Source organism: Leuciscus leuciscus (genome assembly GCF_965113295.1).
Source record: "Leuciscus leuciscus genome assembly, chromosome: 14".
In the NCBI taxonomy this organism is placed as follows: domain Eukaryota; kingdom Metazoa; phylum Chordata; class Actinopteri; order Cypriniformes; family Leuciscidae; genus Leuciscus; species Leuciscus leuciscus.
In genome coordinates, this window is record NC_138738.1 from 35880956 (window position 1) to 36457671 (window position 576716).

General features: G+C 37.9%; 2 protein-coding genes and 1 long non-coding RNA gene across 7 annotated transcripts in view; 1 reads left to right on the forward strand and 2 right to left on the reverse strand.

Moving 5' to 3' along the window:
* Positions 1-1878, reverse strand: part of LOC309514188 (uncharacterized protein) — a 2763-nt gene extending 885 nt beyond the window's left edge. Inside the window, exons 1-2 of the mRNA XM_082190358.1 lie at positions 1695-1878; positions 1-1240 (exon numbers count right to left, since the gene is read on the reverse strand). The exon at positions 1-1240 is cut by the window's left edge and continues 885 nt beyond it. Of these exons, the coding sequence (XP_082046484.1) occupies positions 1-1240; positions 1695-1767 (1313 nt within the window). The 5' untranslated portion in view covers positions 1768-1878. The remainder of the gene's footprint in view (positions 1241-1694) is intronic.
* A 172363-nt stretch (positions 1879-174241) lies between these two features.
* pcdh9 (protocadherin 9) lies at positions 174242-448580 on the reverse strand. 5 transcript variants are annotated; one of them, XM_082189898.1, is made up of 5 exons: positions 447994-448580; positions 444357-447512; positions 376519-376620; positions 262399-262474; positions 174242-175864 (listed from the first exon to the last, which is right to left on the reverse strand). In XM_082189898.1, exons 2-5 carry the CDS (start codon positions 447390-447392, stop codon positions 175494-175496), a joined length of 3585 nt encoding a protein of 1194 aa, XP_082046024.1. In that variant the 5' UTR covers positions 447393-447512; positions 447994-448580; the 3' UTR covers positions 174242-175493. The 5 variants fall into 5 exon arrangements, with proteins under 5 accessions (XP_082046024.1, XP_082046022.1, XP_082046025.1 ...); XM_082189896.1 differs by having other exon boundaries at positions 262399-262600; XM_082189899.1 differs by lacking the exon at positions 376519-376620.
* Positions 208899-212415, forward strand: LOC309513886. The gene is made up of 3 exons (XR_014211547.1): positions 208899-209485; positions 209547-211530; positions 212326-212415. It is a non-coding gene; the product is annotated as an uncharacterized lncRNA (long non-coding RNA).
* Positions 448581-576716: the final 128136 nt, after the last annotated feature.

Sequence of the window (576716 nt, forward strand, 5' to 3'; positions counted from 1 at the left end):
TGTAATTTAGTTTTGTAATACATTGTACTTGCTTTCGTCTTGGGGCACAGAAGAACGCATTGAAGGTCCATTGTCCACACTGAAAGTTTGTCACTGGATTCCTTTTTATCCTTAGCTTTTTCAGCTTGAGCCTGAGCCTTTAATTTCAAGTGAGTAGTAAGGGTATCCTGATCTGTATTTCCTACCTTGGCACTGACACATACATCACACTGGTCTTTTTTTGGTATGAACACGGAGTAATTCTGCTCACTGAACACATTTCGAAAATATGTCTCACTCACAGCACGCACTCCATTTTCACCAGCAGCTTTCAGATATTCCTTGTGAAGATCACTTAGAACTGTTCCCGGCTCCAGGAACTTCTTTTCCTGATAGGAGGGAACCTGACGGCAGTAATGGGATGGGACTGTAGGCAGTCCAGAGAGCCATTCTTTCAGGAAGGTCTGGTCAACATCTGATATGGGCACACATGGGCCAGTCTTGTTGATCTTGGGTTTACACGGATCAGGTTTGGATTTTAACCATGATCCGATGGTTCTGGGGGCGATGCCAAGTGTTGAACAGAAAAGATTCTTACACACAGGTAGTTTACATCTGTCTGCCAGTTGCAGGTGGTATACTAGGGACGTTGTTCTCCTTGATGCAACACCACCTTTCTTCTGTTTTATGGGCACATTTTGGACTAGAGTCTGGATATACAGCTTGCGTGTCTCCCAGAAAGGCATGGACCAGAAAATGTTGAAGATATCTGTTCTATGCTCTTCAGTCAGTAGTTCACAACTTCGTTTCTTTGACTTTAAGCAGTGCTGTGATGTGCAGGGTGGGCCCATGGTCTTTGGTGGTCTCTCCTGTCCCATTGGATTCTTGTAATTCTCCCCCTTAAGACGCTTCTCCTTTATCAGCTCTCGCTTCCACATATCTGGCCTTGGGCGCCTATGACGTTTAACAGCAGAAGTTTCAAGTACATCTCCTGCATCTCCTTCACTGACAGCTCCTTGAGCTGTGTCTGTATCACTACCATTATCTGGGCTGTCATCTTTCTCAGGTCTATAGTCCTCATCCAAGACAGTGTCATCGATTTCACTATTTGACGATAAATCAGGATCTGATTCAGCTCTGGAGGCTTTACTGGCTGTTTCCTCTTCTATCTGTTGCCCCATGTCTACGTCATTACCTTCTTTCTCAGGTCTGCTCTCATCTAAATCCTCTAACTCCACTACATGGGTATCAACTTTATTTCCTGACAATAAATCAGAAAATGGAGTGCTGTTGAGTATTTTAACTCAGTAAATCATGTTAAATTCATAGGTTCACTGCAAAAAAAATCGAAATCTTACCAAATACTTCTTATGTCCAGTCAAAATGTCTAATTTATATTAAAAAAACTATTTTACTTTTTTATTTTACTATTTTTACTTTTATTTGCACTTAAAAGAAAAAGAAAATGCTTGAAAAATTACTTCACTTGCCTAAAATTGCTTAAATGTCTTTTTATGGTGATGTTTCTTAACTGTAAAGATTTGTTCTGACCAGAAATGAGGTAATATTTTGCTAGTGTTGGCTAGCTACTTCATCATATCTTGTAGCAAAAAAAATTCAAGTTTAAATACACAGTTTATAATCCCTTTATAATCCCTTTGATTGACTGTAATTACATTTAGTGTCTAGAAAATTGAAGAAATATGAACTCTTACCAGATGAAAACGAATCAAACAGAAGATCTAATACATCACTTCTGGACATCTGTCTTCCCCTGTTTTCTGCCATTTTGTTTGTATCAAAACTGCCTAAGTCAAAGAGATGACTTAGGCAGATAGTGTTTTTGGATTCTAATAAGTGTTGTGATTGGCTAAGGACATAGGCAGAAAGACAGGATGATGCAGCATTGGTAGGACAGTAAAGTTAGGCAGATATCACAATTTGGCCAAAAAATGACTTAGGCAATTATGCTATGAGGCTAACGATATATTGTTTGACATATGCAGTCAATGGAATTTATATTCATAAATATGCTTTGATATTTTAATAGTATTGATTTTAATATGATAATTGATAGTGTTGGGTTTCCACTTAATCCAACGTCTGGATGAGTATAGATCAGGGTTATTGTTGTTAACTAAAACTAAAACCAAATCCCATTCATAAATGTCTACAATTGATTTTTGGCAACTAAATAGTGTTGATTTTCATATGATAATTGATAGTGTTGGATTTCCACTTGATCCAATGTCTGAATGAGTATAGATCAGGGTTATTGTATTTAACTAGAACTAAAACTAAAACCAAAGCCTTAAATAAAGAAAGAATTAAACAGACAGACAAGCATTACTTAAAATAAACATTAACTGAAATACACAACAACATGACAAAACATTGAAGATTATAATGGAAATTTAATGGAAAAATATAAAAATAAAATACAATTCAAAATATTAACAAAAATTATATTCGTATACAGTATACATTATAACTAAAATAACACTGGTATAGATGAATATTCCTTCTAAAACTAAATGAGTATACCCAAGAAAGTTAAATGAAATATTAGTTGGAGTATATTAATGATGCAATAAATTAAGAGCTCCATGCATACAGCGTAGTTGATAAAAGTAGCGTTCAGTTATCACTATTGTTACTGTAATACGTTTACTGATCACTTGAATAAAATAAATTTTTCTTCAGTTTTTAATATTGTAGATGCTTAATAATACACTGTTCTGTTCACACAATGTGGATCAGAATATAATAATATTGTAGTATATAATTAATTATAATAATATTTTTTTTTCAATAAGATAAATCAATGCTCTTTACACACACACACACACACACACACACACACACACACACACACACACACACACACATACACACATTGGGGGTTTCATGTTTTATGGGGACATAATACATTTTATACTTTCCATCCCATAAACCTATCCATCATAGAAAACTATCTGCATTTTTACATTATCAAAAAACTTTGTATGATTTATAAGGTTTGTTCCTCAAGGGGACCAAAAATGGCCCCACAAGGACAATGATTTCGGATATTGCCATCTTTGTGGGGACATTTTATCCCCATAATGTAAGACCTCTCTCTTTCACTCACACATCCCCCAAATTAGGTTTTGAGCAAAGGAACATTGAGTAACAGACTGTAATGAGTGAAAAAGACTTTTAGTCTTGCAGGAACCATCCTCTGTGTGAATTTTCAAATTGTGACTAAGATATTGAGCGAGCTATTTAAAGTGACAAGTTAGAAGCTTGGTATGAAGACTGTTAGAGATTCAGGTCATGATAGACAGCAGAATAATCTTTGTCATAGAAGTACATTACTTTCTTTCTTTCTTTCTTTCTTTCTTTCTAAAAAAAAAAAAAAAAAAAAAAAAAAAAAATTGAATGAAGCCTGAAGCCTGAATCCTGTTTGCTAAATTTTGACAGATATCACATTTTTGCCATCTCAAACTAGGGGAACCCATCTAAGCCAATCTTCTGAAATTGTGTATGTCTTTGTCTCTATCTTTTGGTTTTTGAATACACAGAAAGATGATTTTGTTTTTACAGCTAGTTAAGTTTCTGGAGGGAGAAAGACAGTAAAGATAGAGAGGGAGAAGAGGAGGTTGTTGGGCAGCTTATATTAGTGCCTTAGGCGGTTATTTTTGTACTCAAAACCAATTGCTAGGAAGTTGCCAAAAAAGGATATATGATCCAGCTTCTTCTTCTTCTTGCATACATGCATACATAATTATACAACTTTTTATTAGGCATGCATGATATATTGGTACCACATTGGTTGTTTCCATCCATTCATCCATCCTTAAAAACACTAATTTATTAACACTATTAAAGCAACACTATGTAACTTTTCAACCTTCATAATATATTTCCAAGATCCTTGTTATGGTACATCAACTTACAATAGGTTGAATGACACGTCTGCCATAGCCTGACAGGGTCTGTATCGCTTTTACTGGCACTATGTAACTTCGGGGTTCGGGTAGTAACCAGAGCACAAAAAGAACTACAAAATTCGACTGCTTTACGGCATACGTCACTTCCCCCACCACTTCGTCAAATTTGGACGTGAGAGGCCAACCAGCGTTTGTTTTCGGCTTTCGTGCGTATGTTTTTGTCATGGGGGTTGTTTACACCTGGCCACTTCATGCATTTTCTCAGATCGGATAGCTATCCGATCGTGAAAAGTCCAGGTGTAAATGCCCTCCGAAACGCATTTGAGACGGATTTGAATCCGACCCCTCAAACCACTTCAGGAGGAGATCTGAGACGCATTCCAGACGAAACTGGACAAGTGTAAATGCATATGGTTTTTGAAACCACATATGTAAATTGTACTCCTCCCAAAAATACAAAAAAAAAAAAAAAAAAAAAAACGTGTGAGAGCGTTGTACAGGCTATATGTTATATCCAGATATGACGACACGCTGGAACACGCATCACCGCAGATGAGCAACTGCATCAAGCCAACGTGCAAACTATCGCAAATCAAAGTGAAAGTAAGTCGCAGACGCTTAACACACAATCTTCATCATTAAAAGTAAAGAAACGAAATGATCTTACCAGGGCTGTTACTGCTCTCTCTTATTGCGGTCTTTGATTTTGAAATTTTAGCTGATGATCTATAAAATGCAGCTCATATCTGTTGCTATTTCATGCATACTGAGTTTTTTTCACACTGTTAAAGAGTTGGATTCCCATGCTAAACATGGACAAAGTTTCAAAAATTAAGTTGTACGTTTGATGGAGTATTTCTGTGCCAAAAATACTCCTTCCGGTTTGTCACAAGTTTCGGAAAGTTTTTTTTCGAGTATGGGCGTGTGTGACGTCAGATGGGGCGGAATTTCCTTACGGGTCCTAAGGGCACTTCTCCCGGAAGGGCGGGCGCGCGCGCGCGCACCCGTAGACCAGAGCGAGAGAGCGAAAGCAGTACGCCCATCAAAGCGCTGTGCTCGGCTTTAGGGAAGTCATCAACGGAGTTAGGGCCTCTCTCGATATCTGCCTCTCTCGATTAATTTTTTTTAATTGTCGCGATATTTACCCGCTCGTTTTTTAATCCTGAAAACGCTTTTTACTCAAACGTCTTTTTATTAAAACATATAATTCAACATGCAATTCACATGTACATTCTGAGATTTTTTCCAGAACTAATTAAATAAAAATAAAAAGTAAAATAAAAATAAATACAGTAAACTTAAAATGATACAACATTAAAACAAGGCAAAGCAAAACAGGATAAGTAACAACAATACAAAAACAATGAAAAAAAAAAAAAAAAAAAAAAAAAAAAACCCGCCTGACCACGATCCCCACACTATCTCAACCCCTTATCTGCCCGTCTAACCCCTTCCCATGTATCACCACCCCATCCACCCTTCCTCGTAGAGACCATCACTCTAAACCGTTACAATTGTCATATATCATGTGTTAGGATGTGGACTGTTGTATTGGATTTGTAGTTTTTAGGTATGATATGAGGGGTTTCCATGTTTTATTGAATAAGTTGAGCCTGTCTCTCAGTGTATACCTTATCCTTTCTAAATGAAGTGTCTTAGTTAAATCCTCTAACCACATCTTAGAGGTAGGTACAGTTGTGCTCTTCCATAAAATGAGGATTAATCTCTTTGCTATTATGAAACAATAAGAGAGAAAACGCTGCTGCGCCACACTGAAATTCCTAAAGGTCTCCGATATTCCAAGAATGAAGAAGAGGGGCTCAGGTTTGATGGAAGTATTTATGACCTCAGACATGATGTTGCATATATCAATCCAGAACACTTGAACCCCTGGGCATAGAGCAAAACTATGGAGAAGTGTTGCTACGGAAGAGTGGCACTTATCACACATAGGTGACACCTCTGGGTATATGTTATGTAGTTTCTCCTTGGAGTAATGAAGTCTATGTATAATTTTAAATTGAACAAGACAATGTCTTGCGTTATCTGAACAATTATGTACATTTTCAAGACTTTCTTTCCATAACTCATCTGGAATAGATTCACCAAGTTCCTCTTCCCACTTACGTTTGTAATGTTCAGTCGATGGGGAGCTTATTAATAAGAGATTGTTGTAGATGCGGGATATCAATTTACTTTCATTAGGAGACAATTTCAGACAGTCATCTATTTTAGATTGTGGTTCAGTCTCAAATTCTCTCAAGTATTTCCGAACATAGTCCCTAACTTGTAGGTAACGAAAGAAGTTATTATTCCCCAACTCATACTTCCTCTGTAGTTGTGTGAATGAAGGAAAGACGCCTCCCACGTATAAGTCACCAATACATTGGACATCCCTCTCACTCCATGTAGAAAAGGCTCCATCCAGGCTGGAGGGGGCAAATGTGGGATTTCTAGTGATGGGTAACAGAAGAGAGATTGGTTTAAGATTAAAGGTGGTCTTGATTTGTTTCCAGGTACAGATCATGCTATGTATGATGGGATTGTTATTATAAAGGGACTTTTTAACCGCGACCGGAGCTAGCAGGACCACGGCCATAGAATACGGGTGGCAGTCTTCCCGCTCCAGCATTAGCCAATCTGACATAGGTATTGAAGTGTCCAACCAAAAGGTAAACATCTTAATCGCTGGGGCCCAGTAATATAGCAAAAAGTCTGGGAGTGCCAATCCCCCCTGAAAACGCTTTTTTATTAGACATTTGCATTTGCATTTACTTGCATTGTAAACAAGTCTCCACTAGCATTTATGTTTGTGGTTGCCAGATCTGAATAGCTTAAATCTCCCAAATTACCCAAACAGAGCTTTTCTCGTACATTTTATGCCCCGTGTTTTACTTAGTCGGTGCAATCTGGCAACCCTGCGCGCACGCTCTACACTGCGGAAAAAGCACTGATCTTCACAGCGATATTCTGTTTGCATGAAATTGTTATACAGCCAGTCTGTTTCTTCACAAGCCACTTGTGCTGTTTGTGTGACTAAATCTGTTTCTAAATGAGTTTCACTGTTCTATTTTTTGAAGTTTAAGTTTTTCCAGTTTTCATGATGTCGTGAATCAGTTGAAAACGACAGCCACTGCCCGTTTCCAGTGTGTATCAACAAGTAGACTATTTTTCTTTGCAGTACGAATTTGCTGAGCGATCTGGATCTGTACTTTGTCTCATTTTCAACCGAAATGTGTCGCTTAGAAGATCTAATGTGAAGACGCATCACAAAGCGCTCATCTAATGTTAAATCATGCCATTTGTATTGACTTGCTGTCTGAGGAAGTTGTAGTTGGTTAAATGAAGTCTGATGGTTTGAAATTAACACCCGCCAACCTGCCAAATGCGGCTAAAAATGAACTTTGGCGGGTATCGCTGTCAAATCACTGGCCAATTTGGCATGTTATTATGTTTACTCACTTTGCAAGGGAAATTCGTGTAAACCAAATCTGCTCGGATTTTGCGCAAATACTCGTGCAAAACCGTTAACTGTCTCTTCTCTTTCTCTGTAGTTTCTCAAATGAGAATAATCGTGATTAATTATCGCGATTATAATTTTGAGTAAAATAATCGTTATTATCATTTTAGCCATTATCGTGCAGCCCTAAACGGAGTTGTGCAAGTGTTCTTGGTTGTTCCCTGCATTTCGACGATGATTGTTTTATAAACAAGGCCCAGTTCGACGCCGGATTTGCAGATCGTCTAATTCTTAAGGATGGAGCAGTCCCAACGATAAAGGTTCACGGTCGTGCGTTGGAACCGCAGGCGGTGAGTAAAACTGCTTCAAATGTCTGTGTGTTGTTAGCTATCGGCGCGTAAGCACAGCAAGTAAACAATATGATCACGTATAGTTAATGTATCTATGGAGCATGCGATGTATGGTGTGTGTGTGATTCGCGCTTGTGATTCTTTAGCTCCGCCCACACGTCACGCCTCCAGCCGCTCGGTTTTTTCCTGAAAGACTCGGTACAGCCTATCTTTCTTTTATAAATATAATAAAACTAAAGACTTTTTGGAGATATGAAGGAAGCAATACTACTCTATAGGTACTCAAGATTAACATAATATTGACTGAAACTGAGTGTTTCACCCCCCCTTTAAAAAATGCTTTTTGTGTAGAATGCTATAGTTACAGTATCTACCAGCAGGGACTAACTGGACCATGCTAACTAGCCAAACCTTGACCGCTTGAGGAGGACATTCTCATTCTCCTGATTTTGATGTTACTGGTTCTTGGTTTAAGACAGCTGCCTTTTCTTTTGTGAGAGTGCCGAAAGTGGCCATGCAGTTTGAGCATCTGTACCCTGTCAGTGGAAAATAAGTAAATGATCTGCAATCGTGCATTTACGCTTAGAACGACCCGTTTCATTTCCTGTTTGCCATGAGAAAAGTCAACTTGCTTCTCTTCTTTTCCAAATTTCTCTGCACCTCATTTTTCTCCCAATAGACCTCAGCTGGAGTTGATAGCTGTGGATGTCAGGCATAACCTGTCCCTCCCCAAACTTCACACAGGCCTTCAATCTGTGAGTCCTGGCTCTCGCTCCTTTACCAAGACGCTTCATTAAGTTTTTATGAGAGTGGCTCTTGTCACCGATACTGACAGGAGGCCAGAGAATGAAGGAGAACAAGAGAAACCACTGATGAGGGAGGCAGTCACTCCGCAGCCCTCCATCCATCCTCTGTGCCGCATCCTCCTTTTTTTTTTCTTTTTTTTCTCATTGCCTGGTCCTGACAAGGGCCCTAGTGGTTGAGTTTGGGCCCTGTGACACCCTGTGGCAGATGGGAGGACCATAATAGAGATCAGGGCCCAACCTGGAGGCGTGTGGTTCCGTCAAAAAAGACTGACAGCGAGGGAGAGAGAAAGAAACTGCGAGCGCAACGGTGTTTGAAAGAGGCAGCTGGCATCTGCAGTGATGGGCTCTGCTCATTAGAGTTACTTCTCAAGCTGGATGGAGGCTCCAGTCAGAAAGAAGAAAAAGCCAGAGAGGTCAACCCCTGTCCTTCAACATGCTCTCCGACTCTCCCTCACTATATCCTGAGATGGGTTTTAACAACCTTCTCTGAGAGACCTCAGTGACAGGTGAGCCGGTCACTAGCTTAACATATCCGGGAGATATACATCATGTCTTTTGCCTCTAAATCTCACGGCGATGTTTCAGTCATGCGAGCTGAGCTTTGTCTGTAATATGTCTAATTCACTTCAGACGATGTGTCTCTGCTGTGTGGTCTCTCCCAGATGGGAACCGACTATGTGTCTAAGTGAGCAAATCGGCTAAGTGGAAAAACTTGTTGGACTCTCGTTTCCTGCTATCGCGGGGTTGCCGAGTTTAAAAGCGAACATGGTGAAAAGATCAAACTGAACATCCGCAGTTTTTAACGGCACGTGTTCATCCTCCATCTGCCATTATCATCATAGCGTTACCTCCTCAAAGAGGTCAGAGGATAGTAACACACATGCACTCAGCCATCATCATTTGTTTTAGCTACTCTAGCAAACAGATGGGCTGGAATTTCAATGGTTTCTCTTGGAAACTATTCAAAGTGAATGTGCCTCGTAGTCATTCTACTTAAAACTGAAGGATCGTGCTGAGAGATGTTTTTGTAATTAGGGACTATTGTAATTGCAAGTTAGAAATTGCAAAAATACAACCATGTGTGTTTTTTAAAGTACAAAAACTTTTGAAATAGAATAATGGTACAGTACAGTGGGGTGCACTGTGGTAAAAAATCGTCTCGTACAGTACAATAGAAGGCAAAAAAGTCACCACAGCACTTCTCCGAACATCCACGTTGCTCTGGGAACTTAGGCTCATCTCTGAAGCATACGTGGGCGGATAAAAAAAAAAAAAAATCATTCCAGCAAATGAGAATAGTTAAAATTACCAAATATATTTTGAGACAAAGGTATTGTTAATGTTTTAAAGTTTTAAAGTTTTAAAAATCGCCCCTAATTTTTGGGCTAAAGGTATTGATGTGATAATAAACAGCTGGCTAACTTTTTCATTTGTTGGCATACCTTGGAATGATTATAAGTGAATATCATTTGTCCAATGTGTGTCCAACTTAGAGATAATCACCTTTTTTTTTTTTTTTTACATATTTTTACAGACAATTTGAATGTATTTATTCACTAAAAGTAAATGATATCTAGAATTGCTACAATATTTGCTGTGATTGCACTGAATAAGAATGAACTTAGATAATATGCAAAGTACTTGAGCTTAAGTTTTCAAGTGTTAAATACTATATACAACATTCTGAGCAAAAGACCCCCCTTGCCGCCTCATTTATATGACTTTTGAACAAGGGAAATTACTTTTATCATTTGTTTTCCCACAAAAAGTGTTGCTCTATCATTGTTCAATAAAAATCTACAATCATAATGGCATACAATATTCCATTAGCATTTGTATTAATCATAATAATATTAATATTAATCATACACTCTAAAAACTGCTGGGTTAAAAAATAACCCAACCTTAACCACACCGCTGGGTCACTATTGGACAGAACATGCGCTGGGTTGGTTTGACCCAAGTGCTGGGTTTTACCATTTAACCCATATTTCTGGGTCATTCATTCGACCCAACCAGTGGGTGAAATTAACCCTCTTGCTGGGTTAAGTCTTACTCATGTGCTGGGTTATTTCTTGTCTCATTGCCTTAATAAAATTAGTAACAAATATTTGTTATATTACGAATGTAAAATAATTATTATCTCTGTAATACAATAAACCAGAGAGGCCACTGTATATGTGATTTCAATCTTATTTAATTTTTTTTAAATGTTATACATTTCTTTAATACTTTTCGTTATTGAATTCAAATGTTAATCAATGTCAAAGGTCTGACATGTCTCCCTCGTCTCATCCCTGAGGCACAGATGTGCAGCAATTCTCCAGTCATCTCATTTAGTAAATATTCAACCATGTTTGTCCTCACCTGTTCAAGTCAAGTCATCTTTATTTATATAGCGCTTTTTACAATACAGATTGTATCAAAGCAGCTTCACAGTGATACTGTAACATGAAAATAATACAACAAAGTTTGTTTCTAGAAGAAAATTGCGTCATCGTCCACCTTAAGGCAAATCAATAATATTGTTGAATATTAAATGTCCCCAACTAAGCAAGCCAAAAGCCAAGGCAACAGTGGCAAGGAACCAAAACTCCATCAGGTGACAGAATGGAGAAAAAAAACCTTGGGAGAAACCAGGCTCAGTCGTTCAGTTCTCCTCTGGCCAACGAGCGAACAGTGTATAATTATGATTCAGGCAGCATTACAGGTCAGAGGTCAGATTGAATAAGAAAATTCAGAATATTTATCCAGTTCCATCTGGTTGGAAGTCGGAGTCATCACACCGATATGGAGACGAGTTTTTTGAGGATCAGTCGTGTCGATGAGGCCTTCACAGGGCTGATGAGGCTGGCACTTCAGGGATGTGTCATGGATGGGTCCAGGCGCAGGTCCACTTTCTGATCTGGATACGGCCCGGATCCGGCTGACTTCAGTAAACTTTAGAATGAACAGAAAGACAAAAATTAGCATAGATGTCATTCTTCTTATTAAATAATGAGTACATCAGGTGTTATAGGAAAGTGTCCGGCTGACCTATGCAGCCTAATAATCATTTAACTGATTTGAATAATAGAAATGCATAATGTTCTATATGAATGCCAGGTATGCGTTTGTCTAGATTTAAACTGACAGAGTGTGTCTGCTTCCCAGACAATCACTTAGAGTGTTGCAATAAAACTGACATGCAAGTTAAGTTTTTTTTTTGTGGAAGTATCAATTTATTATTGAATATGCAATTCAAATATTGCAATCATTACCAAATGACCAAATGTGAAAAACAAACAAAATGTGTATTCAGTATTTGCAAACTGAATTATAGTAGGCCTAATAGTAATAATGCTATTACTAATTACTAATTACTAATTATTACTAATAATTTAGTAATCCATGAAACTTACTGAGCTCGTCTCATTGGTCGCTTTTAAGAGGTTGTTGATTGACATGGAGGCAGCCACATCTGGCTGCAGATGTTTTACCTAGCGTGTTTTTAGGATTGTAGTTGACTTTGAAAGATTTGCTGTGTTAGTTGTTTTATGTTTTTTGTGTTTTTGTATATTTTGTATGTACTGTATGTGTGGTATAGTACTGCTGCCTGTCTTGGCCAGGACACTCTTGTAAAAGAGATTTTTAATCTCAATGAGTCTCTTCCTGGTTAAATAAAGGTTTAATAATAATAATAATAATAAAAGAGTAATTTGGACAAATATTATCAACATTAAGGCATTAAAATAAAACATTACTTTATTAAAAGTAAAATATTACTGTAATGTTGATAGTGTCTTTAACGTTAAAACTCACAAACCCTCAAAGCTGCCTCCTGACTGGGAGCGCTGATGATCGCCTCGTTTAGATGTTACACACAATAAAATACAAGATAGGGTAGGCTATCATGTAAGTTTACATTTTTTTAAGTTTTAAATATTGACGATCATTCGCTCAACTAAACGGGTATAATTTTCTTCTCAAAACTGGCGCCTGTCCATTTATTTCTCCTTTCCTCAGTCGCTGTATATTTATTTATTTATTTATATATTAACATATCTTTATTGCGAGGATTAACCAGTTGAGATGAAACATCTCGTTTTCAAGGGGGTCCTCCAGTATTTCAAAGCAAAAAAAGAACCAAAACAGCAGAGCAAATATCACGATCAAAGACAGCATAACAAAACACAACAACACACACACACACCAGCTCACAAAGCTCAACCCCACCCCACCCAACACGAACCCCACAAGTCGCATGACAGAAAAACAACCACAAAACTAACATAGCTAGCATTGCACAGGGTCAAGGACTAAGAAGAACACAAACAAGAACATTGATGATGAAAATAACAAGATTAATAATAAAAAAATAAATAAAAATGAGGACATAGAAAAAAAATAATAAAATAAAATAAAATAAAAAAATAGTAAACTCATGACCAATGAAGGCCAAGGTCAAACAAGCAAAACTAGAAACAAAGACAAATGTTCCGAAGATGTTCCCCGATAGCCCTTCTAAACGCTATAAGTGAAGTTAAAGAACGGATAGAAAATGGAAGATTATTCCAATCATATGGAGCCTTAAAACAAAATGCATATTTCCCTACCTGTCTTTTAACTCTAGGAACAAAAAAAAAGATCTGATCATTGTGTCGCAGGCTATATATCGAATTATAAAGCACTAAGTGTTGCTTGAGATAAACTGGATAATTAAAGTAAAAACTTTTAAAAATAAACTGTAACCAGTGAGACTGTCTCCTAGCAGAAGGGGCAAACCATGACAACTGTCTGTACAACACACAGCGGTGTGTCCTAAAGGGACAGCGGAGAACAAAACGGCAAAGACTGTTATAGACCACATCAATAGAATGCAAACAAGAAGCAGTAGTGTTCTGATAAATAATATCAGCATAGTCCAAAATAGGCAGAAGCAGCTGTAAGACTATTCTTTTCCTGACCAAAAAATTAAAACAGTTAACAGATTGATAAAGTATTTTAAGATGAGAGTTGAGTTTGTTTGTCATTGCTTGTACATGAGTTTTAAACGATAAATCAGTTTCCAGCCAAACACCAAGATATTTAAAGGTCTCAGTTGACTCTAATGGAGAGGATGTATATAAAGATTGCAAGTCATACATAAAAAAACTAGGCTATATCAAGCTCTTGAAAGCCTTTTTTTTTGTCAGAAACGATGGTTCGAGACATTACAGAAGACACACGCAGACTGTGCTGGAACTCAGTCACTTCTTCTGACGAGTATTTCTAAAACTACGCCAACAGACTTTTCACTCACTAGCTAGCCTATATTAGAGACTAATTTCCCGCTGATTTTACGTCCGAGCCCTGTGAGGGATATTGCGCGTATGGATTTCATACAAAACGCTTATCTCACTTTTAAATACGCAACGTCCACAATGAATAGGTCTACGATAATTACATGATGAATTTAGAATTTAAACTGCATATTTCAAAAAGGCTGCTGATATATAGCTGGTTTAATTTCAACTAAGGATTTAACGATGCGGAATTTTGTCAAAAAATTCTAACCGGCTAGCTGTGGCTATTTAATGTTTCAAAGAAATAGTTACCCCTCACACTTCCATATCAAAGACTGTATGTTGAACAGTGAAATTAGCTTGCTGCTACCACCACAACTTATTAAAAATATAGGTAAACATTCATATTAACTTACCATAAAACACTGCTTGCTCCGAGTGGCGTGCTCCTCGAGTCAGAAGTGAAGAATCCAGAAAGTTCCGCAAAGAATGAAAAAAGTAACCAGTTGCTGGGTCAAAATAACCCAACCAGCGGTTTATTTGTGAATGACCCCCTTACAACTCATTTGACCCAGCATGATCAACCCAATAATGTGTTTACAGTACCCCAAACAACCCAACTTTTTGACCCAGCACAATCAACCCAACAATTTGTTTACAGAAACAACCCAGCATTTTTTTGAGTGTAATAAAAAAAATAAATAAAAATAAAAATATCCTAATATGTATTTTTAGTCCTGTTATACTCTACATTTACAGATGTCAGAAGCCAGGCAATCATGATACTCTATATGTACTAATATTCATCTTTGAAATACCAGATCTTTATTTTATTTGACAAAAACTACACCTGTAGAGAAACTAGAGTACATATTGAACTGAATGGTTTTCTACAGTGGTTGCAGAGCTGCTTTGAATTTAATCCCAGGTCTGCAGGAGGACATTTAATCAGAATTCATTTTAAGTGCGTGCGTGTGCCAGGTACGCTATAGAAATAGGTTCTCAGAAAAGATAAATGTTTGATAGACTGTAGAGAAGCGTTTGGGAAAATGTACAATTTGGGCTCAGATGCAGGATAAAATGAAGCAAATGTAAAAGAGGGAACTGTCCACACAGCTCTATACTTTATTAGGAAAACATTTCACACACTTAGGTCCTTTTTCTTTTTACTTGTAGCTTTGTATTAAAAAAAAAAGAAAAAAAAAAAAAAAAAAAGTTTGGAGCTTTCATATCACTCCGAATCTGAATCAAATAATAATTTTACCAATCCAACATCATTAGTAAAGGAAGCAGTAACGTCTAGGTTACTAATGTTCCCTGAAGGGGGGAACGGGGACGTTACGTCAGAACTGAACTGACGAATTGTGAAATTATTAGATGTTTCTGTGCCTTCTTTCTATAAAATGCAAAAGGTAAATTTAAAGTTGTGGGATATGTTTGCAGCTCGTGGATTGTAACTGTCAAACTCAAATATGAGAATAGCGTGGTCCATGCGCTGTATCACAAACCCTTCACTCTTGGTGTCAAACCGTGAGGTGGCGTTAAGATTGGCGTCAATGATATTTGGTCACAAGACACCCACAAACTAATAATGAAATCACAGGATGTGGCGACATATTTCTTTTGTGAGCCACAATGGAGGGCACATTTCAGTCTGATACATTACATGGCTTAGAAAACTTGCAATAGCTTGAATTATATTTTTATGGACTTTTTTTTTTTCTCTCACTTTGGAGCTTGCCACCATTAGTTCCCATTCACGTTCTTTGCATGATGAAGAGCCACCTATATTCTTCAGAAAAGCAGCTTTTGTGAAGTGAGTCAATCATGTTTTTCCAAAGACATGAGGTAGAATAAATGATAGAATAATGTTTTGTTTGAACTATTCTTTTAAAACTGATTTATTTGCCTCATTGAAGTTTAGCTTGTTAAATTGTCTTTGCATCTGACATTCATCTTGAAAGAGCAGTCCAAAAAAAAAAAAAAAAAAAAAGATTAGTGCCAACACTTGAGCATAATGAGCTCGCTTAGTCACAAATCAATAGTCAGTTAGGAGGGGAGGCCCTTTTTGAAGGTAATCTGCTGTATCCTATAAAAAGCCTTTGATTCAGTGCACTGTGCATTTGTGTCAAATGGGTTTACATAAAAAAAAAATATTTGTCTAACATTAATTCTGCATGATTGATAAAAAAAAAAGCAGCTTCATAAAGAGGTAACACAAATCAGATCAGTGATCCCAGACAAATGGAAACTTGCTCAAATATAGTATCACCTTATTAGAGATACTGGGGCAAAATGAAAATGACCAAATGTGGTATAAATATACTAAGGAATACAGAATATTGTATATTTAAGTCAAATATTACTCATAAAAGTAGCCAAAATGACCTTTTAGCAAGTATGTGCTTGTATGCATTTAGTTATTCAAAAGTTTGGGGTTAATACTTTTATACTGCAAGGTCTCATTAAATTGATCAAAAGTGACAGTAAAGACATTTAATGTTTTCAAATGATTTCTATTTCCATAAAAAAAATTATAAAAAAATAAAAAACTACTTTCTATTCACCAATAAATCCTGATAAAAAGTATAATGGTTTCCACAAAAACATTAAGCAGCACAACTATTTTAATCGATAATATTATGAATGGTTCTTGAGCATCAAATCAGCATATTAAAATGATTTCCAAACAATCATGTGACACTGAAGACTGGAGTAAGGATGCTGAAAATGCAGCTTTGCCATTGCAATATATATAAATTCAAATAGACAGATATGATGTAATAATATTTCACAATATTACTGTTTAATGCAGCCCCTGTGAACATAAGAGACTCCTAATGGTATTTACATTTAAAATGTACAGTCATTCTCTTTTGGGTAAATATAAACTAACAAAAGCATATTGGCTATATAAAAAATATTTTAAAAAAGTAAAATGATTTCATTGGGTCTTTAATCCTCCGGGCCAAATTTGGTGATCGTTGTTGAGCTTTTCCATAGATCACAGTAGCACAAAGAGGAACATGACTGAATTGTTGGCATAATTTCTAGTCTTCCGGCTTCTCTTATCATATGATATTTTCTTTAAACTTCATTACAAGCTTACATAAAACTGGCACACCATTTTGGGGCAGCTGATAATTTGGGAACTGCTGGCAGCCGTTGACTTGATACAGATTTCTGAGTTTCCAGAAGACAGAAAGCTATACCCCACTTTCTGAAGATGCTCGAAACAACCCTACCGGGACTCTTGTATAGCAGATGGTGTACAGTGAAACACTCTGCTCTTATATGATTTCTAATGCACCACTCTCATGTCATCGCTCCCCAGACTCACCCTGGCATGAATTTGTGTTTGGGAAGTACTCTCATTTTTTTATTCGTGTTTAGAGGGCTGACAGCTTCGCAAAGGTCATGTTGGGGATCTTATAGCAAATGCTAGAGCTTAGTTTAGCTGTATATGTGGGAATGTCAGAGCGGTGTGCACCAAACAAACGGTCAGGTAATTAAGAGCACTGTCTGCTTTATCTGCTCTGACTCTGAAAAGGTGCTGTAATATTAGTATAACTGTCTTATGCCTTGTCTTTTTATTTTTTTTTTTTTATTTTTTTTTTATTCCCCAGCAGGTACCACAATGACAGGAATGTGCACTGCACATTAAAATATCATCTTGGCTGTATATTAATGATGATGTGGGCTATTTAATCTGAAACCCAGTGGCTCTAAAACAAACATGGCTCTAAAAAAACTGTGGCTCTATGGTGCTAAACCAAATCGTTTTTATGGCAGAAAAGTTTTTTTTTTTTTTTTTTTTTGTGATGTGCCAAAATTACACGATATCCTGAAGAAGAAGAAAAAAAAAATGGGTAAAAAAAAGACCCTTTTTATTTTTTTTAGAGAACAGCTTGCATTGCTCAATTTTCTCCATAGATAAATTAATTTGATAAAATGATGAGCAGTTCCTTACACCATTAAAGTCAGTACATACACAGTTCCAACCCGATATCACGGTAATTAAAAAATATTTTACAAGGTGGCTTATTCGTACGAATTTTTACGATTTTAATCGTACACATTTTTTTTTAAAGTCACGAGGAAGGACCACGCCTAACTCCGCCCCTAAACTTACCCATCACTGGGGTCTAAACAAATTGTGGATATATGAGGTCGTACGAATTTGTGCGACTAATTGCTAATTGCTATGACAATATATCACAATAAATTGCAATACGTATCTTGACAATATGTATTGTGTATAGTTCACCCAAAATGAAAATTACTGTGTGAGAGTTTACAGAGTGTCAGTGTCAGTACTACATTAAACTACTATATATAATGTTGAATATAATGTATAATAATGCAATGGGGGAATATTTGTGAGTCCTGATAATGCTAAATGTCTTATAAAAGTAAAAAGTAAAAGGTGGCCTACATTGTTTAAATATATCTAGTCAGTGATAGAGTGCAAGCATTTTCGTCTGAAATAATTCTGTATTGTCAGCTTCAGAATCATCAATATTTTTATTATTTTGTCATCGTTGTCCTGTGCATTGGGTTACCAGCACAGCACCACACCCAAGCCTATTCATTTCCACACCCAATGTAATCCAAAATGTAACATTTTAATCAACAGAAAATTTTTAGTTAACATTTTACCATATGTCTTGGAGTATTGTGAGTTCAGTATCGTGATATGTCGATTCGTGACATGAGAGTATCGTTACACCCCAGTTGACAGTACATATGCCTTTTATTGTGATTTTCAAGTATTTGATCAAATCAAATGTAGGACTGTTGTGATTCATCTCAAAGCTGATTGGTTTGGTTCAGTGTTTAGAACTGTTTACTGTTTTGCATTTGGTATCTGCTGGCAAGATGGCTGCCGAGGGGACTGACTTGTCCAAAAGGCACTTTGGTTGGATTACTGAGATGGAAAGAGAGAAACCTTACAATTGGCTGAATGTGTTGCCAATTAATTCACAGCCAATTGATTCAGCCCATTTCATAGACTGCAAGATGATCTGAAACCGGAGTCCATTTAAAGCTGTGCTCAGAATGATTAGATATCATATTCAAAACCCCAACTAGATGTTCAGATTTCGATTGTCTAATGTATACATATGTTAACCACTAAATCGCATTAATTAAAACACTGGAACAATATGTTATTTTGAAATACTTTGTGTTTCAGTTATCTTCCTAGTTCATTAATACGTAAATGTAAATGTACTCTTTACTCCAATACATTTGTATGTATTATATGTAATAAATAATACATTTATGAGGTTAAGTTTGAGCCATATAATGTTAGTTAGTTAGTTAGTTAGTTAGTTAGTTAGTTAGTTAGTAACATAGTTGGTTAGTTAGAATAAATTTAGTCTGAATGCTTAAAACATATTGGCATGTTTTATATATTTGTATGAAATAAATACAAAAGATAAATAGGTTTCATATACAGTTTTAATTTAAAATAATGTGCACTAATAAATAGTGCACACATTGGCCAGGAATGTGCATTGAGTAATTTGAGGTTGTGTTTGAAGTGAACATACTGTATTATAAATGTCCCTTAGTCTATTGAGTCTCTAACACAGTTTACTCTACAGTCCACACAGGCCATACATTGAAACTGCAAAAATGGGTAATTCAGAAATCTTGAGGCTGTTTTTGAAGAATGGGGCAGTGCCACCAAAACTGGACCTTACGGCAAACACAATTAAGCACAGTTACTAGTTTCACAAATGCAAAGAAGTCATTTTTATATACAAATCTTAAAGGTACATTAGTAAAAAGACATATAAAATGACAGTTTTAGGTGCAAGGCACCTTGACTAACATTCTATGTGGGCAGCAGTGAGATAAGTAGCTAAAAATAAATGTTTAAAACATAATATATGTCCCTTTTAAAGCAAGTTTTTGAAACAATTAATTTCTGCTACTATCACTGTTGGAGAGTCCAGTGTTCAAACTGTGTCTCTGCCTCATCGTTCTCTCCACTAATGACAACAGTCACACTGTAGATTGAAATATCTTTCCCTCTCTCCATATGACAAATTAAAATTCACTCAAGCATCGATTCTCTTATTATAATTGCCCTTAGGGAAATGAGCTTTTCAGGAGAGAAGAAAAAACGTGGAGGAAAAAAAAGTAAATTGAGTCTTAACCCCATGGATACATTGACAGCAGTTGCTTTGTGGGTCTCATCTGCCCCTGTTGAATTAGTGTACAGGGAAAGTATAGAGTAAATGTGTTGTGTATGGAGGGCAAGGTCAATAGCTGATAAACAACTGAGGGAAGCTGACATGACCTCAGCACTCTTAAGATTGTACGGTTTGCTTAGACAAGAGCCGCACTGAATTGAATGTGTGCTGTTATCAAAGCTGACGCCAGCGACCCTGAAACCTAGTAACATTTGTTTCAAACAGGGTTCAATTTATAGCTTACAGTGGGACATATTATCTATATTAGGTTTGAAATGAATTGCAGAAGGAAATAAAGTAATATATACGCTAATTCGTTAAAGGGGCAAACTGTTATCTGTTCTGTAAAGTGAGATTGCCAGCCTGAAATATTACTCCATTCACTCTCTCACTAGAGACTCTCCTTTTTTTCTCATATTACTAAAATATTTAGATTCTTGATTCCCAATGTCTGACTCCTGTTACATAAAATAAAATCAATCAGCATCAACTACTCGGAAGGTTGTTCATGCAATTCTCTTGAAGATAATTAACAGTCCATTGGGAATTCAGAGTAATATCATCACTAAGAATTTGAATGTCTTATATTTCTGATAAGAAATATATGAAAGTAATAAAGCAAATGTTTCTGGTAATTTGATGCTAAAAGGGAAGGCATGTTTAATTTTATATTTAAAGAAAAGTATATCTTATGTTTCTAAACAGGTTTTCCAAAAACTCTCCGTCTGCTATTGGTCAAACATTCAGGTAGCCCCGCCCCAAACTCATGCCATTGGTTGAGTCAGTTTTGCTTTGTTGGGCTGGTTAAAACATTTGAAATAAACAGAGCCTCTGCATATTAGGCAACAGACATTTTCAGCTTTAATAAAAGCACACTTGTGTTAATGGTTTGCCTTTTGCTTCTGAAATTCTTGCTCATAGAGTCTATGTCAAGACTCTTCAGCTGCTTGGTTTTCAAGGTCTAAATTATTCAAAATTAAACAAGAGTAGGAAAAAACATTATCAAATCCAATGATCTAATTGTAGTCAAATGTGTTAATGTGAAAAGCAAGTTAAACACACTGTTTTTAACATTAATATTGTAAGGGGAATTTCATTAATATGTGTGAATATCTTTTTAAAGGTCTGGCTGGTGAACAAACATGATTACACAGCTTCAACTATTCAATAAAATGGGGTTTGAAAATGGTGCTGTTGTTTTTACAATATGAAATCTGCGGAAAAACAAAGATTTATACAGTATATCTTTGTCAAAATTAACTGACACAACAGTCTATTCACAATTTTTTTTTTTTACTTTTTAAAATTAAAATGTTTAACTTTTAACCCTTTCTTTCAATCTTTAGAATACATGTATCCTTTGTGCAAGTATTTTGACAAATGCAACCAGTGAAATTCCCAGACATTTACAGAAAATCGTTGAGGAGTGCAGAGCAAACCATTTGGAACTTATGTTGTTAAAAATAGATCATCAGCATGAACACCCACACTGTTAAAAATAAATATTGTTGGTTGAACTTAATTTTTTTTGATTAAAATAAGTTACCTGGTTGCCTTAAAATTTGATTTAATTAAAATTAAATAAATAAATAAAAAGTAATACATTGAAGGAGATTGGTTTAATCAACATAAACTCAAAATATTATGTTATCTCATATCAACTGGTAATCTAAATCATTCATCTGAATAGTAGTATTATACAAATATAATAATAGTATTTGCATGAATGCATTTGACTGCTAGCCACAATATAATATCTGAATCTATACTGTACTAATTAAGAAAAGTAGCTGAACTATAGCCAGAAATAACTTGAAAGTGCTTGTTCTAGTTCAGAAATGGGCTGTAGCCAGTGCTTTTGTGCTATCAGATCATTTGTGTCTTCTCCAAAAACCTACATTGCTGCACAATTAATCACATTAAAATCTTGATGCTAACAGGGCAATTATTATTAATTATTAAAGCATCAAATATAGTTAAATAAATTGAATGTAAATAGTGTGTATGTCGATTTTAATTGCTCAGTACCAACATTTTGTGGAGAAATATATTTTATAAAATGACTGCTACGCTATATATACAGACCCTTTCCAAAAAATTTGAATATCATGGAAAAGTTAATTTATTTCCATAATTCCATTCAAAACGTTAAACTTCCATAGATTATAGATTCAGGGCCCACAAATTAAACGATTTCAAGTATTTAGTTGATTATTTGTACATAATTTGGGCTTCCAGCTCATGGATTTCAAAAAATTAGAATATTACATGAAATCACACAGTAATTACACAGTGATACCATGGTCATTGAACCAGGTTTTGGTTATTTTGGCAGTGTGGGCAGGTCCAAATCCTGCTGGGAAATGAAGGAAGCACGAAGTGCTCTGAAAAATTCGTATTTAAATATTGCTGAACTTTATTTTTGTACAGACACTGTATTAAGCAGTACATTCAAGTATTGAATGAAAAGTGTTTCTGTTGCTACAGTACATGAGAACGTCTAAAACGTCTGTGTATTTAATATTGCATCTATTTCACTTCTTCTGTGTGCTGTATAAGTACTAATACACAGTCAATATCATATGCATGCTAACAGCAAGTAGTTAATAGTGAGAATTAGGCCCTAAAATCTTGTTACCATCAAGTAGTCACATGATTAGTCTTCAGGTTGATCTTCAGTGTGCAATACATTATCCCTTGCATCTTTGGACACATTTTATTAGATGTTCAATGTACCTTTTAGTCTTGATTTCTATAGGTAGCAGTCCTGCTTATATCGCAGTTCAACTAGCAATACTTGTTTGTATAATCACAATATACTGTGCACTACTGTTGAAAACTTTCAGTAAGGTCAGTAAGATTTTTTTAAAGAAATGAATACTTTACGATGTTTTACTTTACGGATATTACGATGTGTATATATACGATTCTTTTCAATTGTAATAATATTTCACCACATTGCTGTTTCTACTGCATTTTTGACCAAATAAATAGCCTTCCTTTGAAAAACATTATATATATATATATATTGCACCAAACAGCCATAGTACGAAGTGATTCTGATGCTTAAGAACTGGTCGATTTTGACTTGTAGGATCAAAAGATCTGACTGGTGAATATGTGTGTGTGCGTTTGTAGGGTATTACTTTCACAGCTCCAGAGGTCATTCTCTGTGATCTCCTCACTGAAACGCATTATGACACGAGAAGAGAGATAGGCGAGAGCGCTGCGGACCGAACGCTTTTTTTCCCCCTCTCTCTTTGCAGGAAAAGGACATGGAGTCTCTGCGAATTCTCGCAGAAGAAGCTGTCACTCCCTCTGTCACTCGCCGCTTGTAGCCTCTTGAAGGCAAAATGTCATCCAACTTGTCAGGACTCTAATCCCAGAGAACCATTTACTGTAGTGCTCCATCTCTCTTTCTGTCCTTTTCGTCTCTCAACATCCTCTCCTTTACGAACTTCTCCTCTTCCATTTGTGTCTTCCCTCTCATAAATATTCCCTTCTCTGCACCCACACACTCTCTCTCTCTATCTACAGGCCCGCTGACGATCATCTCTCCAGCGTGACACGTTAACTTGATCAGCGATCATGAGTGATGTCACGGACAAGAGGTGTGTGTCTCTCATCCCTTAACGACCTCCATGACTCACTCCCATCCATCATTTCATTTTTCCAGCACCATTCCACTGCCTCTGTCATTGAAATAACAGCTGTTCCTCCCCAAAGTTGCTGTATCCCTGTGTGGCGCGCTCACAGACCTCTCCCTGAGCAGCTGCACTGTGACTGGAGATGCTGGGGTGTTTCTCGCTAATTACCCAGCGCAAACAAAGCCCCAGGGCCGTGTTTCTACTTCCTGTTTATTTCTTTCATTTACTTTTTTTAATCAGGGTCTGCTCGCACTCAATCAGAGATGCTAATCTTGCTAGGGGATTAGCTATTCCGCAGTGTTGCAAACACGTTACAGTTCTCGTCGACTTTCTCAAAACAATCCGCGTTCGGTGGAGTCATTAGCATGTTTCTGTCGAAGCAAAGCAGTGCCTTTATCTACATCTCTCCTCTTCAACATCCTTCCTCTCAGCGTCGTTTCTGTCTCCATGTCTTCTCAAAATTAGCCTCAGAATCAGACGGGTCGCCCACCGTCCATTTACTGACTATTTGATGTGCATTGCACTCAAAAATGCTAATCAAAAATTAGCAGTAATATGATTGGCTGACTATGTGCACCAGTCTGCATGAACTGAGTTGTCTTAAAGGGATAGTTCACTTTGAAATAAATTTTTGGTATGTTTTAGCTTACCTCAAGGGCATCCAAGATGTAGGTGTCTTTTTTTCCGCAGTAGTTTCAATTTTGATATTTTTAGGTCAAACCGTTCTTGTCTGTCAGTCATATAATGCAGGTCGATGGTCACTGTCTCAAAGAGCATGCACAGAGTCCAAATTAAAACAATTCCCCATCGTAAGTACACATTGATGGCCTAAGACACGAAGCGAGCGGTTTGTGTTTATATCGTTTTTACCTCTTGTACACAGCCACGTCCAAGTGATCTGATCTGACGTGTACGCAGACTGGTGCATAGATATATACACACTAGATGTCGCCTTGTCTACGGCAGTTCATTGGAACGAATGTCTTTAAGGCGACATCTAGTGTATATATCTATGCACCAGTCTGCGTACACGTCAGATCAGATCACTTGGACATGGCTGTGTATAAGAGGTAAAAACGATATAAATACTGTTCGTTTTCTCACACAAACCGCTCGTTTCGTGTCTTAGGCCATCAATGTGTACTTACGATGGTGAATTGTTTAATTTGGACTCTGTGCATGCTCTTTGAGACAGTGACCATCGACCTGCATTATATGACTGACAGACAAGAACGGTTTGACCTAAAAATATCAAAATTGAAACTACTGCGGAAAAAAATACACCTACATCTTGGATGCCCTTGAGGTAAGCTAAAACATACCAAAATGTAATTTCAAAGTGAACTATCCCTTTAACAACGTAGCCTACTGATTGTAAAAAAATGTATGCATTTGTCAAAATGTTATCCAAAGCTATTCACATTGCATTCAAAGTATATATTTAATCAGTAACAATACAATAAGGTTTAGTTTGTTAACATTAGTTAAATGGTTAGTTCACCCAAAAATGTAAATTCTGTCATCTATTACTCAACCTCACGTCAAGATCTTTTTGATCCACTTTGAAGCTTAAAAAATGTATAGAGATGCTTAGTGAAAAAAACTATACCAAAATGTATTTAAAAACACATTTATTTCATACTAAGTATACTACAAATCCATTAACATTACTGACTTATAATGCTTGAGGCTTACTGATATTAATATTATAATTCAACTTTATTTTGAGTACTTCTTTAGTGCATGATGCACATTTCTTAATATTAAGCCTAAAATGTGTTTTAACATCACAATTAGTAAGGATCGTATGATCTCTGTATAACATCAGTCTTTAAATGCAAGACATTTAAGATATACTTGCAATAGTTCCACTTTAGCACAATCAAATATTCTTAAGTATATCTTTAGTTGGACCTCAGCACTATTTCTGGATAACTAGAGTGCATTAAGTGCAACATTAGTTGTCCCATTTTAGCAGACTTGAAGTATATCAATTTAGCATAATAAAAATACAATTGCAGGGTATTTATATTAAGTAGGCCTACATAATATGCACATCTATTTGCAGTATACGTATAGGATAAAATAAGTGTATTTCAAATACATTTTGGTACATTTATTTAAATTGAGCGGTTTCAAATTTTCTGAAGAGACACAATTGCTTTATATAATGAACAGATTGAATTTAGGCTTTCAAAACCAGCTCATGCACTACTGCTTGAGTTTTTAAACAGTGTGGTATCAATGTTTTCAGCTATACCTGCTCTTAAACAGTATATAACAGAAAGCGGTTGGTTAGATGACCTTTCCTATCTACAGTAAGTAGGCCATTCTCCACCAGACCAAAGTGATGTATCTGGTTGGCCAGTCGATAATCTGATCAACCTACTAGACCATCTTGGATCAACCGATGACCTTAAATCACCAACTTGTACCAGCTAAAAACCATGTAACTTTTACCAAAAGCTGGTTTTAGCTGGATTTTCCTGCATCTTCCCCCTTCCTTATCCCCCACAAGGTGACTTTTTACACCAGGAACGCTCATTGTAGTTGATTGTGTGCTTGTTCTTAATACATAGGTATCTGTCTGAATGATGAAATGGCTCCCTGTAAGCTTGAAGCTTTTTGTTTAAACACGGATTTGTGTCACATTTCCATTCCGACTATACAAATAGAGCCCCAAACAAGCTGTGCCTCCCACCATGCATTTGTAATGTCGTCTTTCCCTCTCCGGATTGTTTGGATACCTACACAGGGGATGTTTACTTATAGAGCCGTTTCAGACATGATAGATGGTCCATGAAAGTGTGATTTTACAAAGTCCACACAATTTGCTTGTCTCAAGTTGCATTTCGAAATGTAAACAGGTTTTCGCTTCGTGAAATGCGATGCGCTGCGATTAACGTTCGAAAACTCCTTTACCCAAAGCCTCTCGCTCGCTCTCTCAAAATATCTCTAGTCCACACTTAAAAGTAGACCAGTGGGGTGTCAGTTATAATATCTAATTAATGAGTTAATTAAAAGACTTCTCGCCTCTTTTCACGTGGTGTCAGAGAGAGAGCAGATGTCTATATATATATATAGCTCTAAAGTTCCAAACCATTACTCTCCTCCTTTGAGTAACTTTTACGACTTTTTTTGCTTTAGGGTCAAGCAACCAGATAGAAATCTTGGTAAAAGCGTTGTGAAATAGATGCTATGATCCGACAAGGATACAAAGAGGACCTTCAAAGATGTCTTCCATGTCCTCAAGGGATTTTTTTTTTTTTTGAGAGAGAGAGAGAGAGAGAAAACTGAAAAAAATGAAGAGAGACGGGGTTGTAAGTACACATCTTACAGACATTCTGCATGTGTAGCTGCTGAGTTCAGGTCAGTCAGATCTGTTTAATGTCACTGATGTTGTCGCCTCTGGATGAATGGTACCCTAGGGGTCCATCAGGAGCAGCTCGACTCCCATTCCAATGACCTTCATTATGATGCATGTCTGCACAGGGAGAAAAAGAGTGATTCGCGTGTGCATCCTTTTACTGCGTGGGTCAGTCCACACGGGTTGTCTCTCATTTGTAGGGTTCGCCGTAGCCTGGAAACAGCATCGGCCATTTGCTATGCTGTCACAAACATCTCCCCGATGAGACCTCCGCCAGGGTCTGTGTGACAGACCAATAAGAGGCTTATTAGAAATACACGATTAAGTGATTAGTTTTACATAAGCAGAGAGAAAAGTAGTGGTTCTGTGGAAATGAAGCATGGTTAAAAAAAAAAAAAAAAAAAAAAAAACTCTCTCTCAAGGGGGCAGTGAAATCTTCAAGCTAAACTTCTTTCACACTGCCAATATATAGTATTTTGACACCAAATACTACTTTTATTGCAAAAAAAAGTCTTTATTAGTATTTTGTCGTTTTACCGGTAAAACATCTAAACATCTTTAAAATAAGATTTACTTGAGAAACCAAATTATATAGCAAGACATCTTTGCAGAGAATCAAGTTGATAATTTTTTTCTTGCTAAATTGGCAAATTGACAACTAAATGGATTCATTCAACAATGTGCATTTATGGAATAGATTCAAAGGGATTTATAAATAAAAGAGACTGCAACGCTTCTGAAATGAACTACATTGAGACATGTATTTTTATAGCTTTTGATCTTTTATTTATATATATATATATATATATATATTTGAAGTGATTCAATTAGATATGTATTCTATTGACAATCATTTAATTAGATTTTTTTATTGCATTTATTGATTTATTTATTTTTATTTATTGATTAGAAATTTAAATGCATTTTCCAGTGATATATATTGACCAACTAAACAAACAAACAAAATGGTGATTTTTCAAGATACAAACAAAAAACAAATTTATCTTCAAAATTACACAAAAAGAGTTTGCGATTTGCTTTGCAGGATTTACTTTGAAACAATTTTCATTAAGACATTTCTAGTGAAAAAAAAAATATATATACAAAGAGTGTTTATTAGAAAAGTTTGAATTACAACTTCGCAAAATATTACAGTGTACACAATTTTCATTCAATGAAAGTGCGCTGGACATATAACATAACTTTTTTTTAATATGTGTATATTTTAAATATTGCACAACAGCTTTTTATCTTTTTAAATCAGTTATCTCAATCCATTTAAAAGTCAGTTCAAGATCAGTGAGTGAATTGTTAACTTGCTCATCATGATTCACACATAGTAACTTTATGTGAGCCTGATCCCAAATTAAGAGGAAAATTGAAGATTGTCAGATGACCAGTTTTGGAACCACAAACATGAATCAGATGCCAAAAAAACAACAATATCTGTGCTACAGTAGATGTAGTCAGAAGTGGTTGATAGTGCGAAACCAGACTAACACAGAATATTAAAAGAAGTGAAATTTCGAGAATGCCTCATGAGAGACGAATGTGCTGCCCATCTAATTATGAAAATTAATCTTAAAGTGAGCAGTGTAAACATGTTTATTGACCCAGTGCCCCACTCTTGTGTCTCTCTACGTGGTGTAATTGCGGTCCAGCATCGAATGGAGACTGATTCTTCCGGAGGATACATCCATTTGTCTTAATCTGCCATGACCTACATCCCAGACATCTTCTCCTCTAAAGCCAAATCTCGCACTGGATTGCAGGAGCACTCTTCTTAGCCGTGCATAAGTGTAATTGATGACTTTGACCTTCTAATGGTCCAGCATATTCAGTCACTCACAGATACAGCATCCCGTGTCTCTTAAGGGCGCAAGTACACAAATAAATTACCTGGCGAGGAGACCGGTTTCACCAAATGGAATAAGATAAAATACACGGGAGCTGTCATCACCCTTCTTCTTGTACGAAAAGGTTAATCCTCAATCTTGGATTCGTTTGAGTGTAAGCCTGAAAATAACATGCAAGACATGCATGTTTTCCTAAACTCTTTCTTCCTCTCTCTCTCTCTCTCTCTCTCTCTCTCTCTCTCTCTCTCTCTCTCTCTCTCTCTCTCTCTCTCTCTCTCTCTCTCTTTCTTTCTTCCGCTTTCTGAATTGGTAATAGAGGTCTTAGACGCCCGCTGCTGTATTAAACTCAAATGCTGCCGAAGTGGATTGGATCACACCAGGAAACAACACTCTGGCTAATCTAACACAGTCAATGTTCATCAACAAAAAATGTGTCATCCACTGACAAGGACAAATCGTTACTCTCAAATGGTTTGGCAAGGGAACTCAGCGTGATGTGTTTGCTTTGTTCTTTCCGGGACTTTGCAGGCATGTACACATGTTAGAACCTTCCATTCGCCAATCTATCTGTCGTTAGTTATGTTGCGTTATTCTATTGCAATTAATCAAAATGCTGTCAATTTGTCAATCCTCAAGAACTCATTCAGCCACATCTGTCTATCCCTTTTTGTGATAATATATGTGTGCATTTGGCAGATGTTTATATTTTTCCAAAGTGATTTAAATTGCATTTGAGATACACATTTGATCAGTTCATGCATTCTCTGAGAAGTGAACCCATGACCTTTGACATAGCTAGCACCATGTTCAGGAATTTATTCAAGTTAACAAGTTTGAGTGAAAAACAGGACACTCCTTGTGAAAAAGAAGAGTGCCACTGTACTGAATATGCACGTGTAGTGACCAAATTGTTAAAGTACTTTTAGTAACACTTTATTTTACAGTGTCCCTGCTTCATATCTTACATGTACGGACTATAGTAATAAATCTAAATTATGCATAATTACAAATCAATACCCTAAACCAAACCCTAACCCTAATTATGTAGTATGTATAATTACACTGTAACACGGAAACCTTAAAATAAAGTGTAACCATATATTTACAAAAAATCTGTACTTAATATTATATTACATAATGATATACATATATATATATATATATATATATATATATATATATATATATATATATATATATATATATATATATATATATATATACATACATATATATATATATATACATATATATATATACATATATATATACATATATATATACATATATATATATATATATATATATATATATATATATATTTATATATATATATTTATATATATATATATATATATATATATATATATATATTACATATTACAGATAATATTATATTAATGAAATAATAGGCTAATTAAGTGTAATTAAAGAGATTACATTTCCATGTTTTAACCCAATTAAGTAAACTTTTAAAAAGTGCCCTTTGTAATAATATCAAATTAAAAGTTTTACATTAAAGTACTTTTTAATTATTGTTTTAATAATATTTGTAATGTTTTAAAGAAGTACACTTATTTTAATGTGTTGTCTAACATACTAAATTAAAGTTAATATATTTAAGCGTTCTAAACTGCAATTTCGTCATTACAAATATGAAATTTACAAATATACATGACATACAAGTTTACAAATTACATTAAAGCATATTTTAGTTTACCATAAATGCTTGTTGGTACATTCAACTGTACACTTTAACCAAATTTTAAAGACAATAGAAGTAATTATGAAATTACATATAATGATGTGCAACTAATTACATTTAATGTAATTGTAAACGTCTCCATGGACATTACATTCAGTTTGCACTTACGTATATTTTTTGTAATAAGTACAGTGAAAAAAAAAAAAAATGGTGTATGGTTTACTTTGAAACAAGTTTCCCTCAGAAATTGCAAGTAAATTTCACAAATAAAAGACTGATATAGCATTTACTTGTAAAATGTGCTCCAATGATCTTGTTTTAAAAAACAATTTGGTCACACTTTAGTTTACAGTCCAATTATCACTAATAACTACATCTTTTGACTCAATAAACTCCTAATTACCTCTTATTAATAGTTAGGTAGTTGTTCATTTAGCTATTGGATAGGGTTAAGGGATGTAGAATATGGTCATTCAGAATAAGGCATTAATATGTGCTTTATAAGTACTAATAAACAGCCAATATCCTAGTAATATACATACTAACCAGCAACTAGTTAATAGTGAGAAATGGACCCTAAACTAAAGTGCTACCAAACATTATTATAGTGTATTATTTTTAAAAGTATGCCTATGTGTACTTCTTTTTCACAAGGGCCAACAAGAACTGAACGTCCTGAACAAAGCAGAGTTTGCACATGCAGTTGCTCCAGGAAGGAAAAAGGATGAATTATGGTGTGGGCAGGTAGCAGGCAGCATATGAGGGACATGGACATGCTTTAGATGGATTTCCGACATGCAGTTCCATTGTAAGCTGTGACACAAAGACTCGAGACGTCTGCCAGGAGCTTTACATCCATGGCCAGAAACCACAGCTGGCTAGAGGCTTCCTAAATCTCATCTCCTGGTCCAGACACAAGGGACGAGGAAAAAAGCTTGGTAGAAAGAGTCAAAAGGAAGAATTATCAGACTGACAGAGAAGTGCACCGAGGAAGAACGAGGGGAGGGTGACGAGAGGGAAAGCCGCCCCGTAGCTCTCGCTCCTCTGGGGCAGGAGTTGGCGGGTGATGGCACAGATGGTACTTATCGCCGGGGGTATGGAGTGCCTTCGGCTGGGGGGAGAGCAGAAGGAGTGATGAGAGGTAGAGAGGGGACGTCATGGCAGGTAGGAATCCGGTGAGGGTCCACCATCCGGCTCCAGTCATAGATGGATGAGACCAGGAGGAACGAGCCATTTATGTGCAAGTCTCTGTTGGGCAAATGGGGCAGGAAAGAGATGTAGAATGGGGGTGGAAGGACTTGGAGTGCTTGAATAGGTTTCTGGCAATCTGAGTGCTGGATGGCACGGTGAAGACTGCTGAATCCTCCAAAGATGGTCTGTGCCAGGCAGTGCCAGCCTGTACTATGGCGTGCCATGTGCTAGCAGGGGACGGACCTTGTGGATTTTGATGCACACGTTTGTTGCTCAGTTGTTGGAGATAGATAAGTCGCTCGGTGGACATAAGTTGACTGGAGTGATAAATGAACTTCCAGTGACAAAATCCTCCCCTCACATCATTAACTCGAGTGAAGTATACTGCTGGAAATCCAGCAAAAGCCACCCATGCTAGCTGGATTCACAAGCTCTGGCTGGTCCAAGCTGGCCTAGATGCTTGAACAGCTGGACTAGGACCAGATTTTCACCATGAAGACTTAGGGATGTTCCCTAAGCCGAATGCCTTATTCGGAAAGGCACGGAAAATGGCTTCAAAACGAATAACGACTTCTACCGAAAAAAAGGGGAAAATATTCGACAGACACAGTCACTCCTAGTGTTTGCCGGATAACAGGAGAGCCAGGAGACCACTGCATCATATTATACATAAACCTCTAAAATCACTACGCAGGAATGAGTGCAAACTCTATGAATGAAATGAGCACAAATCAATTAGCAGTTGCCTCCGTGCATCTCTCAGAAATCAGCTTGGCAAGAACAATATCAACTCAAATATATCATACACATTTGTATTATTTGGTGTTGATTCATAACGTACATAATGTACAGTAGTTGCAAAGTTTCTTATAGTTAGTAGAATGTCTAGTAGAATGAATGATCTATCTATCTATCTATCTATCTATCTATCTATCTATCTATCTATCTATCTATCTATCTATCTATCTGTGCTTGCAATTATTTGTGAAACTCACTAACAATATATGAGTGAAAATTGTTTCAAAGTAAATCCTACACCATTTTTTTCAGTGTATATATATAATGTGTGTTTTGTGTGTATATATATATATATATATATATATATATATATATATACAGGGCTTGACATTAACTTTTTTGCTCTACTAGCCACACAGCATTTTTACTAGCCACATTTTTGTTTTTGTGAAATTACCTTTTAAAAGTCGACTATGGCGTGCTAAAATTTACTTGAACTAGATTTACAACCCTTTTAAATGTAAAACCACTGTACACACCCAAATCAAGACTACACAAAACAGGTCATTATCATTAGCTCTGATAAGGTTGTGTGTAAAGCTCCTTTTTTTAAATAAAACCATGTATTATATTACACATCGCCACATAGCTCCACCGGCATACACTGTGTGCATGTGATACTCATTAGGGCTGTCAAAATTGTTCAAAAATGACGTTCAAATATTCTCTCTAAAATAAAACACACATAGCCTATATTCAAACTATTCGAACATGGCTCGCTCACTCGCAGGCACTCTTTCTCTCTCTCACCCTCATGCTGTGTTCACACCAAACGCGAATAGAGCGTCTGGCGCGAGTGTAAAGACGCGTTTACGCGCGTCTGGAGGTCTTGCGGCGCGAATGAAGCGTCACGCTCTCTGTGCATAACGGTTTAAATCAGGGGTGTCAAACTCATTTTCACTGAGGGCCACTTCAGCATTATGGCTGCCCTCAAAGGGCCGGTTGTAACTGTAAGACTTTTAAAATGTTAATATATTGTCTCTTTATTTGATTATTACTTATTTAAGTTACAAATATTGTATATGCATTTGCAGGGGTGTTTCTAGGTTTTAAAAACATCAGGGGATGAGCCCGAAACATCAGGAGCTGGGTAATAATGATTTGATACAGATAATATTGTATTATTGTATATATGCAGGGGCAAACTGGCTCAAAATTCAGCCCTGGCACTGTACTAGCCACACCAGCACACATTACCACACAGTCATGCGTATTCAAATGTGAGGTAGTTAGGGGGGTTCGGGGGCATGCTCCCCTGATCAAATTTGGATTTCTCTGACCTACATATGTGCATTTTAAGGTGTTTAAAGGCCACATTTTTTTGGGATAACAATAGCTTTAAAAGCATGTCAGTGGGCAGTAGCATAAATTATTTGTCAAGATAACAGATTCTTAAAAATGAGAATGAGGATAAATGTTGCAATGAATGATCCACACTACAAAATGGAAATGCAGAATGTTTCTGCTTATTGTTGACAATACACATATTCCAAACGGGAATGGCCTTAAATGAGAAATCTTTCAAGGATTATTTTGCATAGATGTTACATTTCAATCAAAAACCAGTGCAATCTTTTTAAAACTAATCAGTTTAAAGTTCAATTGTTCACTCCTAAAGACAGTCACTTGTCGCCACCTACTGGCTTAATGATGCAAGTGGTGCAAACACAGACAAGAGGGGTGATACAAATGGTGAAAAGGCTAATACTGGTACCTATTTTAAAATAATATAAAATATCAATATATTATTCTTTAATCAGTTCTATGCAGCAGAATCAGATTTAACAGATTTTTTTTTACCAATTGTCGAAATAAAGTAGGCCTATAGTAGGCTACTACAAAGCTATTTTTGTCAGAGCAGGAGCAGATCAGGGAGAGGACCAGTGAACGAGAGGATCGTGATTCGTGTAATTTTACCAGTGTTGCCCAGCACGGCTATACACCATGTTACAGCAGAGTAGTAGGCCTACTATTGCAAAAAGAAACAAGTCCAGAGAAATTTCATGTCGGCACGTTTTTTAAGCGGACTTTGCCTTTCCAATGAGCGTGAGCAGAACTCGCAACACTCACACACACACACGGAGGTTGCTTGCGGAACATTGAGCAGAACGCGCTGTGGACACGGAGCGGAGAGCACAGCGCAGTGAGCGCACACACACAGCGGAACCGAGGGGAACGGAACGAAGTTATGCATCTTCGGAAGCGGACTCGCACGCAAAGTCATAAAACACTCTGAGCCAGAGTCAAACCATCGCCGAACACGGAGGGGCGCGGCGGCTTTTTAGTATATTTCGGCCAAAAAACGAAAATGTTATTTTCGGCCGAAAATTTTCGGCAGCCTAAATTTTATTGCATTCCTAATTTTAAGACACCCATATGCTCTCGCGGGCCACATCAAATAATGTGGCGGGCCGGATTTGGCCCGCGGGCCTTGAGTTTGACACATGTGGTTTAAATGAACAACAACAATAAGCAAAGGTTGAGTGCTGATCAAGAGTTTTGTGCAAGCAATTTAAGGTCGCGACTCTTATATAGCAGGCTTCATTCAGTGATTGAAACAAATATTATTAACAATAATTGAAGTTTTTAGCCTATATATAACCGAACGCTCCGAGCGAGCTGTGCTGTGGTAGGCTAAACATGGAACTTTTCCTTGACATGAAACGGTAAATAATCAAACCAGTGGAAGCCTGTAGTGCATGAAACTGCTGTATCTAACCTACCTTATTCATGCAATATCTATTCAGTCATTACAGTAGCCTACACTTTAGTAATGTTTCTGTTTAACGTTAACGCTTCTTCCTGTTACCTGTCCCTGACCCCTCAGGCAGCGCCCACTCGCAAAGCAGACAGCCGCGCCTCTGCTACCGCGGGCGTTTTTCCACATTCGAATATTCATTTTCACCTTCGAAATTCTGTTTTTTAAAACTATTCGAATATATATTAGAATTTAGAATATTCGTTGGCAGCCCTATGGGAGTTGTAGTGTCACACTTATTTCAGATGCCTTTTGAAAAGACTACAATTATTCAACCCGCCACAGTGGCTAGTAGGAGTGACTATGTTACCCGCCATGAGCAAAATCCACCCGCATTTGGCGGGTTGGCGGGTGTTAATGTCAAGCCCTGTATATATATATATATATATATTACACACACACACACACACACACACACACACACACACACAATGCATAATACGCTGGTTTATCTCTTGTACATGGAAATAAAATAAAATCACTGATTTCTACTCAAACCACTGTTTAGACATATTCGTATACATACATACAGTATGGAGAAACACAAGCTAGATAATATAAAACTGAATTAAAAAAAAAAAAAAAAATTAAATAGTACAATGTAAATTGATTGGAGCAAACATCCAGTTAGAATGAGAATGAGTGGATCTCTGCTGTGAAAACAACCATGAAAGCAGACACACAAGATCCTCTCATTTAGTAAAATGTGTTAATGAGAGTCCTCTACAGCTCAGAGAATGACACTAGTCTGTTTCCATTACACCACATAGTCTCTCATTCTGTCAGCAGAGAACCTTGCTATATAAAAACCATTGTCAGTCCTCGAGGCTTTGAAGCCTGGGGCCATTTGTTTTGCAAATCAAGTAAAATACAACGAACCGGACTCTGAAAAAGCTATGAAAAATCACAGGGGTGGTGATGGAAAGCTTCATTTATTCGCTTCCAGAGTAAAGTTGGTTCCTTCACAGAGCAAACAAAAGACTGCTTAGGAAATGCACTGTATCCAGCAAGCCATTTTAAACAATAGGGGTATTTGGGAAGTCCCATAGCTGGCACTAAGAAAACATCTCATGGCAGAAGTAGAGCAGAGAACTAATGATTCCAGCAGGTCTCCAAAGACCTCCAGCCCCAGCAGCTTGATCACTGTCAGCGCGGCTGTTGCTGGGTCGCCCCGCTGTTTGCTCGCGATCGGCCCACTATGGTGCGCCAAGCCAACAAGTCCTGCAGCCACCATTTGCATATGGCCTGCGTCCACTAATATGTTACATCTGTTGTCTCAAATATTTATCCTTCTCCTTGTGGTTCTCGGAGCCCGATGGGTTCCTTAGAAACCTTTATTAGTAATGATGTATTAAAAATGGTGATTTTTCCCCCCCCTTTAGTTAATTTTTGTTCTTTATAATTTATTCTTCTGTAGGAGTGGCTTTTAGTGTGAATGCAAGTGCTGTATGACAAGTACGCATGCAATTCTGTGATATCTCCTCTAGATCTCTAGTGGCAAGCAGATTCAGGCAGGTAGATAATAATGTTCTACCCACCGCAAACACACGTAATTTCTTTCATGTTCATTCGAGATGGTCTCTTCTGACAAATCAAGGCAATCAATTCTAAGATGAAAGCTGCCTGGAAAGTGTGTGAAATGTGTTCTCATTGAAACGTGCCATTTATTTACAGCTCAACAAACAGGTCCAATAAGGGTGTGAGAAGAAACTTCAAGGGTTTTAAAGCAGCACTCAAAGCTATTATGAAATCCTCTTGATCCTTTTGAAAGATTCAATTATTTGTGAGAACATGTAATAAGCTCATACATTAAGCATGTGCCATAAACATTTACAGACCAACAGAAAAAACAAAACAAAAATATATTTTACGTAAAGCATAATGTATAAACATCCAGTTCCCTTTCAAGGGAACTCCCGTTGCGTCGAAAAGCTGACGCTATGGGAACGCTTTGCGTGATGACGTCTTGAAGCACATGTAAAATCAGTCCAATGGTGTGGCGGAACGTCAGAGGCGGGTGACGTCACGTACCAGGAAGCTATAAAAGCCGGCCCGAAACAGAAAACGAAAGCTTTCTGAGTCTTCAGTTGCGCTCTGTGTTGAATCTGTCCTTGTTATTTGGTGTTGTCTGTCTATATTATATATATATATTCAGTATGGCGAGCAAGCAGCAGTTTAGAGTGTGTGTCCATCCCTGCCCGCGTTATTTAACGGGAGGTGATACTCACACTCTTTGTGTTGTTTGTTTGGGTGAGGAGCATGCCCAGTCAGCACTCGAGGGTGGTGACTGTGTGCATTGCGACGCGCTTCCATTGCGCACGCTCCGATCCCGCTTGGCTCGGTTCAATCCCGATCGCGTTCCCGAGGGCTCGGGTCCCGCCGCGGCTGAGGCTCGGCGGCGATCTCAGACCTGGGGTTCGCAAATGGATCTGTCAGTGGATGTTGAGACGGGCTCTGCCTTATCTCAGCATCAATCTGACAGATCCAGTGCCTCTCATCAGGGTGTGGAAGCACGCATTGCGGTTTCTTCCCCCCCGATAGAGGCACCAATACTGCAACTGTCCAGCTCTGAGGAGTTGGATGTTGTGAGTATTGAAGCTGAGTCTGAGGATTCGCCACCTCAGTCTCATGCGTTTGAGGAACTGCTCGATGTTATTACTAGAGCAGTTGACAGACTATCTATTGAGTGGCCAGAGGATAGGCAGGACGTTCGTTCGAAAAGTAAGCTCGACGAACGCTTCCTGCCATCTCGTACACAGCCTCAGCGAAGAAGCCTTCCGTTTTTCCCCGATCTCCACACCGAGGTGTCGAAATCGTGGGGAAAACCGGTTTCATACAGAGTGTATGCACCACAAACATCCCACTATTCTTCCATTCACAAATATAAAGAATATGGTTATGGGGAGATGCCGAAGGTGGAGGAGACGCTTGCGAGCTATCTCTCTCCAGCAACGGCATCTTCCCTGAAAGCTCCTTCACTTCCCTCTAAGCCAGTAAAATTCACATCATCTCTGGTTCATAAATCGTATGCAGCCGCTGGTCAAGCTGCAGCGTGTCTGCATACGATGTCTATTATGCAAGCCTATCAGGCAGAATTATTGGGGGATTTAGAGGAGGGCGGGGGAATTGGTCCTGACACAGTGGCTGAACTACGCAGAGCCACAGATCTGTCTCTCAGGGCCACCAAGGAGACCGCTAAATCAATCGGGCGGTCTATGGCAGCCCTGGTGGCCACTGAGAGGCATCTGTGGCTCAATTTGAGCGATATAAAAGAGAAAGAAAAGCACGTTCTCTTAGATGCTCCGGTTTCCACTGTTGGTTTATTTGGTGATGCAGTAAACAGTGCGGTAGCTAAATCTCAGGAAGCTGCTAAACAGGCAGCTGCATTACAAAAACTTCTCCCCCGCCGTTCTTTCATTGAGGCTGCTGAGCGGGAGCAGCCTCACTCCTCTAAAAAGAGCGCTGAACATCGTGCCACTCAAAAACAGAGTGTGTCCTCTCGTGCTCCCCCACAAAAATCTCGGGGACACGGAGGGCGCTCTCAAACCCAGCAGTCTTCGAGGGGTAAAACGGATCTGCGGACCGTTATTACCGCCAAGAAGGCTGCTGGGAAAAAGTCCTGATGTCTGAGGGCTCAGGACAAATGAGGGTAGTCCCCCCGAAGCAGAGCGGTTAACACCTCTTTTCACGGTGCCCGTCTCTCTTCGGTGCCCTCAGGGGACCGTTCTGCCAACCCTGCCACCTCTGGTGTTACAGGGCGCAGCGGTCTCCGGCGAGCCCATATCTCAAGGTCCACCCGGAAACGTAGTGGCCTCGGGATGCCCGCCCCCTCTGAGGAGGGTGCTAGAGCAGTCTGTTTGGTCGTTCCCTGCCGGTGCGCCGTTACAGGGCGACGAACCGACTACTCAACAGCAGGAGAAAAATACGGTGCCGTCTCTCTTCGGTGCCCTCAGGGGACCGTTCTGCCAACCCTGCCGCCTCCGGTGTTACAGGGCGCAGCGGTCTCCGGCGAGCACATATCTCAAGGTCCACCCGGAAACGTAGTGGCCTCGGGATGCCCGCCCCCTCTGAGGAGGGTGCTGGAGCAGTCTGTTTGGTCGTTCCCTGCCGGTGCGCCGTTACAGGGCGACGAACCGACTACTCAACAGCAACAAAATCCAGAAACCAGTCTCGAGAGACTGGTACCTCTAGTAGAATCTTTGACAGCGTGGAAGCTACTGTCAAATGTTTCTCGTTGGGTCCTGCAGACCGTGGAAAAAGGGTATTAGATACAATTCTATTAACGCCCACCGCGGTTTATGGGGGTCCTGCCCACAGTGGTGGGCCCCGAGCAGGTTCTGGTTATGGAACAGGAAGTAAACACTCTGTTAGAGAAAGGGGCCATAGAATATGTACCCCCCTCCAACAGGGAAACCGGGTTTTACAACCGGTACTTCATAGTTCCAAAAAAGGACGGGGGATTGCGTCCCATTTTAGATCTTCGAGTTCTGTACGAGTACATGCAGCTCAAGTTCAAAATGTTAACCTTGAGACAAATCGTGCCACAGATCAGGTCCGAGGACTGGTTTGTCACGATAGACCTCAAGGACGCATATTTCCATCCGTCCGTGTCATTGGAAGTTCCTGAGGTTTGCTTTCGGGGGCAAAGCATACCAATATCGAGTTCTTCCATTCGGCCTAGCTTTATCACCCCGCACTTTCACCAAATGCGTGGATGCAGCTCTGGCGCCTCTGCGCCTCCGGGGTATTCGCATCACGAACTACATCGACGATTGGTTGATTTTAGCTCAGTCGCATTAGATGGCGGTTCAACATCGAGATGTTGTTCTCGCCCATATGAAAGAGTTGGGGTTACGGCTGAACGCCAAGAAGAGTGTGCTTTCTCCATTTTAGAGGACCACTTTTTTAGGCGTGGTTTGGGATTCAGTGTCGATGCAGGCGCGCCTGTCATCGCCACGCTTCGATTCCATCCTGGCAGCTGTGAGAAGTGTAAAGCTAGGCCAGCTACTCACTGTCAAACAGTTCCAGAGACTGTTGGGTCTCATGGCAGCAGCTTCCAACGGGATACCTTTTGGACTGCTGCACATGAGGCCCCTGCAGTGGTGGCTCAGGACCAGAGGGTTTTTCCCCGAGGGGCAACCCATTTCGCACAATCAAGGTCACGCGGTGATGCCTACGTGCCTTGGTTATGTGGAAGAAACCTTGGTTCCTGTCCCAGGGCCCAGTGCTGGGAGCTCCTTGTCGTCGCAAACTGCTAACGACGGATGCTTCCCTCACGGGTTGGGGAGCGATCCTGAGGGTCGCTCATCTCAAGGTCTGTGGGAAGACCATCATCGTTCCTGGCATTCTATAGCCTAGAGATGTTAGCTGTCTTCCGGGCTCTGAGGAGCTTTATCACAGGTCTCAGGGGACACCATGTGTAGTACATACGGACAACACGTCGGTAGTCGTCTATATCAAGGGGGTTTGCGCTGGCATGCCATATCCTCTTGTGGTCCCAGGGGAAGTTGCTGTCACTCAAGGCAGCCTACATCCCCGGGGTCCAGAATATAGGAGCAGACACTCTGTCGAGACAGGGGCCGAGGCCCGGGGAATGGTGGCTCCACCCCCGAGGTGGTGGAGCTGATATGGAAATTATAAGTGGATCTGTTTGCGTCTCGAGAGACGTCTCACTGTCCACTTTGGTTCTCCTTCACGCATCCAGCTCCTCTGGGACTGGATGCTATGGTACAGACGTGGCCGAGGCTACGTCTGTACGCCTTTCCCCCAGTTGCTCTGCTCCCGGGAGTTCTGGAAAGAGTTCGCAGGGACCGGGTTTGCCTGCTTTTTATAGCCCCGCGCTGGCCGGGCAGAGTATGGTTTCCCGATCTTGTGTCCCTCCTCGACGGGCATCCTCTGGAGTTACCCGTCAGGAGGGACCTTCTGTCCCAGGCAGAGGGCTCGATATTTCACCCTCGGCCAGAACTGTGGAACCTGTGGGCTTGGCCTCTGAGGGGGCCCAGCTCATAGAGTCAGGTCTCTCAACCGAGGTTGTTGAGACCATTCTACAGTCCAGAGCTCCCTCCACGAGGAAACTTTATGCCCTGAAGTGGAGAGTATTCACTTCTTGGTGTAGTGACCGTCGGTTGGACCCAGTCCACTGCCCAATTGGTACAGTGCTGGAGTTCCTGCAGGAACGGTTCACTGCAGGTCTGACCCCGTCCACTTTAAAGGTCTATGTGGCGGCCATAGGTGCTTACCACAGTCCTTTGGGTGGAATGTCTGTGGGGAAAGACCCCTTGGTATCTCGTTTCCTTCGTGGCACTTGGAGGTCCTCCTCCCTTTCGAAATCGGACCAGGAGGCGATTAATTTGCTTTGCCCTGTTCGGGCGTTAGACGCGTATGTCCACAGAGCTGCCCTGTGGCGTAAAAGTGACTTTTGCTCCCCTAACAAGGGAGGTCCAGTGTCTAAGCAAAGGATGAGCAAGTGGGTGGTTGAGACTATCTCACTGGCTTATGAGGCGGCTGGACAGCCTTCTCCTTTGGCTGTCCGGTCGCTCTCTACTAGGAGTATGGCGGCCTCTAAGGCCCTTATATCAGGAGTATCGTTACAGGACGTCTGTGATGCGGCAGGCTGGTCCTCACCGCACACCTTCGTCAGGTTCTACTCTCTGGATTTAGACTCTACTCTAGGGTCTCATGTTTTGTCTTCTTAGTGCTGCTCACATGATTACACACAGGACAGACATTTGTAGCTATGGAGGCGTTGGTATAGACGTTCCCATAGCGTCAGCTTTTCGACGCAACGGGAGTTCCCTTGAAAGGGAACGCCTCGGTTACGACTGTAACCTCGGTTCCCTGAAGAGGGAACGAGCGTTGCGTCGCCTTGCCATATCTCCTTCATGCCTGTCAGCGCGACTTCAGACTTTACGAAGCTTTCGTTTTCTGTTTCAGGCCGGCTTTTATAGCTTCCTGGTACGTGACGTCACCCGCCTCTGACGTTCCGCCACACCATTGGACTGATTTTACATGTGCTTCAAGACGTCATCACGCAAAGCGTTCCCATAGCGTCAGCTTTTCGACGCAACGGGAGTTCCCTCTTCAGGGAACCGAGGTTACAGTCGTAACCGAGGCGTTTCTTGGTTACAGAGAAGCTGTTTTAAAAATTAGACAATTTTATTCAGGCCCAAACTGAGCAAAAATATGCAATTTGCTGCTGTTGCTGATATTTATATTATGGAAGCTTGTTTCCGAATTGTGAGATATAAACTCTGAAAAAAAGTCTGTCTTTTTATCCTCAAAATTGGACTGTACATCTCGCAATTGCGATTTTATACCTCACAATTTCAAGAAAATAAGTCAGAATTGCAGGATATAAACTCTCAGTTGGAAGAAAAAGGTCAGAATGGCTAGTTATAAAGTCAGAATTTCAAGTTTATGTCTTGCAATTCTGACTTCATAGCTTGCAACTGAGAGTTAATATCACGCAATTCTGAGAAAAAGAAGTCAAAATTATCTTTTACTTTTTTTTTTTTTTTTTTTTTTTTTTCAGGTGGAAACAAGCTTCTGTATTAAATTGCCAAAAAGTAAGATGGAATTCTTAGATGCAAATCAAAATTTAAGATGAAAAACAATGAGATCTTTATGAAAGTATAACAGACTTTACTTGCATAAAATGCAAATACTGTAAATATCAGTCCTCACTCTATATCTCCCAATAATGTCTTAATAAGATGAACTTTAAATGCTTATGATCAAAGCTCTGAATAATACAATGCAAATCAACGATGATTAAGAGATGATCAAATAAACCTTCCTCAAAAGCCTGATGGATCATATTTGATACATTTGAACATGATTTCATATAAAAAAAAAAAGATGTATGAATAGTCAAGTAAATGTTGCTTTGCACTGAGTGTTGAAATATTACTAACAATTAAAATGTATTATCATGTTTACTTTATAAATTAGAAAAGATTTCACAGTTAAAATACACGTGTACCCCGATTTGAAGGGTGAGGTTTTTAGAACATACTAAAAGTCCATTTACTTGCTAAAAAAAGTATAAACTATCAATCAGACGACAGAAGGCTTGTACAAAATTGTGTACTGTTTTTTTTTTCAGCAAAGTTTACATCATGTTGATAATTTAGAAGCCTTATTTTGTGTATCAAATATAATACAGAAGGCTCTATAGGGTTAAGACTCTAATTTGTAAGTAGTATCACAAATAACTGAAATCATTTAAATGTGGATTGTATTTAAATGTAAATAATGTAATAAACGGGGGGGGGGGGGGGGGGGGACTGAATGAAATACAGAATTAAAAAAAGAAGAACTTAAGCTGCTGGGGAAGCTGTTTATATGCATCCTCAAGCACAGAAATCACTTCTCCTCTGGAGAGAGCTGGTCATTGTGCTGCGGCACAGCAGAGGTTTTGTGCGTTTTCATTAATGTTTCATGCTTAACAGCGTGCAAGTGGTTAGCGTAGTCTAGCAAGCCAAAGTTTTATATTGGCAATAGGTCTTACTGCCAAGACAATTCCCTTGGATGCATTTGAGCATGCTGTTTTCTTTCTTTTTCTTTGGACATTGCAAAAGCAAAACAAATATAACACTCCATATGGGTATTACAACTTTATTTATTACCAACGATAAAGAGAACCCTGGAAAATAAGAGATCCATTACGCATGCAATGTAAGCAAACACTGCTTGGAACAGCCAGGGGTGTTCAACAGGATAATGGATCGAATATATCATTAAGGTTTATACCTGTCTTTCTCACCGCAAAAAGCACACAGACATGAGATTGTATATGTCTACAATTTTGAAATGACGACAAAGTGGTAATTCAACATTTTCTTGTGTCTGTAAAACGTCTCGGTTACGTATGTCATCCTCGTTTCCTGAAGGAGGGAACAGAGACGTTACGTCAGAGACTGATGAATGGGGGTTTCACTAGAGAGCCCTATTCACCTTCAAGTTATTAGAAAACGAGCCAATGGTCTGAAAATACCATGGGTCTGTGGAATTTGCATTGCAAACTCCGCCCCACCACGTGGGTATAAAAGGAGCCGTGAGTGCAATCTCGCATTATGTTACCTACTGAGGAGCCGAGACTGTGCGTCCTGGCCGTTTCAGCGGTGTCATTGGGTCGTAACGTCTTCATTCGCTCCTTCAGGGAACGAGGGAAACATGCGTAACCGAGACGTTCCCTGTCAGTCAGTCACTATGAGTTACGTCAGAGACTGACGAATGGGGGTCCCAATCTAATCTTGCCAATGCGGCTGTCTTCCAGTGTCCTGCGCAAGCCCCAGCTCCTTGTCGTGAGGCTAGCACGACTGAAGGGCCAGGCTAATGCAAGAATACCAAGGTACACTGAGTAGCATATCCCAGATGGAATATGTGATGCAGCGCCTACCCGCAGGGAGGACTTAGAATACACATATGACCCGAGAACGGGATGCATATGGAGAACTCAGAGGTATCCAGCCCATAGGGTGGAATGTTTCAACGTCGAGATGACAAGAGGGGTCTTGCCAAGGGAAAACACGTGCTCGGAGGAGACTTACCGTGAAATATAGACATGTGGGGGTTGCCTAACCGGGGTACCATCCACATGGAGCACCTAACCGTTCACGAGGGCTGACCAACCGGAATGCACTCTGGTGATGGCATCAACAGTGCAGGAGGAACTCAGGGTCTATGGAGAACTCATCTATATAGTAAAATAGCGCAGCAAGCGATGACACCGAGCAGGTCCTACTTACTGGCTACTGGGAGCGAGCACCCGAGAGGACAGTGGCTCTACACAGAGATTGTAGAATCTCGCAAAAGTGTTAGGTGTTGCCCAGCCTAGAGCTCTACAGACGTCTGTTAGCGAGGCGCCATGCGCTAGAGCCCAGGAGGAAGCCACACTCCAGAGCCCAGGAGGAAGCCACACTCCAGGTGGAGTTGGAGGAAGCACACTCCAGGTGGAATAGCTCCGAGCTGCCCGTCTCAGGAGCGCAACTTAGCCTGGCCTTTGGCAGGCTTAGGGGCGGAGATGGACTGTGCCGCCTTCCTGCGACCACCTCCTTGCTTCAGTCCGGGTGAAGGCTGCTGCTTGGGTCGAGCAGGAGGGGCGGGAGTCGCAGGAGGGCGGCCTCGGCGGGAAGCAGACTGAGGGGGCTGCACCGACGGCTTCTGCAAACTTATTCTACAAACATTTGACTTATACTCTAATGAGAGTTTGTTGACATGCTGTTGCAAACTTACTTATAGTTTGTAGAATGTCTAAATTGGACTATCAAAATAGTCCACTGTGGCTAGTGGTTTTCCAAAGTTACTTGCCACTCAGCATTTTCACTGGCCACAATTTTGACAATGATACCATGGTCGGCACCAATGGCCTCATGGACATGTAGCGCCTTTGCGCTCGGGTGGCCCGAGTTCGAATCCCGGCTCGTGGACCTTTCCCGATCCCATCCCCCGTCTCTCTCCCACCTCGTTTCCTGTCATCTCTCTACTGTCCTGTCACAATATAAAAAAAAAAAAATTTTTTTAAATAAGACAATGATACCATGAGGAAAAACTGCCATATAGATATTTTTAATTTTATCTCATAATTTTGTATTCTGCTGTCACTTTAAGACCTGACACACGGATCCATTATACTGTTACGGTTGATAATGTCAAGGCCTGGTCAAAAGTAACATTCCATTAATGTTTGAAAAATGAAAACAAATGGAATCTTCCACAACATTCACATTACCAAGATAAAACATTTTTTTTTTAAGTATTTTTAATATTCAGAGATAGCGTTTTCATTACTTAATGGGAATGTTCGCAACATATTTTTGTTAGTTGGGAGGGGGCCATTTCCAGATCCACACAGACACATGCATCCCTTCGGTATTTCTCAAACATCTCAAGGACTGTCAGGGGCCAAATTGAGAATTTGATTTCATCTTAAATCCCAGAGAAACCTCAAACCTGTCAGAAACTCGGAGCCTTGGTGAGTGCGCTGCTTCAGGTTTGTCTCAGAGGGCGCATCTGCCCAGGAGAGAAGGGCTCTCACAGAGCAGACAGACAGATTGAATCATTAGTGTGGCTGGGTGAACGGACAGGGGCCAGGCACAGGGGTGGGGGCTGTTTGTACGTGAGCGAGCACTTTGACTCATTCCAGTCTATTCATAGACATGGCAGGCGTTATGGTTAATGCAACGTTCGGTGTGAGCTTTGGACGAAATCGGGATGATTTTGGTGGAGAGTTGCATCAGTTATTTTCAACCAAATATCACATAGGCCTTCCTATACTTTTAATCTCATCGACAAAATCGCAGGTGAAAATATTAAAAGTATATTGTTGATAACAAAGAGTATTGTTGATGAAATTGTTGATATGTTCATCAGAACTATAATTAAATGAGTTTAATTTAAATGTACTGTAGAATGAAATATGGTGAGAAAAAAATAACTGAGCCACTTTGCTAGAGGGTTAATTAATTTACTCAAATATTTCCAATATTTATGAGATTAATTGGTTATATCCAGAACATAAAATAAATATAATATGCACAGACAATGAAGCAAATGATTGCTACAGTTTACGGTCACATTATTGCAAACTAAATTATTACTTTTTTGTATGCTAAATAGAACTCAAATAAATTAATATGCAATTAAATATGAAAAACTGACTAAATTCAAAAGACAGCAGTTTATTTTTAACGAATATGATGCATTGCCACATTTACCATGCAGTTACATGGTTTTAGGTTCTCCGTCTTATGTCTTTCATCGCTTTACTATGGGTTACAATAATCCTAATGACTATATAGCATGCCACTGATTACCACAGACATAAGACACTGTGTTCCCAACATATCTCAGTGTTTAATAAAAAGCTTGGAAGAGAAGGTGAGTTTTTAAAAAGGATTTAAAAGACACCAGTGTGCAGTACTAAGTTGAATAGACAAACTGTTCCAGAGCTCATGTGTTCGAATGAGTTTGAACAGCCACAAAAGACGCCTACTCTTCGCCTATTGACCTAATGCGTAAACATTATAGGAATCGCGCTAGACAGACGGGATTTAAACTTAGACCTATGTTTGGTTTGTAGACGAAAAACAAACCATGCACAATGTACTCTCACCATTCCTTATTTCTAACAACATTCGGTGTGGTGTTGTGGGTATCAGAGCAGAAACGAAAGCTGCTGCTCTCCGTATGTTTTTCCATCTTCTCCTTTCACGTTCATTTGTAAGCTTATTTTGTACATTAAATCGAAAGATCTGAAAAAGCCCATACATTTATCTACCCATAGGACCCTCACCTTGAAGAAATCAGGACAGAAGTGGTTGAAAGTGGACAAAAGAGATCAGGTGTAAAGGGGAATGTGTTGCCCTTGTCTACTTGTGATCCGATCGACCAAAATGCATCTTAATACCAGGTGTAACCAGGGTCTAGGTTGGTGAATTGTTTGGAATTTGCTCCATGTAAACGTAGTACAAATATTTCATCTTGCCCTTTCACTCTGCCTGGTATTCTCACATGATATCAAGTGAAAGAAACCAGGTTTATATTTTTAGCTGGTCTTGACATGAGTTGAAAGATTGGATACAACATTACATTGACAGGTTGATCAGTGGGTTGCCTGGGGAAAAAAAAGGAAAACAAAACTTTCAACAGAGGCAAAACACATTCTTGTGGCAAAGTATAAATTTCACTAGATTAATCTGTGTTCTTATGTTTTTTTTTTTTTTTTTGGAAGATGTTGTAGATAATAGTTCTGACTGGAGAGTTAAGTCACAGGGTTAACCTTGAAATTGGAGATTTTGACAGGAGCACAGAAGTAGCGCGCTGAATAAAACTGCATTTGCTACAACAGAGCATCTGCTCTGAACGTATACATCCACTATCTATTTTTCCTGAGATTGACTTTGTGGGGTAATATCACCCAAATTGATCCAATTCTGAGAGGCTAACGGGTATGAATTTGTATCATAGCCCAGCGGAGCAGTACACATGACTGTGGGGAGCTGTGAAGGGTATTACAAATAAATGGAATATCTCAACAGGTCTTAGGACATGCTTCCCGTGCACAGAGCAAGAGAGGTTCAATTGTTATGTGTATTCTTTTATTAAACATTTATGGACAAAGCAACCTTGCTTGGCTGCCGGTGCTGCTCCGCTAGCTGTGAATGGCCATGATCCAATAGTGACGTGGCACTTTGAGCTCTTATACCGTGGATTTATACAGATTCAGGAAAATAAAGGGAGCTGAAACATTCCCCATGGACACAGAAGGCCAAAGAAAGACACAATTACATGTTTTAAAGGATAATAGGTATTTTGTACTCTCTGTTATGTGATTCCAAACTCGAACAACTTTCTTTCCTGCAGAATTCAAAAGTGAATTCTTGAAGAACATCCTGCCAGTTTTTAATGAAAGTGAACGTGTAACCGGTCCTATTCGACCTGCTCCGAGCGGGATTCGAACCAGGGTCTCCGGCATGGGCGCTAACAAGGATGCCAAAAACTACAATATTTTACATCAGTCGCTAGTGCGCCTCTTGAGCTTGAGGGAAGTGAGGTTTACACACACAGCTCTTACTAGCTTGCCTCCGTTCCAAATGCATTGTAAAAAAATATTCTTCAAAGTTAATTGGAGTACGTTTTACAATAACATACTGTTTCAGTCTTTCTACTTCAAAATGTCATGTTTAATTCTATGTTTTATACTTGGTAATTATTTGCAAAATGTACTATCAATTTCTGAATGAAAATTGTTTCAAAGTAAATCCTGCACATTTTTTTTTGGTAAGACTTTATTCAATGGTTCACTAGGCATTTTACTAACTATGAGTAACTTTGCAACTACGTGTCAACTAACTCTCATTATAGCATTAGTAGACTGTCTGCTTAATATCTGCTGACACTTTATTTTGATGCTTCCCTAACTATAAGTAACTTTACAAGTGCGTAAACTTATTCCACTAACCCTAACACCTAACCCTAACCTAACAGTCTACTAACAATTTACTACGGTCTTCTAATAATCTAATCAGAGTTGGTTGACATGCAGTTGCAAAGTTACTTAGTAGAATGTCTAAAGTGTAACCCTTTTTATTTGTGTGTGTTGATGGGTGCTGTCAAAAACCAAAATGAGAATAGTAATGGGTGAGTAAATAATCGCAACATTTTTTGTGAATTTTTATTCAGTTTTAGTTTAGATCTGTTTGGCAGCTAATTGCACGTCTGCAGTTTGTTCCTTCCATCATTTAAGCTGTAGCACAACCAAAAATGGTCTTGGCTGACATATTACCCAAAATATGATTTGTAAAATGCAGTATGGTCTGGAAATGTGTATTTGTAAAGCATTTCATTCCAGTAGACAAATAACGTTAGAAATTACCATGTCTTGTAACACATTTAAAAGTCAGCTCCCGCTGATTATGCTCAACTTGAAAATCTGACAAATTATTATAAATTATAATACTGAGCAGTATGCCAAATCAGCCAATGTGGTAAAATGACATAAATGCACATTGAATAGGCCTTGAGACAATGTCATGGAAGTGCAAGCAGTCAAGCAATCGAAACACTTCACAATTATAGTCAAAATTAGTACATGTCATGCTCTTCATTGGCAACTACTGAATGGAAAACCAGTTTCATTTTTCCCCCAGCATCTCTGTAGTCTAAAACTTTATTAAGCCAGGCCAGAAATGCTATGATCATTTTAAAGAAGCATGCTCACTTCTCAGCCGACTCAGACCAACAGAGCCAATGATTTATTTTCTTTCTTTCTTTCTGTTTTTTTTTCTTTCTTTCTTTTTTGCATCTAAGTGTCTGAAGGATTTTCAGTCTATATAATTACTGTAGGCATGATACAGTTTCAACACAAACAAGTACTGTATCATGCTGCCAAATGAATGAGGACCTCAAAATCATATTCGTTTGCTGATCTGGTGACCTTGGACTCGGTTCCCTTTTAACAAATGCAAGAAAGTTGGTTGAGATTATGAGCAGCCAACCTGTTTGAGTCAATGTCCTCTCTGTTGTTGTTCTATTTAAATTGCAGTTGCACTGTCAGTGGGTAGCTCATTTTAATTGGTCTACGGAGGGAGCATCAGTTTGAGTTTGTTTACGTAGTGCCTTTGCGGGGATTTCTTGTTAATGAGATGTTGTTTTGATAAGTCATTGCCGAGTGAATATTATCAGCAAATATGCATGGTCCACAAACGATTTATTCTTAATGTGAGCAGAAGCTGATATTTCAGAGCTGTGAATTCCAAAGTATAGCATAGTACTTTTCTGTAATTAGCAACGTAATAAATAAATGCATATGCATGTTTGGTTTTCTGAGGGGAGGGCGACCTCCAAAATGGTGGTGGGCAGAAAAGGATTCATGTCACCTTGGAGGGTTTCTGTTAGACTCCCTGACAGACGGATAATCCTCTAGTTTAAACTTGGCAAATATTGATCCAATGGCCCTCTGCGGCTGGTCTCAAGACCCAGAATTGAGGGAAATGGATTATTGTGCAGGGACGGGAAGGTGGGGGGAGATGAAAATACTATCTTGACCGTCAAATGAGATAAGATCATGTGAAATCCAATGTTGGCCCCATTCTCCAGCTTTGTGGAGATGAGGGGGGTGGGGGGATCTTTTGTGGAAGCCTTTAACCTTGTGAAAGGTTGATGAAGCAGATTTCTTTTCACTGCATAGACCTTCAGCAACAATAGCGGAGGTCGTTCCTCAACTGCCTTTAATCGCATGTTGACGAGACTTGGTACCAACTTGGTACATTATTCGAAACAAGTTTACGGACACTTTAAAGGTCTCGGGACATGAGTAAGTAATTGCAGATGTGACCTGTACACGTGTATGTTGCATTTTACTGAGGGTCTCCTTGTGTACATTACTTGGCTGTTTCATTATAAAAGTAGTATGCTACAATGTCACATGACCTTCTGTTGCACGTTAAATTCAGTGTGGCATCCAGTTATGGAATTTCTAATTTCATTTTGTATAAAAAAATATGTCTTTACAATTAAGGATCCAGGACAGGATTGAGAGGCAATGTTCTACAGTATCCATACAGGAAATGTGTGTACTCTATCATGTACTGTGCACATACTGTATACATACTATGTTCTCTAGATATAGAAAGATTGGTATGGGAATAAACTGTTTCAACATAGGCACTGAGCACAATACTGTTTCCCACAATTCAATGCACATGACATGACCTTCCATGTCTGGTGTAACATATAAACTGTGTGTGTGTGTGTGTGTGTGTGTGTGTGTGTGTGTGTGTGTGTGTGTGTGTGTGTGTGTGTGTGTGTGTGTGTGTGTGTGTGTGTGTGTGTGTGTGTGTGTGTGTGTGTGTGTGTGTGTGTGTGTGTGTGTGTGTGTGTGTGTGTGTGTGTACATAGAATTACATTTTTAAGTTAATACAAAGTCATGGAAAATCTTACAATGATTATAAATCTTAGTCTAAAATATTTTACAGGGTATAAATTGCTATTTGCAATATAGAAATGTGTGTGTATATATGTGTGTGTGTGTATATATGTGTGTGTGTGTGTGTGTGTGTGTGTGTGTGTGTGTGTGTGTGTGTGTGTGTGTGTGTGTGTGTGTGTGTGTGTGTGTGTGTGTGTGTGTGTGTGTGTGTGTGTGTGTGTGTGTGTGTGTGTGTGTGTGTGTGTGTGTGTGTGTGTAAATCACAAATGACTAGAAAAGTCAGAGGAATTAATTGGTAATAAACATGTAAAGAGATTAATCTTAATAATAAAAATAATTATTTATTTAAATAATTTACCATTATTTTCTATGTTTAATTCCATATTGCTTCTAAAAAAAAAAATGTAAAAAAAAAATTAAAAGTAGTTATTTAAAGGTGTTTTTTACAATGGCCTTGGAGTGAATTAGGTTTAAAAGCACTGCACTATTTGATTGGACTGACAAATGTAGAGATATTTTTAAATAGAAAAATGGACTAAAATTAAAGATAATAATTGGCTGACACTGGCTGGCTGAAATATAAATAATGTAATATAATCATGTGGCAACAATAATAACCACTGTTTGAAATGTTGCATAATGCACTTTCTATTGTTAAATAATAGTGTGCCTTGTACAGTGTATAAACTGCAAACTATTCAGAAAGCTAGAGATCCATTCAGAACACATCCACTCATTCACGCAGTTCCAGTACATTCCATCAAAGGACAGTATCCAAAACCTAGCATATTTCTGCAGACTAGTACTTATTAATACTTTCTGTGCCCTTGTGTTCTTTGTGCCAGTGCTGTTTTTGTCCCTGTTGCACTGCTGGAGCGAAGGGTAAAACCACACTTTTCCATTACTAATATCATGACTCCTGAGTTTCAAATCCACCATGCAGAGCAAACAAAACAAAAACGCACTGTGTACCAGAAGATGGTGAACTAAGACTCAGAGAAGAAAACATGTATGACACTGAGAATCTGTGTTCCTCGACCCACAACTCGGCAGAGAAAATGATCGCTGAGTTTATGTGCTGAGAGACGGGATTGGAAGATTGCTGAGGTCAGGGAATAAACGGGAAACAAACTAGCCTGGAAAATATTTTTTAAAGCATTAGGGCACTGTAATCTCCCATGAAAATAAATAAATAACTAAAACATGTACATGGACTCTGAAATTAGAAGCTTTAAAGGGCAGAGTAATCGATGTATTCTCGTGAGAAATTTGAAATATCTTTGTTTAAAATCACATCAAGTGCACAACATGCTCATATACCACATTTTACATTAACAGTATGCGATTGTTCCTTTACAATTTAAAGGTACAGTTTACCCAAATATAGATTTTTGTCATTCATCATTTGAAAACTATATGACTTTCTTTCTTCCATAGAAAAAAAAAGGGTCCAAACAGTGAAAACGACAAGTGATGTTTTAGGGCCAAGCTCCAAAAAGATCCAAATATCACAGATTATGTTTCACATTCAAGCATGTTGTTTCACAGTTGTCAGCAGGCATGTGATAACCAACAATCTTTGATGTCAAAAGCTGAGATTTTTTTATTATAATATTTTTTTCTTTAGCAAATAACAAATTCAATGACAGTCTTTTATTCACTGTATCACTAAGCAATTGTATAGCTTCAGAAAAGAAAACAACTTTAAGGGTGCTCCATTCATCGCCCAGCAACTATATCAAACAGATTCTCAAACATTCTTTAAAACATCTCATTTTGTGTTCAACAACAACATGAAGGTGAGTAAATGATGGCAGCATTTTGCTTTTGAGTGAACAAATTCTTTAAAACTACTAAACAACCCAGTGTTGCCGGGTAACAGCAGGAGAAATAAGAAAAACTATGACAATCTGGGCAGCTAGCTTATGCAACCCTGAGATTTACTTCTAAAGCTTAATATATAAACAATTTATCTTTTGCTTCATTCTTTTTTCCCTCCCTCCAGTGTTGTTGCCAGGCAACATTTTGGAAAAGTTGCCCTGTTGACCATCTGGATAAGACTAAGAGCTCACTTCTAACAGGTTTAACTGGTTTAGTGTGCGGCTAAAATCAATTTGAAATCAATTTGAAATCCTTCTGAAATGTTCTTTCTCAGACTTCAAAAGCTAAAATTACTCACATATTTAATGCAATCTGTGCATCTGCTTGCGCCATATTTTGGATTCGTCCAATTTCAGTGCCATGAATCAAGTACTGGGCTTCTATGTGAAAACAAGAAAATGACTTCTAAGATGTCCACTGTAACATAGACTACTTCCAAATCATTTACATTAACAGGGTAATGTCAGCTTAAGTCCAAAGCAGGCAGAAATCAATACAGGTCATTGGAAGAGTGCACTTCGGCCGCCCTGCGGTCTTAAAGGCATTAGCAATCAGCTAAATCTCTGAACAAAATCGGTTTACCATGGCTAGTTTTCAGCTACTCCAGTCTCTCCAGTCACATCTGCAAAATCTACATGGTCTTGACCTTGTTTTGGTAGAAAAGGCCTTGAAAGACGTGATATACTACCAGACAACTCAGTTCTAAGGTTAACGTGATCAAATTGTGGCTTTAAAAAATAAAAAAATAATAAAAAAAACACATAAAAATCAAATGTAACTGTTAAAGGAAACTAACCGTTAAGAGGCGAAACAAAAGGAAAACACTGAAATCTGGCTTGTTAACGAATGTATCAACACAATGAAACAGGAACCCAATTAAAAGGCTTCTCCCCCACAGAATTCTCACATGTGCTAGAGTTAGTCATCTCTCCAATTTGTGCAGCGTACACTTTATTTTCTTTCTTTTTCTTTTTTTTTTTTTTAAGTAGGAATGCAGTGCATCTCTAACTGCTGCAGGAGCCTATGTTCACACAGAACTTGGCATCAGAGAATGGCATCGGAGGGCATGACTTGTGGGTTGGGAGTCCTGCATGATGGGTGAACCTGATCATCTAGTCCAGGCTCCTATTTTAGAGATTCTTTGATCCTCCAATCGTGGATGCTTTGATCCAGAGAGAGAGACAGAGAGAGAGATAGAGAGAAAGCACATACTGTACTGTTACCACAACTTTATTTCTGTCATGACAACTCTCGTGAGATTGGCATGGAAATAGAGATTGGCATGGTAATGGATATGGCAATGACAATGTATTTGGTTTTGGCGGGAACAGATCTGCTACGCTGCTTCTGCTGAGCAAGTACAGAGATTTGCTACTGCTAATACATACACATACTTTGCTGTGAGCATGTAAGACACTGGCTGCTGCTGAACATAAAACATACATGATTTAACCCCCGTAGCAGATCTATACATGTGGAGCTGGGGAAGGTGGGGGGTTTCTGAAAGCGCACTGCAGAGTGTTAACAGCAGTGATGGGAATAATGGCGTTATAAATAAACTGTGTTATTTTTTTCAGTAACGAGTAATCAAACTAATTACTGTTTCCTCCGTTACAACGCCGTTACCGTTACTGTCAATAAAATGCGGCGTTGCTATAATTGAGCTCACTGAAGCGGTTTTCATCCGAGTAGGCTCTCTCTCAGCCATAGGAGCTGCAAAGTTTTTTCTCTGGTGTGTGTGTGTGTGTTTATGAGGCGCCGGACTGGACAAAAGCGAGGCGAGCTTGACAGTGCGCGAGAGAGACCGAGTGTGTCCGAGAACGCGCTCGACAGTGCGCGAGAGAGACCGAATATGTCCGAGCTAGAAACTTTATTTATAAATAAATTATACATTTCAGCATTAGAATAATCTCTGTAGCATGTTGGTATCATATGCAATGTTTTAATTAGTTTATATAACATGGTTATAAAATAAAACTCCAAAATAACCTGCAGGGAACGTTCAAAGAAAACATCTTTGTTTGACCGGTTGTGAACACGTGCGGCAAACACGACTAGAATTTGGCTATAATAACCTCTGATTATTATAATATTTTTTATTTCTATTTATTTATTTTTGGTACATTTCTTAAGAAGCATAATTCATTTTTTAGACTTATTTGTTGGCCAGTTGTGGTCTGTGCAATAAATATAAAAAGTTCTAAACCATCTATTGTGTTTTGTTGTTCCACTATAGTAATGATAATATTTTAATATTTAAGTTAATAGGTGTCTCTCACATTGTCCCACAGCAACATTAAACTAGTGTAGATTAGTGTACAATGTTTTATAATAATAAGATGTTCTATTTAGTGTCCATTTCATTCATTTAACATTTCATATTGGGGGTATCCAAGAAATTTCTTATATATATATATATATATATATATATATATATATATATATATATATATATATATATATATATATATATATATATATATATATTATTATATATATTATTATTTTTTTATTTTATTTTATTTTTTATTTTATTTTAAGTAACGCAATAGTTACTTTCCCTGGTAATTAGTTACTTTTGTAATGATGTAATTCAGTTACTAACGCAGTTACTTTTTGTGAGAAGTAACTAGTAACTATAACTAATTACTTTTTTTAAAGTAACTTACCCAACACTGGTTAACAGCAACACTGCCGGTATTTGTTTGAATGTTGAGCCACAACTCATTGGACGCTGATGCAACAACAACAACCAATTAGCTGTGCTATGTAGTAGCGGTCTTCTCGGGTCCTAAAAACTGTACCCGACCCGCATCGATCCGAATCACTACTTACCCGAACCCGACGTGCATAAATTATTTTTTTTTAAAGAAAATCACGACCCGAGACAGACCCGATAAAATTAGACCCGAGTCCGACCCGACGCCATTTCCTTTAGAACCCGACTGGACCCGAACGTAAACGGCATTTACATTGTGCACAGCCTGCAGCCCTGCGTTTCTCAAAAATGCAAGTAGGCCTACGTGCTGAAGTGCTGAAATGTCAATCACACATCACTGTAACCCATTACATCCTATAAAATTTGGCATAATGTTATTTACCAGACAATACGATGATTAACATTAGAACCACCACAGGGTAAAATTTACCGATGGCTGTTTTTCAAATGTAGCCTATAACAGATTTTCAATAAAATATCCAAAGTCTCCCAGTCATTGATTTTTACTAAAATTGTGTTATTTAGCCTACAATCCCGTTGTTAAAAAGTTGTTTAGATAAAACCAGATTAAAAACAAGGCATTAGAACCGCCATAGCAGGTCAAATTTACCATGTAGGCATATGTCTTTATTTTTGCAACTTTTCGTTATTTGAGCAACGTGTCTGCTTACTGTAAACAGTCACACAACGCACGTTCAAAATAAGAAGTTTTAGCCTACTCATAAATGTTCAAACTTTGGATTAATTATTAAAACAATTTTTGCAATTTTTATCGTTTACGGTTTGCTGCTATTTATTCAAGTCTGCCCGTTTCCTGAAGAAAATTCCGATCTATGATGTAGCCTAATGAATACATTTTTTTTTCTGATTACCCCAAGTTTATTGGGGTTGTTCTCTTATTCAAATTATAAATTATATAACTAAGCAAATTAATAACTGAGTAAATAAATGCGGAGGCAACCGTGCTTATAGCCCATTGCACGTAGAAGCGCGGATTCGCTCTTTCACTTAGAAAAAGTGAGAGAACGGTGTCATAGAGTTGTTTTAAATAATGCAATTTTGTTAAATGCCCAACATAGGTTGGGTCTTCTCGGGTCCATTTGGAAAAAGCATATTTATTTTAAATTACCCGAGACCCGAGGCCACTAATACCGAACCCGACCCGTGTCCGAGACACTCGTCTGAGTTTTGGACCCGAAACCGCTCGGGTTTCGGGTCGGACCTCAGGTTTTCGGATCCAAGTGGACCCGTGAAGACCTCTACTATGTAGATAATGACGTGATTGCTACCAAATGAGTTAAAGGCCTATCAGCCTGCACCATCTAGAGTTTCATGCCAGAAGGAGGTATGAGCTATAGAAAAAACTTATATAGCAACTTAAATCTGTATGACCAGTGCATGTCCACCAATGACATGAGCTACAGACCAAGTTTACAGTACAGATTATGTTGTCAAAATGTATATATTTGTACCTATTTAATCAACTAAGCATTTGGTCAACTTAATTTCACTCTGAATTCATAACAATTTGTATAAGTTGTACAAAAATGTATGGTTTACACTAAACATGACCTGGATATTAATATTTATTATTTTATTTATATTTGTTATGTATGCATGTATATATGTATGTAAAAATAAGATGCACGCGCAGCAATTTAATTTGTTCATTTGCCAATGCACAATATTTGAATTGTTTTATTTTTTAACTTCATTTATTTATTTGAGGATTAGATGCATAAAGATAAGATGCATTAGATCAATATTTTCATTTGTTCACTTGTTCACATACCAGATTTGAAAAGGTTTGAAGATTTGAATGCTATTCAGAAACCTTAGCATACAAATTGTATGTAACTATTTTATTGTTTCTATCTATCAGTTCCCATTCACCTATAAGAAAATAAGATAGCACATGGACATTAATCCATTTCTCCACTCTCTCTTCCATAATCTTTCCCCGGTCATTTCATACACTTACACAGCACTGTCTTGTCGTTTCGTCCCTGTGTCGTTTGTCTGTGTGGGCATAGTCAGTCTTCCAGCGCGCCGGCGCATCGAAACCGGAAGCTGACGAAACCATTGTCTAGTGTGAATAGGTGTTCATGTGTGTATTCAAATGCAAAAAAATGATGTGTTAAGTGTTTTACGTGTGAATGAATTGTGTGTTTATTATTAATATGTATTTGGGAATGGAATATTATGGATAATCAAATAGATGAAGTATTTGTATGTGTATTAACTGTTATATGTTCCTGAAATTGGTGTGGCCCAAAAAGGGGCGGGGTTTGGCCTATTTAAGCCAAGGCCAAACCTGACGTCAGGACTAGTTAACCAAGTCGGAGCGAGAGTGCAACTGCGGTGCCTCAAGCAAACCAAACCTTTGTGTACTGATACGTTTTGGAGAGTTTTCGTCTTTAGATTTTTTTATTTGTTTTATTTGTTTTGTGTGTGCACCTGTATATACTTCACTGTGGACTGTCTTCTTATTGGCACTGTAAATAAATTCCACCTTCTGCGAGTACGCCATCCTTTATACATCCTTATGGACTCACATTTCTCCTCGAAGGCGAGCTAGTTGGCTCGTCTTCATCACATTGTGTCAGAGGGAGAAAAAGGTCATGCGTTTTTGTATGAAGCAACTTGTACAGTATCTTAGTTTCTAATGACGATAACTCATGCAAATTAGTATGGGTTTGCGATGAGATGATGGCTTGCATGTAATAATTAGCACCGGCTAATTGGCAGAATGATGATGACAAAACAGCCTACATAACCACAGACATCCAATCTTTGTGTTTTAAGGCCCAGATCTTCAACCAATAAGCCAGAACACTTCCACAGAGGCTAAAACATTGTTTAGTACTTTCAGTTGACTGTGCCAACTTTCGCTCGAGCAAAATGTCCAACTACCAACTGTGAGATGTTTACAAGGCAACTTTAGGAAAACTGCATATGCATCACATCAACGTCTTCCCCATGGGAGAAAGAGATAAACAAATAAAATGAAATAAATAAATAAATTGAGAAATCTTTAGAGGCGTAAGTGCTCGTCTTGATTACTGTGCAGATATTTTTTGGATGAGCTTCCAGGCTCCAGCAATATGTGCTGTGGAGTGTGAAGCGACATGGTAGCACTCTATTCCCGCTGAATAAAGGCAAGCCGCTCTCCCTAAGGCAACGGCACTTTGGCAGGAGTCTCATTTTCTCGTCTCTGATAATATTTGTTTTAAGTTTAGTCTCTCCCTCTCTTCATAATGACTCCACATTTGCCACAATACAAACTCAGCACTTGAGCCAAGCTGTTTGTGTCTGCAATGGGGAAGAGCCAGCTTTATCTCAGCAACAGGATGGATATAATTTTAATGCACTGACTGAATTAAGCACCTTTTCTCTACTGAACCAATAGAGACTGGCCTAAAATGAGAGTGTTCTCTTAGACAAATTAATGTGTGTCTATCCGAAACTGCCTGTAGGAAGAAACTGCAATAAAAGGGTGATTTAAACTCCCCCATTCAGAGAAATAGAAGGAGGCTTAATTATAAAATTCGCACTTTCAAATCCTCCCTGCTTACAGTTTATCTTTCAAATGCATTTTTTCTCTATTGAGAAACAATCAGAGTGATACACCCCAAGCACTCTTCCATATAGAACTGTAACAACACTTGAGTAAATTACTAATCTGTTTTTATTGTGAAAGAGGGAAGCAGGATTAAAAAAGAGAAAGTCTTTAGAGGTTGTAGAGGAGGTTGGTATAATGGCACAATATCAAATAACTGTATGACTTTGTATCACTGCAATGGTACATTTCATAACATACAGTATTTATTTTTGCTGGGAATGAAACCCAGAATTGTTTTCTAGGGGCAAGTTGTCACACTTTTTAGTCCACAGGTTCTTCAATGGCAGCGATGGTTCCATGAAAAACACTTTTTTTTTTTCTTTTTTTTTTTTTAAGAGTGCAATGAATATTTTTAAGAGTGGGTTTTTATGATTTTTTCTTTATAGACACATGCCTTAAAGTCTTGAATACAATAAAGATACATTTCTGAACTAACCTTTGAGAGCTTGTGCAGTATAACAGAATATTCTATCAATCTTATTATGCTTTCCTGGATAACGAATGCCAGCATTTGGAGATTACAGAGATGACAGTTTGATCCATTAAGAAATCAAAAAAGACATATCTGGGACATATTTTGGTTACACTTTATGTCAATGTGTCCCTGTTACAGTGTAATTATACATATAAGTACTGAATAATAGTAATTAACTACATGTACTTACTACAGGGTTAGGATTAGGATTTGGTTTAGGGTTAGTTGTGTGTAAAAATGCCTAATTTATACTGTAGTTATTACTATAGTAAATACATGTAACATGTGTAACAAGGACACATTAAAATAAAGTGTTACCCATAATTTTCTCTTCTTGAATTTTTTTTATTTTTTTTTTACACTTTATTTCAATGGTGCACTTTAGACATTCAACTGCTGCCACATGTCAACTAACTCTCATTAGAGTATTAGTAGAATGTTTGCTTGATATCTGCTAAACACTTTATTTTGATTCTCCCGAACAGATATTATACTAACCATGCAACTACATGTCAACTTTTCTACTAACACCTAAACCTAACCTAACAGTCTACTAATACTCTAATGAGAGTTAGTTGACATGTAGTTGCAAAGATAGACCAACAAATTAAAGAGTATTTTTTTTTTCTATTCTAAATGCACAATTATATTACTTTAAATCAAACATATTTTTGCATATTTCTTATTATATAGCATTTCCCCCTCCTGCACTATCAGAACAGGCTTGCAGCTCATCTTTCGCCCATGGCATGCAGGAATCACTGCATTAAAAGTATTTTAAAGTTATATGTGATATTAAAATTACCTATTTAAATTAGAGTCCAGCAACTAATTTAGACTCTATTTACCCTCTCTAAAGTTGAAAATAAGCAAGCAAAGTCCCAGCTGACTTTGTGTGCTTTTTAAATGTAGTTCATTGAGTTGTTTCAAGCAGTGAGATAAGATGGACGCATGAATGTCTCTTTGATCTTTCTCTATTTTTGGTCTATAACTAATTAGCTGCTGTCTGCTCTCTCTGCTTATGTTCATTAGAGCCTTAATTTGCTTTTTAGATGGTAATGGGGTGAAGTCTTTCCATCTGATTACAAGGGTGTTTTGCCCTCATCTTGATGCTGGATATCATTGCACGCGCTAGCGCTGAGCTAACCAGGCACAACGTGTCTTACTTTATCTCGTTTCTCTATGATTAGCGTTCTTTTGTCGAGCCAAATGACTGGCTTTTTTCCCCTCAAAGAAAGGGATTCAATGTCAAATATGAACGCGTAATATTAACGCGGTGTATTAGCCATCCTGTAATGTCATTAACAATTAAGAGCCGTTGATTAAGAGAGAGACTGATTGCCATATTTAGCGTGTTAAATTATCCTTTCAAGAACCTATCTTTAACCCACCCACACTAATCAAAAGCTCCGAGCTGGCATCAGCAAACATGAAGAAACGTTTACCCTCTGTTTTGCTTGACGTCCGCCTTGTCTTTGAAGTTTATGAATTATGAAGCGCAATTCACGCTCTGTGGGTGTTGTGCCGAGCGTGTGAGTCTGGGCTTGCGCGCTTGTGTATGCAAGGTGGAAATGAGCGTGTGTCGGTGTGTGTTTTCCTCAAATTAATACTCTGGCCTCAGTCGACAAACTCAATCAGGTTTACAGCACCTAAGTGGGCAAGGAGCTAATAGAGGTCAGCTGCTACATATGGAACAGGGAAGAACACGTTCACAACCACAGTACATGACGCAAAGAACAAGCACCTCCAAGACACCGCCGCTTCCATCCGTTTCCCTACATTCACACACACACACACACATGCACACTCACAAATGCAATAAGAATAGGTGAAATCTCTCATTCACATCACAGACATTGACCACCTCACAATATGGATAACTACGTTTGTGATCATCTTACATTGAAAAACTAGGAAACATTTTATATTGGTGGTCCATGTTATACATTCTGTTGACTATAAGTTACTTTGAACCTACATGTCAACTAGCAGTCAGAGTATTAGTAGACAGTCTTCTTAATATCTACTAACACTTTACTGTGATGCTCCCAGAAACAGACATTCCACTAACTATAAGTAACTTTGCAAGTACATGTCAATTTAATCCTAACCCCTTATTCTACTAACCTTAACCCTTCCTCTATCAGTTTACTAATACTCAACTAATACCCTAATGAGAGTTAGTTGACATGTAAGTGCAACATTACTTATAATCAGAATGTCTAAATAAAGTGTAACCCTTAACGAATGCAATACGCTGATTTCACGCAGCCGTTATTTTGAAATCGAAAGCGAGGCTCCGGTGGGAAGAAAACCGGAAGTGTCGCCTTTAATCACAGGAGAGTCGTGAATGTGATGGCGTATTGTTGTGTTTAATGATGGTTTGTCAATTCTAAAAATGTACATACATTTCTTTCATACTTTAGACTATATACAGTGAAATTCATTTATAAATAAAATATTTTTTTTATATATAATTCAGAATGTAAAAAAAGAAGCAGGAATGAACTATATACATATCCTATATTGAATAGTAACATCCAATAGTGTAAATCGCGGCAGCAGCTTCAGGCTGGTAATCCAAGGCATTGTTGTTTATCTTTACTTCCGGGGTTCTTCCCACCGGAGCCTCACTTTCGATTTCAAAATGGCGGCTGCGTGAAATCAGCGTATTGGCTTTCTGATGAACAATATTTGTATTATGAGCGGTTGTTGCAGGGTGATTGAAGAAATGGTGGGTACGACACCATGAAGGAGAAGGTGCTGGGCTGGTTATTGTGTAATGGTGTGGATGTTTCATTTTTTCCCTTAAATCATTATTTCTTTCTTTTAATATGTTCTTTCTTTCTGACAATGGATTTCTGTATTGCTGCTGGTCAGCAATCATGTAGCCAATTTAGTAAATTTTTAAATATTTATAGGCTATACTCATAAACACACTGTGTGTTTCGATCAAAGCATTGCAAACTGAGAACAGCGACCATAGAAATGTTTGGTGCCGTACAGAGTGACAGTTTTGTGGCATGCTTTCTCTAATTGCTTGTGGATACCTGCACCCTACTTTACCCCGTTTACACAAAACCATTTTCAACTAAAAACCGAAAACATCTTATGCGTTTTGGCCATTCATTTACTCGCCAATGCCATTTTGGGGGCCTGAAAACGCAAAGTTTTAAAAAACAGGGTTCAAAGTGTAAGTTTCGAAAACTACACCGTTATCGTCTCCATGTAAACTACAAAAATGGAAATTTGTGAAAACTGTGACATCATGCACATGCATATTATGTGTTCAGTCTATAGGCGTGTAGTCTTTCTTTTCTTTGCCAACTGCTGGCCTGGCATGCAAAATACAGTGTTTTTAGTCATTTTCGTGGTCTGTGTGAACAGGGATCATTTTGACAACGTTGTGGTCTGTCCAGAAACCTCACATGAAAGGAATCCTTTTTATAACCTAACATTTTACAAAATATACATATAAATTTGTATGTAAATATATATTTACATACAAAGTATATATATGCCTTCCCTTTGTCTCCATTTCTGCTATACCATTTCTATGACATTTGCAAATATTAATTTATTTTTACTCATTGTATTTATTAGGCATCAGGCATGCAAGGTCTAATACAGTAAGTGTGCGAACAAGCTAAACAAAACTGTGCATACGATGGACACTTTACTATCGTCTGAGGCCACAGGAGAGGATTTATTAATGGCAGTGAAGCGATGTAACTGACACTGGAAGGTCACATGATAATGACGGATGTAGTGCGTCCTAATTTCATTCATACTACCCATATTCATAATATATAGAGTGTACTTAATTAAACTGTCGTGAAGTCCAAATTCATATGTAGTACCGAGAGCCTGTCCCCGAGCCGGTGTCTGTTCCTGTCCCCGAGCCGGGGTCTGTCTGTTCCTTCCATAACCCCATAGCTGGTCCCAAGAAAAGTTTGGGGGGGGGGGGGGGGGGGGGGCAGTAGGTCCCCTGATGGGACCATGGCCACACCGCCATGGCCGCCTGAACTATCTGGTCCGCCCTGGCCGCCTGAAGGGTCCTCTCCTCCCTGGCCGCCGGAAGGGTCCTCTCCTCCCTGGCCGCCTGAAGGGTCCTCTCCTCCCTGGCCGCCTGAAGGGTCCTCTCCTCCCTGGCCGCCTGCTCCGCCGTGGCCGCCCGAAGGGTCTTCACCGCCCTGGCCGCCCGAAGGGTCTTCACCTCCCTGGCCGCCGGAAGGGTCCTCTCCTCCCTGGCCGCCCGAAGGGTCCTCTCCTCCCTGGCCGCCTGAAGGGTCCTCTCCTCCCTGGCCGCCTGAAGGGTCCTCTCCTCCCTGGCCGCCTGCTTCGCCGTGGCCGCCCGAAGGGTCTTCACCGCCCTGGCCGCCCGAAGGGTCTTCACCGCCCTGGCCGCCCGAAGGGTCCTCACCGCCCTGGCCGCCCGAAGGGTCTTCTCCGCCGTGGCCGCCCGAAGGGTAGTCTGCAGTTCCTGCTCCGCCCTGCTCGCCCACGCTTCACGACCCAGGTCCGCCATTATTATGCCCTGGTCCCATTCCCCTGCATGGACCTGGCCCTCCATCCCTCCCCCAAGACCGCCTCCGCTTCACCACCCTCCTGAACTATTGTTTTTTGTTTGTTTTTATGGGCGTCGGGAGCCACCCATAGGGGAGGGGCTATGTCACGGTGTGGGTTTTGTGTCTTGTTCCTTGTTCTTGTCTGTCATGTGATTCCCTGCTTGTCATGTGATCCTGCCATGTGTCTTGTCCCATGTTCAGCTGTTCTCCGTTATGTTGATTAGTCTTCCCAGGTGTTTCAGTTTAACCACGCCCCCTTGTTATGTTTAGCTTGTGTTCCCTTGTATTTAAGCCCTGTGTTTTAGTTCAGTCCTTGTGAGTTCTTGATGTTGTAACGTTTGCTGTTGTCTCCTTGTTCCCGTCCTGAGTTCCCGGTTCCCGGTTCCTGTTCTGTGTGTTCTGTCGTGTACCCTGGATTACCTGTTTCTTTATTAACCCTTAAAGACCGATACGGCCGCCCGCGGCATAAAATAACTATCGTTCTAAAATGTTTAATAACTTTTGATTCGCTAATCCAATCTGTATGCTTTAAAATGCACCGTAAAGATGAGATTCTCAGCTTTCCTGTGTTATCACGGGTGTCTCTATTGGTCATTCAGTGGCTCCGTAGTGCCGGTGATTGCGTCATCAAAATCTGCAGCAGTGATTCGTCAAGGAAACACATGTGGTTTCTTTCTCTGAGCCAAACAGGAACGATTGTTGATGCTTAGTCCCACCCCCATGCCCAGATTCGTCCAAACGGTCATCGACTCAACCAACAAACATAGTGATTGGTGATTTTAACAACCAATCACGTTTCTTTATACATTTTTAACAAACGCAATGCATTGAAAACTACGCATGAAAACTAACGGATGCAAAGTTTTTGACCATAGCGCAAAACACGAAAGAGCGCAAAACATGAAAGAGCATAAAACACGAAAGAGCATGAGTATGTAAAAAAAACAGCAGTACAAATCGGAGGATGTGTTAGAATTGATTTTTTTAAACGAGTCGTTAGACCTGGTGGAACCTTCCGATTCAGAAGATTGTTTGAATCATTTGCACTACAGTTTATTTATATTTAGTTTGTGAAGATTATTTGCACTATTTGTTCATTAGCACTCAGTATATTACCCTCAATGAACCATTTCTTCATTTGCACTGTTTATTTCTTTTTGTATTTAGTTTGTGAAGATTATTTGAACCATTTGTTCATTTACATTCTGTATATTGTATTGTTAGTATTTATATTGCACAGTTGTCACTACTTGTTATATTGTTTGCATTTGTTGTTCATGTTCAAATTATAATATAATTTTCTGAAGAAAAATGTTTGCTTCAGTGTTCTGTTGTAATATAACAACTTTTCTATTTACTTTACTTCCTGAACTTATTTGGACACATCTACATTGTCAGTAAATGTAATACACCTGTTTTTACTCAAAAACGCCTAGAATAATATTATAATAAATGGCTATAACTTGCTGAGGGATTGTTACATGTAGACAAAATTTCATCTGGAAGTCTAAAACAACCAAGTCTAACTTTCTAAAAGAAAAAAACAAAACTTCAGGAAGTTCTGTTTGAGTTCACACTGAAAACACCAAATTTTTTGCTGCCGTTTTTCTTAAAATCCTGTTAATTTCATAAATTCTCTGACAAAAGAAATGTAAAACTGGGACTTTAAATGAGCTAGCTGGAAACTTTAGGTTCTCCTGTTTAAAATGATATATGGCACTTGATGCTTGCTGCTAGAATGGGTTAGAAAAACAAAGAAAAGTGCAGGTGAGACAGGCGCCCCAAAAATGTTCTAGGTCTTTAAGGGTTAAAGTGCTTGCGATTGGATTCACTCTCTGCTTCATTCCTGCCTGCATCGTTACAGAGACAGTATAAATGCGATTTCAGACGCAGTGATGGTGACTTTAAGAAAAGTGAAGTTGTTCAATTTTTATTTTTATTTTTATTTATTTTTTTACTGTTTGATATCTTATTTTTGGTAATTTACTCAATTGATTTACTTCATCAGTATTGCAGTGTTTAATATACAATTATTTAGTTTGAATTAATTTTAGTTTATTTAGTGTAGTGTTTTAAAATGCTACAGACACATCTTAGAAAACAAATCTTTTATGAGATTTTATTGCTAACAACTATTATTTGTTTGTAAAATATAATAAAATTATACAATTTAAAATGAATAAGGTAAGAATGTAAGTTAATTTGTCCACAGTCAGGGTTTATATTGTGATAATGAACGACTGACTGTACATGGCCATTATTATAATACTGTATGTCTGCCCCCATTTTAGATAGTGTCATGTAAGACAGTTTGTTATTGTATAACCAATACTGTATATTGTTTAGCATAGCAATGTGTGTATGCATAACTGTCAAGCCTGAAAAGTGATGCAGCATCATATCAATATCCCATAAAACTCTGCATTTGCTATTGAATAGTAGATGTCACCAATATGCAGAGACAATCTTATGACCGTGAATATATTATAACGAACTGCACTCCATATCAGACCAAATGCATGTATGCATGCTCACTGTGAATTTAAACACATGCTGTTTTCAAGATGAATATTAAAATATAAACCACACCAACACTGGGCCGTAGAATGTGGGGGGTGAAAATTGCTCATGCATTATACATGACACTAATGTCGTGTAATTATCTTGAGGCCCATAGAAAAAATTAATGATGGCAATTAGAACAATTGAAGATTGTTAGAAATACTGCTACTTTTATTAACCACTGTAAGTTGCATGTGCTGTTAGAGACCTCTCCTCTCAAATGAGTGTTTTGGGAACAGAAAGAATAGTTTTGTTAGAATCTGTGTTCCAAAATTAAAAGCTGCTCTTATCACCAACCACACAGATTCACACAAATGCATATTTAATTATGATTCAACATTGTAAACAATCTATCATTTGTAATCTATTGGTATTTATTGGTAGAGACTTTAATGCATTGTCTAAAAACGGCAGCAAAACAAACAGAAGGTTTTTGGCTCTTTAAAAATTAAGTGACATTACTGTGTGATCTCATTAGTATTCATAGGTATTCATACGTAGGCGTGGTCCCAGCACACATGCATTTTTCATACTTTATGAGTTTTCATAATTAAATTCAGCCACACAATAGTGCAAATGGCTTAATTTTATTAGTCCATCTCGATTTCATTTCAGTTTCTGTGTCTGTACAAATCTTGTTCAAGATTGTCCTTAAGCAAAAGGGTTTGCATTTAATTTATGTTTCAGTGAGCACTTTAAGTTTGAAAACATTTGAGTCTAGAAGTCTCCCATTACAGTTGTAAATATAATTTACTGGAATGTACAGATATGGCTGGTATTGGAGACCAATAACCACCAAATTTTTTTGGCTTTTCCAATAACAAATAATTTTACTTTCTTTGTGATTTTACCCCAGAGTGACTTGCTAATTACTGTAATTGAAAACTCGGCATTTAAAACTTTGCTCAGTATGTGGACTTATTCCATATTGGCAATCTATTTACTGTTTTTAATAGTGTGCGCTTGGATTAAGAATGACATTTGCACATTATACCATCACAATTTGTTGCTTAATTTTTGTATTGCTAATAATAATGGATGTTTCCCAGACATCAACGATAACCCTTGCCAGCTATATGCACTTCTAATAATATCTGCAGTGTTCTGTTGTGTCCTCTTCAGTGAACTCTCTGAGGTTTCTCTGTTACTTTTCCACCAAACTTTGAAGTGTAACTTTTGCCTGCCGCAGAGAGGCTCTCTTTTCCTGTCTCTATTCCTTTAGTTTCACCCAAATAGAGCGGACTGCGTCAAAGTGAAGGACACATCCATCTGATGTTTATGGTCTGACATAAATGAGTTCAACTTTAACAGGATTACCCTGCAAAGAGTGCCATGAGAGACCAAAAATATGTGCTTTAATGGTGAGATTATAACCTTATTAACCCAACTACAGACGAAGTGCTCATCTGGGACTAGGACGAGAGTGGGATATCTGGGACTACAAAGGCTCTGGGCCTGAGTGAAGAGAAACACGGTTTATATGATCTCTCAGTAGAACGGCCTCTTGTTTGCAAGCAAAACCGCAGGCCGCCGTGTCATTCTAAGGTGAGAAGACAGAATATTGAGTTTCTGCCGCGGGTTTGGAGCATAAGCTTTGCTTCAATACTAATGAAAGACAAACAAGCGTCGCTTTGAAGGTGTGCGAGACCAAAGTGTCGAAATAAATAAAAACACACCCGTGTGTTTAGTATTCACCAGCGGTTCGGAGGCACACGGGTGTTTGTAATACATTATTTATCCACACATTTTTAATCCCATTTGCAAATTAGCAGCTTTTTTTTTTTTTAAGTGCTATTGTGGAGAAGATTAAAGGATATCACTTCAGCAAAACCTCCGGCGCAAAACCAGACATGTTGGACATTAATATTACAAGGCAAGGCTTTTGTTTGTGTGTCTGAAGAGCATGTAAAGGTACATTTGGACCAGTAAACACACTAAGCTTTTATCCCAAGCTGATGAAAACAGCTCCTGCTTTTCACAAAAGTGTCAGTTTGTAAAGTGCTTGTATTGTTGACAGTGCTTCTCAATTTGTCAGGGCAACTACCACCTTTGATAAAATCTCATTAGTATTCAGAGTTATTTGTGGGGAAATGTGTTTTATATAGAGAATAGGAAATATGAATCTCATTCACATTGACCATTTTCATGCAGAAATCAAAACACTATTTTATTTCTGTATTTAGAAACAAAGAAAACCAGAGAGAGAGAGAGAGAGAGAGAGAGAGAGCGAGAGAAGGAGAGAGAGAAAAAAAAAGTTTGCAGTTTGCAGTACTTGAATGGGACCATTTCTTATAGAGTATTTGGAAAATTTAATAATTTAATAATAATTATGCCAAAAAAATGAATAACCCCACAATAAGTAACCTTGCAAAAAGTTGTAAGGTTACATAAAAAAAATTTATTTAAAAAATTTAAAAAGACAGATAAAACATGGAAAAGCCGAAGGGAATAATTTTGATTCTAAGTATTATTATCATTATTATTATTATTATTATGTAGACTAAAATGTTGAAAATAAAAACATTGCTAGACTGAATGGTAAATCCTTAAATGTTAACTTCGAAACCTTCTAATGTGAGAAGTATCATGTCTTTTTGACAGGAATGCACGTCTGTTGTGTCTTACGCAAGAGTTAAATCCTGCTGACTAAACTTTACACCCAAATCCTCTCTGTGGTTTAACGGCAACCGTGAATATCGCATTGCCAGAGAGGCTGACTGATCCAGACCTTTCCAACCCCTCACCGTGGCTCCCAGTGCTTGGCCAAGCAGAAAGAAGGAGTGGAGTCTCAGAGAGATTATGTGACTGTTACTACTGTAATATATAGAGCTGCTTTAATGTGGACTTAGGAGAGGGGAGGTCTTGAACGACTCTTTTGGAAAATGCCAGCGGAGCATGATGTCAGTGTTAGTGGTATGAGTTTCTCTTATACAACTTTATATACTAGCCTCTACTGATGATGTACACCAACAACCTTTACATCCATCAATGACTGCACCATGAAGAATATTTTAATATTCAGACACATAGAATCATTGCATGAAAACATTATCTATGGACTGACTGATCTGATGCAATAGTTTGTTTTTAAATGAATTTGATCATAAATGTATTGAAATGTATTATAATGTTAATGATGATAATAATTGTAAACATTGTAATAGTAATGCATTATTATATATAGTAATATCAAGTATCTTGATTGTTATTATTACATGTACATAATAATTTGTTTTGCTAATGTAAACAAAGCTAATTGGCCAGAGAAGACTAAATTAGACCTTAACTTGAACAGATGCCATATTGCACTTATTAATCCGGTAGAGGAAACCTCATCTGACTCGGCTGTCTGAGGGATGTGGAACTGCAGTCGTGTCACAGTTCTGGATCCAGCATGGCAAACGTGTTGTTCCGGGTGCTGAACTCTTTATGGAGTGTGTTCTGGGCCCTGTCCACGGTGCTGAACTACTTCAGCAGTGAAGCACAACCTCAGTGTAGTTTCCAAGAGAGCAGTGGTGATTGACAACCAACAGCTAAACTCAACGGATCTTTATTAATTCCTTTATTGGTCAATTAAATTGAATTCTTAAATTCTCATTGTGACAACTGACCCCATACATTGTGACATGATGTTCTTACATAGGGGCATGTTGTCACGGAAGTGTGTTAAATTTAATGCTATTTTGTTGCCAAGACTTCAAGGTTTGCATCTATACAGAAATTGACTTCCAAGAATAAACCCTCCCTGAGAAATATTCACTGGAGTAAAAAATATGACAACTCTAATGATTCTTTAAGTTAAACGCCTCAAACACAAAGAAAACGCACTGAACGCAAATGTCATTAAAAACTAAATTGCAAAACTGATTGCAAACAATGACAGCAGCCTAACAGATATTTATTGCATTCCTTGCTAAGCAAATTGCAATTAGAAAAAAAGACTTGTAATATAGCTAATCATTTAACAGTGTCTGTATTTAAAAGAATGGGCTTAATATCCGAGAAGACAGTTGTTCATTTCATTTGCTCATTAGGGGTGTTGAAATCAAGAAAACAATCAATCTCTGATTGCTCAGTCCCAGGAAATGAACCACAATAGTGGATAGTCAACAGAGCGGCGTGTCGCAGAGAGAAATCAAAGGAGCCGTCACTTTAAAGCACAACTTTTCCTTTTTCAGTAGTTCAAACCATGTACATGGCACCTGTTGGCTCATTGAGTATTCATCACCCCACCTCCAGGCACAAAAAGACTCGCTTTCTTCCTTTAGAGAGGCATCAAAGCGGCCCATCCTAAGAGGAAATAGCAGTTCATCATTGTTGTTTTGGTTTTCGGTCGACAGTATGTAAATCTGCTCTCATATTGCGGTGTTTTGCATTAATGAAGTGAAGTTGAGCTCCAGACCTTTGACTGCAAACTCACTCTCTCTCTCTCTTTCTCTCTCTCTCTCTCTCTCTCTCTCTCTCTCTCTCTCTCTCTCTCTCTCTCTCTCTCTCTCTCTCTCTCTCTCTCTCTCTCTCTCTCTCTCTCTCTCAGAAATGCACGGACTCGTTGACAATAACCCACTACAAATTGCGAGACCGCAAATTTTTGCCAGCTACATATTCATAGAGCAAAATGTCAGTAGTACCATCGACGGCCCGTGTTTATTTGCTTAACTAAATGCAATAAAGCATTTCACCCTATTTGCTGAAGTTAAGATGCCCCAAGTGTGAAGCCTGACTGACTCAAGGAGGAAACTATGCAAAAACACATTGATTTTAAGATTAAAATACCGTACACTCTGGAAACAACAAAGAAAATTGACGAAAGAAGGGTTACGTGATCATAGGGGTCAGTTCTGCGGAGGCGGTCGTGTCACAGAGGTCGTGACCTCTGGCGGTAAATCAGAAATAATGTACTTTCTTAACACGAAAGGTGATTGTGCTGGAGATTGCACTGTTCTATGATGTGTTTCAACATCAACATCATTGTATTGACTAAAGAGGGAAGCTTGAAAATAATAGGCAGTGCAGAGGATAAATCGACATGGGGCCGACAGGTCAGAGGTCAGGAGCGCTATAGTCACTGTTCACATAACACCAATCAGCTGACCAAACAGATCAATAAGGACAGATCACTCGGGTCCGATAGAAAACACAAAGCTGTCGAGATAATGTGCGAAACAGAACCAGAAGTTGTATTTGTTCTTCGTCATCTTTTAAAAGTGCATATTTATATGCCTGCACGCGCTGATGTATTTATCTTCTTTTAAACTTGAGTATCCCCTAAGACATTTGAATGATATCTTGCGATGCTCTATTTGACAAGATAATGCTTTCCTTTCGAGCAACTCATAAAAATTCCATCTTTTGTCTTTTTATGCAAGGCATCTTTGTGATTTTGATCCCTTGCTCATTTTAGATGACACAGGACAGATGCTTTCTTTTTACAGCGTGACTTTGCTGCTTCTCTCAGTGGAAGGTAGAAGACAAAGAAAAGATGGGGACGGAGAGAGAGAGAGAGAGAGAGATTGAGAGAGAGAATATCAAGGCTTACGGAACTGCTCCGAGACCTTGAGAAAGAGAAAAGCCTGTGTAGTGTACTTGCAGTAAAACTAAGAGGAGATATGAAACAGATTACAAGGTGACTGTGCCCCAGCACCTCTTTTACCCTGGAGGGGACAACCTTGGTCCCCTGAAATCACTCAGCTTCATTCATCAAAGGCTCTTTTAAAGGGCCCATCCCTGAGCCCCCTCTGTGCCTCAAATCCTCCTCTCTCACCCCCATCACGCGTATCTTTCTATCTCTCTCAGCTCGAGTCTGCATCTAGAGCCATTTGCTACAGTCTCTCACTATGTCTCTCTCTCTCGCTCTCTAAAATGAATTAGGCTGAATGGCTGTCAGCGGTTAAATTTAAGTACACAATTAGATAATACCAATTTAGGTCAACCAATTACCAAGCAATGCTTAATTTTGTTCAGTCTGTGTTGTAAAAAGGTCGCATTAGCAATTAAAGAAAAAAAACATGGTCAGGTCAAAGTGTCTGAATAGTTTTTGGTCCCAAATTTTAATACATTTTACTGGTTTAAATTTTTTGGGTATAATGTCACAGTTTACTTTATTTAGCTATCTTCACTTACAAAAATGAACTATATTGTCCTGCACCCAGAGCCGATCCTGACCTCCCTGGGGCCCTAAGCAAAATTCTGTTTAGGGGCCCTCATACCTGACCCATGAGCCATGAACCATTTGCCATTGCCACACAGTCACACCTGACACCCCAGTGTTCCCACTACAATCCCTCCTTTAACTAGTTCTAGTGAAAATGTAATTCCTGATATCAGAAGACATTGTTACTAGTAAAAAGTTCATTCTTAATATCAAGAATTCACATTTTAAATAGTACAAATTGAATTATTGATATCAAAAATGCATATCCTGTGAATGAATAAAAGCTAAAATGGTGCCATAGCATGTCACTGTGTTTTAAATGATAAAAGTAATTCTTGATACTTGATGGTTATTATTTACTGAGGGATGTGCATCCATATTGACCAGAATCTCCAGCCAATCAACATTTTAAATTCAATGGAGCCTATCAATAGTCAATGTCAATACATGGCTTTCATTATTGCATTAGTGCAGAGTTGTAACTAAACCTTGACTGAGCGACTAGATAATCATCGTCTTGTTTTAAAACTATAATCCCGACAGATGTTTCTGCTGGAAAGTGCACATTTCATTTCATGCACGCGCATATGAACGCGTGACGCGGTTATCTTTTCCGAGCTGCAGTTTATAAACAAACACCGTTGTCCTTTGTCGTTTATTAAGCATAATAAATCAACTCAAATCAACTTAACTTTAGCCTACTGGTCTTTGCTGACATCAAACTTTGAGAGGAGAGAACACAAGTCTACCTGAACTGTTGCCGCAATTAACTCTCATGGTGTTTTTTTCTCTCTCTTTTCGTGACCAGAAGGATAGTTCTGCTTCATTTTGTCATCGATATTGTAAACATTGATTGACGCGCTTTGACACGAGGGGGAGGCGGGGCCTTGAGTAATTTGCGGGGCCCTACGCACCTTGCGTAGTGTGCGTATAGGGCTGATCGGCTCTGCCTGCACCCACTAGTAAAAAAAAAAAAAAAATTTTTTTTGGGTTTGACCTTATATCTCTTGCTGGTTTCACACACAGAGAAAATACATTTGCATGCAGTATTTTAGTATAAAACATGCATCTTGTTTATAACTGCTATCTGTGCTATAGATGGTATCTTATTCACAGAAGTCGGCAGATTATATTATATTATATTATATTATTAATGCCTATTTATTTATATATTTTGAATTAAAATTAAAATTATTAAAATAAAATTATTTATTATAGGTAATAAGCTGGATAATGTATAATCAGTTGGTCATTATCACACATTATAAAACTCTAAATTCTCATTAGATGTGGCATCCTATATTAATGAGTCTCTATATAAAATGACTATGTTGTTTGGAACTGTAAACATCCTACAGTGATATAAATTGATATTATGGTGGCAGAATTGTTTATTCTGATTATAAATATTATTAACGGAATTATTGATTTATCATATTGTTGTTGCCTCAGTTTCATGTCAGCAATAAGACATGCCTTTGTATGCATGAAACTGACTTTAGTGACTTTAAGAGTTAGTTCACCCAAAAAAGAAACCTGTATGAGTTTCTTTCTTCTGTTGAACACAAAGGAAGATATTTAGAAGAATATGGGTAACCAAACAGTTGATGGGCCCCATTGACTTCCACAGTATAAACAAAAAAACTTTAAAAAAAAACTATGGAAGTCAGTGGGGCCCAACAACTGTTTTTTTACCGACATTCTGCAAAACATCTCTATGTTCAGCAAAATAAAGAAATTCATACAGGTTTGGATCAACTTGAGGGTGAGTAAATGATGACAGAATTTAAATTTTTAGGTGAACTATCCCTGTAAGAGAGTTTTACTGAATAAACTTCAATTTCCTTCATTTTCCATTTTCAGATGTCAGAAGAATAATGTAATACTTGGTTTTAATGTGACTTGGTATCACAAGAATGTCTGTGGCAAGAGATATTTTCAGTCCCTGCATTCTTTTCCTCCTGATTCATTTCTTTTTCTTTTTTTCTTTTTTTTGTATTATACTGTAACAATATAAAAAATAAAAAATAAAGACAACATACACTTGTGGTCTGCTTTCCCAATGTAGTTTACTCTATACCCTATGAATAATTCACTGGAATGTTAAATAATGTCTGTTTTTTCTTCGCAAATCCTTGCATCTCTTTCCAGGTTTGTTTTCACAAGGATGCTTTTAAATGTAATTGTTTTCATGGTCTGATGTAATTGTTTGTTAATGCTTTTACTCTTTTACATTTTCTTTTAATGTTCAATGGTTTAAGGGTGAGTTCAATAACGTCACGTCATTGTAGTCCGTTTTTTTTATATATTTTTTTTATTATTGCATTCATAGAGCGAGCCTTTCGCTGATTGTTTACAGCTTAACAGAAGTTAGTCCTATCATTTGCACAAAGCGTCATGGGGCGTTTAGGAAAAAGGTGCATAAACCGGTGATACACGGGGCCCTGATCACCCTGCTGGAGTTTATTTTGTGATAATGACTAGCTGTCTGACTGCACATTGTCCCTCAATACACACACACACACACACACACACACACACACACACACACACACACACACACACACACACACACACATCTTCAGAATCCCTAAGTGGGATAATACTGACTAAATTATACAACTCTAGTAGTATTGCATTTCTAATACATTTACATATATTTCACAATTATAAGAAGGGACCAAAATGACGTTTGCCAGAACTTGTTACTCTCTAATGAGAATTAAAGTTACTTTCCCAATGTCACATGTCAAGACCGACCACTTTTGTAAGAACTATGTTACTGAACTGTTTTGTGAAGTATATATTTTAGCAAAAAAGTGTGTGGTGGATAAAGAACTAGTTCATGGCCATGAGCATGTAAGGCTGTACTTCTGTGTGTGCCTCTCATGTGAGACTTACAATAACACCTGCTCCCTGAGGACTTCAATGAAAAAATCAATGTAGCATTCCTACATTTTTATCAACAGAGTGGTGAATAAAACCTAAATGGAATAAATGCACTGTCACTGTTGCGAATCCTTTTTGCCTCTTCAATATTTCTTCGAGAGGATAATTATCAATTTGACATACAAGTTAACATGTTGGGTTTACTGAAGTACTCATCTAATGTCACATAACTTCACATACAGCATATCAGCTCAAAAAAAGACTCTACACCTATGACTCAAATAACTTTATTTTAAATCATACAAGGTTATGAATGTTGCAAGTCTAAAACATGTTTTGAACAACCCTGAACACCAAAGAAAAGTCAGACAACATTTTTTTGCTGAATTCTTCTGCATTGCTGCATGAACAGACTCGTTCGTGAAAATTACTAGTCCACATTGATAGTGAGTTGCATTTACACTTCCATTTAAAAGATTGGGGTCTGAATTATTATTTTTAATATATTTTTTTTTTTTATGTTATGGAAAATGTCCCTTATACCGAGGCTGCATTTATTTGAACAAAAATACAGTAAAAGTTGTGAAATATTATTGCAATTTAAAATAACTGTTTTTCATTTGAATATATTTTAAAATGTAATTTATTCCTGTGATCAAAGCTGAATTTTCAGCATCATCACTCAAGTCTTCAGTGTCACATGATCCTTCAGAAATCATTCGCATGAACTGAAATCGTGGTGTTTTGAACGCTTCCCATGGCCACTGCTCAGGTCCTGTGTGTGATGTGTCAGACGGGGCAAGAATCGCACACACAGAATGATCTTTAGCTCACATTTGTATTTTTGTCTTATCCGATTATTGATTGACAGTGATAATTCACAGTCCTGCTGTCCTCAATTGTGATCGTATTAGTGTGTGTTGACATCTGTGCATAAAGTGTGCACATTGTAAATTTGGAAAGACTGAAAAGTACAATATACATATTGACCCAACTTTAAATATGATGGCCTTTTTCAAAGTCTTGATTTTGTTGTTGGGGTCTACTAGTTTAAATGTTCAAAAACACCTTATTTTTCACACATTTGACATTATTGCAGCATCTCTCTGCTCAGTCTGTCAATAACACTGTTTAGTTCCTGTCTCTATGAAGCCCATCCTTCTGGAGAGATGTGCACTGATGTATAGAATAACTCCCTTTGTGCTTTGTAACTTTGCAGACATTTTTCATTTTCAAACATCAACATTACTCACTAACTAAAGTAAGTTGAACATATAAAAAAGCATATTATGTTCTCTTTAAGGAGTTACGCATATCTTAAACTGTTTGTTTATCAGTTAATAATGGAGAAGGCTTGGTCCAAGAAAGACCTTTTAATTAATTTACTCTTTAGAAATAACTTTAAACTTTTACAATGTCAAATCATGTAAGTATGTTAACTGTATTAATGTGATGATGTCAAACATATTTAAGTCATCTCAGCTATTAGAAATACAGTGAAAGCAGCCAATTTATTTCATTATTAGTTAAAAAAAATAAATAATTATGAGTCTCAAAGGATTTGTAATGCCTCTAAAGTTGTATACGTAGAACGGTTCAATAGTTTTAGAAATTATGTGCAGATACTAAGAAAAGATCCCGTCGAATTGGTCTGCAGCTCTGGCCACTGAAATATAAATCTGTTAATAAATGCAAAGCTGAAGAGTTGATACTGAAACTTATCTTAATGATGCTAGATGAACATGGATAAAAAATGTTTTCAAAAATAAAAAAAACTACTGGGATTAAAATAATAGTGGAATGAAGCCAGGCAGATATGGATATGATATGGAGAGGCTAGTGAAATGAGCTCCATGTCTCATATTATTTTTAATTTGTGGAGTCTATCAAAGGATTATTACTCCCTGGTGAAGCTTAAAAATACCATTTTCAATATTTTATTTTCAGCAGAAAAGTCAAATACCAGAACAGATCGTGAATTTTTAAATGTATTTTTTGCAGCCATGATTTGCAATGAGTGTAAATCATGGAGGATACTGTTTGCACTATGTAAAAATGAACAGATATGATTTTGTTTATTAATAATAATAATAAAAATAATAATGATTATTAAATGAGATCAGTGTGGCCCCAACATTCTTCCGAGCAGATTCAATCACTCATACCTCACAACACTGAAAAATCTGAGAAGATAATCTGTAGAACCATCAACATAATCAGGTCTTTACCTGTAGGATTTTCAGAAGGGGAGAATTGGGTCCAAAATCAGCTCGATTATCTAGTAGTGTGTGGCTGCCTTTAAACTGGGCTTAGGATTTTAAATCAGAATGATTACAACAATGATTACGTCAGTACTTCCACAATAGCCAATGAGAGACAAGTCTACAAGTAGACGGAAGTGACGGAACGTTTGAAATGGTGACCACGAAACAACAAGCAGCTGTACGGGTCCGCTGGACAACGGAGATGGAGGAATGGCTGGTCGAAATGTGGCAACAACACGACCCAGATAGCAAGGTGACACTGATTCAATGTTAAAATTCCATCAGAATCATCATTTTGGTTGAGGTTGAAAATTCAATCCTAAAAGATATTGGATCAATGCTGATAGTTCAATGCTTTTCAGTGTTGAAAGACAAACATTGAATCAATGTTGATTTTTGGTCAGCTTCATTCATCACAACTTGAGGACCCCGTGTCAGACGTTTTTCTGACGTCACGACACACGAGCGTCTTGAACTTTCTGCTCAACCGTCTTATTCTCTCCTCACCTGATGAAAAATGTATGTTAAATTTCAACATTGATTCAATGATCTTTTGGTTAATGCATTAACATTGATTCAATGTTGATTCAGTGTTGGTATATGGGCCTTTATAATATCATGTAACGTCTACAGCAAGTTTCCACGACACTGTATCCATTTTGTGTACATCCGCTTCCCCATGAGATCACATGCTAAATCTGGCATGATAATCTTAAGAATATCTTGTAGTGTGTGGAGGTTTGAGATTTGAAAGAAGAAAATCTGTGAAAACTCTCCTTATGTGTGTGATGCAACCAGATTTCGGGACATTAATATTTAAAAACTCCTGTAGTCTGAGCCCGGCTGGACCTGATATTTTACCTGATGCCTTCATTTTTGGATGTTTGTGGACAACTGATAGCATGAAGTCTCCAGTGAATTTCTGTATTCTGTCGAAACTTACTGTGATCGCTGCAATCTCCTGGGCTGGGTTTCCCGGAACCTTCTTAACGCTACGTCGTTCTTAAGTTACACCTTAAGCTGTACCTTATCGTTAATACGTGTTTCCCGAAACGTTCTTGTCACGGGTTGACTCAGTATTTTGTTTGTTTTTGATCAGAGACATTTGGGCCTTATTTTGTGCAGTGTCATGTGTGATGGTGTTTACTGTGTGCATTAATATATTGGCACTCTGAATTTGTAGTGGGTTTCTATTTCTTAATCTGCCCTGCTTGACTCTTTATAGACACCTATTCATGGACAAACCTGGCAACCCGCTTCCTGTTTTATTATTATGCCCATATTTGGACTGTGCTTCCTCCCTGCTAATGTGACTTAATTAATTCATTAGAACTTTTCACCATGCTCCACCTTTTTGCCCATATTTGGACGACACTTCCTGTGATTTGAGTAACTTTATTATTGCCTCTGCATTGCTGCTGATAATGGCAATCAGTGACTAATTCTCTAACAGCTGGCCATGCCTAGTTTGAAGGAGATAAAAACTGGCTCTTTGGAACAGAGAGTGGCCTTGCCTGGTGGCTGCTGATCTGCTGCCATTGTGTGTTCTATGCACTTTCCTGCTCTGCACATGAAGCCCAAGTTCCCAGGCATCTCTGGGACGACCGGTATACTGCAGCTGGATTTCTCAACGCTCTCTAATGTTGCCTAAAGGGCCGTAAATATATTTTATTACCACACATTGTGAATGTGTGTCCATTTTTTGTGGTGTTGGTGTTCATTGTGGTCGTTTGCTTTTAGCCTCAGCAATACCTGTCTTATGGGTTCAGTGGCTGGCATTGTCCTGAAGATTGTGGCTGGCATTGTCCTGAAGATTGTGGCTATCCTCGAACCTCCCTCGACGCTCTCTAATCCTCGAACCTCCCTCAACGCTCTCTAATGCTGCCTGAAGGGCTGTAATTATATTTTATCGTACTACAGTGTAAGTGTGACCTGCTATCTGTGATGTTGGTGGTCATTCGTGGTGCTCTCTTCTAGCCTCTGGATTATCCATCTTGGATCCCTGGGCCCAGTGTTGCTGGGAAGACTGCCTTGGTTACACCGGAATCTCCCTCAGCGTTTGTTGTTTGTCGCTGAGAGTACCGTAACGTTCTCCTGTGGGTCGGACGACTGCCGTGACCTTCTGGACGTGTCCACTTGACTTTTTGGAGGGAGGACAGCTGGAGCGAACTGTCGTGAAGCCACCGAACCTTAGCCTCTTTCCAAACGGCTTCAGAGACATCATTTTAGTGAACTCTTTCCCCTACGTAACACTATTTCTAGTTAGTGCTTGCTATCCCAATAAAGATTATTTGTTGTATCCGCACATTGACTGTCTGTTCTGTTTCTGTGGCTGGGACCTGATTTATTTTATGTAACATTGGTCACTAGGTGACATTCTTAGTTAAGTATCCCTTCTGTAAGTCATACGTTCGGAAGGTTGGTCTGGACCACTCTTAGTTTTACCTTATCACTGTTGCAGGTATATATGAATATAATTTTGAAGTTTTAATACACACAGACAGTGTTCATTTAGGCTAATTCAAGTGTTTTCATGCAAAGAATAAAATTGTCATTACACTGATTGTTGTTAGATTTTTTATTATATTATTATACAATATTATTAATTTAATTAAAGAGCACTTTTAGAGGCCAGTGAAAGCATAGGCTACTGTCAGTTAAGTCATATGCGGACGCATTTTTTTTGCTCATGGGCTTGTCCGGTATTTTAAACATTTACAGGGGTAAGTCGGTGATTTTGGTGCCGTCTGAATCCATAATATCAGTGTTTTTTCTCACCCAACCCGCGTAAAAATCCCTGGCCAAGTTAGTACCTACTGTTTTTTGACAAACAGGTCGTGTGGTAATTTAATTGCCGTCTGAATCCACATCTCTGAGTTTACAAGAAGAGATTCAAAATTCACTGTTTAAATACTTTTTGATCACTGCCGAGCACCGTACGTAAGATGTACACTTTTATTACTGAAATGCTGGAAAGCATTTACAAGAACAATATTTCACCTCAGCGAACAAAAATGGGAAAGAGAAGAAAGCACGTTTTTTTAAAAAAAATGTATGGTTATCATGGCAGCAATATAAGATAACATTTTAAAATATGTAGGCTAGGCTATTATAGGCTAATATAGTTTGAGTCCTAATAAAATTTCAACTATTTCTAAAGTGCTTATTTTATAAAGAACACCGCTTTCTCAGATAAACAGCCCCTGCACGAGAGAATAATTGATTCTCGAGTCATCGATATCAACAGATTCAGCACCATCGCCACGGACAGCACCGGGTAACGTCGCACGTAAGAAGGGATATCTTAAGCAGCTTCCTAAGGTATGGTTCGGGGAACACGCCTAGCAATGGTATACCTTTAGTTAAGTTATACCTTAAGAGTCTTCGTAGCGCGCTAAGAGACAACGTTATCGAGAAGTTATTGTATTTTTAGTAAAAAATACTAAATGTTATATATATACTAAATGTTTAGTAAAAAATACATAGTAATGTTATTAAGATTACTTGCTTACTCACCTTCTGTTATCTGGTGTATCCCTTAAAGTTTGTGTCTGCACACTTTAAACAATATCCACTGCATGGAGTTAAAAGTGTGACAACTAGCCCCTCAAATTTTTAAACAATTCCCTGGTGCTAACATCCCACATCATATCTCAGTGGTCTAAAAACAGACAATTGTTTCTTTGTCTAATTTCTTCACAACTCTGACTCCTCAAGGACAGCGTGAGTTGAAAACATTTGTACAAGAACGCTATTACTAGACTTTGCAAGGCTTTGAGTGTTTATTGAAGTTAAGATACATTGCATGTAATGGCAGCAAAGCTTGCTCTGATGTCATTTACAAAAAGCAGGTGGAAAATGTGAAAGCTTTGTACTGATTGAATAATTTCATTCTATTTCAGATAGATGCAGTCATGCTCTGCCTATCCCGAACACACACACTCAAACATCCCCTCTGACAATACTGACTGTTAAATGATTGGTGTGTCCAACCAAATATTTCCTGTGTTGAATCTGAAATGAAATTGAATTTCAGGCTCCAATGAGATGGCAGTGGTAAAAACCATACAAAATACTTTTTCAGGGAAAGGTTTGCTGTCAAAAGTACAACACTTTTTGGCATTGCTCTCTCTTCTTTGTTTCTCTTCCTCTCACACAATTTATGTTCTCTTTTTTCTTGTTTAATGAGCTGAATCATTAATTTTCCCTCTTTTAAAATGTTTTGTGCCTGGCAGTTTTATAAGGAGAAATGGCGAGTTATATATATGTTTAATAAAAAAAAAAAATGTGAACGGTGACTTTCTCCGTGCCTTTTGGTCAAAGCCTCCTCAAACTTTAAATGTTATCTAATGTTTCACTATATATATATATATATATATATATATATATATATATATAGTACCAATCAAAAGTTTGGAAACGTTACTATTTTTAATGTTTTTGAAAGAAGTCTCTTATGCTCATCAAGCCTGCAGTTAAAAAAAAAAAAAAACAGTAATATTATGAAATATTATTACAATTTAAAATAATGGTTCTCTTTTTTAATATATTTTAAAATGTAATTTATTTTTGTGATGCAAAGCTGAATTTTCATGGAAACAGTTGTGCTGTTTAATATATTTTTTTGGAATACTTTTTTCAGGATTCATTGATGAGTAAAACGTTAACAGCATTTATTCATTAAAACAGCATTTATTCAAAATAAAAACATTTCTAACAATATAAATCGTTAGGGACTGTTCGTTTTTTATTTAAGGGGCCACCGGAGGAGTTTTGAGATCTGTTGTCAAAAAAGAAATGACCCTTCGCCAGCAATACATTTTTCTATGACCCTCCAAAATGATTGTGAAAAAAGGCATGACCCTCCCCGATAATTTATTGATTAGCCTACTTCTGTACTGGTTTGCGCTTGGCAAAGATGTTCAGATAGCCATTGTTTGTTTGTTTTTTTAAACCATAAACTCTTGCTTTCTCATCTTACTAGGGCTGTAACGATAGACCAAACCTACGATTCGCTTCGTATCACGATTTTTGATTTTAGATTTTGAAAAAAATCATGTTTTCGGTGCTGATGCGGTGTGACTCGTTCAACATGTGGGTGGGGCTGCCAATAAAGCATCTAAAAGCTGTCACAAAGAACCAGCAAAAGTAATGATTATTAATATGTCAAATATAGCAAGGAAACATTTTAATTGTTTATTAATAAACAAGTGTTTTCTGTGTCGACTGCAAATATGAAGTTGACGATGCGTCGCGATCTTCTCAGAACGCGCCAGAGAGAAATGCATATTTCATAAGCAGAAAACAGTCTGTTTTCCTTCGTTTTGAATTGTTCTGTTTAAAAGTAGACATTTCAAGCTTTCTATATATTTCTCAGGTCTGTGAGGCAAGAAGCATACCTTACGCTGAGTTTCGGTTCATTTATGAGACAAGAGTCCAGTTCACTCGCCCGCGCCTCCGTGTCATGGTTATCTATTTTCTACTATATTTACTTCTTATTTATTAAATCCAGATGAAACATTGATTAAAATTAAGATACAATTAATAAAAAAAACGAAATTCACTTTAAAGAAAGGCTTTGTGCTTTCAGAGCAGTCATGTCCGTAATGGAGAACTGTCACGCCCGTAACATTGTTTTTATTTTTTATTTTTTTTCACATAAATGCAAACACGAAAAATAAAATAAAAATAATATTTTAAGTTCTGTGGAGGCCGACCTTTATTCATCCGGTGGGTATATATCTTTTGGTTTGCACAGTGTAATTCATAGAATTACTAAAAAATATTTTGCCATCTAAAGTTAAAGATTTTTTGTGTCACGTCACATGTGTATTTCCCTCATATTAAATATAAAACGCATGTGTAGACTGATATTTTTCTAATGTCTTGACTCCTTTCAGACGTTTCAAAATATTGGTATTAAATGCATTTTCTGAGAATTTATATTTCAAGTTTTGACTGCAAATGTCACGTCCATAACACTGGAATCGCCCAATTTTAACGAATTTATCCACAACTAGTTTTTGTGGTGTAGGTCTATGTATTATGTTAACTTAAATAATACTAATAGTAATTTAAAGATGTGGTAGCCCTACATCTTACACATCGTGGAAACAAAATAAGAATGGAACTAAAATATGGTAGTATCGCAACGCACATTCTATCAGCAGCAGATCTGGCGCCTCAGTCGCAATCCTACTGTAAAACTCGACGTTCACATCACATGTTAATGCAGCGGTAGAGTTACGCTCACAGGACACTGTGCACTTATTCGCAATCACAAAAGTTCATTATTTGCTCGTGCTTTAAAGCTTTGCCGGGTAAACATTTCTTTGGCATTCTGTTCGGACATGATGCACCTTTTCTAAGCGTGAACTGAAGTGAGCGTGCACTGTCAAACAGCGCCAAACTGGATTTTTGTTGGGTCAGACCCATCTGATATCGAAGGGGGGCTGATAACGCGAGATCAACAAGGAGCTAAATGGAAAAAAAACAGCACCAAACAAGCCACTTTGAAATGTTGCTGTTTTCATGAATATAAAAGTTGGGTGACCCTCCCCTAGACTAAAAAAAGTAGGATGACCCTCCCCTCAACAAAGAATAAAAAGACATGACCCTCCCCTATTTTCCTCCAGTGGCCCGTTCCATAAATACCGAACGGTCCCTTACCATCACCTTTTATCAATTTAACACATCCTTGTTGAATTAAAGTACTAATTTTTTTTTTTTTTTTTAAGTTATTTTTCCCAAACTTTTGAACGGTAGTGTATATTGTTACAAAATATTTCTATTCTAAATAAATACAGTTCTTTTTAACTTTTTATTCATCAAATAATCCTGAAAAAAGTATCTCAGGTTATAAAAAAAAATATTAAGCAGCACAACTGTTTCCAACATTGATCATAAATCAGCATATTAGAATGATTTCTGAAGGATCATAAGACACCAAAGACTGGAGTACTTGCTGATGAAAATTCAGCTTTGCATCACAAAAATAAATTACATTTTAAAATATATTAAAAAAGATAACCATTATTTTAAATTGTAATAATATTTTATAATATTACTGTTTTTTTTTCCAAACTTTTGACTGGTACTGTATATATATATATATATACACACACACAGTGGGTATTCAGACCCCCTTAAATTTTTCACTCTTTGTTATATTGCAGCCATTTGCTAAAATCATTTAAGTTTTTTTTTATTTATTTTTTTTTTATTGTACACACAGCACCCCATATTGACAGAAATCACAGAATTGTTGACATTTTTGCACATAAAGAAAAACTGAAATATAACATGGTCCTAAGTATTCAGACCCTTTGCTCAGTATTTAGTAGAAGCACCCTTTTGATCTAATACAGCCATGAGTCTTTTTGGGAAAGATGCAACAAGTTTTTCACACCTGGATTTGTGTATCCTCTGCCATTCCTCCTTGCAGATCCTCTCCAGTTCTGTCAGGTTGGATGGTAAACGTTGGTGGGCAGCCATTTTCAGGTCTCTCCAGAGATGCTCAATTGGGTTTAAGTCAGGGCTCTGGCTGGGCCATTCAAGGACAGTCACGGAGTTGTTGTGAACCCACTCCTTCGTTATTTTAGCTGTGTGCTTAGGGTCATTGTCTTGTTGGAAGGTGAACCTTCGGCCCAGTCTGAGCTCCAGAGCACTCTGGAGAAGGTTTTCGTCCAAGATATCCCTGTACTTGGCCGCATTCATCTTTCCCTCGATTGCAACCAGTCGTCCTGTCCCTGCAGCTGAAAAACACCCCCACAGCATGATGCTGCCACCACCATGCTTCACTGTTGAGACTGTATTGGAAAGGTGATGAGCAGTGCCTGGTTTTCTCCACACATACCGCTTAGAATTAAGGCCAAAAAGTTCTATCTTGGTCTCATCAGACCAGAGAATCTTATTTATCACCATCTTGAAGTCCTTCAGGTGTTTTTAAGCAAACTCCATGCGGGCTTTCATGTGTCTTGCACTGAGGAGAGGCTTCCGTCGGGCCACTCTGCCATAAAGCCCCGACTGGTGGATGGCTGCAGTGATGGTTGACTTACTACAACTTTCTCCCATCTCCCGACTGCATATCTGGAGCTCAGCCACAGTGATCTTTGGGTTCTTCTTTACCTCTCTCACCAAGGCTCTTCTCCCCCGATAGCTCAGTTTGGCCGGACGGCCAGCTCTAGGAAGGGTTCTGGTCATCCCAAATGTCTTCCATTTAAGGATTATGGAGGCCACTGTGCTCTTAGGAACCTTAAGTGCAGCAGAATTTTTTTTTGTAACCTTGGCCAGATCTGTGCCTTGCCACAATTCTGTCTCTGAGCTCTTCAGGCAGTTCCTTTGACCTCATGATTCTCATTTGCTCTGACATGCACTGTGAGCTGTAAGGTCTTATATAGACAGGTGTGTGGCTTTCCTAATCAAGTCCAATCAGTATAATCAAACACAGCTGGACTCAAATGAAGGTGTAGAACCATCTCAAGGATGATCAGAAGAAATGGACAGCACCTGAGTTAAATATATGAGTGTCACAGCAAAGGGTCTGAATACTTAGGACTATGTGATATTTCAGTTTTTCTTTTTTAATAAATGTGCACAAATGTCAAAAATTCTGTGTTTTTCTGTCAATATGGGGTGCTGTGTGTACAATAATGAGAAAAAAAAATGAACTTAAATTATTTTAGCAAATGACTGCAATATAACAAAGAGTGAAAAATTGAAGGGAGTCTGAATACTTTCCGTACGCACTGTATATACAGTGCTATGCATACGTTTAGACACCCATGCTAAAGTTGACTAAAAAGAGGAATAAAAAATCATCTTTTGGAAATTGAACTTAATGCCTTAATTAAAAAAAAAATGGAAAAATCCAACCTTTAAAGACACCAATTTTCTTTGTGAATGAATAATGTATCGTAAATAAATAAATGTTCTTCCTTAAAATACAGGGTGCATAAGTCTGGACACCCCTATGTTAAATTCCCATAGAGGCAAGCAGATTTTTATTTTTAAAGGCCAGTTACTTCATGGATCCAGGATACTATGCATCCTGATAAAGTTTCCTTGGCCTTTGGAATTAAAATAGCCCCACATCATAACATAGCCTTCACCATACCTAGAGATTGGCATGGAGTACTTTCCATAAGATCATCTCTCAATGCAGCTATTAGGCTAACTGAAATAAAACCATGCCAATCTCTAGGCACTCAATATACTACATATGTGTATCTATTTATATTTATATTACACATTATTCTAAATATACCAATTTATCAACTTTTTTTAGCCAAGATAAGTAAATTAATGGCAGTCTTAATTTAAATGTCAAGTCAAGTCAAGTCAAGTATATTTGTATAGCGCTTTTCACAATACAGATTGTATCAAAGCAGCTTCACAGTATTAAATTAAAATAATACAACAAGGTTTGTTTCAAGTGGAATTTATTGATTGATCAAATTAAATTCAATATCCCCAAAATATCCCCAATAATGTATAATGTAAATTATATTTAGGTATAAATTACCTTATGCTTTTATGAGCTGAATTGATCAACAAACTAAATAAAAAGCAGTGTTATTTTAGTATCATTGAGATAGTTGTTCATATATTTTTCATAGTATTTAAAAAAAATTATATTTCATTTTAATTTTAGTTAAAGTTTTAGTAATTTTGTGTTTTTTGTCAATTTTAGTAGTTTTTTTGTTTATTTTTTTATTTAAATTTTTTTAAATGTGTATATATAGGTTTTTATTGCAGTTTTAGTTAGTTTAGGACATATTTTTAAATGTATTTCTGTTTTTAATTTTATTTCAAATAATGTGTATTTTATTTCAAGTAACGAAAAACAAAATGGTTTTAGTTGACTAGAACATATGACATTTCAATAGAAAACTAGATTTTTATTTATTTATAAAACTTACAAAGTGATAAATGGATTTGTGTGAATCTGGCTTTACTGTAACATGTAATAAGAACCGTGTGATGACGTGATTTTGGTGCGTGAATCAGTTCACTGAATGAACTCTGTGAAAGTGGAAATGATTCACTAACACATAGGTCTGAATATTTTATAAATGAGTGTTATATCCTTTATTCTATAATTGAGCCCCACTAAGACAAAGTATAGCTGTTTCAATTATTTTCACTTTCCTCATTTTCTTCCCTAAGCCTGTGTTACATGACGTGTCAGTTCTCTCCTTAAGCCTGAAGTGTTGAATCCGTTTGGCGTGACTCTACAGCCACAGATCTCCCCTGAGCTTAAACTCCCAGAAACTCAAAACATGTTTACTTAGGTAACTTTAAATAACTTTCTAGCGTTGTCTTATTAAGATCTCTGTTTAATTTGGCAGGAGGATGGATTAGCATGATGTTTCTGCGCTAAGCGCCTTAAAAAGTGTATTTGCAGAGAGTATGACCTCACAAGTGACTCTGAATGGCTTATTTGTCTTCATCTGACTTTGCTGATGTCATATTAACACAAGTAAACTTCACTCCTGGCTGTGTTCAACTCATTTTGGAGGATGCTATGATTTTATCCAAGGCAAAAATGTTATGGATAAAAAAAAAATACACTGCCGATTTTGCAGGTTTTCCTACTACAAAGCATGTAGAGGTCTACACTTTTTTATCATACACTTCAACTGTGAGAGACAGAATCTAAAACAAAAATCCAGAAAATCACATTGTATGATTTTTAAATAATTAATTTGCATTTTATTGCATGACATACTGTAAGTATTTGATCACCTACCAACCAGTAAGGATTCCAGCTCTCACAGACCTGTTAGTTTTCTTTAAGAAGCCATCCTGTTCTCCACTCATTACCTGTATTAACTGTACCTGTTTGAACTCGTTACCTGTATAAAAGACACCTGTCCACACCAATCAAACAGAGTCCAACCTCTCCACAATGGCCAAGACCAGAGAGCTGTGTAAGGACATCAGGGATAAAATTGTAGACCTGCACAAGGCTGGGATGGGCTACAGGACAATAGGCAAGCAGCTTGGTGAGAAGGCAACAACTGTTGGCGCAACATTAGAAAATGGAAGAAGTTCAAGATGACGGTCAATCTCCCTCGGTCTGTGGCACCATGCGAGATCTCACCTCGTGGGGCATCAATGATCATGAGAAAGGTGAGGGATCAGCCCAGAACTACACGGCAGGACCAGGTCAATGACCTGAAGAGAGCTGGGACCACAGTCTCAAAGAAAACCATTAGTAACACACTACGCCGTCATGGATTAAAATCCTGCAGCGCACGCAAGGTCCCCCTGCTCAAGCCAGCGCATGTCCAGGCCCGTCTGAAGTTTGCCAATGACCATCTGGATGATCCAGAGGAGGAATGGGAGAAGGTCATGTGGTCTGATGAGACAAAAATAGAGCTTTTTGGTCTAAACTCCACTCGCCGTGTTTGGAGGAAGAAGAAGGATGAGGACAACCCCAAGAACACCATCCCAACCGTGAAGCATGGAGGTGGAAACATCATTCTTTGGGGATGCTTTTCTGCAAAGGGGACAGGACGACTGCACCGTATTGAGGGGAGGATGGATGGGGCCATGTATCGCGAGATCTTGGCCAACAACCTCCTTCCATCAGTAAGAGCATTGAAGATGGGCCGTGGCTGGGTCTTCCAGCCTGACAACAACCCGAAACATACAGCCAGGGCAACTAAGGAGTGGCTCCGTAAGAAGCATCTCAAGGTCCTGGAGTGGCCTAGCCAGTCTCCAGACCTGAACCCAATAGAAAATCTTTGGAGGGAGCTGAAAGTCTGTATTGCCCAGCGACAGCCCCGAAACCTGAAGGATCTGGAAAAGGTCTGTATGGAGGCCAAAATCCCTGCTGCAGTGTGTACAAACCTGGTCAAGAACTACAGGAAACGTATGATCTCTGTAACTGCAAACAAAGGTTTCTGTACCAAATATTAAGTTCTGCTTTTCTGATGTTTCAAATACTTATGTCATGCAATAAAATGCAAATTAATTACTAAAAATCATACAATGTGATTTTCTGGATTTTTGTTTTAGATTCCGTCACTCACAGTTGAAGAGTACCTATGATAAAAAATTACAGACTTCTGCATGCTTTGTAAGTGGGAAAACCTACAAAATCGGCAGTGTATCAAATACTTGTTCTCCCCACTGTGTGTGTATATATATATATATATATATATATATACTAACCCATCTTTCAAAACCTGTCCTCTGTGAAGGTCAAAATTCGATATTGTGAGTCAAAAACTCATAAAACAATCCATTTTACTCAAACAAATAAGTAATCAACCTTAGGTTATTATATTAAAATTCCTTTCCATAACATTTGAAATATCAAACATATTTATATAAATGTAGCTAATATTATATGTATTAATTTTGGCACCATGTAGTGTATCAGTTATTAATTTTATTAAAATTGAAATCGGACAAATCCACTATTAGTATTGTTGTTATTGTCTTGTTGCCAGTCAATTATGCTGTACATTGTACAGCACTTTATTTTAAGGTGACGTAGTTACACATGGTATATAGTAACAACAGTAAATTATGCATAATTACAAGTAACCCTAAACAGCTAACACTTTAGTTTACAGTAATTGTTACACGTTACATGCAGTTACTATAGTAATAATAATACAGTATGCATAATTGCATTTAACTAACTCTAAATCAAACCCTAATCCAAACCTTATAATAAGTACATAGTTAATTATTATTACTCAGTACTTAAATGTATAATAACAGTGTAACAATGACACCTTAAAATAAAGTGTAACCCCAAACCTAACCCTATAGTAAGTACATGTAGTTAATTCATATTATTCAGTATTATTTGTGTAATTACACTGTAACAATATTGCCTTAAAATAAAGTGTAATCGTTTGTTGTAATGTAGCCTACTATAAGTATATACTGTATATTAAATTATTTTTTTATTTTATAAAAAAAAAAAAAAATTGATGAGACGTCATTATAGCATGTGGGATGACTGCTCATTATTCATTACTTCAAGTTCAAATTTGTCTTGTTTGACCTTGTTCTGAAAGCTGCCTTCTAGGAACTGTTTTTCTTTGCAGAAGCTGTGAAAGTATTGCAAGTGAACTAATAAAACATTTTGTATTTTGTGTGTAATTATATTTGTGGCAAGTATCAGGCACAATAATGTAAATCCAGAAAGTTGTTTTCACAAAATAAACCCTTTCAGAATGATGCAACACCCCTCTGCTCTGCGTGAACATTATACAATATGATGTATATTATCCCTTACATAATGTAAATATATTAAAGCAATGGTGTTAAAGCCCTGTCCATGTTTTGCATCATTCAAAAACACATGCTAATATTTGAAGTTTGCTGAGAATGTGAGAAGCAACGTTTTGGTGGAGCAGAATTAAAATATGAGACTGTCCTAATTTATAGATTACTATTTTATGAAATTCATAAAATCAGGGATGTTGCATAAAAAAAAAAAAAGACTCAATCTGATGGCATTTTCATGAATAATCCATGATATTATCTATGTGAATGTGAGGTCACTCTTGCTTATTTAAATGCTCATAAAACATTCTGACACAGGATGTTAATTGACAGTAAGGCCCCATTTCCCGTGTTCAAATGTGTCACTTAACATTAAAGGTTCTTTCTAGCTACAGCCATAGAGGGAAAACACTTTGTCACAGATGAGATAAGCTCCTTTTAGGTTTAATGTTATGCCCCTGGAAGAAAAAAGAAAAAAAGAAGGGAAAAAAAGAGGTCCACTAATTGATAAATGGGAGCAGAGCCGAAGGAAGTAGGCTACTTGTGGCTACTGGCTGAAATAGACCGGGATGAAGCTCTTTCATCGTGAAATATTAATAGGCCTATTTCTCCCCTGACCCCCATTTTGCTGTATGGCAGACACTGAAAACCACAAAGAGCCATCACCATGACATAAGCCATTCCAGAGATGAGACACTTTTACATTTTGCCAAAAAAAAAAAAAAAAAAAAAAATCCCCTTCGTTGTCTGAGCTCATCAGTTGTCTAAAGTGTATCTTACTTCAAAGTTAGCGTACAATAGAGTGGCTGTATTAAATAAACGGCTATCAATATTACATGAATGTTCTAATTTGGAAGTTACAGAGGAATGACTCTTCATTCAAACGCTTTGATATAAAAATAATAGTGCCTCCGGGGCAGGGGCCTTGATTCGGGAGCGCTGGGGGTCAGTTTGCTACCGAGGTGGGTTTGATTGTTTTATCTCCCCTCATATCTCCACAAGATACCCCAGGGCCATCATCATCTGCTCCACAGTTTTATAATCTTTATTTAATCTGACGAAACCACGCTCTGGAATGGGCCGGTCAATGCCACATGGAGCTCATCTGCGTCTAAAAACCATATGCAACTGCATCTAATAAACAAAGTGGCACCCCAGAGTAATTCAATGATATATTCTAAGAGAGACTCGGGTGTGGAAGATGGTAAACAAACAACAAAATCATAAAAAGACTGTGGAAAAGAGTCTGAGAGTCCAGGGATTGGATGCGGTCAGAATGATGGCTGTGTATTTGTGCGTTAGAGACGGCGAGGGAATGATGTGAAGGATTTTTTATTCATCTGAGACTATGATTAATTGAGCACATGCTTGTTTTGAAATGGACGATCCTGGAGAGAGTGACTTCATTTTCAGTTTAGCCGTTGTGACGTTCTCCATGACCAGAATACATTAAAGCAAACAATCAGAAAAGAAACACTCTAAAGGAAATGACAAAAAGATGAATAGCACCAGCTGTAAGGAGTAAAACGAACAATGAATTCGACAAGCTTCATTGTCAAGCTTCATCCACAATACACAAACTTGTTTGTAGGGCGAATTAGAGTAAATTAGGCTTTCAGATTGAATTTCATAGTTTTCTAAGATTCAAAGGAAATCACTGTATAATTGTAAACCTTTGGCACAGCTGTTATTTTATGGCATTCTTCGGTGTCACATGATCCTTCAGAAATCATTCAAATATGGCTGAATTTCAGGTTGAAAGGGTTATCTGAAACCATGATAACGTTTTTTTTCTTTGATGTGCAGAAAGTTCAATGAACAACAGTTACTTTTGTATGATAGTATATCACAGTTTCCACTCAAATATGAAGCAGCACAACTGTTTTCAACATTGATAATAATCAGAAATGTTTCTTGAGCCGCAAAACAGCATATTATAATGATTTTTGGAGGATCATGTGACACTGAAAACTGGAGTAATGATGCTGAAAATTCAGCTTTAATCACAGGAATAAATTACATTTTCAAAAAAATTCAAATAGAAAAGTTGTGAAAAATATTTAACAATAGTACTGTTTATACTATATTTTTTTTATCAAATAAATGTAGCCTTGGTGAACATGACACTCTCAAAAAATCGTAATTATTCAAAAAGTTTGACCGATAGTGTTATTTTTGTCCTGAATTTCTTCTTATTGTTATTTTTATTTATGTTTCAGTCCTAAAGCTGTTTGTTTGTCAGACTCCAAAGATAGTATATTGAACACAAAGCTCACCAAACACTCAGTTGTATGTAGGCACGTTCATCTGACACTAGGTGATGCTATAATAATCATTCCTTTCCTTTATATTTTACTTTATAACAAACTGTGACTAACTGGTAAATGAACATCAGGCCATTCATTAATTCAGTCATCATCATTTAACCACACAGCCAAGGTCTTTGACATAGCAAACATCTGATATAATCTCATCTCTTCCCTCATCGGCTAGCAGGCCAGTCAGCGAATCAGCTGAAGACGCCTCTTAAGTGTCCCATGGCTCCTCCACTTGCCCTGTCTCACCTACAGGCCCGAGAACAGCTGTTCAGGATGATACTTGAGGTATGGCAGAAGCCCCACTGTTAGAACACAGCTCTCTTTCTCTGGTTCAGCCAGGACTGGGATTATTGCACTGGGCTGCGACGGCTGACCACACTATCATTCCCCTGCAGCTGCTGCCTATCTGCCCAAACCAACCCAACGAGCGGGAGCCCACGGGGAGGAACAGACGCTCCACTTTCAACTCCGGTCTCCTTTTTTTCCCTCCAACCTCTGGAATTCACTCTAAGGTAGTGAGAAATATGTAAAAGATAATAGAGCAAAATGGTTTACCATGGTAAGTGTAACTACATAACATTTAATCAGAATTAAATACTTTCTCTGAAAGGTGCTTACACTAACCAATCAGCTCTAAGCTTATAAAAACAAGCCAACTTATGTATAAAATGCTATCTATCTATCTATCTATCTATCTATCTATCTATCTATCTATCTATCTATCTATCTATCTATCTATCTATCTATCTATGTCTCTGTCTGTCTGTCTGTCTGTCTATAAATTGTGTCCGGAGGGGATATTTGTTTTGCACGACCATTCAAATTTGAGAAAAATATATTATATTATTTTAAATATGAAGTATAAACAAAACATTGATCTTGGTTAAGGTATATATCAAAATAAGCTGACATTGCTGTAACAAAAAACAAAAACAAAACAAAACTTCACAAAGTTGGTATGTAATATTCATATTCAAAATGTTATTTATATAATTTAATTTGTAAAGTTGCAGGAAAGTGTTGACTGATGTCAACATCTGAATGATAAAGTTGTTGACCTAAAGTCAAGACATTAGATTTTGTGCAGTGCACAGGAAATAGTAATAAAGATCGTATTAAAAATGTGTAGAATGAATAAGTAAAAAAGGTTATTTACCAGCTGAAAGATACACAAGCACAGAAATAAATAAATATGCCTAAATAAAAAATTAAGGGCATATTAGCGTCACTTATAATTCAACTTGCCATTTATGAATTATTGATTGTACACATTATAAATATCATATTTTCACCAGCAAACAAGAATATTTACCCTGCAGCTATTTATTCAGCTTTCTCTCTCTCTTTCTTTCTCGCTCTTTCTATTGTCTTGCGACAGAAGTCGATTGTGTTGGACCTGAATTCAGTCCTTCCTCCCAAACCACATTAGCTCTCATTGAAGACACAAACACACGGCTGTGTGACAAATCACCTGGAGAAAACCCTCGAACACGGGGAGAAATCGATACGCGTCCATGCCGAACAATTACATAATTTATCTATCAATCTATATGCTGTTATTAAACGTCAATGGGAATATTCTAGCTCTGCGGATTCCTGAAAGGCTGCAGACAGAGCGTTTGCACATTTGTGTAATATTTATTAATGCTTTTACAATGTAAAAACCTTGTTTATTGTGGCAGTAAAGCTGTTTTCTATCCAGAGAGAGAGAGAGAGAGAGAGAGAGAGGGACAGAACTCACTTTTACTACGTCATTAGCTGCTCCATGCATGCATTGATTTCCACATGATGGAGAAGACCTGGGCTCTCTGAGGTAATCAAGACACCGATCTAATGAATGGCATTAATCAAGTAAAGGAGTAACACTTCATTTTGATGGTCCCTTTTGAACATTCTGTTAACTACAAGTAATTTTGCACCTACATGTCGACTAACTTTCATTTGAGTATTAGTAGACTGTCTGCTTAATGTCTGCTAACTCTTTATTGTGATGATCCCCAACAGACAGTATACTGACTATAAGTAACTTTGTCAACTTATTCTAACCCTAACAGTCTACTAATACTCTACGACATGTAGATGCAATGTTACGTACTGTATATCAACAGAAGGGACCATCAAAATGAAGTGAAACCAGTAAAGGTAATTGGCTTTAACCATCACATTCAAAATGCCTTTGTCTGTCAATGAATCATGAATTCATTATTCTTATGCATTAACAATTTTGTAGCAACTGGATCTCAATCTTTGGAATCTTTTACAATATCAAATAACACTTTATTTTACAGTGTCCTTGTTACATATGTTACATATACTTACTATAGTAATAACAGTTAATTATGCATAATAACATGCAACTAACCCTCAACCAAATCCCAATACTACTCTAACCCTGTAGTAAGTACATGTAGTTGCTTAATATTACTCAGTACTTAAATATATAATTACACTGTAACAATGACACCTTAAAATAAAGTGTAACCCTGATTTATGTATGCCCAATTTCATAACTGATCATATTTTTACAAATTAAATTGCAGTATAATTTTAAGGATGATGCAGATATATGTTACAAAAAAATATGGTCATATATTTTAAATATTTATTTTATTCACATATATATATAGGCTATCTAGTTCAGTCCTGGAGAGGGCGCAGGCTATTCGGTACTTTATATGCAATCTGCAAGACTATTCGCTCAACATTTCAATAGTCTGGTTCAGTGTTTGCTGTATTAATCCTACAACTCGCTATCAGAGTTCCTCTGAACCCCTCCACCTCCCCCAGCTCCACCTGCCTAGATCTGCTACGGGATTTGATATGTATGTATTTATGTATGTCTTTATGCAGCACAACGGCATATCTTACATGCTCACAGCTGTGTATTTGTGTATCTATTAGCAGTAGCAAGTTTATACTTGTCTGCATTGGCAGCAGCAATAATCAGCAGCAGCAAATATGATAATATATATTTAAATTGTATGGAACAGTTTAATAAACAAAGATGTTAATAAGTAAGGAAACCGTCATTTTAAAACTAACAACTAATCACATTTCCTGAATGAATCAATGTTTTTGAATGAATGGGTTGAGAAAAATATCATTATAGCAATGCTACCTGCAGACCAACTAACATAACTAATATAATTTGTAACTCCTGAATGTATAGAAACATGACAATGTCTGATTTGGTTCATAAATAATATGGATGTGTCTTGATTGTTAAGTTACACATGGTCATGAAAATGTAGTTGTGGTATCTTGTGGGTTTTATATTCATATAGATCTGCTTTATTTTAGCTAAACTTTGTACTTTTTTTGTGCAATATTATTAGAGTAAACTTCCCACTCCACTTCATGGGAAATATTAATATTGTAACAGCCAGTTGAAATTATAAGGAATAAATGATCTAATTGCAGCAGTGATATAGTTTAATAAACAATGGACTCAGGAAAGAAGACACAAGCTGAACAACCACACTAAACGTAATGTCAACGAACACTGAAATCAACACAGAGTTTAAATACACTGAAAAAAACCAATTAACTAAATTAACATCAACTGCAAACACTAAATAACCCATGAGCAACCATTGAAACTAATGAACACAGATCTAGGGACAGTGAAAACCAACTCAAAGTCAAACACAAGCAAACACACAAAAAAAGACATAATCATGACATATATACACTTGTTACACTTGATGCGGCATTTCATTTACATAGAACTAAAGCCAAACCGCTCGCCTAAAACTTTTACAATATTATATTGCTTCCTTGTAAGCACTGGTATTTCCTTTGGGAAATGCAAATCTAGTTTGCCATCTAGTTAGAGCTTCTACAAGCAATTATTTTCTAAACCCCGTTTCTGTTTGGACAGACTGCCTTCTTGTGGACTTTATCACCGTCTGGATGGCCTTTTTTATTGATATCTGCCTTTCCCTACAGAGAAGTTAGCCATCATCAAATATTCATGGTGTATCAACAGAAAATGGCTGTTTTTGTAAAGCTGACCTATTTCCAACATTTGCCCTCGGAGAAACGCACTTTGGAAATGCGAGGAGTGAATGGCGGCCCTCAGCAATGTTCTCATGGGCACGAGGGAGGTTTGATTGCACACGTGCCGTTACAGCCATTAGAAAATTACACACTTTATAAGCTATTTAAACTGAGGTTGGACACTAGTTTTATGTTATATACATTATTAGGTGTCTTTATTCACGGTTTGTCGTGAGATGCTAAGCGTAGCGATTTTGAATGCCAAAATTAATGACATGGAAAAACACTGCGGCAAAGAGCAACACATTATTTCCCATGTTGCTTATTATTTTCAGCATAAAATATAATTCCCCCTTTCCATATTTCATGAACGCCCTGCCAAATTTATTAAACCATACATTTGTCATGAGTAAAGCTCAGAAAAGAGCTTTTCCATTTATAATACGGAGATTTTATAGTCTTGTTGACAAAGTCGGTGCTAAAAAGAGCTACCAATCTGAGCAGTGAATTTCACTCATGAATTATCATTATTCCCCGTGTTTGTTACGCAGCAATAGCTGGCTGGGGTGAGATGAATTATTACAGTATCAAAGTCACGCAGATATGATGTATCACTCATAGCAGCTGAAGCACTAGACCCAACTGTACGGGCGCTGCAAGGCCTCAGATGTGTGGAATTGTAGTGCATCTTTAGCTCTTGGACTTAATGAGATAGAAAAGAGGGGAGATGAAAGAAGTTTGGGGCGAGAGACAGTGAAAAAAGGGCAACTGATTCTGCATCGTTCTGGTGCCCAATGGTCCTTGCAGCAGTAATATTTGAGTGCTTATCTGTTCTAACGGATCTAAGACTAATGAGGCACAAACATGCACACTCATATAAGCTTCAGTCCCACCAATGGGATCATGAGACAGGAGATATTTATCATTATTAGACCAGAGGTTTTCATAGTAGCTTATTGAAGAACAAATATGTGGTCAGGGTCTCAAATATCACACACTTGTGGAAAGGATGTGGAAGCTTTGCTAAAGTAACCAGCAGAATTCTCTATTGATTGGTTTAAATGTGTCACTTGCTTAAAATGGACTGGACTAGATTCTGATTTACCAACTGCAAAGTGAATTTCAGTAAATGTGAATATAACACAGCTCTATATACAAGTTGCAGGGTTATTATTGTTATCTGAACCTAAAACTAAAACCATAAAAAAAAGTTGTTGCTTGACATAAAAAAAAAACAAAAAAACTTTTCAGCTAGTTGCCAAAGCAACATTTCTCATTTTCATTTGGCTCAAGTTGATGTAGAACAAAATTTTTTAAAAAATAACAATAATTAAAAAGCAATAAAAAATAAATAAAACATTTACCTTCCCCTCCCCTTGTAAGTTGTGTCTTATTGTTTACAACCTTGTTTCAATCTCTTTCATTATAAAAGTCTTTGCTCCTGACTCACTCATAAAGACAGTCTTTGCTGCCATCTAATAGTGTAATAATGTACTTTCACTGAAGTCGAAATCAATCACTGACCCTTTCTCAGTACCAAATACGACGTTATTTATTTAAAATAATATTTATTGAAAAATAATATTTATATAAACAATATTAGCCATTATAAAAGTATAAGAAGTTAGTGCAATTGAAAAATAAACACAAGCAAACAGTTCAGTCAAAAGTAGAAAAGCATCACTAGTACAGGATTTTAGTTAAAGGGTAACTAAACCCTAAAACAACTTTTTTAGTTAATGATCTGTAAGATTGGGGCTTTATTAATGTTGTTCATTGATTCAAGGTTTTTTTTTTTTTTTTTTTTTTTTGCCATTTGGGTTTAAAGTGTTTTAATTCTACAATATCTGGTGTAAAAATGTCTGAGTGCTGCCCTCTTCAGGTTGAACGGTGGCTACTGCAGTTGAATTTTCCTATTGGAAGTTGTGGTACCCTGTGACGTCAGAGGGAACCAGCTAACCACGCCCCTTGCCTACAGAGAGACGCGTCTCAGATGCACGCCACCCCCTCCGCTGGGCTCTGCCCACTTTTCCAGCATTTTTCAAATATTGCCAGTGGGAGAAGTCAGGCTCTGACCAGGGGTTTAGTTACCCTTTAAATTTAAACTTATGAAACTTAAATTTTCCCTTGGCCAAATAGATTTTCTGTGGAAAAAGTAGGCCTAATAGATTAATAAGACCAAAGATTGCCGGCTTGATATACCCAAATTGAATTAAATCTCATGTTTAAACTATGTACATAAGAGCAAGTGTCAAATTCCAGCAAATTCCCTAAGGACTGACCAAGATAAAGACGTTCTGGAGCTCAGTCTCAGAAAACGTCTGAACAAATTGTCAAATATGTGCTATGTTCATATAAGTCACATATTTGAGGTCTAAATAACTATTCTCGACTAAGAAACTTTTAAAACTACATTCCGTGACACGATAACAGTTTGTAAGATTATGGTGGTTTGCTCGTCCGCCATGACACTCTCTGTGAGAAATGTGTGAAGTGGAGTGATGCAAACGGTGAAACGGTTAGAGTTCTGTTACTGGGGGAATATTGCACGGCTGGAAAAGGCTCTCAGCCAATCAGATTTGAGAACCAGAAAGAATATATACAGTATATGCAGTAATATTTAAAGCTATACGAAAGTGAAACTGGAAACATGAGGTGAAAAGTTTTTTAAAAAATGTTCTCATTAGCATCCATCAAATAGTCCATTCCTGGAAAAGAACATTACACATTTTTGAAACCGAAACCTCTAACACCAACTGTCTGTCACCAATTCAAGACCAGATCTGTGTCTGATCTTTCGCAGGTCACCATCCATCAGTATCTGGAAGTGAGAATCTAGAATCTCTCACATTTCAAGGTCATCAAAAGAAACATATAGCAGCAGGGAAGACAGAGAATTAGGACTTGAAATAATCAGGTCAAAGTCTAGTAAAGCTCATCTGCACTCACACTTGTGAGAAACTCAGCTACATCATTCAAATATGACCTTACGTTTTCATCTCTACCTCTCTCACTCACTCTTCCTCTCTCTGTCTACTTATCCTACCATTTTTTCTTTTTAACGGGAGGTACAAGAGCAGGCCAAAAGTTCCCTTTCCTTTAATCGAAATGAGACAATGCCAAATTACATACAAAAAAAGGTTTCTATTTTGACTTTAAAAAATAGAATAAATATCTGAATATGCAAATTAGGCATCATCTTACAAGACATGTACAAATTTGCATACTATATCAAAAGTGATACAGACCCCATTATTGATGTTTTAATGTGATCAACAACTCAGTGGTTGGTAACTTTCATTAAAAAGAATTTCTCAAAGAATTTCAAAAAACATCTAACAAATACCAAAAATATCATTCAAGAAGAAAATCTAAAAGTCTAAAATTAGGAGTCATCTGTACCAGGCAGTCAGTGCCTCTTCAAAAATATTTGGAAGAGAAAATAATTGATTAAAGTGCCCTATTATGCTTTTTCGAATATTACCTTTAATGCAGTAATTGTTGTAATTGTGAGTCTAATTTTTACGTCTGTTTCTGGGTTTGAGTTGTTGTTAGCCTGTTAGTTTTGTACTGTTCCCAGTTCAGTTTCCTTTGTCTCTGTTATTCTGTTGCTATGATTTTTGACTTGCTCTAGTTAATTATTTTGTTTAGTACAGTGTGTTTCTCTGTGCATATAGCCCTCAGTTTCAGTTGCTCTTTTTTCCATTATTATCAATGTAATGTGGCTGTTTAGTTTTTGAGATTGCTAAGAAGCCAGAGCGTTTTTGGTTATTTTGATTTGGTTATTAATAAAGACTGCTGTGCAATAGATCCTGCCTTTTTTCATCCCTGCAGCAACCACCGCCCTGACAGTAATATAGAAATTTGAGAAGGTAAAAGGTCTCCAAAGGAGGTAAAAGATCAAAGTGCTCAACAAATAAAGTTATTGTCTCCTACTGTAAATAAAGAATCGATTCTGAACTGCCTGATTCTGTAACATACATAACACATTTGTATAAAACCAGCCTATGGTCTTGATTGGCTGAACAACATCTACTTTGACCCTCAAAGACTGTAGTTGTAGCTGAAGCCTGAAAGAGTTTTGTTCATGTTGTCGACATGTCAAGAAGACAATGTTTTCAGCGCTGTGAATCCACATTACATGAACTTCAAAAGGATGAGGACTCGCGCTGCAATTGATCTGGAAAAACCAAAGGCATCATTACTGTTCGTATCTCTGTGTATCAAGTGCTGAGGAAGATCCAGAGCTGAAATTCAGATATGGTAATGGTGTTTCCTTTCCAACACGTGCTGTAAGCGGTCGACCAATCACAACAGACTGGGCCATCTGACCAATCAGAGCAGTGTAAGGAAAGGAGGGGTTTAGGGAGACTGAATCTTCGAACAAAAACAGATTCAGACTCTTTAGCCTCGTTCAGGCTGTCAGTCCAAATCCGATTTTTTGTGCATATCCGATTGAAATACGATCAGATTTAGCAAGTGTCAACAGCAAAAAATCTGATGAAATGTGATTTTTTTACAAATCGATTTCGAGCTACATTAATATGTGGTGTGAAATCCTATTCAAATCACATTTTTGGAAATCCATTTCAGTCTGACTGCTCTGATTGGATTTCTCGGGGTTTATGTGACTTTCTCACGCCACGTAAGACATAAACGTCAGACGTTGTTATGGGAAACATGCTGAAAGTCAGGAACAAGGTTGTGTTGTTGTGAAGTGCCGGTTGAGCAGAAAATTTTAAGACTGACGGAGACGAAAGCATGGAATAAAATAAAATCAGCCTTCTACATTTTTCTACGCTTGTCTGAAGTTTAAAATCATTGGTTACCCGTAAGCCAATCACATAAGGTTTGGTTATGACGTGTGTTATGAGCCGGCTCAGCCGCATCGAACTTCCACTGTAAACACACTGTAAAAAAATTCTAACACTCCCAAATAAAAAAATTCAAGTGACCGATAACATCTAAATTTTTCAATTGGCCCAAGTGAAATTCTTGTTGCAATAGTCTGTTAACATTGGATCAATGAGAAATAATACGTCAGACTAATTTAGATGTTATCGGTCACTTGACATTTTTGACTTGGGGATGTAATTTTTTTTTACAGTGCACATGTATGATGCGAAAACAAAACCATTGAGCGTAATACCGGAGTGAACATGGCTGTGAACGACTTTTGCAGATTATGTGAAGTAAATCCACGGTACAATCAGCGTCTACGTCACGGCTCTCAGTCCGCCCTCTGGTCGTTGATTGGCTGGCTGTTTTCAGGCCGGAGGAAAACTGGGAGATAGGTCGCTATCTCAGACTGAGTACAGAAGCGAACTGAAATTGAGCGGAAGTACGAAGTCTGACGTAGTCAGGCTACATTTTTGCAATATATGAGCAAAATGTCACTTTAAGAAGTCTGTCTTTGAAATATGCTATCCAATGCTAATGTAATAGGTAAAGATGATATAAATCACACATTCTGTTTGCCATTATTTTGTATTCTTTATGAAACTGTAGTTCAAATTATTTGAATCTAATTTAGTCTTGAAACCAGTGGTTTTAAGTGCTTACTGTCAAAGGGAGAAAAAATGCAATGTCTAAACACATTGTTGGCAACGAGTTGTACAAAAACAGAAAAATAAGTTTTGGGGTAAAAGAGATAAATTACATGTACACACACCGGCGGTTGGTTTGCGTCTCCGGAGATGCTCTCCAACCCCAGAACCCATAAATCTAGGCCATAAAAGAGATAATCGGATGGAACAGAGGTGCTCATATTGGTGCAGGGGGGGATTTGATTGAGATGCATTTGAAGGACACTTTGCATGTTGTTTGAGAGAAAAGAAGGACACTGGACCAAGGAGCAGCATATTGCCTGACCTTTGCTTGCCGTGTGCAATGTCCCCGTGATAAAAATTTACAGTTTTCCTGGCAATAAGGTGTGTAACTCAGCAGTAATAAAGGTCAGGAACTGCTTCCACTGAGAGAGGTGCCACAGGTCAGCTCTGCAATACAGATGAAACGACCTCTGTTTGGAGCGCCTATGAGCTGGCTGTCTCTGTTCAGCTTGCTGAGGTGTGTCTTTATCCAACAGGCTTAGAAAAGACAAACATTGACATGAGCAGATAACACAAACAGGCAGAATTTGGATTGGAGAAAAGACTTATGTCACTGTCTTATTTAAAATGGCTGTATGTACTTAGTATGCCTTGAATCTCATTCACTTCTCTGTATATTCAAACTTGGCGTCAGTAGCCTAAATATCGTCTTTAAAAGGCATATACCTTAAATTTTGTTTAATTCACGTGAGGTAATAAAATGGCTTCAAAAAACTTGGAATATATACAGTAGTGCTGAGGACATAAGGACAACTTGTACTACTCATTTATAGTGCATGTAGTCATATTTGGATTGTATTCATCAGGATTTTAAATAGAGTTGTATATACTGAAATGGAGTCAGATTTTGAAACAAATTGAAGGGGTCATGATATGAGAAATAAAATGTGCCATGATCTTTTGACATAGCCTATGAGAGGTCTTTGTACCAATAAAACATCCTGTAATTGTATGTGAAATGAACTATTCCTTTAACATTATAAGTGAACCTCTAGGATCATGTTGAATTAATAATAACAAAAAAGGAATTATAAAAATTAAATACATATTTTAATTGAAAATAATAAAAAAGGAATAATTAAAATTAAATAAAAATTGAAATTGAAAATAATAATATATTCAGTTTCTCCAAAAACAAAATAAGAAAACTGTTTTCAACATTGATAATAATAAGAAATGTTTCTTGAGTAAAAAATCTGCATTTTAGAATGATTTCTGAAAGATCATGTGATGCTGAAGATTTGTTTAATGACTTCTGAAAATTTAGCTCTGCCATTACATGAATAAATTGCATTTTAAAATATGTTCAAATATTTCAATAATTTTGTACAATATTACTGCTTTTACAGTATTTTTACCAACCCCAAACTTTTGAATTGTAGTAAATCTGGTAGCATAGAATATTGTAAACCGAGTAAACAGCCTGTGGTCCAGCAGCATGAATGCAGGGTAAACACACTTCTATCTGCCTGTATCTGTATCGGCCTCCTCTGCATTAGAAGCATGTTTATTTTCCTCCCCCCTCCCACTCTCTGTTTCCTTCTTTCAGTCTCTCGTTTTGCTCGTAGCATCTCAGTTTTCCAATCTTGGCCGGTTGTTTTGGAAGAGAGCTGTGATGAATGTGGCTCGGGTCGGTTTGACCTCAGAGATAACCCCTGCTTTCTCGTGGCGAAAATTCATCAGCGCCTCATGCGGAGGCCCACGGGACCCGTGATTCAGCACTCAAGGTGAGTGTTTGTCATGAGGCTTTGGGAAGACAGGACTGGGAGAGAGGAGAAAACGAGAGCAGCTCATGCAGGTTTCATTCTGCAAAGTCCCCACTGAGTCTTTCTGTCCCCTCCAGGGACAACAGAAATCTCCCATCTGGACTTTTTCTTCTCCACTTTTCAACTCTCTTACTTTGCTTCCTTTTCTATTCTGTTTTTCATGTCTTTCTGCCTGTTTTTCCCCCCTCTCTCCCTCTCTCTCCAAGGCTATTGTGGTCTTAATGATGTCTTAAAACCCAGATTGTTGAATAAAAGCTTTGCTGCTCACAGGGTCATCCAACATTTAACACACCTTCAGCTTTCACTGCACCATTTGTAATTAAATTCACGGCTAGCATGCTTAGCCAAACGTGTGTGATTGTGTGAATAATTCACCATAAAATGACATTTTAGAGGATTATTTGCTTCCAACCTTGTTGCAACAGTTCAGGGCGGGTATTTTCTCTTGCAGCATGACAGAACCTGTGCAGAAAACAAGGTCCAAACACGATTGGTTTGCTATGTCTGGTATAGGGAACAACTTCATTGGCTTTGGACGATAAATATAGGTTTGTTTACTTAGCACCATAACACATATTAAGTATGAACAATGATTCTTTGACCAGAAAAACACTCTAAAAATTCTAATAAATACTAAAATACTTTCAAAGTAAGGGCATAAATGTTCTTTAAATTCTTTAAACCTAAAAAAAAAAAGTGTACAGTGTGATATTTTTTTTCAAAGTCATGAATGAAACAAAGATTATTGGTATATATTTTACAAGCAACTACTATATATATATATATATATGTGTGTTTTATTCAATGTTTTGTTGTTAAATGAGTGAGAATTGTTTCTATACCAATTCTTGTGGTAACACTTTATTTCGATTGTCCACTTTTGACATTCTACTAACTAAGTAACTTTGCACCTACATGAATTAGAGTATTAGTAGACTGCCTGCTTAATATCTGCTAATAATTTATTTTAATTTATCAGTTTATGACTATAAATAACTTTGCAACAACTTTTACTTATTCTACTAACCCGAACACTTAACCCTAACCTATAGTCTACTAACAGTCTACTACAGTGAGTCGACTAATACTCAATGAGAGTTAGTTGACTTGTAGTTGCAAAGTTACTTATAGTTAGTAGAATGTCTAAAGTGAAACCATTTGTAACCATTTTTTTAGTGTAGAATATTCTGGGGTCAAGTGTAATCTTGCAACGTCACAGCATGTGCATACTGCCAGACGTCAAAACAGCCCCTTTAAGGCATAATCCATCCCAACAACAAGATATAGCATGAATATTAATGATTAAGTGGTTAACAGAACTAGGTCAATTGGTCTAATCTTACCAGCACATGGTTGCGATTTTATCCTCACTAATACATCCCACACTATCCCATCAGCCTGAGATTGTACAGTCTATGAATTAGCCAAGGACAGAGAATGTGGCTTAATGTCTATCAGACATCAAAAGACAGAAAAAAAAAAGAAAAAGAATTCATTCCCCAATATATTTCATTATTCCAGCTCTTTCTCGCTGGCTGAAATGAAATTGTCCTTGTCTAAATCAGATTGGGAGATTTGGATAAAGGTTGCTCAATTGCAGCAACATCCAAAGCCGGCAGAGAGGAGTAATATATCCTGATTGAAGTGCATTGTTGCATCAGCTATGGCGGTTTGTGACGGAAATGGTATTATTCGGCTGCTCATCATATTGGGAATCTATGAAAGCTTATCGGAGAAGCGAACAGCGCACACGCAAATGGTCGTCTCCAGTAGAATGGCATTGGAGCTGATTAAAATAATTCAAACAAGTACATTTGGGAGCTGTGCGAGGCAGACGTTATGAGTGACAGGGCCTGTTGCTCTCACAAAGGACAGAGTCCCTGAGTCCTGTTTTCCACTGCAAGGTCTCATATATATGAGACATCAAGTGCACTTCGATGTCTCTCTGGAATGAGAAGACATTTATTCAGCGAGCACATAAACAAGGTCTCAGAGAGTGAAATCTATTCAAGAATAGCACCATTGTGTTAACTCGGAAAAGTGGGCAATTATGTTCATCAAAATGTTCAACAAGATGTGTTCATCTGTATTTATGAATATAAACAGGTGAATTCTGTTGAAAGGACCAAAAAAATAAATAAATAAAAAAATCCTTGCAAAATTTGGCAATGCTAATAATGTCATATAGCTGACAATGATTAATGTTACGTCTTAATTTGTCGCTTCTTGTCAGATTTTACCATGTCCACTCCTTCTCTCTGTGTCTTTCTCTTACACTCCTCCACACCTGCTGTTCTTTTAATCCTTACCATTGTTTCTCTTTGTGGGTTATGGGAGGTTCGTGTGCAGGAAGAATGGGAATGGGGCAGGTCAACGGTGTAAATGCATGGTGGTGACACTCTGAGATCTCACCAGAATCCCACCATTTCTGCAAGAACAAAGAGAAAGAGTGATTACTTACACATTTGTGCATATTTTTCCATTTAATGTCACTGACTCTTTTCGGAAAGAGGATATACAGAGAGAAGGAAAGAGAAATGAATGGAGAAAGTTGGAACAAAAGGAAAGTTAGTTATACAAATATATACAGATAGATAGATAGATAGATAGATAGATAGATAGATAGATAGATGGATAGATGGATAGATGGATAGATGGATGGATAGATGGATAGATGGATAGATAGATAGATAGATAGATAGATAGATAGATAGATAGATAGATAGATAGATAGATAGATAGATAGATAGATAGATAGATAGACGGATGGAAGGATGGATGGACGGACGGATGGATGGATGGACGGATGGATGGACGGATGGATGGACGGATGGACGGACGGATGGACGGATGGACGGATGGATGGATGGATGGATGGACGGATGGATGGATGGGCGGATGGACGGATGGATGGACGGATGGACGGATGGACGGATGGATGGATGGGTAGACAGTAAGGGTTAGGGAATGTGGAGAGCACTTCCTTTATTCAGTGCTAACTGTGCTGTGTGTTGTTTAGGCACGCTGACTGCATGCAGTGTATTGTAGTAACTTCAGTGGTTCACAGGCGGCACTGCGAGCGTCATGGAGTGACAGCAGGGACACAGTGTGGTATGGATCAGCAGCTCTGAGCACTGCTGCGCACACTACCTTTGATAGCAGCTGTGCCGTGCTGTTCCCCTCTCTTACTCAAGACATTGTAAAGAAAAAAAAACGGAAAAAAACAGAAGGGAAGCTGTCCACTGTATATCTCTTTGTTATTGCGCCACAAGAAGTTATGTTTACTCAGAGAATGTCACAAACACACCGGATGGGCTGAACCTTGGGTAACCCGGCGCTCCAGAACAACAGGCTGAAGTGAACACATCACAGACTTTACACTCTTTCCTAGTGCAGAAAACACTAGCGTTTTTTTTTTTTTTTGTGTGACAAAATATGTAGTTGAAAGCCTTTTTGGTGAAAATCAATTGTTTTATGTTGTTTGTGTGTCTATATGGTGCTTTTAATATGCTTTAAGACAAACCATGTGCAAATTCATAAGTCAACACCATCGCTGAGTATTTTCTCCTTAAAACTGCAGTGAACCAAAGACTGTCTCAAAAACATGTATATAACATATCAACTCTTTATATAACATATATGTTGATATGAAAAATCATGTACATTTAGCAGTATAGCGGGAGAATTATGTATTTTACAAAGTTATGATGTAACTACTGTATATGCCTTTCTCCACTGACATTCTAAGTTCAAAGCTTTCTAAGGATGCTGGTTTTAGAAGGCAGCTGTCTGACTCAGAGAGGGTGAACGGGAACATGGTTTGTGTTACTTTAGCACCATTATAGCTGTTTGACAATGTAGTCAAGCCAGATGCTAATAGACGAGCCTGTATAATTCACTCTTCCACTTCTTCTTCTGAATCAGTTTCTGGTTCTAACATAGATGGCTGAATCAAACCAGTATTTTCACTTACCATTGTGTAGCGTTTAATACAGTAAAGTTGACAGAGTCGATCAGTTATTCTGAACTTGTGTGATTGAGTGGAGGTGGAGACAAATTTGCATATTCATCATATACAATTAAACAAAGGTAGTTACATTCAAGCTATTTTAAGGCATAAAAAAAAAAAAAATCACTGGAAATTTTTTTTTAAATACGTAATTTTGGTGATCAAAGATTCATTTTAAGGGATAAAAAATTTGACTACCGGGGGACTTTAATTAAAAAAAATTTATTGAATTTTTTTTGGTGCAGTTAATAAAATATGTTAGAGACATTGGTTTACAAACTCTTGTTTTATGACTGTCTTTGCTCAAATCAGTTGTCTGCTTGTATGGATATTCACCGCTACAAATGACAAGAATTTAAATGGAGATTTTTTTTTTCCTCATTAGCTTTGCTCCATTGCACCGGAATAGATGTCATTCCACCTGGTTCAAACCGCGCTTTTGATGGATGGGCTTGTGCGATAAAGAATTAGTTTTAGGGCACCTTAGTGCATTTACACAAAGCCAGGATAAGAAAATATCATTTATATCTTCTCGTAGGGGGAGGAAAGTCAGTAAATTTGACAGTGAAGCGTGTCAATTTACTTTGATTATACGCCCACTTCAATTCATAGGTGATCTTGAAATTTGCCTTTTTTGTCATTCATGTGAAGAAAGAAAAAAACTATGTGGCTGAAGATTGTGTTTTGAGCAGTTGTGACAATAAAACCTTAAAATAGCTATCCTGCTGTCATGAGGGAGATGACAGCCAGGGCTTAATACATTTACCTGATATTGAATTATTAAAGAAGCGCTGTCAACACTTCCAACCCGATTTTCACCCACTACCCGCAGATGCATGCTGGGAAGTTAATGGAACCCCCTTATCCAGTCTTGGATGCTTTGTCCCTTGATAAAGGGCTTTGTATTGGGAGCTTTGAATTTCGCTTTGACTGACTTTTCCGGACAAGGTTTTCTTTTCTTTTTTTTTTCTTTTCTTTTTTTTCTTTCTTTTTTTGTCTGTATAGCAAAATTCCTAAAGAAAATGTCAAAATGTCAAGTCTTTTTTTTTTTTTTTTTTATTATGAAAGAAATATAATTCACAGAAATGCATATTATTATTCAATTCATGGTTCTGTGCCACAACCATGTCAATTAAATTGTAAACATTGTTTGGAATGTTTAGTAGGTCCTTTTTTTGTGTGTTGATGCATTAGTTGGATCTGAAAATGATCCATATGAGTATGATGGGAAGTCTTCACTTCCAGGAATCAGTCGATTATATATTTTTTTATAAATATTTTTTTTGTGTGCTTTTTACTATACACATTGTTTCACAGCAGCTTTACATAATATCATGATGTTTATATTTATAATATTGTAATATCTTCATGCGTTGCTGCATTTAGTAGATTAGATCTGGGTGATAAAATAATTCACATTTTGCAATGATATAAACAATCAATCCGTTAAGATTTACTATAATATATCGTGAGTATACTTTATGTATGCAGCTGAAGCTATATATACTTATATATCTAACTTTTTATAGAGAGCTGTTCGATAATATAGTTTACATTTATAAATGCAAAAGCCATATGCACCATTTCGTATTACTGTTAGGTACTAATATAATCTAGATGTTTATTGCATCAGTGTTACATTCAATGCCAGCCCTGAGATGTTTACTGTAAGGAACAGTTAGCAACATGTTGCATGTTTCCATGCAAAACACAAATATTGGTGTTACAGAATAAATCAGTGTTTGAATTGGTTGTGTGATTGATTCAGTGAATCAATCTTTCTTTCTTTCTTTCTTTCTTTCTTTCTTTCTTTCTTTCTTTCTTTCTTTCTTTCTTTCTTTCTTTCTTTCTTTCTTTCTTTCTTTCTTTCTTTCTTTCTTTCTTTCTTTCTTTCTTTCATCCTAATTGTTATGTTTGTTTAATCAAGCCCCAACCAGCCCTGGACTCCCCTACTATAGCACAGTAGTAGCACTACCATTTTTTTATTATTGTTTTACAGTATGCTATGTGGCCACTCAGACTGTGTTTGTGGCTGCTAATGATATCATGCATTCTAATGTAATGCCTTGATGGAGTAATCAAATTCTCATTAACACAACACTCCACTTGGAAGGAGATAAAAGATGAGCTTCACAGAGGATGAGCATCTGCTAAGGTGCTTTAAAGTGCCAACATCCACAAAATGCAACAGTAAAAAAAATTTTTTTAAAAGAGCGGAGAGATATATTATTAATGGGAAGCCTTTTTTCTAATTAACCAGCACTTATGTGTTAAAGAAATACATGATAGAATTTAGCATACTGGCCTGTTGACTAGGAACACTTACATTTATATTTATGGTGCTTTTATTTTCTTTATGAGATTACAGTATTCATACCTGACCCAGACAGCAACATAGTGTTGGTCCAGATCCGGCCCCACATCTGGTATGCATGGAATCCACATGCACCAGATGTGGCCCGGATCTGGGCCGACACTATTTTGCTGTCTGGGGAATAATTAAAAGAATAAAAAGTTTTTTTTTTTTTTTTATTTGATTATATATATATGCAGATATATTTAACTGGTTCCACCTTATTTGTATATAAAAAAAAAATATATAAAAAAAGACACATTTATAGTTCTTTACTAAATTTTGAGTTTTCAGTGGGCAAATAATCAGAGTCTATATTGTCTGATTAGTTTAGTTCATGATTTGACTTCTGTGATTGATTCAGTCCGATTCATGATTAAAAATTAAGTATGAAGTTTTAGACTTGGCCCACATGACACGGCATCACACCACCACCAGACTTATGAACTTACGCGTGGTAGGTAATTATTTATTTTATCTAGAGATAAAATAAAATGTATTGAATCCGCAGGCCTATCGGAAGTTCTGCGAGGTTGAGGTCTGGACGTGAGGTGTTCACACGTGTCTTCTGAAGCATTAATATGTGCATTAGGGGACTGTGCTATCACTCGACCTTGTCACCTCCAAGAAAATGACTCTCATATGGTTTTCTAATGATGCTGTGCATTAGCCATAAAACTGCAATAACTAATGCATTATTCAGGCTGAAATTACGTCTAGGTAATCATTTGAACTTAGCAATTACCGAGCGAGTGTGTCAGCTTCTTTGTGGTGATTACTGCAAAAATCTCTCCATGAGTGAATCCAAGACTTCATCATTCAAAAGATTCAACTCTTCCAGTCAAAAGCTCACACAGGAAAGGCTTATGACTCACTGTGAACAAATTCTTTATAGTTATTCTCTCCTTGCATTATTGTAAATGATTGACGGTTCTATTCTGTGAAATAAGGATATCATCTTGCCAGTTAGGTATTAGGTTCAGAAACACAACATCTGACTGAGTCTTGAGCCAATGGGACAAAAGCCATAGATCTGAAATATTACATTTATGTTGCATTCAGTAATTTAACACTCTTTTATTTAAAACAACTTACAAATGAGGAACATCACAAGCAGTTTGCAATGAAAGTCACCCATATTTGCATAATATATATTCCTCTTTCCATATTCCATATTCAACTTATACTGCAAAATCAAGAAGGCCACACAGGCTCTGATGTGTTTATGTCTTTTGTCATTTTAATTAATCATGCCTACATGTTTCTGTGTTTTGATTGCAATGTTAATTCATCAGGCAAACTATAACAATAAACAAAATATCTGCTGCATAGTTTGTGATGTGATAAAATGTGGTTATTATCAAAACCATCATCAAATGCAGCTGACAGTCAGTTTTCAACCACCCATTCATTCGTAATTGAAAAACGATATATATTAAATTTGTGACATGACAGTATTTCTATGACTGACATTATCATTTTATATCTGAATTCTGACACCTTGAGTTACATTAAATAAAACATGTTTTGTAAGAACATGAAAGCCAGCGGTTCCACCTGAACACAGGTTTTACTGCAGTTATTTATTAAGTGTGATTAAAAACTTTTATTTTGTCAGTCTTATATCCTGTTTTGACTCTCGTCTCACGAATCAGTGCGCTTTCAGTGATACACTGCGGTTTGTAAACTGATCTGTGCGTTCGCCCCTCTGGGTATCTGTCTGTTGAGCTCTAAAGACAACACTTCATGAAAGCTCATTTGAGCCTGTCTCTCTCTTTTCCCACGTAGCGCTGTCAGAAGACATCACGTCAACACCATTGTGACTGCGCTATCACTGATGGTTGAGGTAATTAACCCTGGAATTAAAACTGTCAGATCAAACAGGAGACAACTGCCTCCCTTTCCAATCCCGCTCTCATCATTTCTGTTTTCGCAACTTAACTTCTGTTGAGATGATTTGATACATAAACATAATTTTTTGCATGGAACAAATTGTGTAGACTCAGGGAAAATATAACTGGCATCCACTCCTCAAGCAATGACAATATATACCATATTATCATAGTTATGTTGCATTGAAAAAGTTATTGTACACGCTTGGGTTGCAATTATGTCAGTATCCCTAATTCAAGGCCTAAATAAAGCCTTTAGGCTACATACACCAAACGAGTCACAGTCCATCTACTTGTTCTGATTTGGTGTACTATATCTTTTCTAACTGATCAGACACATGTTTTCCCATAATGTACAGCTATCCATTTGCATAATTCATCTCAATGCCAGTTGTTTGAGAGCACACTTTTGAGAGCTTTAAAAAAATGAATTTTGGCACTGTTTAAGCATAAATACAATACAATGAAAATACATGACTATAAAAACCTAAATGCACTGCTACTTGTGAACTGCTAAATTATGGAATAGGCTTTAGGTCTGCAGTGTAGTTTTAATGTTTACCAGCAGGGCCAAGGTAACCAGACAAGCATTGGTATAGATGTGAATGTATTAAATGTACACAATGCCTATATAACCTTCAAAGGCAAGGCTTGGGATACATCCAAAATCGCATACTTCCCTACTATATAGTAGGTGTAAAACAGTATGTGACAAAAGAAGTATGTCTAAATTAACAGTACTCATTAAAAGAGGAGGAAAAAAGTACCCGGATGACCTGCTTCTTCCGGTGAGATTCTGAAGTGTGCATATGATGGACACTTTGCTATCCCATGAGGCCAGGGGAGAGGATTTGTGAATGACAGTGAAGTGACGTAACTGACGCTAGTAGGTCACATGATAATGACAACATTAATATATTAGAACATACTTATTTAGCAGTCGTGAAGTAATTACTTATTCAAAATAAGTACCTACTCAAGAGAGTATGCAATTTCGGACGCAGCCCCAGTCAAGCAGACATCAACATTTGACAAGATGATATACAATAGTAATTACGACTTTCTCTTCAAGGCTAATAGAATGTCACCAACAATTTAAACATCTGTTCCATAGGTTTATCAAATGACTCTTGGTAACCACTGAAAGTTTCCATGACTTCTGAGAAGCAAATGACAACGTTCAACTTGTTCTCTGCTCATCAGGTGTGATTCCAACTTTTTTGTACACCAATTAGTGTCACTCAGTCACAAAGCGCCGGCTTCTTTTCTCTGTCTCCCTCCAGCTCATAATGAAGCTTCTAGAAGAAGCGAGCAGCTCTCTCAGCAACATCATCTCTCATTACCAAAAGTGTGGCTTCAGCAGGGAGAGACCAGTTATAGGTCAAGTGCTGCCGACCCGCACAAATGGCTCTCTTCCATATTGTATTATCATAGGAGCTCGAGAGGACGTGGGTTATTTTAGTGCCATGCCACCGAATTCAATAATGAGAGTGGGTAAAAAAGCAAATAAACAAGGTCAAGAGTCAGATTCATTGTGCCAGATGAGATTTTTTGGAAGCCAGATGTCACATTCTGGCCTGTAACCACTGCAACTTTAAACTATAACTTTTAACTTGAAACTTATTCCCGAGTATGTGCTGTCACTTCATATGATAGACACAACTATATAGCTAGAACAAGATATCCCTTCATCACCACAAAGCAGGGATGGTTGAATTTGTTTTGTGACTTTCATGCAATGTCACCACAAAGCTGTGACTTTATTGGATTGTCAAGCCCCTTGCAGAAAGCTGGAGTGAATTTCCTTGCTTAAGGGTACAGTCGTGATGGCTCATGGCATGCCTTTCATGGTGTCTGAACTATCTACCCATAGCCATTTATGCCTTATCGTATTTTTTACTCCACTACATTTCACCAAAAATTCACGGTTCACAAATTGCACTGAACGATTCATTTGTGAATTTGATTGATCCGACTGCATCTTTTCTCGAGTCAACAACTCACTGATTCAAATGATCTGGTCAGACCAAGTCTCCAGTTAACCATCTGGGGTCGACGAACGCGCTGGCGTGTTCTGCTGGATTTTTTTCACATAGCGGTGAAATCGACTTAATACCTAAAATACTCCATCATGTATCGTCATACAGATCAATACAAAGCAATACATCATTCAAAACGGTAAAGGGTCTACTTATACGTATATACTATGTTTGTACTGTACAATATTTCTATAGAAACCTTTAAGTTTTCTACCTTTAAATTGTCCAATTCAACAAATATTTTATGTTTATGTAATATGTATGAAAAGAGAGAGATGTAGAAAAGTAGTTCTCCTGTTATATCATTACCGCTATTGCGAACATGTGTGCGCTATTCATACGGTAATGATCTGAGTTCACTGAATTCACAAGACAGACTCAAAATGATCTGCACACATTTTGTTTTGTTTTTCTAAATTGTATATACTATATAGAATATTTAGTTAATAGTGATGTAGTACTCGAGTCCGGTCTCGGACTCGAGTCCGGTCTCGAGACCGATTTCTGCTTTCTCGGACTCGACTCGGACTTGTTCCTTCAAAGACTCGGTCTTGACTCGGACTTGGCCCTTCAAAGACTCGGTCTTGACTCGGACTCGGCATAGGCGGTCTCGTCCCCATCACTAGTCCACTAGAATACATACCACTAGAAAATGTAATTTGCTCTGCATGTCCTAACTATGATTAAAAAAGTCAGGGTGGGCTTAACATGTTGATGACAGAGCAGCACTGTTGAAGCAGTTTAGTAAAATAGGCAGAAGATGATGCATGTGGTAGGGATTTTTTTAATGATAGTAAAAGCATAGTCCATATTAAGATGTTAAGACTGCTCCTCTAAACAATTCCCAATCTAGCTTAGTCTGTAGGCCTAACTGTTGATTATTAACTGGGGTGATATTAAATCATGAATATGAAAACTGACATGTTTTTATGGTCTTGGTCTCGACTCCTAAAGACTCGGTCTCGACTCGGACTTGCTTCCTCAAAGACTCGGTCTTGACTCGGATTCGACTGAATTTGAAAACCAACGGACTCTGTCTCGACTCGGACTCGACCCTTCAAAGACTCGGTCTTGACTCGGACTCGGCATAGGCGGTCTCGTCTCGTCCCCATCACTATTAGTTAATTTCACCTGTTCTTCACACTTGAATTATCAGTAATTGTCAGTGTATGACAAGTTTTGGTAATAAAATAAAATGTTTTCTTACTTGCAGATACATATTAAGTGTTTGCGTAATCTTCCTTATTTACTAGTGCCAACTACTTGGCAATTTACACTAATTAATCATGATGTCAGACTGAGCTATAACCCATTTAAGCTCTATCTGTGAGTCTAGTACATTACAACCACCCCTCACTTTTTTTCAGCAGTAGGATGAAGTATATAAAATTGCTATATAAATAGGCTAAACATTCATTGATCAGCACTTTTTATAAGTACATTAAGTATTTTTTTTTTACTTTTACACGTAATACTTAAATTGAATGGTTACTGGAATATAATTTGTATAGGGTATCTGTACTTTTACTCAAGTACTTCATCCACCACTGCATGTTGCTATGAAAACATGTAGAAGAGCACACTCTTTCCACATATTTCTAGAAACAACCGCACACTCTATTCAAACTATTGAGCAAGCTAGCAGAAAGCATGAAGGCTGACCACATCTCTCCCGCAGCAGAGACTCGTCCAGAGCTTCATTTTCCCTCATTCCAGCCTGAGGCCTCTGCATCTAGATCGATATTGTCCATTGCACCGTGGTCCATCTAAGGCTTCCCCCTCCTCCCCGCAGCGTCTGTGCCATGCACACTTCATCCCCTGTCTGTCACCAGCTAATCTCCCGGTTTTGTTTTTCTTGGGTCCGTTGAATAGCCGCGCCGTGATCTGCCGGCGTATCTCAGCCCTTCGCTACTGAATCTATCAACCTTTAAAAGTTAACAAGTTGTCTAGGGAAATGCCATTTGTTACCGGTCCAATAGGAAATGTCAGTGTCTAATAAAACGGTGACGGTTGATACACGTCAATAATGGCAGAGGCTGTCCGATATGCGCTCTCCTGGGTGCCGAGGAGGAGGAAGCGGACTTAAAACAGCAGCCACCTGAAACGGCCACTCTCCACCAGTCCTGCAGGAAATGAACATTGTCAGGAAATAAATCATCCTATTAAGGAAATGCACCGTTCCTGGTACCAAAACTGTTGACGAGGGCCCTTACCACAAATGACGGAGACAATCAGACTCGTCTTTCCTCCCAGCGCGCTCGTGTGTGCGCGGATTGCTCTCACAAGTATTCATCAATGAGCATTTCAATTTCCAGGGAAGCTCGATGGCCAATCGGCCGTCCGCTGTGGCTGATGGTAATGAGCACCATGCTTCTGTCTGTCTTTTGCATTCTCCCCTCTCTGTGCAACAACAATTACTACTTCAATCACATTAATTTGGACCCCATAATTGACTAGTATAATTTACAGCACTGTGTTTTCCTGTTATGAAAACCTGATTGGTTTTAGTGCAATAAGAGTCGCAAGGCTCATTTGGAGATCCATAGAGATCACATGTGCAGTGTTACTGCCAAATGAGGTAAAACAGACTGAATGTATCACAGAGATACTATTCAAATCAATCACTGGGCATTTAAATATAGATCAATTTGCAATTTATGTTCTATAGTATGAGTGTGTGTAGTATGAATGTAATCCGGACGTCGAATCCAGTTACGTCGCTTCACTGTCATTCATACATCCTTTCCTGTGGCCTTATGGGATAGTAAAGTGTCCATCGTATGCACACTTCAGAATCTTACCGGAAGAAGTAGGTCACCAGGTACGTTTTTCCTACTCTTTTATGAGTACTGTGAATTCAGACATACTTCTTTTGTAACATACTGTTTACCACCTACTCTATAGTAGGGAAATATGTGATTTCAGATACACCCATTGTCTTTAGGGAGGAAATATGGGGTTAAATAGCCTGTGAACTTTCACCTTTCATTATAGTGATTTAAAGGGATAGTTCACCTAAGCATGAAGCGTATGTCATTATGTTTTAATCCTGAATGACTTTATCTCTTCCTTGAAAGGTAAAGAGATGTGTTTGAGATGTTTGAGCTGTTGTTTTCCATACAATAAAAGTAGACATGATTGCAAAGTATTGAAAAGATCCTATACTGAATCAAATGGTTAAACAATTTTCACTCAGAAATTAGTATATTTCATAAATAATTACAAAGAATCAACATGTAATGCACCGGATTAAACATAAAGTTTTTAAGTAGAAAGACCAAAATAGTAATTGCTTATAAAATGCACTCCAATAATCTTCGAAAAGGAAAAATAACACGGAGCAACATGAAGGTTAGAATAATTTTCATTTGTTCGAACTGTTCTTTTAAAGCGGCGCTATGCAGTTTTGGCAATTTCTTCGCTGTTTTCTCACTTTTTGCTCTGGGTTTCTCTATAGAGATCCCCCTACAGCTTCGGTATAGATATTTGACGACAATGTCTTCAAAACTTGTTGGCGACTCTCCCCCCTCCCATCTTCTCCCTCTGGTCATGTGCATTTGTTGTCAAAGAAGCCGGCGAACGCACAGAGCCATGTCCACTGAGGTATGTATGATACACAGAAGGCTAGCAAATAAATGTATGTGTGCAGTGCCGTAAAGCAATTTGTTACGGCCCGCCGGCCCAAAGTTGCAAGGGTGTTTTTTCCACTCACGGGCTCTAGGGGGGTGCGAGGAGACCACCATTCAAACTGAAAAAAAAAGTCATATAATCATTCCAATGACTCCAAAGCTGTTCAGTTAAGGTAAACTAAGCAAAAAAAAAATTAAAAATAAATGCATAGTTCCCCTTTATTATAACACGCATATCTTGAGTGGATTAGTAACACTTACCAAGGTCCTCAACTCAATGCCAATGCCAATGCAGTGCAGTACAGTTGTCATATTAGAAGAGAATGTGTTCTAAAGGAGAGAGTGCTGCTATCCAATCACCATAGAAACACTATTAATCTGGTTTTTGTGTACATGCAAGGTCATGCTGCTTTACATGCAGATTTTCTTTTCCATAGCACATTGTGTCAGCTCAAGTGTCAGCGTACAGCCAACACCAGTCCTGGAAAGAGGTGGAGGAAAGATGATTTCCCTAAAGACACTTACAACAGTATATTACGTGCTTTTCATAAAACATTGATTACTAGAGCTTTTTCCTGAACATGTTGGAGGTTTGATTTTATCAAAGGGGTGTAAACGTGACTAATCTCCTTAGATTTTGCCTCATTTATGTATTTATTTTTATATTTAAATTATCAGTAGCTACTATCAAAAGAGGGTCATGATTTCCTTTGAACTTTCTGCACAATCTAAAGTCGGGAAAATAAATAAATAAAAAAGTTCATCCATGGGAATTAGTGTTCAGCCTGAGTAGTTAATTGCTTTGATTGATTCCCCCCCTCCTCCTTTCCCCTCTGTTCTCCATCGTGGCTCCATCTCTTTCTCTGTCCCCGGTTTCAGGCCGTCTGGGGTAGAGGTTATTTTCAAGAAAAACTCCATTGTTTCTCCCGGTCGTAAGATCACTGTCTTCCTTCTGGGACTTTGACTGAAACAGAATACGTAGACATGGTCTTTCAGCACCACTGGCCTCTTTCCAGATATATATATATCGAGGTAATGCGCACACACATAATGGGTTCTATCTGCCGGCCCTTACCGTGGCACCAGCTCAGCTCTCCCTGTTACTGTTTTTGGAAGATGAATATTGATTGGGCCGCTGTTACAGCACTAGTCGCTGTCTTCCTCTCTCTGCCTCAGTGTCATGGGGGACGTGAGACATTGGCCCCTAATAATAGGCCAGTAAGAACACCTCTCTACTCTGGAGACATAGAGCAAGTTTCATTCTGTCCTCTCCTCCTCTGGAAGATTGGATCGTGGACCACTAAAGGCTTCTTTCAGCAGCTATCTCAGGATAGACATTAGATTCCGTGTGACAACGGAGCTCTCCGTCAATCACTCCTGTTTTGCTGTGACGAGCTGTGGGTATGCACCTAATAACCCCAAATAACCAGATTTTCAGAGGATGTGTGCCACATTCATTGAATTACAGATGTTTGGATTGTTTTATGTGACAATTTGAGCAAAGTGACTTTTTAAGGCCTGTTCACACAAAGGACGATAAGTATAACAATAAAGATATGCTTATAAAAAGTGTTCCACAAGTCCACACCACAACTATAATGATAATGGCAAAAAGAAATGATATCGTTGGAATCAATTTCACTATAAGATTTCCTCATTGACTTTAAAGAGCTTGAGCATTTAAAGCTGCAAATGCCAAAAATGCATTGTACACTTGTTATAAACTGAACGATATCGTGTGTTGGTGTGTAGACACTAATATAATTATAGTTATTGGTGTTAATGGGTCTTCATGCACAACATGAAGCTATTTTAAATCAATAGATTTTCAAAATTCAATGTAGAGCCTACATTTAACTAAGATTAAAGACACCAATATTAAATCAAAGCAATTCTTCCATTTATTCATTAGGCTATACGTAGTAAAAAAAGTGCAAATTTTCAGTTACATTTAGAAGCAAAAAAACAAAAAAATTTTGTTCAGTTATCAAAACAATTTTACAGGTCACAGGTGTGTGTGTGTGTGTGTGTGTGTGTGTGTGTGTGTGTGTGTGTGTGTGTGTGTGTGTGTGTGTGTGTGTGTGTGTGTGTGTGTGTGTGTGTGTGTGTGTGTGTGTGTGTGTGTGTGTGTGTGTGTGTGTGTGTGTGTGTGTGTGTGTGTGTGTGTGTGTGTGTGTGTGTGTGTGTGTGTGTTTGTTTTGTTTTACAAAAGGCTTCCAGTGTGACTCATTCAATGGAATAGGGTCCATTTAAAAATAAATATTTTAAAAGTTAAAGTTTTTATAATAAATGCAGATATTTTGAATTTGGAACAGTCTTCTCATTAACCTTTGGAACAATTCAACTGAATGAAAATGGCATTTTGTCATAATTATAACGATTATAAAGACGTCATAGCCTAGCCTAGATTTAGCACAAGTAAAAAGTAATTGATGCACTTTAGAAGTATAGGGCTTTCTGATATACTTTGCATGCAGAGAAAAAAAGTATAGTCTTACAGTCATGCCCTGACATTGTTGAGCTTTTTTTTTTTTTTTTTTTTGCCGTTCCTTATAACCCCTATCTTAATATTAGACTGAATTACCCGAGACCATCAAAATTGTTATATCACTCACATTCACCATTGAAGGATTTCTCAAGACCCCCTAGATAAGCCATTTAATTTCCGCCTGTGGCTGCGAACACTGGAAGAATACAATTATTTTATCTAAGTTGTCGTCTTATGACCGGATTCTTGAGCTGCTGCGACTTCTATGTGCCAAAAAATGAATAACAGTTTTGTCATTTTCATTAGAAGAAGAAGAAAAAAATCCTCCACACTTTTAAAATGTTCATTTACATAAGCATATAAGGAGCTTATGTTTTGGGCCACTAAAGTCTTTATGCAATGCAAAAATTATTTCCCTGTTATTTGCATTGAAATATGCAAATTTTGATGTATTAAAATCTATCTGCATTCACACTAAGTGTGAGTTCAAATCACATCAAAATCTCAGTTCTGACAGTTCATATTCTTCATTATGAATCTTTTACTTCTCATAAGTGAAACTGCTCTTTGAAGCATATTTTACATTCTATGCACCTTTAACAGGACCCATCACTCAACTCAGTTACAGTAATTGGGGAGTTTTGCAAGTGCTTTGAAGGTGCTTTGTTAAAATGTTGAATTAATAAAATATCAGGCATGCAAGTGGCATCTTCTAAACAAATATTATCCTTGGTTTTCTCTTAGAAGTGTCACTCAGTAGAATAGTGGTGAATCTAGGATCTTAAGTGTGTTTTCTTTATTTAAAGAAGCACGTATGAGTCCTAACCTCTTTTACATATGAGTCAAAGTGTAAAGGGGTCATTACCGTGGCCCTTTTCCTCTTCATTATTTCTGTATCTCTCTCATGAAGCAAACTCAATTACCCAGCTACGTTTTGGCCCTCTGATGAATCTTCAAATTATGCTTTTTTTGTCTGTTTAATTTTTTATGCAAGCATTATATCTGGAGTTTAACTGCAAGTACCATTTTATTGAATATATCATTGGGAACTATATTTAAATCTGAAGTGGGCAGTCGTGAAATAGATAGTAGATTATATTTAATTGACTAATTACATAGCCATGATTAGTTTTTCTGTAGATTAGTCTTTGTAATGTGATCCTACATGCAAATGTACTGCCAACCGGCTATTTTCAGCTATTTTAGTTATGAAGTTTTAAATATTCATGATTTATAAAGTTAAAAGACGAAGCCGCAGGCAAACGCATATAGTCATTTTACCCTATCTGTGAAGCTTTAGAAGTTAGAAACACAGTTCTGTTGTGTTACTTAGTAAATACGTATCAAACGATAACCTCGATTCGTCAGCACACACGTGAATATGCTTTCAAAGTTCAACAAACTGTATCGTTTAATTACATCAGTAAGAACTGAGTAGTTTTAAAAAAAACAAGATATGTGTCAAGTATGTAATTTCTTCACTGCTTCTGAATGTTTATGGGAAACTAACTGCAATTTAACAATGTTAACATGAAGACATGAACTATTATTGTATGTAAAAATGTTCCTTTCCTTTTTCACATGGGCGGAAAAAAACATCAAATTGTTTTGGAATTTATTTTTTACTGTAATAATGAATTAAATGCATATGCAAACAATGTATAAACAATTATTACAAATAATAAATAAATTATAAATCAGCTAAATGATTACATCAAAATGCTGGAGGCATCAGCAATGCAAAGTATTATGAAAAGTCTTGTGCTGTGTGTGGGCACTGGAGCAAGGTTAGCTGGTTCTTCTGTCCCACAACACCTTGATGAAAAACAGAATGGGTAAAAGGAAGTGTGAAGGAAATATTGGCAGAGTGAGAAGCCCGATGCCCTGTCCAGCTGCAGGCAAGCATATTTATGAAGCCATTCTAGTGCACATTGAGCCAACATGCGGCCCCAGTGGGGACACGCGCCGCCCTGCTGGCTTGCCCTGCTTGACTCGCGCACACACACAGGATAATAAAACACTGAGCTCAGAGCTCCAGTTCGGCTGTGTGGAGGATGGACCGCCACTCCTCAATCCAATTACCATCTGATTACAGGCAGCTGCTAAAGCAGAGCGCTTTTCCTCATTAACAGCAGACACCTAGGGCTCTTCAACCTGCGGAAACAGCAGATGAGCAAGCTGAAACAAGCACACGACACGCTATCTCAAACCACCCGTAGCATGAGCTGCCGTCATGTTGTAACAGGACAGAGAGGATTTTATTTTATTTTATTTTAGCACTAGACAGACAAACAGACAGACAGATACATGTAGAAAGTAGCTTCTGTGGAAATCTATTGAATTTATTTATATTATATATTTTTTGGGATGGATGGATGTAGAAAGTAACTTCTGTGGAAATCCATTGAAATTATTTTATATTATATTATTTTTGAGAAGACAGACAGACAGACAGACAGACAGACAGACAGACAGATAGATAGATGTAGAAAGTAGCTTCTATGGAAATCTATTGAATTTATTTTAAATTATATTATGTTATGGATGGATGGATGGATGGATGGATGGATGGATGGATGGATGGATGGATGGATGGATGGATGGATGGATGGATGGATGGATGGATGGATGGATGTAGAAAGTAGCTTCTGTGGAAATCTATTGAATTGTATTTATTTTGTATTATTTTTGAGAGATAGATAGATAGATAGATAGATAGATAGATAGATAGATAGATAGATAGATAGATAGATAGATAGATAGATAGATAGATAGATAGATAGATAGATAGATAGATAGATAGATAGATAGATAGATACCTGTAGAAAGTAGCTTTTGTGGAAATCTATTGAATTATTTATGTCCATCTTGTATAATTGTAAGATGAAATGCAGGAGAACATATTTTATGTGGATTCGATAACTCAGATTGTCAGGCATGAAGGGGATGAAAGAGAGGAGACTTAATCTATATTGAGTTGGCTTGCAGGACAGCTAACACAAAATCAATTCTTTTCACTCGCTGCTGGTGCCAAACAAGCCCACTTGGACCATGCGATACTCTCTCTCTCTCACACACACACACACACATATACACACACACATGCAGGTGGGCAGAAACGAAGGAAGAATGTCCCATAGCTCATGGCATGATGCAGGTGCAAGCACACAGACACACACACACATCACAATAAATTATTAAGGCATCTCTTCATCTTTCAGGAAGCACCTGGGCCATGATCCAAAAACAGCCAAACACCCTCAAAGACTCGCTGACCAAAACAGAATCCCCGTGTAGTCCTCTGTACCGACTGTGGTGTCTATTTAAATCGATTTGAATGAATGAGTAGGAGAAAAGCATCAATCTTGAAGGAAAAGTTCACCCAGAAATGTTGCCATTATTTACTCGCCCTCATGACGTTCCAACCCAAAATGTCAAAACTGTTTTCTATACCAGGACAGTTCTTGTCTCCAAAAAGCAGATAAAATCATCATAAAAGTAGTTAATATGACTTGTATGCTATTGTCCAAGTCTTCTGGGGTCATTTAATAGTGTCTGTAAATTATACAAATGCTGACTGTAATTAATACGTGTGAACCAGTGGAGTGTGGCCGTGCAAATAACCATCCGCTTGCTGTATAGAGCAGCTCGGGCATTCTGCCCAATTTGTGTTTCTCTAAATAAAGAACGTAATACAGTGTCAGTATAATAATGGCGAGTAGATGAAGAGAAAATGGTCATTTTTGGTCACCCATTCCTTTAATGTGTTAATCATTAAATGAACAATTTTCACTGCAGAGTCTCTTTGTGTCTAATGTCAGAAGGACTGACCTCAGGTTAAATCAATTGTAAGTCACTCTAAATTACAATGTAAAGTTATACAAGTGAGTCTCCTTGGGAAAGAGCTGATTGTGAGCGCATTATTAAATGATAACCATGTAAGAGCTCGTACAATATTTGCATGAAATATTTAATAATTTGACCACAAAGCTCATTTTGCCTTAATTTATTATTATGTTTTACATTTGAGGGAAATTGGGCTTATTAGGCACCTTGTTTTATAATCTCCTGATAAAACCAGACCTCCGACACTATTAATTTTTTCACCTGTTATATCTTCTATTATAAATAGAGTGGAAATGAGGACGTTTTTTTTTTCTCTTAAAATGACTGTTCTTTTTATACGTGTGCTTTTAATACACTTTCTGAGCTCCATCGGAAATGAATTAAAAGAGCAAAGCTATTTTTACTCACTGATATGGTGCAAAAAGTCACTGTTAACTCTGAGAAAAAAAAAAAAAAAGACCTTCTCAAAGTTTTAATTCTGTTCATTTAGGTCATAATATTGACGTACAGTCTGCAGATCTGTTCTCTAAGTATGCAAGAAAGAGTGGTCTGTGGGTATATGTGCATCCTAAACTAACTCTTACAGGCTTGGCAGACTCAAAGGATATACCCTAACAGAAAGAAAATATATTTCCATATATTTATTAACAATAAATGATTTAAATATATTGAAAAACATATGGAATAATATATTGTGTTAATATATTGAATAATACATAAAGAATTGCCATTTTTCATTTAATGAAAAATATGTGACAATATATTTACAGTTACACTAATGTGTATTGACATGAGTTACTGTTACTCAATTAAGTTATGACATTGTGTCTGCTACACAAAGTATTTGAGTTGAGATTACCAGGAAAGTTGTGTTGGTATTACTTAAGAGTGCATGTTGAGAACATGTACAGTCTAATTGGTCAAACACAAATTAGTAGAGCATTCCTTTATTAAGCAGAGCAAAAGTATAAAGGGTTCAAAATACTAAAAATTCTAATGCAAAGACTTGCCTCAATTACTTTTGAGTCAACGTGCAATATTTTTACTATTTGTTGCCTTTCTCAAGCATGGTTTACTCAAAAGTGTAAGTTGTTAAAACAAAGACATACAAAAGAGCATTGGGATAATAATAGACCATTTAATTTTAAGTCATCGTTATCTTGATCAGTGTTTGCTTTAGTGGGGCACTTGACTCTGGACTTTGTAACGCTAGTTTTAAAATATTTAAAGAAAACATGTTATTTCCATAAGTGCATACTAGCTTACTGAGTGTTATGTGCAACCCTACTAGTTATTTTTGTTTATTTGTTTGTTTGTTTGTTTGTTTGTTTGTTTATATTATATTAAATACTAGCCATTAATTTACAATAAACACATTCTAGTATAATACTATGCAACATTTCTTTCATGGTCTCATCTTTTTGCATGTGAGTGGCATACAGTTATCAACTTGGAAATGAACAACAACAACAATAATACTTCTAAAAGATTATTATTATTTTATTTATTTTTTTACTTTCTATTCATCAAAGAATCCTAAAAAAGATTATCACACAATATTAAGCAGCACAACTGTTTTCAACATTGATAATAATAAGTGTTTCATGGTTGATGATAATTATTATTATTATTATTATTATTATTATTATTACGGCTGCTGAAAATTAAAATTTGCCATCACATGAATCACAGTTATTTTAAATTGTAATAATATTTCACAACAGTGCTGTTTTTACTGTTTTATAAAAAATAAAAAAATTGTATCAAATAATCCAACCTTAGTGAGCATAAGAGACTTTTTTTCAAAAACATAAAAAAAAATCTTCCCAACCCCAAACTTTTGAAGGGTATAAACTCTTTATATTTTAGCATTGTGTCTTTTGTTGTTATGCATGTGTAGTGCCAGAAGTTTAGTGCTTAAATTGTATTATATAATTCTTAAAAGTGTGGTATAATGCCCTTTTCAGAATATGTAAAATAAGTCTCTGATGTCCCCAGAGTGTGTATGTGAAGTTTTAGCTCAAAATACCCCACAGATATGTTAATATAGCATGTTAAAGTTGTCACTTTTTGATGGTGAGCATAAAACACACAGTTTTTGTGTCTGTCCCTTTAAATGCAAATGAGCTGCTGCTACCGACACAGTGGGCGGAGCTACAAGAGCTCATGTCCTTTTACCTCACACAGACATGCACTGAAAATTAAAATAAACTTTTAGCCTTTTATGTTCAAACCGGAGTTAGACAATGATGGAGAGACTCAAGAAAAAGTGACAACATGTAGAAGAAACAGAACATTTCTCAATGGTTAGTTGATCAATTTACCAGCCCGTTTGTTGTAGTCCTTAAAAAACGATTTATTTAAAAGCAAATATCTCCCTTCGCTTTGAACTTTGAGCGTTGTAACTTTGTAACAGCAACATTACACACTAACTAAAGTGAAATCATAATCAACCACCCCTTTAAATTATATATGTTCTGTAGTATATTGGTTGTGTGTTTGCATGTATGTCAATAATGTTGTCCTGAAAATGCTGAAGGAGTCTGCCTGTAACATTACAATATAATATAGTGTAGAAGCAGCATTATTAGTATTTAAGCATGCTAATCAGATCATAGATATGACTTTAACACCATAAAGTTAATGTCAACAGTACATGATCTAGCTATGGGTTCATGTGATTCTTTCACTGCCCTTATATTATTTTTTTCCCCCTAGTTGTCAGATTTGATTCTTATGAGCAGGGGATCTTGCTTCTGTCCTTTGCCCAACTCAGCTGCTGATTTGAGCAGAAGGTTTTTGCTGCATTCTGCCCAATGGTAGTGGCACAGATAGGGCATACCTGCCAGGCTGACTATAGCAGGCACAATATTTGAGTTGCAATCTCATGGCGTTTGCCTTTGCAGATAACTGTGGAAGGTCACTGCCAGCTCATGCCGATGTCTTGATTTACAACTGAGCTCTGGCCTGATGCACATACTGATAAGATTTTTTATTGTGCTCTCAGGGACATCTTTTCAAATGTGGTTAGCATTTGAGAGCCCCTCTCCGTCTGAATTCTTCTTTGCAATGTAATATTGTTACAGACCTTAAGGTAGGTTCCTTTATTCTAAGCTTTTGATGTGAACAATAAATTTGAGCACAACAATATTTCTGTAATAAAAGTCTCATATGAGAAACGTCACTCTAGCGACGTTTATTCAGCACCACCAAACCGTCACTCTGGTGACATTCTCACCTCAGTCTGGAGGATCAATCGTCAAGCCTGGGCCATTTTCGGGTAATATCATGCGTTTGAATGACACAAAACATGATATTGGCTTTAGCTGCAATATACAGAGATATTTCTGAGCTTCTAACCCCAACCATAAATAAACCAGCCTCTCAGGTGCATATTATGGCACCTTTTTTCAATGTGCACATATTTATGTGTACCTTACTGCAACTTGATATATACACAAATGCTAATTGTATTAATCTTGTTAGATTCATAAAACATTGAATTCATGGAAATTAGTATTGTGTATTATGTGTTGATGCATCACATTTATTTAAAGAATTTACCTAACATTTCACTAACAATTCATTCTGTTCTGTGTGTGATTTCTGGTGCCATATTCAGATAAACTAATTGCAAAAATCTGAATAATAGTATTGTATTATATTATATAGTACAATTATTGTCACTGTACATTTGTATGCCAATTATGTTTTTGTAATAATGTCTATATTGTATGTTTCAGAGTATATCGAAATATAGAAAAATTTACATTTTAAAATCAGGCTTAAATCAGGCTGAAAAAACAGTGTATGGCATTAAAAATAATAATAACAGAAATAGAAAAAAATAAATAGTTGCACCTATATGTCAACTAACTCAGAGTATTAGTTGGGTATTAGACTGTTAGAAGGGGGGTTATGGTTAGTAGAATAAGTTGACATGTAATTGCAAAGTTACTTACAGTCAGTCTGAGCAGACCATCTACAAATACTCGAATTAGTTAGACAGTTAGTTAACATGTAGGTGCAACATTACTTATTGTCAACAGAATGTCTAAAGGGGACCATCAAAATAAAGTGTTACTGAAAAGTAATAATTTTTGAAGACATGAGGAAATGGCGATTTTAAATCTGAATACAAATGTCTATTAGAATGGAGTTGATGATGGCACTAGAGTGACGTTTTGGATTGCCCTTTAACAGTAACGTGGCCTTTCTTTAAGAAATTCTGCTGTGCGGTTTCCAGACAAGCTTCTGAACACTTGGCACAACCAAGCACAGCATGCCTCAGCTCTCCTAGAAAACCATGAAACTTTGATGGAAAATCATTTCACTACGGGCTCTCCTCTGCCGTCCCCCCTTCATCTTTCTAAAGGTTGGTTTGATCTTTATCTCTCCTCTCAAAAACATTTCTGTTTGCCTTTCGGCCTCCTCGTCCATCGTCAATCTTACAGCCTCTGACAGAACAGCTCGACCAATTGCTTCCTGTGTGACGGCAAATACCACTAATGGGACAAAACAGCCTTAAACATAGAGCGAGAACTCTCTGAGAGAACCTCAAATCCTCAGTCTCTTGAGATTATTATGAGGACATCTGAGCGGTGCAGCTTTGTTAGCTATAGTCTTAATGAGCATCATGGTACATCAAGATCTCTCCTCTCCCCTGAAGTCCCATTAGTGCTATGAAACACTTTGTTCCCTATTATTTCACCCTTTCTGCAAGTGTTTGCCGCTACTTAACCTCTTAATTGTGCTGCATAACCCTTGGTTATAATGACAGGATCTTGTCTCCAGCGTCACATTTACACTTGTGTATGTTTTTTAATCTTGTTAATTCACATTTAACTGTCTCCACTTGAGGATCAATGCAGTAACATGGAATGAGCTTTATAATCTTTCAGAAATAAACTGTGACTCAGATAATAACTGCTAACCTAGCAGAAAAATGGCACTAAAAGTGTGCAACAATAACCTTGGGAACGTGCGCAAGAGAATCTAAGAAGAAGAAAAAAAAATCTAAACAACAGCGCACTGATTAATTTAGCCTACATTTACATATAATACCTGACACAAGCTGCCTTGACAAACGTTTGCGGTCGCAAATGTTCGGGACTGTAGCTGTACTTGGCAAGCTGCTACTTCTCTCCTACCATATGGCAGTTTGACAGTGTTTTCTCTGCTAATTAGTACCTTACACATAAGCCAGGGCAACGGACCAAATGTCAAAGCATTCCTCCTATTCTTGCATCAGTAATACCACCTGAAAAACCTAGACAAACTTATGTATTTTTCAAAGAGAGCAAAAGTGGGATTGTGATCGGAGATTTCAACATTAGGACACATCCAGAAAAACACATTCAGTGAAACTAAACATTGTATTTATGTTGCAAGACTCTGGTTCTCCCATTAGAAAAGTTTACATGGATATGTACAGAACAATTACCCAGACAGCAAAATAGTGTTGGGCCACATCTGGTGCATTTGCATTCCACGAGTACCAGATGTGGGCCAGATCTGGAGCGACACTATGTTGCTGTCTGGGTAGGACCTTTAAGAGTATTTCATTCCACCTCTGAACACAATAATATTTGCACAATGAACAGATGTTCTAGAAACTGTTTCATTCTTAGGTATTTATCGGTGGGTTTGTCTCTAAATAGCCTCACCATACTAAGAGAGAGACTCGAAGATACAGACTTCAAGGTTTTAAAATGGTCAAAGTGGTTGTTTTATTAGTGTTGTAATTGGCAATAATTGTATTTAATACAGTTTGATTGAGTTCATCCCTGCTAGTGCCAAAATGTTGATTACTAATCGAAATATTACCATCAGAATACTTACAATCGATGTAAACCAGGCAGGAGCAGTCAATTCCATAAAGATGGAGTTTGTAATTTTGTTAAAGCTGCCGTCGGCAAGTCTGGCAGATTGGGTCGATTAGCCAAAATTTTGAATGTTTACAACTCTCATGCCCCTCCCCACTACCAGCGAGCACCCTCCCATCGAGGTCGTGCTCGTCAGTGCGTCACTGTGCGTGTGTACCTGTGAACGTGTCCGTCTCTTCAGCATCTATCAACACCATGGACTCGGCGGTAGGCTGCCCTGGCTAATCTATCCATAGATAGCAATAACCGAGGAATTGGAAGCTTGTTAGTAGATTTTCTCTCCGCCATCACGCTTCATGCAATCTCCAGGCGAACTTCAGGCGTGGCGTGTGCATGTGATATTAACGTGCGCGAGTGAGGGGGAATCTGTGGCGTGTGCACGACCTGTGATTGACAGTCAGATCTCACACCCCCCTGCGCTGATTGGACCTGATGAAGCGGGAGCGCTGGATTTTTGCAAAACAAATAACACGCTCCAGGTGGAGTTAGAAGCTCGGGTTTTTTTCTAAAACCATCTTATTTATGTCGTTCTGTCGGATTATAGTGTCGATTACACTGAATATGATCAAAAAAATGTTGCCGACGGCAGCTTTAAGGAAGTAATTTAGGCAGATTAACTTTTGATTATGTGTTTCCGACTTAACTCCCATAGTGAAGATTGCTCAATCTGAACAGTCCCTTTTTGGTTTCTTAAAGCTACAGTTAATGATAATTTGAAAGATTGCCAAACTTCAGACAAGGTTAGTATGTAGTTATGTCACCTGTCAACTCATAGGACCAGTTTCATAAACATATATATATATATAGCTATTATGTCAAGACAGTATCTCAAGATCTAGTATGACCCACTAGCTGTTAGTCAAGGGGCAGTCAAGCCGCAGTCACACTAAACTTTGAGCATGCTAAATTTATTCGGACACTGCAACGGTCGTGATATGATGTAACGCTCTGCAGCATCTTTTTTATAAACATGAATTCAACATATAACAAATAGTAATACACTCAAAATGTAAAAAAATATACAATCTACTCAACTGCACAAAATATTGTTCTATTAATACAGCCAAGAGGTCATGCAGAGAAATATCGGTCTTCTACTGGTCAAATGTGTTCATGTGATGTGAATTCGCAGCTCAGAGTTCACCAAACTTGAACTTTGGAACGCAGCAAAATGTGACATTTTTCCCATGAGCTTCCTTCTGTGGTCTGCTGCATTCACATGCGTATGAATGGAAGTCAATGGAATAAAAAGTGTAGTGTGACAGGACCTTAAGTCTTACTTTTGGTATCAAATTAGGTAAATTTATGTTTTTATGTAACTGACTTATAAAAGTTATGAACAGTCTTAAAGAGTTTAAGTTTAAGTCTTGAGGCTATACTTTTTAATGATTTGTCTGATGCTCTCTACTTCCATTGTAAATGCCTTATTGTAAACATCTGATGGGTGAATCAAAAATAATGTTCAACCATAATCGACTCTCTGTAATGCATGCAGGAGTTTGCTGACATGGGATTGGCTGACATGTCTTATGAAGGTGGTTTTGGAAGGCGGATGTGTGGTTGAAGTAGTGGCAGTTGTTTTATTCAGTGGTTTATTCAGAAGTATAGCAAAACATCTGAAATCATAGCACCTTTATTGCTTTGTTGAGTCTTTTAGACAGAAAATACTGTTCCAGTACATGTTGAAGAACAGGCTAATCTGATTCTATTTTTTAACACTGTAATCATGCTAAGCACTCCAAATTTCATTGGCACATTGCCTTCTGACAGCATGAGTATTTACACATAAATACATATTCCTGTGTGGCTATTCATTCAGTCACAGCATGTAGATTTAGATGGTCTCTTAGTCTTTTACATGTTTGGCTTTTCATAATTACGCTGCCATAAAATGACTGAGAAAGATATCAACCTCAATTTTGGAATATTTTCAAAGCGTTTATTACAATGTTCTTCTGGGTTTTCTTACCAAAGCAAGACAATGCAGTGCACAAATAACATTACAGACAAGAAAAGAAAAAAGATGTGGTTTGCTGCCAACATGTTTACAACCCTTTAATCTGTCATATTGCAAGATCATTTCATAATTCAAAAGAACAGTGATTGCAATTTTTGGAAACAAGTTACACGTTCATATTCATTGTCTCTAGAAACTTGTGCTGTCTTTGTTGTCTCTTATATGCCAAATGGTTGCAAAGTTACTTATAGTCAAAAGAATGTTCAAAAGGTACCATCAAAATAAAGTGTTACCAAGTGTGTGTGTGTGTGTGTGTGTGTGTGTGTGTGTGTGTGTGTGTGTGTGTGTGTGTGTGTGTGTGTGTGTGTGTGTGTGTGTGTGTGTGTGTGTGTGTGTGTGTGTGTGTGTGTGTGTGTGTGTGTGTGTGTGTGTGTGTGTGTGTGTGTGTGTGTGTGTGTGTGTGTGTGTGTGTGTGTGTGTGTGTGTGTGTGTGTGTGTGTGTGTACACACATATATACTGTACATATACATACATATATACATATACATATATTGCCTTTCTTTCCTTCCATTGACAGCTAGAGAACTACCACATTGACGCTTCAAAAAGTCCAAAAGAGATTGTAAAATTTTATGAAGAGACTTGATCGCTTTATATGATGAACAGATTGAATTGAGGCTTTTCTTCACATTTAAACATTCATCAACTCTCACATCAGTTGTGGTAAACGGGAGCATGTTCACGTGACGTGCGAGAACCAATGATATTCATTCTCGTGTTACGCAGCACGTTTGAGGTTTGTGTGTGTCAAGCAGGTTCGATTGAGCTTCTGTTTATGTTCATTGATCAATGTTTAAATGTGAATAAAAGCCAAAATGAAGTCTGTTCATCATATAAAGCGACCAAGTCTCTTCAGAAAATGTGGACTAAACCACTCGATTCTTATGGATTAGTTTTACGATTACTTTATGAAGTTTTGAAGCTTCAAAGTGTCAGTTGACATTCTAGAGGGACAGAAAGCTCTCAGATTTCATTAAAACGATCTTTATTTGTGTTCCGAAGATGAACAAAAGTCCTGTGGGTTTGGAAAGACATGAGGGTGAGTGAATAATGACAGAATTTTCTTTGTTGGGTGAACTAACCCTTTAACTGAACCAAACATCATGATATGTAAAAAAAAAAAAAAAAAAAAATTGACAATTGACTAAATTGACTTTGAGGAAGCTTTGCCTTTCAAAATGTTCAGGAAATAACACAATTTCTTCAGACTGATTCATTTTAATAAAGCAAAGCCGCCTGGTTAGCCATACTGTTCTCATATGAGTGACTTTGTAATTTGTCCCCTGACACTTCTGCAAGGTTGTATAGATGCAGTCAGGTGCTTGGGGCCAGACTCAGGGATGTTTGAGCCCTCTTCCCCCTGCTAAGGATCCTGACATCAGGGTCAGTGATAATGGCTGTGGCCAGATGGTCCCTGTCCACTGGGGAGAAAGGATGCAGACAGCATGGTCACTCCCTCGCTTTAGAGGTTGCATATTTCACCACTATTTAATACTTATTACATGCATCGTTTATCTTAATTATTTCTCTATGAAAGTTTGATGTGGAACACAACATAGTTGACACAAGAGTAAGTACTTTGCCCTTGTTTGCAGATGATGAGATGGGAGGCAAGAGGTCTTAAAGGTACAGCAGATAAAACAGATTTACTAAGTAGCCACTTTACTTCATAGTATTTCAGTTTCTTGTTCACAAACCACCTGCAATCCAGTCTAACCAGGACTTAAATATACTGGGATAGTGCTGTGTCTTAAAGTTTTTTGGGGGGGTCTATTCAAATAGGTTTTTAATGATTGAAAGTTCAAAAAACACCTTTTTTCACACGTGTGACATTGTTGCATCTCCTCTCTTCCCAGTCTGTCAGTAACGCTCTGGGGTGAGTTTCCCAAAAGCATTGTTAGCCAGCTATGGTCGCCTGTTCTGTCGTTATCAGCTTAGTTCAACGAGTCGGTGTATCCCGAAAACATAGTTCTAACGAACATTCGCAAACAGCATCTGAAATTTGTGTGGTTGGAACGACAGCTCTCGACCTGTGGTTAGAAGTATAGTTTCTTGTTTGCATGACATGTGGACTCAATAAATCTTTATCTTGAGCCAAGTAAGCAAGCTGACACTCAGTACAATCTATATCTTTTATTTAGAAAAGTAACTGAGAAAAATTAGAAATAGTCCTCAGATGCCATTTCTGTAAAGACCACTACCGTCAAATACAATTAGCATTCCATTTGGATTGGCGGCGTGGTTCCGTTCTGGGCGAGAACTCCCTGCGCATCCATGCAGCCTAGCATGGATAAGAGCAAGGAGAGCAGCAATAATCCCCCTTGGGGTAAACAGAACAGAACCAACATGAATGTTTGCAAATATATGTAATTCAAGATTTTAAAGTACAACATAATTCAAGAATTTATTCTGATTCAAGGGGAATCAGAATGCCAAATCCTGACTGGGCGAGAGGAGGAGCTGGGGATGGAGGAGGGTAATTAGCTCCTGAGAAACGCGATAGCTGCTGATAATATTGAAGGAGCTTATATATGTATACGGTGATACTGTAGGTGTCGTATTACTATAGGTAGATGTGGATCAGCTGAGAGTCAGCTGATCCTTGACTAACGTGACCCTGCCAGAACTAACGCTACTCTTGATGTCTGTAATTTAAAGCAAAACATCTAGCATTAATTCGATCTCAAACATATTAATTGAAGTAATAAAAGTTATTACTCCACCACCTGTGTGATATCACTAACCAAAGTGGTTGATTGACCAATTTGCGACAGTATGGTTTCGGCAAACAGTCGTGACAGCTAGGTTATTTCTTCAACGATGCGTCGGTAGTCAAGCAGTGAGTTGCGTCATTGTATGGGAAAAGCACCCCTGTTTAATTCCGGTCTCTATGAAAAGTGTAATGTGCTCTGATTGGTCAGCTGGATAATTGTGTTGGGTAATAGTAATTGCACACCCATAACCACTTACCAAAACCACGTTTTCCAGGGTGGAAAAAAGTCATTTAATCTTGTACATGGGGACAACCCATTAATAACGCAACTCAACACGCCTCACCACGTTTTTGGCGTATGTCTTGGGCAGGAATTATTTAAATGAGAAATATTGTGACGTACATTCCTGGTAGAAAAATAAAATCAATGTAGGCGTTTCAAGGAGTTACTGATAATATTAAGGAATAACTCCCTTAGTAGTGACTTTGTGCTTTGGAACTTTGCAAACCTTTTTCAGCTCAAACAGCAAAATTAAACACTTAAAAAAATAAAAAATATGAAGAATAAAAGTCCTGTCTTCTCCACTGCAACCCACACTATGTCAGTGTTTGAATCAAATCTCTAAATGGTAAAATAGTGATAATTTTATATTTTCATGACGCCTGATGTAATAGCTGTGGCAATGTGCGTTTCACACTCCCGTTAGCCATTTTGAGACGCAATGGTGCCATATCATAGCAAATAAAATGTTGCATTTATTTTCACAGTCAGGTGCTTAACAGATATTAAAATATTTTAAAATGCAAAAATAACCCCTTTCAACAGAGTAAGACAAAACCCTCACAACAAAGTTTTATTTTTTATTTTATTTGTATTTATTTTTTAAACTAACAGTAGTAAAATAATGAGGACTAGAGGAAACCTGTTTTTGTGGACATTTTTTTTATTTTACACCGCCAATTAAATACACGACTCTCTCGATAAACTCCACAATTTAAAAACATTATTATAGATGTGTACGTCAAGCAGGGTTAAAAATACATACAGTGTACTAATACACCCGCTTTCCTTCAGAAAGAAAAGTCTTCTGAAGCGTGTCCTGGTGATATGCAGTTGCTAATGCTGCATAATGCACTGTAATTGATAATAAGACCCCCTTCCAACTCAAAGCAGAGCGGGGAGATAGCGCTGCACCTCATATGTCACAGAGAGCTGGCTGTCTCGTCCTTCCGCGTGGCATTCGCTACTGTGGCTGAAGGATAATTGCCAAGCACTGCTGCAGAATGAAGGTGTCCGGCCAAGGCTGGGTCTCCACAGTGATAAAGCACAGAGAGATAGAGGACTGAAACCATTACACACCAGCTAGAAGAAAGGAAGGTGGAGGGGGGAAAAAAAGTGTGCATTGCTATGAAGGCTTTGAGCAAAGCAGACCATGTATATAATTCCTTAACATGTCCTTTTTTTTTTAAATAAACCATGATTTTCTACAGCTAACACTTTTTTTCATATAATATACACATATAAACGAGTCAAATTTTAGAACAAAAGCACTATGGGCAAAAAAAAAACTTTCCCTCAAATTTTTTTTTTTACTAGTACAAAAAAGATATATATATTTTTTAATGAAATTTTCTGAAAAGGTGGCCTTACATCAAGGGTTTCTGTTTCCTACGATACAGCGCATGTTCAACACATTTTAAATATACGTTAATACGTTTTTTTTATTTTTTATATTCACAGTATTTTAATCTTTATTTATTTTATTAGTGCTTTTAAAAATATTTAAATCTAAATTGTTTTCTTAGCATATTGTTTAAATTGCTATTTTCTTAACTATAAATGACAGTTTGTTTTTTTCCTGCTATTTTTCAGTTCCTCAATGGCATCGTCCTTCAGGTAGTGAGATCATTTTGGAGGAAAAACTATAGTACAAACATCAGTAAGTATTACACTGTAAACAATTGATCAATGATCAATAAGTTATGGCAACATATATTTTTAAATTGCTTTAACATTGCTTTAAAATGTTTAACTTTATACAAGATTCATTTTTTTTTAAGTCAGTTTAATGAAATGTAAGTTAATTGTACGTACAAATTTAAGGCAGAAACTTTTTTTTTTACAGTGTAGCGATGGATTTGATGGATTTGTATTAATGTTACAATTGTTACAATTAACAAAGTCTGTATGATAATGTCAACATTTCAAAAGACAGTTAAAAATATTAAAGTGATTATGAAGTTCCACACCCTTGTAAGATGTCAAATACAAATTGATTAGGCAATCACAAATTTCCGTGCCGTTGTGAGATTTATATCGTTATAAACAAAAAGTGTCAGTGATTGAGCTCGACCAGAACATATATCTGCACATTCATACATCATAAGTCTGCTATACCTTTCAATAGAACTACTTTATTAAGTTACGGACGTCACCGTAATGCATAACAGAACTCGCTTTCCTGTAGCTCAGTGGTAAGAGCATTGCGTTAACAACGCAAGGTTGTGGGTTCGATCCCAGGGGATTGCACATACCTATGTATAAATGTATAGGATACCGCAATGTAAGTTGCTTTGGATAAAAGCGTCTGCCAAATGCATAAATGTAAATGTAAATGTAAATAACAGGAACAGCCGCTGTGCTTTTGAGAAGGGTGGAATATTGAGAAAGACACAAACTGATCTGAATAAGAACTGTAATGGCTTTTGAAAACTGTAGAGGTAAACAATGCAACATGAAGATAATGGCTGATCTTACTCTGAGGCTGGATTACTCACTGGTTTGACTCAGCTGTAGGAGGGCTACAAGCGTAACCCCGAAGTCCAGTGCCACCAACAGCACGGCAACCCTGACTCCGGTTTGGCTGTCATGAGGGGGCCAGAAACTGTATAAATAGCCTTTCCGCTGAAAAGCTTGACAGGCAGTGTCAAACAGAGGCAGGAATTACTTCTCGAGTATGTGTCTGTATGTGTCATATGGCACCATTGCATCTCAAAATGGCTGACTGGAGTGCGAAACGCTCATTGCCACAGCTATTACATCAGGCATCATGAAAATATAAAATTATCACTATTTTACCATTTAGAGATTTTATTCAAGCACTGACATAGTGTGGGTTGCAGTCATCTAAAAATAATCATTTGCATTTAAACAGTGGAGTAGAAAGGACTTTTGGTTTTACTTTATTTTAAGGTGTCATTGTTACAGTGCAATTATACTGTTATATACAATTATATCCTAAATAAACTGTACTTGGGTTCTCTGCAACTTGTCTCCAGTGGACTTCATTACAAAAACATGTCATAACTTATTGATCATATCATTTTTTTCAATGATTTTTTTTTTATATCAAAAGATAGAGTTGAGTCGAATAAGACAAATGTATCTTTATTTGTGGTAACACTTTACGATAAGGTTTCATTTGTTAACATTAGTTAATGTATTAACTAACAGGAAATAACCATGAGCAATACATTTCTGTATTTTGTTAATCTTTGTTAATGTTAGTTCATAAAAATACAGCTGTCCATTGATTGTTCATGTTAGATCACAGTGCATTAATGTTAACAAATACAACTTTTAATTTTAATAATGTATTAGTAAATTAAATTAACATGAACTAAGATTAATAAATGCTGTCATTTATTATATTCAATATTGCAGTGATGCAGTAAATCACAGTTTATGAGACAGTGGTTTAATGCTATTTACTAACCTTAAACCTTGTCAATTTACTGCAAAACTGTATTTTTCTTTTCTTTGGACAAAATCAATATTAAGCAATTTTTTACTTAAACTGAAACTGTCTGAAGTCGTAGGTGGTTTAGTGCCACAGGGATTTACTGTCCTTTGAGATTTATTGGGCGGAATCGAATAAATAAATCCAATGATTGAATTTGAAATTCATTTGCCATTCAGTCCATTGAGACCGTCACATGAGGAAAAAGTCATTCTGAATATTAATTTGCAATAATTTTGCAATACCCTTAGGTGAAAGAAATCTTTATAGTTCACAATAAAACGCATTTAAGAACTTGATTTGAATGGCGGGGTAAATGCTTATTCTCCGTAACCGCTTTGATCGGTGGAAAGGCTACAGTCTTGTGCGCCAATGTTTTTTGGGTCACTGAACAGTCATTTATGGATAGGACATATCTACATAGTTGGCTTTCACTTGCAATCTAGATTAGTCAGACCATCTGTTAAACATCTTTTTGGTCCATTTAAAGAAGTTTCTTCAAGGAAGTCACATTGAACAGGAAACGAAAGTAGACTTTCCGCACTTCTTTTACATTTTAGCCTGCAGATATTCTGGTTATAAAAAGAGTACTAACCTACTTTAATAAGAACTTTGAGCCTTGAAACTCATGGTATTAACTCAACATGGTGTTGATGCCACTGCTGTTTTACACAGCATTTCTTTTTTTTTAGCGTCAAAAAGATTAAGGGTAATGATTATAACTTTCTGAACCTAAAATACATTCTTTTATCCCAGTTTTAGTTAGTTTCTAGTGGACATGTGACTCCAAAGACTCGTTTTGCAACTTGTTTCGTTTCTTCTCAGTGTTGCTGAGCATTTGTAAATATGTCATCACATTTTTTTATTTTTTTTTATTTTTTTAATGGAAATTTGTTTCTATTATATTTGTTAAACTTTATTTGTCACAGTGTGAATTTATATCCAGCAATTACAACTATTTATCATAACTATTTATCTTGCAATTGCGACTTTAGTAGACTGTTGGGTTATGGTGAGGTGTTAGGGTTAGTGGAATAAGTTGACATGTAGTTACAAAGTTACTTTTAGTCAGTAGAATATCTGTTGGAGGATCCTCAAAATAAAGTATTAGCAGAAATTCATATTTGTTCACCACACAGAGCCCACAGTCTTTACATATATATGCCTTTCAGACACAAGTACAGTTGAGTTCCTGTGCGTGGAATTGTAATGTCTTTGTTCTGACGCACGGCTCCGACTCTCTGTTCCTAGTTTATCTATTGGCTTGTAGTTTATGATGGAGATACGTTTGGTAGCCTAAAGTGGCGGTGCGAATGTGAGAGATGTGATTCAGATGCACTGTGATTATTTTGCAGCATACTCAACATAATGATGTGTTTGCATCATAACTCAGCATTCCGACACATTTCCTCTCAGCTCACAGTACACGTTAATTTCCTCTCTCTACAAGACCCAAAGCGCCTCAAAAACAAATAAATTGAGGTCGTTTCAGCACATAGCGGGGATAGTTTCATTTGTCTCGGTTATTACAAAAAGGCAGTGGTTTTCCCTCTAATGAGTGAGAGAAGCAGATGAGAGAGTGAATGGCGAGTGTATTCTCGGATAAGGCCACAGGTCAGTAAAGCAATCGGAGAGGGATGCTCTGTCATGCTCTACAAGTCATACCGCTCAGGGTGAGTCAGAGGGAGGTTCGGCTCCGATCCATTTCACATCCTGAGCACACCTCTCCAAAAGTGATGCAATTCTTCTCTCTCATGCGCCCCACGTTGCCATTTTCAGGGCGTTCCCTCCTGAGAACCATATAGAGTGCAGCTGTGATGACGTGTTTTTGAAGAACATCACACAAGTTAGCATCACCCCGGTTCCCTCGACAAAAACCCATTAGGATTTTTTTCATTGGCTTTTGGATTACTGCAGAAAATAAGCTCTGTGTCAAACACAAGTTTATAATTCTTACACGTTTTGATTATCATGATAATCTTCACAAATGAACACAACTTTCATGAATTTTGAAGCCTAAAAACGAGATATAAACAGTTTAGACCACAGTCACATTTAATATCACCACAATTAAGCTTCAGCTTATTTCAGTCTTTTTTTTAAAACATTTTCTCTGAAAGTTATAATAGTTTGCAAGAGCATGATTATAAACACAATGATACTGTAAGACTAGAAAAAAAGTGGCATAGGATTTACTCAAACAGTTTTCACTCAAAAATTTGTTAATTTCACAAATAATAAAAAAAAAAAAATAAAAAAAAAACACTGAGTTAAATGTGCCATTTTTTTTCAAATACTGAAATAGTATTTTCTTGTACTTCAATAATCTTTGTTAGCCACTTATTAGCAACTGTCTTTTTCAAGAAAAGTAAAAGCTTTAAAAACGTATTGCTGAAAGTGTGAAAATATCTTGAACTTGTGATAACCCAACGCTATCTCACGACAAATTCGTATGAATTTGTACGAGTGAGTAAGAGGTGCTAAACCCCAGTGATGGCTAGGTTTAGGGGCGGGGTCAGGGGTACGTCATTCGTACGAATTCATACGAATTAGCCACCTCGTAAAATACTTACAAATTGCCGTGAGATCAGGTTGGATAACCACAGACCTTATTTCAGGCTTTTAACCAAAAATCCATTGACTTCAGGACGATGGAACTTGTTTCCGTGATTTGGCCTGCAAAAACACATCATCCCTGCAACACTTCATCGATGCTTCTGGACTAGAACGGAAACTAAGATGCCCAGAGAAGCGTTTCAGATTGTCTTGAGATGGTGTCTGACTCTTCAATGAGGTTAGCTGACAGTCATTCTTCATTACCGGCGCTGACATCCCGGTAAAGAGCTCGATATTATCAGGGAGGCCTGTCTCACTCCGTCTGATTGTAAGCACCTAAATCATTGACGTTGGCACTTTCCAGGAAATTATTTGTTGCATCCCTCTCTGCTTGATTGAGGGGTAAACAAAGCAGCGGAGAGCTATAGCAGATAAAAAAAAAATAAAAATAAAAAAAAAACTCCTTCCTGATACGCATTGATCTGGCATGCTTGCTCCTGCAGACGTAAAGCATATTTAGCCCTCGTTTTGGTGGTTCTGATCTAGTCCAATTACGTTCACTGCTCTCCCGCAGCATGCTGTACACTTCATATAAAGGCTAAATGGAAGCACTCGCCATCTCAGCAGAGGCCAGAATAGAAATCATTAAGTGCTCACCGTTCCCCACCGGTCCTCTATTCAACAACTGGAAGCATGCTTATGACTGAACATTTTCTTATTAATTGCCAAATCATGAATGCTAACCACTGGCTAACTGAGATCTGAGTACTCTAAAATGTGACCATCGGCGTCTCCGTTAATAACATCACTTCTTCCTGCTGCTTAATGGCTATTAGATATGCTGCTATGAGCGTAGTGTAGGAACCTATCAGTCTTCTGTTTCCACAGAGATATGTTGTCTCTTTGCTTCCCGGCAGGATTCCTCCAACCTCGTCACTACAAGACCTGCATGACCAGAGCGTGGGGTTTCAATCAATCCTGCTGACCAGTTCCCATTTTAGGAACCCATTGGCGTTTCTTTCTGCACTGCGGCCACTTCTTTCTGTCCCGCCGCTGAGGCCTGGCTCTTACGGTCATGCACAGTGGGACAGTGAGTGGAGTTATTAAACCTCCCCCCAAGGGGACGGGAGCACGAAAACCACGCAGCCCCTTTGGAGAAATCATTATTGGAGCGGACAGAGCCCGTTAAAAGCCCTGCCGCTGTGAAGGAGGAGGAGGAGGGAAGAACCAGAAGTGCTGGGCTCAGAGCCTGTGGCTCACGGTGACCCCTGCTAACGTATTCTGGAAACTGACTCAGGTCCCTGTTCTGGGAACAGCTGGAATTAAAGAGCTCGTATTATGAGGAATCACATTTTCCTGGATTTTTTGCGATTAAACAGGCTTTATTTTGTATTAAGAAAACATAATGTAACTTTCAGAAAACTCCCTGCCCAGTGTAAAGAAATTAAGCTGGCAAAAATAGCTAGTTTTGTCCTTGCACAACTGGCATCATCCACCGGAGGACTATATTTTAGGACTATATCAACATTTATTTGCAGTTAAGAAATTTTCCCACCAATCATGGCAAGGTTAAACAGCCAAAGTAGCATATTTCTACATGTTTGAAATCTGAGGAGGTATGAGGTCTCTAATGTACGCGTCATTTAGAAAGTAATTAGCAATAAGCAATTTTAGCAATATTATCAATACGGTTTTATTAATATTATTAATATAATATGGTGATTACATTAGCAAGCTTACCTTGTAAAAATGAAAAAAAAAAAAAATCTTAACGAACCGCAATTTTGAAAGTCTCTTGCTCACCACTACACTAAAAATGTTGGGTTGTCAAATATGGACAAACCTAACCGTTGGGTTTAACAATAAAAAAAATAAAAAAAAATAAACCTACGGTTGGATTTGTCCATGTCTGACCCAAACATGGATTGAAACAACCCAGCATTGTTTAGAGTATACATTTATTTGATCAAAAAGACTCTGACCCATGCGTACGAACATTTTGGAAACGGATCAGTTTGCGACACCGATGGTGAGCTGGAGTTAAATGTATTTTTGGTCACTTTTAGACAGAACATTTTAATATAGCACAGGCTATAAAGGCAGATGAAGTAAAACCGTAAATCTTCGTTATGAGTCCTAATCATAAATACAGTGCATGTTCACAATAACAGTTTAAATATAGAAAATAATGATTTAAACAATGTTTTACTTATGATATAAACATTTAGATTAAATATGCCATTCTCATTAATGGAGTTAAACACTTAAATTACATGAAATCATTACTGAGAAGTTACATCATTTTATATATTCAATAAATATAAATATTTGTAGTGGATGCGATGCATTTGAACACTTTTCCTGAAGCGTGCTGTGTTTTAATGTTTTAACTACAGAGAGAATTGCTTATCATGATAATAGCAGATTGTCTGAGAAAATATTTTCGTGCAAATAATGCACAACAAGGCCTATCTGTTTCCATTAAAATATAAATCAATAAAAAATACTATTTGGTCAGTGGAAAAGATTGAGAAATGTTTTTCTCTGAAATGTAGCCTATTTTATAGCTAACTATTTGATTTATTTATCCCAAAAAAATAAATACATATGCATATAATAGATGCATATGTAGGTGGATGAATATGCATATGCAAATGATATGCAGATGAGGATATGCATAGTAAAAGTAGGCGTTGTAAGCTCCATATATGGATATTTCGGGGAGGAGATGCATGTGCGCACAATCTTCTGCTGACTGGGATTTATAATCCCCCAATATTCAGTTTTATAAATCTGAATGTTCTTTTTTTGCGTACGCCATTTTTGGCTTTCGGGTGCACGTACACTTTTAGTAAAGATCCTACTCACAGTTTTATAAATGAGACCCCAGAACACTGCTTTTCTCTCCATAAGAGTAAAACAAATTAAGCATAACTAATATGCAGTTAAAACTTAACAATGAAAAGGTCAATCATATATTTCCATGTAATGCTTGGCTAGATAAACCAGGTGAGTGTTTGGCTCAGGGTTCCTTAAGTGACGGAAGTAATGGCGACGATTAAAGTTGAGTTCCTCACACAAAGTGCAGGGATCACAGGTGAGAATCTGTGGCTGCTTAATTACTTAGCAGACTTGTGTGAAAAGTGAGTTAACGACGCAAGAGTGTTTTCAGGCCAGGAGATCGCTAGTTTTATTTCCAATTATCTACATGTGGATCCATCTGTGGGACAAAGTGTCTTGGCGTGGGAGTACTCTTTTTATTTCATTAGAGGAATCTATGTCAATATAAATGGAGCCGAGCGCAAAATTAGTGTGGAAGCCTTTGGAGAATTTGGTTTGTGCAGTAATTAGAACGGATTTCATCATCTGAATACTCCTTCTCCTCTCACCTCTCCAAAGTTTTGACCTTGGACTAAAAAAAGCTTTGCATTTAAAACAGACAAGGGAGGACTCCCAAACTTCAGCAACTTTTTCTTTCTCATGGAGAAGCACACAGTGTGCATTACCGCAAAATTACTCTCTCCCTATTCCTGTAGCATTTCATTTAATGTGAAGAACGCAAAAGACCTTAGTTACTGTTATTTGCCGGAATGATTAAAGGTTGGTATTCAGCGGCACAGTGTTCAGGTGACAGCTTGATTATCCTTTTTCGGGTTGCTTTTGTTGGAGTTGGGAATAAACCCAGGGCGGGGGGTATCAGGGGGCTCCTGTCTTCATCTCCCTGCCCGCAGGAGGCCCACAGATGCCGGGGCTTCAATCCTGTCCTTGGCTGTCAGTGTGCATGGCTCCAGAGCAGCTCCCTATTGAACTGATGAGGATGTGAGTGAAAACTCCACAATGTCACCCGGGAACAGGAAACTTTGCGCTGTCAGGATTGTGTTTGTTTTGATTTACAGCATTAGTGGAGCGGGCCAAACTTGAGCAGCGTTATTGCCGCTGTCTGGAGGGAAGCAAATCACCATGGTGACTACATTGCTTACAAAAAACTTGCTTCTTGGCTACCTTTACCAAACTACAAAACAGTTTGTTGTTCGCCTGGAGAAAAAAGGTGAAGTGTGTAATTTCGGTGCCACTAATGTCACCGAATTGGACAAAAAAAATAATGACTGTTTTTAAGCAAGAACAGTTGGTCAGGTCAAATGACTAGTTCCTTCCCAAACTCATGCTATTAGTTTAATTACCCTATTTTGTGAGGGATATTTTAAAAGCACCAGTTTTTACATTCATCAGGGATATTTAAAATAAATAACAGAAAAAAAATTACACACATTTACACCAGCAAGAAAATACAGGGGAATAGAGTAAAAAATGTACTAACTATATTAGCATACTTTCCCCAGTTGATTAATCACAGTTCACTATACATTTTCTGAAATGTTATGTTTAAATATGCAAATGAGGCATCAACTAATTAGATTTGCATACAATTACACAAAATATATCTAAAGACAACATTCCAATCAACCAATCAGATTTTTGAGGGATAAGTTACAGTTTATGTCAAGTTTAGGCTTACAATCATGGTTTGGTGCTACTACATTAGTGTTATTCACCTATCATTTCCCTCTGCTATTAGGGATAACATATGGGTAGGGTTAGGTATATGGTTATGATTAGACAGGTAGATGATTCAGACAGGAATATTGTTCCAGGATCAACAAAATATGTTGACCCGGGAATGCGTCTAACTCGGCAAAATCAGGACGTGTGTAAGGACGCGTGTACATTAAAGAAATGTATTGCAACTGAAATCTAGTGTAATAAATATGTATTCTGGACTTTTTCTTTCCACTTGTATAATAGGAAACAAAATTGACCAGTGGCTAAAAAAACGATTGTTTTGGCTGTTGTGTCCTGCCAACTTTTTTTTCATAGACACTGAACAGAGGTCTTAAATATTTAGATCAATAAGATCATCAAATGTCACAATCAAATTCAAACTCTGATCACTTACTGTATATGTCCTCCACAGCTCAACATGATGTGGTCTATGCATGCATGCTGACAATAATTTAGTATTTTGTACAGAAACTTTAAAAAAGGGTTTATTCAGCTAAATCTGCAAATACATTTTCCTTTCCCCTTCATCCTATTACATGTGACTGCTCAATTTGTCCGAGCCCCATCTAAACTTGCCAGTCAACACTAGCGTTGCACCGCAAGATTGGAGCAGCTCACAAGTTCTGTTGTGCGTCATTGATGTTTGAATGAAAGATGCAAGAATCCATTTCTGCCTGCTTCTCCTGTGCTGCTATACAGAAGGAGGAAAGGAAACACGGCTGCATTCTCTTTTAAAGCTTAGTTTTTAATGCTTGTTTACACATTACGCATTATGCAGTGTGCTGTTAAAAATCATTCTTCACACTTTGTGGGAGGAGGTCAGAGCATATCCACCAAAAGAAGGCAATATTTCTGCACGTTGCATCACACGTAGGCAAATAACTTTGGCATGTTCCCGATGAACATATTGATTTGTGTCAAAACCAGTGAACGTGCATCAGTTTTATGATGAAGGGAATGTAAGGGAAAGGAACAAGATCATCCACGCTGCGATTCAAAGAACTTCTGGAGTTGGCGAGCTGTGGGCGTCTGAAGTGGGAACCGTTGAAGGGTATCTGCGATGACAGAGAAAAGTAATTTTGGTTGAGACCGAAGTGACAGGAAGGACAGTGTGACTTTGGTTCCCTTCTACACCTGTGAGACCAGTAGCGAGGTAGAGCACAGGTATTATCAAATTCCTCCTCCTCTTCTTCACCAAACCACGCATCACACCACCTCGCCTCCGCAGGGGGGGGAGGGGGTCTGTCACGTCAAGGACACGCCACAGTTGACACGCCAACAAGCAGCTAATTTATATCCTTCTCCTGGACAAACATGAACACAGCGGCAGTCATGTCACCCAGGAGTCGGCATAAATATGCAAACACAGATTCCGAGGAGCAAAGGCTCTGTCCGTTTACCATCTTTTTTCCATCTTGTTTTACCTCCTCTGTGGTTTGTCCTCTGCTGACTTTCCCATTTGTTGGTGGTCATTAAAACTAGTGGGGTTGTAGGTATGGCTATACAGTGAAAAGAGTGACACTGCAAAGGCTCTGTAGATAAACAGAAATAATCACCTCTGTTACAGCTTTCATTAATAATGCAAGGGTGTTCTGCGCTGTTTTTGAAGCTTGGACAACTTCTACAAGTCTAAATAACAGGAAGACAAAGTGTTCGTGAAAGTCTCTACTTAAGAGTTGGAGAGATTGTGTCCACAGCAGGGTTGTGCACAAGTCAGAATTGAATAATTAGCTCCAGGAATTCACTGAATTGCAATTCACAGAAATTCAACACTGTCAATGCATTCAAGGAAATGAAAGCGTAAGCGAAAGTTCTACCATAAAGACTTCACTGCCACGTCATTAATTCATAATTCCACGCTACCAATCACAGCTTGACATCAAATATAAAAGACTGATCTTACCGTCCCATTTTGTTGCCCGCAGGTGTTATTGCAAAGTTTTCCCCCATCCTCCCCACCACCACCAGAATGGCTCCCGTCCACTCGTCAGGGGGTAGGCTCCGCCCCTGCCTCTATCATCAGGCAGGACCTACAAACTTTCAGACCCGGACGGAGGACGGGGCCTACGCCAAAGAACTCTGAGATGGAGCTTGTCGAGCATCTGCTTTTATTTCGTCTGTAAAATCCTTTCACAAAATAAATTCTATTTCATTCGAGAATCCTTCTGAGTCTTTTTGGTAGAAGTGTTTTTCCACCCTGGAACTGTCCAGACTTTGCAATTGTAGTTACAAATTACAGTTTTATAAATGTATTACCAGTGTTGGGGAGTAACTAGTTACATGTAACGGCGTTACGTAATTTAATTACAAAATAAATGTAACAGTAATTCGTTACAGTTACTGACAAAAAAATGTAATTAAATTACAGTTACTTATGAAAATGTTAAAGATTACAAATGGGGTTACATCTAAAAATGTTCTTTAAAAATCTGGGATATGTTGAATAATATTAATCTGTTGCTTTGCCTGTTTTTGATATGCACGATGCCTTCTGCTAAAGCCATTTATTAAAGCGGTGCTATTTTGATGCTTTTGATTGGTTCATCGGTTTGAATTTGCGGCGCACCACGTCTGCCAATTACGTTAATCCTCTTTGCCGCTAGGCTACTACAACCAGTCTGAAAGCTGCCACCATGGCGAATGATAAAAATGCATTTCATTGCTGGAAATTTAAAAATAATTTCACCCTGAAATCCGAGAGGGGCCCAAATATAACAGTTCAGTGCAAAATTTGTTTGCCAGCTGTTAAAATACTTTCGACATCAAAAGCTTCAATGTCGAACCTGAGGAAGCATCTGCAGGTATGTAACCTAGCCTTTCTTTATTTTATTGTGAGTGTACAGAAATAAAAACAGACCCTTTCACTTCGAATGATATATTACTCGTTTCTGTATGATAAAAAGTGACGGACGGAGTAGTTTTAAGTCGATTTACTGTAGGTGATATGTGAAAAAAAAATCACCAAAACGCACCCTCGCGTTCATCGTCCCCTTTGTGTATTCGAGACCAATATTAAAAACATTCATAACAAATTAGCTAGCCTGCTAGCTGCCTTTACCAGACACACTTGTTTTTATGAACCCTTTCACAAAAAAAAAATACATAGCTTGCATTTTTTTCCCTTGAATGAGGTTGGTAATGTCAAATCTAATATAACTTAGTTTTTTGGGGGGGGCATTGTAGCATACGTTATGACTCACAAAGTTATCGATTTGTGAAATTCAGGGCACCAGCAGACTCCTCTGGCCAAAGCGATTTTATCACATTAACCCATTTTAATTTTGAGTGTCATTTGTAAAATCAGTGTTTAGACTACTGCGTGATTTTCAGCTGAAACGTGACTAATGATTTGAAGGATGAAAATCCGCTGCAGTTAAGTTTATTTTCGGAAAAAAAATTTTTGTTATAAGATCTGGTTTTGTGGTTGTTATACGTTAAAATTAAATTAATATAATCTTAATTCAAGTGATGAAAGATTTTGAAATTCTCACAGTAAACAGAGCTACTGTAAGGTCACACCTGCTTGGTATAAATGCTTGAAAATGATTTAGTTGAAAATATCCATTAGAAACTTAAAAGTAATCAAAAAGTAATCAGATGTAATTAGTTACTTTACTTTTATAAAGTAATTGAAAAGGTACACTACTTATTACATTTTAAATAGGGTAATTTGTAATCTGTAATCTATTACATTTCCAAAGTAACCTCCCCAACACTGTGTATTACTACACTATTGTTTGCACTACTGTTTGCGCTATAGGAAGACATTCCTTACATTTAAATTGCAATTCAATTTGGATTTTTGAGTAGCTATACAATTCAAGTTCAAGAACTGCAAAAAAAAATTAATAAAATGCATTCACATGCAGTTCAAGTCTCAATGCTATACAGCCCTGGTCCACAGGTATCCAATAATGAACAAGGCACAAAAGGTAAACAACTGTGCCAACTCCAAAATGCACCGATTTCGATGATGCATACTGTCCAGCCAACATTTCATGTTTGGGCCAGTGTAGGTGTGATATGGGCTTGAGGTTAGCCCCATATTGGGGCTAATTCAGATAGGGCTGACATGGAACCACAGGACAAACCCACCAGACCCATATCTCAAGCTCATATCACGCTTATACTGGCCCCACCATAACATGTTGGCTGGGTATATGCAAATATACACACTGAATGAATAGCAACATCAGTAGTTACCACAAAAGGCCATCTAAAGGCACACATGCTGGCTGACTTGAATGGTTTATCTGAGTCCCTATGGCCATTACCCAACACTGCTATCATGTTCCGCAGTGGATGCCCAGGGCCCCTTTGAAGTCAAGAGACAAAAGTCAATTCAACACACTGGGGGTGCTAATGAATTTGTTTGGAGCTTAATTCTAAATGGTGAGGGCCTGTGGACAATAAATCATGGCAGCAGGTAGACTCTGTGGAAAGCCAAATGCTGGATGAATTGTAATGACTGAACTCTTTTGAGAATATATATTTGAGAAGTCATGAGAATTGTAGTGTAGAAAAGTATAATTATGTGGCCTAAATTAGATCTGGGAGAGGCAAAATTGACTTTTTTCAATTCAAATCCCCTTGTGCCGATGAATTTATGTATTTACAGAGGCTGTAAGCGCATTGATGTAAGTTTTCTGTGTAAATGGGTTCGCTGTTGCAGTACAGCATAATACATTATACAACAATACATTAATTTGCTCTGATTCCATCAATCCAACGGATTAAATCTCTGTCCCCTATGTTTCAGTCAAGACTAAATGAAACTTGCTTAACAATTCACCTGTATTAGATCAAGACAATCTCAAAAGGCAAACATATTTTCCGAAAATGTTGTCCTACTCCTAAACATTACCATAACTCATCCCTAAAATCAGAGGGAAAATGTAGAAGTACTTGACGTAGAAGCACCTAATCCTGGTTGTAAGCCTAAACTTGACATAGGCTGTAAACTTGTCCCTCAAATCTGATTGGTTGATTGGAATGATGATCCAGGAACATGTTGTACTTCGCAAAATCACGCTCACCGGGAAACATCACCACCAAAACACTGTTCTTGTGTCATTTTGAAGGGTTCTTTTCAATAAAGCCTACATGACCATTTTCATTGTAAGGAAATAATATATATATATATATATATATATATATATATATATATATATATATGGTTGTGACGGTTCCAGTGAGTAACTCGTTATTTCTGAGTTGCAGGTGATTGGCTGAAGGGAGTGGTTGCATACCTGAAGGTAATCACAACGCTCTATAAAAGAGATGGGAGCGTGGGGCTGAGTTGTGCAGAGATTGGGGCTGTTTTCACTTTGCTCTGTACCTTGGATCTCGTGTCAAGAGGCTATCAGAGAACTCATGAGACGTGAGGGATATGGGAGATCTGGGAGATCACTGCCACCTTTTGTACCATCTCCTTTGGGATGGTTGTTGTTCTTGGAGGTTTCATGGACTGAGAATGGTTGGACTGTTGTCTTTCATAAATGTTACACCTTTGCACATATCTGCTGACACACTGATTACCATTTATACTGATCTTTAATGTTGTTCTGTCTTATACTGATAAATAAATTCACTTATTAGTTGGCTGTGGTGTGTGGTGACTCCCTTATTTTGTTGCGACTCAGAAGAGATCGTAACAATGGTATTCTTTGGAAGACAGAAAATCGTACTGTGTGGGTTTCCAAAATTGTGAGAGAAATTTTCATTTTTAAAGTTTAGCTCTAGGTAAAATAATGGATTATTCTGGAAAGAAAAGTTGGACACAGCGCTAGAGTGACATTTAAAAAGCTTGAATACCAAAACTCAAGTGATGTTTTTGTTGATGCAGAATAAAAGTTAATAGACTGATGTTTCCTTATGAGAGTGTGTTGATTAGATACATTCCTGCCTTTGTCAACAGAAAAAAAAAAAAAAGCTGTCAAAAAGTGGGTGGGACAAAATCATCCACAGCAAAAAGTTTGGGGACAAGTCCCAGTCGTAAATTATGCATGGTCAAATCTTTTGCTAAGATGCTCCTTACATCCAAAAGTTTGCATCCTGAAATAAATGTAAGAAGTGCAATTCAGCAGTTCATATCAGTGTGTCTGTCTTTCATAACGACACCCCACCGCTTGGAAACTCAGACTTTGAGAACTCAGCGTGAGATGGGACTGTGGAGACATGAACGTGAGGAAAAAATGAACTTGATTAAGCGAAAAGGGGGACGCATTAAGAGTGAAGAAAGCATAAGCGCTTTAACTCCGCTGCTTTGCATATAAATGAGAGATTACAGAGAGACTATATCTTATCAGCCCGTTGGAATACATATGCCTAATTACAATATATTCAGAAAAATATGCAAGTGTAATTTGCACAAAGAAGATTAGGTGCACAGAGAAAGGTCAGACCACACCGGCTCATACTGATGTGTTCGAGCTCTGATGCTCTGGAGAAATAAGAGCTTCTTATTCAAAACCTTTTTTACTGAAACATTCCTTTAGCAGTTCTCGTTTTCAATCTTTCACAGATGCGGACAGAACACCGTATTACTCTCGACGTGTTTTATGTTGCACTGATTCTAGTTGTAGACAACAAACACAGCATGAGCGCTGTAGTCTGATTCATGACCAAATGACTCATATGATCCTGTTCTTTTTAACAAATCACTTCCTAGGATCGCACCTGCAAAGTGACGGTGGTAACAATGACGAAGTGTGTGGGAGGGTGAAGGCTGCCTGGATGAGCTGGAAGGAAGTCAATGGAGTTGTATGCGATAAATGAATACCAATCTGTCTCAAGTCAAAGATATACCAAATGGTAGAACGCCCAGTTGCGCTGTAAGGAGTCAGATGCTGGCCAGTCACCAAGAGCACTGAGCGCACCATTCACTGCTGGATTGCTGGTGTGTCTCTCTCTCAACACTGCTGTAATGATACAATTTAGCAGCAAAAGGGTGTTGCACCGCCAATTATGGAAAGACTGCGGGCAAAGTCGTCTTCAGTGGTGTGGGCACGTCCTACAAGCGGCACTAGGAACCTCTGAGGACACCGCCTACCACTTTATGGTGGACAAGCAGAGATTGTAGGATACGATCAAAGCTGATATGCAGATCGCCAAATGGTGCCCGAATGGTGCACTCAACCATGCGAAGCGATCCGTGGCATCTGATCCGTGCCACGATCCGAAGAGCGCTGAAAATACGCTAGGATGAAGAAAAAAGAAGTCAAAATGACTCACAAACGAATCACGGAGACAAACTCATTGGTCTAAAACCCATCAGTCACTGAATCAGTCTCAATGAACCGCAAGTCACTACTTGTGCTCATAAATGACCAGAAATAAACCAAGTTTATTATTGATAAACCGGCAGTTCCTGTGAGACTCAAGTCAGCGTAGCTAAATCTAAACCTCTGGAAAACAAATGAAATGTTGCTGTAATTGTATTAACTCTTTCCCCGTAAACATTTACTAAAAAAAAGTTACCAACCAGTGCCAGCATTTTTGATTGTATTCACAAAAACTTCATGGCCCCCAGAATATTGTGTTGTATGAATAATTATGTAAACAGTCAATATATGAATATATGGAAATAAAGAACAGCCTCTGCAAAAAAAAAAAAAAAAAAAAAAACTGTACTTCTCGCTCCTTCTGGTTTATGCAGATTTTCTTCTTCACTTGTTTTTGGATCCAGAATTGCTGTACTATTTCCTCTATCATAAAACATGGAATGGCAGGAAGCGTAATAAGTGACTGAAATTATTATTAATGGTGGGGAAAGAGGATTTGGATTTGTTTAATATCTTTATTAATGTGTAAACAAAATACAATATATGGTTTAATAAAGTGATCTAATTTAATAATATTACCAAAAATTAACATAAGTGTTAAGGAAATCATACAATTCTTTAGGAATCCATTCTTCAGTCTGCAGCTCTGCTATCTAGGATTCATCTTGCATTCATTCCCAGACAGCAATAGTTTTTATGGGGATGGAAGGTACTTGTGACAGTATGCTGTGGAGTGTGTCAGTCAGTGAAGAGGTCATCCAGGTTGCTGAGCTTTCAGCTTTGCCTTTATTTTGTTCTTTCTCCCATGAGGCAGAGAGCTCAAGGACAGGCCTCGGTGAGTGTATATTGCAAATGCAAACACAAACAGACATGACGGAGCCCTGGGAACTTCACTTTGGAAATATACAGTTCTGCAATTCAGCCTTACTGTACCTGTGTGATTACTTATTTGAACTAAATATAGAGATGATGATATTACTTCATATACTGATTTAAAATGCAAGGGTTTTACTTATGCATGCACAATATAACATATGAACTTATGAACAATCGTAGAAATCTTTGAGGTTCACCAAATACTGAATCATGTTAATGGAATTAAAGGTTTTTATAAAAATAATAAATTAGATGAATTAAATGTCCAATTCCATTTGCATAGTTGTCTATTTTGGCATTTATCGTTGTGATATTTAATGCATTGTTTTGTGCTTTACAGTTGCATCAGAGGATTCATAAAGATTTGTAGCATAAAGCATAAGATTGTTCACATAAAAGGATCAGTGTTTTGGATGTTGTGAATGTTTATATTGCTTTTTTTCAGTGTCAGTGTCTGTGCGTGTGCATTTTACATGCAAATGTGAATGAGATTACCCCGGTTAAATACAGCCGTTCACAATGCCTGAGACTAAAAGAGAGTGCAACTGTTCAATTTTACACTTGATCTCACAGCAAAAATCTGTCTCTTAGAACTAGACTGGAATGAAAATACATTAGCTCATTTTCTCCACAACTAATGTGCTGAGAAACATTACTGTCCATGTTACACATATTAGATTTTGTTGCAATCAAACACTAGTTATTATAATAATGAATAATTCAGGTTGATTCACGTAATTATTTTGTGAATGCTTATGTGTTCTAGGACTATGGGTTATACTTATAGCAGACTAACTAACCAACTAACTAACTACCCGGCCGAATGACCGACCGAATGAATGAATGAATGAATGAATGAATGAATGAATGAATGAATGAATGAATTAAATTTCTTTCAAGACATGCCTAAAAATTACATTTTGGATGCCACTGAAAGTCACCACATTTCACAACAACATAACATTTAGAAGAAATGCATTGTTTGCCACATGTGGCATCAGACTGGCATGTCTTGAAGTCATAATGAAGTGGAAGGGGTGACAGCTCTTTTCTTCTGTATTGTGATGTTCATCTGAATGTAACAAAGTGTAAAATAAATAGGGCAGGGACTTGATTATATGCATCAGTTGTTGATTGGATTTTGAGATGTGGTCATTGCACTCAAAAAAAGAAAATTTGTACAACTTATTTTTATACAAAAAAAAAGAGAAAAAAAAAGTAGTTGCAGTTTTCCAGTGCATAGTCACTTTTTGCTGCTTGCCAACAAGATACCAAACAAGTTTACTCTATTACTTCTATTAAAAATACCACAATTTCTTCACACCACATTTGATGCTGTTTTCTTTAATGGATCACTAGACCTTCTGTCTCCCTTGATAATGAGAGACATGAAACCCAACCGTGTCAAACGTCGAAAAAACTGTTAAAGGAAAGTTGCCCATGAGATGTGTGGCGACAGAGACGAATGTGTGTGACAGTAACAGGCTTGTGGTGAGTAATGGAAGAGGAAGTAAACACAAATAAATGTATTAAACTGAGGACGAACTTCGTCCTCTCCAGTCGCAGAGTCTTTGACTGAGAGCCGGCGTGAATGAGGCTGAATTATAGGCCATTTACCCTTGCTCGACTCCACAGAATTATTCAAATTCAGAGGGTGTTTCTCCGCAAATGGCCACCTTGACTTTCATTCGCTGTTAAACGCGTGCTGAGCTTCACCAGGGACGGATAAGGGGTAGAATTTGTTTAAAGGACATCTCACTGCTCAATAAATGTGTTTTGCACATTATTTTATTGTGGGTGTTTATAGGATTCAATGTATATGTTTGATCCTATTCTTTTTTATACAAAAAAATACAATTTGTACAGTAAATCTGTAAAGTTTGTCTGCATACGCAATGGCCCCAGGAAGTAGTTGGACACACAGTGCATCACTAATGTTTGAATGTCAATGAAAAAAGAAAATATCAAATCATGTTGCATCTAAAAAAAAAATTCACTTTATTTTGATGGTTCCTTTAAGACATTGTTGACTATAAGTAGCGTTTCACCTACATGTCGACTAACTCTCATTACAGTGTTAGTATAGTAGTAGACTGGTAGGGTTAGGGTTAGAATAAGTTGACATGTTCTTGAAAAGTTACTTATAGTCAGTATGTCTTTTGAGGAGCATCATAATAAAGAGTTAGCAGATATTAAGCAGACATCAGTCTAATACTCTAATGAGAGTTAGCTGACATGTAAGTGCAAAGTTACTTAGCAGAATGTTTAAGAGGGACCATCAAAATTAAGTGTTACCAAAATGCAATCACTTTTAACTCTTTCCTGTAATCGACTGAACTTATTGGCAATCCATGTTTTCACTTTTATATGGTAGGGGGTGCTATTACACACCTTCTGAAATATTATAGAATCTCTGCATTCTAGAACAAGGAAAGAAGAAGCAGAAACAAGACAGAGGCTGCATCCGAGATCACATTCTCTGAGGAAGAAGCCGGAAGAAGTAAGTCATCTGGTTAATTTTTGCCAACTCTTTTGTGAGTACTGTGAATTTGTACAACTTTTGTCACACTGTTTTTCGCCAGTTGATGGGCCCCATTGACTACAGTATGAAAAGAAATTGGCTACTATGGAAGTCAAAGGGATCCATCAACTGTTTGGTTACAGACATTCTTCAAAATATCTTCTTTTGTGTTTTGTGCTCACGGTTCCCTATACAAAATATCACACTTTGTGTTGCTCAGTCAAATGTTTGAAATGTCTTGTCTTGTGTTCTTCTCTTGGTTTTCCCACTGTCTGTCAATCTCTGGTTCCAGCATGGCCTACGGATCAATCAGGAAATCCAATTAGGGCATCATCAGTCCAGGCCCTTCGCTGTGTAAATGATGAACACTGACACACAGGGAATACGGCCCCATCTATCAGTGCTGCTTTAAACTGTTTTAAGATACGCTTCCCTCTATTTCTCACTTCTCAGCTCTTTCATCATCAGACACATGATTGACTGTTTGCTCTCTTTCCTCCTCTCTCCGGCTAGGCATGAACGTTGTGTGTAAAGAGCCACGGTCTACATGGAGAAGCCTGTTTGCACACTGACATGATCTTTAAGGACAGCCCAGGGCAGTCGTATATGCAACTTTACTACTGCACCAATGAAACCTTCTCAACTCTGTTCAGAAGATCCCATCAATTAGAGTAACAGAAGTTTTAATGATGTAAAACAGTATTTATTGATGTATTTATTATATTCATAAAAAATAAAAATAAAAATAAAAAACACGTAATAGGTTCTCTTTTTATATTACATTCTTTTTTTCTTTTCTTTTATGGAATTGTTTACCCGTGATTCTAATTGTCTAAATTACAATGGTGAAATTTGCTGCAGTGCAATTTCATCTCGACTGACTTCATTTGCACATATCATGGTTCACTGCTCAAGAAGGAACTGTGAAAGCAACTTTTTGTTTTCTGCTTGCTGGCAATTTATTCAACTTTTGACAACATGGTTTGCTTTTTAAAAACTCACGTTTATTAGATAGTGTGTCCATTGGAGAGTGAACATTGTATACTGCACACTGCAAATCAAATTCTTCATTTAGTGGGAGCTTAACATTTTCCAGTAAATTAGAAATATACTCTCTGCCTGTGGTTTTACACCTTAGTTCAAACCTGCAATATTTATAATCTGCAAAATGCATAATTCCAGCCCTGCGTACTGGGCGTCTTGCTGATCAAGCCTAGTCAGGTCAGCTCAAACTAGAGCACATTTCAAATATTTCGTCGCCAATTCATGTGAAGCTGACTAAAAAACGATTGTGGGTATGTTAAGGTTAAGCACGCTGTGTGAAGAAAATAAAAATTGACCAGTATGCTAGAAACAACAACAATAATTGTGCACACTGGTCTAATAGTAACCATCTTATGGTTACAAACATGAAATAGCAAATCAACTTTGGTTGGATACTCTTATTATCTCAGATTCCAGATACTTCATTATGTGATGTATTTTTGACAATATGATATGAACATATTGTTTGAATGTGAGGTGTGAGATTGTTGTTTTTATAATGGGGTGCCAAAAGCAGACAGTTATGATCACTAATTAGCAGCTTCTCAGAAATAAATCTCACATCTAAATATAAAATATTGGATTGCACTATGCACATTGGAGCTTGCGGTGGCTAACCACAGCCAAATATAGGTATTATATTGCATTAGAGTTGTAAATGCCATTGTATTAGCAAAAAAACCCTCATACCTAATGTATTTTTTTAAACAGTCAGCAATTACAAATAATTTTGTATTAATTGTAGTATTGACAGTGTGATTATATTCATGTGTAGTACACTGTATACAATGCTAACATTCTGTTATTTTTTGTCTTTTTTTTTTGCCTCCAGGTTTTTTTTATTATTATTATCAAGGGCTGGCAATCAAACAAGACATAAAAAACCTCTTATCAAAGTGAAGTGTCTTCCATTCATGTGCAACGGCAAACGGGTCGCACTTTGATTTCATTTGATATACAAATCCACCTGTGCAATTGAATTTGTTACACAGAAGACCTTGTGCATGTCCTTTATATAAATCGGGTTTATCAGCATGGTACCATTAACGTCTCTCCATAATGTGAGATATTATACGTTTCCTCTCTGATCCTCGAATCAGTATGCATGACCGGCCTCTCGTCTTTCTAACACGGCAGGCAAGACTTAGCAGAATAAATTCATCTACTAATCATGTGCAATTCATTTAGCAAATTTCTGTTCTATATAACCACCTCTGGAGATTCTAAAACCACATTTTTACGTAATAGTGACCAGCCTTATAATTCCCATATTCACACTAAGCATGTATAAAAGTGTTTTTCCAGTGTTCTCAAAGGACAGTCAGTTTCTTCAGAGTTAAAAAGGAGGCAAAGGTGACATAAAAGTGTCAAAAAAGAAAGTCATGTTCGGAATGACAAGAGATTGTGGTATGTGATTGCAGATTTTTTTATTTCATTTATTATTATTATTATTTCATAATTATTATTTAAGTTGGGTTATGTTGGGTTTCCATATTTTATGCGGACTTTCCATAGACATAATGATTTTTATACTGTATACAATCTGCATATTCTATCCCCAACCCTAAACCTGAAAACTTTCTGATTTTTTATTTATTTTTACATTTAAAAATAATAATAATAATCATTTAGATTGATTTATGAGCTCCTTATGAGGACCAAAAAAAAAAAAACAAAAAAAAAATCCCACAAGGTCAAAGATTTCTGGTATTACTATATTTGTGGGGACATCTTACAAAATAAGGTTTATAAGGACCACACACACACACACACAGCAAATGCCTTGGGCAATTATGGAGGGAGAATAATTCTGATCCACTTCATTTCTCTAAAGGCATTCAAGTCATTCTTAAACCCATCTTTAAATTATCTCAAATGAGCAGAGTTTAGTCATTTCCATTAATGTTATTAAAAGAAGCTAGTTTCATACTGAAAATAAGCCGATTCATTACAGCGACTGGAACATCATTTCAATGCTAATGATTAATATGAAGACACAGAGGGACGCTGGGTAAACAATAAAGCAGCCTGATTATGCAGTGTCATCTTAGGTACAAGCGCAGTTCGCTGTTAGATAGTGACAGAATATGAATATAGAGATGTTGGCAATACACTGATGATACAGAACATCTTTTAATATTGTATTACAAAAGTTGAAGTAATCTTGCATCACAGTCGTGGATGAAGAAATGTGAAATGAATCAGTCTTCTGCAGCAACATGAGAGAAGACCTATTCCCTCATCAGAGGCCACGCCCCCTTACGTCATAGACCACGCCCCCATCCCATGACAGAGAAAACAATGATTCCAACAAGCTTTTGAAGTTTCAGTTGAAGGTACATAAAGTTTAAAGTAGGCCTACAGTAAAGTGAAGTTATTTGTGTGTGTGTATTTATTTAGTAATGAAGTTTTGCTTATTTTTAAATATGTAAATAATATTATATAATATCATTTTAACCCCTTCCTCATCACCCTCAATTTTAGCAAGTGCTGCATACATGACATACCCAAAATAAAAAGGTTACTGCTCATAAGTAATTCTGAATAGAAAAATTAACCAGACTGTTATTAATATTGAGATATATAAGCTCAAACATATTTTGAACTACAATAATCCGGGATCACCAGTGATCCCTGACGGGTAATATATAACATTTTATTACATTTTTACTTCATCATGACTCCATATATATACTTTTTTTTTTAAACTAGAGGTTTTCAAAAACATTAAATCAACATGAACATTAAGATTATATTACTAAAAACCTGACATTATATACAGTATATGTATTTTTATTTTTATTTTATTTTTTTTACAAGATCCTGTATGTCATAATTTGTCATTTTGGCTACTTGTTAGGTTTAGTTCATGCTAAGAGAGTTTCCCTGCAAGACTGCAAACATGAACTGGAATTTAAAGCATATATGACATTAGCTTGCATCTGGACAGTGGACGGTTTAAACTAAGCTATTTAAAATTGTTTACCATATTTCCCACTGTTTTCTCTTTCACAATATTCCTTATACAGCACATTTTGTCCGCCTGCATGTCGGAGGACACATAAATTCAACACTCAACTCAAAAATGAAGTTTCCCTGGCGGCCGGCTAATTAATGGCCAATATGTGTCCTGGGGCCGTTAAAGATATTGTGCTTTAATAAATCAATCCTCAGATCGATTGTCACATAGAAAGAATTAGTCTAATTATTAGTGTATGGCGGTGTAAAGGGCTCTTGATTTCGCAGTGCTCCTTTGGTGTCTTGTCTAGGGGGATTTTAATGGAAATCTCTTATCTCCAGAAAGTCTTTCAGGTGTTCAAAAGACTTCCTGTTAAATAATATAATCCCTTAAGCTCCGACAATTACCACTAATTCCATTTTAATTCAGTGGAAAGGTGAAGTGACAGGGAACATTTTATAGCTTTGGAGCTGAAAATGTAATTTTGATTTCAATTACTCCGGAGAGTTAGGGCGAAGATAAGACGGTGAAGGTTCTGGGCTGGAAGCAACAGTTTTGACAACTGCTGTATGATTTCAACAATACATGATGCTGTGGAATAAAACAAATAAAAAATTATTATAGTTGACCAAAAATGAAAATGTTGCCAATATTTACTCATTGTTAAAGGAATAGTTCACCCAGAAATTTAAATGATCCCAGCCACTACATTTCATTCACAACATTGAGGAGCAGTCATGAAATCATTAGATGCACGTTCTGGCAAATGCAGAAGGCATTTATTAACCCTCGTATGGATTGCTTTGATGGATCGATGCGCTTTTTGAACCTTAAAGAACTTGGCTGAAATAATAAAGTCATGTACACCTAGGATAGCTTGAGGAATGAGCAAATTATGGGATAATTTTTATTTTAGGATGAACTATTCCTTTAAAGGGTTAGTTCACCCAAAAATTTAAATTCTTTCAGTATTTTTGGGTGAATACGCTTTGAGTAGTTCTGACCCTGTGCTATTTGCTTTCTACGGTGAAACAAACGGGGATCGTAGATAAATAACACTTTATTTTAGTTCTCTTCCGACAGATATTCTACTGACTATAAGTAACTTTGCAAGCACATGTCAACCCAACCCTAACCTAACAGTTTACTGATACTCTAATGAGAGTTAGACAGCCCAGACAGCAACATGGTGTCGGCCCAGATCCGGCCCACATCTGGTACGTGTGGAATCCACATTTACCAGATGTGGCGCAGATCTGGGCAGACAAGGATAGCATTAAATTCATTAAACCAGATGCTATCAACTTACTGATGTATTTCCTATACTATATAGGAACCACTGTACATAAACCACTGGTGGTGGTTGAGGAGAGATCCCCTGATATGATTGTAAAGCGCTTTGGGTGTACAGTAGTACATATGAAAGCGCTATATAAATGCCTCATTCTATATGTGATACAGTATATATTGATTTGCACTATTTATGTGTCAAAGAGTAGTGTTTACATTGCTAAGGCAGCACTACTATAAGGTATCATCAACAGTACTGAGTGGTCTGATGGAGAGGAGATTTGATAATTGAATCCTGGAGGAACATGTATAACATTGACATTTCTCAAGACACTTTTCCAAGACATACTTGACATATTACGGAAAAAAATCTTACAAAAAAACATGCAAACAGTTGGTTTTATTTTTTAAGTTCTATTGGTGCTTTTTCACAGTGTGTAACTGATGGCCTTCCATTGAATATTCCTCATACTAACACGACCTTCACTGACTCGCTTTGTTGAGTAATGTGTAGAAGCTTTGTGACATCTGAAAATGAAAGATAGACCTCCATTCTGCTGTGGGGGTGATTTGCTCTTTATTTGTTACTTTTGCGTCTGTGAAAACAGAGAGAAATAAGAAAAAGTACGAGCTAACAGAAAGAGAGAGGATAAATGTCTGGTGGCAATTTAAAGATGTTTCAGGCCTTTATTTACCCCGCTGATCAGTTGACCTCCAGAGATCAGATGGGTTAACCTGTCCCAGCTGCCTCCATCTGCTTGGTAATGGGAAGTCTCTGCGTCCTAAAACAAGTTTCTTGCCACTAACTTCCTCACACACATGCTTTGAGGTGTGTGTGAAATCCATGATTGTGCTTGAGTGGCATCTGCCTATATCTATACAGCATCTAGGGCAGACATTCCACCTCTCCCGGAAGCTCCGAGAGTCTCTCGCATTTTGATAGCAACTCCCTGACAGCCGCAAATAAATGCCATATCCCAGAAATCAAGCGAGTGATTGAGAAAGCATGTTTCCACTTCGTATTATGCATTTTCGGATGCATTTGGTCCAAGACACATTAATGTTACACCTGATGTTATCACGCGTTATAAATGCTTCTTCTACTTGAGTTTGGATTTTTTGGAGACTTTTTCATCTCACTCAACTACATCACAGTCACGTTCAGTGCACGATTAAGGTCCTTGCACACTGAGTCTGAAACTTTCGTATGTGATTTTTTTTTTGTGATTCGGTGGCTCTGAATTTTCAAAACACCTCTCAACATTTTTTTTTTTTATGATGGACGAAAGTTTCGAAGGCGGGATTGACACAACGTGAGGTCGTATTTATTTTTTAACGTGCGAAACATTTCAGACGAGAATTTCGGACTCAGTGTGTAAGGACCTTTACTATTGAATGAACAAACCTGTGTAAAGCAGCTTATGTGAATGAATGTACCGGTAATAGTATACTATATATTTATATTATGGTGGGGGTTTGGGTGTGTGTGTGTGTGTGTTGTGCCATCTCCCTGAAATTAGTTTTTGCAGGGTGGGGTGTCTGCTAGGGTACCAAAAATGCTGTTTAGTTTGGCAGCTCGCTAGGTTATGAGAGACAGGCAAGCACACAGAGAAAGAAACTTTACTTTTTGAGACCCGATTATGCTCAAAATCAAATTCATCCCGAAAACAGAGCCGACACTTTGCACTAGATTTTTGTTGTAACACATTTGGATTACAGCCCTCTGTGAACCTTCAGGGATGGTGTGAAAGAAGAGAGGAAGTGGAAAGAACTAATGAGAGCAGCGATTTTACCGTGAGAGTCACTTTAGCGTGTATTTGCACGTATAGCTCAGAAGCTTTGCAGGATGAACTGCAGATGCTCGACATGTTCCCCTGTGGAAACTAAAAGGGGAGTATCTGTAATGCTCTACCTTGAGCTCAATCCCTCCTTTGTCACAAATTGGTCTTATATGAATGTTTTTAGTGTGTATTTGTGCATGACAGAGAGAGAGAAATGGAAACTGATCAAATCTGTATGGCCTTTTACCACATTGTAATGCCCAAAAGAGCAACAGGGCTTAAAGGACTCATATCGTGATGAATCAAATTTTTCTTGATCTTACTGTATGAGGTAAAAGAGTTTGATGCACTACGAAAACATAATGTAACTTTCAAAACTTCCTCTCCAGTACAAACAGAGAGAGAGAGAGAGAGAGAGAGAGAGAGAGAGAGAGAGAGAGAGAGAGAGAGAGAGAGAGAGAGAGAGAGAGAGAGAGAAAGAGAGAATGTGTTGGAAACATTTGTCTGGATGTGGCCCGGATCTGGGCCGACACTATGTTGCTGTCTGGGTTTATTTATTTATTAAGAAATTAATTATTTCATTCCGCAAGGATGCATTCCATTTATCAAAAGTGAGAGTAAATACATTTATTATGTTACAAAAGATTTATATTTTATGTAAATGCTGTTCATTTGAACTTTCTATTGATCAACATTCCCTAAAAAAACAAGTATGTTAAATCATAATAATGTTTCACATTATTATTGTTTTTACTGTATTTATAGTAAGTTGAATAAATGCAGATTTGTATTGTAATTTTTATTTACAATTATAAAAATGTCTGCAGTAAATCCATTTACTTTTTATGTAAAGCTAACTGTAAAAATAAAACGGCATGTCTTGTGACAGTCGTCTTGCTTTTTTTCAGGGTCACTGTGTTGAAACTTTCTGAATGTTAATAAACTGCTTTTTTTTTCTCTCTCTCTCTCACACAAACTCACTTTCTTTGTCAAACACAGACACAATCAGACAGACAGACACACACACACACACACACACACACACACACACACACACACACACACACACACACACACACACACACACACACACACACACACACACACACACACACACACACACACACACACACACACACACACACACACACAAACTTTCCAAACAACACAATGTGATGCAAAAGCTCTCACTAATGATGCTCCTCTCGGCTCTGGTTGTACATGTTACCTGATGGACCTAAAAAGCAGGAAACACTGCAGGTGATTTTACCCTGTGCTGTTAATTACCTCCCTTGACAAGCGCAGTGTGTAGCCACTGTTTAGCCCTTGTCTTCTCACACACTCATGCATAAAACACTAAATAAGAGACTTTTCAGCACAGACAGAATAATGAATATGATTTGACATCTCTTCTGAGAATGAACTGAAATATCCTTACCACATAGCAAGACACAGTGATCCATGGACAGTTTAAACACTTTCTTGGAAATGCGTACCTGAAAATGAAGGATTTCCATATTATAGCAACTGTGGGGTTCTCAACCAAGTGTTAAAACTATGGAAGCTTGTTTCCACCACAGAATAAAAAATAAAAAAAGAGACTTTCTCACAATTCTGACTTTTTATCTCAGAATTGCGTGATATAAAGTCGCAATTGCGAGTTATAAAGTCAGAATTGCATGATATAACGTCGCAGTTGTGTGTTCTAAAGTCAGAATTACAAATTGCGACCTTAAAATCAGGATTGACAGGCGACACAATGACACGGCCCATGCAACTGTTAAAATTGTAGATTTGTCTGGATTTAAACATTGCTGGAAACATTTGGGATAATGTAAGTACTAGTCAACAACAACAACAAAATAACATAGTTGTAGTGGTTTTTGAATATATTCAATAAATATTGTTCCTTCAATAAATATAACTTCCTCAAACATCTAATATTGCGGTTGAAGCAGTTTTATAAAACTTTTCATTAAAAAAGTTTATTAAAAATGTCCACATTTTCCTCACTGTAAAATGATGTGGATATACATATGCTTGTTTGTTTTGTATACATGTATACATTTAACATGGTATTTGTTTGCTGTTTTGCTTGATTAAAGATGCAAGTCAATATGATGTTGCTTTAGAGTTTCAGAAACTGCAGATGGACTGTCTAATAGCATATATCAGCAACAAATTTAAATCTATCTCAAGATAAATGAATAAATAATTAAACATATTTTCCAGTTAGGGGTCTAGTGGTCCTGTGAACATGTCTTTTTATCATCCTATGAATCTGGTTATCAGAACTGTAAGCATGCGCATCCCAGAAGGCCGTTTGAGCAGAAATCCTCCGTTCAGGCTACACTACATACTGTGTTAATTAGTCCCATTAGTAACACTTAGATTTCAATTGGTGCACTGGTGTAGATTAAATATTAAGGTTAAGGATTTTTGTTTATGCCTACCATAAGGCTGGATAATAATTTTATTAAACTTGTAAAGGTATAAGTGGCCTTAAGTGGGAAACAGGTAAATAGGCTATTAATAATGTGTGAATGAGAGTAAATACATCTATGCCCTTGTACAAAAACAGCATAAAAGCCTCTGGAAAGCATGAATAAAGATCACAGATATAGAGCGTGGATGTTTACTGTAAATCGCTCAGAAGGAAATGCATATCACTGTCTTTTTCAAAGCAAAGGCATGCGTGAGCTCATTCTCCACTTCAGCGCAGTGTTTAATGCCGTATTTATCGATGCATTTAGTTGTTGGATGTTACTTAACATCAGTGTCTGAAAGATTTGTGTTTTCAAAAAACACACAACAGGGAAAGGCCAAATTGATCAGCACATTACTAAGAGCTGTTGGCAGGGTCTACCAAAAGCCTGCCGGGTCTTTGAGAGAATTTAATTCAAACAATAGAAGTAGAATCAATGGCATCTAGATCACATTTCTCACCATCTTTAACCACTCGTAATGTCACAGCACTATCATTACTGCAAGTCTACTGAAGTCAGAGACCCGAAACACTATGCTAAAGCCAGACACAAGATGCTAGAGCTGAATGTAATCAAACCTCCAGGGGGCGATAAAGATAAATTCAAACACTTTTTTTTTTTAAGAGTAATATTCTTATTGACATTAAATTGAACAGTAAAGACATTTATAATGTTACAAAATATTTATATTTCAAATAAATGCTGTTGTTTTGACTTCTATTCCTCAAATGATGCTGGCAAAAATGTATCCTGGTTTCCACAAAAATATTAAGCAACACAACTTGTGTTGATAATATTATCACAACTTATTGATAATAATTAGAAAGGTTTCTTCAAATCAGCTTAATATAGAATGATTTCTGAAGGATCATGTGACACTGAAGACTGGAGTAATGATGCTGAACATCCAGCTTTAGTTATTTGAAATTGTAACAATATTTCGCAATATTACAGTTTTACTGTATTTTTCATGAAAGAAAATGCATCCTTGTTAAGCATAAGAGACTTATTTCAAAAACATAAAACAATCGTATCAACCCCAAACTTTTGAACGGTATATATGTGCCACTAAACTGGAGGTTTTAATTTTTACCTGAAAGAGAAGAAGACATGCTAAAACAGGTTTGATGTCAGATACAAAGTATCAAGAATCTTATTGGACTCAGTGCAAAGGTCACATGTTCTAACATGTAGTTATATAGTAATAACAGTAAATTATGCATAATTACAAGTAACTAACCCTAAACCAAACCCTAACCGTAACTCTATAGTAAGCACATGTAGTTAATTAACATTACTCAGTACTTATTTGAGTGAGTAAAATGGGTGACACTTTATTTTACAGTGTCCTTATGTTACATGTACTTACCATAGTAATAACAGTAAATTATGCATAATTACATGCAACTAACCCTCAACCAAATCCTAATCCTACAATAACCCTATAGTAAGTACATGTAGTTGCTAAATATTACTAAGTACTTAAATATATAATTACACTGTAACAATGACACCTTAAAATAAAGTGTAACCGTAAAATTTAACTACATCACTAGATAATTTACTAACCCTAATGCTTGTTCTAAACCTGCGTGACTTACTTTCTGCGTGAAATTATATCTTGGAATATCTTAAAAAAAAAAAAAATGTAAATTAAATAAGGGCTAGAGCTGTCAAGCTCCAATTAACAAAATTAGGTTACACAAATGTGTTTGATCAGAAATATAGTTAAAGCTGTAATATTGTGAAATGTTATTATAATTTACAATCACTGATATCTATTTTAATATGCATTTTTTAAATAAAATGTATCCATGTGTTGACAAAAGCATTATTTGATGAATAGAAAGTTCAAAATAACAGCATTTATTTAAAATGTAAATCTTTTGTAACATTTTAAATGTCTTTACTATGACTTTTGTTGTAATGTAATGTAATGCCTCTTTGCTGAATAAATGTATTCAATTCTTTCAAAAAAAAAAAAAGAAAAAAAAAGTTTTGTGTGCTATTTTATGACTGCATGGACTGTTTTATAGTGCTTTTGTCCTTTTAAAAGCTTGAAAGCCGCAGGTCCCTGTATTCAGCCTATGGAAAAGAGCAGCGTGAACATTCGGTGTCACTTCTTTTAAATCCAGTGGAAGATTGAATGTCATATGGGGTTTGTAACTGCATAAGGGTTTTCAAAATGACAGAATTTTTCTTTTTCTCTGAGCTACTTCTTGGATTGCATCTTTGGCCACAGTATGAATCCATACCAACCAAGGATCACTTTTCTTGTTCCTGTTCCGCACAAAGACCTGTACCTGCTCATTATTTTCTGCCCTATCGATGTTACACACAATTTCAAGACAGATTTGTTCCGTTTCTGTGACTCGTCCAATGAGCACTCAGGAAAATTCGGCATCTTTCTTCGACCAAATCTCAGTTGGTCCCGCACGTCTGCCGCTCACCGCCCAGCAGAGACCTGGTGCACATCGGAAATTGTTCTCACAAAGCCATGTGAATAGGAAATGGGAACGTTTCTTTCCCTTCTTGTGGTGTGACACTAATTTGCTTCCCCTTGCACTTCCAAGGCAATTAGCTTTGAAGCTTTTCAGAAGCTATTCTAGCCCAAGTCGATAGCTAGCGTAGAGAATAAGAATTTAAGCAGGTCCACTGGGGGAGGCTAGATAAACATATCAACAGAAGGAGGAGAAACCAGAGAGAGAGAAAAAAGTGAAGGGAGGGGGGAGCAAAAGAAATATAATTACTCCAACTGCTCGCCTGTATGCTTGGCCTTCATTACTGGGCATCGGTTTCATGCTAAATTCACTTCCTAGCAATTTGCCTCAGAGCCAAAGCACAAGCACCAGACAGTGTAAACAAAAACTTTACTGACGGCTTGGGCAAAACGCCACCGCTCAAAACATGGTGGATGAGGAGAGAAAGCTAAACGAGAATTTGCCAATGTGTTCGGCCCACACTAACTTGTGATCTGTTGTCTCAATAATAGTTACTGGAAACGAAGGTCACAAAGTGTTGACAGTATTTTGTTTTATAATGACCATAACCACATGAAATCTGTGCACAAAGAACTCAGCGGATACATCTGCAAATTTCCACACCCGTCGTTCACGCTCCTTGCTCGGATGATTTCTTAAAGAGGATCTATCATACTTTTTTTATATTTTCAACTTTCTTTAATGCTTATTGTTGCTGTTTGAACATGAAAACTGTCTGCAAAGTTACAAAGCACAAAGTCCCTCAACGATGAGTTCACTGGTGAGTATCAGTGTCACTGTTTCTGAACTCCCTGAAACGCCTCCATTGTAGTCTTAAATTTTCTTGCGGGAACGAACACATCACAGTATTCCTCATTTAAATAATTACCAAGGCATATGCAAAAAAAAAAGGACGAGGCCTGTTTGAGTTAGTAATGGTGCGTTCTATTATTTATCCGTGTCAGAGTTCTGACTAGGAAGACAGAAGTTGCTTAGCAACACGCACCAATGCGCCCCCTTTCCTCGGATTTCCCAGCTCGGAAGTCGGACAACCGTGAGGACACCGAGCAAGAATTCCGAGTCTCGTACCCGAATCCCAAATGCCCGCATTTCGAATCCAAGATGGCTGCGCCCTGTGTGACTTAAGTATGAATTGTTTTGAGTTTCAATATTTTTGGACCGCTTTGGTTGTTTAAATGATGATTTTAATCACTCGTATCACTCGTATTACAGCAATACCTTACTGCGTCCGTATCACTGCCTGCATGTTTTTGACGCGCAAAACATACCAGAACGCTTGAAGTGTGGAAGTGACGTCATATCCGAGGGCCGAGTCGGTTCGTTGATAATAATAGAATGCACCATAAGTATAGTTTGTTGAAACTCAGTTTTATGGTAAGGGGCGTGATATTTACTAAATAAACTCAAAGCAGCTGACCAATCAAAACACACTGGTCCAGCTAGCCAATCAGAGCACATTGTGCTGTTCGGAAGGAGGGGCTTCATAGAGAAGGAACTAAACAGAGAGCGTTACTGACAGACTGGGAAGAGAGGTGCTGCAACAATGTAAAATATGTGAAAAATAATGTGTTTTCTGAACATTTAAGCATTAAAACCTATTCTAGTAAACTCCAAAAACAACTTTACAGTAAGGTCCAGGGGTGCGTTCTCTGAAACTACCTTAACGCTACGTCGTTCTTAAGTTGTACCTTAAGAAGTACCTTATCGTTAATACGTGGTTTCCGAAACCTTCTTAGTTAAGTATACCTTCTGTAAGTCATACGTTCGTAAGGTTGGTCTGGAGCGCTCTTATCGCTGCTGACGGTTCATACCGCTAGTGGCCACCACTACGCAAAAAGCTTTTTTACATCGCAGTTTAATTACACATAGAAAATTTTATATGAACATTTAATATAAAATCTGATTTAGTATTAAAATTACATTTTTACTTTACTTAAAAAATTTACACATATGTTGTTATAGCCTACACCCAGTGTATGGAAGTGTTTTCATTAATAAAGTTTCCATACACTAATGGTTGTTAGCTTTTTTTAATTAGGCTACTATCCTAAGGCACATCAGCTGGCGAACCATTTGACAGAAAAGGCTTAGGAGTCTATATAAAGAAAGATGAGTTTACACAAACTTTATAGCTATGGCAGCGAGACAGCGAGTACTTGTTTTAAATCAAAGACGGCGCCGTCCGCGGAGCCAGTTAGTGTATGTCAACTACATGGCTGGTGGATAATCAGCATACGTTGTGGAGAACATTAACACACTTATGGCCGTGAGGGTTTGGGATTGCACACTTGCTAAATTATAAACACATACTCATATTTATTTCTGCATGTACATATTTCAATGAGCCCAGATAAATGCAGTTTGTACTATTTCTAAAACGCTTCTTTATAAAGAACATTGTTTTCTCAATACTTTACCTATACCGCTGTGAAGGAAAGAGCGCACAATCGAGGCATCGATATCAACCTATTCAGCGCCTCCACCATGGACAGCACCTGATAAGGTCGAACTTAAGAAGGTTTACCTTAAGCAACATCCTAAGGTATAGTTCGGAGAACACACGTAGGAAAGGTATACCTGTAGTTAAGGTGTACCTTTTGAGTCTTCGTAGCGCGCTAAGAGACAACGTTATCAGAGAACGCACCCCTGTTCATTAACACTCGTTCATGCATTAAATGAACAAATAATATGTTTACAAAGCATTTATTAATCCAGGTCAATGCTAATTTCAACTTGCATAAATGAAAATATAACAATAAATCGTTAATTCACTAAAAACAAACATGCATTAACAATGAAAAATAGTATAGATCTAAATTAATATTAAACTAGATAAATAAATGCTGTATACCTAATACATTGTAAATTGTTATCAAATACATCATCTAAAATATCAACGGACATGGCGAATAAAAAAAATTAGATGAGCGAAGATTATTATTTTTTTCAATATTTAAAAACAAATTCGAAAACTTAGGAAAGACAAAAGACATTGCGATCTCAGTCTCAGTTGTTTCTCTCAGACAGCGTTGAGGTTAAATGAAGACTTTTGCGTTTCCATCTTTTCAGTTGTTTCTCCTGAGGAAAAAAAAAGAAGACCTGAACTTGAACTTAAGTTCAAGAATTTAATATGAACACAAACATTTAAATTCTGCTGACATTTTAAAGACCAATCTCCTGAGCTCTGAAAGATCAATCACTGAGCAATAAAACTGCTTAATGAGCATAAACATATGGTAGAAGAAGCAATTGTTAAATTTCCCCAACAAATAAATGCAGCATTTGAAGACGAGTCAATCCAGCGAGGAACAAAACAAGGCACAAACATGCACAATTTAAAACATTTATTGCAGTAGCGGTATACCTGTAGAGCAGTAACAAGGAGTAACTGTTTAATATCTATGATGGCAAACGTCCCCACAACCAACAAACATACTGCTGAAAGCAACTCACACCACTCTTGTCTCTTTTCATATTGTTTTTTATACCCTTTTTTGTACTTTAAATATTGTGATCAAACATAAAAGTGCTATACAAAATGAATGACCTCACTGCGTTACAAATCAATAATCATCAACCCAATGAAAAGAAGGTGAAACTAAGTCATTTTAAAGCTATTTTGTCTCGGTAAGCATGCGGTTTCATCGTCTGAACTTTCTGCCATGCCATGTGACAAGAAGGGAAAAAAGAACGGCCCAAACATTTAAAGGAAAAACAGAAATCAAACTAAAATCTCAGTCCTTGTATAATGCACATGCTCTTTTGATCACTTTCTATTCATTTTTTCTTTTTTCTTTTAATACCTTCCCCAGTTTGGACAGTGCATTTTTTATTGAATTACTCTTCCTCTGGAATGACTGAGTGTGTTGGCGCCTGACAAACATTTACTGTGTTCGGCATTCAGAGACTAGGGCCTGCTGATGTTCCACTGCCGGAGATTGTTTAGATCGGTACGATACGTAGCATATGTCATGAATTCACAGACATGAAAACTACACTCACTTCTCTTGCGTCAAAAATCGTGGGCATACACGATATTTTATGAAAGAAAAAGTTTTTTTTTTTTTTTTTTTTTAAATACTACTCTCAATTAAAGCACGAGTTCAATTAAACATGTACAAGAATGACATTTGAAATTAGATGTCGAGAATTTACAAATATATTGCTGTTGAATTGTAACATCGTTCTTCTTTTTTTTTTTTAAGAGGAAAAGACATCAAGCTTTCCGTGTCAGTAAGTAGAAATTTAGCATTTACATCAATAATACAAAATAGCTTTGAAAAAATAAGTTTGCCAGGTTCATCGACTCAGTAAATGCAAAAAACTGGGCAATTGTGCAATGTTATGACCGATTGGCATTACCATCCAGGATTCGTTCGTTAATTCTCCTCGAGAGGGTGTGTGTGTGTGTGTGCGTGTTTAAGTGCGTGTGTGTGTGTGTGTGTGTGTGTAACCATGTGTATGTTTGCTTTACAGATCCAGACTGTGGTCCTCTGTTCCAGAAGACAATGACGTCAATGACAAAAGGCCGATACGATGAATGATAAAAGACAGCTGTCATGTTCACTGATCTATTCCATGTGATTATTACAAGTACATAAAATCGGTTAGTATTAAGTCCTATTTACAAACACTTCAACGATGACAGACTAAACGATACTAACAGTGTTAATAAGCACAAAGCTTTCTCAGTTTGTAGATTCCATTTTCTCGGATGGTGTAGATTAATATAGTTCCAAAACAGCTCAAAAACAACCACGTCACAATATTTGTATATATTGGTCAGCCATTATATTGTTTTTTTTAGTTTTGTTTTTTTTATAACCGTGATACATAGAGCATAGCCCTGTTTTGTTTATCCTGAACGTTTGTTTGCAGTCTCTGTTCAAGACGAAGTATAAGATGATCCCTTTTAATGTGAATTTGCAGCAAACCATGAGAGTTTGAGGGCAGATATGGATTTGCATGAGAAGATCCCGCAGACGGGCCGTCGGCGAGTCGGATTCGCATAGTATACTGTCCTGCATAAGCGATAAAGTCTATGTCTACTCCATACACGTAACTATCACACCGCATAGGCATCGATCTAAGAAAAGGAGGGGAAAAAAGGAGGAATGGACTAAAGCTCTCAAAAGTTGCTGGGATGATCCGATAGAGAGAGAGAGAGAGAGAGAAGATGGACACAAAATGAACCCAAAAACACTCTTAAAGCTGCTGTTCTTTAGGACTGTCGTGGCCAGAGGCGGGCTGGTAAGATTTCAGGCTGGCCAATGGGATGTCGGCCATGTGACCGCCGCTGCCAAAATGTCCTTCCGAGCTCCCGTAGGTCTTCCTGTCCCCAAACTGCTCCTGGCTTCCACGCTCACCTTTCCAGCTGCGGGTCAGTGTGTGGCCATTGAGCAGTCTCTCTTTAGCCCACTCCTTTTGGTTGTTGAAAGAGGAAACGGGGGACTTGGGCGAAGGGTACGAGCTCAGGCTCGGAGGCATCCAGCAGTTGTCGGAGTGGCCCAACACCAGACACTCTTGGGTGCACATCTCTGTGGCCTCCACCAAGCCTCTCGGTCCTAGAGGTCCATCTGTGGACACAAACAAAGCGAAAAGACTCAGGATTGTGTGTCGAGTTCATAACTTCCAAAGCATAGGCCTAGAGTGGATGAAAATGAAGCTGTGTGAGATGAACATAATGTCTCAAAGGCTTGCATCAGATCTAATTTCCCCCCCCCCCCCAAAAAAAAACACATGCTGAATAAAGAGACAACTGAAAATAACACTGACATTCCACCCACACCAGGACGCAAAGTGCATTGTGGGAATCAATGCGGTATCATGGGCTCAACTGCACTGTCAAATATAATCAAGAATATAATGAAGATAATCCTTAAGGAGTCATTTAGTATTTGCAACATGCCGCTCTGTGAATTTATTTAATCCTGGTTGGACAGAATTAACATAAAATTAGTAAATGATCAAACACATATTAAAAGATACTGTGACTTCAGTAAAGCGTCATTAAAGTTGCAGGTTATTCATGATAAATCCTCACAAGCAAATGTCTCATGTAGAGAGGCAACAGAAAAAGAAAGGAAAAATCAATCAAAAAAAGTGCAGATATTAATATAATTAATTTTATTTTAAGTTAAATTATCAATTATTATTATTATCATGATTACGACCTGCATTCAAGCCAAACACTTTCATAATGCTGTAATATAATACCGTTCTGTTGAAAACACACTTTCATTTTAACACCATTCTGTGAATCCCAGACACAAGGCATCTATTATTCATACACTTTGTGTAATACAATACTGTTTGGAGCACTAGGGTTTCAATTCTGCTTCTAATTTCCACCATAACAACTAACATTTCTAACATTTCCTACAATGAACAAAGGGCTTTGAAAAATGCATCGTAGAGGGAGATCAGAGATTGCTGATTTGTGTTTGCGAGAACTGTATGAACTGTAAATGAAAGACAGCCACATGCTGTAGCCGGACGGAGCCGATGAACACATGAAATGGGGAAAAGATGAGCGTCTGATGAGGGGAAAAAAGCCAAAGTGCCATGTCTCTACATAATTGGTGTGATAAGCATAAGTGACTGCCAGAGTTACCGCAGGAAATGGAAGAATCGCTGAAGCAAGAGATTTTATGGCATCACTTTAAAATACATTGGGACAAAGGACAGATGACTAATACCAAGATCAACATAATCAGAACACAGCGAGATGCAACAGAAAACAACGTTTGTTTTCTTGGTTAGTTCTATTTTCTAACCTATGAAGACATGCCAACATTCTCAATGGTTGTTGCTCTTGTATTTTCTCTTTAAGTATCAATCAAAGTTAGAGTCTCTTGAGTAGGGGTGGGAATCAAAATAAATTGAGCCTAACTGTGACATGTTCAGTGTTTGTTTGTATGTGTTCCTGATCTCACGAGAACATGTAACTATGTTAGGCCGTGGCAAATTTGAAATGTACAGTACATAGTACAAAACATATGATTATTAGAAAACAAAATAAGTATAAAGGTTCGACCCTGACCAGTGTTTTTTATATGGATCCAGATTTAAAGAGGAGGTTCTCAATGATCAACCCTCCTCTGGAGTTAATCTATTCCTAACATGGCAGCTTCATTCCCCTCTTGTCATCAAGCCAATAACATGGGCCATTTGGTGCTTCAGTATCCCATAAACCAGCGTTAGATTCGGCTCTTATCTCTCATCGGGACTAAAGCTCCATACCTGCTCCTGAACGAGAGGCCAGATTCGATATTTCCATCACTCTGACATGTTTGTGTGAGAGCATGCAATGCAAATAATGTCTGATTTACATCCATAATGTGTGATAAAAATGTGGAATAATGCAGCAGCAATCACATCAGCAACAAATAATAATGAATCCACAATACACGCTGACGTTCAGAGATTTTTAGTCAGTTTTTTCACAAGGCTTACTGTATGCGCGTGCCATTTATAGAAACCAGCCCTATTTCCACGTGAATTTAAATATTTATCCCCGGAGGGAGACCTGTCACTCCCGTCTGTTATCAAGGGAAAATAAACTAACTGTAGACAAGAACAGCCTCCCCACATTCAGACATATGTGTTTATTCCAACGTGATGGCAATGTTGAAAGGAGTTTGTTATTTTTTTGTGCTGCCACTCTGTAATTTTGAGGCTCCTGCAGGCATTCAGCATTTTTAATCTACCAGATGGAGTCAAAATGGCTTAATTGCCACTGCCACTCCCTTCGAAGTGAATGAGGAAACAGTATTATGTCCTGGTTGTGGAGCTGCCACCAAGTTTCTGTTGTACAATTACAGTGGCACCAGAGCTTTAGCCTGACCAACTGTGTAGAGGATCTAATCAACCAAAGTTCACTTAAGTTCAGTGACGTAAATCCAGAATTGGCCAAAACTCATAGGTGTGCTCACTGAATATAATACATTAATATTTAATATTATATTAAATTGCTTAATGCCATGTCAGCACCGAAGGAGGGATATATATATATATATATATATATATATATATATATATATACACACACACACACCATTGTTTTTGATCTCTTATGATACTCAAAAATACAGTAATATTGAGAACTGTTTCTATATTAATACATTTATTTATTTCTGTGATCAAAGCTTAATGTTCAGCATCATTACTCCAGTCTTCAGTGTCACAAGATCCTTCAGAAATCATTCTATTATGTGGATTTGCTGCTCAATGAATATTTTCTTATTATTATCAATGTTGAAAACAGTTGTGCTGCTTAATGTTTTATTTCAGAAACTATGATGCATGTTTTTTTTCAGTATTTTGTGATCAATAGAAAGTTCAAGAGAAGCATTTATTTGAAATATAAATGTGTTGGCATATTATAAATGTCTAATATGAATCTTTTAATAATTTTCATGCATACTTGCTGAACAAATGCATTATTACTTTTAACTCTTTTTTTAAAAATCAAATCAGATCTGTCCCCTTTCAAATTGAAGAATTTCAAAATCCTTTACGCAACACAAAACATATTCCCTAAAGAACTTCCCCAATGAATTAAGAACAGTACAGTTCCAATAGCATGAACCTCCCAAACTCTGGCAGCTCCAGCTAATTTTTGCTTATTTGAACTGTTTTTGGAACTTACAAACATATATATTTATTCCCTGGCATAATGATAAAGCCTCTGCACCCTGACTCCAGGTAATTGCGTCGAGCCAGCCAATCAGATTGGAGCTTACCATTTTGGAAAAGCCAATTTTGAGCACAATATTAGACAGTGCACTGATGGTCTGTGAGTCCTTGCCTTCCCCTTCCCCACAAACCGCCCTCACATCACTGAGCTAGACACAGTCCATCCCTATCACTCCTCTAATGGTCTCTGAGGAGGCATAGGAGCATGGCATTATGGGACTGACATGAGGAATCATGAGGGATGAATTAGAGACTGAGTCACAGTGACAGGAAAATGAATTTCACAAATGAGATTGGAAAGAGAGAGGGCGCTGAGAACGAGAGGAGAGAGAGGGAGAGTGTGTGTCTCTGTTTGAACTTGCCCCACATTTCCTGCTCCAGCAGTGTATTATGTGTGTGAGAGCTTTCAAACCACGGTAACTTTATGGTGAATTTGAGAGGATTTTCTGATTTTTGACAGACAACCCTTGTGCACCACAGGAAATGGAGGAAGATAGAAAAAGGGAGGAAACACACTTCACAGAAGAAAACAATTTCACCCTCAAACTCCAACGATGAAATGCATTTCCTTTATTTAAAAAAGCTCCTCTTTTGAATGCCTTTCCTGTTCAAAAGACTGTATTTCAAACACCTGAGGTTACTCAACTGGTCTGCATATAAAGTGCTGTGTTCAGTGACAACAATTATGAAAGAAAGAGAGAGCGAGAGAGAGAGGGAGAACAATTTTCACATTTACTGAAGGAGATGTGAGTAGTGCTTTCCACTGCAAAAAAATCCCCGGCAGGATGCCATTTTTATTTTTTAGCGAGTTGCTTTGCTAGAGTGTTTTGGTTAGTTGTCCACCCTCAAGTCCTAATGATATTCTGGTGCCGAGATATGATTGGAACGTGTTGCTGAGTGATTGCTATGGTGTTCTCAGTGTTTTAGTATTTAGCTGTGGTGTTATGGGTGGTTACTAGGCAATGATATCGAGATATCGTCAGAAGCATCAGCCATCTGCCTTATCAAGAGGATTTGGCATTTTCAATAATGTATTAAATTATTATTTTTCCTTTTATTATTAAATTAATATTAAAATTCATTTGCCCCACTATAATTTTATAGCACATCACCGCATAACCGACACGTTGTGAGGATAATAAAATATGTTATATTAGCCTTACTCCTCAATTAAAAAATAACTTGTTTAACACAGAATATTTCTCTTACCATTTGTTCACTATGGGCTGCAAGGGAAATATTAAGAAAGACAGTTATATTGTGTCGAGGTAATGCTTATTTGTTGAAGTGTGGTAGCTAGGACATTGCTAGGTGTTTACTAGGGTTTTTCTAGAGTTTCATGGGTGGTTGCTAGATGGTTTCGTACTAGTTTGCCTGTTTTATTATCTGTTGTTATGCAGCAGTTTAATACTTGTGGTTAGGAGTTGTGTAAAGTCGGAAATTGTGACCATCTTTTCTTTCCTACCTACTGTGATGTACGTGATAAGTGAAACAGATAAGGCGGAACTTGATTGTGTCCATCGGGAATTGATTGGTTCGTTGGATCGTTGTCATTTGCGCATTTCTGCGATCTCATGAGTGACAGGTTTCTGGAGGGGAGAGGTTATTGTTGGCAAAAGTTAATGTTTTTGATTAAAGATTATGAGGCCACATGAATTTAAAAAATGGATAAATCAATTACTGTATAATAAACACTGAAAAAAATGTCACCTTATATGTCATGGCGACTTTAAAAAGCAACAGTAAGAAAGGAATTAGACGACAACGACCTTTACTAAGAAATACATCACATATTCAGTTCAATCTGGGAAATGTTAGGTCACAACAGTGATATCAATTCTTCCCCAGTGTCTTCGATCAATGCGTTTCAAACCTATTTCCCCGTTCCCTCCGTCTTGATGAAATCATTTCAATCGCATAGTGAGATTGATCATGTCAAATGACCCTCTGCTCCAGCCATGTTAACTAAATTACTCTTGCTTCTCTTCTCTTCCCATTTTGTCCCTTCATTTGTAATTTCCATTCTGCTGACAGGGTTGCATCTTCCATTAACATGCAAACCGGTGCTCCACGAGACCTGCCTCAAACAGACGAACCATATCCACCGTACATCGACCACCGTACGGTCCTGCTGTGTTGGCCTGGACCAAACTGATCAAAGATGGTCCAATCATTGGTGATAAGTTAACATAAAATAAATAAAAAAACAGACCTTATTTACTTGTATCACCAGTCTTATTGAGTACATTCCATCCTTTCACATTATTAAAGAAAAAAAAAATCATCAAAACAGCCTTTACGACAACTAATTTAAGCGATAAGAACCAAAGAACCAATTGCGGAAAGTGGAAATGAATGCTCTGTTGATCAACAGAAGATTTAAATGCCACACTATATCCTGCTAAACTACTGAAATGTGGAGTTTGAAATCATTTTGCATTAGTAAAGCTTAGCGTTACGCCACCTTCACTATCATCATACGCTAAAAGCATTCAGGAAACCATTTCATGTCTTCTTCAAAAAAGCACCATCAAGCACACACATCCAGGTGATAAGAACCAAACAACTGGATCTATTTCAAAGAAAATACCATCAGCTTTCGTTTTCTGTATGAATCTAAAAGAAATTAGGCACTATTCCTCATTTAAAATCTGTTTTATGCTCTGTGACTAAACATTTTAACATTTAATGATATTTGAGAAGAGGGAAATGTGAAATGTGTGTCTTTTTTTTCACAGATCCATGGACATGGATTAAAACATTCACAATCAAGGACTCCTGGCGTAATAATCTTTTTCCGCAGTGTTATTATGTTGACGTCAAGGTTATGGCATCCAAGGTGAATATAATCAGAAGCCAGAGGAAGCAACGCTCGAGCTACACCTTGATTAAAACAGAAACATGGAAGCAGAACTGTGTCAATAGGAAACATATTCTTTCCTTTGTTCTGGCCGTCAACCCCTCCAAAATATCATGTTTACAAATAAGTGCCGTGACTGATGCGTTCTACCATGTATAATGATCGCTCTCTGATGTGGCGACTTCCCGAAAGTCAACTCCATCGCCCTTGTGAAAAAAACAAAAGGAATAAAATCCTTGTTGTTCAGAAGCTCAGCTAGGGTCATTCTTCCAATTATATGACTTTTCCAGATGATTTCCTACACTCCAAAAAATGCTAGGTAGTTTAACCATGGTTGGGTCAAATATGGACAAACACAGCCGTTGGTTTACATTTTTTCATTACGTTTAAACCCAAAGGTTGGGTTTATCCATATTTTAACCAAATGTGAGTTGAAACAACCCAGCATTTTTTAGAGTGTAGAAAATTAGCTGTGCTGCGTCTTTTTTTCTTTTTTTTGTCAAATGTGGCAGGCAACTGGGGCTGCGATACAATAGCACACGCAGGAAGCTTAGGGAATATCATGCCACCTGTTTTTCATTGTGTTTGACATCTCCCTATTCATAAAGATGTGTTCGTTCACTCGTACGTCTATCGTAATGAAAAGAGAAGCCAGATTACAGCAGTTAACGTTGCAGGCTCTTTTCATCAAGGAGTTATTGTTGGTAAATTTGAGATCAGTTAACAGTTAATTAGATGACTCTTTTACAGAAGTATCATCTGACTTCAAAGATACTAGTACAGTAAAATGGGACCTTTTTGCCTATAAATACACCATATATTGGCATATATCCTCTTAACCAGCAGCGGCCCGCCGGCGGGCCGGATGGGGCGTGGCTAAACTTTTATTAATTTTTTAAGCTTTGTTTTATAACAAATATTCAACTGACAATCATAAACTATGCATCATTTGAAAGCTAAAACACTCAAGAATCATGTTCTAAACTTGTTTTTGCAATCAATACACCAGAGAGGAAAGGGTTAAATTAAATGCAAGAGGACTGGTTATGTAAAAATGAGCAAAATGAACCGCTATACTCATCTTTCATCTCGTATGGTTCATATCAGTTCGGACGAATCCAAGAAACAACAGCATACATTACACTGTAAGGGTCCACTCTTCAAAATGCATCCCACTTTTTAATCCAAAACAACGACAAAATAGGGAAAAAAATGAAATATCCTCCTTTGTTTGCATGAGCGTTTTCGAGATAGAGTTCGCATCACGTTCATTTTCAAAGAAATACCGATTCTAATCCGTATTCCAACACTCAAAAGCCATCTCACCCCCGTCGTATACACTCTTCCGGATCAAATGAGACCTTCCAAAGCTCTCTCCTTCAATCACAGGCTTTGTTACAGACCAAAACAGTAAGAGACCGACTGACAGGCTGAGCGCGCTGTCAATCTCGCACCTGGGGTTTCGACTGGATAAAAGCCTGGATAAAGGCAGCCAATGTCCTGTCAGCAAAGTTTTGATTGATGGGAGTATTAGCCAACTAAAATCGATTGCAGTGATAGTCAGTTTATGCAAGCATATTCGTCAAATTCAAGTGCTCAATGTTTACATTCACATGCGCGCTTTCGCCATACGCGCGGCTCACAGACACGCACACACATAATGCAGCGACCATAGACTGTAAACAAACACACACACGCAATGTTTTGACACATGAAGCTTGCATAAATGCACGGATTTACTCCAAAGCATGTTTCTGATCATCTCGATCATGGATCGTCGACTACAGAAGAGATTTGAACGTGTTATTGATGATGAAGATGAAGATGAAGAGGAGCCGCGACGAAGAGCAGCAGAAAGTAATAGGATATTCATTATAATTATCAGTTTATTGCAATTTATTTGAGTAAAAACCACGTTTGTAATTACAAAATGTTCTAAAACATTTATTGTTTTCTTTTTATGTATGTTATACATTAGTTTGAAAACGATCACTGCTGGAATGTCTATAGATGTAGTGAGAAATCACTGTTTTTGCTATTAGAATTGTTCAAAATAAAGGGAATTTTGTTCAAATGTTCAAATGTTGTGATGAAATCGTTTTTTTTCTTGTGTGGTTTGAAGGGCAGAACAGTTCTGAATTGATATACATGTATGTAGCAGGCCTATGTAGTGTTTACTCCTTATGTGAAGGTGTTGGGTGCCAGGTGTACATTTGGAGTCTCCAAATTGCATTTTGGAAAGGACGCATATACTTTTCTTGAATAAAAGCTTACAGAAACTGCATTTTTGGGAGTATCATCCTCAAATTTGAATCTAAACATGGTCAGACATTCAGTTTTATCTGTATGGTGTTTTCAGGCCCTTAACATAAAAGTCTGATACATTTTTCCCTAAGTGAAGTTAATTCAAAGAAATCGTGAGTCACTTTCATGTAAATTTGACCTTGTTTTATTCTGTTCCTATGCTACTTTGAGTTATAATGACTCTTGGGTAACTAAGTTTCAAGTGTCTAGATTAAAAAAAGATCAGAGTTATGAATGTGGACCATAGGGTTTAAGAGCTACAGACATTTGTATTTGGGTATGTCATTTTCTGAAAATTCTCAAAAATAGGGGCGCTGGTTAAGAGGATATATTAGCATAGCAATTGGTGAATTAGTATGGCAATAAAGAACATTTGACATTTACCTCGTCACCATGATGGTATAACCCCCAAAATACACAACAGGAAAAAAAAAATATTCTAAATTAGCAGAGCAAAGCATCAAACATTACTAAATCTCCCACTTAACATTAATCTTGCATTAAACAATTTAATAAAAATTAAAATAAAAAAACAGAGTAAAATAATGTACTCTGCCTTTTGAGTGCCATGGCAAAGCATGCTGGGAAATGGAAATCCCAGCCCAGTTTCAGTTAAATTTAAGTTAATCTACACTAAAAGAAACAAGTTCATTAAACTCAAAATAACTAAACTTTTCAGATTACTTAAAATGTGTCAGTTTTGTGAAAATAAAGTTCTAAATACTCATGAAAGTTAATTTGTTCGAACAAATTTGTTTAATTTAAGTTTGCCCTACTCAAACCAAATAAATATTAGTGCTGTCAAATTGATCAAAAGCGATTAATCACATCTAACATAAAAGTTTGTAAATGTATAATATATGTGTGTGTGTGTGTGTGTGTGTGTGTGTGAGAGGGCTTTTTTGGCTTATAAACTACCAACCAGCAACCTACCAGAACACCCTAGCTACTGCACATAAACATGCTAAAACACTCATCATAGCAACAACCGAAAACGCCCCAGCATCATTGTGGCGATTTTTGCAACAAAAAAAAAAATATATATATATATATATATAGTTCCATGGATCATTTTTTTTCTCACAATTCTTTATTTGTTGTTGTCTTTGTTATTAATTGAAATGGCTCTCGTTCTCTTATCCTTGATTGTCTCCGGCCTCTATCGCCATGACACCCTGTCGTCTAGGCGTTCGGTTGCCGTGACGCCCTCGCCCTAGTTTGGCTTGCTGTTTGACCTCCAGTCAGTCTGATGACTGCACCTGTCACACCAGCATCACCATGGCACCCCTCAACCGGCACATGTCACCTTGTGCGATGATCAAAGGCTGGACTGCAGGATGCTGGAAAGAAATCAAAACCTGTTTGTGTGTGTACCGCCATCTTTAATGACAGGGAGGGAAGTTGTTCTGCTTCAGAAATACATATTCTGAGTATTTTTATGAGTACACACACACACACACAGGTCAATGACATGACAGTTTTATTTTATTTTTAAATACATTCTAATGTAATTAATGCAGACAATGACTTGAATTAAGACGACTATGTCTTCAACGTCTGAATTAAATTAATTAATTAATTTATTTTGTCAGTGTCAAGGTGGGGTTACTCCATAGAAATCACAATTAGTTAAATAATTAAAACTCAAATTAAAAGAGTGAAGTTATTAGAAATAAAACTTTATGAAGAAAACGTTAAAGCAGTTTTAAATATTAAATGATGAAATGTTATTGACTTTTGTAGGTCAATCAAAGCTTAGCTTAACCAACATGAAAGGATATGTTCTGTTGTCACATGACAATCAAATAATAAAACATGAAATTACATCACACAAATGAACCCTGTAGAGTCTCCAAAAAATATCAGATATTTAGAATTTTTTTTTGAGATTTTTTTGTTGTTTAATTCAGGTTGTCAAATGGTATGACACCAGCAAACAAAATGAAATTAAAGAATATGAGGATTTCTCCTTTTCTTAATTTCAGACATTCTTATTTGTCGCTGACACACACACATCATGTCTGCATGGAGAAACCAAACAATCAATGAAACCTCTGTCCAGAAGAGTCCAGTTCATGCGGCACCTGAGTCTCTCATTGTCTCTTATGATAATTATAGAGATGTCACTGACATTGTTGCAGTAATTGCTAGTGTGTGAACTGATTATTGCTTTAGTAAATGAACGGTTAGATGGATCATTTCAGCTGATGATTCCAGATGGATTATTACATGAATAACTCACTAACAAAAGATTTTCACAAGGCTACGAAAATATTAATGTGGGAGTTCATGCTGACTTTTTCTCTAGTTTTCGAGACCTTGTCCTATTTTTTACTGTGTGAAAAGGGAAATTAGGATAATTAATAAGATGTATATACAATAAATTAAATAAAATAGATGGAATCCACTCTTTTGGTAACAATTTATTTTGATGGTCCACTTTAGGCATTCTACTAACTATAAGTAACTTTGCAACTACATGTCAACTAACTCTCAATATAGTATTAGCAGACTGTCTGCTTAATATCTGCTAATACTTTATTTTACTTTATTAACAATTCATAATTTATCCAGAAATACCTTCTGCTTCATGTTTTATAATTGAGGCCTATAGAGTACAAGCTATAATGCCATCTGAAATGCATAAACACACAGTCGCACATACGGCAGCAGATGCACACTTCACAGTTGACAGAAGGTGTTGGAGTGCTGTACAGACGGTACTGATCAGATGGTCCCTCGCTCCAGTACAGCAACAATAGAACAGTCAAGCCAAGGGCAAGGTTCATTAAGTTTACTCTGATAAACGGCTAATAAAGAACATGCCTTCAGTCTGGAGAAACACACTGAACCTGCATGGAAACGCACATGAGCATTCCACTGGTGACATGTTGATCTCAGTCCATCGTAAGGTAGTGAGTAATGAGTTATTCTGACGAACCACACTGAGGCGTAGGAATGCTGGAACAGAAAACACTAATGAAGAGTAAAACTTGATTCTTTGCGGTTTGGACAGACCAGCATTGGGGAAGATAATTCAGACTGTAGTTTGCCAAACCACAAGCAACTCATTATTTAAAACACTTAGACTTTAGTCAAGCTATCCATTTAAAACAGTGGTTCAGAGTAAAATTAAAAGAGTACAACTACTTTGATGCAAATGGGAGAATATATTACAAAATATTTTTATTAAAAAAATCCTATCTATCTATCTATCTATCTATCTATCTATCTATCTATCTATCTATCTATCTATCTATCTATCTATCTATCTATCTATCTATCTATCTATCTATCTATCTATCTATCTATCTATCTATCTGTCTGTCTGTCTGTCTGTCTGTCTATCTATCTGTCTGTCTGTCTGTCTGTCTGTCTGTCTGTCTGGCTGTCTGGCTGTCTGTCAGGCTGTCTATCTGTCTGTCTGGCTGTCTGTCAGGCTGTCTATCTTTCCATCCATCCATCGGGTCCTAATAACACTATTTATAAAAAAAATACTTTTGTTGTACAGTAAACTACCTAATTCAAGATTATTCAATCCTACTGAATAATATTTTCATCAAAACAATAAAATAATTAAATTAATGGTGACATCAAAATTTAATTTTACTTAAAAAATATATAAAAAATATGGGAAAAATATAAAGGGATTCCTCGAGTGAATCATTTAAATCCGAATTAAATGAAATTCGATTGTGATTATTGCCTCAGTTCACTTCAGCACAAAACACAATCATAGTGAAGTAATGACTTTTCATGATAACTCATTACTGATTACTGGATAGGCCATACTATTGTAAAAAAAAAAACACTGAGCTAATGTCATAATACTGAAAAAAGTAAAGTTAGCAGTATATGTTAGTTATGGATAGTTATTCCCCAACATCGAGACACACACACAAGGCTCATCCAATGTCATAGAGGGACTGAAAAAAACATTCATACATTACGTCATTATTGTAAATGGACACAAATGAATTCTGTGAAAGGAGATCTTTATGGCAGCACTGCCAGTGCACCTCCAGCTTTTGTTCGGAGACACAACCATTGCTTTAGTCAGAATGGAAAAACACTCAAGTGCTCATGCACCCACTGTCTCCGTCTGCCACCCAACCCATTACCAGAGCTCTGGCTGGCACACGCCCATCCAGAGAGAACAAATGGTCCCAGCGCTCGTGCCAACATTACGTCAGGCTCTATAAATGTGAAGCTCAGGGTGACCCCTCGAGGAGTCAGTATCTCAAGGCCACTGGCATCGGCGATGGAGAGCCGCTCGATGCAAATGTCTTTGATAAAACCGCTGGTAACAGAAAACAAAAACACTTACGGACTACAAGAAATACATCAACAAAGCCACATTTTTATTTCAACTTCTCCTGCAGTGGTTTACAATTTTCCCCGCATTTTGGCAGCAAACATTACAAATGACACATTATAACATATAACGTGCAGTCAGCCACCCTGAAGGGCTTTATTTGGAGATAATGACTGGCTGAATGTACACTATACTGCTTATTATTCAGCGACTTGCCAAATAAATAAATATATAGGCTTGACATGAAATATTGATCCAAGTTGAAATTACTCTATTATGTGAGAAGAAAGAAACCATAGAGTGATACGAGATAAATATATACAGTATATCTTTACGGGATTTTGGCTTGTGTAGGAATTCATGGGGAATTCATTTATGTAAATTAGTATTATTACTATTATTATTAAATTAAGTTCTCTACAAAAGGTGATTCACCACTTGGTGAATGGCAGGTGTGTCTTGAAAGTTTTATATGTTATTGTTAAAAAATCAATTTCTCAATGGAGAAAGTAAATGGGATTTGAGACTGAGAGAAAAAGAGACTTACGACTTGGCCACGAGGAGCCACGACAGTTTGATGTGTCTGGGGAGTGTTTTGGGTGATGATGTGGTGTAAAAGTCTAGCCAGAGCTCCTGTTATTACTGAGCACAGGGTTTCTGAATCTGTCCTGGGTGTCCCTTTAAAGCTGGTTCTAGCTAGTGTTGCATGGCTAGCATAGCGATATAGGGCTGCTTTTGTTCCCTTTGTGGTGTGAACAAGAGAGAAACACTGGCCAACACAGACTGATTACAGATGAGAAGAGAGGGTAAGATGTTTTTATATGGCACCGATGGCAAATGCATTGGCCAATTCTGATTTCAGATTTTTTTTGTGAGTGTGACCAGCCAATACTGACCGATTCTGATTTTCTTTCTAAGAATTGACAGCATATAAAAACAAAAATCTACTTTTCTTCAAGTAAAAATCAGTAATAAAATAAGAACAAACTGCAAACAACAGCACAAATAAATGCAATAGAATAAAGAGAGATATGAAATAAACACAGCTTTAAGTCTTTCAGGTGGGTCTAACAGTATATTCAGGTAAGAAATAATACAGAAATTAAAGTAATCAAATGTAAAATAACACTGGATAGTATTCATTGTAAAAAAAGTAAATACATAATAATGCTTACTTGTAATTAATGTTACAAAAGACATTCAGTCAGAAGCAGAGAGTGATTTTCTTTCTTTGTTCTTTGATTAACATGACAGAGAACATGAGGAATATTAGGCTGCTGTCACTTTAAGAGTTTATGCACGGATCCAATATACTTTTACAAAACATGCATTATCTTTCTTAACTATTTATGTTCCAAAACTGACTGTGTTTAACTGAATACATGCCAAATTATGTGCAATACAAGCACTATTTAATGGGAGTGAATGAGAGGAGTGAGAAGGCGTGTGTGTCAATTCACTGAGAACACACAGCTGGTATCGGTATATCTATACTGCAGAAAAGGAATATTAGAACAGTTTCAGTTATTTCATTATCGATACGTATCGAAATATCAACATTTTTGACAACACTAGTGTCTAATTAGGTTTGTTGTTCTGAATGTTTTCGTGGTGGTTCCCCCACGGTTTACTTTGGCCTTACAGGCATTACAAATTGCGAACTTTGTGTCTCCTTCACTCACAGTGAAGAACTTCCAAGCCAACGACATGTTCACATGCGGCTGTGAGTGTGAGCGTGGCTGTGAATTTATTTCCTGCACCACTGGCAACTAAACGGACCGGGTCGAAATCGGAAAGACGTCCGGTCCGAGCAGGGCAAGCAGAAAATCATCTGATTCAGGTCCCTGGGCAGTCGATCGGTGCATCTCTAGTTTTTCATTTAAGCAGATAGAAAAGCATAATACTAAATATACTTAACATTTTCTGAAGAAAATGTGAGTTGTACTTGCCTGTGCAGACGATACCTTCACGATATAGGATAACATGCGTGGTTGCCAAGGTGTTGCTATGCAGTTGCTATGGTGTTCTAAGTGTTTTTCAGCATGCTATGTGGTTGGTATTACTGGTTCAAGTGAAAAGATGGTCCCTCCTTCAAGAAAGGGCTTTTTAGCTTCTATTATTATCCAGGAGTCTTGAGTTCTTTGGAAATAAATAGCAAACCTCTCTCAACAAGCCACGCAATTTGAGGCATCACTCATATACACAGCATAAATGCTGTAGAACAAGATACATGGCTAAATTTAACATGTTTGTTAAAACATACACCATTGAGTACCTACGTAAATGCTAATTGTGTCATTTTGTAGTAAAAAAATTAAGTTGCAAGCTTGCAATGCATATTCGCAATTTGATTATTTGACCAAATTCTACAGGCCCAGTAAAATGTATGAAGAATTATGTATATTATGTATGTTATGCTGAAGTAAAGTCACAATACTGTTTATTTTCCATCACCATTGGTTTAAACATGAAATTTACATTTTAAGCTCCACCCCGTTGTTTATTGTTGCTCTAGAAAAGCATAAAAAAATTTTTTTTTAATAATTTTTCAGGAAAATATGCCAATAATGTGGCAACAATGGAATTTTTATCCTCTATTCTCTCCACATGTGTGGCCTTATGGGAAAGGGAAAAGAGTCAACAAGTTGGAAGCTTCAAAATCACAGCAGATGTAGAAAATGAAAGAGGAGAAATGACGGCAAGAAGAATGGAAGGACACTTTGATAAAACTTACTCTTAACTCAAGCGCAGGTGATAATTTCAAATGCATTAGTCCCTCCACCTCTCCAGATTCACCATGCAGCTTACAAGGAATATTTCCCATTAAATTAAATCAAACCACCGTGGGGGTTCATTTCATTTTCTCTCTCTCTTTTCCAAATCAAAGACAAGCAAAGCGCTATGAAGTCGATGCTGAACTTCAAATGGAAGGCTGCAACTTGTCAGCTGCGCCGCTTTGCAGTCAGCAAAGGTAATTATCCATCTGGCCGAGCAATTCACATACAATATGAAAAGTGAGAAACTCTGAGTGATACATTTGAAATAAATTCAAATTTTTTACATGGAGAGTGGAGACTTTCACACAAGGCCACAAATGTGCAAAGATTAGCTTACACTATACAGTAGTCATTTAAAACGCAAAATGAAACCAGTTGAGATCGAGATAAAAGGCTTATATCTTGAACCTGATAAATCAATTAAACCTACGCACTCCTATACAATGAGTTCCAGAGCTAAAACTACTTCTCACAAGTTCATAAACCATACGGATGGTAAACATGACCTTGTGTCACCCACAATAACTTCAGTGTTTATATATTGATGCTGTTCCCACACGCGTGTTCTGTGGTCGCGAGGGTGAAAGTTTGACTGTTTCAGAGAGGTCCGATCATCTGAGATCAATTTCGAAAAAACGAAACAAAGCGGCATCCTCGCTGCGAGTTTCAGTCGTACAAATGCGCCTGATAAAACGGGCTTTCTCATAAAGCTGCAGGTATTGATATTTCCATAAGTAGACTGTAAACCCTGCTACCATTAAAAGTGATTAAGCAAGCTTTCTGGGGCCGTGGAGGCACAGCACTCCCAAGACACAGATGAAAGAAAGCCACAGTAAAATGGCTTTTATGTCAAGCAATAGAGGTCTGGAGAAAGCCTGCATTTACGCCGTATGTGACCATTAGTCAAAAGTGAGAATATTACCCATAGTAGATTTCAACAAGAAATACCTCCTGCTCTGTCCCTCTCTGCCTCAGCTATTTTGGAGTCTGACACTCCATCTCTCAGAATAACACCTGCTGGCTCTTTCTTGTTATCAGTAGCAAATCACGATTCCCCTTATGGCAAATATATAAAAGGTAGGGGATCTTCTGATGTGAGTCCAAAACACACTGTTTCCTGTTGCAACCAGGCATTATGGCTGAAGCCCTGAGAGAAGTTATTTTCCACACGATAATATTCTAAATTTTTTTACGACTGAGAAGTCTGTCTGAAGGAGAGAACAAGGCCATCCTGCGAGGCCTTCAAATCCTCCTAGGAAGTTCTTATGAGTTTGGAAATTGGAATTACACGGTCATTTTGGTCGGAATAAAATGAACACACTCCTCCTCTCTTTTTTTCTCTACAAACCTTTAAGTGGTAGTGCAACAAAATGCAAGTAAAATGTGCAATAGGTGAGATGCTTAGTTACCCTTCATTCTCTTCCGAATGTCTGAATTCCCTGCTTTCTATTGGAGAAGTGCAAATAAACACAACAGTAAGTGATAAACAATTGCTTTTCCTCCACTATATGAAAATAAAACCTGTTCCCAAACACACACACAATAAAAACCCATCCAGGCTGGTTATTGCAGCATATCTTTGCCTTTGTCACATTGACAACGGTTCATAATCAACCATACACAAAATGCACACACAAACCTAAAATGCACAGTCAACATTCACAGTTAAACACAGTAACTTTGATTCTTCATTCAATCTGGGTTTAAAGAAAATTCAGAGCTTCCCATATTATGCCATTATGTTGGCCGAGTGTCCGACTCTTCTTCAGTAATGAAACCACATTATCAAATTTTTCAGCTCGTCCTTTCATATTCCTTGACCTGCTCATTTTACCAGGACAATCGATTAGAATCACTCTCATCAGTTGCCATCTATATAAATGCAATTAGGCGACTCAGATCCCAAATGTTGTAATTATGCAAATGAATTATGCAAACCTGCTAAATTCCTGGTATTATACGGATATCATTCACACAGCGTGACAAACAACAAGCTCAAGCCAAGCAAATATCTTCCATCAGAATCCACACATACAAACTAAAAAGTCCCCCTTTATTCCCTTCTTAACAATAAATGTGCTTCGGTGTTTCTTCGCAGCACCAATGTATGAATGTCTCAGACATTAGTACAATAAAAGCATGCATATTTTATAACACACTGAAGTCTTGGAGCGTGTGAATGCAGGTGGTCGCATGATAGTGTCGTCTGTCTAACACACAGGCTGGGATCATCTGCTCGTTTAGAAGAATAAACTCATTCCAGCCTTCTCTCTTCCCTCATGTGTAATGTGTGTAATGTGTGCTCCTGGCTGGGGAACGGACTACATTACCCTGCATACAGCTGCGTCTCTCACTGCTGACACACATATTGATGAAGTGAACGGCGGGCCAACACCTGATGCTGCTGTATGCAGATGCATCATTTCATAAAACAACTTCACCTCCTGCCTTTTATGAATGAGCCAATTATCCTCTACATCTGTGTGAGCACATAATATATAATTTACAGAAAAGGGGTTTGTGAACCCTTAGGGTTTTTTGAGGGAACTGCAGAGATTTTGATAGAAATGTCAATGCTGCGTTAAATCAAACATACAAATTACAATTTTAAAAATAAAAAAGCTTATTAAATATAATGACAGAAATATTTCACAAGTGAACATTCGTACAATAAATTATGAAAGGTTAACATTACTTGAAATATCAGGGATAAAAGATTATAGTGGTTAAAATATACGAAAAAAAATGTATTAGTTGAATTTAATACAAAATATTATTGTAAGTGGTTGCACACAATTGATTTTAGCTACATTGAAACATGCATTAAGTTGAACTAAAATTAAGTTCAACTTAATGCATTTGTTTTAATGTAGCTAAAATCAATTGTGTGCAACCACTTACGATAAAAATAAAATAAAAAATTCAACAAATCTTTTTTTTCAGTGTATGTATGTACAATGTGCATGTAGTAATGCAATCTGAACGTGCCCATCACTGCTTATGATATCCCACACCCACATTTGTGTGGTTCAGAGGGTTGTGGAGAGAATAATAACCGTATATGTTTGATGGAGTATTTGAAAGAATTTACCCATTTTAATCTCATTTCTTTATGTAAAGAAGTCATTAAATATTTGCTTGCTTATCTGTAAAGCTCACTTGATTGTGTTCTAGGTTCTTAAATGGGAAGCAGCCTTACACAAACGCCGCTGACAGACTGGATTTCAGACACATCACACTATTAGCATCTAGCAACTGGATTATAAGAGGACTTCACAATAATGCAATACAAATATAGAACAAGGCCCCTTTGAGTGATTCATAAAGTCCATCACTGATTGTGTGTAATTCATGAGAGCTGTACTGCCAGAACAACTGTGCGTCAGGCAGAATAGCGGGAGGCTGTGAAAGAGAAGACCGCCTGTCCTCCTTTTGTCATTTAATTAGGCTGATTTCAGCTCAGCTGACTGGGGGGCATGGATTCACTTCATACATATGTACACATCCAAACAAATGCATGCAAAGCCACTCGAACTCAGACAGACACGCTGTTTAAAAGCATTTCAGCTGGTTCACGTGCACATTTGCCCATAAGACATGAGATAAACAGCAATGACTGAGGAACTTCCATTATGAGAGAATGGAGAGTGTACACATCTGTGATGGAGATCGAGAGAGAGAGAGAGAGAGGAAAGAAAATGTTCTAGCCACATCATTCCCAATTTTAAAGCCCCTTAGCAGCCCCTCTGGCTGCTGTCAGACACCTCCAGGGAACAGGCAAATGTGCACACGTAAATATGTGTGTGTGTCACTGTGTGCGGGAGGATAAGATTCACGCTCACTCCAGGTGTAGTGCAGAATGAGCAGTAGCTCCATTTAAACAAGCACTATGACTGTGTGTGTTTGTGAGTGCATGCTTCAAACTGAGTAAGGTAAAGGCCAGTTAGTTAGTAAGTGTAACCAGACTTATTGATATAGTTCGACTTTCATTTCATTTTGGACAAGATGTCAGACTGGCTAAATAAGTTAAAGTCCCCCTTGTGGTGAAAATCAAGCTATTAATGTCTATGTGGTGTTTTTAATGTGCTTTAAGACAAACCATGTGCAATTCATAAGTCAACACCATTGCTGAGTATTTTATCTTTAAAACTGCAGTGAACCAAAGACAGTCTCACAAAAAGCAGTTTGAAATCGCTGGTGTTTCTGACGTCACAAACTATCTTGTAACCAATCAGATCAACGTGTGATCGTCAACGAGTGGATCTCTGAGCTGGTGTGAATGAGTGAGTGGAGGCGGGGCTCATTTCAATATTCATAGAACTGCTTATACTAAATAAAGCACGGGTGTAGAGTTACATTCAAGCTATTTTAAGGTATGAAGATTTTTTTAAAAAAATTTTTTAAAGAAAAAACATTTAAATGTGCAATTTTGGCGATCAAATAAAGTTAAGGGATACAGTTATTGACTACAGGGGGACTTTAAAAAATAAGAAATGTATATCTTAATAGTAGACTCATTTGAAACTAATTTTTGTAACGGTTGTACAGAAAACATTGAAACAAATTAGTGGAAATGTGTGTAGGTTTGTGAGCTGAATTTCTATCCATCTAAAAGTAAAGAAAACATAATATTACCGTTCCTAGATATCTAGTTTTCTTTTCCAGTGCCTCAAACAACACTTTAAAAGGTTATTTAAAGGTTTGGTGCAACTAACCTGGCAGACTAGTCCATTGGTTAGTTGTTCCTCAAAAGTGACCATTGTATAAATCCGTTACCTTATAAACATAACTTAGGTGCACTTGAGACCAGGACAGTTCACAGAATCCAGCAGCATCAGATATTCTGCTATTGCTGTCTATTTTTTTATTTTTTTAAATTTTTTAAATTTTTTTATTTAAGGATTTTACTTTTAATGCAAGGATGCATTCATCAGACAATACTAAACATCTGTTTTCAACATTAATAATAACAAGATATGTTTCTTGAGTGGCAAATCAGCATATTAGAATGATTTCTGAAGGATCTTGTGACACAGAAGACTATTCACATAGAAAATGGTTATTTCAAATGTTAATAATATTTCACAATACTACTGTTTTTATTGTATCAAATAAATACAGCCATAGTGAGCAGAAACAAATATATATATAACAAATCTTACCGTCCCCAAACCTTTGATTATTAGTACACTCTCAGAAAAAAAGGTACAAAAGCTGTCACTGTGGCGGTACCTTTTCAAAAGGAACACCTTGGTACCTAGAGAGTGCATATTAGTCCCTCAAAGGTGCATATATTGGTACCAAAAGTATCCATATTAGTACCTAATGGTACATATTAGAACCCTTTAGAAGGGTATTGTCCCAGTGACAGCTTTTGTACCTTTTTTCTGAAAGTGTATATACTGTACAAACAGCATAATATGTTAACTGTACATTGCAAGGAACATTTACAAAGACAATTGCATGTTCAAAATGCCATGTGTCTTTTTTAAAATATTTTTATGGCCCTCTAGTTTCCCTATTTGTGACATTTGTCAACTCACATACACACTACATTATAGTAGTGGTGAAGAACAGCTGATTAGTGTGAAAGCCGTTTTATTATTTCCCCCTGCTCATCATTTACACTTAACAGTATAGCCTGAGAATGCTTTAAAATGGGAAAACAGTCTCTTTAACCGCTGTCCATTCATGTTAGCAGACAGTTTACATTTCAGAGAATGAGAATGAGGAAAGAGGCTGAGAGGAGCAGATCTTTTTTTCCCCCGTGTTGATCATTAGCTGCCGCCTGGAGAAATTTGGTAATAAAACCCTATCTGGTTATTTCAGCAGCGTAATTACAATGAGCTCTCCATCTTCCCTCCCCCCATACACTACATAACGATTGTAATTTCAGCTTGCAGTCTACCTGCACACAGCACATCATTTAATCCGCATTACCTGAGGGAAGCAATATTTAACAATCTTTAATAACCACTATAAAGGATATAGCAGAGATGATACTTGCCTTCAATCTACTGATTGCAGTAACAAGACAGAGCGGAAAGTTTGAGAAGAGAGGTCTGACTTAAAGTGCCCTGAAGTGCTTTTCGAATATTACGTTTCATGCAGTGTGTAATTTAGCTGTTTGTGAATGTAAAAGGTCTGCAAAGTTTTTAAGACCAAAGTGCACAACAAATCAAGTCATTAGCTGTGTCCCAATTCGGAGGTTGCATCCTTCTAAGGACTTCAAAGGCCACACTTTCGAAGGCCGCAAAGGTCGGACCGAGCGTTGTAAAATGGGACGGTCCAGCCTATGGATGATTGTTCTCTTCGCCTAGCAACTGAGAGAGCTGCCGTGACAGTAACATCTGTACTATGTACTGGACTATGTACTAACATCTGTACTGGACTTTTTTTTAACTGTCTGAAAAAAATACAAGGTTCACAATTGTCTAAATATGTTAACAATATAAGTCAACATTTGAATCACTTTTTCTTTTTTTTCTTTTTTTTTTTACATTTGTATCATTAGATAATTCAAGTAAGTTGAAACCCAATACTTACATTTAAAAAGTGTAATACTGCAATTTCTCTCAAAAAAATCCTGTCGTCACCAGAGTGCAATGAATTCTGGTGTGGCGAAGGATCTATCTGTTATATCCTTCATTGCCCGGGAAACAAAGGATGCATTTCAAGGCCTTATTCGAATGAGCCTTTGTCGCAATCATCCTTCGAAAGATGCAGCCTCTGAATTGGGACGGAGCCAGTGGCCAATCCGCACTCGTCTAGTTTTTTTTTTTCTCATCAACATCGATTATGTTTATCAGTGGTTGTATATCAGGCAGGGACACATTTGTGTGCATTCTGTTTTGTAATTTCACTGGAACGAATAGAGAGTCTCCACAACGGATTGAAGCGCGCGTCCGTGTGAAGACTGTGCACGAGCCACAAGAGAACACAGTATCCGCGCCACTGATCACAGCGGCAACGAGCACTTTGATCACTTGATTTCAGAAACAACACATTTCAGCGCTAGATCGCCTTTTATTTTTCAAACGAACAAAATGAATGCTCTGCTAGTTAACTGGAGATGTTTTATTTATTTGTATTGGTACATTGGTGCCGCGAGATGTTTCAAAAGTGGTGGGGCCAATATCGACCTTAGCAAAAAGTGGTGGGGACATGTCCCACCCGCCCCACTGAGCAATCTGATCAATCAGAGCGGAGCATAGGCTTTTGGAAAGGAGGGGTTTAGAGAGACTGAATCTTCAAACGAACCATTTTCAGACTATGACTAGAATGTTTTTTTGAGACATGCAAATCTATTGAAATTTAAAATTGCATAAAATGAGCACTTTAAGCTATGATAGTTAAAACCACAAATAGGGATAGTTCACTCACAAAAAAGGAACATCATGTTCACTCTGTTCACATGGTAACAACAACTGTCAAGCTTCAAAAAGGACCAAAAACATCATAAAAGTATCTAAAACGTTAATTTGACTCGTATCATTTTCTGAAATTATACAGTAGTGCTTCTACGATATGTTTACTGTGTTTTTTAATTGTTTTCCCCACTTTTTGAAGCGTGACAGCTGTGGTCACTATGAATGTACTGCTGTTCTATGGATGATCTTTTGGTATTTTATAAAAAAAAAAAAAAAAAACAGCATGGAAAGTAACTAACAACATTTTTTTTTTTTTCATTCTGGCTGAACAATCCATTTCACGTTAACATATTCCAATTAGTGCTGCCAACTTTCTTTCAATGTAACACTCTGACAGCGTGGATATGCCGATTAATTGTTGTAAATATATACATTAATTTTGTATGTCACAGAAACCACACTTACATCAGCAAATTGGATACATTTTAGATGCTATGCAGGTCTATATTAACTTGCAATTTACACTTTTCGCATGCATCGAAAGGTCACTCACAATGTCTATTTTTTCCTCAGATATTTTCACACTAGTCCTTCCTGACTTGGACAGTTCTTTGTCCTTCTGCCCAGCGAAAGATAATTCCAGACAGACTGCATTTCTCCTACATATAAAAGTAGGAATGTATCCTAATTATCATTACAATTTATGGAAAGTAAAGGCTGAGTTACTTTCGTATTAGTTTGTTATAAAAATATTCGTTCTGCTCAAGTCAGGTGTTTAACACTCTGTCCTAACCAGGCGCGAGACATGTTAATCAGAGTTAATCAGACAATAATAAACTTAGATACAGATTATGCACTTTATTTAATGTTACAATAATTTAATGTGTTTGAATATCATTTTGCATGACTTTCCATACTGAAAGTGACAATGGATAATTCACCTCAGATCTTAAAATAAAAGAAAAGAAACAAGAGCGTTCAAACTGTCAACTATGTGAACAAACAAGTGGTCTATTTAAAAAATGGGATCTATCTATCTAACCCTAACCCTAACCGTTCAGTCACGCAGTAAATATTTGTAATAATGTTAGTAATCTTTCTGAATTTGATTGTGAATTTCCAATTTCCATTTCCTAGCATTGCTAGTGCTGTGTGCTTGCAGAGAGACTCCGCCCTCAAGCTCTTCTGATTGGCTGTGAGTTATGATTGATTTTGTCGAGTCTTGTAGTCGTGTTGTGACGTGTCTGGTGGTGACAGACAAATTGCTTGTCACTGGTATCTTATCGCATAGCATCTGGTTAGGTTACGACGTAAGACTCGGTCTCTAAAATATGTTTTACTGTGGTAAAGAATCGGTGATGAATGCTTCACTCACAAAAAAACAACTGCACACTCATTTCAGAATAAATGTCGCCTAGAGACTGAGAAAACCAGATGAATTTTACTTGCAATTTCATTTACACTAGTTTGGGAAATGGATGAAACAAGAAATATGATGTCCTGGAATGTCTGGCAACCCCAGTTAAAATCTATTTCAAATCCACTTCAATCCACAATTGTGTGAGGATCTTTCATGTCATAAATATGATGGACCATCACTGAACTGGTAACATCTACATGTGACAATGTACAAGCAAGAAAGCTGCTAGTAGTTCTCAGCTCTTCAATAAAATACCATAGAAAATCCTTTCCTCTGAACATCTTCGAAGCAGAAAAGCCTCATTTTGTAGATTTATACAGAAAGCATTTTGTTCCCTTCAAGGACAAAATAACAATTCATGATTCTTTTTCATTGCAGACACACTGAAGGAGAAAACTGCTGTTTGTATGAAACATTGCTTTCCATCTCCAGGCAATAGGCGGCATGAATTTATTCATCGAAACCCAAAATTATGCACCAGTATGGTAATATCTCAGACCTTTTATTTGAGTAAAAACTAGACTCATTCATGTAATACGATTATACAGGGGGGTGTGTTTGACTGACTTTTGTCTTTACTACTCTCTTTTTTTGTTCAGTTGAGAATGACTTATTAATGATTTGGATTTCATAAAGTTATTGGTGAAAATAATAAGCCGCGTTTCCACCGAAATTACCCGGAAGAAAAAATATTTTCAAAAGTGAATTACTTCCAAATGAATACGTCAATGCTAATTACATATTTTCAGCTATTAACTCTTTCCCCGCCAGCGGTTTAAAAAAAAAGTTGCCAGCCAGCCTTAGCATTTTTGATTATTTTCACAAAACTTTCATGGTGCCCAGATTTTTTCTTATCTTTTTTATTTTTGCTATGGATATCCGAACATACAATATATATATAAAAAAAAATAAAAAAATAGAGGCTTTTTGCTTTATTCTATCTTAATGCATTGTTACATAAACATTTGAATTTGGTTAAGTTTCATTTAAAAAAAAAAAAAAAGCAAATGTTTGCATGCACAATCATATTGATTATTCTTTTACATATGCATAAGAAAAGCTTCTATCTCTTGTTTCTGCTTCTTATTCGCCTGTGTTTTCATCCGGAGATTCTACACTCTTTCAGAAGATGCGCAACAGCGCCCCCTATTGCATTACAGTAAAAACATGGATAACCGGAAAATAAATTCCATCATTGGCATCATTATCATAAATGATGCGAAATTCTGTCAATGGCAGGTAAAGAGTTAAAAGAGTCTTGTGGTCTCTTGAACTCCTAGCAGAACATTAGCATTAAATCTACCATAAAAACAGAAACAAAACAAACAAAAAAAATGCAGGGAACATTTTACACCTGACAACATTCCCCTCGCTGAATGCAGGAAATGTCATCATGCTTTAAACAAAACAAAATATTCCAGCATAGTCATCATCACTGTCATGTTATTTGCCACAGAGTAGCCAGCTTGTTAGGCAGACCAATGTGTCTCAACTTAGAGGACAGTCAAGCGGTAAATTGTCTGTGATGAATCGAGCTGATGATCTGTCTGCTGCACAACCAAATTTTGCAATAATGTTGTGTGATGGGGGCTCTACATGGGCAACACGGACCCTATTTACCTTCCAAATACAAGTTACCATGGTAGTCTTACTGAGTTACAAGTCTTACTGTGAGTGATTATCAGTGTGGTGTTATGAAATCAATCATAATCTCTCATAAAAGTCTAATAACTTTCCTTTCTGACTGATGCCTCTCCTCTCTAATACATTTTCCTGTTGAATATCCTGTTTCAATATGTCAGATTGCTAAGGAAAAGTTAGGTATAAGCACTTTCATGTTGGCTATAAACCTCAGTGTTTAAAATTGCTTTAACAACTGGTGTGATCGTTTTTTTATTGTCATTTAACCATTTTATCTTAAGAAACACTGCTCGAGTCTTGGTATGACAACTGCTCTCAGTCGCAAATAACCCTGCCCTCATTTGGACGCCACAAAATTACACGTTAAGAGCTAATGCGTTGTTGTGAAGAAAGCATAATCAATCTTTTCCAGCGGCTAGTCTTCCTCAAAATGAGATGAACAGAAGAAGGAGGGGTGAAAATGTGAGTATTCCTTAATCTCGGGCTGATAAAAGCTTATGAGATGACCTCACAGCTATGATTTATAGATTATCAGGAACTGCAATTACTGCAGGAGCACGGCTTTAAAATTTCCAACCTAGGGAATTAACGCCGGTCTAATATGTAGGCGTGTTGATCTTGGCAAGGACAGAAAAGACTGTGTAAATTTGGTACGGCTCAAAGATCCAAGAAACTTTTTATGAAACAATTGTTATGCAGAAAGTAGTCTCAACCTCAGTCGTCCCGCCCACGGACCATTCCCGAATCATCCGACACATATTGCATACAAAAATAGCAATAGTTTACTCAAAATCACAAGCTTAAATCAAATTGTCTGGTTTTATGCAATTTCAAGAGTTGGGTTTACAGGTTTTTATCGGTCTGAACAATAAACAAAGCCCTTTTTACAAATCTTACGAGGCTGAAAAAACCAGGGCTTGACATTAACACTCACGACCCCCCAAACACAGGTGTATTTCAGAAGTGGTGTGTAACGCTGTCACTCCTACTAGCCACGTTGGCGAGTTGAATTTCATATGTAATACAGTACATACATTTTTCAATTGTAGTCTTTTTAAAAGGCATCTGAAATAATAAACTAAATATTAACTAAGTAAATGTAGTGTTGTCAAAAATATAGATTTTTCGATACATATCAATACTGAAATATCCGAAACACTTCCAATACTCATTTTCTGCAGAATATACACATAATACCAGCGCTTTGTCTCTCTCTCTCTCATCTCTCTGACAGCAAGTGACACACAAACCCGCCTCCCCTCACTTTCGTTTGCTCCGGAGGAATATTGTTAGGGCTTGAATTGTAGCATGGATTGCACGAATTGTGCATAATTTTACTAATTCCCACAGATTTTGTGCTCACACCCAAAGTGCACGCACATAAAGCCACCTCTCAGTACTAAATTGAGTTATTTTCGCTGCTTATTGCGCTTAAACAGTCAAATACACACAAAATAATGCCAAAATGCTGGTCTTGGCGAGTATTCACATAAACAGTCAGTTATGTTTTTAGTGAATGTAAACAGTTGAGAAAGAAAACACGTGTAACAGTATAATGGATCCTTGTGTCAGGTGATATACCTAATATACCTGCTGCCAAATTATGAGATGATATTAAAAAAAATATATCTATATGGCAGTTTTTCCCCATGGTATCGATGTAAAAAAATAAATAATGTGGACAGTGAAAATGCTAAGTGGCTCGTCACTTTGGAAAACCACTAGCCACAGTGGCTGATGAGCAAAAAAGTTAATGCCAGGCCCAGGCAAATAATGGATTTTTCATTTAAAATAACCAAAATCCAATAAAACACTTTATAGGTTAAACAAAATCAAATCTTGAACTTGCTTAATGGCCACATTTCTGCCTGGTCCCTAAAGTGTGTGTTTGAACGCACACATACACCAAAACCTGATGAAAGCTGATGGAATTACCTGTGTTAAAGGGTTCTTCTCTGGTCATGCAGACTAGATATGTAATCTGCACTAAAACCAAGGCAATCGTATTATGAGCTAAACCCCATTATTGTAGTCCCACAGCTGTAATCTATTGCACGCTGACACACCTGACTCAGAACGAGTGTGCGAGAGAGAGGAAAGGAGCGGAGGAATATTGGATTGTTGTTGTGTTGCTCTGAGCGCTGTTATGATTAAATATTATTAGGCTGAGTTTGTCTTTGCGACGCGTGGCAGCCGTGCCTCTGACAGTGACAGCCAGGAGTGGAGACACAAAGCACACATTCCAGCATCTGCTTGAACACTCGCTCGCCGCTCAGATCCCTTAATTGTGACTTTCTCTCAAACTAATGTTGTATGAAACTTTAAGCAGGTCCCTGACAAATAAAGCATGTTTGGAAATGCTGTAATGATGTGAAAAGAAGGGGCATTCTGTTCATGGAGTCCAGGGAGTCAGTGGCTCACTACAGAAATAAAATGTTACAAAATATGTGCTCAAAACAGTAGAAAAAACACTCATAACTCTATTCAACACTATTCAGAGGAGTCTCTTTTGTCTCCATTGAGCTCATTTTGTAGTCTTGCTAATAGTGATTACTCTTCAAAAGTTTTGGGCCTGTATATATATATATATATATATATATTGCTGAAAAAAAAAAAAAAAAAAAAAAAAAAAAAAAAAAAAAATAAATAAATAAATAAATAAATATATATATATATATATATATATATATATATATATATATATATATATATATATATATATATATATATTTTTTTTTTTTTTTTTTTTTTTTTATATATATTTTTTTTTTTTTTTCAGCAAAGGAATTAAATTGATAGAAAGTGACAGAAAAGATAATTATACAAAAATGTATCATGATTAATATATATATATATATGAACCAGCTCAACTGTTTTCAAAATTGATAATATAAGAAGTGTTTATTGAGAAGATTTCTGAAGGATCATGTGACACTGAAGACTGGAGTAATGATGCTGAATATTCAGCTTTGTCATCACGCAAATACATTTTAAAATATATTCAAAAATAAATAGTAAATTGAAAAAAATATTCGTAATATTACTGTTTTAAATATATGTTGATATAGTAAAGTCAGCCTTAATGAGCATAAGAGACTTCAGATACAAAAAAACCCCCAAAAAAATCTTACCAACTCTAAACTTCTGAAGGCTTGTGTATGTTGGTTGCATCACATTTGCATTTGTCAGAATACAGTGATTTTGAACGGCTGACAACAGAGTTGCTTTTTAGAACCAGATGGTGTAGTTACAGCATCTACCAGCAGGGGTTAATGAGGCCATGCTAACCAGCCAAACTTATTTCGTAGCCCTGGTTTAATTCCTTTGTGTTTTCTTAATTAGCTCAATCTGCCATGATACACTCTTCTAGACTAGGGATGTCAAAGATACAGCCCTTGGAGGAGTTCAATCCAGCCCACGGAATGATCAGAGGTACAAATTAAAAGTAAAATATGCTACAAAACATTCCCGTCCATTTCCATGTTCATTTACTGTTTTATTTTTAGCTACAGCAGGACAGACACCAAAACCTCTCCTCTCATCTTAAAGCCGTAGCACTTTCTTTTAATTACGTGCAGCATTTGGTTCTTGGCATATCTGTGATCTCATGCTGAAATTGGAAGTGGTCCCAGTGCAAACTATTTCTAACCCCACTTTGAAGTTGGAAATCGCTTAAGTCGATAATAAAAGGTAATACGCACAATACAAGGAATACCATTATAAAAGTCAACTTCATTACGGTTACCAAATCTCCACTTAGTGATTATTAGGTACATACTGGTTCAGTGCTGTTGGAGTCTGAAAAGCAGGTCTGTAATTAAACTTGCAGAGCATTTTTTAGGTCGTACTTTGTGTTAATATTCAAGTTTGATGATTTATTAAAGCTAAAGTCAGCCAGCCAAGAGCAGTGAGTGAATTTCTTAGAGGAATGTTATTCTTTGATTAATAGTTCCTAATTAGCACTTTCATATGTATATGTATATGTACTGTATCTAAAGGCCTCCAGTGAATGAAATCAGTAAATTCTATATGTTCTCTTCTGTTTTGCCTCAATATTGGTTATTAAAGTATAGCATGAAGTTGATCTTAAAGCTCTAGTAGAGGAGCAAATAATAATAATAATAAAAACTTTTCCCCCATAAGGTGCCATTTTGTCCGATCCGACCCGGACCTCAAACGAATTAGACACTGTTCTACTGAACTGTAATCATTCTCGATTATTCACGAGAGCCTGTAGATAGTGTGATCCACTATATCGCGCTATTAGTGCCCCGGGACGGCAGGTCACTGGAATATTCACATCAGCATCACGCATGCTTTTCACTGCCTACAATGAAAGCACACAGGAGGTTAAAGGTCCTTCCAGGAACATGGTGTTGGATTTTCAGTCGATGGTCAAACAGTGTAAAAGCGTGGCCCGGTCTATACGCGTTCTCGTCAAATGCCCACCTCTGCGTGAAACGTCCACACATCCGAGCGCCCTGCTCTATTTTGGTGTCAGGATGTGCTGGAGAGAAGAAAACACGGTTGAATTGCAAGAACAGCTCTTTGCAATCGTCCTCCGTCTCTCCCCTCGATAATCCCTGTCAGCGCCGCTCTGAACGTGCAAACAACCTGCTATCCTCTATCGCAGCAGGCCCAGAGCAAAAAGAGAAGTCGGCTTCTATCACTGTCACACTTTGTCAAACCGTTTCCCAACACGGCATTCTTCAGCCCTCCTTCCATTTCTCTCTGTGTGGAAAATTATACATCATGTCAGCGTGGCTCGATACATCCACAATTAGTCTGAGTGAACTCAGTTGTCATGTTCCTGTCATAAGTTAAGAGATGCCACCAGTTTAGCGAGGCCCCTGTGCGATTAGAGATCAGGGATTAGCGCAAACAAGAACGTACAGTGTTGATCATTCATTCAGAAGCTCTGAATTTAACTTTAAGATGTCAGTGATGAGACTATACAGCAGCCTCCCTCATACAAAAACCAGCTTTAAGTTTACCGGATTGGTTTAAACTGTAGTCAGGCTGGTCTAGTTAAACTGTGATATTGAAATGAATCGGATTCTCTATGTAATGTGAGCTGTTACAGAAAATGTAGAAGGTTATCCAAGAATGTGACACTCCCTGCATAGTGCATACTTAAAATTGGCATACTAAGCAAAGTATACAGCAATGAATACAACAGCAGTGTGTTCATACTAATAACATTTCGATCTAAAATACAACATAGGCAAATATGAATTGCGGCAAAATATTTGTGTCTTTACAAATAAATAAAACAATTACATGTTCATATTCAAAAGTTTGGGGTGGGTACGTTTATTTATTTTTTAAACAATTATCTTTTGCCCAACAACGCTGCATTAATTTATGTAATTTAAAAAAATAAAATAAACAGTGATATTATAAACTATTATTATAGTTTAAAATAACAAATGATGCAAAGCTGAATTTTCATCATCATTACTCCAGTCTTCAGTGTCGGGATTCATACATTTTGGGGCATCTCGCCCAGGGGGCGGGGTTACGTCCTGCGTCACATTTCTCATGCGGGTTCTCGTCGACCAGGGTCAGCGCGCACCATAGCGCACACAGGCAGGCACAGAACTAGCTAGCGAACCTAGGTCTTAAATCTAATAAGTTATGTTTTTTACAACACGTTTTTTGATGGAAAAGTGATGTTTAATTTCCATAGTCTTTGTTTAGTGAACGAAAGCGAAATCAGGAATTGTGGTCTTTCAGTTTGTTTATCGTTACCTAGCTACCAAGGGTTTAAGTTGTACAAGATGTGCTGTAGCCTTAATTACAATGGCCAAGTCGCGTTTCATATTAACAGATGAATAGGCTTTGCTCAGTTTATTAAATACATCCAACCTGAAATGTCTCTTACAAACTATGAAGTGTCACATGATCCTTCATAAATCATTCTGATATATAAATTTTCAGTTGTGCTCCTTAATTTATGTAACCTATGTATTTATTTATTTTTATTTATTTTTGGAAACTGTGATTCTTTTTTTCAGGATTCTCTGATTAATAGAAATATCAGAATTAGTTTGGGGGAAAACATTTCTTTACTGTGACTTTTACATTAATAAAAAATATATTAATAATAATAATAATAATAATAATTATGATAAAAACATTTGAACTTTTGACTGTAGGAACCTTGCTGAAATCATTTTGCCAGCTACGTTTTGCTCAACACCATTCTGATAGATTAGCACCAGTATAAACCAGTTTGGAACAGCATGAGAATGTATACTGGTCTCAAGTGGTCCGTTCTGACTGTCTTTGTCCCAGCTTTCAATAAAACAAAAGTGACAAAAAGGGCAAAAATCAAAAGCTAGCACACCCTAATCTCAATACTTAGCTGTCTGAAAAAGTAACATAGCTTTTGATAGACTAATCACAGATTGATGAGGAGCCAATTCAGGGGCGCTAACACATCAAATACTTTAAACAGGTCATCGTATTGGTTGGACTCCTACTCTTGCTTTGGGGTTTGGGGCTTTACCCTGTACTTTCCGCTGTGTCTACATAAAAGAGCACTTCAGGTACGGCTTGTCTCCTCAAAGAAAAGCTCTGGACAGCATACAAGATTGACCAAGGCTGCTAGCAGCAGCTCAGGGACTGCTAATAAGCACAAAATACTCACGGGGCGTTTGATCGTACTTTCTTCAGAATGATATCAGCAAAAACACAAAGACAAAAAGTGCCTGAGTAAGTAGATAAACAACCAATCACCAGCAGCGAGGCTGACCTCATTTCCCCCCATATTATTTCTTAATCAATGTCAATCCAGAGGAAAATCAAGCAGAATAAACCCAAAGCCACAGAACAAACCTTAGATTTGCAATCGTTAACCTTCAGATGACTTTAAAGTCAACATGAAACTGTATTAGCAACCAATATTGAGAAGCGAGATTTTCAATGAGACAAACATTGGGATTTATGTATGTCTATTCATGCTCACAGCAGCATCTCTGTGTGTCTATTAGCAGTAGAAAGTACATACTTGCACTGCAACAACAGATCTAATCTGCCAAGACAATATACTGTACATTAAAATGGCCATTTTCATTTCATTTTCACTAAAACTATTTTGAGAGTTGATGGAAATAATCATTATCATGATGCATTATTCAGATAGTTTAGAATAAGCAAGGCTGTTCATTGTAAAAACTTACCTGTTTCATTTATGTATGACTGAATGGATGAATGAATGGAAGTTGCAATTAATTTGAATTAATTATGGAATTATGGAAGTTTAATTATATGAAATTCAAATACATAAATCTTAAATTTAAGACTAAATATCTTTCACAATGAATCGAGTCATATTGCAAAACTTAAGAGGTTTTCATGAAAACATCTGAAAAAACATCTGAAAGTCATTTCAGAGGCAGAACAAAGTAACATTTTGAAAGATTATAAAGCAACCTTCTTCTTTACAATACAACAGGAACATGTATTAAGGATTTAAACAGGGAATATTTTGAATAAACTTTCCCCATCACAGAATCATCAGGGAAGTGAGAAGCAATAGCTGTTTGTGTCCACACTGGGCCATTCCCACTCATCCAGCTGATCAATGCTGACAGCAAACACCAGTCTGTATCTCTGAAACGTGTGTGCTGGCAGGCTTTCACACACATCAGTCCCACTTAATATTTTACAGCAAACGATAATGTGACGTAACGTCACAGCACGTTCCACAATTCCAGTCTAACTGGATCATGAACAAACCTTGAACCTGGTGCATCTTGATCCGTCACAAGACAAGATTGAAACATTGACGTCAAGTTTGGTGCACCAGGTCAAGTGTGCGCAAAAACAAATGATATTTGAGAGCTATGCAGGGGGATAATGAGTTAAAGGGGTAATTCAACCACACATTTAAATTCTGTCATCATTTACTCACCCACTTGTCATTCTAAGCTTCTGTGTTCCATACAGGCTTACTTCATTCAGGGTTTGATCACTCTCAGAAAAGATGTGCCAAAATTGTACCCTTAGGGGTCCAACAGCTGGTCACGGGGGCAATACCCTTAAAGTGACGTCTTTTCATTTTTGTAGTATATCTTTAAATCACAAAAGATATCAAATTGTGTTTTGGTATCTTTTGTGTTTTAATTCGTTTTGGTATTTTTTATTTCTGAAGCTTGGAAGTAGCAAGTAAGATGTTTTCGAAACAACAAGAGAATCAAAAAATGATGACGATCATATTTATTTTATGATTTATTTCGATTAACAAAACATTAGCGGGTGAAAAAGCGCTTGCAATATTAATGCCTAAAAAGTCTTAACAAGACTATTAATATAAATATGGCTTTGTTTGACTTTTATATAAAACAATTATGATTTATTTAGATTATCCAAATATTACTCTAGCATAAAAAAGTGATATGAATGTCTTAAAAAAAATCATGACAATATGAATCATGGCTATACATATTGTGTTCTGTTGTTGCTGCATGAATTATGTATGAAATTGAAAACAAACTCTATATCTTGAGCTCAAAAACAAATGCTAACAATTTAAACTCAACGGGAAAATGACATCTGTTTCATGATAAATAATTTGAGTCTGTGTGACGGCATGGAGCATATGGTGTGATTCAAATCTCAGGGGATGAAGGGAATAGTGGGTATGTACAGTGATGAGTGGCACTGTTAGCTGGTGCAAAACTCAGATACTGTACATACCACACCAGTCAGAAAGTTTACTTTGAATTAGTGCATCTACCTGTCCATCTATTTACATCAGGAGACAAACAAAGTCCCACCAACACAATTCATTCCTTTATCTAATTTGCCAGACCCACTATAACAGCTGAGACTCTTCAAAAAAACACAGCTTTTCTGCTTTCCTATCCCTGACTACCTGCTAGTGTTGATAGTGGCTGGAGCAGAGACAGGATGAGATTATAAAGGAAAAGTGCCACCATTCTAGCTCTTCAGCACATATGCCCCTAGTTTCAGCCAAAACGCCCACCGTGAACCTTACTTATCTAACCTCTCTGAAGCAACGCAAATCTTGAACTGATAAAGACTTTAAGTAGAGTCAATGGGCCATGTTTGTGAAACATAAACAAAACATATTTATTAGTCAATTAATTGTAAAAGCTCAGGAGACATAATGGAGTGGAGACCAATGACATGCACTGTAGGCCCTGTTTACAGCTGGTGTTAAGATGCGTTTTGGTCGATCGGATCACAAGTGGAGACGCTAAATAGGTGTAAACAGGGTCTAAAACGGTTTGTGCTTGTCCACTTTTGATCAATTTCACAAGTAGTGTAAAACACTTTCGACCGGATTGCTTTCGTAGTGTAAACACTCATGTGGTCGAATGTGTTCAAACAGCCACAAAACACTGTCTACTCTCCGTCTACTAAACTAATGTGTAAACATTATAGGAAGAGCTCTAGCCAGATGGGATTTAAACTTTGTCGGCTGGAGACCCAAGTTTGGTTTGAAGATGAAAAACATACCAAGCACAATGTTCTCTCACCATTCCTGATTTCTAACACAGAAACTAGATGTAAACAGGAATGTGTCTCCCTCGTCTATATGTGATCCGATCGACCAAAACACATCTTAATACCAGGAGTAAACAGGGCCATAGTTGTAAAATGAACGCACAATTATTTTAGTCTGCGAATAATTCTATGAGAACTATTTGAGTTTTTATTGCAGACTATTTGCTCTATTGTCCATTTAATCTCATTTATGTCCAGGAAATAGAATTATGTCCAACAAATATTCAATAGAGATATTAAAGAGTTCTCATTTGTGATTTAGTTCCCTATGAGATGCAACAATTTAAGTAGGAATGGTTTCTTTCAGCTTTTAAAGGGATAGTTCACTTTGAAATTAATTTTTGGTATGTTTTAGCTTACCTCAAGGGCATCCAAGATGTAGGTGTCTTTTTTTCCGCAGTAGTTTCAATTTTGATATTTTTAGGTCAAACCGTTCTTGTCTGTCAGTCATATAATGCAGGTCGATGGTCACTGTCTCAAAGAGCATGCACAGAGTCCAAATTAAACAATTCCCCATCGTAAGTACACATTGATGGCCTAAGACACGAAACGAGCGGTTTGTGTGAGAAAACGAACAGTATTTATATCGTTTTTACCTCTTATACACAGCCATGTCCAAGTGATCTGATCTGACGTGTGCGCAGACTGGTGCATAGATATATACACACTAGATGTGGCCTTAAAGACATTCGTTCCAATGAACTGCCGTAGACAAGGCGACATCTAGTGTGTATATATCTATGCACCAGTCTGCGTACACGTCAGATCAGATCACTTGGACATGGCTGTGTACAAGAGGTAAAAACTATATAAATACTGTTCGTTTTCTCACACAAACCGCTCGTTTCGTGTCTTAGGCCATCAATGTGTACTTACGATGGGGAATTGTTTCATTTGGATGATGGGGAATTGTTTTAATTTGGACTCTGTGCTTGTGTTTTGAGATAATGACCATAGACCTGCATTATATGACTGACAGACAAGAACGGTTTGACCTAAAAATATCAAAATTGAAACTACTGCGGAAAAAAAGACACCTACATCTTGGATGCCCTTGAGGTAAGCTAAAACATACCAAAAATTAATTTCAAAGTGAACTATCCCTTTAAGAATGAGGCCCAATGAGAATCAGAAACATTCAGAGCTTTGTTTTTAAAGTCATTCGGCATTAGAGTATATATATTTTTTAAAAGCCTCGGGTCCATCAGAGAGAGAGAGAGAGAGAGAGAGAGAGAGAGAGAGAGAGAGAGAGAGAGAGAGAGAGAGAGAGAGAGAGAGAGAGATAAAAACAATGAGAGACAAAGAGAAACGGGAGATGATGTGATAGGTAAACACAGTGTTAACAAGTTTCATCAGTGTAGCAACATGGTCTCCCCTGGCAACCGAGGAACCGGTGATAACAGGGCCAATGGTTTTACAGCTGACAAGAGCATCAGAGAGGCTGGAACAGTGGGTCCTGAGGGGCCATTGCTCGCTCTCTCTCTCTCTCTCTCTCTCTCTCTCTCTCTCTCTCTCTCTCTCTCTCTCTCTCTCTCTCTCTCTCTCTCTCTCTCTCTCTCCCACACACACAAACACTTGTTCTATAACTATACATTATATTGCCCTCATTGCAAGAGTGATACAGGAAAACTAGGACACATGGAAAATCTGCAATTGAGAAATTGTTTTTATTGCCGAATCAGATTTTTGAACTGCAGTTGCTTGTAAAGATCTGCGCCTGAAGATGTGAACTAACTAGATCTGATGCTTTGATTTCTGAATGTCTTGCTATTAGTCTTCCTGTTAGCTGTAAAAGTACAAATGTTGGTGCTAATTCTGAGACTTTATCTTTACCGTGTTTATCTGACAGGCCTAAATCTGTGTCTGTAAATAAATCTTGAGACAATCTCTGTGAAAAGAAAATAAGCAGATGGAAACGAGACTGTCAAAATCAATGTTTCTATTTTACTACTGCTAATTTAAATTTGAACTATTTTACTTTTGCTATACTATTTTTATCATTATTTTTACATTTATATTTCCCCTTTCCTGACTGTTTTATAATAAAATAATAATAATGAATTATTTTGCACCAATGTTTTACACCGTTTTTGTGTATTTATATGTAAATGTTAGACAAATACATCTAAATATCACTTTTTAATGAAATATTGTATGGCACTAAAGCACACTAAAATTGAAATTAGCTCTGTCATAAAAAAAATAAAAAAATCTCTTAGACCTACAATGAGATTAAAGTCAAAGCAAACGGAGAGATTAGATAAAGAGAAATATATCTGAGACTTGAATGAAATGCATCTGAAAACTCTAGGCCACCTGAGTTATGGAAATGCACACTTTGAGCAACAAAGCTTTCACTGAGTTTGAAGCACTAGAATAGCATTTATCAGTTTTGATGATTGCCACATACACACATTTTCTTTTATCTTATTTAAGTAGTGACAAAAGTCACAATACAGCAGCCTTTTAGTCTAGTGTAAGTCATGCAATCAGCAAGAGTGCACTAATAGAGTTGAAAATTGTGTTGTTTTCTCCATCTCTCTAATTATTGTAGTCCAACCAGTGCCACTCAAAATATTGTGACAGTGTTTAGAATGACTGGAGATGCTTTGGGACAAAAAACCCCAAAACAAAACATGCAGAGAATCTGCTAGAGAAGCATGAGTGGTGACAAGGCATTAAAGGATGTGTTGAGGAAAATGGTAAAGAAAATCATGAACAAATCATAAAACGATGAGATAAATATACGCTTCATGTCAAACATTCCCAAAGAAACATCATCTGCTGGTGTTTGGGAAACCTTACTGAGGGACACAGTCCAGCACGCTCTACTCTCTTCACTGTCCAATCAGCTGTACGCGGGCGTCTGTCTGTTGGGACATCTCCTGATATGGTCTGATTGGTAGGTACAGGCCGTCTTTGCGTCTACATCAGCCCATCTCTCATCAGTTTGGCAGGAGTGCTGATGTATCATCCGTAAGCAGAAAGCACTGAGGCTCTCTCGTCCTTTACACACAACAAAAACAGCGGCCAGAAACAACAACGACTACTGCAATCACACGAGGGCTCTCTAAATCGCTGTAAACCACAAGAAGTTGATAGCTTTTGTTTCATTTTAAATTTTTGGTTCATATAAAAATAAAAATAAAAACTTGCACGTTTAATATAAACTAAGAGCTTTATGACAGGCCATTATAAATTCTATGTAAAAAAAAAAAAAGGCTGATGAATTTATAAATCAAAGATTTTCCCCATTTTCTGGCCATTGAACCCAGAGGCATGCCGGGAAAGATCTTCTTTCATGGTTTTCCGAGAATACATATTTGTTCAGGGCAATCTTGTGTTCTTTCCTACAGTCAATTAAATCCCATGGTAAATAACGGATGGGCGGACAGGCGGACAGATGGATGGATAAAAAATGTAAGGATGGATTTGAGAATAAATTGATAAATGGGTGGATTTGTGAATAAATGGGTCAATGGATGCATAGATAGTTAGATTTGTGGATGGATGAATTCGTGAATAAATGGATCAATAGATGCATGGAAAGTTAGATTTATGGATGGATGGACGCACAAATCTCACAACTAATTTGGACCACAATGTACTGCCAAAAATGTGACCAAATGGCAAAAAAAAAAAAAAAAAAAAAAATCAAACACCATTATTTTATTTCTTATGATGAATCATTGCTTTCTCTTCAGATTACTCAGGTACTGATGCCCACTTACTAAGTTTCTATGAAGCAATGCATCATTTTTGGTACTGTAGAGAAAGAAATCAGCTGGAGTGTCTGAAACAGTCTGTGAATGTAGAATATGAAGAATAAATTCAGAAAAATGAGTCCGGCACAAGTGTTATATTGTGTCTCATAGTAGCCAAAAAAAACAAAAAACAAAAACAACCTTTGACAGAGGAAAAGCAAGACAAATATCCATGGCAAATCCCTAAAGACAAGAACATCAAAACATATCCCACCATCTTTTCTTCATCTCTCTGTCAGCTGTACAATGATTCAGTCCATTCTCTTTCTCTTCCTGTTTCAGAGAACCACCGGGGAACCATGACACATGCATGAGGCTGAGCCCTTATACTCCGAGAGAGCAGGGTTAGAAACAACACACACACACACACACACACACACACTCAGAGAACATCGAGCTCACACAACCTTTCATCCAACTGGAAATTGTCATATAAGAGAAGACATATGTTATAGGACGGGGGCTGTGTACAGGGGTGTACGGGTTATCTTGACCCCCTTGGAGAAAATAAACCAGATCCACAGAGAGACAGCCAGAAATGACTGACATCCCACTCATCTGGAAGAAGAGAAATGTGTGTGTTACCAGCGCAGTGTGTCCGGTCTGCATTGCCTCCAAGGGCTCAAAGTGTATTGGGAAATTGTACTGTATAGTGTCTAGGTGTGTGTTTAGGGTTGGACAAAATTTCAAATATTCATATATTCAATGAATATATTTGCAATGACGTCAGTAGCAAAAAAACAAACAAAAAAAAAACAGATGGAGTAAGTTTTGTAAGTTTGATTAATTCATGTGAGTCAGTTGTCAAACTGTCAGCTTAAATTATTTGCTTTGTGTATTAAAAAAAAAAAAAAGTTCCATTGACGTATTTTCATGTATTAACATGTTTTTATATTACTGAGCATAAATAAAAATGCAATCATGTTTTTCTTCATTGTGTTAGTTTAGTGAAAAACAATGTTGAAAATATCCCTTTTATTAATATCTCATTATTTTACCAAGATGTTCACTGTATTATGAATCATTTCTCAGTGAAATTGAATATTAAGTATGGGAAGGAATGTAGGTCAATACTTGATTAACATTTTTTCTTTAAAGAAGTATCATAAAAATATATAATTTAAGAAATGTCAGAGCCTACACAAAAATGTAGATATCTAATATTGTTAGAAGGATGAAACATATATAATATCATGTAACACTAGATGTTACTCTATAGTAGTTTTATATATATATTGCCCATCACTAGTTGGTGTTCTCATTCCCTCTATAGACTGACAGGCACTGTGATTTTGTTTGTATGTTATTTCCTTCCTATTTATTCCCAGCAGTGTCAAAACAAAAGAGAAATCCACAGAATCAGAGGTATCACAGGAACTAGATTTTTTCCCTTCTTTAGCCGTCTATAAATGGCTTGCATTTTAATCCTTTTAATTATGGATTCCTGCTACAATTACCTCAAATTGAATTACTGCACAAACCTCAGAAGAATACATTACAGAAATCAAGAGAACGAATCTTCAGCCTAATGGAGGACAACTCTGCCAAGGATTTAACCTCCCTATCCCAATCTGTCCTGTTCCAAGTTGCGGTCCAAACACAAGTGGTACTGAAATATTTAGACAGACTAAAAGCTTGTACGGAGTCTCCGTAGCCAAACAGGACCACACACACGCTCGCATTCACACACAGTTCCTCTTATCCTCTGAAACGTCGCTCTTCCACAGGGGGTGACTTGCCTGGCAGGCATGCGACTTGTTAAATAATGGGGGGTAAAATGGTGAAGGGGCCCAGGGAGGAACTCTGAGGCACTCCTCTCGCAAAAGGCCACGTTTGCGTGTGGGGAACGAGGGGGAAGTCTCTGGTGCATGTTAGCAGCTGGCTGCCAAGGTCAAAATGGCATCCCACTTCCTCCGCTGCATTTCCCATGTTCTCTGGAGAGAATCCATCGAGCCATGAGAGACAGTGAGAGTCTTGTGCTAATCTCCTCAAACCGCCGCTGACCTATCTCTCCCTCCCTCCCCATCTCAGCTGCTCTGTGCCGTGCTAAATGAGCTGCGTTTTAACATGAAAAATGAAGTAATTACTTGACGTATCAAAGTGGTTAATTGCGTTGCTGGATGTGGGTCGCTCGCCTAAAAGGATGAGGTTGAGGGGGTGAATGTAAAGGGATGACAGACAAAGATAGAGAGAGGAACTCAGAGGGAGAGAGAGAAGTGCAGATGTCAGGGGACAAAGTGGCATTATGACAGGATTAGACCGGGTCTCCAAATCGACCACAGCCTCTGGATGTGAAAACTAGCACATACTCGCGCCTCGCAAATGCTTTCTAATATCACTAACAACTTTAGTCAACATTGCAGGCATTAATTAACACTCTTTTGTGTGTGAAAGCCTCAATAATTTGAATCTTTTGTAATTCTAAAAGATGAAACTAGTTATTAATGGTCACTCATGAACAAAATCTGCACTGGCAGAAAGTGTAGCAGATTTCCCCAAAATATTTAACTACACGTTCATTTATTAAATATATTTACTGATAGGTAGGGTTGGGAAATGAAAAGAGGTCAATTCAGAACCAGTTAAAAAAAAAAAATTAAAAAAAAATTTATTCAATGTTTCCTGTTAAGTATTAAGAATTGTAAGTGGAACTGTAATGAGAATAACAACTACTAAATGTCTTGTGGTATTCCACTAAATACACTATAGAGTTAAGGTTCGAAGTTAATAAATCAAAGATTATTTTACATTTTACAGGAAAATACTACTTCAGTATTTCTATTTCACAATTTCACATTAAATTGAATATGCAATTTCTTTGTAATTATTTGTGAAAGTCATTTGAGATGCTAATGGAGTATTGAATACTGTTATATTCACCTTCCTAAATTAAAACCATATAAAATGATTTTGTCCACCAGCAAGCCATTTTGTTGGCATTATTTGATTGAGAGGGTTGAGAAAGCGTTTAATAAGGCAGTACAGAGGCCACGATCTGCATGTGCACAGAACATATCAAACTATGGTTAAAAACACGCCAGTAATTAGTGGTAAATGGCTGAGCGTTAACAAGGGCCGGTGCTTTGACACTTCTAATTGTGTTTGTTTAAAGACCTGCACTCAAGGTCCCTGGGAAATTCATTAGATAAAGAAGACAACTCCACTATCCTACGAGTGTCAAGGGTTTGTACAAAGAACTCAAAACTCTACAGAACTAGTTAATTAGTTAATTCTCCCCTTCATCCAATGTCCACCACTACAAGAGTCTGGAGGTTAAACCACCGCGAGCAGATCCTCAAGAAATGAAGCAGCTTCCAGCTCCCATCTGCCCACCTGCTTTCATTCCCATCGTGCGGAAAATGACAAGCCCTGTGCGTGATGATTGACAGCTCATTGATCTCCTCTCCCGTCCACTGTGTCAAGCGTTTCCGGAGACAAAAAGGCACGGAAAACCTTTTCTTTGGCGATGACAGATTATACTCTCTACGATGGAGTTGTTAAATACCCTGTGGAGGCGACGTCGGGGAAAATATCAAGTAGCTTTTTAATTCAGTGAGAGAAATGTTAAACAGGACGTGCAGCGGATGGCCAATCAAACCTGACACGTCTAAAGCCCAGGATGTAAACAACAGAAATCACAAATTCCACCTTGACAGCTGATGCCAGACACCTTTCATCATGGAAAACACCAACGTACATATTAACAACTCATCTGTTAACAGGGACGACAGCGTTCCCTGCACTGAAATTCAAGAGTTTTTTTTCTAGTTGTCACTGACTGCAGGCAGAAACCAACATACAACACCAGCTAAACATTTTCAAACAAATCACTCGATTCATGTTTTTGCTTTTTATGAATCAGTTAAACCAATTTCCGAATCTGAATGAATCAATCATAGGAGTCATCGGTCTGAATCAGAGGCGGCATTGGCTTGGATTCAACTCACTGGCTCAGAGATACGCAAGTTATTAAGTCCATCTCAGAATGAGCGAAAACCACTACTGTGTTGTATACCTATAGTAACACAATGCTAATTTGTAATATTAGTGAAATTAACCTGTTAGCTCTCAACCCCCTTTTTTTAGCAAAGATCTGAACTTGGTTATAATGAATTCATGCTTTGGAATACAGACATAAGGTTGGTCTCTTTTTAAAGAAGACACTAAGCAGAATATTGCAGAAGTGGAACAAAAAGATTGTGGAAAAAAAGTCAGAGAAGTTTAAGTTTACTATAAAGCAAATCCCTGCTGAAAAAAATCCAGCAAAAAAACAGCATTAATTCCATGCTGGTCCAAGCTGGTTTATGATGGTTAGTGCTGGTCTAGTGCTGGTCTAGCTTGGTCAGTTATTTGTATGCAAGCAGTGTTTGGGTAACAATCATTGTTTTTGCTTACATATCTCTATTTTCAACATTGATGATGTAAAGGAAAAACAATATAAGATTAAAACATGATTTATTAAAATATATTATTATAACTTTGTATTTTTTTTTCCCTCTGTTGACAGAAGAACTGAAAATTGTAATTCGTTTTAGTTGTGATTATATTATTAATCAATGTCATCTGAAGTTTTAAACAAAATAAAAATAAAATCAAACTTGTGAAACGTTTCAAAGGTTTAAAGGATTTGTCTCCTGTTTCTAAGGACCTAGTTAAAAAGAGATCAGTGTAAGAGCTTGTGTACATTGCAAAACAACAACCTTTAGAGATATGAAAACAAAGAAAAGCACCAAATAACAGCATAATCATGCAGTTTGTTCAATAACAGAGTTTATGAGAAGAGCTCTTGCTAAGAAAGAGCTATTGATAATGAAAGCTCAAAATTGAAAGTTGCTGTTTTTAAAGTTGACTTGAATGGTCTTTTGGGAACTCTCATTTCAAAATCCAGCTGTCAGTCACTGATCCCAAAAAGTGGACATAGTAAAAGGTAAGTCATTGCAGTCAGGAGCATGAATTGTAGTCAATAGTGATATATTGCACTTTCAACTATTGTTGAAAGAGAATTGATTCAACCAAAGTCAAGGGGCAAGTGCCCAACTAAAAGTCACATTATGAAACACTGATCACCATAATAGTGACTTTAAACAGACTTCAACAACTTTTAACACATATGCAAGTTTTGTTGTGGTCTTGCTGGAATCATATAAGCACCCAAAAAAAAAAAAAAAAAACACCCGCTTCTCATGCTGGGAACCAGCAAACCAGCAAAACAGCATCCCATGCTGGGAACCAGCATGCAAAACATACCTTATTCTGGTGACCAGCAATGCTGTTTTTTTCAGCATGGCTGAACTAAAAAATATATATATTATGCAAAATGTATATTTTACAAAATAATCTGGACTCTGAAATTGCTATACAAACAAAGCCACATGTCTAACCAAGATGTGTTCCAAATTTGAAGTAGATACCACAAAAAAATTGATTAAATTCAGAATCCTCTCAATAATACTGTAGGATGACTGGGATGTTACATTTGGGGTGTGAAGCTGCTGAATACAAAGAAGAATAAAAAAAAAATAAAAAAAAATAGCAAATACAAGGAAAATATATTCTTACCTGTTGATGCAGTCATAGAAGTTACAGCACATGTAAGAGAACACAAACAGGAAATTATATTAATTTTAAGGCATTTTATTTTGTACACTATTTTCCTTTTAGGCCTTGTCCACACTAACACATTTTCAAATGAAAACGTATCTTTTTCTCTCCATTTTGGCCGTTTTCACGTTGTAGTGTGGACTGTGAAAACCTAGGGAATTAAAAACGATGACGTAAGTTTAGTCATGTGACGCATATTGAACCCATAGATATTCATGTTTATACCGGCGCCTGTTATTTGGTATTCACTTTCACACAGTAGCTAAAATATGTTACTTTGCACACTCTTCATATCACAGTCCTGCAAAGATGACAGAAAATTCACTAGCATTTGCTGTCCTGCGGCAAAACATGAGATCAGTTGCGTTTTAGACCAAACATATAATGGTGAGTGAGTGTGACCTGAACGCATCAGTGAATGGTGAGATATTTTGCTAAATAAAATGATCCTGCCAGAAGAATTGCGTGATAACTTGATTATGTCTTGTTCTGTCTGTAAGGTGAATTTAGCGTTTTCCGACATCAGTGTGGATGAGAAACTTTTGGAAACGCTTGAAATCGCTAATGGGACGGAGAGCGTTTTAAAACGAAAACAGATGAGAGTGCCACTGGCATTTAATTTCTGCCACGTTTTATTGTCTGCGACATTCAGAACAGATATTACAGCTGACGTGCAGTCGACTGATCTGGTGACGCCTCTCAGACATCTCGTACTGTGTGTGTTACCACCTCAACCCTTGGCATTAGCATGTGCTAAACATATTTCTGGAGCCTGCTGCTTGGCTCGTGCATTAATTAGGTGTGGCGCTCATCCGTAGCTGAAAGGCGTAAATGAATTTGTCTGTTTGTTTTGGGAAAACCTGGCAACATCTGCATGCAGAGTGTTATGACAGACACCTCATATGCTCAACAAAAGGACTGCTGCTAACAGATTAGCAGGGTAGGATGTTATTACAGGACGTTACCTCAGAATAAATGTAGGAATGAGAGATAGCCATAAGCTCGCAAGAGGAAAATGATACTGCTCAAAGCTTGCTCTTTCTACCCTCGAGAGATTTAAGGGAGCGTTGTACAGTAAGTATCAACTTTGTCTCAGGTGTTTCACCTAGAATTTCTAAGAAAACACAATAATAGACACAATAGCAAGTTATTTACATTTACATTTAGCAGACACTTTTATATAAAACAACTTACAAATGAGGAACATCACAAAACAAGTATCATACAAGAGTCACAATTATCACAGTACAGCAAAAAAAAAAAAAAAAATTATATTGAACTCTCATTAGAGTATTAGTAGATTGTTAGGTTAGGGTTTGGGTTAGTAGAATAAGTTGACATGTAGTTGCAAAGTCACTTATAGTCAGTAGAAAGTCTGTTAGGGGAGCAACAAAATAAAGTGTAAACTGATATTAAGCAGACAGTGTACTAATACTCTAATGACTGCTTGACATAGTTGCAAAGTTACTTATAGTTAGAATGCCTACTATTGAAATAAAATATTACCAATAATATAAATTGAGATCAATTGGAAAGCAAATGGACACTCTTGCTTCACATATTTTTCCTCCTTAGAAAAAAAAACACGCCAATGATCACACATGTTGTCTCAGAAGATTAATCTCCAACTATGCGCAAATCAACCAAGATACCAAGTCTGAGATCTCAATATAAAACTTAAATACGAACATTTCTCATTACATTTTTCCATGATCAAATAGTCTGAACTACAGTATCCACATTCATTGTATTGCTCTATACACTTAAAGGAACACTCCACCGTTTTTTGAAATAGGGCTTATTCACCTTCTTTCCCACATTTAGATAGGTGGGCAAATGCATTTTTGTCTCAGTGCATGCATTGTTTTAGTTTGACAGGGTCGGCGTGAGCTTAGCTTAGCATAATGAATGGAATTCTTTGTTGCCAGCTAGCATGTCCTGAATAAAAGTAAAAAAAAAAAAAAAAACCCTACCTAATTACTTCTTGTGGCCTGCGTATTCACAACAAGTACAAATAGCGATGCAGATTAACACTAGGCGATTTCCTAGGCAGATATTGACTTATATATTAAGGACTATATTAGGGGGAAGCACAGGCGAAGCACTGCTACTTGGGCGTGATATCTCTGCGCCCAAGTAGCAGTGCTTCGCCTGTGCTTCCCCCTAATATAGTCCCAAGTCAAAATCTGCATAGGAAATCGCCTAGTGTTAATCTGCATCGCTATTTGTACTTGTTGTGAATACGCAGGCCACAAGAAGTAATTAGGTGGGTTTTTTAAATTTTTTATATCACTTTTACTCAGGACATGCTAGCTGGCAACAAAGGATTCCATTCATGACGCTAAGCTAAGCTAAGCTAGCGCCAACCCTGTCAAACTAAAACAATGCATGCACTGAGACAAAAATGCATTTGCCCACCTATCTAAATGTAGGAAAGAAGGTGAATAAGCCCTATTTCAAAAAACGGTGGAGTGTTCCTTTAATGAAGAGAAATATTGAGATTTTGTTGATACTTTAATGACACAATTATAATATATAATAGACGACTCCACGACCGTGAGGAGACGACCGACGCCCGTGAGGAGACGACTCCACGCCCGTGAGGAGACGACTCCACGCCCGTGAGGAGACGACTCCACGCCCGTGAGGAGACGACTCCACGCCCGTGAGAAGACGACCGACGCCCGTGAGGAGACGACCCCACGCCCGTGAGGACGTGAGGAGACGACCTCACGCCCGTGAGGAGACGACCGACGCCCGTGAGGAGACGACTCCACGCCCGTGAGGAGACGACCGACGCCCGTGAGGAGACGACCGACGCCCGTGAGGAGACGCCCGACGCCCGTGAGGAGACGATCGACGCCCGTGAGGAGACGACTCCACGCCCGTGAGGAGACGACTCCACGCCCGTGAGGAGACGACTCCACGCCCGTGAGGAGACGACTGACGCCCGTGAGGAGACGACCCCACGCCCGTGAGGAGACGACCGACGCCCGTGAGGAGACGACCGACGCCCGTGAGGAGACGACCGACGCCCGTGAGGAGACGACTCCACGCCCGTGAGGAGACGACCCCACGCCCGTGAGGAGACGACCCCACGCCCGTGAGGAGACGACCCCACGCCCGCGAGGAGACGACTCCACGCCCGCGAGGAGACGACCGACGCCCGCGAGGAGACGACTCCACGCCCGTGAGGAGACGACCCCACGCCCGTAAGGACGTGAGGAGACGACCGACGCCCGTGAGGAGACGACTCCACGCCCGTGAGGACGTGAGGAGACGACCCCACGCCCGTGAGGAGACGACCGACGCCCGTGAGGAGACGACTCCACGCCCGTGAGGAGACGACCGACGCCCGTGAGGAGACGACTCCACGCCCGTGAGGAGACGACTCCACGCCCGTGAGGAGACGACTCCACGCCCGTGAGGAGACGACTCCACGCCCGTGAGAAGACGACCGACTCCCGTGAGGAGACGACTCCACGCCCGTGAGAAGACGACCGACTCCCGTGAGGAGACGACCGACTCCCGTGAGGAGACGACTCCACGCCCGTGAGGAGACGACCCCACGCCCGTGAGGAGACGACCGACGCCCGTGAGGAGACGACCCCACGCCCGTGAGGAGACGACCCCACGCCCGTGAGGAGACGACCGACGCCCGTGAGGAGACGACTCCACTCCCGTGAGGAGACGACCGACGCCCGTGAGGAGACGACTCCACGACCGTGAGGAGACGACCGACGCCCGTGAGGAGACGACTCCACGCCCGTGAGGAGACGACCGACGCCCGTGAGGAGACGACTCCACGCCCGTGAGGAGACGACCGACGCCCGTGAGGAGACGACTCCACGCCCGTGAGGAGACGACCCCACGCCTGTGAAGAGACGACTCGACGCCGGCGATATGTTATGCCCTAAATTAATACATGATTAACTAACTGTATTTTTCTATGTACATTCCTGAAATGCACTTTCTGTAAAGCTGCTTTGAGACAATATGTATTGTGAAAAGCGCTATACAAATAAATTTGATTTGATTTGATTTGATCTTATTCTTAAGCCTGTAGTATAGGAAGTCAGTCTTCTTTTAAAGAAAGTGACTTAAAGACCCACTCCGATGAAAATCATGTTTTTCTAGGTGTTAACATGTTCTTGTGGCATTTTTCTTATGCTAGAGGACATATCTTGAGAAAAATAAGCTCAAAGTTGTATTTCTGAGTATTTCTGCATTCAAATGGCTGTGAATCAGTAGCAGACGCTAAAATGCCGGCTAAAATAGACTGGAGTTGTGACGTAGTAACTCCACTGGGCGGGGCCACAAGCTCATACTCCCCTCCGCCCCGCCCGCTCAGGTTCTGAGGAGTAGAGAAGACGATGGCGGATCAATACCTATGTGCGGTAGCGGGTTGCAATGCTAAGAGGAGAGATATTGGTATTAGCTTTTATGCTTTACCAAAACATGTTGCTGTGAGAGATGAATGGATTACGTTCCAGGGTTCCAGACTGCGACCATTTTTTGAGAATGTGCGAGTTAAAATTTTATGTGGTCGCATTTGTGCGAGTGCATGGTCATGTACTACTCAGTTAAATTCACGCATGAATTTTCCTGCATTGAACTTGTTTTAGCGCCCGCCAAAGTGAAATTTTGTCCCGCCAAAGTCTTATTTGATCGGTGAGTAATGTAGATGAACTGTTTGTAATGTTTATAACTGAAAGAACGAGCAGAGAGAGAGACCCGGACGCGCGCGCGCGCACTCTCTGTCTTCGGAGCCAGGCGAAAATGTAAACAAGACCTCACCGTCTCCAAACTAAGCGCTGTCTTGCTCTCTCTCCCTCGCACATATTAATCAAAATAAATCGACACGGCGGTAAAAGGTCGGAAGACCAAAGTTTCATGTGGAGAATTCTGAGATTTTTTTTTCTTTTTCTGAATTGCCGCTGGGTGTGAATTGTGCTAAATAAGTTGCCTTATCTTCTCTGAAAAGCGTTCCGGACATTCAGCTGACATAAAACAACACTTTAATTAAACGAAAAAAACTATCCAGTGATGAAATGTTTTCTGTGTTGACAGAAAGAAAGAAAGACAGAAAGAGGCTGTCGCTGCCTATGTATCTCGCTTCAGCCAACGGCTCCGCCCACAACGCAGAGGCGAATTGCTAATGAGTTACTGCCGCTCTGCTGAAGCGAAGTCCCAGAAAACGGCACAGGTTTTGTGATTTTGGCTAAAAACGGCATAATCATCATTTAAAGACCACTGAGAATGTTTTAAAATAGCTCAAAATATGATCGGAGTGGGACTTTAAAACATGAGTCCTAAGAATCAAGTCCACAGGCAACAACGTTTTACCTTCTGTCATCACTGCTCACTGACGTCAGCCGTTTGTTTGAGGTGAGCATCAAAGCGTCTGGTTCATTTTCATTCCCTCGCCAGCAGTTTCCTGTGTTTCTGCATGCTGTGCGAATGTGAGAGGTTAGGCTGTTTGTGTGAAAGAGTCATCATGCAGGGCGCCGTGGGGTGGATGAGTTTAATAAAGATCAGACTCATTTACATCCTCAGAAGAAAGCTGAGAGATCACAGCACACAGAACAGTTCTGACGAAACACAGCCACCTGAACTCACTGCTAAATATGCAACCAGCATGTCAACTTTCACAGGTGTGTATACGACACTTTGGGTGTTGGCGCTGTAGTACATGGGTTAAAGATCATGGGCTTGTCACTGAAAAGTTGTATGTTTGAGTTTATCACAATTGTCTCCTTAAGCAACTTTCATAGATGGATATTTAATGGAGTGTTGTTTTGCGAATCAACTTTGTAGCAGATGTTTCTCCTAAAATTCCTTTAGGAAGAGTTCAAACACACATATGAGAATGAATGTGAAAAGCATTTTCAATTCGGACTTGAATTTGATATTGAGATATTTCACTTTAGACTGCAGACTTTGGTATCTTGGTAAATTTGAGCACAGTTTGAGACTAGCATCTGTAATGTGAAATTACTGGAGTCTTTTTTCAGGAGAAACATCTGATAAGCAGGAGACAAAAGTCTCAATTTTTTCTCCATTCAATCTTGTTTCTGTCTAGGAGAAACAGTTAAGTGTGGTTTTCCTCAAAAGACATTAACCCCAGAATGTTCCTAAGGGGTTTGTCCATGTACAATAAATTGTTGTGAATAAAACTGTTGGTTAAATGACTTCTCACTTAGTTATGAACATTCTGTTGACTGTAAGTAACTTTGCAACTACTTGTAAACTAGCTCACATTAGAGTATTGGTAAACTGGCTGCTTAATATCTGCTAACTCTTTATTGTGATTGTCCTCCAACAGATATTCTACTGACTATAAGTAACTTCAGTTCATCCATTGTGATTTTACTGTTTAATGACTCATACTAGTCTGCACATCAATTTTGGTCTTCTCCAGAACAAATATATCCCAAATCTTTCTTATTTTAGTCATTTGCTCCCTTATACCAATTGTCTGAAACTCAGCTCCTGGAGGGTCACTGTCCTGTAGAGTTCATGCAATATCAGCTTTCATTTCTGCTCTGACTAGCCAAATGCTGTGACTGTGTGTTAGAAATCAGGAATGGTGAGAGAATGTTGTGCTTGGTACATTTTTCATACAATGGCAGTGCATAGTTTATAGTAGATCAATCTCCAAAAAGAACCAAAAAACACCATGAACAATAGAGGAGACTCATGGGCCACATTAACTCTTCCATAGAGTAGTATAGAGAAGAAAAATTGTCACTCACTGAAAATGAACCCAGTTTTATACAAAAGGTAAGGGGGTATAAATCAAATACACAAACATTTATTTAATTTAATTGTTGATTGAATCTATTATATAAATGCATTTAGTTCACAATAGCACAGAATAGGGATCAATCTTAAATTGATTTTCAAAAGAGCCAAATCATTCTCCCCTTTTTGTTCTTATCATTCACGTTTGCCAATGAACCGTCTTGCAGCGCGGTTTCATTAAATTCAGTTAGGAATCCAGAGCGATTCCATCCCTGAATATAAATGTTATTTTCAATTAACTTCCCTGCTAAAAGACAAGGCAACTAGCCAGAGCTTATTATCTGAGACCCTGGGCGCAGACTGAAACATTACCATGCTGGGTCTGTACGCTGGTGACCTCAGACTCAGGTACACTGTATATTATTCCAAAACGAGGGGAAAATGAATTATCCTGTTGAATGAATTATCTGTCTGCTTAAGTCAGATGTTTTGGAGAAATGCCAGATAGCAAGTGAAATACTACACAGTGGGTTATGATTATCAAAAACACACAAAAAACCCAAACAAACACAAAACTCCCAGAAATTTAAGTCGAGTCGTAATGAAGGACGAAAAGGTTGTGCCGTGACACACAAGAGTTTTGCCTGACAGTGAATTTTCAATGCCAGATGATGGCATGGGCAGTAAAAGTATAAATGTCAGATCTTGCCATTTAGCTGCCGGCCTCTTTAGTATCGAATTCTCTGGGCTGAATGTTTGCTGTGCAAGAATAATTCACTGAAACAGCAGTCTAAAAAATAATTAGAATAGCAATACAATAGTCACTGGGATCTTTCTGATTTTTCATTGAGTTCACCAAGTAAGTAGACTTGAGCTCTGTTCCAAAACCTAGTGAGCAGCCTACCTAGGCAGCATTGTAGGGAATAACCTTTTTTATGCTTCGTAGAAAATGTCTCAATGTCTAGACATTTTGAAATCACTCACTTATAAGGTTTCTAACAAGATGATGCTTAAGAAGAAAAGTGCCTATGTAGGCAGATAGGTTTTGTTTTCCCACCAGGAAATATAAATACATCTTAAAATAAAATATATAAAAGAAATTGCATTTCAGTCCAGAAGTAGTATTATTCATTTACATGATAAATTCAAAAAGCATCACACTTATGATGAAAGCACATAGCCCACCCATGGCTTTAAGTAATCCATCCTGCAGAATATCTCACCCTCACAAATGGCTTCATTCATTCTTTTATCTTTCACAAAGATTAAGAGTCTCCTATTACTTGCACATTAGGACAGAACAGTTTTGCTAAATGGACTACTATTTAAAACACTGCTCCAAGCCCATCTCTCTTCCCCCCCCACCTTCATCAGCGCCGGCCGCTGCTCGTCCCTGTACAAGATTAAAGAAAAATAAAAATTCATAGCCTTTGATTAATCCGTATCTTTATCCACAAAGGATCATATGTCCCAGAGGGTGTAGTTTTATGTAGATCCACATCCACAGAGCCAAATATCAATATTACCTCCCAACTCTGCCCTAAATGTGGAACAGAAGTTCAGACGCACATAATCCTGCCTTCCTGATCTTTAAACATGTTCATACAACAACTGCATATTGGATCCTTCTAATGTGATTAATTAGCCTAGACCATGTTTGTCGGGCTTGGAATGCCACAGTAATAATAGTGCAATCGATTGTACAGTAAATAAGAGCAAATCACTCATTTAATAATGTACAGAAAGTAGTGCACTCACTCACGCGCTACATGGGATTTATTGACGTGAGGAGTGATTTAATTAAGCAACCTTCGTATAGCAGCTCATGGTTTGGAGTAATGGATGTGATTTCAAGATTTCACATCAGAAACTCTGAAGAAAATGCCTCAAACTAAAAGCTATTCCTTCAGCTTGGACTGTTTATGAGGGCCAAACAGAATCTAGAACAATTAAAATATAATTTGATTCATATCTCCGCCCTAGAGCTTAATGGCCTTTTTAGCATGAAAAGTATGCAAAAGAAGCTCATTTATGTCAAGACATCAGCTGAGGTGGTTTGCTGGTCACGAAGCTGGTTTACCTGATCAGCCAGATGGTCTCCTAGCCTGAGAAGCGCCCTGTAAAACCACCAAACCAGACCAGCCTGACCAGCTAAAACCAGTTAATAACCTCGGGCTGATTTCAGTAGAATAGTTACAGTTCACTTGATTCGGTTTGTGCTGCATCTTCAATTCAATTTGACAGAAAAGATCAAACAAAGGCGGAAATATTTGCTGACAGGCCTTTAGCACCAGCACAGTGACTCCATAAGTGTGTCCTTTGGCTCTTTGACACTAGTGACAATGTCATGGCATGCCACGTTTTCAGTTCTTCCGCATGAGGAGATGATAGACGCTTTAACTCAAGGGCAAATCCAAAGCGCTACAGATGTTTTACTCTCAAAACACCAGCTCAGCTGAAGGAAGAGGTCAAAACCTACTAGTGCAGCCACGTCTAGCACTATTCATCACAGATCAGAGCGGTCTGTCACATGGTGAGACTCTACAGAGATATCAGAGCAGCGACGTGCCGGAGCCTCCAGCCTTCCACACACCGGGACACGAGCCCAAACCAGCAATCTGCTGCGGGAAATGAAGCCTGATTCCTTTATACAGTTTGACTGATTAGAATCATTCATACATACACCGCCGCGTCACAAAGACCTCGAGCAAAGTTCTAACCAGCCACTGAAAAGCGCAAGACGAAGACAAAAACCAAGCTCTGCGGAAGGCAAGAGTGATTAAGAACAATGGAACAAAGAACAAAACAAAAAGAGACTAAGTGGAGTCATCAAGAAATGGTGCATATGTCAATGCCAGATGGCTGCATGTGCAGTGGGCGACGGTCTTGACACAGATTCTTTTCGGAGTAAACAGCTGGACTATTTCTGCGTCAGGAGCCATGGTAGTCTTTGCGTTGTATTTACACAGCCACAGAAGGCCCCTAAGGATTGTGGGTTTTGTAGCGAACCCCAGCTGTTGCTCTCTAGCGTCTCTTTACGGTGTATGTGTCTGTGTACACATCGTATAGTGCTGCCAAGTATGTTCTCTTTATCGTAAGTTAGCACAGGCTGAGATAAGTCATATTTCAGAGCAGGCTTATCGTGGCGCACACAGACCATCCTTTGGCTTCGTATCACCCAGAAACTGCAAACAGAAGCACGAGGATGTGTGCGGTGTAGTTCATCCGGAAATGTGCTTAAACGGGCAGCATTTTACACTATAAATTGACACCTTGTACCACCCTTTTGTTTTTGGTACTGTACATTTAACGGATTAGTTCACTTAAAAATGAAAATTCTGTCATTTACTCACCCTCAAGTTGTTTCAAACCTGTATGAATTTATTTTTTCTGTTGAACACAAAGGAAGTCATTTTGAAGAATGTCAGTAATCAAAGAGTTGATGGGCCCATTTGACTTCCATAGTATATATTTTTTTCAACTATGGAAGTCAAATACCATCAACTGTCTGGTTACCGAAATTCTTCAAAATAACTTCCTTTGTGTTCAACAGAAGAAAGAAATTCATACAGGTTTGAAACAACTTAAGGGTGAGTAAATGATGACAGAATTTTTATTTTTAAGTGAACTATTCCTTTTAGACTTTAATATGTACTGTAAATCTACAGACCTCTTCAATTAGGCTTAAAATTTACCGTATTTAATTTGAATCCCAAAAGGAGTTCAAGCAATGCTGAGTTTGTGTTTTTTTTTATATTTTGCAATATAGTGATTTAAACTGTCCTGTTGCATAAACATTGTAGCCAAACAGTTAAGTTTTGGTTTAAAAATGTTTGGTTTTGGTTTTTACACTACCATTCAAAAGTTTGGGGTTGATAAGATTTTTTTATTTGTTTCTAATCTCTAATGCTCAGCAATGCTGCATTTATTGATCAACAATACAATAAAAAAAATTATTAAAAAAAGATTTTCAATATGATTACAATTTAAAATAACTGTATTCTACTTGAATATATTTTAAAATGTATTCCTGTGATCAAGCTGAATTTTCAGCATCATTACTCCAGTCTTCAGTGTCACATGATCCTTCAGAAATCATTCTAATATGCTGATTTGCTGCTTAAGAAATATAATTATTATTATCTATAATTATCATCAATGGTGAAAACGGTTGTGACGCTTAATATTTTTGTGGAACCCGCTACATTTTTGTTCAGGATTCTTTGGATGAATAGAAAATGGAAAGTGGAATGGAAAAAAGCTGTGCCTTTCTATTCCATTAATCAAAGAAATAATCAACAGAATAATCAATTATCAAGATAATAGTTAGCTGCACAGTTATAAACAATGCTTAATTACAGCACCTTCCTTCAACAACAGCCTCACGATATTCAATAAGAGCTCTGGGGAGGGAACTTTTCGAGACAGCAGCACTGATGTGGCATTTCATTTACGCAGAACCAAAGCTTAAACCCCAAAAACTAACATAAAACATTAACATTCTTCCCTTGAAGCGCTGCCGTCTCCTTCAGGAAATGCAAATCCAGCTGAGGTGTTCTGTAAACATCTGTTTAGCGCTAACGGTGAGTTGTGAAATTTAGTTAAGCGAAGACAGCGAAAGGATGTCAGTTGGGCGTGCTAGACTTCAGGAATGCATTAACCCCACTTTCGGCATTCCAGAGTGTTCCCGCTCCTTGCATGCCAGCAGGCTGAATCTGACAGGTTTGACAGGCAGGGGAGGCTCACGGTGCCTGGGAATCAGTAGTAGGGAGGGCGAAGAGACAGTCGAGGGAGTGGCGACGCATCTTGCTAAGAACACCAATTACCAAAACTGCTTCTGTTCACGCTTTCTTATTTCAGGTGCCCTGTCACGCTGCTTTTCAGGAGAGCAAAGGAAAGCCTTGTGAGTTTGTTTCATTTACATTAAGGGCTATTTAGAGGGAATGTCACCACAGATGTAGACGGCACTGTAAACATGAGAACAACCGCAAATCGTAAAGAAACAAACATGAACTCTTTCAGTCTGTACCTGTCACTTATCTCCTGCACCGCTGTTGAATATGTTATTCGGAGGCATAACCACAGGCTCTCTCTCACTCTGAATGCACGCTCGTTTGTCTTCGTCTCCCTCTCCGCAAGAGAAGCCGGCCCGGTGGAAAGCTCCGCAGTCCAAATCATCATCATTTCATAAATGCCTGAAGGCAGCGTTTGAGGCACTGGACAAACATGAATATTAATTATCACACTAGGGACCAGAAGTGATGTGCTGGAAAACACTGTAGCTTGCTCATATGAGAGAGAGAGAACTCTGGTCAAAACCTATAATGTGGTTAATGATATACAAATGAAAGATCAAACGTCAAACTTACAAGGCTGTAGAAAGGTCTGCTGGATAGAAGTTATTTGTAGGCCTGAAGAACATGTTATCAGGGTTTCTGCAGGGTTTGGTCAGTCAAATTTAAGACTTTTTAAGACCTTTTTATGACCATTATGATTGAAATTTATGACCTACACGAATTACGAAAAATCATTAAAATTCCTTTCAAAAGTTTTTTTTTTTTAATTGACTTTCATTGAAAGTAACAAGATGTATTATTTAAATGCCTAAAGACAGCTCCAACGCCTTCTTACCCAGTGTGCAATATGCTTGATACTGATTATTTGCAACAGGCTTGAGCCAACTACTAAACACACCATCTTTGAGCCATGGCTCGTTAAATGTACACTTTCCCATTGTGATAGACCGGGAGATTTCAGTTAGGGCTGGGCAATATGGCCAAAAACAATTATCACGATAATTGTTTTATATTAGTCAATATCGATAATTATCACGATAAATGTCAAATCTTTATTTCTTTCAAGTTTAAAGGCAGACTGTTGCTTCTAAGTGAAAGTTGTAGAAACCAGAGCTTTAATTGTGGTTTTAAACTAACTTTACTCTTTATTGTCAGAAAATATAATGACAAACACTTGCTAAAACAGGTGAACATTTCACAAATCTGAGGTAGGACATTCAAACATTTGTCATTTGTCCTTAACAAAATAAATATCTTTATTGGGAAAATAATTACTTAGTTTCTGCATGTGCTAATAGGGGCCAAGTCTTGAAACAGGTTTGTGTTGCCTAACTTTGATGGCACGTATCTTCAGGAAATGTATGAAAAACAGTAGCCTAAATACATTATTAAATACTGTAAATATTCCATTAGTCCTTTAATACATTATCAGCACTAATAATATAATAAAATTCAATATGTATATCCCACATGGTGCAGTTAATATTACTAGGCTAACGTTACAGTAAATCCATGATAAATGATGGGAGATTGTAGACGGAAAAGCCTTCAGACTGTATCGTTGTGCAGAGTTTCTCCTGTTGGTCAGCGCTGTTTAATCTGCCTTTAAACTGGTTTAAATCACTGAGACAGTGTGTTCTTCGCTGAATTCAAGCACTTCTCACTGGATCTTGTGACCGAGACGATCAGAGTAAACGCATCAGTTCTATTGAGCTCGCGCTGCGCTGCCGTTTGGACTTGGAGCCGAGCGGGTAAATGGTTCGTGTGGCGCGCGTTTCAAATGAGCGTTCCGCTTTTGGCGCATTTAACCTGTGCATTTAACATTATGCCGCCAGCGCATTTTCAGGGGGAAAAAGCAATGGTAGAACCAACGAATGAACGAGCATATCAATTTAAGACGTGGCTAAATGAAATTTATGACCTTGTATGGAAAATCCGGACGTTTTTATGACTTTTTATGGCCTAAAATTCTGATTATTAAATTTAAGACGTTTTATGACTTTTTATGACTCCGCGGAAACCCTGTGTTATAGTAATGTCAAGATATTTACTTCAAACAGAAGCTGTTTGAGCTCTTAAAATGAACAAGAAATCCATTGCATGTTCTTGGCCTTGTTGTGCCCAATGTGGGTTAATTGGAAGAGATATTATAAGTGTGATGTGGAGCATACAAATAAATACTTTCCCACAGGATCTATTCATCCATCCATCTTCCCTCCCTCCCATCCATCCATCCATCCATCCATCCATCCATCTTTTATAAAACTTGTAAACATACTGTTTTTAAAAAAATAAAAATTCGAACAAAATTGTCTTAAAAAACTTAGAATTTTCAATTCATTTTAATTCCACTTCCACATTGACATATGAATTGCAGGTCTGCATCCTGTTTGCTACCTCAAATCAGATTTAGTACAAATTCAGAAACTAAAGTTGACATTTATGGTATTCTCAATTCAATTCTGAATGGCGCTGAACCCTGGTCTGCAAGTTCTAGTGTAAAAGTGTGACAATATTGTATGTTTAATTTGTTCCACTCATTCTCAGTATATTCAAGAGAATCAATAGACATATTTCCATCACCTATTCTTATGCACAATTTTGAATATCGCATAAAAAAAAATGCTGGATGTAAGATGTGCATAAATTCTAAAAATGTGCATATACAACGAATGTGCTCAATTGAGTCACATACATTTTTATCAGCTAAACTGATAAACTACGATGGAAACACATTTACCGAATGAATTCCTCAATGCGCATCAAAAAAGTAATGTGACTGCGCAACGGGACGGCATAACTGGACTAACTAGCGGACCAATCCCGTTGCACAGCATCTGAAATGCAGTTTTGGTCATTCTGAAATACCCAAGCAAAGTCTGTCATGAAAGTGGTTCAGTATAATCACCTTCCAGAACTCTTACACGACTGCGTTCCCAAACAGCAGCATCTGCCTCCGAAAGCAAGATAACATGACCACATTTATTGCGTTTCGTCTGGTGCAAATATACTAAATGTATTATTTACAGTGGCTTCTCTTACTTCATGATATTTAGCGCCAGTTTATCAGGAAGGGACGGTTTAGTTCTCTTGACTCTTTGATGGATGGAAACGGTGCTTTATTCGCAAATGCTTTATGCAATATTGTATTATGGCAGAAATTAAATTTGCGCTTTTGACATAGCTGATGACACTCTTGCTAAAAGCAAATTTATTTTTGTGTCTCTCATCTCATGCCAACAGCATCTCCACTTCTAGTCGTAAACAGTCCATCCGTCTTAATCGCACTACTGGAAGTAGATCAGCGTCTGTGGAGGTGAATGAGTCCAGCGCTGTAGGACATTAGTGCCAGATAAACCATCTCTCTTCTTGTCTGTGATATTCATCTCATGCAGATATCCTCTAAAGTAAATGGCAAATCAACTTTCTCTATGTGATGGTGCGGACAGACACAAGTGAAGCAACTGTTTGTGTAAATAGTGTAATTAGATCATCGCAGCTCTACATTACACATCTCTCATAACTCCTCCAGGTCTGTTACTCACACAAATGTCAAAGTCAGTCCAGCACACTGTGACCCAACATGCCAAGCTTTTTAGTCCTCTGTAACTGACCTAATGCAAGCAGTGATTCACACAAACTGTAGTATAAATGTGCAAGATTGAACCTAAAAGCATGAGATTAGAGTATATGTGTATTCTATAATCAATTTATTTTTCAAGGAATGTTTCAACTGTCTTTGGAAAGTCAATGGAGTACAAAAGTCATTCATCGTAAGACATTTTCAAAAGATCTTTTTGTTTTTCTGTGTTCTACAGAAGGAAGTAAGTTTGGAACAGGGTGAAATAAAAATTTTGGGTGAACTACCCCTTTAAAGATGTCATACTGCTTCAGAAGAATACAGCAGATAACTAATTTGGACTACTTTATGATACTTTTAATGGTGTGTCTGTCCCCATTCACGTTCATTCTAATGAGAAGAGCCCCTGGGACAGACTTCTCTTTTTGTGTTCCACGGTGGAAAATAGCACACTTGCCTCTGTATATTCCCTCTAATACGGTATAAAGAGATATAGTTCAACATCTGAATATGACTTGCAAATATCTGAATAAGAAACATATTGTGTAATACCACAGAGCCAAAAAAAAGTAAAAAGTAAACATAAAACAGTCTTCACAAATTTTTTTACTTTCGTGATAATTAAACAGTTACGTGGGGGGGGGGGGGGGAAGGTAGGTTGAGCCTTGAGTTTTATCCATCAGGAATTGATTTGATGGTGAAAAGTGGTCAGTGAATGACATTTAATTCTATGGGTGAAGAAGGTTGATGATGTCAGCCGAAAAAGAAGCGGTAGAGTAAGAAATTACATTTTTGATGAAAGGTTCCTAAGACAATTTTTGGAATACCATACATTAAAAAGTCAATCGGGTCAATTTTGATGTTTTTATGTTGTCTTGAAACATGATTAAACTAACCCTTTGGCAACAAAGTCTGTTTTACGGCATGTTTCACATTCCAAGCGCATGCAGTACATGAATGAAGCAGCTTCTCGCTGACAGCTTTTCTGTTGTGTAACATAACTGGAGCTCCATACAGAAAACACAGTGATTTCTGGGCTAATACATTGAGCATTTCATTTACATTTTATATCCTCCACTCTAGAAATGATGCTTACTCTATGTAACTTTGCAACTACATGTCAACTAACTCTCATTAGAGTATTAGTAGACTGTTCGGTTAGGGTTTGGGTAGTAGAAAAAGTTGACGTCTACATGCAAAGTTACTTTTAGTCAGTAGAATGTCTGTTGGGGAGCATCAAAATAAAGTGTTTGTAGATATTAAGCAGACACTATAATACTCTAATGAGAGTTAGTTGACATGTAGTTGCAAGTTAATTATAGTTGGTAAAATGTCTAAAGTGGACCATCGTGTTACCAGCATTTATTTTACTGACAAATTATAAATTGTATTAGGAGTAAGTGGAAGAGAAATCCTATTTACTTGAGCAAAAATAGCGCTGAACCCCTTCTGTAACTTGTATGAATGATCAGTGTGAATACTGAAACCTGATAATATGAGTACCAAAATAAACATGGTGTGAAACAAGCCTGAGGCTTCAACTTGTATTAGATTTTCTCAGAAAAATACTTCTACATATATAAACCAAGAATATATCTACTTATTTATTGTAGGCTGCAAATGTAATATGACATGATGAAATGATTCAACATCCAGAGAATCAGCTCAACAGCCGTCTTCTCCCCAAGCGTCCACTCCTTTCTGAATCTAAACCGTGAACTCCACATCTGATCGAGCAACTCCACATCTGATCGAGCAACTCCGCTGAGAGCGGTAGGTGGGCTGCATAAGTGTTTTGCTGTGTTCTCATGTTTGTAGCACAAAAAAGTGGGAAAAGTAAGAGGAAAATATGAGGTAGAACAAGAAAGAGACCTTGAGCTTCGGTGTGTGGTAGAAAGCTAAGCAAGGTGCTGGATGACTGAACGCTAGAGTTTTTTTTTTTTCTTTCTTCTCTTTTCTTTGTCATTCTCAGTCTTTTTTCTCTAACTTTAGATTTTCAGCTGCTCTCATGCATTAGTGTCAAACACTGTCTTCAGGCCTATTGTGCTCAGAACCGAAAGAAAGAAGCAAAAACTGTTTACAGAAGGAAAACTGCTAACGCTGCCCACCCAACGTCCGTGACCTCATTGGATTCTCATTAAAAGCAGGTGCTTTATTGAGCATTTTGACTGCTAACAGCACCAGACAGAGGCCGGGAAAAAATCTCTAAACCTCCAAAGGTGCTGAATCAGATGGTTATTGGATAAACAGTTAAACTGGATTTGGTTTAAGGGCAGTGATGTTTACTAAAACGAAACACGTGCTTCTTATCTCACGAGCTTTGAACCATTACACCGTATCCTAACCAGACGTGACACGTCGCCACGACACGAGATTAAAGGTATCTTTTCCATGTTATTCAGTGTCCTAACCAGTCAAAATGGCAATATGCAACAATTACATTTTAGAAATGGTTTCTATTTCTGCGACGTCGTGGCTGGAACAACAGCACATAAAGTATGTCAAAGATGATGTCCGGAACTATTTATGTGCTTTATTTAATGTTAAAAGTGAGTTTGAATATCATTCTGCATAACGTTTATAGCAATACTGAGAGCAACAATGGATAATTCACCTCATATCTAGAAAATAAATTAAAAGGAAACAATCTGTCAACTCAGTGTGAACAAACAAGTATATTCTATAAAAAAAAAAAAAACTTTAAAAAAACTCAGTAACTTTTAAATAATGTTAAAATTGTGTAATATTTCTGAACTTGATTATGTACTTATACATTTTGTTGAAAGTGCCGTGTTATTGCATAGAGACTCCGCCCTCACGCTCTTCAACATTTCAAACAAAGCTAAATATGGTGAAGTATAACCAAATAACTCATTCTGGAATCTGAGATTTAACATTTTGGTCACTAGATCTTAGTTTTTCATGATAATTGCATTAACATGTTTTGCAGGGACTGCCATTCGAAAAATAAAATTTCCCTTAAAGGGATAGTTCACCCAAAAATGAAAATTCTGTCATAATTGACTCACCCTCGTGTTGTTCCAAACCCGTATGAGTTTCTATCGTCTGTTGAACACAAAAGAAGACAGTTGGCGGTAGCCATTGACTTCCATAGTATTTTTATTTTATTTATTTTTTACAAAGAAATCAATGGCTATCGTTAACTATCTGGTACCAACATTCTTCAAAATAGAATAAAGAAACTCATACAGGTTTGGAACAACATGAGGGTGAGGAAATGATGGCAGAATTTTCATTTTTGGGTGAACTATCCCTTTAATTGACCTGGTTCTGGTGTCATCAGATCAGTGATTTATCACTTTATTCAGGTCTCCTCATTTTCTCACCTAACAAACTGTGAGTGATTAGACATTACTCAGCTGTCTAAAAACCACAGAATGACTCCATTACATGAGGACAAGAGATATAGCATTCAACAAAGCAATTACAGATAGGCTTTTAAGGCACTATGTCATGCGTTTGGGTTTTTTTAGCGGCGTGATTGGCTTTCATTTGATGCACAGCAGTCATTTTTCACCTCTGATGTTTTCGGTGACCTGTGTGTGGAGGTGGAACGCACCACACGGCGACTAAAGGCTATTTATTTCTCACAAATTAAAGAAAACCGGCTCACTAGCAAAAGCAATCAGCCTCCTCGCGGGAAGGAACGCAACTTGTTTAATTTGACATGTTCATGTAAGAGTAAATCACGTACAAGGCAGCGTGTCACTCTGAACAGAAGAGTGTGATTCATGGGGGAGACTTCGTTCCTTTAACAAGATACCAGGATCAACTCTGTCAAAACTTGAAAGCGGTAAAGTGCCTCTGGTGGGAAATGTTAGTGCAGGTACATGAGGCACTTTGGTGGCATGAAAGAATTAACGCTTCTGCGGTCTGTGGCTCACAGCTTAAACACACAAGCCTGCGGTGATGTCAGAACACTGACTCATCATTCACAGACCTGTTCCATTATGTGAGAACATCTGACCACTATCTCCAGGCTGTGAATACAACACTCACAGCTGGGGTCATGTGTTTGCCAACATGGCAAGCAGGGTTGACAGTTCTTGTGCTCCACAAATGTGAATGCCGCTCCTCACGATGAAATATTATTGTTTGGCACATTATACACATCTTTGAGAATATATTCACGAACACAGTATTTCGCAGTAAACACTGGTCTAAACATTGTAATATTCATCATGTTACAGTGTAAACACTAATATTATTTGTATATCATACCGTTTTATATTAGAGAGCATTAAAACATTATTCCGAGATTTAGCAATGAAAGGTTGCCTATCTTCTTAGCCTACACTGTAAAACAAATTACATGATCAATACGTTATGACAACATAGGTTTTTACATTGCTTTAACTCATCAAAATAAGTTAATCAATTTTCTACTTTTTTAAAAAAAGTTATACAAGATCCCACTCATTATTTTAAGTCAGTTTAATGTAATTTAAGTTTAAATGACTTTAAGTCCAAGTTGAGTGTACTTTAAAATTTAAGGCAGCAACTTTTTTTTTACAGCGTACTTCATATTTCAACCGATTTCACACATTTTAATCTAGCAATAGTTCATCTAGTAAAATGTGTATAAGTTTATGTAACAATAACAAGTTGTAACATTATAACTAATGTAAGTGATAATACATTATTTACTAATGATCCTGCGTTGGATCAAGCCGTGCATTGCAATCTTCTTCTTCTGAGGTAATTTACAGCATATTCTTCCAAAGTCGATGAGAGGAATCTGATGAAGCTTGTTTATGGAGGCATTCACATGTTAGCGTGTGAATAGGCTGCGCAGCGCGTGGATGTGGCCACATTACAAATAATGAGTTCAGACGATAAAGATTGTACCTCTCAATGGTATCATGCGGATTACATAAACAGTGAATAGTAAGTCATTTAAAGACCACAACTTATTTCACTCAGAATAAATAAATAATAATTCACACTACAGAAATCAGTTCAAATGAATCTTCATTTTGACACCAAGCACAAAAGTGAAACTCAAAGTTTCTCAAAGAAAGTCAAAGATAAATCGCACACACTTCCTCAGCACATTAAGAATGATCACTGCTGCTTTTAAAATGCTGCAGTTTTCAAGGTTTGTTCCGTTTACTTCACATTTTCCTTATTCTACAAAAAAAAAAAAAAAAAAAAAAAAAACATTAGCACATCTTTCATTCAGCTGTCCTTGCTGATTATCGATTGATGACACGTCAACTAGTGACGGATTCATCTTCACACAACTCGCTAAATCAAATGCAATATGCCTGAAGCTTCCAAACTAAATGATATTGACAATGCTTTCAGACACTACTTGATGGCCTCGCACAACTGTGAGTTGCGTTAATAGTTAATACTGCAATAATAAAAATTCAGTCAAACGCAGAGTATTTATAAGTCTCAAGTTCAGGAATCTCAAAACTCCCATTGTGAGATTTTAACTGCATTATAGTGAGAATACAACAGCTCAAGGCCATACAACTTCTGTTCAGTATTCTTTATTGTATAAAGAGAATGCATGAGCACACACACACACACACACACTGATAAACTCCTACACTAGACACCCACACACACACTCTTCTCAGAAGACAAACAAACACACAATAGCATAATGCAGGAGTACTTGCGCACACACACACACACACACACACACACACACACACACACACACACACACACACAGGCATGCTCAGGGAAAGGAAGAAGGAAGACTGCAAAAGGGCCTTGATACAACCTTGTGAGTTAATTCCAACCCGTGAAATGCTGTCCAATAATTTAATTCCTCTGGACGCTGCACTAAAGGAGAAATCATTTCCTTTTGTCATCAAGTGCATCTGAAAAGTCGACAATCTACTGGGCTTCACACTTGAGGCTTGCGTACGAGCTGGCTGCAAATGTTAATGTGGGAAGTGTACTACAAAGTGAACAACGTGCGCCAACAAGATCACAACATATATGGTGCGCATAATGACACGGAATGTCTGTATATTAAGGAAACTTCAGCATTAGTCCTTTAAACAGAAATCAAGGCAGAAATGTTTTAATTATTTATTAGATCTGCGCGGAAGCAAAAAACTGCAGTTTGTCAGATTAGCAAGAGAACGCTTACACAGCTCTGGAAAAGGAGTTTAACACATCCTTTAAAAAGGCTTTTTACAGTTTGTCAAGTGAAATTTCATTTATGCTGCGTTTAAGCACAGGCGCCGGCTTTAAATGTTATTGCCGTGCAGAATCGCGACTGGTTAGTCGGGCAGATTAAATTGAATTTTCATCTCAAGCCGCTAGAAGTAGCTGCGCGAAGCATCTTGCAGGTTTGTTGACTAAAGCCGGTAAAGACGTGACTCAAAGGTTTCTGCACAGAAGAGTCTGCTCCTAAATTGTTATTATGTAATTGTGTACTTAAATTTAACAGCTGACAGCTGACAGCTAACAGCTATTCAACATTATTCATTTTTGAGACAGTCTAGCAGAAGGATGGACAAAACCAGTGAAATATCAATAGTTCTAAACTATAGCGAATAAACTGTGATAATGTGAGAAATGTTGAAGGTGTCTGAATAAATTTTGGTTTGACTTTATATATATATATAGTATTTATAGCTGTATATAAAAACAACAGAAGTCTTTGGAATGTTCCCATTAAGATAGCTAAGTGTGTGTGTGTGTGTGTGTGTGTGTGTGTGTGTGTGTGTGTGTGTGTGTGTGTGTGTGTGTGTGTGTGTGTGTGTGTGTGTGTGTGTGTGTGTGTTTCTATCCCGGTGGGGACTTAAACCTGAATGCACACAGACTCATGGGGACTCGTGTCACAGTGGGGACCTAAATTGAGGTCCCCATGGTTACACAAGCTTATAAATCATACAAATTTTTTTTTTTTTTGGAAATGTAAAAATGCTGAAAGTTTTCTGTGATGGGTAGGTTTAGGGGTGGGGTTAGTGTAAGGAGATAATAATATACAGTTTGTACAGTATATAAACCATTAAGTCTATGGAGAGTCCCCACAAATATAGTGAACCAGACATGTGTGTGTGTGTGTGTGTGTGTGTGTGTGTGTGTGTGTGTGTGTGTGTGTGTGTGTGTGTGTGTGTGCGTGCGTGCGTGCGTGCGTGCGTGAGAGAGAGAGAGAGAGAGAGATAAGTGTAGAATAGAGTTGTAGATTTGTAGAATATAATAGAAAGATGAACCTGAGGCATACGTGCTGATTTTAATTTAAAATCAGTTACACAAACTACTATTTGGTCTGGATAATTTCCTGAACTATGGCTATCCATAGTATATAGTACATCCATAGTAACTATGCAACCTTACAGTCATTAGAAGAACCCAAAAAAAAAAAAAAAAAACTCATTTATGAATATAAATCATCTGTACACTGGATTTGAAACCCTGCAAGTGACATTTAAAGCAGTGGCTGCTGAATTAAATTTCCTGGAGACATGGCTCTCGGCCTTCCAGCAGGATTGACGTGCGTGTGCGTGTGTGTGTGTATGTGTGTGTGTGTGTGTGTGTGTGTGTGTGTGTGTGTGTGTGTGTGTGTGTGTGTGTGTGTGTGTGTGTGTGTGTGTGTGTGTGTGTGTGTGTGTGTGTGTGTGTGTGTGCCCACAGATACCAGAGAACACACCGAGAGAAAGTCTGAGCTCAAACACTCTCTCACCGCAAGGCTTTTACGTCTTGTACATGTGAGATATATGAGATAGCTGACATTCATCTGAGACCTGCTGAACACTGAAGTGTCTTATTACTGGTGTAAAAGTGAGGTTTGTTCTAGTTATCATTCATAAGAGTTCATCCTGACTCACAGTGTTCACATAGTCTTCCATTTTCTCCTTCTCTCTTCCTTTCGCAGACACACTGCCAAAAAAATGATCAGTATTCTTGTCTTGCTGTTTAGTAAAAATGTTTAAAAATCCTTAAAACACCTTAATCATTTACTTGAGCAGCAAATTCAAATTGTGTGAGCGAAATGTATTATTTTCTGTTATGCATTGATAATATAATATAATATAATATAATATAATATAATATAATATAATTTTAAGAAGATTGGGGTCAGTGTGGTGTTACAGTAGGTGAAAAAGTTTATTATGCTTACTGCAATAATTTCATCAAAAAATGCTGTAAAAACAGTGATATTGTGAAATGTTATTACAAGTAAAATATCTATTTTCTATTTGAATATATTTTAAAATGTAGTTTATTCCTGTGATGAAAGCTGAATTTTCAGCATCATTACTCCAGTCTTCAGTGTCACATGATCCTTCAGAAATCAGTATAATATGATGATTTGCTGCTCAAGAAACCATTATGATTATTATCAATGTTTGTGAGATTATGTGATATTTTTGCGGAAACCATGATGCATGATTCTTTGATGAATAAAAAGTATAAATGAAACCCCATTTATTTGAAATGAAAATCTTTTGTAAAAGTTCTCACTGTCACTTTTGATCAATTTAATGTATCCTTTATGAATAAAAGCAATTCTTTGTTTTATAAATAAATAAATCTTGCTGACCCAAAACATTTGAATCATATTGTACGTAACTAGAAAACAATACAGTCATATAGAAATTCAATACCATGACTGAACCATGATGCGACCACAAAACACTTTGAAATGATACTGTATATGGTATATACAGTAGTACCATGGGATTATTATGCGATACATCTCTATACTCAGGATCTGCTTTCTTTCTTTAATTTTAAGCATAATAGTTCATTTTAATAGTACTTGATACTGTTTATTAGACTGCACAGTGATGGTATTCTCTCTCCTTTTCTCTTGTTTATTCCTGCTCTTCTCAGCTGTGAGTCGTGGGCTCAGTTTGATTACTTCTCACCTCTTGCTCTCCCTCTGTCTCCACCTGTCATCCCTCCATCTGTCCCCATCCCTCTGTTCTCACCGCACCCCTCCACACCTCCAGGTAATGGGCTCTTCCAGGTGCAGCTCACCCCCGCGACGCCCGTGGACCGACCCATCTCCACGCTTATTTTTACTCTGTTCCTCAAGTGCCATGATGGATTATCCTTATAAAGTGATACCTGGACATTTTTAGCTGTACATCTATCTTTCTAAAGGCACATCCCAAATGCATGTGCCTCTTTGTCATCAAAGTGTCTCACATTTCCCATTATTTCCTGGCATGAAATATTATTTCCTCACAATCAGCCTGACTACACTGCAACAAAATACACATCAAGCAGGACACAGGACTAATAAGACATTACGGCAGTGAGAGATGTGATACCGGGAGCATATGATGAGAAAATCCACTGTCTACACGCCAAAGCCTCATAAAGCTGAACATACACACTCACACACACACAGGAGCTGGACATGCTCCAAACACACAAGAGGATACAATTACTAGGGTGGCAAGAGCTGTGAGCCGTGGTAGAAAAGTGAACTGCAAACCATATGGCGGAGCACACATGCATACGCTTCCAAACAGACATGGATATAAATACAGCGGAACAAGTATTTGGAAACTTCAGTGGCACTGCATTAAATAACAACATATCAAACAATAGAACAGCTTGACACATTTAGTTAAATATGATCAAATAAAATAAAATAAAAAGTTGCACTCCTGTATAACTGCAAATCAGCATATTAGAATAATTTCTGAATGATCGTGTGACACTGAAGACTGGAGTAATAATGCTGAAAATTCAGCTTTGCATCTCAGGAATAAATTACATTTTAAAATGAACTGTAATACTAGCAGTTGCTTTCACTCATCCGTATATATTGAGTGGATATTCAAAATAAGCCATTCACAATATTATAAATAAATATATAATATTATAAATATTGTATTTTAAAGCCAAGGCATATGGCAACTGATGTCTAGAAACCAAAGCATTGGTTTAATTTGATTATTGCAATCAGGTAAACTTGTTTATATGACCCATACCTAATCAGAAACTTATATAAATTATTATTTTTTATTTAATTTGTTTGTACATGACATATAATTTCCCTTATAAGGGTGAAAATGTGAGATCTATACGTTACGCACATGCACATCTCTCTCTATGTGTGGATTAAGCTCTGAGATCAGCTTCCTGGGGTTACGGTGAGCCTGTTCAGAAGAGACACACACTCTCTCAGTGACTTCAACACAGAGTGCTAATGCTAAGATAACTGCTTTAAGTTGCCACCATGAGTGAGACAGAAGAAGAAAGAGAGAAAACGAGGAGTTCGGTGAGTCAGACAAAGCCCAGGGGACGACAGCTTTAACATCACCTTATTTAAAGACAGAACGCCTGCTGACCGTAGGGCATTTTTATTTTTTTGGCAGTTGCACAACTAGCTTGGCCTCAGCTCAATCCCCCTGTCATCATTTTGCCATCTATTTATTGGGGTTGATAATATTTCAGAAATACGGTAAAGTGCCAGTGGTGGAACAGAGATGGTTGCGTTCGCAAACAGCTGAATGATCCGGTTAAAATCACCCTGGAAGTGTGAAAAAGACATTTTAACAGGAAGGAAAGAGTTTTTCTCTGAGGCAGGTGTGTAGCATGTTGTGATGTTCTCACCTTCTTGCTTCTACAGCACAGAGTACAAGAACGATTTGTCTCCTCCAGCAATGGTTTTCATAAAAACTGAACAATTCCACTGCTAAACGCTCTTCTATTGCACTCGGGTTGACAATAAAAACCCTATTGCTTGTGTTCAACACCTTGAACACACCGTCTAACCCTTAAAATATGCTTATTTCAATAGTCTGTTCAAGCTGTACTGTCTACATATTTCCACACAATGCATATTCATACTGTATACTTTTATTATTTCTGTCTTGAATAATTGAATAACAATTATAATAATAAGTCTTTTCACACTATATCTGTGTGTTTATTGTGTATGTTCGCTGTTACCATGACAGCAAATTCCAATGCATTAGCAAATCCAAACTTGGTGAATAAACTCAATTCTGAAAAAAAAAATAAAATAAAAAATAAAGCTTTTGGGGAAGGAAAAGAATACACCAGTCTGAATGTGTTATCTGTGAGGAAGAGCAGAAGCGCTGTAGAGAATTTGCCTGGAAGAGCATCCAAAGATACTGGTAGAAGTAAAGAGATACGAAAACCCTCCCTCCACCGTCTCTGTCGGCATCCTTCTTTCTCTCCGCTCGATGGAGTGTGCATTTTCCACACCTATTCCTCTGGATCTCATTTTCAAAATTCTCTATCTGCGACAGCATTTGCACACTTCAAAGCAGTTCGGTGCAAGAGCAACAACCTTAACACGATTCCAGAAACACACGTTTCCCAGTCACAGTAAAACAAGCTCTGCCGTTTCCCAGTGATTACTTTTCTAATGCTTTTAGTGATTCGTTTCCTGTGGCGATTTTATGATAGCGTGTTTCTTCAACGTCTTTTATATAGCAAGGCTGAATCAACTTAAAACTGTGAAATGTAAATAATACACAAGTATCACTTGAGAAAAGTATATTTTACTTGTTTGCACATTTCATTCAAGATTTTTGGTTACACTTTATTTCTATTGTCCACTACAGACATTCTACTAACTATAAGGCCACATTTACACATAGCCGGGTATTTAGAGAAACGAATATTTCCCCCCCTTCGTTTTCAATAATAACATCGTGCACAAAACATTGTTTTCAAAAAAAGTTGTTATTTACATCAACCCGCATAAATACGCCATTGAGCGCCATCATAACTATGCCAAACCTATGGGCGGCAGTGTAGGGAGAAGGATAAAGCCATGCAAGCCAATCAGAATCCTCAGAATCGACAACAACGAATAACACGAGCGACTTCCTAGGGCGGTCACATGACGTTAAGCATTTTCTGGCGCATAATGTGACGTTTGAGAACCTAAAACCCTGTTTCTCCCAGTTGACACGGCAACACATAACCGGCGTTATCAGAAATCTCCACTTTGGCCGGAGTTTTTAGAAATAATCGTTTTCTGAGATAAAAACTGGGTTTTCGTGTAAATGACAGGCCAAAACGCAGGGAAATATCTGCGTCCTCCCTTCGTGTAAACGGGGCCTAAGTAACTTTGCAACTACATGTCAACTAACTCTACTCACCCGAACCCGAACCTAACAGTTTACTAATACTCAGAGAGTTAGTTGACTTGTAGTTGCAAAGTTACTAATAGTTAGTCAAATGTCTAAAGTGTACCATCAAAATAAAGTGTAAGATACAAAAAATGCTAGTTAGAAAATTAGCCAAAGCAAGACAGAATTATCATGTTGTCAATGTTCTTGACTTTTAGAAGATACATGAAAAAATGGCAGAAATATCATGTACTAGACAGAATGTGTGATTTTTTTAAAGGGCTTATTTTATTTAGTTGAAGAAACACCTGATGATCTGTGTTGTTGTGCCTCTTTGCTAAGTGTGAAGTCTAAAACAATGACCTATATTTAAAAGTGCAAACTTGCGCATTACCTTAAACACGTCTAAATCGGTATAAAATTAAGAGTCGGTTAATGTGCGGATCTAATTAACTTCAACCTTGACCTTGTTACATTGAGAAATCATTACACCTACTAATGCATCAAAATTAATTTCCTAATTTTAAATCAGGGACTATTTGTCTTTCTAATTTCAAAGGGACTGGAGTTAATATACTTCAAATGAGACACAACATGATTTTCTGTTCTTCTATTTTTTAGCACTGATTGAAGAGAACAGGGATCCAGAGACAGTTTTAATCAGCTTAATTTCATACTCACCGATTGGAGAGGTCTACCTGAGTTCTGCGTTCAGACTATCTGTAATCAAGAGGCTTTGATGGTTGAGAGCTCTTGTTATTATAATTTCATTCCAAAATAATGGGCGAACTCCTGATGACAACCATAAACTCAAATAAACGCTGATTGTTTTTGAGTGCTTTCGGACGCTAATGCAAAGGATGCGGGTTCAGTCTGAGGGAAGCTGGGTGATCATATCCTTAAGCACATTCAGGATCATATTATAATTTTCTTGTGCATGTTAACATGGCCAGAGTGCTCCTAATGAGAGAAAAGAACTAAATGGCAGGGTTTAATGCCCTCACTATATATGCCTTTAAATTAATTAAATCATGGACAGCCAGATCTCTGGAATAAAGTCACTGACGAGTTTGTCAATTGTTATGTTTCCACCCTAAGTTGTGAATTTAACTTGTGCACAAAATTGGAATATTGCATAAAACTTTTGCGAAAAAAGCAGCATTTTTCAAAAGAAGAAAATCGACACTTCCTGGAAAATTGGTGCAAAATATCTGCAATAAAAATGGAAGTTGATGCAATCGGGGAAACCGCTGTGACTCTCTTTTCCTCCATCATAAATGACATATATGACATAATGCAATAAACACTGTCATGTTTTCTTGCGTTCGGATGCTGGTGTTCGGGAAAACAATCATGTGAGACACTTCTGGGAGGGAATTATACCAAAACATTCTGGCGATAGACTTTGGCTCAGAAAATTTCAGAATGATCAAACCAACATTTGAGATGCGGTGCAATGCGATTGGTCCGCTGGTTAGTCCAGTTATCCAATCACATCCACTGTTGAGGCAAGGTCACCTGAGTTTTTTGTTGTGCATCCAGGGATTTATTCAGGAAATGTGCTTCCATCATAGTTTTTGCGCATGTCTACTTATCGGATAAAAATGTACATCCACCTCAATTGACCATATACATTTTTATGCACATTTTTTGAATTTATGCGCATCTTGCCCTTTACATCCAGCTTTTTTTTTTTTATGTGATATCCCAAAATGTGCACAAAAGTATGTAGGTGGATGGAAACATAGCAAATGACAGATCATTTTGCATTTAACCGAATTGTATTGTTTGTGAATTAAGTGAAATTCATTGAAATGTATTGCTTGTTTTGATATACTGTTGATAATTTTACTTAAAGTTGAGCAGAATAATTGCACAAAATTCAATAAATTGTTCATGTGAGAAAAAACATTATGATGTAATATAATATAACATTTTCAAAACGTCAATTGGACAAACAATCAAAACATTTCCTGATATTCCCAGGTTAGGTAATTGTGGAAGCCCTGAATATAAAAAACAAAATATAAAAAAATAACCAATTTGATAAAGCATCTGCAAGATGACTACATACAAATTCAAAGAGATATCCTTCAAATTAGTCATTTTAGATCAGTTAGAATACAATACAATAGACTGGCACTATGAGCTTACATTGTCTAAGCACATTGTCTAATACTCTTTCATCCCACAGCATAACTAATAAATCCTTGAACAACACCAACAGTATCACTTAGATTGCCAGTAGTGCGTTCAAGTCGCACACTCAAAGCACAATGCATGTGCTAACAATTTAATTTTAATATCAAATTCAGACAGGGCACTTGGCTGTGCTCAGTAAGTTCGACTCGGTTAGCCACAGTGAGAGCGGATTAGTGCTCTTTCCAGAGAAACCTGGGCTAACATCTGCCACTCTGCCCCCTGCCAGCTTCTTCCTTATCACACCTCTCAACACTGCACCATGTGCTTACCAACAGGGGGGATCAAATCTACAGGCCTCTTTCATACTGCATAGCAATGAGGCGTTTTAGACTATATTTAAAACGGCTCGCTGAAATAAAGTAAACAGCAGCTGCTTTTACGCAAACGCTAAAACAAAGCTTTTACGACAGAGTTTATGTGCTGCTTCTCCATATAATGTGGAAGCAACAAGCAGACAATAAGAGTCGAGAGATGTGTTCGAGCATTTAGAAGATGCTCCTCCTGACCAGAGCGAGATATAAATTCATGGCTCTCATCATTGCGATCAGCCAGTATAAACCAATGAGGCATCTATTCTGTGCCGCAATAAAGAGCGCCTTAATGTATGTGGTTAAACAGTAACGTTGTCATATATGAAATTTGATCAGTATATGCTATCAGTGTATGTCCTGCAGTAAAAGGCTTCAACACACACACACTTTGCGACTTCTCAGCTCATCTCATTGCTCTCTGGAGACCAGAATCTATTAAAGGCCTTTATAGCCCTCAAATGCTAAAGAACCTGAGAGAAAACACGGCTGCCATATTAACCAACATTACATCAGACATACATTCAAAATCAGGTTAACCATCTGTACAAGGCTCCGAACCACATCACACATGCGTCCGGGTCGTGTACCATATGTTCTCTATACAGTATTTATGAAATGCAGCAGTTGGTTAGAGGCTCAATACTCATGTGGACGTGCAAGTCGCCCGTGTGTCAAAGGGAAGATCCCACAGCAGCGTCACGGCCACTGCATGCACGTTTAATGTTCCCACAGTATATTCTCTTATACTTTTATGAAGCTTCAACTTAAGTTAATCAGTCCAGTTTCACCACAAAAGCCATGTTGGTCAACCAACTTTGAGTGTTGATGGTTAAATGCATGGCTATGCTGGTTAATCAAACAACTGACCACCAAAACAGAACAAACTAGTGAAAAGCCTGTTAAACAAAAGAGTCCACCTTAAACCAGTGGTTTTCTGGTCTTGGCTGGCTACCAAGTTGGTTTCTACTGGTCTGGCTGGTCTCGTTTGATTGTGTTAGAGGAGTTTTTAGTCTTGGCAGTCATATACAAATAATAATAATAATAATAAATTACTTTCACTGCATCTCTACACATCAAGGTCTATATTTGATCAATTCAGGAACTCTATGGGAATCAAACTCACAGACATAGCCATTGCTAGCACAATGCTACTACATAATACTACTGTTTGAGCTACAGTACATGAGTTCGAGTCAGTTGATCAGACTGGGAGACCAGCTGGCAAACCAGCAAACCAACTATATCAACCAGGCCAAGAATTCAGTTAAACAAATTTAAACAAGGTAAAACCAGCAAGCCACCTCTACGTTTTTAACGGCAGGTAACCATTATATGAATTTGTGCTGGTCTTAAAGTAGTCCTTGCAGCAACATAATGTATGAAGCTCTTAAGTAAATTATCAGTGGCACCATATTATTCATGCTAATGTGTTGGAGCAGGCTGTAGACTAAGGAATAATTTTATCTTTCCCATGATATGCAACAGAAATTCAAGTTTTCCCTCTACTGCTTGTTTAGCAGCCCAAAGTCATCCATTCACCCAGTAAACAGCCATTAAGTGTAAATCTCAAGTGTGCAATTCATATTACTAAATGGATCTGAATGCCACTGGCAGGACATCCCTCCACTAATTTAATAAACAATGGGCTATTGTTGAGACGGACTGTCAACATAATGCCTTGAAATGGGGCTTTTGTGCAGCTTGACTGGTGGCAGATGGGCAGAATATGATGGCAGAACCTGTCCTGTCGAGTGGGCAGCAGTGGCAGGCACTGAGCCTGAGGGGCCAATCAAACGGCAGGAAGGGGCCAACATCCTACAGGAGCCCTTGGACATGAGGGCCAAGTGCTTCATTCTGTTCCTGGAAGGACATACAATTTAATGTTTCAGGGTCATATACCTGAAACATTAAGTCAAACCCAAAATTATTCAGACACCAGATATAATTTGTGATTTTTTTTTTACTGGTGCAGGACACAACAGTTAATTTATGTAAGAGAGGATAGCAAAATTAAGTAAACTGTGACATATTATACCCCAAAAAATCTTCATACAGTGGACTACCAGTAAAATTGATAAAACTTTGGGACCAAAAATTATTCAGACACTTTGACCTGACCATGTTTTTTTCTTTAATTGATAATGCGACCTTTTTTACACCACAGACTGAACAAAAGTAAGCATTGCTTGGTAATTAGTTGACCGAAATTGGTTTTATCTAATTGTGTAGATAAATTTAACAGCTGACAGCTAACAGCTAATTCAACCTAATTTATTTGTGAGACAGTCTAACAGAAGGATGGCCAAAACCAGTGAAATATCAGCTGATGTGTTAATTCTGAGTTCTTGTCATATTTTATTACCATTTTCTAAACTATAGCGAATAAACTGTGATAATGTGAGAAATGTTTAAGGTGTCTGAATAAATTTTGGTTTGACTATATATACATTTCACACATCCCAAAGAGTTGCTGGTGCGATCATGAACTGAAGAACAGTTCGTATGAGTTCAGAGAGCCAACAGAGCGTGTTTTTACAACCATAAGTCACTGACGCACTGCGCATCCAGATGAATGTTATGTGTTGGGGTGTGTGTGTGTGTCGATCCAGTGAGCCATATCGGGCTCCGAAGCATGACGAGGGAATTACCCATCTTCTCAAACTCATCAATGATGGATGGTAAAAGTGCTTCCATTTTCATGCTAGAAAACATAACAATCTCTCCTCTCCCCATTTAGCATCAACACCCTTGGCCCCCCGAGCGCTTGGTCCGCCATCAGAACGAACCATTGGCCTGGTATGAACACACACTCACTCACTCACTCACTCACAGTTACAAAGCGACCAGTTCATAGCCCAAAGCCATCACATCCTGACAACATATGCCTTTCACCTGCACGCTTCCCACTCCGGCATCAATAAACATCTTCCCTTGTTACTCTTTGACACTCCCACTAAATGCTTTGAATCAAGTGTTAAAAGGGTTGAAAACAGCTTACCGACACTATTCACCGCAGAGATGGAAGATTTAAATATAAATGAATGCACAGTCTTTGAAAGCCGCAGCAGATGCCTAACACCTTGCTTTGGTGGGTATCAGAGAAAAACGCACTCTGAACCGCGACTTTCACATACAGCGTAGAGGCTGTTCCTCTGTTCGAGAGATGACACTGCAACAGCATGATTCCCCATAAGAGCTCAAATCATCTCGCACTCTTCCTCGCACGCCCACGCGCTCACAATCACACTTCTGCCTTTGTTTGTTTTCTTTGCGAGCTCGTATGAAATGTTGACAAAGCAGAAGTGCTTGTTTGCGTTTCGTTTTACAAACGGTATCAAGGCCGAGACGCTTCACATCTGGACCGCCGATCAGATGTGGTTAGCACATGTGGGCCGAACGAACATGCGCTAGTATAGTTTGTGAATTGAGTACGTCCAAAAGTCTGCTTGATTTGTAGGCGTGGGCGGATTTTTCCCGTGCACCTTGCTGTGTTTAACAGCAACACAATGTGTCTCCATTACTGTATAAAATGAATAAATGAGTGAATTAATAGTGAAACTACTTGCTTTGAGCAGCGGTGACTACACCTGCTCTTTATTTCACTCGTACCTCTCATTGAGAGTGAACTGTGACCTCGCGAGTAACTTTTTCCGAGCAGTTCTTTTTGCTTTACTTCACCGCCTCCTCTCACTTCAGCTGCTATCTGTCTGAATCATGAACACACTCGTGAAATCTTTACCTGCTAGAAGCCAAAAATGTGGGAGGGATGATAATAGCATCATACAGATCAGATCAAGTTCATAAACTCGTCAAATAAAATGTGCTCCCACACCTGGTAAACATCCACTAACATACAACATGGTGCTAGTTTACTTTTTCTTTCTTTTTTTGGATGCATATCTTTCTCACCTAGTTAGAAACATGTATCACCCTTTACTAAGAGGCAGGTCTAACTTTTAACTGAAATACTGAAAAGTACATATATCTTCTGTGGAAATCTCAGGACCAAGTCCAATCATTGCATTCGGCCCATTTCCATACATCGGTGCTCCTGCTCGCACAGACATCACACGCCATCAGTGCGTTCCATAAGGCTGTGTAGAGTTGTGTAGACAGACAGTCACCGAGAGCCACAAACAAACAGAAGCCGACTTTTACAGTTCCTCCTGAACCAAACCAATGAGCTTATGCTGCGTTCACGCCATGTCGTAACCGTAATTACAGGATGGTGACCCGTGACGTCCTACCCGGAGCTGTTCACGACCTCAGACTCGGATATCTGTTTCTATATCAGCACTATCAACGCTGAAATTAACCTGCAGCAGTCAGGTGGTACAACTAGAGCTCTGTATGTTGTTTACGGTCATTATTATTGTAATTGTTTGTGCTTTACGATTATGCGCCGTCTCTTGTGATGCTTCTAGACTCTGCTCTGGTTGTGTGTGTTCATGTGTTTTGAAGGAGGTTTTGGAGACGCTCTGAAGGAAGGGTGGGATCTTATGCTTTCAAAGCTAGCTTACTATTGATAGCTTCTCCGAATTTGCCTACCCTACCTTTAATCGGTTAAAAATCTGATTTAAAAAGTCATTACACTAGAGAGATTTCAGTAGTCTGCTCTCTTTATGAAAGAATGTTTAACATTTGAAGCTCCATGTTGAGCACAGTCAGTGTTGAAATCTTAGTAAATAACCTGAAGTGGGAAGAAAATCATTATAAGTCAGGAACCAATCACAACACACTGGTCCAGCCGACCAATCAGAGTACATTGTGCTTTTCGGAAGGAGGGGTTTCATAAAAAAAGGAACTAAACAGAGCAGAAGAGAGGAGCTGTAATGCCGTCAAATGTGGAAAAAAATTGTTTTTAAACATTCAAACATGAAAACTTGCTCTAATAGAGCCTAACATCAAGACTTTGAAAAGGGGAATAATAGGTCCCCTTTAAACCTTAACTACATACATGTGCTTTACTACAGCAGCTTTTTAAGCACAATTTTCTCAAAGCATCAACAAATTAAACTGAAATAATCAAGGCTAAAAGCAGTTGATTGAATCTGATTTGCCTCGTGTAATCAGACCCTGTTGACAATGTGAACAGAAGCTCTGATAGTTTGTGCGACAGTGGCACTTCCACGCTGTAGGTGGGATCGCAATGAAATCGTTTTAATCACACAATTAATTATGAACTTGGTAATTAGATTAATTAGTTAATTGCATAAAAGGGCCCTACCCCTTGCTGTACTCCTGCATAAAATTAAAGTTAAGCGCTTGGATGCTGCCAGCTATACTAAAAAAAATTAAATAAAAAAGGAAATACAGGAAAAAAATGCATGTGTTGGTGAATACATTCATATATACACCATAAACACAACAGCTTTTGTGAGTCAGGTGGTCGATTTGACAACAATAAACTGCAAATTTCAAAGGCTACGGAAGATTTATTTGACATCTCTATGAATATGCATTACACAATATCTATAATATTAAGTAATAATAAACCTGATAATGTCCAGCTAATTCCACATTATCATCCAACTTATAACCTGACTACTTACCAAATACATAATTGAATATGAAATATTAATTTGCATTGGAATTTCTGTATTATGTGAAAGGAGTGATATGAGAGCTATTAAACATATTAGCATTTAACATTATTATATCAAAAACATTTGTCCCTGAAGGCTGTGATGTTTGAAGCATTGGAGTCTCAGACAGGCCGAGTGTTATTATTTCAACATGAACAATACTTCTCTATACTACACAACTCTACCACACCCACCATTCTCTTTTTGCCACATTAAATGGAAATTCATCAGTCAAACAGTCATAATCTCTCTCCTTCCTGCGATCACTCATTCATCTCACTCCTGGCCCGCTGTCAGCACTACCAGTCATGCACAGCAAACATGGCATCCTGCCAACGTGGGGTAATTAATTTCAGTATTTCCACAAAGGCAAATGATTGACAGAGTCGTATTTGCCTTGAAACCTCATTACTCCACAAATGCGCCTTCTTTCCCGGGCACCTCCCCTCTTCCTGTCCTCCTTGATATTCATGGATGATTCTTCTTTTCCACACTCCTCTTTAAGTACTGTGTCGCCTGTCACCGTGTGAATATTCTCCCACAGAGGGAGTGTGAACACGCTTAGCTTCCATGACTCACTGCTTCGGTTCTTATTGAATTATTTAGGTGTTGTTATTGATTCTGTTTCGAAACACAATGGGAAAGATGGAGACCCAACAGCTGCTCTTAACGCAACACTGTACCAGTATTGTTTATTGTACATAAATATCAATATGTCCATAAATTCAAACATCGAAAGTATTGATATTTGCCACTGATCGGTTTCAAAAACATAAAATAAAATAGAAATAAGTAACTTAGATGAATCAGAACCATACATCAACAGAAACCCTCCAAAATAAAGATAATTTAAGAGGTCATTGTCATAACAAAAAAAAAATGTAATTCAGAAAAAAAAATATTTTGCATTAAACATTATTATTATTATTAACTGCATAAGCTAAATAATAAAATGCAAAATTCAGTTTTGTACATCCATAAAACAACACAAGTTTGATGTACTAGCCTAGCATATGCAATAGTTAAAAAAAATAACAAAATAAATAAATAAATAAATATCAAAATAAATAAATAAATACACAAATAAATAAATAAATAAATAACAAATATAATCTTTATAATTATTGTTATTAACGGCATAAGCCAAACAATATATGCAACATTTTGTTTTGTACACACATAAAATAAATAAATAAATAAATAATAAAGATAATCTTTTTTTATTATTATTATTATTATGCCAAACATTATATGCAAAAATCAGTTTTGTACACGCATAAAATATAAATATATATATATATATATATTTTGCCATCTAAACTATGCAGAATTATATAGTTAGATGTTTTGCTAAATTCTGTCACAAACATATTCACCAACATTATTCCGCCCATCTGTGATTGTCACATCAGATCATTTTGTTCTACTTTTATCTATCGATGTATCATTTAAAAATCTTTTGCATTTTTCAGCTCGTTTTAAGGTTTCCACGAAGCGTCTTTATATGGCCTGCCGCTGTGAGGATGGCGGCTCACGAACTGCATTCCGTTCCATCCTGTAGTCTTCAAAAACGGTTACAAAACACGACACATCCTTCCGTTACACTCCACCATTAACTTCCCTGTGAACGGAAGCTGTGCTCTGGAATAATATGAGAGGATTTTCGCTCTCATGGGGTCTTGTAGCACACAAACCGAACATGTTTTATTTAAAGGCACTTTATAAAACCAAACTCTCAAGAATAGGAGCAAAACTAAAAGAAAAGAATGAAGTGGTACGACGATTTGCAATTCATTTATTCTAGTAAACGGACTCGCTAGAAGAAAAGATCGCTTTGGATGTGTGTTTAACCAATTCCAATGTAACAAACAGCATAATGCATGCCACAAATCAAGGACAAATAAGTTATCAGTGGTTTAACATTTAAATATACTGTAAAGTTTAATTAATAGGGTTTTCTGCAACACATGCTTCGTTTACCCAGGAACCCCCTAAAAGAGAATACCACTTCAGACGATTTAATCTTTAATGATCTGAACTGAACTATAAACCCAAGGCATTGAATCACGCATCAATAAATAAACAGCTAAGGTTTATTGTATGTGCGCCTTGTGTATTTAAATAGCCACCACCATCTCAACCACCAATTATAACCCAGAGTCATTAGATTACAAATTAAACTGTACATCTGCAGTGCAGCAACCTGAGAATGAATGTAGGTAATTATTCCACGGGACGATGCAATTGCAAAACATTTAAAATGCTTTTGCAAATGCCCGTAAGATTAGAATTAGCCTTTCGAGCTTTTAAATTACACATATAAAGTCATGTCAGAAAATCTTACGCACACTTGCATCTTGATAAACACGTCATTTTTTAAATGTCAGAATAAAGTAGTGGCGCATGGAAGGCTGACCTACAATTAGCACCCGCTAGCTTACTACCTTTTGATTGAAAGCATAAAAATAATTAGTCAATCTGCATAATTGTTAATTAGATACTAATGCATATGTACTCGCAATTAACAACAGCTGCACGGAATAAAGGTAGAATAAATTCACTTCTGAATGCCAAAGGAAGTATAAGGCACACAGTGGCTCAGGAACACAACTGCTGCGGCTTGTGCATTAGCTCGCAGTCGCTTTCTTAAAAATACATCACGTTGTTTTTCAAACCCTCGAATTGTAGAGCTTAACCATATCCCGTAATTATCATCTCAGAGGGTTGCTTTTGTTCGCATGTTTTTTTGTGGTGAAGGAAATCAGCTTTCTGAAGCCTACACATGTCGGGATCTCCCGCCGAGTCCAAATGGAACCCACTCAGATGCATGTTTCCCTGTGTTCTTAAGTTGTTGCCAGGAATTGACGTTGACAGTCCTGTCAACAGCGTTCAAAAAACCCAAAAGCTTGTGGTTCTACGTGACGACTGCGAGAGGTAACAAACAACTTTAATGCTCGGGCAGGGGTAAACACAGAAGAAAAGGAAATAAAAAGAGAAATGCTCGCAACTTTTGGAGATTAATTCAGTCTGCACAACAACCTGCAACCCTCAGTTCCCCTGTGGTTGGTACAGATCATCAGAAGTTGACAAATTAATCCTCACAGCCAGTTTTTACAGAAGACTGCTCCCTGAACTCGCGGAGCATGCGGGCATAGAGAGATTTGTGCGCGGCACACAATGGCTCCACACACTAGAAGTCAGCGTTCCATGGCATCTGAGCTCAGAAGACCCACAGAGCCGTCGGTTTTCTCCGCTATTGTTAACTGCGCTTCAGAAGGAGCATTGTGTGACATTTCTGGATTTAGGTAGATGTAAAGCTCAAGGTTTCACATAATCTGTGACCTTGAATAAGATCCTGTGTATTATTACATGGCTCTCAGGAATAATGGATTCTGATTGGTTAATCGCAGCATTCTGTGTCCTTCATTTGTGTATACTGACTCTAAACTGTGTAACTGAACTTTTGATTTCAAATTTTGATATGAAAAATACAGTAAAAACTGTAATATTGTAAAATATTATTCAAACTGTTTTCTTTTCATATTTTAAAATGTAATTTATTCCTGAGATGCAAAGCTAAAGCATTACTCCAGTCTTCAGTGTCACATGATCCTTCAGAAATCATTCTGATATGATGATTTGATGCTCAAGAATTTTTTATTTTATTTTTATCAATGTTGAAGACAGCTGTGCTGCTTCATATTTTTGTGGAAACTGTGATGTTTTTTGTTTTTTTTGGGATTATTTGATGAATATAAAGTTAAAATCAACAGCTTTTACTGTCATTTTGATTAATATGTCTTTGCTGAATACACTTAAAGTTAAAACAAAGATTAAAAATCTTACCAATCCCAAACTCTTTCATAGACAATGGTTTCTATACTGTACAAACTGAATATTCTATCCCCAAAAAAACAATGATTTTGTATATAGCCATCTTTGTGGGCACATTTTGTCCCCATAATGTAAGGTTTACCAGGTCCCACACACATACACACACACACACATACACACACATACACACACACACTTCAAAGAAAAGCCAGTTCTCAAGTTGAGCAACAAACAGTATTTGCTGCACTGCAGTGCTCTCATGGTCTGTGCTGCAGGAGTCTACATCAACTTTTTGATATGCTTAATTAATGAAACTGGTGTGTGTATGAACATCTCAGACTTTTATCAATGCACACCAATCCATACTGGGGCCAATGGACAAGGCTTGATATCAAAGACCGACGCGAGCAGACTTCATTCGCTCAGGGTTCATTTCTGATCCAGAAACAAGCCGTCCACCTTTCAGCCGGTTTGTCTGAAATGTCGAATCTTTAGATTTTGACTTTGGTGGGAACATCCATCCCAGCTGTCTATAAACCTAGTCAATGAAATCTTTACATTTGATTTGGAAGTTGCAAATGTAGAGTTTTATATTCCCTGTTCTACTGAAATCTCTGACGTAAAGAAACTCAGTTGGATTTGTTCATCTCATCTCTTACTGACCTCTAATTGATGTTGCCATCCGAGCCTAGTGATGCTCCCAATATAGCCCCTGTGTGTGTCCAATATTTGATTATGCGCCGGTCTCCATGGCACCACGGCCATTTGTGTGCTAATTAATTACCAGGCTTAAGAGCTTGTAGATAATTGGTGTGTACACCACCATCAATTCCATTAAAAAGAGCAATTATCACCTACCTTATGCAAATGATTGTTTCTGAGCTCCCCCCTCCTCTCTCCTCAAATTAAAAGGATACACTTGAGTCTTGCCACTCTGCACTAGATCACACATTCAATAATCATATGAATAGCAAGAAAAGATGTGGAGTCTCACAGACACATGTGCGTGTCGTTCATCTTTAGAGACCAATAAAGGGTGCATGAAAAATCCAGACTCTTCTTAGTGCAAAAACTTGTTCAAATGAATCGTAAGGCGCAAACGCACACGTGTTAACTATCTGTGACCTTGGGCGACACAGGTGCCGGAGCAGATCTATGGCTCTCTGTGATGGGAAAAGTAGGTCACGGAGTTCTATCGCTGGAAATATAAAAACTGAACATCTTTGCCGCATGAGACCCCAACAGGGAAATCATGGCTAAATAAATCAAGTGTGTGCTGAGAACGATAGAGCTACACACTCTCAGCCCAGAGAGACGTGACTGACCATTAGCGTATAAATACACATACTTCCATCACGGCTCTCGCGCAGGAAGTGACCTCAAACCCTACGGTGACATATTAAGGACAAAGATGTTTCTTTTGACCGACCTTTCCTAGTTTTCCTCAAGGTGAGAATGAAGGTTCTTGTGGTTGATATTGCTGAGATGAACAATGCTACAAACAGTGTTTCCCTTCAGTTCAACTTACTTTCTTTCACACACGCACACGCTACTGCTTTTATTTCTTTTCTGTAATTGTCGTTTATTTTGCATTAATCTCAATCATAGATTTTGGGGGCCTTTTCTGGGCATTATTCAGGTCATATTTCACCCCAAAATCAAAAGAAACAAGAAATTATATTTTTGCTGAAAGAATATATTTATTAAACTATTTAAGCTAAGATGTTGTTTTGTATTATGATATTATTTTTAGGAAAATGTAGTACTTCCAAACAAAAACTGAAAATCTGATAACCACAATGCAAAAAATATAAAAAATTAAAGATATTTAAATGTGATATATTCTTTTTATATTATGGTAGCATTTATTGTTTTATTTATGTATTATTTAATTTTATATTAAACATTTTTAATTAGAGTATTCAATCATTATTTGACTCTATTAGAATGTGAGAATTTTGTGCCACAAAAATAATTGTAACAAATACGGCAAAAAAAAAAACAACAACAAAAAAAACATTTTCCCTAATGCAATCTTAATGCAAAATATTTCGCTTTTGATTTTGGGGTGAAATATGACCTGGAAATGTGAGATTCACCCATTTATACCATCTATAAAACATCATACAATGTAGAATCATACAAACCAAACTCGTTTTCCCATCTAAACATTTGCCATCTAAAAGTAAAAAAAAAGTCTAGAAAGACAGTCTAAAAGTCCTAATCAGACACAAGAAGTGCAAGACATCTCGTCAGTCGCTTGCTTTCCATTTCCTGCCTCCATCTATAGGGAATCCCACTGATCAACACACATTAAACAACACATAATATGCACAGTATCAGAGTTCAGTGTGTAAAGCAAAACACATTACAATAAACTTTGCCAAGAAGAGCTAATTTACAGCATTACACATTACTTCTGAATCTCTTAATGCGCATAGTGCATTTCTGCACAAAAAGGCATAATTATGCCATTTTTCCTCAACCCGTCTCTTATTTATTACAGCTATATTCACTTGTGCAAACTTCATTCAGTGTATCGTGAGAGCACTATTTACATGGGGAACTGCTATTGCAGAACATTAAATGGCCGTACATATTGAATGGGAAGGTGAATAATGAAAACTATCATCTGTGATGTTCATCTTCCTTTCTGGCTGAGCTCCTCCTGCTGGGTTCAGTTCAGAGAACACATCTTTCAGCACACACTCACCAGAGTTGGGGTCTGAGTTTCCGTCTGCTTCGGTCCTCTTGTCCGGAGAGGTCTGCTCGTAGAAGTCGTCCTGCGCCTGCACCAGAGGGAGAGGGTGTGAGAGGAGCGGGACACTGCCCACGGGCTCATGGTCCCCCAGCCCACTGTCACTGCAGCTTTCCTGAGACCCGTCCGGCAGGTGAAACGTGACGCGCCGCTGAGACTACAACAGCAGAGAGCAGAGAGACAGAGACACGCGTTAATGCTCGTCTCAGTGTTTCTCAATCAACCAGCCACTTTCAGCGGATTGATTATTAATTGCAAATTGAATGGGTATTTGTTCACTTTTATAGAAATGAACAAATAGGATGGTTTGGGTTTTATTTGGTCAAAATTGTCCCTGAGCACAGCAAACACAAGTCACGTTTCACAGTACGAAGCTCTCTTCACTACAGAGCATGCGTGTGATATCATGCACACAGTGATACGCTCTGAATGCACTAATGGTGTGATGTGTTAATCACTCAAATAAATGACAGTCTTAAGACATAACAGCATTTAATGTGTGTGAGAAGATGAGCAACTGTACTATATTTAGAGAGAGAGAGAGAGAGAGATAGAAGGAGAGAGAGATATATACTGTTCAAAAGTTTGGGGTCATTACGATTATTGAATGTTTCTGGAAGAAGTCTCATTTGCTTGCAAATGGTGCATTTATTTGATAACACCATAAAAAAAAAAAAAATATATATACGTATATATATATATATATATATATATATATATATATATATATATATATATATATATATATATATATATATATATATATATATAATATTATTATTATTATTATTATTATTATTATTTTAGATGTTTGCCAAAGCAACATTTTTCAATTAGTTTAACTTGAAGTACTAAAACAACTAAAACTAAAGATGAAATAAAAAATAAAAACTCTACATAAATATGCAATAATAATAATGATAAAAGCACACAAAAAAATACTAAAACCTTTAAAACTAAAAATAATTCAAAATGTTTATAAAAACTGTAATAGTATTTCAGTTGTACAACAATAATACTGATATGATTCAATTATTGCCATTTGTGAGTCGCTTTGGATAAAAGCATTTAGCGTGGTAAAAAAGCATGCTAAATGAATTTTTTTTTTTGCTTCAACGATTTTTTGATTATTATTGACATTATAATTTTCAGTGCTAAAATATATTATCTAAATTACTATTTTACTTTATTATTAATAGTATTACAATTTAAAATAATTACTTTCTATGTGAATATAATTTAAAATGTAATTTATTTCTGTGATCAAAGCTGAATTTTCAGCATCATTACTCCAGTCTTCAGTGTCACATGATCCTTCAGAAATCATTCTAATATGATGATTTGCTGCTAAAGAAACATTTCTGATTATTATCAATGTTGAAAACAGTTGTGCTGCTTCATAATTTTGTGGAAACTGTTAAGAAAAATAGGATTCTTAGATGAATAGAAAAATCTAAAGAACAGCATTTATTTGTAATTTCTGTAACATTATAAATGCATTTATTGTCACTTTTGACCAATTTGATGCATCCTTACCAAATAAAAGTATAAATTTCTTTAAAAAAAAAAAAAAAAAAAACCTGACCTCAAACTTTTGACCGGTAGTTTATTCTCTGAGTTGCTGTATTGTAGGTATCTATCGCCGGCTGGTTGGCACCGGCTCTGCCCACAGCACTGGTGGGCATCAGAGGAACACCACTGCTGGGTTGGCACGGCCCGACCAGAGTGTCCTAGTTCACATGCCATGTGCTCACACTGGGCACAGAGGCTCAAAGCAATGTGAAGGTTCCGGCATCACCGTCGAAAGGCTTTGACAATAAAGCATGCGTGAAGCGTCCTGCATCTGCAAGCTTTAGATTGCTTATATATGCAATGAATTATGCTTAATCCAACATGCCAGTCCGCATAACCGCTCCCACGCAATTACTAGGGAATGATTCCACACATGCAGTTTTAACCAAGTAGCTTTTAAAGCAAATATTTCTGCATTGCTGATCTCAATCACTTGCTAATTTTGAGCATACTCCAAGAAATTCTAATGACATTTCGCAAAGTCCAGTACGGAGCTCTCCGCTAACCTTTCTGAGCGGGAAGTTGTCTTTTTTCGCACCATCTCTGTCGACTGTCTTAGACGACTCTGCTGTAATTATTGGCAAAAGCAAAGGTCAGCCAATCTCTGCGCTATGCAAATGACCTCATTATATAATTTGGAGCATTTCAGAAAGCAAGTGACATTCAATTAGAGGTAAAAAAAAGAAAGAAAAGAAACGGCGAACAGTAGCTTCAGCACGACAGCCTGAGCTACAGAACACTTTAGCTGGACAAACCAGAGCGGCTCTGTTCTCAGATCTCGGGGCTCAGAACTATTTCACGACATTTTCACCTTTTGACCACTCGCATCACAAATTCATCGTGCAAGAAAGCATGGGAAATATTTGCTTATAGTAATTAATGGTGGGGAAAGTTTCAGGCCAAGAGACAAACTGTCAATTTACCAGTCATTCGTTGCTTGAAGTATCATGAAATAACAAGATATGCTGTGAAAAGTTCTAGAATAACGGTACGTTCACACGGGGCGTCAGCGTCAACGCTTGACGGAAGGCGTGGCTGAAGTTTGGCACTGACGCCATGGTCATAGCAGCGTCAGCCAATGAAATTAGACAGGAACTCAACAACAAGCTTCATTGTCATTCAACATGGACATAAAAAGTATATAAAAAGTGGTACATAAAAAGTGATTGGTCATAAAGGACCGGGTGATTGCCCACCGCAATAATTAGTTTCTCCATTTTAAAATGTATCCTCAGTTTGCTGCTCTTGAACAGGATGAACGTGATGAACGTGATTGGCTGCCGCCTGGCTACTGTATTTGCATAGAGCGATCCTGATTGGCTGACGCTTCCGTCTGCGGCGCTTCACTGGCGTTGCTCGCGGCAGAAGTTGAAAAATTCTCAACTTCTGCCGCGAGCAACGCCAGTGAAGCGCCGCCGACAGATCCACAATTCTTTTCGGCAACGCTTGACGTCACCCATTCAAAGTCAATGGGAAGCGTTGACGCTGACGCCCCGTGTGAACGTACTGTAAGTTCACAAGTGAAATAAACTCAATCGAGTTGGTGGCACAGTGTTAAATTGAGTCTTTATCAAAGAGACGTGTCTTTTAAACTGCTTGAATGTGTGTGCATATACTGTATGTACACATATTATGTGTGTCTATTAGTTCATCGATAAACTATATCATACCAATTACCTTGTTTAATGTGGCCAAAATTCCATTTGATTTACTGTCCGTCCGGAGTCTGATTGACACCACTGCAACTAGTCATCACACACCATTTAGTAATACATATGAAGGATATTATGTGCTCTATAAACCACAAGTCCTGTGTAGTATTTTATTAATTGGATATGCCTGGGTTCTCCAAAAACCACAAGATATATTAATCTCTCATATATATCAATATTATGTGTAGATCACCTTACAGAGTGAAATACTACCCTTCTAACCTGAACGATGTCCCAGTGTGATACGCAAAACGCATTGGTGTGCAAACCAGCATGAAATGAACACAGGTATGCGATCACACAGTTCTATTATAAAGCAGGTGTAATCAATACAAATTGACTTTCTAACTGTTTGGTAAGTTTACACAATTTTTATTATTGATTGCTTTTAGGATTTGAAGAGAGTTTCAACCAGTATAAGTGCTTATAAAAAAAACATTGCCTATAGCATCATATCTAGCAAAAAAGGTTTATGCAATTTTGCTTCTCATAAAAGTATAAAGTATCTTATTTTAGGAATGTTTTTCTGAAAAAGGGACAAATAGGTTTATCTATGTACATATTCCTCGTATTAAGCCACCAGAACATAAATATGAGGAATTGTTTTTGTGACAATTCGACATACTGGCTGATCTCGAGGGACACATTGACCTGCACTGTTTATCAAAAATATGCAAAGAAAAACAGCTAAATAATCCCATTTTCAATGGTACAAAAATATATTTGTAATAAAAGGGTGCACAATACAGCGTTATGGCCAGTAAGGCGTGTATGGTACATTTTCTCAAATCCCAAAAAGTTAATACAGAACCCCATGTGCATCCGCCTCACATTGAAAGTCAATATGGGCATATCTCTGTGTGTGTGTGTTTGTGCGTTTGCCCAGCAGTCACTCACTGCTGTATTAGCATAAGACCAGCTTAAACCTTCGCCACTGCCAATTTACACGCAATCATGGCTTATCATGCTTGTCAGCCCATATTAGCAGCGTGTTTTTATATTGTAACGGGTCAAACGCGCGGGCGACGGCACCGGCGCCAAGCAAACATAGCCGCTTTCAGCTAAGATGTTTTCCCTCGTCAAAGTACACAGAATCAGTGTCACAGAAGTTTCCCACTCAAAGACGCCAGGCCCGATCATTCCGCCCGATTCCCTCACTCGGGGCTCAGGAACGAAGAAAGAAAAGAAAAAAAAAGAAAGTGGATGCCTCTAAAGCACTTTTCAGAAAAAAGGAGACATCTTTGGCTGCGAGTAAATAGGCAATTACGGCATGCATAAACAAATCAGAGAACATGCAGATCTTTAATGAATTACATTTCCTACATTTCAGGCTTATGTCAGTTTTTCTAAGGAGGAATTTCAGGGCTTGCTTATGAGTGCTTCACATCCAACAGAGTAGCGCTTAATGGATTTGCGTTAAGTCTGGGTTTAACCTAGCCTCCTGCTCGGCAAAAAAGTCATCGCCGTCTGAGGACTGTTATCGCGGTTTAGCGGCAGATCAGGTCTCTATGTAGAGATTAGCACCAGAGTTTGCTGGAACTTTCCAGAGAATGTCACAAAACCTCAGAGCATCTTCCGTAATTCTCTCGGAGGCACAACAAATCTGGCTAGAGTTCATTCCCTGCTGTTCTTAACATGATGAATTGAGTCCGAATCGAGAACATTTCCCATTTTGGGTCAGTATCCTCTTTCCTCAATATGAATGAGGAGATTTTTTATTAAATTTTTTTGCAGTCGGATGCTACATGTCTGAGACATAATAGACTGCTGTTTCTGTCTGGATCTCATGGGACGATTCATTGGCAAGCACACCTTCCGCTTCCTCCATCCCTCAGTGTTTCTCCCTAACAACATCCTTGATTCCCACCGCGGGAAGCATGCTGTCGGAAAACAGCGCTCTCTCGTACCTGAATCCAGCCTGTCATAACCAGGTGTGAAATTTCCAGGGATAATTTCTGCACCGAAATGAATGTGCAAAAAAACAGCCACTGAGGACATATCTCACGCATAATTTACAGTCGGCCTTTCACGAGCGTAAAATGATCACCTGTGTGGACGTTAAATATGAAATACTTATTTGATTTAGAATCACTTTATAATTTTACCTCTATATTACCATAAAGCTTCTGCTAAGAAAACACTACGATAACTCAAAATGGATAACGGAGTTGGATGTTGCATGATATAAGAGACGTGAAAGTAGCGTCGGTTTCAAATACGCAGAACAACATTGCCATGAACAATAGAGATTAGGAATACTATCTTACTTATGCCACAATAACTTAATCATCTTCTGTTTAATTTTGTCAGAATACACAGCTACTTTTGAACATGAGAATCATGATTTTTGCCTACAGTATCTACCATTCAAAAGTTTGGGGTGGGTCATATTTTCAGTGTTTTTGAAGAAGGTTTTGGATTGTCTCCTATTTGAATATACTATTTATTCCTGTGATGCAAAGCTGAATTTCCACCATCATTACTCCAGTCTTCAGTGTTACATGATCCACCAGAAATCATTCTAATATGATGATTTGCAGCTCAAGAAACATTATTATTATGATCAATGTTGAAAACAGTTTCCCTGCTTTATGTTATTGTGGAAACCATATTTTTCAGGATTCTTTGATGAACAGAAAGATTGATTTAGAATATAACTCATTCATAACATACACTTGCATTTAATGTCACTTTTGATCAATTTAATGCATTCTTGCTGAATAAAAGTATTCATTTCTTCTTACTACCCCTAAACCTTTGAATAGTGAAGGGTCTAACCAATCAAACCATGAACCCCTGATTTGGATGGAAAAAGCTTTTACATCCAGTATGACAAGCTGCTCGTTTTAGCTAGTTGGCATTGTGGAGTGTGTGCTTGCTAAACCAACACACACACTTAAAAAGAAAAGAAAGCCGTAATAGCGCAATCAGCAAATCACTCAAGACACAGTGATTAATATAGCCACATAATGACTCACATGTGTAGGTAGAAGCACACATGAAAAGAAAAAGGGCAAGATTTTGACAGTTTGAGGTTTGGTCTCAGCGTGGGTATTTCCATAGCAGCCCCGGTGTGCTTTTCATTTGCAAGACGATTGCTCAGATTCTTCAAGGAAAAAGAGGGAACGTCTACCACCTCACTGCTGCTTCCAACCTCGCACACTTGAGAAAATAATCCAATCCAACAACACCTCATCACCTGCTGAAACAACACGGCTCTTGTGTCTACACAACAAAAACACGAGGCTACGCACACAAGCATTCATCACAGCAGCACACAAGATGATCCTACGCCACACAACTATGATTAGATATAGAGAACTGTTCTTACTTTCACCCCCGGTTTCACAGACAAGGCTTTAGCTTAGTCCTGACTAAAATGCATGTTTGAACTGTTTTAACTGAAAGCAACCATAATTGTGTCTCAAGATGCACACAAGCACTTTATAAGAGCTACTTAGATGTCCTAATTAAACTAAGGCCTAATCCTGGTTTAATCCAAGCCCTGTTTGTGAAACCGGACCTTAGTTCTGTTAATGGTTATGAATTATTCTGGCAATGCAACACAGGACAAGAGTATGGCTAGTCTTTATACCGTAAGTCTGCCATTCACCATCATCTCTGTTCCGTTGTTGTTAATTGATTAAAAATGTGTTTAATTTTTCCAATACATGTCCAGTATCAGCTATATAGTATATTTGACCACGTTTAAATCCATTGGGTTCTCTCTCTAAATGAATGCAGAAACTCTAGAACTTGCAGACTAAATTGATGAGAGAGAAAAACTGAGCTTTGTGAAATAATACAAAGACAGTAAAATAAATACATAACTTGTAATAAAACATAAACATGTGCATGAACTGGCTACTTGTTATGAGTGACCTTATTCAAAAAAATAAAATAAACACACTTTAAATTGTTCAATAGAAAAAGATACATAAATGCATCCTTAAATCCATGCTATTACTTGCGGCTTGTTATACGTGGCCTTATGAAAAAAGGATAAAACAAAATAAAACAAAGAATAGTGAATTGACGGATAAATAAATAAACTAGAAGTGTTACATTATTTAAAATAACCATACCTCAAAACACAAGCACAGATTTTCAAAATGGTCAAATCTTCGAACACACTGATGCAATAAGTGAGATCTTGAAGAACCAAACAGAACCATGTGTTCACTGCTGAATATGAACTGGACAGTCAGACTCATTAAAACGCATGGCTTTATTATTAACCTGAACTGCATACTTGAACCAATAAAAGGGATTCTCTTTTTAACAATTGCTCATATGAGATCTGTCATTTATAGTTGTTTATCTCTTTCTGCATCCTTGTTTGTGGCTTTTCTCTGGGGGAAAAAATAGTAAGTTAAACCTGACTGTAAGAATAACTTGGGAGAACTGCCAAGAGTGTTTGTGAAATACTAGATATATAGATACAGTACACAAACAGGCACTTTTTTTTGAAAGCATCACTGTTGCTGAAGCTCTATACGCGAGAGATATATATCCTGCTTTATGGAGGTGTTTTTATGGAGAGAAACAGAGCACCGTCTGGAGTCATAATAAAAGGCTGTCTGCCCTCTGTTGGTGTGAGTGCGCTACTGCAGCAGATGAAGATGGACGCTGCACGCTTTGCCTTTTGTAGACCTCTTTCTTTTCATCGTCCCTTCTTTTTTATCTACTGAAATCGCATCATTTTCCCTCCCCCTTCTCTATGATCTAGTCTCTGCTCTCTCTCCACCTCGTTTCCAACTCATATCAGAAGAGAAGGGTTCTGCGTGCAGCGCCGAAGGCCTCGTTTGGTTCGTTCTCTGTAGTGTGGCTCTCAGCGCATGTGTTCTCTCGTAATGATCCCCTTGCTCCTCATTACAGGCAGAGCGCTGTGACCTCCCTCCCATCATACGGGCCCTTTCATTGGCCTCGCCGGCCCGGGCCAATCTGCAGTCATCCGCAGTCACAGAAAATATCTTTAGGATTTTCGTCATCTGTCATAATGAGCTATACAGCACGGATGAGGGCGACCGATACACCCCTACTGCTCACGTTACGTCCTTTTGTACAGGACAGGACCAGCTCAAAACCTCTTTCATCACACAAACACACACACTGGTCAACGTATTCATGAAACGGCAGCTTTAAAGAGGGCCAGACCCTCGTGAAGAACAGACCCTCCAAGCCCCGAAACTGCTCTAACATGCTGAGAGAAAAAGTGAATAAAACATGCGCTGTGCTTGCATTGTGTTTCCATTGTTAAATCCTGAGTGTGCTGCTCAGAGCTCCTCTGGACACTTGGACCTCAGCGTGAAAGCATGTGTAGTCTCATCCTGGAGGAAATAGAAGAAATGTCCTGGTGGTATGTGTGTGTGTGTGTGTGTGTGTGTGTGTGTGTGTGTGTGTGTGTGTGTGTGTGTGTGTGTGTGTGTGTGTGTGTGTGTGTGTGTGTGTGTGTGTGTGTGTGTGTGTGTGTGAGTGAGAGAGAAAGAAAGAGAGAGGTTATTTTTAAGCATTTCTGAAGCCTCTCAGTTGCTTAGTGGAACAAAATGTGCAATTTATATATAAGAGAGTAATTTAGTTGAACTTATCAACACTATATGAATGTATGGAATAACTAAATACATGAATTCCCTCAAGTGAATTCTCCTTAAAGAAATGACCATGGGGAGTAAGTAACCATAGTTTCTTCCAGAATGCCTTAGTTACTTCATTTTAAAATGAAGTAACTTGCTATTAGTCACTTTTTTCCATGATAGGTTGATTTCTCAGCACACCTGCACCCTCAGTTTGTTTACCGTTAATAAGTCAGAGGCTGGGGAACGTTGTTTGTGTGAGGGTATTGTCCCGCTGTTTGAGGGAGGTGTTGTTTTTGTCCATACAGTCATCCAGTTTCTATACTGTAAGGAACTTGCTATTTTTATTGATTTGTTTAGCTTGTTTTGCAGTTGTTAGGTGGTTATCGCCTTTTTTTCTTCATATCTTGGTCTATAGATATGGATCTTTCAATGTAAACTTCTGTTCAAAAGATTGAGGTCAGTAAGTTTTTCTGGTGAAAGAAATCAATATTTTTTTTTCCAGCATTAAACTGATCAAAAGTGACAGTAAAGATATCATGTATAACGTAAAAAGAAAAAAAAAATCTATTTCAGGTTTCCACAAAAATATGAAGCAGCGCAACTGTTTACAACATTGATAATATGTTTCTTTAGCAGCAAATCATCATATTAGAATGATTTCTGAAGGATCATGTGACACTGAAGACTGGAGTAATGATGCTGGAAATTCAGCTTTGATCACAGAAATACATTACATTTTAAAATATATTAAAATAGAAAACAGCTATTTTAAATAGCAATACTATTTTATAATGTTCCTGTTTTTACAGTATTTTTGATCAAATAAATGCAGCCCTGGTGAGCATAAGAGACTTCTCTCAAAAACATTTAAAAAAACCTTACCGACCCCAAACTAGTGTATGCCTATGGGATATTTTGCCCATTTTATTGTCAAAAACACACAGTTTGAGGTATAATGAACAACTGAAGCAGAAATGGTGCAGGATGTGTAACACACCACTGACCCAAACCCTAATAATAGTAAGAGTGATAATAACACTGGTGTTGGTCAGGCAAGAACCACTAATAGCTGTAGCAAGTGTGGTATTTTAGCAGAAATACAAAGGGAAGTGATTAGCGTTGTTCCCTCTGGGCTAATTGTACTTTGCCACATTCTTGAACCAGAATTTTCCTGCATTCCTTCGCCAACAAGCTCTCTTTATCTTTGTTCTCACTATACTCTTTTTCCTCTCTGGCGCTGAGCCCAGCTGTGAGCGTCCGGCGCTGAGGACTCAGCGAGTCCTCAACACTGCGGTGTAAAGGCTAGCTCTGAAACCCTCTTCTGATCTGCCTCAAAGCATTAGCTACACGCTAACAGCTCCTCACTGTGTGTGTGTGTGCGCGCTCTCAGTATGGAGTGACTGTAACAACCCGATTATATCTCCAGCAGTGGAGCCAAGAAAACGAAAGAGTTTGAAGCTGCTAGAGCGTCATTCCAGCATATTTTTATAAACCGTACTCCAGTTTGAAACGGTAGGTTCCAATTCTGAATGCTAAACGGTTCAAATGTTGATCCAGTTGTAGTAAACATGCAATGTTAAACCTAAAACCATCAAAACATACAAGCCTAACCAGGCTGGGTGACCATCTAACCACATTAGTGTGAACCACATAAGACGTTTTCAGCAGGCTAGCGGCTCTATGCACTAGCCTGACTACGTCAGACTTCCTACTTCCGCTAATTTCATTTCGCTCCTGTAGTCAGTCTGAGATAGCAGCCTATCTTTCAGTTTTCCACCGGCCTGAAAACAGCCGGGCCAATCAACGAACAGAGGGCGGGCTGAGAGCCGTGACGTAGACGCTGATTGTACCGTGGATGCGTAGATTTACTTCACATAATCTCCAAAAGTCATTCACAGCCATGTTCACTCCGGTATTTCGCTCGATGGTTTAGTTTTTGCATCATACATGTGTTTACAGTGGAAGTTAGATGCGGCTGAGCATGCGCATAACACACGCCATAACCAAACGTTATGTGATTGGCTTACGGGTAACCAATGATTTTAAACTTCAGACAAGTTCTATTATGCTACTCCAGACTCTGTATACGAAGCAAAGTGAAGTAGCAGAGTCTGGTATTACCAGGCTATCTATGCACTGCAGTATAGATCAATGTGAGAACAGGCACGTGTGAACACCACATCATGTCATTTAATATTTCCACACAAGTTTTTGACTGCAAACCACCGCGTGCAAGATGTTAACGTGAGTTTCGCATGCAGAGTAAATATAGCCCTTATTGATTGTGAGCGCACTTCATACGGCGCTAAGTCCATGCAGCGCGATTCGAGAGGTAAAAACTCTAGACCCGCTGAAATAACGCTTATTTGCTCAATGAGAACGTGTTTTAGAGATGTGATGTAAATCGATGCAGTGCCACTTGACTCATTTCTCTCAGCAAGTCGACAGGCCAGACAATGGCTCAGCTCTTTTGTTCTATCTCTCCTTCTCTCTCATTCACCGCTATGGTTCCTGTAAGTGCCTCTTTACCTTAAGCTATTATTGCCTGTGAATTTACTCATAATGCTTCTGCATGCACTCTGTTGAAATATACAACTATATCTACTACTGTAGATGCACTGAAGATGGCCGAGGCGCTCTGTACTGCTGACGGACTGATTTGTTCCTCTTACCCTTCCTCTTACTTATTCCCCCCTTCTGTTTTAGCACTACCATCTGTCTTGTTTCCCTCAGAGAGAGTGAAAAGGTTTAAAGATCTGGAAGAGCGTCTGCATCTTTCAATCTGCAACACCGAGGCACATTAGCATATCACGGAGTCAGTGGCGGACGTACAGTATGCGGCACATCAAGACACAAAAATCACATTGTTTCCACTGTAGTCAACGAAGCTGCAAGCAGCCGATGTGAAACACTTTTTGTACTTGATGCTACGGCAGCCACTTTGTTTCCCTTAATATGTCTAAAATATGATTTTATTTACATAAATCATGGGTGACTTAAAATGCCGACTCTCAGTACTAAATTGAGTTATTTTTGCTGCTTATTGTTAAAGAGTCAAATACACACAAAATAATGTAAAAATGCCGGTCTTGGCGAGTATTTACGTAAACACGTCAGGTCTTAGAGTGACAGCAGCCTAATATACCTGCTGCAGAATTATGAGATAATATTAAAAATATCTATACGGCAGTTTTTCCCCATGGTATTGATGTCAAAATTGCTGAGTGGCTAGTAACTTTGGAAAACCACTAGCCACAGTGGCTGGTAAGCAGACCCAAAACATTTAATGGATATTGTTATTAACGTATAATCTTATTACTGTTGCCAAATTCTAGCTTAGAGCTGATTGGTTCTTTATGACACCGTGCAAAGTATGATTTTGCACCTTACAGTATAGAAACTGGATGACTGTATAGACAAAAACAACACCTCCCTCAAACAGCGGGACAATACCCTCACACAAACAACGTTCCCCAGCCTCTGACTTATTAAAGGTAAACAAACTGAGGGTGCAGGTGTGCTGAGAAATCAACCTATCATGGAAAAAATAACCCCATCAAACAACAACAACAACAAACATCCATCCTATTCCATACCTCAGCGATGAAAAGGCCAGAGTCTTCAGAAAAGGTCTGTGCTTCTGTCTATTTCCTCTTATTTATTTTTTTCTCCAAGCAGAGACCTGGGGCATGAGGCAATTTCATAACGGCCTGAAATATTGCAAAGGCCTCTTTACTGAGGTTAAACGGCGTACAATGGGCGCTCTCGTGCTACACAAATACCGCTCGACATGCTGAGGTTCCCTCTCTCTCGCTCTGAGGAGACTGAAGCGCAGGCTCTGCTGCAAAAGAGATGCAGATAGGATGTGTCAGGAGTTCCTTGAATGACAAGCCATCATCTGAAACGGGCCGTGACACGAGGTGAAGCAGCAGTGCTCTTGGAGAGAAGTGCTGCACCCTACGCTGCTTTGCTCTTAACCGCCCTACAAAGAGATGTGGTCAGAGAAGGAATGCATCAGAATGATGGAGATCCGCTTTGACACATTCCGAACTCTCGCACTGGATGCCCTCAGAGTCTGAGCCGAGGGGCTTCAGGGTTCTGTCTCTGTTCCAAACGACCACATAACATTCGGGATTTGCAAGGGCTTTGACTCTCTCTAGCCTGGTCTTGAATGCAAAGGACTTGTTCTTTTCAGAGGAGCAGCAGCGCTGGAGAGAACGATGTGGGACCTGAGTTCTGGAAGTGTTTCTTATTTTTAGTTGTAAGCAGGGAAAGCAGGGCTGTCAATTAACTGAATTGACCACTCAAATTGAATGAATTAAAATAAATTAAATCAATGTAATCTCCTTTTTAAGGCAAGAAAACAACTAAATAACATGCCTTTGTGGAATTATTTTGAGTGGATACTTTATAATGATGGATGGATGGATGGATGGATGGATGGATGGATGGATGGATGGATGGATGGATGGATGGATGGATGGATGGATGGATGGATGGATGGATGGATGGATGGATGGATGGATGGATGGATGGATGGATGGATGGATGGATGGATGGATGGATGGATGGATGGATGGATGGATGGATGGAATGAAAGATGAATAGACAGACAGACAGACAGACATAGATAGATAGATAGATAGATAGATAGATAGATAGATAGATAGATAGATAGATAGATAGATAGATAGATAGATAGATAGATAGATAGATAGATAGATAGATAGATAGATAATATGTGGTTTCTACACAAACTTATATCAATAGATATATCCATCCATTTATCTTAGAGCTGGTAGGTCTGTCTTAAAAAAAGATTTAAATAGTATTGCTAACTTCTGTTTGGAAAAGAAAATGAAAGGATGTTTTACTTCCAGAACCTGACTGTTGTGCTCTATGGGCTGAACAGTGATGCGCCCCATGTTTAACTGGGAGCAGACCCTCAGTTAGGCCCTTTATGAGAACATGCCCTGACCCGGCCGTTCCCACCCGTCCAAAACAGCAGCACCTGAAAAGGCCAGGCAGACGGCTGTCTAATGGAAATGGATTGAATTTGCGAAGAGGTTGAGAGAGTGAGGGGGAGATGCACAGGAAGGAAAAGAAAGGCAACAAGAGGAAAATGGATCCTGACACTGGGGATGACACGTCCACCAAATGTCACTGCACTCGCTCCGGCCCGCGTCCCGAAAACTGGAACGCACATCAGACCCAGACAGACTGAGATTACGAGAGAAAAAAAGTGTCCAAGGAAAGGAGAGTATGACAAAAATACAAGTCGCAAACACAGCACAAGAGAAGGCAAGGAGAGACAGAGAGGAGCGTTTTCACACTGAAGCGCCTGTCTCCCCTAGCGATGAAGGGATAATGTAGTGTTTAGTGTTGCCAGGTGCTAAACCTATTTGCTTACAGAAAAGCAGAATCATGTCTCCCACCCTAATTCGCCGGCTCACGCACAGGGCCGATGGCGACGTGGGGAACCCGAGCAGCCGTGGCAACCTGACGAGCCTGAGATTGAAAGAAAGCTCAATTATATTGCTATTGGCAGTCGAACATTTGCAACCCGTCACATGGAGCGTTGTATAGGATTAGCATTGACAAACTGCTGCTTTTCCTGGCCGTCTACCCAGTTTCCTCCTGGCTTCCATTATCAGATAGGCCAGGGGGGGAGGGGGTGGGGGGTGTTCGGCACATCTGCCAGCCTATTAGGGAGGTAAAACGGAACGAGTCATTTGTATGGATGGATGTTGTTCGCACAGCTCCCTGCAAATCGGCACATGCGAACATGTTAGAGTGCCCGCGGACATCTCTTCGCACGTATAATAAGTGTAATCTGCATCTTTCCGCAGGCAAGCACACCTCTCCAGAACCATAATCGCAGGGATTGAACGTAATCCAGTTTAGATAGACAGTCACAGCAAACGTTAGATACTCGCTACATTTATTAACCTCACCTCGAGTAATTTTACATCAAAGTACTTCCTCTCATATGATTATTTTCTCTTGTTAGGCCACATTTATAAAACACTATCAGAATAAATATACAGTATGCACAGACATACCTATTCTCTATAAAACATGTATAGCGAAATTCATGCAACAGCATTCATTCTGTTAAACTTAATTAGCCAGGGCTCGACATTAAACCTGTTCATGTGCTTGTCCTTCGGACAAGTAAATCTGTCATTCACTTGTCCGAGTAAAAAAGTTGCATGTCCGGAATTATAATTTTTTTGTGTGTGTGTTGTAAATATAATTTATTCTGAAGCAATATTCTCATCAGTGTTCAATCAGCTTTGATATATTTAAATCTGCTAACTGCAATATCTGCACCTTTAAAGGGCAACTAAATCAGAATCATTCTCTTTTTAGTGATTCCCTAGTTATTATTTATTTTTGTAATTGACGTTCTAATCAGGCTACTTGTCCAGTCGGGCAAGTAAAATGATCTTTTACTTGTCCCTTCAAAAAATCCACTTGTCCCGGACAAGCGTTAATGTCGAGCCCTGAATAAGCACATGTGAACATTTCCAAAGTGCTGATCTCTGAATGGAGTACCAGGAAAAAAAGCAACACAACTGTTTTCAATATTGATAATAATAAGAAATGTTTCTTGAGCAGCAAATCATCATATTAGAATGATTTCTGAAGGATCGTGTGACACTGAAGACTGGAGTAATGATGCTGAAAATTCAGCTTTGCATCTCAGGAATAAATACATATCCTTTCAATCATAAAAATATTTCACAATTTATTTATTTTTACTGTATTATTTTTAATCTAATAATACAGCCTTGGTGAGCATAAGAGACTTCTTAAAAATATATTCTGAATGGTAGTTTAAGTAGAGAACCGTGTTTGATAGGACGTCAAAAAGCCACGTTCATACAGATTATTTCATCTTGCTGTTGAAATGCAATATAACAAAATGTAACCTGCATTCAAAACTAATTTGCACCTGTAAACATTCCCAATGTTTAATCCCAAATTATATTTCAGAGCAGGTCTCTGAATAAAGTACCGTCAATTATTCTTCCTCAGAATTGCATTATTCCAAATTCAAATATTCCATCACAACAGCATCTCATCCCGTCATGTGGTTGGCATGAGTGCTTTACAGGAGCAAGTGGAAAAAAAATAACATCACTTATGCAGGCAGTGGAGTTTCTGCGCAGGCGGCCATCTCCGGGAGCCGTGATGATGAAGTGGAAATTCGTCACAGGGCTGCCCAAGCGGGCACGTGCCGTGAAGAGACCCTGTGTGAAGGCAACGATAGATGCATATGTATGCGAGCGGCCCGCACAGCAACGAAGCGTTCACGCAAAACAAGCCAATCCGCTGAGATGCGGTGAGGGGAACCGCGCTTTGCTTTGGAAGTCAGGGGAAGCAGAGGACTTCATGCTCAGATGATTATTATGTGGGTTGACAACTGGAAACACTTTAAGAACATGTGCAGTGTATGTATGCAGTTTACTTTATTCTACTAACCTTGTAAGATGCAAGAAATGCTTGCATGTCAGACTATATTACTGTTATTATGGCTACATTTACAGATCCTAATGCACAGACATTTTGACAGTCCCTTTAAATTCACTTCTTGCTCATATGTTTTTTAAACTGAATTTAAGAAATAGATTCAAGCCATAATGAAATCAAAATGGACAATTATTATTGTTTTAATGGAATTTTGCAGTGTTTATTATCAATTATTTATCCGTGCACGTCATTATTTTTTTACAGAATGTGCCTCATAATCTTTAATCAAAATTAACTCTTTACGACATCTCTTCTTTGATGATGTGTTTATGGTGTGAGGGCGGGGCAACCTGTCACTCACATGAGATCGACCAATTGCAAACCACAACCATCCAATCAATTCCCCATGGACAAAATCCATTTCACTTGGATATGTGTCACAATAGGTAAGAAAAGACTCATGCCGACTTTAAATACAATAGTCAGGTCAAGTCAAGTCAAGTCATCTTCATTTATATAGCGCTTTTAACAATGTAGATTGTTTCAAAGCGGCTTTACAGTAACAAACGGATAATTTAAGGTCACAGAGATTGTTTTGGCTTTATAACAGTTCTTGAATGAAGATATTTTCCAGCTAAAGTTAGTTTTGATTGATTCACTTCCGTCGCAAGGATCATTAGTTATTAAATTAGAGGCCGCTAAGACGACATCGTTCTCTCTACACAGACTTTAAACGCGAACCTGTGAGAAACGCTGATGGCGCTCACGTGCGCATCAAGAATTCATTCTATAGTTATGCGCATTTGAATATATGTGCGCAGGTTTGTAATTCCCAACAAACCAAGCCTTGAACTACTTGTCTGGCCTTAACATTTTTATACAGAATTTTATCACTTCGGGGTAGATACGCCAAACCGAAATTATCCCGACAACGCTTTATCTGTAGAGCGGGAAAGGGATCCTTCACAGGGAGAGACAATAACATTGAAATGGTGGAGTCTAATCAAATTAACTGAAATATTTAATAAACAAAGGAGCATGGGAATTTCATGAATGAGAATAAACAAACAAAATGCATATAATAATATTCATTCTCCAATGAATATGACTTGATTCAGGAATTCCCATGCATTCAGTACTTCACCAGTCTGTCACGTAACAGTGAGAGAACACACAAGGAATTAGGCATAATTATTTTATAAATCAATTATTAAATACTAAGGCCCAAATCTCAGTGTTGTTGCTGCTTACACACATTCAACAAGATCCATTCAGTGGCAGATGTCTATGATAGCATCTGAACCGGTTGCCGGTGTAAAAGCGAGCGATGACTCAGCAGACGTCATTACTTATGTTTGGGTCAGGTCTGCAACCCGTCGCCACCATCTCCAAGGACAACGAGCTGCTATCTTCAAGGACAAACTAAATACCCACTTGCTTTACTATTATCTCTGAAACAGCGCATGAGTGTTATTACCCCGGCCTGAGCCAAATGACACGGTTTGACCTGCCATTCGCTGATTGCTCGGGAAGTAAGCAGACTTCCCGCAGTGACAGATTGTGTCCTCCTTGACATGAATGAGCTCCTGAACCTCAAATAAATAACAGGCAGATTACAGGTCATAAACGGCTCCTCACCTCTAGCCTCAGGTAATGAGAAACCAACTTTAAAAAAAAGGATCCATTTTGCTGCACAAGAAATACAATTGATTCCCGCCTTAATAATTAATTTTATGGTCAATGATCTTAGCAACCGTAATTTCTGTTGGGCCTAATCATCTGGAAAATAAAAATTGCCCAGACCATTTTCTCCATTTGTTTGGTTGCCAAGCAGCCAGCAAATTTTCCCTCAAACCCGCAGTGTGTGACATGATCCCACCGCCTGCGTGTTGCCATGTGTCTGTGCAGCGTGTTTTTGAGAGAGAGACTCAGCATATTGGTCTATGCATTGCAATTATACTCATTTCCAAGCACTGGAGGGCAAGAAAACAAGCAGGAAATAGATGATGTAGAAACACCACTATTATGTTGTCTCTGAAGCACGCAAACACTTTTCTGAAACAACAAATGTTTCCTATGTGTTCGACACCCCCAGCCCCAAAATAAATACAATCACTAAGATGTGTATCTTTAACAACACAAGGACATATAAATAACTAGTCTGTAATTAGACTGTGTTTTAAATTTCACTAAACATACAAATGTACATTTTAAAGACCGGTTTCTAAAAGTTCATTTTCAGTCTAAAATAATCTGTGGTTCATTAAGCGAGTCAAATTCGAGCTGATTCAGTGAATTCACGTTTCAGACTGATGACACCGATGTTCAATTCAGTTTGAATTGCTAATCAGAGATGTGTTTCCCGAAAGCATCGTTAGCCAACTATAGTCGCAAGTTCCGTCATTATCAGCATAGGTCAACGATTCGGTGTTTCCCGAAACCATAGTTCCAACGAACATTCGCAAACAGCATCGCAAAGTTGTGGTTGGAACTACAGCTGTTGACCTGTGGTTAGAAGCATAGTTTCTTGTTAGTATGGCATGAGCTTGCTAACCCAACACACACACTTTAAAAAGAAAATCGTTTATGCTCTTGAGCAAATAAGCAAGCTAACATGCAGTACACGTTCTAGCTTTCATCACAAATATATACAAATTCCATTCAACGTCTTTTAGTTTAAGAGAATTAAAGCGCCATTTTTAAAGAGTGCGCATATGCGTACATGATCTGGTACGACAGGGTTTTATTTAGCAAGGACACAATAAATTGATGTTAAGTTATTAATATTGTTATAGAATATTTCTATTTCACAAAAAAAAAAAAAAAATCATCAAATAATATATTCAAATGATTTCTGAAGGATCATGTGATGCTGAAGACTGGAGTATTGATGCTGAAAATGCAGCATTGTTAGCCTGGTAATACCAAACTCTGCTACTTCGCTTTGCTTCCTAGACAGAGTCTGGCATGGCATAATTGAAAAGTGTTTTCTTTCTCGCGGGGGGGCGCTTGTCTGAAGTTTAAAATCATTGGTTACCCGTAAGCCAATCACATAACGTTTGGTTATGGCGTGTGTTAGCGCCGGCTCAGCCGCATCGAACTTCCACTGTAAACACATGTATGATGCGAAAACAAAACCATTGAGCGAAATACCGGAGTGAACATGGCTGTGAACGACTTTTGCAGATTATGTGAAGTAAATCTACGCATCCACGGTACAATCAGCGTCTATACGTCACGGCTCTCAGCCCGCCCTCTGTTTGTTGATTGGCCGGCTGTTTTCAGGCCGGAGGAAAACTGATAGACAGGTCGCTATCTCAGACTGAGTACTGAAGCGAACTGAAATTGAGCAGAAGTACGAAGTCTGACGTAGTCAGGCTACAGCTTTGCATCACAGGAATAAATTACATTTTACAATATATTCAAAAAGAAGACAGCTATTTTAAATTGTAATAATATTTCATAGTTTTATTTATTTATTTATTTATTTTGATTTCACTGTATTTTTTATCAAATAAAGTGTGAGACATCTTTCCAAATATATTTACTACGTTATCCAAATCACGTTAGATAGGAGTTTGTCACGGATGGTTTTGGGTTTTGTTTCATGTTTCATTTCTTTTATTTTGTAGTTTGGTTCCTGGTTCTTGTCATGTGACCACCTTGCCCTCATGTGATCATGTCTTGTGCTTCCCTTGTCTCATGTGTCATGATCTGATTGGTTCCCTTGTTTCATGTGTCTTGTTCTCATTGGTTGTTTTGTCATGTGATCCCTATAGTCCTGTATTTAAGCCCTTTTGTTTGCCATGCTACTTTGTTGTGTTTTGAAGTACGTATGCCGTTCCATGTTTCCATTTGCCAGGTCTGTTCATAGTCAAGTTTTGTTGGTGGTTTGTTTCATGTTTTGGATTTTGTTTATACTTTGTTTCATGTTTTTGGATCTTTGGACACAGTAAATAAACTGCACTTGGGTTCTCTTCACCATCATCTTCGTCTGCTTTGTTACCTTCATACGGTTCATATATAATGCTGTAAAAAAAGCAATATACTGTAGATGGAAGTGGCACATGTTACATGTGCACATGCTGCATTCACTCCAATGAAACATTTGATTCCAGCATCAACACACAAATACCTCTAATGGACTCCTTCCCAAAATTAGAGGCTGTCAACCATTTAATGGCCATCATTTTTCTTGCATCAGTGACTTTGAAAGCCAATCATGACTGGGAGAGGGAAAAATAAATAAATAAAATAACTAGAAGCATGTCAGGAAAGCAGGAATGGACATTTATGTGCAAAAATCCATAAATACTAATTGCAGGGGCCAAATGGACTCTAGCACTCAACTGAAGTCAGTTTTCTAACATGTGATTAGGTATGTTTCAAAATGCTAAAATATTTTTCAGAGGTCAGAAGACTTCTGAAAAAAATTCTAAATATATTCGATAAGTAGCTAAATGCTGTTTATTCTTTTATTCTTACTGTGGTTTGATTCAAATGATCTGATTAAAAAAAGCCATCTAAGCCATTGCAAATGCAAACATTGAATATAATCAAAAGGGTGAAAAGTATAAATACAAAACTAAAAAAAAAAAAAAAAAAAACAGTCTTAAACTGAGCTGTGTTCATACAAACTTTCTCACACACAAGCTGGTATTCTGCTACAGATGTAATCTAGTCTTTCATTTACTGTAATCATTGTCGCGTTTGCTACTGGATCCAAGGTCTATGGAAAGACCTTAAAAAGGATTCAAAAAACGAAGGATCATTAAAAGTTCCGAACAACTACAAACCAGAGGAGTTTTTAAAGGGGTCACATACATTTTTCATTTATTTCTTTGTTCTCTCTACGGTCCACTTATAATGTTAGTATAGTTTTGTTTGCTTGTTTTTGTGCCAAAAACCCATAATTTAGTTTTCCATGGCCGCTCCTCTCTGACCCTTTGAATCAAATGGGCTGTTTTCATGCTGTGCCTTAAAGATCCCTATTTAAATCGCCTCTTCACATGTACAATGAGCAAGAGAACTTTTCTGCACCCTGCCGTTGGGTCCAAGTTGCTTTTACTCCATTACTTCGGGTTTCTGATGTCAGAAATCACAGTACTGTATATCAGAACGAGCCGTTTTTGCAGCTTTTGCTTGGTCTTTTGGACTGGGGAACATTTTCTTTTTAAAGTTATTAAGATTTGATGTAGAAACATCGAGGAATATCTGATTTCTCCATTCTCTCTGGCTGGCTTATTACTGATTGTACTGAATCCAGTGGATCCTGCCAAAACATCCCGTAGCATAACAATAATGTTTCGATTCTGCCAAATCAAATCAGTTGAATATGCAATAACAAGTCATCTGGAATTTGAGCAATGAAACAGTTTTAATATAGAGGCATGTTGGATTCATACCGTTTTCATACCGATTCCATAGTGTTTCCCATTTCATCAGCTCATCTAAATGTTCATAATAAACCATTTTCTATATAATTCATAAAATATAATTGCATGCAGCTTGCCTCTGCCCTTGATAATTGTCCCTAATTAAAATCAAGCTTTGCAGCTCATTATGGGCCCGATTTTCAGCGACTTATGAAAGGCCGAGCAACACAACACATGAGATAACCATAGAGCAGGCACCTAAAACAATTACAATATCATGATAAGAAATCAAAAGGAATGATCTCAAAATCACATGCTATGTCATGCAGTTAATCCAGCCCCCTTTGCAAACATCTTAGCGTCTAATGTAGCGGTGTACTGTATATAAAATTCTGCCTCAGGCCTTGCATCCCAGCCAAAACAACTTAATGGATTAATTGGGCAACCAACAGAGTTAATTAGGCCTTGGGGGTTATGATTCCACCCTATGTCAACTCTTGCTTCAGTCTCAACAGCCCTGCTGAGCAACCGCCACAATTAGCAGAGATGTTGTGTCAGTGTCCATGAATTAGCAGGAGGAGGAGAGATCTTGGCCAGGGGAAGATGAATAGAAGGAGGTTGAGGAAAAAGAAGAGGAAGCCCATTTAGTTCCAAGTAAAGTTGAGTGCCAATTCAAGAAATAATTTGGAATTTGAAAAGTGGTAACACTTTACAATAAGGTTTATTAGTTAACATTAACTTACATGAACTAACGAGCAAAAAGCATTTGTTACAGTATTTATTCATCTGTGTTGATGCCAGTTAATAAAAATACCGCTGGTCATTGTTTGTTAATGTTAGCTCACAATACATTAACTAATTGTGGCGAGCAGGACGAGGCCGAGGGGCGTGAGAGAATGGCTCGATTACTGATGAGCGCCACCCTGTTGCCCGTCTCGTATCTCTCACGGAAGCATAAAAGCAGGAGCGATGACAGTGAAGATCGAGAGAGGACCAGGCCTGGACTGTTTTATTTTTATTTTATTAATTTTTTGAAGGGGCTGCCGTCTTTACTTTCGTTTTTGTATTTGTTATTCATTTTATTAAAGTCTGTTGAACGTTCGCCGGTTCCCGCCTCCTTCTTCACATAACAACAAACTTTGTACACTAATGTTAACAAATACAACCTTTGATTTTAATAACGTATTAGTTAATGTTGAAATTAATATTTACTAAGATAAAAAATGCTGAAGTATTGTTCATTCTTAGTTCATGTTAACTAAGGTAGTTAACTAAGGTTAACTAATTAAACACTGTAAAGTGTTACCGAAAAAGCATATTCAATTCTGAGATTGCTTTGAATTGAGGTTGCATACAGGATCCGTATTATATTATATATCATCATATTGTTATAAATTCACTCACAAATTGAAAGGAAGACGGATTTGAGATTCAGATTTTTTTCTCGACTCTAGGCCAGGCTAGGAAGATCATTACTGGATAAGCAGGAAGGAGCGTTCTGAGAGCACCTCCTCTTTCTAAAAAAAAAAAAAAAAAAAAGCTTTGATCTTAGCAGATGTTTGCATCCCGCTCAAACGATGACTTAGCACTTTCTGTGAATCTTTTTGGAGGAAGCGCTCATGTTTATAGCCACCTACGCAGACGCTCTGTTGAATTCCAATGCTGGATAAGCTAGCGGAGTCTTTTCCTGGCTGTGTTTATATGTACGTGCATGTTTTGTGAAGATTGCTAGCGTCTCCTCCGCCTGGTGTCTGCTGTTTACTGTCCCCAGACCCCCCACCACCCCTCCTGGTTAACGGATGCTCCAACACCCCCCCACCCCCCCCCCACCCCCCCCCCCCCCCCCCCACACACACAACCGTTGACGAACGCCTGGCAGGGGCCAAATTGATTGGTGTGCTCTCTCCCTTCAAAAGAACTCAATTTGCTTGCAATGGCTTCAATTTCCTGGCCAGCCAAATCTGCCCTCTTTTTTTTTTTTTTTTTGCCTACTCTTCCTGGAGGACCATCATTTCATTTCATTACTTTGTGCGAATCTACCTGCCCTCTCCGCCTACTATTCATCCCGCGACAGAGATCAGCGTGTGTCTATGTGAGTACATGTGTGTGTGTCCTGAGAGGGCAGAAATCGGTTTCCCAAATTGTCACCTGGTCCTTCTACTGAAAATTCACACGTTTATGCAAACACCTGCCATCACCGTTTCAATGTATGTTTTACAGTGACATCAAAAAGATATCCATCGACACTTTTTTCATTTAAACCTGAGAATAAAAAAGTTGTAAGTGGAATAAATGATGCAAGTGATAATGTAAAATCTAAAATATTTTTTGTACATTACATTAATGCTGAAAATCAGTGGAAAAGGATGTCAACACATGTACTCAAAGTATATAAATGATTTATTTCCATTTTACCTGGCCATTCTGTTGTTCTTTTTAGAAGCTCTGGGGACTATTAAACATGAACGCATATTATAAAAATTTCATTTTGACAGTTTTCCTTCTCATTTTCATCCTTGTCAATAGACTGTACATTTTCATTTTTTTGTTTTATTCTAGTGCTGCTGTAAATAGCACCACGTTAATGAAACGGCCAAACTCTGAGTGCGCTGAAATTTTTCATTACATGACAGCAGCCATTTGTCATTCTGAGATTTATAATTAATGTAGTTTATCTGCATTAACTCTTTTGATCCATCACGCTCCTGTCTGCCGTGAAGCATATTTTCTGGGCTGAATACTGCAAATAAATGGCACTGGAAATGCATGAAAACAAACAGCTGAAATGTGCGCTTCAATCAGCATGATGGTCTGGGTTATAACCTCACAAAAAAAAAGCCCTGACAATCAGCCAAATGTCTGCCAAACAGGCATACAAATTTGTTTAAACGCTGACATGATGTCGAGCAGTTAGACCTTTGAGTGTGTTCTCAGCCTTAAGAATTTCTCTGTATCTCCAAGTTGTTTAAATCCAATGATTTCCCTGTCATTGCCGATTATCAAGAGAGCGCATGAAATTAGGGTTCGAAAAACAAATTAAAGTCAGGTAACTTTCCCAGACACCTCAGCAGAAGCAGATCCCTCTATCTCAGTGTCTGTGTTTGTCCGACTGTAACGTAATTGCCCGACCAGTCCTGATGAGCGGCAGCAGATATGGTGTCTGCAGTGGCCCGAGGAAGTCGTCCCATGGCTGGCCGTGAAATTGGAAAAGCCAGCCTCTGGTTCGCTCGTGCTCCTGGGAAATGAAGTCAGCGTGTATTGAGGTATTGAAATTAAGTATTGAACACGCCTCCCCTGTCTCAGTCACTGGTCCAAACAGATCGAGGTTGAGACAGACAATTCCCTTTATGAAAGGAACAATAATTAAGCCCATCCCAAAAGACTTCTAGGCCATCCATAATTTTACAAAACCACCGTACAGTCAAGTAACACCTCACTGTGAATATACCAAGAATCATTTTGGATGTCTCCCTCACCAGACACATCTAATTCAGGTCTTAGAGTATCGAATGAGCTGAATCAGGTGTGCTAGATGAGGAAGATGTCAAAATGTGTAGTGCCACCAAGGTGAAAACAACCAGCGTGAAAACAACCAGCAGAGGCATCATGAATCGGGTTCAGACACAGTAATCAAACAAATGGGAAAACAGCTGTAAAAGCTTCTTTAGTTGCCCTATTGATGATGAGGTGAAGAAATATTGAATTCCCACACATCAGCTGAGGGTGAGAGCGGAGGTTATGTACAGTGCTTTTGTAGTACTCAATCCCACACATAAAGGAAGCATTGGTGTAATTTGCTGGTTTTCCATTGCTGAACCCACACAGCAGGTGGGTTTGCCCACCAGCTAATAACATGATACATACACTGATGTTTACTCTAGTTCTAGGAACGTCAGGTTGCTTCCAGGCTTTATCCAATTCTATAACATGATTGTTTCCAGCCCACATTTGCAGTTCAGGCTGAGTGTGTTTGATTGACAGTTTTAGGGAAGTGGTTGAGTGACAAGCAGTGGATTTATTAACCTAAAAGTGACCTTAAAGCCACCAGGGAGGGTTTGCGCCGAACACAGCATTCCGAGGATAAAAGAGAAGGTGAAAGAAAGTAACACTCTTTTCAGCTGAATTCCAAAAGTGAATTTCCCATAAAGGACTCTATTGTTGCATCTTTCCGGAGCATTCAAAAGGCCGTTCGGCACAGTTTCCAGCTCACCTCCGTGCGTAAAGTGTCCATTCTCCACCTGACACGCAGTCATAACAGAGGTAATAGGCATCTGTGCTCACAGCGGGACAGCGAGGGACTTCCTCTCTGACAGGAAGTTGATGATATACCTGTCCTGTTGAACAGCCATCTCCCTTCCCCTGCCAATCACCATATTACATATAGCATTTGAGTGAGGAAAAAAATGCCTCGCTTCCACTGTCACTGAAAATCCTCTATTTGAAGTAGAATACATTATGGAAATATATTATAATTAGTTTATATGTTAAAGTTTATATATATAATTAATTAAATAACATATATTATGAAAGTTATGTTATTATTCATAGTAATAGCATTAATATTAATATTAAAAATAAAATATTTGTATTATTGTATTTATTTATTTATTATTTCTATGACTACTACTAATATCACTATTATTTCAATAATTTGATTATTTATGTTTAATTATCAGTGATGGTGGAAGTTATAACAATTATGCAAAGGTAATAAGATAGTAGATGCAGGTGTTTCCATCAAAAGTTGCGAATTCAACTTAAGCGCAAAATTAGTATATTGCATAAAACATTTGTGAAAAAAGCACCATTTCCATCCCATGTGTTAAAATAGAACACAATTGTCACTTCCTGGGAAATTGGAGCAAAATATCTGTAATAAAAATGGAAGTTGCTGCAATCAGGGAAGCCACTGTGGCTCTCTTTGCCTCCATCATAAATGCATCAGCATACATCAGCATAAGTGCAGAGCGCGCAGACGAAACGCAATAAACACGGTCATGTTTTCTTGCGTTCGGATGCTGGGTTTTGGGAACACAATCATGTGAGACACTTCTGGGAGGAAATTATACCAAAACATTCAGACGATAGACTTTGGCTCAGACATTTCAGAATGATCAAACCAACATTTGAGATGCGGTGCGATGTGATTGGTCCGCTGGTTAGACCAGTTATCCAATCACATCCACAGTTGATGCAAAGTCACCCGAGTGTTTTGTTGTGCATCGAGATATTTTTTTCCAGTAAATGTTTCCATCATAACTTATGTGCATGTCTTCTTAACGGATAATACATTTATTCACCTCAATAGAGTTTTGCATGTGGATGGAAACATAGCTAATAATAAGAGAATCACTTGTTCTGCATCTTCTGAAGAAAATGTGGTGTTTGTCACATGATGTTAGGGAGTTGTGGGTGAAGTATTCTGGTCTCTAGATCCGGCGTCAATGTAAGCCAATGGGATTGTTTCGCTCATGTTATTGGGCACCAGGTGAAATTCATATATGTAAGCACCTTTGCCCCCAACAAGCCTTACAATTTAAGGTATAATCCATGTCTGTGCAGCTTACACACTGAATCTCTAATACTATGTACAAGCATTACTAACAGTAGCACTTGCCTTTGTAAGCACCACTAATAAACAGAAACAAACAATGTTACATTATGCACACGTTTCGCTCCAAGCTGACTCATTACGAAAGAGTGTGCGTTTGAACATGGCCCTGGCGCTGTAATTCTGTCCGGTTCTGATACTAAATCTCTTATCTGATATCTCTTTCACTCAGTTTCTCTTTCTCAGCTTTCTCTGGCTCTGTAATTCCTCTGGGCTTAAATAAAGAGATAAGGCATCCAGTGTAAGTAATGGTGTGCACCCACGCAATCCTAACTAACTGCGCTTCAGTCCACACGGACCACTGCCAGTCCATGGGATACCCCACTTCACAGTGTGTGTGTGTGTGTGTGTGTGTGTGTGTGTGTGTGTGTGTGTGTGTGTGTGTGTGTGTGTGAGAGAGTGTGTGTGTGCAAAATTCCAAAGCTCTGAGCTGTTAATGCCTTGCTTTACAGCCAATGAAGAACATTGAAAAATACCTCCACTCGTACAGCTTATAGAAATAATTGTCCTTCCTACCGAAAAGCAAGGTCAAATGTATATTAGCATCAGGCCTGCACAGAATCTGCACCCACAAAAAAGCCTCAACAAATCGACCTATCTGTCTGTCAAGTACATAAAGGCTATATAACTTTCAAACCTCATTCAAAGGCTTTTGGTGCGTTTGTAATGCTTTGACAAGCCAACATTCAAGCCAATTACTGTGATATTGCAACAAAAAATACTTAAATTTCACATTTAAATCTATTTTACGTAACTGTATGTGTATGCTGTATGTATGTATATGTATGTGTGTCTGTATAGTGTAAATAGATTTTCTTTCAGTGTGTGGCGATGCAATAAGTAAAGTTGCAGCCCAAAGCAAGACAGATAGAGCTGGCTGTGAGTATGTGTACGCTGCAGATAAATCAATTAAAATGAGCGCGCCTGACAAGCGTTTGTAACATGCAGCGCTGGTTGAGGTGGATAGCGATGGTCTCTCACATTTACTGTGACACCAGGAGATCTAACTGCTGTACCGACAGGGAATATTCAAACTCAACAACTCACACCTTCATATGAGCACTGGGGTTTAATCTTACACGTATAGAGAGTCTTGAGAAAATGAAAAAAGGAAGGTCTTTTTAAAGGGGCCAGTCACAAAAAAATGATTTTTCCTTCACAGCACAAAGCTCCCTCCACCCTATTACTTATGAAGGCTGACCTTGTTGGGGGCGTTTTTGCTTTTTCCATTCCAATGTTACATTTCACAAGTGAAAATGTGAGCCAATCAAGTCATTTACATATAGAGGTCTTAAAGGTACAGCAGCAAAAGCAGCCTGTTTAATTCCAAGGGTCAGAGAGAAGTGGAAAAGTGCCATGAAAACTAAATTATGACTGCAAGAAACCTTGAATAATATTATAAATGAACTTCAGGGGGGAGATGCAAAAGTGTTTGCACTTCTTCTAGCATATGTGCATATTTTATTTAGAGAAAGAATAAAGTATTCCCGCCCATAAGGAACTTGAGTGATAAACAACTCAACTTCCATATCTATACATTACAATAATATCTCCGGGTTCATTCTGCATTCTAGAAACGAAAAGCCAGGGTTCTCATACATCAAAATCATACCAACAAACTCCTCTCAAACGCACGACAGCACCAAAACGCATCCGTATGCATGAAATATTCCCTGACACGCACGCTGAATTGAATGTTAACGTATGATCTATTCGTGATTCAACTGAAATATGCCGGCTGTTTGCTATTCATCTACTCCTGTCCTCCTGTATCATCTTTGCTCATATCTCAATGGACTGCGTCTATTGTCTCAGCTTGCATCAATGCGATGTCCTCCATTACTTGTGAGACACTGAGGTCGTCCACCTCAAGCATCAAAAGAATGATAAGCAGCCGTGATTCAGAGGAATGCATCTGAAAGGCCATCCAAAGCGGCCATTTTCTGTGCATCACAATATCTCAGGGTCATTACACTGGGCAAGGATCAATACAAGAAAAATCACAAGTGATTGGGACTGCCACTCAAGACAAAATGCGGGCCCGATCCTCTCTTGTACCATGTGGCACACTCCAGGCCCTGAGAGCGCATTCATCAATCCTGCTGTAATGTGCTTAACCTAACGAGCGCTGTTTAAAACGAGCGGGGGAGACGGTTTTGTTGCAAAGTTATTCAGGCCAACTCTTCCCTTTGTAATGGATCGGGATGACTAAGTCAGATTATGTCTGCTTTCTTTATCTTTATGTTTTAGAGAGGAGGCTGACAAGTGTGTAAGAAGAAGACAATGTAGGTGACATGCCAACATGGGCTCTGTATCAAAACCTAGTGAGACGCTTTTCTGCGTACCGGCGTCTACATAGGCGTCTGCCATCCTGCCTGAACAACAATAGTGACTAATTTGGAACACTCTAGGCAACAACTTACAGTATGTGAAGCACAGTGGAGACTAGACTAATGCCTGATTGCAATAGTGTTAGCATGTTGCTAATGCTGTGATACTCTAATTACACCACATACAAATAATGGATAGCTCATTTTGACATTTACTGAATTGCAATATTATTATATGTAAGGATATATAAATCACAGATCCACATACACATCCCAGTTTCCACAGAACTATTCAGCAGCACAACTGGTGTTGTTCAACATATCAAGCTAATAATCAGAATCGTTTCTTGAGCAGCAAATCATCATATTTGAATGATTTCTGAAGGATCATGTGACACTGAAGACTGGAGTAATGATGCTGAAAATTCAGCTTTGATCAGAGGAACAATTTACAATATATTCAAATATAAAACTGTCGGTTTTAAATTGCAATATTATTTGCAAAAGATACTTCTTGGAAAAAACGTGAAAAACAAATTACTGCCCTTTTGAACGCTGGTGTATAATATATTTCACTGCATATATAAAATATCTTATATGCATTTGATCACAAAGCTTGATGCATGGATTCTTTGATTCTCAAATATTGAGTAAAATATACAATTTACAATCACAGTACATAAAATAATTATGTACAGTATATTATAAATATAATTTACAACAGTAAACACACTATATAAAATAATATGATAATGTGCTTTGTCATCTTGGATGAATTTCTTTCAGGCTGATGCAATGCATTCTGGGACTGGTTTATCTATGAAGAATATATGTATTTGTGACTTTGGCCAAAATAATACTGCCTGCCTTGTGGAAACAGCCTTTGACTCAGGAGTGTGTATGATGCCTTAAACGCCTCCTCCATAAGCAGCTCACTAGGCTTTGGACCAGAGCCACGGTCTCCCTGGAGGTCTTGTTCAGGCATTAAACGAGACAAAAAGAGGATCAAACTTTGCTGGTCAACGTACAAACACTCTTACAGTCACCTCTAGCATCTTCCTCTATAGTATATGTCCCCAATGCCAATCATATTTGACCTTAAAGACACGTGCGCACACTCTGTCCAAACCATAATGACTGAACACGGACAAATTCCCCTCAGGCTAATTTCACATGTTTCACAAGTTTGACTTGTTTAAAATATGTACTGCAAAGTGGGGAAGGGCTTATTATCTGGAAGAAGACTCTTACAAAACATACACATTGCCTAACTGTGAATAGACTATTCATTCATGTGTATTTGGAACAGCAAGAAGTCTCAACGTTTAAGTGCATCTCATGAAATTATGAAATAAAAATACACACACTATACAAACAAACCAACAAAAAAGCTTTGCCACTCTGTCAATCTCAAAAAAAGAAGGTCAAGTGGAACATATCAACTCAATCGATTTATATCTTCTTGTTTAATCCGAGTTATAATAATTTGTAGCAGACCTTATCCACAGTTTATCTAAACACTACTTAGAATCTAAAAAAAAAAAAAAAACTAATTAAACTCCAAGGCCTTTCAAGACACAGATGGTCCACATTTACAAGTACCTTTTTTTTCCAGTAGCTTAAGCTTAAGAAGTTTTCAGATTTTAGAATATGGTCTCGAAACATAATTTTTGACAAACGGTAAAGTAGATTTTGGTCTTAACAGACATTTTAGACATGACATATCATGTACGGCTGGAATTAGCTGTCCTGTATCCGTCAAATATGGCCACAGTGAGTTTCCTTGTTCTTTCACAAAACTAAACCAATGAAAACAATTGACTCTCTTTACTATATCAAAGTAGAAGAAGGAGAGGAGAAAGGAAAATAATGTGCATAGCCATTGCCATAAAGGAATCTATACTGTAAGTATTTTGTTTCTTTGATTAGAAGATATATGTCCACAATATGAAATAGGCAAGGCAAGGCAAGTTTATTTATATAGCACATTTCATACACAATGGCAATACCAAGTGCTTTACATAGGAGAAATTAAAATAATAAAAAGAATAATTAAAATAGTTTAGAAAAATAAAATAAAATACAGTAAACAGACATACCAACATTCAGAAGCTGAAGAGAGTATCCTCACACTCATTAATGATAAAACAGGGGAAACATGTGAATTTAATAAAACATAAAATGATCTTATTCAAAAGATACAACTGTTTTAACAGGAACTGTGAATTGCTCATAGTTTGGTACGGTGCTCTCTTGAATTAAACGACTGCTTTGGTGAGAGGGCATTTGCAATGAAAAATAAATGCATTAAAATGCAAATTCAAGCATGTAACACCAGGCAAGGTGTAGTACAGTACAGCAGGACACGTGTAAGCCGCTGTCGGTACGTTCGAGAGAATCCTACACAATTTAATGAGTGCACATCCACGTCTTCCATTAGTGCTTTCATCTTCAGCATCTTGCCTTGACTTTCATTAAAAGGCTGGTAGAGGAGCGCAGCCAGCTAAAGGAATGTTTGCCTTAGCTATTTCAAAAAGCAAAGATGTCTAACCAGTCAGCCAAAGAGCTTGTACAGTACTTCATTCACACGAAAAAATGGTGTTCCACCGAGATCCTCCACTATTACCACAAAGGAACATGATTCTTAACAATTTCCATGAAAGCTAAAAATAAAGCAGGAGCTCTGATGGAGGAGAAAACATAGATGTGTAGTAAAGGAGTATGAAGGGGAGAATAGGAGCGTTAGCTACAGACGAAAGACTACTTTCTAAGACAGCATACTAAGCCCAAAGATACCTAAAGTGATTTGAAACGCTCATCATGGGCAGAAACTTTTTTTTTTTTAAAGAATCATGTCTAGTTGGATCATGCATGCCTTGTGAACACTAAAACATTTTGTGAATTTTACGACAGTAGCCATTGTTCAAGACTATTAATTCATAATGCCATAAATGGATCCCAACTGGTGTCAAAAGATTTTTGATTCACTTTTTTTTTGTTATTACAGCTGCTCTCCAAAATGAATGTCACCCCAAATATGCTGACAATTTTACGGCGAGGAGGTTTCTGTGTGAAAGCTGTTAGTACAAAAAAGCAATCTATTAAGCTTACTCAGACATTTCCCTATTTCACCCTCAGAGTATTAAATACATAAATGTACAAAAAAGGTAATTGTGAAAAACTTAATTTCATGTAACTGTGATTTCACTTCTAAAAATATCACCTTTTCTACCTTCTTTGTTTTTCACTTTTCCCCATCTCTCACGCTGACTTCCATTCTTACGAAACCGCCAGGTCTCCTGCAACGTTATGCATTTTTTAGCAGAGATTGAAGGTTCGCCCCATGGGCAAGCGCTCTGTTTTCAAGTTAGTTGCAATGAATGCATGTGATGCTGTCTTACATTGAGGGCAAAATTAGACATCTTATAAAACAGCATAACAGTTCAGAAGTGTTATAAATTGCTGCCTTGGCTGACCACTTTAAAACATCTATCAAAGCAGAGGAGAGAAGAGGAAAAGATGCGGATGAGTTTCATTTGAGGTGAACTAGACTTGTTTGTTTTCATAGTAATCTATCTAAACTCTTCATCACTACTCTGCATGTCACTACCAGCACATAATCTTCTCAAAATCAGTTAGAACTTATTATCCCGAGCATCTGACTGCGCTAAAAAAAGCTGTGATGAAATGTGTCTTTTCAAGACTGAAAGAGACCCAGAGCCGGGGTGAGCGCGTGATCATGGTCTGGATTGGTGAATCAGGGAAAGGTGCTCAGTAATGAGGTGGCCACTGCTGCAGGCACTCCCCCTCATGGCACCGCTAATGCTGTAACTGGATTATTATGGTCATAATTAAGGACGGAACACACAGCGAAGAGCCACAGAGTCTACAGCTCACAGCTCATTACTGTTGTTCAAATGCAAACAAACAGACGCGGCAAACAAGATTTATAAGACACAAAGGGGGCGTCTCTCCTCAAATATCAACTGCTCTGGGTGTGCGGAGACAGATGGCTGAGGGCAGGCTGTGTTTTCATGGCAGTCTGACCCACAATATATGGCTAATCTTTAGTTTTGCAGTGAACCGATGACACATGGTTCATTTATTAAAGCAGCGCTATGCAGTTTTGCCAATTTCTTCGCTGTTTTCGCGCTTTTTGCTTGCGGGTTTCTCTATAGAGCTCCCCCTACAGCTTCGGAATATATATTTGACAACACTGTCGTCAAAACTCTTTGGCGACTCTCCCCCCTCCCATCTTCTCCCTCTGCTCATGTGCATTTGTTGTCAAAGAAGCCGGCGAACGCATGGAGCCATGTCCACCGAGGTATGATACACAGAAGGCTAGCATACAAATGTTTAGATAGTGTATGTGTGCAGTGCGTAAAGCAATTTGTTTCATCGCGAGACCTGATATCACGCGATACTTCCTGACGCCGGCCCAAAGTTGCAAGGGGGGTTTTTCCGCTTAAAGGCGCTAGGGGGGTGCGAGGAGACCACCATTCAACCCGAAAAAAGAAATATAACCATTCCAATGACTCCAAAGCTGTTCAGTTAAGGTAAATTAAGCTAAAAAAAACTGCATAGTTCACCTTTAATTTCTTTAAAGGGGTCATCTCATGAAGCGTTTCTTTATCTTTTAAAATAAAAGATGTCAATGTATTGTGAAAAAGACAACATCTAACTAAGGATAAGAGAAGTCTGACTCTGTGCTGTTTCTGGCTGTGTGTAGCACCTACAGCTCTGCAGAAGAACAACTGTACTGGACTCGAAAGCAAACCCAGAGCCCTCTAGAAAGTGCAAAAAAAAAAAAAAAACTAATGAGATATGGGCCCTGTCCCAAATGGAAAACTTCATGTGCACTTGTGGACTTATTGCTGCCATGTGCGCATGTCCGTTAAGTCCACAACACTAGGGTGTCCCATTTGTCATTATAGGTTTCAGAAGGGTGTTCGCACGCGCCCTTGCCTTTGTGGCCAATATGCACACCCGACAGTCAAAGAGGCACTCCATCACAAAAGTGTGGACTCAGAGAAAGATTGTGAGGATTAAAAAATGTTGGCATCATGTATTTACACTCGCTGTTCCAAATCTGTGTGACTTTGTGGAACACAAAAGATGTTTGTTTGTTTTTTTTACAATTTGATCATTTAAAAAAAATGACGAATGCGGCTGACAAATGTGACATCCGGAGGCTGCAGCCTTCTAAAGGACATTATTAGATGACAATTTCACTTTTTAGGTAAACTATCCATCCCTACAGGAACATAAACAGCCTCTCTAATTCTAAGGATAAGAAAAAGTGATTATGTTGGTAAAAAAAAAAAAAAAAAAAAACTAAAATGTGGAGCTCAAGGAAAAATAAAAGAATAAAAACAAATTTCTGACCCTCTAAGGACATACAACACATTAAATATCCACACCCTGGGGGCATCCATAAGAAATCACAGATTATTATAACTGCACATCTAAGTAAGACATCTAAGATATCGGCCTCTCTCTTATTCCCCAGCTCTCACTCGAGCTCTCATTTTCCACGAAGATCAGAGCGCTGTCAATCTCAACCTGGTCATTGCATCAGGGATAAAAGAGAAGACATGTTTCACTTGCATCAGAACAGTCATGGAAAGAAAAGGGCCACAAACGGATGTGTTTTGCACCCACTACAGTCAGTCTCTCTCTCTCTCTCTCTCTCTGACAGCTAATTATGAAGTTTACATCTGTGTGTGCAGTGAAAGTAGCTGCTTTATAAAAGATGGAAGAGTTACAGAACCCCATTACACCAATGCTCAAAATAAATGGCGGTTTGAGTAGTAGGATTGCTCTCTTCCAAATGTGCAAATCAAATGCAGTCGTTTCATCCAACTCTCCAGAGAGAGAGCTCATGCAGACTTTGATGTAGGCCCACAGAGGATTCTGCACTGACTGTCACGTCAGTTGAAAACATAGTTTTAGGGCTTTTTTTTATTATTATTATTTTAAGCTTTGGTATAAAATAGAGATAAAGACAATAGATTGTTGGCTCCTTTTGTACGTGGCCCTCTGAACCGAGTATCCAGTTTGTATGTTTATGATCTTACTGGAGAAAAATTAACAAACAAATATATGAACAACTTTTCTTGTCAGGCGAAACAAACTATTCTAGTTGTGGTAAACAGCAAACATGACTAATATAATATTCAGAATGGATGAAGAAGAAAAAAAAGCTAGGAAAGCATTAATATTAATAGGTTTATTCCTCAGTTTGAATGCCTAATACTGTTCATTGTGCATTCAGGCTACCTGTCATGAGACACCAAAATAACAAGGAAGGCGATTTATCCAGCAGAACGGCGGAGTTGAGTCCCACGCAGGCTAAGAAGATAATAAAGATCCATTTGTCATTAAAATTAAAGACTAGAGAACATTTGCTTTCACCATTTTCCTTATGATCTCACTGCATATTGAGGATAATGGGCTACGAATCATCTTTCTAGATCGTCAGGAAAAAAAGTCTGTCCTCTAATTTGGTCCTTAATTTGAAATCTTATCTTTCAATCTTCACTTACTCACCCTAATGCCGTTCAAAACCATTATGAGTTAACTTTATTCTGTGGAACATAAAAAGGTGAAGAAAATCCTGGCTATTCTTTTCCATATAATGAAAGTGAAAGGGATGGGTTAAGCACCATAAAAGCATTTAAAAAGCAGTCAATATAACTCATGCACTACAATACATAACTCTTCAAATCCCTACAATAGTTTTGTGTGACCAACAGACAAAATGTACATAAAATCTTCCCCTCCGCTGTTGCTATCAAATCAAATATGGTGTCTTTAGACACGTCATTGATACTAAGATGTCTCATGACCAAATGTCATCGACGTTAAACCTAATATGACATGTCTTTGATTTGAGAGATCCTTTCATTAATAGAATAGCATAAGCTGTATGGAAAATTTTTATAATATGTCTATGGTAGAAATATCATAAATACCCCCCACTGACTTTCATTAGACGGAAAAGAGCAGCCAGGATATTTTAAAATGGCTTCTCATTATAATGAGAGTGAGTAAATAATTACAGCGTTTTCATTTTGTGGCAAATTATTCCTTTAACAAGATGAATAAAAGAGACTGTGAGCAACGGAGGGTGATGACGTATGTTTGTCACGTTGAAGTGAGATCAGTCAGAGGTTCTATAGATCAAAGTCTTACTGCAACCAAAGCAATGCCTGAAGCGTGACAGAGCAACAGTGACAATCACCTTCGGCAGGGTCACGGTGACACCAGACCTGAGCGAAGGCAAGATGGCTCCATGCTGAAAAAGACACAGCTCACCCCTACTGCCACACTGAATGCACGACAATGCCTGTGACCTTGAGAGTCACTGAAGAGCATTAGTGTTAAACAGGTGAGAGCTGCTCTAATATGCACTTTAAATCACTGAGATATTCTTTACAAATTTCCTTTTTCACATCCCTCGTTAGTCAATGACGAATTATTAAGCCTTAAACATTCAGCTGTACTGATTGGCTATAACCCATGACATCTGAATGGACTAGTTCCTTTACATTAAGTTTTATGAATTAATAATTCATTGCATTTGTTTATAAAATAAAAAAATAAAAAATAAACATAACAATATAAATAAACTGTCAGGCTGAAACTTTGTATCTCCAAAAACGCTGCTTTTCAGGAAATGGAAAAAACACTTCTTTTTTTTATTTTTTTATTAAACACCACTTTGTCAAAGTTGATAATGTGGTTTTATATATGGTCAGACACTTGCATGTCCCAATATATTATTAACATTTTACCAAAATAAAACTCAAATTGAGTCACACGTTTTTTGACCAGCAAAGTTCTGAGAATTTTGGACATCCGTGCTTTGTCTGTCAGAATGGCCGCATCTGAGGCAGTGAGTGCATCGCATTACGTTTTCATCAACTTACTTATTAAGTTTAATAATAATAATAATAATAATAATAATTCATTACATTTATATATAGCGCTTTTCTCTGCACTCAAAGCGCTTTACATAGAAGGGGGGAATCTCCTCAACCACCACCAATGTGCAGCATCCACTTGGATGATGCGACGGCAGCCATATTGCACCAGAACGCCCACCACACACCAGCTTACTGGTGGAGAGGAGACAGTGATGAAGCCAATCAGTATATGGGGATGATTAGGAGGCCATGATGGGCAGAGGCCACTGGGCAAATTTGGGATTTTTAATGACCACAGTCAGGACCTCGGTTTAACGTCTCATCCGAAGGACGGTGCTCTTTGACAGTATAGTGTCCCCATCACTCTACTGGTGCGTTAGGACCCACACAGATCACAGGATGAGCACCCCCTGCTGGCCTCACTAACACCTCTACCAGCAGCAACCTGGTTTTCTCAGGAGGTCTCCCATCCAGGTACTAACCAGGCTCAGCCCTGCTTAGCTTCAGTGGGCAACCGGTCTTGGGCTACAGGGTGACATGGCTGCTGACACAAGTTTACAGTAGCTATGTGGCTGCTCGGTTTTATTTTTATTTATTTTTTCTGTCATTTGGTCAAATTCTCAAGGTATAAAAGATGAAGAGCTTTGCACAGGCTATTTGACACAGTATTGGCTATGACCCGACGTCAATTGCTAGACTAAGACACTCTTCTCCGCTCCTCAAATACATAATACATTAGTCTTTATATACAGAGAGAGACGTTCCAAAATATGTGCGGCACTTCATTCACTATTGAAGCGAGTGGAGTTATGAGGTTTTGCAGACAGTTTAAAGAAATACAAATGACGTAATTATAGGCCTGATTTGAAGGGTTATGGCCAATCAGTATGTCTGTAGAGAGTACAATAGTTATCCAAGTATCTCCAAATCTGCAAATCAGTTTTTAGACTAATCTCGCACAAGAACATTCAAGCATAAAACAAGCCAAACATGAAAGTAATCTTCAATAGTGATTAGCTCCTTTGAAAGAGTTTCCCGACCATTTTGTGTCTGTCCCCTTCACAAGGAATTTCATCAGTGCAACCGTACTCTTGAGCTGCCATGAAATAACCACATTTGTCACCTTTAATTTAGCAATTAAGCCATTCACACTGCTGTGTGCCACCACCCAACATGCTCGAGGAAGGCAAAAATAGCTTTGGGATCTGGTTCATCTTCTATTTCAAGTCAGCTGGTGACCTAGCATGCTACTTAAAGACTCTGCATCGGGTGACCTCCAAAGCTTCAAAACACTCCCGAGGTTTACCAGTCTATTCTTGCGCTGCAACAGGAAATGTGTGACTCTTTTCATGTTTTCTCTTTTACTTCTGCAGCCTCTCGCGAGCCATTTAGCCACCTCAACTGATGCTAAAGGTCTAGCTGAGCTCTCATCCCTATAGTGTCTACTAATTATTCTCTCAAGTGCCTTTGGAATCTTGAAGCACGTTCTCGAGGAGCTCTCCCTCCCTTCGTAACAGCCGAGCGGCGTTCTCCGAGGCATTTCTGAGAGGTCTCAATGAGCCTCCATAACTTCTCAGATCGCCTTATTTTTCTGCAGTCCTAACAGAAGCCATGGATTGGAATCAACACTACAGCAAACCCCTGAATCATTAGGATGAACTTGACTTGTATTCGCCCAAGTTCTACGCATGTGTGTCAATATTTGATAGATCTCAGGGTGCATGTTAGGGGCAGAAGGCACAGATGGTCTGAAGGAAGTTAAGTTATAGAGTTGTCTCATCAATTTTTTAGTAAACCAACCTCATGTTCCATTCATGAGTGCCCATGGCCTTGTGGGTAACCCCAAGAACCTCCCTGACTCATCTTCTTTCCCAGAAAAATAATGCTTTCTACACTGTTAAGTGGTCAACTCTGAAGAAACCTGATGCCCTTCTCTCTGCACTGGATTTGGGTGAAACAATTGATCCATTGGGAGCAGAAACTAGCTTCTCGATGATGAATCAGAACGTACAGAGAATTTCTGGTCTCTTGTTCCATTTTCTTGGCGTTTTTTTTTTCCTCCAAATGCTAGTAAAGACTTCCGTTGCACTCATTTGCCATTAAAGAGCTGCTGACTCTGTAAAATGGCTAATATACTGTAGTTCTTACACAGAAAAACACACTATTATCCTTATGCTGATGTGTTTGCATACCTGCAAAGTGTGTTTGATAGCATGTAAACTAAAACATCAAATGTAAATAACAATCTGTACTTATATGTGAGTTCAATTAATCTGAATGAATGGAAAAAAGGTATGAATGAATTATTCAATGAATCACTCATAAATACTTCACTTGTTTTGTTACTGGATGAATCAGTGTTTTTGAACAAATCTCTTGAATTAATGTTTCAATGACATACATTTTTGAACAGTCACTTGACGCCACCTAGTGGCGTAACGATGTAATGATATAATCCTTATTTGAAGCGTAAAGTTACTTTAATAAAGGTGATTTGCTCTATTTTGATCGCTACCATAGACATCAGTGTTTATTTCCAAACTATAAACTTTTTATCCAAATACTTCTGTGATAATATAAATATATTTTGTAACCGAAACTGTGTGGTTGAAAAAACCACACAGTGTGAAGCTTGTGAAGCTGTTTCATACCTATACTGTACTTGATAACATCTCTCTCTGGGACAACACAGATATGAATGTTCCGGAGTAATTTTGTCAAAGGTTTAATAGACACAGGCGAATCATTGTTCATTAGGAATGAGATTGTGCAGTTATAAACCCAAGCATCATCAGTTAATAACAAACACATCTGCTCTAATGTGACATAAATGTCAATCATATATCCCTGTCATTATTACACTCAAAGGCACACAGTAAGATTAAGTACTTTATTTCAATAAACTGAGACACTAATGCAGTTAACCCCTACAACACCCAACACAGCTCATCTCACAGACAGACAACCAGCGACTGAACCTGGTCTTCGTATTTGTTTGAATAAATTCACAACCATATTCAAGTTTAAACTTCGAGGAATGAGTGGATAAATGTTTCTCTCTGAAAGAGCACAATATCAGGGTGCTCATAACTGGGATTGTGCGGCAAACATTACTTCAGGCCATTAGATCAGCACTAACTAACACTTTTATACACATCTGTTAGTGCCCTGAAGCAGCGGGTAAAAGGCTTCTCTTACTGATACCTTTGAAACGACTACTGAAATAACACTGCCTGTAATAAATAATAAAAATTGCTAATCTCAAGTGACTTGACCTATAAAGTATATCACTGTGACCACAGAAAGTTAACACAATTTTAACTTTGCTTCTACTATCTGGCCGGTGAGAAAATGTCTCTCAATGTAATTTAATTCCGCATGCTTTTTTGTAATATTTTTCCAGCAAAGCATTTACAGCTTAGAAGAGTATAAAAAATAAAATAAAAAAAAATTAAATCACAAAAGAGCAAATGAAGTAAAATAATAATAATAATTAAAAAATTATAATAATAAATTTAACTAAAAATAAGCCATCTACAATTGTAGAAAAAAGTAAAATAAAAAGTTATGGAAAACAATCTACAAGAAAGTAAAGCAATACACAAATGACTAACAAAAAGTATAATCAATTATATGAAAGGGCACTATAATTAAACATAAGTTGTTGAAAAAATACTACATATCTATCAATCCATCTTTCTCTTTCCACATATAACTTTTGTCGAGGATTTCTACCTCCGGATAATGTCTGTTAACCACCTTTCTTTCCCTTTATATATCTGTCTTTGTGTGCAAGAAAAAGCATGCCATTCCCAAAAAAAAAGGAAAAGGAAAGGAAAGCGTCTCCCTGAGCTCTCCTCCCCTCTAACCTCCATTACCATGTCAACAAACAAAATCCAAAATGAGAATCTGGCGCAGGGTGATGAGGTCACAGGCTGAAGTATTGGCGAGCGGCATCCGCACACTGACTCCTTCACCCCGATCACACCGCATGAAGAGATAAGCAGCCTCTCTCTGTTCAATGCCCCAGATCACTGCATCAACACAGTGTGCTTTACACGGCTCCGGCCGGCCCTCTATGAATGGCAAAATTACTGGAACGGTTCACCGGAAGACATGCTGGAGATTCCTTTGATTTGTCCTTGTGGATCTGACAGGGAGTTCTTGAATGATACCGTCTGTAATCTGTGGCTGAAGCACTGATGCTGAGTAGCACTGGTGTAAACAAGGAGCTTTTACTCGTGATGGAGATGAAAAGAGGAATAAGAGTGTGAGGGGAGTGATGGAAAGGAGGACGACGAGGAATGTGAAGTGGTTTGGGGTGGGAGGGATGGATGGAGAAAATGAGAAGTTGGCAAGAAGAGACGAAAACTAATAACAAAAGAGATGAGATTAGAATAAATGAGACGAGACTAAATAGAACTAGACCCGACCAAATGAGATGAGACAAGATGAGACAAGAACAGAAGAATATAGATGAAACGAGAAAGAAGAGGCATTGGATTTGAAGACATTATATTTTCTCCTAAATTTCCTCCTTCCAGCACCCCATGCACAACGTTGCACAAGATTCTCACAAAACAAAACAACGCAGAAATGTGTGAAGTGTAACACACACACACACACACACACACACATATGTATGAAACAAACTAAAACTAATTCTTAGAAAGATACATTCACATTCATTTTCCTGGTAGAGGCTTTTTATAATAAAGGCCCTGTTTAAACCTGGTATTAAGATGCGTTTTGGTCGATCGGATCACAAGTAGACGAGGAAGACATTCCAGTTTACACCTGTTGTTTTAATCCGTTTCTTTTGTCCACTTTCAAACACTTCTGTCCTGATTTCTTCGAGGGGAGGCTCTATGGGCTGGTAAATGTATGGGGTTTTTCAGATCTTTTGATCTAAAGGACAAAATAATCTCACACAATTTACATATGAACGCGACCGGAGAAGACAGAAAACATACGGAGAGCATCAGCTGAGCACTGTGAGTGTGTGTTAGAAATTAGGAATGGTAAGAGAACATTGTGCTTGATACGTTTCATATTCCAACCAAACTTGGGTCTCCAGCTGACAAAGTTTAAATCCAGTCCGTCTAGCGTGCTTCCCATAATGTTAACACTATAGGTCAGAAGGCGGAGAGTATACGGTCTTTTGTGGCTGTTTGAACACATTCGACCACATGAGTGTTTACACTACGAAAGCAATCCGGTCGAATGCATTTTCGACTACCTCTGGAAGTAGTCGAAAGTGGACAAGCTCAAAACATTTTAGACCCCGTTTACACCTGTATTTAACGTCGTCTACTTGTGATCCGATCGTCCAAAGTGCATCTTAATACCAGGTGTAAACAGGGCCAAAGCGACAAACAAGGACGTGCATGTATTAATTACATGATAGTTCCTTGGCATGCATCTAAAATACGAAACAGGACATTTCTTTTACAAGCATCGTACCGCCCCTGAGACCTGCTTGCCTCCCTCTGTGCTGAGGTGCCTGGGTAGATACAGAATGACAAGATTAAAAGTGACTACCCTAAAATGATTATGAAAAGCTTAGGCGGGCTAGCACACATTAGCCAAGCAGGAGGAGCCCTGCCAAGCAATTTGGAGTTCTGATCCTTGAAAACAACTACAGTCGAGTTGAGCTTGTTACCGACTAAAAACCGGCAACGTCCTCGGAGAGCCTCAGCTCGTAATAACCCAGGAAACAAAACGAAAGAAAAGAAGCGAATGCCAAAACACATTTCACCTGACCTCGAGAGAGGGAGGAATCAATAGCCGGAAGTCATCCGCGCTCTTTATGGAGAACTCAGCTTTGATGTAGCACAGAACGCTCGCTCACAATCTTCCTTAGCCTCCATCCCTTTTTTTTCCACTCAGCACTGCTTTGTGCCTCCCCTTGCCTTGTTGAGCTCCCTTAAGGGGCTTGCGGTCTCTCTTCAACAATTTATTAATTTATTTATTTCAAATTTAACACAACAGTGTTTTTGCTGAAATGATAGATTGGATGCTGGATACAGTGTGTGTCAGAAAGTGGTGCACCATGCCGTGAAACTCCACAGGATATGACCGACAATGATATATTAGTTCCCGTACACCTTCTTCTATTCGCTGGGCTGCCCTCCCAACTCAACCTTTTTCCATTAAATTGTCAAACATCTCACACTTCACAGACATTACTCCAATAAAAGATACAGTGCTAAAATCAATAGCCGTGTTTGCCTAGGAGACTTCGACGGCTGCAGATACACACTGCGGGTCACATTGTGGCCCATGCAGATGATTACCTCCAGACCCTCAGGTCAACGTGTCAGGATGCCTCCCTATCCTAGAGTGTGCCGCTTGGATAATGGATGAGGACCATGTTTGCAGGGTCATTTGAAGGACAAAGCTGTCTTGCAAACATCTAAAATGATAGGGACTGGGTGACAGTGATTTTTCGAGGGGGTTGTGTGTTTTTTTTTTGTACATTACAGACAAACAAGGAACAATCCAGTGTCTTTCATACAGATCGAATTGGAAAATGTTTGCCTTGAATTCTGGGAAATAATTCATAGAGTGCTGAAGTTCTCGTTTAAACTTTGACTATTTCTTCGTTGAATTAAGCAACAGCTGTTTCTGCTTTTTTCATAGAACGTTCACACAAAAGCCTAAAAGATTCAGAGAGAATAAGAAACTGTCTGGATACCGTCAATAGAAGCAGGATGTGACAAATCCATTAACAAGAATCCCAAGCAATGCTCCATTTAACGCTATTGTCTCACGTCTCACTGTGGTGGACTGCGTGTTAAGAGCAGAAATTTCTGATGAGCCTTTCTTTCTGGGCATGTGGGCAGGAAAATGTGCATGGGAAAGTCCAGGGAAAGTCTATGTTAGGGGTAATAGATTTCCCAGTGCTAGACTTACTCCACTTTTTTGGGGTTACTGGGATGAGGATTTGGTTTCAGGCAGTGTAGGAGGCTGCCAGGTGTTGTGGGGCCTGGGGATAAAGAGAGATATATGGATCTATCCTGAGCTCAAGAGAGGAAAGGAAAGGAGAGATGAGGCTAGAATTACACTATCGAACATGGGCAGATTTCATCTTACTGGCCTACAGAAGACAAAACCAGGCAACTGATTCAGTGAAAGGAAGAGAAAAGCTTGCTTAAGGCATATACAAGCACACTTGCACATTCGTGTATTAAAATATGTGCAAGCATGCAAACACAACCCCTGATGGATACCCAGGTCAATCAGGTAGTCAAACCGGTCTTGTACCATTGTTGCTCATTTATAGCATGTCCAAGACACCTTGACCAATATGGTCTTCCTGATCAGCCTGGTCCACGCATGTGGTCCATCCGGTCAACCACTTACACCAGCTTAAACCAGCTGGAAACCATGTAAAGCCATCTACCACCTTAAGTTGGGTTAAAGTTAGATTTACCAGCAGGGAAAATGTACTTTGCCTGCAGGTCTATATACAGTATGCTCAAAACTGCAGCATTCTTCAACCAAATACAGTATATGTTCTAGATTTAATTTTTTTTCTCAAAAACAAGACCCATATTTATTTATTCATTCATGTTCTGCAACATGGCTTTAAATAATTCTAAGTGAATGTGTAGTTTCTAAATACTAAGGTGTGTGAGTCACCATGTTTTTTTGTTTTTTTTCTGATCTCTCACAGCCATGAGAGCGCGCTCATTTTAGCACCCGCTAACCAACTGAATGGAACACTGAGGCCCAGAGGAGGAATAAAGAAAGATAGACAAAGAAAGAAAGATGGCACTCTGCCCGTATTAGAAGAAGAGAAGGTAAAACAGGTCTGCCAAACCTTGGTCCCCACTGACTTTCCAGTTCTCATGACTCAGCGCCTTTGACTTTGAGAGCAAACCCACTCAGGGATCCTGAGACAGACATGATGCTGGTCTACCTAATAGCGATACGCATCAGTTCTTTAGGGTCTGCCAGGCACGGATCGTGTGAGAGACACGAGCTATATATAATCCGATGTTCTTGCTGTGAAGACCGTCGACAAGTGTGGAAGGTGATTGATTTCAACCTGAGTGGAGCACGAGAAAAATAGGGACAAATTCCCCTGCCGTCTACCAGACTGGAAATTAAATAAATAATAATAAAAAAAGATGAAAAGTCAGTGTACCTGTTATTTCTGGTGTTACCTGTGTCACTTAAATTTGCTCCAAATTCCTCTCCCCACACACACCTCTTCCGTCTTCTCCCTTTGGGTTTGTGTTGTAAAATATGCTGAACTGCAGGCTCCACATGGCTGCGGACGGGCAAGGAGCCGCACTGCTGAATCAAGCTTTCAGCCGAGCAAAGGAGCGTAGACTCGTTCTCTATGCAGCACTCTGCCTTTTGTCTCTCCTCTCTTCTGTCTGATCTCTTTGCTGTTCTGTCTTTTCTTTTATGGTGCTCCCTTTTCATTTTATTCTTTTTTCGCTATTCTTCCAGTATTAATCAAAGGCTACCAGAATGCTCACCCAAGCCATTTAATTATTCATGGTAATTCCTCGCCTGTAAACCCTGCACAACTCTCTTACCGACATGCACCTACCTAGCTTTACAAATGAGGACATGCCATAGACTACTACACACACATCAACAGTCCATAAGCATTATATTTTGTATATAGGCTAAAAGGTTGTATATAAAAAGATTGAAGAGCGGAAATGGAGGTGAAGATTTACCATTAATAAATTATTTAATTTTCATTTGGATGATAATTCAAATCCAATGCACATTTATTGGAGTTGACAGGCATGATCACTATAAAATGTTGAAAGGAAAAGAGCTGCGTGAAGATTATTCAAAATGTCTCCTTTTGCATCCAGATTCGGAACAGCACAAGATTGATTAAGCAATGTCAAAAACCCTCATTTTTGCATGAACAATTCATTGAATACATTAGATATACACCATAAAATAACCTGATACCCATTTTCTTTGTGCCCGGTCACATTCTACTTTTTATTCGCACTTGAAAGGAGCTCTGTGATTCCTCTTTAAACTAAATCTTATAAAACCCCTCCCCATTTTCTGATTTTCTTTGCCTCAACAATCTCCCGTTTCCTCCATCTCTCCTTCGAGCTGATTATCGCAGTGCACAAGCTCTTTCAGGGCCAGATAACAGGGCTGTCTATTGTCGTGGATTTGAAGGCTGCGGTTGCCCTGCGTCACACTGGCACGGCGGAAGAAGGAAAGGTGGGCTCTCTCGATAAGGCCCCAGCCTAAATCAACCGACACTTCCTCCATAACAGCTAATTAGCCAGCGCTGAGCGCCCGGGCGCACATTTGGGCCGCGCTGTCCGTCAAGCTTCCAGCAGCCATTGACATCCACCAGCAAATGTCAAGTCCGCCTTTTGTGAAGGAGACAAGCCTATTACAGAGAGGCATGCTGACGGGTGGGGGGAGAGGGGTGCATGCTGGCATTCAGAATAATAAAAAAAAGGTGTGAGAATGGAGGGGTGAGACGGAGACTGAAAGAGAGAGAGAGTATTCCCTTTAAAAGCCTGGACGTGTAGCAATTGCAGTATTTCTAACTGGCCAGCTGTCAGAGTGAGATGGCTGTAAAAGGCCACATTCAACAAGTCAGAAACTTGAAGGAGGGGATAAATGTGTTCACTGATGGTGAAGAGAGAGAGAAAGAGAGAACTAAATGAATTAATATTAATCACATACAGTACATGAATATTAGCTGAGAAATGCCCCCAAATCGCATTACACTACGTTAACCGCTTACACATTCACAGTGTTGACATCTTATAGTCATTGTTGTATAGGGGCAGTGTAGCCTAGTGGTCACTGTCCTGTGGCTCAATAAAGCGTATACCTTGAAATCATGGAATAAATGTGTCTGCCAAATCAATAAATGTAACGTAAATATCAGAGCTGGTAACTGAAAGGTTACAGGTTCAACAAGATTGTGCCTTTGAGTAAGACACTTAGATCAGGAGTATTACACCTGTGTTTAGTGTGTTGTCAGTCAATAAAAAATTCTGTTACATTACAAATAAATTTCGAATGAGAGAGAAAACAAGAGGGAATTTTCATGACATCGTCAGCTTTAGGGTATCTGATGTTGTTAGCTTGGTGAAAAATCCGACAGACAAAGACAAAGAGAGACAGATTTCTTTTTCTTTTGGAGTTTGTTTGGCATGCAGTTCTTTATGTGCCTTGTCACATGAAAACCAGAAGCAGTGTCATGTTTTTTAGTTTAAGAATGACACAAGTTTTGGTGGAAGTGTGACAGTGAGCAAGAAAATATGAGAGTGACACTCCAAAGAAGCGAGGGTGGCATGGGCACCGGCACCCTGTCGTATCACAGCGTCGGGAAAGCTTTTCGGGAGGCGATAGCCATCCACGTTTAGCCTTGAGTTGAAAGATAATGCCATGTTATATTTCCTGACACGTTGTTTTGCTCACTGACTTCTAGTGTGTTGTGAAACTACGGCTCAGAAGGCCTAGCATCACTGGAAGACCGTTTTCCTCCATTCATTGTGGCACAGTGTACAATACTGTCACAGCAACACTTTGCAGTGTTTACCGTAACAGCCCTATTCTACTATTTTATGCCACTTTTTCCTTGACATCTAAAGGTGTGTTCGGTTAAAACAAACCCTGATGCGATTGCTCTATTAGTGCGGTTCATTTGAATAAGTGTGGACGCTGCCATCCGAACCCTGGTGCGCACATGTGACCGCTGAAAAACTCTAGTGCTGTTCGATTGAAATATGAAAGCAACATGGATCAAAGACATCTAAACGAACCAAAATTAGGATTTAAAGCATAAATCTACGTTCTCTACGTGTAGCCTATCATTTTCTTTTTTTGGTCCGGACCTAAAGAACCAAACTGTGAACACACTCTAAGTCTCTCTAGGCCAAAAACATGATTTAGTTTTATGTTATTTCCCAACCTGATACTGATAAATTGAAAACAAAAACAAAATCTCTAATTTCAGCAGATATACCAAGAAGTACCGATATAGTAAGGTTGTGTGGAAAAATCGATTCTATATATGAATCACAATTCTATCTTGTACCGATTTGCATTGATTCACAAAATTTTAAAAATCGATTTTCTAAAGTGTTACACTTCTTTAACTTCGCAGAACTACTTAAAGTTATTGAACAAGGACTCAATGCGGTGCTTGCGCTGACGGACACACAGCCGATATATGCCGCCTCTCACATGCATGCTATCTCGAATTCAGTTCTCTTTCACAGCTACACACACAATTATGTCAAAATGCACATGGTGTGGACTGTGCAGTATTCAATGTAAACAGAGTCTGTTAGGTCCTACGTGTTAACACCCCTACGATATAGTACTAGAATTAAAATAAAATTACTAGTGGTGGAACTGTTCACAAAATTCACAGTTCGGATCATGTACGGTTTTTGAGCCACGGGTCAGATAATTTTTCGGATCAGCAAAAAAAAAAAAAAAACCTTTATATATATATATATAGAGAGAGAGAGAGAGAGAGAGAGACAATACCTGCCTAGACGGGCATTTAGACAAAATGTTCAAGGGCAAGGAAACACAAAAGAGGAATCGATTCGATGTTCTGAAACGCGTCTCTCTTTCTCGCTTCGGGTGTGTGGGGCTGTGCGTACAAATAAAGCGTGAGTCCCGATTTTCACCTCTTCCTCTGCGTTTAAAACAGTTTGAATGTGTAAATTGGCAAGACAAAACACGTCCAAATTATCAACTTTCACTCTATGATGGTTAAATTTAGCAGTTAATCCGCGAATCACATGCGTGCCGAACCGTGGGGCCTGGACCGTACGGATCACGGATCAACTGCGATCCATTTCACCCCTAAAAATTACTGTATCTATATACTTCTAAGACAGATTTTCCTTAAAACATGTCTATGTATTGCTTGGAAGAGATATGCAAGTGAAAAATCTCCTTGAAATTAATGAATCAAAAAACAATGGATGGCCGAAGGGAAACACTGTAGAGCAAAGAGAAGGCAATCACTTTGAGGGGCAACTGTTTGCCCATCACCCAGCCATAAAGGCAGGAGAAGCAGTAGCCTATGGGATAACAGAATGGATAATGGTGTTTTCTCAGGCCACTGCAGTAGAGCGGTTCGCATTCAATTACAGCCTGCCCCTTCTATCTTCATGCCCCCCTCCGCAGATGCTGTTTCAAATCATCACCTGCGAGGAAGAAACAGAGAGTGGGCAGCCATCTTCACTGCCTCGGAGCGATACCGAACCCTCATAGACACACATATGTGCATCCGCACAAACACACAGATGGACTGTTCTGCTAGCTGCCCATCAGCTAGTCTAAACAATCACAGACATAGACCTCACACGCCGGTGGCTATATCAACAGCGGATGATTGTGTTTATATATTTTTCCCCTGTACTCGGTCTGTCAGCATAAAATGAGTTAAGCTGAACCAATGAGACACTAAGAAGAACATTATCGCTAGCGGTGGCCAGAGAAGATTAGCATGTTTGAAAGTAAATCTGAAACGTGCTTAGCATATTTTCCACAGCAGCTAATGAGCTAGGCATCCAAAAGCAAGAAAAAAAAGCACCTATCTGCTCAAAAGCTTCAGCTGGGCTAATCAACATTGACGGAAAAGGTTAATGACCTAGCGAATTATGGTAAAAATGCTTGATAGCACACATAGCAATTTGCCGAGACATTAATAAACTTGAGAACATCGCAAATCCGCTAATTTTGACAAATTTATCCGATATTTTTTACACAAATAAAACCACATAAGTCAGAATGTGATGCTTTCCTGTCAGACAGGAACATGTTCCTTTCACAACATTTCATCTTTTAAATGTAAAAAAATCTGCTCTTCTTCTTTTTTTCTGAAGATTATTAGATGTTGATATAAAAATAAATAACTAAATTAAAGGCAGGTTAGGCGATTTGTTCCAGAAACATTTTTTGTTATGCTGGTTGAAAGTCTCTTCAGATCCTGATGATAGTGTGTGAACACATGCTTTCAAAGCTAACTTGCTATTGCTAGCCGCTTCGAAAAACGCCTACCCTACCTTTAAAAGTGATTTTGTAGACTCATGCATATTTGCTTACCGGATGATTACCTGACACCAAAACAAAACCATCAGTTAGGCTAATCAACACTGACTCCCAAGGATGATCACCTAGCATCTTAGCACACTGTCATCAAGACATCTATTCAGTGCATGATTTCTTCTGGAAAAGTGTTACCTCATCTGTAATACAAAGCTAATATGCACTGGCGAACGACATTCAGCAGATGATTTTCTGATATTTAAGATTTAGAATCAGTCTTAAATAGATGGAAAAAATCTATTTAATATGCTCTATTTAACATGCAAAATGCTTATGTCGTTTGTTAAAGAGAATGCAATTTGTTCCTTGTTAGATGGGAAGTTAGACTGCTAATTTAGTTTTCAACTGAATGCGAATCTGCAGTTTGAGATGTTTGCACATACAAATTACAAGACAAAAATAAAATGAAACCTTCTGTTGAGCTTATCAACTCTGAATGCCCAAGGACAGTGACTTAGCATGAAGTGAAGTTCCAACTGAGCTCACAGGGATATGATACCCAAACACCACAACCTGCTCCTCCCAGCCCCTCCCCCTCTCCCTCTCTCCCTCTCTCCCTCTCTCCCTCTCTCTCTCTCTCTCTCTCTCTCTCTCTCTCTCTCTCTCTCTCTCTCTCACACACACACACCACGGCCTGAAATCCAGCAGCATCGATCACAGGCGGATGAATTATGAGGGTGTCTGGAGGAGCTGGAGGCTGCGGCTGGTGAGGGGCAGCCTCCAGAAGAATGCCCCCGCTCAAAGGCACCTGCAGGTGGGGAGAGGGTGATGGATTGGGGGTCTGGGAGAGAGATGGTGAAAATCTCTTACTTTCATTGAGAGGCAGTCAGTGTTCAGCATCAAGTCATCCTCATTTGTGAGAAAGAGACAGAATGAGAGAAAGTGCTCTGTTCCAAAACCTTAGATCGGCAGCTGCCTTCTAACATACAGTCCCTGCTGTTAAAAAAAATAAATAAAAAATACTCAGCTGGTTTTCTGGTTTTAACCGGTTTAAGCCGTTCTAAAAATGTGTTATGGTGCAGGTGGTGTTGCTGGTTGGCAAGCTGGTTTCCCAGTCTGGTCAGTTAAAAAGTGCCTAAAACCCATGTAAAGCCAACAGACCAAATCAGACCAATTAACACCAGCAAATAAACTAAGATTTCTTTAGGTTTGTGAATGATGAACATGAACACTGTGAAATATTATTACAATTTATATTAACAGTTTTAAAATTGTGATCAAAGCTTAATTTTCAGCATCATTACTCCAGTCTTCAGTGTCACATGATCCTTCAGAAATCATTTCAATAGGCTGATTTGCTGCTCAAGAAACATTACTGATTATAATTTGTTGAAAACAGTTGTGCTGCTTAACAAAAGAACACTAGATTTGAAATAGAAATATTTTGTAAAATTATACTGTCACTTGACTAATTTAATACATTCTTGCTGAATAAATGTATTAATAAAAATAATAAAAAGTACCCCAAACTTTTGTACGGTAGTGTACATACAGTATCAACTCAATGATGTGGTGTGTTGCTAAGCTAACAGCATGCTAAGCTAAAAAGCATAACAAATACAACACAAAAACACAATAATAGGTCATTGTCTCGATATTTTTAAATACTGAATTAAATACAGCCAACATTTCTTTCACCTCATCTGCCATTTTCTTGTTAGCAAGGCATTCTGGGATATTTACAACCCTGCCTTGGAGTTTGGCCAAAAGAAGGTATTTGCATAACGTCAGAAGTGCACCTACAGTATAATGCCCCAAAACACTGTCTAGTTAGCAGCTCGCTAGGTTTGAAACAGAGCAACAACAAAAAAAGAACGAGGGAGAGAGAGACCAGGAGGGGGAATGAATAAATGGCCACAAAGTAAAGGGCTGTAAAAGGGTAAAAAGGAAAAGAAAGAAAAACAGTTGTCACAGCATTACAGATGAAAGAGTAAATCTATAGCTAATTAGTGCTGTGGCTACGGCAGCAAAGCTATCAGTCATTTGGCGAGCGAGAAGTGAGACAAGGAGACAGGATGCTGGGAGGAAGAATTGAAGCTCACACTGGGCTCTAATGGAGGTCATGGGACCTCAGTCCACGACAGACCTGGAGAGACGGAGTGCGTATCATCATTAGCAAAAGCTTACCATCGCCCAGACTCACAATTTCCATCCCTGTGATCACCCCATGATGTGCGTTTAATGGTGAACACATTCACCAGTGACATGTTAGAGGTCCTCAGACTAGGGACGGATGTACGCACCGAACGGCTGTAAAACCGCAGTCATTAAACTGAGTCCACTAAAGAGGAGGCAGAGGAACGCTCCTCATATCTCATCAATCATCTCCTGCTTAATCCAGCAGAACTGCAGATTTGTCAAGTTTTAAAGGAGGTTTTTAAAGAACTAGCTAAACAGTCCTTCCAAAAAAAAAGAACTGCAGTGGTACTTTAGCAGTGATGTACCAGAATACTGCATGTTCAGATATCATGGTTTTCATATTTACATAAAAAATACCAGGTATTGTCATTATTTTAGTTCAAAAGTATGTGAAATATAGCCTTCTATAGGTGGGTATAGATGTGTAGGCTATATATATATATCTTTAAAAAGTATTGTGATGGTACCATGGTATACTGATAGACATACCATGGTACTTTTTTTTAAAGATTACAATCTCTTTGCAAAGAAGTACTACTATACTTGCACATTGTAATACTATAGTACTTTGAAATTCTGAAACTATTCTAAAGTATTCTAGAATTTACACTATAATCCCTTATTCTATGGCATTTTCTAATCATTTTTTGAGAGTGCATAACATTTTTGCATGGTATTATCTTTGTACTAAGTCCAAAAAAACAATAGTAATAGTATGTATTTGCCATTCTTCAGCAAATTTTCTCAGGCGAAATCAAGTTATTTCAATAGGAATCCACGCATTCCCTACACAGATTGGTCACACGAATTTGCCGTTATTGCCGAAAGAATCCTGCTTGGTTTAAAAATGACTTCTCTGTGAACTATGCTTCATACAGTACATCAACAAAAGACAATGGAGTTTTTTTGCCTGCAAAATGTTGCTAATGTGACCATCGTACTATTTTGTAAGTCAATAAGGCTTGTTTGATATCAATCGGCTTATTGTATTGATATATATGTGCTCCTCATATGTCCAGTATGCAAGGATATGATTACTGTACAGTGTGCATGTACAGACATTACGCTGAGATGAAATCATGTTACAGCTCAAGTGTGTTGTGCTCTATCGACTGTAAAAAACCACAGATACGCTTCCTTAGATAGAAGCTACTGTATTTCTGTCTAGCACACACTTACACACAGTCTCTCTCTCTCTCTCTCTCTCTCTCTCGCTCCGCTGCTCTCTCCCACACACTCAGACACAGCGCTGTATTCACATCAGCACTCTGCATTCCCATCACACATGCGCTTGCCGTTGCCTCGGAGATGAATGGAGAGGCGGGATGCTACATTACGTGAGGATGGGAGCACACCGCATGAGTCACAAATAAAAAGGTGCCTTTTAAGCAAATTCAGTGATCAGTGTTAGCGCAGCGCTAGCCGTTTGTGGAGGGAACGAGGGAGATGCCATGGCAAGGACACGGGGCGGCACGCATCGCTCAGCTACGACAGAAACAGGGAGGGGTGGCACTCCATAACACTGCTAGAAACCGAGAGGGTTTGTTTGTGTGCTAATGTGGCCAGAGACGACTCTGACGAGAAGAGAGGAAAGAGGTCTTGCCAGGAAGAGAAGGAGGAGTAGGGAAACGCAAGTAGGGGATGATTACAGAAATACCGCCGCCATTTAAATACAGACACGATCGTAAACACACATCATTACATCTACACAATCATATCAACAGACTAACATGTTTATTTCATTGAAGTCTTTGTATCTCTAAAATCTGAAGGGGAAAAGAATATACAGCACAATAAAATATGAGATGGAGCTTTAAGTTTCTCGAAACGTTTACTTTCAGTCATCATGGTGGTCTGATTATTCCACTGCTCATCAATTATTTATTTGTTCATTTATTTCAGGGAGATCATGTTTATATTGTTCCAACCAATGTGTCTGAGGTATAGATGAGCACTTCTGGACACTAGAGTCAACGTGAAATGTCATTTGCGACCCATTTTACTTCCATTAAGTGACATTTTTCCATGTGAAAGGGATAATTCAGGGAGGATAAATAATTTGGAATTGCCAAAATGGGTGAACAATACGAGACCTTGGTGACATCAAAAAGAGCTAGAGCAAGTTTGGATTAAAAAAAAATATTAAAAGATTATTTTGGACTAATTTAAACTGATGAATCACTCACAATAAAACCAGAAGTTGTAAAGTCTCGATGAAAAGGAGGTATTGTCAGAATTCTGTATTATTTTGTATTCCAAGTGAAGCGAATTATCAAAAAATAAAAAATTATAATAAGTAGGTCAGGGATTTGGTTCAGTCCATTGGTTGTTGTTTAGATGGAGGCAGATCTGAATGTGAGCTCGCAATTGATTGTAAGAAATCAGCAGGTTTCAATGTACTAAATAACTGGAGAAGTCCCCAGAGAAACGTCTGTGGTTTCACCAGATGATTCAGTTACAGGGCAAAAAAAATAAAAAAATAAAAAATAAACGCATGGATGAATTGTTCACAATGGACCCTTTTCACGTTTCCAGGGTTCTCAGAAGCGGAAGTCATCAAACAGTTGTTGGGTAAACTTCTACAGTGGTGAATGGGAGATTAAAAGGAAATATAATGTGTATTCCCATTTGCTCCAATAGAAAAAGAAAATAAATCTATGATAGCATTTTCACAACTTTACATAATAGGTAAGAAACACAGTAGTCAGAAGACAGAATAATGTAAAATTTGCCATCACTTCCTTAGCCGTTGTAATAGAAACACCCTCGCAGTACAGTTATTTTTTGTTTGTTTTTTTGTAATTTACCACCAAGGTCGTATTACGGTGGCCCAGTAGTGTACAACACAACGAAATGAGCCACAACACAACGAAATGAATCCACAACACAACGAAATGAATCCACAAGACAACAGAAAATGTTCAACACAACGAAATGAAGCCGCAACACAACGGAAATGCTTCCGAGTCCAGAACACTAGAGGGCTCTCAGAGCACGATAAAGTTAGTTTTCCTTGCCATTGTTCTATAGAGTTGGCAGTCTTATCAATACCAGGATTAGTTTTAACAGTATGTAACCATTGTATATCGACATACAATGTTACTTCAAAATCACCTACATGAATTATAGCTGCGTATTTATACTCGAGAATGCTTTGACGCTCTACCACAGCGCATGATCCCTAAGGGAATGTCTGGCAATTCCACCAAGTGGTTAAAACGTATAATTTATTATAATATAATTTGATAAATAAAAATAAAAACCATTTGGTGAATTGCAGAATTAGGTGAATTACAGTAGGCCTTATGTTTTTATAAAAATAAATTGTGTACTGTGCATACAGGGAGCAGAAATTGATTGGCACAAGTCAGTCGGGTTAATATGAACTGCAACCTTTGAAACATGATAAAATAAAATAAAATATATATTATATTTTATTATATCTACTACCAATACAATCAAGCTTTGGATTTTGAACATTGGATTTTTTATTTTTTATTTATTTTTTATGTTAAAAGTCATTTTAACTAATACAAAGGATACGTTTTAACCACTTGGTGGAATTGCCAGACGTTCCCATAGGGATCTAGAAGCATTCTAGAGTATAAATATGCAGCTATAATGCACGTAGGTGGTTTTGAATTAATAAATGTAGATATACAATGGTTAGCTACATACTGTTAAAACTAATTGTGGTGTTGATATATTTTTTAGACTGCTGACTCTATAGAACAGTGGCATGGAAAACTAACTTTATCGCACTCCGAGAGCCCTCTAGTGGTCAGGATTTCCGTTGTGTTGCGGCATTATTTTGTTGTGTTGTACATTTTCCGTTGTGTTGTGGATTAATTTTGTTGTGTTGTGAATTTATGTTTGCTTTTTAAATTTTGCTGTGTTGTGCACTACTGGTCCACGGTATAATCTACCATATATAGGCTACATATATATAAAAAAATATATATATACTGTATATATATATGAAAAACTTTACTATTTTTGCAATGTTTATAACTGTAAAAACATGTCACTGTCTGCATGTGAAAAGGATCTATAAGATCAACAGCATAAATTTAGAAAACAGATGTTATGCTTGTAAAAAATAGGCTACTACTGGTCAATTTTTATTTCCTGTTGATTTTAAATATGAACTGTCTCTACTTACTGGGCACAGTGTCTTTGTGACTTTGGATTTTGCTATCGCTGAAGACTCGCTCAGAATGAATGGAAAAGGAAGAGAGGCAAGGGCACTTTCACGTTTTGGACTTGCGGAGATGTAGCTGTCACACTTTCAAAGGGAGGCAGGCGAAGCAGGGAGGAGCCCGAGCGTGTACGGCTGTGTCCTTTGTGGGAATTTTCTCAGATCCATGAAAAGACTGCACGCTCCTGTCGGAACGCCGATCCGGCTGAGAAGAGATCTGTGAGGTTTAGCTTGCTCTGTGAGCTGTCAATCATCCAGTGGGCGAAAGATTCTCTCTGCTGCAGAATCACAGAGCTCCATTTATTGTCCATGATATGTATCCATGTAGCTTAAAAAGCTGTCGTGTATGTATCGATCATGTACGATGAAAGTATTGTGGGAAAAATGACTGAGATGTAAATCGTACAGTGACGAACAGTACTCGAGCTGAGTTTATAGGAAAGAAGAATGACAAATGAGACTGATTCTCCTAGACAGCAATGACTTTAAATTAATTTTTGCCAAAGAATTTTTGTCATTACTTACCCTCAAGTTGTTCCAAATCTGTATGAGTTTCTTTCTCCTGTTGAACACACACAAAAAAAGATATATTAAAGATTGTTGGTAACCAGACAGTTGACTTCCATAGTAGGAAAAAATACTATAGAAGTCAATGCTACCGTCAAATGTCTGGTTACCAACATTCTTCAAAATATCCTCTTTTGTGTTCAACAGAAGAAAGAAACTCATACAGTTTGGAACAACATGAGGGTGAGTACATGATGACAAAATTTTCATTTTTCATTGAACTAGGGTAACTAAACCCTATAACAACTTTTTTTAGTTAATGATCTGTAAGACTGGGGCTTTATTAATGCTGTTCATTGATTCAAGTAATTTTTTTTTTCCATTTGGGTTTAAAGTGTTTTAATTCTACAATATATGGTGTAAAAACGTCTAAGTGCTGCCCTCTTCAGGTTGAACGGTGGCTACTGCAGTTGAATTGTCCTATTGGAAGTTGTGGTACCCTGTGACGTCAGAGGGAACCAGCTAACCACGCCCCTTGCCTACAGAGAGACGCGTCTCAGATGCACGCCACCCCCTCCGCTGGGCTCTGCCCACTTTTCCAGCATTTTTCAAATATTGCCAGTGGGAGAAGTCAGGCTCTGACCAGGGGTTTAGTTACCCTTTAACACTAGAAGTGCCAAAATTCCATAACTACTAGAACTGCCGCAAGCGGTCATTTTGACTGCTAGATTCAAAACTCTATATCTTTAATGATAAATACCCAATTGAGAGATTAATGCATTTATTGTATTAGGATGTCTTTTAAAAACAAAACAACACCAAACTGTACATTTAAACAAGTTTAATTATACATCTATCAATAATAATATCAGTAGATGTCCTGAACAAAATGAGTAGCCTGTTTTCATGTTTACACTCGATCGCGTCCGCGCCCGCCGACACACAAACACACACACGCACACACATACAAACACACACACACACACACACCATATTCCATTGCAATCTTGACATCGCAGCCCGTTCATTACAGCCATAATAAAATATAATAATAAAATAGCCTAGTCAACCTAACATATAAAAATTCCACTGCTCGATATAGTCAGTAGCCTAGGCTACAATTCGTACCATTTTGCGCATGTGAAGGATGATTTTTTCCGTCGATTTTGGAACACGAGTGAAGTACAAAGCCTATAATAAAGAATAGTTTACCATCCAAATACATCGCATGTTGAAACATTTTAATTCTAATTAGAGAGTTACGTGAGCCCAACGGCGCTTACTTTCACTTTCGCTTGAAAGTAGCCTAACCGATTTCATTTTGGCTTGTTTATGGATTATTTATTTGTTATTGTTCTGTTCTGAATATCATTACATTTAAATGATTTGTTGTAGAATATGTTTTGTGTATTTTTTACCACTTTTTATTGTTGTGTATATTGGTATATGTATATAATAATACCGCGAAATTCAGTGCGGTCAATATGACGGTTTATGGCCGAAATAGGTAAATATGTTCATTTGTTTGTTTGCCTTATGTGTAATTTATATGAAAAGCATTTTAAATGAAAATACAGACACTTTTAGGAAAAGTCAGGTACCACTAGGATTTTATTTATTTTTTCAACAAAGTTATTGCAGATATAAAATTCAAAACGGTCAAAATGACCGCCATGGCAGTTCTAGTGTTAAGGCCCGTTCACACCAAGGACGATAAAGATATAGGCTAGTTATAAAAATCGTTCTCAATATTAAAGAATAGCAAACTCCACACTGCTGGTATAACGATAACGACACAGAGAAACAATATCGTTGGAATCACTTTCAGATTTACGATTTTATCCAGCCCGATAAAAACACAGACGGCTGTATAACGAGCTTGAGCATTTAAACGGTAGACAAGCATGCGTCTACCATGCTTAACTAATATAGTTATCGTTATATTTATCTTTATAGTTATCGCTGTTGGTGCGAACGGGCCTTTACACCATGTCCACATCGGACACGAACGGCGTGACACAACATGACAGTGATGCTGTCTACACTGGATGTCCCGACGGTAAACTGATGCCCTGTTTTATTTCTGATGTACTACAGAGCACTAACGCTACTTCTAATATAAAGGTCAAATGGATTTTCAATCATTTTCAATGTCTTTGACAATGAAAAAAACACAGTGCAAGTCTTAGACACCAGTAATGTTCAGAAGAGATCTCAGCATTTCAGTCTGCAGACCAATATCTGCAGAAGATCTCAATTTGAACTCACAAATTTCCCATTCAGTTCTTCCAAAACCAACTGATCTCATCCACATTAGGTACGTTTAAATGCACAGATTTCCCTCAATCGGAGTAAATCAAATTTCAGATTGTGAAATTATGTTTATATGAACCATAAAAATTGTAATACGATTAACATATTTGTTTAAATGTGCATTACATGCATTCCAAACAAAACTTGTGCAGTGTCCAGTCTCAGGAACAAACAAGCTCTGCCAGCATTAAAATTACCACAAATTTGGCAAAAAGCTTTGAAGAAACCATAAAAGCCACGTCGCGTTGCCCAACGTAGAACGTCTTTAGACAGACGTGACAGTCAGTACTGCCTTTTAAGCATCATATTATGCACTCAAGTGAAATCCACTCCTGCGAGATTGTTGTGAAGATGCACCTTCGATGGCCCACTTTTAACAAGATCCCATCTCAGCGTCTCTGACAAGCACGGAGAGACATCGAGGTACCGTGAGTTCCTGATGTGTCTACGACTCGTCAGCGCTTAACAAAAAAATTCACAGAGCTGCGCTTTACAAACCGCTCGCGGTGACGGCAAGGTGACGGCTCCTTTTGAGAACAGTCTCGTATCTGATTTGATCACTGGTAATGATACAGGGAAGAGCAATGCACTGACCTCACACTTTTTAACTCAAAATAGACAACAATTAGAATCTAAAAGAACTTCCTTTTGACATATTGCTGACATACAAAGAGACCCTTGAAGAAGGAACTGCTAAATGGATGGATTTTTACTTCCACTTGCATCCTTTTAATTCATCACCTCATTCTTCTTTCCAAAGAAACACTTTATTTTAGATTAAATAATGAAATAATTCATTTAGAATACATCGACTGCTTATTGCCTTTCGTTAATCTTGGTAAATTGGAAAATAGAGCAATGAAGCATCGTAATGGCTTTGAATTTGGGCTTCTCCAGAGTAACTCTGATGTTGCCACAGTCGACTATGGCATATTTAAGACGTCCAAAAGAAAAGAAAAGCGTCATGCTCTTTTGACTGTATTGGAAATCTATTATTTAGCTCCAACATTGAATTTATTGGAGCAATTTGGCACGGTGCAGCACGATTTCTGTAGAAATCAGCCACAATCTCTGTTACTGATGTGAACAGCTTAGCCGACTACAGAATGAAACTCGAGCGCTGCAGCTGTATCGGCAGAAGGACAAATGAATGTGAGTGACGTACTTTCAGAATTACTCCTCCCTGGTCACCAGGTGCAGTGTGTTTTCAGTGGTTTCAATGCTTAAAGAGAGAGAGACTCATAACTCCTCACACCGCTTGATTATGCTTTAGCGCTGAGTCACTGGAGCCTCAATTTGAAACGCAGTCATAGAAGGGGTCAATAATTGGAGGGTTAGCTTTGGCAGGTTTTCCTCAATTCCTGAGCAATCTTGATAAGAGCTTCTCTTAACCAGTTACAGCTATGTTAAGCTAGAAAGCTAAGCAGTTCGATTGCTAGTTAAATTATGATTTTATTTTATTTTTATTTATTTTTACAATTTTAGCTTTGGTTAAAATAAAGTGATGAAATGGGTATGTACAATGAAGTTTTTTTTTTTTTTTACTGGTATCGATCAATATTGAATACTATAATAATACTATTGAACACAATATTGAAAACAGTATTGAATACTTAATTCCCACTATTTATATATTTAGGTTAACTACCTTTGCCATCATTTAATAATGATCTCTTAAAACTTATCTTTAAAAATACTCATTTAAAAACACTGTTAAATTGAATCTTTATCAAATATTAAAATTAATATCCTTTTTTTTTTTGCACTGTAGTATAAAGTCGTGACTCGTGATGCCTAACTTGCAGCATTTAGTTTTTAGTGTCCAATCTGAATTTTCTAAAAACAGTTCAGAATTTTAAAATCTGCATTGCATGGCAATAATTATCAGCCAGAATAATAATATATGTGCATCACTAATTAGAAAAAATAAAGAAAATAAAAACATATTTTCATGAAATATTCTGACCAGGCTTAATTACAGTACTCCTAATATGCATAGGCACAATCATAATCATAATCAATGCATAATGCATCTTGCACGAAACTGGAACATATTTTTTGTTCTTTTTTTTTCTTCTTTTTTTTCATATATTGCAATCATTATGATCACAACATGTAATCATTGCTTGAACGTGCTCATTGTTTTTGCTTAAATTAATATATGACATTAGCTAACTGCATGACCTCTATTGCCTCAGAACTGTAAACTTCTGGACATTACTTTGACACAGTCACCTGATAACAGAAACTCTTAATTATAATGTAAAAACATGCATTTTTTGTAAAGCTCCTTTGAAACCATATGTATTGTGAAAAGAGCTATACAAATAAATGTGAAAATGAAATGAAATTGCAGGTATCTGGGCACGCACCAGCCAAGCAACTACCTTTAAGAGGAATGGAGGAATGCTAACGGATAGTTCTCTCCAGGTATTTCAGACCTCCTTGAGTCTGTACACCACTAATGCATTTGCAGTGCATGAAATGCAATCAGACACAGCATTCAGAGGCAATAAACCGTCAGGGAAAGGTTGCGCAGAGCCCATTAGAACTGAACACTCTGTTAATACACTTGAAGTCGACTTGCATTTACTCCAGTGTTAACTTGCAAACCTGATTTTAGGGCAATCGATAAAAGTATGTGCTTGCACACGAGCAAAAGTGCCTTTTAAACATCTAACAACACCTACTCTTTGACTCAAGAGCACACAAACACATGCAATATGAGTTTTGAAGCTTTCTTAAGATCAAGTAAAGCACTATAATGAGAGAGAGAGAGAGAGAGAGAGAGAGAGAGAGAGAGAGAGATAGAGAGAGAGAGAGAGAGAGAGAGAGAGAGAGAGAGTAGACATTATCGTCATCTGCATTGTATATGATGTTTATTTAGAGTAATAGCTCCATTCCAGCATGGCAGGAAAACAATAATGTTTATTTTATTCTTCCGCAGATGAAACTGAGCAGTGTGAGGAATGGGCCAATGACACATGCGAGGATTTTCACATAAGTCATGTTGAATCTTGCAAAAGAATCTCACCTATATGACGCTTCCTATTATGCTGTACCTTTTGAACTTGTAGAAAAATGAATATACATGTGCTCTGATTTAAGGACATTATGTATATGAAGGGTAATATCAGTGTCCACAGACTCAAATCTATTCATTAAACCTGATATTTACATAACGGCAAGAAAATGAACAGGATTGAAATAAGAGCTCAAGTTGGCCACTGATTTATGTAATATCCTACAGGATGGGATGTTTTCATCAAATCGGAACAAATCTATGTTTGTGATGCGGATTTCTTTTCAACATGATGTCACTTCCTGAAGGATAATCTCATTAAGGGATTAAGGGATTATGTATATATGTGTGTAACGAGTAGAGTAACGCATTACTTTTAAATTTACAACAAAATGTCTGATTTTTTTTTAATAATTATTTTTTTTTAAGTAATGCAAGTTACTTCGTTTTCCCATTTATTGACTGATTTTGTATTTCCTTTAGTCTGAGGCTTATTTATTTCACTTTTGGTGTTGGCATATATATATATATATATTAGTTTATATATATATATATTTTTTTTTTTTACCAAGCCCAGCCCAGGTGAGAAAAAGTAACAGAAGTAACGTGACACATAACTGTATAAAAGTAATTAAAGAAATTAGTTACATTTTTAGGGAGTAACTTTTAAAAGTGACTTTCCCCAACACTGGCCTTAACAGGATGAAAAGTGATATTGAGGACAGGCCTGCAAAATGATGTCAATATTGCAAGTTTTGTTCGAAACACCACAACTGCATAAAGAAAAAGATAAACCTGCAATACTTAATAAATCTTAATAAACTGGCAGTTTTTTATTTTAGATGCAAAATTATTTTCAAGATCACTTGTTATGATTTCCAACTTTAAAAAATATGAGTTTATTTTTATTTTTATAAAGACATGATGTGGACATGGGAAGTGTACTGCATAATATAGGAATGTCCCAGTTGCATTCATCCAGACAATTCTACACGAATCCATTTCCATTTTACTGTCATAAACACTGACGTTCCAAGAGGCCGTGACTGCTCTTTTGGAGTCAAGAAGCACACAGACACAGTGAATGACAGATTCAGGGCTGAGTTACGGTGAGGTGATGGACAGATCACGTAGGCATAGATATGCATTAGTGCTGCGAGACAGACTTCCAACTTGTGAAAAGCACACCTAAGCCTAACGTCAACAAGGTGTTTCTCAGTGAGATGTACACAGTTAATGATGAACACTATTGTTTTTCCACAAATAAACTGCTTTAAAAGTTTAGCACTGATAATTATTTTCCACTGACTACAATTGTGAACTACACTTTACTTTCCAGGAGACATCTCCAAAACAAATGGTATATTACAGTATTGTTTCCTTAAACATCAGCATGCAAATGTCAGAACGCCTTTGTGGTCGAAAGTCTGAGATATATAAGTAAGACTATCCTGCATTTGCCTTCGAATGGAACGCAGTACAACACACACACACACACACACACACACACACACACGTACGCTCATGGACAGGGACACACACCTCTCTCCGTGTGTAATTACTAGGCATTCAACTATTCAAATCCATAAGCTGCTGGGTAATAGAGTTGGTTTTAGCTGTATTCAACGCACAGTCTCAGAGGATTTTACATCACGGCACAGCGCAGAAGTTTCAGACTGCGGAGACAGAACTGTTCCCCAACAAAAGCACAATGGTCTCCTCAGTGCCGAACTTTCAGCTCTGCCACAGCAGATAAAGCACACCAGCAAGAAAAACAAAGAACTCGGCAGCTCCAAGAAACTTCACATACATTTGGGAATGCCATAGATCACAATTAATTCAGCAGCATGGAAGGATGGCAGAATTTTGGCCTGTGCGATTCCACACGAGTGACGGGAGGAGAGGAAGGAGGCGGTGAGGTGGTATCTGTGAAAAGTCAATACAGCCGGTGATATTGACTTGTTTATTACAGCACAACATTCATATTGACCTTTTCCTTCAAGGTTCCTTCCAAGTAACATGCAGAATGAAGCAAGCGCTTTTATAAACAATTAGAGCCAAATCTATTTTTAGAGGTGGGGAGAATATTAAATAATACAAAAATGCTGAAGTGCATCAGTGGGAACTAAATTCTTGTTGACCATGTTTGAAAGAACAAAAGCAGATTTAATAGCAATGTGCATTAGGCATTTAGAAGCATGTTTCTGCCTCAGGAGGCAAAATAATCTCACAATTGCAATTTCATATCTCACAATTGGGGCTATTTCTCAAAATTGCAAGCTTTCTGTATTTCTTACGATTGTAAAAAAAAAAATGGTATCAATTTATTTCTGTCATGACAACTCTCTGAGTCTTTGGCATGGTAATGCACATGACAGTGTTGATATGTTTGGTCTTGGTGGGATATGAATGAATGGATGAATGAGGCATTTATATAGCGCTTTCATATGTACTACTGTACACCCAAAGCGCTTTACAATCATATCAGGGGATCTCTCCTCAACCACCACCAGTGTGCAGCATCCACTTGGATGATGCGACGGCAGCCACAGTACAACGGCGCCAGTGCGCTCACCACACACCAGCTATAGGTGGAGAGAGGAGAGAGAGTGATGGAGCCAATTCAATGGAAGGGGATTATTAGGAGGCCATGATTGGTAAGGGCCAATGGGTGGAATGTGGCCAGGACACCGGGGTTACACCCCTACTCTTTACAAGAAGTGCCATGGGATTTTTTAATGACCACAGAGAGTCAGGACCTCGGTTTTACGTCTCATCCGAAGGACTGCTACAGCAAATCGTGACCGTAATCGAGAAGTATTTGAAGGTTGAGCAGCTCATTGGCTACTAATACAGCAGGAACCAATCAGCTCTGCCCTATAGAGAATGATGTGATTGCAAGCACATTGAGTTAAGGACCCATCAGCCATCAAGAGTTTCATGACAGATTGTTATATCTCACAACTTTTCAATCATGTATTCATTTTCACATGGTTGCAATTTATTTGGCCATGGCACACTTGCAGTTTCTTTTTCTCTCTCTCTCTCAACATAAATAAATAAATAAATGTTGTAGATGCATGTCATCATTCAGTGGAGGATCTGAAAACAAAAACCTGACAGCTTGAGCAGCATCTGCATTAACAGGAAGATGATTTTTCAAGTTTTAAAGATAATGAACATGAGTGACCTATCCACACAACAAAGTATAACTTCAGAAATGACCCCGTGTCCTCCTCCACTCCGCTGATATTGAGGTGAATTATTAAAAAAAATTATCCTGTGACTTAAACTCAGTACGGCAGTGAAGGAGACGAACAGGAAACGACGACTTGCAAGCTGTAAACAGCCTCTGCGGTCCCCGTGGAGCATGTGTCCACACAAGAAGCTGCTCTCAGACTGGAGAATCCTGCAAAAATAAATCTAAACTGATAGTAATGCATTTTCCATCAGCTAAAAAGTTCAATTATGATGGATGTGACAGGGCAATTCAGGGTTCACGTCTACATTATTGATCAGTTCCCTTGAGGTTAAAATGTACAGCTCCTGAAAAAAACAAAGTTGGCGATGTATACGACCATCATGGTCTTTATCAACATTTTTGTTTTTAGTGACAGTGGGAATGTTGCTCAAACTGGCATTAAACCATTTAAGCTACTTTAGCATGCAGTATTTCAGTGCAAAAAAAGCTGCATTTTATTCACTAACCACTAGGCCTGTAACGATAACTGCTTTTTGTTGGCCCATATAGTCCCAGAAATAACTGCGATAAATGATATAATCGTCAATAATTCTTAAGAATATTTAGATACTGGAAAAGCTGTCAAAAATAAGTAACTAGTAGAAAAAACACCTGCAAATGCACCCTACTTAGCAGTCAGATGTTCATATGAGCAAAGGCACAGATACCTCAACTGGCCATATCTGCTGATAAAACTTTTTCTAGAGTAAAAAAAAAAAAAAAAAAAAAAACTTTTTTTAACTTCTGCTACGCATGTTTATGACGCCGTAATGCACAAGATGCTGCAAAAGACGTGAGCACAACGGTCAGAAAGCGCGATCGTCAAAATGTAAACATAATGGGCAATATATCACGTCACCAAAAATTATTGAGGTCATAAACATATATCACACCTCCTTACAATGCAAATGAGACTAATTGAAAAATCTAATTCAAGTGTTTGCATTTCTGTGCAATTGATGTTATTTAATAACAATAACTGGGTCTGCGTCCGTATATTTCCGTAGAATACAAACTCCCGTCATTCATCTGTGTATTTAAAAGGTAAAAGGAGAATATTTTGAGTGATTTGACATTGCTTTCAGCAGTGTAGGACTCGCAGTACCTTTAAACGCATTTCTCTATCCACGCTGCAGTTTTCTCCTCCTACAATCAGAGTGGAAAAAGTGAAAAAGCAAGCCGATTCCATACGGGTCTGTTCATAGCTGGTGCTATAGACTGACAGAATGTCTCTTGTGTCAAAAGTTATACTGTTGCAAAGTAAGTTTTCTTTTTGCAGCTCCCCAATATGTCTGCGTGAAAGAACAAACCTCTCATTCTTCATGTTGGAGTGGAGTTCTGAGCGAAGACTAAAGTGAAAAGGCTAAATTTCCTTTGGGACAAAAGCTCTAATTAATTTTCAAGCTGCTTTAACAAAGTCCTTTCAAATACTCAGTGTTTTCTAGAAGATTTGGCTTTATTAACTACAATGAATGGTGAAGCTCAACAATCTCAAGGCCGTAGTTCATGATGAAAGAATGCATGTTTTATAAAGCGCTATTATTTTTATCCAATACCCACTAGAATAGCAACCACATTGCAGCTAAATTAATTGTAGTTCATTGTGAGGTAAAATCAAATCCAGCATTTTACCTTTGAATCACCTCCATATTGAGCCTCTGACCAAACCATTTACGAATGTCAATGTTGCATGACAATATTGCAATGATCCAATTACGCAATTGGCAGGCACATTTATCACGTTAAGTTCCCTGGGAATTAAACCATTTTCATAAGTACATACCACACATCACTAAAGAATACCCAGTTTTTCAGCCAAGAAACAATGTTTACCAGAAATGAAGCAGTTAACAACTGTAAATGAAGCATATTTCTTGAAATGCATGTCCTTAGATGTTTAAACAACAGTCATTTTGGCCCAAATCGCCTCTCAAACAACTTCAGCTACAACACAAATAACATTAGCAAACTGGAAGTCAAGAGGCTCTGCTGGATAATGAATCCAATCTTCACCCAAAATGAGGTGAGCTTTCAGCAGAGGAGCACTCGAGAAAGAGAATCAGAGTCAGAATCTAACTCTCATTATAAGAGAAGGGAAAAGCCCAGGGTAATTAATGACTGGTGTAAACTATTTGCAAAACGAAGCTCAGATCGTTAATGAATCATCTTAGATATATAATCAAGTAATTAGGAAATGAAGTGGAGAGTAAAGCGCAGGAAGTTGCGGTAATGAGGAATGGTGATTATCAATTTGAAGGATCTGCCGATGATCCCTGGGGACCCGCGTCATCCTCGGCTCACAAAAGCCGATTTACCCTCTTCTCTCCAGAGAACACGACTCTGCCATACGGGCTTTCTGATCCACGGCAGAGGCCTGATCAAAGAGACTAGATGTGTCTACTCGGGTGACAGACGTCAGGAAAAAAAATGGGGCAATTGATTCTGGACAAAGCAGAAAGTTTGACCACAGAAGTGTCCATATAAAAGTTTAACTCAGGGATCAGCTTATACGTGTGATTGTGCATGCAAAAGCAGGACTCAATGCGCTTGTACTTTTATGATGCAATTATAGAGCATACCAGAGTTAGTTGTTTAATTTTTCAAGTCAATTTAATAGTCTTAGCTGAAACAAAATCAATTGTGACCCTTTGTGACAACATGCCTCAATTGTAGGACCAGTAAAATGTATACAAATTTGGGACGAAAAATTATACAGACACTTTGACTTGACCATGTTTTGCTTAAGTGTTTTTTTTCTTTGATTGCTAATGCGACCTTTTTACACCACAGACTGAACGAAATTAAGCATTGCTTGGTAATTGGTTGACCGAAATTGGTATTATGTAATTGTGTACTTAAATTTAACAGCTGACAGCTAACAGCTATTCAACATAATTTATTTGTGAGACAGTCTAACAGAAGGATGGACAAAACCATGAATATCAACTGATATGATAACTCTGAGTTCTTCTCCTATTGTATAACCATTTTCTAAACAATAGCGAATAAACTGTGATAACGTGAGAAATGTTGAAGATGTCAGAATACATATATATGAAGAGTTCAGATGCAAAAGACTCTAAATGCCATCTGAAATTTTCTTCTAGAATGATCATTTTTATCAAGTTCGTATATTTAAGTTCAGTAATTTCACTTAAATGACAATTCAAAGGTAATTTTCATTGCCATTTAAGTGAAATGACTGAACTTAAATATACGAGCCTGATAAAAATGATCATTCTAGAAGAAAATTTCAGATGTCACTTAGAGGCTTTTGCATCTGAACTCTTCATATATATATATATATATATATATATATGTGTGTATGTTTAATAACTGCCCTACCATGCAAATCCAACCTCCCTCTCTCTGGCTCTCCTTTTCTCCATCCATCTCACTCTGTCTCGTTTACTGTCTCTCTTCTGTCGTTTAGCACTCGGGCTCCCACACAAACATTAACATCAGGAATGAGATATTTAATGAAACTGGTGCAAGGAGTAATTAAAGCCCCTTTTCTCCACACAAAAGGGGCTGATGAGGAAGCCCCCCTCTTCCTCCTCCTCCTCCTCCTCCTCCTGCTCTCTCGCTCACATGCTCTCTGATTTAAATCAGTGCACCCGTCTCACTAATCAAACCTTCAAGAGCTTCTGCTTTTCTTACAAAGACAGCTAAGACAGTGAAAGGACAGACTGAGGATGAAAAAAATAAATAAAATACAAGAAAACTGTCTGGATGAGGAAAGAGACGTGTAAAAAAGAACAACAAAGTAAGGAAGATACAAGTAAGGAAGATTACTCTTTGAAAAATAAAATAAAAAAAACAGTGGCAAGAAACTATTATTATCTGCAGGCCCAAAGGGAACGCAGGAAGTCAGAGATGTGTGTGTCTAGCAGGCCTTCCTTCTTTCTGCAGTGCAGAGCTTCCACAGTGCGTGTACATCCGGACATGATGCTCTCGCCGTATCATGACAGCTCTTACTCCATGTTTGATGTGTGTTATAATGCCGGCGAGTAGTTTTTAGAGAGATATGGGCTGATATCTCTGTCCTTTGACCTTTTCACAAATACAGAAGAGTAGCAAGATCTGTCTAAAAGAATAGTTCACCCAAAATGAAATGATGTTATTATAATTTACTCAACTTCATATCATTCCAGACCAGTATGCTGTTCGTTTTTCCATGGATACAGTATTCACACATGTATTTCCTATCCTAAAGTAAATCTATAAGTAAAACAGCTCAAAATCGATAAATAAATAAAACACAACACTATATTTCAAGTCTTATGAAGCTATAGGCTACATAGGCATCCTGTGAGAAACAAACCGAAATGAGACGTTATTCACTTAAAAAGTAGCTATTTAATAATTACCTTCCCCTTCGTTGCACCTCTCAATTTATCACTTTATTTTTGCCTATCTATCTATCTATCTATCTATCTATCTATCTATCTATCTATCTATCTATCTATCTATCTATCTATCTATATATCTACTGTATCTGTCTATCTATCTATCTATCTATCCATCTATCCATCTATCCATCTATCTATCTATATATCCATCCATTCATCCATCCATCGAATAGGCACTTCACGTTGGCATTTTATATCCCAGTATTATTTATTTATTTATTTATTTATTTATTTATTTATTTATTTATTTATTTATTTATTTATTTATTTATGTATGTATTTATTTAACTAACCACCATTACACCATAAAGCTGCCATGTGTAAAATAAATACATAAATAAATAATACTGGAATATTAAATGCCAACGTGAAGCAATTAAAACAATAAAAGCATGTAGGGCAAGACTTGATAGAGTAGTGGCAGAACGTGTAAGAGTACAGTTACATCAGTTTAAGACCCGAAACAAGTATGAAAAAAGTAAATGTGGACAATTTTGTTTTCATATTTACAAAGGTTTTGCTGAAAAACATTACATCAAAATGTCTTTTCTTGGCTGAAATCAGATGGCGAAAATGCTGGTCGATATGTTTCTAATGTAAAACTGAGAGCATGTGTAAACAGAATGGTCTTCTCATTTCATTCAATATTGTATTTTTTACATTTTTATTCAACAGATTTCTAGTGTCATTCAGATCAGAGTAGCTTACAACAAACAAGCTGTTTATCTCTCTCTCTCTCTCTGCCCATGGGCTAAACGTGGGTGATGTATACTTTATCTGAACGTCCACTGCGAAAGAAGTATTTGATGCCCGGGTGGTTCTGTGAGATGAGCGTATAAAGCTAGACGTCCTTGTTTTCAGTCGATTATTTCAATTCTCAGTCGCTTCTAATTTAAAACACCTTTATAACGGCCAGCCGGGGAAACAATCAGAGACTCGCATGAACGAATAAGAAGTCTTTGAGTGTAAAAGAAAAGGCCTTTGAACCGAGCGTCAGTGGATTGCATCCTAAGGGTCACCTCAGGCGTTAAATAAAATTAACCAATAGTGCTTCTATGGTAAACAACAGCATATGTGTGTTAGCATTTTTTTCCACAAGCAACGTTGAATAAATAATCGTGTTTACGCTGAAGTGGTGAAGATAGCGGAGACCCAGGGTCTAGATCTGGGTCACGGTAACGCCTGACGGGAGAGAAAGCAGGAGACAGAAGTGGTGCTTGAGAGGTTCACATAGGAGCAGAAAACAGGGGCGGCGGTGTCAATGACAAGCTTCTTCAAAAATGCACAACAGAGAAGGCCAACAGTCACTTCAAACGGGCTGTGTTTTGTCACTTTTAATCAGTCAGGGGCCACGGTCTCAACTAACAGCGTTGGGAAAGGGGAGGGTGGGAAGAGAAACACGCAGCGTGAGAGGAAAAGAACTCCAAGAAAGCCTACCGAACCCACGCTAATTCCATGTTTCAGCGTTTGTAACAAAGTGCGCTAAGCCAAAATATTAATAAGCTTGTATAATTATGTTTCATTTTCACTCCAGCACAAATTTGTAAGGCAGCGAGAGACAGAGATTGTTGGGAGAGCTGATGCAAGCGGCCTCATGCAAATTCCAGGCGGGCGGTTTGGAGGTTAGAGAGGCTTTGGCCGTCGCCGCACACTGTGAAGTTATCGGGAAAGACTGGCGGCACGCGCGGCGGCGCATTCATCCGCTCGGTTTCCCTCTGTGGCCCTCCCGTAGATTATATCAATCCTGGCCCTCGGAGCAGCTGCAGAGGTCATCCTGAATGGGAGAAGGCCACGAAACAACAAATAAAACGAATACACTCAAATCTCCCTGTCTAAATAATAAGCGCCTGCGTGATCCGCGCCGTATAATCATGATTAAACAATAAGGGAATATTAGAAAATCTCTAAAGGGAAAAGAATGCCTAATTCATTCGGATTTAAACGCGGAAGATAATCCGAGCACGGTTAACCTCTCACCGTCATAAACCCGCAACATCTGTGCGGGAGATCTTATTATGATGAATTACATATTATTATGGTGGAGCCAAAGATACGGTAGCAAAATAAGCCGTGGCCCAGATTCACTACAACGTTCCCAAACAAAGATTTGGATAGTCAGTGCCAAGTCTCTGCATAACATATCTCGGAGGCATAAACATGTAGAGCGTAGTTTTGTTTTACTTTTTTCTTTCTATAGTAGATCTCATTGTCTTTTTCTCTCTCTCTAAAAATGAGTGAAAATAATGCAAGAGCCTCACAGCACTACTAATGCAATCAATACTTAATTTGCCAATTTAAAAGATCATTGTGAGTTTATATTTATATGCAAAAGTAGTTTGGCAAAAGTTTTATTATCATGTCCCAGGAAAAAAGTGTTAGCTATATAATGTATAGATCATATATAAGAAATGATCATTTAAAAAAAAATCCAAAACTACTAATACTGTCATATGGCACAATAAAAAAAATAACAGCATACCACTTTGGAACGACACAAGGGCAAGTAAATGAGGAATACAAGTATTTAAAAAGTTCTCTCCGAAACCAAACCGTATTAATTTCAAGCAGCAGACAAAGTGCATCACCTCTGATTCACTAATGTATTTCTGAAGCAAACTAATCAAGGGTGAGGATTTTTCTGGAGCACAGACTCTATAATGTGAAAACTAGGCCAGAGTAAATATAATTGCTGTCTAGACTCTTACTAAGTGTGTGGTCACTGGAAGACATTTTAAGGCTATCAGCGGATGACGCAACCAGGTGCAACCCGGTGGAAAACAGCTTCAGGTAGAAGCGGCCATTGTGTCAGCAATATCTGTTTATAACAGCAGATTACTCAGCAATATGGAGGTTCATGCCCGACATACCTGAAACACTCTCTTAACACACTAATCTAACGGGGTGAATCTCGCGCAAACACATTTCACCCCAAAATCAAAGAGAGAAAAATAAGAAATTAGAAAAAAATCTAGAAAATATAATATATAGGCCTACACTGCAGTTGTATTGTTTTTAATCATTAATACATGAATAAATATTGACATGATGAGTAAATATCTTACAAATAAGTTTTAATTTCGCCCTTGTTTTATAGTAATATGAATCATTTGTTTTGTTTTTTTAATAAGTGGGTGTGAAAATCTACCTAGTATTCATCAAACTGTCATAAAATAAACCAAAAAATATTTCTTAATGTATTCATCAAAATATACTTTATTTTATTTATTTTATATATTTTTTTATTATTATTAAAAGTTTTTATTGTTATTGTTGTCATTTATTACTGCATTCCAGCAAAAAATGTATACACTGCATTTGTATAGTTATTTTTATTTTTTTATCATTAATACATTAACAAATATTTTCATGATGAGTAAATATATTACAAATACATTTATTTTTCCCTTTGTTTCATAGTAACAGGAATTTATTTATTTATGTATGTATTTATTTATTATATAAATTGGGTGTGAAAATGTGCTAAGTATTCATCAAAAATTATGTCATAAAATAAATCTTAATTTCTTCATTGAAATGTTGGGTGTTTGGGTGACCCAGACATGTTCTTGACATGTTTCGTGACATTCACCCAATCTGACATTCTTCGGTTTATCTTTATAAAAACCTTGTGGAAAGGCATAAATCCATATTTAGCACAAAAACTAATCATGGGGGCCTTTGGCCGGGTCACGTAACAAAAAGATCTATGATTTCCATAGTGGCCCATTATGGCCACGATTGTGTATGGCATTTCGTGCATACACTGTCGAGCACATGATCAATACCACATCACCGTCCACGCAGAAGCCTCTTTTAAATTCCACGCTTCCATCGGGTGAATTTATCTGGGCTCGTGAATCTGTGACCGGCACATGCGTGAGACTAATTCTATCGACACACCGTTCATTGCTCTCGTGCAAATGATTTATCCATTGTGTGTGTGACCAGCGATTTATAGCTCATCGAAGTCTCCTTTTCCTAGATCTTCCCTCGTCTTTCTCCGTATGATATCGATCGCCTCGACAGCATCCACGTTCACACACACGCTGAGCACACTTGGTTTTATGCTCTTACAGCTGTTGACAAACAAACACCTGACCTTCATCTTCTTTCTTCTCTATGTCTTATGGCCCGTTCACACTGACAGTGGTTTAATCGATGGAGGTCACCAAGTCGCTGAACTGTTATTCGCTAGAAGGAGTTTCTATCACTGGATGCGCAAATGCAATTAATAGACTAAAATGTAAAATCTGATCACAAATAAGATGAACCGATTTTGACAATGACTCATTCTGACAGCCAGCTGAAATGAGTCAAACCTAGACATTTTGGTCAAACAATGAGCTAACTTACAATAGGATTTGTCTGAATGGATGAGCTGACTCCTTTAAAGCTAATATAACCCACATAGCAGCTTATGTCTAACGTTTATTGATCGGAAAATTAACTTGTTTACAAGAATGTCTTTGTGGAACAAGATCTTTAAAATATAGCCCTTGCAAGACAAGACCCTAATAAAATAAGATGGTTATGCTCAGGTTGTGCTCTGAAATCTTATTGGATAAACTACATTCTGCTAAAATAATCGAAATACGAAAAACACCTTTGAATTCTTGTCAGCTGATATTCTATCATTAAATTCAATGAATATAAGGATTAATATATTACATATAGTTAAGCAAATTAACAACTCAGTGCAATAACTATTTCTGAAAATCATAATAATAAGCAAATTAACAACTCAGTGAAAGAACTATATCTGATAATTAGAATAATAAATCAAATCATACAGTGTATTGATGATTGACTAAATAAAATGAGATTGGATGAGTCACGTTTCACACCGTACATAACTGACATACAGCTGTGACCAATTAAATTATATATCTGGTGGTGCCATTTCCTCATATGTGGAATATTACCTACTTATAAACTAATTAACTATATTAGTTTTGCTACTTGTGTTAAGATGATTACACCTACAAGTGGAGTGCAGAGCAATACTGGTTTGTGATTTCTCAGTCTTGGCTTTTACTCCCAGCGGGTGAAGTTTCGGATAGATTCAGAAATGTACCAGCATTCACTGGGTATTAATTTGCAGAACCGCTTAGGGATTGGAGAGTTCAGTTCCCTTCCTCTGATTTCACACGCTCCATAAAACAAGCAACGGGAGAGAGCATTTTTCATCTGAAAGCCTCGTTTCTGCAGTCATTGAGACCACACACACTCATTGTAAACTCATTATAACCCCAAGGACAGCAGTGAATGGTCATGAAGCAGCCGTGACCCAACAACCCCTTCATCTGCAGTCCTGATGCGCCTTCACACGTCAAGGGTCTCAAGTCACATATATGGAAACATAAAAAAACATTAGGCCTGTTTCACACTACATTCTTGTAAAAAAAATTAAAAAAAATCAATGTCGAAAAAAATATTATCCTAAATTATTTCCTGATGAATTCTGGAAAAGTAAATCTTGAAAAATAAAACTTCCATAATGTGATGTTTTACTTTCCAAGTTCCAGAATTCATCAGCAAATAATTTAGGATATTATTGTTTTCTTTTCTTGCACAACACTGCTGACTTTTATTTAAAGGGTCAATTCAAATCTGTCTGAGTTTGGTATAAAGTTTTGTGCCTGCTATAAATTATTGCAAGGGTTATGTTTTCCTAAAGAGAGCTGAGATGCAGTAGGAGCAGAGAAATGATCTTTCTATAGATTCTGGGTCATTCGCTAATGCAAATTCTTTCACTGTTGTTGACAAGCCTGAGTTCATATCTCAGTCATTACCAGCTTGTATCTGCTCACATATGTGATTAATGTACTCAGGTAATTGCAGCCAATTGTGGAAATATTTCAGCGGTTCCTGTGCATCGATCACATGCACAGAATAATCAATAGAAACAGACTGCCAAACACACTGGAGCCAGAGAGGCCGGGGAGATACACTGACACAGAGAGCATGCATTAAAACAGAAAAATTGCAATTTGTACAGGCCTTATCGCATGTATGCAGAAAACCACACGTGCTACAACAAACATGCACACTCTCGGTTTATCATCAGTACAAATGGATGTAGCAGAAGTTTATAGTTCAATGCGTTTTAGCTGAGCTTGCAACCAAGGAAGTGTAGAGAACTGATTAAGAAAACTTAAAGAAATAACTCAAGCAAAAAAAGAGAAAACTAGTCCATTAAATGCTCAGCCTCATGTTATTCCAAACCCCAATGCTGTTATACGAAATAATGTTTAGGCAGCTCTTTTACACATGACAGCTCTGTTTACAGAAGCAGTCCATATGACTTGTTCGCTATTTTCACAGACAAGGTTTAAACTTAGTCCCAGACTAAATTGCATGTTTGAGCTGTTTTAACTGAACGCAACTTGCACCGACAAACCTTAAAATATATCAGTGCCATTGTTTTGTCTCAAGATTCACACCAGTAATGTTTTTTCCAGAGGTGGAAAGTAACGAATTACATTTACTCGCGTTACGTAATTGAGTAGTTTTTTTGTGTACTTCTACTTTTTAAAGTAGTTTTTAAAATCTGTAATTTTACTTTTACTTAAGTACGTTTTGACTGAAGTATTGTACTTCGCTACATTTTAAATCATATCCGTTACTGAGTAAAAAAAAATCTAAAATAAATAATAATACAAGGGGGGAAAAATCGCGCTCCGGAAACTACTACAAGGGCGGGAGAACAAATGTGCAAAAGAAAAAAAGTGACGCAACACCGTCCGCAATATTTGGATGTGCAGTAAACTACTGCGCGTGGTTGTCCTCGAGGATAGATATACAATTTGCAAAAAAAAAATGGATGCAAAGTGGCTGAAAAAGGAGGAAACACATAGAACACCATCCCTCTGCGCGGATAAAGGTATGCGCGGATAAAGGTATGTCCCGTTTATATTTAGATGCAGAGGGAATCCCGGAATCCAGTCATTCCAATTGAATTTACAGTATAGGTAGGCTACTTGCACACTGAGTCCAACATTTTCGTATGCTTTTTTTTGTATTCGTTATTCGGTGGCTATGAATTGTCAAAACACCATTGAAAATGCTTCCTACGGATGCGAAAAACGCAGAAAATCAAGACGTGAGGTCGTATTTATTTTTTAACATGCGAAAATTTCGGACTCAGTGTGCAAGGACCTTAACGCAGATGGTGTAAAAGACCCAAACTGATGGATGGATAAATAAATCGAAAGTAGAGCTGTGCACTAAATCAAATCGCGACATGGTCTGTGAATATTAAAGCACAAAAAGACTGCTATATACTCGCTTGATCTGCGTGTCTCTGTGGGAATGAGCTGCGCCGCTTCGTCTATAGGCTAGCCTACTCAAGCTCAAGGTGTTTTCAGTTTCTCACAAACAATACGAGGACATGAATACATGAACATTTCCAGAGCTGCTCTGAGAGAACGCCTAATGAGCATTTTCATCATTTTATTTGAGAAAAACCATTGTCAAATACACTCTGGAACAGGTCTTCACTACAACCCGTCAAAATAAAAGTTCGGTTTAAATAGGAGAAATTATGAAAGAAATATATTCTTGTAGATCTACAATAGAAAGCACTTGTCAGAATAATAACAACAACAATAATAATAAGACAGTTTATTTAAATATTATTTAAGGAATATTTTTTGTCCATGATTTAATTTAGTAAATCTGTTTTGCAGCACTTCCCCAAAAAATAAAAGGATAAAAGTTTAAATTTCCATTTGATTACCACAGTTTTTGATAATATATTTGTATTTATTCATAAAAAGAAAAAATATTTTTCTGAATAAAAACATTTCATAGGACTCTATTATTCTTAAACATTTTAATAAATTATTCATGTTAAAAATAAGTTGTTGATCTGAGAATTATCAATTATTGAATTTAGTTGATTAGAAAAGTTTTATTGAAATTTTAATAAACAAAACAAATGGTTTTCGAGTTTGTTCAAAAACCTGTTTTCATTCAACTGTCATTTTATCTGATGATAATAATAATAACAACCATAATTTAATAATTCCGTTTATTTATTTATTTAATAATTGATTAATACTGTAAACCGTGATAATTTCTGAGATGGTTATCATACTGTGAAAATCTACAACCTGGGAGAGTCCCCCGCCCCGCCCCACCCCGCCCCGCCCCGCCCCGCCCCGCCCCGCCCCGCCCCGCCCCGCGGTTTAAAAGTAACTCAGTAACTTTTACTCTGAGTACATTTTAAATGAGCTACTTTTTACTTTTACTTGAGTAGATATTTAGACCTGTAATTTTACTTGTACTTAAGTAAAATTTCATTGAAGTAATAGTACTTTTACTTGAGTAGAATATTTTAGTACTCTTTCCACCTCTGGTTTTTTCTAAGACACGTTTATAAAAGCTACTTAAATCTCCTAACTGAACTAAGGCCTAATCCTGGCTTAATCTAAGCCCTGTCTGTGAAACCGGGCCTTAAACTAGTAAACTAGGAGGCTTAACCTATTTAAGCTGCTTTTTTCAGCATGCATTGAAGACTATCAGAAAATAATTACTTAAATTTGGGTAATTCATTCATTTAAAACAGGCAAATATCCAAATATCATGCTACAAATGCAGTCTATTATAGAGTATCACACTTAACTGGCATTATCTTGACTATTTAGAACTAGGTATTTTGGGTCAATTAGATAGCGGCTAAAAGGATAGCCGTAGTGCCCGCAAATGAGCAGATACATCCCATAACACTGTGGCAACCAGTTTCCAAGGCGACCACACAAACTCTGGCTGCCTTCGGCACTTTGTACAACTTCCAGTCCTGTGTGAAGCTCTAGAACGAACAGCCGACTCTGTGGGCATCAGCACTTTTCTCCAGTCTGTTTACTCCCTCAGAGGACATATTAATTGTCCTGTTGGCGATGTGGGAGGTTTACAACCTGTGCGACAGTGTTTGTGTGGCTGTCAAAACACAATATCATTTTGCTGTTAATTCAATAGGCCCAAAGATGTTCAATGTATCATAGATATGGAAGCATCGTTCAGCATTATGAACCTGCAGTGCTGGGTTGATTATAGAGCAACTCTGTTAGTTCGAGCAGGTTAACATGACTGCCTGTATTTACTTTTAAAAAATCCTTTGGTCAAAAGAAAACAAGAAAAAGCAAACAAGATTGTGCTTCTTTTCTCTTTGACAGATGCCATGTAAAAGATATGAATAATTTACTGTGCCTCTGCTTAAAAACACACAAAAGCTTTTAGAAAACTTCAGTCCCACTGAGTTAGACAGCAGATAAACAACAGATTTTGGTAAATATGTATATATATATTTTTTTTAATAGCCATGCGTGTATAGAGGAAATTAAATATGAATAAGAGGAAACAGCATCAGGTCCAGAACAATATCATACTGTTATGGTCCCATTTAGCACGCTCTACCAACTACTGGATCTGCTCTTCTGAAAACACTCGCACAAATATAGAGAAAGCCACCATCAAATTAATACATTATTTGACAAAATAAAAAAATATATAAATATAAACAAATCTAAAATAAATATATTTAGATATAAAAATTAAATAATTATAATACTACTACTACTACTACTACTACTACTAATAATAATAATAATGCCATATTTCACCTATATATATATATATATATAAAAGCACCAATAAATGGTTAGTTTTCTAAAGAACTAGTCGATAAAATGTAATCTGAAACTAATGGTTCTTCTGTCTTGTCAGATTCTAAATAAATTTCGGATTATCAGACTATTTTGAAAGTGTTCATTGATCTCACTTATTAAACAATATCCAAAATTATTAAGTTTTGCAAAGTGTAACAAGTTGCTACATCTCAAATAACTCTTCTGTAATCTCCATTGAGAGCTAATGCACAGATCAAAAGTAGCTGAAAGCATTTGACAAACAAATAGTTTTGAAACGCTATCCTACAGAAAACACACCAGCAGCTTTTCCACTCCGTGTGTGTGCTCTCTTCGATCACCCCTGGGGTGTGTTTTCTAGATACGGCACGACCTTTGACCTCGGGATGAATATAGCCAGAGCTTGAAAGCAGTTCCTCCCAGTACCACCTCACTGGCTTGACATTTTCAGTTTAATCCACTCAAAGTATCTCAAAATATCAAACCGTCTTCAAACGGAATTCATCGGACCTCCCTTCAGCTGCCTTTTTGAGACACAGCGGACGGGCCCTTCGGTGCCTCACAATCTGGTCGTCAAGGCAGTATAGTGGCAGCTCCATGCCAGAGAAACTCTCGGAGAGAGAGCCAAGAGCATCGCAAGCGCCACTTTGTTTGTTGGGTTTGTTTCATAAATACTTTAAGAGGCCGCATCTTTAAAGTGCCAACACACGCAGCACATAAACATGTTCTCTGGCACCCATTCATGCTTCTAATTAGGAGAGTCTGAGTTTGAGATTTACAATATGCACCTATGAATGCTTCTAAAAGCATTCTTTATTATTCATGACGGAACTACGGATTACAGAGGGATCTGGCAACACATCCAAATGCAGCCCTCAGATGCTGGAGACCAGCGGAAAGATCTCCATGAGTGAATCTCACCAACACATCACTGACATACATTTTACTCCAAAGTGATTATATTTTGAAGAAAATGACTATAGCATAAAGCAAAATAATTTTTTTATTTCTTGAAATATGACGCAGTCATGTTCATGACCGATTTCCTGGAGTTACCCGTGATCTCGCAAGTGAGCAGATCCCTCTTCTGACAAGTTTCTGTAAATGATTACGGGTTCATCTAACCTGACATCTCTCGCTGTGTTCTGACTTCACGACCCACCCACTCAGACACAATAAAGGACTTCCTGTTTACATCAAAGTTATAGATGTGTTGGTCGAAAGTGAAACGAGCCCCTGCTGAGTACAGTGAAGTACTGTTCAGAGGCACTGGTAATCAGTCTCACTCCAGTCTGAAACCTCGGCACTCCACACCCACGCCAACACTCCTAATGGATCTTCACGCCCATGATGTAAAGCTCTGCTGTTGCAACCAAGGAAGGAAGGAAGGAAGGAAGGAAAGAAAGAAAGAAAGAAAGAAAGAAAGAAAGAAAGAAAGAAAGAAAGAAAGAAAGAAAGAAAGAAAGAAAGAAAGAAAGAAAGAAAGAAAGAAAGAAAGAAAGAAAGAAAGAAAGAAAGAAAGAAAGAAAGAAAGAAAGAAAGAAAGAAAGAAAGAAAGAAAGAAAGAAAGAAAGAAAGAAAGAAAAGAGAGAAAGGAAGAGAGAAAGAGAGAAAGAAAAAAGAAAGAAAGAAAGAAAGAAAGAAAGAAAGAAAGAAAGAAAGAAAGAAAGAAAGAAAGAAAGAAAGAAAGAAAGAAAGAAAGAAAGAAAGAAAGAAAGAAAGAAAGAAAGAAAGAAAGAAAGAAAGAAAGAAAGAAAGAAAGAATACCAATGTCAATGTAAGGTGATTCTCAAGCCAAAGAACATTTAGATCAAAGAAAATGACTGAGGTGTTTGTAAAGTCGCTTAAGGGTGGATATAAATATTTAAATGAATTTATCCAATCTGACACACTGTCCATACTTGTACCACCGCTGTCTAACTGGCAGGTTTTCTGGTTTCTCCTTCAGTTTGGCCTATTTTGTTTTCTTTACCAAATTGACCAGGGCTATGAATCGATTATAAATTATGGTAACAGTTTAGTTTAATTTAGGGTCTAATTCTCACTATCAGCTAGTTGCTGGTTAGCATGCATATCACTAGGGTATTGGCTGTTTATTAGTACTTATAAAGCACATACTGTATTAATGCCTTATTCTGCATGACCATATTCTACATCCCTTAATCCTAACCAATACCTAAACTAACTATTAATAAGCAGTACCGGTAATTAGGAGTTTATTGAGACAAAAGTCACAGGTAATAGTGAGAATTGGACCCAAAACTAAAGTGTGACCAAAATTTTTATTTCAGATTTCTTACATAAAAATCCCCAAAAAATGACAAAAGAAGATCCGCATTCGAAAATTGGGCCAAAAAGCTCACATGTATTTATTGTCCAGAGGCTACAAATAAAGTGCAAAGTAAGTATAAGTAAGTTCGCAACTATGTTAACTAACTCTCGTTAGAGTATCACTACTGTAGTAGACTGTTGGGTTAGGGTTAGGTGTCGGGGTTCAGGTTCAAGTTAGTAGAGTAAGTTGACATGACAAGTAAACATGCAAAGTTACATATAGTCAGTAGAAAGTCTGTTGGGGAGCATCAAAATAAAGTGTTAGTAGATATTAAGCAGACAGACTAATATTGTAATGAGAGTTTGTTGGCATGTAGTTGCAAAGTTACTTATAGAATTTCTAATGTGGACCATACAAATAAAGTGTTACCGTTTTTTTTATTCTATATTCTATATTTTTTTTTAAAGATAGACCGATAGATAGACCGATGCGCTATCATTTACTCTTCAGATGTTTAACTTTGCAGGCACAAGGCATCCATCTGTCCATCTCCTACAGCATCATGAGCTGGCCTGCGCCCGCGCCCAAGCGGCATCCATGCCCAATCTCCACAGCGACTTTGACGTGCGTTTACCTCTCGCGCTCTCTGTCTCTCTTATTTCATATTTCTTGACGTGTGGAGACGTGAAATTGACGAAGTGTTTAAGAACATGCTGAGGAGGACAGTGTAAACTTTGAGAAGGCCGTAAGTATCCTGACAGCTAGACGTGAGGAGCAGAGATGCTGAGTGACAGCGGTTTTCCGCATGCCTGACCCACTCCTCCACCCACTTCCAAGAATACTAAAGGAAAGGAAGCGGAATTAACTCTTTATCTACAGTAACTTCATCCACAACTTTTCTCTTTGGGCCCATAACAACAAGAAAAGTGTCTTTTAAAATCTCCTAAATTCCTCTTCAACTGCAACGAGATGCCTGCATCTCAGAGAAGAGATGTCTCAAAGGCATGTTTTGGTCGATCAGATCACAAGTAGACGAGGGAGACACTTTCCCGTTTACACCTAGAGTTTTAATCCGTCTCTTTTTTACACTTTCTTTAAGGAGAGGGTCTATTGGCGGGTAAATGTATGGGCTTTTTTCAGATCTTTTGATCTAATGGACAAAATAAGCTCGCACAATCTGAACATGACCAGAGACGACGGAAAAACATACAGAGAGCATCAGCTTTCGTTTCTGCTCTGACAGCCACAAGACCAGCCCAACGCTGTGAGTGTGTGTTAGAAATCAGGAATGATGAGAGAAAATATTTGGTATGTTTTCCATCTTCAAACCAAACTTAGATCTTCAGCCGACAAAGTTAAAACCCTGTCTAAAACCTAGCGCTCTTCCCATAATGTTTACACATTAGTTCAGTAGACGGAGATTAGACGGAGAGTAGACGGTCTTTTGTGGCTGTTTGAACACATTCGACCACATGAGGGTTTACACTACGAAGGCAATCTGGTTGAATGTGTTTTCCACGACCTCTGGAAGTGGTTGAAAGACCCTGTTTAAACCTGTATTTAGCATCATCTACATGTGATCCGATCGACCAAAACGCATCTTAAAGGGATACTCCACTTTAAAATGAAAATTCTGTCATCATATACTCACCCTCATGTTGTTTCAATCCTTTATGAATTTCTTTCTTCTGCTGAACAGAAAGGAAGATATTTAGAACAATGTCAGTAACCAGACAGTTTCTGGTCTCATTGACTTCCATAGTAGGAAAAAAATATATACTATGGAAGTCAATGAGACCAGAAACTGTCTGGTTACTGACATTCTTCTAAATATCTTCCTGATGACAGAATTTTCATTTTAAAGTGGAGTATCCCTTTAATACCAGCTGTAAACAGGCCCAAACTTTGCTCAGATCTGCCAAGACAAAACCCTGCAAATGTCAACAATCTCAATATGAACTCGAACATTTCTTATTGAATTCCTCCAAAACTGAATGATCTGCTTTGTTGTCCATATATACTTTGAGTAAAAAAAAGAGCAACCTCTGATACATAAAATGTTCATTAGCTCAGAATAAGTAAGCAAGAAAATGTTATTGCTCAGTGGTTGAGTTTTTGTAGCTCAGTTATGGTTTCATTTAAACATTAATGTTATATCAGATCTATACATTTACAAAAAGACAATAATAAGACAGCTGTGAGAACAGAGCTTGATGAAATCAATAAGGGCAGCAGCTCAGAACATTTACTCTTGCGAGAAATTGATGAGAAGTGTTTGAGATCAAATTAAGATCTCTGACTCGATTGCATATTTTAGTACCATTACAAATCTGAGCACAGTACGAGACTTTTCTGACACTTCAGAGGAGACGTGAAATCGCAGAGTTATTTTTTCAGGAGAAAAATTGGAGAGGCAGGAGACGTGTCGAGAGCTCAAGTCTCCATTTCATCTCACTGCCATCTGAAATATTAAAGAGATCTTGTTTATGATTTCTCCATTCTACATGAAGCTGCCAGAGAAGCAGAAACCAGGAGAAAGAGAGATTAGAGAAACTGTGAGGGTTAGGCAGACAGATAGATGAATTGACTCACATACAAATGAATGAACGGCAGAATGACAGGGAAAGAAACACTGACAGAGCGATGAAACTCAAGAAATTCTGGATATACTGATACAGAAAGCACCACAGTTCAAATCACTGACAATTTCAGAACGAATTGTGGAAAAAAATCTTTTTCAGTTGCCAAGTGATGCATTTGCACCATGAAAGATCACGAAAGGTCAGAGTTGTATATCCTCCGGACGACGGGTAGGAGGGAGTGACCATGGAAATTAATTTTCTGGGTTAAATACAAGTTAAGCAGTATTGACAACATTTGTGGAAAAATGTAGCCTGGGAAAACCCAGACTACTTCCGGCGAATTTTAATTCTCTCTCCAGGATAGTCTGGAGAAGAGCCCATTCAAACTCATTTCTGTGCCGCCGAAATCGCGGCACCAATCAGAAACGTTTGGGGAGGGATTTACATGATGACGACAGCGCAGCGACGCTGAAGGAGATTTCATTACAAAGATGGATGCCGCCGTGGAACATCACTCGTTCGAATCATAGACAGTATATAAACGAATCAGTTATCGCGTCTGTTTTGAGCGATTTAAACTTACCGTTTTCGTTAAAACCGGAGCAAAGAACAACACTCGAAGCATACGTCATCTCCTTCATCGATCTGATTGGTTTTATGACTATCCAATTTCGCCCAGAGGAATTTGAGCTACGTCGGTTGGTGACGCCCCTTTGGAAATGATTTGTCTACATAGCTTCGCCAGACCCTACACTCAGTTTCAACTGAGAAGGGTCTGGTTTTAACCAGGCTAGGAAAAATGTGGAGTATCACAGAAAATTATTGATTTATTTTAACATCCCTCAGTTAAATAATAAAAATGGCAGTTACAGAAAAAAGAACTGCCCTCTTAAAAAAATAAAAATAAAATAAATAAAATAAAGTAAAGTAATAAAAAAAAATAAAAAAAAAATAAAAAAAAAATAAAAAAAAATAAATAAAAATAAATAAAAATAAAATAAAATAAAATACTAAAACAAAAAAAATAAAATAAAATAAAACAAAACAAAACAAAACAAAACAAAACAAAACAAAACAAAACAAAACAAAACAAAACAAAATAAAATACTAAAACAAATTAAATTAAATTAAATTAAATTAAATTAAATTAAATTAAATTAAAAATCACAGTAGTCTCATGTTAACACGATGTTGTGGCTATATGTTTCCACTGTTTTTGTTTTTATAATTAAAATTAGGGATAAACTAAAATACATTTCTGTGTTTATCAACATTATGTTACAATTGCAGTCAGTAGAGTTTAACTTGGATTGCAGAAGGCATTATTTCTGGGCAGGTTCTTCTTCAGTTCTTTGGTCTGTGAGACACGGTTTGCTTTACACTGCAAAACAGATCGTCCATTCAGGAATGATGATGTCTGTTGATCAATTCTAGTATTACTTCATACGGTGTGGGCAGTATGATATATCAGCGGCATTCTGGCCACATTTCAACAAACAAAATTATATTTCAGCAGGACTTTGAGACCGGCTACAAAGACTGATTTAGTCCAAAAGTGTATCCCTGGTGTACTGGAGGTAAGCAGATTACATTGTTCTTATTTGGTGGTGTGTTTTTTTTTGTGGTTGTTTTCGTTATGGAAAACAAAATGTGTCAGTGAAAGGTTTGTGTTGTGCTTTTTTGACACCTGTGTGAGCAGATGGAGATAAGCACACCTGCATAAAGCAAGCTGGAATGCTTAGAAACCTGAGGATGTAAGTTATGCCTCTCAAGATGGCACCCTGGAGTTCACAGAGGGAGGCGACAACAAAACACACACGCACACACACGAAGCAATGGCTTTTGACTGGAAGGCAAACTCTGACACATTGTGTCTCACACTTTCCGCCACCACAACAACTTTAAAAAGTTAGAAAACAACTGAGCTTTCTAGAAGAGAAATAACAGAAGTCCAAGCTCAACCTAAAAGAGACCACACGTACAAAGTTATGCAGGTTTAGAAACGACACGAGGGTAAGAACGAGTGAACGAAAGAAAGAAAGAACGAACTTAGGCCAAAGTTCACTAGTTTTCACCGGCGAAATATAAACTATCTCTGACATACTCCCTACAATGAGATAAAATAGTTAACTAGCCTGATTTACCACACCGCTCAATACTACAGCACTACAGCTCCAAGACGACAACACTATGGATTCTTCATATATTCAGCACTGAATTGTGTTTGCAGTGAGATAGAACATTTCAGAAGAACTGAAAAACAGATTGATTTCTGTCTATTTTTTTTTTGGTCTACAACATATTTCTCCACAAGCAGAAAATGAAATTGGCATTTCTGTTTAAGCTTCAGCGATTGATTTTTTCACCCGCTGTGTGGCTTGTAATAAGACATGAAAGAGAAAATCTTTCAGCCTTTAAGAGTAAAAAAAACAAAAACAAAAACATTGAAATATACACTTCATTTATTTATTTATTTGTGTTTGCACTTTAACCAAATCAACTTTACGGTTCGTGGAACTGTCTTGATAGTTTCAAGAGATTACTTTATCGCACAAGAAGTTTGTGTCATCATGGAGGCTGAAGATCAAGTTCCCCATTCAGAGCATCTAATATCTCATGTATCACAATTTGCATGAAGTTCCTAAATTTATTAGGAAGAATGAAAACTGTAGAATGCATAATCCATTGGCAAAGTGGCACGAATATATAAAATAAATATATTGTGCGTGAAATCCCAGCTTGAGTACTTGTTTCAGGTGACGTCGCCAAATGTTCACATCAATTAGGAAAAGTAATTGAATTACTACATTTGAGTAGTTTAATTACCCCATTCAAATGTTTTTAGAAACGTTGCATAAAGTATTGTCAAAAGTAGCCTAAAGCTATTTGGCGATTGGTTAAGGGAGTGTTCACACTTGTAGTCCAGTTCTCTTGAATCTTTTGGTCAAGACCAAAAAATTAAATTATACATTTAGTCCTGGTTCACTTAACATTCGCACTGTCCTTTTAACACCGAACCTAAAAACATACAACACAAAAAAGCTAAAGCATTTATGATGTGTCTATTTTGCAACAATGTTGTGTGCTGGGCTAAATGCACTTGTTGTATATACAGTATATGATGGTATTTTTACCAGCTGAGAACCTTGTGAAAAGCTTATAAAACATGTAAAGCAGTGCCAGGAATTCCTCTGTCGGACACAAGATCTACTGCCAAAAGACAAGGTTCCAACTCCTGTACTGAACTGTAATGGGCATCATTCCAACTATGATGAGAAAAACCAGATGTGCTTGAGCCTTCTGTCCTTTTTAGGGTCATATCTTGTGACATCACGTCCTGTTTTTGGTTTGTTTAGATGTCTTTGGTCCGTGTTGCGTTCATGTTTTTGTCGAACCGCACCAGAGTTTATTTGGAAGCGGAACAAGATCAACCTTTTCATCGGTCTCGGCCCGCTTGTTTGATGCGCACCAAGATTCAGACGGCAGCGTTCACACTTATCCGCACTAACAGAGCAATCACACCAGAGTTCGTTTTAATCCAACCAAACCTGCCAAGGGTGAACACACCCTAAAGTTAACATTATAAAAAGGATAGTCCTTGATTCTGATTGGTTGAAGGCTGTTGTAAATTACTCTTCAAACATACACCTGTGATCTTATTACATCGATTTTGTTGCTGTGAATAAAATAAATATTTTTATGAACTAACTGTTGTATAAATGCAATTAGCCCAGAGAAGCCGTGATTTACAGTGAACTTAGAACAGCTGAGGAGGTTTTAGAGGCTTGGGGAGTCATTGGGGCTTAATGCTTTATTATGTACTATACCAGGGGTGGTGGTGGCGCAATGGATAAGACACATGCCTTTGGTGTGAGAGACCCGGGTTCGAATCCACTGTGAGACACCAATGTGTCCCTGAGCAAGACACTTAACCCCTAGTTGCTCCAGAGGCGTGCGACCTCTGACATATACAGCAATTGTAAGTCGCTTTGGATAAAAAGCGTCAGCTAAATGAATAAATGTAAAATGTAAATGTAAACTATAATATAACTATAATGATTTCATGTTTTAATACATACTTTAAGAATTGATACTTTACTTAACTAACTTAACAATCAAAGAACATGTAAAACACATTGAAGCAATGTGACATTGCAAATGAGAGCGGTATGTCATTAGTTATAGAGAAGGAATTCAAGATATTTCCAGTGTTGGAATTCAAGATGTTTTGAAAGTGACAGAAGCAGCTGACTACAGAAAACTGCTTTTATTCAGGGCAAGCAAACAGCGCAATAAAATCATTTAAAATGATTCACCACAAAGAGTCATGCGAGTTAACCGTTATGTCTCAGACAAGATAGAACTCCTACCACAAGACAAATGAGCGCCTGCATTTCCTACAAAATTGGGTACACTGGATGTGTTCTTAGTGCAACCATTTATATCTTTCCCTTGACACGTCACCATGTTGCTTAGCCAATCTTTGAGTCATTATGCACAGAGGCCTCATTTTTCTTGGCCTGTGTGTCTACAGCTTTGGGCAAGTCAGTATTGTGGGACAACAAACCCAAAGAGCCCATCTAGTATTCCAGTCCTTTCACCTTGTCCCTCTTTCACCTTGACTTCAGTCAAATGCACAAGCTGTATAATTACCTGTAAAAAAACCTTTAAAAGCGTACAAAAGAACCGAGGTGAGCCACAAGCATGAAATTGCGAGCTCAAAGAAAAGCCGTCAATCGTGAGTTAATGGGATGTGTTTACACGCGGTCAGTGGGCGAGACAAAAGCCACACTTCGGCTCGGTACGCATTGGGTGGCGAAGCCGGGACAAAGCAACATTATCTGCAACAATCGTGTTTGTGGATGAAAGTATTCGGACTATTACATGCTTGATCTGAAATGAAATGAATGAATAATACGGTAGGTAATCATCGACAAAAGCCATTTATTGTCCAATTAATTGTCTTAGAGGTGGTTACAATCCACACAAAGGCACGGTCATGGAATACAAATGAACTGTGAACACATTCAGAGGACACGTGTAGGAGAATCAAAGCAAAGCTGAAGTGCTGCTACTTATGAGAACTAAAACTAAAGGATGAAGGTGCTATGTTGTCTGAAAACCTGCTAAGATGTTTCTCTGAAGGTGTTACCTGTGTTTCATGAACCCTTTTACAACACAGTGATACATTAGCTCTGTTTCAAAACCTTCTGAGCTGTCTTGCCATCCAACGCCTAACCGAGATACCACCTCACAAGCGATTGATTTCCATCATGCAACTTCCAATTGCTCAAGATTCCAATACTAGAGCATGATGCTAAGCCACCAATGTGAAGCATACAAAAACAGTGATTAGTAATAGTCATGTTAAACCAGTATTCTACCTCAGTTATTATTATTTGTATCAGATTATATTAGATTCAGTCAATTATTTGTTCATGCGGATCTCCTTTAGCCGTCATCTATCACCCACTTTCTTTTGATATATTGCATGTTAACAAAATATTATGGTTGGGGGCCATGAAAGTTTTGTGCAAAGGATAAAAAATACTGAGTTAACTGAAATCATGCTTTAAAATTATTATTATTATTATTATTATTATTATTATTCAGTCTGGTCCAATGCATGTTCTAGAGTAAACAAATGCTCCCAAAAGGTGATTGGCTGTTTTAATTGACATGCAGGCAGGACTTTTCCTACAGCTGCCATATTAAGCCTCCTTTTACAGTATCCGATTTAATTTCCCAGAGACTATTAGAATGCATTCATAATTATGCCGCCTACCTTCTGGAACATCCTTTACATCAGAAGTGCACCCACGGTGCCTTAAAATGTCCACTACTGTAGGATTAGGAGTCTACTATTTGTAATACAACCGTTATTGTCTTCTTGGTGTCAAGCAGTTTCTTGCACAAACACAAATACTGAAACACATTATCATTTTTTTTCTTTCTGTCCTATTTTTCTCCAAAGTAAAAAAAAATAAAAAAAAATAAAAAAACTATCTGTCATCGACTTACCAAACAAGCCCCTCATTACAGCTGGGTCAAGTGTTTACTTCTGTCCCTTCAACAACTGGTAGGAAGACAGGGACCCCTTGTGGGAGAGGTGGACCGTCTCCGTTTCCTCCATAAATCTCATTATGAGGTTTATGACCCCCGGTGTCAACGCCGCCTCCCTCAACAGCAAGAATCCACGAAGAAGAATCACCTAAGTACATCAACTTCCTGTCAGCATTCTTTTCCATTAGCTTAAGCGCTCATTTGACTTCAGCCCTCATGCACACGGCAGGAATAATTCAGAAGGTAAAGGACGAGCTGTCGGAAGGTCAGAAGTGGACGTTCTGCTAACGCTAGCCTGGCAGCAATCACTCATCCTGATAAAAGGTCAAAGAATATACCAGCGCAAACACGCTTTTAATAAGCAAGATGGATGCCACATCGGTCACATCAAGCTCTGTTCTCCATCAGAATCAATAACCAGATTTATGCTGCCCAGTGAGAGTGAATCAGTTACCAATGTTATTATAGTTTAATTCTATTTTTTTTTTTTCACAGTATAGTTTCAGTTATTGCTTCAATGTTTGCAATGTAGCCCCTAAAAACACCTATAATTATTTTTGTTTTATTATTAATTCCAGTTTTCACCTAAGCTAAATGTCATGAGATTAATCACTTTGGTGCTGTAAGAAAGTCATTCTAACTACAAAAATAAGCCATTTTCACATTTTTAAGAGTCCAACAAAAACGGCTAAAACGTCAACTAAACACAACTGTGAAATATCAGGGATGTATATGTTTTTGCAAAAAAATAAAATAATGATTTCTTCAGAATACACAGCTACTTTTGAATTGTCGCCAATGGAGAGAGATTTGTTTTGCTGCCAGATGGTGCAGCTACCAGCAAGAGATGATGGGGTCATACTAACCAACCAAACCATGACCCCTTGGCATGACTAACAGAAAACATTGGAGTCTAGGGGGCCATTATTGCAGTTTTAAAAGAAAGACCCCGTAAAATGCCAGAAGAACTTTAAATCCAACATGAAATGAAAAGTCATCCTAACTATTTTGCAAATGTGTTATAGATCTTATTATAAAAGATTCATCATCTATAGGGGTTGAAATCTTCTAAGGGTTAATTAAATGTAACAAATCATGTAAAAATGTATTATCTTCTATTGGGAAATTAAAAAACATTTTATCCAACTTTGATAATTGCCTGAATATTTAACACAACAGAGAAGATAGTGATCAAACTCATCCCAAGATCACTCATTTTATCTATAGCCAAAAATTTGAGGGAAAAAGAGTCAAGAGTAGAAAATTATAGAAAATAGGAATGTCAGAATCAAAATCAGAATGTGTAGTTTGTGCATAAAAAAAAAAAATGTCCGTCAGAGCTAATGTTAATGAATGATGTTTACAAACCCGGCAAATTTTTCAGTTGGATTGATGTTTATTCTCTTTAGCATTCAGTTTTTCAACAAGTGAAAAACTAATTTATACTCACGTGCGTTACAGTATGTATTATGTATGTTATCGCTTCTGACAGAAAGCATGTTGAAGCCTGTCATCAGGCTGTCATTTTCACCCTCTTTTTTGGGGGGGAAATCGATGATGAAAATCCGTTAGAGTCTGAGTTTTCCGTTTTATTTTTGTACGTTTTTTGACAGACGTCGATGTTGTGATATTCCAATTATGTGGATTTGAAAACAGACGGCTCGTAAGACATTTCTTAGTATTCAGTATTGATGACAATGACTGTGTGTTATGTCAATGTTTTTAGCTCTAATATTCCAACCGAGACCCAGACTAAATGTTTGACGGACGCAATAAAGTGCGCGAGGGGTGAACTATGTTTGATTTTTGCGTAATTATAAAACATACCGGATACATTTAAAATGCTTTTCACTATACTTATTTAACAGAATGAAGTTTATTTCGTGGACTAAATACATGACATATTACTCAGAGACTGGCATGTCTGTCAAAAATTTTACATTCAGCTGTAGCAAATACGTTAAATTTTGAAAATCAAGTTATTTTTTACCCAGGAAAGGAGTGGTTTTGACGCACTAATTTTTTTTTATTGTAAAAATAAATTCACTTTTTAAAACTGTTATTCCATTACCCCTTAGTAGATTTTGACTCATATATGTGTTAATAAAAATAAATAAATAAATTGACCTTGATTGTCTTAACTCGATTGTCTGGTGAAATATCAAGACTTCTCCAATCATTTAGACCACTTAAATCCCATCCCTTCTTTACAATTTACTACAGCCGTGCATTCAGATCCAATCCAATCAAAAACTGACAGATAGAAGTCCCTAACCTACATTCTTTTCTTATTTATTTCTTCTGCACTAAATTACCACATTGAACTGACAGCCCAGGTTATACAATAACACTGCTGGATACGAAAGAAACGTCTCTGCAATTTCACTGTAATTTCTTTATCCTGAGGAGTTCAGTCCTCTTGTGGCCACTCGTCTCTAAATATACGTTAGAGGATTTTTCTCTAAGAGCTCTCTTGGAGTTGATAAGTATAAAGCTTCTGAGGAGGGCCGGGTCCTCAATGTCCCTATCAAATAACCACTGCTCATAAGGGCACGACCTAAAAGCATCCAATAAGATCTGCTACACTTACCATGAATATGCAGGGGTTTTTTGGTCAGCTGTTATTCTCTCCGGATCAAACGTCCTCTGCTGGAAAGCTGCACAGCTTCTCCCTCTCTAATCTAAAGACATCAACTTAAGTACCACAAATGAGATCGTAACAGATGAAATATTAATATTTAGAAACCTCGTAACAATGTGTCCCAGATCATCCTAGAAGCCTTTGATATTATCTACACTCAGAGCCTTTAAACATCTCCCCTGATCATAAGTCTGAAAGCTTGGGGTCATTAAGGGAGAAACCTCTCTCTGTATGATCGTCCCATTTACCTGATTGGAATCAGATGGGGCCACAATAGATCATGACAATAAAAAAATAAATAAAAAAAAGATCCTTCATGAGAGGCATTTTTATGATGGCTGCCATGTAACTCCGACGGGGAGTCACTGAAGAGGGGTTTTGTTCAATTGTCCGATTGAATCACGGGGGCGACGGATCTGCTTTTGAAGTCTTTCAAGGTCAAATGAATCACGACTCATTACTCAAAAAGAAATATTTAATCTGGTAAAATGAAATCCAAACCAGGTTTAGGGATCAAATACATTAGTCTAAATCAGAAAAAAAAGAATCTAACATGATTTGTTGCCTCTCTTTCTTAGCTAAAACAAAATCAAAAACAAAACAGGATGAAATAAATCCACTGAACATCTAAGACAAGGTTCAAAATGGCCCGGAATGCACTATGCAAGATTATAAAACCATAATTTACCGCCATTTTTTAGTAGCATATATCATTTCTTCCTCATTAGGAAAGAAAGACAAATTTGCATTTTAAAAACCCGAAGTGCAGATATAACTTTCCACTTCATACATTCGTTATACAAATCAATGTTCTTTTCTGCGCTCTATTCGAGTCTTTAATTTAACCCCAGCTGGGAAGCCACGTCAAGAATAAATGATAGCTTAAAAATAATACCTCATTATTTCCCAAGAAAGTTACCTTGACTTCATTGGCTTCACTATTGATTAAAACTGTGTGGTCTTTTATTTATTTATTTATTTATTTACCGCGCTGTGAAGAAATCTGATTCAGTCTTTGAAGTACTGAAGTGCTCAAAACTTTCATGTTGAGCTGGGAAACCTGTCTAATTACTATGGTGGAGAGTGGGTAGATATCCTCGTATTAGCTCTGTTCTCAAACTGTCTAGCTGTCTACTGTCCACATAGGCAGCTGTCTTCTAACCGTCCTAAGCTAAATAAAACCTCCTAAATGACTGATCTGAAAAGCGCTACATAGATGGCATATAAATCCCCACGTGATGCACACAGTAGACTCAATTCGCCATTGATTTCAATGCGATTTGACATTAGGATTTGAAGCTAACACCTGAGTGGTATAATAAGAATAAAAATGCATAACACACACACAAAAAAAGGGTATTCAGGGTAATAAAACTTTTTTTTATCTATACTACCATTCAAAATTTGGGGTCAGAAGATTTGTTTTTAATAAATGAATACTTTTATTCAGCAAGGATGCATTGGATTGATCAGAAGATTGGATTGGATTGACATTAAAGGCATTTATAATGTTACAATATTATAATATTAAAATATAATATTATAGAATATTAATAGAATAGAATATACAATATATAATATAATAATTTACAATATATAATATTATAATTTGACAAAAGATTTATACTTCAAATAAATGTTGTTCTTTTGAACTTTCTATTCATCAAAAAAAATTATAAAAAAGATTTTATATATATATATATATATATATATATATATATATATATATATATATTTGCCATCAGAGGAATAAATTACATTTTCAAAACATATCAAAACAGAAAACAGTTATTTTAAATGGTAATACTATTTTGAGAACATTACAGTTTTTACTGCACTCCAAACTTAGTAGTGCACATTTATTATTTACACATAAATTATATTTATAGAATGAATATTTTGTTTAAATGCGTAAATTGTAGCCTGTAACATGACTGGTCTTTTTTAGCCAAACACATTGAAATGTGGCCGAAACAAGGCTTACAAGACAGCGTAATGTTTTGGAATATCATTGTGAGGAAGCTCTGAAGTCTTAAAAAATACTGTCAAGGCAGCTCACTGAGATTTAAAAAGAGCTACATTTTTGCAAAAATCATCTGAGACATGCACAAGCAGACAAAGTGTGCATTCATAATCTCTTTTCCCATGAAATATATTAATCTTACAGCCATAATGCATGTCTTTCCAACACAAGCAACAGTGATAGCTTTGCTAAAAGTTTAGTCACTAATTATTTTTCATTGTGTGCAAAATTAGGATATTGGATACGACAGAGGAAATTGTAATAAGGAGATAATATGAAATATTCTGCATCAGTTTTCAATGGAGCCCGAGACATATGCTACATTGTGCTTCCGCTGTCTTATCTATATAACGCCTGTCAAAACGAGGGTCTTCAGAACAAGAGGAGCACCAGGCATCCAAAGACAGAGACAAAAACCAATCACACTTATTTTTTTACAAGCAATTAACACTTTGAAAAATTCCAACTGGAGAGGCTTTCTCAGCTCTGAGGCCTATCATGAACGGAGAAGCTCTTCTGCTCTGAACTGGCTGCGTCGGTTTGACAGAAGACATAAAGTTTTCTTCTGAAAATAAGCAACTAAAACAGATTCAGCAAATCAAAAGGACGGGTGTTGGGGAATTGTGGAATTAATGGCCAAACACTTCAGCTGAGGAGCTCAACTCCGATCCATGATGAAAACACATGCACACCAATGTCTGCATAAACATGGAAATCAATGGCCACTAATCAGGTTTCCAAGCATGTGTATTTTTTGTTAAAGTTTCTGATTGGGGCATATTTCTGTAGAACACAGTTCTCAGGACATTGTGTTTTCAAATACCCAAGGATTAGTCGGACGTGATTAGTAAGACAGTTGTCCGTGGCTGAACTCCAAATGTCTGTGCAGGGATTGAGAGACTTCGTTTTCCAGACCAAAAACATCTCACAAAAACAGTCCAAATTTATTCACTCTAAATTTAAATAAAAGTATAAAAAATTATATTTTCACTTTTTTTTTTACCAGTAGACAATTGGTGAAATGTGACCTAGTCATGTTTTCGAGATATAGCTTTATGTATTTGTGTTTCTGAGAGAGAGAGAGAGAGAGAGAGAGAGAGAGAGAGTGTATTTATATGATTTATAAGGACACAAATTTGTATAATGACCTTTTTTTTCTTCAGGGTTTATGAGGACATTTCGCGACATACTAAACAATGTTTCATTCAAAATGTAAAAATGCAGAAAGTTTTCTATGATGGGTAGGTTTAGGGGTAGGGTTAGTGTAAGGGGAGAGAATATACAGTTTGCACAGTATAAAAACCATTACGAATGTCCTGATAATGATAGGTGCACCAACATGTGTGTGTGTGTGTGTGTGTGTGAAGTTTTCAGTACACCATGGATTATATTCTTCTATCATCCATTTCCTTTCCTGCTGGCTCTACTACTTCCTGCCTCTCTCTGGGTTGTTATTGTATTTCCATCGTGTCTGGAGGAAAACTGAGGGAAAGCGAGAATAGAAAGGAGGGGTGAGGAGAGCCGAGAGAAAGGCTGGTGCTACAGAGGGCCGAAGAGGAGAGATGAAAGCAGGATGGATGTGTGTGTTTGCAAGAGAGCAAGACTCTTGATTGTTTGACGGCGTGTGCATATGCGTGGCAGATTAAATCCTTATCTAATCACGGCACAATCAGGTCAGACAGATCATCACAGGAAGTTCAAGGTTAGATGGGCATCACTGTATACTCGGAGGAGGGGATTCCATTAAGGCTCTGTTCCCTCGTACAATCATTTCAGAAGGCAGTGAAGACTTCAAAGAGGGCATTCCCAAATGAAGCAGAGGAAATTTACATATCTCAACAATATCCTGCTGTCATTGTTTCAAGAAAAACCAAAACAACGGCTTTGCGTACGGCAGTCACATTGTCATGGAAATTGGCTACTGTAAAAAGACTCGTGCACGCAATCTCAATGCTTGTTTTCTTTCAGAGCCAACTCTGAGGATGATTGTTTTCAGTCTTAAATTAGAATCCATTTTCACTTCTGTGTGGACACAGCCATTTAACAATGAAAGGATGAGGAGGATTGCATTACCAACCAGAGACTATGAAATTAAAATTGGAGTTTTAAGACCTTTAGACCATTTCTGTTAGCTTTAGGGCTGAAGACCAAATTAAAAACAAACACTGTTTCTCTAATGGCAAAACTAATCAAAAATATTGTGTATTTTCTGCCAACAAAATCCTTTATAGACTAAAATTGTCCACTAAGTTATAAATATGGTACCTCCCATTTTAGTTCTTTGTTTTTGATTTTTTTTTGTTTGCTACCTGCACTAAAGTGGAATAAAATACAGCAAATAATAAATGAAAAACTTAATTTAAATGAAAATCTGAAATTATACATTGGCAACTAACTGAAAGTCTGAAGTTGAAATACTAAAATTACACAAATTAAGCTAAATAAAAATAATAAAATGACAAAAGCACAACAGAATTACTGAAACAAAACAAAAAATAATCAACACTAGAATAGCAAAGTTTTTAAATAACACTGATAGCAAGTAAAAATCACTGATTCGTCTGTGTGCACTCGGTTGCATTATACATTTAATGGTTGCTAAAATGTAAACTGTATTTAAAGCATTCATCTATGGGAAGTTGGTTTTCCCAGACTAAAACTGCGAGCTGATTCTGTTTCAACAGGAAATATCGTCAACAAAAGAAAACTGCTTGTCCAAGCATCTCATGGGATGTTTAAGTTTGAGAGTCATATAACATTATTTTATATTATTTGTGTTCTAGTGATTCAAACAAACTACTCTTGTTGCATGGCGCCAGCAACGCCAGTCATAGGTTTGAATCCCAGGAAACACATGTCCTGATAAAATCTGTAGCTTGCCTTGAATGCACTTTAAGTCACTTTGAATAACCGCATCTGCCAAATGCATATATGCAAATCTATTCAAAAACCGAAACACTCAACTTTCATTTGTGCCAACTGTTTGTCAGAATACAATGGATGGAGAATGCAGGGAAGAAAATAGAGGTATAAATTCCAGTCCTACTGTTTGGAGATTATAGAGACACGATGATGTGATTGCATCTCCGCCGCTCTCGTGTTAGTTCGTTCTTCTTGCACACACACACACACACACACACACACACACACACACACACACTTATACGCTTCTCATTAATTCCGCCTCATGTAGAGTCAGATGTTGTGAGAAATGCTATAATTGAAAAAAGACAGCAGCCAAAAAAACTTGAAGCCATTTAAAAAAGTTAAAATAACACGTAAGTGGGTGTTTACCGAGCTTGAAACGGCAACGTTTCCGAGCACTAATAAAACATGCATGTGCCATGAGCTTTCTGTGCTGCTTTTACATAAATAAAGTGTCTGATTCATCAATGTCATGCTAGAAGTGCTAGATTTTTGTTCTTATGGATCAATACTGTTTACTGCAAAAGACTCTCGGCCTGCAACATTGCAGAAGAGCAGTGCAAGCTGCTGTTTAACTGGAGGACTGACTCAACCGCAAGTCTGAACCACTCAAAACCACTGCGGCTGCCAAGACACATCGCCACTACGGCTCCATCTTTTCTCATCTACTTTCCTCCGAGAGCCACATGTAGCTCGGGGTTTTCGAGATTGATTTGCCCGCTTTAATTATTAACAAAACACACAGAGGTTCTGATTGTTTCAGCTGGAGATCATATCCAAATAAATAGAAAACAAAGAGCGATCTTCTTCTTCACCACCTACATAGAAGCCCGCAGCCTTGAGGAGCAAAAAGGAAAGAAAAGGGAAAAAAAGAGAAATTGGAAATAAATAAAATCCCTGATGGATGGTTCTTCAAATGGAAAATCAACTTCAAAGTCTTATTTCATCGGAACAGCCTTGTATGCCTGGGCCAAGACGCGAGCTGCACACAGTAGCCCCTCAGGTACGCGCGGTAGTGTCAATGCACAGATAACACCAGCTAATGAGGCCTTCAAAGAGCGAAGGGTCTTCAGAGGTTGACCACCCGAGACCCTCTCTCTCGTACGCGTTCTTGCGGTCTAAGACAGACATTCTCCTTATGTTCTCTTGCCACTATTTATTTATTTAAAAAGCACCATGCACCTTGACTAATCTCCCCGACCTTAATTTTTGGCTCTGATTAGCACGAGAACTTCTGCAACAGAGCAAGCCCAGCTGTGGACGTTTTCAGTCACGCCAGGCAGGATTACAGCTCATTACATACGGCGGCGCATTCAGATGCGCCACACCGCCGACCACAATAAACTTAATAGACAATAATGGCAGCTAGCTGGCTAGCAATTATTCTTTTTGACTCACTTATTAGGAGCGAACAGATCCCATGATGCCACAGATTGTAAACAGCATCTCATTTTCTCGGCTCTACTTGGACACTGGTGCATTATGTCAGAAAGAGAAACAAATAAAGGGCTAGTTGTGACCTTGTTAGACTTGCTAATGAGGACATCAGTCGGCGTTCTGCCGAGCCTGTTAAAGGGGACATGTCACAGGAAATAAGTTTTCCCCGATTTTACTAAGGAAACATACTGTAGCCTTCAAAACTCAAAGCTTCTGCCTCAGTTCCCGTATTTATTGAAACAAAGCAGGAAAAGTAAGCAAGAATAAATTTGTAGCACATGTGCGATACAGTTTTGCAGGCAGAAATTATATAATTTTGAAGTATTCTATACAACTATGTCGATTAGTACTGCATTATAAATATCCTTTATTCTTATGAATATACCTGAGATGTCTAGAAGAACACAGATAAACCATATATTGTCGCAATCATCTGTTTCATCAGTCAAAACGTCTCTATCTGCATGTTATTCAGCGCTAGATCCCTTTTTGCATATAAGGGATTTCCTGGAATGTCATAAGTTTTATGAATTCTATAAGTATCACTTGTGGACTGTATGCGCGAGCGAGCTCACTGGCTACAAGAATGAATAAAACAAGCATTACATTATATGTGTGTACTCACTAATGCTCACAACACCCTATTTTGGGTAAAAACAGGCTAAAAAATATGTATACTTAGAGAAGTGTTCAGGAATGTGTTTGTTTTTTTCTCAACGGATGCATCCGATTTCCTGAAATTAATAAATTCAATATTTTATAATAAAACCTTAGACCTTTCAAATGATTTATAGTAACCAGCATGTTAACAGGCCACCGTGCAGTTTTCCGTAAAATATATATATATAATTTTTTTTAATTTTTATTTTTTTACTGATAATAATAATAATAATGATTGTTACTATATTATATTTATTGTTAAATACTCTCATGTATTTCAAAGTGAAATAGTGTTATAGCAGTAGTAATATTTCTTATTTTAATTTTATTATTAATAATCAATCACAATTATTATTAGTGATACATTTTTTCTGGATTGTTTGATGAATAAAAAGCTTAAAAGAACAGCACCCTTTGCTGAAAAAAAATAAAAAATAAAAATGATTTATATATACACACACAATATGGCCCTGTTAAATGTTCTGACAAACCCAGTGAGGATATGCATATGCAAAGTGTAGTCAAGCATGCTGTGGACTTTATAGACTGAGAAATGAAAGAAAAAGAGAGAGCGTGTGTGAAAGCAAGAGTAAAGACAGTGTGTAACCTCTTGATGTCATGCTGTGTGCACATACTTAGAACTGTCACACACTGTTTGGATAGCTTTGTATGGTCACACTTTGCTATGCTAATTTGACACAGATGGAACGGTTTGTGTGAACTGTTTTCTGACGCCATTACATGTAGATGAAATAGACAGAAACGCAAACAGCATAAGCCAATGGGAGCAAACGTAGAGACAGCTGTGCTGAATTCAGAATGGAAGCAAATTCTCCCATGTCTTTCTCTAAGGATCTTCATGAGACAATGAAGTTCAATGAGATGGCAATTGCTGTCAGATTCATTCCAATATGGTGTATATCTGAAATTCATGAATGAGCCCATCTTTCATCTGCCTCTGTTCTTTATGAGTATTCAAATAAATGTAATGAAGCTACTAACTACAGCACAGCTGTTTTCAAAACAGTGTCAATTTTTCACCAAGCCATTTTTTTCCCAACAAAGAAGCGTGAGAAAACACTACATTGTTGTTTATTTTTATTAACAAGTTACATTTATTAATTTGGTTACATTCAGCCGTAGTGAGTGTTCACACAGGACACGCTCAAAAACAGCTTAACAAAATGTAACGGCATAGGATGTATGGGTCATGAGACAGGTTTTTTACCGTGTTCACAATGTGATGCTGCAAATCAGCAGGATATGATGCAATTGCCAAATATATCCATCTGGAATGTACAACAGTTTGGGGTTGGTTATTTATTTTAATTTTTTTAGGATTTTGAAAGTCTCTTATGCTGGTATTTGATCAAAAACCAGTAATATTGTGAAATATATCAAAATGTAATTTATTCCAGCTGTGGTAAAAGCTGAATTTCTTTCATGTCACATGATCCTTCAGAAATCAATCTAATATGCTGATTTGCTGCTCAAGAAACATTTATTATTATTATTATCAAAGTTGAAAACAGTTGTGCTGCTTCAAATTTTTGTGCAAACCGTGATACATTTTTTAGGATTCTTTGATGAAGAGAAAGTTCAAAAGAACAGCATTTATTTAAAATAGAAATCTTGGTAACTCTTAAGAATAATGTCTGGTCATTCATGATTAACTACACAGGAACAAATGAGTAATGCATTATTAACACTCTAGTAACTATTAACAAGAAACTCTGATTAACAAATAAGTAAGTAATAGTGCTTAGTGGAATGTGATTATTCAATGTGTCTATTTTTTGCATACCTCCCAGAGGACTAATAACTACTATATACAGGTTCATAATTAATGTGAATAATGCATAATCAATAATTAATTCTAAAGTGAAGGTAATGGTAACCCACTAGTCATGACTAAAGCACTACTAAATTATTATTAGTTATTTGGATACTAGTTCTATGGTTTTATAATTATCACCCGACTACCTGACTAAAAGCTTAAATGAATGACTAACAGTCAACTAGGAAAATCATAAGTCAGGAGCAGCCCCTACAAATCATAACTTATTATATAATGAAGATCATAGCTATATTGAAGCTAGTTAACATGTTGTGTAAGTAACAATTGTGTAGAAAGAGTAGCTTAAACCCCCATCACAATATAGAAAACATTCATTAGAGAACAGCAAGACAGAAACAGAGATTTTAATTGTAAAAGAAGGTGATTTAAGGATGGAAGTCCATTAGGGGACTTTGAGCACTGATGCTATCCTGTTGTAGAATATATATAACCTTCATAGACTAATTGCTAAGTTGACTCAGTAGTTGGACCATAGCCTACAACAGTCCTGGAGCTTTGCTGCTGGGGTCCAGTCCCTTCAATATGAAAGGAGCCTGAGAAACCTCTGCTGTCAGCGCTACCCTGCATATCTGCCTCCAAGCCAATTAGTCCAGTCTGGAACTTCCAGATTTCATCCCTGCGGACGCATATTAGGGAGGGGTGATCACGCTGTCCCTGCAAAAATGAACACGTCAGAGAGCAGAAGCTCTACCTGTGTTTCTGGATGACAGGCGAGGTTGATTTCATGACAGGAGGTTTCTTTTACAGTAAACCAAAAGAAGCTCGTAGGAGATAATAATCCTAGACAACAACGTCTCCCTGGCAGGAAGACGATCTGTTCCAAATCCAAGTTAGTTGCCAACCTAAGTTACTTTTTAGGCATTCATAAGCACATTCTCAACACAAAGGCTTTTGCAAACAGTAGGCAGCGTTTTGGACAAAATCACATGCATTCTCTACAGATGAGCCAATCCCAGAATGCACTGCAACATGCTATGCACATTAAAAAATTCCACATTTCATCAGATTTCATCAGGAACAATAATATGGTTTAAATCTTCAGATGTTCAGCATAGTTTCAGCCAACCGCTTCTGTAATATTTCTCACAGCTGTTTACTATGAGGCCACCACACAGCTTATGATGATATTAGTAAAGATGATTTTACATGAGACAAGCGACTAAACACTCCAGGTTTATAATACTGAGACAGACATGCAAGAGGTTTAAAGTAGCACAGTATGTTTTTCATAGATCCATCTCATCTTAAGGCCCTCTTAGTATAATGAAAGGGTCAGGACCTCTAATCCACACTATCTAATTCTGCACAAAACAATCAGATTTAAAACAATATCATATGTTTATCTCTCTCTGTGTGTGTGTGTGTGTGTGTGTGTGTGTGTGTGTGTGTGTGTGTGTGTGTGTGTGTGTGTGTGTGTGTGTGTGTGTGTGTGTGTGTGTGTGTGTGTGTGTGTGTGTGTGTGTGTGTGTGTGTGTGTGTGTGTGTGTGTGTACAAATAAATGTCCAGGTCACAACATCAAAATCACAAAAACAAGTATAATAATATTATAGCTTTTTTGAAGTGACATTATTTTCATACAGTATACTTTCCTTTTGAAGTCTCATTACCAATGCAAATATTTGAGTTTGTAATTTGTAATATTATAAAATGTATTACTGTAATATTTTTTTAAGAAAAAGACTGTACAACAAATAATGTACAGTATATACTTTATACATAAAAATAGCATCACTGTGAAGATAATTTTAGATAATTATTGGGGTAACTGTGCTTAATAATGTTGAAAAATAAACAAACAAATAGATCCTAAAAAAAACAAGTGCCCTTTCTTTATGAAATTTTTTTTTTTTTTTTTTTTTTTTTTTTTACACTCACTTTTGGTTCACTTCTTTGTGTACATGTGATTGTGTTGGGGTGAAAGAAATAGACTTGCCCTTAACTTGGCAGGGGTTTTGACGATAGCAGAAAATATATTGAACAGCTCCTCTTTCGTTCTTTCAACATGAAGGAGAACAATAGTGCCGCCCACCCACAAAGCCTACTTCCCTGAGACAGTTTGATAAAAGTCAATTTGGAAAGCAGTGCCCCAAATCTCAAAAGGCCAAAACTGTGTATGTGTGCAAAGGAAAGACAGAGCAAGAGAGTGAAAAATGGGGCATTTTGAAGGACTATCTGCCTAAACCTCTTCATATATGGGCCACCCTGGCATGAAAGCAGCAGATCCCTGAGGTTAAGGGGTATTGACAGGCCGGTCTGTGTAAAGGCCAAATGTGGATCCTTTACATCTGTGGCCTATTTTAAGCTCTGTAATCCTCCATCAGCTTCAGTAGTGTTATCTTTATTTAAAACACTGGCAATATGTCAGAAAATAATGGTGAAAACCACAAAGTGAGAAGTCACAGTTAACTCTCCTATTGATAAAGAGATCATCAGCATCAACTGGGCGATATGGGGGTCCGTTGAAGAGCAGCACCACAGCCAACCATCTCTGATCGATTGGATCCGTTGAAGCATTAAGGCTGACTGTTGCTAGATAGTCATCCGTCATAGGCAGAGATAAGTGCCCTGTATCTGTTCGGTTTACTTCTTTTTGCATAATTCTTCCCTATAAAGAACTTTTTGATTTCAGACACTTCAGAAATTGATCCTTTTTACTTTCTGAAGTCATGTCAATGGTGATACTGTGAATGATTTACTGGTGCACATTATTCTAAAGTAAAAAAAATGTCTTCATAATCCTTCATCAAAATCGCCTGTTTTTCTCTTTTTTCTTTTTGATTGATATCGAGCACATTTATTGTTTTGAAATATAGAGACCACTTTTCACAATGCAATCAATTCCTGATTTATAAAATCAAATCCCATTCTACATTTCTTTCTTGTGCTGTAATTTGAGCAGCCAATACATTTTTTTGTCTGGCCGATTGCAAAAAAAAGTGTTTGGGAATCCTGCATGAAAACACTGTTTTGCAATTCTGTTTGGTGCCACTATGGCAGAGAACTTACTTCACCTTTTGAAAAAACACATCTGAAGAATTTTTGCCAGGATATGTGTTTCGGTGTCTATCGTCTATTTATTAGATTAATAATCAAGCAAGACAACAAATGGTGTCTCTCTTTTTTTAGTCATATGGAACTGTGCCATTAGGACAGATGCCTTGTAGACAGCAGAGACCAAAAGACAGGATTGCCTGAAGTAGAACAAACTTACTTTCCTATGAGACGAGCTAATTATTTAGATAATTACTATCTGAACTCTTCATCTGCATAAAACTGACAGCCAGACACCACAGCTGGTCCATCAGGCCTTAAACAGACACTCATCTAAATCACAAATGAATACACACCCCTACAACTCACAAAGGGTTAAACCCTTGATCAACTTTTGTAAATAAACTGACAAATTGTCTGCGACTAGACGGCGAACTGTGAAAGGCATATCGGAAATAGGGCTTTATGTTATGTTAGAAACATTGTACACAAATGCTTGGCAAATGCATTGCAAGAGCTCAGGCACATTTCAGAACACAATGACGCATGCGATTGAGCTCGTGTAGCTCGCCAGCCAATGCTAAATCTACTGAAAATTGCACTGAAGCAATAGCCTGGATAAATTCACTTGTAAATGGCAGTGTGGAACTGTAAGTGCTATGCATGGAGTGACAGCAAAAACTTCAAGAGTGTCAAAGTATCCGTGAATCTGTCTTTTATTAGCTTCTGTGTAGCGCCTGTAGTTCTGCCAACATCCATTCAGGGAGACTCCATACAAAATGCTGCTCGTTCTACCCGCATATGTCTTCTCATCTCTGTAAAAATAGACTTCGGGTGCTGTGTATAGGCGTGACGTGACATTGATTGAAAGATTAAGGTGCAACAAACGTGAAGAGCTGACAGGTGTGTGTAAATGACGCATTATGACATCATCAAAGACCAGGAAACGTGCAACACATGACAACTGAACTTACAAAACAGGAGAAGCATCTTCAGCTGGAACAAGTGAGCAACTGAGACTGTCACGATATGGCAAACTTCGTCCTTCACAACCACCAAACTGGAGCAGAAAATGACATTTAATCTACATGCTCGTATCGACTTGGCATTGATTCTTAAAGCATATGGCCCTCTCACAGTCAGGGAGATTCTATAATGCAAGTTTTATTATCTGAAAATAAAACAGAAGCACAAAAAATAGGTCACCATTGGACTGGGGAGGTAAAAGTCAGTGTTTTTCAGTGTTGTTTATGTTGCTGAACTATAAGGACTGTGATGAATGAAGTGACTGAGATATTTTGAAGCACAACAAGGACACCAAGACTGGACCCGACCTTCTACCCTAATGCAGGAGCTCTTATCAGACAAAAGCATTTTAAAGATTGGCAACACTGCAATGCTGACTGTTACTTTCAGGGAAATGTTTCAAACCATCCATCTTGACCAAATAAAAGAGTGCCCTCACCTGTAGACGCCTCCAGTAGTGACCACTTATCTCAAGTCACCAGCTCCGCTCTTAATAATACAGAGAGAGAGAGAGAGAGAGAGAGTAAGGGAGGAACAGAAATGGAACCACAAGCGAGAGAGGAAGACAATAAGAAAACAACCTCAAACAAGGTTGGAGGCTGTACAAACAGCTTCAACAACTTAGTAATGACAAACCAGATTTCAAACAAGAGTCCACCACATCACAAAAAAGGGTACTTTCAACAAGATGATCTGTGACTTAAAACATGCCACTGAAAGCAATGTGAAATGTGTTCAAATAGACACGAATTTTGCACGAATACTGTAGTTTTCACCCAAAAATATAAAAGGGACTAGTGCAGGAGTGGGCAAACTTTTTGGCTCAAGGGCCACACTGGGTTTTAAAATTTGACAGAGGGCCGGCCCAGTAGCAGATTATGAAACACGATCTCATGAAAGTGTGTATCTATACCACGAATTTTATTTCTCGTGCCATTTATACGGCAAAAATGTTTTTTGCGTGCATATGCTACGCACTGTAAACCCCTTGGTTAGGATTAGGGGTGCGGAGTGCGTGCCTATTACACGCCATAAAGTGTATCATATGCATGCGATAACTGCGTATCATAAGCACTACAAATACAATTCGTGGTATTCGCACTTTCATGAGATCGGGCTGAGCAAACACATTTACGTTGTGGCAACGTCTGCGCGAAATTCAACAACTGAGAGAGACATTATGACAATACATTTTTTATGCTAGATATCCCCCATTTAGCATGTTATGTTTTGAGGTAAATTTTTAATTAGTCAGATGTTAGATAATTATAGCCTATACTTTTTAAATATTGTTTATCCTTATTATTATTTAATGGGCCTAACAGTAAATTAGAAACAAAACACCTGCAAGTGTACACTTAAAAGAGTAAAAATGACAGAAGGTTACATTCATTTATTAAAACTGCATATGGCAATCAATTTGCACTTCCAAAAGTCATACATTTGTGGAAAAAACGAAATAAACGAATATACAAATTTATTTTAAGAATAATAAAATAAAACATAAAAAGCAAAGGCAGATCAGAACATTTAATGAACAAAACCGGGTTCTGTACATGGCAGACAGGGGAGCGTAGCCGAAAGCCGGGCGATAAAGGTCGGTAAACGGAATCAGTCAGGATACATCCACAAATCCAGAGGAGCAAAGAAACTAAATAGCAGACAAATCAAAGGAAAAACTAAGCAGGTGTGCAAGCGGTTACCAAAAATGTTTTTCTCTGTGAGTTTCCAAAAAAGGAAAAAACATTAACGTGCAACAAGTCTATGCGCTTAAGTCACTGTCTGTTTGGTTTCCATGGTGACGCGTCATTGCTTGTTACATGACACACCGCAGCCACAACAGCGCTGAATGAATTATGATCTGCTTTTATGTCATTTTTCCTTTTTTACATTTGTTAGCTATGGCATGAAATATCTGATATTCCGATTGTCAAATATATGCAACGCAATATATATATATAACGCAAAGTATTGCAAGAAAAAGGCAAAATGAATGCGATCTTAAGACAATTTTTTAAATACTCGGCGGGCCGGATTAAACAGCCTAACATGCCGTATGTGGCCCGCGGGCCGTAGTTTGCCCACCCCTGGACTAGTGGCAACAAAAGTCTGTTGGTGACATTCATGCTTTTAATACACAGCAAAGACTACAGCAACAGCTCACTAGCATGTATGTTCTGCATCTGTGTGAGAGGAAACGACTCTCCATATTAGCTGGAGTCAATAGTCTGTATTTGTCATTTTAAAAATGGATATTTGGGTGAACTATGGACAAGGAGATGTACTGTATGGGGCTTCCAGCACTCAATCCGAGTCAGTGCAGACAGGCCCGCTAATGTGAAGGTAGAGTTCCTCGCCCCAGGAGTATCCCTACTCTTTACTTAAGAAAGAGATCCATTTCCTATCCCATATCTCAGAACAGAATGAGAGCTCTATACATATGCATAATTCATGTGGCCTATCTTTCCTTACAAAGGTCTTACAGTAAATACACCTTCACTATGAAGAGAGTATTGACCACTTTTCCAAAACGCTTAGACGTAATCTTTCTTCTACACCAAGTACGGCATGAGGCTTCGGAGCACATTCAGCTTCTAAGAGGCACTTTAGAGAGAAAAACATTTGAAGCAGGGCCATAACAACACCGTTGGACATTGAAGGAGAGATATGAAGTTTAATCAATGACCAATTCTTAAAGGTTTACATTTGCTCCCCTCAGTCCCAGTTACATCCTCAATTCGCAAGGAATAAAATGATGTCTGTAACTTTTACGATTTTTCAGTTTCTCAATACTAAACTACATAGCAGGATGCTAGGAGTCAACGTGCCACAGATCATTTAATGAACAAGACTCTCACAGCATCGAGAGAGCTCATTCTTGCTAATCAGCGCCAACCGTAAAGCCCAGTCATTGCTCAGTTCAGTCAGTGCGGCAGAGCTAAGCTCATTTCCCTCTCACCGGAATGAATAAATTGGCCCTAGTCTGTCTTCAAACCACCTTGTCCTGACAGAAGGTCAATAAATCAATAATGCGTGCAAATACATGAAAAAGCAATTCAAAGTCACCATTTTTCCTTCTCAAGCATGTTCTTACAAGCTCAGAAATGTTTCTCTTCCCTGCTGACAGGTCTCTTTAGACATACTCTAGTGCCACTTCATGAATATTCCAGGACATGTTAGAGGAAAACAGCAGCTATGGCTGCCGTACAACCCTGGAATGACTTCATAATCAATCCCATGATTCCTCTCTGCCCATGGACCATGAGTACATGCACCTGGACTCTTCACAGCAGATACCCAATGACAAGTTTCCGTGACAGCAGCTTGAACGCAATGAACCTATCCGATCTGTCCATCGCTAGCGTAGATTTACATGCACTAGCCCTGTTTTCTGTAATGAGAGGTCGACGTTTTCTGTAATGAGAGGTCGACTTATTTTCGAAGACTGTGTAAGGCTGACTGACTGACTGACTTCGAGTGTTCGAAGACTGACACGCTCTGAAGGGTGCGATTGACTTCCTCCCCTCTTTCCATGGTCATGAGATGAGAAGACAACAACTGTTTGCAGAGCAATATAGAGGGATGAACTCCATAATGAACTCAATTGTTTTTTGTGTTAATTACGGCTCATTTCAATAACTAATATCAGTCGTAATATTGTTCTAAGGCTCAGGGGAGCAATAATTGGCAGTTGGCGAGATACACAACATATTAGCAGAGTTGCTGTTGGAACTGAAGGATCACCTGCGATCAGTAAGACTGCTTGCCTTTTGCACTTATCCCCAAACTAATGCATTCTAACGGATTGTGTGCAGCATCTTGGGTGTAATTGACCTAAGGTTAATCACAGTGCTGACCTTTGAGAGACGCCAGAGAAAGGAACAAGATATACTGCACATTCGCTCTGACCTCCAGACAACAAGCAATATGTTCTCCAAAAACAACCTTTTTCATAATACAGCTCTAATTCCATTTGCAATTCAACAGAATAAGATTCAGGCTAGTTTACAAAGCCATTTATCAAACTGGCTGGTAAAGGACATAATACATTTGGTGCATGAAGAAAATTAACAAACTGTGTCTGTGCATCTGTGCATATAACCAAGGGAGCTTCAAGAACAAAAGGGAGGCCACCAGACCTCAATTCTCCAGAGGAAAAATGATGACAGTCGTTGAAGCACAACGCTGACCAACAGGTTTTCCTGACTTTCTTTGCCACCTGCTGTACCTGCTTTAACCTGCTTTAAAAGATCAGCAAAAGATATTGTTTTAATCCCAAGGAGCAGTAAGAAACTTTAATGACTACGAACTCATGGCCATTTGGTGGTCCTATTGATAATTGAGCAACTTGTTCTGACCTACTTTGCAACAACTCAAGAGTCCCTGCTATACCCTCAGTGTTTCCCATACATTGATTTTTTTGTGGCGGACCGCCACAATATCAGCACTGACCACCACAGATACATTTAAGTGCTTTCCATCCATTAACTAGGCTACACTGTGGTGACCCGAAAATATATTTAAACTTCTCATATTAACATAACAGGTTCTTTAATGTCATGTTTTGAGCTATTGCTGTCAAACACAATAAAGCCGAAAGTGTGAAAAGGCGTTGTGTCCTTATCAAAAGACTGTCTGTATGCGCTGCGCAGAGAGAAGTGAGCACTTTGCTAACGTGAACAGCTCCGCAGGTTCGATTCTCAATACCATTTCAAAGTGAATGAATGCAGTGAACTCCATCTGTGCATGTGCTGAGTTTAGCATGCATTTGGGAACGTAGCGGGCACCAGTAACACATTATTTTACATTTGCATAGTTGACGATTACGGCATTTCACTAGATTTGTAGTGAGATGCATTTGTAAACTTGTTTTCCGCTAAAATAAAATATTGACTGCAGTTTCTGTAAAAATAAAAGCTCACATGTTTATCTCTAGCATGTATAGAAATTAGGACAAACTAATTATGAAAGTTTATTTAATTTAATTGTTTTACAATATATGGCTATTACATTAGTTGTAGCATGTAGTGTAATGTAGACTGAGACACTCTATCACAACTAAAAAGAGGTTTGAGTCCCTTTTAGAGTTCAGGTACAGGTCAATTCACAGACTGTTCAATTTGCACACTGAATATGGGTTGGAGCTCTTATTTTTGATCTCTCAAAATGCACCAGATTGATGAATTTTACTTTAAAATGTACAAATCTTCCCCCAGACCCCCTTAGAGGGACCAATGTCCTCCCACCACAGTTCCACAAAATCGCATGGGAAACACTTGACCCCATTAGGTTCTTCAACTTGGATAGGACCATTAATATCAGGAGGCAAATGGAGCTTTATTTGTGGTCACAACAACCCATCAATCTGGAATCCGACAAAAAGATTGATATAACCAAAAGCCTACCTTGAATGGGAGGTAAACCGAACTAGCCTCAATGTAGTAGTTCTACACTACAATTAGTCCACCCTCACTTCATCCATAACAATCTGGTACAGGTCGATCACCGCACACGAAAAAATGCCAACTTCAGCACACCATCCATTCAGTAGGCAGTTCTCTCTCCTTAACTTCTTTGAATTGAGGTCCAGAAAGCCATCAGAAATGATAGCCATCACCTGTTTGAAACACTGCACTCAGAGAAGAGATTCAACTAGAACAAAATCAACCGGGCACAGGAACAGCCTCTTCCCTCAAGCAGTGGTCCTCATTATCAGATCCACAACATCTCTAATAATAAATGGTCAGGACTGCACTCTAGACATCAAATCAGAGCTGTTGGCATCTAGCACTTTTCATATGCTGCACCACAGACCAATCGGTACACATTTACACACTCAACCGCCTTTTGATGGATGGATGTTTTGCGCTATATGCGAATGTGTATGTAATACTTTCAATAAATACCATTATACATAATTATAAACACTTACATCAGTAAAAATATTAGTTTGAATATAAATTATTTATTTACATTTATTAAGACTTAAAAAAATCAAACAAAGATATCTCATAGCATTGTATAATGGTATTTAATAAATTAGGTTAATGTTAAACCCTGATTTTACTAACAATACTGATATCTGTTTTTGATTTTGTTTTTTTCTGTATGAAAGAGTAATGAGTGTGATTGGATAGTTCACCCCAAGATGATATGGCAAAGTGTCCATTCACACTCCAATGATGAGGACAGATCCCAATGGAAATCCATTGTAATTGGCTGCACACTAAGCTACTATATATGCATGGTGACATCTGGAAGCATGCGGGTCATTTCTATCATCTTATCGACAACCCAGGAGGATATTCCAACCACAGACAGAGTGGATCCATATTCCCTGCAGTCCTGTTGGAAGTAGGGAGTAGACAGGGAAGATTCAGAGCAAAGACAGGGTGAAATGTTGATTGGGGATACAGTGCAGCCCATTCATGCTTATAGAATGGAGCTGAAGAGGTGTGGATGACAATAAAGTGGGCGGGTCGAGAGTCTTAAGGTCCCTATGGTAGAAACGAGGAGGGAATGTTCTAGCCTTGTCTTACAGTCATTTTTTCTTTCTGAGCTTCCTCTATTTCCTTCTCCACTGCAAATATTCTACCTCTCTATTCACCACCCTCTTATTTTCTGTCATTCTGAGTCACACTCTCATAGACCTTTTGGAGTCTAGTAAACTCATTCAAGCACCTACAAATGCACACACACACACACACACATGGAGCACAAGTGAAATCTTTAGCACTCAGTAGAATGAAAAGAAAGGTGTTGTGGGTGATTTATGTGTTTGATATCCCCCACTATATCTGAGCATACACTTTTCAGATGAGAGCATTAAATCCGACAGGACAAAAGGTAACAATCGGTGAGGAGTGGACGTATGTAATTTGAATGTCCCCAAAGTCAGGAAAGAAATTTGAAGATTTGACCATGACCAAACAGCAAATAATTAGCATTTCCATTTCCAGATAAGAATGTCCTTTTCAAAACAGAACATGTTGCTCTGATAAACACTTGCAAATGACAAGCATCTACTGACGTAACCGGTCAAGAGCGTTGCCTCCGGTTAGCAGTTTTAGAGCATTATATGCTTTTCTGAAGACACTTAAGAACTTTCTCTCCACACAAATAACAGCTCTAAAAAAAGGAAAACCAAAAAACAAGCATAATTAGGTCCGGTGGCAAGCAAAGCTTCATGTAAACTGTCCCGATCCCCCAGAAGACAAAAATCCCTGCACAAACTCAGGTAATGAGAGCAATGGGAGGGAGGTATGTGTGTTTATGTAAAATTAGCTCAGTTATAATGATGCAGCAGTGAAGGGACCATCGTTAGAGAGGTCACTAAAGAAACCGATAAGCAGAGAAGACATATAAACAAGCGGGTGAAATGCGTATTTGTGTAGTTCTCTAATGGTGCTTCACCAGCAGACATCTCAAAAATCTGACCAAAGGTTACTCACTAGAGGAGTGCAGGGTGTCCAGTACTCTGGGTTCAGCTCGGCTCGGGAGCGTAGGTCCAGATAGTCAGGGTTCAGTTCGGTGCGAGCGCGGGTAAGCGTTCCCTTAAAAGCCAAGAAAAGGGGGGGTTACAAGTCCACCCATGGAAAAAACAGTCTTAAAGATGGAAAATGAGTGATGATATGGCTGGAGTGGCACTTATGTTGAGAGTAATGGGAACTAGAGAAAGGAGAGGAAGAGGACATGGACCCCTCACACTCACAGAAGAATGAATGGGACAAATGCTGCGTTCACACCATGATGTAATAACCGTAATTTTGAGATGACAACAGGTGACTTTCTACTTGGAGCTGTTCACGTCCTCAAACTCATTATTATGCATTTTAACACAGTCAACGCCTATTGAATATCCAGCACTCATGTGGTACAAGTCGTAATTCCCAGTTTACAAGTTGTAATTATGACATGACATGAACGCACCTAAACACAGACGGACACAGCCCGTAAATCAGTACAATATGGGTTATCCATAAAGGATACTGGATATTTAATTGTACATGTTAATTTATCCTATTTTGACATTTAGATTTGCAGTCATTTAACCCTCAATCTTTAAAAACAAATAACTTACTAACTCACTTAAAGGTCACATTTAGCAAATATCAAAATTAATATCCACTTTGCATACTATACATTACAATGTTTGATTATGTGATCAAATAAATAAATAAAAAACAAATAGAACAGCATTTTATTTACCAGCCATTTATAGGATGTCAGCCAATAAATCAATTATGCTAAAAATTATTATTGTCACAATGTTAATATTGATACTCAATATAGTGGCCCATGTTGGAAAATCCAGCTTATGCTTATGCTTATGGTTACTATAGCTGGTCTAAGCTGTTCATCAGCTGGTCTAAAGCTATCATATTCAAAAACACAACTACTAGCTTAAGCTGGACTTTCCAGTCTTGTATTTCAGTTAAAGGAACCAACAACTACCATTTTGATAGAGACACGAGTCACACAACCTACTTTTTCCTCTAGAAAGCACACATCACTGGCTGTTTCAAAAAAGCAGATGATCCCTGCAATTCTGTCAACGCCAATTTCCTGTTTCAACAAGTACTACAAAAGCTGTGTTTGCTTTAAAGGTCTTTAAATAAACTCAACAAGACACTTCTATTAATGATCCAAACCAGGGGAATGAATGGCATTCTGTCCCTTTTCATAAACTCAACACAAAAACATAGTTTCTGAGAATGTCTGACCTTCGGCGGCATCCTTAATATTTTACAAACAAGCGTAAAATTATGGGGCTCTCAGTTTCCAAACACTCGGTCAACTCAAAAGGTTCCGAATTACACAGCGCTTTTAGGCTGAGGCGGAACTGAAGATGTTTTCTTCTTCACGCTTTGTGTCCAAAATGATACAGACTGATTATATCTCCTTTGAAAATGAAATTGCCTTTATAAGCATACCGCATTTGTGTTTGACAAACCTCCGCCGTGAATCTCAGCGAAATATCCTGCTTTCAAATCAGTCTGCCCTTTGTTAGGTAATCTGCTTTTCTCTCGCGAGCACACTCCGTCTCTTCTCTTCTGTGCTTTTTTACATACAATAGACGGGAGGGACGCATATGAAACAAACACATATGAGTGGTGACATTTCAAATGATATTAGAGTGATACTCAAGCAGGGAAAGCAATCAAAAAGGCTTTGGTGGAGGCAAGGCAGCATTACTGAAATTCACAAGCAAAGTGAGAGAAGCTAAAACATATTGCTTATTATACATGCATGAATTAAAACCTAAAAGCTGACCTAAAAGAAAGAAAACAAACAAAATAACGACTTTCGTATATTCACTTGCATGATAAACAAGACAAGATGGAAAATTACGAAAGGCAAAGGCTAAGAGTTTCATGAGTTTCAGGGTAAAGCAAAAAGCATGAAATAGTTTACTCATTCTCAAATGCACTGGAGAACCTATGAATATTAAGGAAACGGTTTATTTGCTTCGGAAAGAGCAGTTTTTCATTTTTAATCTCATTCCGTCCCTTAGCGTCGGACCTAACAAAATCCAGTAAATTGTGGTGATGCGAACAGTGTATGATGTATACCGCAATTATTTGTTGATTTACAAAATGGCCGCCCAGTAATGAGGCAGGGCCGATGAGAGGCCCAGTCATACATCACTGTCTCTAACCCAGGAACGCCTTAGAGAGCCCAACCTCGCCCTCTTACACGCATTATTTATCTCTTCTCCATCTCTGCACGCTTCGCATCATGAAATCTGAAGTTACGTTTGCAGTTCCAAGGCGTCAAAAAAGTGTTTTCTTAACCACTGTGTCTATTTATTTATTTGTCTGGAACTTGGTGCCGCCCACGCTCCGTGTTTTAATTAATGTCAGGTTGACCTGAACAACACGCTTTGGCAGTTGGCGAAGTCGCTTAATGCCAGCCTGATTCTCTACTCTACCCATTAGAGAGCGAGCGGGAAGGAAAGCGCAAAGAAAGAGACGAGAAAGCCCATTGTAGAGCACTGGCTTATGGTTTCTACTCTTTAATTGTATTATTAATTAATATTTTTACTGTAATCTAACTTTGGCACTTACAGAGTGTGTTTGGTGTGTGTAGTCTTGAGAACAAGCCTTCTGTGTGCGTTTGAGAGCTTTTCTCGCAGCAAGATGTGTGATCAAAGCCAGAAGGAAGCCTGCTTCCGTTCTGTAAAAGTACAAGCTGTCTGTCATCTGTCCTTCATTCCCTCAAACAAAGCATGTTCTGCTGAACTGAACATATTCTGAGCTTTAACAAAGTAGAAAAAGCAGCCTCTGTACTTCCTGTTTAGTGCAACAAATTTGCAACAAATCACAAAAATGTACTCTGCTAGTGTACAAAGGTTTCCGCTCCAGGTTTGTGCTAGTCACACTCTTGCTTTGGTTCTAATAGCCACAGGATTGGGTCATACATTGTCATATTCAGTAACATTGGCTCCTTTTCAACTCATAAGTGTGACTTTGAATTGAATTGGACACACCCCACAGGAAGCTGAACAGAAATTTGAACTGAAACGACAAGAAGAGGATTTGCAAATCTGGGTTAGGGTTAGCAATGCATCCTTGCAGAACAAAAATACTAATTTGTTAGATAAAAAATGTTTTACTAACCCACACATTTAAATGATAGTGTATGAACTGAATACAAATTTGTTTAGATGGCATTGCAAGCATATCTATCTATCTATCTATCTAATTATCTATCTATCTATCTATCTATCTATCTATCTATCTATCTTCTGTATATATATATATATATATATACATACAGTGGTTAAATTGGGCCGGGGCTCTCCGGGGCTCAGCCCCGGCACATAAGCCTGCTCGTTTGCAGTCAGTTGCCTACTGGAAATTATGTCACATAAAATTTGATGAAAGTGATGCTTTTGCAAACATATTTCTTATTATAAATGAAATGAAATAAACAATCGGGACACGGCCGTATTCTTGTTCAGCTGCTTAATCTCGTTGTCAGTCGACCATGATCGCGCACCGCTCGCGCATGCCATGCGCATCTATAGGCTACTTCTCAGAACTCCGACATGGATAAATGTACGCAGAAATAATGAATGTTCCTGGGAGATCCGTAGTTGCGCGGGATGTGGAAGCGCGCAAAAGTTCCAGAACCTTCTACTGCCTTAAAAAAATAAAAAAATAAAAAACACGAGCTGCTGGCCGCCGCTGCAGCAGCAGATCAATTTAGTCAAGTTCAGCACAACGTTGGTTGTACAAAAAGTGCCCTGCCTTGAATGACAAGGTAAGGAAAATATATTTGGCACATTGTATGGGTCACTATATCATAACAAGGTAATACAATGTGTAATCAAGCGTTTTATATTTAATATGAGGGAAATAGGCTACACATGCCGTGGACATGACACAAAAAATCTTTAACTTTTAGGTGGCGAAATCATTTTTTGTAATTCTGTGAATTACACTGCAAACCAAAGTAATACTACCCTCCGTATGAAGAAGGGTTGGCTCTCCACAGAACATAACATATTCATTTTATTTTATTTTTCATGTTCGCACTTCGCATATGAGGAAAAAACAATGTTACGGACGGGACCGCTCTGAAAGCGGCACTAAAAGACTGCTTAAAACTTTCACTGAGACCTCAAACAGAAAGCACAAAGCCTTTCTTTAAAATGAATTTCGTTTTGTATTAATTTGATCTTAATTGTAATCAATGTTTCATCAACCAATTGCCTGGATTTAATAAATAAGCCGTAAATATAGTATATAAACAATATAGATAATCACGACACGGACGCGCCGGCGAGTGAACTGGACTCTCGTCTCATAAATGAACCGAAACTCAGCGTATAAGGGAGCCTACTTGCCTGACAGACCTGATAAATATATCTATAGAAAGCTTGGAAGGTCTTCTTTTAAACAGAACAATTCAAAACGAAAGAAAACAGACCGCTGCTTGTGTAATCCGAAATGTGCATTTCTCTCTGGCGCGTTCACTACTGCGAAGATTGCGAGGATAGCATCGTCAACTTCATCTATGCAGGCAGGGCACTGACACAGAAAACACTTTTTTATTAATAAACAATTAAAATGTCTCCTTGCTATATTTTACATATTCATAATCATTACTTTTGCCGGTTCTTTGTGACAGCTTTTACGTTCTTTATTGGCAGCGCTACCCTTATGTTACATGAACGCGTCACCACCACATCAGCACCGAAAACAGGACATTTTTTTCAATCCCTGTTTTGGCAGGGGGAAAAACTGATCACAAAATGTAACGAAACGTTGTAGAAATGTATTGGAGTAGAAAGTATAATAATTGCTGCAAAATGTAACGAAGTAAAAGTCAAAAGTATGCACTATTGATTCTACTTAAGTAAAGTAGGCTATTTGTACTTCGTTTCATTCCACCACTGCTGATTAACAGTAATGTAAATGCTAAATGTCCTAAATACCTGTTGATACTACAACAATGCAAATATGCTCTTAACCTTGCAGTTTTTCACATATCATGTAAGACTCAATTTCTCCATTTCTTTGCACAAAACTCTCCAGAAAATGCCATTTAATAGTTTTTTTTTTTTTTTTTTTTTTTACGGGGGGGCATACCCCCGGACCCCCCTAGGGGGAGCCCCGCCACATAATAAATCCCAATTTAACCCCTGTATATATATATATACTGTGTATATATATATATATATATATATATATATATATATATATATATACAGTGAGGAAAATAAGTATTTGAACACCCTGCTATTTTGCAAGTTCTCCCACTTGGAAATCATGGAGGGGTCTGAAATTGTCATCGTAGGTGCATGTCCACTGTGAGAGACATAATCTAAAAAAAAAAATCCAGCAATCACAATATATAATTTTTTAACTATTTATTTGTATGATACAGCTGCAAATAAGTATTTGAACACCTGTCTATCAGCTAGAATTCTGACCCTCAAAGACCTGTTAGTCTGCCTTTAAAATGTCCACCTCCACTCCATTTATTATCCTAAATTAGATGCGCCTGTTTGAGGTCGTTAGCTGCATAAAGACACCTGTCCACCCCATACAATCAGTAAGAATCCAACTACTAACATGGCCAAGACCAAAGAGCTGTCCAAAGACACTAGAGACAAAATTGTACACCTCCACAAGGCTGGAAAGGGCTACGGGGAAATTGCCAAGCAGCTTGGTGAAAAAAGGTCCACTGTTGGAGCAATCATTAGAAAATGGAAGAAGCTAAACATGACTGTCAATCTCCCTCGGACTGGGGCTCCATGCAAGATCTCACCTCGTGGGGTCTCAATGACCCTAAGAAAGGTGAGAAATCAGCCCAGAACTACACGGGAGGAGCTGGTCAATGACCTGAAAAGAGCTGGGACCACCGTTTCCAAGGTTACTGTTGGTAATACACTAAGACGTCATGGTTTGAAATCATGCATGGCACGGAAGGTTCCCCTGCTTAAACCAGCACATGTCAAGGCCCGTCTTAAGTTTGCCAATGACCATTTGGATGATCCAGAGGAGTCATGGGAGAAAGTCATGTGGTCAGATGAGACCAAAATATAACTTTTTGGTCATAATTCCACCAGTGTTGTTTTCGTCAACGATGACGATAACGAAATGATTTCGTTGACGCACCTTTTTTTTATGACGATAACGCGACGATGACTAGCTAAAAATGTCTCTAAGGTGACTAAAACATGACGAGACGTTTTCGAGTTTTCGTTGACGAGACGAGACGGAACGAAAATGATTAAAAGTCTGACGTTCAAATTAGGGTTGCCAACCGTTCTGTATAATACGGAATCGTCCGTATTTGACACAATAAAGTCTTGTTCCATATTGAACTGATACGGAACGCACTTTGTTCCGTATTTTTGAGAATCAATTCAGTGCAAATCCATGACAGACACATAGCTTCTAATATGTCAGACTATGAACGAAGACATTTGTAGGCTATGAGAAAAAAAACCCGACGGTGCGGTAGATGCTAATTTCTCCCCCTGTTTGTCTATGATCAGCATAGCGTTTTTAACATCTTGGAACATCATCAGAGAGTGCCCTTTTAATTGGTCGTTTTGCATTGTGAGTCACGTATCGTAGCAACGATGACGACAAGTGACAACAGCGGGAAATGTAAAAATGACTAACGTTACCTCCGAGCAGCCGGCGAAAAAGAAAAGAGCACAGAAATGTAAAATTGAATGGGAAAATGACTACCCGTGGCTGGAATGCGTGAGGGACAATGAATACAAGGCCAATTGTACCATATGCCGTCGCGATGAGAATGCGTTGGATATTAAGCAGCACACATCAGGAGATAATCTAATGATTCTATTGAATAAGTTCGCACACAAGGCTACAGAAAACTGTTGTGTTTATTTTTCTTCAAATGCAGTCTAAGCCGGTGAGTTTTGAATGTGATATGTTGTATTTGTTTAAGTTAAAAATAAAACGTATTATAAACTAAACAAATCCATGGTTCATTGTTGGCAAAATGATCATGATAGCCTTTATATTTCACATCTATGTGGTTCAGTCTTGTAACTTATATTGATTAGGCCTAACGTTACTTTGCTATTCTATAAATATATAGGCTAGGCCTAATAAGTTGTATTATAATATGCTATAAGGTATGAAATATATTTATCTAAATGTATCAATTAGTTTCCACAATATTCACCAGAAGTCATCATTTCAGGGGTTATTTTTCAACAAAAAAAAAAATGTTATGAATTGCAACACTTGCTACAACCTGTCAAACCTAAGCCCATGTCCAATACTTTTTAACCTAAATACATTTTTTAAAGACTGTTACTTTTTGTTTTCTTTTTTTTTTACTAAAATTGACTAAAACTTGACTAAAACCTTTTTGCGTTTTCGTCGACTAAAACTTGACTAAAACTATCAAGTTTATAAGTGACTAAAATGTGACTAAAACTTAAAAGCATTTTCGTCCAAAAGACTAAGACTAAGACTAAAACTAAAAGGGCTGCCAAAAACAACACTGAATTCCACTAAACGTGTTTGGAGGAAGAAGAATGATGAGTACCATCCCAAGAACACCATCCCTACTGTGAAGCATGGGGGTGGTAGCATCATGCTTTGGGGGTGTTTTTCTGCACATGGGACAGGGCGACTGCACTGTATTAAGGAGAGGATGACCGGGGCCATGTATTGCGAGATTTTGGGGAACAACCTCCTTCCCTCAGTTAGAGCATTGAAGATGGGTCGAGGCTGGGTCTTCCAACATGACAATGACCCGAAGCACACAGCCAGGATAACCAAGGAGTGGCTCTATAAGAAGCATATCAAGGTTCTGGCGTGGCCTAGCCAGTCTCCAGACCTAAACCCAATAGAGAATCTTTGGAGGGAGCTCAAACTCTGTGTTTCTCAGCGACAGCCCAGAAACCTGACTGATCTAGAGAAGATCTGTGTGGAGGAGTGGGCCAAAATCCCTCCTGCAGTGTGCAAACCTGGTGAAAAACTACAGGAAACGTTTGACCTCTGTAATTGCAAACAAAGGCTACTGTACCAAATATTAACATTGATTTTCTCAGGTGTTCAAATACTTATTTGCAGCTGTATCATACAAATAAATAGTTAAAATTTTTTAAGATTTTTTTTTTAGATTATGTCTCTCACAGTGGACATGCACCTACGATGACAATTTCAGACCCCTCAATGATTTCTAAGTGGGAGAACTTGCAAAATAGCAGGGTGTTCAAATACTTATTTTCCTCACTGTATATATATATATGTGTGTGTGTATGTATGCATGTATGTATGTATACAGAATATAGATTTTATATAAATATAAAAAATCTCATATCTCATTATGCAAAATCTCATTATGTTTTGCGTTAAAACATAAACCAAGTTCTTCCCTCTATCACACTTGAGAATCATGATGGCCCCAATAGTCGTATTATGATTAACAGCGTGATGCATATGAAAGCTGAATGCCCTTTTTTTTACACGACTCTGTACAGACATTCAACCTAATGACTGCCATATCCCACCCACCAAGATTTATTAAAGCAATAGAGCCCATATTCAAATGACGGCAGCACGGCTAAGACACGCTGACATTATAATTTGCCATATATCACACAAGTGCATGAATATCATTACCAATTTATGAATGTGATTAAGGGGGGAATATTACTCTGGATTAAGTAGCCTGGCACACACGAGGGTAAATAAGTGTGTGAGTTTGATAGGCAGGTACTGTTGACGGCATTTTTCCATTTACTTCGTATATCTAAAGATTATCTATCATAATTTATTTAGAGAGCTTTTACACAGAGAGCCATGTTTACAGGAAGGAGGTCAAATACACATACATATGAATGTACGCACAAACAAAATGCTTCATAAAGACACCACGACCAGACAGATGATATTTCATAAATCAAGGGCTTTTAAGAATATTATGTGCCTGAAGGAATGCTATGGTACTGTACGACAGCTCTGTCAATCACATGAGCTTTGGTTCAAACAATAACACCCACAGCATATTGATCTCATGACGTATCTTCTTTAAGGGGGCCGTCAATTTCACACAAAATACACCACATCTCCGCTAATTATGGACCCTTTTCATTTTAGGGTGTTCACAGGAGGCAAAGGGGGTAAACTTTTATAGTGGTGGACAGAAACTACAACAAATAAAAAATGTGCATTCTCATTTGCTACGAAACATAGGCAGAGCGTGTGTAAGGCTGGTTTAGCTTTCCCCTGGCCACATGGTCTTGGGCCAAAAAATGTCCCCAAATCAGATAGAAAATGCTTTTGCACAATTCAAATGAATCTATTACGGCTGTCACAAATAGAGAGAAAATGAAAATGAGATGAAAAGTGTTGATTATGGCATTAAATTTAGATCTGCTCATGTTGCATCTTTTTTTTTTGTGTGTGTGTGTTTTCACAGCGTTGCGCATTATAACCAATCACACAATTATGTTGAGCTTAAGAATGCAATAGCCAATCAGAAGCGTTCAGATTAGTTATCGCTGAAACAGCAGTGGTTTGTTCAGAGCTCGTTGACTGAACTCTGCACTCTCGCAAGTCCACATGTACACAGGGCCGGCGCGTCCATATAGGCGAACTAGGCAATTGCCTAGAGCGGCACTTTTGTAAGGGCGGCAAAATGTGTGCCAATCGGGAATGAACAATTCACAAAATAGGCTACATGATTTGCTGCGCCGCCCTGCGCCGCCCCCTGCTCTCACGAGTCATGACTCATGACTGAGTGATGGGAAGTTCGGATAATTTTACTGACTCTCTTGTTCGATCTCGTTCATAAAAATGAACGAATCTTTATTTGAGTCATTTCGTTAATTTAAGTGGCTTTAAATGTTACACAGCCAAAATCCCCGATCACATCCACCTACGCATATAGTATATGTATATATTTGCTTCCTCTTGGCCTAAAGTGTTCCTGCAACGGGAGTGTTCTCTGGCTAGAGCGCAGAACAGCGGAGTTTGTATGGACAGAAGTGCATGCCTGAGCTTGTGTTTTGGGTTAAGCTGCGTTGCTTTGACATTGTGGAAAATATAACAATAGAAACAAAATATAGGCTATTAGCCTTTTTACCCATTATTATCAATCTAAATTAATCTCGATTTTAATTTAACTTAATTTCGTTTTTCTTTATGTAAATTTCGTTTTTCTTTATTTAAATTTCGTTTTTTCTTTATTTTAATTTTTTTTTTCTTTATTTAAATGTTTTTGTTTTTTTTTCTTTATTTAAATTTCGTTTTTCTTTATTGAAATTGTTTTTGCTTAATTTAAATCTACCCTTTACTGTGTCAGTAATTTGTTAGTCAGAAAAATATAGACTACCTTAAAGTATTGCTTAATTTAACAGACATGTGTGTGTGCGTTTTATATTGCTAGTGCAGCGTGCGTCAAGTATATAAGCCCTGCCCGCTTGAGGTGCGCCGCTTCCCGCTCGCGGTGTTCTGTAGTTTACTAAGTTTATTAATTCTGAACGTGTCGTGTCTCGCGTGTCCATCTATATTGCACCACCAAATGCTACACTGCACTCCCTTGTGAAGTCGATTGGATGAACGGTTCTCGAAATAATCAAAATGCAAACGGACATAGACACATAGAGATTCCTGCCTTTATTAGAGAGAAGAATGTTCAGCACCCTCTCGAAGCTTTGAATATTCGATGTTCATTACTACCGCAGCTTCGAAGCTCAAATGGTATTCGGACCAGCCCTAGGGGCGGCACAAATGTTTTTCGCCTAGAGCGGCAGAAGTGCACGCGCCGGCCCTGCATGTACATAGGATCCATGTAAGAGATTTCCCAGTGTAGACAGCTTCGTCGATTATAACGGGAGTTTTTTTTAGAGTGCTCAAACTCTTGATCGACTAAAGTCAGTGATTATGTTCTTTGATAATGTAAATGTTCTTTGTTAAGGATGCTTCAGGCCTTTCATGTTCAAAATTACAACAAAGACAGGCTTGTAATTTCATTACAAATTGATCCTCTATTTCCCCTGTATTTTTCTTCAAAGCTAAACTTGATTACCAAAAATAATAGCTCATAATGAGAATGTCAAGGGCTGACAGCAGCTTTTTAAGTGAAAGTATCACTTGCCATTTTTTTAAAGTAAATGCATCCTTTTATTCTTGCTAATTAGGCTTATTCCCGCTGCGGTGATGTGTCTGTGTTCCCTGTGACAGCGCGACACAAGAGCGAGGGTGGTCCCGGCACAAAAGGTGTTACGTGGGTGACAGCGGCACATTTTTAAAGTGCTTACTCTCCGCATGTGACCCATCTGAGATGTGCACCTGTGTGAAGGAGCGCGAGCGCTTCCGACGAGTTCACAACATCGCATCATCTCAAGGCCTCTTCATTAAAGCATCCAAACCATTCAGCCTAATTAATCTTTTCAGTGCACTTCACTTCTCTCCAGATAAGCCCTTTCTGTTTGTTTCCCCGCATTGATAATCAGGCAAAATTCCAGTTACAGTGGCAACATGTTCCTCTTACCGAGCCCCACGGGTCATTTTAGCGAAACTGCAGATGCCTGCAGAAAAGAAAAAAAACGAGAGATAACTAAACACATTTTATTAAGGTTGAAGCTAAGGGCAAAGAGCTCCTGGAGGATACGACATAAATAAATACACGTAGTAGTCCTCCACACCGACTATTTACCAACCGCATTACCTTCAGCGAAATCTCATCATCACCGAGAGCCATGAAGCGTCACGGGGGGCCGTTTGATAATTACTAGATGGATCCTTCATAGCCGACTCCAGCCACAGCGTTACAGGTCTGATAAATGTCCGCAGGTCTCCTTCTGTTACAGCTGCATTAATAGTTAACAGCTCAGTAAAAATCAATCAGTGCATTATCTAGCCTGCCTCCTGAGATGGGCCCAGTATGTTTAATATATTTGCCACCGTGTTTAATATATCGCATTCATAATCGGCTCCTTTCCTTATGGTCCCCTCACTATGGTTGAGTTACTGGCGCACCAGCGCTGCAAATGAGCTCGTAAAAGAGGAGAGGAAGCAATAGAGAACATCTTCTCCGTCGTCCTGTATTTATCTCTCTCCTTCAGCCGTTCTAATACAGATCTGCACTGTTGTTGTGAACTGACAAAGGCAACGTACGTACAGGCTTGGGAGGATTACTTTAAAAATGTACTCCGTTACAGTTACAAATTACTTCATAAAAAAAGTATTCAGTAACGTAATCCAAGTACTATAAAATGAAAGTAATGTAACTGATTACTTTTGGATTACTTCAAGTTTTTTTATTTTTATTTTTTTATTAAGAATTTGGTCCAGTGTACAATATTTGCAAAATATAGCCTACACACAGGCCTGAATATATGTAAGGGCTATACAGACATCTAGTGGCTAATGTATAGTATTACAGATTATTTTGTTTTATTTTTAACAAATTTTTAACAAAAAAATAAAAACACAACATTTAAAATTTGTACACAATCTACATATTGGTTTATTTTAAAATAGGCCTACATGTTGACTAAAGCCGTGATCTTTCTTAATTTGCCTGACTGAACTTGGGGCGTTGGCAGTGGGAATTCCCCTACGTTACCTAGACAGCAAACATGTTACGCGAGAAAAGATTAAGAAAGGACATTTTGGGTACTAAAAAAGCTACTCTCCTAATTTCTACAAAATAGCAGCGGAATTTCCATGAATTAAAAGCGATTTTACCCGCAGGCAGCATCGTTTCTACTAGCAGCAGTGATTCACTCTGCGTCTGAGGAGATTGTAGAAAGCTGTTATTTGCACATGCACCAGCGCGTGGCACACGTGAGTCATTACTGGCAACAGAACCAGGAACTACTGTATAATCAAGCAGCACTTAATATAGTGTTATTATGCCAAAATACTTATTTATTTAGTTTTAAATGAAACCATTGTAATCCTGAAAGTATTCCCCCTTTTTTCAAAATGTAACTATAATCTGATTACTACGTTTTTTGACGTAACTGTAACGGATTACAGTTACTGGATTTTTGTATCCTGATTACATAACGCCGTTACATGTATTCCGTTACTCCCCAACCCTGCGTACGTAACACATACAGTAGTCCCTCCTCTTTTTGAGCTCTCAACGTCATTCTGTGCACATATGATTTGAGGTTACACTTTATTTTGAGGTGTCCTTGTTACAGTGTAATACATTTAAGTACAGAGTAATAATAATTAACTAAATGTACTTAGTAGGATTAGGATTATAGGGTTTGGTTTAAGGTTAAGGATTAGTTGTATGTAACTGTGCATCATTTATAATTATTACAACAGTAACTGCATGTAATGTGTAACAAGGACACTGTAAAATAAAGTGTTACCTAATTTGGTTATTTACCAGCTTGACAACCATATTCTACAACAAACTCGCTCAAAAATGTACGCAAAAATTAAAACGCCAACCAAATTAACGACCGCAAATAGTGTGCGGTACAACTAACTGTTGAGGTAGTGACTCTCTTTTGGATACTCACACATCGTCTAAGCTGTGCCTCAACTAACTAACTAACTAACTAAAACTAACTACTTTCACTTGAATATACTTTGCTGTACATGTCAAGAGTATGGGTGCAATGGTGCAAAATTCAGTAAAAAAAAATAAAATAAAAAATATAATAATAGTTAATAGCAATCTGCAGTATTGGTACCAACTGTAATTATATATTAATATTGTATGTAAATATTATTTGTATGTACATACACACACTTTTTATACAGTTTTAAAGTTTTTAATATACACATTTTATAAATAAATTGAAATATATTTTTTATAATCATAATTAAATATTTAGTTTAGCAACAATGCATTAAATGTATCAAAAGTGACAGAAAATACATGTATAATGTTACAAATAAATTGTTATTTTGATTTATTTAAAAAAATATATTAAGCAGCACAACTGTTTTCAACATTGATAATAATAAATGAGCAGCAAATCAGCATATTAGAATGATTTCTGAATGATCACATGACACTGAAGACTGCATTGATGATGCTGAAAATTCACACGAGAAAAAAATAAATGTGAAAATATATTAAAATAATAAAAACAAATTAAATAATATTTCACAATATTACAGTTTTTTTACTGTATTTTTAAAAACCTTACTGTGTGTGTGTGTGTGTGTGTGTGTGTGTGTGTGTGTGTGTGTGTGTGTGTGTGTGTGTGTGTGTGTGTGTGTGTGTGTGTGTGTGTGTGTGTGTGTGTGTGTGTGTGTGTGTGTGTGTGTGTGTGTGTGTGTAGTGAACAGAAAATAAAATGAAGTGAGCACAAGAGAGCATTAGCATTTGACTAAACACTGGCAACAATCAGTCTCTTCAGCAAATTTCAGATTTGTGTTTACCGCGCTGCTGCTAAGCCCATTTTCACGGTGGGCTCAAAACCACAACTTATCGACGTTCTATTTAAGTTGACAATGGCCGGGGAAAGCATCTCACTACGGAGACAGCAACAAAAAAAAACAGCTTGAACGCTGGGGCCACCACTAAAAATATCACCCAATTATCCTCACAGCCCTAATATCATTCAGGAACTAAAGAGGATTGCTTTTCGCCGGGGCCTTTCACTTTGTTCTTGAAGAACAAAAGCCTATCAAACTCACCAACCCTTCAAATAACCATATGTATCCAGAGCTCATTCAAAGCCACTGCTCTTTCTCATGCAAAACTCTCCATCCACGCTGACACAAATATATTTCTGAAGACTGTTTGATATGATAATTAATTTGCACCTTATAGAAAACCAAAGTCTACACTCCAGGGAGAAAGAAAAAGCAAGATGGGAAAGGGTGAAAAAAACACGTTTCATTACAAATATGAGCTCTTTATATGAAAAGGATGTTACGTAACTCTCAGTGGGGGTGATTGAAGTTACAAGAGGCCATACCGGCGACACCAGACGGCCGCGGGACAGAGAATCCAATCTATTATGGCATCTGATGACAGAGAATATTCCAAATCGATCTTACTCTATCGTCCCGCCATCTACTCGCCCCTTCGGCTAGATGACACGTAATACTGGGCTTGAGGAATGCAAGACCTGAGCGCAAAGCAGAGGAACGCTCAATCAACTAAGCAGTCGAGACTGAGGGATACTGGATGGCAAAGAGGTCTGCTGTTGCGCTGCTCATTCACAAGAGACGAAGCCTTTATCGATTTCTACTGGAGGCCTCGTTCTCATCATTAGAGAACATTACTGATCTAAAGAGGACCCCTGACCGCACTATTGGTTAATGACTACTTAAAACACAGTAGATGGCCTCGGTAAAGTGGTGTGATCGCTGAGTGGATTTCACAAAACCTGTCAAGAAAATGTGCAGGTCATATTTTACCCCAAATCAAAAAGAAAGAAATAAGAAAATATGTACCATTAGGATTAGTGGCTTGCGTTGCATTTTTCTGGATTGCATTCATGCCAATTAAGTACATTAATGTAGTGACAAATTAAACTAATTTTCATTAACATAAAAACACAAGTTATTATTAAATATAATTTATCCTGATTTTATTAAATTTTTCTACACTTTTTATCATTTTTATAGTCATGGGGAATTTAATTTAGAACAATGAGAACTGCAAACAAACTACAGCATGGAAAATGTCCAGACAGTAATACGATTTTTATTTTTATTTTTATTTTTTTTGGTATTACGGTGACATAAAATTTGGAAAGTGCTATAATGTCATAATGTACTATAATGGGCCCTATTTTAACGATCTGAAACGCAAGTATCAAACGCGAAACGCAAGTAACTTTGTGGGCGGGTCTTGGGCGCTGTTGCTATTAAACCGGCGGGATAAATGATAAAAATGGGTTGGTCTGAAGTAGCTTCATTATTCATAGGTGTGGTTTGGGCGTAACGTGAAATAAACCAATCAGAGCATCATCTCACATTCCCTTTAAGAGCAGGCGTGCTTGTTCCATGGCGGGTTGCTATTATAACGGCGGATTTGCCAGGCGCGCGCCAGGAGCGGTTCACAGCCGAGACCGATGTTCTCGTCAGGGCCGTAAAACAGAGAGAAGTGACATTGGGGATGGAGAAACCCACCCAAATTAGCTTCGGTTAAACAGGCGTATAATAATTTGGGTAAATGTGTAAGCTAGATTTATGCCTATTTCTTCACATCTTCATGGACACAACAATGATTTCCCTCGTGTGTTAATATTTTTCCTTGTAATAATGTATGATTTGCAAAAATGAAAACTGCTGCTTCTGTGTAGATGAGAGAATCAAAGTTTATGCGCTTTGTGCACACGCTACATTGATTATGGCCAAGCATGCGCCCTTAAAATAGCATATGAATAACATGCGCAACGTGGAATTGTTTTCTAAACCTGCAAAATAGCACCAGGGAACGTTTGCGCCGGAACACGCCTCCTCTTTTCGCTGAACCGTCCCCGGGAGCGCAAGTTCTTTCCCTAGTTTACCGACGTGCGTCTGTGGAGGGAAAAGTCCGCTGTGCCCGGATGCAAAATAGGAATGATACATGCGTCGGTGTACAAAGTAAATTGCGCTGGGTGCAAGATAGGGCCCAACGTCACAATGTAGCAAAAATGGTCTAAAGGTTTCATTTTCTTTAAGCAAAACATAATTTATTATTTTTCTTTTGATTTTGGAGTTAAATTTACCTTGAATTGTTGAAATGTCAGTTTCACCCAATTCCACCATTCAGTCAACCAGAACCAGAGAAATGTGTTTTGTTTGCACACAAATCTAATCTAATCTTGTAATGGGCAAAATTGCACACCAAACAGCAGTATTTACCATATCTGACAGTTTAGGAGAAACATGCCGCATAACTAAACAAATATAACAGGTTATTTATTTCGAGTCATTTGTTGGAGTCTCACACTATTCTTTCTTTTCATGAACACAGACTCTACAGAAATGCTACACAATACGAAGCTAAATATAAAAAATCAATTCCACCTTAAATTCCTTGCTACAGTCTCTCTCTCTCTCTCTCTCTCTCTCTCTCTCTCTCTCTCTCTCTCTCTCTCTCTCTCTCTCTCTCTCTCTCTCTCTCAGATGTGAGACGTAGTACACTCTAAACCGCTTGCTTGGAATTATGTGAGGTAGTCTGAGTGAACTGGCTTAGGAAACCCTGCTCTAAAAGATCTGTCACAAAATCTTTGCTTAGTCTTCATCCCTAGAGAGACGTGTGGTTCTCCATTGCTATCACCGCTGCTCTCTGGTTTTAACCCCCTGTAGGAACTCCCTTTTGTATTGCTAAAACATCTGTTCTGAACTGTTGGGAAAAAAAGATCTCTGTGAATGTGGATGTTTATATCGATCTCATATGTCCTCATTCATATTTCAGTCACTAAACCTCACAAAAGTGTTGCAATGCTATGAAACCTGAAGAAGTCTTGAGCAACATCTTGCCCAACAACTAAGCCTGAAATGCTGGAATGTTGCATTCCAAATGCATAGTCACATGGAACCCTATAGCAGACAACACATTAAACTTAACATAAATCTTCTTCCTTCCAAGTTAATACTAAGTGATTTAAACACACTTGCTCTATTTAACCAATAGTTCCAAACAAAGCCAGAGCAGAACAGTCTCCATCACCCAGCAACACACAGTAGTGTTTCGTTACTGAATGATTCAGCGTTTTCAAAATAATTGAGTGAGTTAGTGATTCAATGACGCATTCATAAAGACGTCCGATCGAATCGGTTGAATGAATGACTCACTTAATACACTTTCCACCACTTACTGGCAGTTTAGCTTCATTTTTAAAAGTATCGTTGAATTCATTCCAAAATTTCATTTGCATATTATGTATATTATTTATTTATATATATATATATATATATATATATATATATATATATATATATATTCATCTCATAACAATTTATGCAGTTCTAATTTTGCAGACTAAATGTATTCATGCCACCTCTGAACTTCATTAAATAGTCTGTGTAAATGCATCTAAATGCCACTTCAGATGCAGTTTGTGTGTTTCCTCTGCAGAAGGAAAGAAGGATTTTGTTGAAACCAATATCATTTGTTTGGGAACAGGTCTTATTATTCTAATTAAATGTATTGTTCAAATGAAAGAATTTGCCATAAAACATGAGCATACATTTAATAAGATTGCTGGGGGGCTTTATAAATGTATAAAAAAAAAAAAAAAAATTCTTTACATTAATTTAAGAAAGAAAATATCCAAAATATGCTAATTTAAAGGCAGTGTAGGCAATTTGTTCCAGAAACATTAGTTTGTTATGCGGGTTGAAAGCACAACCTGAAATCAATCGCTGAGTTAAGTGGTCTATATGTATTTCTATGCATGTATATCATCTGTGGAAGGTGTAGGACCATAAAATGTTCATCCAATCATTGCATTCGGTCCTATGCTTTAGAAACTATATGGCTATTGCTAGCCTCTCCGAAATATACCTACTCTACTTTAAAGTAAGCTGGTAGAACACTGATGAGAATATTGCTTCAGAATAAATAGCATTTGCACCTCCAAAAAAACAAAAACAACAAAAACACTCCAGACAAGTTACTTTTTTTACTCGGACAAGAGAATGACTGATTTACTTGTTAGAAGAACAAGCACATATCAACACTTAATGACAAGCCCTGTAACAAGACATCAAGACAAGTTTAACAATATATCTGAAGGTGACTGTCTTTGTTACCACCAATGCAAGAGCATGTGTTAACTTCGACATGGCCAAGCATTCATGCCTCAAACAACTTGTGAACTGATGATAAAACATGATACATGATAAAATATGTATCAGATGCATTTTGATAGACAGGATGGAATTTTATTTTTACATTTTCCTTATAAAACTCTAGATCTGTTAGAGTGCCTTGTGGTAATTGAAATACTCTATATAAACTCACTTTATCTCAAATAAGAACACACATCACATTAATGATATCACTGCTTAAATATTTATTGATACGACTAGTAATATCATTTAGTAATATTAATTTGCCTTTATATGGTACTAATTTATTTAGCAGCCAGAAAAAAAGAAATGTGGGTTTAAAGCAAAAGTCTAAATGGTACCAATATTTCAATTATTTGAAATGAATAAAATTATTCACTAACATATTTTATGTTAGTAAAATGAACAATGTTAAAGTAGATGTTTCAATTAAATAATACTCATTAAATGTTTAAAAAGATTCATTTTTCAAATTTAGTCATCCAATATTTATTTCATAAGTAATCACACAATTGCTAACAACCTCATTTCCAGAATATGGAATGTACCAACAATGATGTTAGCGTGTTTCTTATTCATATTAACCTTTAACCAAAGCTGAGATAAGTTTAAATTGAATGATATCAAACCATCAGACAGCAGAAGATCAAACATATTGAACATTTAGGTGATCCGAGCACATAGACAGCACATTACTGAGCATATATGCTGAAAAAGTTTTTGTGCTAGAAGAATAGTAACATGTTACAATTGCCCTCCTCTATAATCTATAGATATATAATCTATTTATCTTGTTATTTTTCTGTACGATATTGCATATGTGGTATACACAGTGAGAGAAGACATATAAATATCAGAGGCTCTTTCTGCTGTATAGGGCAAATCGATTTCTGGTTGTACTATCCCATGAAGATTCTGGTTACCACTCATACTTTCACCCTGAGATCAGTGTCAGGCCAAAAATAGAAAAAGGTTCTAGCTTATTACCTCAGAATAGTGTGATTCACATTTTAGAGCATGGTCACATACTTCACTAGATCACATAAAATCCTCTGCGACCTACGTGGTAATGTTACAGAAAAGAAATGCAGTGAACTTTTAATAAGGACACCCATTTGATACTGATATTTCCCCATTCCTCTTGCTATCTGAAAGAAAGAAAAACTCTGGATGAGACAGATCTGAAAGCAGAAAGGGTCACACCGGGCCCCCATCAAGTCCATTGCCCCGGGGCCCGAATTAAAAAGCTCTTTAAAAGCAAATTCACTCCACAATTACAGCATGTTCTATATTTCCACAAGACTAATGTCATCCGAGCTCTCACTTAAATAAATGAGTTATATAATTAACCATCAAATTAATTAACTTTACAAGTGGCACACTTCAGCAACTCTGGAGGGGGAAGAAGATTTGATTTGGTGAAACTGTGTGGACTGAGCGTCGTTCCTGTCAGCACTGACACGTGTGGGCCGCATTAACGTCCTGTGGATTTCGCTCATGGCGACACACTCAGAGGCGAGGTGATCATTAAACACATGAAGGACAGATCCGAGAAAGAGAGAGATATGCTTTGGGGGACAGCTCACTTCTTTCTCGAGTACTTTGATGATTCTTCAGAGAAATGAGCGAGTGAACACTTTGTCAAATGCTGCAATGGTGGCAATTTATGCAAGTGTCATCGTTCTCCTCCAATCGCAGAAGCTGCCTTACCTTTCTGAAGTGGGATGCCTGCTGAACCGGTAACGAAAACGGCACTAGACCCCACCAACATGTTGCTATTCGGCTGCAGCTTTGGGTTAAACTGAAAATGTCTGACAACTGAGAAAAGACTGTGCTTTTAGAGCTAAACCTTTGTAACTGACATCAAAGTAACTATACGTGAAGTTTGTACTTACAGTATATTATCAATCTTGGAACATCAAGATATGACACCACATTTTACCTGATGCCAAACTACACAGTTTCTTACCCCTATCCGTACCAAATATGACACAAGATTTAAGAGCTACTGTGAAGAGTGATTTTTAATAGAGGTGAATAGAGGTTTCTGCTTTTGAGTGAAATTTCTTCAATACAAAACAAAAAGTTCACTTCACCTTCATGCCACTGTTTTCAAGCAATGACTTGCCCAATCCCAAACCCACGCCATTGGTTGGACTGATGTTGTCACTCAAACAAAGTGCAATTCTGTTTGGTGCCTCTAATAGCAAATTACAAACTTCTCCTTTATGTTTACTACTGTTCCTCTCACAAACCTATCAAACAGGATCAGAATATTTGGAAAATAGTGCACAAGTCATAAGGGCAAGTTTTAGATTACAGTTTATTTCGATGGTCCACTTTAGACATCATACTAACTTGGAGTATATTTGCAACTACAGTTGAAATCAAAACTTTTAATGATCTCTGCAGTCTCAAAATGATTCAACCCCCTGAATAGAATCCCTCACAACAGCACACACCTGCAAAACAAGTGTTGTCTCAACACAGCTGATGCAACTAATCAAGGGCTTCATTAGTTGCACCAGGTGTGCTTGAGCTAGAACACATGAAATATCTGAACTGGCTCGGTTTGTTGAGCTGAAAGTAGGGGTGGGCGATATGGTAAAAATATCATATCACGATTTTTTTCAGGAAAATCACGATTAACGATTTTATCACGATTCTTTTTTATGTTGGTTTTACTATTTTGTGACTGAGCATTACAGCCAAACTAATGTCCATGTTTTAAAAACAAAGCCTTAGGTAACAAAATATAAAATAAAAAAGAATGGCAGACAGGGCAAAGATAAAAAATATGTGTCATTATTTTCTTTGTTATTAAATATTAAGATCAAAAATACACATTACACACTTAATATACAAATTAAATAAACAGTGCTTTGTTTTCAGCTACAGGTGTATTTAACAGTAGCATTGAAGAAAGTAATTAAATGAACAAATATGAAAATAAAACAAAACATAGACTTCACTGTATAAATTATAAATTGATACTTATTAAAGCTACTATTAAAGTTTCAGTCAAGAGCAGTGAGTGATTTTCTCTTTGCATTTTGTTGTTTTATTAACAATAAAGGAATAGTTCTCCTAAAAATTCAAATGGTCATAATTTACTCTCTCAGGATGTTTTAAACTCGAATAAGTTTCTTTCTTCTGTTGAAAATAAAAGTTATTTGAAAGAATGTGACTTCCATAGTATATTTTTCTCCTATGGAAGTCAATGGGGACCAGCTAACTGTTTGTATAGCCACATTCTTCAAAATATTAATATTAGAAAAATATTAGAAAATATTAGAAGGAAATTAATACAGGCTTGGAACAACATTATAGTGTGTAAATAATGAGATCATTTTTATTTTGGGGTGAACTATCCCTTTAAGGACAAACGGCAGCGTGTTTACTATTGCTACTGTCTCTTTAAGAGCTGCACTCGAAGCGTCTTTTATACACGCATTTGACAAGCAGATTTTCTCTCAATTTTCTCAAGTTTGCTTTCACTTTAGACATCACCGACTTTGTTTATGTAAACCTTGTGTGTATTTGACAGTATTAGCACAATAAGACTCGAAAGATAACTTAGACCAGTATTCAGGCGCTGGTAAACAGGCTTTTAGTGCATGTGAGCTTCGCATAGTACACGCTGAGAAACGCACACGTTAGAACAGCGCATCAGCAGGCGAATTAAATGTTTAACCGACAAGGCATTAAAGCACATGCAAATTATGAACTTTTGTGAACTGTAGTGTCCCGTTCCGCTGCGTTAACATTTGATCTGAATATACGTCGCGTATGTTGGGACAGAGGCGCCAGAACAGCAACTGAGAATTCGCGATACTACGATATTCTTCAAAAGCAGATCGTGGAGACATTTTAATCGTCCACGATCAAAAATCGTCATATCGCACACTCCTAGCTGAAAGTCTGTAAATTTTGCTAATAAAACTGATTTTCACTGGGGTTGAATAATTTTGACTACAACTGTTCAAGTCAACTACCTCTCATTAGAGTATTAATAGACTGTAGGTGTTAGGATTTGGGTTAGTAGAATAAGTTGACATGCAGTTGCAAAGTTACGTATAGTCAGCAAAATGTCTGTTGGGGGAGCATCACAATAAAGTGTTAGGTAAGGGATAATGTACATCCAGCCGGTGGTTCTCTCAAAATAACCCCCAACAGGATGATGAGGACCCCGACGTGAAGCAGAGGGGTCTTGATCAGCCTAAGGGGGTTATTTTGAGAGAACCACTGGCTGGATGAACATTATCCCACTTATTACACGGCTACTTGCCAAATAAGTAAATAATTAGACACGAAATATTGATCTGAGATGAAATATTTGATTAGGTCTTTAACTGCAAAACTTCCGTAGAGAGAGCAGTTGCAACTCAGCAAGTTCAAACTAGACGGACATTTAATACGGTATACAGTCATTCATATCACTTATTATTACACAGTATTTTGCCACATAAATAATTATGGGGATAAGATATATTGATTTCAGATTAAGCTGTTTTAAAATCGTACCTGTTTGTATCTCATAATCCAACAGTGTACAAAACAATAGTCACAAAATGGCAGCAGCTGCGTTTGTATGAAACAAGAAAGAGCAAGTCCACGATACTGGATAGCATAATTGAATAACTGTACACAAAATATTGATTCGACTGAGTTTTAATATTTTATTAGCTCACCAAATGCAAAACTTCCAAGAAGAAAAACCGTTCCTAGCAGGCGTATATCACTGCTGACTTCAGTGACCCGGATGAGCTTGCGTTATCCGTTTTGAGCGGTTGTTATCTGGGAATAACTTACCGATGGATGGCGCTATTGACCAATCAGAATCAAGTATTCCACAGAGCCATGTAATAATAGATTAAGCACATGGTCTACTACTCTAATGAAAGTTAGTTGACATGTACTTGCAAAGTCACCTACTGTTTAGTTAGTAGAATGTCTAAATTGAACCACTGAAATAAAGTGTTACCTAATTTTATTATGAGGCTCCAAACCAGCAACTTTCACTGTATGCAAAAGAGCAGGCTAAACATCTTCTGCATGAAAGTAAATTCTACTACTAGACACTGCACACAGTAAATCAGTCTTTCTATCTCATATGTGATGGTAGTGTCAGTTACTAACGGTTTAATGTATCATAAAATGAAGGTTCAGATTGCTGATGGCCTCCCATCCACCATATTGCCGTTTTGCCCTTGAGCAAGTCAAACAACCCCAAGATGCTCCAGGCCTAAATAAAGACTGCTTTAGTGGGCGACGATGCATAACAAATCTCATTGTCCTTTATTTACTCAGTATAGCACTTACTTGATAAGCAATTCCTGTCATTTTATCACTGGTATTCTTTGTGATCTACAGAGAAATGAAAATGGAAGTGAAGAGTTTCACTGTGAAACCAATTATCTGTGATCAAATAAAAGCTGTATTTATAGGTTTCTGTGAGAGACAGCAATACTCTACATCAAATTTGCATATCGGAGTGATGTGATTGCTCATTTTTACATAGATGACGTTAACATGAACTTTAGTTTAATGTTCTAAAATAACCTGCCTTTTTCACCTCATTAAGAGGGGAAACTACTGAATAATCCCACCACCATGTATCTTGCTCTTGACTGACGGAGGCAAAGATGCAGTTTGACTAATCTTCATTTGCATTGCAGGTTTGTAAAATGATTTTTGGTGCAAATTTGTATTCTCCTTGGCAAAACGTGGATGTTGCAATTATTAAAAGCCCTGTTCCCCAGGAGTCTGCATTTAAATCATGACACACCATTTAGCTTGTCATCTTTAGAGTCTGAAAAATACCCAACCTGTCTTACTAATTGGCCTTTGTGCGAATGTGTTTAATGCTCAAGACTTTGTGACGCAAGCGGTGCCGTCAAAAACACACACAGCTTTGAAAATTTTCAATATTTTCCTTTCCAGAAATGAAAATAATATTGCTCTCATTTTCATCTCTACTGTGTGAGTTTGTCTCTGTGGATCATAATTGGCTCTAGTCCAGTGCTTTCATTCTCTTTACAGCCTTTGATAGACTGCAGCTTATAATGAATGACTTTTACAGTTATTACCACTTCTGTTTGAGGAGGTCAGTGTGTGAATGTGCTTGACGACTGAAAAAGGGAGCGAACGAGAGATCAATCTGATATTTAGAGGTCATTTTGGGCAAATTCACTAAACAACTATAAGCCACTTCAGTGCACAAATTATTTTTATTTTTATTTTTTTCAGTAATCACACGCAATCCAGATTAAACAAGAGCTGGTGTAAATGTTTACAACAAAACAATGTTATTTGAAATTAAACTTCAACTGTTACTGAAACAAAATAAACTTATTTCATTTCAGCTAGTTGCACATTTCTCGTTTAGTTTAATGATGCACTAAAATAACTACAAATAAAATAGAAATGTATATAAAATATAAAGACATTAAAAATCAAAAACTAATAAAAATGACAAAAACAAAATTACTAAAACTTTAACTAAAACTAAAAACTAAAAATATAGAACTGCAAACTAATTAAAAATATGAATAAAAACTATATAATAAAATAACACTGCTATAGTAAACAGCAGTGGAAAAATAGCCTAAAATATTTAACTAAAATTACCAAAGAACAAAGATTAAACTAAAACTATAAGGCTACGTTGCGTTCAGACTGCAGGCAAATGTGGCCCAAATTTTTCTTTGCTCATATGTGACTCATGACAGTGTGAACAGCACAAACCACATCTGATCTTTTCAATTCCGATCGGTCACATCGGAATTCATGTGACTTTTACGCCACAATTCTGCGCTCATGGGAGTCACTTCAAAAGATTTTACATACCCAAAATTATCAAGACTATTGCGAAAAGTATCAGTGGAAGGACAGTGATGTGTCAGAGCTCACAAGTATTACAGTGACAGCTCTATATACACTAAGAGGGCTCGTATCATACATTTTAAAAACTCTCTTTTTCAACTCCTCGTTTTTGTTTTTTTAAATTGTCTGTGCATAAATTCTGTGACAGATCACACTATAAATAAACACGTAGGCCTAATCACGTACTTTAATGTTCTCTGTGTTTTACTGTGCCTGCGTTTCATCTTTTATCGCTTTTTTGGGCATGCGGGTCAGTTCAGGACCATGATCTGTTCACACTGGAATCTGATATTGGCCACATTTAATACAGCAATGTGAACAGCTATACAAAATAATCAGATCTGAGCAATAAATAAGCACTAAAGCTTGCAGTGTGAACGTAAACTAAATTAACCAAATACGAGTGAAAACTAAAAAAAAACCGTTAAAAAAAAATATTTCACAAACAAAAACTAATCAGACAAAACACTTGACTTGTTTAATTGACACTTGTCCTTTTACATGACTGACTGACATGTAAAACAACCAACCATAAGCTCACTTTTTGCATTTTCTGACACAGTGCTGTGAATGCCATCGTGGGCAGATATGTAGTGTGATCAGACTGTGTAAATAATGGGTGAGGAGAACTCATTTTAAAATAAACTTAACTGATACAGAGTAAAAACTATTTTTATGAAAAATTAAAACTACCTAAACTGAATAAAAAATAAAAAATGTATATATATATATATATATATATATATATATATATATACATATATTAAAAATCATTAAGCATTTTGAAGCATGCCAGATCGCACTACTCTGCTTCAACCTCCACAATCTCCCGCTCAAAACAGACCAGGAAGATTATGACATACACATTTGCATGAACACTAATTTTGGCTGTATTTACACCTTTACCTAATTTGCATAATTCCATCAGCAATTCCAACGTTAAAACAACTCAGACAACACGCGCATATAAACAGCACTATCAGCGGGTGCAATTCATTCTTGTGAGCTCCCCTTAATCTTTAAAAGAGCAGTATAAGGTTTCAATTGCTGCAGGCAACTGTTAACAAGTAAACACCCCTCTCTGGTGCTGTGTCTCTCTCTCTCTCTCCATTTCCTCTGACACTGTGTGCCATTTACCGCTGCGTCCGCAGCAATAAAGACCAGTAAAGAAGGATGAGGGGAAATATCGAGATAGAAATCAGAAGATCCTATTATGTCTAACCCACTACAGATAGTGATGCATACAAACAACACACCAAGAGGCAAGAGGGCAACCAATAATTCAAAAAGTGACAGCAAATCATAGATACAATTCATCTTTCACTGGAGAAAGTCCGATTACACGGAAGGAAGACTCAAGGCAAACTAAAGTTGGACTATAGTCTAGTTTACTAAATTTGATACTTACTTGGTAAGTAGCCATGGAATAAGTCATGTCAGGTGGTCATTATAGCTAAATAAACCCTATCAGGAGGATACAAAACACAGATCACCCTATCATTTGCAATAAAGACCAGCTTACTGCACATTATCCCTTACATACTGGTCGTAAAAACAGTCGCTTTCCTCGACGACAGGACTTCATGCAAGTGTGCATCTCTGCATATCTGTGTTTGTGTGTGGTTCTTGGATGAGTGAGTGACAGGTGCTAAATGAGGTGTAAGAGGGATTGTGAATTTGCTGGAACGCCGGCAGACTTTGGAATCAAATCTGTCTCTGACACCTGCCAATCTAAAATCATTCCTATATCTCTTCAGAATGCTGTCAGAGTGCTGTTCCTGGATAAAATGCTTCCAGAGGGATCTGGTTTACAGTATGCTTGTTTAAGCTGGAATGATGTCAAACACATTAGCCTGGGGACGACACTGATGCAGCACAAATGAAAATGTGCTAGTACTTCACCCTTCTCCGCACTACCTACGCAGACAAGCTCTTAAAAATAATGGTTCTTTGCAGCACCGTAAATTGAGAAAAGAGCCCTCTTCTTATCAAGAACTCCTTTATATACTGTTCTATAAAACAGGTCTTGATGTTAAATTATATGATTTTCAGATCAGAGTATTGGTTATTGGTTTCTAATGAGTTTCGCCACTGAAATGCTCTTCAGACTGCATAATTTACAGAATACTGACATAAGTTATTATAACTTTGTCAATAGCATATATGTGAAGAAAACACTACTTTGGTGAGAATCCATCAATATATTTTTTTTCTTAAAGTGCACATTTCAGTCAGAAATACCAGATCAAGATTTGAGGTGTAGGCCTATTCCTGACACTAGAAACATAGCAATGTGTCTTACATCAATATCAACATTAGACTTTTTGGGTTATTGGACGATTTCTGTTAGCTTTTAATTAAATAAAGAAAGAAATCCTTCATCCATCACAATGTTTCTGTTTCAATAGGAACTGTATCAACATAGTAAAGAAAACTATGCATCAAGCCTTATACCTGTACATCAACAAAGATCGTTTTCTTAGGAACTTTAAGGGAAAAAACAAAGGCTGATTGGCTATAATTGCAATTTAAGCACGTATTGCTCATAAAGGCCTGGTAAACTGGGAAATATATTGCTCATAAAGGCCTGGTTTACTTAAGTTGAGTAATATTTACCTTAGTACTGTTATGATATTTAACACTTGAAATAATACATATTATGCCATGGTAACGTCAATTGTACTTTCACTTTCAGTGCTTTAGTGTTGAGTGTTACGATAGTCCTTGTGGTGGAAAGTGCATTTTACCTGCAGTCGTTCATGCACGAGCAGATTATGAAGTCAATACCTTCTTCATCGCTGGCAAACGATGCTTTTCAACGTTTTGTTTAATGGACTGTAGGTAAATATCCATCTCTCTTTGTCGTCTTTGCTTTAGAGTACCTCTGAGAGAAATGCTCCAAGCGAGTCAGTGAGCTGTTCGAATAAATCGCGAACCGATTCAGACCGTTTCAATTCACTGCAGAGAATCGACTCAAAAGAGAGATTCATTCACGAAAATCACTTTAAGTTCTAAGTAACGCCTAAAGAAGACACTGCCTTTTGTGCTGTGTGGTTGAACATGAAGAAATGGCAAACATAGTTTAGAATGAGAATAGTAAGGTAGAATGAGTTCAGCTAATTGACTGATTTCTGTTTATGGAGCTGGCAGCGCAGTTTTTCTTTTTAACACTTGTTGCCGGATGTATGCCTATGTAATGCTTGCTGCCTATGATTGAAAAATTGGATTGAGCAAAATATTTACTACAGGACTACTAAAGTCCTATTTATTGTGTAATGTATCTCTAAACATATAATTTATTCCATAGTATTACATAAATAGTCGTACAAAATGAATTTGAGGACACAAAATGACTTCGGACACTGAATTTTTAAATTCATTTTAAATTCAAAACATAAATTCATAATAGGCGTATAACACATAATAATAAATCCAAAATTTAAAAATATACAATCCTCATCCCTGCAATACAAAACTGCAGCTTCAATGTTTGAGTCATTTTAATTCAGCTAAGGTCACGCCTTATCAAAGGTCTATGGTCACAAATCTTCACGTGATACAAATTCACAGGTCAGATTTGATCAAACTTGAACTTTGTTATGCAGCGAAATGCAAAACTTTGTAAATGAGCTTGTTTCCGGTCTTCGGCATTCACATGTATGAAGATTGTGAGGGAGTGTAAGAACTGCAATTAAATTCATTGCTTGACTTGAGAAAATCTAGGTGGCGCAATGTCCACCCCATCTCCCACATAGTGCCTACCCTGCTTAAGGTGATATTTCCTTATTAGCTGATGTAACATCTCAGGTGAGGCTGATTTTCTTGCAGTAGCCTAGTCACAAATTGTGTAAACAAGCCCGGCATCACGTGTCTCACGGAAGCCCCGACACCTGCCCTGACATTCCACTGAGACTCTGCAGAGGTTACAGCCTCTTCACTCACAGCAAAACAGCATGAGAATAGAGTGCATTTCGCCTGAAACGACTGCTCGCTGTGTGCATCACATTAGAGGCTCCTGATTGTGTGATAATGTTTGGTTCTGAATGTTTTTCAGCTATGAGTGCTTTGGGATCTAACCAAACAGCATAACCGTGACTCATCTGCTTTTATTAAGGTCAGTCGAAACATCCAAAAGACATAAATTCCTCCAAATGCTTTCCAAACCTAGTTTCCAACAGAGACCCCCACTGAGATACGGAGTCCTCGGCGCTCGAGGGTCATGGGCATGAGAGATCATGAGACCTCCGGGTGAGCCGCCGCTGGACTCGTGATGTTCTGCCGAGGCAGCCAAATGGAGCAGCTGTTCTTTGTGTGCGAGTTGCTCAAAACCGCTAAAGCGCCCTCCCCTCCTGCTGCCCCACACACGCGGTTAATTCTCCCTGGTGGCTGAACACGATGAGGCATCAGCAGAGAGAAAGAGAGGGACTCATCAGACGCGTAGCCTGGAGCAAATGAAATGCTCCCGACTCGGCCACAATCGATGACACCATCATCTCCTGCTCTAGATAATGATATCTGCGGTCGGGTGCATTAGAAAGAGCGAGCGTGCGCCTGTGTTTGCGTACGTGTGTGTAGTGACCTGGATATCTCTTTTACCTTCTCCTTTGTGATGCTGCGTAATCTAAGATTCACTAATGAGAAAATGTGCCCACTTCTTATTCATCCGTCAAGATGATCTTTCCATCCTATGTAATTGTTTAGTTTCTGCCTCAGACGCCCACATCCAATGTGCGTTGCATACAAATCTGGAAGGCGCTTGCGATAATCGCAAACTCCAGTCGTCAACGCATCATTTATAATTTTTATTATAGGCATGAATTTAGTCATTCATACTTTCAAGGTGTCATGTTAATTTGAATGGGGTGAACATTTGCAACACACCCCTCCCTTTAACCATTTGTATTTCCTCTCGCTTACGATCACATCTTTCAGGTGTCAAAAGCTCTGCAACAATTACAACGGAAGGCACTTTCCAAAACATTCACCAAAACATTTGCAAGAGCTAATTTTGCATGGAGCGATGAAAAAAAAAAAGGTGCATAATTTATGAAGAAACACTCAGCGATATATCAAAACTTCGGGGCCTAGTTTACACGTGGCAGCAATAAGCTACCTTGATGTGCAGCTAATAGAACATCTGTGCATGCTGGTGCACGCATACACATGTCTGACATAAGGCGAGAAAATGAGCTGATGCCTGTCTATGTATATTAGTATACGCATGCAAAGAAAGAACTCAGGAACATAGCGGAAAATGTTTTTCACTACTAACCGCATTGCAACAGGTACCCAGAGGCTCAGTAAGAAGAATGAGGGAGAAATCAATGCAATATTAGCATCATAAGCGAACTGCATTGCAGTGAATTTATCATGGTTATGGAGAATTGTTGGGCATATCATAAAGTGAAGAACCCCTTAAAATCATAACGCCTCGAGTGGCGTATAGCTTTTAATACAAATATGATAATATTATAAAATAAAGTTTAATAAAACGTTGCATTCATTACTAATATGATGTAAAAACAATTGTTCTAGAAAGTAATATAGTTTTTTTTTTTGCCTTCAGCAGAACCAAGAAAGTTCGAAAGCGAGATTATAGGGTGAGTAAATGACAGATTTTTTTTTTTTTTTAAATGACAGAATTGTTTTTACCGCTTCCAATAAAACTGTACTGCAGTCTGTACTTTCTTCTGCACTGTCACACCAAAACAAATTTATTGTGTGTGTAAACATACTTGGCAATAAAGCTCTTTCTGATCTGATTCTGATTCTTAAAGGGATACTTCAGGATTTAGCATTAAGCTTTGTATTAGTAGAAAACCTGTAGTATTTTCGAATTACCGTGCTTTCCTCCCTCATATCCCCCTGAGACGAGAGATTTATGTATTTTTTGTCTGGAAAAAATCCTCCGATGACGCAAAAATCGTCATTTTGCGTCATCGGAGGATTTTCTGGCCAGAGGCTAAAGACTACAGCCAGTAGAAGGCGTTGTTCCGCATGTTTTCAACCCGCCCATAGAGGGTGGGGGATCTCACTCACAGAATGTACACAGTGTCAGCCGTCTTTCTTTGGAAGCTAAGCTAACAGGCTCTTGTTCTGTGGAGAAAGCTGAATAGTAGGAGAAAGCTGAGTAAGTAGGGGTTACCATCCTCCTTTTCCCGGACTTGTCCGGCGGGCGAGATCGTTCAAAATGTCCGGGATTCAGCTTTTGCGTTCTGCAGTCGCCATTCACTGTTTACATGCACACCTTTTGTTTCAATCTAACTGAATTCATTCCGATTGGTGAGTCTGAATGTAGTGTTTACATGAACGCTAAACAAGTAATCGGTTGATGTGCGTTTTACCATTGCTAAGAAAATTCCCGCTCCTCCGTGAGAGATGCAAGACCCGGCGCGTCTCAGTAATGACGCCACCGGCCTCGCGCCGTTCTCCCGCGGCCGTCAGCCTCGTCCTGCTCGCCACAGTAAACATAATGAATGGCGACTGTAGAACGCAAAAGCCGAATACTGGGAGTTGTTGTCTTTCATCCACATAAGCCTAAAATACATTTTCTGGCTTTTCTCAGTCTAGAAAGCTCCAAATTCAAAAATTTCTTCACATTTCTTCTACTTAAATGACCTATTTTAAATACACATTCATCTTCCAAGAGCTGAAGTATCCCTTTAAACTCATCCATTGAAATATAAAGCCTCAGGCCCTGTTTACCCCTGGTATTGAGGCGTTTTAGTCGATCAGATCACAAGTAGACGTGGAAGACACATTCCCGTTTACACCTGATGTTTTAATCTGTATTTTTTGTCTGCTTTTAACCACTTCTGTCCTGATTTCTTGGAGGGGAGGATCTATGGGCAGGTAAATGTATGGGTTTTTTCAGATGTTTTGATCTAATGGACAAAATAAGCTTGCGCAATGTACATATGAACGTGCCCTGAAACATACGGAGAGAATCAGCTTTCGTTTCTGCTCTGAAGATCGGCCGCAAGACCAGCCGAACGCTGTGAGTGTGTGTTAGAAATCAGGAATGGTGAGAGAACATTGTGCTTGGTACGTTTTTCATCTTCAAACCAAACTTGAGTCTAGTTTAAATCCCGTCTGGCTAGCTCTTCCCATAATGTTTACACATTAGTTCAGACGGAGAGAAGACGGTCTTTTGTGGCTGTTCAAACGCATTCGACCACATGAGCATCAAAACTATGAAGGCAATCCGGTCGAATGCGTTTTCGACTACCTCTGGTAAAACCTGTATTTAGCATCATCCACTTGTGATCCGATCGACCAAAACACATCTAAATACCAGGTGTAAACAGGGCCTCAGATAACTGAACACACGTCCCAGTCCCTGTTGCAGAGCTGGAGACCCCTGTTGTACAGGATGTGCTTTCGAAAGAGTGTACATTCACTGTGTGCATTCAGTAAACTTGAATAAGTTGAATAATGTGAAGCATATAACTGTGTTTGTTTCATTCTTCCCATGTACATGAAATTCTATCTGGACAGCACGGACGGAACCACAGAGCAAAGTTTGAGGGAAAAGATTGACTGATCATCCAAATTTCTGACAATTATATTCACCAAACATGATTATAAAACAAACGTGTTGACATCAGGACTAAAATCTGCAAGGTCTCACTCTTCGAATGAACTTCACATTTATTTTGCATCTTTAGCGTTGCAGCGTGTCTCTGGCAGGAAATGAAATCAACAGCTTCGAGAGTATAAACATCACCTGCATCTGTTCTCGCCACTCCTTTGGCTGTTTTTGTGTGTCTCTCGCTACAAAGGAACAACAGCACGCCACAAAGAACAGCTCCCACGGGCCCTGCTAATGCGCTAACATGCCGGGCTCTCTCCTCCACTACCGCTGTTTACCGTGATGGGGACTGACAACCACACACAGCACACAAGTCAACGTGCAAGCCTAAATTAGCTCCCAGACCGCTGCGCATTAATTATGAATTGAGAATAATTGCAAAGGGACACGCCAGAGTCAATTCGTTTGGACTGAGTGCTAAGTGTAAATATGACTATGCTTAGGAGAAGGACAACAAGGCAATCAAACAGAAGTCAGAAACACTCTCTTACATTTGTGCTTATACATGCATATTGTACTTGCTGGGGATTGTGTTGAATCAAACATGATATCACAGCGACATGATGAATATTCAAGATAAGTTCCGTGTTAGCATGAGCACGAGACTAACCGTTGTTAAAGCAAATCAGCAAATGAAGGGCTGTTTTTCTATGCCAGTTTTCTTAGGGATGTGGTAGGTTACAGACACCCAGTGTTGGGGAGTAACTAGTTACATGTAACGGCGTTACGTAATTTAATTACAAAATAAATGTAACAGTAATTCGTTACAGTTACTGACAAAAAAATGTAATTAAATTACAGTTACTTATGAAAATGTTAAAGATTACAAATGGGGTTACATCTAAAAATGTTCTTTAAAAATCTGGGATATGTTGAATAATATTAATCTGTTGCTTTGCCTGTTTTTGATATGCACGATGCCTTCTGCTAAAGCCATTTATTAAAGCGGTGCTATTTTGATGCTTTTGATTGGTTCATCGGTTTGAATTTGCGGCGCACCACGTCTGCCAATTACGTTAATCCTCTTTGCCGCTAGGCTACTACAACCAGTCTGAAAGCTGCCACCATGGCGAATGATAAAAATGCATTTCATTGCTGGAAATTTAAAAATAATTTCACCCTGAAATCCGAGAGGGGCCCAAATATAACAGTTCAGTGCAAAATTTGTTTGCCAGCTGTTAAAATACTTTCGACATCAAAAGCTTCAATGTCGAACCTGAGGAAGCATCTGCAGGTATGTAACCTAGCCTTTCTTTATTTTATTGTGAGTGTACAGAAATAAAAACAGACCCTTTCACTTCGAATGATATATTACTCGTTTCTGTATGATAAAAAGTGACGGACGGAGTAGTTTTAAGTCGATTTACTGTAGGTGATATGTGAAAAAAAAATCACCAAAACGCACCCTCGCGTTCATCGTCCCCTTTGTGTATTCGAGACCAATATTAAAAACATTCATAACAAATTAGCTAGCCTGCTAGCTGCCTTTACCAGACACACTTGTTTTTATGAACCCTTTCACAAAAAAAAAATACATAGCTTGCATTTTTTTTCCTTGAATGAGGTTGGTAATGTCAAATCTAATATAACTTAGTTTTTTTGGGGGGGCATTGTAGCATACGTTATGACTCACAAAGTTATCGATTTGTGAAATTCAGGGCACCAGCAGACTCCTCTGGCCAAAGCGATTTTATCACATTAACCCATTTTAATTTTGAGTGTCATTTGTAAAATCAGTGTTTAGACTACTGCGTGATTTTCAGCTGAAACGTGACTAATGATTTGAAGGATGAAAATCCGCTGCAGTTAAGTTTATTTTCGGAAAACATTTTTTTGTTATAAGATCTGGTTTTGTGGTTGTTATACGTTAAAATTAAATTAATATAATCTTAATTCAAGTGATGAAAGATTTTGAAATTCTCACAGTAAACAGAGCTACTGTAAGGTCACACCTGCTTGGTATAAATGCTTGAAAATGATTTAGTTGAAAATATCCATTAGAAACTTAAAAGTAATCAAAAAGTAATCAGATGTAATTAGTTACTTTACTTTTATAAAGTAATTGAAAAGGTACACTACTTATTACATTTTAAATAGGGTAATTTGTAATCTGTAATCTATTACATTTCCAAAGTAACCTCCCCAACACTGCAGACACCGTTAGACTATGTGAAAGGCTTCAATTTATTTTTGTGAAATGATGATGAGGTTGAAACCGCCAGGCCGTGTGTCATAGCGCATACAGTGCTAATAAAATTCCCTGTGAGTGCACCCAGACACCTCCGTATTGAGACACACGCTATTTTAAAGTCACATTACTAAGGTTGCTTTATTGCAGAGAGGGGAGCTATTTGTTTCCCCTTTGGCCTAAACTCTTAGACGTTCCCCTCTGGTATTTCGAAATGCAGTCAGATGACTCAGTAACTCAAGGACAGAAATATTGTTACGAATAGCTCTTTGTGTTCTGATCTAATTAACTCATGAGGTATCTAGCATCCTAATAAAATAGCATATTTTACATGAACCAATGTCAGTGGGTTGAGAGAATAGGCTAAAGCACAAATATTAATGCTTTTTCTGTTTTTTTGTTTGTTTCAAGAAAAATGAGACCCATCGTGGGGCTGAAATTATGTTTAAAACACAGTTTGACATCATTTTTGATTTGACTGCTTGATGTTCTGGTGATGATGCCACCTGAATCAAATTACACATTAGGTAGTCGTGGCCTAATGGTTAGAGAGTCAGACTGGTAACCCAAAGGTTGCGGGTTTAATTCTCAATACTGACAGGACATGACTGAGGTTAAGAAAGGTGCCACAAAATGGCTGCCCATTACTCCGGGTGTGTGTGTCCACGGTTTGCAGTGTGTGTGTGTGTGTAAGTGTATGTCCACTACACATTACTAATGTGTGTGCACTATCTTGGATGGGTTAAATCTCTCCCTCCTATAGCGTTTTTTTTTTTTTGGATGGGTTAAATGCAGAGGACAAATTCTGAGTATGGGTTACCACACTTGGCCTTCACATGTCACTTCTTCTTATCAATAGTGTTTCATTTCCAAAATGTAGGATCAATCGCACTCCGTACCTCAAACCACCTTTTTAGGCGCCCTATTACTTAGGTTTGAGGTTTGGAGAATATCAGTAAAGCGCTGCCGAGCAAACACTATGATGTTAACTTCTTCCCAAGGGTTCGGCTGAAATGCAGAATATTCATTCAACATCTTCAGCCCGTCAGTATCAAAACAGGCAGCAAGTGTGAGTCTCTTAAGCTCGTGTAAACCAAAATCCCTCCCATCTCTCTAGAGGGAAAGGGTAGAAAGATGCGACGGGAATGTTTTCATTTGCTGTTTGGAATAGAGTCATTGAGATGTAGAGTCCCAGCAGACGTCAGGCTCTGATATCTATAAAACATGCTTCGATAGGGATCAAACGCTTGGAACCCACGGGTCTCCTCCTCCGCCGCTCGTTCTGTTCTACTCGTTTATCCATGCAATTGGCGGAGGAGTCCCAGACAGGGGAGAAAGCAAAGCATGTTAGTACACACGTCAGAGGTGCAGCGCTAATGCCTGACCCAAATATGCCGCCAAAACTTGCCGTTTCATGTTAGGAGGAGTGGTACTAGTAAGATAATGCGCTGCTAAACTGGGTAACAGGGACACACGTGCCAAGAGGAAACCAGAAGGGTTACAACCAGCTAATGCTGTGACATCAATCCTCGTATTCTCCTGAGCTGCTTTTACAACAGTCTTTCCAATGGGCTAATTCTACAGTAAAAATATGTCTGAGTCATCATCCTTCATTCTTCATGCTTCATCTGTGCGTGAAAAACGCAAAGGACGCAAAAAACAAGTTTTTAGTACGCCGTTGTCGTGTAAACGTACCCTGAATATCCATCTTAAATTTAACATAAGAGAGAGAGCAGTAAATAAAGGAGCAGTACATGATGACAAAATGAGCTTATAAAATGCATACACTAGACGATAAAGTACATAGTGCATGGTAACAGTGCAAAACATAGTATGAAGTTTGCAGTATGCTTAGAATGGCATACTACTTATTGTAGTAAGTTTGAACAGTGTGTGGATTTTCTGGATGACCATTCTGATGATCATTGGTCAAAATGTGCAGTTTTCAACAGAGCACACAGCATGTATTACTGTATCCCACAATACCAATAGTGTGCACGTGCAGTACAGTGTACACTAAATATAGCGTATAAGAAAGCAGTTTTATTTATCTATCATAGAGCCCATACTTTTTCATCTCATTTATCTTTTTGTCAAAAGTCTCAAAAATATCTGCAATTTAGTCAGTATCTCAACATTAAGACCCTAACCTGTTTCCTTGCCACTTTCAGTGATTTGTGCTTTGATTTAATGCGTTTGGTATTTGCTGAATGATATTGATTTTGGACACTGACTTGATTTATCGGCTGTGTCTGAAACCTGAAAGGGAAGAAAGGCACCAAAGTATGTGTGTGACTTTCTGTCTTCTAAAATGCCTTCATATTTATTTTTGATTTCTTTTAAGTATAGACGTGTCCTTCACTATCCCACAATCCTGTGCATGTGATGGAGTAAACATATAGATCTGATGGAGCGACTGAAAGAAGAACATTTTTCTTGTTTCATGATTACATTTTTATATATGTAAAATATACAAATATACATACATTAAATATGTGCTTGACTGTCTCTTAAAATTCACTTGAATTTGTTCTAGATCATTAGGTGTGATCATTAAAGTCAGTCTGATTACAGTTTCCTGCCTGTTTAAGTATGTTTTTGGTTTTAAAATATAGTTCTCTTTATATTTAGCCTGGATGTCTCTGGGACTCTTTAAAAAAATTACTGTATTTGTTTAAAATCATCATGAAGGAGTCTATTTTCTAAATGCATCTAAATTATTTTATTGTGAACCATGCATATATTTAAAAAAAAAAAGATCATAATTTTTTAAATGTTGTAACTCGATCTTCCAGTTTGACTCAGATGTAAGAAATGATATTTCACTTCTTCCTTTACTTTGCGTGTCCTCAACTAATTAGCTCAACACAACAATGTTGGCTCATCCAATGATGTGAGTTTGGGGTGGAGCTATAGGTTTGTCAAGTGGGGAATTGTTTGGGAAAGCTTGGTGACGCTAGCAGGGCAGAGAGGATACACTGCTGCTATAGGGCCCACTGAAGTGTCTTGAAACACACAGCATTACTCAATGTGTTAATGATGTAATTTCCACTGAAACTGGAAGACAGGGCGGGACATATCGAGCAGCTTCTCCCCTTTTTTAAAATAGCCAATAACGTTTTGTTCATCATAGCTCGGCCGGAGCCGTTGAGCTCAGCAAAGCCGCATTTGAATCTGTCAGAGTGTAATAGATCCTTTAAGATTTAATATGAAACTGTTACTAAAGCAAAACAGTGATCATAATCATGCTGAGGATGTGTAGTTTAAAAGTGTGTAAGTTATATTGGTGCATGGCACTAGTGTTATCTCTTCTATCGTCAGTGCTGTTTCTAATGCCGAGTCTGTCCGACCCTTTCTCCTCCTAATCTCCTCTATATTCATTGAAAATACAGCATTCTGTGTAGAATTCAAATGGGCCCGACACGTTTTGTGGTCTGCCCTGACTCACACATATGATCTGCTCTGTGATATCGTGTCTCTGGACTGGAGCAGACTGTGTGCACACGGTGGCTGTTCGCTGTTCGAAATCAGACTTCATTCGCCCCCATGAAATGCAGATTTACACTATTTGAATCATTCCCTATCCCCTACGTTGCCATTCACCAAATAGAAAATAGTAATTGTTTGAACAAGTGACCTATTTCAGCTGCAGCTTTAGCATCTATTTATAGTGTAGGGGGCGGGACGCTTCAGATTCTGGAGATCATTTGATTGGACAGAAAATCTGATGTCATCAAAAAAGTTGATCCATATTTACTGTAAGTTCTGAACACTTATATCTTCTAAATGCGAATTTTGTCATTGTTTTGGAACACACTGGCTTATAGATAACCTTAAGGCTAACATGTTAATACTAAAAGACAACAAACATTTAAATTATGATTTCATGGGGACTTTAAAAAATGGACTGAGACAGCTATAGTGTATAGGTTGGTACCATTATAACTTTGTTTTCCCTGTTAGTCATGCTTTGGGATTTGATCAATGATATCAATTTCGTTTACTGATTGGATTTAGTGACTCACAAGCGTGGCCTTTGCATGGATTTGGTTCATTATAATTCACTGTATTTATCCCAGTATTGAATCCGCTTTGTTGCGCTCTCTCTCACCCCAGTGCCACTTTTGAAATAGTGGGTTTAAAAGAAGGGCTTGTTTTGGTGTCGCGCCTTAGAAGTGCAAAGGAACAAAAAAACAACCCAGAGAGAAATAAAACTGACTTGAGCGATAAGGGCAGAGAGAGTAAAACCCTGTGCGTGTCACATGGCAACAGCACAGGGCTTCTGGCTGGCTTATAATGTGCGTGTTGAAAGGCAGAGAGTCTCTGCATAACAAGAAGCTCGACTCTGAACGGGATCCTGTTCGTGCCACAATGCGGGAAATTTTAGACTACAAACTAAGTGAAAATCTACCCATTTCTCTGACAGGCGGCATGTACGGTGACAGAGTTCTGTAGCCAGCATGTCACCGCTCAGATAGACCGCAGCAGTTGGTGCATTAGCGGGAACAGCAATTTCACTCTGCGGAGACTTCGTCTCTAGAGACTTCAGAGAGAATTCTGGAAACTCGGAGAAAATAATTTGTGCATTGGTTTTCCTTTCTTTATATATTCCATCTCTTGTGAATTTGCTTCCCTTCTCCTGGACTCCAGTTTTCCCTCACCTCTCTCTGCCCCTTACCGCCCCCTCCCCTCACTGACCATCTGCCCACTCTGTGTTTCCGTCCCTCCTGAGGTTTAGAGTTAAAATCATCCGTCGACCAGACAGCCATTTAGTGAGCTGAGCCCTGGAGAGTCAAATCACATACGGTGTGCAATAAAAAGGATGTGACCCACAGAACATGAGAGTTGAACACATAGAGTTGGAGGTGAGGAGCGAGAAGGTATGTGTGCGATTAGAAAAATCTCTTCAATATCTCAAATGTTTCTCCTGAGACTAAAATGAGAGCGAATTGACATTTGTTCTTGAGTCTCCTGCCCCAGAAAAAAAAAGGAAATAAATTCCAGAGTAATCTCATGTGTGACATCTCGGCAAGTATTCTCTCGGTTATGTCATAAGTGAACAGTTGAGAAAGAGTTGTGTGTCAGTATATTCGGTCTGAGCATTCGGTCTTAAAGTGACAGCAGCCTAATATTCCTGATGTTGTCTGTGTCACCCAAGTGTGCCGCACAAGCCCTGAAAAGTGAAGCCAAAACGTCTCGATCGCCCCCCGGTGACTGGTCCTAGTATAGGTCATAAGCCCCGCCTCCCCGGGTTATTCAACGGGACGTGAGACCAACTCAACAATTAAATTACACTTCAAATATCTTTTTTCCAAAGGTGGTTTCTTTCATTTGCTGTCGTTTTTATCACGCTGATGTAAGTTCAAGTGTCTGTTTCAAAAATAAGTTGGTTTTTAGTTAGTTACGTGACGCGGTGGTGTAACGTCATGATTGACAGCTGTGATTGACAGGTTCTCGAGCGAAGTAGTCACTGAAGCACCAACGGACATTTTTTCGGGATCTTCTGAGGACTGAGGAGATTGTATTTACTTTATTTTAACAAGCCTCTTGTCGTACTGCAATCAATATTTTTTAAAGTGTGCAGAATCCACTCTCCCTGAGTGCATTCTGCGAGAGTGAGGGCGGAGCGTTGATTTCGCGGCTTTACTTCCTGCTCACTACTGCGCAGGTCTGGTCCCGAGATCGCTACTGCGCAGACTCAAGTTCCAATACTGTATGTCCATATCGGGACTCTGGCGGCTTCAGTTCTCATCAATGGAAGAGAGTGAAGGGGCGTCGTCCATCTTTTTTTACAGTCTATGGTGTCACCAATAAAATAAAATAGAGCTTTAACAAAGATGAACCTATATTTAATTTATACAGTGAACAAATAGTGTTATTTTATATTTAGGCAGCTTGTAGGATAAGTGTGCAACGCAAAGTGTGAGTACCAAGCAGCACAGCAGTTGTGCGCACCCCTGTCTATGATAGTTATGTTGTCACTTTAAATGTATCATTAAAAAACAAACAAAACAAAAAATTAGGAAATAACATGCCACACAAATCTGCAAACTTGAATATCTGGCCAACACATCGCAAGTGTATGTGAGTTTTGTCATAATGTGAGTTTTGTGTCACTGTGCCAGTACAATCTCAGTACTGAAGCGGGCAATTTCCCTTTAAATGTCTGTGTAAACTGGATGTGTTATTATTTAAAGGGATATTTCACCCCAAAAATGAAAATTCTGTCATTTAATTACTCACACTTATGTCGTTTCAAACCTGTTAGACTTCAGTTCATCTTCGGAACACAGATGAAATATGAGATCTTTCTCGCTTGTTTTTCTGCAACTACCATTTTTTCATAAAGAGATCATAAAACTAAGATAAACAAAAGTCTTACGGGTTTGTATTAGCATGAGGATGAGTAATTAATGACAGGATTTTCAATTTTGGCTGAACTCTAACCCTTTGTTAGCTTATTTCAGTTGACTTTATGGAGTGAAAACTGAACTAAAAGATAGAACTGACCATAGAAGCAGACAGCTAACTTGCATAAACAGGTCTAATTAATGCCCATTTTTATTTCTCCACTGAATTTTTAAGAAAATCAGCTTTGCAACGTGACAATATACCCCACGGACAGAGCAGTAAAAACCAGTAGAACCTGATTTCACTTCTCATTTTTCACTTACATGCTATAAATAAGACCTTTATTAAAAGTGATTTAAACCATTTTTGTGTTGCTACCTTCTGTCATTTTGCTTGAGGCAGAGAGTGTTTCTGATTGGCTAAAAGGCCACTCCCCCGACTTATATATGCTTTCTACAGTGTCTAGAACTGTCACAATGACAGATGTGACATAAGTCATTATCTATATTGTGATATTCCAAAAGAAAAATTGCTTCTAGCACCTTTAAGTTTCCTGACCTATGAAAGAGCAACCTCTGTGCAATGAACTTTCCCCCTTGGGAGGGCAGGTAAACGGAAGAGACTCAGTTGAAGGAGAGAGGTGGAGGAGGATGAGAGAGTTGAACGTGTGAGTGAGACGGTGGGATTCCTGCTTACTGAGGAGTGCTGATAAGACAGCTGAGCTGCTTTCTGAGGTGCCATTTCACTCAAACTGAGCCAGAAAATGAGAAGAACTGTGAGGGAAGAAGAATAAACTTCACTTTACATCAAACAAACATAAATGGGCAGCCACAAGTTCCACTAATGGCAGAATTTATCTGAGTAACAATCAATACGACAGCTGCAGGCTGTTTAGTTTACAGCCTCTGTCCATGCTGAGGAAAAGGTTAGACAAGTGTTTTTCGTCTCAGTGTGGTGACAAACCTGAGCACACAAACACATCTATCTGTCTGTCCTTCCATCCATCAACTGTCCTTTGCAACCATCCAGATCACCATGCATAGCAAACATCTAACCCTCAAAACACCTTAGCAACCACCTAGCAACACCCTGGTAACCCTCATAATGCCTTAGTTACCACATCGGCACAACCTAGCAATTGCCTAGCTACCATCTAGAACATTTGACTATAACAACCAACCATATCACCCAAGCAATCACATAGGAATTCCCAAGTAACTACTCAGAACACTCTAGCAACTATCTATCAATCTATCTGTAATTTTTAAAGGTCAAAAATAAATTTTTTTGGTCCCTTTATGAAGATTTCTTTTCTTATTGTGAGTTTTTTAAAGTTTTAATATCACGTGGATAGACAAACAAGAGCTCACACACACACTGGGGAAAAAAATCCACGCTTATGTATTCTTAATGAGTTATAGGCACTAATGCATATACATTAGTTGGAAATGTGTATGTCAGGTTACTTGATTAACATGTGAGATTACACGTGCATACGTGATTGTGAGTGTGAAAGCGCCATTATTAGATTTGCAGGAGCTCCCCTGGCACACAAACACACATAAATTAGCTGAGCTACATCACCGTTGCACAGCTTTTGTTTTTTTCTCCTTCCATTGCAATAATTAATATTCTGCTCTTCTCCATTAGGGCTGCTCAGGATTGCCTGAGATTGATTGTTTGTGTTTGATATTAGTGGCTTTTCAAAGCGACTCCTCTGTGAAAATGAAAGACGGCAGGTGTTACGGCTCAAGAACTGGAAAATTAAATACAGACTTGCAAAGCATTATTACACAAATAAGAAATGATGGTGAATTTATCTACCGCACCTGCTAAATCGCAACTGTTTTCATTTTATTTTTCTTCATTGTACATTGATCGAGTGCATTAGTCTTAAAATATTACTGTAAATTTTACTTCACACAATTTTTTTTAACATCTACAGTAGTACAGATTCAATATTAGAAACTCTGCTGTCTAGAAACATTGTTAACCTGCTAAAAGACTCTAAGAAGAAATCTTAAAGGAATAGTTGATCTAAAAATGAATTTGGAACACAGAAGTACATTTTATTTTAGAGCTCGACTTTTTCGAAAAGAGCACTTTAGGTGTTTTGCAATATATACTCACAGACCACTTTATTAGGTACACCTGTTCAACTCCTTGTTTTGGCTGCTTGTTAATGCAAATATCTAATAAGCCGACATGGCAGCAACTCAATCTATTTAGGCATGTAGACATGGTCTGTTGAAGTTCAAAATAACTGTGAGAATGTCGAAGAAAGTGACTTTGGATGTGGCATGGTTGTTGGTGCCAGACAGGCTGATCTGATTATTTCAGAAACTGCTGATCTACTGGGATTTTCACTCACAACCATCTCTAGGGTTTACAGAGAATGGTCTGAAAAAGAGAGAATATCCAGTGAGCGGCAGTTCTGTGGGAGAAAATGCCTTGTTCATGCCAGAGGTCAGAGGAGAATGACCAGATTGGTTCAGCTGATAGAAAGGCAACAGTAACTCAAGTAACCACTCGTTACAACTGAGATCTGCAGAAGAGCATCTCTGAACACACAATCCGTCAAACCTTGAAGCAGATGAGCTAAAGCTGCAGAAGAAACACACCGATGACACTCCTGTCTGATAAGAAAGAAACTAAGGCTAAAATTCATACAGGCTCACCAAAACTGGGCAATCGAAGTTTGGAAAAAACGTTGCCTGGTCTAAGTCTCAATTTCTGCTGTAACATTCAGATAGGTTCAGAATTTGCCGTAAACAACAAGAAAGCATGGATCCATCCTGCCTTGTATCAACGGTTCAGACTGCTGGTGGTTTAATGGTGTGTGGGATCATTTTATTGGCATACTTTGGGCCTCTTAGTACTATGTGAGCATCATTTAAACACCACAGCCTACCCGAGTATTGTTGCTGATCATGTCCATCTCTTTATGACCACAGTGATAACACACCATGTTATAAAGCTTAAATCATCTCAAATTGGTTTCTTGAACATGACAATGAGTTAACTGAACTCAAATGGCCTCCACAGTCACCAGATCTCAGTACAATAGAGCAGCTTTGGGATGTGCTGGAACTGGAGATTCACATCATGGATGTGCAGCCGACAAATCTGCAGCAACTGTGTGAAGCTATCATGACAATATGGACCAAAATCTCTGAGGAATGTTTCCAGCATCTTGTTAAATCAATGCAATGAAGAATTAAGGCAGTTCTGCAGGCAAAAGTGGGTCCAACCCGGTACTAGCAATGTGCACCTAATAAAGTGGCTGGTGAGTGTATTTTGTTGTTTTGTTCCACTACCAAACAAAATCATATGGCTTTGGATCATCATGAGTGTAAATAAATGCTTGAAGAATTTTTCATTTAAAAGTGAACTAACCCTTTAAAAGTACCCCAGGGTTAACAGTCATGAAATAACATGATGGAAAATATATACATATGGACATTTCTGACATTGCAAGTAAGATTTTCAAGCATTTACCAGTTCCAAGACAGCAAATGCAGTTCACAAGTACCAAGCCCTATTGAAACCGTAAGAGCTTCTACAACAGAACTCGATGTGACATGGTCAGACATCCAGAGCTGAGAGTAATTTTACCAGCTTCATTCTGATTCCGTCAGCAATGAGTGAGAGGAGCCTTGAAATGGAAATATTGAGGAGGAGATGGCGGTGATGCTTGCTATGCGGAAGAGTTTAATAAAAACCCAGAGACAGGTTGTATTCAGACCATCAAGTCCACAAACACTGCGGTAGCTGCAGGGTGGTCTTAATACAGGTCTTGTCTCGTTCAGAGAGAGGCATACAAATCACACAGACATAATCCAATCAATCTCAGACATGGAAGCCCTTCCCGACAAGCTGCGCCGACAAAAACAATCCCATTTTTGGACAACGACCTTTAAAATGATTATTTTAAGCAGATCCATGGTGATTTTTCATTCAAATCTATGTATAACCAAATCTACCCTGTAATTAATAATGACCATCAAGTCAGTTATAATCAATCTAAAAATCTAGTTTATACATTTTGATATGTTTTTTTTTTGTTTTTTTTACGCCAAGTGATCTATTTGAAATCTCTCTGAATGAAAGCGTTTCCATTTTCATCCATAATTCTGGAAGAACGGAAAACGCTTTTTGTTCTCCTCCTGCAAGAGACTCATTTAAAAATGAATGTGCTCAGTGTGGGGGCAGTCCAGTATAAGGCTGTTGTTTGTCAGCGTTGAAAACTGTGACACAGGGTCACTTTCAATAGCGTGAATGTGAGCCGAATACAGGATGAAAGCGTGCCCGGCTCTTTGATATTCGGCAGGGGTTGCTGCGGCCCTATGCATCGCGTCGCATCCTCATCCCTCCCACATCTCCTGTATTCGAGCTTCCTCTGAAGAGCTCGGGTATTTTTAAGTCCAGAGGGCCTGAAAGGTTCATCACCTCGGATATGAGAACAACGCAGACACTGTTTGGGGTTGAGCTGGGGGGTTTGGGGCGAGAGAAGAAGCGGTCGTTTGTTGGAGCCGGGCGCTTCAGACGTCACCCCTACCGTAACCTTTTAACACTTCGGCGAAGAACCCTGGATTGTGACGCCTCAGGGATGCAGGGAACTCTGATAAGGGTTGTGAATGAGGGTTAGAATGTATCCAGCCACTGATATGTAGGGCGGATGTCTTGAAGACATCGAAGACACTGACTCAAGCCATCAGCAGAGTCAGAAATGATTGTGAAATGGGGTCATGGGAGATCCACATGTTCTAGAGCTGTAGGCTGTATGTGTGTGGCTTGGTAAACCTTACATTATGGGGACAAAATGGGCTTTTTTTTGTTTTTGGTTCCCATGATGAATACAGCTTATAAATCATACTAAGTGATGTTTTTTGAAACTGTAAAAATGCAGAAGGTTTTCTGTGATTAGGACGGGTAGGGTTAGGGGTAGGGTTTGCGTACAGGGAGGGAATATACAGTTTGTACAGTATATAAACCATTTTGTCTATGGAAAGTCCCCATAAAACATATAAACACAGTGTGTGTGTGTGTGTGTGTGTGTGTGTGTGTGTGTGTGTGTGTGTGTGTGTGTGTGTGTGTGTGTGTGTGTGTGTGTGTGTGTGTGTGTGTGTGTGTGTGTGTGTGTGTGTGTGTGTGTGTGTGTAGAGGAAATGGGTCAAGTATTGGATACTTAAGGCAAAACATTTCTATCACATATTCTATCACAAAGCATATGTTTAATAATTGTTGGATAACATGTAGATATTTATTTCAAAATATATACTGTATATTAATTAATTATTTGGAATAATTAAACATTTCTAATACTTTTAAAAAGTATCTCTTATGCTCGCCAAGGCTATTTATTTGATAACAAATGCAGTATATACAGAAACAATGTGTAATATTATTGTTTTCTTTTTAATATATTTTAAAGTGTCATTTTGTACTGATTCATGTCTGTGTTCCTCTGTCTTGTCCCGTGTTTAGCAGTTCCCCGTTATGTTGATTCATCTCCCCAGGTGGTTTTTATTAGCCACGCCCCCTTGTTATCTTGTTTATCTTGTTTGCCTGTGTATTTAAGCCCTGTGTCTAGTCTCAGTCTTGGTGAGTTCTTGGTATTGTATGTTGGCTTTTTGGGTCCTGTGTTCTGTTTCCATAGTCTGAGTTTGTCTAGTTTTGGGTTTATTTAATAAAAGACTACTGCACTTGGATCCTGCTTCCTCCTCTGCTTCAACCAAAACGTAACACATTTATTCTACTGATGGCAAAACTGAATTACATTATAATTATTATTATTTAGCAAGGATGCATTCAATTGATCAAAAGTAAAGACATTTATAATGTTGCAAAATATTTTATTTCAAATAAATGCTGTTATTTTGAACTTTCTATTCAATAAAGAATCCTGAAAAAAATGTAGCACAGTTTGTAAAAAATGTCGCACAAAAAAAGCTATTAAAACTGTTTTCAACATTGATAATAATAATAATATAAACCATTATTAATAATTGAACATCAATAATAAGTGATACTAACTGAGCAGCAAATCATCATATTAGAATGATTTCTGAAGGATCATGTGACACTGAAGACTGGAGTAATGATGCTGAAAATTCAGCTTTGATCACAGGGATGAATTACATTTAAACAATTAAAATATATTTATTTTCTTATACATTGTAATAATACTTCACAATATGTAATGCTTTTGATCAAATGAATGCAGCCTTGGTAAGCAAAAGAGAGTAATTTAAAAAATAATATTTATTATTATTATTATTATTATTATTATAACAAACTTTTGACCAGTGTATGAATACTAACAGTATTACAACAAATATGAACATTTTATAACCCCATTTTAAAGGAAATAAAATGAGTATAAATTATTTATTTTCACAAATAATTTAGTAGCCTACATTTAATTAACTTGATTATGTAGTAAAAAATGCATTATGTATCAGCCCTTATTTGCTGAATTTATAGCAACAACAACTACCAAGATACATGCAGCTACTGTGGTATCGGTCACACCGCCCACCCCTATATACGTGGTGTGTTAATTACAACAATGTTACATTCACGTAGAAGCTGCCGATTCGTCAACGCTACTATTGCCAAGCCATTAGAGCTCCTGAATACAGGAAAAGTGTGAGCAACAGTGAGGCCCTTATCTTTACTATGAGCGCATGACTTAATGGGAACAGTATTAAACATAGTGTGCTGCCATCTGTCCAGCACATTAGTGTGTTAAAAAGCCAAAAAAAAAAAAAAAGAACGAAATTAGAAACTACGGCATTACTGGTATTTTTGGCTTCGGAATCACTGTGCACGGCCTCGTGCAGATGGTGAGGTGAAATCGAGAAGTAAGGGTTGTAAACGAAAGCACACGGAAATAAATAAATAAAGCGAGTGATAGCGGAGGAAATAAATCCAGGTGTCCATGTACTTTATCAGGAGCATTATCGGCTTGATGGCGAGGGGGAAGACGGGGGCCGGTGTCTGTGTTTGTGGCGAGATAGTGGGAAAACAATTTTACCCTCCTTTGCTAATTCAGCTCTTCGCCTGGATGGAATCGCATCATCTAAATAAGGGAGCCAAATGTTTTACACCCTTGCATATAATGAAACTGCGATAAGACGTGATTCGTCACTGGCCTGAATGACATTTCCTCGCATATTGTTATTTTCCTGCAATGGGAAAAAAAGCAAACCTTCACGTGGTGTGGTGAGCAGAGGCGGCACTGAGGCACGTGCCAGTGTGTGATTTTGAAACCCTGCCATTTCACATTCCCTTGACGATAAAACAAAAGACACGGCGTGTTTTATGTTTGCGTTAAATATCCCTCGGTGCAGCACCTCTGTGACAGCTTATTCGCTGACAGACTGATCGTAGCTCTTATGTGTTTTCACATTGTTCAAGCAAATACTGAGAATCCCGACAAGAGCTCCAAGGTTTCATGGCCCGCTCAGCCGGCTGGATAAAGCCTTGGATCAATACTCATCCACTATCCATACATTGAACGGATTCGACAACAAAAAATGTATTGTCACACACACACACGCACGCACACACACACACATAAACATAGCTTTCAACCCAATAACACCTTTTAGAAGCTGAGTTTCTTTTCAAGCTAAGTTTTGAATAGCTTTCCACTTACAGTACATTTTGCCAACATCAGTGTTTCTTATCCATGAGGCACTCTTATGTCCCGTTTATTTTAAAATATGCATTTGTTGTAAAAACTTTCATTTCATTTGTTGTATGAAATTATGAAATAACATAGAAGTTAAATATTTATTGTATAAAAATGTATGTATATTATTACACATTATCACTGTCACTCAGTTGTGGTGTCATTTTATCTACAAGCAGCAATTGTCCCTTATAAAGTTATATCAAAAAGTTAGTGCACTTGTTTACCAAGCAGGCAATAGTGTCAGTGGAGAGCATGTTTGAGATGAAATATACCGTGTGAGACATGTTGACCACTTTGGTGCATGGTGTTAGCAACATCAAGGTTGTTGGTTCAATTCCCAGGGAATGCATTACCTGATGAAATATAGAACCTTGAATTGCTTTGGATGAAATCATCTGCTGAATTATTATTAAGTTGTATGTTTTTTTCACACACATAAAATGCTAGCAATTAAATTGGCTTAGCAAGAAAAAATTGTATGCTATTTTAATAAAAGATCCTTAAAATGTAACTCCTTTGCAACAAAAACCAATCACTTAGCCTCTAATAAAGTTTTATTTAAAATGCTAGTGTACTTTTTTTACTAAGGAAACAAGAGTGTCAGTGTTGTCCCAAACCCGTATCACTTTCGTTCATCTTCAGAACACAAATAAAGATATTTTTTAATGAAATCTGAGAGCTTTCTGTCCCTCCTTTGACAGCTGTGCAACTACCACTTTGAAGCTTCAAAAAGTTCATAAAGATATCTTGAAAATAATCCATATGAACTGAGCGGTTTAGTCCAAATTTTCTGAAAAGTCACAATCACTTTATATGATGAACAGATTGAATTTAGGCTTTTTATTCCCATATAAACATTGGAAACTCCACTGAACCTGCTTGACGCGTGAGAACAAACCTCATTGGTTCTTGCGGAAGCTCAAACGTGCTGCGTAACACGAGAATGAACCTCATTGGTTCTTGCTGAAGCTCAAACATGCTGCGTAACATGAGAATGAACCTCATTGGTTCTTGCTGAAGCTCAAACGAGCTGCGTAACACGAGAATGAACCTCATTGGTTCTTGTGGAAAGTCAAACGTGATGTGTAACACGAGAATGAACCTCATTGGTTCTTGTGGAAGCTCAAACGAGCTGCGTAACATGAGAATGAACCTCATTGGTTCTTGCTGAAGCTCAAACGTGCTGCGTAACAGGAGAATGAACCTCATTGGTTCTTGTGGAAGCTCAAACGTGCTGTGTAACATGAGAATGAACCTCATTGGTTCTTGTGGAAGCTCAAACGAGCTGCGTAACAGGAGAATGAACCTCATTGGTTCTTGTGGAAGCTCAAACGTGCTGTGTAACATGAGAATGAACCTCATTGGTTCTTGTGGAAGCTCAAACGAGCTGCGTAACATGAGAATGAACCTCATTGGTTCTTGTGGAAGCTCAAACGAGCTGCGTAACACGAGAATGAACCTCATTGGTTCTTGTGGGAGCTCAAACGTGCTGCGTAACACGAGAATGAACCTCATTGGTTCTTGCAGAAGCTCAAACGAGCTGCGTAACACAAGAATGAACCTCATTGGTTCTTGTGGAAGCTCAAACGTGATGCGTAACACGAGAATGAACCTCATTGGTTCTTGCTGAAGCTCAAACATGCTGCGTAACATGAGAATGAACCTCATTGGTTCTTGCTGAAGCTCAAACGAGCTGCGTAACACGAGAATGAACCTCATTGGTTCTTGTGGAAGCTCAAACGTGATGCGTAACACGAGAATGAACCTCATTGGTTCTTGTGGAAGCTCAAACGAGCTGCGTAACATGAGAATGAACCTCATTGGTTCTTGCTGAAGCTCAAACGTGCTGCGTAACAGGAGAATGAACCTCATTGGTTCTTGTGGAAGCTCAAACGTGCTGCGTAACATGAGAATGAACCTCATTGGTTCTTGTGGAAGCTCAAACGAGCTGCGTAACATGAGAATGAACCTCATTGGTTCTTGTGGAAGCTCAAACGAGCTGCGTAACACGAGAATGAACCTCATTGGTTCTTGTGGAAGCTCAAACGTGCTGCGTAACACGAGAATGAACCTCATTGGTTCTTGTAGAAGCTCAAACGAGCTGCGTAACACGAGAATGAACCTCATTGGTTCTTGTGGAAGCTCGAACGTGATGCGTAACACGAGAATGAACCTCATTGGTTCTTGTGGAAGCTCAAACGAGCTGCGTAACATGAGAATGAACCTCATTGGTTCTTGCTGAAGCTCAAACGTGCTCCGTAACAGGAGAATGAACCTCATTGGTTCTTGTGGAAGCTCAAACGTGCTGTGTAACATGAGAATGAACCTCATTGGTTCTTGTGGAAGCTCAAACGAGCTGCGTAACAGGAGAATTAACCTCATTGGTTCTTGCGGAAGCTCAAACGTGCTGTGTAACATGAGAATGAACCTCATTGGTTCTTGTGGAAGCTGAAACGAGCTGCGTAACATGAGAATGAACTTCATTGGTTCCTGCTGAAGCTCAAACGTGCTGCGTAACACGAGAATGAACCTCATTGGTTCTTGTAGAAGCTCAAACGAGCTGCGTAACACGAGAATGAACCTCATTGGTTCTTGTGGAAGCTCGAACGTGATGCGTAACACGAGAATGAACCTCATTGGTTCTTGTGGAAGCTCAAACGAGCTGCGTAACATGAGAATGAACCTCATTGGTTCTTGCTGAAGCTCAAACGTGCTGCGTAACAGGAGAATGAACCTCATTGGTTCTTGTGGAAGCTCAAACGTGCTGTGTAACATGAGAATGAACCTCATTGGTTCTTGTGGAAGCTCAAACGAGCTGCGTAACATGAGAATGAACCTCATTGGTTCTTGTGGAAGCTCAAACGAGCTGCGTAACACGAGAATGAACCTCATTGGTTCTTGTGGAAGCTCAAACGTGCTGCGTAACACGAGAATGAACCTCATTGGTTCTTGCAGAAGCTCAAATGTGCTGCGAAACATGAGAATGAACTTCATTGGTTATCAAATGTCAAGCGAACATGCTTGAGCTTCTGTTTACCTCAACTGATATGTGAGTGGATGAATGCTTATAAGTGAATAAAAGCCTAAATTTAATCTCTTCATCATATAAAACAATCGTGTCTCTTCAGAAAATTTTGACTAAACCGCTCAGTTCATATGGATTATTTTCAAGATATATTTATGAACTTTTTGAAGCTTCAAAGTGATAGTTGTGTGGCTGTCAATGGAGGGACCGAAATCGCTCAGATTTCATAAAAAATATCTTCATTTGTGTTCTGGAGATCAACGAAAGACTTATGGGTGATGATAGAATTTTCATTTTTGGGTGAACTAACCCTTTAGTGCAGGAAATGAACTTCCAGATGCCAGGCGGTCAGTAAACAGTGGCTCAGACAATCAGCAAATGGGGAAAAAAGAAAACCGTCTGGCCTGGAGCTTTTGGCACCCACTGTGTCATTACAATCAAAAGGCGATCTACATGTATATTTACACTCCAGCACCTGTTCCGTCATCCGCGTCCCTTCAGGAAGTAAATCAGCATCACGGTCCGCAGCTCTTGCCTACCGTCCAGCTCCACGCAATCAAGAGTCCCGGCAATCAGCCGGGTTATTTTCCTCGCGCTGGCAAGAGTTAGTAGGCCACTTCAGTGCATTACCTCTCCCGGCCCAGTCGTGAGACTTGTCAATGCGGTGCAATAAAAAGAGATTGAGACTGAAAGTTGAGATTGAGTTTTATTGTCATTTTTACTGCGTCTTACGAACATCGATTTGCCTGGGCCAAGACAAAGCAAGAGATGGATATACAGATTGAAGCGACTAATACCACGCCTGCCATCGTAAAAATCACAGACTGCAAAGTCAGTCTGAAGAGGTGATTTTATGTCTTGAAAATGTAGTCTCAGGGTGCTGAGCACATTTTTCCCCCTTTAGCTCAGCTATGATTCTGTCTTTCTCTCTCTTTCTTGCTCTAATGGTTAACTTGAACACGAGATGGTGGCCCCAAACAACATTTAGACACTTTTTTAAATGAATGGATGCCATTGCATTAGATAAATGTTAAAATTTATCTAATGCATTTATCTAACGTCTCGTCCTTCGGATGAGACGTAAAACCGAGGTCCTGACTCTCTGTGGTCATTAAAAATCCCAGGATGTCTTTCGAAAGAGTAGGGGTGTAACCCCGGCATCCTGGCCAAATTTGCCCCTTGGCCTCTGTCCATCATGGCCTCCTAATCATCCTCATAAACTGATTGGCTTCATCACTGTCTCCTCTCCACCAGTAAGCTGGTGTGTGGTGGGCGTTCTGGCGCAATATGGCTGCCGTCGCATCATCCAAGTGGATGCTGCACATTGGTGGTGGTTGAGGAGATTCCCCCTTCTATGTAAAGCGCTTTGAGTGCTGAGAAAAGCGCTATATAAATGTAATGAATTATTATTATTATTATTATAAAACAAGATAATTGTTTTAAGCAACATAGAAACATAGAAATAGATTATTTGAAGGTTTCTGGTTGTCAAACGTTAGTGGAACAGGTCCATGGTTAATGTGATGATGAAGCACTCTTGTGCTTAGTCTGCTAGGACATGTGTTTGAACTTCATGGAACATGCTTTACTAAGGCAAAAAGGCACATTCAAATGCATATTACATTTTTGTTTCCTTAGAAGGTAGAATACCTTAATTTATCGACTGACTGGCAGCAAGGTAACTGACAGCCTAACTAAAATCACCTTGGGACTAGTTGTTTAAAAGTGCATACTTGCAGATGCCACTAGTTTATTTCTCTAATGCAATGACATTCAACCATAAGTGTCAACTGGTGCTGCTTACTGAGCGAATATATATATACTGTATATATATCATGGCCATGAATAAAAAAAATTTAAAAAAATTAAATGTCAAAATCCTCAAAGTAAGAATTTGTTCCAATGACTTTTTAATTTGTTCCCTTGTTTAAATAAATCGTTGCTACCTTGAACTAATTTATTTTCTCCTTTTGATATGGCTAAAACAAGGAAACAAATTATCATGACATGGCCACCCTTCAGTAAAACGAGGGAACAAACTATTATATCATGCACATGAATTTCTTAAAACAAGGGACCAAAACAGTAAAACATGCTGATGTATTAGTAAGTCATAGGAACAAATTGATTATTTTTTTTCTCTTTTTTAAATTTTTTTTTCTGTATGTCATGTGCGGGGCTCCTGTACTGTGTATTAGTAGATCGCCGTTGATTATGGTCATCATGTATTTCACACTGATTTAAGACCATTTACATTTATCCAAAGCAGCATACATTACATTCAAGTGTAAGATTAAGCATTCCCTGGGAATTAAACCCATGACCTTCACACTGCCAGCAACAAGCTGTTCAGTAGGAACGCAGTGGCCATATTACTTCACTATTACAGTCCACTGAAGCAGGTGGGAGTTTAGGGTGTGTTCACACTTATAGTTCGGTTCACTTGGTTTGTTTGATCCAGACCAAAAAAAACATTTCGTCCTGGTCCGCTTAGCGTTCAGATTGGCATTTTTAACACCGGACCTAAATGCATATGGATACGTTCACAACCTGATTGGTCGGCTTTTATGGCGTATTGCCTATTTTGAAACGGAACTTACCGAACATCCAAAATAATACTGTGTGCTGGGATAACTGCGCTTGTTGTATGTGAGTATGATAGCATTTTTACCAGCTGAGAACTCGTGAAGAGCTTTTAACGTGTAAAGGAGTCAAAACAGAAACAGGAATTCTCTCCGTCACACAAACCAAGATCTGCTGCGAGGAGACGCGGTTCTGATGCCTGTACCGAACTGTGATGAGGAACATTGCGACTATGAAGAGAAAAAACAGGTATGCATTCTGTCCTTTTTAGGGTTTCATTTTCCTGTTTTTGGTTCATTTACATGTCTTTGGTTCATATTTCAATCGAACCGCACCAAAATGAATTTGGAAGCGGACCGAGACCCATCTTTTAATCGTCTCGGTCCGCTTGTTTGGTGCGCACCAGGGTTCAGATGGCAGTGTTCACATTTATTCAGATGAACCGCACTAACAGAGCAATCACACCAGGGTTTGTTTTAATCCAACCAAACACGCCAAGTGTGAACACACCCATACTTAAAAATGTTCTGAGGGCAGAAAGGGAAATTATTGGTTTACAGATTCAATGAAATTGAAGCAGAGGCGGGGTCAAGACATGTGTGGAGGGAAAACAGCAGTTCGCTTTATCTATAGTCTACATGTGGAAGTCATGGCAGCATTTGAATGCCTTGGGGATGTCACTAATGTGAGTTTATACTCCAGCTGGTTTACCTAACGCTGACACTATCATAGTAATTCGTTATCCTCCCTCAGCTGCTTGTCAAAGCAACAGCTGGGACGAAAAAAAAGCCCCGGAGCTCCATGCAGACCAATGAACTAGTCCTGAACCAATCCTGCTCTAAATGTTTATTCCTCTCCACATTATATTAATATAGGCTATATATATAATGTCAAAACAGGATGTTTGAAGCGCTTACCGGACATACCGAATTCTGCTGTCCACCATAAAAGACAGCGCTAATGGGATTACTCTAACCCTAGCCTTCAAAGATTTGTTTGTGTATTTATTTATCTCTCGGTATTCAATCCCAGCGCAAGCTCATCAAGTCATCAGCCCGTCAACGGAGGCCACGCTCCAAAAATGAAGGGATTAAAGAAGGACTTTAAGCCGTGGATGTGTTTGCTCTGCATTTTGATATACATCCGTTCACTCAGCATGTGTTTATGCAGCACTTAGGCGTCAGTTCTCAACCAAACAACTGCTACGAAGCATCAGACCATTTTCAACTCTAATCTGTTTTGGTTCTTATATTATTAAAGAGATTTACTCCTGTTGTGAAGTGTAAACCTATCAAATTAAAAGGGCCATAGAGGGAAAGCTTAGGCAGAAAGGTAGAAATGTCTTTATAGGTGTGTGCAGTCAACTGTTGATGTTGTATTACCACTAATCGCATTCGTAAGCACGTTCTTGATATTGTAAATATGCCGTCAAGATTATTTTTACATTTATAATGCAAATCACACATTTATATACATTGTTTACTGCCGTCCTATTTTTTAGGCTGATTGCTTTTATTTTAGCCAAATATAAACAAGAAAAAGGTCTCCACCACAGTTCTGAAACATGGCAACAAAACTCATGTGAATATTTAACTACTACACATTGCCATATAACAACAAGTCAGTAACTACACTGATTTAAGTGATGTTTAGACTGCAGACAAATGGGATTTTTTTTTTTTTTTTTTTTCACACAAGAAAATGCTGAAATCTTTGGACATACCATTTGAACACTGTATGAATACTTCTGCCATTTCCGTCACCAGTTTTAATGTTATCGTTGTGTGTCACGTTAAGAGTGATGCAAAAGACAATTTGAAATCTGATTTGAGCAGCCAGAGCGCCCAGACTGAGACACATCTGTAAATATATGATTGGAATCACATTTCAAATCACCTCCATATGTGGTTTGAATCAGATATGAACAAAACAAAACAAAACGATTTCATGTTGTTGTTTTTTGCACTTTCAAAAACCCATCTGGATAAAATCAGATTTTTGCTGGCAGTCTGAACATGGCCTGAGTGTCACAGTTAATTGTGAGCTATATGTGTTTGATTTAATAAGAATAACCAACTCATTAGAGTCAATAATTCATTCAGGAATCGGACCAGGAACACCCTGGTTGCGCTGTATATTTTTTGAGCCGATTCATTCGAGTCATTTGTTCAGGATGTTTGCACTACATGTTGTGGATTCATTAAAAAGAGCGGCTCATAATTATTCATTCAGGAACCAGATTGAACTGTTTGCTTGGTATGTATTTGAGTCATTAAAGAACTGACTCATTATAATCATTCGCTCGAGAATCAGACTTCACTGTATAAGCTGGATGTGTTTGGCTCATAAGAATATAGTGAATTCAGAATCACCCTGTTACTATTCGATACCGGTGTAGCAACAACACAATAAGTACTCCAGGAATTTCTGTCAGAGAATTGCAGTGAAAATGAATGTAACTGAACAATTTTTAATTGGTCCAGTTCTGAATTAGAACCAATTCTTGGTTCCCAAACTTACTTTTAGTCCATGTCAGCTAGCTTTGAGGTCATCACAATGAAGTTGAACTGATTGTGCTTCAAAACCCGATCCATTTTGGACAAAAGTCATTAAAATCAAGCATTCAAATTTATTAATATTACCATGAGCGGCATATGCCCAACAAAAAACTAAATTATTACAATAGCGCAGTCTGCAAATGCTTCTTAATGTTGCACTCTTGGCAGCTAATAATTGTGCATTATGCTAATTAACCCATATTTAATACAGTCTGCGTCTTATGGTAATGTACCTTGTACAGTTTTTTTTTTTTTTTTTTTTTGCTGTATGCTAGTGTTCTCTTAAAATATTACAATTTACTAAATGTACAACAGTACTATTGCAGTTGACTGTTCAAATGTTGTGAGACATAGAAATGTATGTCCAATAAAAATTCTGTCAAGTTTAAGAATGTCCTCCATAATACCATTTGCAAGCAACTAGTCATAAAATAGCAAGTAGCAAATCATGGTTCATAAAACTTCCTATTTCAATAAGAAATGTGTCAATATATAAAATTGTGTGCATTCATTCAGCTGGTACTGTCCAATATAAAGGCCTGCAGTGTATAAAAGCGTAAAGCATGGCACTAACAGCCAAGGTCGTGAGTTCAATTCCCAGGGAATGCATGAATAAATGTGAGCAATGTAAACGTGACCGCCAAATGCTGGAATATAAAGGTCTAAAAACACCAATATGTGTCCATTCTCTTTTCATCTTAATCTATTAATGCAATTCTCCACTTTCTCTCTTACTGTCATTAGCTTTTTAAACTCACTTTTTTTCCAGTATGTTAAATCCTTGAAATTTCAAACCAAGCAGAGCTTCAGGGTATCTTTTGTCCTTTTATATCTCACAGACAGATTTTAAACAGTTCATATTCATACTGTTCTAAAGCTAGAGGCAACATGTAATATGGCTTTCCTATACCGGCTTTCAAAGTGATACATCCCTTCAGATTTTTATATCCTTCAATTTGCAATTTGCACAGAATTATAGTTTAGTTGAAATGCACTTATATTGATCTATAATTGTAAATCTATGCAAAAAGCTGACGCATTACTGGTGCAATGTGCACTTGACAGCTGGCAGATCTGTAGTCAGTGTTTATCATTGGTTCCGTTTTACAACTTTCACTCAAGAGCAACAGAACTTTCATACATCTTCAGACTAATAATTATGTGTGTGCATGTACTGTTTTTATGTCTGGTTTACTTGATATACCTCTTGATCAATCTATTTTAATAGTACTATTTGAGCCTACTTTGAGCAGTCAAGTTTTGTGCTTCAAAAGTTAACTTTAATCAGCGTAGATGTGATTTTAACAGATGCAGACTTTCTAAACTTTGATAAACCTTAGATCTGCATGATGAAAGTGTTACATTGAGTGAATAATGACTAATGCTTTTATCTGCAGTAAAACCCGATTAACGCTAAAAGTGTAGAGTTTCACAGTGTCAAAAGCAGTGGACTAAAAACCAGAAAAGAATAAAATCGCTTTTCAACATTTATTATGAAATTAAAAAGATAAACTTTCACTGTTCAAACAATGCTCAGCAGAAAACAAAAACAAAATAATTATATTAATAGTCATCAAGGATTACTTGAGCTGCATACAGATTGCAGTGGGGAAGTACATTATAACAAGCGAAAGAAGAAAATATGCAGAAACAAAATCATAACAGTCCATTATAGAATAACACAGCACATTAAGCAAGATTACCAGGAGGTCAATTTACATAAAACATCTTTTATGTACAATATAAATTACGGTGGGTGCAGTGGAGGGGTGGAACAGGAGAAGTTCACAACAGATTATGGTAATCAAAGCTATTAATCTGAAGAGAAGGGGGTGCTGTGATCTGACAGGATGACTCCTTCAACCTTTGGAAAGGCCCTACAGGGCTCATTGTGTCATAATGATGTCATCGTTTCAGAGAAACAGCACCTAAGGATGGGCACAGTACTCTCTCAGAAATAAAGGTTCTTCAACAGTTCTTCTTATCATTGTTTATTTATTTTTTATTTTATTTTTTTATTGCTCTTTGGAGATTAGAAAAGTTCTTGATGTTACATTACATGTTCTTCAGATCAGAGTAATTGTTTCTGGGTTCTTTAAAGTGGATGCTTTTCTGTGAAGGACTTCAACGGTTCTTTGTGTTTCTAACTGGAACCTTCATTTTTAAGAGTGTACAGTGGTGTTCATGTGGAGTGTGTGTCTTCTGTCCCAAAAATGTTGAGATGAGTTGGTGCACATTAGATGAACCCCTACTGTTCCTCAGGTGAACATTTGAAACAGTGTGAAAACATGTGGAAAAAAATGTAAAAGTGTCCAGCACATCACAAACGAGTCAAGAAACATTTTCTTCCACCGTATCTACTTTAGCCATTTCATATCGTGTAGGTTGTTACCCAAATGCATCGTTTTGGTGTCATTCAAAATTGCAGCATGTAGGGACCATAGGATGAAATAAGCAGAGAGACTTCTGATGTTATTGTGATAGGGTTTAATAATTGGTTTATATTCTCCATTATATATAATTAGGAATCATGCAATGCCAATAATCAATCAAAGTTAAAATGTGTATGAGAATGAAGGATTAAAAATATGGAAATAAAAATCCAAAGGATTTCATCCAGCCTCTCAGAGATCACAGAGCGGATCCGGGAGCCATCTCTTATCAATCAGTTTTCTTTATGAAATGAAATTATGATGAATGATGCTGACTTTAGCTTGTGACTTCAGCAAATGAGCTGCCAGAGAGCTGGCAGAGGAAACAACACAACTAAACACATTGGAACATTCATCTTTTGGTTTCTTCATCTCTCTCTTTCTCTCTCTCCTTTTGACTTCAAATATAAAACAAAATCATTCTAAAACATCCAGACAGAAACATACTTGGTATGTTCATGGGCCTGAAACATATTTGGACATTTAAACCCTGCTTAAAATGCCTGAATGTCGTTTGAGCCCATAGCCTCGTGTGCAATGCAGCGTTCTAACATGTACAGTAGCACGGTTGCTACCCGATTATGGTCCTGGCTCGTGGTAATGAATACTCGAAATAGTATTTGGACACTTTCTGGTTGTGAAACATTGGTGTTTTACCTGTGGTTACACTGCTGGGACACCTGAGTAAACTTGAGGGGAAGTGACTTCATAAAGTACAAAAATAAAAAAACTGTTAAAAGTCATTGCAATAAATGAGTAATGAGTAAGGTCTAGCATTATTTGTATTATTGTGGGTACCACTTACTTTGATATTTTGTGAAATGAAATTCATGCCTTTTTAAGTGTGGATAAAATGTCCAAATAATTTTTGAGGCCACTGAAGGTTAATTTAGTCGTATTTACTTACAGTCGTGTGAATAATTGTGTGATCATGAAAATGATGGGGGGGAAAAGTCAACAACAAATGTCTGAAAATCTTCAAAATCCTGGTAATTTGCCAATGGTCTGGGCTATTTTGTGTACTAAATAAATAAAAAGTCCCCCTCATTGGTTGTTAGCATAGAAGAAGTGTGTGAGTATATCAGTGTATTGTCCATGCAGGAGAGGAAGGTCTTGCTTGACATTCTACCACACATCAACATCTGTGTGATTGTATAAAAGTCTTGAGCGTGCTAAAAAGTTCTACCAGCACCCAAGTGGGGTGCCTTCAACCCTACCTCAAACATACAGTTTGTTCCTATATTTAGGAGTTTCACACAGGCTTTGCAACGGTCGTCCTGAGGCAATGTTCCATTCTTGCAGCGCCTCGGCTGTCTTCCATCATACCCTATCAAAAGCAGTTTGACAGTTTGGCCCCAACATGGGCTATAAAGGCAAAGCGCTTTAGACCGAGAGAGTTCAACTTGAACTTCATAGGCTGAACCTCACAGGGACAAAACAGAGAAGTTTTCACCTCGGCCTTGGGTGCAGAACGTGCACAATCAAGGGTCTGAAAGATAAGCTTACTTGTTCCCACCGGGGGATTTGACTAAATGCGCTGGAGGCAAAATGCGTTACATAAGAGAAACGGACAGCCGTTTCAGAAATTTCTGAATTGTAAGCCACTGCCGTTTGGGCTGAAACAGGCCGACCCTTAAATTGAGAGAGATTTGTGTACAAAATTGATTTGGAGAATTAGGAACCTTTCCAAAGACAAGAATCTTTGGTTTCCAATGTGTACATTTGGGACAAACCCAACCATGGGGTTCTGAATGTTAGATTGCTCTGTGGTGCCATGTGTAGTGTGTAAAATTGGTGCATTGAAGTTGAAAAACTGAGAAAATGCATTACATTACATCCCTCGGTCACCCTCAACTGGTCTTAAAAGGGATAGTTCGCCCCCAAGATGAACATTCTGTCATCATTTAATCACCTTCATGTTGTTCCGAACCTGTATGACTTTCTTCAAGAACTATTTTTGCCTATGCAATTAAAGTCACTGGGGTCCAAAACAACACTGGACCCCAATTACTTTCAAACGTGCAGACTAAAAACCATTAAATGGATAGTTCACCCCAAAATCATCATTTACTCACCCTCAAGTTGTTACAAACCTGTATGGATTTCTGTCTTCTGCTGAACACAAAATAAGGTATTTTGGGTAAATATGGGTAACCAAACAGTTGATGGACCCCATTGACTTTCAGACTATGGAAGTCAATGGGATCCGTCAACTGTTTGGTTACTGACATTCTTTAAAATATCTTCTTTTGTGTTCAGGAGAGAAAGAAATCCATAAAGGTTTGTAACAACTTGAGGGGTGAGTAAATGATGACAGAATTTTCATTTTTGGGTGAAATATCCCTTTTAATATCTTTTTCAAAATATCTTCTTTTGTGTTCTACACAAAGGCAAACAGGTTTAGAATGACACAAGGGTGAGTAAATGATGACAGAATGTTCATTTAATAACATAACACTGCACCAGTCCAATACGATTTACAATCAAATCTCCCCGTAAACCAGTCGAAGTGGAGCCCAAAAACATGTAATAATGAATTGCAGAGGCTCTTTATGCAAGACAACGAGAGGCAGCGAGCAGCCGCAAGTGTTGTACCCTAGCTAAATCTCTTTCCCTGGCCCAATGGAGCCCCTCCATCAGCTCAACGTGCCAGATATCGCAACAGACATCCCCCTCAGGTGCAATAATGTCACAGTCCATTAATCTTCTCAAACTTCAGGCCCTGATCCTGGGAGCCCCGTCCATGCTAATCCCTTATTAATGTGGCAAATGAACCTGTGGAGAAAGAACTACTCCCTCCCGGCCCTTCACCATCACAATGCGGAGTCTATTACAGCCTTCCCCCGTACCGTCTCGAGTCTCTACTGTTTGCATTAGGATGTCCATTCATTGAAGCATAAAGCCACTCGAGAGAGCTTGAACACACACACACACACACACACACACACACACACACACACACACACACACACACACACACACACACACACACACACACACAACTTCATTCCACACATTATTCGCTCTGTGCCCTCTCTAGTAACCTTTGTCTAGAACACATATGGCGGAGCGTGAGCCCGATGCATGCGTAATCTCTTAAGACTCAATGTTGCAATTCAAGTCAGCAACCAGACACTTTTGTTCCATTTTGGTTTTGTTTTAGCTCGTTGAGACTCCCAGGATAGGCGATGCGTACAGATTCCTTCTATTATGTGACAGTGGGAAAAACCTGCCTGCGCTCTGCTTTGCCAGATTAGAGGACAGCTCAGTAACAGAGGAAACAGTGCATGTGAGACAATCATCTGGTCTCTAAAAACAGTCCCACTGAATCTCTCGGGTCTGATTGCTTCCTAATCCAAACAGAATAACCACATCACTTCGGAATAATTGCAAGTCATTATTGCTAGCACTCGCAGGCAGAGCTGTTAGCCTGCTCTTAGAGCTTGGATACATATAAATGAGGCTTTCTAAGAATCTATATTTCTGGACAAAGATGAGATAAGACATCTGAATCTGATAGATGTGGTATAAGTGTTTTTTTGTTTTTTTTTATCTGAACAAATGCTTCTACAATCTCTATATATGAGTATGAGCAGAGAGACAGTTCTCTAGAATGAAGCACAAAATCTCTTATAAATGCCTGTATGACTTCGGTTTGCTATGAGCAGTCACTTCCCAGTTTAATTTCTCCAACTGAGTTTATTAATCAGGCTTGTTGAGGAGTTTTCCCGCAGAGCGGAGTCTTGCACACTATGCATGCACGCTTAATCAATAACCTAAATGTTTCATGCACTTCGTAATAGACTTTTTAATGCGCCTCCATCCTGAGAAGCTATTGAACCGTGAGTGTGTGTGTGTGTGTGTGTGTGTGTGTGTGTGTGTGTGTGTGTGTGTGTGTGTGTGTGTGTGTGTGTGTGTGTGTGTGTGTATGTGTGTGTATAAATAAAAATAAAAAAACTACAAATGAGAAATAAATGGCCTACTCAGATTATTTTGCAATAAATGCTGTTCATCAATGAGTTCTTTGGAAGGTGAGCAATTTGTATCTGTTATATGATTGAATTTCACTCCGAATAACACAGTAAAGTGACAGACAAATGGGCAAGGAATGATACGCATTGATTCCTGGGTACAAAGTGTAAATTACCCTACAATACTTATCATTATCAGCAGTGGCATAGAAACGATTGAAAAGTTGACATATAAATCATTTTAGCACAGGTACTGTTGATTAATTTTGTGACTTGACAAGTTCTTATAGCTCAAAAAGTAGAGCATGGTGCTAACAAGGTCATGAGTTGCAAGAACTGACAAAGTGTAAGCTTTGAATGCAATGTAAGTTGCTTAGGATAAATGCATTAACATTTGCACAATGGTCTTATACCTGAATTGCTTCTGCTTGGTCTTAAAGGGATAGTTCAGGCCAAAATGAAAATTATGTCATAATATATGTTTCTTCTGTGGTACATAAAAGACATTTTGAAGAATGTTGGGTTCCAAAAAAAACATTGACTTACATACTGGTTTAGAATGACATGAGGGTGAGTAAATGATGACTTTTTATTTTAGACTGAACTATCCCTTTAAAGCAGTAGTTTTACATGGCCACCAACAGTTTTTTTTTATTTTTATTTTTTTTTATGGCACTGTGGCCAAGCAAAACAAAAATGTTTTTTTTGTGTGTGTTTTTTTTTACCCCTGACTATCAGACAAGTTTGCATGTGCTCATTGTTGTTTGCATTGCTTCGGTTCAGTCGGTGAACAGAAAGGCCAAGTGTTAATTGCCCTATGGCTGTCAGCAGAGGTTTTGGGTGCCATAATAAGCTTGCCACTGATGTCCTTCTACAGTAGCTGTGCTAACTAGCTCTGTATGGAGGCTGCCCCAGTATCTATGAGCTTTAGAAAGGAAACGCACAGTCAATGGCCTTTAAAGGATCGAGACAGAAACACAAAGGGCAACCCCTGGACAAAAACCGACCCCTCTGGACTAAGCGAACAGTGCATTTCACAGTATGTACAATTCATCTATAGCGTTGACAGGCATCTGTCTCTGTGCTTACAGTGGCAGCTATTGTTTTGGGTCACTGAGTCATTCGTAAAAGGCATGTACAGCACGACAGCATGGTTTCCCAATAGGACAGTAGTTGCAGAGGCCACTCTCTTGGCCTGGATTGCAGTTCATTATGTAATATGTCATTCTACATTGGTGTACTCCTTTCTTGCTCCCTACAATGCAGTTCTGAGACTTTCTTCTCTTTCTGAGAAAAGAGAATGCAGTGAATTTGCCTTGCATATCTAAAATCTCATTGAAAACCTCTTGAAATGCTTAATTTAGTTGGATTCTCTTAGGGGGAATGTGATGAGTTGCGCTGTAACCTAGAGGAGGGTCATATCCCATGTGGCCTACTCCGATGCATGTTCGTGATCTGGACCGCCCACACAAGAGCAAGCTAGCCCAGACGCCCCCATCTTCCAGACTCGCATCCGTCCGGAAAACAATATTAGACAAGCTTTTGTTTGTACAGCTTTCACGCTTAAGGAAGTTATAAACGATCCTCCGCACACTCAATCTGGAATATGCAGAGTAGTGTGTGTTTACTTTAGCTACACTTTGTGGACAAAATTATCCCCTGAAGTGAGCTTAATCGGACAAAACTTCCCTTTGGGGACTTCCAGGGATGTCCTCAATTGGAAAAGTGATTCACACAAACAAAACAATGTTTTGAGACAGGCTTAGTCTGTAGTTATTGTAAATAACCCTTTGTTAATTTCATCATAACTATCTATCTATCTATCTATCTATCTATCTATCTATCTATCTATCTATCTATCTATCTATCTATCTATGTGTTTGGTCTTATTTGCTATCCTTTGGGCATAGCCTATCTTGTCCTCATTTGGAGTACATCCATAAAAGAACTTTCATTTCATGAAAAAAAAAAATGTGCATTTGTTTTTAACTTTAAAAACACAGAATTGTCCCCAGAGGTGAGCTTATTCTGTCCTCAATTATGAAAACAGCCATAAATAAACTAAAAATAATTATTAATTAATAAATTAAAAAGTAAAAAAAATAAAAAAAATAAAATAAAAAAAACTGTCCCCAGATGTGCACTGATTCTGTCTTCATCTAAAAGTAATTCATAATTCAATTATTATTCAATTAAATTGTTTTTTTGTTTTACAAAAAAATAAAAATAAAAATAAATAATCTACAACCACACAATTGTCCACAGATTTTAACATCTTGTCCTTGAATGTATTAACATGTATTAATGTATTTTTTTTATTATTATTATTTTAAAAACACAAAATGGTTTCAGGTGTATGGGTAAGTTTTGGGGTAGTCTGTAGTAATAATTAGCACCATAATTAGCCTTAAAAAACAGAAGGTTTTTCAGATAGCCAAGTAAACAAGCGTGTATGTGTTTATTCTCCAACGGTCAGACCTTATCTTATATCTCTAACAGCCATAACCAATCTGTTGTGTATTCAGTCCATCATTAGACATGAGCTGTTTACTGAGAGAGATGCTCCCATACACGCACACACACGCAGACAAAAGGGCAAGGGAAAGACAAGGAGACAGAGAGAGACGAAAAGTGAGCGAGAGATAGAGAGAGGGAGTGAATGAGAGAGAGAGAGAGAGAGAGAGAGAGAGAAAGAGAGAGAGAGAGTAAGAGAGAGAACAAGTAACTGCCCCCATTTCTTCCCCATGCATTACAGACACTGCATGTTGGCCCATAGCCAGAATATTCCATACAGAACAACAGTGCCACCTAAAGGTAATATTCCCCTCCCTCCCTCCCTCCCACCCACCCTTCCCTCAACTCTCTCCCTCCCTCAACTCTCTCCCTCATCATCTGAGTTTCATACTATGAGATGTTGTGCTTGGCAACTCGCTTTTGCGATTTTTTGCGCTTTATACAGTAGAACTGTCTTTGAGAAATATGCATATATAGCAACCCAAAGAGAATACTGTTCTATACTGAAGGTCTGTGACAGTTTATTGGTGTAGAATATTGAAACCATTGGATTTAATGAACCAGGAGATAATGTTAAATGTTGTGTGTGCGCATTTTTAGATCAGTAGATTAACTGCAGTCCTGGATTAATTAAGAAACTCGGAATCGTAGAGGATGCTAATTAACAAATGCAGAAAAATAAGAACCGGTTTCACACTCTGTGAATTTCAGTGGTTATTCATACAAGTGAGGATTTGTTTGATAATGCTCAAATCTATTTCTTCCACAAAGGAGTTTAGATGTCGAAATGAGAAAATGGTGATCGAAGTAGACAGGCGAGAAAAAAATGTTTCTTTCACAAACTCTCAGAGCATTGCATCTTTGAACCATGACAAAGTAGTGAAATTAAACTGAATCTAGCCTCTTAGGAGACGTTGGATTCTTTTCGAATCTCACCCATTAAACCAATTGCTTGTCCAGGACTTGTTTCAAGTAGAGGTTTATAAATTAAAAAAGAAGAAAAAAAGAAGAAAAAAAAACACAAAAATGCATGTGGTAAGATGATGACAATAGCATTCGCCTGGATCAGCTAGTTTCATATAAAACACATACAATATTTACGTCTTTTTTGGTCATTTGAGAACATCTACGGGGGAGCTTTTTGAAATCTACATTCTACATAGTGCATCACAGATGTATCACTCAGAGCAAGTTAGCTACCACAGGCACTTCAGTACTGAGCAGGGCAGTTATAAGCAGTACTTATAGACCAGTAAAAGTGTTCTTTTACCTGTCTGGTGTGCAAAGGTGCCCCCTTTGACTTGAAGCCTCCTTGTGAACTGCATTCTGAGGCACTGAAGTGATCAGAGCTGGTGGAGGAACGTTTGGAAAGCGTGTCACAGCCCCCCACAAAGGTATTGTCCAGTGGCAGCTCCTGTATGACGTGATGCTTTTTCACAGACACCGGAGTGTCAGCTTTGAGGTGGAAGGCCGACTGGGGTGAAGCAGACTTGTAGTGCCGGGCCAAGTCTGGGCTGCTGGGTTTGAAGGTGGTAGTAGGGGTGGCATTCCAATCAAAGCGTCCAATCCCGGGCTCCTCGAGCTCAGCCGGGAGACTGATGGTTCCATTTATGGGTTCGTGGGCAGGGTCGTCGGGTTTGTTCTCCTCGATGGTGACAAAGTTCAAGAGGGAGCTCTTTGGCGACTTCCTCTTTTTGCGCTTCTTCTTCTTGTTTTGCTTGTTCTCCTGGTTGGGGGACATCCACTCGGCACCCTGCTTCTTTCTCTGAGCAGCCTTGAACTGTGAGGCGTGCCGGCAGCGCACCAGAACCGTTATGAAGATGACCACAATCACTACCATAGCACCTGTCACGATGGCAATAATGGTTTTTAGGTTGTCAACATTCTGATAAGTCTCTCTGCTCTCACCAATGTTTCTATCCAGCGGCGTTTCCATTTTCCGTCGGATGAGGTCCTGTATGTATGAGGAATTTCCAACTGTGTCGTTCACGAACAGGAAAACGAGGACAAGGGTGTGCAGGGACTTTGGATAGCCAAGATCACTGATGTTGACCACTAGCCTGTGGAGGCCAAAGTCTGAAGTTGTGGGTTTCTGCTCTAATGTGATGTTTCCCGTTACAGGGTCAATTCTGAAAAGACCTTCTCTTTTGCAACTAACAATAGTGTACTTGAGTTCTGCATTCATACCTGTATCACCATCTACTGCAAACACCTCAGCCACAACTGACCCTGGAATCGCAGACACTGGCACTAGTTTAAAAGAGGTGTTTGATGGTGGGTAGATGACGATGGGGGTGTTATCATTGACATCAATGACATTGATGGTCACCTTGGCAGCTGATGAACACGGAGGGCTTCCATTGTCCACGGCTCTGACGTCAAAGGTGTAGGAACTTTGCTGCTCTCGGTCAAAGGAAACATTGGACTTTATGACTCCAGAATCTGGGTCAAGGATGAAGTTCTCATTATCGTTGAGGATTGAGAGTCTCACCACAGCATTCTCACCAGCATCTGCATCCGTGACTGTGATTACTCCAACTGTACTATATTTAGGCAGATTCTCTGACACAAAGAACTGAAAGTGGTTGTGTGTAAATTTAGGGCTATTGTCATTCTCGTCCAGAATGGTCACAATGACTGCAGCTTGACTCTGCAGAGCCCTGGTGCCATTGTCTCTAGCGGTGACCGTAAAGAGGAACCGCTCTTGTTCCTCCCTATCAAACACCCTGGATGCGGTTAGCACTCCTGTTTTGCGGTCAAGATCAAAGAATGATGCGTTGGGTCCAAGCTGGTAGACAATCTCTGCATTCCGTCCGCTATCCTCATCCGTGGCGCTGATGGTTGTCAGGAACATGTCACGCTGGTTGTTCTCCATGACTGCCAGCTCGATGACAGGCTGGGTAAAAATGGGCGGATTGTCGTTCTCATCTTCCAGCCGTACTCTAACCAGGGCAGTCTGGTTCAAACTAGGTTTTCCAGAGTCAGATGCCACAATCTTGAATATGTACTCCTTGGTTCCTTCATAATCGAGCAGTGCAGATGTTTCTAACAGATATTGGTTATCATAAACTGCTTTGAGGTGAAAAGGAACATCTTTTTCAATGAAGCAAATCACCTTACCGTTGACATCTGTGTCTTTGTCAGATACAGTAATGAGGGCAATCTTAGTGTTTATTGGATCTTTTTCAGAGAGCATTACAGTACCATTAATTGGACTGATGATGTATCTCAGGTCGATGTTTGGAGCATTGTCGTTCACATCGGTCACATTGATAGTTATGGTGGCTCTCGCTGGACTTGAGCTTCCATCGCTGGCTAGTACTGTGAGTTTATGAATGGCAGTCTCCTCTCTATCAAGCGGCCTTTGAACTGTTATGAGCCCAGTGGTGAAGTTCAGAGCAAATAGTCTCCGTGTCGCTGGAGACACCTGGGTACCAAACATGTATTTTATTTCTGCATTAGCCCCCACATCTGCATCGGTGGCTTGCAGCTGAACTACAGATGTCCCAACGGGAGAGTTTTCTGGGATGTGGACCTCAATTTGGCTTTCTTTGAAGACGGGCCGGTTATCGTTAACATCAGTGACAGTCACCTGTAGAATGGCAGTGCTGGATTTCTGTGGGTTCCCCCCATCCTCCACTTTTACTTTCATCACATATGTGTCTTTCTGCTCTCTGTCTAAATTCTGTTGAACGATAAGCTGAGGCCATTTCTCTCCCTCTGGTGTCTCCACAATATCCAAACCGAAGGCACTCTGCCCGTTCAACAGCTCGTATTTGTGTACACTGTTGGGTCCGGTATCTGGATCAGTGGCAGAAGGAATAGCAAAGCGGCTGTTGATGAGTGTGTTTTCTGGAATTGAAATGTTGATCACAGGAGAGGGGAACATGGGGGCGTTGTCATTGGTGTCTTTGACAATTATCTTAATTTTGATTAATCTGAAATAGTCATTGGGTAAAATGACCACCTCAATTTCAAAGGAGCACTCGCTGTCTTCAAAAGAGGGACCAGGACAGAGTTTCTCCCTGTCTATACGGTTGGAGGTGGTAAAAATCTCTCCTGTATTGCTTATCACTCGGAGTAGCGGGGTGTCACCTGCTTTCGAAACAAGCCGGTAAACCAAATTACTGCTAGCCCCGGTGGCAGAGTACATATGGGAGATGTTCAAGTCCTTTGGTATGTTTCCAATAAGAACATTCTCCTGTAGCTCTTCTCGAATAGGGTAAATGAGCTCTTGGGCAATGGTTGGATCTAACCAGAAACAAGCAACTAATGTTGCCAACAAGAAAAAATCCCTTAAATCCATGACAGCAGTTCACGCGTGTTCCCGCTGCTTTAATTCAAACAGTTGTCTCCATATGGTGTTGGCAGAGCCAAGGTTTCACAGAGCCTTACATTTGTAGATAAAGAGCAGCCAAACACGACCCTACAACACACAACATTATAATATGTTACAATGAATCCCAAAATATTCAACACTCAAAACAAATGGTGCATCAAAATAAAATCAATATAATTCGAAATCAAATAAGTGTTAAACAGTTATAAGGTTTAAAGTATGGCTTTACAAAGATGGTAGTGCGTTCTAGTTATAATTCATTTTAACCACCACAACAGCTTGGTCTCTTCATTGTAATCATTTCCCTGTGCATACACAGCGGCTCTGGATAAAATCATGCAGCCAGTCAAGTACTCAGCATTTTTTAAGAAATTTAACATGGAATGCCTCTATTGTCACCCACTTCAAAATGACACATCATGCATTTGGGATTTAATCAAATTAGTATTTCATTTTGAGATAAAATAGCATATGCACGAGAAGTGACAGTGTGTTTTGAAACAAGACAGTACTACATAAATTCTGCATGCAAACCCGTTTGGGTGTATGCATGCATGCGATTTCTTACCTCTGTTCACTGTGAGCTCGCGCATACGGAGGATACCAAATTAGAGCGCATAGTGACAAATCCGTTCGACCAGTCATAAAAATGATATGACTCCAGAATAATATGAAGATATCCGTATTGATCACTGCTTTGAGGAATAGGTCAGTAAAGACTTAAGTGTTTTAGTCGTGAAAAAAAATCCAATTCAAAGCACAGCTGGTTTTGGGGGGAAATGTTGATTTAACAGCAATCAATCTGACAGACAATCTTTATGAACTTTCCCCCGCAGATCTGTGCGTTCGGAGGCGCGCGGAATGCGGTGGTCGGTGATGAATCAAGTGATCCACGCGCGCGTTAACGGTCCCGCACGGTCATTCCGCATTACCAGAGGAGCCCTTATGAAATGTACCTGTTCTGCTCAAATATCAACATAAACTATCCCATCAGAGGAAAAGAGTCAAGTTCAAATACTATCAGATAATTTCCCTCTCAGTCCTCAGTCAGAAAGAAAATCCACGGCTTCTATCCCGGTGTCTTGTGCGTGATTCGCCGCGCACACCTGAATGAGAAAAAGTCCAAACGGTGGGATGTGTTGGGATGCTTGTCCTCTCTCCTCTTCCCCAGACTGAATTTCTTGCAACAACTCTGAGTATGCCCACAGGGGAACGCCCCCTCGGCTGCTGATTGGCCCGTGTCTTCATGAACGTCGCACAAAGAGGAGGGGGGATCATGTGATTGGTTAGAATTAACGTCACTCAAGCGCGCTGTTGAGACGGAGCGAAATGCCTCAGAAAGACTCTGCGGGCTGCGGGATGAAGAGCTCCGATGTACGGTTTCATTTCACCTCATTAAGACTGTTTAATGTATTTGTTTACAGCATTATGAAGTCAAATAATCCGTACACAAACTAAAATGTTTTGTCACTTGTGATTGACAGTTACTTGGATGTATGAAAAAAGTAGCCTATGTTAGACTGAAGCAAAATGGAAAGTGTATCGGCTACTTACAGCTAAGCTTCGGTCATATTATATATTTATTAGGTTGGTAGGAATATTAGCTATAGGCTACTCTACTTTTTAGTTTGGATGAATTGTTAGAAGTATGAAAACATCAGTTTAGGCTACTTGTTTTAATTAATCTACTTTTCTCGATATTGATGAACGCTAAACCACCATATGGCCTTTTCTTGATCCACCTGACTGCCACCAGTTCATTTTACACTTGTATTAAACAGATTAAAAGCTCGAATAAGTTGGTAGCCAACATTAACATTGACAAACATTTTTGAACTGTAAAATATAGTCACCGAAATCCTCCCACGATGCTTTGTAACTGTACATTTCTATTTATAAAGTTTATGAAGAAAAATCTTGATGTAAAAAGGTAGCCTATTCAATTGTGAAATTCAACATTGTAATTCTTTTTTCTTAGTGATTTAGTTTTTTTCTTTCAAGTAAGATAACAGGGTTGAAATGTGTAACAGTAATAAAAACGTTATGCACAGATTTCAATCTTTTCATCTGTTCTATTTAAGATTGACTGAATAGAGATGAAACTGAAGAGAAACGGTCACCAAAAGGAAAGCGGGGCATGTTTAGTTGAGTTGTGGTAAACAGCACCATCTAGAGGCGAACATGAGACACATGCGCTTATCTCTCATCTAATACACCGAGGGACGACACTCCTGTCCAGGTTTCAGGTGTGTGTGTGTGTGTGTGTGTGTGTGTGTGTGTGTGTGTGTGTGTGTGTGTGTGTGTGTGTGTGTGTGTGTGTGTGTGTGTGTGTGTGTGTGTGTGTGTGTGTGTGTGTGTGTGTGTGTGTGTGTGTGTGTGTGTGTGTGTGTGTGTGTGTGTGTGTGTGTGTGTGTGTGTGTCCAAAAGCTTTGTTAGGTAGGGAGGGACTGAAGAGCCAGCCTGGTTCTTGGAAATTATTATCAGCTCTTTTCCCGACATAAAATATTACAATGGAAAAAGGGGAGATACAGGAGTAAAAAAAAAATTTTTTGGCTGGCTGACAACCAGGCTGACAACCTATCTTTTCTCAAATTCAAGAACTGTGACTAAATCTTTACTGCAATTAGTAAAGAGACATACATCATAGGTGTCATAATCATTATGATTAAAATGTATACTTATTTCTTTTATCACAATATAACAGTTATATAAACATAGGGTGAATTTAGAATAATTTCACAATTTTTATTGGATTTTTGTCATGTTCCATGTCACTTTTAAATAAAAAGGAAATTTATTAAGAAATACTACAAATGTTGCATGTTTTTCCCTCCTCTGATTGAAACATTTTATTTATTTTTTTCATTATTTTCCATTCTATCCAGTTCCTTTCATCATCATACAGGAAGTGACATCATTTTGGAGGGAAACCAACAAGACAAAACATCAGTGAGTATTAGCAATGGATTTGCATTGTCGTGTTTTTAAAACATTGATAAACTTTCACAAATCTGTATAGCATACTTCAAGTTAACTCTCTCATGTAAACTAACTTTCAAATTTTCAGTGGCTAACTTTCTTACTGAATCAAAATAAGCCATTTAATTACAACTCAAGCATATTCATTTCTGATGGTTACAGAGTTCAGTTTATTCAAGGGTGTATTGTGGCTTTGACCTTTTAGATTTGGTGATGCTACACAGCCAGGCCAGAGAGAATAAGGAACAAGTGATTTCCATGGATATTAGATTAGCTATTAAGTTTTGCTTTTCCACTGCAATAAATTAAGAGTCCCATAAGAGCTTAGCTTTGATTTTCACATCGATATTTTCTGTTTTATTTTCTGAATTGTGTTTTTGTCCTTGTATGAATAATGCACACAAGCTCATGTCTATGATGCTGGACTGTTGATAGGTTATGTAAATTATTATTACAGCCCTGACAACCTTTCAATTGTGTATTGAAGGAATTCTATTATAGCAGTAAGACCATGAATTATGAAAGACGAAACATAAAATGTATTGATAAAACATCCTACCCCATGTTGAGCCAATTTAACCAAAGATCAACTCATTGTTAAAGTGTAATTCTTTCATGAAATCCTCTATGATTACACATAAGCCCCTAAGGTCAACTGAGAAAGCCACATATTGAAAGATATTGACATATTTGAGCGGTTCCTTTGTGAACAGGTGAGTCACTTCCTTAAAGAGATTGAGCTTTCTGCTTCCTAAAAGCTTTACGATTCAGTGCATTTAGCTCAAGTGTTATTCAGAGATCAAATGAAAATGGACCACATTGCTTTTGTATTGCAAGAACTAATATAAAAACACCTTGTTGAACCTCTAGATGTCAGATAGATCATGGTCAACTTTCACAGTACCTCCACCTTGGACGAAAGTACTTTTCTTATAAACAATTATGTGTTAAAGTTTGACCATCTCACGATGACTGGGTGAAGCTAATTTTGCAGTTTTTTAAAATGTAATCTGTCTTTTTTTTATGCTTTTCTAAAGTGTCTTGTGATATGTAACAGTGATGCTCTTTGTAAAATATGCAGTACTTTTGAAAACAAGTCAGACAACAATACTGATAAAAAAAAAATTAAAAAAAATTCTAGAATTATTTTCGGTTTACACAGTTTACAACAGTTTACACATTCTGTTAACTTTAAGTAACGTTGCACCCTCACGTCTACTAACTCTCAGTAGAGTGTTAGTTGACTGTTAGGTTAGGGTTAGTGTTAATAGACTGGTAGGGTTAGGGTTAGAATAAGTTGACATGTACTTGCAAAGTTACTTATAGGCACTAGAATGTCTGTTGGAGGAGCATCAAAATAAAGAGCTAGCAGATATTAAGCAGACAGTCTACTAATAGACTCTCTAATGAGAGTTAGTTGACATGTAGTTGCAAAGTTACTTATAGTCAACAGAATATTCAAAAGGGACCATCAAAATAAAGTGTTACCTTATTTTCATAGAATGAATTATTGGTGGAAATTTTCAACTTTTTTATTAACATATACACTCTGAATTTAGCTTTAATCTAGTGCACCTAAAGATACACTGTAAGGCAAAACAAGTGCAAAAAATCTGCCAATGAACCATGCAAAATTTACGTTCAATTTTAAATTCTTTAAAAACGACTATAGGCTAAATATATTATGCAGTTTTGCTTTTCAGGTGAGTTAATCTCGTTTCGAGGATCTTTCGATATTTTTTACAGAAAACAAGGCTAGGAACATGACTTCTCTGCAGTGTGCTTCCAGTTTTCAATGTTTAAAGGTTTCCCACATCTTCAAACATCTCATGATTCCATTTGCAAGACCCGGCGAATTTAAATACAGGCTTTCTGTGAACTCTGCAAAAAGAGCTAATCAAACCCGAAGCGACAAAGCTTGGCTTCTTAGATGCACGTCTGTCAACCAAGTACATTTACAGAAAGGCTTCAGAAATGCACAGTCACTGTAAGTCATTAAAATATGGAAGTGTAAAAAGATAACCGAAATAGAAGTGCGGCTCCTAACTGCAATAAACTGTAACACATCTAAGTGGCACTTAAAAGCAACCGAGTGATCCAGAAAGAAAATCTTCTTTGAGTTTCATCCTGTTCTCCTTCTCTTACAGTTTGTGACTAATTTCAGCGCCACGTCTGCCGTTCCGAGAGAGTGTGGATATGAAGGTATTTGAGAAAACGTGTCTCGCACATGCATAAATAAACATTCACACATGTGCGGTGATGTCTGTAGCTGTGGCTGCTCGGCTGTGGCCAGATGACGGTTCGGTCCAGCCTGGCCTATCTACCTCTCACTGAGTGTGTGTCTGTGGGAGTGTGTGAGAAGCAGAGATAGGGAGAGAGAGAGAGAGAGGCGATCTCTGGGGTTCTGGACACTCCTGCTATCTTTAGGCACAATCTGGGCCGGTGCAGGATTGGACAGAGCGGGCCAGAGAGTGATAAATGTTCACCAGTGGCCCATGTGGCACTGCCAAGAGATGAGTTTACATCACAGTCTCATTACAACTCAGATACAAGGTTACTGGGACAACAAAGCAGCATCCAAAACAGAATGATGGCGTCCAAATTTAACTGAAGCGAACATGATGGAATCTAAAGGAAGTTAGAGAGCCTTAACCCCAAAAGACATTGAGAAGGACATGTTTCCTCCAGTATTCAGATCAGTGCTCCACTGATAAGAGTTTTTCTGTGCGTAAGTTTAAAACGATTACATTTGATTCCCCCAGTTGTTAAATATGTGATTACATCCTTGAATCCTTTACTGGAACGCTTTAGCGTTGTGATGTCAGGGCTGGTGTCTGTCGTTTGCTTGTGTTTTCTAGATAGCTAGAGGTTGACAAAATCAAGTCTGTCGGATTAAAAGAGAGCTGTGAAATTATAATGATGGAGCAGCTAAAAGTGTTGTAGACCTATAAATAAAAATTATATCATTATCTACTCACCCTCATGTCATTCAAAACATCTATGCCTTACTTTCTTCCATGTACTGTAGTCTTCCATGTCTTATGAGAGTTCATAATGGCCATGGCAAAAATCACCATTAAACATAAAATGTTTTGTCTTTTAAATCCATATGATAGCTTAACAGGAACACGTTTGGTCATCATTTGATGAACTGAAAAAAATTAAGAATTAAGTGAAGAAAAATTATAATAATTGTAATTTATACAACTGAAATAAGTATATATTGTACAGTGAGATAGAAAAATATTATATTATAATGTATTCATTGGCTCTCATGGATCTCATTCTCCTTTTTCCTTTAAAACCAATGACGTCAAATCAGGCATGATGTTTCAATATAATGTTTGAGAACATTTCATGAACGGGAATGAGATTTTCTGTAGATGATGACTTAAATCTTCACACAAACTTGCATATTTGGCTTTAGAAAACTTGTAATATAATGCACAAGTTATATTAACTTATTTTTTTCAATTATTTTGGTCAATTCCATTTATTGGAATACTGTTCCTTTTACTGGAGCAAGCGTGATTTAATTCAAGGGAAGATAGTGGAACTATATTACAGGAACATATCAGCAAAAATGTGATGTCACAAGTTGCCGTCTGGCGTGTCCTTATGTGTTTTCCAGAAAGTGAGAGGTTGACAAAATCAAGCCCTTGGGACTTAGTGAGAGCTGTGAAGTTTAAGAACATCCATATTTGTTTCCTTATTTTGTGTGTGTGTGTGTATGTGTGTGTGTGCCACTTAAGCCACACTTAAACTTAAGGCACACTTAAAATGTCTGAATGTCATTTCATTAGAAAACAAAATAAATCAAACCGAGTTGCATTTACTAGCAAATGCTGCACAGGTTTTTCTCAGAACTAACTTTTCTGAGACATTTTTACAGTGACTTTTAATCATGGTCTCAAGGTGATATTTTTTATGGATGTATACAATCAGTTCTCAAAATTCACACACACACACACACACACACACACACACACACACACACACACACACACACACGTTCCCATGTTTTATGGGGTCTTTCCATAGATATGATTTTTATACTGTACAAACTGTATATTCTCTCCTCTTACACTAACCATACCCATAAAGCTCACCATCATAGAAAACGTTCAGCATTTTCACGTTTTCAAAAAACCACTTAGTATGATTTATAAGCTGTTTTCCTCATGGTGACCAAATCAATTTTCCCACAAGGACAATGATTTTGGATATTGGCATCATTATAGGGACATTTTGCTCTGTATTTAGCAATCCCTACAGCTTTTGCAGTCTTTTTTGCATATACCTGGACATTTTCCTAATAATAACAGCATGTAGAGTTTATACTCTTTTGTTTCTCTGATTCAAAGTGAAGTCCTGTGTATGTGGGTCATGAGTCGTCTGCAGAGATCTGAAGTGTCTATGAATAACAGGAAATGAGGAGTAGACAGAAATGGAAGGGAAATGGAGAAAAGGAAGGAGAGGAGATGGAAATAAAAGAGTGTTAGGCTCTCATAACAATAATCTTTACATTTCCAAATGGAATATCATCCCCTGCTTGCTAAGCCAGTGTCATCGCCGCAGCCTGTGGGGAGCACAGCAGTGTGTATTAATTACAATTCAGATTCACGCTTATTTGAATCACACAAAATTAAAATTCTTCCATTTCAATTTACTTCCTGAGAAGGAAATGTCATCAGACAAAGGATTTTTTCCCCCCGACTTTGGGGAAACGTGCTTTATTTATTTATTTTATCTCCTTTTCAAGCTCCTCGTGACATTTGTTAATGGGAGTGTATGTTTCACATTTTTACAATTTTATAATCGGCAGGCTGCAGAGCAGATTGGAGCAGCTGGCAGTTGGAGAGAGAGATAAAACTGATTAGCCCAGAGTGAGTCACACAAGACATGCACAAGTGTGTATGTGTGGTCCTAGTAAACCCATTATGGGGACAAAATGTCCCCACAAAGATAGCAATATCCGAAATCCTTGTCCTTGTGGGGAATTTTTTTGGTCCCCATGAGGGAAAACAGCTTATAAATCATACTAAGTGATGTTTTTATGAAAATGTAAAACTGCAGAAAGTTTTCTGTGATGGGTAGGCTTATGCTGCGTTCACACCAAACGCGAATAGAGCGTCTGGCGCGAGTGACTTCCATGTTAAGTCAATGTAAAGACGCGTTTATGCGCGTCTGGAGGTCCTGCGGCGCGAATGAGGCGTTTAGCGCGGCGGGGTGGACGCGAATTCGCGCGTCCAGTTCACGCGAATTGAGCGTCTGAGTGATTTTATTTGGTGCTTTTTGTGCATTCACGCATCTGCATTCATGCGCCACGTTAACCAATCAGTAGCCTGCTTGCTCCTGTCATGTGGTGAAGTAAAAAAAGCTAATATTTTATCACATAAAAACTTTCAATTTCAATATATGAGACATATTAATTTTGTATTGGATACTATTTATTCCATATCTAAATCCAGATTATATGAAATATTATTATTCTAATGTAAAGACAACCAACATACTTTAGTGTATAAGAACATAGTCTGGACAGTGTTGTGTGAGGGGGAAAAAATCACAGGACAGGTTAATTACTTTTGGAGGCTAGCTCCATTTATCATCAAAACAAAAATAAATTACAGATTAGGTGGGTGAGGGCGAGGGTGATCCTCGCTCCGATGCGGGACAATAGGTCCTCAAACTGGGCGCGGGAAAGGCGGAAGTACCGCTGAAAGTGGCCGTCATCCAGGCGCAGCTCCTGGAGCAAGTGGTGAAACTCGCCAAACTGGGTACGCCTCCGGAGAGTCTGGTGACGCCTACGTCGCTGTTCTGCTCTCCAGAGCAAATACAGAGCGGTGACTCTCTCGATGAATGCTCGATCAACATCAGCCATCTTGCAAACAGACAACCGCCTAGCACTTTCCCCTCCCACACGAAGCGGATTTCGCCTCGCCCCTATTCGCTATTGTGGGGGTATTGTGCTCGACTGTGTTTCCCAAAGAGTATAGTAAACCTGAATAGATTGTACAGACAATTGGTTTCTATTATCTACTTATGCTTGCAATGCTTTTGGGAAATGCAGCCCTTGTTAGTTTGGTTCTGGCCTGGTGTTAATTAGTGTTACTATGGTGGTGGTTAATGCTGTTGGTCTGGCTAAGGGTTCCTCAAATCCAGCCCCGGAGGGCCACTGCCCAACAGAGTTTAATTTAAACCCTGAATAAACTCACCTACTTGAGCTGGTTCAGGTGTGTTTAATTAGGGTTGGAGCTAAACTCTGCAGGACAGCCTCCAGGAACTGAGTTTGACAACCCTTGTCTAGCTAGTGCTGGACTGCATCCGAAATCGCATACTTTAGTAGGCGAAAAACAGTATGTGACAACAGAAGTATGTTTGAATGAATTCACAGTACCCGGATGACCTACTTCTTCTGGCGAGATTCTGAAGTGTGCATATGATGGACACTTTACTATCCCATGAGGCCACGGGAGAGGATTTCTCAATGGCAGCTGGTCACATGATAATGACAGCATGGCGAATGTAGTACGTCCAGATTACATCCGCACACATTCATACTATATAGAACATACTTTTTAACAGTCATGAAGTAATTACTTATTCAAAATAAGTACCTAATCAAGAGAGTATGCGATCTTAGACACAGCTTTCATACAGGTTTGAGTAAATGATGACAGCATTTAAATTTTTCATTAAACTATTCTTTTAAGAATGCATTTTTTGTAAGACGTTTTCAAAACACAACATCTGCTGGTGACAAGTAGTGCTGCTCTTTTCAGCTATTTCAAAATTAATGCTGATTATTATCACTGAATGCCTGTACTTATTAAGGACAAGATGTTCTGTTCACAACAAGCAGCACATATGACACTGACTTCCATGTGCATATGTCTCTCACAGTGTCACAACAAGTCTAATTATTCAATTCTAATTTATCTCAAGGGATAAAGCTTCTCTGCCTACATTTAAACCCTCTCTCTATACATACATACATCCCAACCCACATGCCGACACACAGCTGTACTAGTAAAAAACTGAAAGCATGGATAATTGTGCTTACCAATTCACAGAAACCCTCTCAGACATCGTGCTGTACAGATGTGCCTCTTTGACCCTCGGTTATTGCTCTCAAAGTGTCTGTAATTCATAATGGAGAAAAGATATTTCCATTTATTTATTTATTTAACACCCTTAAATTGTAGGCGTGTCATTTGGTCAACGGCTGAGCTTGATAAATAGAATTCCAACCATTTGAAGTCTGACAAGTCGAGCATTTCGCCTTAAAAAATAAGAGTGAATGGGACACTTATCACCGTGCCACGGGTGCCTGTGGAGTAAGAATACATCAGAAAAATGACTGCAGTGAGAATTATTTCACTCAGCCGTGTTGTCTTTAGTTTCCAACGACGGTCTTTCAAAAGAGACTTTGTGACTCGGTGGTTATCTGATGGCTTAGAATTGCTCTGTTGGGCCACAACAACAAACTTGTTTTTAAAATGCTTTTTTAAATTGTCGAGCACACAGCTCTATTTTTCTTTTGCCAATGTTTAGGCTGAAACAGGGTGCTATATGGTGAGCTTTGAGGTTTATGTGCGAAACGTATAATCTGCTCATCTCTCTCCCAGTCTCTTCCTATCTCTTTCTGTCTCTCTCCATCAAGCCAACTATCTATCAACTCTCCCCTGCCTCAGCCAGACTCCAGGAAGTGACATCATCGACACAAGACAGATGGTCCCATTAGATAAGAGAGGCCTCACAGCTGGATGGGAGCTATCAACAAGGCATTTGTCAACAGAACATCTGAATGACCTATTTACTTTCAGCGAGAGCTGTAGATTTAAGGCCAGACAGTGTGGTGGGGTAGAGAGCCGTGAAGTCGTGATGTTAGACAAGGCCGTAACCATGTCTTGAACACTGAACAAGCTAAATGTGATAAAGGTCCTGTGTGTGTAATAGCTTTTAGTCCTAAATGTGGTAAAGGCCCCAAATGCAATAACTTTTAGCACAATCGCTTGTACAGTCAAGGTGGTGCTCGGACGTTGTCATGGTTACAATCACCATGACTTCATTTTTTCTCTGTGTTTTGTACTAAGAAAAATGTATAATGAAGTAAAAATAGCTTTAACCACTGTCTTATGCACATATAATTATATTAATTCATATGGCTGTTATGACACCAGCATTTTACATACAAGTGAAATTTCACAGTTCTCGATTCCAATCTTTATACCACAGCAAAAACTACTGCTGACTAATATAAAGTTCACACATTTTTAAAGACAATTAAACAGTCAGTAATAAAATTAGAACAAAAAAAACAAAGTAGAACCATTAAATAGTGGGTGAATTCTTAAAGCTAAACTGTGTGATATTTTCCCCCATCTAGCGGTGAAATTGTATACGACTACCCAGTGAATATTAGTTTCTATTCCTTTCAATTTCGAGGGCGTTTTAACTCCTACGGTGGCCGTATTATTCCAAGATTAACATGGCTTCCAGTTCGACCTCCTGCCTCTAAAACTATCACCTGTGATCCGTCGCAGCACAGATTTATGTTACAAGGTAAACAATACTTTTTCACCATTGACGTGAGGAAAAGTAACGCAAGCTATACTAGAGGTCGTTCTGGCGTTATGCACAACTGGGCTATGGTTAGACAAGCAACTATAAAACTTCGAATTTACACAAATAGGCTGAATTACCTCTCGAGAGGAAAGCAGGCAACTTCGGCGTCCGTTTAAAAATCTTTGCTCCTCATGAGCTCTTTCCATCTGGGAAAAGTTACTCCAGTATTGACTTTGGTCTTGCTGATTTGCCTGTCGCGCTGACGTTTTAATTCTCTCTTTCGCTTCCTTGGCGACTCTGCTTCATGTCCTCGAGAATAGGCGTGATCCTCCATCAGCAATCTTTCAAATCTGCCGGCAGTCGCGAGTAATCTCCCCCTCGCATTCGTCTCTGTGTCACTGAGTGTAAAGCGCGAAAGGCGAAGCTTGACTTTACAGGTATGTCCCTCTTTGGCTAATGTAGTTTCAAGATGGAGGGGCAACATGGCGACCGGCATTCGAACCCCTCACCCGTATGTACTTTCAATGGCAGATTATAAACTTACAAGAATACTTTATTACTTGAAAGAAGTAAATATACATTAATGAGCACATATATTTTTGAAAGAACTAAGTATTTTTTGCTAAGAATCAACTAAAAAAATTACACAGTGTAGCTTTAATGTTACAAGAGACAGAAACAGTAAAAACTGATTAAATATTTTTAAACATGTACTGTTCAAAAGTCTGGGTTCAGGAATTATTCAGCAAATTGTTCAAAAATAACATTTATAATTAAATAATATTTCTATTTCAACTACATGTTGTTATTTTGAACTTTCTTGCTCTGAAAGTGATGAGTAATCACTTGATGAGTAATCTATTTATAGATCAAGTCCAGACAGGTTATTTGCAGTATTTGTATGTTGTAATTAAAAGTACGAATAATTTCCCAGCAGGAAGCATTATAGTGATGTGTTTCATGTGTGTGTGTTTTTTGACGTGGGTCAAGCGTTTGCAGGCCTGAGCAGCGTCGTGTGCTCTGGAGGCCAGTGAGAGAACGCTGCCGAGGTCACGCACTAACTTTTGAAGATGTTGTTTTATGCAGCGGGGTTATCTGTTTACTCTCATCATCTTAGCTCTGCTGTTATTTCAAAGGTAAAGGTCTCAGTACATAAATAGTCTATTGAGTCCTGTGATTGACACCCTGCTGAATCAATACAGATATCCTTGGCACACCGGACAAACAAGGACTTGAGATATCCTCACTCTATCTCTCTCTTTGATTCTCCGTCTCTGTTTATTTCCTCCCCTTGACTTCCCTTCTCCCCTGTATCTTTCTCAATTTCTTCCTCCAACACCTCCCTCGTTTCACTCGCAATCTCTCTATTTCTTGCCTCTCTCTCTCTCTGACACTCACATATCATGTTCAGGATGTGCACTGCTAAAGGTCAAACATTCTCGGCTCATTTGTTTTGCCACAGCCCCAAAAAAGATGTCTGCTGTGTTCTCTGAGACGATGAGGGGAGTGTGGACGCCGAAGCAAGGGCGCCAGATTGATACCGGGAGTGAGATGATGGAGAAACTGACAGGGGAAGAAAAGAGGAGGGGAATGAGGAAGCTATTACCTGAGATGGAGATTAGGAAAGAAATTCTGAAGAGAAAAAAAAAAAAAAGAGAGTAGGCAAGAAGAAACTGCTTTCAGACTAGACTTGAAATCAAACTTGAGTCTATTTTACTTTCTTAATAAATACTTAATAAATCTTAATAAGATTTTCTAAATAAATCTTTAACGTGAACAATTCATCAGTGCTTGTTATTCTAACTACTTGTATAATGAGAAAAAGACTGCAACTTAAATACAAGGCAAATGAGGGTAATTATGACAAACACCTGTGATAATTAAATTAATCTCCATGACAACTAAGGAGTGGCGGAAAACTGAACAAAGGAACATACAGTATGAGACTGAAGCAAACAAACTAAAAGTCCATGATAACAACACTAACTGAACATAATTGTGACAAATACAGTATAAAAAAAAAAAAAAAAAATACTGACTGGAAACCTATTTCTTGAACCAAGGCTACTGAAAAAGTGGTCCGTCACCAAGATAAAGTGAGTGGTCTTCATGGGGTCATGGTTTGGCTGGTTAGAATGATCCTGCCCTGTAATTACACTATTATGATTCTACACAACATCTATCTCCACGGCCATTCGAAATTAGTTTTGTCTCAGAAAATATGACTTTCAATATTGCTAATATTACATCATATAGCAGATGTTTCACGAGTTCCTGATTCATTAGGACTCTTAAACATAGGAATACTTTATTTTGATAGTCCACTTTAGACATTTTACAAGCTATAAGTAACTTTGCAACTACATATCAACTTATTCTACTAACCCAAACCTAACAGTCTACTAATAATCTAATGAGAGTTAGTTGACATGTAGTTGCAAAGTTACTTATAGTAGAAAGTGTCCAATCAAAATAAAGTGTACCCAAAAATATAACTTATTTTATCTTGTCTGCTGCCTTTGACATCACAGCTCTAGATAATTGCTAGTGTAGTGATTTAAATGGAGAGTTCATCCAAAATTGTCATTCCAAACTTGTATAACTTTCTTCTGTGGAACATAAAAGAACATATTTTGAGAAATGTCTTATGAAACTATATGTTTCAGCCTTGTCCTTCATGTTTAATGGTGACCTAGGAAATAAGTAAAGATTTAGATGGTTGCTGTGTTTTGGTTACAATTGACTTCAGTGGTTTTTGGTGACCAATGACTGCCATTGTATAGACAAAAACCACTGAAGTCAATGGTAACCAAAACACAGCAACCATCTAAATCTTTACTTACTTCTTAGGTCACCATTAAACATGAAGGACAGGGCTGAAACATAAGTGGGGCACTTCTTACCCTTTTGAGAAGAGAGCTTCGGATGTGATCTGATCTTATTTGCTGCCGTCTCTCTCTCGCTGTCTCTGACAGACTCACTTAAACTTGCTTTTGTAAATCCTTTGATTACATTTTTCAGTTCTTCAGGATGTGATGATATGAGAGAGAAAGCGAGTTCCACTGATGCGGCGAGACGCCGACGGCCCTTCGCGAACACCAGCGCAGTGCAGTAAACCTTTTAACACTCAGCTTAAGTCTAAGAGGGTCACAGGTCAGCCATTGCAACCGTACTGTTACATTAAGCTTTTCCATGCTGGAGTGTGTTAAAAGTTTGGGCTATCCACTTAAAGCTTTTTTTTCCCCGAGCATGGCGAAACTTTTGCTGCAGAATTGCGAATAATTTGTAGGACAGAGAAGAAAGGCAATGATATACCCGCATGTTTTATTCTGTTTGTTTAGCTTGTCAGAATCGAGGATAAAAAATACTAACAAAAGAATAAGTGCTGCTCAGATGTGAATTTGAGAAAATGGGAACTTAACGGAGGGGTAGGAGGAGGAAAAAAGATGAAAGATACGCAGGACAGACTCTCTCAACATGCTCTAAATGTACATAATGATCCTCTCTCACACACGCACATGCAATTATCCTCGCTGAGGTGGTACGTGCTCTCTGATGGCTAGTTTGGCAGTTAAATGGCTACAGTGTTGTTGTAATGATTTAGGGTTGGTGCTCTGAAATGTCTTCTGCTGGACGTATATAAACTCCTGCTTCCTCTCTAGTTGGCGTAAAGTGCTGTACCGCCAGATCAGGTTTCTGCTAACGAGAGGTAAAGTAAACGACGATGAGAGTGAGTAAAACCACAGTGTTGATGTAGAAATGTGAGAGTCCTCTGCGGGGGTGAGCTGCGGAATGAAAGATATTAATATTTTGACATTGTGTTTTTTAAAGGGGCAGTTTATATTGGACAGGTTTTGCTCTCTTTATGTGCAAAGAAAACCTGAAATCATATACATTGTGAGAGTAATGGTGGTCAATGGAAAGTCCCCACTGTGGTACAGCTGTGTGTGTGTGAGTGTGTGTACCTGCTTGCCTACGTCATGAGGACCAAATGTCCCCGCAAGTATAATAATACCAGTAATATTTGACCTTGTGGGGAAATTATTTTGGTCCCCATGAGGAAAAGAGTTTATAAATCAAACAAAACAATTTAAAAAGGTAAAAATGCAGAAATGTTTCTGTGATGGGTAGGTTTATATGTAGGTTTAGAGTTAGAGGATAGAATAAACAGTTATTCTTGAATGTATTATATAAAAACTCAGTATGTGTGTGTCAGGTCGGATCAGTTTTTGGCACTGACTCATTTCATATTAGAAATCATTTCATAGATTTATGAAAAGTATAACCAAGTGGCTCTGTCTCATCTCTATTCACATTCTCAACTGTTTATTCTTAATATTAATATATGGTATTTACATGTTGTCCTAACCAGGCTGCACTGGTAATCCATCCATTGTGAAATCTCATTGGTCCAAAATCCCACTCCGCATATCTGTATATTTCTGTCTAATCTCTATTCACATTCTCTACTGTTTATCTTTAATATTAATATATGGTATTTACATTTTGTCCTAACCAGGCTGCACTGGTAATCCATCCATTGTGAAATCTCATTGGTCTAAAATCCCACTCCGCATATCTGTATATTAAATCAAATATGTCATTTTTGTTGATTTTGGTGGCAATAGAAGCCCAAACCTCTATTAATTTCCAACCCTGCACTATTTTTAATGGTTTCAAAAGCAGTAAACTGTTATGCATCTTTACTAGTGCACATTATAATGTATAATGTATAATTTCACATTATAACGTATAACAGTAATTATTATGGTGTAGGCTACTTTTTTGGGCGGGCGGGGGGGGGGGGGGGGGATTTAATTATAGCAAATAGAATACATTGTTTAAATTATTACTGCCTGATGTAATAATGCTTAAAAACACTAACTTGATGAGATTTATTCTTTATAATAACTTTTAATAAATAGAACATTAATAACATTATTATTGGAATGTAATGTAATGTTTATTTAACCATAAATATGTGACAAAATTAAGGGTAACTTGTACATGAATTTACATTTGGAAAAAACTGAGGACTTTCAGAACACCACTGCCCAACTGCATTCTCAAAAGTATGTACTTCTCTATCACTGGTGTACGTTTGTATGCTTATATCAGATTTATTCTGAGTATAAGTTCTATTAAGTTTGTTACACCCCATGGTTAATAAAGGGATGCAACAAATGGGGGCTTGTCTGGGATTTGAACCCAGGTTCCTTTCCCTGTAACCTGTGGTATGCCAATGACCAGTTTTGTGACCTAAATAGTTAATGTACCTCATCTTACCTTCTCAAATGTTTTGATTGATGCAAACATAATTAAACCTGGATTTAAGCTCTTTCTGATACACATATGGCAGAGGAGAGCAGGTGTAACTTTTATGGCATCTACCTTTCCACGGGTCTTATGTAAACAGCCACAAAACCATAGAGGATACAAAGAATCAGAGTTAATCATTGGTATTGAGTTTGTTGTGTGCATGACAGGTCACGTTCTCCAAATATATGTTTATTATACAGACAGGTGACAAATCAGTGAGGAGCTGCTCTCTGTCTGGAAAATGTCAACTGTTGTTTTCTCTTTTTCCGCCCAGAACGAAGGTGAAGGACAACACACCCCCATCTGTTTGCAGCTTAGGCCCAGACAACACTTGGCTACAGGTGTGCGGCAAGGACGGAGAGTGATACAAAGGTTAGACAACTCAGTATTTGTCTCCTTATCGCTCTCATTTTATATCTCCCAAATAGCTCATCTCTCTTTATCACTTTCAAACCTGACCGTTCGCCATTGCACCTCATTGCATTTAAGTCACGATAACCCGGGTGTCAAGCAAATGTCCAGAATGCTTTATCACTGCTGTCATTTTGTTCCCTTCACAACGTCGAACAATATTACCCATCACACTTAAATCAATTGCAATCTTTGGAGGAGAAGAGGAGAAAACATCAGGTATAGTGTTATTATGCTCTCCACAGCGGCAAGGCGTAAACCTGGAGCCAATCTCCATTACGAACTGAGCTGAAGGAAGTAGAGCAGAACAATGAACGAGAGACAGGTGAGAAAGAGAAAGAGAAAGAGAGAGAAGGTTTTTGCTAATATATTGGCAGATACTTCCAGAGGCACATGTATATACATCCTACAAATGAAAAGACTGGTCTGATGAATGTAGCACTGGTGGGCATGACCAAAATCTTATATCTCAGTAGTAATTTTATTTAACACTAACAGTATATATCACAGTATAGGTATTTGCTTCTGTGTTTTGCTTGGTGCCAGGTTTTTAAAATATATATACTGCATATGTACTGCAGTATAAATGGCATAGCAGAATTGGCTAATCATATCATATATCATATCATATATCATATCATATATCATATCATATCATATCATATGGCAGTGGAATAAATGAGGAACATTATGACTTCAAAAAGCCCAGAAAAATCGCGTTGTAGTCCAAACGAGCCGTTCGTTGTAGTTCTTAGGAAGTGGATTCTGTTAAATAAAATATCTCCCTTTGAAGTGGACTTTGAGCTTTGAAACCTTGCAGATCTTTTTTATGCTCAGAAAGCAACATTACACACTAACTAAAGTTGAAAGAGTGAAAAGGCATAATATGACGCCTTCAAAGGTATTGTGGAAGCCAACCTGAACATTTACAATGAGTCACAGATAATTATAGATCCTATTTAAGAGCGCTTTCATCACAGTCCTCCAGAGTGAATCTGTGATTTACTCTTAAATTTGTGGTTGCCACTCAGATGCGCTCCATTTCTATCACTCATCCACAGAGCGCTTTTATAATATCAATCAATAATAAATGCAGCCAAATGTGTTTGTGATATATACAAGCAGGGTTTGAGCCTACTCTCTATTTTGATTAAAGAAAGAAAGAAAGAAACATACATAGAGACTACAGAATCCAATGGTACAAAAGGCTGTAATCGCTCCTGCAATGATTTCCTATATTCATTGAATACCATATAATCACTCATTCAGCGAATATTCCTGAAATGTACATTTGCGTATTTCCTTGCGTAACCATGCAACAAATTAGCTCTGGAAACAGTGCAAGTTTCTCTCTAATAATCTCATATCTCTATTGTAAGGTAAATGTGTATTATAAGTAAGGAGGAATTAAGTTTTGAGACACTTTAGTGAATGTATGAGTACTTGACTTGATTTGTTCATTCAACAAATTCATTGCCGTTTGTTTTGTTTTCCTCCTTCTTTGACTTCAGCAAGCTCTTCCTTCACTACAAATCCTCACACACTCCGACACTAAAGTCACAGCTGCCTGCCCTGTCTAGTCGTGTTTTTTTAATTGTCAGTCAAACTCGCCGGCGTTCGTGGCGTTGGCTACCAGCCCAACACTTCGTCCTGTCCTCTACGTCGCCTGCCAACTGTCCCCCTCAGGGTAACAAGAGGAACAAAAACACACAGCCGAGCAAAAGACAAACCGCACACCTCTGTGTTTGACACAAATGTAAATGTGTGTTACATGATATTATGGCTGCCCTAATCTAACTGTTGAAGGCCACTTTTTTAACCATGGTTTTGTGTTGTGGTTGTGACTTAAGGTGAATCTCTCTTGGTGCTTTTTAGTTGTGCTTGTTATGGCTAGAATAACTATTCCTATTGCTGCCTATGATTGAGTTATTGTTTTGAACACACCTCTAATTCTAAGTATTAAACTTTAGTGCTCCATATGTGCTACGGACATGAATGATTCCTCAAATGTGGCTTGTTGAGGAGAGGTATGCAATTTTTTTCTAAATGATCAGACCTTGCAAAGCCATAAAAACAGACCAAAAATTGCTAGCCATATCTGGAGCTATTAAGAGGGTTGACCTATTTTTACGGAACCATTAAGAAACCATCTTGAGCACCCTAAAAACCAGCAGTGATCGAATGCAAAGTAATCGTTCTGAACCAGTTCTTAGTTGAACCAGTTTTAGATGGCAAATCACTCAATCAAAACTCACTTTCGGACGTCACTCCAACTCAAAATGAGCCAATTTTCAGGAGTATATTATATGATGATTTTTGCCAACTCTTTCAGCTCTTCAGTCAGTCCAACAGTTCACTGAACAGTCTTTCATACCTGACATGTGGAGGACTGTATGCTGAGGGTTTCATGAAGGGGGCAAAATGTGTTTTGCTGAGCAACATAAAGTATAACAAAAAGGTATTGGAATTATAACTGTGATCCCATGACAGTATTTCAGGAGTCACCAGTACATGAACTGAGGAAACAGTTCGGACATGTCCGCAGAGAACCAATGAGCTGCGTGAACCAAGCAGTTGACTTGAATGAGGGGGTCAAATGAAAGTTTTAAAAAAAGAAAAGTAATGTTTTTTCATGGAACGTGAATTGATTAAGAGTAGTTTATGCACTTAACTCTTTCCCTGCCATAGATGAGTTATCTCGTCATTCATGATACAGTGCTTCTCTGCCAATAGCCCTATTCGGACGGTAAGTGTTTCTTTTTGCATGGCAGTTCAGTGATAAAACTGATGGCGATTTGGAGGAGCGAGTTTTGTGATCCTACGAACCCAGGAATGCGCTGCTCACGTGGTCGGTCACATGATTGTCATGAAATGTCCTATTTATTATGTGATTATTTAAATCTCCTGTTTAAAAATTGGAAGCTAAATACGCTATATTTGAAATGTTTTCTGTCTTGCATTTTATCTCAGAATGATGGATGACATTTTAAAAATATGGAAATTAACGGAAATAAGTTAATGCAGCCTCTTATTTGCATGAGATAAACATAAAGCTGATTCGTTTATTTTTTTTAATGTATAGAATTGTAAAGGCGCAATACATTTTAAAATTGTATTGCTGTAACGGCCCAAATGTTTAGGTGCTTTTTTCTTCTTTCTCCTTTTGCTGAGGTTGAGCGGCGATGAAATATTGTTCTCAGCTTTTTGTCCAAAATGTTGCTTTTTTAATTCAACTTACCCACATTCAAGTGTTGATAAAATTTTATTTATTTTTTTTTTAATGCATGAGGCTAGAATAAATCTGATTTTTCTTGTTTAAAAGCAGAAGGTCTGTTATTTATTTTGATATATTGTATGTTCATACTAAATATTCTGTGGGTCATGAAACTTTTGTGCAAAAACGCTAGCGGTGGCTGGCAACTAAAAAAAAAAAAAAAACGCTGGCGGGGAAAGAGTTAATATGCTTTAGACTAGTAAAAAATCCACTTTTACATCAATACTGGGTGCTTTTATAATAGATATAAAGATTCGAGATAAACAAACTAGTGAATTTTTTTTAACCGGTTCAGTGAAACAAACTTTCCAAAACAACCAATTCACAGAAAAGAATCAGACTTTCCATCAGCACCACCCAGAAGACCCTAGAAACCGCAAAGAAACACCATGGCAAGCATCATCACTTATTTTCTCCAGAAACTGTAAAAAAAAAAAATATATATATATATATAGTTTATGATGCTAAAATATGGGTTGTGATTTCAACCGGGCCAAATCAGAAAAAGAAAAAAGAAAGAAACTGTGGTTTGTAACAACATAAAGACACTTGCTTCTCAAGTACTAACACAAATAGAATGATCCTGTTAGACAGACAGAAGGAAGGAGCTTTATATATCTGGGTTGTTTATTCTGCACTTTTGCAGACTGTGTTGGAAACTGTCAGGCTGGATTTGCATATTCTTCCTTATCTGTAGAGCTGAGTTTAGTTGGTTGATAAGCTTCCTCCTTAGCCTGTTATTTATCAAGACTGCCATATGCAGTTAGTCAAAACACGTCTGTCAAACGTGTCAGGTGTTTCACAGGCCTGTCTGAGGAAGGCAGGAGATTGGTGGAGTATAGAATGGAAAGAAAGAGGCAGATATAGAGTTTCAGAATTTCACACGGTTGCTTTGGTTTATGACACACATAGTGGATGGGCTTCTGAACCGGGGCAAAATTTACATATGTGAAATAAGCATAATTGGATCATTTATGCTGCATACCTGAATGAGACAGGTAATCTTTTTAGCAAATAGTGTTCTTTAGTAAGCACTTGCTCACTCACACATTCATTCTGTAAATACTCAAGTGTAGAAATACCCCCAGCATGAGCCAGACTATCACAGAGAGAAAGGTAAATTAAACTGTAAATCAACGTAATTGCATTATGTGAAACTCCAGAAACAGGTCAAGAGCATGTTTGTCATATTTTGCAAAGAAAGAAATAATAAATTATATTTAGTTTGAAGAAACTGAGAATGATGTGTATTGTGACATTTACATAAGTTATTCTTAATCAGTATTTTTATCTATTGTCTATAATTAAAGACAAGCTTTTCAGCTTTTTCCCTTCTTTTTTAGGAAACTTGCCTACATCCAAGTGTTGATAAAAAAAAAATGCATGAAGATAGAATATTTTTTTCATTATTAAGCAGAGGCTCTGTTCTTTTTTTTTGGGATATATTGCATGCTCATATATTTATACAACAAAATATCGTGGAGGCCATGAAAGTTTTGTGAAAATTATCAAAAATGCTGCCGCTGGCAACTTGTTAAAAAGCAAAGTTTTTCTTTTGTTGATTTGTTTATATCACATAGTGGTTAATATATTTTCATTTTGTTTAGGATTTTTTTTTGTATTTAACGACTATTTAATGGAGAATGGTGGGAATTAAAAGCAAACTCAAAAGTAAATCTAGGCACATACAGTAATGGGGATTTGGGGGAAAATATGCTTAATTGTCTAATGTCACACACCAAAAAATTATATAATTTTTTATATATATATATATATATATATATATATATATATATATATATATATATATATATATATATATATATATATATATACACTGTAAAAAAATGTGGCTGCGATTAGTTATAACAACTTAAATATCCAGATAACTTAAATATCCAACTTAACTAAACTTAATATTTTAAGTCAAGCATGAACACATATTTTTTAAAGTTGAAACAATGTTGGATTTTAAGTTGTGATAAATAATCGCAGCAATTTTTTTTTTACAGTGTATAAATTATAATAATGTATCTCAAACAGTAGAGCTTGGCACTATCAACGTCAAGTTTGTGTGTTCGATTCCTATAGGGAAAACAAGAACTGAGAAAAATGTGTACCTTGAATGCAGTGTAAGTCACTTAGAATAAAAGCATCTGCCAAATGCATAAATTAATCTACAGTGTCGTTTCTCCTTAAATATTGCATAATAATTCCGAATTTTTTAAACATTGCTGACAAGGAAAACGAGACTGCTTTTGGTGTGTTAAATGGAGCTTGCTGGAATCACAGGGCCGGTGACATTTAATCCTGTCATTGTGTAATCTTGATGAAGCATGCTAGATTTGATACTACAGGAACAAAACTCATTTACTGCATTACAAACATACACACTGACAATAGCGATTGTATAGAGGAAATATGAGAAAATGATTCTAAGAGCGACACTTAATTGTTTTCGTAAAACGATTCTTCTGTGTCTGTTTGAGAATGTTCAATGTCAAAAACTGCATGCCACTACAGCAAGATAAATCTATTCTTTCAACCTGTTTTTAGTCATCTGGAAACTATGTGGAAACAGTTTCGCTGATGTAATTTATTGTAAGATAGTTTTCTCGTGCGCACGCGAAAGTTTCTCGTGCGCACACGAAAGTCTGTATATTTTTTATTTTTGCAAAGGTCCCTTTAGGGGCTCCGTACCCTTACTATAAACACAGATTTGGGGACAAAATCTCATTTTCCATGGTGTAGCCTATAGCTCTGTGTGCTGGTATTTCTGGTTTCTCAGCACTAGGCTAATTGGCTGTCCGTGCTTGACCTGTGTCTGTGACATGGTTTTGAGGTGATTCAGCGCTTGCAGTTGCACTGGTTCTTGTATTTGCATTCTTGTCTCCACACTTCAGGTAACTGCGTCTTACATGAATAACTGCACTTTCGTGGAAGCCACTTAAATCATTCCCTGAAAAAAACACAAGTATTAATGCAAATGCATGTAAACAATGCATGCTATTTACATACAAAATCATAGAAGGTCACAAAACAGGTTCTATACTAAGTGTGTATACAAGCACAGAGCTTATATTACCATACAGCCTTGAATAAACATGGTTTTTGCATTGGGATAAAACTCATATATACATGTTTTAATTAGTAGCTTATGTCTAAGAGAAAAAAAAGTAACTTTAAAAACAAAAATTATGTGAGTTGAATTTAGTTAATGTTCCCCATTAACTAAATTCAACTCACATAATTTTTGTTTTTAAAGTTACTTTTTTTTCTCTTAGACATATACTAATTAAAACATGTATATATGAGTTTTATCCCAATGCAAAAACCATGTTTAAAATGCTTATGTTGAGTTTAATTGGTGCTTCATTATATTTCAGTATACATAAATCTGCATTTTGACCAAAGAGTCACTTAATTTAATTATCTTGCAGTATTTTTAGTTTTAATTATGTATATATGAATTACATTTTGTCAGTGCTAGTCAACAAAATGCATAAGATTAATTACTGTTTGAGTAAAACTACTTGGATCTTTATAAACAATCATTGTTATAATCATAATGTATTTAATAATAAACACTAGAGGATATTCAACTAGAAAAAACATAGGGAGGAAGTTGATTTTATCTGTCGGAAATTAATTGGATTTGTGGTCTTAAAGGTGTTGGCAAAGATTATGAAGTTTTTTTGTTTTTTTTTTGGCTTTAGAATAATGCACTGATGAATCATGCACAATAATACCAGGAACACATGGCAAGAAAGTAAACTGGGTCCATTTGACTTCACGTTGACTTTAAAGTTATCTGAGGACATGTGAGCCTGTTACATAACCCGGCCTCATGGGGTGTTCTCCTCTCCTGTCCTGTCCAGATCTCTCTCGTGGAGCAGTGTGAAGCTTCACCTAAAGAGAGACTTCAGAGATTGAGCCTCAGAGTCTGTCTGAGATGAAAAGGAGAACCAGTGACAGGACTAACGGATGTGAATCCTGCTGCGGCCAGGGGGATGGAAAGGTCAGAAGTCACACACTCCTCTGTTCTACCTTGATGTTGGTTCACACACACCCACTGGATTTCCTAAGCTAACTTTTGAGACACCTTTCAGACACAATTGTAGGCCGTATAGATGTTGTAAGAGTATGATGGCTTAGGGCAAAGGCTGCAGACGGAGAAGTGATGAATCAAAAGGATTTGTATTTATAAGTAAAGAATTAAATGAATCATACAAATAATAAAACAATGAATAGATAGATAAATATGCAAGTCTTTAATCAAATATCTAAAATAATATTGCCGGAAGAGTAAAAGAAGAGGAGAATGAGAGAGAAGCAAGAGCAAAATGTGAGCCAGAGATGTAGGAGCATTTATACAGGTTCGAGGTCAGAAATATATTCTAAGTATCACCTGTGGTCTCTTCTTGGTATTAATTATGCAAAAGTACAGTCGATAAGCATCATGGTTTTGCCACCTAAGAAGCAGAAAGGGCCAAATACTGTAAGTATTTCCCTCATGTCTAGACCTTAATTCCAGGTAAGATAACCATATCATGTGAAACTTAATAAACTAGATACCACACGTATTAGACAGGATACACACTGAGCAGAAAACAGAATCAAAACAGCATGTCTCCGCTTTTCAGAGAAGTGAACTAAATGCCTGGTCTGAAGAGAACACATGAATATGACTATAACTATGATATTAAAATATACAATAGACAAAATGCATGAATAGATCAATACAAGAATAATATGTTTGAAATTATTAATCATAGAAATAACCATAAAAGAATAATCATGAGCAATTTTTTTCATGTTTAACAATTCATCTTTCATATGAATGAGTATGAATAATTTTAATCTGTATACTTTTAAGTTGGTTTTCTGTTCTCAAACAATTATTTCATTTTTATTATTATTATTTCTTTTGTAATATTTTTGCTGTGCAAACATTAAACTTTGCTAAAATGAAATGTCTTTAACTAGAAGTGTTCTGTTAACTCTATTAAACTAATTACTAAAACTGAAATCAAAATAAAAAAATAAATAGAAATGTGAAATATAAAAACTGCAAATGTTAAAGATTGTTGAAGCATTCAAAGTGCATTAAGTCTAAGTCACACACGTGTGTGTGTGTGTGTGTGTGTGTGTGTGTGTGTGTGTGTGTGTGTGTGTGAGAGAGAGAGAGAGAGAGAGAGAGAGAGAGAGAGAGAGAGAGAGAGAGAGAGAGAGAGAGAAAGAGAAAGTGTGTGTGTGTCTGAAATATTTATAATAACAAATTATTTAAATTATTTAAATAAAAATACTAAAGTTTTGTTCACTTAAATACTTTAATCATTTATAATATGGCATCACTAATAAATATATGCCATCAATTAAAATATAGCATATGAGTTTTGTACAATCCTATCAATTATTTGTTAAATCATCATTTTTAAAGATCCTTTTTTTTTTTTTTTTCATTTTGAAGATTGAGAGACGATGATATGCTCCAAAACACCTTATTCTATTCTATTCTATTCTATTCTATTCTATTCTATTCTATTCTATTCTATTCTATTCTATTCTATTCTATTCTATTCTATTCTATTCTATTCTATTGTCAGCATAACTGCCAGCTCTGACTGTAAGCTTATCATGCCATATTTTAAGACAGGCATAACACTGGTTAATGTTCCATCACTCTCAATGTTTCCTCATCCAAGGTCGGTTCAAACCGAAGTCAAAGAAAAGGGAAAGATAAAAGAAACCATTAGGATGCATAAACGACGCTCTTTTCTCAACCGAACGTGTCACTACAGTAGCTTCAGTCGGGTGACAAACCTTCACGAGCTCTTTCAGCGGCCCATGTTCGCATTGAGATACGGGCCCTTAAAGCTTCATACGGTTCCCGATGAATTCAGCGTCTGTCATTGCATTATAATTCAACGCTTCTGACATAACACTCCAGCTTCTGTGATGGATATAAAAGTAAGCTTCTATCAAGTCATATATCTCTAAGCCCTGCGCCACTGATCCTAGCCAGAGCAATTTATAACCGCTGAAAAACAAGCTTTTTATCTTCTTATCTGGCTGCTCTACAAGAGTTGTCAGCTCCATGGTCCGCTGGCTAAAAAAAAAAAACTCCAGAGAATTTCACAGAGACGAGACAGGCACTGGGGAACAAAGAGCTTTAGTTATAAACTGCTGTTTAAGGAGATTTGACAGGCCCTGCCAATACTGTAAGCCCATAAATGTCTCCAAAAGGTGTTTGATGATTTGAATGGCCGTTCAGCACGCTGAGAGTCTCGCCACGAGAAGTGTCATTTCAGTGCCAGCGCTCAATTGAAGCAGAATGCTCTCCAGCTCCTCTGCTAATTTCCAGGAAAGCGATTCCAATCAAATGGAAGTCAGTCTGAAGTACTGTTTTAGAAGTGATAGAAACACTTGACTTGTAGCATGTATATATTGTCCATGATAAACTTAATGCATTTTCAATGCTTTAACACAGTTTACATAGTCAAGATTACATCTTTGGAAAAATAGAATGCAAAACTAGATCAATTGATGTCTTAAATGATAAATTATTAGGTGATGCTTTATTTTACATGTAATACATGTAGTTACTATGGTAATAGCTATTAAATGATGCTCAATTACATGACTTAACCTAATCCTAACCCTTACCACACAGTAAGTACATGTTGTGAATTAATATTACTCAGTATATAATAACACTGTAACAAAGACACCTTAAAATAATAATAGTTTTGTGTGGTGGCTCTAATTGTACATGCAAACACACACGTTTATAAATATATGCATACATATATGTATAATACACACACATACACACACACACATAAATATATATATATATATATATATATAACTCAAACTTTTAGGTTACATGCAATTAATTGCATGCATATATATGTATACATAATGCATTGCATTGTGTATTATTATGCGTTACCATTAAAAAATGTGGATACGCTTATGTTATCTTCAATACAAGTATTAATTGGATATTGACAACAAACTGCTCAAAAATGAAAACTCTTATCTTTTAGCTTTTAGTGTGTTGGTCTTTAAGATCACGAGAATAAATTTAGTTTAAAAAGAAAGATTCTGATAAATTGAGTATGACTTTCATTGAACACGTTTCTAATTGCTTTGAGAATGTCTCCTAATGGTATATTTTAATGGTAAATTAAAGCTGTCTTCTCAATTCATTAAGTATTACAAAATGATCATCTTGGATGTAAAGACCTGATGTTATATACTGTGCAAAAGTCTTAGGCATGTTAATACCCACCCAAAAAAAGGTTTTAAGTCAGTTATTTCTTTTGCTGTAGTAGGAAATATCAGTTTACATTTCCAAACCTTCTTTTTGCCATTAATTGTAATAATCCAGTGAGATTTGTGTATTCACAAGGAGTCTCACAACAGCCGGTATGATCTGATCTCACCATCATCGAGTCCGTCTGTGATTACATGAAGAAACAGAAGAAACTGAGACAGACTAAATCCAGAAGAACTGCGGGAACATCTCCGAGATGCTTGAGGAAACCTTCCTGCAAAGCTACCTGAAAAACTATGCGCAAGTGTACCTGGACAAAAGCCGTTTTAAATGCAAAGGGTCGTTACACCATATATTGATTTGAATTAGTTAATAGAAGTTAAATCATAAATAAATTAAATTTGTGATTTTATTTTTGAAAGCATTCTCACTTTACAGCATTTTAACACAAGTGCCAGTGCTTTTCACAGTACCGAAGCTTTGCAGGAAGGTTTCTTCAAACATCTCGGAGACGTTCCCGCAGTTCTTCTGGATTTAGTCTGTCTCAGTTTTTTCTGTTTCTTCATGTAATCACAGACGGACTCGATGATGGTGAGATCAGATCATCCTGGCTGTTGTCAGACTCCTTGTGCATACACAAATCTCACTGGATTATTACAATTAATGGCAAAAAGAAGGTTTGAAAATGGAAACTGTTATGTCCTACTGACACAGTACAGCACAAGATGGGGGGGGGGGGAGATATTAACATGCCTAAGACTTTTGCACAGTACTGTAAAAGAAAAATATATATATTATTTTTATTTTTTTCACTTCCCCCATGGTCTCTGAGATTCTGCCTCTCAGATTGAGATGAGGAAACCAATAGTCAGAAGAAGTGAGAGCAGTGGAAAACACTCATCCTCTCTCTCTCTCTCTCTCTCTCTCTCTCTCTCTCTCTCTCTCTCTCTCTCTCGTCCGGTGTAAAATTCCCCAGCGGGTGTGTAAATTAGGCCTCGCTCTTACGATTCCATCAATGTCAACAGATTAATGAAGCACTCACAGAAAAAGAAAAGCGGGGCTCTGTGATCGCACACAGCTTCAAAAAGCCCAATACTTTTCAGATGGCATAAAACTTTAATCAACTTTGCTTAGTGCCATGCATAAAAAGTCAAGGAGAAACAGTGTATTCTTCATGTCTTTGTTGAAGAGTCAAGACTATAGCAATCAAAACGGTTTTATTAAGTAACACTCACCCAAAATTGACAATTCTGTCATCATTTAGTCACCCTCGTGTCATTCAAACACTGTGTGTATATATTTCTTTTGTGAATTTTTATTTTTGGATGAACTACCCATTCGACTATTCCAGTTTTTTAACATTTCCTCTGAGGATTACACTAGCGTTTGTAGACTGAGACTGATATTTTTGATCAATAAAATGTCTAAAATTTGAGAATAATACCAGCTGACACAATCAACCCAATGGCATAACACTACCGTAATCGAATATCAATACAAGCCTATGTGAAAACTGATTATCTGTATCATGTGTGTCGTATAGTCTCAAATCTGTCATGGAGAGTCGAAGTACTAAAGCACAGCAGGAGTTCATGGTCACTCTTGAGGGACATCAATTCCCCAAGGTTAGGAGGTCGAAGACAAGTCAATGTGCATCTAAAGAAAGCACCTCGTAATCTCCGAAAGCCCAAAGCCACCCGACACGCACATACATCACATGAAAGATTCTGACAAAGAAGCAATAGATGGCCCTATCAAAGCACATCAAAGCTATAAACATGCCAGAAGGTCTTTAAAAGTCAGCCGAAGACCAATAGATGTGTGTAAACATCCATCCATGTGTGGGTATATTTCACATGAAGGCCGTAATTAACCTATGGTGCCGTAACCGCAATACCAATACAGCAGATAAGAGGTACATCAATAATGAAATGTGGAAACAAACAATATACATGCAAACACAAACGCCTAGAGGGGCATAAACCGGAGCGCTAATGTCTATTTTCTCTATGCCGCCATTGTGCCATCATGAGTGACATCACATTGGTTACGCTCCAATGAGCTTCCATTTGAGCATTTGCTAGCAACGATAGCATTGCCAATTTGGGCCTAACTAAGACAAATGTGCTAATGAGGGGCTGGTGTCATGGCGGTGTAAACATCAACTCATAGAATGCTGGGAGTGATGGTGTGAGGGGGCCGTTGTCTTTTCCCGCCAGGGTCATTATGCTAATGGAGGCTAATTTGCGAAGCCTAGCATTGCATCGCAGCCGACAACGGCTGATTGCTCCAATTTGTTCCACTGCTGACATGAGGCAGGCTGTCATGCAATTCAGGAAAACAGCATATTTGGATGGTGTGACGGGATGTGTGTGTTTGTGTGTTGTTATTTGTTGGATGCGGGTATCCTTACAAAAACATTCTCTTTACTACTATGGTAAAGTGATTGTCTTAGATGAAAATACCAATCGACTTTAATAGTTTTCATAGAATACCACAGTATTACCATGATAGATGAAAATACCAATCGACTTTAATAGTTTTCATAGAATACCACGGTATTACCATGATGAATGTTCAATATCATAATATATTTAAATCGTAGTAATTTTACGGTGAATGTTAAAAAAACATTGTATTACCATGGTGCAATTCTGAAAAACAATCATGGTAATACTATGGTAAATGATCAGAAAGATGGTATTATTATGGTAGCATTTCCAAAGCAGTGTTGTTATTGTTAACTAAAACTAGGTAATTGGTAATAAACTAGATATTTTGTAATAAAATGTAATCAAATAAATGGAAAACTTAAATGAAAAAAAATGTAAATGGTGCCTTGGCAACTAACTGAAACAAATGTACTAAAGTACTGTATTGAAGTATTAAAGTTAAAAATGAATTAAATCTCAATGAGGAATGAGGAAAAAATAATAAAAATGTTATTTTTTAAATAACTTTTTTTCAAAGCACTATGTTAACACTATACAGTGAATGCCTAAAAACACTATCAAATTGTAATGCCTTGCAAACCACCTTATGACATTACCCATGGTAAATGTGCTTTTGACATGCTACCATGATGCTTCTTTTTGGATATTTACCATAGTATTAAAGTGTTTTTTTTTTTTTGGAAAGGGCACTATGGTAATGCCGTTAGTTTCTGGTCCTATTTTCTTCTTCTTGTATCATTTGACCTCTGCTAACAGTACACTACAGTACATCACAGCACATTTACACCCTCATACACTCAAAGAGTGAGAAATGGAGAGAGAAAGAGAGCGAGAGAGAGCGAGAGAGAGCAGTGAATGCGAATGAAAAGTTGATATCCACCAAGAAATAAAGTAAATTGTTTACAAAACTACCAAAAAAAAAAAGTAGCACTGCATTGATCTGTGAAGCCCGGCATAAACTAGCAACTGTAAACAATTGCTTACAGATATGTACTTTGATGTTTGCAAGTGAAAAAAATGTATTGATGGTTTAGCGGTTTCGTCCCATTTCCCTTCAGAAGCGTCAGTGCATTGAAACAGCCCACAGCCGTGAAAACGAAGAGAGAAAAACACTCCGCAACAAATAAGAAAGGAACAAAACAAAACACTCTTCCAAATTGTAATATCTCCTTGATTTGGGGCTTGCATGTTCTCTGCATCTGCGTATTGTCTCAAGCCCTAGGCAAACAAGCCAAAACCCAGAAGTCATTTTCCCCCTGGATGAGTCGCCTGATTTATATCAGAACGAGGTTTCTGTCAGTGCCGTGGATGAGCTGCTGGTGTGCTCCTTATGTACGGCGACTGTTTAACTCTAGCCAGTATTTAGCATCCTTTCCTCACAAATCAAATTTGAATTGTTCAATAAGGAGCCAACATCTTGTGAAAATAGGCAAGACACACCATGAAATTGGACTGTCAGCAGATGAAGCGCAGGTACACATACAAATGTTCCATTACACTTCATTGCACACACACTCACAAATACATACCAATGTACACATGCACAGGCACTTACAGGGGCCTTTTAAGTGTACAAACATGACTCATTTTACAACAGAGACAAATTTATTAAACAGTCAGTCTTTGGTAAGTAAACACAGTAGCACACCAACAGAAAAATGCATTCACTGGCTCTGTTTCTAAACCCAGTGAGGCAGCTGCTTTTACACACAATGAATGGGGTTTGCTGTTAGCATGTTGCTGAGCTAACAGTGTAATATTTTAATCAGCAAAATATGAATGTTTAATTACATTTAACTATTTTTGTAAATAGTTTTTTGGTATTGAATGTATTATATGTATATTTATAATTAATATTTGTCTGTGTGTCCACCATCTTTGATGGATTTTTTACAACCCACACTTTCAATATAGACCCTTAGGCCATTTGTCCACCAAAGCGTTTTTTCACGCGGCTCGCGTATTTTTCAGTTGTTTTCAATGGGAGCGCCGCGTTTTTAAAACGACATGAGCGTAACGAGGCGCTGAACGTTTTTTTACAGGTCGCCGAGAGTTGATGAATGTTCAACTTTGGGTAAAAAGCAGCGCTCATCACTGCCACTTTTTACCCAACCGTCCAATTACAGTGGAGGAGGGGCGGGACTAATACCAACTAGTACTGGCGGGACTAGTACAACGTCAGCAGACGACAACAACAACAAGCATAATAACGGAACAAAATAATTTAAAACTAGAGCCAGAGAAAATACGTTACATTGTATCGACATTTTAATATAGAATCAACACAGAGACAAAATATGTGTGAAATGAGATACTAGTAACACTTTCACGGATATTCCGTATCATGACAAGCAAAGCGTCTCAACCGAAAAAAATGCTGCGCTGCCAAAATGCTCTCAAGCGCTCATAGGCGTTTTCTGCAGAGCGCCCAGCGCTTTCAGCTGGCTAAAAACACTTTGGTGGACACGCGGCCTTAAAGGCACAGTATGTAAGATTTTTGGATTAAAATGTCAAAAAATCACTAGAACAGTTATATATATTTTGTTGACTTTTGTACGTCCTGTACAATTATCCCACATGTTTCCAACTATTTAAATCCAGAGAAATCAGCTATTTTCACCAGTGTATGTGTGTCACAATGACGTCATATACGTGTTACCCTCGATTTCGTTTTACTTCCGTATTCAACAGTGGTTTATTGAACAAATTTTGTCTCTCTCTTTAAATAAATCCAATTCTAATTAAAGGGATAGTTCACCCAAAAATGAAAATCAGCCCATGATTTACTCACCCTGAAGCCATCCTAGGTTTATATGACACTCTTCTTTCAGACGAATACAATCTGAGTTATATAAAAAAAAAATGTCCTGGCTCTTCCAAGCTTGATAATGGCAGTGAATGGCTTTTTGTCTTTTGAAGTCCATCAAAGCACATCTAAAGTGCTCCACATGTCTCCGGGGGTTAATAAAGGCCTTCTGAAATGAAGCGATGCATTCGTGTAAGAAAAATATCCATATTTAAAACTTTATCAACTAAAATAACTAACTTCTGGCAGACGGCCGTATGCATCGATTTAAGCATTGCATTACCATGCGCGCCCCCTTCTGGATTGGAGTGTGGATCGCCTATGACCTCAGTTAGCCTACGTTAATAAAACTTTAATATATTATAACAAAACTTTTAATCCATGAACATGATTTCTGCCCGAGTCCCGTCGGATTGCTTTTGGATTTGGAGGTGAAGACGACAATTCCCATGATTCCAAGCTCATTCACCGCATCAACAAGCTACGCCTTTGTTAATGTTTTGAATAAGCGACCTCCCCACTAATGCAAATGCGAGATAAAAATGGATTTGCTTAAGCAATCGTGCCATTTTTGCTCACTTCTTCAAGTCTCGGACCTCTTTTGTCATGACTCGTGTTTCATGGAACTTGAGCTCTTAAGTGAAATTTATTAGTTTACAAATCATGTGCTATGGTAAAAGTGTTTTGAGGTCATAACATAGTATTTTGCAAGGATATTACAGTTTTTCTCAGTCGCTTTGGTGCATTTCTCACATCACTATTTACATTTGCACAACAGTTAATGCAGTTCTCAAAACAATTAGTACAAACTGCAAAACCTAGTTGATAACCTGCAAAAGCGTGTCACTTGCTCAAAATGGATGGCTCATTCCTCAAAAGCAAGTATTCATGTCAATGAAAGTGTCAGTGTCATCAAGATGAAAAGTCCTGACACCATTGTTTATGAACAAGATAGTCAAATGGCTTTGTCATGTTTTCATTATGACAGTTTACTCTGTAAATGTTTTCCAATGCAAAAAAGTCAGATCTTGGTGACACTACCTGGAAATGCTCAAGACAGCACTATATACTATTTGCACAGCCATTTGAAAAATACAGTAAAGTCACACATTACTGTATTTAGTGAGGTAACTGAGTACAAGACACTGAATATGTATGTTTCACATTTTTACTGCATATGCTCTTTGCTATTCTAATTTGTTCACAGCATTGTGCAAAAGAAAAAATACACCCTTATTTACAACAAACATAAACTCCCTTTGGGTAGAGCTGTGCACAACTGGAAACAATATTGCAGTACATACTGAAACTGAACATACAACATACATAGTACTGTAATCATCCATGCACATCCAGATCATTGGTTGCAACTAATGCTTCACACACCCCTTCTCATCAGTGAAAGCTGAGATTCATGAGAGAAATTGTTCAATTTAGGAGACATTTTCAAAAAAAAAAAAAAAGATTTAAAAATTTTTGTAAAATTAGCTTGACAGATTTTGACAACTAGTTTGACTCAAGCAATGAAATGAGGATTATTAGTTTTATGTGGAATGACTATTCAGCATTCACAAGTATAGTTAATTTTGACTGACATGACATAAGCAAATGATACTGTTATAAAACAGCAGAGAGCTGTATGAAAGCAATTGATGCATGTCCAAAAGCATTTGCAATTTGTTGGAAGGAATGAGAAACTGCTACTATGATGTGCACAAATGACTAAATGTTGTGGAGGTTGAACTAACTGTTGTGCAAATGTAAATAGTGATGTGAGAAATGCACCAAAGCGACTGAGAAAAACTGTAATTGATAATTTGTGTGAAAATAAATATTGTCAGTGTTTTACTGCAACTGGTTTTCGTTTCAACTGGAAACTGTGGTGAACTGTATGTATAGGTATGTAGGCAGAGGCATGTTTTTCCTTTGAGCTTACAGTGTGTTGCATCTGGGACTGCGTTCTCTTATAATTTGCCAAAAATTAGGTAACAATAATTTTGCATCTGGAACGCAAGCATATGTAGGCAGCTCACTAGGCTTTGGAACAGAGCCATGGTGACTTCTTTACCTAATTTTGATCTATTCTGTTTACTTTAATTGTTCTGCCATCTGTTCATCTAGGCCACTTTAAAGACTTTTTAGGGGGCGTTTTTTTTAAGAACGCCACTATATATTACTACATTCAATGTTTTAAATTTTATGACTGTACATGACAATTTGTCACAACCTCCACCCACTCACCAAATATGTATATCACTTTAGCAATACCAAAACTAGAAGAAAAGAATAATTACAGGGGCTGTTTGACAGAAGAAACAGCATGCGGCGTGAATCCTTAAGAAATAAATACAAATTAAAAAGGGGTTTTACGGTTGCAAATTGCAGATGTTATCACTCAGTTAAACCTTATTAACTCCCCTTTTCATGCATATGAATATAAGAAAAAACGTTTAAATAACGTCATACTGCATCTTGTGAGCTTTCCTCCAGTCCAAAAATGCAGGGCAAACTTCTTCATTTTGTCATGTATAGTCTCGATGAATCTTCTCAGTCCAATTTTTCTTCCTGCGTTCCCAGGGCTAAGCAGGAAACTTGCGTCCATGTAATTTGAATGTTAATGTTCTAAAGGCGGATTAAGTTTTCCTGTCTTTTTCCTCAACTCTAAGGTAAAGCAGGTCTAACACCTTTCTTAATGTAATCACCGCTAGCCCTTTTTTAGAAGAGATGAATATTTCTGCCTTCCTCTGTTCATTTCCATTTTTAATCTAGTTCCGTGTGATTGATGGGCCGTAGGAAAGACATCAGAAGCCTGGATAAAACTCTCAGCTTTTAGCCGACTTGCAGTCATGTAATAATCGGCAGGGCAAAAGAACACTTCGTATTTGATCAGCGATTATGTACAAAAACCTGCTGTAAAGCTCCTCTCACTGTAAAATGTGACTTTAGATAGATTCGGTGAGCACAGTTTAATTATTTCAACCGGTTCCCTGTCAACAAGCAACCGAGAAAGGCTCAAAAGGAGTGAATGCAGCATGACGCATCGTGCGCCATTATTGTTTCTGAAGTTTTTTGTTGTGCCAAAATCGGTTGACAAACAATCAAAGCTACTCAGCTGTAACAGGCTTTTCCAGCTTTCCTGTAACAGACAGAAAGAATCAAAGCGTTTGAGTTGAATAGAACATGAACTTCACAAAAGGATGCCAAATCCATGAACCATTCTGACAAATGGAGAAGAGGCCAGGGCTCTATTTGATGACAGATATTTGCTACAACTTTCTTTCTTTCTTTCTTTCTTTCGCAGAACACATGAGATGCAAGGCAAAATGTTGATGCTAAAAAAATGAATGGGGACAAATGCTGAAAGGACAAAAACATAAGAATAAGGCTCCAGACAAAATAAAAGACAAGGGAGAAATGAAACATTTTGGCCAAATGACTACTTTTAGTTACAAAAATGACAGAATCACGTGACGAAGATGGTTGTTCAGAAGTGCTTCAGTTTATTGAGTGAACAGCTTCTTTCTTTTGTCTTTTTTAGACAATTTAAAATTCGTTATCTTGATTTAGTAAATCGTGGCCAGTTATTCTGTTATTATTTGTCACATTTGTGAGCAATTTAATATTTTTTAGTCTGGAGCAAAATGATAGATAGATAGATAGATAGATAGATAGATAGATAGATAGATAGATAGATAGATAGATAGATAGATAGATAGATAGATAGATAGATAGATAGATAGATAGATAGATAGATAGATAGATAGATAGATAGATAGATAGATAGATAGATAGATAGATAAACGGACGGATGGACGGATGGAGATAGAAAGACAGACAGACAGAGAGATAGATAGATGGATGGATGGATGGATGGATGGATGGATGGATGGATGGATGGATGGATGGATGGATGGATGGATGGATGGATGGATGGATGGATGGATGGATGGATGGATGGATGGATAGTTAGATGGATTTTTTTTATTTCTGAAGTTTATGTAGAGCCAAAACCAACTGACTAACAAGCTGTAACAGGCTTTTATCACTTTCCGGTAACAGACAGAATGAATCAATGTTCTTGAGTCACACTGAGTGGAATGGAACATGAACTTCACAAAAGGAAGCCGAAATCATGCCCCATTATGTCAAATGGAGAGGAGGTCTGGGCCAATAAAAACCTCAAAAGTGCTACTCTGTAGCCCAGAGTCAGGTCACTCCCTCAATCACCCTGCAAAGTGCAATATAGAAGCCATTTCACTGCTTGACATTATAAAGTGTGATCAAGGCTCATGTAATCATGCACTGTATAAAGAAAACTACTCAAAATCAAAGCCAGAGGGGATAAAGAACACTCAGTGGCAGCCTTTGAAGCTCCACTCTGACGTTCATTCTAAATTCAACCATCTGCTGTAAATTGTATTTAGTTGAAGGATAGTATTTCAGTCATTGGTTCATTATCTCTTTTATGCCTGTCCAAGCTGCCCATAAAACACGTGTGAAAAGCTTTTATATCATTCTCTTAAACAGTCCGATATTTGTTGTTGATCGAACTTTGATCTTCCAAAGTTTTCTTTCCATTTGAGAGAAAAGTCTCAAAATCAGATGTTAGCTAGAATGTTCACGCTTTTCTTTTCTGTACTGTGAAAATAGCTGGGTTTCCATTATGCAGATTTTAGGATATTGCAAAAATGCTAAATAGAAACTCCAAGATGAGCATAACATTTCCAAAATGTGCATAAAAAACATACGCTTACTTAAGGTGAGATGTGACTTTGCCTCAAGTCATGTGACTGAATCATTTGCACTATTACCTTCCACAACTGAAGTCAACACAAGTAATTTATTGCATTTAATTAGAGAGCTGGCTTCCCCAATGGCTACGACTTCTGTTTAAATGTTGCACCAATTTAGTTTTTCTCAGAAGAAAGACAGACATACGGCTTTGAAACAGCATGATTTTTTTTATATACTGGGTGTACTTCAAATGTAATTGAACTGGATAAAAAAATAAAAAAAATATATATATTTTTTAACTGAATGTGAATCCAATTTTGAAAGCCATAACAGTTTTAAGTTGCTTGGTAGATTTATTTATGTTTGTATGATGATTGCAAGGTCAATTGTGCTCATAAAAATACATTAACCCTGATGAGTTAAACACACTCACCGGCCACTTTATTAGGTACAGCCTCTAGTACCGGGTTAGACCCCATTTTGCCTAACTTCTTCATGGCATTAATTTTGTGCTGGAAACATTCCTCAGAGATTTTGGTCCATATTGTTATGATAGCTTCACGCAGTTGCTGCAGATTTGTCGGCTGCACATCCATGATGCGAATCTCCCGTTCCAGCACATCCCAAAGCTGCTCTATTGTACTGAGATCTGGTGACTGTGGAGGCCATTTGAGTTCAGTGAACTCATTGTCATGTTCAAGAAACCAGTTTGAGATTATTTAAACTTTGTGACATGGTGTATCATCACTGTGGTCATAAAGAGATCAGCAACAATACTCAGGTAGGCTGTGGTGTTTAAACAATGCTCATTTGGCACTAAGGAGCCCAAATTATGCCAATAAATGATCCCTCACACCATTACACCACCAGCAGTCTGAACCGTTCATACAAGGCAGAATGGATCCATGCTTTCATGTTGTTTATGCCAAATTCTGACCCGACCATCTGAATGTTACAGCAGAAATCGAGACTCATCAGACCAGGCAACGTTTTTCCAATCTTCTATTGTCCAATTTTGAGCCTGTGTGATTATAGGCTCCATTTGCTGTTGTTAGCTGACAGGAGTGTCACCAGTGTTGTCTTCTGCTACTTTAGCTCATCTGCTTCAAGGTGTTCAGAAATGCTCTTCTACAGACCTTACTTGAGTTACTGTTGCCTTTCTATCAGCTGAACCAGTCTGGTCATTCTCCTCTGACCTCTGGCATCAACAAGGCATTTTCTCCCACAGAACTGCCACTCACTGGATATTTTCTCTTTTTCAGACCATTCTCTGTAAACCCTAGAGTTGGTTATGTGTGAAAATCCCAGTAGATCAGCAGTTTCTGAAATACTCAGACCAGCAACAACCATGCCATGTTCAAAGTCACTTTCTTCCCCATAATGATGCTCAGTTTGAACTTCAGCAGATTGTCTTGATCATGTCTACACGAGTTGCTGCCATTGTGATTTGCTAATTAGATATTTGGGTTATCGAGCAATTGAAAAGACCACCTAATAAAGTGGCTGGTGAGTGTATACTCAGTCTCAGTATTTTAAACTTCATTTTTGAGCAAATTGTTCTCTTGCCATGGTAACCAGTCTGCAACCACCAATTCTCTATTGTTATTCTACATGGATAAAAAGCCATTAGTTTCTTACTATTTATGTCTTCATTCTGCTGAAGCTTTTCCACTTGTTCTCTCCTTTGCTCTCTTTCTCTGCTTTTTAAGTCTACTATACGCAGAAATTGGGTGGCCCCATGGGTCAAACCCCTAGGAGGAGGCTTTAGTAACATAGACCCAGACCCACTTAATCCACAGAATGGGGCTGCAATAACCTCCTCTCTCCAAAGCAATATCTGAGAGGCAGGTCAGGCATTTCCTGAGCGACTGCATTGAGTGCTTTTTGACTGCAGGGGTAGCAGCATGAATACAGTCTCTATGTGAGCCTAATGACAGGCTACAGTGAGGACTGACCCTTGCCTTCCTTCAAATGTGAATGGAACATACAAATGTAACTAAAAAAGCACACTGTGAAGAATGGAGAAAGAGGGTGAATGGAAAACTTACTGGCTACCAAGTTTCAGAAATGTTTAAAAAGTCTTGTCAAGCTTATTTCTGCACTGTTGGCAGTACCAAGTGTGAGTACATTTCCTTGCCAGTGCTTGCATGACAGACAAAAAAAAAGAAAAAAAGAATAGCAATGAAGAAACAAAAAATGCTAAACTCAATCCCTTCACGAAGGACTCTTCCACAAGGCGTTAACAAAGCGCATTTGTGATGGTCACTACACGAAAGTAATTTTGCCATCTTTGATCACTCGGTCATCCTGAATCATGTTGATTTCAGATCTTTGCACTAATCAGAACTTAAAATCCAGTTTCCGTAATCTGAATTTAGGTGGCAAACAGACTTTTGGCATACAGACTGTTTACTTTGACATTTACTATGACAAAAAAAAAAAACATTTATGCATTTGGCTGTTCATTTTCACGATAACAGCTTTTTGGGGGCCTAAAAACGCAAACTTCTGAAAATGTGTTTCAAAGTGCAAGTTTTTGAAAACAATACCGTTATCGTCTCTGTGTAAACGACAAAAAGGCGGATTTGTGAAAACGCTGATGTCATGCGCGTGCGTATTACGTGTTCAGTCTATAGGCATGCGTTTCTTTACAAAGTGACGTCGCCAACTACTGGCCTGGCATGAATAATACAGTGTTTTTTAACCGTTTTCGTGGATCCGTGTGTACAGGGATCGTTTTGATAACGTTGTTGTCTGTACGCTAAATGAAAAAATCGTTTCTGTTTTTAGTACATCGTTGTCGTGTAAGCACAATTCAAATTTGAATGTACTTCAATGGAGTCAGGGCGACTACTGACTCCAAACTTTTAAACAGTAGGGTAAGAAAGTAGTATTGAAATGACCTGAAATACAATATTGTAATTTTTAACTAGAAAATCAAGATTTAGACTAACTTTGAATGTTGGCTTAAAAAGTCTTGATTGAAATTGTTTGTAAAAGGCCTTGAAGTTGGAAGGTTTATAGGCCTTATCAACGGCAAGGGAGTCAGTTCTTAAATCCTGAGTTTGTTTGTTTTTATCAAACCCCACAAGTTAAAATGAATTCGAAATGAAGACACCAAAGGTAATATTTAAACCTAAAGCTTTATTTGCACAACAGTCTTAACAGCTGCAGTGTAGCATGATGTTTGCTGTTATTCAGGAAACATTCAGATTCAAATCAAAATCTCTGTAGATTAGATTGTGAAAGAAGAAGAAGAAACACTTGTCTTGTGCAGTCCTGCTGGTTTCTGCCGTAAATACAAACACTATATATGCCTGTGTTATTAAAAACACATACTTTTTGTGTGCTTGTGCCTGTGCAAAGGAAGGAACAATTAGTGGAAAGTGCTGCTTTTATTGTAAACATTTGTTTTTCTTGTCCTTTTGTAATCGGCAGAGTTGTCAAACGGCACACCAACGCATTATCTTTCCCTTTTATAATGTTTTAATTTGCATTTGACTCAATAGTCTTATGTGGAAAACATTCGTGCATGTGATTTTGTCCTCTCGATTGTATTACTGCGCCTTTGCTTTGTTGTGTTTTTAATTAATCCCGTGTGGCTTTGATAACTGTTGTGTAGGGTTGTTTCATATTCGAGTGTGCCCCACTGGACTGCCCTTTATGCCTTTGAATTGTTTGTATTAATGGAGTTTTGAAAGTATTTTCTATTTATCAGAGCGAGTTACCAGTCACAGTTTTAGATTAAGCTCATTTTTATTCTAAGAAGCATTATTTCATATGGAAACTGCAAATGAATTAATCTTCTTAGTACGAATCTGTCACCTACTGCCTCTAATCGCCCGCTGTCTGCCACATTAGTGCTTCATGTTAGTGAGGTTTTCTCATTTTTTTTAATTAAGCAGGTGTGTTATATTTACTTTTTGTTATGCATATTTAACACTTAGCAAGAAATACAGGTTGTTAGGAAGCACTGCGTTATAAAACACAAGTAAGTTTACTAAACATCAGAGCCTTTAGGATACATTGAGGTTACACTTTCAATTTCAATAGTCCACTTTAGACATTCTACTAAGTCACCAATTTGCAACTACACGCCAACTTAGTCTCATTAGTGTCTCATTACTTGCAAAGTTAATTATAGTCAGAAATGTGTGTTGGGGAGCATTAAAATAAAGTGTAAGCATTAAGCAGACAGTCTACTAATACTATAATGACTGCTAGTTACTTATAGTTAGTAGAATGTTTAAAGTGGACTATTGAAATAAAGCATTACCGAAAGTGATTCATATGTTTTAATATTGTTTTTAAAGTGGTTTTCTTTTTATATAATGCCTCGGGGGAACCCTTTCAAAGTTTTTATTTGCATCTGCTGTTTATCCATTTTGACCTGATAAGGCTGAAAAGAAAAAGAATACATGGACAGATGTTTTATGTGATAGCCCATTCTGCTCTGGGGCAAATTCAATAATGACACAACAGGTAAAACGCGTATACAGATAGAGGATAATAGAACAGAAGTGGGTGAAATTTATTTTAGGCTGGAAGGTATAAGAGATGCATCTGGAAAAAAAACTGAATGGTGATAACGGTCAGCCATATGTGAAGTGATACCCAAACAAGTCAAATAAAAACACAACCACCTGTCTGTATACAGGCTGTCGCTCTCAGAGGTTTTCTGCTGTTTTGTTTTTGTGAAGGACCAGAACTAAATTTGGGTCAGATTACCACCTGGGAAAGTTCATTTTGGGACAATTGACTGTCCTCTTATGGCCTCTGATAGACAGAACCTTAAGAGAACATGTCCAGATTATATTTCACCCCAAAACCAAACGAAAGAAAGAAGAAATTGTATTCTTCTTTAAGAAACATTGTCTGTATGGTCAATAAGATTGTTTGCCTTTTTTTTTCTTTCTTTTTTTCTCACAGAAATTAATCACATTTTCTAATGCAATTCCCGTAATGCAAATAAATTAATATAATTAATAGAACAGAATAATCATAAATATGTATTATAGCTAACAAATAAAAAAATATTTAAATTGCCTTTTTGCTGTTTTAAATAATGTATTATAATACTACAATATTTTTTTAATACAAATATTTTTTATAATAATTATAATAAAAAGAGATTATGATACATTTATTGTGATTAATTGTCATAAGAGTGTCGCAATGAAATGAAAATGCAAATTGTCCCAAAAAAAAAAACATTTATTAGGAATATATGAATTATATCGCATATGAAAATGTCAAAATGTATTACTTTACAAATCTTGCGTTATAGTAAAAGTGCTTTGGGGTCATAATAAAATAGTATTGTGCAAGAAACCTTGTGAAAATAAGTCTTTATTAATTGATAATCTGCCCCTGTAATCATGATTTGTGTGAAAAGGAATCAAAGTCATTGGTGTTTTAATGCCACCAGTCATTTTAGCTGGAAACTGCCATGAATTTTGTTTGTATGTTTTATGGAGTTTTGCAAAAATGTAGATAAAGGCATGCTTTTCCACTGAGCCTAGTTTGATTTTTTTGCAATATATATTATGATATCTCCCACAAAGCTATTTGAATGGCAGTTTAATAGACAATTTTAAGATTGTTTCCTCTATGAATTTAAAATAAATAAAATAATGCAAAATCTGGATTGTTCTGGCAAAAATCAACTCATTTTTACCATGTGTATTTTTTTATTATATTTGTTCTGCATGTTCACTTTTGATTTTCTTGTTTGTTAACCTCGACAGATCCAATGCGTCTCTCTCTTTCCTTCTTTCCAAGTAATTTTCATGATCTCAATTTCTTGCTGACATTTTTTTATTTCAGTGTGTAATTTGTCAGACAGAGTCTCAGTGTCTTAAGTTTGAAAGCCTCATGAATAAACATTTTAGTCGCACAACCTGACCCGAAATCTCCAGCCCTTCTGTAAATGAACTAATTTCATACATGCATGTGAAATGGGCCTTGAAAATAAAACTTCTTAATGTGCAAATGTGTTTTTTAGACATCAATGCAGAAATAGCCTCAAACGGCACAGACGCAGCATCATTATGGCTCACAGATGACAACAAAGGATCATCTCTGAATATTCATAGCTCACCATCTCACTTCCTATTCATCACTTGTGATTTTTGTGAAGATAAGTGTGCAACTACTAATGTGTGTCATTTCAACAGCTTTAGTTACATTTATCATTTCTTAGTTACAGTGTTACCCAATATATTAGAGTTATTTTGCTAGGCTTGTATTTTTCACAGCTCAGGACAGTCAGTAGTGAGGGACTATCCACATTTCAGAACGGCTGATAAAACATGTTCCCATGAGAAAAGATGGCAGCGATCAGTTTGGGTTCTTCACTTATTGTTGTACTTTAATGATTTAGTTCAATCATTTAGTTATTGAGAACCAAATGTTTTTAATTTAAGAAACCAGAGGACAGTGGAACAGGCCACAGTTACTACATTAGTAAGTGAGGCAGGTAGACGGTGTGAAAAGTCAGAAAGAGATGTAATGGGATGTAAAGGTCATTGAAAGGAAGCAAGGATTAAAAGAGGAAGGAGTTAAAGGAGAGAAGATGCCCTCTGCATGTGTTGAACTAGTCATCAACAGACTATGGTCAGATGGTAAAGGTCACTTTCAACGTGTATGTGTGGCTGAAACTCACTCTATCTCCGTATGTCAAGCTGTAACTGAACAACAGCTTCTGTTCGCTCTCCAGACATCAGCTGCAGCCTGAAAAATGTCCATGGCTGACGATTTTTGATTCTCCACAGACCATCTAATGATCCCGGCTAAAGCCAGAAGCATCTGTTGTCTTTTCCTCTTGCACATTTTCATGTCAGCTCCTCCATGAACAGAGAATCGGACTGTTTTCCAGGTATTTTGAGGGTTTTCTTACACTTCTTCTTGAGCCCTTTTCAGCCCCGGCCCTCAGAATTCACATGATGGCTGCTGCATTTCTGCGGGACCTATTAGCGCCCACATCTCTGCTGCACAAACAGGCTCAGGAAATGAGGCATGTCAAAGTCAGTTTCTTTCAACTTTCTTGCTTTCCCTTGTCCTCTAATGCCAAACAACCCCTTCTTTTGTTCACTCCATCAATTTTTTGGCATCAACAATGTGCATCCGTGCATCTTCCTCATTCACCTATTTTGCAAGTGCGATTGATCTTTGTAAGTGTGTGTGTGTGTGTGAGTGAGAGAGAGAGAGAGAGAGAGAGAGAGAGAGAGAGAGAGAGAGACGGGTCAGTCTATGAAACGGTTACATTTTCTAGTTTAATAAGGGGATTTTTTAATGTAATGTATTTAAGTGTTAATAAATTGCACAATGCAATCGTAAACTAAACCATTATATTTGTTGTAATAAAATTATGCCTTTAGGAAGGTATCCAGTTTGACAGTTTTAATTTAACGTCACAAGCCTCAAGATCATGCAACAAAGTGCTTGTCAGAAAGACAAATTTAATGCTGATATTTCTGAAATCATATTCAATTCTTTACTGCGCAAAATAATGGCAACACTGTTGACCTTGTAAAATCGACCCCTAAGCAAAAACATAAAACATAAGATAAAAAGATAAAACTTTAACTTGAAAAGTTAATACATTTTAATACAATAATTAGTCATAATAAAAAACATTGTGTTTTAATTCATTATGTCAACTAAAATTAATCAATTACCCAAATAATAGTTGTGAATACCGTTGTGGGTTCAGTAATGTGTTTTTGTTTTTTTTAAAGAAGTTAATACTTTTATTCAGCAAGGATGTATTACATTGATTAAAAGTTACAGTAAAGACATTTATAAAGTTACAAAAAATCTGTATTTTAAATGAAGTTTTATGTAACAAAGTTCGGGAGGAGCACGTTCAGGTAATCAACCAATCAGCACAATAGGAAGCCGGCATAAATGAAGCCTTTCCTCACCTCTGTCTCATGACAAGTTTCACAGCATCCCTCCACCAGCCCATCACCTCACTCTCAGCTGGTTTCTATCCCAGTAAAAAGGGGGAGTACTCTGGGTTCGGGCATCTGATTTCATGTACGTGTGAACTCGTAAAAATAAAAACTGTTCTTTTGAACGTTCTAGTCATCAAAGAATCCTGAAAACATGGTTTCCACAAAAATATCAAGCAGCACAACTGTTTTCAACATTGATAATAATAAGACATTTTTCTTGAGCAGAAAATCATCATATTAGAATGATTTCTGAAGGATCATGTGACTCTGAAGATATGAGTAATGAAGCTGATCTTGGAGAGCATAAGAGACTTCTTTCAAAAATCCTACCAACCCCAAACTTTTCAATGGTATAGAAAAGAGTTACCTAGTTCTAGCATGAAACTCTAGATGGCGCAGGCTGATAGTCCTTTAACTCATTTGGTAGCGATCGCATCATATCTGCACAGCACAGCTGGTTGGTTGCTGTTGCATCAGCGTCCAATGAGCAGCGGCTCAACATTCAAACAAATACTGTGTTGCTGTTAGACTGACAGAAACCCTCCACCTTCCCCAGCTCCACCTGTATAGATCTATTCCGCCAAAACCAGCAATAACATTGCCATGCATGACAGAAATAAAGTTACCATATTTTTGTTGATGTGTGTAGAAAAATGTCTGGATCAATCAACACGGTAAAAGTTGCATTGTTAAAGTTATTTTCATCTCCATTATATTTGAAGCACACAAAGGGCACCTGTTTTGTAGAATGACCCACATGGTTTCCTTCATCAGGAGTCTGTGGTCTGATGCCTGACTGCTCCAGCTAATAAGGTTTCTCCCTATCTGAAGTGACAGTCACTCCTCCGCTCCAGTCCTGCCTCCATCACCCTCATCTGTCTGGTCGGCTTTTCGCATCCAGGTTTAATGCAGTGTGGTTAATGTCATCATTTCTTCTATGAGTTTGAGTGGTGCTGCTTATGCTGAGTTGTTCTGGAATAAAAGTTTGCTATAAAAATGGACATCTGAGTTAATCAGATCTGATTCACTCAGAGTCAGAGAAGAAGGGTTTATCTGGCATATAAAGAGGTTTAAATGACCAGACATAATTGACAAAACTGAGGGGTGAATCATTAAACAGTTAGGCCTCAGTATTATGTGCACAGTATTTTAGTTTGATCATAATTAAATTTGGTTCTGTTTCTCTCACAAAGCTGTTGTATGGATTCAGAAGATTTGGACACATATGCTCATTTGGGCTACTATTATGGGGGTTTTATGTCAGTTTTACAGGCGTGTTCAATAACGTTGTATGGAAATTAGCTGCATTAACATTCTTCAAAATGTCTGCTTTTGTGTTCACAGAAAAAATTAAGGTAATTATAAATATTAAATATAAGGGTTTGGAATGTGAGTAAATGACAATAGTTTATTCAGGTGCACTGTTCCTTTAAGTGCACATACACTAACACATATCTAGCTCAGAGTGCACATCAAATCCAGCACAAATGATTTTCTGTAAACAAGAAAATACATAGAAATTGGATTTCGAGTATGAGCGCAGCAGAAGAACGTTTTTATGGAAGCAGGTCAGACTGATAAGAGACTCATACGTATGATTGATTTGAAAAGGAAATAATTTCTCCACTGCCGCTGCTATTCGGGAAGCAGATATTAAAACTAAGAGAAGGACGCAGACAGAAGTTTTGGAAGAGATGGAGGTCACAGGACAATCTGTGCCCATCAGAACCCTTCAAGAATGAAAGCACTACAGAAAGACAGCAGTTAAATCTCACACACATCACACAATGCTGCTATGTATTAAACAGCTTTTATTAAACAGATTTATTGTTAATGACTGTTTATGATGGTTACCAAGCAGCGTAGCATTTGCCATTCACAGCCTATACTTCTGCAATGTGAAACAGGCTTGATTTTATCCATCAGGAATAGATTGGATGTTCAAAAGTGGGTGTTACATTCTAGAATAGAGCCAAACCATGACATTTGTTTTAGAATTTGCTTTTTTTTAAAGGAATGAAATGATCAAAGATCTTGTGAAAATAAATGTTTTCAGTTGCTTGTTGTAAACCCGGATAAGTACAAACTTAAAAAATTGAGGAAACTGCTTGCCTTCAAAAAATTAAGTATTGTGATCTTAAAAAAAAAAAGTTAATTTAACTTAAAATGGTTTGCATATTTTTATTTGTTGAACTAGAAAATGAAGAAAAAAAGCAAAGCATACATGCACCACCATGTGATAAAGTTTGCTTACGAGTTGTTTATTTCATGAAATTTAATAAAAAAGTAATTAAAACTAAATTAATTAATTGAAACTATACAGACAAAACCTTTTAAGTCTCTATATAAAATGTAACCCTTTATTTTACAGTGTCCTTATTACATGTTACATGTATTTACTATATTAATAACTATAAATTATGCATAGTTACATGCAACAAGCCATAAACCAAACCTATAGTAAGTACATGTTGTTAATTAATAGTACTTAAATGTATAATTTCACTGTAACAAGGACACCTTAAAATAAAGTCTTACTAGACTTTGTCTTACACTAGAATTTATGTAAAGGTGTCTTTTTTACACTGTAAGTATACATTATATTATCAAAAAAATCTTCTAAGAGTGATCTGCATGCCATATACACAGAATGCCATCATCATTTTTTCTAGCTAAATGATTAGCTCAGGTGTCCATTCATTCAAATATCAGGGACAAGTGTTTCCTCTGATGCGTTTCGAGTGGCCTTGCTGCTCTTTACTGTATCACCCAATTCACTGAGTCTGCCTTGTTGCTGCTTATTTTCTGACACTTCCGAATTAAAGCCTCTCAATTTCAGAGAGGCTAGCAATAGCAAGCTAGCTTTAAAAGCATAAGATCCCACCCTCCCTTCAGAGCGTCTCCAAATCCACACACAGAGTCTGTAAAGCGTCACGAGAGACGACGTTAAACGACCTCATGTCTCAAAGCACATAAAACTACAATAATAATGAATATAGACAATGTACTACCTGACTGCTGTAGGTTAATTTCAGCATTGATAGTGCTGATATAGAAACACAGATATCCGAGTCTGAGGATGTGAACAGCTCCGGGCGAATATTTTTTGGTCCTGTGGCTTCCACAGTAGATATAATGTACATTTGCACTTTTCTATACAGCACAAATGAGGAGCGACAGTTCGTGCCGTAAAACTCACAGCTTTCACCTGGAAAACTGCTGCCTTCACCAAAGCTCTGTGAAGAGCCTTATGCCTGGCGAGACAGGACGGGGCAATGTTAAAGGATAGGGAAGGGAGAAAAAAGGAGGAGAGGCTGAGTGAAAAAGTGTTTGGCAGAAGAAGATAAAACCACAACTCAGTGGGCGCTTGAATGATCCGCGGCGGCATGTCAAAAGGTTTTCTGCTGACTCTCAGCGTTCTGCTAACACACGCTGCAAGAGGCTGTCGACAAACCCCACACAAAACCTGAGGCCATTGAGCGGCGCATCCAAACACCCGCAGGCAGCGGCTCGCGGAGATGAGAAATAGGAGCTAATTTGAAGCTCATTATGACGTACGCGTCCCGCCATTGACATGAGCGCCGCTATGAAGACACGCTGAATGCTTGTAATTTTCTCTGGTGTCCTGTGTGGTACAATAGACTCAAAACTCCGTCTATGACGGAAATAGGATAATTTTAGGGTTGTTATCATTTAATTATGTCTAGCATGGGCCACAGCACACAAGTGTCAATAAAAAAACAGAACGCAAATACAAGAACATTTAAATGAGCTACCTGTAGTGTTGGAAGGAGAGCAGATGTTCTTTCAGAGCTCTGAACTGACCAAGACTCGCGTCGAGGAGCTGAAGCACATCAAACTGGTCTGAGAAAGGTAGAAATGACCCACATATGTGGCTAGAACCTCCTGTTTTGTTTGCTATTCACGAAGTTTGTGAAAATGCAATGTCCTCCAAACTTTTACTGGAGAGATCTTTTCATTGCTCCAGTGGACTTTGCATGGAAAAACTAAATTTAACAACCTATTTGTTGAGAAATGACACAATGATTATTTTGTGTTCAATAGGTTGTTTGAGAAGTATGGAGACTGGGGAAGAACATTGGAAAGATATCACAAAAAAAAAAACAAAAAAAAAAACTGCTGAAACTCTAGGTGATAAAAGTGAAATGAAGGTGATTACAGTTCTCCACAAACAAAAAGGCAATATCGCACATTCACTTGTCAAGATTAGCCATTATCTGTGATCTGTGTGTTTAAGCATTGGCAGTATATATATATATATATATATATATATATATATATATATATATATCGGCTGGGCTGCTGAATCGCCTCAAGGTGTTTTAATATTGCATGCTCACCTTTAGGTTTTAATAATTAACAAGTGCAGTGTGGTTTTTGATGAGTCTAACGATTTCCAGTCACTGAGTGGAATTCACTGATTTTGCAGCCGGAGTGGTATTGTGTCATTAAGATGAAAATCCGACCTTGAGAACGTGTATAGATCTTTACTTCAGGGTGTGTGTCAGTGTAAATCATGGTGTATTGCTAAGTTCATAATAAGAATAAGAATGAAAACTTCTACTGTAAAAGCAAACAGATGTACCATGAAGTTTGAGATGCATTTTGACACACACACACACTTCCAATCTGATTGGCTTTATGTAACTTCCAGGAGTTGAAGTACAAAAGTGTGTTTGTTTGTTTGTTTGTTTTTACAAACAAAAAAACTTTTTTTGTTTTCATTGCACCAGTTGACGTGAGCACTTTGGAGTGGTGTTGTATTGTTTAGTATTAACTAAAGCTAAAAATGCACCATCTAAAAATCTCTTTTTTATATATAAATATTATGAAAAACTTATACTTAAATCCATTCATCCATCCAATTTCAGATAAGCCCACCTCTAAATAACACATAAAAGCAAAACTGGAGCTGGCCACTTTACATGTTGATCTTAAATAACATGATACAATACATTTTGTCATCAGACTGCCAAAAGCAAAATTAGCATATTTATTAAATTTGATAAATTGAAACTGAATTAAAAATGCAACATAATCAGGTCTTGTGACAACCTTAATTCTATCATGCTAACAAGCCCAACCTACACGTTTATTTGTTATAGTAGTATGCAGTATATAGTGTGCCGCATACTAAACAGTGTCACTGAAGCATCAATGTCAGTGCCGTGTTTCCTTTTGCCCTTTGTGAGAGATTTTGCACACACAGAGAGATGGAGGTGTTGTGCTGTTTCTGTTTTCTCTCCGTTGGGAATTCCACACATTATCCCAGAATCCACTAAACGTGTGTAACTTCTTCTCCGTGAAACCGGAGATCATCCTGTGTCACCTTGCAGGGCGACATTCCCCAACGGAATCATCAAAGATGGGGGAAAGAGGACGAGGAACAAACATCTGTCCCACAAGGATATGAAGGTTGTTTCCCTTCCTTCATCTTTCCTCATCAGGGGTGAAACATGACTCTGTCCTTATTGGCTGGATCGATGAGGTGACTTTAGTTGGGGCATCGGTGTTACCGCAAAGCTATTACACCGTTGCTGTCAGGTTGCATCACCTCATGAACGGACGTCAGCAGGAAGATGCTTATGTAAATTCAAATGAGATTGTAGCAAGTGACTGATGCTTTAGATGCAGATCACAATATGACATTAATCTGACATTAGCTGTGAAAATAGCAACATTTTCATTTTTAATCTATTTCATATTTACACTTTATTCTGTAAAAAGTATGGACATTTGAAGGATTAAATGTTAAGAATTATTTTAGTTTTTCAGAACAAGAGCACAAAACCGATGCCAAAAGAGTTCAAAAGTTTTGGGTTAATATAAAAAAAATTAACACTTTTTTTTTCTTTAAGGACACAATAAATTAATCAAAATTTCACTGTCCCGTGAAGACATTTATATGTTACAAAAGATTTCTATCTCAAATAAATCAATAAATGCTGTCCCTCAACTTGCTATTCATAAAAGATTCATATTCTGTGTGTGTGTGTGTGTGTGTGTGTGTGTGTGTGTGTGTGTGTGTGTGTGTGTGTGTGTGTGTGTGTGTGTGTGTGTGTGTGTGTGTGTGTGTGTGTGTGTGTGTGTGTGTGTGTGTGTGTGTGTGTGTGTGTGTGTGTGTGCCACCATATTGGTAACGTTGTTCCTTTTTTTATGTTATCGCCCAATAATAAAATGTGTCCGTTATATAAGAGGTTAAATATAATGGAATAAGATATAATAGATACATTTCCTTCAGCTGAGACACTTCAGTTGGCCATGATGGTTATGAACTGCTTGAAATATGATTGGAATCACTTCAAAAAAGGAAAAATACAGTAAAGTGCAACATGTGCAGCGCTAGTCTGTCATATAGGCTACAGTACATAAAAATGATAATGAGAACATCATTATAATTGTGTGCTTGGGACATGCCTTGTAATAGTGAGACTTTTGTGTTTGTAATCGGGCTCTCAAAAAATTTATAAAATTTTGGATTTAGATTTATCGGCCAATATATCGGTTACTGGCTTTAGAATATAAAGAATTATCGGTATCGCCCAAATATATTCCTAATATAATATTCTGAACACAGTATGAAATTTGATCAAGACATTAATTAAGCTGCACTGAATAATACACAACTGAAAAAGACAATAAAAATAGATGACAAAAAGTGAAGGTAATTGTTAAAATCAGAAAGGAGTGAGGCTGTGTGGTCATTTTACCCAGAATTGGATGTTGCCGCAATGCCACACTGAATGATGTTGGCATGCTGAAACGCACCAGCTAAGCCTTTGCAGGTGGCCCTGTCACCGTGGAAACAAACCTTAAATTGCTGCCATTCATTACGCCGACCGCCCAACTGCATGCCTCCTCGCCCGCCTGGCGAGGATATAGAGCGACCGATCCATCCCTGTCACGGCAAACCGCGTCAATGACAAAATCTTAATTACGCCATTAATTAATTGAAGCGTTTGAACTGAGCTCGCACCTCTGGTCCCTCACACATTAAGATCCTTCTAGGTGCAATAGCTCACATCAGATCGTCGGGCAAACAGACAGAAGCACACGTGCCAGAACACACCCGCACAGCCACCCTCATTTATTTAAAGGCAAAGGACCCCGAAGGTCAGTTGGTTTTGTTCAGGTGTGTCAGGAAATGAAGACAGATGCGGAACACTGGACATGCTTTAGGAGCTCCAGACAGGAGCTGGGTGTGGGAGAAATCAGCGTTCTGGGACGCATCCAGAAGCGGCAATACAGACGCTTGTCATTTTAGAGGTGGCGAGGCGGTATCATTGCCATGTCTGAAAAAGAATATGGCCAATAAATGAACACAGGCAATGTCAGCAATGAAACATTAATATGCTGTTTACTGAATACTATACACTGTGCACTATACTTTACCATTCAATTGTTTGGGGATTAGAAATGTTTTTTATGCTTTTAAAAGAATTTAAATGCTTAGTAAAAGTATTCATTTCTTAAAAAAAAAAAAAAAAATGTGTGTTGAATGATCACACTACATTCCATGTGCGTGGCACCCAGCTATAATGTTGGATATATAGAATCTTTTTAGTTCAGTTTTGTTAAAAACCTGAATTAAGCTGAATTTTATTTTATTTTAAATGCACTAAATTAATTGAATAAACTGATTATAAATAAATAAATAAAAAGAGATTTTGGCAAAATTTGCAGCCGTAATTACGTCGTCTTTGGATGAATGGATGGACGGATGGTTGGTTGAAAAAACAGATGGATAAAAATGGATGGATGGTAAAAAAAGATATGGTTGCAAAAATGGATGGATGGTTGGTTGAAAAAACAGACGGATAAAAAAGATGGATGGATGGATGGATGGATGGATGGATGGATGGATGGATGGATGGATGGATGGATGGATGGATGGATGGTAAAAAAAGATATGGTTGCAAAAATGGATGGATGGTTGGTTGAAAAAACAGACGGATAAAAAAGATGGATGGATGGATGGATGGATGGATGGATGGATGGATGGATGGATGGATGGATGGATGGATAAAAATGGATAGATGGTAAAAAATGGATAATGGATGGTTGGTTGAAAAAACAGATGGATAAAAAAGATAGATGAATGGATGGTAAAGATGGATAGATGGATGGATGGTAAAAAATATAGACAGTTGGATGGATGGATGGATGGTGGAAATAATAGATGGATAAAAAGATGGATGGATGGTTGAAAAAATGGATGATGGTTGGTTGAAAAAAATGATGGATAAAAAATATGGATGGATGGATGGATGGATGGATGGATGGATGGATGGATGAGAAAATGGATGGATGGATGGATGATGGTTGGTTGAAAAAAATTTGGGATAAAAAATATGGATGGATGGATGAATGAAAAATGGATGGATTGATGATAAATAGATGGTTGAAAAAATGGATGATGGATGGTTGGTTGAAAAAAATGGATGGATAAAAAGGATGGATGGTTAAAAATGGATGGATGGATGGTAAAAGAGGGATGGTTGAAAATAGATGGAAAAAAGATGGATGGATGAGTGCATAGACAGATAGAGTTCCAGAGACAGGTCTCTTTGTTGAGCCTGTCACTATCCATTGTGCTGTGGTGATTAGTTCTCATTAGTTATGTTTAATATTAATGGAGTCCAGCATCAATAAATTCCCTCTGTGTACCTGCTGGCTTCAGGGAACAAGAGAAAACAACAGTGAAGCAGAGCTGGCTGCCGCGATGCTAATGTTAATGCCTTTGTAAATGATGACTCTGGCCCAGCCAGCACTGCAGATGGTGCAAACACAAGCGACGATCTGGCATTATTCACAATTCTCCCTGTTCATTTGTGTGAGAGCATTATCAGCTTTCTGTCGAGTTAGTTTGATACCAATCTGACACGGTTTCTTCTTAATGCTAGTTTAAATGTTGTTCAAACTAGCTCATAAGTCATATGGACAAATTGTTAAAGTTTGAAACATTTTTAATAAAAAATAAAGAAATATGGTATAGCTATTATATCCACATTTTGTGGGTGTTTAAATAAGTGTTAAACAAAATACTGTACCGTATACATTTCATATTGTAAATGAAATTAGAAAAAATACTTTTAGAGGAAAAAACCCAAAACATTCTATATGTTTATCATTATTATTCAAAAGTTTGGGACCAGTAAGGATTCAGTTTTTGTAAGAAATTAATTCTTTTATTCAGCAAGGACAAATTAAATTGATCAAAACTGACAGTAAAAAAAAAACACACGCAAAAAAACACGTAGTTAAATGTACAGTTTTTGGAAGTTAAAAAGTCATTGTCATTGTATAATTTGCAGTGAAAACCGTAAATTGACATTCCCACAATTCCCTGCGTGGCACTTCACATTTGATGTATTTTTGTTGAAATAGCTATGTTTCTTCATAGTTTTTCTTATTTTTCTTATTCTTTTATTTTTTTAATCAGTGATGTACATTTGGGTTTTATGTTACATTTAATGTTGTGAAATTAATGTTTATTGCATTTTTTAAATGTCATGTGTGTTACCATGATAGTGTTTGTGTGAATGATTGTGTTTGTGATAAATGTTTGTGTTTGTGATAAATGTGTTTGTGGGAATGATTGTGCAGCTTCTACAAATTAATATTTCTTGTGGAAAAGCTGCTTGGGATAAGCTTCGATTCATCATGTGACTCATCACTAGTGTGATTGGTGGTTGTCAGTGTATTAAATTGGTACAAAACAGATATTAGTACTTCAATAGGTTGGTAAATTAACATTATATCAGATAATGAAATATGTTTAGTTTTTTACTGTAAATTTAAGTTAAGTCTGTAAAACCTAAAATGTTGCTACCGTATTTTTTTACGGTAACTTTCTGGCAACCACAGCTTCCGCTTTTTTACCGTAATTTTTTTACAGTGTAAATGAGTTAAAATTTATATGTACTGTACATCAGCTAGCTGATGTTAAACTATTCTACCTGATAACGCATTTGGTATAATGGCATTTAAAGGTAACTTGCGTACTGAGCTTTGTTACCACAACAGTATTGCATGGCTGTGTCCGAAATCGCATCTTCTCTTGAGTATGTACCTATTTTGAATAAGTAATTACTTCAACGCCACTAAAAAGTATGTTCTATATAGTTTGAGTGTGTGTAGTATGAATGTAATCCGGACGTTCTACATTCAGCATCAGTTGCTTTGCTTCACTACCATTCCCTAATCCTCTCCCGTGGCCTCATGGGATAGTAAAGTGTCCATCATATGCACACTTCAGAATCTCACTGGAAGAAGCAGGTCATCCGGGTACTTTTTTCCTACTCTTTTATGAGTACTGTGAAATCATACATACTTCTTTTGTCACATACTGTTTTACACCCACTATATAGTAGGGAAGTATGTGATTTTGGATGCAGCCCATGAATGCACATTCATTATATATGTACAACAGGAATGTGCACTTGCAAAGTGTTGGCCAGGCATTCACATATGCATCTGCATACTTGCATAAAGTATGTTTCTGGCCAAAAGCAAAAAAAAAAAAAAAAAGAGAGGAGCTATTTATAAATTTAGGGCAGACAAAAAGCAGGGCTGCCTCATCAACACTGGTGTTCATCTCCAACCTTCACGCTTCCACGGCTCAAAAGATAATAATACTCGAGCAGGGTCATAACAAAATAATTCGGTTTGGGATTAAGCCAAGTCCGACTCCGTTTAGATTTAGCATTTTGGAGAGACAAAGCACTAAAATAAGAGCGCTTGAAGAGTAGCTCAGACAGCTCTTTTCATGAACTGTGTCCATTCAACTGCATCCACCCTGAAAGGGTCGAGCAATAAAACTATCACTGCTCTTTATTAACAGATCCTTGCTACGGTTCTCTGCTCCGCTCTGTAAGAGACTGTCCTAGCGATCTGTCCTTACTTGAAGGAATAGTTCACCCAAAGATCATCATGACACCCAATGACATGACTTTCTTTCTGGAACACAAAAGATGTTTTGCATAATGTTCTTTTCCATTCAGTGAACGTGGATTGTGATGTGCACTGTCAATCTCCAAAGAGAACAAAAAACCCTAAATTACTCCATTTCAGTTAATACATCTAACATATAGGGGAGCGCGGGGCACAACCTAACGCGGGGCTAGTTGTAACACGCTTGTTTTAAATACTTCCGCACATGCTTGGATGACGAAACTTTGTGTATTTACTAGTTGCCATATCAACACTATATATAAAAAAAAATTCCGCCAAAATTATTATTTTTTTTGGAAGATATCCACAGACATTTATTAAACCATAGCAAAAGTAAATTTCTTACTTAAGTTAATTTTTCATCTCTATTTTTTGTGTTTATTTAAAATAAGACAAATCTGATATTATTTTAATCTCCAAGATGTTATTTAACAGTTGAGATAGTTATTTAATGCTTCGCTAACTAGCAGAAGACACTAGCAGGGTTTAAATCCCAGTTGTGCAGGCGGGGGCATGTTGTAACACTGCGTTACAATGTGCCCCTATTAGAAATATGCTATTATATTCTATACTTTTATTAATTTTATTGGGAAACCGTGAGAAAAAGGTGAATAAAGACTGAGAGTCAATGTTCAAAAATTACTAATTATTTATTTGTTTTGAACTATGTTGTATAGCTGTGTTTTCATGTGTTCGTAGTCAAAACTCAAAAATGTGTTTATATTTAATTATTAAAAATTGCCATTATTTTATATGAAAAAGTTTTTTAATTGTATTTTATTTAGAAAATATTTTAGTTTGTTTTGTATATATTTTTTATTAGATCAGATAACATTTTAAGCTGTCATATGTTATGTTACAATGTGCCCCACACATGTTACAATGTACCCCACCTATGGGGCATGATGTCACATTTCACTTCCATTCTTTCGGGGTATGTCAAGAAAAAAGTATATACTGTATTAATGAAACAAAACCACATAATTGTACTAGACATGTTGGAAATTAATGTGGGAAAAAATAAATACTCTGAACCATAAGTAGATTTACACAAACTGAGAAAGTCAAAAAGCGTTAGGTTGTGCCCCGCTCTCCCCTATAGTATTCCATATAACTCTGGCATGCTCTAGGCCATACGCTTTATGTGAGGAAGTCGTTATTTACTGAAAACCTGCTTTCTGCCCGTTCAAATCATGACACAAACAGGACACTTCCACATGCTTCTATTCTGAGGTAAGACTCATTTTTCACGTGTGTGTGTGTGTGTGTGTGTGTGTGTGTGTGTGTGTGTGTGTGTGTGTGTGTGTGTGTGTGTGTGTGTGTGTGTGTGTGTGTGTGTGTGTGTGTGTGTGTGTGTGTGTGTGTGTGTGTGTGTGTGTGTGTGTGTGTGTGTATGTGTGTGATGTGTACATGTTTTCTATCCCGGTGGGGACTTAAACCTGAATGCACACAGACTCATGGGGTCTCATGTCACTGTGGGGACTTAAATTGAGGTTGCCATGGGTACACAAGCTTATAAATCATACAGAATGAGTTTGTTTTTGTTTTTTTGTTGTTGTTTTTTTATGTAAAAATGCTGAAAGTTTTGTGTGTAGGTTTAGGGCAGGGATTCCCAAAGTGTGGTGCGCGCACCCCCAGGGGTACACGAGCTACCACCAGGGGGTGCGCGAGAGGAAAAATGTAATGGCGGTCTGTTTTTTTAAGTGGGATTTTTCCACACAATAAAAAAAAACATGAACAGTAAACATTTCCTTTGTAAATTCCTTTTCCTTTTATTTTAAATAAAAAAACTATAATTTCTTAGTTTTTGATAAAACAAATACATATGAAATGCACAACGACACACCTAAAGTCGCTCACGCACATACAAGCAAACTCTACACACACGAGACGCGGAACTCTCCGCGCACATACTCATATGAGACGCGCGCGCGCACACACAAACTCTCCACGCACATACTTATATGAAACGCGAGCACACACACACACACACACACACACACACACACACACACACACACTAACTCGCGCACATACACATACTCAATGTGACCCGAGCACACACACAAACTCTCCGCGCACATACTCACATGAGACGCGAGCACACACAGACAATAGCCTACCATAAAGATGTGGAAAAGTCGATCAAAAGTGTGGCTACATTTCTCCAGGCTCGATGCCAACAGCGCGCGATGCTGTATTTGCGGTAAAATAATTGCTGCAAAGACCGGTACCACGAAGATACCTTGTTGATCACTCTGATAGTGTTTATATTGCAATAATGACCAAATGTACACTGCCGTTCAAAAATGTGTTGGTTAGTCAGCATTTTATTTCAGTAAGGATGCATTAAAGTGATCAAGTGACCTTAAAACATGTCACATGTGTAATGTTACAAAATATTTCGTTTTTAAATAAAACTAAATTACGCGGCTGAAAATAACCGTGCTTTCTGTTACTGAGCCTGTGTCTGTCACTCGTCCTCTTAAAAGTGGAAGCTTGTGCGTAGCTTTGTTGCATTATATTGAAACTTTGTTGATGTTGTTATTGTCATGCGTGTTCTGGTTATTTGCGCATGATTAAACATGAGTCTTTATATGGCGATAAAACAAAGCTTTGTTGCGTTATTTTTTTGAAGTGGGGATTGGGGGTGCGCCAACCCGGTTGGGACATAGTAGGGGGTGCGCAGGAAAAAAAGTTTGGGAACCGCTGGTTTAGGGGTTGAGTTCGGGTTAGGAAAGATAATATTAAAATGTTTACAGTAAAAAAAATCGTTATGTCTATTCCCCATAAAACATAAAAACCCAACATTTTATTATATTTCAAAATGATTTATTCAAAGCTGAATTTTCAGCATCATTACTCCAGTCTTCAGTGTCACATGATCCTTCAGAAATCATTCTAATATGCTAATTTGCTGCCTGAGAAAATTTCTGATTATTATCAATGTTAAAAACAGTTGTGCTGCTTAATATTTTTATGGGAAAATACCTTTTTTTAGAATTTTATACATGTCCTTACTGTCACTTTTGATCACTTTAATGCATCCAAGACCCCACACTTTTAAACGGTAGTTTATGTGTTATCCTGTCCTGCACTGTACTTGTTTCATAGTCATAGAATAACTGATTTCTCTCTGAAATGTATCACATTAAGTAAAATAGGTTGCGAGCTATATTCGTCATATAGCTTCACAAGACTTGGAATATGGCACACGAGTCACAATTTCCACTTTTATGTTGCTTTTTTGTCCCTTTTGCTGCTTGAATGTGCGAACAACCATCCATCTTTGTTATTTGTAACTAGCTAATTATCTCAATTTGTATTTAAAGAAAGAAAAAAATATGAAGGTGATTAAATGACAGAATTCCCACGTTCTGGTAAACTAACCCTTTAACACAACACCTTTGATGAGAGAGCAATTACGCGACAGCACATGAACCGCCCGTGCTGTCTTGTTAATGGTCCGTTCTCTCCTCTGCACTCATCTGATTGGAAATTCTCTTTTATTGCTCTTCTTAAAGGGATAGTTCACTTTGAAATTAATTTTTGGTATGTTTTAGCTTACCTCAAGGGCATCCAAGATGTAGGTGTCTTTTTTTCCGCAGTAGTTTCAATTTTGATATTTTTAAGCCAAACCGTTCTTGTCTGTCAGTCATATAATGCAGGTCTATGGTCATCACCTCAAAGAGCATGCACAGAGTCCAAATTAAAACAATTCCCCATCGTCCAAATTAAACAATTCCCCATCGTAAGTACACATTGATGGCCTAAGACACGAAACGAGCGGTTTGTGTGAGAAAACGAACAGTATTTATATCGTTTTTACCACTTATACGCAGCCATGTTCAAGTTATCTGATCTGACGTGTACGCAGACTGGTGCATAGATATATACACTAGATGTCGCCTTAAAGACATTCGTTCCAATGAACTGCCGTAGACAAGGCGACATCTAGTGTGTATATATCTATGCACCAGTCTGCGCACACGTCAGATCAGATCACTTGAACATGGCTGCGTATAAGTGGTAAAAACTATATAAATACTGTTCGTTTTCTCACACAAACCGCTCGTTTCGTGTCTTAGGCCATCAATGTGTACTTACGATGGGGAATTGTTTAATTTGGACTCTGTGCATGCTCTTTGAGACAGTGACCATAGACCTGCATTATATGACTGACAGACAAGAACGGTTTGACCTAAAAATATCAAAATTGAAACTACTGCGGAAAAAAAGACACCTACATCTTGGATGCCCTTGAGGTAAGCTAAAACATACCAAAAATTAATTTCAAAGTGAACTATCCCTTTAAACTTGGTGCGAGATAGATCACATGCAACCCGCTTGCCACATTCCCACTGGCGTTGAGAGAATCTGCCGCTACGTTTTCCACCAACTTTACTTATGCTAAACATTTTAGAGGAATACAGTGGTTGTTCTTAATCATACGCTGTGCGATTATCGGAACATTACAGAAGTGCAGCGGCAGGCTAAGTCTATGTTAAAGAGAATTCAATATCTTCACTGGAATCCCTGTGCGTTCCTGCATGTATCTCAGATCTAGCGGCAGATAAATAACTCGATGTTGCGTCAGACTGACATAGAGAGCGCCATGAATTAGCAAAGAAATCACACTGGCACACATTTGCAACATGTACATTAATAAGAAATGTTGTTTACTCCGTACAATGTCTACTGAAGATCGTTGAGAGAGTCCTGAAGATATTAGAGTCAGCGGAAGGCCTGTGAGTCATTCATTAAGCTACACACATGCTAAACATGCAGCCTGTAATTTATAGATTACGTTATTATTGTTATCTTCTGTCTGCATGGAAAAGGGGTCGCGGTAATGGGAAGACCGAGAATTACCGGCCGGGAATTGCTGTAGCGCCGCAGCTATACCAGAAATGAACCTGGATAATCTAAGACTGTAGAGCATATTCCCAAAGATAGATTTCATTAAATTACAGTCCTGACATCTCTATTTCAGATACTAATCTTAACTGCCACCTATGATTCCTTCATTTCCTCTGAGGTAGATGAGTTGAAGATGCATAAAAACGTCTGTAAGCTATTCACTCTTGACAGTTTTCTTCTGTGGAGCGCTGGCAGATATCACGGCATGTGCAGAACGTTGTTTAAATCATTAGCACATGGGTCTGGAAGAAGACGGCTTTAGGAATACTACATCATGCAATATCTCTGAGAGAGAGAGAGAGAGAGAGAGAGAGAGAGAGAGAGAGAGAGAGAGAGAGAGAGAGAGAGAGAGAGAGAGAGAGATGGGTCAGTCTATGAAACAGTTACATTTACTAGTTTATTTTTTTTAAACTAGGGGATTTTTAAAGTAGATAGATAGATAGATAGATAGATAGATAGATAGATAGATAGATAGATAGATAGATGTGTTGCTGAAATAATTTAACCTTAGTGTTGACTGATGCATATACGTACCTCACTGCTCTCCAGTGTATTTGTTCACTCTATAGTTGATATACTGAATATCTAGAAGTGTCCACTAGACAGGTAACAGATCAGAATGAATGTGTTTGGTTTGCTGCCAAAGTACAGCGGCCCATACTTGATCTCTCCCCTGCTGTTTTTAAGAATGCTATTGCATTTATTGTTCTGGAGGCGGAAAGATTTCCTTCTTGTGATTCCTGCTATGATTTTTGTTTCTACCCCATTCGTGTTTTTGAGTATTTCCACTTTAAAAGAAATGCTGAAGTGAAAGGGTTTGTGATGGAGAGATATTTCGGAGAAATTTATTTAGAACCTCAGTCTGATTCAGATGGGAATAAACATGCACTGCAAGTTATACAGTAGCAGAGATAAAACCACATGAGTTTATTTACATGTCCCAGTTTTCCTCTACTGGTATGTGTGTTTTTATGTGTGTAATTAAATTAAATGTAGGCTCCAATGGCTTTCATGGTTGATCTATCAATGTTATGCATTTCTATAAATAAATAAAAAGTCAAAAGACTGAAAAAAACAACAACATTATTAAAAAGAAATTACGCAGAATATAAGATGGTTAATATTTAATTGAGTGTTCAATATAAAGGGTATGATTTTACCCCAAAATTCTACATATTGACACGAAATGATAACTGCAAATTCACGTTTTGCTGCCTGGAGTCCAGATGTTTCTGTGAATTGCAGCGATCGTTTTGTTTCTCCATCTGTAAAAATATACCTCAGATTTCTTGTTGTACAGTCAATCGCAAAGCTCGAATGACCGACTCGATTACATCATTCGCAGTGCTTCATGGGAGTGGGCAGGGATAAAGAGCTATTTTGCCATGATTTGCTTTGATTGGTAGAATTTTCTGTACAGCATCATGGGTAATGTAGTTTTCACCACGGATCCTCTCAGCTCCCCTCCGCCTGAATTCTAATTCAACACACCTGTGCCACTCACTGTATTTAAAGGGATACTTCACCGATCAGCATTCAGTTTTGTATCAGTAGGAACCCGGTAGTATGACCGTGCTTCCCTCCCTCATGTCCCCCTGAGACGAGAGATTTATGTATTGTGTGTCTGGAAAAAAAACTCTGATGATGCAAAAATCGTCATTGATCGTCATCAGAGGCTTTTTTGGCCAGAGGCGAGAGACTACAGCCAGTAGGAGGAGCTCGTTCCGCATGTGTTCAACCCGCCCATAGGGGGATCTCACGATAAAACGCCGTCTTTTCAGTTTCGAGTCGACTAGTAGCCTAGTTGTGTCATTTATTCCGATACTGCCCTCTGTAACCGGTAGGCGTGGCTTGGGAGTGGCCTTGTAGGGCAGCGAAGCAAGTGCATTCTGGGAGTTGTTGTCTGGGACAAGTTGTTGTCTTTTCTCAGTCTAGAAGGCACCAACTTCTAAAATAATTTCACATTTCTACTACATCAATGACCCAATTTAAATACACATTCATCTTTCCAACGGTGAAATACTTTTGTCTGGTCTTTTTGTTCACTACCACTGATCAACTTACCTGGCTATTTCCCTGTTCTGCTCACCTTCTGAGAATTCATGACCTTCATCTTCAATCATCAACCTTCGGATATCCTTCCTCGCACTTCTGTAATCCACCTGCAACCAAACAGAGACAGTCACCATTCAGTTAAGTGCCTTCTGTCCATCCATCCTGTTGATTCTCACCTGAGTCTCCTGCTTGTTTTCTGCATCTCCCAATAAGTCATCAGTGTGAACTGAGTCACCCGTGTTGTATCCTTCTGTGCCTTGACAGAATCCCACTTTTAAAAACAGTCATTTGAAAAAAATTCTTTAAAATAATGCGGGCTGACGGCTTCAACAGAAGCAAAAAACTATTAACAACCTTGTAGCTCACAGTAGGTCTATCTTTAAAGGTTTATAAGTTATCGTTATAAAACAATTTCCCTATGGAGAAAATAAATGGCATTTTCCCTGTTGCACTCATGAAGAGCAGAGACGATGCTGACCAATCAGACTACCAATCAGAGATGATGCTGTTTCTTTGGAAACAGAATTCTGGTAAAAGAGCTCACTCATCTCATAAAGCACTGCAAATGACATAATCACGCCAGTCTCCCTACAATCACAAAGATTTTATATGTATATATGTGAATATATATATATATCAATCAAATTAGTTTGCTTCCAAACAAATGCTGAAATGTTATGATTCAAGATTGGTTCAAGGCTTGGTTGAACACTGTATTGAAGATTTATTTTAAAAATCCCCAATGTATAAAATGAAATGGGAGTAAAATACTTAGAAACCAGGGCCACTGAAAAAAGGAAGTCGCTGTTGCACTTTATTACCAATGCATGTATCTAATGTGCAAAAACACAATATGCAAGTTTATGGACTGAGAGCCCAGAGTTTCTCCTGGACTTTGCAGTTTGCCGTTTTCATGGCTAATGTTTGCGGCTCATAGGGGAAACCAACAATACATGTTTTGGCATGTTGCACCCTATGAATACACTTTTGGGGCATCAGGAAAGTAGTGGATTGTAAGTCAAAGGAGAAACTCAACAAGAAGGCAGCAAAAATTTTGCCTGGAAAGTTGAAGCCATGCCTATTAAGATGCCCTGTATCAACACCCTTTGTCAAAACGCTAATGGGATCCAGCAGAGATGCAGATTGGAAAGCGGCCACTCTGACCGAAAGAATGAAAACATAAAAGCGAAGGCTAAATAAGTGCATATATTTGCATCAAAGCTGCCCAATGTGGGCCGTGATTGATCCTGCACATATGGCCGTGCTCATAGAGAGGTGATTAATCTCACTACTGCAGTTCAAAACCTATTTAACAGGAATTTGTTTGCCTAGGCAGCCAAATGTGTCCACAGTAATTACGTGTCGCTTTTCTTTGCCACCATCGATATTTCATTTCCTGTGTTTCTGCGAGGGGGTTCCTCCCAAAAATTTTACTTCCCACCCCATCACACACAAACACACTTTTAAATGGACACCATAAAAAGCACCAGATGTATGGGTTATGGAGTTAGTGAAAATAAAAAATGAAAGATTTTTCTCTAAAATGGCCTGTAATGGGTTTGGCAAACATTCCTTTGTTTATTTAAACTCTGCACTGCTACATCAAGCCCAGATGTATAGTTGACAGCTCTTGGGGGGGGGAAAGAGAGGAAAACACAGAGAAAAAGCTCTCACATCACCCTTAACGCAGAGAGGCTGAGTTTCATAGGGGAAATTAAAACTGTCAAAAATGTACACAATTAAAATTTGTTAAATTAATGGGCTGAAAAATGCAAAAGGGGTGCAGCAGGTATCCAGATGATCAGGTCAACAGGAGGTGCTATTAAAATGATTATGATGGATGGTGACAGATCGGCAGCCGATTAATTGGGACGTTGGGAGAAGCGTGATTAAACGTTTTGTAGTCACCCAGAATCCCAAACATCTTTTTCAATATAGTACCATCAAGAACAGCTTGTGTGTCTAGAATTGAGACTACGGATACAATATAGAACATTTCATAATGGAACTTGAAAGTGCTTCAAACAGACATTGTAAATATATATACTGTATATATAAAAGGTCAGAAATCATTCTATTCATATGTTGATTTGCTGCTCAAGAAACATTTCTGATTACTATTATCAATTTTGAAAGCAGTTGTGCTGTTGTATTTTTGCGGAAACCATGCTACATCTTTTTCAGGATTATTTGATAAATATAAAGTTCAAAAGAACAATTTTTTTTCTAAACAAATCTTTTGTCGCATTGTAAATGTCTTTACTGTCATTTTTTAACAAATTAAAGGTATAGTGGAGGATTTTCTTTTTCCGGGTGGATCATCAAGACCAGCCCGGTCTCACCCCAAAACGTCATATACTGACGGGTCTTGACCATACGTCAACATACGACGAAAAGGGTACCCCTATAACGTCCATATGAGACGAAGACATAAGCGCACCAGCAGCGCCTCCTAGCGGTACCCTAACGCATACCTAAACCTACCCATAACCCGAATCGTCACACATGGACGTTAAAGGGGTACCCTTTTCGTCGTATGTTGCCGTATGGTAAAGACCCGTCAGTATGTGACGTTTTGGGGTGAGACTGTGTTGTCAAGACTATTGGTCCTCCTAATTGTCAATCATTCTGGTGATATGTTTACGTAAGGCCGTTTTCGCTTTCTGCGCATGCGCACTTTCAGGTGTATATATGTGGTACGGTTTCAGCCATTCATTGAAGCTCGCCGTTCTCACCGGGTTTTTTCAAAATGTCTGAGGGTCGCAAGAGAAAAAGTGTCTACGAATTGTATGACAAGAAGAGAAAGGTCTCTGAAGAAAGAAACAAGACCAGAGTGTTTTTGGGAGAATAGGCTATTTCACACGCTGGCGTGCGCTAAAAGCACAGGTTGGGCTTCCCACTGATGCCTCAGTCCCAAAGTTTCTACTCGACAGGTAAAGTTTGGCATGCTACTTGGAGAAATCCATTTAAAATCACTGCTAGTAAAAGTTATTGTAAGCTATGATTAGCGATGCTAGCCCTGGCACAGACACGGTAAACATCTCAATTTGTCTAAAGTAGCCTTATGACCAAATGGTAAAGGTATCACGCTGAAATGTTCTAAAACCTTGTGTGTTCATTTTTGATAATTCCAATCTGTTCACCATAGTATTTATTACACAAATGCAACAAGCTACTTCTCCATTGCAGATCATGTCTTGAGTCCTCACTCAATCGATCAGTATAATAAGTAAATAAAACACGGAAAGGCATTTGACATTTTGTCTTGCATGAATGTTTTTGAGTTAGTTTATAATTTGCAACATAATTGTGCCACCAAACGTGACTGGCCAAATTTGGATGCCCTTCCAAACAATCTACTTTGATGCATATCTGTGCACTAAAATATAAAAGATGTTTTATGTAAATGTTTTATGTAAATAGATTTTCATTTACCGGTGGTGAGTCTGACATAGTGGAAGAAGTGCAAATCTTCTTTTGGAAAGTAGGCTTGTATGAGCCATGCCAACAGCAACTTGTAAACAGAGCGTGGACGAGGAGAACTAGGCTCGTGCATGCTCTCTCGTGCACACGTTTAATAGGCGTGCCCTCTCGGGAGCAGGTAGAGTGTTCCGCATATGCATTTTTTCAAAAAGTGTAGAGGGCGGTTCTTTTAAAAAATTCGGGAAAATCCTCCACTATACCTTTAAGCATTCTTGCTTAATAACAATATCACTTTTATCCCAACATATATATAAAGCCTACATATCTTACTGACACAAGACTTTTTAACAGTAGAGTATGCTAATTTAGTGTATGTAACATTGCATTAATTATGCATTAATAATTGTTTTCAGTTTAGACTCGAATATGGCTACTGGGTCCATATAACAGGCTGTTATTGCTAGCTTACTTGATCAAAATGATATAAGCGGTATGTTAAGTCCTATAAGCATCTGCCATTTAGTTCAAGATCATTGACCAAACAAGTCAAATCACTTTTAAATGTGGCTGGAAGTCATTTTATGCTGTACATTTTGAGATGATAAATGCTGATTTAGTTCTAGTTTTGTTAGGACCCCTGAAACTAAGATCTGATTCCAAAATGACACTAAGATATGAAAGTTATGGTGCAGGATTTCTCCTCAGTCTCTCCACTCCATGAGTGTGTGAACGATGTCTAAATGACTCTTTGGGCGAAACGTCCTAAACTGTCAACTTCAAATCGTGTTGGACAGTGTCAAACAAGTCTGCGCTTGAATTACCTTGAGAATTACTGGCTGGGACATGCCTTGTGACTCTAATGGATATCAAAATGACAAATGATCCACCTGATGCCTCCAACAATACTTCAAAAAATTACACTCCTCCATCTCGCCTTAAGATCCGGTCATAAACCATCAATTTTCATCTGTATGACTTGAGATAATTGGCTTCAAACAGGTTTCTCTGGAGAAAATTGATCAACAAAAAGGGTTATAAAGGACACTTTAGTGACGACTGAGAACTGTAAAAGGAAATGTCATTTTCACATCCTCAAACGTCCCTGTGGACACTGATGACCCAATCAGACAAAGGCTGATAACATGTTGTGATTTAAACGGTCAGAGGATGATTGATATGCTGAAAATGGACTAAGACAATTGAGCAAAGGTACACACAGAGAGAGAGAGAGAGAGAGAGAGAGAGAGAGAGAGAGAGAGAGAGAGAGAGAGAGAGAGAGAGAGAGAGAGAGAGAGAGAGAGAGAAAACTAAATTGTGAACCTCAAAAGGCTGAAAATAGCCTGGAAGACAAAAGTTTTGAACCAGGTCATGGTTTGTTTTTTTCAGTTATTAGACATAGTCTTTTTTACTCTGTAGTAGTGCAGCCTGAGGTATAGGCTTATATATATATTGCACTCTTTTAATCTGAAACAGAGACAGTGATGGACAGAAGGACACAATGATTTATTTAATTTTTTTATAAGGTTCAAAGTTACTCTGAAAATATTTCAATGTTAATAAAACCCATTTTAAAATAAAATAAAAAAAAATCAAAGAAAAATAAATCTTTCATTTTACTGTATACATTGCCATTTTTACATAGATCAAAATGATGAGGAAAATGTGAAAATATACTTACATCATTTGATTGCAAATATTATGTAGAAAAACTATAACTGAATTGATTATAATATTTATAATGTTATATAATAAAGTAATATTTATTTGCTAATTTTACCATTTTTTTTAAGTTTCATTCAGCTATTGAAACAAAAGTCCTTCTTCTTCTGAATACAATACAATGAAAGTACTGGAATTCAGATGCAGCTTAAGAGTTGACCCAACCTTTCATTTTGACAATCATTGGGATGGGTTCAAGACAGACCCCCTCAAACCCACTCATTCCCATTCAGACTTTTACATATTTAAGCTCAGGTTTGTCAAAAGCCATTGGTTCTTGCATATCCAAATTCTAAATAATAAAATCTCCCTCTGGTGTTATGACAGGTGTTTTAGGTAGGATATTTAGACATATATACAGTAATTAGATTAACATGATAAATCTGGAGTCATTTATAGTGTTTATATTGCTTTGCACAATCAATGTTGTTTCAAAGACAGGTGTTTGAAGAATAGGAGACAACAAGAGAAATCATTACACGTGACTTTTTTAGTCGTTAGTGACTCACTTATTATAGGTACAGTATGTAACTCTTGGCCCTCTTGCAGCTTTATCTTTTCAATAAATTACCTTGCTCACCTGTTGAGTAATAAAAAAAAACATCTCCACATGCTTTTACAACATCAAATCCCTCAGTTTTGCCATCTCTGTAAAGCCAAGCTAATGTTGATTTTTGTTTTATTACGAGCTCGGTGGCAATCACTTTTTGTCTGCAGACTCTCCTCTGTTCTGTTTTTTTTTTTTTTTTTTTTTTTTACCAGTGATTCTCGGAGGTTGAAGATTTAGCGTGCATAGTATCAACCTTTCTCGCTCACTGAGACAACTAACCTACTGTATATGCTACTCCCACACCATACACGCGTCGCAGTAGCCGGAGCAACTTTTCTCTATTTACGAATATGACGAGACACGCATGGGCGAATGACGCATATACGTATTTTCCCATGAAAACAATCCTGCCCCGTCTAAAATATAAACACTTATAATTGTCACAGGATGAGGATGAAGAAGACTGGATACAATTATAAATGTGATTTAATAAACCAAAAAGACAGACGGCATAACAGTGTGCATAATATGACAAACACAAACAACAAGCAACAACCAAAGACTGAAAATAGAGGAACTAAATTCACAGAGATAATGAAATTATAACAAACAGGTGTGATGATTAGATGAGTGTGTGCAGGTGTGAGCCAGGAGGGATTATGGGAAATGTAGTGACTGGTCTGTTGACTGAGGCTTGTGACAATAATAGGCTTACCATAGTGGATTGGGGTCAAACAAAAACACATTTTGGAAAAAGGATTGATGATGTTTTCTCTTGACTCATTATTATTAAAAAATGTGTTATTTTTGAGCAAAAAATTACATATTGTACCTTTAAAAACTGTTATTCACTTGTATCATTCTTGAATGAATTAGCTTATTTAAATGAATAATCTGAATGTATGATTCAATGATTCACTTGTTAAAAACAGTGAGTGCTTCTCGTTTCTAATTTGCGCATCCTCGCTTCCTTTCCTCCCATCTTAGCTCCACCCTGTTAGGACATGAAGGAAGCTTCCTCGCTTCTTCTTCCTTGCCTCCTTGCAGGGCAATTAGAGAACTGAGATGCCCTTCAAGATGGCTGAGTTTGATCAGTTTCCGGGTCATTGACGGAGGAGCGAGGAAATGAGGAAGCATCAATTTGAGTATTGAGAAGCACCCAGTCACAGTCATTCCTGAATGAATCAGTGTTTTAGAACAAATCTGACTCATAAAGGGCGCCACCTACAGGCATAACAATGAAACATGCAGAAAAACTCACTGAAAAATACCCGCCACTAATGCACAGACTGACAATCTGTCAGGAGCAAATGCAGAATGGAGTGATTAAAAACAGCGAAAAATCCCAGTGCTGTTATATCAGCACTTGACCAATCAGATTGATTGACTGAAACTAACTTTTGTATAAAATAAAAAAAACAGTTACAATATCATGACATATTTTAGATTCCCCAGAATGCTGTAGTTATATTGGGGCTTACTTTCTAAAGCTAACCAGACAAACCTTGACCACCTGGTTATTGTATTTTGAAGCCCCTGGAATTACATTATGTGGTTGGTCAAACACACTTGCCGTTCCTCCAGTTGTCTTATGAATGAGAGTTGATATCAACTTTGGAATCTTCAGACTGATGACCAAAAATGCAGGAGTCTGAAAACTCTTTAAGGGGAAAAATATGCTGATCCACGAGGCCTTGGGGTTGAAGCACTGGTGTCCATCAGCCTGGAGGAAAAGTGCTAAGCAGACAGAAGCAGAACACAGAGTGACCCGTCTGTGTAAACCTGATCTCAGCAGCTCTGGCTAACCTTTGATAAGATGTCATCACTGCGGTACACTGCATAAATACCACGCTGTCAGGAAGGATGAGATCTGACCTGCCATGGCTGGGTATGGTGAGAGCTGATGGTGCTGCCACAGCACTCAAACACACTTACTACACACTCTTTTCAACATACACACACAGATCAAATACAAAGAGGGCAGATCTGAATGTGAGCTCTGCCACCTTTACCTCTGAAGGCTTCCTATGGCTTCAGACGTTAGATCAACTCCTCTGTGCCAAAAGGATTACTGTATACATTTAAATTTTAAGCAGGACTTTGAGACATATCCTGGGAAACTCTTTTAAAATAAACTCTTTTGAGTTTATGTCAACATATTCGAACGTTTGGACCACAAAACTTCCTTCCCGGTCTACCTAGAGCATTACTGAAAATTTTCTGCAAAAATGCTCATTTATAAACCGTCATGAACAGAACATCACAATAATGAGCACATTCACATGGTATTAACAGTCCGTACTTTTGCACTAATGCTAAGTTTTGAGTATTAGAGTGCTAAGACTAATGCTAGTTGGTTCAGTTTGATTCATATTCATTAATCAGTTCAAAACCCTGACAAAACGATTCATCCTTCCATCCATTTGTCCATCGAACCTCCAAATCGATTTTAGGGTTGCGGGACAAAAGATTAATTTGTGATTTATTTCCTTTGTTCAGTTCAAAATGTTTATAGTGAATCAGTTCAAAACTCAGGCAAGCAATTTGTGTGTGTCAGAGTGTAGGCAGAGTGTTCTTCATTCCTCTTCCTTCAGACATACCACTGATCCAAACCTAGCCAGTTCTGATATTTCATGTGTTCTAGCCCAAGCACACCTGGTGCAACTAATGAAGCCCTTCATTAGTTGCATCAGGTGTGCTTGAGACAACACCTGTTTTGCATATTTGTGCTGTTCTGGGATTCTGTTTAGGGGGTTGAATAATTTTGAGACTGCAGAAGCAATTAAAAGTTGCATTTTAAGTTGAATTTGGGGAAACAACTTGAAAACTTTGTTGTGTTGAGCTATTTCAATTACGTTTGATTTGTTCATTGCAAACAGCTCAAAATCTGTCAATTTTGCTAATAAACCTGATTAGCAATGGGGGTTGAATAATTTCGATTACAACTGTAAATGTTATAATTATTATTATTCGGCTGAAATGATCCGCTTTCTGAGCAAATAAATATAGAGATGTATATCTAAGATTGTCAAAAGCCTGGATCTTATTGCTCAACCCTAAAAGTGCCCTTTTTAAAGTCAACATGAACATGACGTCTTCAACCCATTTTACTTCTTTAATGAAGCTGAATATTCATTGAGGAAGAAGTCTTTTATTCATTTTGTAATGAAGCCAGATGGTTGGACGGGAGGAGCTGGAAAGGTAGAGTAAAACAAGTTCTTTTGATGACAAACTTCTTTATTTTTTTTAAATATTTTTTATATAACACAAATTGATGGACCACACATGACCACATGTAATTAGAAAGTAAATTGTGTCAATTTAAAGTTCACGATGACTCTAAATGAATACACTTCGTTTTGATTTATTTTATGAGTGTTTGCATTCTCTATGGTCTACTCTATTAATTTATAAGCTAGAAGTATACCAAGAATTACAGCAGTGGTGCTTTTGGGATTCATAATCTCTAGCACAGCAGACTGTAAAAGTTTTTAGGAACATTATGCTGTAATATTAGTGAAGGTATGAGTACATTACCAGTAAACAGCTTGCGAACATTTAATGTCCTCGTGTGGTGATTAGAGAAAGTAAGAGTGTTATTTTCCCAGGGCGTAGCTAAAAGTGAAGCATGGTAGATGTTTAGAGAGCGGCCTGCCGTTCGTTATTTAATCTCCTGGAGGAATTGAGGATCAGTGTTTGATTAAGACAGTCATTTACGAACAAACAGAGCTGACAGCACGATGAGCCCTAGACAAATTGGCTTTGGCGCTAAATTCATTTATCTTACGCGAAGAGAGACCCTTTCTCATACAACCTGCATCGGGAGGCTTTCCATTAGGATACGAGCAGAAAGACCGGACAGGGAGTGATGGAGAGGTAGGGAAAAAGATGTTGTGCTGCGCAGGTTATATTAGCATAAATCAGCCGGCCCATATGTGCTGTAGAGCAGCTGCTCTGAGCCGTATCCCATGATGCAACCCTATGCCCATGCACTTGTTGCAAAGGAAGAGGGACTAGCTTTTCCTTTTAATCCTCAGCACCGCCAAATTAAATCTGCGGGCTAGAAAGACGAGAGGACGGGGCCGCGATCATTTTCATTTGCTATTTAATTGATCTTTCTTGCCGGTGGTGGTCTCTCTGGCTCACCCCTTTTTTCAGTCCGCTCGCATCAGTCTCAGATCTCGCTTTAACCTGGCAGAACTGGCCGACTCCAAATTGAATCTGGACGGGGAGATGGGGAGGGCTTCTCATTTGAGACTATCTTTAGAAAGAGGGCGTTAGGAGAGACTCCCGCTGGGCAGGAGAATGTGAGCGATAATCATCACAGGCCTTGTGCTGACACACACATACACGTGTGCACTAAAACATGCACACATGAATTCACACTCTCACACATCCCAAATCCCTTGTCCTCAGGGCGCCAGGAGTTCTACATCTTTAAAACAGTCAATTTTCTCCCAAAAGTGTGCCACCTGCTCTTGGCAGCTGAATGGCTTGCACAGGGGAGATAAGTGAGAGGCAGCACCTGAGGGATTTGGAAAATCTGCTGCAACTCATCAGATTTTCCTGCTTTGCACTTCTCAAAAGTTCTGGTAATCACAGATTATAGTCTAGCCTTAAACATGCGTCTGTAGGCGCTTGTGCTTGAGCTTGTGTGTGCGCGGTGAAGGTTTTGTGTTTGCTTGCACATGATTACATGAACGCGCGTGTTTGAATTAACCTTTATCACGCCCACGCTTGCTCAGGATCTCAAATTGTATATTAAATCGTGCCAAACAATAATATAGAGGCCTGTGCACTTGGATCAGCTCAGTTGCATCGCTGTAAGGAAGAGGTTTGTCACCAAGGCAACAACGTAACATCCTGCAATGCATGAGCAGTTCGGCCTGTTTCTCAGGGGTACATCTGGACTGAATAAACTAGTTTTTGTTTTCAACCCCTCTCATTTTGTTTCACAACATTGTGAGAATTACATGATTTTCAGAGAGGGTACTTTTTTTTTAAAGGAAGTCATTTGTGAAACGCAATCTGTTGAGGTTCGGCTGTTCATTGTCGCCCCCAGTAGTTAGGCAAATGTTGGCTATCTTAAACACTTTTTTTTTTAGACACAACTCTCAAGATTATACCACTTGTACAAGGAGGAAGAGGAGCTCAACAAGAGGTCCTATAGAGTTAACGGAGCTCACTTGCACTTTAGGGCCTAAATACAAAGTGCAAAATTAAACATTTAATTTTCTGTTATTATAGGAGGGCAGTAAGAAATCCTTTGTTTTTCCCTGTAAAGAGACTAGGTTGCAATCCAGATTCAAGCTTCTGTCATCCATTTGAGCATTACTAGTAACAACATGTAGGGCGGAAATATGCTAATGCGGGACAGTTCGTCAGTACTCGTGGGCGGAGCATGAGCAATATGACATCATATTGCTAAGAAAATCCAAACGGCTTGATTATTGAGAGTGTTTAAGTGAGAGTGAATGGATTTTTTTCATTGTATTGTTGTTGTGTCCATACACTGAAAAGACACATTTCTATGCAAAAAACAAATAAAAGTGAATTTTGCATCTGATGACCCCTTTAAGGAGAAAATACTCAGCAATTGTGTTGACACTAATTTGCACATGGTTTGTCTTAAAGGACAAGTTCGGTATTTTACACTTAAAGCCCTGTTTACAGATCGTATCTGATGAAATAGAACGGTTAAGATAAAAATTTGGACACATGCTCCTGTCCCGAGAATTTTAGGTTTATTTCGCTTTTGTGGACCTATTTTGCCAAACGCGTCACACCCGTGATTCTTCCGTTGAGAGCTTGAATAATAGACACTCCAGCCCAGTTGGTGGCGATAATGCACCTTTGCCAATTGCAAGCAAACCACGGGCATTTCATTGAATACACAGAAGAAGCAGAAGAAGAAGCGGCGGAGTAATATCGTAAAGGTGCTGCGGTCTCACAGCACGTCCTATTAAGTCAATGGAGCTGGACAAAAACTACGATAAAACCTGTTGGAATGCATCTTTTTCAGCGATTTTTGATGGAACATATCAGTGAACACCCCTGACCACTCGGTGATTTTCACGTCTTTGTAAACGAAAGTTTAATGTGTTTTTAGGACGGAATCTTCCAGTGCATATAGACAACCATTGTGGGGGTGGTGGGGGGAAGCGAAATAAACCTAAAATTCTCGGGACAGCAGCATGTGTCCAAATTTTAATCTTAACCGTTCTATTTCATCAGATACGATCTGTAAACAGGGCTTTAAGTGTAAAATACCGAACTTGTCCTTTAAAGCATATTAAAAACCCCACATAGACATATAAACAATATTAAAACCTTGATTTTCACCACAGAGGGACTTTAAAAAATAAGGTGAATCTGATGTCTTCTATCTATTATAATATGATAAATGCTATAAAAAAGATGTGCTTTGACCCTTAATTTCTACATGAGGTTTGCAAATGCTGTTGAGACATTTCTTATGTAATATAGACTACTGAATTAAAACGGTTTAGTATGTTCACTCTTTAGTAACTCTCCCTTCAGCTTTGCATTCTGACTTTGAGGATTTGAGGCATAATTAGCCCCTATCCAAACCACAATCGACATGACAGCAAGCAGTCTGCAATCAAGGAGAAATTGCATAATCTCCCAAAACCTCTGCTTTTTGTCAACACTATATTTCATTACATGCATCACTTCACTTTAATAAAGCAAGATTATCTTCTCAAGGCAACACAAACAGTTTCGCCCATCAAGACGGAAGATACGCACGCAACCAAAACCACACACAATCTCTCACATGTGAAATACTCACCAATGTGAATGTATTTGTAACTTGGGCACGGGCTGGAAAATAAAGATTAGTTTCAATTTTAGAGCCGGATGTGTGCGGATAATTATCAGTGGTGTTTGCTAAGGGAAGCATCACTATTACTGTTGCTCATACATATGCTTAGTGATTTGAACAAATCCCTAACTCTGAGTACTAAACTCAAGAGTGCAACTCGTCCCACACCGCTTGTGCTCCAGAGATCTAAGAATGATGGCTCAATTATGTGACTTGTTAAGAAGAGGTGTACCATTACTGTTATTCTTAGCAGCTTGGTGAACCATAAAATGGCTGAAAATAATTGCATAGGAAACACTGAAGGCGAGGCCAGAACCATATCTTATTAGAACATAATAGAAACTTTTGATTTGTGCTTTTGTAATTGCATAGCAACTAGGGGTGTGCAGCGAAGCAATTATCTATATGTATCCTTTGCATTGACCAAATGATCTGTTTCTTTATTCATTTCAGGATCAAATCGGCTGGGGAGGTGGGGCTTAAACCAAAAGTGGGTTAAAACTAAATCCAAAGGCTTTTTTTTTATTATTATTTATTTTTTATAGTTTTTGAAAAGCAAATATGTCTTGTCTTATCCATAAAAAAAAAAATATATATTTTTTTATTACAACCTTAAAGCTAATATATCACTCTTAACCATAGAGGGAACCTTAAAGGGTCCTGTCAGGCGCTTTACAGAGTAAAACCTTATAGGGGATCCTGTTGCCTTTGGCTTGCTCAGTTGGGGATATTTTGGCGATATTTAATTTAATTTTATCAATCAATAAATTCCACTAGAAACAAACCTTGTTGTATTATTTTAATTTAATACTGTGAAGCTGCTTTGATACAATCTGTATTGTGAAAAGCGCTATACAAATATACTTGACTTGACTTGACTTGACTTGACTTGACTATATGGAATCATTTTACGTATAGAGTTGTAATTATTATTATTATTTTATTTATTTTTTATTCATCTTTAATTATAATTCAAGTTTATGGGTTAAACAACTCGTAAACATACTTTATCACTAGAAGAAACAAAATTAATAACCCATTAAACCTGAAAGCATTATGCAAAAATGTAAGACATTTCTCCTTGTATAGAACTTTTTGGCATAAAAGGTTCTTTAAAAGTGAGTCAAGATCCCTAGAGTTTTATATAGAACCCCACTGAACATTTTTTTTTTCTAAGACTGTGTAAAAAAAAAAAAAAAAGGCTAGGAATTTAATTTGTTAATTGACCCTTTCTGCTGGTTACATTGTTATTGACTTATGTTGTTATTTTTGTGCCACAATTCTGCAAAAGTCAGTCACTGAATCGTTCAACGATTTGTAAACGGAAAAAAAAGTCTTAATATCCTTTATTAAATATGTGTGTGTAGCAGCCGTAGCTCATCAGTATGGGCAGACAGGTTTGCTATGTAATGAACGTACAGCCATTGATCAACAGCATCCCACATTTTTCCAATGTAAATGCAGCGTGCCCTGATCAGAGCCATATAGGCAGACATAATGCTGCATTCACCTCAGAAGAGGGATGCAGGAGCTGGGAATGGCGTCACAACCGAGGTGACCATGATCCAGTACACATGTCGAAAAACTAATAGGGATGCTTCCAGGCAAACCTTCGTCTGAATACAAACACATAAAAAAGCGATATTTTGCACAGATAATGTTGAAGTATCAAGTCCACAAATGAAGTTTGGATAGTATATGTGCACTACTAAGTTTATTGAGACATAGACAAACAGAAGTGCTAATAAACAATATTTTACAACTGTTTCCTCTTTCACAGCGGTTGATGCGCTGAGCATATTGTGTTCTGAAGTCTCCGCTGTTGCACGTCCTCCAAGTTCCCAGTTGCAAATCCTACTTGAGGGGTTGTCCCAACCTAAATATATGGTCAGGAGCCGCTACAGGTGTTAGATATCTACTAAGAGAAGGCAAATGTTCACTTTAAATGATTCGTTCACAAACCAATACGTGCAACCTGCTTAAGACACAGACACATGTTATCATCTCAACATTTAAAATGTTAACATAGACATTAAAAGTAATGAATTTAGGCCACTTCATATGTATGAGATGCACACAATAAAAGGAGACTACAACGTGATGTGAAGCTGAAAACCTCACTGTGTACATTTTCTATCTCATGATTATTTGTTCTAAATTTGTTAGAATTCACCATTCATGTTTTTCTGAAGGTATTCGCCTCCGTACAAAACCCTAACAGCAACACCTTGCATCTGTGGTGGTGGTGAGCTTCGCACAGGCAAGTATACCCCTCACATCTTCTTAAGAAAATGTAAAAAAAGAAAAATCTACTTATACTGTATGCAGAGATACAACGATTCTGAAGACTTGTTAAGGGATCTCTAGAGAAAGTGGAACAAAGGCTTTTCCTATCCACTCAAACGTTCCTTAATCAGCGCCTCTGGGAAATCCTCTAATATGCTCATTAATTAATTTTATGATAGAATAATTAAAACTAATATTGATGTTTCTGGCGCCATATAATATCTTGACTTGGAACATAGAAAGGAAAAACTTGAGTTTTGCCCCCTGAGTCGCAGTGTCACACAATGGTTGATGTTACACATTCATTCCCGGAGTGTGGAATATGCTGTAGTATGTTCATTAGTCTTGATCTTGTCTCTAGAGAGATTACTTCATCATTAATGCCAGAAAGGTTGCATCCGTTTGTTTCAAGGCGTTATCTTTGATATCTTTGATAAGGTTTGTGCTTGCTCACCACATCCTACCAGATCTCTAGGTGGATGCTTTTACAAAGTGCTTTATTAATGCATATCCCTTAATTACAGCCTGATTAAAAGACATTTAATGTGTCTGAGGACGCACCGGCCTCATTAATGGACCAGGGGAGTGTTTTACACGGAATAATAAATCTCATATAGCCTGTAGATTATAGATAGTCTAAAATTCCATATTGAGTATTGAGATAATGGCATATTATAATGACATACTGCATGAGAGACTGAGGCTTTTGTCAAGCTCCAGTGAATATTTCTTAAGGTAGTTTTATTCATGAAAGTCAATACTTGTATCAAAGTTTTGTCTTCAAAAGAGCTATACAATTTAACAACACAAGCCAATTCAGTGAGTTGTCATGAATGGAAGATTTGTCAAAACTATACATTTGAAATGTGTAACGTGCGTCAGCCATTACATTTACTAAGCAACCATCTGGGTTTTATGTAACATGAAGATCTTGAACATATTTCAGCTTTAGTATTGAGATCAGTTTGTTGTCAGATCATCCTGACATACATACAATATTTTAAAAAGTGCTGAATAGTTGTATTTTTGTATGTAATAATATTTTTTTTGTACCATAAAACTAAACAGTATATTCTACAATGAAGTGCATGTCCGGGAGTTCAAAAGTGTTTAAGGTCTCTTATACCAAATTTTGTCAAATAATCAAATAAACTATTATTAGTTGCTGTTCTATGATTAAATGCCTTGAGTAACAAAAAGCTTCCAACAATGTATTTGCAACTGTGCTTGAAATTGTTAGATCTATTTGAAAAACAGTATCTTTAGATAACTTAAACATGCTTTGTATGTAATTTCCAGTAAATGAGGCCAATGTATTTTGTGAAATGAGACACTTGCTTGCATGAATATCATTAAAATGATAATGATCATTATTATCGTTGTTAATTAAATGATTTCTTCCTGCTCCCCTGTATTCTCCGCTCATCTCAGCTTGTATCATAATCACTTCCATCACTAATGAACCAAAACAACAACAACAACTTAATTCATTCAGTTTTGAACATCAGTTCAGTTGTTTACAGTTGCGGTTCAAGAACGAAGAATAAGTGAAAATAAAGGCGAAAATGAATGGCAGAAAAATGAAGCATATGGGAGACCAGGGCTAGTTGTCCTCCAATTAATATTTCCCAGGGTATTTCTTTTTTCTTTTTTTTCTTCTTCTTTTTTTTTGAAGTTGATTTATGTATGGAGATACAGATGTGGATCTTTTGTTGCCATGTTTATCTCATGTTGTCACAATGGAACTTTCCATTAAACAGCATTTTGCTTTTCATTCAAATTCAGAAGAACGTGAAACGGCAAAAATGTTAAATGGAGGCACTTAAAAATATCATACCATTGTTTTGGCCAACAAATATTATGATGTATAAATGTAAAACATGTGACAACTTGCCCCAGCCTGAGAACATAGTTAAACCTTTCAGTTATAAAAGGCTTCCGCCTCCATTAGTATTCATTTGTCTGGACTTACGTCAATGTGGTTTATTGTGCGCACTTGTTACAAAACTACTGATGATGATTAAATCAAGATTTTAAACTAGGTGCAAGCACTTGTGTAATTTCACTTTTGACTAACACTGTTATGAGATACAGCCACTGTGGCAACTTATTATAACAAGCCCCAGCTTCTCCTTTATATTAAAACAGGGAACATTCTTACTATTGGTGCTTTTCTTGATCACCCTACTTGACAAAACTTGCAGAACATAGAATGTTTTTAGCTAGTTCCATATTGCTTTAATTCTTTTCATTGGTCTTGATTGTAGTCATTAATAGTTTCAATGTACAAATGTTTGTGCTGAAAGACACCGAAAGGTTGATCTTCCCACACACGTAAGACGCGTAACCTCTAAACCTCAGCGCCATTGTGCCATCTCCATCTTTTCAAACATACAATTATTCAAGTCATTCACTAGAATCTGAGGAATCCAACAGCCTTGAAGGTGAATGAGAGCAGAGCTGAAGGGAGAAAGACCAAGACATGTGAAGGGGAAAATAGGAAAAATTTAAGTTTCTAAATATGAAACTCAAACCCTGAAAAGTTGCAGCCACGTGAAAACTGGCATGGAAATCGGATGCCGTATTATTCCACCCGGACCAATTAGTGTATGCAAGACACTTGGTTTCAGTATCGTAATGCCAACAGAAATCAAATCAGACACTGAGAACCAGGAGGGGAAAGGGTCGGTCCGACTTCATACGTCGAGCGAGAGGGAGCACGTCCTGATTAGAGGAGAAAGTGGGATCAAAGAGATTTTATTAGACGAACGCCAGATTAAACAAATCTTCTGATGAAAAAAAGAGGGGCTCTTCATTTCCTGCACTTAAGTGTGCATTAAACTTTAATGGACAAACATTGCTTGATCTCTTTAACAAGTGATGAGCCTTTGATTTGAACGCTTAGAGACTTTAGCCGGTCGCAGTGCAAAAAGCACTGAACTCTGTGCACACAAACTCAGTTGGTAGCAGTAGTGCCTTCATCTGCAAATTTTACATTTAAATCGGTAAAAACGCTCCAGTCGATCCCCATATTAGCATGCATCCAGCATATTAACACACAGACTCCTTTCTAATGTACTTGATGTCTACTGAGGTCTTTTTCAGTGAAAATTTTATTGAAATTATGCAACAACAACAAAAATATATATATAGTTCTAGGGAAATATGTCTCCTTTCTGGGATTATTAAGGTACAGTAGAAATAGTTCATGCAAGTAGTGGTGGCAAATGTTAATCGGTCAATAAATCATTCACTCAACTGATTTGTTAAAAAAAAAAAAAACGATTCGAGTAAGTCGAATGATTTGTTCAACACTTTGGCTGTGTCTGAAATCGCCCCCTATACCCTTAAATAGGGCACTATTTGAGGGGACAGCCATTTGTAGTGCTGTCCGAAACCATAGTGGACGTTATCGAGTGCACTCATTCAATCCATAATGCACTACAATAACGAGTGTAAAACTGCTGTACGGTCAACGGTTAGAGAATACCCATAATGCACTGTGAGAATGGCGAGCCGAATGAATTCCCGCGTCTGACCTGAAGATGGCGCCACAGCTGAATCATCCATCCATTTTCCAAACTGCTGGTCCAGTGTGGGTATAAATTCCTTTTTAATTGATTATTAAATTGTTTAATCAAGGTTTATACATGCTAGTTTCCACAACAGAGTTCAAGATAAATCTTTTCGTTACTACGAGTTGCCGGTTTGCTACGTTTCAAATGATTAGTAAACAGCAAGTACAAACTATGCAAAAACTGCAGCCCTTCTGGCGCACTCAGTGTCCAAATTCACTCACTCGTTTTCATCACTCCTTCAAGTGAACTATATTAGTGGAGTAATGTAGGAAAGAGTGAATGAGCATATAAGGGGTGATTTCGCACACAGCCTTATTCATTCATGAAATAAACATGAGTGAGTCATTGAATCATCCATTTGATGGTTTTGTTCAGTGACACTGATTAATTTAAGAACAAAACACCAGTAAATGAGAAGGAGGCAAACAATAGTTCATTTTGATGTGATTTGTTTGGATTACTAGCAAAAACAGACAACCCAATTGGCAATATAAGTGTACTTCTTGTGTTTTGAGCTGTTGTAGTGTATGATCATGTTGTTTTCTCAAATATCACAGCTGTGATTATCTGCATCCCTTGGCCACAGCGTGTTATCAACAAGCAACCAATACTAAAATGTTTAAACTGAAATTAATTTTAACATGTATTAATTCAAATCATATCAAAATGTCAGGTTTATGAGTTATAAATAATTTCTTCGAAAATAATAACAGTGACTATAAAAGTACAATAAATTGATTTTGAGTAGATTTTATTTGCTACTATCGGCTATTGTTTAAAACCTCATCCTCTTTCTGGACCATTAGACAAGAAGTCAACAAATCCTCCATAACGTGGTCATGGTGGTTGCAGCAGCTGAGCCGAACACTTTCGCTCTCATAGGCACCGATATGATCTGTGAATAAATCTGAGTGACTAAATTGTTTACTGTAATTAATTTCCATTAGTTTGAATCATTCACGTTGACTAATAGACTGATTGCATTGACGGGGTAATGAGCCAATCATAGCGTGAAGTGGGTGTTACCTCATCTCAAGGGACTTTTCGTCTGTATTTCTCCTGCGTAATTAAATTCTTGTTTGAGGTAAAACTATAGATGAAATGATTTGCAATGGCATATTTCATCCCAAACTACATAAAAACAATATCCATTTCTTTTACCCATTTTATGAGCACTTTAGACTGAAAGTTGCTTTACAGTTTCATTGCACGTTCTGTAAAAACGTTCTTACAATAACCAACCAGGGTGCAGCTAAGTGAAGGCTGTATTATAACAAAAATGAGATATTACAAACATTATAATGTAGAAAATGAGAGTCTATTCATTCAGAGTGAAATAATAAAGATGATGTTTTGAATAGAGGCTTTTCCAGCATGTGTTATCTAAAAGGCCTCCAGTAAAAAAGACTGATATAGGGAACAAGGGCATAATACAATGCATGATATTTTTATTTATTTATATATTACCTTTTATAGTGCTGTCCATTATTTGACCCACAATGCTAATGTTGGTTGTTCAGAGAGAGAGAGAGAGAGAGAGAGAGAGAGAGAGAGAGATAGCTGGTGTATCAGATGAATATTTCTTAGCTTCAAGCTATTGTCTCCTCTTTGGCATTCATGTCCTGCGCTCTGTGCGCATGACTTTTTCAGTTATTGTCCACTGAATGCCATGTTCCACATTATAAACCATATAGTTAAGTTCCTGAATGCTGATTGGTCAATACATTCTGCTGTTGTGCTAAAACACAGCCCCCTTTCCGATGTTCTCCTCGATCCTGTGTTCGCCTCACTGCACAGCTCCCAAAGAGACCAACTATTAATAAACCTTTATAGTTTATATGTATGGACTATCATCTATAATATAAGGTTGACAATACATGTTCATAAAATAACTAATTTATTGTGTAGTATCCTTTATATAAAAGCAATAAAAGCACTTATGGCTGTGCTAAATTGTGAATATAGTGTACTCTGTTGCATGCATATTGTGCCTATAAAAAACTATTGACAATATAGCACAACATGTTTCATGCAAACCAAACCAAACATTACTTTTTGTTACTTTATTCCCACTGCTTTTTAGAAAAAAAGGTGTCTCGCTGCTAGAAAACAGCTGATCTACTGTCACAATACAAAAATTGCACTTTACATTAGTCACTCCCCAGTACAGGTAAAACATCAAGGCTTTTACAGCATGCTTTTGTCCTCTTTTTTACCCATCTATGTAATTGCCCCATCACTCAGTGTATCGCATAGTTACATTCTCTGAGCCGAAAGCCTCCTTTATTTACAGATTTTTCTTTGACAGTTATGGCCACATGAAGAGCTCATGGGTCAAAAAAGCACAGCGGTTGGCCTTAAATTTCTGGCCAGCAGGGCAAAACGATGGAGCCGGTGCAAAGAGGAGGGCCTGGCGCATAGAGATAAAGCCACAAGTGATAAGAGCTGGTCAGAGCGCTACAGGGACATTAATGCTGCATGACATACATAGATCAGCTGTTACTGCTTCTGCTGACAGAACCGATCCTTCCAGACTCGTGGTTTGGGCCTCCATCAGCATATGCATGCTTGAAGAGAGAGATTGTTCAGGGAAAACTGCTAAGTCTGAACAAACCGGACTAATTCTTGAGTACTTGGACAAATGCAGTCTGACTGAATTTCAGTTGCAAAACGGCCAAGATCAATGAGTCCATCAATTAGTGTGAGGAACTGCATGAGAAAGCCTGACGACGAACTCAGAACATCTCACTTTCCGATGAGGAATCGACAGTGTTGGTGAGACAGAATTGACTTTAATAACAGCATAATGTTGAGACTCAATAAGGTTCGCTGGGTCAAGGTGTTTATCAGTTCCCTGAGCAGTTCAAATTACCCATACAATACTTTCCATCATGGAGAAAAATTGAGTCTGGCAGTAAAAAATAAAAATAAAAATAAATTGTTAATGTGCATCTGGGCACAAATGCACCGTTCCTTTGTTTTGGATTTACTGCACAATATAGCTATCACATCCTTATTTAATATTGATAAACTATACATTATTAGATATGTCTGCTTCAACGCATAACCTCTGTTTTATAACATAAATATTTGTGTCTTCATTTGTTCAAGAGTACACATCTAATCATGCAACAATCAATACCTTTCATTATGTGATCACAAAGCACACGCCTGTCCAATCTCGCAACCTCCTGCACAGTAACAGCTGTTAAACAATGTTCTGTTTACATGTCAGGGAATATATCAGCCAACACAAGGATGACACTTTATTGCTTTTGTAAACATTTGCTTCCAGGAAATGTATCAAAACATGAAACAAGCAGCAGATGGGACTCCAATAGTGTAAAAATGTATGGTTGTAAATCGAATTAAAAATACATGATATGACAAATAAATTAATCAAATGAGTTACATATAATCAGTATTTGCCCAGAAAAGTCCACAAATGAAGATCGAAGGTTGAATTTGTCAGTATGTCGGTCGTTGGTTTTTTAAGCGCCTCTAGCCATGAGAGTTTTTAAGACACCGTGTAAATTTATAAGCAGTTTGGCTTCGAGAAATATATTTGGAGACCCCTGCATTCTGTTTTATTCCATTGCGTTTCGAACTATGTCCTGTGTGAACGGCTCCTTAATCATTCTGTGATATCTGTTAGCTGCCGGGCCTGTGTTGACAGCACATTTGCAAAAACACAAAGGTCGTACCCCCTGCTGAAAATCCCAGCTTTGCCGGTCACCAGCATAAGGTATGTTTGGGAGCAGCATGGGATGCTGGTGCTGGTATGAGAAACAGTAGTGCTGGTGGACCAGCGACACCAGATCAGTTTTCCTTTAGAACAGCTTGATTGCTGGTCCATCAGCTAGACCAGCATAAACCAGCCTGGACCAGCAAGGAATTCATGTTGGTTTATGCTTCCAGCTTGAGTTACATTTGAACGTATCTTGAAATTATTAATTGCATGAACATTTTGTAGTGTGTTATTTTCTAAATATCAAATTGCCCTAACTTGACATGTTAAACTGACAACTAAATGTGACGTGTAAAGCAAACTTACTATGAATTAAGCTTATTAAACTAATCTGTCATTCAGGTGAAGCAATGAACTTCCACAGCAGCCTTTTTTATTTTTTCTATCAAAGTCTCTTTTGGTTTCATCAGCACCTTAAGGCTAAGAATTGGAAATTTAAGAAATACCCATTCGTCTTATTTGGGAATGCATAATAAATTCACAAGTGCAAGAAATAAAAAAAATATGCAATATTCATGTTCAATGATTTCAAACTCATTTACAGTGGACCAGATGAGCGTGTTGTTCCATTTTATAATGCTCGATTTCTCTTGCCCAAAGGTCAAACCATAAATTACACTAAAATTAGCCCAGCAGTCTTCCATTATCTTTCCCGGCATGAAACTTTTCTCCCCTGTAGAACTCAGGGTGACCTTCCTTCCTGATTGTTCCCCGATTCCTTTTTTTTATATTCTTCTTTCGCCGTCCGGCTTCCATTTCCGCCCTAATATTTCCTTACACAGTCATATGCTTCCAGATGTATTTATACTCTTTACCATCTGTTGAGCATTTGGTGGTGGTCGATGGTTCTTGGCCGGCTTCTGTCCTCAGAGACGGTTAGGCGGCTGACCAGCTTTGTTTTGATATGGTAGTATTCAGATGAATAAATTCGCCATATTGCCAATCTGGACGGCTCTCCCTCTTTCTGATATTAAAAATGATTACAAGTATAAAGCAGGCCAAGTAAAGGAATTGCAGAAAGACTTTTGGTCAGTCATCACTGAGAAAGAGTAGTTTTTCACCTGCAATAATTTGGACTTTAAGGCGAATCTGAAAGGTTAACCAGAACACGGGCTAGAAATAATTGCGAGTTGTAGATAGCTTCAACATTAATTTCCAATAAAGGTTGAGAGACTCTCGGAGACACTGATTAAATTGTGGTATGCGCTTATAGAACTGTTTGCCAAGTTAAAATGGCAGCTGAATTCTTTTTTTTTTTTTTTTTTTTTTAGCTTTTCACTGTGTGTCTGGCAGCCTTGACAAGCTCTGCCCTTTTACTCTGCCATATTTTTGCTATATGTAATTGTATTTTATTTAAAACCAACAGGCAAATGCTAAAATGTTAATGATACAGCAAACCCTGAGAAAAGGCCGGAGTAATACTGTTGTAATGGAAATTAGGAGAGCGGGTTTATTGTACTTGCTTCTGGCCTCTACTATGGGAAGAATGACTAACGAGGAAACTGTCAACTGCAAACTTGTGTCTCTCAATTAGATATGATTTTATTGTTTACATAGAGGAGGCTGGGGCTAATTGTCACATGAGCTTTGTCTAACTAAGATTCTTGACTAATATTTTTTTTTCTCTAGCATTGTTTTTATATTGGCTTCAAACACCTTAAAACTTAACTCACAGTACTTTCAGACGAGAGTCAACTATATAATGAAGGTAGATTTTAAGTGAAAGGTTAAGTTAGGTTCTCAAGACAAGGATATTTTTCATAAATGTCAGGTTGGAGCAAATTGTGGTAGTTGCAGTGTTGTTTTTCCGGTAACACTTTATTTCGATGGTCCACATTCTACAAACCCTAACCCTAACCTTACAGTCTACTGATACTCTATTGAGAGTTAGATGACATGTAGTTGCAGTTACTTATAGGCCCAGTTACAATGTCTAAAGGGGACCATCGAAAATAAGTGTAATCTTTTTTTTTCTAGCTGATCTGACCCTTAAAAATACTTCAGATGGTACAACCTAAGACACTCAGGCTGTTTCAGTCATATTTATTTATAAATTTGACTTGACCAAAGACTAGTTGATTAGGCGACTGATTTAGGTTACCTGACAGAACATTTTTACTCTGTGTTTAAATGCAGCTACACACCTAATATGTGTATCATTCTTCTAAGCTAAAACAGACTGTTTTTGTTTGCATGCATAAACCCACAAATGCCACATTTACACATTTTTAGTCCTAATATATTTATGAATGTAGAGCACTGCAGATAAACGATGCTTAACGCATTTAAAAAACAATCATACAAACTCAAGGTTTATGATCTATTTCACACTTTTGTGTGAATAATTGCAAATTATCTCGGCCTACTGAAAAATCTTCTCATGACTTCAAATTAAATTAGATTGAATCGCCCACAGAATTATTACTCCATCCCAAATCTGCCTTCAAATCTGTTCCACGCTCCATCTTAACACAGCGGCATTGGTTTATGATAGCAGCAGGCCATTAAAGTGATGTGTACTGAATTTCATTAAGTTAAGTTCTCCATCAAGAGGCATATTCTTATGTGTAGTGCCCATCTGTCTGCAGGTCCAGACACGCTGAACGCTGTACTTAAACCAGCCCACCTGAGAGCCCTGTTCAGTGACTGAACTAATAACAGCCCTTCAGTCCAGACCTGGCCATTAAGAGACAGATCCCAGACCCCTGCCACGGGGAGATTACTGCGAGATTTCCAGAGCTAGAACACTATCTGTGTCACTGGATACATGTGCAAACACAATTTTTTCACCTTTACCTTTTCTCTGATTTTGTTTTAGATGAAGCTAATTCGTGGTGTTTGCTAAGGAAAGTGTCAGTATTGCTCATCCTTTGTGTGAAGGGGTTGTAATAACCTCTTGAAGTATTACACTTTGGAGCTTTTGTGTGTACATGAATGATACCTCACATTGTGATCTGTTGAGGAAGGATATTAATCTTCTAAATGACCAGATATACAAATTTTATTTGGCGAATGATACAGCTTGCAAGCACTTGGTGATACCCTAATGCAGGGGTGACCAATCCTGTTTCTGGAGAACTGGGCTGTGTCCGAAAGCTTAGAAATGCAGCCTTTGGAGGATTCATTCCTTGGTAGGATGGTTGGTTGGCAGCTTCACTTCTTGCCTCCTGAGATACCTTCATCTGATCGATTTCTGAAGGCAGCATAGATGTATCCTTCACTTCCTTTGATATCCTATAATCCTGTGCGTTCCACTTTGTGGTAGTTATGCTAAAATAAAAAGCTTTTTGTCACATTGTGTGAAACATAATTTAATCTGTATGCACCACATTCAAATTTCATCAAACCACCTAACATCTACTGTATGAATATTTATGAGCAACATGATGATCTGGAGAAGGTGCGACTCGCTTCAGCTGTCCAAATTTAAACGTCAATAGGTGATTTCAGGCACAAAGTTTGAGAAAAACACTTCATAAAAATTGGTTATCAAAATTTTTGGTTGCACTTTATTTTAAGGTGTCCATGTTATAGTGTAATTGTGCATTTAAGTACTGAGTAATATTAATTAACTACATATACTTACTATGGAGTTAGAGTTAGGATTGGGGTTTGGTTTAGGTTAGATGCATGTAATTATGCATAAATTATAGTTATTACTACAGTAACATCATGTAACGAGTAACATTGACACTGTAAAATAAAGTGTTAACAAGATTTTTTTAATCCAGATGGCTCAGAAATGTGAGGGAGCATGTGACACTCCCGGCTACGCTGTCACTCTGCGGTTGGTCAGGAACTAGACGCCTCAAAACACTGGACTTTGATTAAGGTAGGAATTAGGGATGGGAGATTGAATATTTTAATGGGACCTAGAGAGTGAACCGTTGAACTCATTATTCTCTTTGAGTCGTGTAGGCTGTTCCTTTGCCCTAAAATATGTAAGTTCAGCAGGGTCCTTCATTAAAGGCTGATGGGGAAAACCACAGGTCTGCAGTATATTACGGATAGTACACATGCAGGAGAGAGCCATTAAACAGAAACCATCACTACATTTCCGACTGACTTACTTCCTGTGTGTGCAATGTTCGCATGTGCAAGACTTGTAATTAACTAACTCCAAGAGGAACACATTTAATTAACCTCTTCAGAACATACGCTGTATCCACACACTTGCCAAACACACCCACACCCCCAGCGTTGACGGATGACATCTGTGTCGCACCACCTCCAGCTACAACTGAATATTTATGCTAAAGAGTTCTCCATCAGGTGTGATGCTGGCTTACTCGCCTCCTACGTAATGAATGCATCCCTTTACCTTCTCAAATCCCTACCTTACATATTTTGTCCTCCTGTTACCATAGCTACTCCTCAACATGTTTCAGGAGAAGTGTCTTTTGAAAGACTGTCAGCGGTGAATGTGCAAGAAAAGCATTGCTAAGCTACATGGCAAGTAAGAGCTTTTTAGCGCGGTGGTCTTACTGTGAGGTGACGGAGCGCAGCATCATGCTGTAAGCTTCCACCGCTGGATCCTGAAACTTCAAAACATCTTTATTTTCTGCTTTAGGGGTTTGGGTCACAGACGAATTTATGTCAAATGCTTTGTTCTTAGATCTCTCTATAACTCATCCCGAACTCTAGTGCTTCAGTAAGGAACCTATTCCACTATCACAGTCTCCTAGACTCCTAGACAGTTCACCCCAAAATTATGTAAATTCTTAATTTTGATCCATATCTTATGTTTATTGTGTCTATTGAATAACTACTATTACACATACAAGAGATTTTTTTTTTTATGGTAGATTTCTTATGCCTATTTTATTATATAGTTATATGAATGTATATGTAGTTATATGTACTGTATATACAGTATAATGTATGTAATGCAGTTTGTTGGCTTAAGTATAATTGAGTAAAGTTAGTTGGGCATATCCTTTTAGGTATATACACACACATACACACTAACACACAGCTTGTTGATATTTTTCAGATATTTTAAATGTCTAAGAAATAGAGTGAGAAGAAAAATCAGTAAACAATCCAATTTCATATCATCATCCAACGCTATCTCACTACGATTTCGTACAAACTCGTACGAGTGAGTAAAAGGTGGCTAATTCGTACCTCACTCATATGAGTTTGTACGATTCGTCTAAACCCAAGTGATGGGTAGGTTTAGGGGCGGGGTCAGGGGTAGGTCATTCGTACGAATTCATACGAATTGGCCACCTCGTAAAATTAGAACGAATTGCCGTGAGATTGGGTTGGATCATCCCATATTTACACATCTAACAGTAAAAAAATTTCCAAAGCATTTTGAATGGTGATGCAAACAAATTCATTGAATCACATTTTTAAATTGATTAAAAAGATTGATTCCTTATTCATGGTATAGAATTCAAAATATGAAATCTATCAACACTTTTGCTTCTTAAGTGTATATCAGTTGCACTATTAAAAATGTCTTACTACTTTTAAAATTTCAAAGCACAGAAGGCTCCAGAAATTAGTCTAATGAAACTCTCCTTAGGGAACATATAGAAAATGCATTAAAATCATTGCAGTATTCACAATGTTGCTTAATGTTATATCTACATCAAAATCATTGTGAATTGTGTATATTGAGAATATGAATACCATGCTAATGCAGATATAATTTTTTTTAGGTTTGTAGAATATTTTTTAAAAAAATCAGGATTGAAGAAAGTGCTCTTCTCCACAATGTGGAAGTGTATACCTAAGTAGAAGTACAGGCTGAACAGGCTTGAATGTGTCATAAGAGTGCTCTCCGAGACAACTAATACATCATGTCATGTCCCTACATAATGTCTCCATTAAAATCAACCTAATTCAATCTCTAAGTCATAAGGAGACATACTCATTTCTCTACATGTGGTCCTTTTAGGGACAGGCAATACGGCAAGAGCTCCAAATGAGATCCCCAGCCACACACTACCAATTGTACAAAACTGATTTCATTACTCCCTGAGTTGATTGCAGATAACCATGTTAACGATGATAACGGTGCCATGAAAATTCCATCATTGAAATGGAGAGATGGAGAGAGAGAGATGAAGATGGGCAAAGAAGGAAGAAAGAGAAGACAGTGATCATAGGAAAGTAAACAAGCAAACACTTGTAGATTCAGAGACTCGCACTGATGTCAGATGGACTGAAGTAATGCCTAAAGACACAGACAGAAAGTTAAACAAATATGAAGAGACAGACGGAGAAACAAATTAAGTCAAACATGACTCATACTCTGTCACAACAAACATCCAGATAATGGAGAGAAAGAAAAAATATAATAATGCATGGTCAAATATTATTAGAGATGATAGAGGTTATTTTCCACCAGGGAAATTTTTATTGAAGTAAGGTGTCATTGCTTCTTCACTGCTTGACTGATGCTCCCAAGCTTTTTAAGTTACCTTTAACACTCTGGTACTGTTTGCGTGTTTTCAGTGAAATGATTGTAGTTTGATCATATTTTTTTTATTTAATATTTTGTATTTTTAGGGGATTTTATGGTACTAGATTATATTTATGCAGTAGTTATAATCCATTTATTCACTTTTTGAGCATGCACCTAAAAATGAAATTTCCAACTTAAAGGTCATAAATCTTGAATGCTTTGGAGCACAGACATAAGTTTGGTCTGTTTTTAAGGAAGACACTTGGCAGATCTTTGCTGAAGTGAAAAAGTGAACTTGAAAAAAAGTTATAAAATTTTGCATTTATTGTTATGAAAAATGCAACAAAAATAACATTTTCGATTTCGTATTTACCAAAACACGTTTTACTCTAAAACTGTGAGCAAATCAAAGCCTAAACAAGCTGTGTTCCAAATTTGAGGTTGAGGTCCAAAAAACTAGCTTTTAGCAAGAATTTGTTTGTGCCCAGTACCAAAGGTTTCCACTAGATGAAGTTCGTCTCCCATTCGTTTCCAATGCGGTAATTTTTGACTATGATCAATATAAGTGTGACTATTTTTTTTCAGGACCATTTAACCTTTTTGAATCATGTCCATGATTTTAGAGTGTGTGTGTGTGTGTGTGTGTGTGTGTGTGTGTGTGTGTGTGTGTGTGTGTGTGTGTGTGTGTGTGTGTGTGTGTGTGTGTGTGTGTGTGTGTGTGAGTGTGAGTGTGAGTGTGTGTGTGTGTGTGTGTGTCACACAGCATAGTGCCAAAACCTTAACGAAGTTTCGTACCATTCAAAAAAAACAAAACAAAAAAAACGTAAAATGTTCCAGTCAAAAACTACCCAACAGCACCATTAAAGTGAATGTCTATTGTACGCAACACATAAAAAAAAAAAAAAAAATACAGATGAATTAATGGTCCAGATTCTTTATATTTCATAAAGATTGTCATAGTTAAATTGAATAAAACTATCCCTTTTTGTCATTAATACTGAAAAAGGTTGAACTTTTTTAATAAATTATGCAGATTACACTGGGTGTAAAGTCTTTTATTTTTGTAACAATTGGAATAGTGACCTATAAATATATATTTTTATAAATCTTTAAATAATTTTACATAAATTCTTCCTTTCATTGTAAATGTAACATTTTGTTAAATGTATTTATTAAATAAGAACAAATATGTTATCAGCTCTCCAGTGAATAATGACAGAATTTTCTCTTTATGGCAGAACTACCCTTTTAAACAATTTAAAAAAAATAAATAAAAAAAATGCAATAAAAATATCATCAAAGCAACCACTTAAAATAATTTGTAAGCAAAACACTGGCTAAAGCACACAGAGCTTTTGGGCTCCAATTGCACCGAAAATGAATTCATTATGAAGCAAACTTGACCTGTCTAATTTCTAAAAGAAAATGGGAAAAGGGAACTTTCATATCAAGCAGTGGCTTGCACAGAAAAAGCCAGGAGGCTGTGGGAGACTGCCACAAATTGAAAGTGAAATCATACCGGGCTCAAATAAAAAATGTTCCGAGTTAATTGAATGTAGCAGCAGGTATCAATACTTTCACAGATTACTAATGAAGTCTTACTGGAAAACTAGAGGGCAAGACAGAGTGAGTGAGGAAGAGTGACTGATTACATCTCCCCATCCACACTCTCTTTATTCCTTCTATTTCTTGTCTCTGAGACACATGGTCTCCATATATCTTTAAGTGTTTGTATTATAACTGCATCACAGACAAGAGACCAAGACAAGCAATGTGTGTTATTCCATTTCTAATGTGTTAAATATCCGGACAATCCACTGGAATGCATCTGCTTTGAGATCTGTTGCTGGAAGTTGGATTTGAATGAAACAAATCAAATTGTACTCTGCTTTAGCTCTTAATGTGATGCCTTTTATCCTTTATTGTGAGAAGAAAGTCTACAAAATCTGCTCATATCTTTACATTTGTAGTCATATTCTGTTTGGCATGTCATATTTAAACATGACACATAGAGATATTTAATGCATTGTTCCCAAGGTCATTGCATACTGTTGTTTACTAAGAAAACTGCAGGTTCGGAAATGTTTTGTAAAAGTCCTGTGCCCTGTTTATTTAAGAAACGATTATGCAGAATTGTAATGTTGGTCTTAAATCTTGAGCAAGAAAATACAATAGTGGCCAAAAGTGCCGTCCGGCCTAGGAAGTTCTTCACCCTTTATTCAAATATTATTAAAGATTTTGTGAGCACATTGCGTAGTGCTTTGAGTCAATTGTTTTATTTGTGATAACGCAATGAAACATGCCAAACTGTGCTGACAATATTTTTATGAACACATACAAAAACAAGAGAAGAACCAACAAAATAGTCAAGTCAATTGTCAATGTAAACTTCTGAAAATTTTTGGTAACCTGTTATTTTACATTGTCCTTTTTTACACACGTTACATGTAGTTACAATAGTAATAACAACAAATTATGCATAATTACATGCAACTAACCCTGAACCAAACCCTATTCCTAACCCTATTAGTAAATGTAGTTAAATATTAAAACTCAGTACATAAATGTATAATTATACTGTAACAAGGACATCTTAAAATAAAGTGTAACCCATTATTTTGTGTAGTAAAATGAAAACCTGTAGCTGAAGTAATTTTGTCAGATAAATACCTTAATCAAGTTCAGTGTTTTGTACGTACATCATATTTAAAATGTTTTCAAACGTATTCGTATTCAAACTTGTAGGGTCATCAAAAACAAATGTCCCCTTTGGAACATCATTTCTGTACTTTTCATTCAGTAGAACATTGTGTATAAGGTTGAGGAATGCAAAGAGAAATCATTTGTTTGAACTTTCATGGAAGTCTGTGGAAGGGTCATTGCTCTATAGAAGATTTACAGAAGTTTTTTTTCTTCTTCTAATATCAGCTTCCATTCATTGTAGATCCTCACGGTTATTCTGCACTGCTTGCACACATGCTTGAGGATATTGTTTCCCAGGAGACGCTCAAAGCTACACAGAGGTCATGCCCTCAAACTGAGATTGGAACTGGCAAACAAATGCTACAAAACAGCTCACCTTGATAATCAGATAAGAAGAAATGTGATTTATGGATCTTTTAAAAATTGCATTTATTGTCAAATGTTTTTATATATACACATTTAGCCCCATGCGCTTGATCTGCAATTTTCAATGTCTAGCTTCACAATCAATAGAAACATGCAGTTTAATTTTAATAAATTAAATATATAGTCCTATCTATAATCAATAAAAAATTTAACTGAATATTGGCTAAATAAATGGATAGTCCTGCAGCACGGATTTTTATTGCAGATAATATAACAAATAAATAATTATTGATAGGCCTACTTGTTAAAAGGGCTTTGTGTTTCATTTATTTGGCTATAGTCTACTGTCATCTGTCAATAATAATAAAAAAAAAAGAATGAACGAATTAATTAAAACGAATTGAATTAATAAATAAATAATAATATTGACGCACATGCTTTTCTGTCTCATTATTGCAACATCTCTCTCTAATAACTGCATTAACAACTGCATAATGAATGTAATTTGATACATTGAAACCCTTACCCAGCATTAGTCTGCTATCAGTGGCTCAAACCTTCGTTACTAACCCTAACCCTAACCCTAACTCAGCATTAGTCTGCTATAAGCGGCTCAAACCTCCGTTACTAACTCTACCTAACCCTAACCCTAACCCAGCATTAGTCTGCTATCAGTGGCTCAAACCTTCGTTACTAACTCTACCTAACCCTAACTCTAACTCAGCATTAGTCTGCTATAAGCGGCTCAAACCTCCGTTACTAACTCTACCTAACCCTAACCCTAACTCAGCATTAGTCTGCTATCAGTGGCTCAAACCTCCGTTACTAACTCTACCTAACCCTAACCCTAACCCAGCATTAGTCTGCTATCAGTGGCTCAAACCTCCGTTACTAACTCTACCTAACCCTAACCCTAACCCAGCATTAGTCTGCTATCAGTGGCTCAAACCTCCGTTACTAACTCTACCTAACCCTAACCCTAACCCTAACTCCGTCACTAACTCTACCTAACCCTAACCCTAACTCAGCATTAGTCTGCTATAAGCGGCTCAAACCTCCGTTACTAACTCTACCTAACCCTAACCCTAACCCTAACCCAGCATTAGTCTGCTATCAGTGGCTCAAACCTCCGTTACTAACTCTACCTAACCCTAACCCTAACCCTAACTCCGTCACTAACTCTACCTAACCCTAACCCTAACTCAGCATTAGTCTGCTATAAGCGGCTCAAACCTCCGTTACTAACTCTACCTAACCCTAACCCTAACCCTAACTCAGCATTAGTCTGCTATCAGTGGCTCAAACCTCCGTTACTAACTCTACCTAACCCTAACCCTAACCCTAACCCTAACTCAGCATTAGTCTGCTATCAGTGGCTCAAACCTCCGTTACTAACTCTAAAATGACGTTTTGGAATTAGCAACAGAGGCATGGGATTAGATGCGTAAGAAATTAGTCCTACATACAAGAGCATTTTAATGACAAAAACTTTACAAACGTCTTGAAATACATAATCTGAACAATGTTTCGAGGTGTGGTAACTGTAGTATAAGCGGAATAATTGACTTCAGGCTGTTGAATTATTAGAAATATATATACAGATAAATATAGATATATAGATATACAGTATATTATTTGGCCAGTAACATAAATCAGAGCTAGAAACATGTATTTTTGCTGAAATAATAATGCATATACTGTGCATTATTACTCACCAGTGCAGGCTTTACAAATGCATTGAATGTGGATCGTGTCCACACTCTTCACAATCATACAATAATAGATCTGGAAAGCTCTAACTCTGTATAAAATGGATAACAAATGATAGCCCTTCCACTCTTCAGTTAGTGTACTTGCTTATCAGACATGATACAATCGAGGAAAAATCAAGATAAATGTCACAGATCATCTTTATTGTGCACCGCTTGTAAACAAGTCAAGTCACCTTTATTTATATGGTGCTTTATTCAATAAAAATAGTTTCAAAGCAGCTTTACAGTGATGACAGGAAAGTAATGCATTTCGGTTGTTGTTCAGCTGAAGTCAGTTCAGTGTTGATGCAGTTCCGTTGTAAAGATCAACAATTACTAAAATTTGTTCATTTCATCTATAAAACAGGTATTATAAAAGTTATGCACTCAACTGTCGCAGCTTTAAGGGGCTATCAGACTCTGATGTTGAATGGAAAAATAACCTTTGAAAACTACATGGTTGAGTACATGCATAAGTACAGTGTATAAGTGCATAGAGTATAGTGCGTCATTCGGGACACAACTATAGTATTCGAATAGCATTCATACTATATAGAATGTACTTTTTAACAGTCGTGAAGTAAGTTTATATTTAAATGTAATACCTACTCGGGTGGTATGTGATTTTGGATGCACCGTATGTTCAAAATGTGCTATTTTCAAAACGAATGGCAGGTTAAGGTTGGCGCATGTTTAGTCCCATGTTTCGAGAGTCAGTGTTAGGTCACCAGAGCTATGAAAGAGCAATAAAATGCTCCTGTGGCTGTGTATCTGTGTGTGCGCTCCTATTTATCCCTGGAATTAAGCAAAATCAGGGTTTGAAACTAGATCACTTAGTACACAACAAGCAAAATGTGTCATCGCCTGCCCAGATACTAACATCAGATAATTAGCATGAGCAATATCATACTGACAATAAAGCACAATAAAGCTGCAAACAGACATCCCCACTGCTGCCTCTTCGGCTCTCATCTGCATATTCGAATCTCTGGGTATTTTCATTCAAGTACGCTGCCACCTTATTGGCACCTAATGTGTTTTTAACACACAAAGTAATGATGCCGCCTGCTCTGCAATCTGTTTCCACGAGTGACTGGCCAAGACACAGTTTCTGTAAGCGCCTGTTCTTGTCCCTGCGCTGTTTAATGGAGACAGATGCATTTTTATTGCAGCTTTTGCAGCTTTGCTTTCCTGGGATGCGTCAGCTGGGCTGAGCAAAAGGGAAGGGGAAAAAAGAAGAAAAAAAAAGATGATTCTCTCTCCTTGAAGCGAGGAGGAGGAAAGGGGGAATTTGCTAATTGGATTAGGTCCTCCCTGACTCAGTGTAGTAAATAATAATCTGCTGTCTGGTACAAACCAATGCCCTTGAGCTGCATAAACACACACAGCCTCAAATGAGTGGAAAAACGAATTACTGTTCAGTGTTTGTGATACAGTGTGACCAGAAACGAGCCCAACGTGTGTTCTCCGCACAAACGCATGCACACGGCGCACACACGTTGTAAGACACAAAGGATTGTGTTTCATAATGCTCTGTTTAATATTTGCTCAAAAGAATATTGCATTAGTGCAACCCTGGTGCTTGCGTTTCAATTACAGTTAGCACACTCTTTCTTTTGTCAGTAAGTCTTGATCTAGTGCTCCATTCTTACTTGATTTTTACGTAGAATAGTATAGAAAAAAGTATTTAATAGAAAATCTGATGAGTTGTGCAGAGTGATGTCATCAAAATCATTGATCTATATTGGCAAAAGTGAGGGACTGTAAGTTTTGAATGCTTATATCTTTTAAATGCAAATTTTGGGTTACACTTTATTTTAAGGTGTAATTGTTACAGTGTAATTATGTATATAAGTACTAAGTAATATTTAGCAACTACATGTACTTACTATAGGGTTAGGGAAGGATTAGGGTTTGGTTTAGGGTTAGTTGCATGTAATTATGCATAATTAACTGTTATTACTAAGTACATGTAACAAGGACACTGTAAAATAAAGTTATTACCAAATTTTGTAATTGTTTTGGAGCACACTAGCTTATTGATAATGTTACAGATCTTCCAGGCTCTCACACCGGCCAATCACAGCGCACTCCCTCACCTGACTTCTAATCACACACACCTGCACCTCATCATTACCATCATCACTACCACAGACCAGACAGTGAACAGTGGTGAAGAGCGTGGCTTTACGAAGGGGACTATTTCCCTGCTATCGCAAACCTTTAAACTCCTGTATTCTCCAATGACCAGTCTCCACTCCAATGTCCCATCTCCAACATCTCATCTCTCCAGTGATGGGAAGTTCGGATCATTACTGACTCTCTTGTTCGATCTCGTTCATCAAAATGAACGAATCTTTTGTCGAGTCATTTCGTTAATTTAAGGGGCTTTAAATGTTATACTTTTAACAGGCAAATTCCCCGAACACATCCATCTACGCAATCTTGATCATATTCTGAATTAAGAAATCATTATAATGCGGTCAAAAATAATTTACAGGGAACATAAATAATTACTTTACCTTCTGAGGTCTTTCATTTGTCACGTGACAGACGCAATGAACGGATCGTTCATGAACGACTCATCACTGCATCTCTCCTCTGTGTCTCCGGTGTCTTCAGTGTTCCTCGTTCCAGTCGTCCTTCTCACCCACGATCAGTCTTCATACCTTTAAGAAGAACCTTTCCACTCATCGCCTGCACTCCGCTCTCCAGAGTATCATTGTTCATATCCCTTCCCTGCATTCTGTCTCCGCTCTGTGTTGTCAATAAACTCCTGTTAATTTCCATATCCATCTCTTGAGTCTGCTTCCGTAACGGATAACAGTAAGGCTAACCTATTCCACACTAAAAGCCCAAAAACTTCAATTTTGATTTCATGGGGACTTTAGCGGGCGCAAAGTACATTCAAATTTAGTACTTGCTCAGTGCGCGATTTCGGACACAGTGACAGTGCTTTTCTGTTCCTCATTTAATGTGAATCTGTGGAATTTTTGTCACAAAAGCAATAGGACACCTCTATTCACAGGCTGAATGATTTAAGGAATCACTTGCTAACGGTGCGGGATGAATTACAAGTTGAAGTTTTAAAACTTAAGGTTAAGGGTTTGTTTAAATCCCTAAGAATGAGCAAGCATCGTTAATTATCAATTCAAATTCCTCATAATAACCTTTTACACACTAATGGACAGAGCATTTTCAGTGAGGCAAATAGCCTGATGCTCCACATGACATCATGGCTTATTTCCAGCAAACTCGGTTACCTTTCCACGCACTTACCCAAAACCAGTGATCCCTGAACATTTCAAGTCAGGCGTATTGTGTCAAGATTAATTGCTGTGGGTATTAAAACATAATATCAGTTTTGAAACACCATGTCCTCTGAGAGAAGGTCACCCAAGTTTTTCCTCCTCAAAGTAAGTTTAGAAAAGGCAAGGGAGTAATTTGGCTCTATCACTGATCTCTCTGTCAGTCTCTCTCCATTAAGTCATGATAATACGACTCAAAGGTTCCCGGTGCAAAGAAACGAAAGGACTTCACTGATCCTAGAATCTTTTCAGTGTCCAGCATATTTGACACTAAGACAACCAGAGTCTCGCTCAAGTGTTGAGAGATTTTTTTTACGGTCTATGGTTGAGACCCTATAGGAAAAGTCTTTAAAAGCAAGACTTTCCCTCTGACTTTGTCAAGTTGATACATGATTCTCAAAACAGATGTAAAGAAGTGACTAATTGATGTTCACATTCATTTTCAAAATGCAGCTTTTGATATAATGCAGCCTGTGGTTTAGTTCACAATTATTAAGATTGCCATTTGGAGCTCTCCAAACTTGTTTTGCCAAAGTCCAATTAAGCTTTTACACTGGGTCTTAACCAAACATGATGGGACACGTTTCAAGCGGCAAGCAATTTGTTTGTCCACGCCAAATGTGAAACTGTGTGCTGTGATACAGTTATCCAATCAGATGTGGAGTGTTGTTTTAGACCAATGACATTTAACTGTGGGCGGGGCTACTGTCACCAAATCAACTAACAATGAGCATTTTTACAGCAATTATTATTTAAGATTTAGTGTTAATTTTTACATATACTACCATTTAAACGTTTGATGTCAGTAAGATTTTTTTTTCAAAGTCAAAATACAGTAATAACAGTAATATTGTGAAATATTATAAAAATTTTAAAAATAAATGTTTTCTAATTGAATATATTTAAAATGTAATTAATTGTGATCAACATCATTACTCCAGTCTTCAGTGTCACATGATCCTTCTGAAATCATTATAATATGCTGATTTTAATTTTTGCACAAGAAAATCTCTTATCAATGTTGAAAACTGCTTCATATTTTTTTCAAGATTCTTTGATTAATAGAACGTTCAAAATAACAGCATTTATTTGAACATTCTAAATGTCTTTACCGCACCACTTTTGATCAATTCAATGCAACTTGCTGAATAAAAGCATCAATTAAAATTTTACTAACCCCACATTTTTTAACATTTCAAGTTATTTGGAATATTCAAGAAGTTGCAATAGTCTTTTCTTCCTTTTTGTGACATATATCCAAGTGAAATGGCTTCTGGAACAAGAATAAATGTAGGGCGGGACTTGATTTTCTCTATGAGGAATTGATTGGATGGTTGTGGTTTGCTATTGGTGGCTCTCATGTGAGTGACAGGTTGCCCCGCCCTCGTGCCAGTAAACACGTCATCAGAGAAGAGAAGAGATGTTGCTGCGAAAGGGAGGGGAAGTTATCTGATTAAAGTTTATGAGGCCAAGTGTATTAACTTTATTGTTGTGAAACGAGTCCATAGTTAATGTGATTCTCAACACCTGAGGTTCCACTGCTATATAGTATTCCTGTGTGAACCTGAGGGGAAATTACTTTATACTGTACATTCACTCAAATCACCAGTCAAAAGTAACAAAAAAAAAAAAAAAAAAAAAAATGATTCAGAAGATTAAGGACGTTTTCACACTTGAAAGTCCGCACCAAGGTCCAAACCAAAGTTCATGTTTTGATACATTTTATACATTCGGTAAGTGTTGCTTTGGTTTCACATTGTAATTATGCGAGCGCACTATTAAAAGAACTTTACATGACGTACTTGCGTCCTGTCGTCATCATCTCTGTGGGCTGCATCTTGACATTGATTGGTTTGTAAATGGACGTGCGTCTGACGTCAGCGTGTTGTCAATTCGGCGGGTAACTTTGACAAGAATGAATGAACAGACGTATATTGTTGCCACTATACTTTTATTATTATGGCATTACTCCCTGCTATACTCGAGGCTAATTCAAATTCGCCGAATGAACGTCCTCGTTGTGCGAACATTTTATCGTCGCCGGCAGGACGCAGGTTTCACACCTGTAATTTTGATTCGGATCAAACTGAAAAGTCCGAAAATCCGGACCAAACAAGGTAGGTGTGAACGGGCCCTATAGGAAAAGGTCCTTCATCATTTGTTGGCAGATGACTCTTGGTTTTGATATTTTCTGTTCTAGTGCTATGACATTCCAGCATTTTAAGTGTGGATTAAGTGTCCAAATACTTTTAGGAGCAAATGTATATCAAAGCTCAATCTGATACATTACTGTGCCATCAAAGCATCACATTTTGTTTTTTTCATGAGGTTAGTGCAGTCCATTCTCCTTTAGAGGAAAGAGGCACTCTGAGCTCCGTTACGGCATGCACAAAGTATTCACCCCATTTGCAGCTAAACCAGGATGCAGTCTTATATAAATCCTGCTCTAGGGCTCCGGTGGGGGGGGGCGGGGGTACATATTTGTCTACAAGATGAGGCACAACTCCATGTCACGACCTTCCCCGTTATCAACAAGCCATAAATATTTACAGGCATGTCCTCTCCAAGGTAGTCTGTAAAAGGTCACCGAAACTCGCAGTCAACATCCATTTATGCATTTTTACATAAGAGCTGAATATAACATGCAGTCAGTTTAACCTCTGAAGATGCTCTTGTTCAATTTCACATAAAAACCTTCCTTGGCGAGCAGCGCTCCACTTTGCTTGAACCCCGGCGTGCCGCGGAGTCCACATGAGATGAAATAGCGGATGCCGAAGGAGACTGTGGAGGGAGAGGATCGTGTCTATCTGAGAAAACAGAGCAAACCAGGAAACCGGTGAAGTGCGTCTTCACAAGAAAGAGCAAATATTACAAACTCCAGGAGTCCTAACAGCAGCCGTCAGAGCCAATGAGCGTTAATCAGTATTGAGCCTAAAACGCTGCAGCTGCGCTTGGGAAGATTTCTCCATCGACGTGTGCTCGTAGGGGGACGCGCGCCTCATGGCCCGAGCCGCCAGCTCTTCATTTCCATCCGTCTGAAATGAGGCTGCAATTTATTTCCCAATCGAGAAAAGAACAGCCGTAGAAGAAAAAAAGACACAAACAGTACGCCGAGCATTTCTCTCTCACAATGATTTATGGAGCAGCATTTGCCTATATTCCTTTGCCAATAATAAGAAAATACAGCAATAAATCTGAAAGTGTCAGGTAATTTTGTCATCACCTTGTCGGAAATCCGAATACATTATCTTTTGAAGAGACTGGCGATAGGGAGGGCTCCATTGGGGAAATATCGCCGGGGTCAGAGGTTAACGGAAAAAGAGGACACAGCGGTGGGGTGCAATCAGGATTGCAATTACCCTTTCGCAGCTGAACACGGGTGATAATCACTTTGAAATATGCAGTTCTCTATTTGCGTTTTGTTTGGGCTCATATCATTCAACACATTTAATCTCCCACCATATAGTGGCTTTTTTTTCCCCTCTTCGTATTGTAACATTTGACAGTCTCTCAAAAGACACCGTATGCAAGAAAAATTAGATTATGAGTGAACTTTGTGTGTGCTAGAACAAGAACAGTTTGGCAAAGATAGCAGGGACCACAACCTGGAGAAGAATGTCTCCACTTCCTCTGCTGTTGCTGAGTTTTGTTTTTCACATGGAAAGGTCAGAATGGTCAAGCTTTTGAATAGAGCTAAAGACCTTTGAGAGTTGGCTGTGACGATATGGCTCTGTTCCTACATAATTCAAGCCAGAATTACACATTCTTTTATGGAGAAAGCAATCCCAGAATGGATTGCACAACTTCTGTGAAGAAACCTATTCAAGATGGCTGAGAAAGTGAATAAACGTTCATAAAATATCAAGATAAATTTACCTGGTGTATAATTTTAAGATTGATCTAGTTACATCTTGATTTATGATATAAGTTTAAATATTTTTCCTGCCCAATTAGAAAACTTTGATTTGGTTGATTGTGTTAGATTGAGCCTAGAACAGTTTGCCAATGGTTCGAGAAAAATCAATACCTATGCTATTTTTGGTTACACTTTATTTCAAGGCGACGGAGTTACACATTACTACATGTACTTACTATAGTAATAACAGTAATTTATGCATAATTACAAGTAACTAAACCTAACTATAACTTCATAGTAAGTACATTTAGTTAATTCATATAACTCAGTACTTATTTGAGTAAGTATAATGTAACTGCCACCTTAAATTCCCCCTCTAGTCAATAATTGTATCCCTTAAAACTCGTCTTTTAATGTAACCCTACACCCTTGCTTCATTTAGTGTATGCAGAGCAGGAATATGCAAATTAGCCCCGCCTCCACTCACTCACACCAGCTCAGAGATTCGGTCAATTTCACTGCAGTAAACGTTGTACAATGGCAAGTGGAATACTGGTTTAATTCAGGATAACCTGGCTTCTCTTAAGACTCCCCCGCTTCAGAGCAGTTAATGATATATTAAAGCCCGCCCCCCTCGTGACGTGATTGGTTACAAGGTAGTTTGTGACATAAACACCAGCGATTTCAAACTGCGTTTTTGGAGACTGTCTTTGGTTCACTGGAGTTTTAAGGAGAAAATACTCACCAATGGTGTTGACTTATGACTTTGCACATGATTTGTCTTAAAGCATATTAAAAACATGCATTTTTAAAAAGACATTTTTAATGTTACAAGATATTTTTATTTCAAATAAATGCTGTTCTTTCAAACACTCTATTCATTAAAGAATCCTGACATTTAAAAAAAATATATCATGGTTTACACCCAAAAAAATTTACGGAATAATTGTTTTCAACATTGATAATAAATTATTATTATAAATATTATTTCATAATTATCTTGAACACCAAATCAGCATATTAGAGGGATTTCTGAAGGACCTTTCAACGACATTAAAAGATCTTACCGGCCCAACACTTTCTAATGGTAGTGTATTTTTATGCTTATTAGAGCATCACACCATTATCTAATGTCAAACTCTGTTGAACTCTGGTTCTACTAATGTAGTGCATTCCAAATTGGTCATTATGACATTCCATTTGGGGTTTAACAATCTCACTTGTTTTTGGAACAGTGTGTGCTAGGACGAGGAAGACCGGCAGAACCGGAGAGAATTGCAGAGTAATTATTTCAGAAGTCACAGATGTTGAGGCAAACATCAGACTCCAAACTCCAAGCAGACTTTTACACACCTATCCTCTCTCCTCACCACAAAGGTCGTCTCTGTTTTTTTCTGAAAAACACCAACCTCTCTCATTCATGTTGTAAATGCTAAGAGGTTAGGGTTTGGCTGGTTATCACGGCCCGTTAGCCCTCGGGAATGCAAACGGAGAGCTTTCTCTAGGTGTTATAAAGCTCTGCTGATGCTATCGGATAGGAGTCTCGTGTGAAAGCCTGCAGCTCATTTGTCACTATCGGTCTGCGTCTCTCTCTCTCCGAGGGAGGTGTCTGTTTGAAGAATGTGCTGCGGTCATGATGGCCAAATTTGCATGATGAACTTAAATTTATTTGCTTATTAACCTCCCACGTTCCACATGGTTCCCCATAGTATCTGAAAAGGCCGTCAAATCCATCAGCCTCAAGCCAAGACATTTAAAGCCAGTGTCTTTTTATTCCTCAGGTGTTTTTACCTGTAAATGTAAAAATGTTGAATGAATGAAAATGCTAGTCCTATTATTATTATTTTAGCATCTGAGCAGAGTATCATTTGTATTCCACAAAATTATTAGCTAGCAAAACTTTTTTTCAACATTGATAATAATCAGAAATGTTTCTTGAGCAGTAAATCATCATATTAGAATGATTTCTGAAGGATCATGTGACACTGAAGACTGGAGTAATGATGCTGAAAATTCAGCTTTGATCACAGGAATAAATTACATTTTACAATATATTCAAATAGGAAGCAGTTATTTTAAATTGTAGAAACACTTCACAATATCACTCTTTTTACTGTATTTTTGCCTAAATAAATGCAGGCTTGATGAGACTTCTCAAAAACATTGAATGGTAGTGTGCACAACATCCGTTCATATTATTTAAATTAAACACATTTAATGAATTAATAAAAAAAAAATGTTTTTCCTTGAGGAATGAGGTACGTACTGTTCAGTCAAATAACAAAGAAATAAAAGCGGAAAATATTTCAGATAATGGCGCTACTTGTGTCTGAGGGTCAATTTCCAATGCTATTGTAAAGGGTTCAACATGACAGCTAATTATGACAGCGATTTGCATTTCATACAGAAATCTAGGGAGAGGCTAACATGTCATCTGGATGGCATATTCCAGACCTTTAAAGTCTTTACTTTCCTTGACGGCCTCCCTGCAATCTCTTCAAACTGGGCACATTTTACCAAAATGGTTCATTGTGAAACAAAGAAATGTTTAATAGCTTTCAGTGCATTCGAAAAGGGTGTTTTAAGCTCTTCTGATTGAGACATTAGTCCTCATTTCCTGAAAATATTCTCAGACGGAACTGAGATCTATGTGTTCCATTAGACCCTGCATTATGGGCTGTGCACACGGTGTTTGTCATTCGCATTTCCCATTGGCTGAGCGAATAGCGCAAAATGTGCGGTTAATTAATGAAAATTAATGAAGTGTCAGAGGAAAACGGCTGTCAAACTGCAATTGTCAGACACCTCGATCCCCGAAAGCTCAAGCTCGCGGATGCATTAGATGTCTGTTTGTTCTTCGTAATGGGGCAAAAGTGCTCACATTTGACACCGTGTTATTTTGTCTGAACGTATGAATAAACGATAGAGGCTGAGTATTACATATCTGACGTTCAATTCCGGCCCTGTCGCAGGTTTGTGATGTGTTACGATGTTATCTCTCTCTTTCTCTCTGTTGTTCTTCTCCCCTTAACATCTTGTTATCTGGATTGGGCGAAACGATTCAAGCTGAACTCAGCTAAAAGATTAATTGGATACTGGGAAAAGTTAACATGCCTCCGGGGAATGCGTTTCACATCTATCAATAATTTAAATGCCTATATTTGTGGAATTCCCTTTGATAGCACCAATCAATAGACACTAGCAGGTCTATTATACTTGGAGAGAGCAAGCATTCACATTCATCTCAATGGCGTTTGCTCAGCAGCTGCATGTACACGACCTGCATGATGCCATCTTTGCTCATGGACACTTTGAATTAATAATGCAAACACTTCATTAATAATAAGAATGCACAACTTTTCAATGCCCGTCGTCAATGGCTCGACCAAGACGAACCCTGACCCCTCGTTCACAGTTCATTCACAATAACTTTACAATAACCCACAGAAGATAAGTGTTTTTGTTTTGAAGTTGCACCCTGCGAATAACCTCAAAGTGCAAGCTTGAAACGACGGTGATGTTGTTCATTTTGAACGTGTGCAAGAAATCACTTGTTTATCAGCTAGCCACGCTACGCTCAGAAATTCTCTTTCAAAATCCTTTTGTGTTTTTGAGACGAAGAAAATAAACCAAGATGATTTATTTTGTATGTGAAAACATCCCTCAATTTTTCAGAATAGCTTTATTGATCATAATACTTTTTAAAAAATCTCATTTTGAGCAACAACGCTTGGGCGTTTTAACTGTTAGCGCACTGGCCATTAAGAGTTAACACACAAATCGCTATTTGTTTCAGAAACATTTCTAACATATAAAACTCCAAAACTTTACCACCAATGCAATGATGAAGTTCCTTGTAATACTTTAAAAAGTTGTAGTTTTTTTTTTTTTTTATGCACAAAAGATTCACCACTTTCTCAAGAGCCCTCCAGATATTCAATAGATTTCTTTGAGTTTTATGAAAGCACGTCGTGGACGCTCATCTCCGTCCTTTTCAATGTAAAGACTCTGACTTGATGTGAAAGGACACACAGAAAGAAAACCGTTTTTCATTTTGAAGGTGATGAGAGCGAGTGAAGACGGTGTCCACATGTTTGGCTGTGTGGAGATGATGGGAGAGAAGCTAAGGTGGATTTGTTGATGTAATCCCCATATTAGTGCCACTTCATTTGAGCCCTGTGCACTAAGCCCTGGTAGTAGTTACATTTAATGAATCTCTAGTGTCCCACCTTCCTAAGCAAACAGAAAGGGGGAAAGAGAGAAAGACGGGAAGAGAGAGGTGTTGTATGTTTGTGTGTCAGTGTTACACTGCCATCTGCTGATTGTGGAAAGTGGAAAATCAACCAAAGAACACGCATGCATCTGATCCGAAGCCTATACGCAATCATAGCAATAATACTGAAGTCATTTATTAAATCTCTGTGATATGTTTAGGTTTGTCTTGCTAGACAGTGTGACACAAACAAGTGCAAGGTTGTGTGTTTGAGTCCTATAGGAAACATTAATATTACTTAAATGCACAAAGCACGTTCCATGAATAGGAAACAGTTTGGTGTCCCATGACTTACCAAATTCCATGAACTTTCCTATCATAATGTATAAAACACATTGCATTAATCAGCTTGGCCTTGGGGAATGAGGTATGTAGGCTACTGTACAGTCAAATCCAGACACAATGGTGATACAAACTAAAATGATACCCGAGAAGTAGCGTCGTTTGGAGTCTTGTCTGCTGTATTATGGGAATAAAATGAAATACTTTCTGCACATTTTCTCAATTTGTACGCAAACTCTTGTGTCGACTGTGTCATGCTTAACCCTGTTGCCCAAGTTGTTGTAAGAAAAAAAGGATCAAATTAATATATTTATGGGAAATATTTAGTTTTAGTTCAGATTAGTCACCAAACTAAAATCAAATATTTCGTTTGACCACATGAGGTTGATCGTCAACATTTTATCAAAGTAAAATGTTTCGCTGACTCTTTTTCTAAGTTTTATTCAGAGTTTATTCTTTTATTTATTTGACATTTTCAAGCCCTGTTTTTGTGTATTTTTATTGTATGAGGAAAAGATAAAAGTGTGTAAATGCATATGGTTAGATATAGTATCTATCTATCCATCTATCTATCTTTCTGTCTGTCTGTACATATGACCTCTTGATATAGCTCTTAAAAATGCTTTATTAATTAAATGAGAGCAAAACACTGCTATACCTTCTGTCACATGCTGTCCCATCTTTAGCACCGCTGGGTTCTGTTTGATCTTTTTAAAGCAGAGGTAGAGATTCTCGTGTTAGCATGTAAAGTGGTTTTGGAAATAGCAACTGCGATATTAAATTAATATTGCTGCACCCAGGAGAAAGTATCCCTACCAACAGTAGATGGATTTGAGTTATCAACATACACACAGTGGCTTGCGAAAGCCCTTCAATTTTTGACATTTTGTTATGTTGCTAGCTTATGTTAAACTACTTTAAATCATTTTGTTTTCACATCAATCTATACTCAATACACCATAATGACAAATCAAAAAAACAGATCTGTGACAACTTTGCATATTTATTAAGAAGGAAAAACTGAAATAAGTACATTGTGTAAGTATTCAAACCCTTAATTCAGTACATAGTTATGCACATTTACAGCCACAAGTCTATATAATGTGACAAGCTTTGCTCATCCATCTGCATTTGGCCATTTTCTGCCATTCTTCTTCTCAGATCCTCTCAAGCTCTGTCAGGTTGGATGGGGCTTGTCGGTGGACAGACATTTTCAGGTTTCTCCAGAGATGTTCGATTGGGTTCAAGCCCAGGCTCTGGCTGGGCCACTAAAGGAGTTGTCCATAAGCCACTCTTGCATTGTCTTAGCTGTGTGCGTAGGGTCATTGTCCTGTTGGAAGGTGAACCTTCTGCCCAGCCTGAGGTTCTGAATGCTCTGGACTAGGTTTTCATTAACTCTATAGTTTGCTGCGTTGAGCTTTCCTTCTACCCTGACGAGTCCCTCAGTCCCTGCCGCTGAAAACTCCCCCACATCATGATGCTGCTCCACCACACTTTACTGTTGGGATGGTATTGAGCAGGTGATGAGCAGAGCCTGGTGTCCTCCATACATGATGCTTGGAACTGAGGTTCATCAGACCAGAGAATATTGTTTCTCACAGTCTGAGAGAGTCCTTTAGGTGCTTTTTTGCTATAATTCCAAGTGGCTTTTCATGTGTCTTCATTGAGCAGAGGCTTGATCGGTGGAGTGTTGCAGTAATGTTTGTCCTTATGTAAGTTTCTCCCACCTCCATATGATGATGGAGCTCAACCAGAGTGACCATCATTTTCTTGGTCACCAAGGCCCTTCTCCATCGATTGCTCAGTTTGGCTCTAACCTGGTCCTGGTTGTTCCAAACTTCTTCCATTAAGAATAATGGAGGCTACATGCTCCTGTGAACCTTCAATACAGCAGGATTTTTTATTTATTTTTTGTCTTCCCCCAGATCTGTGTCTTGTTACAATCCTGTCGCTCAGACAGTTATTTTGACCTCATGGCTTGTTTTTTGTTCTGATGTGTATTTCAGCTCTTAGACCTTTCTTAGACTCTTAGAAAGGTGTGTGCCTTTCCCAATTATACCCATTCAATTGAATTTGCCACAGGTTAACTCCACTCGAAGTAACATCTACAAGTGAAATTGAAATGCCCTTGAGCTAAATTTCAAGTGTCCCAGAAAAGGCATGAAAACTTATGCAATGTAATTATTTCAGATTTTTTTGTGTTTTTTTTATACATTTGCAAAGTATATAAAAAAATTTTTTTTTTTACATGTGCTTTGTCATTATGGTGTATGGACTGTAGATTAATGTGAAAAAAGTAATTTAAAGTAGTTTAACATAAGGCAGAAATATAACAAAATGTGAGAAAATATGAAAGCAACTGTTTGTTTAACAATTATCTAATTTACTTATCAACAAAGGTTTATTTTCGAAGGTTTGTCTATCTTACTTTTGTTGTTGTTGTTGTTGTTACATAAACTTTGTGTGCTCTTTGTGCATAAGTGCACACGTCTGGTCTTTTGACAGCAGCAAGGTCACGCAGAGATAATTGAGACTTAACGGCCACTTATTCACCAATGCCCTCTTACACATCGCCATGGCAATGCTGAAAAATTAGATGTTTGGGGGTGAGGGAGAAAGAAACTTCCATTCTTTTAATTCAATGTGCTATTTCTTACCGAAACGAGCTGAAAAACATCACCATGAAACCTCTCTATATGAGAACATTCGCAGCACACACCACTGAATGCAGTGCTTGTAAAACACAACCAGTTTAACACACATTCAACATGGTTAACAAACAACCAAAAAATACTAATGCCGAGAGGAAAATCATTAGTCAGAATGTTTTGAAATCCAGACAAAACAGTCAGAACAAGCATTACACACCAGCACGTTATCTGATATCAACAGCTTTCACTGCAGTCCTGAATAAAGGATCTGGATCTCTTCATAAAAACATAAAGAAACAATCAAACAATGCGGACTGATTGAACAGACTCCTCTCCAGCACATTACAGTATCTAAATGTGATCTTGACGTTTGGATGGTGCCTTTGATCCAATAGCGACTGTAGATTCAGTTCTTTTTGCCGTACAAATAATGAGAAACCTAATTATGGAGATGACACCATCAGAGAAACAGTGGCCTTGGCTGTATCTTATTAAGAGGCCCAAATCCTTAGGGAAACACTGCAGGCTTTTTATTGCCAAGCAAGAGGGAGAGGACAAATTAAAGCAAATCATGTTGGGAGACCAAAAAAAAAAAGACAGGCAGCATTATAATGATGATGATCTAATGATGAACTAAAACACGTTCCAGGCCTTGCATAACTAGTACAGTTTAGAGCTATTGTTAATTACTGTCAATCTGTAAGTGGAAAACCTTTAATAACATGTTTGAAATGGCATACTACCCTTTTTAGCAAAAATGCACTACCAAGTGTGCCTCAAAAGACAAATTCTTACTTTGGGGGCATCCAGAGACTATGGAGCCCCTAAAGGGACATGGTGATGGGAAAAATATGAGATGGGAGGAAAAAAAGTTAATTTTAAAACGTTTGCGTTCCCCTGAGACACTTTGCGTTAACTCGCAACTTAAAAAACTAACTAAGACTTCCACTAAGAAACTTTAGGTGTGTTGGATTTGAAGCATAGACCATCCAATTACCGAGAGAATGATTAGAGAGCAGACGGCTCAATTTCCTTTCGAATCGCTCTCACGGTACTTTGATGTCATACAACGATCAGTCTGTGCAGCGCCGCTTCAAGTCGAACACAGCACTTGCATTCGCTTGCAAAACACGAAGATGATTAATATCATGTAGATGAAAGTATGCAGTACGTATGCTGTTATTAGCATGAGCCTCGAAGGAGAGTGTGCTATCGAGGATGACACACAGACTCTTAACCTGCGGGGAAGGAAAAATTTTAGAGTTATCAATAGCCACAGAAAAGCAATCAGATTTTGTTAGAATAGATGTTGTGCCTACAAGGACTTCAGCTTTACAGCTATTAAGTTTTAGAAAATTAGCTAAAAGCCCATCTTTAATTTCAGCTAAACAGCTGGACAGAGAAAGTGGAGGAAAGGAACCCAAGGGCTTGGAAGACAGATAGAGCTGGCTGTCATCTGCATAGCAATTAAAATGGATACCATATTTCCTAAAAATATAACGAAGAGGATGTAAGTAAATAATGAATAGAATAGGGCCCAATACAGAACCCTGAGGAACACCAGTGGTGACTTTAGATGATTTTGATCGGAAGAACTCTCTGAGTGCGACCAGAGAGATATGATCTAAACCAAGACTGGGGGTTCCAGTCATTTTAATGAAAGCTAACCTGTCAAGGAGTATGGTATCGAAAATCAAGAAGGACAAGTAGTCAGCTGCCAGCAAAAGGTCGTTGGGGTCGTTGGGGTCGTCTTATTTTAATAAGAGCAGTCTCTGTGATATGGTGGGGACGAAAGCCCGATTAAAATTGTTTGAACAATTTATTGTCCAAGAGATGATCATGGACCTGAGCTGCAACACACTTTTCAACACACTTTTCCAAAATTTCAGTGTCAAAAGACTTCAGTGTCACACGATCCTTCAGAAATCATTATAATATGCTGATTTGAACATTTCTTATTATTATCGGTTATTCTGCTTAAAATTTTTGTAGAAACCATTTGACTTAGGGTTCTTTGATGAATAGGAAGTCCATAAGTATAGCAATTATTTGTAATTTTAAAAATCTTTTGTTCTGTAACATTATAAATGTCTTTACTGTCACATTTCACTATGGTTTAATGCATCCTTTCTTGATAAAATATTAATTTCCTTGAAAATTTTAACCTTTATTTCCAACCTCTGTACAACTTCACTTTTCTTTTGCTTTTCTTAATCATACTTGATGCACTTATTTCCAATTTACACATAGCCGTAAAATGAGAAAGACAGAGAGATAGAAGGCACGTGTGTTTGGTTGCCATGCTGAAGCTGTCCTCTTAATTGTAGGTCCAGGACAATCAGCAATAATTATGAGGTAGTCTGAGCAAGTAATTAGCAGTGTATTGTCTTATTTTAAGTCTTTTTATTTTTCAAGCATCTTAATGAAAGAATACTGTTCTAACTGTGTGCGTGCGTGCATGTGTGCGTGCGTGCGTGCGTGCGTGCGTGCGTGCGTGCGTGCGTGCGTGCGTGCGTGCGTGCGTGCGTGTGTGCGTGTGTGTGTGTGTGTGTGTGTGTGTGTGTGTGTGTGTGTGTGTGTGTGTTTCAGGTAAACCCCACACTATTTTTTATTTTTCTGAAAGAGTAACATCTGAGCAATACAATTTTCCTCTGGGTATTGTTGTGTTTAATGTTTTTTGAATGATTCAAATAATCATGCCCCTTGTTTGCCATGGTAATTATTGACTTTTGATTGCCTGTATAGTGAACACAATGCATCCCCATTGCTGTCACCTCTCACAGACATTAATTCACATCTTCATTTAATATTTTTCATGGTAACACAGTATGTATTTCAGTGTCAAAGGACATTATTAGTGCTTACCCGTTGTCTCGTAACCCTTCAGCGCAGTAAATTACTTCAGTTGTGTATTTATCAGGCAGAGTGCTCTTATTACAATACATGTTGCTATGGATGCAGCAACTCTGCCTTGAAAAGGTGAATATCGTCATCTTCCGACATGTCATTTTTTCGACAACAATTCTTTTTATGCATAAGTCATCTCCTCATGATGCTGGCCACCTCTGACAAAATCGCCCTCATCCTCAATTGAACAGATCATGCAATTCTACCCTGTGGTATAATGGCCTATGTCAAGAGTGTGACTTAGACCGTTTTATTTTGCCTTTTATAAGTCAAAAGACAAGGAGACTTAGGCAGGCAAGATGGCAGCTGCATCAAGAAGAACGAAAATCTACTCAACCTTTTTCAGTTTTTTGTGTTTTCTGACAAACCTGAAAAAATGACTAGGGCAATTATTTTAGGAAGGATGCCATCGATATAGTATACAGTGAGCAAACTGACTAGTGTGTAATGCTGCAGGCTGACTGTAGGGGGCCCTGTGAGCCACTTTAACAAACAGACAAAACAAAGTTATTTTTCACACAGCTTAATTAAACTTTAGATATATATACTGTATATCAGTGGTGTCCTTTAACTCTAGAGGACAAATTATCCTTCAGAAGAAACATAACATCACCTAACACTGAAGGAACAGCCTGCCTGCACCTTCTTTTTCTGGCCTTTGTTGTCCTTATTTTGGGGATTTTCAGCCTTTTTTTCAGTCACATCTGATGGCCTGCGATTATCTGTGATCATTGCACAGGGTGTGGAGGTAAAGGGCGAGTCATTACGCAGCCGCCCGAGCAGAAAACGAGGGCAGCAGGATGGCATCCTGCCATGCCTCCGCTGGTCGCACAGATGCACAGTGTGATTAATATTACCACACACACACACACACACACACACACACACACACACACACACTGTCCTTCTCCTCTCACTTCTCTTCAGGTAGCCCAAACATGCTAATCACTGACTGTTGATGTTAAGGAGTAGAGCAAGTTGCTGCGTCTGCCATATGGCGGCGAGTAAACACTCTTTTAACGGCTGGCGTGCCGAATGGGGGGTCTTCATCAGAATCCTGCCAGCTCAGGGGAAAAATGGAAAAAACTGACCAAAACAAAGTCACTCAAAGTGCTGAGCACACAAGAAGAACCCAAGCTCACCTTGAGTCTGTCCTCCATAAAGGCCAGGTGAGAACAAGAAGAGATTTGTAACTCAATTAACCTTCTTTCACCTTTTCAAAGTTCCCAAAATCCTTCCTAAAGTCACCTTTTTTAATTCTGTTATTTTTTAAGTTAGCCCGAGTTGGGGATCATAACATATGCCTCCTATTTGGTGTCAGAGAACAAAGTGGCCCAAAAGGACATTTTAGTCACACTTAACTCTTTCCCTGCCAGTGTTTACTAAAAAAAAGTTGCCAGCTCCTGCTTTTTGATCATATTCACAAAGCTTTCATCCCCCCCAGAATATTTTGTTGTATTAATATGTAAACTGTCAATATATCAAACAAGAAGAAAATAATTTTTTTGTTAAAGACTATGCCTGGATTTGTTAAAGCGGAGAAAATAATTTTTTTGTTTAAGACTATGCCTGGATTGGATTAAGAACAATGATCCAAACATGGAGTAGATCGAGTCCATCAACACTCTCAAAGATTCACAGTTTTGATTTATGTGCTGTTGAATGAGTGGTGACTAGCTTACTTGTGCATAACTACTATCCACTCCTTCTGGGCTGTGTCCAAAAGCGCCCCCTATACCCTTAAAATATTTGAGGGGACAGCCATTGTAGTGGTGTCCGAAACCATAGTGGACGTTATCAAGAGCACTCATTCAGTTCCACAATAACAAGAATACCCAAAATGCACTGTGAGAGTTGTGCGCCGAATAAATTCCCGCGTCTGACCTGAAGATGGCGCCCACAGCTGAATCATCCATCCATCCATTTTCCAAACCGCTGGTCCAGTGTGGTTACAGCATAATATGTATAATGTATAAATTCCTTTTTTAACTGATTATTAAATTGTTTAATTAAAGGGATAGTTCTCCCAAAAATGAAAATTAGCCTATGATTTACTCACCCTCAAGTCATCCTAGGTGTATATGACATTCTTCTTTCCGACGAATACAATGTCCTGGCTCTTCCAAGCTTTATAATGGCAGTGAATGGCCATTTCTGTTTTGAAGTCCATAAAACTGCATCTATCCATCATAAACGAACTCCACACGGCTCCGGGGGGGTTAATAAAGGACTTCTGAAGTGAAGCCATGCGTTTGTGTAAGAAAAATATTCATATTTAACACGTTACAAAGTAAAATTCTAGCTTCTGGCCCAACGAACATATGCAGTCTACTTACTCCTAAAGCCAACTTGAAACTTATGACGTCGGAAGTAGCGTGGTGCGTCATGGCGTAGCCTAATGCCGAGTTCACACTGAACGATTATAGGCCCGATTTTCGCTCGCCGACAGGTTTTGGGAGATCGCCGACAAATGCCCGAAATCATAGGCAAATCGGTGCTCGTTCACGCGAGTGACAATCATGCAGTGTGAATGATCAAAGACGCAATCTGAGAGAATCGCAGATGAGTCGCCGATGCCCGTGAGATATTTGGCATGCTAAATATCTGGACCTGTCGGCGATTCAAAATCCCGCTGTGTGAAAGTGTTCTGACTGAAAACTACATCGGTGGTGACCAACAGCCAACAAGAGAGCAAGATACAGTACAGCAGGATGTTCGGGGAGGAGTTATTGACCAGAATATCAGTATTTTAATAGATATATTACAATATATCAAACAGAAACAAAGCACAAACATTTGCTTGACCAGCAGCAACAGAAGCACATTGCAAAATTATTTATTTACCCCCAACTCTCTGTGCAGAACACACAATCCTTGCTCCCCTCGTCTTCCCAATCATTACCTCCAGTATAAACTTTATTTTTCTCCTTTTCGCTGCAAATCAGCGCACAGACAATTTGGATCGCAATCTTCTTGCAGGCTATAATTTTTTTAATTACTTTCAGTCTCGCGCGAGAACAGATCACGCGTGATCTTGCGTTATTTCCTTATCTTTTCTCGCGTGTGAAAAGAAAAGAAGCGATTCTTTTATTTGTAAAGTCATGCAGTGTGAAACGCCCTGTCGTCGATCCATCGTGCAGTGTGAACACAACAGCAACTGAATGTTACCCCAGATAGTCATGCAGTGTGAAAAGAACAGTGACCCGACTACTTTGAAAATCGTGTAGTGTGAACTCCGCATAAATATCAGCAGTACGTCACATTACTCGCATAAGTTGCGCCTTACAGCGCTTTAAGTCGAATCCATATGTTTGTTTGGCCGGAAGCTATAGTTATTTTACTTTATAAAGTTTTAAATATGAATATTTTTTCTTACACGAACGCATGGCTTCGCTTCAGAAGGCCTTTATTAACCCCCGGAGACATGTGGAGCACTTTAATCATGGATAGATGCACTTTTATGGACTTCAAAACAGATACAGCAATTCACTTCCATTATAAAACTTGGAAGAGCCAGGACATTTTTTAATATAACTCAGATTGTATTCGTCTGAAAGAAGAATGTCATATACACCTAGGATGACTTGAGGGTGAGTAAATCATGGGCTAATGATTATCAAACAGCAAGAACAAACTATGCAAAAGCGGCAGCTCTTCCAGCGCACTCAGTGTCCGAATTCACTCACTCGTTTTCATCACTCCCTCAACTGAACTATATTAGTGGACTAATAATACAACAGTAAATGAGGGTATGAAGGCGATTTCGGACACCGCCCTGGTTTACACAGATCTTCTTCTTCGCTTCAGATCTTCACAGATTATTTTATTCATCTTTTATTACATCTATCTGTGATCCATCCATCTATCTATCTATCTATCTATCTATCTATCTATCTATCTACAGTATCTATCTATCTATCTATCTATCTATCCATGATCCATCCATCTATCTATCTATCTATCTATCTATCTATCTATCTATATATCTATCTATGTCTGTCTATCTCCATCCATCCGTCCATTGATTGATCTATCTATCTATCTATCTATCTATCTATCTATCTATCTATCTATCTATCTATCTATCTATCTATCTATCTATCTATCTATCTATCCACAGTATCTATCCACAGTATCTATCTATCTATCTATCTATCTATCCATGATCCATCCATCTATCTATCTATCTATCCACAGTATCTATCTATCTATCTATCTATCTATCTATCTATCTATCTATCTATCTATCTATCTATCTATCTATCCATGATCCATCCATCTATCTATCTATCTATCTATCTATCTATCTATCTATCTATCTATGTCTGTCTATCTCCATCCATCCGTCCATTGATTGATCTATCTATCTATCTATCTATCTATCTATCTATCTATCTATCTATCTATCTATCCATGATCCATCTATCTATCTATCTATCTATCTATCTATCTATCTTTCTATCTATCCATGATCCATCCATCTATCTATCTATCTATCTATCTATCTATCTATCTATCTATCTATCCATGATCCATCCATCTATCTATCTATCTATCTATCTATCTATCTATCTATCTATCCATGATCCATCTATCTATCTGTCTATCTATCTACATTTTAAATTTGATGTGCTTTGTCATCACAAAAATTGTCCACATCCACATTGAATGTGTAAACAAAAAGAGTAATGTTTTGAAAGACCCACAGAGCAAAACTAAAATCAAAAATAATTCAGTTCTGTACATTTTAGGACTTCCAACATCTCCAGCCACAGTTGAGTTTTAAACTGGCAACCTGAACGTTCAGTGAACCAAAACAAAGAGCACGCCTAATCTTCCATGTTAGCCCAGAGTCTCGTCCCCCTCATACGAGCGGTGTTCTCGCTGAAGCGTGTCTTGGCGTGGTCTGTGTGTAGTCCCTCTGCCTCACACACACAATGGCCTGTGCTTATCTGCTCACTGTGGCTCCACTGACTGCCTGAATCATCTCAGCATCCTGCACCACAGCGATACACACACGCTGGAGACGGACTGACCCACTGACTCGCTGACTCGCTTTCTTTTGCTCTATTTTTTACTCTCCTCTGCCCAGTTGTTCTGCCCAAATTTCTTTTGTGCGCTGCCTCTCAGAATGAGTGTGTTATCGTCATCGTCCACCTGTTGTCTGAGCCTGTGACCTGAGCACTGAGCTTCCACCAGAGCCAAAATAAAGATAAAAAAGAGGGAAAGGGTAAACTACAAACAGAATCATTTATGTAGAGCGTTATACAGCTAATATAATATAATACTATGGCTTCACAGGGCTTATTGCTAAAGGCAGGATCCAAGGGCAGAGGAATTGAATAGAATTTTCAATGTAACATCCACAAAAGGACGAGACTGGACAACGAACACAAGGTGCTCACATGTATATGAAGAGTTCAGATGCAAAAGCTTCTAAGTGCCATCTGAAATTTTCTTCTCTAGAATATTCATTTTTATCAAGCTCGTATATTTCAGTTCAATAATTTCACTTAAACGGCAATGCAAATTACCTATTAATTGTAATTTAAGTGAAATTAAACTTAAATATACAAGCTTTATAAAAAATGATCATTCTAGAAGAAAATTTCAGATGGCACTTAGAGGCTTTTGCATCTGAACTCTTCATATAAACTCAGGGTAAAAGACTAACAAGAGACAACTGGGGACAATCAGGAAGCTAATCAAACAAGAAGAAGACTACAAAGGACTACAAAAATGCCACACAGAACAGGGAACAGGGAACAGGAACAGAACCAGGGCTAATGCAAGCTAAAAGACTACATTTAAAAAACACAAGAAACACTAAATCAGGGAAGACAAAACACATGCACTTCATAAAATGATAAACAGTTACTTTTGCGGAAATACATAGATGGAACGGGCAACACAAAGACACAGTGGCGCAGTAAAACTAATGTAATGAGGTCACAGGTATATGTTTGTATTTTACAATGGCTTTGAACGCAGCTCAACCAATTAGAATCAAGGACCGAAACTATCAGTTTCAATATAATATAATATAATATAATATAATATAATATAATATAATATAATATAATATAATATAATATAATATAATATAATATAATATAATATAATATAATATAATATATTTTCAGTTAATTTGGTGTGTTTTATTGTCATGATGACTTTTTGCCAGTAGTGTTGTTTTTGGCGGCCTGTTTTAATTTTAGTTTTAGTCTAGTCTTTGTGTCAAGCTGTCATTTTAGTTTTTGTTAGTTTTAGTCACGTTCATACTCTTTTTAGTCTAGTCAAGTTTCAGTCGACTAAAAGTCTGAGCATTTTAGTCTTATTTTAGTCAGAATTATCCATGACTATTTTCGTGTAGTTTTAGTCGACGACAACTGATGACATTTAGTCTAGTTTTAGTCAATGAAAATTGTATTTTAACACTTTTTAGTAATGCAATTCTCAAAACAATTAGTACAAACAGCAAAACCTAGTTGATAACCTGCAAAAGCGTGTCACTTGCTCAAAATGGAGATCGCTCATTCCTCAAAAGCAAGTATTCATGTCAATGAAGGTGTCAGTGTCATCAAGATGAAAAGTCCTGACACCATTGTTTATGAACAAGATAGTCAAATGGCTTTGTCATGTTTTCATTATGACAGTTTACTCTGTAAATGTTTTCCAATGCAAAAAAGTCAGATCTTGGTGACACTACCTGAAAATGCTCAAGACAGCACTATATACTATTTGCACAGCCATTTGAAAAATACAGTAAAGTTACACATTACTGTATTTAGTGAGGTAACTGAGTACAAGACACTGAATATGTATGTTTCACATTTTTACTGCATTATGCTCTTTGCAATTCTAATTTGTTCACAGCATTGTGCAAAAGAAAAAATACACCCTTATTTACAACAAACATAAACTCCCTTTGGGTAGAGCTGTGCACAACTGGAAACAATATTGCAGTACATATTGGAACTGAACATACAACATACATAGTACTGTAATCATCCATGCACATCCAGATCATTGGTTGCAACTAATGCTTCACACACCCCTTCTCATCAGTGAAAGCTGAGATTCATGAGAGAAATTGTTCAATTTAGGAGACATTTCCAAAAAAAAAAAAAAGATTTAAAAAATTTTGTAAAATTAGCTTGACAGATTTTGACAACTAGTTTGACTCAAGCAATGAAATGAGGATTATTAGTTTTATGTGGAATGACTATTCAGCATTCACAAGTATAGTTAATTTTGACTGACATGACATAAGCAAATGATAATGTTATAAAACAGCAGAGAGTTGTATGAAAGCAATTGATGCATGTCCAAAAGCATTTGCAATTTGTTGGAAGGAATGTGAAACTGCTACTATGATGTGCACAAATGACTAAATGTTGTGGAGGTTGAACTAACTGTTGTGCAAATGTAAATAGTGATGTGAGAAATGCACCAAAGTGACTGAGAAAAACTGTAATATATAAATCTATATAAAAGTAATGCATTGAATAATACGTTGTTTAAATTGTGTTTAAATGTGAATTACGTTTACAAAGAGAATCGCAATGCTGACAAAACTTTTTTTTAAAGAAAAGTAGCTGATAACTTCTGGATTTGAAATAAAAATAGTGAGTAGGCCTATGTGTTTGTGGTACAGCCGCGGATCAGTTACCCATCGGTTTGTGGTTTTGTTTGATGTCATTCACCCATCGGTTTGTGCAGCGCTGATTCAAGTCGAACAAGCCTGAAATAACGTCATAACTTTCCGTCTCGTCTCGTTTTGGTCAACAAAAAAGAAGAGACATTTTAGCAGTTTTTATTTTGTAAACCACAATTAGTCTAGTTTTTATTCGTCAACAATATTGCATTATACATTTGATTATAGTTATCGTCACATGACCAGCATTTACAAAATTGTCTCGTCTCGTTTTTGCCACGTGATAAAGGTTCGTCGATGACGATATTTAGTCATAATTTTCGTTGACCAAAGCAACACTATTTGCCAGTCGTTGCAACATAGCACTATTGTATGAAAATAGTGCAAAAAAACAATTAAATATAATAATAAAACTATAGTGCAAAAGGAGTTACGAAGTAGCAAATACAATTTTATAAAAAATATAATACAATAAATTAAATAATTGAATGAAAATTTAAATAACATAGCCTAGCTTAGTATCAAATGATGATAAATACTTTATATAATACTTAACTCTGTCACCTTTTTATTATTTACTCTTTCAAGTATGCTTTATTAGGTGACAATAAATGTACAACTGAATTGCCACATCATTTGCATATAAAATTAAATAAAGTACAAATGTGCTTTTTACATTTGGCAGACGCTTTTATCCAAAGCGACTTACATTGCATTATCCTATACATTTATACATAGGTATGTGCAATCCCCTGGGATTGAACCCACAACCTTGCGTTGTTAACGCAATGCTCTTACCACTGAGCTACAGGAAAGCATGTCAATGCATATTTTTAAATAAAATAATCAAATAAGCTGAAATAAAAGAGCCAGAATGAATCCCTTCAGAAGTTGACTGTCCTGATAAACCCTAAGAGAGCTGATGTGGAGAAGCATAAGCCCTTGTGAGGTGACTGGATCTCCTCATTAAAGATCGTTCTTGTTTGTCATAAACTGCTGGTCTAATCCTTCTTTAGACTTAAATCCTGTCACAGTGCTCATGGGCTTTAGCTCTACTCCTGTCGTATGAAGTAGAAGCTTCCTCTTCCACAACACTCAATACTTTGCCATTAGTGGGAGACTCCTGTGGGACGGGACCTTTGGCTCCCATTAGAGAAGTCAATAGAGCTAATACAGCGCGTGGAGTGCACCTATATGCAAAGCCTGTGGGTGCACATGTGTAACTGTCTAGATCTTTGACTAGCCATCGCACATGTACTCTTTTGGATGGGAGTTAAAGCCCAGTTATAAGACCACTAGAATCAGCATTGTTTTCCTTTTAGTTTTGATTTGTTGTCTCATCTTTCTCTAAGCGGCTCTGACATTTGGCTCTCATGGGGTATTACTCTCTCATTGTGCCCATTAACAGTGGCAACAGTCAGGGATCCGATACAACCCACCTGCTCTCTGGCAGGCAGATTATTGAACATTGATTGGCTGTCAATATTCACCCTGTGCGCTATGTCTGTAGTACCGTGCACAGTGCAAATTATCAAACAAATTGTCACTTTTTTTCTTTTTGTTATATGAAGGTAACATTGAAACTGTCTTATAAACTATTTAATGTTCATCATTTACATTTGCTACTTTTAAAATGCCTTTTAGTTATAGGCCTACATATTGTTTCATCCTCGTCCCAGGCTTAGATATCAACCTTGAACTATAAAAAATATATTTATATTATTTATTTGTTTGTTTTTTTGTTCGCCCCAAAATAAAGTGATAGTTCAACCAAAAATTTTTATTCTGCCATTTACTCATTCTCATGTCGTTCTAAACCCCAAAGACTTTTGTTCATCTTCGAAACAAAGATGAAGATATTTTTAAAAGAATCTGAGCTATTTTTGTCCCTCCATTGACAGCTAAGCAACTACCACTTTGACGCTTCAAAACGGTCATAAAGAGATCGTAAAACTAATATATTTAATATTATAAATTATACTTTATATACTTTATATGATGAACATATTTCATTTAAGCTTTTATTCACATATAAACAATAATTAAAGAACAAATCAGTTGTGGTAAATGGAAGCTCAAGCATGTTTGCTTGACGTGTGAGAATCAATGAGGTTCATTCTCGTGTTACGCATCACGTTTGAGCTTCAGCAAGAACCAGTGAGGTTCATTCTCGTGTTACGCAGCACGTTTGAGTTCAGCAAGAACCAGTGAGGTTCATTCTCGTGTTACGCATCACGTTTGAGCTTCTGCAAGAACCAGTGAGGTTCATTCTCGTGTTACGCATCACGTTTGAGCTTCAGCAAGAACCAATGAGGTTAATTCTCGTGTTACGCAGCACGTTTGAGCTTCCGCAAGAACCAATGAGGTTCATTCTCGTGTTACGCAACACGTTTGAGCTTCCGCAAGAACCAATGAGGTTCATTCTCGTGTTACGCAACACGTTTGAGCTTCTGCAAGAACCAATGAGGTTCATTCTCGTGTTACGCAACACGTTTGAGCTTCCGCAAGAACCAATGAGGTTCATTATCGTGTTACGCAACACGTTTGAGCTTCTGCAAGAACCAATGAGGTTCATTCTCCTGTTTCGCAGCACATTTGAGCTTCAGCAAGAACCAGTACGGTTCATTCTCATGTTACGCAGCTCGTTTGAGCTTTAGCAAGAACCAATGAGGTTCATTCTCCTGTTACGCAGCACGTTTGAGCTTCAGCAGGAACCAATGAAGTTCATTCTCCTGTTACACAGCACGTTTGAGCTTCTGCAAGAACCAATGAGGTTCATTCTCCTGTTACGCAGCACATTTGAGCTTCTGCAAGAACCAATGAGGTTCATTCTCATGTTACACAGCACGTTTGAGCTTCAGCAGGAACCAATGAGGTTCATTCTCATGTTACGCAACACGTTTGAGCTTCAGCAGGAACCAATGAGGTTCATTCTAGTGTTACACAGCACGTTTGAGCTTCAGCAAGAGGTTTGTTCTCGCTCGTCAAAGTAGGCCTATGTTCTTTTGAGTTTCAGTTTATGTTCGATGATCAATGTTTATGTGAATAAAAGCCTAAATTCAATCTGTTCATCATTTAAAGTGATGGAGTCTCTGCAGAAAATGTGGAGCTACTCAATTCATATTTACGATCTCTTTATGAACTTTTTGAAGCTTCAAAGTTTGGAACGACATGAGGGTGAGTAATTAATGACAGAATTTTCTTTTTTGGGTGAATTTACCCTTTAATATAGTTTTTTTTTTAGTTAGTGGCACTAGGATTAGGGTTTGTTTACCAAAAACAACAGTATCAGTGAAGTTTTAGTTTTAAACTTTTAATTTCTAAGCAATCTGTAATTTGTCCAAATAACACAAACGTGTGAAAATATTATTAAATTGTTTGTTGCTTAGAATACTACATTCAAATAGTACTACACAGAGCATAATCAAACAGTGCATAATTTCAAATGTTGTGGAAATTACACTGTGTAGAAACGACAAACAAATTCTAAATGTATCTATGATGCAATTATATCCTTAGTTGGCCTTTATAAGTGGAATTAATTAAACAAGCTAGTGAGATTGTGAGCTTAAGTTTACCTGAAGTTTATGTAAGAATGGCCAAATAGCAATCAAATAATCGGCCTTGCTCATCATCACTTTCAATATGTAACCACTAGGGGGAGGCAAATATCACTGGGAAAAAATCTCTACCAATAAATAAATAAATAATAAAAGCTAAGACTGCACAATAAACATTAGTGATATTTACTATATGAGTGATATAATTATAACCACTATTCTTGCTTGTTCCTGTTTTTCCGTCATTCAAATGCTTGAGTGCTATTGTATTCTGCTCTTTATGTGCCAGAGTACATGCGTTAATGTGAGAGTGTGGACAAAAACGCATGACAGATTCTGAGCAGTAGAGGGCAGCATCTCTCCTTGAAAGAGCTTGACCGGGCCTTTCAACTCCATAAAAACGACTTTCATCCCGAGTTATTTCTCTGTTGGCATTGCGTAAGTGTTGCAGGAATTAAATCTATCAGTAGTGTGGCACTGCTTCAATGGGATGCTAAAATGTGGGTTTGAAATAAACATTTTGGGTTGAGGTGCTCATTTCATGACATTTGCAGCCTCTGGAGGATCTTTATCCATTTGCATACATGCACAACAAAGTCTGTAGATGTTCTGTACTCGTCTGGTTTGATGCAAAACATGCACGACTTTTACTTTCATGAGAAGAACCATATGCAGGTGTGTGTTGCGTGCATGGTGTGATACCTGCAAAAGCAGATTGAATGCACATATAAATGCTCAGACACATCTTTGGTTGCAGTAAATGCTGAGGACACCTCCCCGGAGACCATGCACACAATTTTGACACACTGCAGGCCGCGTTTAGAACCACAGCGAGCGCAGAAGTAGACGAATACGCCCCTCTCACAAGCACACGCTGGGGAGCGTCGAAAAGCCCAAAATCAGCCATATAAACATATAAATAATTAAGGTAAATGGGGGTGGGATTTGACCTGGGCTGGTCCAGTGAGTTGATTTTAAATGTCACTGATGGACAGGATCATTTCTAATGAAGATCCATTGGTGTGGGTCGCTGTAAAAGTCTCTCCCTCCTAAACTGGGCCCTCTTCTCGTTTGAGTTTTACTTCAGGGACTCCATATGTCTCTGTATGTGGGTTTTAGGCTTAAAGACACCGCAGGGTTTCTTCTTTTCATCTCTCTTATACCGGCGGTGTCTTCACAACAGCTCTCAGGGTATTCTGTAACTGCTTTACGTCGTATTTGATGGGGGTTTTTGTAAGTCTTGTCGCTGCTGGAGTGGATCACAGTCGCAGGCATCCAGCGAGGATGCTTCGGTTCTGCTGACACACAGGGCTATTTTAGGGTCGAAAGCTTTTTTACTCTGTATGGCGGTCGGACCTTGGAAGGGCTTGGGTTTCCGTGAAGGTCACTCCGTCCTTGCGGGTATCAGGCCTGTTACAAACCTTGCTGCATGGCATTTGTTCATGAAAGCAGTACCATAGGATAGGCCTATTTAAAGGGATAGTTCATCCTGAAATGAAAATTAAGTCATCATTTACCCACCCTGGTGTTGCTCTAATGCCATATGCCCTTCTTTTATGGACCACAAGGAGAATTTTTCAAAAAAATGTCATGTAAAAAAAAAAAAGATGCAAAGGTATCACAGAATAAGTCCTGTGCGACACATGCCGTATATTCCAAGTGTTCTGGGTGTACGATAGGGGTTTGTGAAAAACAAGCTGAAATTTAATGTTACATTAAATTGCGCTACATGACATGTGCGCTCATGAGACACTATTAGCATTGCAGTTCACTCCAAATCAGCACACAAGTTGTGAGAAATCAAGATTTAAAAAACACAACACAGTATTTGTGTCCTTTCTTCACTGAGTCACTCTTCACTTTACCGGAACTCTGTTTGTCTGATGACAGGTGACAGATCTGAACACTATAACTTCTTGTTACGACAAACACAACAGATATATTCACCTTAGAGAAGAAGGTGGGTTGTATTTAATGTCGTGGTTTTGTTAATCTTGATTTCTTGTGTGCTTTTTCTGGGTGAGTGAACTTATAGAGTCTCACGAACGGGCAGTCGAGCACAGAAGACCAATGGCCAAGGTCAAGACTTTCATTAAATAATACATTACTTTTTCTTCACCAAACCCTAATGTATACCCTCAGAAGACTTGGGGTATAAGGCACGGGATCATTCTGTGATACTGTTGCTTCTTTTTAAAAAAGCTTGATGCTGGTCGCTATTCATTGCCATTATATGGAATTATTATGAGATTATCATTATATCATTTTTATTCTCCTTTTGTGGTCCATAAAAGAAAGAAGGATATACGGATACGGATATACGGAAGGATTTATTTATTAATTTTTTGTAAACTTTCCCTTTAAATCCAATTTCTCCCCAAAATCAACAAGAACGTTAAGAAGTTCTTGGTGTTGGTGGATTTTTACTGTTGTTGACCAAGTTTCTCACAATGAATCACATATACAGTAAAAAACAGTAATATTGTCAAATATTATTGCAATTTAAAATAACTGTTTTCTATTTGAATATATTAGAAAATCGAATTTATTCCTGTGATCATTACTCCAGTCTTCAGTGTCACATGATTCTTCAGAAATCATTCTAAAACATGTTTTGGTAAATCATAATTATGACATAAAGGTCATTATGAGATTTTTTTTTTAAAAAGACAAAATTATTAGAAAAAGGTCATCATTATTTCATAAAAAATTAATTGTCATGGTTATGACAATTATTTGTTGGTAGACTCAGAAATAAAGATGGAATAGATGAAATTGAGTGTTGCTGGTGGAGACACTGAAATAGCCTGTGTGAACAACTGGATCTGTAAGAGAAGCAGCATTAAATGTTGTTCAGTGGCATCTAGCGTGCCAAGCTGAGGGCTTCCTACGGCTGGTGAAGCCCGTGCGCAGTGGCGCTGATAGCCGGTGGCCCTTCACCTTGTTCAGGAGAAATGCGGCCCGGCGAGACCCCCGTCATCTCCCCCTCACACTCTGACAGGCCTGGGTTAATCAGTCTCTGTGGGAATACTGCTGTTCTCTCTCTGCGCTGTGAAGACAACTTGTGTTCTGTAATACGCGAATCACAGCTTCCCAAACACAGACAGTCGCCTCAAGACACATTCTCTCTCTGTAACACTGAGTTTTCTGTGACTTTGCATGCCCATGTGGATCACTGAGTGTCCCTGTTCTTTCTGATGCACATCTAGTGAACCTTAAACCTTATAATACACTAATGCACATTTATATGGCTTTTGCAACATTCATCACCTGGTTTTAGAGAGGTCTTGGGCAATGTTTTACACTGAAGTTGGTTGAAAGCCATGTGCGTGTCACCTTATATGACGCCCTGAGATGAGAATGGGTCACAATGTCCACAAAAAATATGAAGCAGCACAACTGTTTTTAACATTGATAATAATAAGTAATGTTTCTTGCAGCAAATCATCATATTAGAACGATTTTTTAAGGATCATGTGACACTGAAGACTGGAGTAATGATGCTGAATATTCAGCTTTGATCACAGCAATAAATTAAAATATTTTAATATATTCAAATAGAAAACAGTTATTTTAAACTGTTATCTATATCTATAAACTATATATTTTATCAAATAAGAGACTTTTTTTTAAATGACAAACCTTAAACCTTTGAATTGTTGTATATTAATATAA

Bases quoted from the DNA above. Each gene is read 5' to 3' on its own strand.
- pcdh9 (XM_082189896.1), bottom strand. From the start codon at position 447,392: ATGGATTTAAGGGATTTTTTCTTGTTGGCAACATTAGTTGCTTGTTTC. The intron at 262,601-376,518 runs GTGAGTAACCTT...CTGCTGTTGTAG, and splicing joins GGACACCCTGCACTCCTCTA to TCTCAGCGGCGCGTCACGTT. The intron at 175,865-262,398 runs GTGAGTGTGTGC...TTGTGTCCACAG, and splicing joins AAACTCAGACCCCAACTCTG to ATGGACCTCTAGGACCGAGA.